The sequence below is a fragment of the Somniosus microcephalus genome, chromosome 9 (genome assembly GCF_052327205.1).
Source record: "Somniosus microcephalus isolate GS21.2 chromosome 9, FLI_Smic_1.0, whole genome shotgun sequence".
Taxonomy (NCBI): domain Eukaryota; kingdom Metazoa; phylum Chordata; class Chondrichthyes; order Squaliformes; family Somniosidae; genus Somniosus; species Somniosus microcephalus.
In genome coordinates, this window is record NC_140995.1 from 209141959 (window position 1) to 209718674 (window position 576716).

A 576716-nucleotide genomic window follows, 5' to 3' on the forward strand; every position below is an offset into this window, starting at 1 on the left:
TGTCCACCTCAAGGGATGACAACCAGGCGGGATCTACAACGGGAGGGCGATCCGCTCCCCCAGAATATCACCCAGGCAGTGAAGGTGAAAATTAGCCTCAATGTTTTCATCAATGATGTGTTGGATGGCAGGATATAGAGACACTGGAGAAGGTGCAAAAAAGATTTACAAGAATGATGCCAGACCTGAGAGGTTATAAAGATTGAACAAGCTGAAGGCTAAGGGGTGGCCTGCGAGAAGTCTTTAAAATTATGAAGGGGTTCGATAGGTTCAACATAGAGAAGATGTTTCCACTTAGGGGTGAGACCAGAACTAGGGGCCATAAAAATAAGATAGTCACCAATAAATACATTAGGAAATTCAGAAGAAACTTCTATACCCAGTGAGTGGTTAGAATGTGGAACTTGCTAGCATATTGAGCAGTTGAGGCGAATAGCATTTATGGGAAAGCTAGATAAGTACATGAAGGAGAAAGGAATGGAAGGATATGTTGATGGGGTTAGATGAAGTAGGGTGGGAGGAGCCTTGTGCAGAGCACAAACACTGGCACAGACCAGTTGGGCCGAATGGCCTGTTTCTGTGCTGTAAATTCTATGTAAATTCTATGCGTCATAAGGGGTGACCTCAGGGTGTCCATTCTGAATTTTGAAAAGTCGTACTATTGTTTTTGCAGATTAAAAACAATATTTGTTCCTAAGATTTGGACACCAGTGGCAGGTTATTATGAGAAGCACATAGTGTGGAACTGCAGTTATATAGGCCGTGATTTCACCTACCTCGGCGGGTCTGGTTTGGCCAGGGTCAGAGGTGGGGCGCGACCCCTGCTGCTGGCTCCAGCCCGTTCTGTGAAATGATTTTATGCTGATTGGGTTTGTTAAGCCCACCAAGCGCGTTTCCCAGCCAGTTGAAGAAAGCAGGTCTGATGACGTCACTTGATAACGCGTCATCAACTGGTTTCCTTAAAAGGGACCATGTGCAAATTGATTTTGACATTTGTGCTGTCAGTGTTCTGCAGCATTGAGGTGCTGCAAACACTGACAAGCACTGCACAGAGGTGCATGGCTGCACCCAGGCTCTCCCATGACTCCCTCCATATGCTTTTGGAAGGAGTCGCAGCACACAGGAGGTCCTCTTCTCTTCCAATGGGCAGAAGAGATCTCTCCAGGAGACCAACGCAGCCTGGTTGCACATTGCACAGGAGTGCACAAGCAAGGATGTCATCAGGAGGACCAGGCTGCAGTGGCGCAAACCTTTCAATGATCTTAGCAGATCATGAAACGTTACTGCAAAGCCACACTCAAACTCACCCTGCTGTGCCACTCATCACATTCCCATCACTCTGTCTTCCCTACCCTACTCCTGCATATCCTTACTCACACCAACTTACCTTGCACCTCCACCCATCCCTCTCTATCTACACTATCACTTCCCCATCTTGCTCGCCACCCCTCACCCTCATCCTAGCCCAATCATACTGTAGTGTATGTACCTTTAAGAGGAACTATGTTTTTGAAGCCCCTGTATACTGTAGTACCAGTAGTGACCACTCGGGTATATAAGCCTGTATAGTGCCTTGTGTAGTTAGTTCACCTCCAGACTTTGTTCAGTAAACACTTGTTAAATCAACTCCTGCATTCCGTGTCTCCATTAACACACGGATCTAACAGTGGCGACGAGTTAGAAACGAACTTACCTGCAATTCGGCAGCACCTCAAGGAGATCGATTCCTCAGATGAAGGTCGAAGCCAGAAGCAAGAAAAAAAAACTGTGGTTTCACCAGCTGAACGGGCTGGTGGCAGGTAGTGCACTGATCCTTCCTTGGCTGGGGCGAGCTAGAGCTCGATCGGTTGGCTCTGCAACGGGACCGCGCAGCGAGTCGGGAGGCAAAAGCAAAGAGAGACAGAGGGTGGAGCACTCAGGGCGCGGCCGGTGCTGCAAAGTAGGTCGGCGTTCGGACCGAGCAGGGGGAGGGGAAAGTCCCAGAGGGTCCGTTCCACGACGGGAACAGTTCCCAAGTAACGGAGAAACTATTGAAGCGATATATTTTTTTTAAATAGAAATACCGCGAAAAGCTGCAGGTCGCAGCGGGAACCGCGGAGAACGGCGTTGGCAGCAGCGGCAGGAAAGCACGGGAGGCGCCATCTTAACTCGGCGGGGAAGAAAGAAAAGTGCAGGAAGCGCCATTTTAGATTTTCAAGATGCCGAAGACTGGCAATATTACTGCTTTCGATAGTGATATAGAAGATTGGACCACATATGTGGAAAGAGTGGAGGTATATTGCAAGGCGAATGAAGTAGCGGATGATAAAAAGGCATCGGTACTTCTAAATCTGATGGGCGCAAGGACATACGGGCTGTTACGAAACTTGATCACTCCAGCCAAACCAATGGACAAGAATTTTAAGGAGATTGTTGATACCTTACAGGAGCACTTAAACCCAACACCGCTGCTGATAGCGGAACGATTCAAATTCTTCAGGAGGAATCAGCACAAGAATGAAAGTAACGCTGATTACCTCACCGAATTACGAAAGCTGTCAAAGCACTGCCAATTCGGGGCAGGACTGGCAGATTCTCTACGAGACAAATTCGTCTGCGGTCTCCTAAGCGAAGGAACACAGAAAAGACTACTTTCTGAGAAAGATTTGACACTGGACAAGGCTTTCAGTGTGGCTGTATCATACGAAGCAGCAGCAAGAGGAGCTGCAGAGATACAGCAAAAGCCACAGGACTTCGGCACCCATGAAATGACACGGGGTTTCGAGAGATGTTATCGCTGCGGCAGATCCACCCATGACCAGAAGGACTGCTGGTTCAAGGACAAAGCATGCAGGCAATGCGGAAAGATGGGACACATTGCACGTGTATGCAGATCTGGAAAGAAATCCGCTGACAGTAAAAAGGTCAATAAGGAAAAGTACAGAAAGGTACAAATGATGACGGACAGTAGCTCCGAAGACCAGAAGAGCGATAGCGACTCCGGAAACAAGAGACTAAGCTGTCTCAAATTACATAATGTAATTGCCAAAGAAGATTACCAGACCATTTGGGTTACCCTCACGATAGCGGGGTCCCCAGTCAAAGTGGAGCTAGATACAGGATCAGCTCTGACCGTCATAAGTCGACGGGATTACGAGCGGCTATTTCCGCATATACCTTTGAAAGACACATCCATTATCTTGAAGACATATACGGGGCAGAAAGTATACCCCAGAGGGAAAATAAGGGTGCCTGTTGTATACAACGGCAAGGAAATACAGAAGTTGTATTTATACGTTCTGCAAGATGGTGGTCCACCGTTGTTGGGACGTGAATGGATCAGAAAGATACGTTTAGACTGGCACTCCATTCAGGCACTGACGGTGACCAGTAAGAAAAAAAACGATGATGACGTCATACCTGGACGATTAAAAGAAATCTTGGCTAATGCCAAAGAAGTGTTTCAACAGGAACTAGGAACCCTGAAAGGCGCCACCGCCTCAATAAAAGTGGAAAATGCGGCAATTCCCAAGTTTTTTAAGGCAAGACCGGTGCCATACGCAATTCGTCCAGCCGTCGAGGCAGAGCTGGAGAATTTGGAAAAAGCAGGCGTGTTATCCAAGGTGGATTGGAGCGAGTGGGCAACACCCATCGTCCCGGTCATGAAGAAAACGTTGAATAATGATAAATCTGAAGAACAGAGAAAAGTTCGCATCTGTGGGGACTTCAAGGTGACTGTAAACCCGGTTCTTCACATGGTACAGTATCCTCTTCCGAGGATAGAAGATATTTTCGCTTCACTATCCGGAGGGAAACGTTTCACCAAAATTGACTTAGCACAGGCATATCTACAGATGGAGGTTGAGGAGGCCTCTAAAAAGTACCTCACGATAAACACACACAAAGGCCTGTACCAGTACAATCAACTGGTTTTCGGAGTGGCATCAGCTCCGGCTATCTGGCAAAGAGCTATGGAGCAAGTCCTGCAAGGGATTCCGGGGACTCAATGCTACCTAGACGACATCCTTGTAACAGGAGAAAACGACAACGAGCACCTTGCCAATTTGGAGCAGGTGCTCGCGAGGCTGAGAGAACGGGGCCTACGAGCAAATCGCCCAAAGTGCGAATTTTTCCAGAAACAAATATCATATTGTGGCCATGCCATTAACGAAGAAGGGTTGCATAAGTCACCTGAAAAAATTGAAGCGGTCGTAAAGGCCCCAGCGCCTGAAAATGTCTCACAATTAAGGTCGTTCCTGGGATTAGTAAATTACTATCATAAATTTTTACCAAACTTGTCGACGGTTCTGCACCCTCTTAACGCACTGCTACAAACGGGAGTAGTTTGGAAATGGAGCGAAGACTGTAAACGTGCCTTCCATAAATGCAAAGGCTTGATCACGTCCAGGGAAGTGTTGGCTCATTACAACCCATCACTGCCAATCAGACTGGCATGCGATGCATCCCCTTACGGCGTGGGAGCGGTATTATCGCATAGATTCCCTGATGGCTCGGAACAGCCGATAGCTTTTGTGTCACGCTCATTGAACTCAGCTGAGCGTAACTATGCCCAGATCGACAGGGAGGCACTCAGCCTGGTGTGGGGGTGAAGAAATTCAACCATTACCTACACGGACAAAAATTTACCTTGTTGACTGACCATCAACCCCTCGTCTCCATATTCAACCCTAAAAAGGGCATTCCCATTATGACAGCGCAAAGGCTACAGAGGTGGTCCCTTTTCCTAGGGGCACACCAATATGACATAGAATACAAAGGAACAAAACAGCATGGGAATGCTGATGGGTTATCGCGCCTACCGTTGCCAACGGTGGAAGAGGCGCCTACAGTGGACCCAGTGGAGATGTTCCACTCGACCATAGTGGAATGTCTACCGGTGACAAATTCTACCATTGAAAAGGAAACGCGAAATGACCCGACTCTCTCACGAGCCTACGACTTAACGGTGAAGGGATGGCCAGCACATGGCGAACCACTGTTGCCAGCATTCTCGTAAAGAAGAGAACAGCTGTCAGTGTGCCGAGGAACCTTGATGTGTGGATCCAGAGTGGTGATTCCACCCAAACTCAAGGATAGAGTGCTAAAGGAGCTTCATGAGGGGCATCTGGGTGGAGTGAAAATGAAGAATGTAGCCAGAGCATTTGTGTGGTGGCCAGGTATCGATGGAGACATCGAAGAAATGACCAAGAGCTGTCTAGGATGCCAGAAGGTCCAAAACGCCCCACCACAAGCCCCTCTACATCCATGGGAGTGGCCCTCATCTCCATGGCAAAGGGTACATATCGACTTTGCTGGTCCATTTATGGACTCAATGTTCTTAATCGCGGTGGATGCACACTCCAAGTGGCCGGAGGTAATAAAGATGTCCTCCACCACCACGGAAAAAACCATCACAGTATTAAGGACCATATTCGCCAGGAATGGGCTGCCTGAACAGATCTGTTCTGATAATGGACCGCAATTTGTATCCGAAGAATTCAGGAAGTTCTTAAAAAACAATGGGGTTAAGCACTACACATCCGCCCCATACCATCCCGCCACCAATGGATTGGCTGAAAGGTTTGTCCAGACCTTCAAGAAGGCCATAAAGGCCATGGGTAATGAAGACATAAATCTACAACATAAGGTAGATAACTTCTTGTTTGCGTACAGGAATGCAACACGTGGTTACAAACCAAACCCCCGCCATGATGTTTTTCAATAGAAGACTAAGATGCCGGCTGGATTTGGTCAAGCCAAACGTCAGAAGGGACGTAGAGAACCGGCAATTTCAAAGCATGAATGAAAGGCCAACTAGAACCTTCCAGATAGGTCAACCAGTTTTGGCCCGGGACTACCGTACCGAGAAATGGCAGCCTGGAACTATTTGCACACGACTCGGACCGCTGATGTATACCGTGGACATTGGAGAAAGCATAATAAGGCGCCATGCTGACCAGATCATAGAGTCATCCGAAAAAGGACAACCTACACCACAACTCTATACGCCTAGTGATGAAGCAGAGATACCCATGGTATCTACCTCCGATCCGGTGATACTGGAACCAGATGAACCCGACACTGGCATTGAAGCCGAATCGACCTTGCCAAAAGAACCTACTACACCACCGAGGTGTTATCTGGACCGAGTCAGGAAGCCTCCAGAGAGACTGAATTTGTAATTGATTAACTTCAGCAAATGTGTATATTATTGTTCTTGTAAAAATGTTATTTAATGATTACTTAAAATGTTATGTACTATTTATCTAAAGGGGGAGGAATTGTAGTGTATGTACCTTTAAGAGGAACTATGTTTTTGAAGCCCCTGTATACTGTATTACCAGTAGTGACCACTCGGGTATATAAGCCTGTATAGCGTCTTGTGTAGTTAGTTCACCTCCAGACTTTGTTCAGTAAACACTTGTTAACTCAACTCCTGCATTCCGTGTCTCCATTAACACACGGATCTAACACATACCAAGTAACAACACACAAGGTTAAGCATTTGGGTGTTTTATGCAATGTTCATGTGAAGTTTCTGTTAATGTGTTGTCAAACATTGAAATCTTTATTTTCAACACTTTGGTCAGATTTGTGTGCACCTTTGGAAGTGGCTTAGTGAGTTGCAGTGAATGGTGAGACATAACGGTACCCCCCCTCCCCTCCCCCCCCCACCCCCACAATGGTGATGAGTGTGAAAGGAATGGCTTGGTCATTGTAGGATTTTGGTATGGGGTGGTGCCAACCTGGCGCATCATGTGGCAGCCAGGGTGTACAACGTCAAGTGAAGTAAATGTGGCCATGGTGAGGCCATCCCTGGTGTCCCAGGCAGCAATGTGGTCGGGTGCTGATGCCCTCTGTCCTGTGCAGCATCAGTTGATTGTGGAGAAGGTTGATGTTGTTGGTGCTGCTGGTGCTGAGGCTGATCGTGGTGGGATTCTGAGGACCAAGGTGAGATTTTTTCAATGGCACCGATGCTGATGGAATAGATGACAGGTGAAGTTGAGATGACAGAAGCGATCTGTCAATGGTGAGAGAGGTTGTTCCAATGAGGTGACCCTGGATAGAGAGTTTGCTCCAAACACTTGCAAGCTGCATAAAGCTCAATCTGTCTTCCAAATGCAGTAACAGCTCCTAACCTTGGAAAGTGAAGACCTATGAAATGAGAGCTTTCATAGACCATTTGCAGCTGTCAAGTTTAGAAATCACCCCATGCTGACACAACTCCCAACCTCCTTACCTGACTGATCCCCGAGCAGTGGGGAAGCCGTGGGCGAACTCTAATAAATCTAAAGGTAAGCTTAAAATAGTTTTTAAGTGCATGTTGACAAGCTCTTAATAATCTAAATTGCCTCTCCACCACTTGATGTCGGGTCTGTTCAGCAATGACAGACCCAACATCTGGGAGACTAGCGTGGAGGCGGGTTAACAGCGGATTCCCTACCTGCTGTCAAAATTTTTTTTTCCCACCCAACCCACCACCAAACATGCCCGGTGACCCCCCTGAAAAATTCCCCCCATGTAGTCTAGACAGATTTTCATCACAACCCAGCAGCTTGCATAACTATTGGCAACCTACAAGTTACCAGGTTTATTGAATTCAATTTCATAGCTTGCAATGGTAGGATTATGAACACCTGAACTCTAGGTTGGTTATTGTATACTAACCGCCATAACTACCATACCCTGCTGGTGATACTGTGTTGCTGGTGACTCACCTGGAGATTCAGTTTGCTCTGCTCACCATGTTCAACAATATGCTAATCAGTGGGATACGCTGGCTGATGCCCCGGAGTGTGATTTTATGGCTTTGCACAACTCAAACAGGGATCTCAGAGGTACTAATTGGAAGGTGTCCCTATCCTAATTGTTGCTTCATATCATTACCTAGGAATCCTGGCAGGTGCTAACTTCAGCCTGGATCTAGTCCTAGTTGGGACCATGCTGAGAAGGTTAACTTTGGTCTTTGTTTCAGTGAGCAGCGAATAAGAAAGACTTGCATTTCTACAGCACCTTTCATGACCATCGGACGTCCCAAAGCACTTTACAGCCACCGGAGTACTTTTGAAGTGTAGTCACTGTTGTAATGTAGGAAATGCGACAGCCAATTTGTGCACAGCATGCTCCCACAAACAGCAGTGTGATAATGGCCAGATCATCTGTTTTATTTTTAGTGATGTTGGTTGAGGGATAAATATTGGCCTCAGGACACTGGGGATAACTCCCCTGCTTTTCTTCAAAATAGTGCCATGGGATCTTTTACGTACACCTGAGAGAGCAGACAGGGCTTTGGTTTAACGTCTCATCCAAAAGACGGCACCTCCGACAGTGCAGCACTCCCGCAGCACTGCACTGGAGTGTCAGCCTAGATTTTTGTTCTCAAGTTTCTGGAGTGGGACTTGAACCCACAACCTTCTGACTCAGAGGCAAGCGTGCTACCCACTGAGCCACAGCTGACACATAATACTAAATACAGTATACTAAATTGAAAGAAGCCCTTTTACCTCCTTCCTTCCCTCCATCCAGGGCCCCAAGCATTCCTTCCAGGTGAAACAGCAATTTACTTGTACTTCTTTCAATTTAGTATGCCTTGCACCATCATCCCTTTTGTCATTTAATCTCTCCTGCCTTCCACCCTATCACAGGCCTCCCCTTTTGTTCTTTCCTCCCATCCCCCCTTTCCCTACCTCTGCACTTGCTTAAAAACCTGTTACATCTCTAAACTTTTCCAGTTCTGACGAAAGGTCATCAACCTGAAACGTTAGCTCTCTTTCTCTCTCCACAGATGCTGCCTGACCAGCTGAGTATTTCCTGCATTTTCTGTCTTTATTTCAGATTTCCAACATCTGCAGTATTTTGCTTTTGGTCTTTCTCCTCTTTCTTCAATGGCAGCAAAGTCTTGATGCCTTTAAGCTTATGGAATAGAAGACCAAACAGTGCTCCTCTGAAACTTGCATCGGAAAGGGCCCTTGATCCAGGACTCTGCTGGGTTTGTGATAAAAAACAGAGGAATCAATTGCAGGGAGGAGGGAGGGGCTGTGGCTTATACTGTCACCGAGCACCCTGGAGGAGGAATAAGTCTCATCACAGGAAAATTGGTGAATTGTGCAGCTCACCATGCCACATGTGAGACACTCCTGATATAGAATCGTAGAATCTAACAGCACAGAAGGAGGCCATCCAGTCCATCGTGCCTGTGCCGGCTCTTTGGTAGAGCTATTCAATTAGTTCCACTCCCCTGTTCTTTCCCCATAGCCCTACAAATTTCTCCTTTTCAAGTATTTATCCAATTCCCTTTTGAAAGTTACTATTGAATCTACTTCCACCACCCTTTCAGGCAGTGCATTCCAGGTCATAACAGCATGCTGCATAAAAAAATGTCTCTTCATCGCACCTCTGGTTCTTTTGCCAATTATATCTGTGTGCTCTGGTTACTGACCCTCCTGCCTTGTTCATGCTGTTTTTCATTAATCGTTCTTGTTTCACCTTTTTTTTGATTCTCTGGGGTAGAAATTGGTATGTGTTGTGCAAAGCATACCGATTTAGCAGTGGGATGGCCTGTGCCCAATCGGCGCAGGAGTTAGTCCCGCTGCTTAATTCGTGGGCACCATTTTTTAGTCGTCCTGAGCGGATGCCTAAAACAGACATTAGGGCCCTTAAATATGTTAATGAGTGGACTAATGCCTGTCTAGAGTTGTATTCCCTAGACTTTAAAAGGTTGAGGGGTAATTTGATCAAAGTTTTCAGGATATTAAGAGGAACAAATAGGGTAGATAGAGAGAAACTATTTCCGCTGGTTTGGGAGTCTAGGACTAGGGGGCATAGTCTAAAATTTAGAGGCAGATCTTTCAGGGATGACGTTAGGAAACACTTCTACACACAAAGGGTGGTAGAAGTTTGGAACTCTCTTCTACAAACGACATGTGATGCTAGATCAATTGTTAATTTTATATCTGAGATTGATAGATTTTTGTCCTAACTCACACCAAGTCCCGTTCGCCCATCTCCCCTGTGCTCGCTGACGTACACTGGCTCCCGGTTAAGCAACGCCTTGATTTCAAAATTCTCATCCTTGTTTTCAAATCCCTCCATGGCCTCGCCCCTTCCTATCTCTGTAATCTCCTTCAGCTCCACAACCCCCCGAGATATCTGCGCTCCTCTAATTCTGCCCTCTTGAGGATCCCTGATTATAATCGCTCAACCATTGGTGGCCGAACCTTCCGTTGCCTAGGTCCTAAGCTCTGGAATTCCCTCCCTAAACCTGTCCGCCTCTCTACCTCTCTTTCCTCCTTAAAGACGCTCCTTAAAACCTACCTCTTTGACCAAGCTTATGGTCACCTGCCCTAATTTATCCTTATGTGGCTCGGTGTCAAATTTTTTGTCTTAATATACTCCTGTGCAGCGCCTTGGGATGTTTTACTACGTTAAAGGTGCTATACGAATACAAGTTGTTGTTGTTAACCAATGGTATTAAGGGATTTGGGTCAAAGGCGGGCATCTGGAGTTAGGTCACAGATCAGCCAAGGTCTCATTGAATGGCGGAACAGACTCGAGTGGCTAAATGGCATTCTCCTGCCATTCTGTGGAGCCAGGAGGAGCAGGTACCCACCACCCCCCCCCCCCCAGTTTCCCGATCCGACCACCCCCCCGGAACATACCTGAGGGCTGTTGCCGGTGGCCCGAAATTGTTTTTCTCGCCTCCATGGGCAGCTCGGCCTGAAGATGTAGAGGAGGCCTGAGGCCCAATTTCGGGGTAGCTCAGGCCTCGCTGTTCGGACGCTCGCTGCTCGCGGGTCTGAAAACAGGTCCAAACTAAATTCTACCCCTCTGTGCCTTTCACTACTCTGCCAGTTAAAGGTGTGAAGCCTGTTTGGAAAAAAAATGAGGTTTGGGACGTGGGATTGCTGTGTTTTGTTTTGTCATCAGTGCAGGAACAGCTGCTCTGTTATATTAATACTGGGAACAATTTGAGAGCAGCCACAGACTCTTGATGCACTGTATGATAAATCACAGCCATTAAGTGTTACTTTAATCTTTTGTTTCATTTTTTCCCCTGTTGTAGGATGTTGATGATTACACACCAGATGGATCCTTTAGCTGCTTGCTGTAGAAGGAATTGAGCTGCTTTATATAAAATGGACACCAAGCTTATCAGAAAGCCTCCAGGAACATGCAAACTAATCAGTTCGCAGCTGTCATCCATTTTACTATACAGCAGGTCTGACACACACTCAGTATTGAACTGGTCAGTGCAGTCTTTCTTTGATCTATGCCACCATTTCTAAAGTGAAAATTGGACACCACAAAGTCTTTTTTTTACAAGATAGAATCCATTTCCCCACTTTTGTGTTACGAAGAGCAGTTATTAATTATGAAGGTTTTCAAAGAATTTTCATCATTATCAAGCATCCGAACAACTAGCATATAATCCCAGAATGGTCTGGGTTCAGTCCCCGCTTGCTGCTAAGTTAGCTGATCTTAGCGAGACTGTAACAGGCAGTTCCACAGTCGGTTGCAGTGCCCCTGGGTTAGAGAAGGGAACATTGGCCGGTGCGCCCGCTCCTCATCCTTATCCAGGTACCGCTGCTGCAAAGAAATAAAAATACAAAGAAAAAAAGGGGGTTGAAATCCCAGGGGGGCTGAAATCCCAGGGGGGCTTCTCCCACTTTAATTCTGGCGGGAGATGTAAATGCCCAGGGAAATGGCGGAGACCCGCCGGGTCCCCACTGTTCCCAGGAGTTTTCCTATAGAGGGGTTGCGAGGGCAATTGTCCCCCTCCCCCCAGGGCGCACCAACGCCAGTGTTGCCAAAAGCTGTGCCAGGAACAGCGCTCGTACCCACCTGGCCCATGCTAATAAATGTGCCCTCCCACTGACACAACAAACTCTGGCAAGGGCAGCTTTGGAGGACACGGTGAGGGATCATAACCGGAGGAATTGGGGGGGGGGGGCAAGATATGGATTGTTTCTATAGGAATCTTCACAGCGTTTATCAATTGCAACCGTGCATACTGAAGAAAGGGCCCATTGCACTCGTTTACAGCCACTTCTGATAGTTAACATTAACTGGGAATATTGGGCAAAAGATGGGCGAAGGTGCAACAGCTAAAGAAACACACACACACACACACACACACACACACACACAGAGTCAGATATGCTTTGAGAATTGAGCCCTTGGTTAACAACACATGAAGATGATATTTTAGCCAGTCGAGGTGATGGATTACATTGATATACGATAGTGTTCGTGCGGAAGATGCCAGCAGATCCCGTTGTGTAATTGGAAGTTGTCTCCAGTCAAACTCTATTTAACCATTAGTTTGACACGGATACACACACTTTGGCTCAGTGAGTTATGAAGGGCTCGCAGGTAATAATGAGCTTGTCAGAAACCTGTTGCCGAGGGTAGCAGAAATATGTAGAAATTTGTAGCAATATTCCAAGTCTATGAGCTGAGCACGTTTGATGCTGGAAACAAATGGAACCGGATATTCAAATGAGAGCTCAGCTTGTTGATGGGTTGTGTTCCCTTGCTCCGTGTGCGAGGCTGCTGTCAGGGCCTGTCATCTGTCAGTCTGAAGCACGGCACTTGGATTTGTGTTGCCATTAATCCTGGCAGGCTTTAAAGTGCTTGCAACATACGGCAGATTTGTCTGTTGGGAGAATGATTAACTGGATGGAGAGAATCAAGCAGCACTGACATGGCTGTTTTTTTCTCTCCAAATCTTGATAATACCGGATTGCTGCCTCTATTTTAGATCTGACAAAGATTTCATCTAAATCAATTCAGGTGAAGTTGTTGGGCTTCCGCTAATTTTCTTTTGGTGTCAGTCTGTTCTTCCCTCTCGCTCTTTGCTGAAACCTTTGCCAGTTTGCAGGTGTTGAAATCTCTCAAGGAGCCGCTTTTATTTATTGTGCGTCAAGCGACTCGCCGCAAGAATCAGCTCCCACTGTGGGGTGCTGATATTGTGACATCCAGTCACCCCTTGCAGCAATGCCCGGCTGACAATTGAAACTTTGCACTTTGAAAGGTGCTAATTGGCCCAGAAATTCGGGTCGGGGGCTTCCCGCGGGTGCAAGCCTCCGATCTGCACTTACCTTGTGCGCCAGCCATTGAGCTGTGGGCCCCCGTGGAATTCCGATCCGGGGCCTGGTCCAGCTGCCGGCGCGCAGTGCTTGCGTATCCCAGGGGCGCAGTTAGTTCGATGCGTCCCCTGGGATCACGTGGGCCATGGGCAGCCAATCGGAGCAGGGAATGCTCCATTCATAAGTCTGACAGGGAGAGCTGTCAAGACCTATAAATACTACGGCCCCAAAACAGCACTAAACATTCAAATAATGTTTTTTTTAAATCACATTTTTTAAATAAACTATAAATTACATGAAATAACTATTTTAAACAATAATTTAAATTTTTGAAAAAAATAATTTTATATTCTAACGGGGCTAAAAATAAACTTACCTTGCTTTAAAGTATTTAAAAATAATAAACCTGTGGAAAAAATGTTTTAATTTTAATTAATTGACCACTTACCTTATAAAAAGCAGACCTTACGCCTGCTTTTTACATTTCTAAACCTTGCAGGCTTACGATCCCGGAGAAACCTGTAAAAAAAAACGTAAGTGTGATGCGCATGCGCAGCCTCCCCTGCGCATGCGTTCAACCTCTGAACCTCTTCGTTCAGAGGAACGGAAGTGCCGGTTTCCCGTGCATGCGCAGTGCATGCAGGAAACCGGCACTTCCATCGGGCCTGGGCTGGGGTGGAGGATGGTGGTGTTGGGGGGGGGGGGTGCTGGGGGCGGGCAGTTGCTATCTGTACGGATCTGAGATGACACACACACAAAAACAATAACAGCAAATAAAGGGTTCACTTAAAGGAGGTTCACTCATAAGAATGGATCATTATTCACCTAGGAACAGGACAATCTGAATGTTTTTTAAAATCCTGCTTTTAGACATATTGGCCCAGAAATTCGGGTTGGGGGCTTCCCACGGCTGCAAGCTTTCGACCTGCACTTACCTTGCGCGCCGGCAGTTGAGCTGTAGGGCCCCATGGAATTCCGATCCGGGGCCTGGCCCAGCTGCCGGCGCGCAGTGCTTGCGTGTCCCAGGGGCGCAGTTAGTTCGATGCGTCCCCTGGGATCACGTGGGCCATGGGCAGCCAATCGGAGGAGGGAAAAGCCCATTCATAAGTCTTGACAGGAAGAGCTGTTAAGACTTATAAATACTACGGCCCCAAAATAGCAGTAAACCTTCAAATAAATTTTTTTTAAATCATATTTTACCAAAATCACAAAAACCATAAATTACATTAAATAACTATTTTAAACAATAATTTAAATTTTTGAAAAATATAATTTTATATTCTAACGGGGCTAAAAATAAACTTACCTTGCTTTAAAGTATTTAAAAATAATAAACCTGTGGAAAAAATGTTTTAGTTTTAATTAATTGACCACTTACCTTGTAAAAAGCAGGCCTTACGCCTGCTTTTTAAATTTCTAAATTCTAAAGAATTACCCTCACGGAAAAGCCTGTAAAAAAAAACGTAAGTTCAAAGTGCACACGCAGACTCCCCCGCGCACGTGTTCGACCTCTGAACCCCTTCGTTCAGAGGAACGGAAGTGCCGGTTTCCCGCGCATGCGCAGTGCATGCAGGAAACCGGCACTTCCATTGGGCTTATGGGTGAGTACCCCGTGTGTACTCACCCATGGAGACCCGAATTTCTGGGCCGTTAGGTCCGATTTTATGAACGTACACTCTCGACAGGTATCTGCCAGGAGCACAGATTGGGAAATCACAGGCACGATTTAAAAATTTAAAATTAATGGACAGAAATTTATACCTGCAATGTCCTGATATATGCTCCCAGCAGCGAGGCTCCACCCCGGGACTGTGCATTGGGAATATAAGCTTTGTGATATAAGCACAATCTCTTAAGTACTGTTGCAGAGATGTTTGCTGAAGACAGAAAGAGACAAAGGATGTTCGTTTAATCTTTGATTAAGTTTTAGGGCCTCAAATCCACCCCTAGCCCAATGGAACAGTCAGATTATTTTATTCGTTATAAGAACATAAGAAATAGGAGCAGGAGTCGGCCATTTAGCCCCTCGAGCCTGCTCCGCCATTCAATAAGATCATGGCTGATCTTCTACCTCATCTCCACTTTCCTGCACTATCCCCATATCCCTCGATTCCCTTAATATTCAAAAATCTATCGATCTCTGTCTTGAATATACTCAACGACTGAGCCTCCACAGTTATGTTGGCCGGAACTCAATGAAACTGCATCTGTCACAAAGTTATCGGAGCAGTTCCAGCGGATGTGCCGTGGAAGAGCCAGAAAACAGGCCGGGACCAAGTATCCACGAGGCCTTCGAAAGGGAAGAACCTCCTTCGGCCCCTTGTAAGGTTGCTGATATTCGAGTGGGCTTGGCGTGGGTGGGACTCTCTTTGGTCTTGGTCTCTCAGGAGTCTTGTGCCAAGGTGACAACTGGTCCCCCAGTGAGAAGAGGCATCCCTGCTGCTACCTTGGAGCAAGTGGGCCCCAACTGGGGATTGAGGCCTGGGTTATGGATTGTAGTCTGATCTGCCCCCACCACATAGACAGGTCATGCAATTTTTTCTATTGATATTATTGGCTCCCTCCGAAGATGGCAGGAATTCTGGCCCACATTGTTGTTAGATCCGGGTATCTTAATGTTGTGTCCTTTCAATAATCAGACAAAGACTGCAGGGAACGATCAACAGGTGTTTACTGGATGAAGTTCAAACTGCAACTGACTGTACAGAGCACCACTCAGGGCTTGTATACAGGTGTGGTCACTGCCGGTACTACAGGATACAGGAGCTGTAAAAAGTAGTTCTCCCCCTTAAAGGTACATACACTACAATTCCTCCCCTTTTAGATTAACAGTACCATAACACTCATTTAACAATTAAATCTCAAACTAATTACAATTAACACTTTTAACATGCAACATTAACTGGAAATAGTCTATTTATAAATTCATTCTCTGGGGAGGCTTCCTGATTCTTTCTGGATAACGCCTTTCCCGAGTGTCTCGCTCTTGGTGCGGAGGCGATTCTAACACCCTGTCGTCAGTTGATTCATCAGCTTCCAATGCTATTGTTTCTGAGGTAGATGCGACCTGTACGTCGGGTTCCTCACCAGGTACGTATGGCCGAGACATGGGGTTGACTCGTTCCTGTGACTCTAGGATCTGGTCAGCATGGCGTCTCACAATGTTCTCCCCAACATCCACTGTGTACATTAGTGGCCCCTGCCGTGTGCATATCGTTCCTGGTTGCCATTTCTCTGTTCGGTAGTCGCGGGCTAAGACTGGTTGCCCTACATTGAAGCTCCTTGTCGGCTTCTCATTGATGTGCTGGAATTGCTTATTCTCAACATCTCTTTGTACATTTGGTCTGAGCAAATCCAGACGAGATCTCAACCTTCGGTTAAAGAACATCATGGCCGGGGCCTGGTTGGTGACTGCATGTGTCGCATTTCTGTAGGCTAACAGGAAATTGTCCACCTTATGCTGCAGTGGAATGTCGTCATCGCACATGGCCTTTACTGCTTTTTTAAAGGTTTGTACGAACCTCTCAGCCAATCCATTTGTGGCTGGATGATACGGGGCGGATGTGTAATGCCTTACCCCATTCCTTTTCATAAACCTTCGAAACTCTTCGGACACAAACTGTGGTCCATTATCAGAGCAAATCTGCTCTGGCAAGCCGTTCCTGGCAAAAATGGTCCGTAGGACTGCAATAGTTTTCTCCGTGGTGGTGGAGGACATTTTGATCACCTCAGGCCATTTCGAGTGTACATCCACAGCTATTAAAAACATTGAGTCCATGAATGGACCAGCAAAGTCAATATGCACCCGTTGCCATGGAGATGAGGGCCACTCCCATGGGTGTAGAGGGGCATGTGGTGGTGCATTTTGGACCTTCTGGCATCCTGAGCAGCTCTTTCTCAGGTCCTTGATTTGCTGATCGATCCCCGGCCACCACACATAAGCCCTAGCAAGGCTTTTCATTTTCACCCCTCCCAGATGACCTTCGTGAAGCTCATTGAGCACTCTCTCCCTTAACTTGGGTGGAATTACCACTCGGGATCCACACATCAAGGTCCCCTGGCATACTGACAGCTGTTCTCTTCTGGATGAGAATGCTGGCAACACTGAGTCACCATGTGCTGACCATCCCTTCACCGTCAAATCATATACCCGAGACAGTGTCGGGTCATTTCGGGTCTCCTTCTCTATACCAGCGTTAGTTACTGGCAAGCATTCAATTATAGTTGAATGAAATATTTTGACAGGATCCACTGCTGGTGCTTCCTCCGCAGTAGGCAGTGGCAAGCGTGATAGCCCATCAGCGTTTCCATGCTGTTTCATTCCCTTATACTCGATATCATATTGGTGCGCCCCTAGAAAAAGGGACCATCTTTGTAGCCGTTGCGCAGTCATCACCGGAACGCCCTTCTTTGGATTAAAGATGGAGACAAGTGGTTGGTGGTCAGTCAGCAAGGTGAACTTCTGCCCGTGCAGATAGTGATTGAACTTTTTCACTCCCCACACTAGGCTGAGGGCCTCCCTGTCAATCTGGGCGTAGTTACGCTCGGCTGAGGTTAGTGACTGAGACGCAAAGGCTACTGGCCTCTCCGAGCCATCCGGGAATTTGTGTGACAGCACCGCTCCAACGCCATAGGGTGATGCATCACACACCAACCGAATTGGTAGTGCTGCGTTGAAATGAGCCAACACCTCCTTCGATGTGATCAATGCTTTGCTCTTCTGGAAAGCTCATTTACATTCGTCACTCCACTTCCATGGTACCCCCGTTTGCAGTAGGGTGTTCAGTGGGTGTAGTACGGCAGACAAATTCGGCAAGAACTTATGGTAGTAGTTCACCAGCCCGAGGAATGACCTCAGTTGTGACACATTTTCCGGTGCTGGAGCCTTGACTACTGCCTCAATCTTTTCAGGGGACTTATGTAACCCCTCTTTATCAATAACGTGGCCACAATACGAGATCTGCTCCTGGAAAAACTCGCATTTGTGGTGATTAGCTCGGAGCCCATATTCCTTCAATCTAGTGAGCACCTGCTCCAGGTTGGCGAGGTGATCACTGTCATTTTCGCCCGTGACCAGGATGTTGTCCAAATAACACTGGGTCCCTGGAATCCCTTGCAGGACTTGATCCATTTCCCTTTGCCAAATAGCCGGAGCTGATGCTACCCCGAACACCAGCCGGTTGTATTGGTAGAGACCTTTATGAGTGTTGATCGTGAGGTACTGTTTCGAGGCTTCTTCTACCTCCATTTGCAGGTACGCCTGGGCCAGAGCAATCTTAGTGAAGCGTTTCCCTCCAGATAGCGAGGCAAAAATATCTTCAATCCGCGGAAGCGGATATTGTACAGTGTGAAGGACTGGGTTCACTGTCACCTTAAAGTCCCCACAGATGCGAACCTTCTTTGGTTCCCCAGGCGTATTACTCAACGACCTCTTCATTACAGGAACGATGGGTGTAGCCCACTCGCTCCAGTCCACTTTGGACAGTACTCCTGAACGTTTCAAACCTTCCAGCTCTGCTTCGACAGCTGGGCGGATCGCATAAGGTACCGGTCTGGCCTTAAAAAACTTTGGGCTTGTATTTTCCTCTATTTTGATCTTCGCTGTTATGCCTTTTAGTGTTCCGAGTCCCTGCTGGAACACTTCTTGTGCATCAGTTAGCATTTTTGACAGTCATCCAGGTGTGACATTGTCATCCTTTTTGGCATCTACAGTCAGTGCTTGTATGGAATGCCAATCTAGCTGTATCTTCCGGTTCCATTCACGCCCTAGTAGTGGTGGTCCTCCATCTGGCAATACATATAGGTCCATTTTTGGTGTTTCGTTGCCGTTATATATAACGTGCACCCTTATTTTTCCTTTGGGGTAGACTTTTTGCCCCGTGTACATCTTCAAGACAATCTTTGTATCTCTCAAGGGTATATGTGAGAATAGCCGCTTGTAGTCCCTTCGGTTTATGACTGTTAGGGCTGATCCTGTGTCCAATTCCATTTTCACTTGGACGCCTGCTATCTTGAGTGTGACCCAGATAGTTTGGTGATCCTCCGTTTTGATCACATTATGTAGTTTCAGACAACCCAGCTCCTTGCTTCCGGAGTTTGTATCACTCTTCTGTTCGTCTGAACTACTCTCCGTCACCTTATGTACCTTCTTGTACTTCTCCTGTGGAGATTTCTTGCTGCTGGTTTTCTTTCCCGACCTGCAGACTTTTGCTATGTGTCCTACTTTTCCACACTGTCTGCACACTTTGTCCTTGAACCAGCAATCATTATGGTCGCGTGTTGTTCTGCCGCAGCGATAGCACTTCACTGTTCTGTATGACATTTCATTTGTGCCATATTCTTGCGGTCTCCGTTGTATCTCTGCAGCGCCCCGTGCGGCTGCTTCATGTGATACTGCAATGCTGAAAGCCTTGTCCAGCGTAAGATCCTTTTCTGATAGAAGCCGTTTCTGGGTTCCTTCACTTTGAAGCCCACACACAAACTTGTCCCTTAAAGTATCTGCTAGTCCCATTCCAAACTGGCAGTGTTTCGATAGCTTGCGCAGTTCCGTTAAATACTCAGCATTACTTTCATCTTTATGCTGGTTCCTTCTGTGAAACTTAAATCTTTCTGCTATCAGCAGCGGTGTGGGGTTTAAGTGGTCCTGTAGGATTGACACTATGTTTTCAAAATCCTTTTCTACTGGCTTCTCTGGGGTTACTAGGTTTCGTAGTAAGCCATACGTTTTTGCACCCATTGAATTCAACAATACCAGCACTTTCTTGTCATCTGGCACTTCATTCGCCTTGCAGTATACTTCTATGCGTTCGACATATGTCGTCCAATCTTCGACTTCATTGTCGAACGCTGTGATACTGTCACTCTTCGGCATTTTTGGGTGTGGTTAGACTGGCTTAAAATGGCGTCTCCCGCGCTTTCCTTTCTTCCCCGCTGCGGCTTAAAATGGCGTCTCCCGTGCTTTCCTTTCTTCCCCGCAGCGGCTTAAAATGGCGTCTCCCACGCTGCTGCCAACGCCGCTCTCGGCAGTCCTCGTGGCAAATGGCGACGCCCTGTGGGCCTCGCGCGCTGCTCCTGTGCTGCTGCCAATGCCGTTCTCTGCGGTCCTCGTGGCAATGGCAGCGCCTCGCGTTTTCCTGTGCGCCTCTCTCCCCCGTTGACGCTGCTCGGCCCCTGAACACCGGCTGCGCTCTGCTCTCTCTCGCCTCTCTCCCCCGTTGACGCCGCTCGGTCCCGAACACCGGTTGCGCTCTGCTCTCTCTCGTTGACGCTGCTCGGCCCTTGAACACCGGCTGCGCCCCGTGCGCTCTGCCCTCTCTCTGTCCCCCGTCGACGCTGCTCAGCCCTTTCTGTGCCGCTCGGTCGGCTCTAGCCGCCGCTGTCCGGGAAGGGTCTGCGCAGCACCTGTTGCCAGCCTGTTTCGCTGGACCACCGTGGCTGGAAGGCCAAGCCTGGCTCTCGACAGCCTCCCCTGCGATGCCCGTGCTTCTGGACTCGACCTCCTTATGCAGAGTTGCAGGTAGGTTCGAATCTTCTCGTCGCCAATGTTAGATCCGGGTATCTTAATGTTGTGTCCTTTCAATAATCAGACAAAGACTGCAGGGAACGATCAACAGGTGTTTACTGGATGAAGTTCAAACTGCAACTGACTGTACAGAGCGCCACTCAGGGCTTATATACAGGTGTGGTCACTGCCGGTACTACAGGATACAGGAGCTGTTAAAAGTAGTTCTCCCCCTTAAAGGTACATACATTACAGTTGTCTGGTGGATCCCCAAGATGTACTCCTATTGGTGCGGGCGCCGGCCATGGACATTTAAATGACGGGACCTACCAGTCCCAGCACTTTTTCTAGGATCGCTGACTGATAATTTTCAGGTTGTTATTTTTAATTGCATTTGTGCTGGTTCCTGTGCCTAACTGGGGGAGAGAGAGACAGAGAAAGAAAAAGAGACAGAGTGAGAGAGAGAGACAGAGGGAGGGAGGGGGAGAGAGACAGAGGGAGGGAGGGGGAGAGAGACAGAGGGAGGGAGAGAGACAGAGGGAGGGAGGGAGAGAGACAGAGGGAGGGAGGGAGAGAGACAGAGGGAGGGAGGGGGAGAGACAGGGAGGGAGGGAGAGAGACGGAGGGAGGGAGGGGGAGAGACAGAGGGAGGGAGGGAGGGGGAGAGAGACAGGGAGGGAGGGAGGGGAGAGACAGAGGTAGGAAGGGGGAGAGAGAGGGAGGGAGGGGGAGAGAGACGGGGAGAGAGAGACAGAGGGAGGGAGAGAGACAGAGGGAGGGAGGGGGAGAGAGACAGAGGGGGGGGAGAGAGACAGAGGGAGAGAGACAGAGGGAGGGAGGGGGAGAGAGACAGAGGGAGGTAGGGGGAGAGAAAAGAGCAAGACAGAGAGAGACAGAGAGGGAGAGAGAGACAGAGGGAGAGGGAAAGAGAGAGACAGAGGGAGAGAGAGAGAGACAGAGAGGGAGGGGGAGAGAGACTGACAAGAGAGACAGAGAGAGAAAAAGAGACAGAGAGCAAGATAGAGATGGGAGAGAGAGAGATAAAGAGAGAGAGAGAGAGAGACTAATTCAGTAGAGCAGAGAATATTTGTGTGGAAGCACACGTTGTGGAGTTGAAAGTAAAAGCTGCTCCTCCCCCTGTGCCACATGCATTCTGATGCGATCCTGAAGCTTCAATCAAATACATTGACCCAGAGCTGCAGCACATAGGATTTCTGGGCCAGTCAGCCAACATTCTGGGCTCCTACAGACGTTCTGAACAAAGGTGCCTCGACTGAGAGCTCACAACGTGTTGGCTGGAGAGCATACGGAAATGACGGACTGAAAAAGACCAGCTGGTCCATCCAGCCAGCCCCCACACAGCATGATGGCTGGGTCATCGTGACTGAACACACCCCTCCCCCTCCCCGCAGCCATGTAATCCCCTGGGACAGGCAAAAAAACGAACTAATGGAGCAAGAAAGGAGCTGAGCAGAGATTCCCAGAAGAAATTAGAAAACGAGGAAGGAAGAGCAGAGTATGAGTGTCTCTGGAGATTGGAGAAGGCAGAAGTGCCACCTGAAATAAGTTACTGCAGCTAGTGACATTTGGCCAAAGGAAGGGAAGCTGTGGGGACAATAATACAATACCTGTAGCAAAATACTGCGGATGCTGGAAATCTGAAATAATAACAGAAAATGCTGGTAACACTCAGCAGGTCGGGTAGCATCGAGGAGAGAGAAACAGAGTTAAAGTTTGGGGTCGATGGCCTTCCATCAGAACTGGAAAAAGTTGGAGAAGTAACAGATTTTTAAGCAGGTGCAGGGGCAGGGACAGGGAGGGGGTGGGGGGTGGGGGGAGGAAAGAACAAAGGTCTGTGATAGGCTGCAAGGCAGGAGAGATTGACCGACAAAAGGGATGATGGTGAAAGGCAAAGGGAGAGGGTAATAGGACAAGTTAAGAGACAAAAGATGACTCTAGATGAGGTGTAAATGGCAATGGCAGAATGATCAACAGCTGCCATGTGAAACAAAAAGGGAAATAAATATAGGGGCCGAGGTTATAGTTTGAAATTGTTGAATTCGATGTTGAATCCAGAAGGTTGTAAAGTGCCTAATCGAAAGATGAGGTGCTGTTCCTTGAGCTTACGTTGAGCTTCATTGGAACAGTGTAAGAGGCCGAGGACAGAGAGATCAGAGTGGGAGTGGAGCAGAGAATTAAAGTGACAGGCGACCGGAAGCTCGGGGTCACCCTTACGGACTGAACGGAGGTGTTCTGCAAAGCGGTCGCCCAATCTGTGTTTGGTCTCCCCAATGTAGAGGAGACCGCATCGTGTTGTGTGGAACTACAACCGTGCTAAATGGGATCGATTCAGAACAGATCTAGCAGCTCAAAACTGGGCATCCATGAGGCGCTGTGGGCCATCAGCAGCAGCAGAATTGTATTCCACCACAATCTGTAACCTCATGGCCTGGCATATCCCTCACTCTACCATTACCATCAAGCCAGGGGACCAAGCCTGGTTCAATAAGGAGTGTAGAAGAGCATGCCAGGAGCAGCACCAGGTGTACCTAAAAATGTGGTGCCAACCTGGGGAAGCTGCAACACAGGACTACATGCATGCTAAAAAGCGGAAGCAGCATACTATAGACAGGGCTAAGCGATCCCACAATCAACGGATCAGATCAAAGCTCTACAGTCCTGCCACATCCAGTCGTGAATGGTGGTGGACCATTAAACAACTAACGGGAGGAGGCGGCTCCATGAATATCCACATCCTTAATGATGGTGGAGCCCAGCACGTGAGTGCAAAAGACAAAGCTGAAGTGTTTGCAACCATCTTCAGCCAGAAGTGCCAAGTGGATGATCCATATTGTCCAACTCCCGAGATAGAAGCCAGTCTTCAGCCACTTCGATTCACTCCACGTGATATCAAGAAATGGCTGAGCACACTGGATACAGCAAAGGCTATGGGCCCCGACAACATCCCGGCTATCGTGCTGAGGACTTGTGCTCCAGAGCTAGCCGCGCCTCTAGCCAAGCTGTTCCAGTACAGCTACAACACTGGCATCTATCCGACAATGTGGAAAACTGCCCAGGTATGCCCTGTCCACAAAAAGCAGGACAAATCCAATCCGGCCAGTTACCGCCCCATCAGTCTGCTCTCAATCATCAGCAAAGTGATGGAAGGTGTCATTGACAGTGCTATCAAGCAACACTTACTCACCAATAACCTGCTCACTGATGCCCAGTTTGGGTTCTGTCAGGACCACTCAGCTCCCGACCTCATTGCCGCCTTGGTCCAAACATGGACAAAGGAGCTGAATTCCAGAGGTGAGGTGAGAGTGACTGCCCTTGACATCAAGGCAGCATTTGACCGAATCTGGCATCAAGGAGCCCTAGTAAAACTGAAGTCAATGGGAATCAGGGGGAAAACGTTCCACTGGCTGGAGTCATACCTAGCACAATGGAAGATGGTTGTGGTGATTGAAGGTCAATCATCACAGCCCCAGGACATCGCTGCAGGAGTTCCTCAGGGCAGTGTCCTAGGCCCAACCATCTTCAGCTGCTTCATCAATGACCTTCCCTCCATCATAAGGTCAGAAATGGGGATGTTCGCTGATGACTGCACAGTGCTCAGTGCCATTCACAACTCCTCAGATAATGAAACAGTCCATGCCCACATGCAACAAGACCTGGACGACATTCAGGCTTGGGCTGATAAGTGGCAGGTAACATTCGCCCCACAGAAGTGCCAGGCAATGACTATCTCCAACAAGCGAGAGTCTAACCACCTCCCTTTGACATTCAATGGCATTACCATCGCCGAATACCCCACCATCAACATCCTGGGGATCACCATTGACCAGAAACATAACTGGACCAGCCACATAAATACTGTGGCAACCAGAGCAGGTCAGAGGCTGGGTATTCTGTGGCGAGTGTCTCACCTCTTGACTCCCCAAAGCCTTTCCACCATCTACAAGACACAATTAAGGAGTGTGATGGAATACTCCCCACTTGCCTGGATGAGTGCAGCTGCAACAACACTCAAGAAGCTCGACACCATCCAGGACAAAGCAGCCCATTTGATTGGCACCCCATCCACCACCTGAAACATTCACTCCATCCACCACCGGCGTACCGTGGCTGCAGTGTGTACCATCTACAAGATGCAGTGCAACAACTCACCAAGGCTTCTTCGGCAGCACCTCCCAAATCCGCGACCTCTTCCACCTAGAAGGACAAGGGCAGCAGCTGGATGGGAACACCACCACCTCCAAGTTCCCCTCCAAGTCACACACCATCCTGACTTAGAAGTATATCGCCGATCCTTCATCGTCGCTGGGCCAAAATCCTGGAACTCCCTACCTAACAGCACTGTGGAAGTACCTTCGCCACACGGACTGCAGCAGTTCAAGAAGGCAGCTCACCACCACCTTCTCAAGGGCAACTAGGAATGGGCAATAAATACTGGCCTTGCCAGCGTCACCTAGATCCATAAACGAATTTAAAAAAAAGCTAATACAGTGTACTAAATTGTAAGAAGTACAAGTAAATCGCTGTTTCAACTGGAAGGAGTGTTTGGGGCCCTGGACAGTGGGAAGGGAGGAGGTAAATGGGCAGGTGTTGCATCTCCTGCGCTTGCACGGGAAGGTGCCGGGCGAAGGGAAAGGGGTGTTGGGGGTGATTGAGGAGTGGACCAGAGTGTCGCGGAGGGAGCGGAATGGTGTTAGGAAAATTGATGGGACTGAAGGCCGATAAATCCCCAGGGCCTGATAATCTACATCCCAGGGTACTTAAGGAAGTGGCCCTAGAAATAGTAGATGCATTGCTGGTCATCTTCCAGAACTCGATAGACTCTGGAACAGTACCCATGGATTGGAGGGTAGCTAATGTTACCCCACTATTCAAAAAAGGTGGTAGAGAAAAAGCAGGGAATTATAGACCAGTAAGCCTGACATCGGTAGTGGGGAAAATGCTATTGTCTATTATAAAAGATGTAATAGCAGAGCACCTGGAGAGAGAACCGTTAACAATGTCAGCTAACATGGGAGCCAGAAGAGGAAGTTGGCTGGTCAGCAGTAGGGTGGGAATAGGGTTGAGGGAGCAGGAAATGGGTCTCATGGACAAGATGAGCGCAGAGAGGTCATGAGCAAAGATTGGAGAGAAACTGGAGAAAGATGTGAGTTCAGGGCTAGGGCAGGGGGGAACATTAGAGGAAGTTTGACCCGGTGGGCTAGGGGAAGGATGGGGAGTGGCAGAGGCAGCTGATCGGATGGTCTCAATCTTAGAGAAAAACAACCAATTAAGTAGTTTTGAAGTGTCGCCACTGTTGTAGGAAACACGGCAGCCAATTTGCACACAGCAAGATCCCACAAACAGCAATAGAGTAAATGACCAAATCATCTGTTTTAGGTGTTGGTTGAGGGATAAATGTTGGCCAGGACCCTGGGAGAACTCCCCTGCTCTTCTTTGAATAGTGCCATGGGGTCTTTTACGTCCACCTAAGAGAGCACTCTGTGCCTCGGTTTAATGTCTCATCCAAAAGACGGCACCCCTGACAGTGCAGCACTCCCTCGGTACTGCACTGTAGTCTTAGCCTGGAAATATCCCCAAACACATCCTCAGAACATTGAATCAATGTAAATGGCAGAAGAAGTATCCACCCCCAGGAGTGCATTTCCTTGCCCTTTCTCAATGGGGTTGTAGTGTCCGAGGATCAATAATACTCAGACTGCAGGAGAACAATAAAACAGGTATTTACTGAACAGAGAGTAATTCAAGACTGAAGTACAGAAGCCTGCTATGGCTTTATATACAGGGGTGGTCACTGCCGGTACTGCAGTATAGAATCAGTTCTTCTCTTAAAGGTACATACACAACAATTCCTCCCCTTTTAGATTAAACAGTACATAACATTCATTTAACAACTAAATAATAACTAATTACAATTACAATTTTCTCTGTACTATATACATCAACTGAAATAATCATTTATAAGTTCAGTCTTTGAGGAGGCTTCCTGATCCTGACTGGATAACGCCTTTCTCGAGTATCCTGTTCTTGCGGCGGAGTTGATTCTGGATTCTGGCTCATTGTCATTGGTTGGTTCGTCAGCTTCCAATATCACTGCTTCTGAGGTAGACGCAATCTGTACTTCGGGTTGATTACCAGGTGCACCTGCTCGTGGTATGGGTTTGGCTTGTTCCTGTGACTCTAGAATCTGGTCAGCATGGCATCTCACGATGCTCTCTCCAACGTCCACTGTGTACATTAGTGGTCCCTGCTGTGTGCATATCATTTCTGGCTGCCATTTTTCTGTTCGGTAGTCGCGGGCCAAGACTGGTTGCCGTATCTTGAAGCTCCTGGTTGGCTTCTCATTTATGTGCTGGAATTGCTTATCCTCAACATCTCGTCTTATGTTTGGTTTGAGCAAATCCAGGCAACATCTTAGCCTTCGGTTGAAGAACATTATGGCTGGAGTTTGGTTGGTGACTGCATGTGTCGCATTCCAGTAAGCAAACAAGAAATTATCCACCTTGTGTTGCAGTGGTATGTCGTCATTATGCATTGCCTTTATTGCCTTTTTAAAGGTCTGAACAAACCTCTCAGCCAATCCATTTGTGGCTGGATGATATGGGGCAGATGTGTAATGTTTCACCCCATTATTCCTCAGAAACCTCCGGAAATCCTCGGACACAAACTGTGGCCCATTGTCGGAGCAAATCTGTTCTGGCAAGCCATTCCTGGCGAAGATGGTCCGTAGGACTGCAATAGTTTTCTCCGTGGTGGTGGAGGACATTTTGATGACCTCTGGCCATTTTGAATGGGCGTCCACAGCGATTAGGAACATTGAATCCATAAATGGACCAGCAAAATCAATGTGTACCCGTTGCCATGGAGATGAGGGCCACTCCCATGGATGTAGCTGGGCCTGTGGTGGAGCGTTTTGGACCTTCTGGCATCCTGTGCATCTCTTGGTCATATCCTCGATTTCTTTATCGATTCCCGGCCACCACACAAACGCCCTGGCTAGGCTCTTCATTTTTACCCCTCCCAGATGACCCTCATGAAGCTCATTGAGCACTATATCTCTCAACTTGGGTGGAATTACCACTCGGCATCCACACATCACGGTCCCCCGGCACACTGACAGCTGTTCTCTCCTTGGCGAGAATGCTGGCAACAGTGAGTCGCCATGTGCTGGCCATCACTTCACCGTCAAATCATAGACCCGAGAGAGTGTTGGGTCATTTCGGGTTTCCTTCTCTATACTTGAGTTTGTAACAGGTAGACATTCGACTATGGTCGCATGGAATATCTCAACAGGGTCCACTGCAGGTGCTTCCTCCACCATAGGCAACGGTAGGCGCTGTTGTGTATGTACCTTTAAGAGAATAACTGGTCTCAGACTGCAGTACCGGCAGTGACCACCCCTGTATAAAAGGCGCTAGTGAGCCTCTGTGTTTTCAGTTTCCCTATTGACTTCAATCAGTAAAGACTTGTTTTGTTCAACTCCTGCTGTCCGTGTCTCAATCATTCACGGACATAATATTGGCGACGAGCAGATACGAACTTACCTACAGTCTGCACCACCTCCTGGGATCCATTCCTGCAGCGAAGTGAGCAGGGGTCGAGGCCAGAAGGAAGAAAGAAGCAGTAGAAACAGGCGTCGACCATGGGCATCCGCCCCTGTGTTAGCGGAGTTGAAGATTGCTGGAGAAGCTGTCGAAAGTGGGGCCTGATTCCTGTCGACGGTACTTCAGCTAATCGGGCTGGTGGCAGGTAGTACACTGATCCTTCCTGGGCTACAGCATTCGCGAACTCGAGCGGGTGGCTTGCAACGGGGCCGAGCAGCGTTGTTGGGGAGAGGAGAGAGAGAGGGTGGAGCACACAGGGCGTGGCCAGTGCTACGAAGCCGGGCTGCGTATAGACCCGAGAAGAGGGAGGCAAGAGTCCCACAGGGTTGTTCCACGACGGGAAAATAATAAAAAAAGAAATATTAAACGCGCAAGAAACTGCGAGGAGCTGCAGGTTGCAACGGGAACCACGGAAAGCAGCGCTAGCAACAGCGGGGAAGAAGGCAAAGCGCGGGAGGCGCCATTTTAGATTTTCAAGATGCCGAAGACTGGCTGTATCACTGCCTTTGATAATACAATGGAGGACTGGACCACGTATGTGGAAAGAGTCGAGGTATATTGCGAGGCAAACGAAATAGCCGATAAGAAAAAGGCATCGGTATTGCTAAACTTAATGGGCGCTAGAACGTACGGCCTATTGCGCGACCTGATTACTCCAGCCAAACCGAAGGCGAAGAGTTTTAACGAAATTGTTGCTGTCCTACAGGAACACCTAAACCCTGCACCGCTGTTGATAGCAGAAAGATTTAAATTCCACAGGAGAACTCAGCATAAAGATGAGAGCAATGCTGAGTACCTTACGGAACTACGCAAGCTATCAAAGCACTGCCAGTTCGGAGCAGGACTGGCAGATACCCTGCGGGACAAATTTGTCTGTGGACTCCTGAGTGAAGGAACACAGAAGAAGTTACTCTCAGAGAAAGAGCTGACGCTAGATAAGGCTTTCAGCGTGGCAGTATCGTACGAAGCAGCACCCAGGGGAGCTGCGGAAATTCAACAAAAGCCACAGGAATACGGCACCCACGAAATGACACGGGGATTTGGAAAATGTTATCGCTGCGGCAGAACTAACCATGACCAGAAGGACTGCTGGTCCAAAGACAAAATATGCAGGCAATGCGGAAAGATGGGACACATTGCACGAGTTTGCAGGTCTGGGAAGAAGACCAGCGACAACAAAAAGGCTACTAAGGAACCGAACAAGAAAGTACAAAAGATGACGGACAATAGTTCCGAAGACCAGATGAGCGATAGTGAATCCGGGAACAGGAGACTAAGCAGTCTCAAACTTCACAATGTAATCGCAAAAGAGGATCACCGAACCATTTGGGTCACCCTCACGATAGCAAGGTCCCAAGTTAAAATGGAATTGGATACAGGATCAGCACTAACCGTTATGAATCGACGAGACTACGAGCGGCTATTCTCACACATACCCTTGAGAGAGACATCCATCATCTTGACGACGTATACGGGGCAAAAAGTATACCCCAGAGGAAAAATAAGGGTGCCTGTCGAATACAACGGCAAGAAAATACGGAAATTGTATCTCTACATACTGCAAAATGGTGGACCACCGTTATTGGGACGTGAATGGATCAGGAAGATAAGCTTAGATTGGCACTCCATTCATGCAATGACGGTGGACGGTAAAAAAGATGACGACGTCACTCCTGGACGATTGTCAACAATCTTAGCTAACGCCAAAGAGGTATTTCAACAAGAACTGGGCAGTCTTAAAGGCGTAACTGCCTCGATAAAAATAGAAGAGAATGCAATTCCCAAGTTTTTCAAAGCAAGACCGGTACCATATGCAATTCGCCCAGCCGTCGAGGCAGAGCTGGAGAATCTGTAGAAGGCAGGCGTGTTGTCTAAGGTCGACTGGAGCGAGTGGGCGACACCCATCATTCCTGTCATGAAGAAAACGTTAAGCAATAAGTCTGAGGAGCCAAGGAAGGTTCGCATCTGTGGGGATTTCAAGGTGACGGTGAACCCAGTCCTTCACACAGTACAATATCCTCTTCCAAGGATAGAAGACATCTTCGCCTCACTGTCTGGAGGGAAGCGTTTTACAAAAATTGACCTAGCACAGGCATATTTGCAGATGGAGGTTGAAGAATCCTCTAGGAAGTATCTCACGATAAACACTCACAAAAGTCTTTACCAGTATCATCGATTGGTATTCGGAGTAGCATCGGCTCCGGCGATGTGGCAAAGAGCGATGGAACAAGTCCTGCAAGGGATTCCGGGGACTCAGTGTTACTTGGACGACATCCTTGTGACAGGTGAAGATGACAGTGAACGCCTTAACAACCTAGAACAGGTGCTCACTAGGCTACGGGAACATGGGCTACGAGCCAACCGCCCCAAGTGCGAGTTTTTTAAGAAACAGATATCGTATTGTGGCCACGTGATTGATGAAGAGGGGTTACACAAGTCCCCTGACAAAATTGAAGCAGTTGTTAAGGCCCCAGCGCCTGAAAATGTGTCGCAACTGAGGTCATTCCTCGGATTGGTGAATTACTACTATAAGTTTTTGCCGAATTTGTCGACAATTCTGCACCCACTGAACGCCCTGCTACAAACAGGAGTAGCATGGAAATGGAGCAATGATTGTAAGCGGGCCTTTCAGAAGAGTAAGGACTTAATCACTTCAAGAGAAGTATTGGCTCACTACAACCCAGCACTGCCGATTAGACTGGCGTGTGATGCGTCTCCCTACGGCATTGGGGCGGTACTGTCACATAAATTCCATGATGGTTTAGAGAGGCCGATAGCTTTTGCGTCACGCTCGTTAACTTCTGCCGAGCGTAACTACGCCCAGATTGACAGAGAGGCCCTCAGCCTAGTGTGGGGGGTGAAGAAGTTCAATCACTACCTGCATGGTCAAAAATTTATTCTACTAACCGATCATCAACCTCTTGTCTCCATTTTCAACCCTCAGAAGGGCGTACCGATAATGACAGCACAACGGCTGCAGAGGTGGTCCCTTTTCCTAGGGGCACACCAATATGACATCGAGTACAAAGGAACTAAACAGCATGGGAATGCTGATGGATTGTCACGCCTACCGTTGCCGACGGTGGAAGAAGAAGACCTTGCAGTGGATCCAATGGAGTTATTCCACTCGACCATAGTCGAATGTCTCCCTGTGACGAATGCAAACATAGAAAAGGAAACACGGAATGACCTGACACTATCACGGGTCTATGATTTAACGGTGAAGGGATGGCCAGCACATGGCGAACCACTGCTGCCAGCATTCTCGCCGAGAAGAGAACAGCTGTCAATGTGCAGAGGAACCTTGATGTGTGGATCCAGAGTAGTAATTCCACCTAAGTTGACGGATAGAGTGCTCAATGAGCTTCATGAGGGTCATCTGGGTGGGGTAAAAATGAAGAACTTAGCCAGAGCGTTTGTGTGGTGGCCGGGAATCGATAGAGAAATGGAAGAGATGACCAAGAGCTGTGCAGGATGCCAGAAGGTCCAAAACGCCCCACCACAAGCTCCTCTGCATCCATGGGAGTGGCCCTCATCTCCATGGCAAAGGGTGCACATTGATTTTGCTGGTCCCTTCATGGACTCGATGTTTTTAATTGCGGTGGATGCACATTCAAAGTGGCCAGAGGTAATAAAAATGTCCTCAACCACCACGGAAAAAACTATCACAGTTTTACGAACCATATTCACCAGGAATGGGCTGCCTGAACAGATTTGCTCTGACAATGGACCACAGTTTGTGTCTGAAGAGTTCCGGAGGTTCTTAAAGAACAATGGTGTTAAGCATTACACATCTGCCCCATATCATCCAGCCACTAATGGATTGGCCGAGAGGTTTGTTCAAACATTCAAGAAGGCTATCAAGGCAATGTGTAATGAAGATATACCCCTACAACACAAGGTGGACAACTTCTTGTTTGCGACACATGCGGTTACCAACCAAACTCCAGCCATGATGTTCTTCAATCGAAGACTACGATGCCGCTTGGATTTGGTTAAGCCAAACGTCCGAAGAGATGTGGAGAACAGGCAGTTTCAGAATATGAATGAAAGGCCGACCAGGAGTTTTAAGATAGGTCAACCAGTTTTGGCCCAGGACTACCGCACTGAGAAATGGCAGCCAGGAACGATTTGTACACGGCAAGGACCTCTCATGTATATCATGGACGTTGGAGAGAGCATTGTAAGACGCCATGCTGACCAGATTCTAGAGTCACTGGAAAACGTCAACTCCACACCACGATCTGATACACCTGGCAATGAAATCGACGTACCAATTGCAGCTACCACAGAATCGGTGATATTGGAAGCAGATGAACCAAACAACGACATTGATCCCGACTCAACCTTGCCAGAGGAACCTGATACCCCAAAGAGGCGTTATCCAGACAGAATCAGGAAGCCTCCTCAAAGACTGAACTTATAATTGCTTAAACTTAACCAATGTATCTAGCAACCATAATTGTGATTGTAATTAGTTATCATTTAGTTGTTAAATGAATGTTATGTACTGTTTATCTAAAAGGGGAGGAATTGTTGTGTATGTACCTTTAAGAGAATAACTGGTCTCAGACTGCAGTACCGGCAGTGACCACCCCTGTATAAAAGGCGCTAGTGAGCCTCTGTGTTTTCAGTTTCCCTATTGACTTCAATCAGTAAAGACTTGTTTTGTTCAACTCCTGCTGTCCGTGTCTCAATCATTCACGGACATAATAGGCGCGACAGCCCATCAGCGTTTCCATGCTGTTTCGTACCCTTGTACTCTATATCGTACTGCTGTGCCCCTAGAAAAAGTGACCATCTTTGCAGCCGTTGCGCCGTCATCACCGGAACGCCCTTCTTTGGGTTAAAAATGGAGACCAGGGGCTGATGATCAGTCAGTAGGGTGAATTTCTGCCCGTGCAGATAGTGATTGAACTTCTTCACCCCCCACACCAGGCTGAGGGCCTCCCTGTCAATCTGGGTGTAGTTACGCTCGGCTGAGGTTAACGAGCGCGACGCAAAGGCTATTGGCCTCTCTGAACCGTCAAGGAATTTGTGTGACAGCACCGCTCCGATGCCGTAGGGAGACGCATCACATGCTAACCGAATTGGTAGTGTTGGATTGTAGTGGGCCAATACTTCTTTTGAAGTGATTAGGCATTTACATTTCTGAAAGGCACGCTTACACTCATCACTCCATTTCCATGTTACTCCAGTTTGCAGTAGGGCGTTCAGTGGGTGCAGAATTGTAGATAAATTCGGCAAGAACTTATGGTAGTAGTTCACCAACCCGAGGAACGACCTCAGTTGCGACACATTTTCTGGTGCTGGAGCCTTGACTACAGCCTCAATCTTGTCCGGTGACTTATGCAACCCTTCCTCATCAATCATGTGGCCACAATACGAGATTTGTCTCCTGAAGAACTCGCATTTGGGGCGGTTGGCTAGTAGCCCATATTCCTGTAATCTCGTGAGCACCTGCTCCAGGTTGGCAAGGTGTTCACTGTCATTTTCGCCCGTAACCAGGATGTCGTCCAAATAACACTGGGTCCCCGGGATCCCTTGCAGGACTTGTTCCATCGCCCTCTGCCAAATAGCCGGGGCTGATTCTACCCCGAATACCAGTCGATTGTACTGGTAAAGGCCTTTGTGAGTGTTTATCATGAGGTATTTCCTAGATGCTTCTTCCACCTCCATTTGTAGATACGCTTGGGCCAGATCAATCTTTGTAAAGCGTTTCCCTCCAGATAGTGAGGCGAAAATATCTTCTATCCGTGGAAGTGGATATTGTACTGTGTGCAGGACTGGGTTCACAGTTACCTTGAAATCCCCACAGATGCGAACCTTCTTCGGTTCCCCAGGCGTGCTGCTCAATGATTTCTTCATTACAGGAACGATGGGTGTGGCCCACTCGCTCCAGTCCACCTTGGACAGCACACCTGAACGCTCCAGACTCTCCAGCTCTGCTTCAACGGCTGGGTGGATCGCGTAAGGTACCAGTCTGGCCTTAAAAAATTTTGGGTTTGCGTTATCTTCGATTTTTATCGTTGCCGTTACTCCTTTTAGAGTCCCAAGTCCTTGTTGGAACACCTCTTTCGCGTCAGTTAGAATTTGTGACAGTCGTCCAGGTGTGACGTCATCATCCTTTTTATCAGTCACAGTTAGCGCCTGAATGGAATGCCAATCCAATTGTATTTTTCGGATCCATTCACATCCCAATAGTGGTGGTCCTCCATCCGGTAGTATATATAGATACAGTTTCTGTGTTTCCTTGCCGTTGTATTCAACTGGCACCCTTATTTTTCCTCTGGGGTAGACATTTTGCCCCGTGTATGTCTTCAATACAATGGACGTGTCCTTCAAGGGTATGTGTGAGAATAGCCACTCATAGTCTCGTCGATTCATGACAGTTAGGGCTGATCCTGTATCCAATTCCATCTTTACTTGGGACCCTGCTATCATGAGGGTGACCCAAATGGTTCGGTGATCCTCCTTTGCAATCACGTTGTGTAACTTTAGACAACTTCGTCTCCTGCTCCCGGAGTCATTATCACTCTCCTGATCTTCCGGACTACTGTCTGTCATTTTTTTTACTTTCTTGTACTTTTCCTTAGTAGTTCTTGTAGTGTTGGTTTTCTTTCCCGACCTGCAGACTCTTGCTATATGTTCCATTTTCCCACATTGCCTGCATACTTTGTCCTTAAACCAGCAGTCCTTCTGATCATGGGTTGTTCTGCCGCAGCGATAGCACTTTTCTGCTCCATACGCCATTTCGTTAGCGCTGTATTCTTGTGGTTTCTGTTGTATTTCCGCAGCTCCCCGTGCTGCTGCTTCGTAGGATACTGCCACGCTGAAAGCCTGTTCTAGCGTCAGGTCCTTTTCCGAAAGTAGTCGTTTCTGGGTTCCTTCACTCTGGAGCCCGCAGACAAACTTATCCCGTAAGGTGTCTGCCAGTCCTGCTCCGAACTGGCAGTGCTTCGATAACTTGCGTAGTTCCGTAAGATAGTCAGCATTGTTCTCATCTTTGTGCTGGTTTCTTTTATGGAACTTGAATCTTTCTGCTATCAGCAGCGGTGTAGGGTTTAGGTGTTCCTGTAAGATATTAACAATCTCTTCAAAACTTTTCTCCATTGGTTTAGCTGAGGTAATTAAATTCCGCAATAGGCCGTACGTTCTCGCGCCCATCAAATTTAATAATACCGACGCCTTCTTTCCATTGGCCACCTCATTGGCATTGCAGTACACTTCAATTCTTTCCACATACGTGGTCCAGTCTTCTACCTCGTCGTCGAAAGCAGTGATACTGCCACTCTTCGGCATCTTGGGTGATTTAAAATGGCGCCTCCCGCGCTTTTTCTTCTTCCCCAATGTAATAAAATGGCGCCTCCCGCGCTTTTCCTTCTTCCCCAATGAAATAAAATGGCGCCTCCCGCGCTTTTCCTTCTTCCCCTTGCTGCCACGCTGCTCCTAGCGTTCTACAGGGTAATGGCGGCGACCCGCGGCTTCGGCGCGTCTCACTTTTCCTTCCCCTCATTCTATCCTCTCCACGCTGCCCTGTTCTTGAGCACCGACCGCGCCCTGTGCGCTCCACCCTCTCTCTCTCTCTTCCTCCCGACGACGCTGCACGGCCCCTTTGCAGAGCCGCTCGATCGAGCCCGAGCCCGCCGCAGTCCGGAAGGGTCAGCGCACAACCTGCTACGAGCACGACTTGCTGGAACACCTCGACTGGGGAGCCAGGCCCAGCTCTCCACAGCCTCCCCTGCAACTCTCCGATGGATCCCTGGGCGGTTGCCCGCGGTCGACGCCCGCCGTTCTGACTTCGACCTCCAAGAAGCTTCTCTTCAGGGAAAAGATCCCCGTGAGGTGATGCAGCACTGCAGGTGAGTTAAAACCTGCCCGTCGCCAGTGTAGTGTCCGAGGATCAATAATACTCAGACTGCAGGAGAACAATAAAACAGGTATTTACTGAACAGAGAGTAATTCAAGACTGAAGTACAGAAGCCTGCTATGGCTTTATATACAGGGGTGGTCACTGCCGGTACTGCAGTATAGAATCAGTTCTTCTCTTAAAGGTACATACACAACAGGGGTGACAACCCACTGGATCTGGGCTCTGCTGTAAACTACAGCCGCCTCCCCCATCAGAATTGCGCTCCGTGGATCGTGCAGTTTCAGAGCCAGGATCATCTCTGCCACAGTCTGTCAATCTACATAGGCTAGCATTTCAGTTAAAGTGTTCCCAGAAACAGTAACAACTCTTCAGTTTCGCACTCATATGTCTGGCATAAAGAAAGACTTGCATTTCTACAGCGCCTTTCACGACCACCGGACATCTCAAAGCGCCTTACAGCCAATGAAGTACTTTTTTTTTTGAAGTGTAGTCACTGTTGCCATGTGGGCAACGCAGCAGCCAATTTGCACACAGCAAGCTCCCACAAACAGCAATGTGATAATGACCAGATAATCTGGTTTTGTTATGTTGATTGAGGGATAAATATTGGCCAGGACACCGGGGATAACTCCCCTGCTCTTCTTCGAAATAGTGCCTTGGGACCTTTCATGTCCACCTGAGAGAGCAGACGGGGCCTCGGTTTAACATCTCATCCAAAAGACAGCAACTCCGACAGTGCAATGCTCCCTCAGCCTAAATCATGCTTGACTAATCTACTGGAATTTTTTGAGGATGTAACTGGTAAAATAGATAAGGGAGAACCAGTGGATGTGGCGTATTTGGACTTTCAGAAGGCTTTCGATAAGGTCCCACATAAGAGATTAGCGTGCAAAATTAAGGCACATGGGATTGCTGGCAAGGTATTGACTTGGATAGAGAACTGGTTGGCAGACAGAAAGCAAAGAGTTGGAATAAACGGGTCGTTTTCCGAGTGGCAGGCAGTGACTAGTGGGATACCGCAAGGATCGGTCCTAGGACCCCAGCTGTTCACAATATATAATAATGATCTGGACGAGGGAATTGGATGTAATATCTCCAAATTTGCAGACGACACAAAGCTGGGTGGGAGGGTAAGCTGTGAGGAGGATGTCGTGAAACTCCAGTACGATTTGGACAGGTTGGGTGATTGGACAGAAAAATGGCAAATGCACTATAATGTGGATAAATGTGAGATTATCCACTTTGATGGCAAAAACAGGAAGGCAGATTATTATTTGAATGGCAATAGATTGGGAGAAGGGGAAGTGCAAAGAGACCTGGGTGTTCTTGTGCACCAGTCGCTGAAGGTAGCATGCAGGTGCAGCAGGCGGTTAAGAAGGCAAATGGTATGTTGGCCTTCGTAGCAAGAGGGTTCGAGTCCAGGAACAAGGATGTCTTGCTACAGTTGTACAGGGCCTTGGTGAGACCGCACCTTGAGTACTGTGTGCAGTTTTGGTCGCCTTACCTGAGGAAGGACGTTCTTGCCATGGAAGGAGTGCAGCGAAGATTCACCAGGCTGATACCTGGGATGGCAGGAATGACGTATGAGGAGAGATTGTGTTGATTGGGCTTATACTCACTGGAGTTTAGAAGATTGAGAGGGGATCTCATCGAAACCTATAAAATTCTGTCAGGCCTGGACAGGCTAGATGCAGGAAGGATGTTTCTGATGGCCGGGGAGTCCAGAACCAGGGGTCATAGTCTAAGGATAAGGGGTAAGCCATTTAGGACTGAAATGAGGAATTTCTTCACCGAGAGTGGTGAACCTGTGGAATTCTCTGCCACAGAGGGCGGTGGAGGCCAGTTCATTAAATATATTCAAAAAAGAGTTGGATATATTTCTTAAGGCTAAAGGGATCAAGGGATATGGGGAGAAGGCAGGGACAGGGTACTGAATTTGGATGATCAGCCATGATCTCATTGAATGGCGGAGCAGGCTCGAAGGGCCGAATGGCCTACTCCTGCTCCTATCTTTTATGTTTCTATGTTTCAGAATGCTGAAGGGCGGGTGGGGGGGGGGGGGAGGAGAAGATGTGTTTGGTGGTGGGATCACGTTGGAGGTGGCAGAAATAGCGCAGGATGATCCATTGAATGTGGAGGCTGGTGGGGTGAAAGGCAAGGACAAGGGGAACCCTATCGTGGTTTTGGGAGGGAGGGAGGGGACGTGGTGAGAGCAGAAGCGTGGGAAATGGAACCGACATGGTCGAGGGCCATGTCAGACACGGTAGAGGGGAATCCTTGGTTGAGGAAAAAGGAAGACATATCAGAAGCACTAGTATGGAAGGTGGTATCGTCAGAACAGATGCGGCGGAGACGGAGAAACTGGGAGAATGGAATAGAGTCCTTACAGGAAGCGGGGTGGGAGGGAGTGTAGTCCAGGTAACTGTGGGAGTCAGTGGGCTTATAGTGGATGTTGTCGATAGCCTATCCCCAGAAATGGAAACAGGGAAGTTGAGGAAGGGAAGAGTCGGAAATGGACCATGTGAAGGTGAGGGAAGGGTGGAAATTGGAAGCAAAGTGAATGAAATTTTCTAGTTCAGGGCCAGAGCAGGAAACGGCACCAATACAGTCATCAATGCTGGAGAAAACTGAGCCCAAAATAAAGTCAGCGTTCTTCTTAGGAAAGCTAACAATGTACCATCTGGGGGAAAGAGGGATTGGAAAGAGTTCCAAGAGGCCGCATTGGTAAGGGATGGGAAGCAGTAGTCACTGACGGGGCAGGGAGGCAGCTGTTGACGTTGCTTTTCAATAAAGTTATATTTGTGTCCCTGATAGTGGATTTGCAGAGGATACAATGAGAGATAAAGTTGGCTCGATATGCTTCAGAGTGATGAAGATGGTAAGTGTGACAGGCGCAGTTGTTACAAGAGACAGAAGAACAGCAGGACCAATTGCACCAAACCACAGAGTAAGGGTAGTAATTACTCCTACTAATGTATTAGGATGTCTGAGTGTTTACATCACTTGGACATCCTGATATATTACCACCAGACAACAAAAACCAATTGAGCTAATTAACTGGGTGTGGAACCAATTAATTTAAGTAACTGGATATTACAATATTTCAAAACCCTTACATTATCAGCATCATTGCTGACAGACTTGAGACAGTAAAGTTAATGTCATCTTTTTAATACAGAATTTCCAATATAAAATTAATGCTTAAACCTTACTGTTGAGTTATGAAGACTTAATTAGCTTTTCTAGGACTGTCATTGAGATCCAAATGTGCAGTAAATGTATTTGAATTTTTTTGTACTCATGCAGTGTTCTGAATGAGCAGTTGGGAAAAGTTTGCAATGGCAACATTGGCTTGAAGACAGGAATGTTTCATTCTTGGCTCAGTGGTAGCACTCTGAGTCTGAAGCTCATGGATTCAAGCCTTCCACCAATGTACAAATAACCTCAAAGCTAAAAGAGTGATCAGGGTCAGGGACTCATCTCTGGTGCAGTGGAAGTCTCACTCCCACTGGAGAAGACCCAATTATACCAAAGCAGAAATCTAGCTTATGTCCTTTGGGAAATTTCTTGTTTGAGTCAGTAAAGAGCTTCCCACCTGTGCTTCTGTAGCCCATTACAAAACAGATTGAACCCTCTGGTCATCCTCCATTACCTTCCATGGCCGATGGCTGAAGGCAATTTTTCTTCGACAGCACCTCCCAATCCCGAGACCTCCACCATCTAGAAGGACAAGGGCAGCAGGCGCATGGGAACACCACCACCTCCAAGTTCCCCTCCAAGTCACACACCATCCTGACTTTGAAGTATATCGCCGATCCTTCATCGTCGCTGGGTCAAAATCCTGGAACTCCCTCCCTAACTGCACTGTGGGAGTACCTTCACCACACGGACTGAAGCAGTTCAGGAAGCCAGCTCACCACCACTTTCTCAAGGACAACTAGGGATGGACAATAAATGCCAGCCTTGCCAGCGCCGCCCACATCTCAAGAATGAATTTTTAAAAACCTTTCCCTTAATGTACCTTCTTGATGCCAATGAATCTTTTATCCTGACCTTTAGCGCGGTTCTTTTACAAATTTAAGATTACTTTCAGCTCTGTGCCAGGCTGTCTAATGATCATCTGTCTTAGCATTATGCCTCTGATAAATGAAGATTTTCTGCCCACTGACTATGAATGAGCTAACTGTAATCCAGTGAATCAGAATATTTGGCATCAATGTCTTGATATTAAATATATATTAATGATCAGAAACTACCGTTATCTATTTGCCAAAGAAGTCACTTTTTGCCCTCCCATGAAATGCAATCTTTATTTCTATGAGTGAGGCTAGTTACCTGAACTGTACTCAACCTCTCAACTGAAAATTAAAACTGTCTTTAATGGATACGTATTGAGTATTCCAGTTATCACACTTGCTGTGTTTTTTGGAAAGTTAAAAATGTACTTTAGCGATTTCCTGGTTGTTTTTTAAAGTCAGGAAAGCAGAAATCATCATAAACTCTCATGTCATGTTACTAACATTCTCACCTCTGTTTGAAGGTCAAGCGTTCAAGCATCACTTTAGGGATTGAAGACTGGCCGGGATTTTGCCTACCTGGGCGGGTCCGGTGCGGGCAGTGTCCGTGGGGGGTCACGACCCCGCTGCTGGCTCCACCCTGCTGCTGAAAATGAACTTACCTTAATGCGGTCTATTAAGCCCGCCCAGCGCATTACCTGGCCTTATTAGATGGGGTGGGTCTGGTGACATCATTCATGATGCGTTTTCAGCTGGGATCTTTAAAGGGACCATGGCCACGTTACATTTGAAGTTTAATGTAACATAGTGCTGTCAGTGCACTACAGTATTGGAGTGCTGCAAACACTGGCAATGACTGCACAGAGGCAGAGGGCTGCACCCAGGTTCTCCAATTACTCCCCCCCATATGTTTATGGAGGGAGTCAGAGCACAGAGGGAGGTCCTCTTCCCTTCCAATGAGCGGAAGAAACCTCCCCAGGAGACCAACACAGCCGGGTTGCAGATTGCAGAGGAGTCACAAGCAGGGATGTGGTCGGGAGGACCTGGGTGCAGTGCCACAAATGTTTCAATGATCTAATTAGATCAGGAAAAGTGAGTACAAAGTCAAACTCAACTGCATCCTGCTGTGCCTCTCATCACATCCCCATCACTCTGCCTTCCCTACCCTACTCCTGTACATCCTTACTCACACCAACTTACCTTGCACCTCCACCCATCCCTTTCTATCGACCTTATCACTTCCCCAACTCACTAGCCACCCCTCACCATCACCCTCATCTTAGTGCAATCATACCAACTAACAACACACAAGGGTAGCCACTTGGGTGTTTTATCCAATGTTTATGTAAAGTTTCTGTTAATGTGGTGTCAAACATAAACATCTTTATTTTCAACACTTTCCGGTCTTGGACAGAATTGTGTGCACCTTTGGAAGTAGCTTTGTGAGTTGCAGTGAATGGTGAGACATAGCGGTGCCCCCCGCCCCACCCCCACCCCTGCAATGTGTGAAAGGAATGGCTTGGGCATTGTAGGGATGCTTCATAGTGTTGGTGTGAGGTGGTGCCAACCTGGCACATCATGTGGCAGCCATATGGGTGTCCAGCGTAAAGTTAACTAAAGCTGGCCATGATGAGGCCATCCCTGGTCACCCGGGCTGCAATGTGGTCGGATGCTGCTGCGTTTCCTACATTACAACAGTGACTGCAGTTCAGAAGTACTTCATTGGCTGTAAAGTGCTTTGGGGCATCCTGTGGTCATGAAAGGGGCGATGTGACTGCAAGTTTTTCTTTCTTTTCAATGAGCAAATGCGAGCTTGTCAGAGGTACAATCTTTCAGATGAGATGTTTAACTGAGCTCCTGTTCAGGTGGATTTAAAAGATCCTATCACTCTACTTGATCAGGGGAAACACTCCTCGTGTCTTTGCCAATTCACTTTCCTCAACCAACACCACTCAACATGGTCAATAATTCATTCATTGTTTGTGGGTCCATGCAGCATGCCAATGAACTGTCACATTTACCGATATAACAGTGACTCCGTTTCAGAAGTAATTAATTGACTGTCAAGTGCTTCGGGCCTGCCTGAGAATGCGATGAAGCGCCCTGTAAAAAGTAAGTTCTTTCTTTCCGAACCTTCTACTGGGAACACATCACCAAAAAAGGAATTCTGTCATCGCGACGCTAAATTCCTTGCAAACCAGTATGATTTTGAAGTATTTGCTTTTCTATTCAGCGTGGATGTGAGTAATGTCCCTGGAGATATCCAGATGGAGCTGATTGAATAATGATGCAATTCCACTCTGAAGGACAAGTTCACAGAGGCTAACTGTTTATCCAATGTCTTAATCCCCTGTGCCTACAATTCGACTTGTGCTTCAGCCAGCCAATATATTTTTAATTTCAGAAAATACTGGAAATATTCAGCAGGTCAGACAGCAGCGCTGGAGAGAGAAACATGTTTCAGGTCTGTGACCTTTCATCAGAACTGAAACGTTAACTCTGTTTCTCTTTCCACGATGCTGTCTGACCTGCAGTGTTTCCAGTATTTTCAGCATCTAGAGTATTTTGCTTTTTATAATATTGTCATTCTCATCAGAGACAGTAGCATAGTGGTTATGTTACAGGACTAGCTAATCCAGAGGCCTGGACTAATGCTCTAGAGTCACGAGTTCCAATCCCCACGCGCACCCCCCCCCCCTCCCACAGGCAGCTGGGGAATTTAAATAAACTACCATGAAACTACCCGATTGTTGTACCATATTCCCAGCCCCAGGAAGGCAACGAGAGCAGCTAAACATCGGGAAAGGCCTGGAGTGACATTTATGAGCAAGACAGGTTGAAAACTGTTCAAGAACTGGCTCTCTGTATAAAAGCCCAACTCACTAATGTCCTTTAGGGAAGGAAATCTGCCGTCCTTACCTGGTCTGTATGTGACTCCAGACCCACAGCAATGTGGTTGCCCTCTGAAATGGCCGAGCAAGCCCCTCAGTTGTAATTAGGCAGTGGCTCACCACCACCTCCTGGAGGGCATTTAGGGATGGGCGATAAATGCTAGCCTTGCCAGCGACGTCTAAAAAAAAATTCTCACCTCCCCCCGTCCCCCCCCCCATTTTCTCCACCCGCTCTCCTGAGATGTGAGGGATAATTCCTTGGTGGTCACGGTCCCTGTGCGTGATCCCATGGCAAAGGAAGATTTAAAAAAGGTCGTGCTTCAAGTGTGCACGGTGCTCATTCCTATTCCCAAAATAATTAGAGGTGGAATTTCTGCAGGAGTTAATTGGATCTCCCACCATAACATTAGCCAGAGGTCGGCGGAAACCCGATGGTGTAAGCGCCCTGACACCGTGTACTGTACCACCATTGCATGGCAGGAGGCTGTAGGACTATAAGCACAGGCCCCCTTTTAGGTTTGAGGTGTTGGAGGCTTGAAGATATCTAAATTAGTTTGCGAGCAGTTATCCTTGGAAGGCTGGGCCACTAAAGTTGGTATCTCTGCCCTCCTCAGCAGAGTTAGGAGCTGAGCTAACCACTCTCTAGTGAGGCACCCACTGGACATGTCCTTTCCATCACCCCCTGCTCCTCCTCACTGAGTGTTTCACCAAGTGCAGACCCCTCTAACTCAATATCTATCCCACCCGGGGTGCCGATTTCAGTGCTGGTGCTTGGGGTGGATGGAGTAAGTGCCGGTGCTTCTTCGGGAGGATTGTCCCCCTCAAAATTACATCATAGCCATAGAGTCATAACGGCACAGAAGGAAGTCATTCAGCCCATCGAGTCCGTGCCGGCTCTCTGTAGAGCAATCCAGTCAGTCCCATTCCCCCGCTCTATCCCCGTAGCCCTGTAAGTTTATTTCCCTCAAGTGCCTATCCAGTCTCCCCTTGAAAACATTGAGTGTCTCCGCTTCCACCACTTCCATCGGCAGCGAGTTCCAGGTCCTCACCACTCGCTGCGGGAAAAAGTTCTTCCTCACGTCCCCTCTGTATCTCTTGCCCAAAACCTTAAATCTGTGTCCCCTAGTCCTTGTACCATCAACTAGTGGGCACAGCCTTTCCCCGTCTAGCCTATCCAAACCCGTCATATTCTTGTACACCTCGATCAAATCACCCCTCAACCTCCTTTGCTCTAATGAAAACAAATCCAGCTTCTCCAACCTGCCCTTGTAGCTAAGATCCCCCATCCCCGGAAGCATTCTGGTAAATCTCCTCTGCATCCTCTCAAGGGCCTTCACATCCTTCCTAAAGTGTGGTGACCAGAACTGGATGCAATACTCCAGTTGTGGCCTAACCGGGGCTTTATAAAGGTTCAGAATAACTTCTCTACTTTTGTACTCAATACCGCTATTTATGAAGCCCAAGATCCCATATGCTTTGCTAACCACTCTCTCAATATGTCCTGCCGCCTTCAGGGACCTATGCACATTAACTCCCAGGTCCCCCTGTCCCTGCACACTCTTTAAAACTGTGCCATTAAGTGTATATTGCCTCTGGCTAGTCTCAAAAACAAATACCTTTTGATCACCACTAGCGCCCCCCCCCCCCCAAAAAAAAATATTTATTCAATTCTTCTTTAAATTTTTATACACTCTCTGCCTCCCTTGGAGTTCTATTCCATAGCTTCACCACCCTCTGAGCAAAGTAGTTAAATCTAAATTGTTCCATCAGCCTTGACTCAATGGTAGTGCTCTCACCTCTGACTCAGAAGGTCATGGCTTCAAGCCTCACTTCAGAGACTATAGCATATAATTTACGATGACACTTCAGTGCCGTACTGGGGGAATGCTGCACTGTCGGAGGTGCCATCTTTTGGATGAGATGTTAAACTAAAGTCCTATCTGGCATGTATGTAAAAGATTCAGTTGGCATAAAAGATCCCATGGCAGGGCCCAGGTCTTCAGGTGGACCTGGGAAAAGGGGGACAGGGACAAGGGTCAGTGAGGCACAAAAAGACTCAACAGAAGGTGATGATTGGCAGGACCAAGTTGCCATGCTGCCTCTATGCTTGATATCGCTTGAGGGAAGCGAACAGCTCCAAGTATTGGCAGACTCCTTGCAGAGTGTGGTCTCCAGCCTCGCCATTACCGATACCCCTTGGACTGCCTGCTCCAAGGCTTTCTCCCCCATCTGCGTGAGGGCTGGAACCTCCTCCGGTTCGGGTCCTCTCCTGGGTGTTGTGAGTCAGACAGAGTGGCAGTGAGTTAGTGTGTGGTTCTTGTAAAAGGCTTGTGCAGGTGTGTGGGTCAGCTTCACACAGTGGGCGTGCTAACAGGGAGGAGCAGCAATTTGTGAGCAGGATGGGGAGGTGGTCAAGTGCGAGAAGCTGGGTCCGCTGTGAACTGAGAAAGCAGTCAGCGGAGGAGTGAAATTCCTAGCAGCTGCCACCAGTAGAAGCAGAATGCTGTTAGTGCCTGTTATGAGAGCAACAGCAAGAGGTGAGTGTGTGATTGGAATGAGGGAGAGTTGGTACAGTGTCCGCTTGTGATTGGTGGAGAAGTATATGGAGTGGGGAGGGGAGTGGTTGAGGTGCTGGGGGGAGGGGGGAGTGCTGGGGTGGGGGGGGTGGTGGGAGCTGCTGGGGAGGTGGAGGGAGTGCTGGGGAGAACATAGGAACATAAGAAATAGGAGCAGGAGTCGGCCATTTGGTCCCTCGAGCCTGCTCCACCATTCAGTAAGATCATGGCTGATCTTCTACCTCAACTCCACTTTCCTACACTATCTCCCTATCCCTTGATTCCCTTAATATTCAAAAATCTATCGATCTCTGTCTTGAATATACTCAACGACTGAGCCTCCTCAGCCCTCTGGGGTAGAGAATTCCAAAGATTCACCACCGTCTGAGTGAAGAAATTTCTCCTCATCTCAGTCCTAAATGGCCGACCACTTATTCTGAGACTGTGACCCCTGGTTCTAGACTCCCCAGCCAGGGGAAAACATCCTCCCTGCATCTACCCTGTCAAGCCCTGTAAGAATTTTGTATGCTTCAATGAGATCACCTCTCATTCTTCTAAACTCTAGGGAATATAGGCCTAGTCTACTCAATCTGTCCTCATAGGACAATCCCCCCATCCCAGGAACCAGTCTGGTGAACCTTTGTTGCACTCCCTCTATGGCAAGTATATCCTTCCTTAGGTAAGGAGAACAAAACTGTACACAGTACTCCAGGTGTGGTCTCACCAGGGCCCTATATAATTGCAGTAAGATGTCTTTACTCTTATACTCAAATCCTCTTGTAATAAAGGCCAACATACCATTTGCTTTCCTAATTGCTTGCTGCACCTGCATGTTAACTTTCAGTGATTTGTGTACAAGGACACCCAGGTCCCTCTGAACACCAACATTTCCCAATCTCTCACCATTTAAACTATACTCTGCTTTTCTATTTTTCTTACCAAAGTGGATAACTTCACATTTCATCACATTATATTCCATCTGCCATGTTCTTGCCACTCACTTAGCCTGTCTATATCCCCTTCCAAGCAGGTCCTTTTCCCCTTGGATGCCAGGAAGATGCCGAAGCAGATGCTGGAGGGAGGTGGCATCCTCTTCACAACTTACACTCCCACCCAGTTTTGTATCATCAGCAAACTTGGATATATTATATTTGGTCCCCTCATCCAAATCATTGATGTAGATTGTGAATAGCTGAGGCCCAAACACTGATCCTTGCGGTACTCCACTAGTTACAGCCTGCCAACCCGAAAATGACCCGTTTATTCCTACTCTCAGTTTTCTGTCCGTTAACCAATCCTCAATCCATGCTGGAGGGTTGGAGTGCTGGGGGGGAATGCTGGGGAAGGATGGAGAGCTGATGGGAGTGCTGGGGGAGAGGGGTGGGGGGGGGGTGCTAGGGAGGAGGGGATGGAAGTGCTGGGGGCGTGGCTTGTGGCGTGCTGGGTTCTGGGGGGGAAGTGCTTGCCAAGGTCTCATCCTAAGAAGAAGAGATAGAAAGACGTCCTTCTCACCATTGCTATACGGGCCAGGTTGATAAAGCAGTTGCAGCACTGAACCCACGTCTTGAGGGTGATGATGTGAACGTTGACATTGTCTGCCACCTCCCTCCAGCATCTGCTTCGGCATCTTCCTGGCATCCAAGGGGAAAAGGACCTGCTTGGAAGCCCTCACCTGCTCCATGGCTGTGTCAGAGAAGGAATTGCCCTCACCTGCTCCATGGCTGTGTCAGAGAAGGAATTGCCCTCACCTGCTCCATGGCTGTGTCAGAGAATGAATTGCCCTCGCCTGCTCCATGGCTGTGTCAGAGAATGAATTGCCCTCGCCTGCTCCATGGCTGTGTCAGAGAATGAATTGCCCTCGCCTGCTCCATGGCTGTGTCAGAGAATGAATTGCCCTCGCCTGCTCCATGGCTGTGTCAGAGAATGAATTGCCCTCGCCTGCTCCATGGCTGTGTCAGAGAATGAATTGCCCTCGCCTGCTCCATGGCTGTGTCAGAGAATGAATTGCCCTCATCTGCTTCATGGCTGTGTCAGAGAATGAATTGCCCTCACCTGCTTCATGGCTGTGTCAGAGAATGAATTGCCCTCACCTGCTCCATGGCTGTGTCAGAGAATGAATTGCCCTCACCTGCTCCATGGCTGTGTCAGAGAATGAATTGCCCTTGCCTGCTTCATGGCTGTGTCAGAGAATGAATTGCCCTCACCTGCTCCATGGCTGTGTCAGAGAATGAATTGCCCTTGCCTGCGACATGCTGCTCTCCAAAAACCTCCCAGTGGCAGCACAGAGTTACACAGTTGAGCGGCACCTCGCTTTAAGACGTGTGTTCACCCTTTAAATGGTCACCAGGCCCACTGTAAATCCTGCCCTCTAATTGGGCGGGCTGGCCGTCACCGTTGGAAATGCGTGGGTGGCTCACCAATGAAAGGTAAATGAGATCCGACCATCGGAATGGTTCGGGTCTCAGACTGATGATATCAGGCGGGTGGCCTGATCAGCTGCCTGCTCGAAAACCACCCTAAGATGTCAGCAATGAGACCTTGTCTCAAAACCTTTCTTCTTTGCCATTGGGGTTCTGTATGCACGTCTTAAACCATTAAACCGAGGGGACAAAATCCTGGAACTCCCTCCCTAACAGCACTGCCTGGATGAGTGCAGCTCCAACAACACTCAAGAAGCTCGACACCATCCAGGACACAGCAGCCGCTTGATTGGCACCCCATTTGTCATGAATCTTACCATTCATGTAGAAATGAATCATGAGATAACACTGGGTGGCCAGCTGGTGGCGCCGTCCAAGGAAAGTATAAATACTCGGGCGTGGGCCCAGCTTGCTCAGGACATTTTTGTAACCAGGAACTAGTGATGTAACTAGAACTCATGGTTGTGAAACAGTTGATTAAAGCCTTGTTTTATATTCAAACCAAGTGCTTAGTAGTTTTCTTACGTCAATTTAATCAACAGTGTATTGGCTCCACACTCTGAGTGATTTCGGGAACAGCCAGCTACAACTTCAACTGTAGAAGGGAACTCCGATGTAGTAATCAATCCATCCTGGACAAACTACTCAGACCCGCCTGTCTTGACCTGGACCCGAATTCACCTACAACTGCTAAGGTATGGAAACACTGGTATCGTACCTTCAGCAACTTCCTCAGGGTGTGTGGTGAAAATGTTCCTGATAAATTAGAGATAATTGCCAATTATGTATCTTCTCATGTGTTTGTCTATATTGAAGACTGTGTAGCCTATGACTCCGCTATCCTAATATTACAGCGACTATATGTTAAGGCCCCAAACAAAATTTTTGCTCGGCATCTACTGGCCACAACTCAACAACCCAGGGAATCACTTGATGAATTCCTTCAAAAGCTTCGCAGGCTTAGCAAGGATTGTAATCTTAAAGCTGTCGCAGCTGAGCAGTGCCAGGAGGAGTTAATTCGTGATTCCTTTATTAATGGGATTGCGTCTCCCTTCATACGCCAGCGTCTGTTGGAGAATAAAACCCTCCAGTTACAGGTTGCCTATGACCAGGCATGTTCTCTGGACTTAGCAAAGAGAAATGCAGATACCTATCTTTTACCACGTGCACGGGCTGCTGCTATCACTTTTAGTGACTCCTTCGATAGGCCTCGGGCGGAAGCCCTCACTGATGATGACTCTAACCTAGCTGATGACAACCCTAATCTAGAAGCCTTCACTGATGATGACCCTGCCCTAGCGGCATCTTGGCAATCTGGAAGGAAGTGTTTCTTCTGTGGAGGTGCATTCCACTATAGGAAATTTTGTCCTGCTCGTAACGCAACCTGCAATCATTGCAGTAAGAAAGGCCACTTTTCTAAGGTAAGCCAGGCAAGAGCCTCTGTTAGTTTTGCAGCTACTATCTATAAAACTGCTCCTCCCCCAAGAGCCACTACTAAGGTTACAGCTGCTATCTATAAAACTGCTCCTCCCCCAAGAACCACTACTAAAGGTTACAGCTGTCAAGGATAAAACTGCTCCTCCTCCCATCACAGCTGTTTTTCCCCAAAGTCTGTCCCATGCAGCCACGAAGGTTTCAGTAAATGGACACATTTTGAGTGCACTAATCGACTCATGCAGCTCTGACAGCTTCATTAGTGAGCGGGCTGTCAGTAAGTTAAAATTGTGTATTTACCCCTCGGACAGGGAAATTGCAATGGCTCTGACGACACCGACCACCAACTCTTCCGGCTTTTGTCTTGTCGACCTTATTCTCAATGGACGCACTTATTTCTCCACGCAGCTCGGGGTGCTCAAAAACCTATGCAGTGATGTGCTCCTGGGACAGGATTTCCAGAAACAACACAAAAGACTCACTTTCGAGTTTGGAGGGTCAAAGCCGGAGCTTACTATTTCCAAAGTACCGTTTTGTGCACTTTCGGTGGCTTCGCTCGACGAGCCCGCCTTGTTTGCCAATCTTTCCCCCTGATGTAAGCCCATAGTCACCAAATCATGACGTTTCAGCCAAGATGATCTATCCTTTATCGAGGCAGAGATCTCTTGCCTTCTAGCTGACGGTATCATTGAGCCATGTTCATCTCCCTGGCAGGCTCAAGTCGTCGTTGTTAAAAATCCTCTGAAGCAACACAAGAAACGTCTTTGCATCGATTACTCGCAAACTATTAACCAGTATACCGACCTGGATGCCTACCCACTACCACGCATTGATGACATGGTCAATAACCTTGCCAACTACAAGGTATTTTCAACTTTTGACTTAAAGAGCGCGTACCATCAAGTACCGTTAAAAGACACTGACAAAAAGTATATGGCCTTTGAGGCCAATGGTCGGCTTTACCAGTTTTGTTGCCTTCCATTTGGGATCACCAATGGGGTGGCCGTCTTTCAACGGGCAATGGATAGCCTAGTCAAACAGGAGAACTTAACGGACACTTTTCCATATCTGGATAATATCACCATTGCTGGTCATGACCAGAAGGAGCATGATGCCAACCTTCAGAAATTTTTTGACGTTCTCCGTCATCGCAACTTAACCTTAAATGAGTCCAAATCTGTGAAATCAGTACCATCAGTCAACATCCTTGGCTACTGGGTGGGCAATGGTGTCATCAAACCGGATCCGGAGCGACTTCATCCGCTTCAGGAGCTCCCTCCCCCTACGAATCTCGGCTCTCTTCGTCGGGCACTCGGCATGTGCGCCTATTATGTGAAGTGGATACCCCACTTCTCTGACAAGGTCCAGCCCCTGCTTCACGCGAAGTCATTTCCGTTGGAGGCAACAGTTATTTCAGCTTTCAACCTCCTCAAGCGACAACTGGAAAAAGCCACGCTTCGTTCCATCGATGAAAATCTCCCTTTCGTGGTCGAGTGTGATGCATCAGATGTGGCGATCTCTGCTACCTTGAATCAAGGTGGTCGACCCGTTGCATTTCTGTCCAGAACTTTGCAAGGTAGCGAGCTCCATTATCCTCCTGTCGAGAAGGAGGCTATGGCTATCATCGAAGCAGTACGTAAATGGAGTCATTTTCTCGCTCGTTGCCATTTCACACTTATAACCGATCAGCGCTCCGTGGCCTTTATGCTGGATAACCGGAAACACACTAAGATCAAGAATAACAAAGTACAACACTGGAGGATGGAATTGGTCGCCTTTGGATACACCATACATTATCGACCCGGCAAAGAGAATGTGGCCACGGATACCCTCACACAGGCATTCTGCTCTTCTATGTCAACTTCAACTCTGACGGATCTTCATACTGACTTATGCCATCCTGGCGTTACCCGTATGTTGCACTTTGTGCGATCTAAAAATCTCCCATTTTCTACGGAAGATGTGAAAAGAACGTGTTCCTCCTGTAGAATTTATGCGGAATTAAAACAGCAATTCTTCCGTCCATCGGATGGCTCGCTCATACACGCTATGCAGCCTATGCAGCAACTCAGCATTGACTTTAAAGGGCCATTGCCCTCCTCAACGCGAAACACCTACTTACTGACTATGGTGGACAAATATTCACGCTTTCCCTTTGCTTTCCCCTGTCCCAATATGCTTACTTCCACAGTGATCAAATGCCTTGATCAAGTCTTTTCCCTTTGCGGTACAGCCAATTTCATTCACTCTGATCGGGGTCCCTCCTTCATGTCAAGCGAACTCAAAAGTTATCTTTCGCAACGGGGAATCACCACAAGTAAAACAACACCATACCATCCCATCGGTAATGGACAGGTTGAGAGATACAACGCTATCATTTGGAATGCTGTTCGTCTTGCACTGAGATCACACAACCTACCAGACCAGCAGTGGGAAACTGTGCTCCCTGACGTGTTGCATTCCATCAGGTCTCTTCTTTTTACATCCACCAACGTTACTCCTCACGAACGATTCTTCGGGTTCCAGCGTCGCTCCACTCATGGGACGTCCCTCCCATCATGGTTGGCAGCTCCCAGCCCCGTGCTGCTCCGAAGATTCGTTCGATCTTCCAAGAATGATCCCCTCGTCGACGAGGTGGAACTAACAGACGTTAATCCCACATACGCGCACGTGCGGTACCCTGATGGTCGGGAGTCTACCGTTTCACTCCGAGATCTGGCTCCCTGTCCAACCGGTCCCACGGACCCCACCGATAGTGGGATCCATATTAATGATGCCGATACTCTGCGCTCCTTTGAGGCTGACGCCCTACCCGGGACATCAAGGGATCTGCCGGCTACACCGCCGAATCAACTCGTGGAGCAGAGCGCTCCCCACGGGATGGCCACCCGAAGCCAGGACACCGGACAATCACCAGCTACCAAGCAAGATGAAGCCAGCTCTGCGCCTGTGGGGACCCGCACCCAGAGTCACGATCTCCCCAGTCCCCCTCAGATCGATCAAGGCGACACGGGCCCTGTCAACCTACCTGTACGAACCAAGCGACCCAGGGACCAAGACACGGTCCGAGGAGACGTGCCTTCCGGCCACAAACAGAAATCGAAACGACTGCGGCTCTTCGTGGTCCGTTATATCCGCTAGAAGGAAGTCGTCGGACTTCCAAATCTTTCAGGCGGGAAGAATGTCATGAATCTTACCATTCATGTAGAAATGACTCATGAGATAACACTGGGCAGCCAGCTGGTGGCGCCGTCCAAGGAAAGTATAAATACTCAGGCGTGGGCCCAGCTTGCTCAGGACGTAAGCAGGTACTAGTGATGTAACTAGAACTCATGGTTGTGAAACAGTTGATTAAAGCCTTGCTTTATACTCAAACCAAGTGCTTAGTAGTTTTCTTACATCACCATCCACCACCTTAAACATTCACTCCCTCCACCACCGGCGTACCGTGGCTGCAGTGTGGACCATCTACAAGATGCACTGCAGCAACTTGCCAAGGCTTCTTCGGTAGCACCTCCCAAACCCGCGACCTCTTCCACCTAGAAGGACAAGGGCAGCAGGTGCATGGGAACACCACCACCTCGAAGTTCCCCTCCAAGTCACACACCATCCTGACTTAGAAGTATATCGCCGTTCCTTCATCGTCGCTGGGTCAAAATCCTGGAACACCCTCCCTAACAGCACTATGCGAATACCTTCACCACACACACACTGCAGCGGTTCAAGAAGGTGGCTCACCACCACCTTCTCAAGGGCAGCTAGGGTTGGGCAATAAATGCTGGCATTGCCAGCGACGCTCACATCCCATGAATGAAAAAAAAGAATCTGCTTGCACCCTTTCAGACAATGCATTTCAGATCATAACAACTTGCTGCGTAAAAAATATTCTCATCTCCCCTCTGGTACGTTTGCTAATTATCTTAAATCTGTATCCTCTAGTCTGTTCTGCATGTGGAATAAATATCTCCCTCTTTACTCTATCAAAGCCCTTCATAATTTTGACCACCTCTATATTAAATCTTGCTTTAACCTTCTCTGCTCTAAGGAGAACAATCCCAGCTTCTCTAGTCTCTTCAGTGACTGAAGTCCCTCAGCACTGGTACCAAAACTGCAGAACTCTCTTGTGTTGCTGTCTGGTTTCCATGGAGAAACTGAAGGATATGTTATCTGCTTTTTTTTCCTGCTCATTAAGGCGAGGGATGTTAGTGCCATGTTATGGAAAATTTTCCATTTCAGGCAGCCCCATATCAGCATCAAGCACTTTCAGGTCAGGTACAGCACAGCCAGCTGCAGAGTATCGCTCCCTTTATTCTGTCGCATCAGTGTGTCTTAGGCACAGCCTCAGAAAGGTACCATTTTAGCATTTTGACCCAGTATTAAGGTTGTTTGAGTAAGATTACCAATCATGGCAGATTTGTGCTGTAGCACAATGCCTACTTAGAACTGGATTGAGACTGTTCAAGCTCTTTTCAAATGCAATAATTCCAGCCAGGAGGCTTCCATCCCATAAGTCTGGACTGAATTTGAACCCAGGTCCTAGAGTTGAAAGGTCAATCTCTAACTCACTGCACCACCCAGTTCCCTTTGCTGCTGCGCGATGCAAGGTTTGGCAGATATCTCTGCTGCTTCTTGGATAGTGGCATAAAAGTTCAAGGCATTGGTCACACTGACAGCTGCAGACAATGACTGACATTACACTGCAACCACCCATTGATGGGAGACTGGCTTGAAAATGCCAAAAATGGATACAGCAGGCTACAAATAAAGGTAAAACCTAAGGGAATTAAGTTGGTTTAGTTTAGTACATAAGAATGATTTAATGCTCCACTTTGAGTTTGATCAATAATAGCCTCCGTCAACGCTGACACTGCATGTGTTACAACTACCTTTAGAATACGGTAGACTAGGAATTAGCTGACAACCTTGGAGCAATCACAGTTTGATTTGACTCACATTCAGCCAAGCTCATTGAACCAAATCCAACAGAAGTGTTATTTCCTCTTCCAACTGTGTGCCAACTTAAGTTTTCTTTTCCACTCCAGCAATGGAAAAAAATCCAACTTTCTTTGGCTAGACTAAGGGAAGCTTGTTATTTTCTCCACCTAACAGCATTGTCCAAGTTCGGGGAGGGCTGGTTTGTCTTGTGTCCTGGCATCAAGCTCACTCAAGTGCCGACACCGTTCCATGTAGCCGAAGCAGTGTTTTTGAAACATACTTATTTATGCATATTTTATGCATTGTTCTTACTATGTTATGATGTTTTCTTGCTGGGTGCTGGCCCGTAATGCTATTTAAGCATCTTTTGCATGGTATGGTATCATGAGGGCTCTTGTTCAGAATTGTTGACTGCATGTTTGCTGACTCCCACTGTCCTCACCTCAATCACTATTTAATTGGGCAGCACAACAGACGCACATGTCACTGGCTGCAAGCATCATTGTTGATAGTTTGCCAATTTTCAATCCAGTATTGAATTTGAGTTCCAATTTACATGTCAGCGGTGGCTCAGTGGGAGCACGCTTGCCTCTGCGTCAGAAGGTTGAGGGTTCAAGTCCCACTTCCAAGCACTTGAACAAAAGACTCTAAGCTGACACTCCGGTGCAGTACTGAGGTGGTTCCGCCTTTTGGATGAGACATTAAACTCAGGTGGACGTGAAAGATCCCATGGCACTATTTTGAAGACGAGCGGGGGAGTTCTCACCAGTGTCCTGGCCAATATTTATCCCTCCACCAATACCTAAAAACAGATTATCTGGTCATTTTCACATTGCTCATTGTGGGAGCTTGCTGTGCAAAATTGGCTCCCGCATTTCCTACATTACAACAGTGACTACACTTCAAATGGCTGTAAAGCACTTTGGGACGTCCCGCGGTCCTGAAAGGCGCTATATAAATGCAAGTCTTTCTTCCTCTGATGATCATGTCCTTATTATTATTTGGAACAGAGATAAGATTTCTCTAAATCAAATTTTCTGGAATATTGGAGGACAGTGTCAACTGCCCTCCTGGAATGGAACCGCACTGGACAGGAGCACAAATCCTAGATGCAACACTGATTCTCCAACCTGTGCTACTGGCTAGCAAGGCTCTGTTCTGGGAGCACAGTGTGGCTGAATTTGCCCTGTGATATTTAAAAGGATAGTGTTTTCGGATTGAGGTGGCTCCAAGATAACACATCTAGCAATGGAGCCATGTCTGCACTTCATGCCTGACGGATTGGGATAACTAAAGCAGACTGATCTGCAGTGCTCTAATGCACTGTCGATGACGGACCAGCCAGCCTGGCTCACTGATGGAACCAGGAGGAGTGGATCTGTCACTGGGGGCTAGGATTCTTTCCATTTGGCTCCAGATAACTCTGCTAGCCAACAGTCTAAAGACTGGACAAGCATGGGGAAGCCTGTCAATGCTCCAAGTGGTAAATGCGCAGTTTCGGCTGGTTAATCTCCGGTAGTAACCCTGAGCACACTCAAGGGTCCTTAAGCCATGCCTCTTGACAACCTGCACCTTAGCTTTTTGGACTTGGCGAAATGGGATGTGTGTGTACTCCATATCGAGCACAGAAACCCCAACAGGTGTAGATTGTTGAGTAAGGCTGTGTCATCGCACCAATGCTCTTCTCGATCTTGCTGCAATGCTCCATCTCACCCTCAGTAAGCTCCCCGCTGGAGTGGAGCTAATTTACAGAACTAACGGGAAACTGTTCAACCTCCGTTGCCTCCAGTCCAGATCAAAAGTCGTCCCATCCTCTGTCATCGAACTACAGTATGCAGATGACGCTTGTGTCTGTGCACACTCGGAGGTCGAACTACAAACCATCATCAACACCTTCACCGAAGCGTACGAGAGCATGGGCCTTACACCAAACACCCGTAAGACCTCTACCAACCTGCCCCCGCCACACAGTACTGCCCCACGATTATCAAAATCCATGACAAGGCCTTGGACATCATGGACCACTTTCCATACCTTGGGAGCCTACTGTCAACAAGGGCAGACATCGATGACGAAGTCCAACACCGCCTTCAGTGTGCCAGTGCAGCCTTCGGTTGCCTGAGGAAGAGAGTGTTTGAAGACCAGGACCTCAAACCCAGCACCAAGCTCATGGTCTACAGAACAGTAGTGATACCTGCCCTCCCGTATGCTTCAGAGACATGGACCATGTACAGCAGGCACCTCAAAACACTGGAGAGGTACCACCAACACTGCCTCCGCAAGATCCTACAAATCCATTGGCAGGACAGGCGCACCAACGTCAGTGTTCTTGCTCAGGCCAGCATCAAAGCTTTGACCACGCTCGATCAGCTCCGATGGACAGGTCACATCGTCCGTATGCCCGATACGAGACTCCCAAAACAAGCGCTCTACTCGGAGCTCCAACACGGCAAGGGAGCCCCAGGTGGGCAGAGGAAATGCTTCAACGACACCCTCAAAGCCTCCTTGAAAAAGTGTAACATCCCCACCGACACCTGGGAATCCCTGGCACAAGACCGCACAAAGGAGGAGAAGCATCCGGGAAGGCACCGAACACCTCAAGTCTCTTCGCCGGGAGCAAGCGGAAGCCAAGCGCAGGCAGCACAAGGAGCGCACGTCAACCCAGGCACCCCACCCACCGTCTGCCCCACCTGTGACAGAGACTGTAGGTCTCATTGGACTCATCAGTCACCTGCGAACTCATTTTTAATGTGGAAGCAAGTCACCCTCGGTTCCGAGGGACTGCCTAAGAAGAAGAAGCTGGGTTTAGATACTCTCGAAGGTATGATAATTTTCTGTGAGTATTAGATAGGCGATGGACCAAAAAATACTCACGCGTTCCTTTAAACAACGAGGTCTAGACACAGAATATGGAATTTAAGCAACACAATCAGAAATAGCCACATTTACAAGCTGCTAAATGGTTCCTTATTACAACGGAGGCGTTTATTAGGATATACAGAGAATCCTAGTTTACTAGATGATTAGCTTTAGCTTATTTTAAAATGTTTGACAAAATCTTACATTGAGTTTACTGTTAAGGAATGAAATACGAGGGTAAATCTTCACCTGGCAGAGCAGATTGCCCACCTGTTGTCGAGCCAGGCCACATTAATGGAATGAAACTCGAGCGGGTTGTGTGAAGGACGGGGATCCTCTCTGCCAGATGACCACCCGGTAGTGAAAACAACCATTTACTCCGTGCAATGCTACAACCCCATTAATGAAATAATGATGGCAGTCCGTTTCTAATTCAAGTGCACAACATAAGGATTATCTCCAAAGCAACCTGATGTAAACTGGTCCAGTTTTGAGCTCACGTATGATGTAAAAAATATTGAATCAAATTCAGGCAATTTTTGATGCTTGCCGCCGAATGGCCTTATGTTCACATGTTCTGCCGTTTTGTGGATCTCTGCATCGCGGTTTCGCAGGAAACCCGTGCAGAGGGATTTAAAGGTCGCTCTGCACATGTTGAACAAGAATAATATTCCTCTGCAGATGTGACGCAATTTTCGGTGCATAGAATCGACAGCTGTGAGCAAGGACTGGTGTCAAACTAGCAGTAGGCAAGGAAAGAGTGGTTATCTATCTCTGTGGCCATCGGCCTGTTAACGGTCTGATTTAATAAAATCAGGCGAATGCTGAGGAGATTGTGGGTAAATGATTTCGAAAGGGGCCAGAGACAGTGGTCCTGAAGAATGCTGTGAGGAAGGATTTAAACATTTCACAGTTGCTCCATAAACACTGCCCCAGGGTATCCTGTGACGGGTGAAAGATCCAACATGCCCACTCGTAACTCTACAGTGATTCACAGAATGACCAGCCGTGTGAGAATGTGAGAAATGTTCTTGTTCCAGTGCCAACCTCCGTGGCCAACCTGGGTTAAGGACAGAGGAGTTATTTGACTTGCTGTTTTTAACCACACCATTCTGAAATGGCCACAATCGGAAATAAGTAATTAAATGCAGCAGATTCTTTAAAGTGGGGGCTTCACTCAGAAGTATTCCAACCCCGAGTAGTCCAGATCTTTTTTCCATTATGCTTCATCATATATTCCAAAAAAAATGAATGATTGTTAGTCGCAGACTCCAGTACTGCGCTTCACAGCACATGTTCCGCATGACCAGGGCCTCTGGACAATTTGAATTAATTCTTACTTTAAGGCAGACCTTCAGGCTTTCAGAGGTACCACGGGAACAGTTGGGCCAACTATTGTCCAGACTAAACTTAGGTTACTGCCAGCCTGTAGCACTCTATTCTATGTCAGTGACAGCCACATAAGAAAAGCACATGTATAAACCATTGCTTTTCCTTTGATCTTTAATTTCCTCCAGCCCATCAAACACCCACCCCCCGCCGCCCCCAGATCTCTGCGCTCTTCCAATTCTGGCCTCTTGAGCATCCCTGGTTTTAATCACTCCACCATTGGTGGCCGTGCCTTCAGCTGTCAAGGCCCAAAGCTCTGGAATTCCCTCCCTAAACCACTCAGCATCTCTTCCTATCTTCCCTCCTTTAAGACGCTCCTTAAAACCTACCTCTTTGACCAAGGTTTTGGTCACCTGCTCTAATATCTCCTTATGTGGCTCGGTGTCAAATTTTATTAATAACGTTCCTGTGAAGCGCCTTGGGATGTTTTACTACATTAAAGGCGCTATATAAATGCCAGTTGTTGTTGATCGGGTACTGGTCAAATAAGTGGTGGAGATGGATATTGGAAATTGAAGCTATGCTGGTCTATGGGATGCAGCTCTGAGAATTTTGAGCTGTACTTTGGAGGCTACATTAAGGTTGCAGGCTTAATTAGCAAAAGGTACCAAATGAAGTCACCTCCCAAGAGCTACTTGAAGAGCTTTCAGTAAGAGACATGGCATGGAAAGCTGATAATCTGGAGCAAACTGTCAAAGGGACAGATGGACTGGTTTAGGCTTGAGTACATTCTAGCTGTGAACTGTAAGAACCAGAGCGAAATCCGTATGGTGTCCATTTTTCACTGTTCAGAATGGCAGTGGCTGTTGCCAAAAAAAAACAATAACATGTGTGCCAAGGCGATTAGACACTGAAAATCTGGAGGAGATTGATCGCACACATTAGCTCTCAAACTAAGGGATAAAGTGATAACGGACACTGTTTGACTCTAACTGCCTATTGACACACACAGCGCAACAAATGCCAACTATCAAAGAACTGAAGAAATTGGACATGTTTTCCCAAATAACTTCGGAGGCTTTTGCGGAAGAAGGAGGGAGGGTTGAGGGAGAGGTGTGATCCCTAACGCCCTCCAACAGACTCCAAGGGAAGCATTTTGCATCCTGCAATGCTTCAATCCGGATGCTAAACTGACAAAACCAACTCGAGTGCAATGCTAACGCTAGAACAAAAGGGAGGGATAGGCTGGATGGAAACCAATGGAAAAGACGGTAAACAGGTGTAAAACATTAGGCTGTCTTACTGCTTTGGTCTGTGCTTCTGAATTTGGCACAAGACCAACCACATTAGAGAATAATCTAATTCCTTCGTTGTTCCCAAAATTCTGTTCTTTCCAGTTCTGAGGAATGTTCCAGTGTCAATGAATACTGCATTCTTTCTTCCCACTATTTTAAAATTATTTTTATCCCACTTTTTTCGATTGCCTGCCTCCCTTGTGATATGTACCATCTGTTCTACATCAACCCTCTGTCAATGGTATTCTACAGTTTCCCACTAGGAGATGTGTGAGGGCTATACAAGTTGTCTTGGCTTCCAATTTTCTGGTGGGGTAACATCCCACTCATCAACCGACCCTGACAGCACAACCAAGACTAGGAACTCATCGGCGGGGGGGGATTTGCTATGGTAACATCACATCCCCGCACTCCATGGTGGTGCGTGTTGGCAAACACCTACCACCATAAGAGTCACAAGCGATATCAATCCCAATAGGATCAAATGTTAAAGTGAAAGAGCTGCTGGATTGCTGCCTTTTCTCAGTAAGTGCCGTTATACAGATCATTGATTATTCCTGCCATGTTATTGTCAATGTGTATAGATAAACCTTATTGCATCTGTACTTGGTGCAAACATTTCTTCTGTGGAGAGAGAGAAAAACAAAACTCAATTTTGAAATAACAAGAAAAAAAATCTCCGAATGTCTGAAATTTGAAATAAAAACAGAAAATGCTGGAAATAAAGTCACCATTTGAAAAGAATAAAGGAGGTTTAGAGGGAATTTGAGGAGAACTTTTTTCATCCAGAGGGTGATGGAGGCAGAAACCCTCATCACATTTAAAAAGTACTTGGATATGCACTTGAAGTGCCGTGGCCTACAGGAAAGTGGGATTAGGCCGGATAGCTCTTTGTCGGCCGGTACAGACACAATGGACCGAATGGCCTCCTTCTGTGCCATTAATTTCCATGATTCTATGATGCAGACTCGGATGAAGCATTAACCTGTCCTTTCTCTTTTCAGATCTGGGTGGCCCTGCTATGTATTCCCAGCAACTTCTGTTTTATTTAAATTAAAAAGGTAATTTGGCCATGTAAGATGATTATATGAGATTATGAGAGGGCTTGATAGGGTAAATGCTGAGAGGTTGTTTCCCCTAGCTGTAGAGTCTAGAACTGGGGATTAAAGACTCAGGATAAGGGGTCGGCCATTTAGGACTGAGATGAAGAGAAATTTCTTCATTCAGAACATTGTGAATTTTTGGAATTCTCTACCCCAGAGGGCTGTGGATGCTCAGTCGTTGAGTATATTCAAGACAGAGATCTAGATTTTTGGATACTAAGGGAATCAAGGGATGTGGGGATCGAGCGGGAAAGTGGAGTTGAGGTAGATGATCAGCCATGATGGTATTGAATAGTGGAGCAGGCTTGAGGGTCCGTATGGCCTACTCCTGCTCCCACTTCTTATGATTGTGCTATGACTTGGTTTAGGGCCTGTGTCAGTAATCAAAGCAGAAAAACGACTATTTTCTATTTTTAAGTCCACCAAAGTTGATTATGCAATAATGTTTTTGATTATGGATTTGGAGAAATCAATCTGGTGTTACGCTGCCAAATGTTAAGCTTGATACGGCCCAGTCACCTTTATCCGTAATGCTATGAAACCCTCTTTATTTCCAAAGATCCCAGCTCTTTAGCCTTGAAATTGCACTGGTCAAAGAGGCCTGGAAAAGTAGGAAGAAAAGTGGAAAATCACAAGGATGGGCTCTATGCATCATAATTCACAACACCTCTCTTCTACAAATTCAATATCTACTGAGTGGCAGCATCATATAGCCTTTGGCAGGCTGTGCAGAAAACACAGAAATTTGGTCGCACAACACCTGTTTCTTGGCCACTAAACAGCCCACCTAAGCCTCCAATCTGGCAGACAGGAAGCGCAAGCTCATTATGAACCGGAGGTGCGCCACCCACTATATTGGTAAATGTTGTATCCATGTATTAATGGAGACACGGAATGCAGGAGTTGGTTTAACAGGTGTTTACTGAACAAAGTCTAGAGGTGAACTAAAAGATACAAGACACTATACAGGCTTATATACCCGAGTGGTCACTACCAGTATTACAGTACACAGGGGCTCTTAAAGGTACATACACTACAATTCCTCCCCTTTTAGATAATTAGTACATAACATTTTAAGTAATCATTAATTAACATGTTTACAAGAACAATAATCTACACATTTGCTGCAGTTAATCAATTATAAGTCAGTCTCTCTGGAGGCTTCCTGACTCGGTCTGGATAACGCCTCGGTGGTGTAGTAGTTTTCGGTGGTGTAGTAGGTTCTTTTGGCAAGGTCCATTCGGCTTGAGTGCCAGTGTCGGGTTCATCTGGTTCCAGTATCACCGGATCGGAGGTAGATACTATGGGTATCTCTGCTTCATCATTAGGCGTATAGAGTTGTGGTGTAGGTTGTCCCTTTTCGGATGACTCTGTGATCTGGTCAGCATGGTGCCTTATTATGCTTTCTCCAATGTCCACGGTATACATCAGAGGTCCTAGTCGTGTGCAAATAGTTCCAGGCTGCCATTTCTCAGTACGGTAGTCCCGGGCCAAAATTTGTTGACCTATCTGGAAGGTTCTAGTTGGCCTTTCATTCATGCCTTGAAATTGCCGGTTCTCTACGTCCCTTCTGATGTTTGGCTTGATCAAATCCAGCCGGCATCTTAGTCTTCTATTGAAAAACATCATGGCGGGAGTTTGGTTTGTAACCACATGTGTTGCATTCCTGTACGCAAACAAGAAGTTATCTACCTTATGTTGTAGATTTATGTCTTCATTACCCATGGCCTTTATGGCCTTCTTGAAGGCCTAGACAAACCTTTCAGCTAATCCATTGGTGGCGGGATGGTATGGGGCGGACGTGTAGTGCTTAACCCCATTGTTTTTTAAGAACTTCCTGAATTCTTCGGACACAAATTGCAGTCCATTATCAGAACAGATCCGTTCAGGCAGCCCATTCCTGGCAAATATGGTCCTTAATACTGTGATGGTTTTTTCCGTGGTGGTGGAGGACATCTTTATTATCTCCGGCCACTTGGAGTGTGCATCAACCGCGATTAAGAACATTGAGTCCATAAATGGACCAGCAAAGTCGATATGTACCCTTTGCCATGGAGATGAGGGCCACTCCCATGGATGTAGAGGGGCTTGTGGTGGGGCGTTTTGGACCTTCTGGCATCCTAGACAGCTCTTGGTCATTTCTTCGATGTCTCCATCGATACCTGGCCACCACACAAACGCTTTGGCTAGGTTCTTCATTTTCACTCCACCCAGATGCCCCTTGTGAAGCTCCTTTAGCACTTTATCCTGGAGTTTGGGTGGAATCACCACTCTGGATCCACACATCAAGGTTCCTCGGCACACTGACAGCTGTTCTCTTCTTTGCGAGAATGCTGGCAACAGTCGTTCGCCATGTGCTGGCCATACCTTCACCGTTAAATCGTAGACTTGAGAGAGAGTCGGGTCATTTCTCATTTCCTTTTCAATGGTAGAATTTGTTACTGGTAGACATTCCACTATGGTTGAGTGGAACATCTCCATTGGGTCCACTGTAGGTGCGTCTTCCACCGTTGGCAGCGGTAGGCGCGATAAACCGTCAGCATTCCCATGCTGTTTTGATCCTTTGTATTCTATGTCATATTGGTGTGCCCCTAGGAAAAGGGACCACCTCTGTAGCCTTTGCGCTGTCATAATGGGAACGCCCTTTTTAGGGTTGAATATGGAGATGAGGGGTTGATGGTCAGTCAACAAGGTAAATTTTTGTCCGTGTAGGTAATGGTTGAATTTCTTCACTCCCCACACCAGGCTGAGTGCTTCCCTGTCGATCTGGGCGTAGTTACGCTCAGCTGAGTTCAATGAGCGTGACGCAAAAGCTATCGGCCGCTCCGAGCCATCAGGGAATCTATGCGATAATACCGCTCCTACGCCGTAAGGGGATGCATCACATGCCAGTTTGATTGGCAGTGATGGGTTGTAATGAGCCAACACTTCCTTGGACGTGATCAAGCCTTTGCATTTATGGAAGGCACGTTTACAGTCTTCGCTCCATTTCCAAATTACTCCCGTTTGTAGCAGTGCGTTAAGAGGGTGCAGAACAGTTGACAAGTTCGGTAAAAATTTATGATAGTAATTTATCAATCCCAGGAACGACCTTAATTGTGAGACATTTTCAGGTGCTGGGGTTTTTATGACCGCTTCAATTTTTTCAGGTGACTTATGCAACCCTTCTTCATTAATTATATGGCCACAATATGATATTTGTTTCTGGAAAAATTCGCACTTGGGGCAATTTGCTCGTAGGCCCCGTTCTCTCAGCCTAGTGAGCACCTGCTCCAAATTGGCAAGGTGCTCATTGTCGTTTTCTCCTGTTACAAGGATGTCGTCTAGGTAGCATTGAGTCCCCGGAATCCCTTGGAGGACTTGCTCCATAGCTCTTTGCCAGATAGCTGGAGCTGATGCTACTCCGAAAACCAGTCGATTGTACTGGTACAGGCCTTTGTGTGTGTTTATTGTGAGATACTTTTTAGAGGCCTCTTCAACCTCCATCTGTAGATATGCCTGTGCCAAGTCCATTTTGGTGAAACGTTTCCCTCCGGATAGTGAGGCGAAAATATCTTCGATCCTCGGAAGAGGATACTGTACCGTGTGAAGGACCGGGTTTACAGTCGCCTTGAAGTCCCCACAGATGCGAATTTTTCTCTGTTCTTCAGATTTATCATTATTCAACGTTTTCTTCATGACCGGGACGATGGGTGTTGCCCACTCGCTCCAATCTACCTTGGATAACACGCCTGGCTTTTCCAAATTCTCCAGCTCTGCCTCGACTGCTGAACGAATTGCGTATGGCACCGGCCTTGCCTTAAAAAACTTGGGAATTGCCGCATCTTCCACTTTTATTGAGGCGGTGACGCCTTTCAAGGTTCCTAGTTCCTGTTGAAACACTTCTTTGGCGTTGGCCAAGATGTCTTTTAATCGTTCAGGTATGACGTCATCATAATTTTTTTTCTTACTGGTCACCGTCAGTGCCTGAATGGAGTGCCAGTCTAAACGTATCTTCCTGATCCATTCATGTCCCAACAGCGGTGGCCCACCATCTTGCAGAACGTATAAATGCAACTTCTGTATTTCCTTGCCGTTGTATACAACAGGCACCCTTATTTTCCCTCTGGGGTATACTTTCTGCCCCGTATATGTCTTCAAGATAATGGATGTGTCTTTCAAAGGTATATGCGGAAATAGCCGCTCGTAATCCTGTCGACTTATGACGGTCAGAGCTGATCCTGTATCTAGCTCCATTTTAACTGGGGACCCCGCTATTGTGAGGGTAACCCAAATGGTCTGGTAATCTTCTTTGGCAATTACATTATGTAATTTGAGACAGCTTAGTCTCTTGTTTCCGGAGTCGCTATCGCTCTTCTAGTCTTCGGAGCTACTGTCCGTCATCATTTGTACCTTTCTGTACTTTTCCTTATTGATTTTTTTTCTGTCAGTGGATTTTTTGTTTCCAGATCGGCATACACGTGCAATGTGTCCCATCTTTCCGCATTGCCTGCATGCTTTGTCCTTGAACCAACAGTCCCTCTGGTCATGGGTGGATCTGCCGCAGCGATAACATCTCTCGAAACCCCGTGTTATTTCATGGGTGCCGAAGTCCTGTGGCTTTTGCTGTATCTCTGCAGCTCCTCTTGCTGCTGCTTCGTATGATACAACCACACTGAAAGCCTTGTCCAGTGTCAAATCTTTCTCAGAAAGTAGCCTTTTCTGTGTTCCTTCACTTAGGAGACCGCAGACGAATTTGTCTCGTGGAGAATCTGCCAGTCCTGCCCCGAATTGGCAGTGCTTTGACAGCTTTTTAATTCGGTGAGGTAATCAGCATTACTTTCATTCTTGTGCTGATTCCTCCTGAAGAATTTGAATCGTTCCGCTATGAGCAGCGGTGTTGGGTTTAAGTGCTCCTGTAGGGTATCAACAATCTCCTTAAAATTCTTGTCCATCGGTTTGGCTGGAGTGATTAAGTTTCATAACAGCCCGTATGTCCTTGCGCCCATCCGATTTAGAAGTACCGATGCCTTTTTATCATCTTCTACTTCATTCGCTGTGCAATATACCTCCACTCTTTCCACATATGTGGTCCAATCCTCTATATTACTATCGAAAGCAGTAATATTGCCAGTCTTCGGCATCCTGAAAATCAAAAATGGCGCCTCCCACGCTTTCCCGCTGCTGCCGCTGCTGACAACGCTGTTCTCCGTGGTTTTTATTTACACAGATATTTTTAATAGTTGGAGACTCGTTCCCGCCGGACTCTCTGGGATTTTTCCCTCCCTCTGCTTGGTCCGAACGCCGACCTGCTTTGCAGCGCCGGCCGTCTCCCGAGTGCTCCACTCTCCGTCTCTGTTTGCCTCCGCCTTCCGACTCGCTGCTCGGCCCCGCTGCAGAGCCACCCGATCGAGCCCCAGCCCGCCGCCCAGGAAGGATTAGTGCAGTACCTGCCACCAGCCCGGCTAGCTGGTGAAACCACAGTTTTTTTTTCTTCGACCTTCGTCTGAGGAATCGATCTCCTTGAGGTGCTGCCGAATTGCAGGTAAGTCCGTTTCCAATTCGTCGCCACTGTTGTATCCGTGTATTAATGGAGACACGGAATGCAGGAGTTGGTTTAACAGGTGTTTACTGAACAAAGTCTGGAGGTGAACTAAAAGATACAAGACACTATACAGGCTTATATACCCGAGTGGTCACTACCGGTATTACAGTACACAGGGGCTCTTAAAGGTACATACACTACAGTAAAGACCAAAAATTTGGCATCCAGGGCCCACATCTGAAGCAGGTGTTGAGCTCTTTGTGCATTCAAGTAAGGAGCCGAACACCTATTTTGTGCAAGTGCATAGGAACACCACCACCCCACCCCCCCAGCCCGACAAGTCACACACCATCTCAACTTGGAGATATATGGCCAGTACTTCATTGTCTCTAGGTCAAAATCCTGGAACTCCCTATCTAACAGCACTGTGGGAGCTTCTTCACCACACGGACTGCAACAGTTCAAGAAGGCGGCCCACCACCACTTCCCAAATGCAACTAGGGATGGGCAATAAATTCTGGCATTTCCAGCGACGCCCACATCCCAAGAATGAATCTTTAAAAATGTTCCTCTTGTAGCCAACAGATCGTTTATCCTGACTTATTGCGAGGCTCTTTTAGAAACCGAAAATATAATAAAGAATAGTCAGCACGGATTTCTAAAGGGAAAGTCATGCTTGACCATCCTATTGAATTCTTTGAAGAAGTAACAGAAAGGGTAGAGAAGCGTAATGCAGTAGATGTAATATATTTGGATTTTCTAAAGGCCTTTGATAAGGTACGGCATAGTAGACTCCTGACTAAGGTCAGAGCATGTGGATTCAAGGGACAAGTAGCAGAATGGAGAGCAAGGTGGCTACAAAACAGAAAACAGAGAGTAGATGTTAAAGGTAGTTATTCAGACTGGCAGAAGGTGGGGTGTTCTGTTCCACAGAGATCGGTGCTGAGACCACTTTCGTTCAACATTAACATAAGTTATTTGGACTCGGGAATCGGAAGTACAATTTCAAAATTTGCAGAGCACCGTTAACACTGAGGAAGCCTGTGACAAATACATGCGGACGTTAACAAACTTGCAGAATGGGCGTGTAAATGGCAAATTAATTTAAATATAGATAAATGTTGCATTTTGGTAGGAGGAATAAGAAGGCCACATACTCCTTGGAAAAAATGGGGTAGAGGAGCAAAGGGAAACTAGAAATCATTCAAAGTAACATCGCAAGTTAGCAAAGCCATAAAAAGAGCAAACAAAGCACTGGGGTTCATTTCTAGAGGAATAGAATTATAAAGCAGAGAAGTTGTGTTAAACTTATATAGAACCTTGGTTAGACCACACTTAGAGTACTGTGAACAGTTCTGCTCTCCATATTACAAAAATGATACAGGAAACTCTTTTTTATCCGGCACCGATGGGACCGGCGTGGTGCCGGTTTATCAAAAAGTCCAGATTACAGAGAGGTATAGTTAAAAGGTACGAGAGCTCCATACACAGCAACAAATCCAGGCTTCCCTGTTGCTTAGCAACATGTGCAGGAACCCCGGCCACAGACCAAGCATCCCTGTTGTTTAGCAACATGTGCAGGAACCCCGGTTGTACAGCCACAGATCGAGGAATGGCCACTAATATGAAGTAAAACTTACCTGAGCCTACTCCTGAATTTTGCCGGTTAACCGAGATTTCCGGTTATTTAGGTGCCGGTAAATCGAGAGTTTCCTGTATAGAGGCACTGGAGAAGGTGCAAAAAAGATTTACAAGAATGATACCAGAACTGAGAGGGCACAACTCTCAGTAACAAAGATGAGAAAGATGCCAGATTTGGTCCTTGCCATGGGAGCTGATCTCAGTCTGGGTTCTGATGGCAACAATGACAATCGGGATAGAGTGCTCCAATTAATCTCAGTGTCCCCGGGCAGTCACATTCCCTGCTCTTGATCAGTAGCCAGTGACTCGTTAAACTCGTTAATGTGGCTTTAGATAGAACGGGACACAGTTGTGATGCCCCTCGGAGTTAAATAATCTGCTGGCACTCACGCACGAAGAACGAATGGCCACTTGAGGTAAAATGCTGATGGAACTGATTCCATCTGCAGGCAAAAAATTGGATGCAAAACAAAAACTTAGTTCAAGGTTTTGGATTGAGCCTTTACTGCTACAATGAAACCCATTACTCTGCACATCATACTGTGCCTGCGCCAGAGTTCAATAGCTCCACTTTTGATGAGCTGCTCTCTTTAGCACTGGGGAGAAATTATCCAAATGTCAGTTACATTTCCTCTCAACCTCCAACAGTCCCAAAATTGGAAGTTGCGCAGAACATTGTCCGCCACATGTTCAACTTGCTGTTCATTTTCTTTTCCCCAATATCTGTTGTGTGAAAGTAAATCAGCGGAACCAATTATTGCTGGGCAGATCCAATCTAATTAGAAATTGTACTATGAAAGCCTTTGCTCATTTGCATAATTTAGACCCACATCAGCGAGTTTAAAACAAACTGCTCTGATTCTCTGTGCTGTGCTCTTGCCATTGTGTCATATGGCTTTCATTAGGTTTACTGCAGTGATTGTCAGTCTGATGAGCATGAGACGCAACAAGTTCAACAATGGAGAAGGAAGTGAGCCAAGCGAGGTGGATATCCAGCTGGAAGGATTCATTGGCGCAGAATAAATTACCTTGCTCTCTAAAGCACAGTGTATCTTCCAGTTCTGATGAAAGGTCATCCACCTGAAACGTTGGGGGCGATTTTCTCACTGGAGGCGAGATGCAGGCGGGTTTCAGTTTGGGTGGGTTTGAAACCCGCCTCCACTGATAGGTTTTCAAAAATTTGCGATTTTCCCATGATTGGCCACTTGATTTCAGAGGTGTGGGATGCCCTTGGTCAATTAGTGTTTTGGGACTGAAACCCGCCTCTGCTGACATCACTTTTCCAGTCTGATTTTATGGCATCTTGCTGCCTTGGCTCATTCCACAGCATTTCTGCCTATGCTGCACCACCTGCAACATATTCTGAGAAACCACAATGTCCAATTTCAAGGCAAGGGCCTCCCCGAGGCTCTCGGATGAGGTGCTGCAAATGTTGTTTGAGGGGGTGACAGCTAGCAGGGAGGTGCTCTTCCACTCATCTGGGAGGAAGAGGCCTGCCAAAGAAACCAAGGCTGTGTGGGTACAGCTGGCAAGGGATATAACCTCCAGATCTGTGTACAGATTGGAAGAATGTTTCTGTGTATTGATGAAATGCCACCCCTGTTGGAAAGCATTAAAATGATTTGAAGCCAAAATGTTGGCGTTATAGCATCTGTTCTTTCACCTTAGGCAGCTCCACATTGCGGGCTCCGCCACACTTGCGTTGTCAGGTTGGTGGCCTGAGTGAAAGGAGGACAGAGAGTCACATCCATTGTCAATGATGTCCTAGGATGGAGCCAAGGACATGAACCAACTTGGGCAACCTATGCAAATCGGGCAACTTGCATCCCGGGCAGCCATGTGCTCATGTGCTGCCGCTGGTCGATACACCGGCGCTCTGACCTCCTCCTCCTCCAGATCCTCCTCCTCCTCCTCAGCCTCCACCTCCTCCTCATCATCCTCATCTGAGGCCCATGCAGAAAGAAAACAAATGGTTCCCATGCTGCTTGCAGATGCCTCCTTTGGGGAAGCGCTCATTGCAAGCGGGGAGAGGGTCTTTCAAGGAGGTCCCACAGTTGATTGATTCAAGCTGCAGCACCTCCGACTTCAGAAGGCCTTCTAAAATTGCTCAAAGACCGTTTAAAGCCAAGGTCTGGCACCTGCAAGTAATCCTTGATGCAATAAACGATGTCTTGTTAGACCTGCAGCAGTGAGGAGGCCACCCATGAGTCAACCCGCCAGGTTTACCTGGCGTTGTTCAGGAGGTGCGTGGAGCACGCCAAAATCATCGAAAAATCACGAGGGCCTCTCAAAATAGGCTTAGAGAGGCCCGTAACGAGCATTTAATGATCACAAGTATCGTTATGGCCAGCTGGAAGCGGGACCGTTTCCCGACCTCCAAAACCGGCACCGGCAAAATCCCGCGGAAGCGGGTTGGAGGCGGGTTCCGAACCCACCCTCATTGAATCTGATTTTCCCGCTGTTTCCGCCGCCAAACCCGCCTCCTCCGACAGCAGAAAATCGCCCCCGTTAACTCTGTTTCTCTCACCACAGATGCTGCCTGACCTGCTGAGTGTTTCCAGCATTTTCTGGTTTTATTTCAGATTTCCAGCAGCCACAGTATCTTGCCTTTGTTACAGTGTCTGAGGAGGTTTAGGTTAAGTAAAAAAAATTCATGATGCAAATCAGTCCTTTGATTTCTCCAGCTAGGGATACCGTTTCAGCCAATCCCACCATTTTAAAGTTAGAGGGAACATCCTTTGCCAGTGGTGTTTTCCATGCTCTTGTAGCAAATTGTACTGACATTGCTCAAAGTTCTCAGTAAGTAATTGAAGCTTTTCTGGTGCAATATTCGCGTTTCTTTCACTTCTCCAAAAAAGACATCAACAAATGCCAAGGCGGCAGGATTTCCGAGAATGTCAGGTTTGTTCAACTGTTAATGTGGAACAGCAGACTTTCATAAACTGAAGACACCTCACGGAAGTCCGTTGGCCCAGATTAACAGGAAGGGACTGCAATCAATAAATAAGTGGGTGGCCTGTGAAGTAGCGGATTCTGTCCAGACAGAATGTAGATCTGGGGTAGGGGGTCTAGCTGTATGGCCCCAGACAATATATACATCATACATTATAGCATAAAAAGCACCAATAACATATTAAAAATGTAAAAAAATTTGGGGGGGGGGCACACACCCCCAGACCTCCCCAAGTGTACATTTTACCCACTTCTAAAATTGCAACTAATCAACTGCACAGAACACCAGGACAGCTCCCTGTTGTTCTTCAACTAAAGCCATGGGGACTCTAAATTTCCTTGTGGGTTCCATGTGACCCATATTGGACTTACAGTGGGAGTCTGGCAGAACCCATTGGACCTGGTTATTTTGGGTTCCTGTTGCCTCAAGGAGTTCCTGGCCAGCCTTGTAAGGGGCATAACCTCCATCCACTCCTTACAAGAGCAACAATGCCAAGGGGGAGGAGCTGAGGGAGCCGGGGCAGGGATTCCCTACACTTGGAGCTCCTAATTCCCCAGTGTAGAAGGAACCCAGTGTGATCCTGGAGGCCAGTCGTCAAGAGGTGTAAGGCGTACTGGCCTCTAGATGGGCGTAAGTGGGCTCCACAGGTGATGGGGGGGAGGGGAGTTCCAGGACAGGGAAGCGGCCTGTACCCCTGAAGGAAGGTTCATGCGCTTTTTCTAAAATAATATACAGATTCACTCCCTGAATGGGGTCTTGGGGAGGAAGGGGCTCTGATGAAGGACAGTCACCAATCAATCAATGAGGCAGGCAGTCACTGGAGACGTGCCCATAGTGGTGTAGAACTGCCCCATGCAAATGAGATACCCTCCCGTTGACCCTGCCAACTCTGGTGGGGTCAGCACTGGAGGGCAAAGGGCACAATCCCGGATCGTGGCGAGTGGACCTTTGAACAGGGCGTACGGAGCCTCAATTTAATGTCTGATGTGAAGATAGTACCTCTGACAATGCAGCACTGCACTGAGCAACCTCACTCCAGGGACTTCAGCTGACACATTTGCACAGTACTGAGGGTCTGCTGCACTGTTAGAGGTGCCATCTTTTGGATGGAATGTTGAACAATGGCCTTATCTGCCTGTTCTGGTGGATGTAAAAGATCCCAGGGGTTTTCCAGGTGTCTTGGCCAACATTCCCCCTCTTAAAAACCCATCACAAAAAGCAGATTAACTGGCCATTCATCCCCTTTTCTGTCTGTGGGATCCTACTGTGTGTAATTGGGCTGGTGAGTCTGCTTATATAATAACAGTGACTGCGCTTCAGTAGTAATTCAGTGGGTGTGAAGTGCTTTGGGACATTCTGAGGCTACGATAGTGCCCTATGAAAATGTAAGTACTTTCCTTTCTATTGACCTCCATTGTTCGCCCTTAATCAACTGAATCGTGGCTCTTAATTGGATTGCCCGTACTTACATTTAATTATGACTGTTTCTGTACATGGCCATCTATTTTTCTGACCTGCTGCCAGGGGTAAGCTACGGAATGTAATCATCATTCTGCCAAGCACAGTCAATTCCTTAAAAGGTATTTTCTGAAAAATTCCCAGATACATAATCTCCTAACATTGGCAAGGACCATACCTACATTTTTATCAGGATTATATTACGGCTGTTTTGAAGCAAGGATTTTGAAAGAATATTTTTCTACTCCGTAACCTGTGAAATAATGACTATTTCTGCTCTTTTTTTTTAAACAGTCGATTCAAGTTGATTCCAACCAATTTGTTCCATTAACTTTAAATATAAGTTACTGTGTTCTTCAAATATTCCTACTCCATAGCGAGGTCCCTCGAATGTCATTCCAGTTTATAGTACAATAAAGATTAAAATCTTTCAAAATGCTGCCAAATGTGTCCAACTGGCAGAATTTTTATGTCTTTTTTAAAAAGAATCACAGAACTCAGGATCAAAAAATGGTTCGGGTAAAACACACCCCTTTAATTGTTATTGGGGGATTATGGTCCCCAATTTTAACCTGTGCCACGGCTAATATAAACTTCGCTGCCAGACTAAAATGGATGACACAGAGTGACATTGAAATGTTATGTGAATGTGTCTTACGGCAGTCAGTGCGGCCTTACCTACCATGTGGGTCAGGTTGTGACTACTAAATAACAGGCCATTTCAATCCTGTCCCCTCCCACTACTTTCTATTTTGGTATTTTTTTTGGAGGACGAGATGACATAAGAAAATGTTATCATTTGTTTAGAGAGAGGAGTCCACATCTGAAAATCTTTTTTCTTCTATCATTGTTACGGGGAACAGACACGATGGGCCGAATGGACTCCTTCTGTGCCGTAAATGTCTGTGATTCTAACAGTGCATTGTTGTACAATTCCAGTCTTGGCTTTCTCAGCATCAGTGCTGATAAATGATGCAATGAGGTGGCTCCCCAGGGCTTGTGGAGTGCTGGCAGCTCTCTGGTGGCCCAAGGAGCAATTTCAAAATTGCTTTCTCTCTCTCTCTCTCTATATATATATATATATATATATATATATATTTATCTCTCTTTGTGTGCATGCGAATTTTTGGGAGGCTTGTTTTCTGTCCCCTTCAGCTGTCCCACGTCACAGACCAGTCCCCAGCAGAGATAGATAGCAAGTCAACAGTTTCTCCCACGACTGTGCTGTCGTTGTGCTGTGAACGGCCGGCAATCTGGTGCAATCTCATCTGTTTGACACGCCTCCGCCAATAGTCCTCCTCCAGAACACTAAATAGCGCAGCATGTCCACAGGAACACCGTAGCTGGTCGGTTAATTACTGTCTAATAACTACAGCTGGTGCCAAAACATCCATTCCAGCTTCGAGTCCCCTTCTTCTTCTTCTTAGGCAATCCCTCAGGACTTGCTTCCACATTAAAAATGAGTTCTCAGGTGACTGATGAGTCCAATGTGGGACCTACAGTCTCTGTCGCAGGTGGGGCAGACGGTGGTTGAAGGGACTGGTGGGTGGGGTGCTTGGGGTGATGTGCGCTCCTTCCGCTGTTTGCGCTTGGCTTCCGCTTGCTCCCGGCGAAGAGACTCGAGGTGTTTGGCACCTTCCCGGATGCTTCTCCTCCACTTTGTGCGGTCTTGGGCCAGGGATTCCCAGATGTCGGTGGGGATGTTACACTTTTTCAAGGAGGCGTTGAGGGTGTCCTTGAAGCGTTTCCTCTGCCCACCTGGGGCTCTCTTGCCGTGTCGGAGCTTCGAGTAGAGCACTTGTTTTGGGAGTCTCATATCGGGCATGCGGATAATTACTGTCTAATAACTACAGCTGTACAGCCGGTGCCAAAACATCCATTCCAGCTTCGAGTAGCTATCAGAAGGCTGCAGTAAGTTTCAGTAACTTCCTTTGTCCGACACAACACAGAAATAATCATTTGGCAAGAGGCAATGTACCTTTAACAATAAAAACCTACGAATAAGACGAAAAATGATTTTATGAGCTGATTGTGAGTGCCGATGTCTGCAGTGATTTGAGAGTGAATCGTACGGGAAACTAAAATGACGACTGTGCAAATGCAACCCCTCATGAACTGGTAAGCCGACGATATAGTAGAAGCATTTCGCAAGTTCAAACAGAAATGTGAGCTTACATTCAAAAGCTTCCTGAAGGGCACTACCAACGAGGAAAAGGTTAGTTACATTCTGTTGTGGAGAGGAGAAAAAGGTCTAGATTTGTATAATAGCTGGAGTTTGACTGAAGACGAAAATGAAAACCCTGCGACAATTTTTGATAAATTCAGCAACCATCTAGAGCCTAAATCCAATCACCGTATACACAGATACAAATTCCAGAGTCTAAGACAGGAACCCGGTGAAACAGCTGACAATTTCCTAACAAGGCTGAGAAATGAAGCCAGCAAGTGTAAATTTAAGAAAATGGAAGAAAAGCTTGTGGACCAGCTAATATGGGGGTCAGCGCATGTAGAGGTACAAAAAGCCCTGATAGGAAAAGAAAAGCTCGGATTAACAGAGGCTGTAGATACTGCGAGAGCTCATGAAGCCATGAAGCAGAAAATGAAAACGCTGATTTCTCAAACGGCTGACATGCGGACGGCTTCTGAGACGGACAACAGAGTGGATGCAGTGAGAGAAAAGTACAACACACAAAGACATACACATGACAACAGGGGAAAAATGCAAGCTGAGAGCCAGATCAGCTGTATACTGGATAGGCATGTACAAAAATATCGAACAGATGGTCTCTGCATGTGGTATATGCCAGAAATACAGAAATGCACAACAGAAAGAGGAGATGATACCTAGTGAAATACCGTCAAGACCATGGCACACTGTTGGGGCAGATCTCTTCATGTGCAATCAAGAATGGTATCTCATAGTGGCAGATTACTATTCCAAGTTTCCTTTTGTGAGAAGGATGAAAGACTTGAGAGCCACAACTACCACCAGGATTGCAAAGAGCTTGTTTGCTGAACAAGGAATCCCGGAAAAGGTAATCTGTGACAATGGAACCCAGTTCACATCGAGTGAATTCAGAGCTCTGGCAGAAAAGTATGGGTTCAAAATCGTAACCTCATCCCCACATTTCCCAAGGGGACACGGGTTCATCGAAAGACAGATCCAGACTGTCAAGAGAACTCTCATCAAAAGTAGTGAGATGGGGGAAAACCAAGACCTTGCCCTCCTATCACTCAGATCAACACCACTGAAAGCAGACATGAAATCACCTGTGGAATTGCTGAATGGGAGGAAGTTTAAGACTACCCTACCAGCAAAAATACATCCTCCCCAGGACCAGGAGGACTTCAGACAAAAGCTGGCAGAAGCACAAATCGTAGGATGCAAACATTACGATAAACATGCAAACACGCTACCAGAATTGCTGAATGGACAATCAGTGCATGTGCAAGACCCGGTGTTGAAAACCTGGAATCCAGGCAAGGTCATTGGAAAAGCTGATACTCCAAGATCCTACTTCGTAGGGACCGAACCTGGTAACCAATACAGATGGAACAGACTCCACATCAGACCTTCACCTGAACTGGATAAGCAGCAGACAACATCAGCAACATTGACAACACCAGCTACCATAAGCAGCACAACACAAGAAACAAGCGCTACAAATCAAACAATCACGAGCATGCACACTCCAACTCCAAAGGCGACAGCAACAACAACAACGAGAGTGGAACACACCAAAACACCGCAGAGAGGAATGGTCACCACCAAATCCACAAGATGGAGGGACAACATCCAACCACCTGAGCGATATCGCGAATAAAAAAAAAACTCACGATTCTTTGTAGTTGATAATAATAGTTTAGATATAATATTTGTTAATTTAAATTGTTAAATTTCATGTTTTAGTTTTTTGAGAAAGAGGGATGTTACATTGTTATAGTATCACATCGTTAAATGGAACTACTTTGGTATGGAACTACTTTGGTATGGTGTAGTTATATTGCTATGTGGCACACTGTGCACGGGCAGTGCACAGTGCAGCGTCGGACATCTTGTATCACTCCGCACCATGCGGCAGCACAGAAACAAAGCAGAAATACAGCTAGTAAAAGCAGTAACTAAAATGAGCTAAAAGTGTCTATTATTTATAGTAAAAGAACACAAGGAGACACAACAGGTGGTGATGTTCCCATGCGTCTGCTGCCCTTGTCCTTCTAAGTGGTAGCGGTCGCGGGTTTGGAAGGTGCTGTTGAAGGAGCTTTGGCGAGTTGCTGCAGTGCATCTTGTAGATGGTACACACTGCAGCCACAGTGCGCCGGTAGTGGATGGAGTGCCAATCAAGCGGGCTGCTTTATCCTGAATGGTGTCGAGCTTCTTGAGTGTTGTTGGAGCTGCACTCATCCAGGCAAGTGGAGAGTATTCCATCACACTCCTGACTTGTGCCTTGCAAATGGTGGAAAGGCTTTGGGGAGTCAGGAGGTGAGACACTCGCCGCAGAATTCCTAGCCTCTGGCCTGCTCTTGTAACCACAGTATTTATATGGCTGGTCCAGTTCAGTTTCTGATCAATGGTAACCCCCAGGATGTTGATAGTGGGGGATTCAGCGCTGGTAATGCCATTGAATGTCAAGGGGAGATGGTTAGAGTCTCGCTTGTTGGAGATGGTCATTGCCTGGCACTTGTGTGGTGCGAATGTTACTTGCCACTTGTCAGCCCAAGTCTGAATGTTGTCCAGGTCTTGCTGCATATGGACACAGACTGCGTCAGTATCTGACGAGTCTCGAATGGTGCTGAACAGTGTGCAATCATCAGCGAACATCCCCACTTCTGACCTTATGATGGAGGGAAGGTCATTGATGAAACAGCTGAAGATGGTTGGGCCTAGGACACTGCCCTGAAGAACTCCTGCAGTGACACAAAGCTGGGTGGGAGGGTAAGCTGTGAGGAGGATGTCGGGAAACTCCAGTACGATTTGGACAGGTTGGGTGATTGGGCAGAAACATGGCAAATGCACTATAATGTGGATAAATGTGAGGTTATCCACTTTGGTGGCAAAAACAGGAAGGCAGATTATTATTTGAATGGCAATAGATTGGGAGAAGGGGAAGTGCAAAGAGACCTGGGTGTTCTTGTGCACCAGTCGCTGAAGGTAAGCATGCAGGTGCAGCAGGCGGTTAAGAAGGCAAATGGTATGTTGGCCTTCGTAGCAAGAGGGTTCGAGTACAGGAACAAGGATGTCTTGCTGCAGTTGTACAGGGCCTTGGTGCGACCGCATCTTGAGTATTGTGTGCAGTTTTGGTCGCCTTACTTGAGGAAGGACGTTCTTGCCATGGAAGGAGTGCAGCGAAGATTCACCAGGCTGATACCTGGGATGGCAGGAATGACGTATGAGGAGAGATTGTGTCGATTGGGCTTATACTCACTGGAGTTTAGAAGATTGAGAGGGGATCTCATCAAAACCTATAAAATTCTGTCAGGCCTGGACAGACTAGATGCAGGAAGGATGTTTATGATGGCCGGGGAGTCCAGAACCAGGGGTCATAGTCTAAGGATAAGGGGTAAGCCATTTAGGACTGAAATGAGGAGGAATTTCTTCACCCAGAGGGCGGTGGGGGCCAGTTCATTAAATATATTCAAAAAAGAGTTGGATATATTTCTTAAGGCTAAAGGGATCAAGGGATATGGGGAGAAGGCAGGGACAGGGTACTGAATTTGGATGATCAGCCATGATCTCATTGAATGGCGGAGCAGGCTCGAAGGGCCGAATGGCCTACTCCTGCTCCTATCTTCTATGTTTCTATGTTTCTATATCATGTGATTGAGATGAATGACCTCCAACAACCACAGCCAACTTCCTTTGTGCTAGGTATGATTCCAACCAATGGAGAGTTTTCCCCTTGATTCCCATTGACTTCAGTTTTGCTAGGGCTCCTTGATGCCACACTCGATCAAATGCTGCCTTGATGTCAAGGGCAGTCACTCTCACCTCACCTCTTGAGTTCAGCTCTTTTGTCCATGTTTGGACCAAGGCTGTAATGAGGTCAGGAGCTGAGTGGCCCTGGCGGAAACCAAACTGGGCGTCAGTTAGCAGGTTATTGCTGAGTAAGTGCCGCTTGATAGCACTTTCGACGACACCTTCCATCACTTTGCTGATGATTGAGAGTAGACTGATGGGACGGTAATTGGCTGGGTCAGATTTGTCCTGTTTTTTGTAGACAGGACATACTTGGGCAATTTTCCACATTGCCGGGTAGATGCCAGTGTTGTAGCTGTACTGGAACAGCTTGGCTAGAGGCGCGGCTAGTTCTGGAGCACAAGTCTGAAAGGAATGCCCATTCCCAACAGGCACTCAGCCTATCGGGTGCACTGTGGGGAAGGACACCTTATTTGAATAAAATTGTAATAAGGCCCGTGTGCGAGCTGCAAGCATTCGAAGTGGTTCAGGATCACACTGCGGTATTCCTGAGAACTCCGTGAACAACAAGTGCACCAAAATAAAACCTGTGTGAAAATCTGAAACCATTAAGGCAACTCAAAACAATCGCAAAGGGTGCACACACAACATACCATCTGCTATGGTATACTCTGCTGGTAACTTGGAAACTGGTCAATGAGGCAGCAAAGTCTGAGCATAATTCTTCAGCAAAATCCATTTGGTCCGGTGGTGCCCAGCTTCATTTATCACAATGTATGTATATTAAAATCTATAAAGATAAAAGGTGTGTGCAGCAGCGGAACCCAGCCAACTACTTTGTAATCATTATTCACAAGGATCGCTCCCATCATTTATCATGACCGCGCATATTTAATTACAGCTGGCTGTTAAAAGTTAGTTTGGAACTGCAGGCTGGGGCGACTTGAAGGCTGAAGCCAGGCCCAGCCGTTCTGTAGCTGTTGATAATAGCAGGTGGCCCCCGCAGCCAGGGAGGGGGATCAGAGGTTGGAGAAGGGATGGTAGATAGGAAGCAGGGGAGGGGGAGATAGGAGGCTGGGGGAGGGGTAGATAGGAGGCTGGGGGAGGGGAGATAGGAGACTGGGGGAGGGGAGATAGGAGACTGGGGTGGGGAGATAGGAGACTGGAGGAGGGGGGGTTAGGAGACTGGGGGAGGGGGAGATAGGAGACTGGGGGAGGGGGAGATAGGAGACTGGGGGAGGGGGAGATAGGAGACTGGGGGAGGGGGAGATAGGAGACTGGGGAAGGGGGAGATAGGAGGCTGGGGGAGGGGTAGATAGGAGACTGGGGGAGGGGAGATAGGGGACTGGGGGAGGGGAGATAGGAGACTGGGGTGGGGAGATAGGAGACTGGAGAGGGGGGGTTAGGAGACTGGGGGAGGGGGAGATAGGAGACTGGGGGAGGGGAGATAGGAGACTGGGGGAGGGGGAGATAGGAGACCTGGGGGAGGGGAGATAGGAGACCTGGGGGAGGGGGAGATAGGAGACTGGAGAGGGGGAGATAGGAGACTGGGGGAGGGGGAGATAGGAGACTGGGGGAGGGGGAGATAGGAGACTGGGGGAGGGGAGATAGGAGACTGGGGGAGGGGAGATAGGAGACTGGGGGAGGGGGAGATAGGAGACTGGGGGAGGGGGAGATAGGAGACTGGGGGAGGGGGAGATAGGAGACTGGGGGAGGGGAGATAGGAGACTGGGGGAGGGGAGATAGGAGACTGGGGGAGGGGGAGATAGGAGACTGGGGAAGGGGGAGATAAGAGGACTGGGGGAGGGGGAGATAGGAGACTGGGGGAGGGGGAGATAGGAGACGGGGAGGGGGAGATAGGAGACTGGGGGAGGGGGAGATAGGAGACTGGGGGAGGGGAGATAGGAGACTGGGGGAGGGGAGATAGGAGACTGGGGGAGGGGGAGATAGGAGACTGGGGAAGGGGGAGATAAGAGACTGGGGGAGGGGAGATAGGAGACTGGGGGAGGGGAGATAGGAGACTAGGGGAGGGGGAGATAGGAGACTGGGGGAGGGGGAGATAGGAGACGGGGAGGGGGAGATAGGAGACTGGGGGAGGGGGAGATAGGAGACTGGGGGAGGGGGAGATAGGAGACTGGGGGAGGGGGAGATAGGAGACTGGGGGAGGGGAGATAGGAGACTGGAGGAGGGGGAGATAGGAGACTGGGGGAGGGGAGATAGGAGACTGGGGGAGGGGAGATAGGAGACTGGGGGAGGGGGAGTTAGGAGACTGGGGGAGGGGGAGTTAGGAGACTGGGGGAGGGGGAGTTAGGAGACTGGGGGAGGGGGAGATAGGAGACTGGGGGAGGGGGAGATAGGAGACTGGGGGAGGGGAGATATGAGACTGGGGAGGGCGAGATAGGAGACTGGAGGAGGGGGAGATAGGAGACTGGAGGGGGAGATAGGAGACTGGAGGAGGGGGAGATAGGAGACTGGAGGAGGGGAGATAGGAGACTGGGGGAGGGGAGATAGGAGACTGGGGGAGGGGGTGATAGGAGACTGGGGGAGGGGAGATAGGAGACTGGGGGAGGGGAGATAGGAGACTGGGGGAGGGGGAGATAGGAGACTGGGGGAGGGGGAGATAGGGGACTGGGGGAGGGGGAGATAGGGGACTGGGGAGGGGGAGATAGGAGACTGGGGGAGGGGGAGATAGGAGACTGGAGGAGGGGGATCGGAGGCCGGGATGGGGTATCGGAGGCTGGGGATGGGGGATTAGAGGCCGGGAGGGGGGATTGGAGGCCGGGAGGGGGTGCAGCAATGGCAGAAGTGGGAGCAGCTCATGTTCTTTAAATGTGGGGTCAGCAAAAGCAGTCCTGCTCCTCCCGGCTCCACAGTCAGCTAAGTACATTTCCAAAGCTCACTTTTTTCTAGCAGGCGGTCCCAAGGTCTGGTTTTCAGGGCAACCCAATGTTGCAGAGGGGGTCACAAAAAGGCAGTAGGCCCCTTATTTGCATATCTCAGGATTGCTACCAGGGCCACATGCTAGTCAGAGTAGAAATAGAAGGATATTTCAGATGAATACGTGGCTAGAGGAATGGTGCAAGGGGGAGGGATTCAAATTCTTGGGACATTGGAACCGGTTCTGGGGGAAGTGGGACCAGTACAAACTGGATGATTTGCACCTGGGCAGGGCCGGGACCGATGTCCTAGGGGGGGTGTTTGCTAGTGCTGTTGGGGAGGGTTTAAACTAAAATGGCAGGGGGTTGGAAACCTGTGCAGGGAAACAGAGGAATGGGAAACAAGGATAGGAGCAAAAGACAGGAAGGAGAAATGCAAAAGTAGCAGTCAGAGAAATCAATTGAACATGACCACAGTAAATAATAATAATTCTAAAAGGTCTAAGAGTGTTAAAAAAACAAGCCTGAAGGCTTTGGGGTAGAAATTCAGTTGGCTGCGCCACCCATTAGTGCCTTAAGAGGGCGCTAAGTGGGTCGCAAGCCAACTCGCGCCCGAGCGCGGCACTGCCCACGCCTCCCGCTAAATTCCGCGGGACGTTAGTGGTGGCACTAACCATTAGCGCTGCACCGCTGCCAATGACGTCATCGGTGTGCGCAGCGCCCCGCTGATGCCCCGGCCGCGATATTCAGCAGCGCCACCTGATTTACCACCGGACGCTATGTCCGACAGGGTCAGGGTGGCGTACCTGCGGCCAGGGAGGCGCAAATTAAAGGCGAGGTGCGGGGCAGCCATTTTTTTGTTGGCCGCCTGCCAGCACCTGCCTGCGCTCCCGTCCCCGGCCTCCTGTACCCCCCCGCCCCCCCGCGGAGTGCCAGCTGCGTTCCAAGAGCCCGGCACTTCTCCTCGGTGCCGGGCTCTTTTGCCTACACTCCCGATCCTCGGGGGCCCAGCTGGGCCCCAGGTCGCGCTGCTCAAGGCCCCTCCCCTTTAAGAAGGGGAGGAAGGCCTGTAATACCGCAGCGCGACGTGCCACAGCGTGTGGTGCTGCGGCACGTTGCGCCACGATATTCACTCGCAGCGCCCCAAGAGGGATGCGGGGCGCCTCCAGTAGCGTTGTGATTCCCTTTGGGGCGCAACTACTCAATTTCCAGTGCGGGGGCGCAAATATTTCCGGGGCGCTACTTTTAGCGCCCTGGCGAGGCTGGCACCCCAAACGGGGCTATACTCAATTTCTCCTCCTTTGTGTCTTAATGCGAGGAGCATTTGTAATAAGGTAGATGAATTAGCTGAGCAAATAGATGTAAACGGGTATGATATGATTGGGATTACGGAAACATGGCTCCAGGGTGACCAAGGCTGGGAATTCAACATCCAGGGGTATTCAATATTCAGGAAAGACAGGCAAAAAGGAAAAGGAGGTGGGGTAGCATTGCTGGTTAAAGAGGAGATTAACACAATTGTAAGGAAGGATATTAGCTCTGATGATGTGGAATCTGTATGGGTAGAACTGAGAAATACCATGGGGCAGAAAACGTTAGTGGGCATTGTATACAGACCCCCAAACAGTAATGCAAAGGTTGGGGATGGCATTAAATGGGAAATTAGAGACGCGTGCAATAAGGGCACAGCAGTTATCATGGGTGACTTTAATCTACATATAGATTGGACTAACCAAATTAGTAACAATACTGTGGAGGGGAAATTCCTAGAGTGTATACGGGATGGTTTCCTGGACCAATATGTCGAGGAACCAACTAGAGATCAGGCCATCTTAGACTTGGTATTATGTAATGAGAAAGGATTAATTAGCAATCTTGTTGTGTGAGGCCCCTTGGGGCGGAGCGATCATAATATGATAGCATTCTTCATTAAGATGGAGAGTGAAGTAGTTGACTCAGAGACTAGGGTCCTGAATTTAAATAAAGGAAACTACGATGGTATGAGGCGCGAGTTGGGTAGGATTGATTGGGGAATGTTACTCAAAGGGTTGACGGTGGATAGGCAATGGCAAACATTTAAAGATCGCATGGATGAACTACAACATTTGTTCATTCCTGTTTGGCATAAAAATAAAACAAAAAAGGTGACTCAACATTGGCTAACAAGGGAAATTAGGGATAGCATAAGATCCAAGGAGAGGACATATAAATTGGCCAGAAAAAGCAGTAAACCTGAGGATTGGGAGCAGTTTAGGATTCAGCAAAGGAGGACAAAGGGATTCATTAAGAGGGGGAAAATAGAGCATGAGAGTAAGCTTGCAGGGAACATAAAAACTGACTGCAAAAGCTTCTATAGATATGTGAAGAGAAAAAGATTGGTGAAGTCAAGCGTAGGTCCCTTGCAGTCAGAATCAGGGGAATTTATAATGGGGAACAAAGAAATGGCTAACCAATTAAATACATACTTTGGTTCTGTCTTCACAAAGGAGGACACAAAGAACCTCCCAGAGATGTCGGAGAGCATAGGGTCTAATGAGAGGGAGGAACTGAAAGAAATCAGTATTTGTAGGGAAATGATGTTAGGGAAATTGATGGGATTGAAGGCCGATAAATCCCCAGGGCCTGATGATCTACATCCTAGGGTACTTAAGGAAGTGGCCCTAGAAATAGTAGATGTATTGCTGGTCATCTTCCAAAATTCTATAGACTCTGGAACAGTTCCCATGGATTGGAGGGTAGCTAATGTTACCCCACTATTCAAAAAAGATGGTAGAGAGAAAACGGGGAATTATTGACCGGTAAGCCTGACATCGGTAGTGGGGAAAATGCTAGAGGCCATTATAAAAGATGTAATAGCAGAGCACTTGGAAAACAGTGACAGGATTGGACAAAGTCAACATGGATTTACATCGGTGTGCGCAGTGCCCCGCTACCGCCCCGATCGCGATACTTGGTCGCGCCCCCCGCGGTAATGCCGGTCGCAATTTGCGACCGGTTCAGGGGGGGCCTACCTGCGGCGGTAGTGGCGCTAATTAAAGGGGAGGTGCGGGGCGGCCATTATTTTTGCTGGCCGCCTGCCAGCAGCTCCTCACACCGCCGTCCCCGGCCTCCTGAGCCGCCCCCCCCCGGGCAGTGCCGGCTGTGTCCCAAGAGCCCGGCACTTCTCCTCGGTGCCGGGCTCTTTTGCCGGCACTTGCGATCTCCGATCGCGCTGGTGCAGGCCCCTCCCCTTTAAGAAGGGGAGGAAGGCCTGCAGTACACGCTGCGGCACGTTGCGCTGCGATGTTCAGTTGCAGCGCCCCAAGAGGGATGTGGGGCGCCTCGAGCAGCGCCCCGCTTCCGTTTGGGGCGCTGAAACTGAATATTGGGATCGCACAAGCGGCTCCGTCCGGAGCGGTAATTCCGGCGCCCAGGCGAGCTTGGCGCCACCAAATTTCTAGGCCTTAGTCTCTGTCCTTTTTGTTATCAGTGTTACAGAAGCAGTGTTTAATGCAGCTGGCCTTCTGAGAGATAAGGGGAACTGAACTTCATAGGGAGTCAGCCATTTCTATCTCTGTCTCAAACACCTTATCTTCCTTTGTAATGTCTGCTCACAACCAAAAGCAGACATTGTTTATCATCTCAAGACCTTGTTCACAGAAGCTAGAAACTGTTATGCTGTATGTCAGAACACTTCAGGGCGGCTCCTGTCATTGAGTGACTAATCACACCAACCAATAAGGGGAGTGACGGTAGTGACGCTGTTTGTATGTGTACGCCTACTTTTGCAACCTGATGAGCGGTACCTATCGAAATGTATATCAAGGCTTGTAGATTGTATTTCGTTGAGAGGGAAGGTTCGATTCTGGGGAGGTCAACCTCTCTCCCTTGTGCACAAGCTTTCTAGCTATTTACTAATAAAACATTTACTTTATTCTCAATTCCGTCTCCGTGTGGTTTTGCTCCAAGAATTCGAATCTAACACCATTCAATGAGATCATGGCTGATCTTCTGCCTCAACTCCATTCACCGGCCCTATCGCCATATCCCTTGATGCCCTTACTAGTCAGAAATCTATTGACTTCTGTTTAGAATATACCCAATGACTGAGCCTCCATAGCCCTCTGGGGTAGAGGTAGCAGGAGGTGGATCTCATGGACAAGATGAGCGCACAGAGGTCATGAGGGGAGATCAGAGAGAAACTGGAGAAAGATGCGAGTTCAGGGCTAGGGCAGGAGGGAACCTTAGAGGAAGTTTAGACCGGTGGGCTAGGGGAAGAAAGGGAATTGGCAGAGGCAGCTGATCTTAGAGACAAAGTAGTCCCTGAGCTCCTCACACTTGTTATCGGAGGTGAGGGTAGAGACGACAGGGGAGAGGGGTTTAAGAAGACGGTTAGCAGTAGAGAATAGGAGCCGGGGTTTATCTTTGCATTCCAGAATGACTCTGGAATAGTGAGCAATTTTGGCAGACAAGAGTAGGACCCAATAATGCTTTATGTGGTCCAGACAGATCTGGCGGTGAATGGCTAAACTAGTTGTTCACCATATCCGTTCGAGTCTGCGTCCCTTGGACTTAAGGGAGCAAAGGTGAGAGCTATACCAGAGGGAATGGCCAGGGTGAGAGAGGGTAATTGTTTTAGTAGGGACTGACATAATAAAGACTCACTACGCTCTTGGTTGTACATAAAGCAAGGCTTTAATCGACTTGTAACAAAACATGGAGGTCTAGTTAGTAGTCACTAGCTTCCTGTTTCCAGATTGTCTCTGGCCAAGGTGGGCCCACGCCCGAGTATTTATACTCCTCGGATGGTGCCCTCAGCTGGCCGTTCAGTAGTACTTCCGGAGTTACTTCTTGTAGAAGTTGCGATTTATGACAGGGACTAGGGCATCAAAGGTGGTGATGAGGGTGTGGTTGAGCAGATCGGTAGCTCCAGAAATGGCATGGTGAATGGAGGGCCAGAGGCTGGACAGTTGGGATTTTATAAGTGCAGTTGTAAGAGAGTTGGGAGAGAGTTTTTTCCAGGGGCGGACACAGAAGGAAGTAGGGTTGGCGGGGGCTGGTGGAAGGGTGATGTGGGTGGAGAACGATACGAGGAAATGTTCAGAGATGGCCTTATCTGCAATTGAGACGATGGGAGTAGTGAGGCCGCGAGAGATGGCAAGGTCAAGGGGGTGGCTGTGAATATGGGTTGAGGAGTTTATATGGAGTTTACATTGCATGTTGTTAGTTGGTATGATTGGTATGATGAGGGTGAGTGTGAGGGATGGCTAGTGAGATGGGGAAGTGATAATTTAGATAGAGAGGGATGGGTTTGGAGCAAGACAAGTTGGTGTGAGTAAGGATGTGCTGGAGTAGGTTAGGGAAGGCAGAGTGATGGGGATGTGGTGAGTGGCACAGCAGGATGAAGTTGAATGTGGCTTTGTACTAACGTTTTGTGATCTACTGAGAACATTGAAACGTTTGTGGCACTGCACCCAGGTCCTCCTGACCACATTCCTACTTGTGCCTTCCTCTGCAATGTGCAACCAGGCTGTGTTGATCTCCTAGGGAGGTGTCTTCTGCCCATGGGAAGGGAAGAAGACCTCCGTGTGAGCCTGGGTGCCTCCCTGCATCTCTGTGCAGTGCTGGTCAGTGTTTACAGCACCTCAATGCTGTAGAACACTGACAGCACAAATGTCAAAAGAAAGTTGGCCATGGTCCCTTTAAGGAAACCGGCTGATGACGCATCATCAAATGACGTCACCAGACCCGCTTCCTCTAATTGGCCGGGAAACGCGCTGGGCGGGCTTAACAAGCCCAATCAAGGGAAATTCATTTCAGAGGCCAGGATGGAGACAGCAGCGGGGTCGGGACCCGCCACCGACATCGCCCGCCACAGGCCCGCCGAGGTTAGTAAAATCCAGCCCAACGTTTCAGGACGATGACCTTTCGTCAGGACTGCTTCTGTTTCACTCCCCACAGATGCTGCCTGACCTGCTGAGTACTTCCAGCATTTTCGGTTTTTATTTCAGGTTTTTTGCTTTTGTTTTAGAAGTTATACTAAAATTGTATCGAACCTTTGTTAGACCACACTTGGAGTACTGTGAACAGTTCTGGTCGGCATATTATAAAAAGGATATGGAGGCACTGGAGAGGGTGCAAAAAAGATTTACAAGGATGATACCAGAACTGGGAAGTTATGCCTATCAGGAAAGGATGAACAGGCTGGGTCTCTTTATTCTTGAAATGAGAAGGCTGAGGGGCGGCCCAATAGAGGTCTTTAAAATCATGAAAGATTTTGATAGAGTGGATACAGAGAGAATGTTTCCACTTGTGGGGAAGAGCAAAACTAGAGGCCATCAATATAAGATAGTCACCAGGAAATCCAATAGGGAATTCAAAAGAAACTTCTTTACCCAGAGTGGTGAGAATGTGGAACTTGCTACCACAGGGAGTGGTTGAGACGAATAGTATTGAAGTAAGATTTAAAAATGAGCGTAACAGGGCACGTTTAGTAGAACGCAATTGCGCAGCAAAATGTTTAAAGATGAAATGTACTAATTACTCGTATGTTTAATTGCAGAAATGACCATACCAGTTTAGAGAGATGAAACTTACAAAAAGAGACAATGACATAACCCTTTTCTGGAAAAACGAAACTCAGTAGTGGTCAAGAGAGAGAGGGTCTCGTTTCTCAGAAATCACATGACCTGATGACTCATTTCCAAGAAATCAGAGGGGCCACAGGCCCATACAGTGAAAAGTGAAACTTATGTTATTGGTTACCTTGTAGAAGTTAGGCACACCTAATTAGTGATTAATGTATAGACTTTTAAATCGATTGGACCTCTGGAGTAGGAGGTCTCGGAATATGTGTATAACTGTGTAAACCTCAAGAGATTCGGTGGAGTTGGAGCCTTGTGTTGGGACGCAAGAGCCATAGCTCCCCAGGCCTGAATAAACCGTTTTTACTTCAATTATTGGGTCTGTCTTTCTTACAACAAGCCAGTGTTGTCGACTGTGTATATCACTCAGTCCACACTTTGGGGGCTTACATCAATTGGCGACGAGGATGGGATGCGCGTTCTGAACCAGACTCTCGGACAGCGTTAACCTAGGACGGGTGAGTATGTTTTAATTACCACCTGTAAAATTAGGGGTTAACTGCTGGCGAGACGTTGAGTCAGAATCGACGTATAAAAGAACTATAAAAAGAAAGACACCTTTAATTGAAGGCGGTTAAAAAGTAAACTGCAGTAGGGGTAGGGGCAGGTAGTTCCCTACCAACCTTTGGGACAGGTAGTTCCCTAAGGACCGTGAGGTGGGAAAACCTCGGTAGGGACAGGTAGTTCCCTACCAACCTTTGGGACAGGTAGTTCCCTAAGGACCGTGAGGCGGGAAAACCTCGGTAGGGACAGGTAGTTCCCTACCAACCTTTGGGACAGGTAGTTCCCTAAGGACCGTGAGGCGGGAAAACCTCGGTAGGGGCAGGTAGTTCCCTACCAACCTTTGGGACAGGTAGTTCCCTAAAATCCGTGAGACGGCGAAATCTCAACAATTGAATGAATGGGTGCACCGTGGTGAGTGAATGAGATAAAACCCTACGGTCATAAAGAGGTTAGAACGGACAAGGGTGAGGTCTGTCCCAAGCACCTAGCCTGAGCCTGAATTAAGAGGACAGTAGTCCCACGTGACGGCCAGGATCAAGTAGGACGCCGGGAGCTACAGACCCCACAGTACCAAAACCTCGGGACTAAAGGGTTGGTGTGTGTCTAACGAAACGAAGTGACTAATAGAAAGCAAGAAACTAATGAAGGTGACGCTATAGGGGCGAACAACGTAGCGTACAAACCTAATTCCTCAACATCGTGAATTATGCGTGAAACATAGCAGTTAGTTATGACTAAGAGGGTGGAAGAAGAATCCTCAAGGGACCTGGATTCTATAACCCGACTCCTGGAAAATAAAAAGAAACAGTGCAGAGAGCCAAAGGCTTGGTGGGGAGGAGCTAAAGATAAAGAGGCAACAGATAATGTAAGGAATTGAAACAGAAGGGAGAGATAAAGAAGGAAAAAGATCTAATTTGCAGGCGAACCAATTTGAAACCCCAGCAAAAAAAAACAAACAAACAGGGATTTGGAAACTAGGGAAAGCTGTTGAGTCAGATTTAAAAAGGAAGGAAAAGATAAACTTAAAGCTTTACCAACATGGAAGTTATTAGCATCTGTACCAAGACAAGTAAAACACGAGATTTGCTGAGTGAAAGGAACCTTAGACATATGCTGGAATTACAATTTGTATAAAAATGTGTGAGTGTGGATGTTTTCCTGATTAGGAATGTTTAAGAGGATTCAATATTCCTTTGTCTGAAAATCTGTCCGTTAAGAAAAAGAAATGTCTGCTGTGTGTTGTAGCTCCACCCACTTCTCTGTGTTAAAGTAAAAGCATTTAACCCCTTTGTCTTGTCGGGGATTTTGGAAGTTTAAGAATGTGCAAATAAGATTGTGCCCTCAGAATGAAGAAACCTATTACAATTTAAGTTAAGCTGAAGTGTAAAAACTGAGAAGAGCAACAAAAAGTTTGTTTAATGAAAGATTAAGTTTCAGTCTAAGATCTAACCTTGGAGTTATGAGGTAAATTAACCTATTAAAACCAGACTTTCATTGTGGCCACAGTGAAATTCTGGTTGATGTAAATTGGTGTAGTCCAAATTGAATAAGATAACTCAACTCCGCAAGAATATCTGATAGTGGCAGGTCCCTCTACAATATTTAATTGACTATGGTACTGGAAGCCTTATAGAAGGCGGGACTAGAGTTAAACCTTAGAAAGGTATAGGTAGGGAAGGATGAAGTAGTCTACCTAGGATACATAGTGACACAAGGGAAGAGACAAATGCCCAAAAACAGATGGGAGGGGCATTAGGACTGGCTGCGTGCTTTGATTGCTCGCAAGCTTCTAGGGATGGCAGCAGGAAGGGACCGCGCCAGAGAGGGGAGGGGGATCCGAGGATGTTTGTTGATGCATTGGTAGGGGGCCGACAGTGCAAAATGTTAATAGACACAGGAGCCACAATCTCATTGACAGACTTACCCTTGCCCCGAACGAAACTTTCAGTTAGTATGGCAGGAATCGGTGGACGAAGAATCAGGGCTTATAAGAGCGAAACAGTCTTACTAGAAATTGGATGTATAATAATACCTACCCAGTTGTGGGTATGCGAGAACACCGAAGGAACAATCCTAGGGATAGATATACTGCGAGAAGTAGGAGCTTTAGTCGACCCTAAAGCGAATGAAGTGTACTGGCCCCCAGATTATAAGTCAAACAAACAGGCAGGCCCGGGAAACAAAGTAGAAATGGCCCAGCCTATACAGGATTTGATCAAAGGGGGGTAGCCAAAGGAAAATGTGTAAACCTATATAGATAGTCGGAATGCCTTTGGGGTGGTGTCTGATTACATGATAGCGGGAGTAGGCAGGGATATATGACACCAGGAGAAGACCCGTAAGAGACAAGAATATAATCAAAGAATTAGTAGGAACCTCTCTCCTACCCAAAGAGTCTGTAATAATAAATTAAAGCGCACAAGAGGATGGGCAGCTAAACGATCAACTGAGAGAGGGAATCTGACCAATGAAGCCCAAATGTTCATGTTGAATCAAAGTGTAAAACCACAACTGTCTTTCAGTCAGGGATGTTTTTTGGGTTGCGTGAAGTGACGCAATAATGTTTAGCTCCACCTTCAAAAGCCTGCGAAGGAGTTAACCCTTTCCACTGACAGCTGTTTGAGTTCACGAAGCAACAACTTCAGTATTACTGAATAGAATTTAAAGATATTGGACATTATTAAATTTAAGTTTCTTAATGTTAAGCTGATATTTCCCCACAGTGATAGAAGGAAAATTAGGATTTGATAAATGGAAGTTATCTTATAAACTAATTGCAGCACCGTCTCAAACGGCCGGGAGACTGCTGGGGAGGCTGTCCTGTTACCCAAAGATAAATCTGGACAGATAGTTAGAGACATGAGGCCAAAGACCAACAGATTATACGGGATCGAGAACAGGATACACGGGACGACCAGAAGGAGGTCTTTGCAATAGACAGCAAAGTGATAGCAGAAATAATACCAGCCAAACCAGGGCTAGCACCCAGATGGTCAGGACCTTATGAAGTATTAATGAATAATGACACGTGCTCATGTAGATGGGTCTGGAACGGGTAAAGGAAGGTGGAAACACTGGACCCAGTTAAAAATATATAAGAAAGACAATGAGTAAACCAGAGATGGTGCCCTTTTTGACAGAGTGAGGAGTATACTAGAAGATATAAAGAATGGGAAGGGGAGTTACTACATATATCAATGATAGGTCTGTGTATGATGATATTATATGCCATAGTTTGCATCTTCAGGTATGTCTGGGGACAGAGCCACAGAACAAGAAATGAACCAGATGTACAGCATTTTGAACTGATAAAATGTATAAGAGCAGAATAATTCTAACTGGCTGGTGACGACCAGCCCCCTTTTTGTAATTACAGGAACATTGGACGTCCGGAATGAGATGGAGCGTCCTCGCCTTGATTCTAGGGATAAATATAAGTATTGCCATTATCGAGGGGGATTAGTAATAAGGAGAACACAGGATGAGGTGTATTCTAGTGTAGCACATAGAGTTACTAAGCTTGCCATTAATATGAGTACTTTTGAGATACAAAACAAACCTGGAACTCCCTGTGGGTAAAACAATTAGAGGATCCACAGGAGAAAAAAATCTATCTTACAAAGATGTAAGAAACGGGGAGTATTGGAAACGACCGGAGCAGGGTATGCGGCCGGGTTAGCAACAGTTAATAGCTTGGACATAGAAGGAGTAAACGAAGGAGTAGAAGAATTACAAGCAAAAATAGAGAAGTTACTAAAACAAGCTACTGGAAATAGCCAGCAATTGACACTGGCAGGGAAACCAAACAATAATGCAATTGTCGGGGGTGGAAGAGATAGTAGCCCCCCATGCAGAAACAATCAATACAATTATTGATAGACTTAATAATGCTTCTCGCCAAACCGATAAGGAACTAATATGTGCCACGTAGGGCTCATGGCTATTGTCGAATGCTCAGCATAACATGAGGCAAATAAATAATGAACAGATCCCTGATTGGATTACTAATAAGGATCTGGAACCTTGGATTGACACAAATAAAAGCCTATGTAAGGAATGTAAAATGGGACAAGTATACCGGGCAGGCGATTGTCTGACCCCATGGACTAAGATGATTGGCTTTGTACTGGCCATCCCACAATTCCCAGAAGGGGGACAACCCCGATACGATGTGATTAATATAGGAGAAGTACAAAGGGATAGTGGGTTAAATATCATGATGTTCCTACCAAGGCGCTTTGGGAAAGGGATGAAGATAATAAACAGAAGAATGAAACCTAAAGGGGGGTGGTAGTGGACGGGTGCCACCACAAGGGAAGGACATGGGTGTGCACACACCCCCCCACCGAGGGAGACACATCCGAGTACGGATTTACGAAAATTACCAATTGCACCCTCGAGGTTCACCCAAGGGGATACACCAGACCTGGGTAGCATCAAGGAACAATGGGACCTGTTGTGTCACCACAATTGAACAGAAATATGAATATCAAGATATGGCTCATACCATTCCCCAACCAAACCGTTGTATTGGTCTAAAGATACCTACACAGATAGGAAAACCTGGTCATTTGATAATATGGGACTTACTAAAAAGGGTTGAAACTTATGTCATACCAGAGCCCAAGGCAATTCCTAAGTTAGAGGAAGCTTGGCAGAAGTTACGGCAGGAAACGAAGGAAATTTTAAAGTACTATCATAAAATAGAAGAAGGCTTAAAGAAACAACAGAAAGACATTAGTACAACATTAGAGGAAACTCACCCACTTCCTCATATTTTGATAATTGGGGACCAGGATGGTCGGGGACTGTGGGCGCCTCGGTGGTACAAGGCATAATGATATTCCTCTTGATTGTTATTCTGATATATTGTGTATTTTTATTTCTCCAGTGCCTTTGTGCCAGAATGAGTAAGGCCGAAATTGGTGCGGTGAAAGAAGTAGAGCCTGAGGAGGGGCAGGTAGCGATGTTAAGAATGGACAACTCCCCCGCCTCTCCAAGGCAAATGGTGTAAGACGCGATGGGAAGCCCTGAAATTATATGGGATTAATTGGGCATGGTAATTAAAGACCGGGCCGGCCAACCGTAAGATGGAGGTGGCAGAAGGAGGGTGGCAGGAGGGTGGTGAATGAGGACTGGTGTGTGATGACAGTCTCGAATTGGCACGTCACACACCCCACGTGGGAATGAGGGACAGGCTTGAGCAGAAAAGCCTCAACCATTAGTGCAGGGTCTAAGGGGCCCCGGGAATGGTTACACCAGAAGGAGTGCATAAAGGAAAGCCCACCCTAAAGGAAAGCCCACCGTAGAGGAAAGACCACCATACCACAGAGGGGGGAAGTCGGCCTCCCAATTGATAGGACATATACATGTATAACCTAGACTGGTAGAAGGCCAGGGAGTGCACGCTCTGGCAGACACCAGGCAGTGGACATGCATGTTGACCTGTTTTGGAACAATTGTCCAAAAGGTCAAAAGGAGGGACTGAAGTAAGATTTAAAAATGAGCGTAACAGGGCACGTTTAGTAGAACGCAATTGCGCAGCAAAATGTTTAAAGATGAAATGTACTAATTACTCGTATGTTTAATTGCAGAAATGACCATACCAGTTTAGAGAGATGAAACTTACAAAAAGAGACAATGACATAACCCTTTTCTGGAAAAACGAAACTCAGTAGTGGTCAAGAGAGAGAGGGTCTCGTTTCTCAGAAATCACATGACCTGATGACTCATTTCCAAGAAATCAGAGGGGCCACAGGCCCATACAGTGAAAAGTGAAACTTATGTTATTGGTTACCTTGTAGAAGTTAGGCACACCTAATTAGTGATTAATGTATAGACTTTTAAATCGATTGGACCTCTGGAGTAGGAGGTCTCGGAATATGTGTATAACTGTGTAAACCTCAAGAGATTCGGTGGAGTTGGAGCCTTGTGTTGGGACGCAAGAGCCATAGCTCCCCAGGCCTGAATAAACCGTTTTTACTTCAATTATTGGGTCTGTCTTTCTTACAACAAGCCAGTGTTGTCGACTGTGTATATCACTCAGTCCACACTTTGGGGGCTTACATCAGTATAGAGGCATTTAAGGGGAGGCTAGACAAGCATATGAGGGAGAAGGGAATAGAGGGTTATACTGATAGATTTAGATGAGGAAAGACGGGAGGAGGCTCGAGTGGAGCATAAACGCTGGCAGAGACTGGTTGGGCCGAATGGCCTGTTTCTGTGCTGTATATCCTATGTAATTCTATATAATGCTGCATGTCCATGTTAATATTCGCACCACTCAAGTGCCAGGCAATAACTATCTCCAACAAGCGAGAGTCTAACCACCGCCCCTTGACATTCAATGGCATTACCATCGCTGAATCCCCCACCATCAACATCCTGGGGGTCACCATTGACCAGAAACTTAACTGGACCAGCCACATAAACACTGTGGCAACAAGAGCAGGTTAGAGGCTAGGTATTTTTTTATTCGTTTATGGGATGTGGGCGTCGCTGGCAAGGCCAGCATTTATTGCCCGTCTCTAGTTGCCCTTGAGAAGGTGGTGGTGAGCCGCCTTCTTGAACCGCTGCAGTCCGTGTGGTGAAGGTACTCCCACAGTGCTGTTAGGTAGGGAGTTCCAGGATTTTGACCCAGTGACAATGAAGGATCGGCAATATATTTCCAAGTCAGGATGGTGTGTGACTTGGAGGGGAACTTGGAGGTGGTGGTGTTCCCATGCGCTTGCTGCCCTTTTCCTTCTAGGTGGAAGAGGTTGTGGGTTTGGGAGGTGCTGCCGAAGAAGCCTTGGTGAGTTGCTGCAGTGCATCTTGTAGATGGTACACACTGCAGCCACGGTACCCCGGTGGTGGAGGGAGTGAAGGTTTAAGGTGGTGGATGGGGTACCAATCAAGCGGGCTTCTTTGTCCTGGATGGTGTCGAGCTTCTTGATTGTTGTTGGAGCTGCACTCATCCAGGCAAGTGGATTGCTTCATTATCTGAGGAGTTGTGAATGGCACTGAACACTGTGCAGTCATCAGCGAACATTTCCACTTCTGACCTTATGTTGGAGGGAAGGTCATTGATGAAGCAGCTGAAGATGGTTGCGGTGAGTGTCTCACCTCCTGACTCCCCAAAGCCTTTCTACCATCTTCAAGGCACAAGTAAGGAGTGTGATGGAATACTCTCCACTTGCCTTGATGAGTGCAGCTCCAGCAACACTCAAGAAGCTCGACACCATCCAGGACAAAGCAGCCCGCTTAATTGGCACCCCATCCACCACCTTAAACATTCACTCCCTCCACCACCGGTGTACTGTGGCTACAGTGTGTACCATCTACAAAATGCACTGCAGCAACTCACCAAGGCTTCTTCGGCAGCACCTCCCAAACCCACGACTTCTACCACCTAGAAGGACAAGGGCAGCAGGCGCATGGGAACACCACCACCTTCAAGTTCCCCTCCAAGTCACACACCATCCTGACTTGGAAATATATCGCCGTTCCTTCATCGTCACTGGGTCAAAATCTTGGAACTCCCTACCTAACAGCACTGTGGGAGTACCTTCACCACACGGACTGCAGCGGTTCAAGAAGATGGCTCACCACCACCTTCTCAAGGGCAATTAGGGATGGGCAATAAATGCTGGCCTTGCCAGCGACGCACACATCCCATAAAATGAATAAGAAAAAAAAGCTGAACGAGGCCTGAAAACTGCTCAGCAACTCTCACTGAATGAGGACCCGTTGTTGGCAGTGGGCCCTGTTACATAACCTTAATGAGAACTGTCTACAAGTTCAGCAGGAGTGCCCTGTTGGCTCTCCTTGCCTGGTATTAAACACTTCCAAATGCTTTAGTTAAACTAAAAATACAATAAAAACGGGGGTATGTGAGAACCAAGCGCAGCAAGGGAAGAATCAATGGAAAAGATCATCCTGATGGGAAGGAGGGTGCAAGGAATTGACCAGGGCATCAGAAAGAGGACCAGGGAATAGAGCAGAAAGAAAGAAAGAACTTGCATTTATAAATGACTTTCACCACCCCAGGGCGTCCCAAAGCACTTGACAACTAATGAAGTACTTGTGAAGTGTAGTCACTGTCCTAATGTAGGGAAATGCGGCAGTCAATTTGCACACAGCAAGGTCCCTTAAACAGCAATGAAAGAAATATTTTTTGTTTGTCTAATCAGAAAATCAAAGAATGTCTTTCAAGCACCAGCTGGACATTGACAAAGAAAGCTGTGTTAACCTTTTTGTGAGCCCACCCTCCCTGTCCAGTGCAGAGTGGCAGGGACATTGTTAATATACATTCTGGGAGTCATAAAGGTAGACTTTCCAGGGTTTAACACCCAAGTAGCATCTGAAAAATTGGCTCTAAATCTAATCTGCACCTGAATAGCACTGCCTCTGAATTTCCTGCATGGTTTTTGAAGTTACTGCAGCTGAAGAGGGTGCAGAATGTAAATTACAGGCAAATTAGTGTCTGCTGCCTCTGCAGACAGATTTCCTGTAATAGAATCTGGTGCTGGCACTGTCCCCATAAAACCACCTTTCAGTACCATTTCTTCAGCTGCCACGACCTGCTACTCTGAGTCAGCTGTGGCTCAGTGGGTAGCACTCTCCAGGTGGGAGGGGCCAGGAGTGAGCAGGTGTTACTGGTTGCTGCAGGCAGTTGGAGTGAGCTTGTAAAAAGTTGGTGGTGTTTTTTTTTCAGGTTTTAGGGCCTTTTTGGCCCATAAACAACAGCCAGATGGCTGCTGAGGGGTCCGGAGTGCCGGGCCCCTCAGAGGACAGTGTTCTCAAGATGAATTTAATTAGGGGAGAAACTGTGGTTGGAAGGGAAAGAAAAAGGCCCAAAGATTTGAGCCGGGGCCCCAGGAGGTTTGGAAAAGAAAACATGGTGGTGGTTCAGTGCGAGGATAAGGAGATATGAGCTTGGGATATTATCCAAGCAGTACATGGGGACTGTGGCGAGGGAAGCTGCTTTGCCTGCCGACCAAAGCCGAATGTTGGGTTCGAGGTGACGGTCAGTGGCCGAGAGGAGGTGGAAAGACTTTTACTCAGTTTGAAAGTTGGTGATAAGTTCTTGGAGGTATCTCTGCTATATTCGGAAGAGGTGGTGGTCTCATTCTTAAACTTGCCGGTTTATATTGAGGATGATGTGCTAATCAAAAAGTTGGAGTCGTGGGACATTAAAATTTGCTCGGCAATAAAGAGGAGATTCTATCCAGGAACACGGGTAGCAGATGGAACCCGTTACGTAAAGGTGCGGTTCCCAGAGGGAGTGAAGTCATTACCGTACAGCATGAAATTCGAGACAATGGAAGGAGTGCAGTACTTCCGAGTACTGCATGATAACCAAGTGAAGGTTTGTTATTATTGTCTTGGACACAACCATCTTGTAAAAAAATGTCCAGACTTGTACTGTTATAATTGCGGCGAGTCTGGACACATCGCTCGGAGCTGCAAGGCGGAGAGCTGTGGGGTGTGTCACAAAGGCCCCAACCACTGTGAGTGAGAGGCAGAAGGAAGCTCTATGAGTGATGAGGAGATGGGAGAAGGAGCAGGAGGTGTGAGTGGAACGGCCGGAGGAGTGGAGCAGTCGGAGGACACAGCTGGTAAATTGAAGGAGAAAAGAGCACAGGAAGAGGCAGAAAATTGCGGAGCAGAGAACAGGATGGAGATGGTGGAAAACACACCAAGTACAGTGGAAAAGAACAAAGACAGCAGAGGGCAGCAAGGGTCGAGTGCAGACTCGAGCCTTAATATGGTTCAGCTCTCCCTAAAGAATCTGGTGTCCGCGGGGGGAGAGGAGGCGGGAGCGGGATGCGTGGTAAATGTAAGTACTCCAAAGAAAGACGGGGAGTTGAACATCTCGGTGAGCAGGATGGGGCAAGACAAGGAGAGGGTGCAAGAGGCAGAAGCCTTAAAGGGGCAGCAGGACGGGAGTGGCGAGACAAAGATGCCAGAAGGAAGCAATATAGGTGCGCCATTGTCCCAGAGAGAAAAGGATCAGGGAGCAAGGGTCAGAGGTGGAGATGAGGTTGAAGGGAGCGGCACTGTTGGAGAAACCGCGATAGCAGGAAGACTCTCGATGGGAGTATCTAACGGGGAGCAGGATTATGTATCTGACGGGGAGCAGGATTATGTATCTGACGGGGAGCAGGCACAGAGGGTTATAGAAGAGCTCAAGAGTGAGGAATTAGAGAGAGACATGGAAGTGGGGGGTGGGGTGGCATCATGTGGAAAGGGAAAGGTTAGTGAGGGGCAGAAGGAGGGAGAAAGGGCAGTTCCTTGGCCCAAACCTAATGCAAGGAAGAGGCTGAAACAGCAGGGAAGGTTCAAACAGGAGGTGAAAAAGAGTCAGAGGCTGCAGGAAAAAGCAACAGCTGGCCGAAAAGTTGGGAAGGAGCATGAGAGGAGGGAAGGGCCAGAGATTAAATGGTGGGGAGATTATCAGGCATACTTCCCTTCTTCGGAGCCATGATTACATTGGTCTCGATTAATGTGAACGGACTGAGGGGTGAGAAGAAATTGCAGCAGTTGTTGCAGGGTTTTAAAGGCACGGACTTGTTAGCCTGGATTTTGACAGCCCTGGGGAGGTGGGACTGCCGGGAAAATGGCAGAATTTGGGGGCGGGTGCCCAACCCGCCCTCAACCCGCCTCCATGCCATGTCGCCAGGAGGCGGGTAGCCAACCCGCGCCGGGTCCCGCCTCCTCAAGGCTGGAAGGGGATTAATACCAATGAACTGCCTGTTAACAGGTAGTTAACAGGCAGTTTTTTGGTTAATCCCTATTTTGAGCCCTGAAGTGTGGGTTTCCCGATGGCTCCGAACCTCGCCAGGGTCAGCGAGGCGGGCCGTCGGTCTGCGGGGGTCGGAGGGGTTGAGATGTCCGGTGTGCAGGTGAGTAATGGGTGCATGTGTGCAGAGGTAAGTGTGTGAGGTGTGTGTAAAGTGTTTTAATAAGTTTTACTTACCTTTACTTCTTCCTGCAGGCTTCCTCCCCTCAGGTCTCGGGAGTCCCTCAGCTCACCGGCACAGAAAGCAGAATGGCCGCTGAACTGTCAAAAGCTGCAGCCTTCTGCTTTCTGCTCAGGAGAGATCTCTAACTGAGCCTGAGTGACAGGACTGAACTTAGAGGACAGATTGTCAGTGTTTGACAGCTTCACAGAGCTCTCAAACGATGACATTTCATCTGTCAAAAGCTTTCGACAGATGAAACGGCACTTGCTGACGTCACCTGTAACTGGCTTTCCCTTAATTGGCCTGATAAGCCCCCTGATAAGGTCAATCAAGGGAAAATAGCGTGGGTTGGCCACAAGTCGATGGAGGCAGGACTAAAACCCAACAAGTGGGAGTCCCGCCTCCAAAAACTCCCCATTGACAAAATCCAGCCTGTTGTGTCTGCAAGAAACCTTTTGGGATGAGGATATCCTAGAAAGAGTTCAGAAGGTTTGGAAGGGAGAGGTGTTTGCAAGTTGTGCAAACAATAACCGTAGAGGGGTGGCTGTTTTGGTGAGTCCGTCCATAAAAGAGAACGTTGCCTTGGTGGACAAGGACACCGAGGGGAGACTTTTACGGCTAAGGGTAAAAATGGAGGAATTTAATTGCGATCTCTTTAATATCTATGCACCGAATGACCATTGCAAGCGTCGCGAGTTTTTTCGGGGGTTCTTCACTGAAGTGGCAGAGGTCGAAAATCCTTGTATAGTGGGGGATTTTAATGTATTTTTATCTCGGATGGACATTTCAGCCCAGATGACCTTTAAGGATGATAACTCCAGAGGGATGATTGTAAAAATGATGGCAAGTTTAAATGTGAGAGACTTATGGAGGGGCCGGAATCCCATAAAAAGGGAGTTCTCCAGAACAGGTTGGGTGGGTGATATTTTAAAACAGAGCCGAATAGATTTTGTGTTAATGCGGTAAGGGTTAAGTTTTGAGGTGATGGAGATTTATTATAAAAACGTATTTTTTAGTGACCACTCGGCTTTGGTTCTTAGAATTAGGAACAGCAGAGTTAAGATCGGTTCAGGCATGTGGATTTTAAACAATCAATACCTGAAAGAAATTGCTTATAAAGAAGGGATTTTAAATATAATAACAAATGCTCGGAAGGAACCTTTGTTCTTGAAAGAAAGAAGAGTTTGGTGGGACAATTTCAAATATGAGGTAAAAGTTTTTTCAGTACGTTATGGGAAAAAGAGAGCGGCAGCTAACCGGCGTCGAGAAGAGAATATAAACAAAAGGTTTACGGATGTCTGTAAAGCAGTTGACAGAGGGGATAAGGGAGCTGAGACTAAGTTCCGGGTGCTAAAGGAAGAGTGGAAATTATTGCAAGCTTGAAAAATGCAAGGGGGCCATTCTCTATGCAAAGGCTAGAGATGCATTGGAGGGCGAAAGATGCACTAGATATTTTCTAGAGCAAGAGAAGCTGTGACAGAGATTATCATTAATTGGAAAGTTGAAGGTTGGGGAGAAGATCATTCATGAAAGTGGGGAGAAGATCATTCATGAAAGTGGGGAGATTTTAGAGGCGGCTAGCAGCTTTTATCAAGAGTTATATACAAAAGAAGACATTTCCAATTTGGCGATGGAGAAGGTTAGTGCTTTTATTGAAGAGGTTTTAAAGGAGGATGAGAGAAGCATGTGTGACAAAGAAGTAGGATTAGTGGAAATAAAAGTAGCAATAAGTGGAATGAAGTGGGGGGAAAAGCCCAGGGTCTGATGGACTAAGTGCAGAATTTTATGAAGAATTTTTCGAGATTTTAAGTCCATTGCTCTTGGGAGTTTTTAAGGAAATTAAAATTGAGGGAATCCTGGCCCAATCTATGAGGAGAGGTGTCATAAGCTTAGCTTATAAAAATAAAGGGGATAGAAGGGATCTGAAGAATTGGAGGCCCATCACATTATTAAATGTGGATAATAAGATCTTGGCGAGGGTTATGGCAAATCGTATGAAGGAGGTGTTGCCGCAGATAGTTTTGCACTCTCAGTCTTATGGAGTCATAGGCCGGGACATCGCAGACTCTGTAGTCTCAATCCGAGATGCGATAGAGCTCATGGAAGAGAGTGGGAGGGAGGCTTATGTATTAAAGATAGATCAAGAGAAAGCCTTTGATAGGGTCTCTCGTGAGTTGTTATTGAAAGTTTTGGAAGCATTTGGTTTCAGGGAAAATTTCATTCAGTGGATAAGGATTTTTTATGCAAACATGTGATGGTTTTTTATCCAAGTATTTTCCGATACAGAGATCAATGAGACAGGGTTGTCCCCTGTCCCCATTGTTGTACACATTGGTAGCAGAACCATTAGGTTACATGATGCAAAAGAAACAAGGTGTAGTTGGGATTGTGGTTCCCGGTTCTGGGCTGGTGTCGGTGATACACCAATATGCAGATAACACAACCTTAACATTGAGAAATGGGGAGTCAGTGAGGAAAGCTATGGATGTAGTGGCGGAGTATTGTAGAGCTTCAGGAGCCAGAGTGAATTATAGTAAGTCCCAATGCCTGGTTGCAGGAAGGGGTAGGGGGGAATGGTTGGGGGAAAGTCTCTTTAAGATGGTGGAGGTTTTGGAAGTTGTGGGGGTGCATATGGGGTGCAAGAAAGACGGGGATGTAGTGGTTCGATTAAATTGGGAACCGAAGGTTATGAAAATTAAAAAGATTTTGGGAAGATGGGAAAGAAGGTGGTTGAAAGTGCAAGGAAGAGTGACAGTGGTGTCTGCTCTCCTGCTATCTAAGCTATGGTACTTATTGATGGTGGAGGATATTCCTGAGTGGGCGGAAAAGTCCATCCGAGAGGCTTCTGTGAGGTTTTTATGGGAAGAGAAACCAGCCTTGGTGGCTTACAATACCATCATTGGACAGAGAAATCAGGGAGGACTCAATTTCCCAGATATTGATTTGAAGAAAAAATCCTTTAGAATCAAATGGGTGAAGAGACTTCTTCAGAAGTCAAATACAAGTTTTTGGAAGAATTGTTTTTAAAACGAAGTGGGATAGGAGGGCTGGGGATATTGTATATGGTATACAATAATATGTTTTTGAAATTGATTAATCCTCTCCCTAGGTTTTATAAGGGGGTTGTAGAGACTTGGGCCCAATTTTTAAAAAGTGTGCTCAAGGGGGCCGAGGAATTTTTAGAACAGCCCTTATTTTTGAACAGGTGGGTCAACATTGAAGGAGAGGTTTTATTTAATCAAGCTTTTATAAAAGCTGGTATTGTGGCCTAGAAATTCAGTTGGCTGCGCCAGCCGTTAGTGCCTTAGGAGGAGCAGATCTCGAGCGCTAGGCGCTTAGCGCCCGGGCGCTGCGCGATCTGCGCCTCGCCCCAACTTCAGTAGACATTTAGCTCCGGCGCAAAGTCTTTGCGCGCGCTCAGCTGCGCGCGCAGATCATGACGTCATTTCGTCGTGCAACGCCCTTTGTGCGCCCGGAACCGGAACTTCACTCGCGCCGCCCCATTGTGCACCGGGCGGCCCGAACGACTGTGAAGTGGAACGGTACACAGCCGAGGCGGGCCGCGGGGAGTGCAAATTAAAGGGCACTTACCCTGCACTATAAAGGGCAGCCATTTTGCAGCATTCACTCTTGTGCAACGGATTTTTGGAGAGAGACCAAGGAAGAGAGCTGACTGCTTTGGCCCAACACTAGGACAGGTCTTTTTGGCTTCAGGCCAGAGCTTTGCAATTATCTTTGCCTTCATTGAGATCTCAGTGTTTGCCAGCATATTATGGGGGCTGCATTGGGTGCCAACGCTGAGTTTCAGCCTTATGTCGGAAGGGCTTACAGACGCCGTGAGAGAGTGGCAGCCCTGGCTAGACGCAGAGGGGGCAACAGGCGTCGCCAAGTGAGGCCTTACCCACCCAGGGTATACCGCCAGCAGTTCTCCTATCTCAACATGTCTGCCGCGCTGTGTGTTAGGAGGCTGCGATTCAGAAGGGAGGTGGTTGCAGACATCTGCCAGCTGCTTCACAGAGATCTGCGTCCACAGCTGATGCGCAGGACGTCTCTGTCGGTGGCAGTGAAGGTGACGGTGGCTCTCAACTTCTATGCCACCGGCTCCTTCCAATCCGCTGCTGGGGACATCGCTAACATCTCCCAGTTCGCCGTGCATTGCTGCATCCGCCAGGTGACCAATGCCCTTTTCAGAAGGAGACGTCAATTCATCTCCTTCCCCATGACCCTGGACAAGCAGCAGCAGCGTGCAGTGGGATTTGCAAGAATAGCGGGCTTCCCCATGGTGCAGGGCACCATTGACTGCACGCATGTGGCTTTGCGGGCACCTCTGGAGCATGCCGAGGATTACCGCAACCGGAAGGGCTACCATTCCCTCAACGTACAGCTGGTGTGTGACCACAGGCAGCGCATCCTAGCTGTCAATGCCCGCTTTCCAGGCAGCAGCCACGATGCCTTTATCCTGCGACAGACAACTGTGGCTGACATGTTCCAGGCACAGCCTCACCCAAGAGGATGGCTTATCGGGGACAAAGGCTATCCTTTGTGTACCTGGCTCATGACCCCGCTCCGCGCGCCCACGACCCCTGCTGAAGAGGCATACAACGAGAGCCATCAAGCGACCAGGAACCTCATTGAACAATCGGCGTCCTGAAGCAACGGTTCCGCTGTCTGGATCGCTCCGGGGGAGCCCTCCAGTATTCGCAGGAGCGAGTCTCCCAATTCGTCGTCGTTTGCTGCATGCTGCACAACCTGGCTATCCACAGGACTCAGGCACTGCCACCTCACGTTGGACCACCACCTCAGGAGGAGGAGCAGGAGGAGCATGAGGAGGAGGAGGACGAGGAGTACCAGCCCAGGAGAGAGGCAGAAGGTCCAAGGGCCGCCCGTCGGCGGCTTATTGAATGTCACTTCTAGGCCCCCTGTCAGGGAATGGCTTGTGCCAATGAAAGAACATGATTGCAGCCGCTCCGCAAGCCCTCAGCCGGTTAAGGCAACAAACACTTCAAAGATCAAACATGGACAATGTGAATAAATAAAATGGTTTATTGTACAAACTCAGGGCCCTTCCCACATGAAAACCAAGAACACGAAACCCCCAAAAAACACTCACACACATGACTCACTCCCACAACCTGGGGAGGATTAACAAAAGATGTAAACAAAAATGGCCTCATCCTCGGCCTTCAAAAAACAACCATTCCAAAATACACAACATTTGGACACACCCTCTACTTTGTGTCCCGCGAGGGCGATGCCTTCTGCAAACTTTGCCGGCCCCTGGACGCCCTGCTGCTCCTCCTCAAAGTGAGGCCAGTGGCTGCTGCAAGGCTGGGGGAAGGCTCATGAGGGGCACATGTCGTGACGGCAGATGCCCTTGGGGGTCGGCCTAGATGAGGTCTGGCCCTCGAGGGGCCGGCTGGTGAATGCTGCAGCTGTGACTGGCCAGCATCAGTCGCTGCAGCAGCTTGTGGCAGCTCCACTGGGGGAGTGGCAGTGGCGGCTGGAGGAATGGGGGCAAGCTGGCGGATGGCAGGCGCTCGCTGGTCGCCTGAGACACTGGCACTCGCCCGGGCCAGCACTGCAGCATGCGCAGCAATCTGCCGAGGGACAGACCGCTGTGCTGCTGCAGCGCGCCGGGTGCCCTGGCGATGCCGGGCTGACACAGCGAGTGTGGCAGCAGTGAGTGCCCGTGTTGCCCTGTTCTGTGACCGCATCAGAGCAGCCAGTGACTGCACGGCACCACTGATCACCTGGCCAGTCGCTGCCAGAGAGGCCCCGAATTCGGTGACACTCCGACACAGGGACTCGATGGCCTCAGGCATCCGTCCCGCTACCCCCATGAGCTCCGTGTGCCGGCGCTCCGAGTCCGTGTACATGTCCTCGAGGCGGCGCATCTCCTCAGCGTTGACCGTCTCCGGACTGGAGGCCGGACTCTCCCTCTGGGGTGAAGGCCGCCGAACTGGCCGACCCTTCCTGCGTTGCTGGACGCCGCTGGGCCCAGCAATTGGACTCCCCTCCGACCCTTCCCCCCTCTGGGGAGAAGGCCGCTGAGCTTCCACCCCCTCCCGCATTTCTGCAGGCCGCTGGTCCCAGGAGCTACACTCCCCTCCGACACTTCCCCCACGCTCCCCTCCAGGGAAGACGTCTCCCCTACAGTGGCATGGCTTGCCGCGGCTGAGGGTTCCCCTGATGGGCCGCCTTCCTCTTGCTCCTCCTCCTCCTCCTCTTCTGAGGGGCTGTCACTGGCAACTTCAGGGTCCTCCTCCTCACCATCTGAAAGCAGGAAGGCACAAGAGTAGCTTTAGAGTGAGGAGAGGGCGTCAGCGAGGGATGCATGAGTGGTGGCATTCAGCGCATTGGTCGGACAGTGGCAAAGGATGTAGATCTGATGCGCAAGTGGGATGAGAGAGGTCCAAAAGGTGATGTCCTTACCATTGGTGCCCAGAACAGGGTCGGCATCTCCAGATGCAATGGGGCCAATCACCCGGGCACCCATGATGCGCTCCACGCGCTGTTGCAGCTTGGTGAACGGCTGGATCTGGGGTCTGCCTCCCCCGGTCACAGTCCGGCTCCTCTTATTATTGGCCAGCTTGGCCTGCAAGAGAAAGGACGGCCTCTAAGTACAGTGTGTAGCCCTGATCTTGTGTGCACTGCCTCCCATGGTGGAATAGCCTGGCCAGTGTGTAGCCCTGATCTTGTGTGCACTGCCTCCCATGGTGGAATAGCCTGGCCAGTGTGTCGCCCTGATCTTGTGTGCACTGCCTCCCATGGTGGAATAGCCTGGCCAGTGTGTAGCCCTGATCTTGTGTGCACTGCCTCCCATGGTGGAATAGCCTGGCCAGTGTGTAGCCCTGATCTTGTGTGCACTGCCTCCCATGGTGGAATAGCCTGGCCAGTGTGTAGCCCTGATCTTGTGTGCACTGCCTCCCATGGTGGAATAGCCTGGCCAGTGTGTAGCCCTGATCTTGTGTGCACTGCCTCCCATGGTGGAATAGCCTGGCCAGTGTGTAGCCCTGATCTTGTGTGCACTGCCTCCCATGGTGGAATAGCCTGGCCAGTGTGTAGCCCTGATCTTGTGTGCACTGCCTCCCATGGTGGAATAGCCTGGCCAGTGTGTAGCCTTGATCTTGTGTGCACTGCCTCCCATGGTGGAATAGCCTGGTCAGTGTGTAGCCCTGATCTTGTGTGCACTGCCTCCCATGGTGGAATAGCCTGGCCAGTGTGTTAAGTGCACAATGTGCAATTGATGTTCATGACTGTCCCATAGCTGCTGCATGAGGGCTGGCCATTCGGGCTTTCAGGTCCCTTTGCCCATAATGTGAGGTGCACATGCAAGGATGAGGAGGACACTGGAAAGGGTTCTCACCCTGACAATCCTGGCGAGGTCATTTAACTTTTTGCGGCATTGTACAGTGCTCCTGGGGACCTCACTGTTGGATGTCACCCTGGTGGCGACATGCCTCCAGGCTTTCCGGTAGACGCGGGCCGGCGGCTTCCTCCCATTGTCTGCGAACAAAATATGACGTCTCTTCTCCACAGCGCTAACCAGCACCCTCAGATCATGCTCTGAGAAGCGCTGCGCTCGTTCACGGGCCTTCTCCATACTTTGAGGCGCTATTTGGGTCCAGCAGCAGTGTTCAGGCCTAGCTGGAGGGCTCCAGTGTCCAGGGCGTGGCAGCAGACCAAGTCGACCCTTCCCCCTTAAGAGCTGGCCGGCGCCAGGGTGTCTGCTGTCAATCAAGAAATGGCCGCACCTGCGCTGCGCCCGGCCTCGGCGGTATCGCTCAGCACCTCCGGCTTAGCGCCTAAAGAGAGCCGTGCATCGCCAGTTTTAGCGTTCAAGCAAACTCTTAAGGCGAAGCTAATGAATATCGGCAAAGTGGCCTCGAATTTGCGCCGGGCGCAAAATTTAGCGGCCGCCCGACTTTACCGCCCCAAAAGTGGCTATAATGAATTTCTAGGCCAATATGTGTGAAAGATGTATTATACGAGATAATTCCAGGTTGGTTGCCGGAAGCGATAGTGAGAGACATGGGCCCCAATTTTCTGCCAGCCGTCGGGCGGCTTTTCATGCGGCCGGGGGCCGAAAATCGCCGAAAAAGCAGGTCACAACCCCCCCCCACCTGATTCCCCGCCCCGTCCGACTTTCGGACCGCCGTTTCTCCGCGACCCGATTCAGTCCCGCCCGCTGCTGGCGGGACTGGCCATTGGAACACTAATTACCAATTATTTCCACGTTTAAGCCGATTTTCAGGGGCCGTTGCGATTTTGTGGAGTTCCCCACATCAAACACGCCTGCGGGGAACCCCGCTGATGAAACCTGGCGTGAAGCTTGCCGGCTTGCTTGCTGTCAGCTGCAGGTCATTCGGGAAAGCTGCGATTTAAAGGGACAGCATTTGTTTGGTGAAGGACCTTGTTGCTGCAGGCTTGGGGCTACTTTTTCAAGGCTTAGGCACAGCTGTGGAAGGTTGGAGCCTCACACACTTCTCCAATGTGATTTCCTGGGAAGCCCTTCTCGCCACCCTCACTCACCGCTCCCTCAGCGGAGGCATCTACGAGAAGCATGGGATGCCTTTTTTTCCTTCCCTTCTTGCCATTAGAGGATCTCCAGCAGCAGAGGCGGCAGCAGCAGAACCAGGAGCACCAGGCTGCTGCTCACTCACCTGAAGCTGCACAGGCCAGAAGGGGCCAGCGCTTGGAAGTGGCTTGAGAGCACCTTGCTGCGCTTTAGGGGGCCATGAGGACCCGTTTCTGCACTGGCAGTCCTACTCAGAAGGACTTCCATGAAGGTCTGGTTTCTCTGTTCAATAGATGGCCAATGCTGCTCAAGAGATGTCATTCTCTTATGAGCACTCACCATGTTTTCTGTACCTTGGCAAGTTATCTCCTCCATGGAGGTTGCCAACTTTTCCATGGTGATGCGTTCATGCGCCAATGACTCCACAAAGGCTCTGCTCATGGTCGCTATGGACTCCTCCATTCACTCCACACTCGCAGCGACCCTGGAGACAAAACCTGCCAGAGACTCCTGCATCTGTGCATGGAGATCCATCACCTCTTCTCTTGCGGATGGACCCAGAGGCAGAGGGTCGACATGCAGCGCAGCTGAGCTGAGCTGGCAGAGTCCTGCGCCCTCTGACAAGGACTCTCCATTGCTGTCCCTGTCTCCAGAATCTGCTGAGGCTCACTTGTGAGCTGTGATACACCAGGTGACAACGCTACTCTATGTCCCGAAGGTCCCCCCGAAGAGTGTCTGCGCTGGTGCTGGGTGCGCTTACTTCTGCTGACGCTGCACCCTCAGAGGCTGGAGCTTCCTCTGAGGAGTCTGGCTGCACAGCCTCTTCCTCCTCCACAGTGGGGACGGGGGCTCTGGATGGTCCTGTGGGGGAGTAGAGGAAGGAGTTAGAGATGTGATGCCAAGGTTACATGCACATTCGAGTTGACATCTGCTGACACCTGCATCCATGCAGCCTTGGTCTCAGTGGGAGGCCTCTTCCTGCCTGACCTAGGGAAGAGGACCTCCCTGTGGGCCCTAACCCCATCCAATAATGCCTGCAGTGAAGCTTCGTCGAATTTGGAGGCAGCTCGGGGTCTGGCACTGGCCACAGCTGCTGCAGGCTCCTCTGCCATCTTGTATGGTTTGTTTGGAAGCCAACAGAGGAAGCAATGCTTGCTGTGGACCTTGAAAGCACCACGAATGATGACATCATACTGTGGGGCTTTCTGACTAGAAATGGACAATTATCAAGGCTGCCCACATGCTGGAAATTAATTGGCCGCTTTAGGGAAAATTGCGTGGAACTGGCTGACACATTTTTTGTGTGTCAGAACCCCACATTCGGGGGAATCCGACCATTTCCCACACAAGCCACAAAATCGGGCCCATGGTGTGGGAGGAGGATCAGGAGGTAGAGGAAAAAGCAACAGGGATCATGCATGAGAATATTGTGAGGGCAATGCCACAGGATTGGATGGAAGAAATAAATGCGGAAATCTCCAAAGGAAGTAAAATGCGTCCTGCTTTTCCAAGCTTTCTGTTGGAGAAAGGGGGAGAGTTGGTTCAATTTGACAACTGTAATACTCGAGATTTCTATGAGGTATTTAGAGAATGGAGATTCAAGACATCTGCTGGTCAGGAGTTTTGGCAGAGTATATACCCACAGCTGGACTTCAACAGGATTTGGAAGGGAGTGTGGGTGAATTTTAAATGTCCAGAGTGGATTGAACTGGATTTCAAATTGTCTCATAACCAGATTTTTACCATGACGTTCTTGTGTAAGATTGGATGAGTGGAGGGGGCAACTTGCCCAGTGTGGGGGACACGGGATGAGACTCTGTCCCATTTACTGGTGTTATGTCCGCAGTTAAATGATTTTAAGTACTATTTTCAACAGTTGTGTGAAGTTTTTTTGCTGGGTGGGAACCAAAGAGCGAGAATGGGAATCCTGTGGGACTCAATCTTGAGATGGGGATTGCAGGAGAGTCTGCCCGAGTCTAGCGGAGTGGCAATTAATTTAATGTTCAGTTTGGCTAGATTTGTGATTGTGCAAAGAAGGAATGCTCTGTTTTTTAAGGGGAGGAGAATCAATCTAAAAGAGTATTTTAAATATAAGCTAAAAGATTATAAGACTCTGTGGATGTTTTATTCAGAAAGGAATTTAAAGATAGTATTTTACAATCAATTTTTAAAGTACAATCGATTAATATATGTTACAGGAGACAAATTAAACTTCAGGTTTTGATGTTAAAATGTGGAGGCGGAATGGCTGTGCAGAGCAGTGGAATTGATTTGTATGATACAATGGAATGATCACGATGTTGTAAATGTTCTTAATGTTCAATAAAGTATATTAAAAAACAGTGGGTAGCACACTCGCCTCTGAGTCAGAATGTTGTGGGTTCAAGTCCCACTCCAGGGACTTGAGCACATAAATCTAGGCTGACACTCCAGTGGAGTGCTCAGGGAGTGCTGCACTGTTGGAGGTGCCATCTTTCGGTCTGCTTTCTCAGGTGGACGTGAAAGATCCCACGGCACTATTTTGAAGAGGAGCAGGGGAGTTATCCTCGGTGTCCTGGCCAATATTTCTCCCTCAATCAACGTAACAAAAACAGATTATCTGTTCATTTTCACATTGCTGTTTGTGGGAGCTTGCTGTGCGCAAATTGGCTGCCGCGTTTCCCACATTACAACTGTGACTACACTCCAAAAGTACTTCATTGGATGTAAAGCGCTTTGAGACGTCCGGTGGTCATGAAAGGCGCTATATAAATGTAAGTCTGTCTTTTATAAGGGTCAGGCTGGATGTTGTCAAGCAAGGTCCTTATTCTTGACTAAAATATATTTTTGCGACTTCTTGCAAAATGCTTTTAGTCTTTCACACTTAGTGACGGAGGCAGCGTTTAGTACTGTGACACCCTATCTCTTGTGACATGGCGTATATGGAGGCAGATGAGGGGAAACAGCCACGAGCCCCCTTGACAATTGCTGGCCCTCTCCTCTGCCTTTAACTGTTACCCTATCACAGTTCTCCATTCTTTATTGTACAACTATTCCATTCCACCTGGAATAAAAAGGAAAAGTCTCCCAGTCAAACCAACATCCTCCTCCGATTCCCACTCCGTCGTTGTTTTCCCTGTTCTTCCATCTACTTCTTGGTACCATGGTGCCAGCCTCTTAACAGCTCCTTCAAAGGCAGACTGCAGGGGCGCCAAAGTCCTGCTTGAGGTGCTGCTGTCATCCCAGACATGGCACAGCAGCACAAAGATATCCACAGGAGCAGGCACATTGAAATAATAAGGTTTTGTTATTTAACCTTCAAACATTTGCTTCTGGCTGACGTAATGGGTTACAGCGCTCTTAATTATTCAGAACCAGCTGACGGAATAAAAGTCAAGCTTCAATAATCCAGCCATATCAGTCATTCTGGCACGGGACTTTTATTGTACCTGCCCCATTAATGGTACCACTGCCTTTAATGTTCCAATAACACCCAACCTACCTGTCTCCTGTGGGCCTTCCACCAATTGTGTGGCATTACTTGCGCTTGATGTCGGTTTCTCTCCAATCGCCCAGAGCATCCTGAAGAAGACTTATTTTATTAGTGTGTGTTTCCTGACTCTTGATTGTGATCACTCAAGTATACTAAACATTTTATTACTGAGATATCTTCTCTGCTTTCCTCCTTCAGCACTGAGCAACTTCTCATCCTCGGTGATTTCAACCTCCATCTCAATACATCATGCTCTCTCTCCTCTGAGTTCACTACCCTCCTATGCTCCCTTAATCTCTCCCTCCATGTAAAGTCCCCAACCCATATTCACCTTGCCAACTCTCGTGGCCTCGCTACTCCCACCGTGTCAGTCGCAGATGAGGCCAATTATCATCCTTTCCTCCTATTGCTCTCCACCCACATCCCCCTTCCTTCACCGCACCCCCCGCCCCAACCCTACTTCCTTCTGTGTCCGCCCCTGGAAAAAGCTCTCTCCCAACTCTCTTACGACTGCACTTATGAAATCCCAATTGTCCAACATTTGGCCCTCCATTCACCATGATATTACTGCACCGATCTGCTCAACTACACCCTCACCACCACCTTTGATGCCCTAGTCCCTACTAAAACAATTACTCTCTCTCACCCTGGCTGTTGCCCCTGGTAAGGCCCTCATATTCGCTCCCTTAAGTCCAAGGGACGCAGACTTGAACGGATATGGTGGACAACTGGTTTAGCCATTCACCGCCAGATCTGGCTGGACCACATTAAGTATTATCGGGTCCTACTCTTGTCTGCCAAAACTGCTCACCATTCCAAGGTCACTCTGGACTGCAAAGATAACCCCCAGCTACTATTTTCCACTGCTAACCGCCTTCTTAAACCCCTCTCCCTGTCTCCTCCACACTCACCTCCAACAACAAGTGCGAGGAGCTCATGGACTTCTTTGTCTCTAAGATTGAGACCATCCGATCAGCTGCCTCTGTTATTTCCCTTCCTTCCCCTAGCCCACTGGGCTAAACTTCCTCTAAGGTTCCCCCCCTGCCACAGCCCTGAACTCGCATCTTCCTCCAGTTTCTCTCCAATCTCCGCTCTCGACCTCTCCACATTCATCTTGTCCTTGCGACCCACTTCCTGCTCCCTCGACCTTATTCCCACCAAACTGCTGACCACCCAATTTCCTTTTCTGGCTCCCATGTTAGCTGACGTTGTTAACGGTTCGCTCTCCTCAGCTACTGTCCCCTCTCCTTCAAATCTGCCATCATCACCCCTCTTAAAAAACCAACCCTTGACCTCTCCGTCCTTGCAAACTACCGCCCCATCTCCAACCTCCCTTTCCTCTCCAAAGTCCTTGAACGTGTTGTCGCCTCCCAAATCCGTGCCTATCCATGTTTGAATCCCTCCAATCCGGTTTCTGCCCCACCACAGTACCGAAATGGCTCTCATCAATGTCACAAATTACATCCGTTGTGACTGTGACAAAGTAAACTATCCCTCCTCGTCCTTCTTGACCTGTCTGCAGCCTTTGACATGGTTGACCGCTCCATCCTTCTCCAACTCCTCTCCACCGTCATCCAGCTGGGTGGGACTGCACTCGCCTGGTTCCATTCTTATCTATCTAATCATAGCCAGAAAATCAACTGCAACGGCTTCTCTTCTGGCTCCTGCATCGTTACCCCTGGTGTCCCAAGGATCTATCCTTGGCCCCCTCCTATTTCTCATCTACATGCTGCCCCTTGGTGGCATCATTCGAAAACATGGCATCAGTTTCCATATGTACGCTGATGACACCCAGCTCTACCTCACCACCACTTCTATTGACCCCTCCATAGTCTCTAAATTGTCAGACTGCTTGTCTGACATCCAGCACTGGATGAGCAAAAATTTTCTCCAATTAAATATTGGGAAGACTGAAGCCATTGACTCCATCCCTCTCCCTAACATCAGTCTGAGGCTGAACCAGACTGTTCGTAACCTTGGTGTTATATTTGATCCTGAAATGAACTTCCGACCACATATCCGCAGCATAACTAAGACCGCCTACTTCCACCTCCGTAACATTGCCCATCTCCGCCCTTGCCTCAGCTCATCTGCTGCTGAAACCCTCATCCATGCCTTTGTTACCTTGACTATTACAACGCACTCCTGGCTGGCCTCCCACATTCTACCCTACGTAAACTTGAGGTCATCCAAAACTCAGCTGCCCGTGTCCTAACTTGCACCAAGTCCTGTTCACCCATCACCCCTGTGCTCACTGACCTACATTGGCTCCCGGTTAAGAAACGCCTTAATTTTAAAATTCTCATCCTTGTTTTCAAATCCCTCCATGGGTTCGCCCCTCCCTATCTCTGTAATCTCCTTCAGCCCCACAAATCCCCCGAGATATCTGCACTCCACAAATTCTGGCCTCTTGAGCATCCCTGATTACAATCGCTCAACCATTGGTGGCCGTGCCTTCTGTTGCCTAGGCCCTAAGCTCTGGAATTCCCTGCCTAAACCTCTCTACCTTTCCTCCTCTAAGATGCTTCTTAAAACCTACCTCTTTGATCAAGCTTTTGGTCACCTGCCCTAATTTCTTCTTATGTGGCTCGGTGTCAATTTTTTGTTTTATGACACTCCTGTGGAGCGCCTTGGGACGTTTTACTACATTAAAGGTGCCATATAAATACAAGTTGTTGTTGTTGTGATCATTTCCTTTCGTTCTTATTTGCTGCTCTTTGACTGATACATTCGCACCTGCTCAGCAGTGATCTGTTGAGATTATTACATATACACGTCCAAGTGTGAAGCTCGAGGTGTAACGCTTTAAGACTAGATGCAAGATTCATATATATACATATATATATCTCTGTTTGTGTGAACATGTGTGAAAAAACAGCTGCTCCCTCATGTATGAAGGATATGAAACTTATTCCATGTGTGGCAAATAACAACTAGACCAGAACCACCGTCTCATGCTTCACCAGCAGAAAGAAAAACATCAGGGCTGTGAACTCAACAGTTGTAGCCATAGTAACGTGTGCTATAATAACTGCTTTTGAGCTCTCTGTGACAGCAATACTACAAATGTTACTGCAATTCATTGCCCTAGGCGAGTTTAATTTTCTTTCCCCTCCAGCTTTCTCCCATCTCCTCCTCTGTGGATTGTTGCGATTGATATTGGGGTGTGAACCATATGTGGCAACACCATCTCCCCAAGTGACTATTCTTCATGTGCAAGCCTGGCCAGTAAGTGTTTGATGGGCTGTTCCACCATAGGAACCATCATGGCTGAGTATGGCCCTAACCCTTTCTGACATCAGATATGCATTTGACCAGTAAGCTTCAGTCTGGGATGAAGATGCAGGAACTGTGGCTGTTTTCAGCCTCCTTTCACCTGGGAGATTGTAGCATATAAAAGTCAGAGATGAGGAAAAAGTCCAGTACAGTAACTCTCCTGTGTGGCATCCAGTAACCCCAGTGTTCTGGCCTCTATTGCCTTTTATATATGGTATATATAATGGAAAGGTGTTCAAATTCATAGCCTTTCTTAGTATTAGAAATAAAAACAGAAAATGCAGGAAACACTCAGCAGGTCAGGCAGCATCTGTGGAGAGAGAAACAGAGTTAACGTTTCAGGTCGATGACCTTTCATCAGAACTAACAGGGAAATGTGAAGCAAGTAAGTGAATGGGAAAAGAGAAAGAGAAATGGAGGAAGGGAAGGAAGGGAGGGAGGTCATCGACCTGAAATGTTAACTCTGTTTCTCTCTCCACAAATGCTGCCTGACATGCTGAGTGTTTCCAGCACTTTCTGTTTTTATTTCAGATTTCCAGCATCCGCAGTATTTTGCTTTTGTATTAGTATTAGAATCACAATATCATAGTTATTGCTGTTGTCTACGTCCCAATAAATAAAACAACATTTATTGCCCATCTCCAGGTGCCCTGAATGCATTAAGAGTCAACCACATAGTGTGGGACTGGAGTCACATGTAGGCCAGGCAAGATAGGTGTGTCAGGTTCCCTTCATTGAAGGATATTAGTGAACCCATTGGGGTCAAGAACAAGGGGCCATAGATACAAGATTGAAATAATGCCTATTGGGTGACTGAGATTTAGAACAGAGGGCAGGAGAAACTTCTTTACACAGAGAGTTATGAGAATGTGGAATTCACTTCCAGGGTTAATGGTTGAGGCAGAAACGATGTCAACATAGCAACAACATAGGTGAGGTGAGAGTGACTGCACTTGATATCAAGGCAGCATTTGACAGAGTGTGGCATCAAGGAGCCCTCGTAGAATTGAAGTCAATGGGAATCGGGGAAAACTCTCCACTGGCTGGAGTCATACCTAGCACAAAGGAAGATGGTTGTGGTGATTGAAGGTCAATTATCTCAGCACCAGGACACTGCTGCAGGAGTTCCTCAGGGCAGTGTCCTAGGCCCAACCATCTTCAGCTGCTTCATCAATGAACTTCCCTCCAACACAAGGTCAGAAGTGGGGATGTTCGCTGATGATTGCACAGTGTTCAGTTCCATTCACATATCCTCAGATAATGAAACAATCCATACCCAACTGCAGCAAGACCTGGATGACATTCAGGCTTGGGCTGATAAGTGGCAAGTAATATTCGTGCTACATAAGTGCCAGGCAATGACTATCTCCAACAAGCGAGAGCCTAACTACCGCCCCTTGACATTCAACAGCATTACCATCGCTGAATCCCCCACCATCAACACCCTGAGGGTCACCATTGACCAGAAACTTAACTGGACCAGCCACATAAATACTGTGGCAACAAGAGCAGGTCAGAGGCTGGGTATTCTGTGGCAATTGTCTCACCTCCTGACTCCCCAAAGCCTTTCCACCATTTACAAGGCACAAGTAAGGAGTGTGATGGAATACTCTCCACTTGCCTGGATGAGTGGAGCTCCAATAACACTCAAGAAGCTCGACACCATCCAGGACAAAGCAGCCCACTTGATTGGCACCCCATCCAACACCTTAAACATTCACTCCTCCACCACCGGCATACCGTGGCTGCAGTGTGTACCATCTACAGGATGCACTACAGCAACTCGCCAAGGCTTCTTCAGCAGCACCTCCCAAACCCGCGACCTCCACCACCTAGAAGGACAAGGGCAGCAGGCGCATGGGAACACCACCACCTCCAAGTTCCCCTCCAAGTCACACACCATCCTGACTTGGAAGTATATCGCCGTTCCTTCATCGTCGCTGGGTCAAAATCTTGGAACTCCCTACCTAACAGCACTGTGTGAGTACCTTCACCACACGGACTGCAGCGGTTCAAATAGGCGGCTCACCACCACCTTCTCAAGGGCAATTAGGGATGGGCAATAAATGCTGGCGTTGCCAGCGACACCCACATCCCGGAACAAATTTTTTAAAAGGTGGATGAAGAAAAAGGGGATGAAGGGATATGGGAACAGGGTGGGTAAACATGATCAGAACTACTTGTGCACATGGGGCACCACTCAGCCAATCTGAAAACATCCACTTATCCCTACTTTTCACTTGCTATCTCCATGCCATCTTTCTATCCATGTGGTGGCATTCCCTTTAAAGCCACACACCTTGACTAATACAATCACTGTGATTAGAGGGGAAGCACCAACTAGTTGGGCCGAATGGCCTGTTTCTATACTGCAACTTCTATGTATTTCTATATTTAACTTCATGCATTCTTCCTCACAATTTGCCTCATTTTCCATCAACAAATTTCAATATCATTCCTCTTGTTCCCATGCCCAAATTTTTCATATAAATAGAAAGCTAGAGATTTCCCTGGGGCATACCACTGCCCATGTCCCATCAATTTGAAAACATCCATATATCCTGACTTTTCGCTTTCTGTCCCCAAGCCATCTTCTATCCAAGTTTCCGCAATCCCTTTAATTAATAAAATCACTGTGATCAGTCATATATACTTCCAATTCGGAGTCTAGAGGGGATCCCTTCGGTCAGGTGAAGGTTACAAGGTGAGGAGCAACTCCAGTGTCTCAATTATTTCACATTGCAGTAATAGTGATCAGTGCTGCTTTGGGAGAGAGAAGTCAACATGAGAAATGTGTTCATACAGTTAAGATTGAGATCCCAGGGTTTACACCAACAGTAGCCCAAGGTTATTTAGCTTTGTCAATGCTGCTTATTGATCAGGGCTGGTGTTGTGCACTGCCTTTATAACGTGGTTACATGTTTACTTATTTAGCAGGACTAAACATGCCCACTACACTTGTTCATTAAGAGGGCTAATGATGCACATAGTCCCGATTATCTGATCGTCCTAATGATGTCATGATCCTATTTATTTAGTAAAGCTAAAATGAATTGCGCTGGTTATTTAGCGGAGCTAACAATGCCCACGGCACTAGTTATTTAACAAGTATTAATGATATAATGCTCCTGGTTAATTAATATGGGTAATGATACTCAGGACTTCTGCTATGTAGTATAACTAACGGTGCTTTTAAATCTAGCTTCTTAATGGGACTAATGTTTCCTAGTGTCTTTAAGTAGGATTTTAGTGCATGATCCATTTTTTCAGTTAACTTAATACATTGATACTACCCATTATCCTTTGGAAACACAATGCTACAATTGTATTATTCGAAGTATGCAAGCTGGGATCCCTGTGGCCATCATAAAATGCCTCACCAGTGCCTCTTCCTGCTCCGTGAAAGAAAGACTTGCATATCTATAGTGCCTTTCATGACCGTGGGACATCCCAAAGCATTTTACAGTCAATTAAGTACTTTTGAAGCGTAATCACAGATGTAATGCAGGAAATGTGGCAGCCAAAATTGCGCACAGCAAGGTCCCAAACAGCAATGTGACAGTGAGCAGATAATCTGTTTTAGTGATGTTGGTTGAGGGATAAACTTTGGCCAGGACATTGGGGAAAACTCCCCTGCTCTTCTTCAAATAGTGCCCTGGGATCTTTTATGTCCACCTGAGAGAGCAGACGGGGCCTCAGTTTAACGTCTCCTCTGAAAGACGGCACCTCCGACAGTGCAGCGCTCACTCAGCACTGCACTGGAGTGTCAGCCTAGATTATGTCCTCAAGTCTCTGGAGTGGGACTTGAACCCACAACCTTCTGACTCAGAGGTGAGAGTGCAGTCAGTCACCCAATGCATTATTTTATGTTTCATCATAAACCTCTAATGCCAGCCTCTAATGACATTATGGCAGCTGGGATGTAAAAAAAACCCTAGTTACGGCAGCATCTTAGCCCTAGAGGCAGATCTACATATATATTTTTACTGACCCCCCAAGCCTTTTGTAGATCAGAACAATCACAGGGGAAATTTCCCATATTTTTTACGTGTGACCATATTTTGAAGCACACGCTACTGCTGTGCAGCATTTTAATTGTCCCATTATGTTGTCTCAAGGTATTTTCTTTTTTGTGCTTATCTTCAGCTATTGCTTTCAATCATATTACAACAGTAATCACCGCTGTCACGAAGCCAAACTGAAATGCAGTGCCTGTGATTGGAGAACATGTAGTCATTTGCATCACTCCGTAGAGGGTTTATTTATTTTGTCTGTATCCTTACTTTCCAAGGAAATCTGACAAAAGCACTGAAATTATACATTGTTGCTCCTGAAAGTGGAGTCGGAAATGCTGTTTTTCTGGACAAAAACATAAGTGAATAGAATTAATGGAAGATATTCTGCCTGATGGATATTGGTGGAAGCATGTGATATCTTCCTTTTCCATTACCATGTGTTACCTGTGTTTGTTAGCTGTCTAACCTACTGTTATGGCAAGGATAATATCTGACTTTGACAAAGTAGATTTGCTCACATTTGTGATTACAAATGAAACAAAAAGGAAACTTGCATTTATATAGCACTTTATCACACCTCCCAGAAACATTTTGCCTACCTGGGCGGGTCCAGTGCGGGCGGTGTCCGTGGGGGGTCATGACCCTGCTGCTGGCTCCATCCTGCTGCTGAAAATGAACTTACATTAATGGGGCCTATTAAGCCCGCCCAGCGCGGTTTCCAGCCCAATTAGATGGAGCGGGTCTGGTGACGTCATTCATGACTCATTTTCAGCTGGGATCTTTAAAGGGACCATGGCCACAAGAGATTTGAAGTTTAATCTAACATAGTGCTGTCAGTGCACTACAGTATTGGAGTGCTGCAAACACTAACAACGACTGCACAGAGGCAGAGGGCTGCACCCAGGTTCTCCGATGACTCCCTCCATATGCTTATGGAGGGAGTCAGAGCACAGAGGGAGGTCCTCTTCCCTTCCGATAGGCGGAAGAAACCTCCCCAGGAGACCAACACAGCCGGGTTGCAGATTGCAGAGGAGTCACAAGCAGGGATGTGGTCGGGAGGACCTGGGTGCAGTGCCACAAATGTTTCAATGATCTCATTAGATCAGAAAAAGTGAGTACAAAGTCAAACTCAACTGCATCCTGCTGTGCCTCTCATCACATCCCCATCACTCTGCCTTCCCTATCCTACTCCTGCACATCCTTACTCACACCAACTTACCTTGCACCTCCACCCATCCCTCTCTCTCTATCTACATTATCACATCCCAACACACTAGCCACCCCTCACACTCACTCTCCTCCTAGTCCAATCATACCAACTAACAACACACAAGGGTAGCCAAAGTTTCTGTTAATGTGGTGTCAAACATAAAAATCTTTGTTTTCAACACTTTCCAGTCTTGGACAGATTTGTGTGCACCTTTGTAAGTGGCTTAGTGAGTTGCAGTGAATGGTGAGACATAATGGTACCCCCTGCAATGGTGATGAGTGTGAACGGAATGGCTTGGACATTGTAGGGATGCTTTATGGTGTTGGTGTGGGGTGGTGCGAACCTGGCACATCATGTGGCATCCATATAAGAACATAAGAAATAGGAGCAGGAGTAGGCCATTCGGCCCTTCAAGCCTGCTCCGCCATTCAATGAGATCATGGCTGATCTTCTGCCTCAACTCCATTCACCGGCCCTATCGCCATATCCCTTGATGCCCTTACTAGTCTGAAATCTATCAACTTCTGTTTTGAATAGACCCAATGACTGAACCTCCACAGCCCTCTGGGGTAGAGGATTCCAAAGATTCACTACCCTCTGTATGAAGAAATTTCTTCTCATCTCAGTCCTGAATGGCCTACCCTTTATCCTGAGACCGGGGCCCCTGGTTCTAGACTCCCCAGCCAAGGGAAACATTCTCCCAGCATCCACCCTATCAAGCCCTGTAATAATTTTGTATGCTTCAATGAGATCCCCTCTTATTCTTCTGAATTCAAGAGAATACAGGCCTAGTTTACTCAATCTCTTCTCATACGACAGTCCCGCCATCCCAGGAATCAATCTCGTGAACCTTCGTTGCACTCCCTCTACGGCAAGTATATCTTTCCTTAGGTAAGGAGACCAAAATTGTACACAGTACTCCACGTGTGGTCTCACCAAGGCCCTATATAATTGGAGTAAGACTTCTTTACTCCTGCACACAAATCCTCTTGTAATGAAGGCCAGCATACCATTTGCCTTCCTAATGGCTTGCTGCACCTGAACATTCATTTTCAGTGATTCATGTACAAGGGCACCCAGGTCCCTTTGAGCGTCTGCATTCCCCAATCTTTCACATTTAGGAAATACTCTGCCTTTCTGTTTTTTCTACCAAAGTGGATGACTTCGCATTTACCCACATTATATTCCATCTGCCATGTTCTCGCCCACTCACTGAGCCTGTCAAGATCCCCTTGAAGCCTCTTCACAACTGACACTGCCACCTAGCTTTGTATCATCAGCAAATTTTGAAATGTTACATTTAGTCCCCTCATCCAAATCATTGATATAGATTATGAATAGCTGGGGCCCAAGCACTGATCCTTGCGGTACCCCACTAGTCACAGCCTGCCATCCTGAAAAAGACCCGTTTATCCCTACTCTTTGTTTTCTGTCTGTTAACCAATTCTCAATCCATGCTAGTATATTACCCCCAATTCCATGTGCCCTAATTTTGTTCACCAACCTCTTGTGTGGGACCTTATCGAAGGCCTTCTGAAAATCCAAATACACATTCCCTTTGTCTACTCCACTAGTTACATCCTCAAAGAACTCCAATAGGTTTGTTAAACAGGATTTCCCTTTCATAAATCCACGTCGACTTTGTCTAATCTTACTATTAGTTTCTAAGTGTCCAGTTATTGCATCCTTTATAATAGATTCCAGCATTTTCTCAACTACTGATGGGCGTATTGCATCAAGTGAAGTAAATCTGGCCATGGTGAGGCCATCCCTGGTTTCCCGGGCAGCAATGTGCTCGGGTGCTGATGCCCTCTGTCCTGTGCAGCATCAGGTGATTGCGGAGAAGGTTGGTGTTGTTGTTGGTGCTGCTGGTATTGGGGGTTATTGTGGTCCGATTCTGAGGACCAAAGTGAGACAGTATAAGCGGCACCCATGTTAATGTAATTGATGGCAGGTGAAGTACAGATGACAGAAGCATTCTGTCAATGGTGAGCCAGTTCTTCCAATGAGGTGAGACTGGATGGAGGCTTTGCTGGAATACTTGCAGCCTGCAGAATCTGTGCTGGAAATGGACTGAGCAACAACTTCTGCCTGAGGAAAGTGATCATCTGTCAGGTGGGAGTTTTTACAGAACATTTGATGCTGTCAAGTAATCAGCTGGAGCAATGGCCACGGAACTCCTGCCTCAGGTTGACAGACATGGTTCCCGAGCTGCGTGAATCCAGTGGCCATGCAGGGAAATTTAAAAAGTGGAAAAAGGCTCAAGTACCTGTAAACTACCTGATAATGATTTCAATTGGGTTTCCCGCCACTGCCGATTGGGTCGGCTCTGCGATGACAGACGGACCTGGGGAAAGGCGCGTGGGATTGGGATCTCAGTAACAACTTTCCCACCCGACCCACCACCGATCGCGCCTGCTACCACCCCGGAAAATTCCGGCCATTGTATTACTTTAAAGTGAAATAGATCTGGTTACATAGGCTAATTTCAAATCATTTTGATAAAATCATTAATACCAGGCCTCATGACTGAATTTGCGCTGCTTGCTATAAATGCTATCCGAGGACCTTAGTGGAGTCAATGTAGGGACAAGGAGTGGTTTAACTGATAGTAGTTAACTTTAGCAATAAGAGAGTTTTGTGTTGTGTACTTTTTTTTTAACAGCACTAAAGACCTTTGGCTAGAACTTTAAGCTAAAAAAATGGGTGGGTTTGGAGCATGGGGGTAGTTAAATTGTTAAAAATGGGAATCCTGACCTGATCCCGCCTCCAATCCGCTTCCGGTTTTAACAGAGGCGGGATGCCAACCCGCTCCCAGGGGGAGGTATGTCAATTGAAATATTATAACGAGGCTGAAAGCCTCTTTTTTAACCTCCATTTTGTTTTTAACTGCATGTGGACGGGTTTGACACAATTCATGAAATCCGGCAGTTAAAGTGAGGCAGGGACTGTTGGATCCAGGAGGTAAGTGGTTTTATACCTGACATGAATCTTGTCATTCATGTGGAAATGACTTATGAAATGATACTGGGCGGCCTGCTGGTGGCGCTGTCCAGGGAGTGTATAAATACTCGGGCATGGGCCCAGCTTGCTCAGGACATTCTTTAACAGGAACTAGTGAAGGACACAACTAGATTTCCACGTTGAAAAACAGTTGATTAAAGCTTTGTTTAACGCTTAGACCAAGTGCCTAGTAGTTTTCTTACGTCAATTTAATCAACTGTTTTACAACATGGAGGTCTAGTTGTCCTTCAGTAGTTCCTGTTAAGAATGTCCTGCGCAAGCTGGGCCCGTGCCCGAGTATTTATACTCTCCCTGGACAGCGCTACCTGCAGGCCGCTCAGTATTATTTCATAAGTCTTTCTTTCATGAATGACTGATTCATGTCAATACCTACCTCCTGGATCCAGGGTCCCTCCCTAATCCACCCCCACCGTGAGCAGAGCAGCTCCCCCGGGCCTCTGACCATCTCCCCACCCCTCCCCCGGGCCTCTGATCATCTCCCCAGCCCTCCCCCCTCAATGATGCTGAGGCTGGCCATGATCCTCTGGTGGCCGGCCCCGATCTACTGTTCACCCATCCTGATCTCTGCTCGACCCTCTCCCTGATGCTTCCCCGGTCCTCTTCCCCCCCCCCCCGGCCCCGATCGTCTCCCCCGCCGATGCTTCCCCCGGCCCGATCCCCGGTTGTCTTCCCCCCTCCCCGATGCTTCCCCCGGTCCTCGTGTGAACCCTCATCTCTCACTGCGTACGGCCCCAGGCCTACCCGCCCGCAGCCAGCCAGCTTCTCAATCTGGCTGGCTGCAGGTGGGAAACCGAGGCCTCACATGCAAATCAGGCCCTGCTGGTTAAAATTGACAGGGCCTGTGGGAAAACCGGCCTCCCGGGTTTCCCGACTGCATCGGAGCCCACCCACCTCAGCCCACCTTCCACCAGAAAATTCCGGCCTTTGTGTCCATCACTGTAATGCACCAAAGAAAGTTCTCCCACTTAACCAGAAAACCAGCGTGTCTCACTCAACTGGGGGGAGTACCTGAGAGAGTTGAGTTTACCCCCATTAGTGTGCAAAAACAAGACTCAAAACATTTCACCAGTAAGTAATATTTTCATGTTATTGTGTGTAATTAATAGCAAACATTTGATTTCAGTTGTGACGTTTGGGATAGATTAGATTTGTGAAAATGTCCTCTTATTGTTTCAATGTGTTCCTCACATTCCCAGTGCTATGTCGGATTTCCATCTGTTCTGTAAATAGATACATGCTTGAATAACTTGAGATATTTCTCTTTGTTCTCGAGTAACTATATCACACCGAGATCCTGCGGTATTCAGTACGTTGGGTCAAGCAATCAATTGCTCACAACGTGGTTTATACATAACAGAATAGCGACAGCATTACACTCTTAACTAAACATTATGAAACGGGACCTGACAAAGGATTTACTTTTACCTTGATTTACACATAAGCAGGTATTTATATATGTATACAGAACAATGGCTATAGAGAGTGTTTATAGGAAACAATCTCATTTAAGAGTTTAGACGGTGTCATAAACCACAAGATCAAAAGTTAGAGTAATGTATAACCAGCTGTCAATGATAATCCCATCGATCTTTTATTTTTTTTTGAGAAGGGAAGGGCTGCTGAAATAAGTTGGGGGAAAAATTCGGTTGATTTGCGCCTCCCGTTAGCGCCCATAATGGGCCGCAAAGCAACTAGCGCCTGGGCGCGGCGCCGCCAACGCCTCCCGCGAAATTCAGTGGAAGGTTAACGATGGCGGTAATTGTTAGCGCCCCGTGGTGCTGCGCCTCCGGCGATGACGTCATCGCCATGCACAGCACCCTGCTCGCGGTCTTCGGTAGCGCCCCCTGACTTACCGCCGGACGCAATGTCCGACAGGGTCGGGGGGCCTACCTGTGGCCGGGGTTGCGCAAATTAAAGGGGAAGTGCCGGGTGGCCACTTTTGTTGCTGGCTGCCTGCCAGCACCTGCCCCCGATGCTGTCCCCGGCCTTCTGTGTGCCGGCTGCACTTCTCGAGTGCCAGGCTCTTTTGCCGACACTCCGATTCCTGGTGGCCCAGCTGCGCCCCAGGTCGCGCTGCACTAGGCCCCTCCCCTTTAATAAGGGGAGGAAGGCCTGCGGTACCTCGGCGCAACGTGCCGCAGAGCGTGGTGCTGCGGCACGTAGCGGCGTGATATTCACTCGCAGCACCCCAAGAGGGAGGAGGGGCGCTTCCAGTAGCACTCCGCTTCCCTCTTGGGGCTCTACCTGTGAATTTCGAGCGCGGGGCCGTTAATTCTTTCAGGGCGCTAAAAGTAGCGCTCCAAAGGGGGCGCTACCCAGTTTTCCCCCCGTTCTCTTTCTCATTTAAAAAAAAAGATCCCTTCTAACTACGAGGAACTATTGTGAATTTTGCCCCATGTTTTCTTCCTCTGGTGGCAAACACTGGAGGGTGGTGAGGAGTGCAATATCTCCTGGAGCAGCTCCATTGAGCGCCAGTCTGCAGCTACCCAGTGAGTGCTGCTGCATACTCAACCGGTAGTGGTCTTTCTGAGGTCAAGGTCGACCCTAGGCCAGGCTGAAGCATCGCCTTCCATTGAAATCATTAGAGCCTCCTGGGCCTCCCTCTCCCACTCCCATTGCCCCACCATTGGCCGCCAGGCCTTCAGCTGCCTAGGCCCCAAGCTCCGGACTTCCCTCCCTATACTTCTCTGACTCTCCACCTTTCCTTTAAACCTACCTCTTTGACCAAGCTGCTAGCCACTCCTTCGAATATCTCCTTCTTTGTCTTGTTTTCAATTTTTGTCCCATTGCGTTCCCGTGAAGTGCCTTGGGATGTTTTCCTACATTAAACGGTGCTTATATGAATACAAGTGGTTGTTGTTGATGACATAAGTGGGTCACCTTGATAGTACAGGAGAAGCTCAGGAGCAGGCGGCAAACACAAAAAAGGTCATTAGGAGAAGAGTATGGTACAAAAATCAGGATGTCTCCTAATAAACAGCAGGTATCTGTAATGTTAAAATAAGACACGTGGGGAAGTATTTTATGCAGATGTGCTCCCTTTACTCTTTTCTCCTCATTTATTAGCATATACACACTACATAGTTGATGCACAATGATCTTAACATGTAAGGGTTAATGACATGTTCACTGCAAATCAACAGAAAATGAGCTGGAACTATCACTTTATGATCCATTATATTAAAAGCAGTTAGGTTAATGGATTATCCTAGTCTTCCCGATACTGTGCTAGTCGTATATTGTGATGCCACCTACACTGCAGTAGACGGTGCATTTCACAGCTATTAAGAGTCATTATAATTAATTTAATTTTTCCACAATTCGCTACAGCAATACACAGTGGGGGTGAATTATAACACCCCTCCCCCAGCGAGAATGGTATGTGGGAGGGGGGGTTAAGGTCAGGCTGAATCCACTGACCAGCCTGAGGCCGCACCTTCAACCTCCACCCTATTAAAATCGTGGTTGGGTGGGGGGGGGGGGGGCGGGGTGGGGCTGCGGGGAGGTGCAGTGTCTCATTAAGGAAAAAAGTAAAATACTTTGAGGAGGGTGGAAGGGATTGATTCATATAATTAAATTGTAAATAACGGTAATGCAATGGAATCAAAAGCTGTTTGCAAGACACAACCAAAAATGGGCAGTCACTCAAATGTATCACAATCAGGACTTACAATATATTGACAGCCATCTTTTGTTTCTTAACTTGTCCCATTACCATCTCCTTTTGCCTTGCGCCATCTCTTAATCTCTCTTAATCTCTCCTGCCTTCCATCCTATCACAGACCTTCCCTTTTGTTATTTCCTCCCCTCCCCACTTTCCCTGCCCCTGCACTTGCTTAAAAACCTGTTCCATCTCCAGCTTTTTCCAGTTCTGACGAAGGGTCATCGACCTGAAACGTTAACTCCGTTTCTTTCTCCACAGATACTGCCTGACCTGCTGAGTATTTCCAGCATTTTCTGTTTTTAATTTTATATTATATAATATATTGACAGGGATTGTTAACTTTCCCTCTTTCCCACTTAAAGTGTGGTGTCACTCTGCACACAACACTCTCTGTGAGGAGGGAAAGTAAATCGAGCGTCCAATTAGACTGTTCCTGGGAAATACAGCCAGGAAACTACAAAACACACACCGACCGTCAAACTGTGTATTTTGATATGAAAATCACAGGGGCAAAAAAAAATTGAAAGCAAAAGGGTGAAAAATGAGTCATGTTGCTTGAACTTTGAAAAAAAGAATGAAAACAATGTACACTGTTACTGCAAAATATTTCATTTGTTAGATAGTATTGTTTGAGTTGCAGTGTCCTGGTGCTCTATCGACAAGACTTCGTTAGCTATAAATTTGCTGTCATGTTTGCTGAATCTCAAAAACAGCATGGCTGGGATTGTAGTCTGAATTTATTGCCGTACCACAAATACCTTGCTTTTTCATGCTAAAATACAAAGGATGTAATAAGCCAGAAAAATGTAAATCTATCAAAGTAAAAGGTAATCTAAAATGGTATTTTTTTTATATACATGATATACTTTGGGGTACAATATGGTGGCACCAGACAAAGGGATTCGATGGGGTAGATACTGGAAAACTGTGTCCTCTGGTGGGGGAATCCAGAACAAGGGGGCACAATCTTAAAATTAGAGCTGGGCCATTCAGGAGTGAAATCAGGAAACATGTTTTCACACAAAGGTAGTGGAAATCTGGAATTCTCCCCCAAAAGGCTGTGGGTGCTGGGCCAATTGAAACGTTCAAGGTGGAGATCGACAGATTTTTTTTGTCAGGTAAGGGTATGAAGGGATATGGATCAAAGGCGAATTAATGGAGTTGAGATGTAGATCAGTTGTGATCTGATTGAATGTCGGAGCAGGCTCGAGGGGGCTGAACAGCTTACTCCCGTTCCTATGTTCGTAAGTGTATGGGCCACATTTAAACATAAACTTACTCCTTTGCTTATGGGAGTGCAGGCCATGATTTCAGCCTGGCCTGGACTCCCAAGTGCAGCCCATTCCTGCTGTTTTGGTAGAACGGTAAGCTTGGTTTCACCAGGTGTATCACTGCCTATCCTAGGCTGGGTACCATTGTGAGCTCTACCCGTTACAAGACCCGTGGCAAATCCCAATGCAAGGCTGGAACTTGCCATAGCCCTTGCAACCCATTCCTGCAAAATTACATCGTACTGACGGCTGTGGATTTTCGGCCCCAAAGTGGCAAGTGAGGATGGTTTCGGGATATTCCACCAACTTGCTTTCCTTCTCAGCCGAGGGTGGGTTTCGGTGTAGAAAGGCCCACGAAAGGCGAAGCAGAGAAAATACCTTAAAAAGAGGGAAATTGACCTTCAAAGAAAAGAACAATAAAGGAATGAGAGACCATTGGGTGGATTTGGCTCGCTTCACCATCTGGGCCTTGTTCCATGAGCTGTTATAGGCATTTGTTTCAATTCCTGTCCTAAACCATTCAGATTGTTGAATGAAGGATTGATGCAGTTTCCTTGTCATAGAATCATAGAATAGTACAGCACAGGAGGAGGCTATTCGGTCTATCAAGTCTGTGCCAGCTCTTTTGAAGAGCAATCCAGTTAGTCCCACTCCCCCGCTCGTTACCCATACCCCTGCAATTTTTTCTCCTGCAAGTATTTATCCAATTCCCTTTTGAAGGCTACTATTGAATCTGTATCCACCACCCTATCAGGCAGTGCATTCCAAATCCTAACCACTCACTGCGTAAAAAAGCTTTTCATGTTGTCTCTGGTACTTTGCCAAACACCTTAAATCTGCCCCCTCTGGTTATCAACCCTTCAGCCATAAAGACTTGCATTTATATAGCGCCTTTCACGACCACCGGACATCTTAAAGTGCTTTACAGCCAATTAAGTGCTTTTGAAGTGGAGTCACTGTTGTAATGTGGGAAACGCGGCAGCCAATTTGCGCACAGCAAGGTCCCACAAACAGCAATGTGCTAATGACCAGATAATCTGTTTTTGTTATGTTGGTTGAGGGATAAATATTGGCCAGGACACCGGGGATAACTCCCTTCCCCTTCTTCGAAATAGTGCCATGGGGTCTTTTACACCTACCTGAGAGAGCAGACGGGGCTTCGGTTTAACGTATCATCTGCAGGACGGCACCTCCGACAGTGCAGCACTCCCTCAGCACTGCACTGGAGTGTCAGCCTAGCTGAATGGGACTTGAACCCACAACCTTCTGACTCAGAGGCGAGAGTGCTACCCACTGAGCCACAGCCGACACCTTGGAAACAGTTTCTCTTTATTCACTCTGTCCAGACCCCTCATGATTTTAAACACCTCTATCAAATCTCCTCTTAACCTTGTCTGCTGTAAGGAGAACAACCCCAGCTTCTCCCGTCTATCCACGTAACTGTAATCCCTCATCCCTGGAACCATTCTAGTATACCTTGTACATCTCAATCACTATTTACCATAATTTGATGACTCTAAATAGGAAGAGTTTTCACTTAACCCACAAGGTTCTGTGAAGTCACTAATCAAATACTGCTTTAAAATCCGGACACAGGCACCATGTTAATTAATAGGGGTAATGCCAGTAAATTGGTTAGGAATGTCCTCTGATTATCAACCCTTCAGCCATAAAGAAAGAAAGACTTGCATTTATATAGCGCCTTTCACAACCACCGGACATCTCAAAGTGCTTTACAGCCAATTGAAGTGGAGTCACTGTTGTAATGTGGGAAACGCGGCAGCCAATTTGCGCACAGCAAGGTCCTACAAACAGCAATGTACTAATGACCAGATAATCTGCTATTGTTATGTTGGTTGAGGGATAAATATTGGCCAGGGCAGCAGGGATAACTCCCTTCCCCTTCTTTGAAATAGTGCCATGGGGTCTTTTACGTCTACCTGAGAGAGCAGACGGGGTTTTGGTTTAACGTATCATCTGAAGGACGGCACCGCCGACAGTGCAGCACTCCCTCAGCCCTGCACTGGAGTGTCAGCCTAGCTGAATGGGACTTGAACCCACAACCTTCTGACTCAGAGGCGAGAGTGGATGCATGCTGGCTTGGAATTGTTGCCCTTACTCATGTAATATGAGATTGAATTGGTTCCTTCATAATAGACGTCATTGTTTTCCTGCCATAGATCTCAGGATCATGTTGCTGACTTTTAAGAAAAACAGTTGTACCATGAGCTATTTTTTAATCTTCTGGTATTCTTTTATTTAATGAATGAGCTGATAAAAATTTCAACCCCTCTTTCCCTACTTCTTTCCTCATTTCATTAAATACCATTGAATGCAATATGTCTGCCCTGTTACCTAATTAATTAAAACATTTTTTTTTTTAAGTACTCTTATTTGCAAATGACTCGTTCATTATTTCAACGCAGTAACGTGGGAGTGCTGCACTGTCGGAGGTATCGTCCACTGGTTGAAAGGTTAAACGGAGACTCTCTCTGCCTGTTCAGGTGGACATAAAAGATTCCATGGTACTATTTGAAGAAGAGCAGGGGAGTTCTTCTGGTCTCCTTCAACCAACATCACCAGAACAGACTAACTGGTCACTTATCGCTCTGCTTTTTGTATGCCTCTACTGCGTGCGAATTATCTGCCATGTTTGCCTAGATAAGAAAAATGACTATGCTTCAAAACTACCTCATTGGCTGTGAAAGCGATTTGGGACTTCCTGAGGATGTGAAGGGCGCTATATAAGTACAAATTCTTTCTTTCCCTTTTTAATATTTCTCTAGCTAATGCAACAGTGAAAACCACGGCACAGAACATAAACTTTTCACTGTATTGTATTTCACGGCCACTGTCTCAACTGTTACCATAAAGGAGTCCCTTATTTTGTAAGGAAGCCCCAGTCTTTACATACCATCGTATGAGACACTCAGGCCTAGAAATCGGTTTGCCCCCAAAAGCGATCAACCCATTCGGAGGACTGCAGACAGCACACGAACTTCGTGCTGCCTGCTCATTTCCATGCTGCTAAGTGGCTGAACACTCAGCAAGGGGTCCAAGTTCTGCAAGGCTAGCACCAATTAAAGCTAGTCTGCACTACTTAAAGGCAGTCTGCACCTCTCAAGGGGGAGGTTCATTCTGCCTGCAGCAGATCATTGAACTGGCTGGGGAAGACAGTGGAAAAGAACAATTAATGATGGCACAACAGGGGAGAGAGCGTGCATCAAGGATCACTGGACACAGCATTGACAGCCTTGGTGCAGGAGGTCAAAAGGAGAGAGGTCCTCTTTCCACAGGGGGCCAGGAGGCCCTCCAGGTAACAGAGCAAAGTGCAGGGAGAGCCAATAGCCACTGTGGTGAATGCCAGCAGCGTAGTCCCGAGGATGTAGACGCAGTGCAGGAAGACCTTACACGAGTGACCTTACCCGGGGGAGTGGCAGTGGCTCCATGGAGCACGAAACTGCTGTCCCCTCTCAGGATGACAGCATTCGTCCTCCCACCACTGCCACTCCGCAATGTGCCCTTGCTGTTGCCCGTCAGCCAGCCAGCCCAGACTGCTGCTGCCTATGCCGAGGTGGTGCAGTCCAGACAGGCCTTCTATGCCCAGCGGTGCACAATGCCCACTGAAAGTCAGCAGGTTTCCACTAGCTTTTTTTTTTAAATCATGGGATGTGGGTGTCACTGGCAAGGCCAGCATTTATTGCCCATCCTTAATTGACCTGGAGAAGGTGGTAGTGAGGTGCTAGACCATTTCAAGAGCAGTTAAGAGTCAACCACATCGCTGTGGGTCTGGAGTCACATATAGGCCAGACCGGATAAGGACAGCAGATTTCCTTTTTCCTAAAGGACATTAATGAACCAGATGGGTTTTTACGACAATCCGGTAGTTTCATGGTCACTAGCTTTTTTTTAAATTCCAGATTTATTTAATTGAATTTAAATTCCCCAGCTGCCGTGGTGGGATTTGAACTCATGTCTCCGGATCATTAGTCCAGGTCTCTTGGATTACTAGCATAACCACTATGGATGCATACCCCTACCATACCCATGCTTCAGCCATTGGGGTAGCACTTCATACGAGCACTAGGACAGACAAAGGCACATTGAAGACAGTCACTAAGGATGCACAGGGTGATTAGTTCACTTTGTTCTGTAATAGTGGATGGATTGATGGATAAGGCTGGATTGGAATGTTTCTTTTGTGGTGTCTTTTATTTCAGCATTGTGGCCATGGGGACGCTGTGATGGTCAGTAATAGAGGGAAGGTAAAGTGTGGGACTATTGTTCAATGGGGAATTGGGGTTGCATTCACTCTTAACGCAGTCAGCTGAGTCGATCAGGGACATCCCGGGCAGAAAGGGGCTGTCTGAGCTGCCTGCTCCCTTCAGCTTCTGCCTCCTCCTTAGCTGTTCGCTGTATGCCTGGTGGCAAGGGCTGTGCCCTCAAGATGGGGAGCTTGTGGAGCATGAAGCAGACCATGATGAATCTTGAGGCGCGCTCTGGTGAGTACTGCAGGGCTCCTCCAGAGCAGTCTAGGCAGCGGAAGCGTTGCTTAAACGATGCCAGTGGTCTGCTCTATCCGATTCCGTATAGCAGCATGGCTCTCATTGAATGCATGCTGCCCACATGTGGTTGGGTTGCAGAGCGGAATCATGAGCCAGGTGGTCAGCAGATAGCCCTTATCGCCCAGTAGCTACCCTCTGGTTTGTCTTGGTGGCTCAAAGACTAAGGGAACAGCGGACTGGCGCAGAATAAAAGCATCATGACTGCTGCCAGGATATCAGTGCTACCAAGTGGCACTTAATCACCAATTACCTGGTCACTGATGCCCAGTTTGGGTTCCGCCAAGACCATTTGGCTCCCGACCTCATTACAGCCTTGGTCCAAACATGGACAAAAGGAGCTAAATTCCAGAGGTGAGGAAAGAGTGACTGCCCTTGACATCAAGGCAGCATTTGACCGAGCGTGGCATCAAGGAGCCCTCATAGAATTGAAGTCAATGGGAATCAGGGGGAAAACGCTCCACTGGCTGGACTCATACCTATCACAAAGATGGTTGTGGTTGTTGGAGGTCCATTATCTCAGTCCCAGGACAGCGCTGCAGGAGTTCCTCAGGTCAGTGTCCAAGGCCCAACCATTTTCAGCTGCTTCATCAATGACCTTCCCTCCAACATAAGGTCAGAAATGGGGATGTTCGCTGATGATTGCAGTGTTCAGTGCCATTCACAACTCCACAGATAATGATGGTGTGGAGATGCCGGTGTTGGACTGGGGTGGACAAATGTAAGAAATCACACAACACCGGGTTATAGTCCAGCCAATAGAGTTCTGTGAGCACCTCCTTCGTAAAGCGCAGATGCTTCACACACTGCTCCCGGCTCAGGCTGAGGTAAGAGAATTGCTCGCGGAAGACTAGTTGGGTAAAGCCACCTGCTGAGAGCCCTTCTCCCTCTGTGAGCAGCTTGTCCTCTTCGCTGCCTCTGCTCCATCTCTGTCATGCTGCAGGCCAAGGGGGATAACGACTAGAGCATTCATGACTGGGAACAAATGGTCTGACCAGAACCCTTGAAGAAGTCAGAAGCAAGGCCTTCTCCACTTCCAGCACCATTCCCCGTCACCTCACCAACTTTAAACAACTCTGGAAAGCTCCAAACACTTCTACAAACTTACACAGAGCCAGTAGAAATTAATCAGCAACTCACCTGAGAGTAGTGGATGATCCCTTTCAATATCGCTGGTAGGGGATCCTTGCATGTTCAGCTGTGTGACGCTACCACGTGGTATTATTTCCAGCGTTGCGGACGAAAATGGCAGCGCTGGTGTCAAATCAGCAGTGCATGCTGATTGACGTCATGATCTGCCTACTCTACATACATCTGGTGCAGGCTGCACTCGCCGACCCAAACGCCCTCACCAAGATGGCGTCCAGTGGGGCCTTCACCAAAGTGTGCACTCGCAGCTCGGGCACCATTTCTGACCCAAAACGGAACCTGTACCACCCAAACAACGGGCACTAATCGAATTTTTAGCCCCCAGTCTTTACCTACCATCATAAGGGAGCCTCAGTCTTTACATACCATTGTAAGGGAGCCTCAGCCTTTACATACCATTGTAAGGGAGCCCCAGTCTTTAACTACCATCGTAAAGGAGCCCCAGCCTTTAACTACCATTGTAAGGGAACCCCAGTCTTTACTTACTATTATGAGGGAGCCCCAGTCTTCACCTACCATTGTAAGGGAGCCCCAGGCATTACTTACTCTCAGAAAAGGAGCCCCAGGACTAAACTACAATCGTAAAGAATTCCAGGTTTTATTTACCATTATATAATCCCAAACCTTACTTGCCACTAAGGCCGGAATTTTGCCGGCACTGAGAGGGCGGGTCCGCTGTCAAAATAGCAAAGATTGACAGCGGGTAGGAAACCCGCTGTCAACCCACCTCCACACGAATCTCCCAGGTGTCGGGTCTGTCAGCGGAGAACTGACCCGACACCAAGCAGCATAGGATACAATTGAGCTCATTAAATGGCTTGTTAAGAGACAATTTAATGGTATTTTGAGGCTTCCTTCCAATTTTACTTGCTCCCCCATGGGTTACCCACTGCTCGGGGAACATGCCAGCTCAACCTGGCGTGAGTTGAGTCTGCTTTGATGTATCTGATAAGCTGACAGCTGCAGAAGTGGTGTAAAGAATGCCATGTTGCAGATGGTCAGTTTCAGAGCGCAGAAACTGTTGGTTACTTCATTTGTAAGATATATAGAGATTTCTTTAGCTTGCAGATGTTTAGAGGCAACTGTATGTCCAGTGCCACCTCATTGGAACAACCTCTCTCATCATTGACAGATTGCTTCTGTCATCTCACCTGCAGCTGCCATCTATTGCAGCAACATCGGTGCCCTTGAAAAAAATCAGACCTTGATTCTCTGAATCCTTCCACGATCAGCCCCAACACCAACATCATCAGGCACACCAACATCACCAACCTTCTCCGCCATCACCTGATGCTGCACAGAACACAGGGAATCAGCCCCTGACAACATTGCTGAAGTGATCTCAGGGCGGGCTTAACAAGGCCAATCAAGGGAAAATCCCTTTTAGAGTGGCTGCAGCCAGGATCATGACTGGAACCCAGAAACCAGCTCTCCCGCCACCATCTCGACACCGCTGATAAAATCGCGGCCTAAGTGTCAGTTGTGGCTCAGTTGGTAGCACACTCGTCTCTAAGGTCAGAAGGTTGTGGGTTCAAGTCCCACTCCAGGGACTTGAGCACATAAAGCTAGGCTGGCACTCCAGTGCAGTGCTGCACTGTCGGAGGTGCCGTCTTTCAGATGAGACGTTAAACCAAGGCCCTTTCTGCTCTCTCAGGTGGACGTAAAAGATCCCATGGCACTATTTCGAAGAAGGGCAGGGGGGTTATCCCCGGTGTCCTGGCCAATATTTATCCCTCAACCAACATAACAAAAACAGATTATCTGGTCATTAGCACATTGCTGTTTGTGGGACCTTGCTGTGCGCAAATTGGCTGCTGCATTTCCCACATTACAACAGTGACTCCACTTCAAAAGTACTTCATTGGCTGTAAAGCACTTTGAGATGTCCGGTGGTCGTGAAAGGCGCTATATAAATGCAAGTCTTTCTTTTCCTATGCATAAACACAAATATTTAAATATTGATTAATTTATGCAATGATGTGGAATGGGATATATAAAAACTGAGCTAGGAATATTGCTGATTGGACACACACAAATGTGTAGTGAAGTCAAAACAGTGAAGGGAATGACAAGTCAAAACAGTAAAGAAAATGCCAAATATCATATAATTCTTCTAAAACAGTGAAACGATAAGTTTATTTTATGCTATATTTTTAAATGTCTTTTTCCCAGTGTAATCTGAGTGTTGTTCTGTCGTGATAACATTTAGCAGGGTGCTCCAAATGAGAACAGACACAAGGATGGGTGCCACAGGTCACACTTTACATGAATAGGATTCATACTTTGTAGTCTGTATTTCAAATTATGGTAAGCATAATATTCCTAACAATTATTTATTAAAAATTGCAACAAAATGTTGCAACTTTTGTCATTAATTATATTTCCACCACAATTTTTTTAGGATTGATTGTTTGTAAGTTTAAATGCTTGGTGATTTTTAGGAGTAAATTCAAGTTTCAAATCATCGATATTTGTTGTTCTATTTGTATCGCAATCTGTTAATAAATTTGAAAACTTTATTTACTTTGTGTAAAATAGCTATGATTTCATTACCAACGACAAGCTTGAAATAACTTGAAGTGAACTTTTCAAACACAGTAATACTGTATGAAATGCCTGTTGGACTTGATTATATCAAGACACGCAGAATGAACGAGAAATTATGGAGAATTTACAAACATCTATATTTAATGTGTTAGGAAATATGGCAAGAGAGGAAACAGCTTATGACATTGATTTATACAAAGCCATTCAATTCAAGCAATGGGAGATACACACCACAATTTTACAAGATTAAAGGTTCCTTACGAAATACAGAAATGACAAACAAATCAAGCTGAGCAGTATGACATAAAAGAGCATAAAGTCCACACATATTTGTGATGAACTATTTTCAGACCACCTCTGGGTTATGTACTATAGAACTTGTTTGCATAAGGCATTTTAGTCATTGATAACTTCTCAAATCACAACATCTGCAACATGCAAGAATCATTTCTTCAGTGAAATTTCTCATTTTTACAGAAAAGTTTCCATTCTGCAACGTGTTGTAAAGTTAATAATATTTTAGCCATATTTGTTTTTGTACTCTTTACTTCTACGCACAAAATTAAGTAGCCTCCCTTAAATTATTATTTTAACTAAAACCTTTGGACTGACAACACAGAGCAAACTCAAAAGCTACGCCAGCAATTTTCGACAGCAGAGTTATATTGAGTCTGTTGTGTACACCTTGCAATTTGTGTAAGAGCCATAAACATTGTTTTAGCATCTTTGATTTTCATTATGTTGTATAATGGAATTCCCATAGATATACTAGCAAATTATGTTGGCCAAATCACTGTCACAGCAGAATTAATCCATACTAGCTTCTAATGTTGCTTCACCAAGATAATACTGCATTGCATATCCAATTCATGCCAATAAAAATATAAATTCACTTCTGTTTACATACCAATGACTCCATGGCTTTACAAAAATGATCACGTTTCTTCATGCACCATTAAACATCAATCCAAAAGTGGACAGACACTGGGTAAGCTCAAACATTGCTCAACATGCTTTTCTCTTTATTTTCCAAGCCACAAAACTTTTTTCTTCCAAATTGCTGTGGCATTGCCATTATGAAGATGATGAGAATAAAATGTCAGTATTTCAACAGTGCTCTCAAAAGAACTTAAGAATTGCAACTCCGAGGCATTTAAAGATTCATATCAGAGGTAGAAATGTTACTTTTTACCGGCAGCCGCACAGACTACCTACACAGCCCATCTGATAGCCTACTCAAGACGCTATAGTCTAAATCATCATCTCGGCGGTGGGTGTGTCCCTAAGCCAAATAGCAATCGGTATATGTTGTTAGAAATATGTCCTGGTACACTTTTCAGTACATGAGGGATGGAGCAGATATTTGCGGTCAGTGAAATTTAGTTACATAACAATTTAGTTGGCCAAGGTGTTGGACCCCTGATTTATGTACACGAGATCTTATGTCGTTCTGTAAGAAATATGCAAGGGTCTATTTTAACTCCCCGACCTGGTGGAAATCGGGTGGGGGTGGTTCGCAGTTCAAATGGAGTGGAGGACTCCCTTGCCACAGGCATCCCCCCCCCCCCCCGCCCCAGAGCAATTACCTTTTGCTGGGGACTGTTCCCCAGGGCACCTGGCAGCAACCTCCCGCTGCCCGATTTTAATGGCCAAGCAGCCGCTTTGATCGGGATGTCGGCAAGCGGCCTGGCCAAGCCACCCTGCTAGCAGTCCCGGTCTAGTCTCCCTGCTAGCACTCCCGGTCTAGTCTCCCTGCTACCACTCCCGGCCAAGCCTCCCTGCTAGCACTCCCGGTCTAGTCTCCCTGCTAGCACTCCCGGCCTAGTCTCCCTGCTAGCACTCCCGGTCTAGTCTCCCTGCTAGCACTCCCGGTCTAGTCTCCCTGCTACCACTCCCGGTCTAGTCTCCCTGCTAGCACTCCCGGTCTAGTCTCCCTGCTACCACTCCCGGTCTAGTCTCCCTGCTACCACTCCCGGTCTAGTCTCCCTGCTAGCACTCCCGGTCTAGTCTCCCTGCTAGCACTCCCGGCCTAGTCTCCCTGCTAGCACTCCCGGCCTAGTCTCCCTGCTAGCACTCCCGGCCTAGTCTCCCTGCTAGCACTCCCGGCCTAGTCTCCCTGCTAGCACTCCCGGTCTAGTCTCCCTGCTAGCACTCCCGGTCTAGTCTCCCTGCTAGCACTCCCGGTCTAGTCTCCCTGCTACCACTCCCGGTCTAGTCTCCCTGCTAGCACTCCCGGCCTAGTCTCCCTGCTAGCACTCCCGGTCTAGTCTCCCTGCTAGCACTCCTGGTCTAGTCTCCCTGCTACCACTCCCGGTCTAGTCTCCCTGCTACCACTCCCGGTCTAGTCTCCCTGCTAGCACTCCCGGTCTAGTCTCCCTGCTACCACTCCCGGTCTAGTCTCCCTGCTACCACTCCCGGTCTAGTCTCCCTGCTAGCACTCCCGGTCTAGTCTCCCTGCTACCACTCCTGGTCTAGTCTCCCTGCTACCACTCCCGGTCTAGTCTCCCTGCTACCACTCCCAGTCTAGTCTCCCTGCTAGCACTCCCAGTCTAGTCTCCCTGCTAGCACTCCCAGTCTAGTCTCCCTGCTAGCACTCCCAGTCTAGTCTCCCTGCTACCACTCCCAGTCTAGTCTCCCTGCTAGCACTCCCAGCCTAGCCTCTTTACTACCACTCCAGGCTGAGCCCCCCTGCTAGCACTCCAGGCCTAGTCTCCCTGCTACCAGTTCCACTTTGTCATGATCCCACCTGGGAGTTAGAATCAAGCGTGTAGTATTTGCTGGCATCCTTATGCAAAAACAGTTTCAGTTTAGAAATGACAGTTGGCATAATGGGATTGCACGAGGTACCTCTGTTCAATGGGTGTATTAACTGGTTTATTTTAAAGGGGTTAACTCCCCTGTTAAAATAGCAGCCATGGCAAGAATGGATGGAGTTCAATTGAGAATATCAGCGATAGTAATTTCTGGACCGTTGGTATTTTTTAAAAACACAATTTGTTATAATGTGACAAGCTTAAGAAACTTGTATTAACTGAAATAAATCAACTATATCCCAAGCTTCACTTTGCTTAGAGGCAGTTTTTCCCTTTGATCCTATATTAGCACTTAAGAATATTAATTCACAGTTATCAAAGTATGCACATTTTAGAATATGGCCGCTGCAAAATGATTTTATATGGGTCTGTCTGAATTAATACAACAAAGTAGAATTGGAAAACTGCTGAATTTCTCCATTTGTATTTGTTGTGGTGCAAGAATGCTGTAGAATTTTCCCAAAGGGTTTAAGCATTTTAAGAAAAGTGTTGTTACTAACAGATCAGTTTCTCTTTAGTTCAAGAAGTAACAATACAGCACTAACGTTACATGTAGCGGAACATACCCGTTCAGTATCAAATGCATCTGAAAAGCTGCCACAAGTCCCCTCAATTCAGATGGTCCATTACAGCAGGTCAATGACCATCCCAAAAGCAAAGCATGATTCGGCACAGCCGTAGAATTACAACAGGTGCAATAGACAATCTGTAATTCTATAACAGGTACCATACGCACAAGGTCAGAAGCCAACTGCCCTTGGGTGCGTTCAGGTTATGCAATACTGAAAAGGTTACTTAAACTACTGAAAAATCTCTTAGATAATCCACACAAAATGATACTGCAACTGCCAAAAACAGTAGTGAAATGTGCAATAGCGCAAGATATTAACAAAGACTAATTCAAAGGTAGATTTATCATACTGATTTAATTACAAACATACTGTTATGTCAAATGAAAGAGCGTTTAAAATTCCTTATATTGCCATCTTTATGTGCTTTTAACTAGAAAAATAGAATTAATATTAAATTGATGTTCATATAACGGAGCCAATCTGCTGTGCTTAGCAGCTGATTTAATTCACTGTTCTACATGCTGATCTTTTGCACATATGCCAGTTGGGGTAAGCCGTGTATATGACCTTTTCAGTTTTAAAGGTCTTCTCATGGGTAAAATTAATAGGAAATTATGATGTGGTAAACAGAAGGAAATTCTGCTGAAACACAATTCATTTTAATGACTTAGTTGAAAGAGATTATATTTTAATGTGCAATTACAGCCCTCTGTTCATTCTCAGCATGGGTCAATGAAACATCTCATGCTGATGAAAGGGCAATAAATAGTGAGACTGGCATAAATAAAAGCACCTATTTCATTGGACTCTGGTCAGACACAAGTGCCTTGAGAAACTTGTGGTCAGGCTGCCTATATGTCAGCACTGTCTCTAACCCACTAGTCTTATACAATCAAATCCCATTTATTTTTGTGTTTACCTGTCATGTTCAAACCTTTTTTTTTTAAAAGGCGATGACTATGAAATGACCTTTCCTGTGAAATCTATATTGCTTGTCATTGTGTAGAATATGCATCCATTATATGGTGGCAGTCCACTGGTCCATGACTCAATTTCACAGATGGGTTGCTTAATATCTCCACAATAACAAAATCTATGATTGGATCCTTGAAAAGCAAATAAAAATAAATTAAGCTAAATATTCATCTAAATAATTGTGTGTCTGTGCCACTATTTCGCTAACTGCATGCTGGAAATGTACTTCTACTAACCAGTAAGACACAATATTGTTCTCCATGAATAAACTTTCAAATTACAGCTACAATGGCATAGCACAATGGTGCACTGACATAGTGCCCCATGGAGAGGTAGGATGCAGGCTGGTGATTGCCTGGGAATTCCCTATGTGGTCAGTCCCCAGCCTAAGCTGCGTGGCCAGGAGGGCTGCTGAGCATCAGTAAATCACTTCCCCCAATGAGAAGGGGGAGAGATGGAAAAGTAAAAACACTTCCTCCCCAGGCTACATCTTCTTGGGATCTGGTTATACGGCACAATTGAAAGAGGACCTGTTTGCAAGTTCATCGTACAGTACTTGGTTTGGGATGCCGTGCACGGTGTCCCAAAGAAAAGACAAAAGGCTCTTCTGAAGGATCTGGCAGCCCTCCAGTGCCTCATTCAGCTGGCCATTCTTCATGTTATGAGCCTGAATGAACAAAAAACTTAATGACAAGTGCCAACAAATTTAGCTGCAAGGCACAGCAACCATCCAATAAATCGACCTACACGTATTTTGCTTAAAACACTAACATTTGTCCACAATTGGACAAATTAATTTGCACCACTAAGGTTGTCAGTCGCTCCCACTCAGCCAAAATAAAATGTTTTTTCTTGAGAATATAACAATTCCTACAAGTTCACTTTGTATAATGTCAGGATGATGCACTTCAAGCAACAAGTCAGCAAAGAGGGTGAGACCTACGTAAATGTTCATTAACAGATTAAAATGACAGTGCCGTCAGTAATAATTTCTTTAAATATAAAGAACTGCAGGCCAGAATGTAAAGAACAGTAACATATTCTGTCACTGAAATAAATATTGTTCTCCCCGAAGACATACTTTTCAAAACAGGACCATTCATTTTCTGTACTAAAAGTAAGAAATAAACAACATCTTGTACTTTTCATAAACCCAATCAGCTGCAAAATGTTTAAAGCGGATTTGTATTGCTTGTAATCTTCAACAGTTTATTGCGACACATTTGTGACTGTAGGATCAGATCAAACATATCTTGAGTGACATTGCTTTGTGTAGTAATACTGATGATCAAGGCCACTGGTTTACAGTTTCACTGAAAAATGGATGGAGCCACGCAATGCGATCCCCAAGACTTATTCAGTTGCCATAAGTCAGTGGCCCTGCTACTAATCTTCAAATGAATCTAGAATCATAGGCTCGCTGAAGTGACTTGTGCTTTATGCAAGCAACAAAAAACTATTCTATTAATGGTCTTTCCCTTTCTTGACCCAGGATGTGTATGACATAGCCAGATTTGTGCAGGCAATCTCCAGACGGAAAACCAATTGCATCGTAGTCGCCCAGTTATTTATAAGATATACACATAGGTAGTATTGGGAAAAAGTTCATTCTTTAAAAAAAATACATGGAAAAGGCAGCAGCTCTGTTACAGAGATGGCAGAATTTTTTAAAGTTAGGTTTTTTAAAATTATGGAACAAAATCTTTCAGTTTCAAGGGAGAAATAGTTGGTCTGGAGATAAGGGTTATGTATCACAAGGTAAAGTGGTCACTCAAAGAGCAACAAGATAGCACACACTACAGTCCTTTATGACGTGCATGTTTTGCTTGAGTTTCGTACAAATAATGTATAATAGATTATAAACATTAGACTGTATTCTGCCTGTTTGTTTCTGTGATGATTATGTTAAACTAATACTGAATGTCAGGAGTCTATTTGTGGGGATGAAGTGTAACCTGCCTTCAAATGATCAATGGACTCAAACTGGTACCTTTCTGTCCTTTAAGTATACAGCAAACTAAAAGTAGAAGGAAAACACTTACTCTGCACTTAACTCTTCATTCATTAAGCTGCATGAATTTAAGTTGTGGCTCACAGAAATTGATTGCATAACTATTTTTTAAAATCTTCAATAGATTCTTATTTAGTTCTTATCTTGCATATATTATTGATTCTACATATAACTTGTCTGCAGTTTTTCAATGAAGAGCTCCAGTGGAGTTGTTTATTTGCAAAACCTAATGCCATGTGGTGTGGCTAGCATTTTGGAACATGCTTTTCCTGTACCAGAACCTCTATTAGAAGGTTGTCAATTGGCATATGACGGTTTGGACAGTACTTACAAGAATGCAGAACATTAAAATGACCCTAAGCGCTGGCAGCGGTAGTAAGTTTGTTGATTGTTACGGCAATATTCTTGATGCCTACTTAATGACATTTAATATGTACAGTAATTGTCTTTCTGCTCGGGTTAATTTAAATGCACCATCCCAATTATACTGTCCTCCTGATTTATTGTGCCATAACACTGACAGTAACAAAAGCAACCAGACAACAGAAATAACTATACTGACATTCTAAATAAAACTAAAAATGACCCTGAACAGTTTTAAAAACGCATCATTCAACTTCTAAGTTAAAAAAAAGTCCTATTTATAGATGAAGTATGTTTTTGTGAAGGTGGTAGTTCCAACAATACCACTTATTTCTAAGTGAACGTGGTAAATTTTAGATGAAAGCTACAGCTCTTTCCCCTCACAATACGCAAACACGCAATTCCTAGTAATAAACAATACACGGTAGGTCTTGAGATTGGTGATGTATTTATATTACATACAGGACAAATGTCTTAACCATGCACAGCATTACAGTATCACATTTAACACTATTGTACAAAAATAACAATGACACGTTGTATGGGTAAATGTCTAGCAGTTACGCATATTCTGTGCATTTTTACGAAGGAACCCAAATTAAATTAAACCAAAAACTCCAAAATGTTGACAACACTGGATTTTAATCAGGAGTTGTCAGCACACATTATGATAAATGAAGTGTAGGGCACGCAGATCCAAAACAAAACTAAAGAACGGGACGAGCCTTTTTCTTGTGTGTTAAGCAACTTGATCTCAAACAGTCACATGAGTACAGAGGCATCATTCCATGAATGGATGAGGGCATGCTACTGTGGGTAAAAGTGCCATAAATATTGTTTTAGGCTCTTTATTCTCAATAAAAAATATTTTCCCATTTGGTATATTTATCTGTACAGCAGCAGATTGAGCCCTACATTCATAGCCTTTGTTATGATGCCCCTGCAGATGGAACACTGTGAGATCCACTTCCACCTACTAAAAGGAATACTCTCAGAAGTTAGCATTCCATCAGCAGGTGAGTGAAATACTAAACGTCCATTTTGTTCATGTTCTGTTGATTATTAGAAGCCCTTTATGTAGCAATAGGCATCAAGAGATGAGCAAAGAATGTATAGTAACCAAAGCAGAGTGAACATTGCTGAGGTTAGAATCTTGGCAGTCCGTGGTCCACCCAACTCACCACCAATTTCTGGCTTCCTTCGATACAGTAACACGCCAAAGTTTATAAAAGCAAATATGGTATAGAGAGTGACCGAAAAAGCCAGGTTTCCGGGCAGCACTTCAAAATCCTTTCCCTGAGCATTCCAATAGACTGCTGCAACTGTCCAGGCTACACCGATTCCTAAGAAAATATTCACAGCATTGCTCCCGGTCACATTACCGATAGAAGCATCAGCATACTGGTCTTGAGTTGCAGCTACTTTGCTGGCAAAGGTATCTGTAAAAGAGACAAAAAAAGCCCTCTAAATTGTAAGATTATCCATAGATGAAGACACATTTCATTGCTTTGCATAGGCTGAAATATTATTTTGATTCACGTGTTGGTATTTCCATCAATTTCCATGTTGTTGTGAAATAAATTCCTCACAAGAAACAGCATTCGAGGGAGAAATTATTAAATTTCAAAAGGCCATAGTAGCCACAGTTACACTAAGTTTAAGTACACCATTTTTTGTTGCATATTCGTAAACATGGTCCAGGAAAATGCTTTGGTTTGCATATTTAATTCGGGCCAGCTCTGCTTTCAGGCAGCCACCTCGGACACCTGAAGGCAGCCACCTCGGACAGCTGAAGGCAGCCACCTCGGACAGCTGAAGGCAGCCACCTCGGACAGCTGAAGGCAGCCACCTCGGACAGCTGAAGGCAGCCACCTCGGACAGCTGAAGGCAGCCACCTCGGACACCTGAAGGCAGCCACCTCGGACAGCTGAAGGCAGCCACCTCGGACAGCTGAAGGCAGCCACCTCGGACAGCTGAAGGCAGCCACCTCGGACAGCTGAAGGCAGCCACCTCGGACACCTGAAGGCAGCCACCTCGGACAGCTGAAGGCAGCCACCTCGGACACCTGAAGGCAGCCACCTCGGACAGCTGAAGGCAGCCACCTCGGACAGCTGAAGGCAGCCACCTCGGACACCTGAAGGCAGCCCGATTTAATATGGTATACGTTGCAACCATTTTACGCCTGTAAAACAGGTGAAACGCATACCAATTTCTACCATAAAAGAATGTCAGTCAAACAGAGAAAGTGAGAAACATTCAGAAGAGAGGAGATAGCAAAAAGGAGGGATTTACAGAAAAAGAGTAAGAAGAGTAGGAGACAACAACAAACACAGAAATTACAATGAAAAAAAGAGGCAAAGAGAGGTAGATATAGAGAAAGAGGGAGACTTAATTTTAAAGGATGAAAATCACGTTTGAATTGCATGATTTCGCAATATAGGCATTGGAGTGCGGGAGCAGAAATTTTACCCCTTGGTGTCACTTGATTATCACATTAATATCTCATCAGCTCCATAAAGAGACTTGCCTGATTATGACTCTCAGAAAAGCCCCAAAGCGCTTCACGTACAACATATTATTTTGAACTTTCAGTTACTGTTATGATGTAGGCAAGCAAGGAAGTCATTTAGCACACAGCAAGATTCCACAATCAGAAATGAGGTGAATGGCCAGTGAATCTGTTTTTGGTGGTGTTGTTTGAAGAAGAAACGTTGGCCAGGACACTGTTCTGCAAATAGTGCCATGGGATCTTTAATAGCCACCTGAACCCGAGGAGCAGGCAGATGGATCCTCAGTTTAATATCTCACCTGAAGAATGGTACCTCCAACAATGCAAGACTCCTTCAGTTCGACACAAAGTTCTCCCTCACTTCTCTCATTAAAAGAAGCATTATTCTAATTAATAGAAGCTGTCCTCATTACAATACTGTATTTTTAGCCTCATCGAGACCAATAATTTCAAGTCATCATCCTCCTAAACTGCTGTGATGTGTTACATTACAAGGATGGCATAGGGTGATTCAAATCATTTTAAAATATTCATTCTCAGGATATGGGCGTCCCTTCTACTACTTTGGACCGGACTGGGTAAGGACAGCAAGTTTCCTTCACATTAGTGAACCATTTGGGTTTTTAGGTCAATCATGCTTCATGCTCACTTTTACTGAAAGCAGCTTTTTATTTCCAGATTTGAGGGATTTGACCTCAGGTCCTGAGAATCATTAGTCCAGGCCTCTGGATTACTAGTCCAGTAACATCATCACTACACCATCATACTCGCTGCTCCCCCACTTCACTGAACACTCCACTCATAACTTTCTCACTGTCATTTATTTCACAATTCCAATCTGTGCTCCAATGATAAAGTAGTAAAAGGAGTCAGCATTTCAGAGTAGTCTTGGGTCTAATCTGAAGGAATCCAACATTAAAAACATCACTAGTTAGCTATGCATTTTCTGAGAGATTGGCCAGCAGTTTGTATAAAAAGTACACTGCTGTATTTACCACAAAATATAATCACCATTAATTAAATAATAGCTAAATAAAAACACATCACTTTTAGATGTTTCTTAATTCCTAACTGATTTCTGCATTATTAGCTGAGATAAATGGTAATCAAATTGGCACAGTAGAGATCTTCAGCAATGTTACCTTCCCCACTACAGTATTAATCAAGCAAGTCCTGTCCAGTCTAATTATGAACAAGCTTCGTATTGTTCCATGAATAGCTCTCACCAGAAAGTGCCTCTGAATTCAAGCAACCCTTACAGTTGCCCTCATTTTTTTGGACTTCATTTAGCACCATGGTCTCCCGCTTCAGTAAATACTCCACTCATAACTTTCTCATTGTAATTTATTTCACAATTCCATTCTGTGCTCCAATCACAAAGTAGTCTTGGCTCTCCTCCCAGACTCCAATCTATTCCAAACTCTAAATTTGTTCCTTCCTACTACTTATACTTTATCACTGCCAAAAAAAAATCAGTACGACGAGTCAGGTATAACAGAACAAAAAAGGGCACTGCTACTGCATTTTCTTATACACAATTACACAAACCTTATTTAGAAAATACAGGAAACTTTTTTTTATCCGGCACCGACGTGGTGCCGGTTCATCAAAAATTCCGGATAGCCGAAAGCTATAGTAAAAGATACGGAGCAGAGAGCTCTGTATAAAGCAACAAACCCTGTTGCTTAGCAACAGGTTCAGAACAATGGCCACAAGTTCCAAGCGTCTCTGTAGCTTAGCAACAGCTGCAGCCACACCCTTGCACAGCAACAGATCAAGGAAGGCAAGTAATAAAACTTACCTGAGCCTACTCCTGAATTTTGCCGGTTAACCGAGATTTCCGGTTATTTAGGTGTCGGTAAATCAAAAGTTTCCTGTACTCTTAATTACCTCATTGGTACCTGACACATGCTGAATTCCTGCACTATATTTACACGTGTCCAAACGAAATGATTGAGAAATCTACACCTATAAACTTTCTGTTTACCTGATATAGAGTGCACATTCCGTCCCTATAAAGACACACCCCATTTACCAAAGTCCAGGATTATCTGGAGGCATGTGGGGAAAAATTACCAGTTCCTAGGTACAATTAGTGAACCAATGTCTGGTTAATCATCAACTGTGCTGTGTAATGCTGTGGTTTGGGTATCAGATTACTGTGTCTGCTACATAGGGTGATTGCTTTAGTTCGAACGTTTCATCTAGTAGACGCTTGACCCGAGAAATCTCACTTATCTACTCTCCTGAAGAGGACAGTCACTAGTTGGTTCATTGTACAGTAATTGGTTGGAATGAGGTTTCCAAAGCACGGTAGAGCAACTTGATGGTCCTATATGCAAATACAGCCTGAGTAGGACCTTCTGCAATAGTGTGTAAATCAGATTTGTCATCACTCAGATATTGTGCAAATAGACATACTTTCCCCTTTCAATGCTTTGGTTGAACTTGGTTATATTAGTGGTTGACTTTTTTTTTGCAGGAAAATAGATCTAGGTCAACAACCTCAACTTCAGGTAGTAGATGTTGCTCTGAGTTACAGAGAAGCTCTAGTGACAGCAACAGAATACGGGTTAGGTCTACAAAATAATCCTGAATCCTGTTAAATCCACAACTAATTTTCTACTGCGTGATTCTTACTGTATATTAGCTCATGGATAAGAAACATGGGGACGGAAATCATGCTGCATATATTAGTGAAAAATGTATTAATATATGAAATTTGTCTGTCTGCCAGCTTAACAAACAGGTTAATGTCTTCTTCAAAATAATGGAACACAGGAACAGGAGTAGGCCATTGAGCCCCTCGAGCCTGTTCCGCCATTCAATGAGATCATGGCTGATCTGCGACCTAACTCCATATACCTGCCTTTGGCCCATATCCCTTAATACCTTTGGTTAACAAAAATCTATCAATCTCAGATTTAAAATTAACAACTGATCTAGCATCAATTGCCGTTTACGGAAGAGAGTTCAAAATGTCTACCACCCTTTGTGTGTAGAAGTGTTTCCTAATTTCACTCCTGAAAGGTCTGGCTCTAATTTTTAGACTATGCCCCCCCTAGAATCCCCTACCAGCAGAAATAGTTTCTCTCTATCTACCCTATCTGTTCCCCTTAATATCCTGAAAACTTCGATCAAATCACCCCTCAACTGTCTAAATTCTAGGGAATACAACCCTAGTTTGTGTAATCTCTCCTCGTAATTTAACCCCTAGAGTCCGGGTATCATTCTGGTAAACCTACGCTACACTCCCTGCAAGGCCAATATATCCTTCCTAAGGTGTGGTGCCCAGAACTGCTCACAGTACTCCAGGTGTGGTCTAACCGCAGCTTTGTATAGCTGCAGCATAACTTCTACCTTCTTGTACTCTAGTCCTCTAGATATAAAGGCCAGCATTCCATTAGTCTTTGATTATTTTCTGTACCTGTTCATGATACTTTAATGATCTATGTACCTGGACCCCCCCGCCAAGTCTCTTTGGACCTCCACTGTTTTCAGCTTTTCACCATTTCGAAAGTACCCTGTTCTATCCTTTTTAGGTACAAAGTTGGATGACCTCATACTTGCCTATATTGGGAAATCCATTTGCCACAGTTTTGCCCATTCACTTAATCTATCAATATCCCCTTGTAATTGTATGCTTTCATCGTCACTGCCTACAATGCCGCCTATCTTTGTGTCATCGGCAAATTTGGATATGTGGCTTCCTATCCCATCATCCACGTCGTTAATAAATATAGTGAATAGTTGAGGCCCCAACACAGATCCCTGCGGGACACCACTAGTCATATCCTGCCAATTTGAGAACCTACCCATTATCCTTACTCTCTGTCTCCTGCCGCTCAGCCAATTTCCTAACTACGTCAATAATTTGCCTTCAATTCCATGGGCTTCAACCTTAGTTAACAGTCTCTTATGAGGGACTTTATCAAATGCCTTCTGGAAGTCCATATAAATGACATCCAAAGACATTCCCCCTGTTCACTACTTTAGTCACCTCTTCAAAAAATTCAATTACGTTTGTCAGGTATGACCTACCTTTTAGAAATCCACGCTGGCTCTCTCTGATCAGCTAAAAATTTTCAAGGTGTTCAGTCACCCTATCCTTAATTATAGACTCTAGTAATTTCCCAACAACAGATGTGAGGCTAACTGGTTTATAATTCTCTGGTTTCCCTCTCTCACCATTCTTAAATAGCAGAGTGACATGCGCAATTTTCCAATCTAAAGGAATGGTTCCTGAATCGAGAGAACTTTGGAAGATTATAGTTAGGGCATCTGCAATGTGCTCACCTGCTTCCTTTAAAACCCTGGGATGGAAACCATCTGGTCCTGGGGATTTGTCACTCTTTAGTGCCATTATTTTCTTCATTACTCTTATTTTGCTTACGTTAATTTTGTTGAGTCCCTGTCCCTGATTCACTATTAGTTTCCTTGGGATTAACGGCTTGCTATCCTCTTCCACTACTGTAAATAATGACGCAAAGTAATTATTTAACATGTCCGCCATTTCCTTACTATCACTGACAATATTACCGATATGGACAAATAATTTCATACAAAAACATTTGTTACTAATATCACAGCCCATGCTTGTTTGTGAATTTTTTTTATTAATCAATCAGACTTTAAGATTATCTTCATAAGTAGTCTTTTTCATTCTCTGAATGAAATTTGACCTCTTTATATGAACTGGAATACACCCAATGTGTAAAAGCTAGTAGTGTTACTATAAGGGCACATATCCTAAGGCCAACTTAGGGGAAAACTCTCCACTGGCTGGAGTCATACCTAGCACAAAGGAAGATGGTTGCGGTTGTTGGAGGCCAATCGTCTCAGTCCCAGGACTGAGGGTAACCAAAGCTGGGAACTGAATGTTCCAGGGTACTCAACATTTAGAAAGGATAGACAAAAAGGAAAAGGAGGTGGCGTAACGCTGTTAATAAGGGATGAGATCGGTACGGTAGAGATAAAAGATCTTGGCTCGGCAGATCGTGATGTAGAAATGGAATCAGTTTGGGTGGAGCTAAGAAACAGCAAAGGGTGGAAAACATTGGTGGGAGTTGTGTATAGGCCAACAAACAGTAGTGGTAATGTAGGGCACAGTATCAATCAAGAGATTAGAAGTGCATGTAACAAGGGCAATACGGTAATCATGGGGGACTTTAATCTACATATTGACTGGGCAAATCAAATTACCACTAATGGTGTGGAGGACGAATTCTTGGAATGCATGCGAGACGGTTTCCTGGATCAGTATGTGGAGGAATCAACCAGGGAACAGGCTATTCTGGATCTGGTACTGTGTAATGAGAAAGGGCTAATCAATAATCTTGTGGTAAAGGGGCCTTTAGGGACAAGTGACCATAATATGATTGAATTTTACATTAAGTTTGAGAGTGATGTAGTCCAATCTGAAACTAAGGTCTTCAATCTAAACAGAGATACAAGAGTATGAGGGACAAGTTGGCCATGGTAGATTGGGAGACTACACTAAAAGGTATGAAGGTCGACATACAATGGCTAACATACAAGGAAATAATGCATAATTTGCAACAAACATATATTCCTCTAGGGCATAAAAACCCAAAAGGAAAAGTGATCCAACCATGGCTAACAAAAGAAATTAAAGCTAGTATTAAGTCAAAGGAGGAAGCTTATAAAGTTGCCAGAAAAAGCAATCAGCCTGAGGATTGGAATCTTTTTAGAAATCAGCAAAGGGGGACCAAGAAATTGATAAAGGGAAAATGGAATATGAGCACAAACTAGCGAAAAATATAAAAACAGATTGTAAAAGCTTCTATAGGTATGTGAAAAGGAAAAGACTGGCGAAGGTAAATGTAGGTCCTTTACAGTCAGGCGGGAGAATTTATAATGGGGAATCAGGAAATGGCAGAGAAATTAAATAAATACTTTATTTCTGTCTTCACGGAGGAAGACACAAAAAACCTCCCAGAAATACGAGAAAACCAAGGGTGTGGCGAGAATGAGGAACTTAAAGAAATGATTATTAGTAAAAAAAAGTACTAGCAAAATTAATGGGACTAAAAGTTGATAAATCCCAAGGACCGGATGACCTACATCCTAGGGTTTTGAAAGAGGTGGCCATTGGAATAGTGGACGCATTGGTTGTCATCTTCCAAAATTCTATAGATTCTGGAATGGTTCCTGCAGATTGGAGGATAGCAAATGTAACCCCGCTATTTAAGAAAGGAGGGAGAGAGAAAGCAGGGAACTACAGACCTGTAAGTCTTGCATCAGTAGTTGGGAAAATGCTGGAATCTATTGTAAAGGATGCAATAACTGGGCACTTAGAAACTAATAGTAAGATTGGGCAGGGTCAACATGGATTTATGAAAGGGAAATCCTGTTTGACAAACCTATTGGGAGTTCTTTGAGGAAGTAACTAGTGGAGTAGACAAAGGGGAACCGGTAGATGTGGTGTATTTGGATTTTCAGAAGGCCTCCGATAAGGTCCCACACAAGAGGTTGGTGATCAAAATTAGGCCACATGGAATTGGGGGTAATATAATAGCATGGATTGAGAATTAGTTAACAGACAAAAAACAAAGAGTAGGCATAAACGGGTCTTTTTCAGGATGGCAGGCTGTGACTAGTGGTGTACCGCAAGGATCGGTGCTTGGGCCCCAGCTATTCACAATCTATATCAATAATTTGGATGAGGGGACTAAATGTAACATTTCCAAATTTGCTGATGATACAAAGCTAGGTGGCAGTGTCAGTTGTGAAGAGGCTTCAAGGGGATCTCGACAGTGAGTGGTAGAGAACATGGCAGTTGGAATATAATGTGGATAAATGTGACATTATCCACTTTGGTAGAAAAAACAGAAAGGCAGAGTATTTCATAAATGGTGAAAGATTGGGGAATGCAGATGCTCAAAGGGACCTGGGTGTCCTTGTACATGAGTCACTGAAAGTGAATGTGCAGGTGCAGCAAGCCATTAGGAAGGCAAATGGTATGCTGGCCTTCATTACAAGAGGATTTGAGTACAAGAGTAAAGAAGTCTTACTCCAATTATATAGGGCCTTGGTGAGACCACACCTGGAGTACTGTGTACAATTTTGGTCTCCTTACCTAAGGAAGGATATACTTGCCACAGAGGGAGTACAACGAAGGTTCACGAGATTGATTCCTGGGATGGCGAGACTGTCGTATGAGAAGAGATTGAGTAAACTAGGCCTGTATTCTTTTGAATTCAGAAGAATGAGAGGGGATCTTTTTGAAACATACAAAATTATTACAGGGCTTGATAGGGTGGATGCTGGGTGTATGTTTCCCTTGGCTGGGAGTCTAGAACCAGGGGCCACCGCCTCAGGATAAAGGGTAGGCCATTCAGGACTGAGATGAGAAGAAATTTCTTCACACAGGTGGTGAATCTTTGGAATTCTCTACCCCAGAGGGCTGTGGAGGCTCAGTCATTGGGTATATTCAAAACAGAAGATAGATTCCTGACTAGTAAGGGCATCAAGGCATATGGTGATAGGGCCGGGGAATGGAGTTGAGGCAGAAGATCAGCCATGATCTCACTGAATGGTGGAGCAGGCTCGAAGGGCCGAATGGCCTACTCCTGCTCCTATTTCTTATGGCTGCAGGAGTTCCTCAGGGCAGTGTCCTAGGTCCAACCATCTTCAGTTGCGTCATCAATGAGCTTCCCTCCATCATAAGGACAGAAGTGGGGATGTTCGCTGATGATTGCAGAGTGTTCGGTTCCATTCGTAATTCCTCAGATAATGAAGCAGTCCGTGCCTGCATGCAGCAAGACCAGGACAACATCCAGGCTTGGGCTGGTAAGTGGCAAGTAACATTCGTGCCACACAAGTGCCAGGCAATGACCATCTCCAACAAGAGAGTCTAACCACCTCCCCATGACATTCAATGCCATTACCATTGTTGTATTCCCCACCATCAACATCCTGGGGGGTCACCATTGACCAGAAACTTAACTGGACCAGCCACATAAATGCTGTGGCAACAAGAGCAGGTCAGAGGCTGGATATTTTGCAGCGAATGTCTCACCTCCTGACTCCCCCAAAGCCTTTCCACCATCTACAAGGCACAAGTCAGGAGTGTGATGGAATACTCTCTACATGCCTGGATGAGTGCAGCTCCAACAACACTCAAGAAGCTTGCCATCATCCAGGATAAAGCATCCTGCTTGATTGGCACCCCATCCACCACCTTAAACGTTAATTCCCTCCACCACAGGCACACCGTGGCTGCAGTGTGTACCATCTACAAGATGCACTGCAGCAACTCGCCAAGGCTTCTTTGACAGCACCTCCCAAACCCGCGACCTCTACCACTTAGACGGACAAGGGCAGCAGGCGCATGGGAACACCACCACCTTGAAGTTCCCCACCAAGTCACACACCATCCTGACTTGGAAATATATCGCCGTTCTTTCATCGTCGCTGGGTCAAAATCCAGGAATTCCCTCCCTAACAACTCTGTGGGAGTACCTTCACCTCACGGACTGCAGCGGTTCAAGAAGGCAGTTCACCATCACCTTCTCAAAGACAATTAGGGATGGGCAATAAATGCTTGCCTTGCCAGCAACGCCCACATCCCGTGAATTAATTAAAAAAAAATTAAATACTTGCAGCATAGTTGTAATGTATGAACAGCTTATTATTTTGAGCTTCGCTAAAGCAGCAAAACTGGCTTACAGATAGCCTCAAGCAAAAGTCTCTGGAGGCTAAATTGGATAAGGCCTGAAAATGGGCGCGGGGATCGTGATGTGCGATCTGCCCACACCCGATGAAAGTAGAGCAGGCAGCATGCAAAATTTGTGCTGTATGGTCATTAACATGGTTGCAGTGCTGAGCCCAGTGCTAAACACGCTGCTGGTTGACTCAGCGCTCAACAGGGGATCAATATTGTGGGGAGTCTGCTCTCTATGTAAAGGTTGCCTGCAGAGTGAAAGGCTGTCTGCATTTCCTAAAGCTCGATATCCTGGCAAAGCTACGTGCTCACTCCTCCTGCTTCTCTCTGTTTAGAGTGAAGACAATGAAGTCCCTTCTCCTGGAGCCTCTGTTACCTCCTGGATGCAGTGATGGACAGCGAACTGGGAGATGTTAGCTATGTCGCCTGTTCCAGCCTGGAAGGATCCACTGGCGAAATAATTCAGGGCCACAGTCTCCTTGAGCGCCACTGGCAGAGCTGTCGTCGCCCTGCTCTGCGGTTGCAGGTCTGGTTCCAAGAGGTGGCAAAGTTCTGTGACCACCTCTTGGTGTTGCGGAGCCTCCGACTACACTGGTCCTGGCTTAGAGGCAGGTCGGAGAAGTGCTCTGAAGACCCTAGGTGGGTATGGCTTCCTGCTGAGAGCCCTCCTCCTCCTCCCTCCACGAGCAGCCTGGCTTTGCTGCCTCTGCTCCATCTCTCTGTCATGCTGCAATGAGAGGGGACTGCAACTAGAGCCCCCATGACTGGGAGCAAGTGCTGTAGTCAGAGGCCTTCCAGTTGCAGCCAACACCTTCCCAACGTCCAGCAGCACTCCCTGCTCACTTTAACAAGGTTCTAAATGTCGTCAAGCAAGCCAGTATTAATATAAACTCTGCAAGAGCCAGTACAAGAGAAATAATCAACTTACCTGCAAGTTGGATGCATCCCTTTAAAATTGCGCTGGTGGGGGGGGGGGTCCCTTGTGCAGCTGAATGCACATTTAGCAGTAGATGTTTAGGAGAGCGCGTTGTTTGGAATGGTGATGTCCAAAATGGCAGGTCGTGCGTCAAATCAGCATTGCACGCTGAATGACATCACGATCTGCCTACTCTGCATACTGCCAGCGCATGCATGTCCCGGCGCACTATCGCCCTCACCAAGATGGCGACCAGTGCGGGCTGCACCAGAAGTGGGCGGAAGCAAGGAGGTCGCCTATTTTTTTCCGAAATCGGCCTTAACTGCCGGCGCTAAGGTGCTGAATCTTGCGACTGTAGCTTTCAAGGAGCGTCTTAAAGGAGGAGAAAGAGGTAGAGAGGCAGAGAGGTTTAGGGAGGGAATTTCAGAGCTAAGGGCCTTGGTAGCTGAAAGCAGGGCCGCCAATGGTGGAGTGATTAAAATCAGGAATGCGCAAGGGGCCAGAATTGGAGGAGCGCAGAGATCTCGGAGGGTTGTGGGGCTGAAGGAGATTACAGAGATAGGGAGGGGTGAGGCCATGGAGGGATTTGAAAACAAGTTTGAGAATTTTAAAATCAAGGCATTGCCGGACCGGGAGCTAATGTAGGTCAGCGCGCACAAGGCTGCTGGATGATGGGATTTGGTTCAAGTTAGGATACGGGCAGCAGAGTTTTAGATGATCTCAAGTTTATGTATGGTGGAAGATGGAAGGCCGGCCAGGAATAGTCAAGTCTAGAGATAACAAAGGCATGGATGAGGGTTTCAGGAGCAGATGTGCAGGGATGAGACGGACCATGTTACAGAGATGGAAACATGCGTATGATGGAGCAGATATGTAGTCGGAAGCTCACCTCGGGGTTCAATATGAACCAAGGGTGCAAACGGTGTGGTTCAGCCTCAGACAGTTGCCAGGGAGAGGGCTGGAGTTGGTGGCTAGGGAATGGAGTTTGTGGCGGGGCAAAAGAGAATGGCTTCGGTCTTCCCAATAATTAGTTGGAGGAAATTTCTGCTCATCCAGTACTAGATGTCGGACAAGCAGTGTGACAAATCAGAGACAGTGTAGGGGATGAGAGAGGAGGTGGTGAGGTAGAGTTGAGTGTCGTCAGTGTACATGTGGAACCTAACGTTGTGTTTTCGGATGATGTCGTCAAGGGGCAGCACGTAGATGAGAAATAGGAGGGGGGCCAAGGACAGATCCTTGGAGGACTCCAGAAATAAGGTGCGGGAGCGGGGAGTAGGTTTGATGCATTCTAATAAAGCACTTTACATTTTACCCATAAGTGTATCCCTAAAAGCCCTCAACTATTATATCTCTGTCACTACTGTAATCCTCTATAAATTATCGACAAATCTCAGCCTCAATTTCTTTCTCAATGCAGTGGTCTATAATGTACTCCTGATATAACAAATCCTTTCTTATTCCTTAACTCAATCCAGACAAACTGCCTGAGCATCACCATCGATAAAACCATTAGTTTCTAAGGGCGTCAGACATTGCAGCAAAAAGGCGGTAGTTTCTGAATTGATCACCTCTGAATGAAGGGTTCAATTGTTTGGTTGGACCTTCCTTCTGCTGCAGACAACCAGTATTTTATTTGCAACCCTGTGAAGTATTATGTCAACTGATCTAGGGGATAAGCTTGATAAGAATGCCAATTCATCAAGGTGCACAGGCAAAATGCTGTGGACTAAGTCTTGCTCTGCTGGTTGCTGCACTGAACCCACAGTATAACCCTCATAATTCTGTTTTGAATCGATTATTCAAAACAGTCCAGGGCCAGGCATTCAGCTCAAAGCTCAGGTCTGCTAACATGCCAATATCCCACATTCTCTCAGTTCGAAGTCCTCTTGGTGAGCTCCCTCCACGTCACTAAGGCTAAGAATGGTGACAGAAGCCAAAGTTTACGTTAAGTCAGATCACAGTGGGGTAGATTTTGACTTTGTGTGATAGTGTAAAACGGGTGATAGCGAATACATTTCTATTTCCAATGATTTAAATGGAAATCAGGGAGCAGCGGCAGCAGAGAGGAGGTGAGCCCGGTATAAAAACCGGCACGAAGACCGAGGCCCGACCAGTTCCAGGGAGCAGCGGCAGCAGAGAGGAGGTGAGCCCGGTATAAAAACCGGCGCGAAGACCGAGGCCCGACCAGTTCCAGGGAGCAGTGGCAGCAGAGAGGAGGTGCTATAGAAATGCCCCATCCCCCTGCCAAGTTAGTTTAAACCCCCCCCCCCCCAACAGTGCTAGCAAACCTCCCCGCAAGGATATTTGTCCCGCTCTGGTTCAGGTGCAACCCGTCCGACTTGTACAATATATCATCCCTCCTTACTGCAGTAATTGACTCCTTAATTAATATTGCGACACCCCCTCCCTCCTCTTATACCTCCCCCTCTGTCTCGCCTGAAGATTCTGTACCCCGGAATATTGAGCTGCCAGTCTTGCCCCCCCCCCCCAACCATGTCTCCGTGATAGCAACAATATCATACTCCCATGTGTTTATCAACACCTTCAGTTCATCCACCTTATTTGCAAGACTCCTTGCATTAAAATAGATGCCATCCAGCCTTGCCCTTATATATTTGCCCTGTCTACCAAGCTGAGGGATCTGGGTGTGCAAGTACACAGATCCCTGAAGGCGGCGGAACAGGTGGATAAGGTGGTAAAAAAGGCATATGGGATACTTGCCTTCATTAGCCGAGGCATTGAATATAAGAGCAAGGAGGTTATGATGGAGCTGTATAAAACACTGGTTAGGCCACAGCTGGAATACTGTGTGCAATTCTGGTCGCCACACTACAGGAAGGATGTGATCGCGTTAGAGAGGGTGCAGAGGAAGTTCACCAGGATGTTACCAGGGCTGGAGCGCTTCAGCTATGAAGAGAGACTGGGCAGATTGGGTTTGTTTTCCTTGGAGCAGAGGAGGCTGAGGGGGGACATGATTGAGGTGTACAAAATTATGAAGGGCATAGATAGGATGGATGCTGAGGAGCTTTTTCCCTTAGTAGAGGGGTCAATAACTAGAGGGCATAGATTCAAGGTAAAGGGCGGGAGGTTTAGAGGGGATTTGAGAAAGAACTTTTTCACCCAGAGGGTGGTTGGAGTCTGGAACTCACTGCCTGAAAGGGTTGTGGAGGCAGAAACCCTCACAACATTTAAGAAGCATTTGGATGAGCACTTGAAATGCCAGAGCATGCAAGGCTACGGACCAAATGCTGGAATATGGGATTAGATTAGACAGGGCTTGATGGCCGGCGCGGACACGATGGGCCGAAGGGCCTCTATCCGTGCTGTATTACTCTATGACTCTATGTATAAAATGGGCAGCCGATTCGCTATCACCTGTTTTATACTACTGCAGTCAAAATCTACCCCAGTGGCTTGTGAGCACCAACTTGGGTGTGCAAAACTTCTTTATCTATTGTGACCTCTTTGGATAGTGTAAAATATGCTAATTATCATTGTGTGAGAGGATTCAATTGCAGCGGCCTCATGAACAGATTTGCATGTCAAATCACAAAGATGGCTGCCACCATAAAGCCTAGGATACACAGGTAATTTTGTACCAGAATTAAATTATCCATCTCGCACAGGAAGAATGTCTACATCTATGAGGTGATGGATGGTTGCTACTATCTATGGGATTCATCATAACCTAAGCTTTCAAAAGAGATCATGGGAAACAATGGGGGAGGAGGAAAGAAAGTCCATAATGGAATCCTCTGTTTTACAGTCACAGAGATCATAGTAGATGCTGGAGAGATAAGATATTATGGGTACTACTGTACTGAATTCAGAGAAGGATGTTTCAAAGGGAGACCGTTAGCTTTTTAACAGTCTATTGAGAAACTTTTTCCACGAAAAAAATCTCAGGAATACTGAACAGGATATGGAATACTAAAGGATGTAAATGGATTAATGTTTTCTCACATGGCAGCATCTACATATGTCTAAACAGTGAGCTGTTTCCAGCATTGATTATAGAGTGAGTTGTTAGAATTTAATCTGAAGAGGGAATCTAAACAGCTCCAAGACAGGCTGAATTTCAGCTTGTTTGGACGTGTGGCATGATTGGGCAAAGCAGCATTCTGCCAATTAATATGTCTGTTTTCCCTGCAGTTGAGTGATAAGTATCCATTTGAGACCTAGAGTTGAATCAAGCTCTCACCGGCTGTGTGTTGGCTTTGTACTTCAAATTCAGACTCAGAGGATTCGAATTTTGAACATCTCCAAATCAAAAACTCAAACAGTGGGCTCATTTCTAAGACTCTTTTTCTCTCTAGCAGATCTCCTGTGGTGTTGGTTTATAAAGTAAAGGCGAATTATATCATATACTACTATGAATGTATTATTATTTATATAATATAATTGATCTCCAGTGATATTGCTGATAGAATTTTCTTTACGGTGTAATGGAGAAAAAAAAAGAGATTGATGTACAGTCAGGATTCATAAAGGCAAATCATCGATCCCATGCTCCCAGCAACAAACTGTACTTGGAGAGAGTGCAAGCAGAGATAGGATAGTATCGGTTCGCCAACACACACTCCTTTCAGGCTGGGGTGTGCTTCATCAATACATTCTGATTCTATTCCCTCAGGCTACAGTACCAACCATTACCTATCAGCAAACTAGATCATGAAACCCGCTATTTACTCCTTTTACTGAAAGTGACGCATGTACTTAGCTCCACAGCAATCCATTTTCTCCCTCTCGGTATAAACTGAAATATAAACTAAAGTGTACAATCCTAAATGGGATGCATGAACAGAGAGACCTAGGAGTACAAATCGTTGAAGGTGGTAGGGCAGGTTGAGAAAGCAGTTAAAAAAGCTTACGGGATCCTGGACTTCATGAATAGAGGTAGAGTACAAAAGCGTGGAAATTATGATGAACCTGTATAAAACACTGGTTCGACCTCAACTGGATTATTGTGTCCAATTCTGGGCACCGCACTTTAGGAAGGATGTGAAGGCCTTAGAGAGGGTGCAGAAAAGATTTACAAGAATGATTCCAGGGATGAGGGGCTTCAGTTACGTGGATAGACTGGAGAAGCTGGGGTTGTTCTCCTTAGAGCAGAGAAGATTGAGAGGAGATTTGATAGAGGTGTTCAAAATCATGAGGGGTCTGAACAGAGTAGATAGAGAGAAACTGTTCCCATTGGCAGAAGGGTCGAGAACCAGAGGTCACAGATTCAAGGTGGTTGGCAAAAGAACCTAAGGCTACATAAGGAAAAACATTTTTACTCAGCGAGTGGTTAAGATCTGGAATGCACTGCCTGAAAGGGTGGTGGAGGCAGACTCAATCACAGCTTTCAAAAGGGAATTGGATAAGTGCCTGAAGGAAAAACATTTGCAGGGCTACAGGGAAAGGGCGGGGGAGTGGGACTAGCTGAAGTGCTCTTGCAGAGAGCCGGCACGGGCTTGACAGGCCGAATGGCCTTCTTCCATACTGTAACCATTCATACTGTAACCATTCTATGATCCTATGAAACTTAAAAGAATCAGAATTCCCTTAAGAAATATAAAACTCACGATTTTAGAATTCAGCAAAGGAGGACCAAGAAATTGATAGAGAGAGAAAATAGAATGAGAATAAAAAAAAGACATAAAAACAAATTGTAAAAGCTTCCACAGGTATGTAAAAAGAGAGATTAGTGAAAGTAAACGTGGGTCGCTTATAGGCAGAGACACAAATTATAATGGGGAATAAGGAAATGGCAGAGACATTTAACAAATACTTCGAGCTGAATTTTTACCTCTAAGTGTTGATGACAGCGGGGGGGGGGGGGGGGGGGGCGGCGGTGGCGTGGATCACATTGGGAACCCGGAAGTTGGAGAGGCGCATTTTGCAGTGGCTTTTTTAACGAAGCAACTGCAATTGAATCCGACTTCCGGGTTTCCCAACCAATTAACTGGAGCGGGTCCAATGACGTCACGGATGACTCTACTTCAGCTGAGCTATTTAAAGGAGCAATGCACAGATGTCACTTGAAGGCTGGTGGAGATGGAAGACAGGTTGTGGGAATTGTGAGTTGGTTGTGTTGTAACAATTTGATAAAGCTCTAACCTTAAATATGCAGGCTCAAAGACAGAAAGCAGCCACAAGTTTCAGTGATGCCTCCTTTGGGATATTACTCCAAGGAGTCAGGGCCCGTAGGGACATCCTCTTCCCTGCTGATGAGATCAGCTGCGCACATCCAGTGTTGAAAACACTTAACGACTACAAGGTCAGGAAAGGCAAGTACAATGCCACACTGCCCAACATCCTAATGTGCGTGTCGCCCCAACCCCCTCACTCTGCCTTCCCAAACCTACTCCTGCATGTCACTCCTCACACCAACCTACTTTGCAGGTGCACCCTTCCCTCACTGTCTATGCACTTACTCACATCCCCATCTGACCATCCACCACTGACATTCACCCTCATCTTAATGCAATGTTACGCCTCTCCCTCATGGTCACTCTCAACAGATGTTGCCCATCCATCCCTTACACTTATTCCATGACTCTCACTCAAAGGTCTCTTGTTTCCCTCCTTGCAGGAGAAGAGAGCACAGGACACCCAGGAGAGGAAGCGAACCGGTGGTGGCCCTCCAATCATGACACCGCTCACTTCAGCGCTGGAGCTGAGCCGCGCTGCGGAGCTGCTGGTGGTGGGAGATGGAGAGGGGTGACCTCCCAGTTACCTGGTGACAAAATTAAATATCATACAAACACATGGCATATAACAGTCACTAATGTTGACTTGATGTCAGCAGCCAGTGAAATATGATCATGTGCATAATGGTAACTTAAAACATTCTTATCACAACAGTTCTAATTGATGTCTTTACTCTCCCACAGGCCCATCAAGTGCTCCCCCACCCCACTGTCCAGTCAGAGGAAGACGACAACTCCACAGAGGTGGTTGTGGAATCCGTAGGTACACCATCACACAACCCATGCACACCAAGCACCAGCACACATCAGTGAGTCCATTAAGTGAGAAAGTAGTGTTGTCACCTGGTGTCTCACACATCACACGTTAGCAAGAGCAGATGGTGGAGACAGGGACAGCAATGGAGAGTCCTCATTGGAGGGCGCAGGATGATCAAAGCAGTGCTCAGCTGGACGAAGATGCAGAACCTCAGGGGCCATCAACATGGTGGACGATTCTTGCGGAGCAACAGAAAATGCGGGAGGCCTTGGCAGGTTTACAATATGCTCGATTGTAGGGAGAATGAAGGAGTCCATCTCCAGCATGACCAGCATGATGTCGCAAGCCATGGCTATGATCTGTTCATCCATGAAAAGGGTGGCCACCTGCATGGAACATCAAATGCGCCAGTCAAATGAATGCATGCTTGCTGTGAACAACAGCTTGCAGACTCTGAATGCAGCCATATCTAGGATGGATAGAAACCTAGGCTTGACTGTTCATCGCCCCACTGACGTGCAGCAAAGTGCTCCCCAGCTCCTTGTCAGCAGGGAAGTGCGGGTGGGCCATGAGAGGGATGGTGAGAGGGGACATGGAAGTGGGGACTCTGCTCAAAGCACGCCCACTTCTCCCCCTTTGCCCCCTGCTCAATCAGAGCCCCACATACTGCCTCGTGTCCCAATGGCCGAGACTGCTGCTGTACAGGTGCAGGTGGAGCAGTCTTTGGCGGGGCCCTCACAGGCTCCAAAGCCCAGAGGATGTCTGCCAAAAGTATTTAAACAGTCAAAGCAGGGAAGTGAGCAGCCTGCCTCTACCTCTGCTGAAGCCACTGGGAGTTCCACGGTGTAGGAGTTGTAGTTAGAGAAACATGAAACAATTGTCGATGCACAAGGGTGTGTTGTAAAATGTTAGATGGTTAAGTTTGTTGAATTTTTTAACCACATAAATTATTTCTTTGAACCACTTTCCCATCTTGTCCATTTTTGCCTGCTGCCTGGTAAGTGCCATTGTCAGTTGGCATGAATGGTAAGACATTACTTAACCTCGAGGTATGGGTGTGTCTGATAGGAATGGTTTGGTGATTTTAGGACTGCTTTGTGGTGGTGGTGGGGGGTGGGAAAGAGAGGGGGAAGTTGGTTCAGCATCTGGGTGCCAGATGCGTGCACTGGTGGAACCTAACTAAATTGCGCCATTATGAGGCCATCCTGGGCAGCATTGTGCCATGTCCACTTCAGGTTCCTCCGCCTCTTCCTCGTGTTCCTCCTACTCCTCCTCCGAAGAGGCTCTTCACTCTGCACCTTGCTCCTGCTGCAGCTCCAATCCTCACTGCTGTGCTATGTTGTGCAGGGCGCAGCATACTATGATCACTTTGGAGGCCCTGGCTGGTGTGTATTGAAGTGCTCCTCCAGATCGGTCCAGGCATCTTGAGCACATCTTCAGCATCCCAATTGCTTGCTCTATTACACATCTCGTTGTCATTTGGCTTTGATTATAGCGCTCTTCGGCCTCATTGCTTGGCCTCCTCAAGGGCGTCATCAGCCACTTATTCAGCGGATACCATTTGTCTCCAAGCAGCCAGCCGGGAAGTCTGGTCGGAGCTGCTAATAGCTGAGGCAGGGTGGACTGGCGCAGGACGAATGAATCATGACAGCTCCCAGGGAATCATGACAGCTCCCAGGGAATCTGGCACACGCATGCATGATGATCATTTTGTGGTTGCAGACAAGCTGCACATTGATGGAGTGGAAAACCTTACGGTTCATGAACACTCCTGGGTGATCTAGTGGTGCCCTGATGGCCATGTGTGCAGTTGGTGACGCCTTGCACCTGTGGGAAGCCAGCCAGAGCCACAAAACTGAGTGCCCGCTCAGTCTGACTGGCTTTAGCAGTGGCAAAGTGTACATAAGTGCCTGCCTTGTCAAACATAGAAACATAGAAGATAGGAGCAGGAGTAGGCCATTCGGCCCCTCGAGCCTGTTCCGCCATTTAATGAGATCATGGCTGATCATCCAAATTCAGTACCCTGTCCCTGCTTTCTCCCCATATCCCTTGATCTCTTTAGCCTTAAGAAATATATCTAACTCCTTCTTGAATATATTTAATGAATTGGCCTCAACTGTCTTCTGTGGTAGAGAATTCCACAGGGTCACCACTCTCTGGGTGAAGAAATTCCTCCTCATCTCAGTCCTAAATGGTTTACCCCTTATCCCTAGACTGTGACCCCTGGTTCTGGACTCCCCCACCATCGGGAACATCCTTCCTGCATCTAGTCTGTCTAGTCCTATTAGAATTTTATAAGTTTCAATGAGATCCCCTCTCATTCTTCTAAACTCTAGCGAATATAAGCCTAATTGAACCAATCTCTCCTCATACGTCATTCCTGCCATCCCAGGTATCAGTCTGGTGAATCTTTGCTGCACTCCCTCCATGGCAAGAACATCCTTCCTCAGATAAGGTGACCAAAACTGCACACAATACTCAAGGTGTGGTCTCACCAAGGCCCTGTACAACCGCAGAAAGACATCCTTGCTCCTGTACTCGAATCCTCTCGCTATGAAGGCCAACATACCATTTGCCTTCTTAACCGCCTGCTGCACTTGCATGCTTACTTTCAGCGACTAGTGCACAAGGACACCCAGGTCTCGTTGCACTTCCCCTTTTCCCAATCTATTGCCGTTCAGATAATAATCTGTCTTCCTGTTTTTGCCACCGAAGTGGATAACCTCGCATTTATCGACATACTGCATTTGCCATGCATCTGCCCAATCACCCAACCTGTCCAAATCATACTGGAGTTTCTCTGCATCCTCCTCACAACACACATGCCCACCCAGCTTTGTGTCGTCTGCAAACTTGGAGATATTACATCTAGTTCCCTCGTCTAGATTATTTATATATATTGTGAATAGCTGGGGTCTTAGCACCGATCCCTGTGGTACCCCACTAGTCACTGCCTGCCACTCGGAAAAAGACCCGTTTATTCCAACTCTTTGCTTCCTGTCTGCCAACCAGTTCTCTATCCAAGACAGTACCTTACCCCCAATTCCATGTGCTTTAACTTTGCACGCTAATCTCTTATTCGGGACCTTATCGAAAGCCTTCTGAAAGTCCAAATACACATCCACTGGTTCTCCCTTATCTATTCTACCAGTTACATCTTCAAAAAATTCCAGTAGATTAGTCAAGCATGATTTACCTTTTGTAAATCCATGTAAATCCAGGTAAATCCTGTCACCGTTTTCCAAGTGCTCTGCTATTACATCTTTTATAATGGACTCTAGCATTTTCCCCACTACCGATGTCAGACTTACCGGTCTATAATTCCCCGTTTTCTCTCTACCACCTTTTTTAAATAGTGGGGTTACATTAGCTACCCTCCAATCCATGGGAACTGTTCCAGAGTCTATAGAATTTTGGAAGATGACCAGCAATGCATCTACTATTTCTAGGGCCACTTCCTTAAATATCCTAGGATGTAGATTATCAGGGCCTGGGGATTGATCGGCCTTCAATCCCGTCAATTTCCCTAACACCATTTCCCTACAAATACTGATTTCATTCAATTCCTCCCTCTCATTAGACCCTATGTTCCACATCTCTGGGAGGTTATTTGTGTCCTCCTTTGTGAAGACAGAACCAAAGTATGTATTTAATTGGTCCACCATTTCTTTGTTCCCCATTATAAATTCCCCTGATTCTGACTGCAAGGGACCTACAAGGGACAAACATGGCATCGGTCACCTGGGTGATGCATTTGTGGGTGGCTGACTACGAGATCCTACAAATGTCTTCTGCAGATTCCTGGAATAAGCCTGAGGTGAAGAAGTTGAGGGCGGTGATGACTTTGACTGCCACTGGTAGCGCGTATCCACATGTCCACTTGGCAGCAGGTCTTCTTCCAGCAGGCTACAAATGTCTGCCACAACCTGACATGATAGCCTGAGCCTCCTGAGGCACTGGTGTTCAATCATGCCCAGGAAGCTCATCCTCTGCCTATATACCCTGTGTTGGGGGTATCACCTCCTGTGAAATGCACCCCCGTGCTCATGCCCTCTCTCCTGTGGAGTGGCACGTCGGTGAGGCGAAGGCTGCCGCTGCTCCTGCTGGTGTTGGTGCTGCTGGGGCTCATCTTGGTCCGAATCGGAGGTCCAAGGTGAAACAGCATAAGTGACACCCATGCTGATCTGATATACGACAGAGGTAAAGTGGAGATCAGAGGCACAGTCCTCCAATGTAGTGAGAGTGACTTCCAAAGTTGTAGAAATTACCTGCAAACTCCTGATAGCAAACTCTCAGCACAAAACGCAAGGAAGCAGGTGTGAGGTGTGAGTATTTATGAGATTTTTTTTTGCTATCATTTGTTCAGCTCCCACAATTGCCGCTGTGCTCTCGCCTTACTTTCACTGGCGAGGTTCAGCAAGCCCAGGAATCCCACGGACAGCCAGTAAAAGCTGCATCATCAGGTAAAAAAGGCTGTTACTAGCCTCCTAATGATCTCTAAACTGCTTTAATTAGGTCACTCGCCTCTCCCGAGGGGACCTCTGTGCGCTGACTAACGCGCCCGAGTTAAAGGCGGAAGCCGGCGGGTTGAAGCCAGCTTCCCAACGCGCTGTCAATTTCAGTACATCTGGCTTCATGGAAGACGACACAAAAAACATTCCGGAAATAGTAGGGAACCAAGGGTCTAGTGAGAATGAGAAACTTAAAAGAAATTAGTATTAGTAAAGAAATAATACTGGAGAAATTAATGGGACTATAAGCAAACAAATCCCCTGGACCTGATGGCCTACATCCTAAGATTCTAAAAGAGGTGGCTACAGAGATAGTGAATGCATTGGTTTTAATCTTCAGGAATTCCCTAGATTCTAGAATGGTCCCAGCGGATTGGAAGGTAGCAAATTTAACCCCACTATTCAAGAAAGGAGTGAGAGAGAAAACAGGGAACTATAGGCCAGTTTGTATGAAATCAGTAGTAGGGAAAATGTTAGAATCTATTATTAGGGATGTGGTAACAGGGCTCTTAGAAAATAATAATAGGATTGGACAGAGTCAATACGGGAAATCGTGTTTGACAAATTCTGTTAAGAATTTTTTGAGGTTGTAACTAGCAAGGTAGATAAGGGGGAACCAGTAGATGTAGTGTATTTGAATTTTCAGAAGGCATTCGATAAGGTGCCGCACAAGAGGTTATTACACAAAATTAGGGCTCATGGGATTGGGGGTAATATACTAGCATGGATTGAGGATTGGTTAACGGACAGAAAACAGAGAGTAGGAATAAATGGGTCATTTTCGGGTTGGCAGGCTGTAATTTGTGGGGTACTGCAAGGATCAGTGCTTGGGCCTCAGCTATTTACAATCAATATCAATGACTTAGATGAGGGGACTGAGTGTAATGTATCCAAGTTTGCTGATGATACAAAGCTAGGTGGGAAAGTAAGCTGTGAGAAGAATGCAAAGAGGCTGCAAAGGGATATAGACAAGTTAAGTGAGTGGGCAAGAACATGGTAGATGGACTATAATGTGAAGAAATGTGAAGTTATCCACTTTGGTAGGAAAAACAGAAAAGCAGAATATTTTTTAAATGGTGAGGTGATTGGGAAATGTTGGTGTTCAGAGGGACCTGGGTGTCCTTGTATCACTGAAGGTTAACATGCAGATACAGAAAGCAGTTAGGAAAGCAAATGGTATGTTAGCCTTTATTACAAAAGGATTGGAGTACATAAGAATAAAGAAGTCTTACTGCAATTATATATAGGGCCTTGGTGAGACCACACCTGGAATACTGTGTGCAGTCCTGGGGCTACAAATTCGTCTCCTGTGCGCCTGCCATAGGTGACTCCAGGGGTCACTAACAGGGCGCAAAGGACTTATCACCTGGGGGGGGAGCAAAAAAAAGCGCCTCCCGAGAAATTCGGCGGGACATTGCTGAGGCGCTACCCGATAGTGCCGCAAACCCTTACCGCCCTGCGGCAGAAATTTGGCTGCACCCTGCGAGGCTGCCGCGGGCAATGTCAGTGCCAGCCTCGCGGGTTGTGAACCGGGCTGACTGCCGCTCGCGGGGCGGTATTTAAAGGGGAGTTGCGGCCGCGACCCCATTTTCTTTTTTTGCTCGACCTCCAGGTCGGCTCTCCGTGGTGGGCCATGGTTTGGTCCTGGCCGCAATGGTGCAGCCCGGCACCGCGTCTCCCTGTTTACCCAAAGAGTGGTGAGAATGCGGAACTCGCTACCACAGGGAGTGGTTGAAGCGAATAGTATAGGTGCATTTAAGGGGAGGTTATACAAGCATATGAGGGAGAAGGGAATAGAGGGTTATGTTGATAGATTTAGATGAGGAAAGACGGGAGGAGGCGCGAGTGGAGCATAAACGCCGGCATGGACTGGTTGGGCCGAATGGCCTGTTTCTGTGCCGTATATCCTATGTAATCCTATATTTTTCCCACTTAAAATGAATTTTGTCTCAAATTATTCTCGCTAAAGGCGTTAGGTGACTGACTATCCTGTAGTTGCCAAGCTTAACCCTTTTTGAACAAGGGTATAACATTTGCAAGCCTCTAATCCTGATTAAATTTACCTTAAGGTACATTTGTAGAAATCCTTCAATCCAATCCTATATCTAAGGAGAATTGGAAAACTGTGGCTAGAGCCTCGGCTATCTCCACCTTGACTTCCTCAGCAACCTAGGATGCATATCATTTGGACTGGGTAACCTTTCTACTTTGGGGACTGCCACATTTTTTAGTACCTCCTTTTTATCCTATCCAATTTCTCTACTACCTCCTTCTTTACAACAACTTGCATTTATATAGTGCCTTTAATGTAGTAAAATATCCCAAGGCGCTTCATAGAAGCGTTATCAAGCAGGATTGGGCACCGAGCCACATGAGGAGATATTAGGAGAGATGACCAAAAGCTTGGTCAAAGAGGTAGGTCTTAATGGAGAAGAAAGAGGTAGAGAGGCCGAGAGGTTTAGGGAGGGAATTCCAGAGCTCAGGGCCTAGGTAGCTGAAGGCACGGCCGCCTATGGTGGAGAGATTAAAATTGGGGATGTGCAAGGGGCAAGAAATCTCCTAGACTTGTAGGGCTGGAGGAGGCTACAGAGATAGGGAGGGGCGAGGCCATGGAGGGATTCGAAAAGGATGAGAATTTTAAAATTGAGGCATTGATGGTCTGGGAGCCAATGTAGGTCAGCGAGCACAGGGGTGATGGGTGAACAGGACTTGTCCCAGTTAGGATAGAGACAGCAGAGTTTTGGATGATCTGAAGTTTTTGTCGGGTGGAAGATTGGCTAGGAGAGCAATGGAATAGTCAAGTCTACAGATAACAAAGACATGGATGAAGGTTTCAGCAGCGGATGAGCTGAGGCAGGGGCGGAGTCAGGTGATGTTACGGAGGTGGAAGTAGGTGATCTTAGTGATGGAGTGAATATGTGGTCGGAAGCTCATCTCGGACTCAAATACGACACCAAGGTTGCGAACAGTCTGGTTCAGCCTCAGACAGTTGCCAGGGAGAGGGATGGAGTCAGAACGGAATTTATGACTGGGACCAAAGACAATGGCTTCAGTCTTCCCAATATTTAGTTGGAGGAAATTTCTGCTCATTTGGTACTAGATGCCGGACAAGCAGTGTGACAAATCAGAGACAGTGGAGGGGTTTAGAGAGGTGGTGGTGAGGTACAACCTATATGTGGGACTTGACGTTGTGTTTTCGGATGATGTTGCTGAGGGGCAGCATGTAGATGAGATAAAGGAGGGGGCCAAAGATAGATCCTTGGGGGACTCCAGAGGTAGCGATGTGGGAGTGGGAACAGAAGCCATTGCAGGTGATTCTCTGGCTACGACTGGATAGATAAGAATGGAACCAGGTGAGGACAGTCCCACCCAGCTGGATGACGGAGGAGAGGTGCTGGAGGAGGATGGTGTGGTCAACCCTGTCAAAGGCTGCAGACAGGTTGAGAAGGATGAGGAGGGCTAGTTTACTTTGGTCACAGTCATATAGGATGTCATTTGTGATTTTGATAAAGGCTGTTTCGGTACTGTAGTAGGGGTTGAAACCTGACTGGAGGGATTCAAACAAAATTGCAGGAAAGATGGGCATGGATTTACTGTGATATTGGCAGCGTCCTCTTCTTTAGTGAAGACAGATGCAAAGTGCTCATTTAGTACCTCAGTCATGCCCTCTGCCTTCACAAGATTATCTCCTTTATGGTCCCTAATCGGCCCACACCCTTCCTTTTGACTACCCTTTTACTGTCCTGAAAAAAAATCGATGGAATTCAAAGTGGGGAAGGTACTGGATCCCAATGGCATGCATCCTGAATGCTGAGTCAGAGAGGATATAGCAGAGGCTGTGATCGCAATAAGAAAGATTTGAATTTACATAGCGCCTGTCGCGGCCCCAGGATGTCCCAAAGCACTTGACAGTGGATATATCTGAGGGGTGGTGAACTGACATTGTATTTCCTGAAGTACAATCTTTCAAACATCCTTATATATGGATGTTGTATGAGGACTGGAGAGTTGCCAAGGTAACACCTCTGTTCAAAAATGCAGAAAGGGATAAACCAGGTAATTACAGACCAATCATCCCAACATTGGTATTAGTACTTCTAGAGGCCATAATGCAGGATAATATTAATACTCACCTAGAAAGACTTAGGTTAATTAAAGACACATAATATGTATCTGGAAAGGTAAGTTGTGTCTGATAAATCTGTGAAGTGCTTTAAGGAAATGATGGAGTGTAGTGATAAAGGTAATGTAGTAGATGTGTACACTGATTTTCAAAAGGCATTTAATAAGATGCTGCACTGAAGGGTTGTTGAAAGAATTAAGGTACACAGCATTAAAGGAATGTCACAGCATGAATAGTAAGTTAGTTAAAGGACAGAAAACAGATAGTAGTGGCTGACAGATGTTTTCCGATTGGAGGGATGTAAACAATGATCTCCCCCATAGGTCAGAGTTGGGACCATTGCTTCTCTCTCTAATATATAAATAAATGATCTGTACTCAGGTATAGGGGACACAATATCAAGATTTGCAGAAGACACAAAAATAGGAAGTGTGGTTAACTGTGAAGACTGTATGAGGCTCCAAGAAGAATTGAACAGGTTAGTAGATTGGGCAGATAAATGCCACATGAAATTTATTGCAGAGAAATGGAAGGTGACACATTTTGAGAGTAAGAATAAGGAGAGGATATACACACTAAATGGGAAAACTTTAAAAGTAGAAGAGAGACTTTGGGGTTCAGATACTCAGGTTTTGGGAGTACAGGTTGACAAATCTGACTGCAAAATATGGATCATATGTTTTATAAATAAAAAGCAATAAATAATGCTAAACTTATACAAACCATTGATTAAGCTGCAGAACATTGCAAGGGCCTAAATTTATCATAAATAACAACAGAAAATGCTGGAAACACTCAGCAGGTCAGGCAGCATCGAGGAGAAACAGAGTTAACGTTTCAGGTCGAACCATTTGTCAGAATTTATTATACCCGCTTTATGGGCCGATAACGGGCACGATAACCAATCAGTCTGATCTGCACGGGCATTGGGGGCAATGCTAAATTGGTCAGGACCTTCTTTTACACTGAATACTTTTAATATTAAATATTAAAATGTTCCTAAATTAATTTGCCGTAATCAGAGCTTGCAATGTGCAAGCTACTAGCATTTCCGGGTCTTGAGCTGCCCAACCAGTAGGCCTAAAAGGGACTGCTGGAGGTTGCTCAAAAGAGATCCAAAAGTATTTTAATATTTTATGAAGTTGGAAGGAGTGTTCCTCCTGGCTCCACAAAACGATTGCCTCAACCCTCCACTCCCGATCGTCCTCCCTCCTACTCCATGACTTAGGTCTGGGCCTTAGCGTGGGGCGAAATTGGTAAGGTGAGCTGCAACAGAGCGCCTGCATTTTGGCTGATTTATTCTGATGAGGTCCGAGGACAAATTTACTTTGGTTCTCCGGCCTCTTTGTTCTGGCAAGCTGTAGAAATCGCACTCAGTATGGGACACTAAGGAATTTATGCCCCATTATGTTTATTTTGGGTGCCCTACTTTAAGGAAGAATGTCAAAGCCATGGAACACTTTCCCCCAAAAAGCTGTTGAGGCTTGGTCATAGAATGGTTACAGCACAGAAGGATGCCATTCGGCCCATTGAGCCCATGCCGGCTCTCTGCAAGAGCACTTCAGCTAGTCCCACTCCCCCGCCCTTTCCCCGTAGCCCTGCAAAATTTTTTCCTTCAGGTACTTATCCAATTCCCTTTCGAAAGCCACGATTGAATCTGCCTCCACCACCCTCTCAGGCAGTGCATTCCAGATCCTAACCACTCGCTGCGTAAAAAAGTATTTCCTCATGTCGCCTTTGATTCTTCTGCCAATCACCTTAAACCTGTGTCCTCTGGATCTCGACCCTTCTGCCAATGGGAACAGTTTCTCTCTATCTACTCTGTCTAGACCTCTCATGATTTTGAGCACCTCTATCAAATCTCTCAACCTTCGATGCTCTAAGGAGAACAACCCCTGCTTCTCCAGTCTATCCACGTAACTGAAGTCCCTCATCCCTGGAAACATTCTTGTAAATCTTTTCTGCACCATCTCCAAGGCCTTCACAACCTTGCTAAAGTGCGGTGCCCAGAATTGGACACAATGGGGGCGATTTTGACAGCCCTGGGGAAGCGGGTTTGGAGGCGGGACTGCTGGGAAAATGGCAGAATTTAGGGGCGGGTGCCAAACCCGCCTCCACGCCATCTGTCCAGGAGGCGGGTAGCCATCCTGCGCCGGGTCCCGTCTCCTTGGAGGCGGGAAGGGATTAAAGCCTATTAACTGCCTGTTAACAGGTAGTTAACAGGCATAAAATAGGATTATCCCCTTTTTGCCCTCACAAGTGCGGGCTTCCCGAAGGCTCCAAAACCCGCCAGCTCAGCGAGTACTGGGTCTGCGGGGGGGGGGGGGGGTCAGGGGGTGCAAAAGTGTGGTGTGAAGGTAAGTAATGGGTGCAAGAGTGTAGAGGTGAGTATCTGAGGTAAGTGCAAAGTGTTTTGCTTCAGTCGGTTTGTGTGCGGAGAGTCTCGCACCTCCGTGTTGCAGATGAGAGATGGCCGTTGCATTCTCAGATGCAACAAACATCTCATTTCTGTAAAAGAAAGGTTGATGAGGTCTTGTATGCAAGGCCTCATCAAACTGCAGAGATTGTCACTGCTTGACAGCTTCACAGAGCTGTCAAACGATGACAATTCATCTGTCAAAAATTTTTGACAGATGAAACGTCATACGTTGACGTGCTCTGCAACTGGCTTTCCCTTGATTGGCCTGCTAAGCCCGCTGGGCGGGCTTAACAAGGTCAATCAAGGGAAAATAGCGTGGGTTCGCCACAAATCGATGGAGGCGGGACATCGACCCGACAAGCAGCAGTCCCGCCTCCAACGCGCCCCCAGTCACAAAATCGCCCCCCACACTCCAGCTGAGGCCAAACCAGTGTTTTATAAAGGTTCATCATAACTTCCTTGCTTTTGTACTCTATGCCTCTATTTATGATGCCAAGGATCCCGTATGCTTTTTTAACTGCTTTCTCAACCTGCCCTGCCACCTTCAATGATTTGTGCACATATACCCACAGGTGTCTCTGTTGATGCACCCCCTTTAGGATTGTACCTTTAGTTTATATTGCCTCTCCTTGTTCTTCCTACCAAAATGTATCACTTCGCACTTTTCTGCGTTAAATTTCATCTTCCACATGTCTGCCCATTTCACCAGCCTGTCTATGTCTTCTTGAAGTCTATCACTATCCTCCTCACTGTTCACTATACTTCCAAGATTTGTGTCATCTGCAAATTTTGAAATTGTGCCCTGTACACCCAAGTCCAAGTCATTAATATATATCAAGAAAAGCAGTGGTCCTAGTACCGACCCCTGGGGAACCCCACTGTATACCTTCCTCCAGTCCGAAAAACAACCGTTCACCACTACTCTCTCTTTCCTGTCACTTAGCCAATTTCATTAAGATGGAGAATGAAGTAGCTGACTCGGAGACTAGGGTCCTCAATTTAAATAAAGGAAACTACGATGGTCTGAGGAGCGAGTTGGGTAGGATTGATTGGGGAATGGCACTCAAAGGGTTGACGGTGGATAGGCAATGGCAAACATTCAAACAACTACAGAATTTGTTCATCCCAGTTTGGCATAAAAATAAAACAAAAAAGGTGACCCAACCGTGGCTAACAAGGGAAATTAGGGATAGCATAAGGTCCAAGGAGAAGGCATATAAATTGGCCAGAAAAAGCAATAATCCTGAGGATTGGGAGCAGTTTAGGATTCAAAGGAGGACAAAGGGATTAATTAAGAAAGGGAAAATAGAATATGAGAGTAAGCTTTCAGGGAACATAAAAACTGACTGTAAAAGCTTTTATAGATATGTGAAGAGAAAAAGATTGGTGAAGTCAAGCGTAGGTCCCTTGCAGTCAGAATCGGGGGAATTTATAATGGGGAACAAAGAAATGGCAGACCAAATAAATACATATTTTGGTTCTGTCTTAACAAAGGAGGACACAAATAACCTCCCAGAGATGCCGGGGAACATAGGGTCTGATGAAAGGGTGGAACCGAAAGAAATCAGTATTTGTAGGGAAATGGTGTTAGGAAAATTGATGGGACTGAAGGCCGATAAATCCCCAGGGCCTGATAATCTACATCCCAGGGTACTTAAAGAAGTGGCCCTAGAAATAGTAGATGCATTGCTGGTCATCTTCCAGAACTCGATAGACTCTGGAACAGTACTTATGGATTGGCAGGTAGCTAATGTTACCCCACTATTCAAAAAAGGTGGTAGAGAAAAGGCGGGGAATTATAGACCGGTAAGCTTGACATCGGTAGTGGGGAAAATGCTAGAGTCCATTATAAAAGATGTAATAGCAGAGCACTTGGAAAGCAGTAACTGGATCGGTCAAAGTCAACATGAATTTACAAAAGGTAAATCATGCTTGACTAATCCACTGGAATTTTTTGAGGATGTAACTGGTAAAATAGATATGGGAGAACCAGTGGATGTGGTGTATTTGGACTTTCAGAAGGCTTTCGATAAGGTCCCGCATAAGAGATTAGCGTGTAAAATTAAGGCACATGGGATTGGGGGCAAGGTATTGACTTGGATAGAGAACTGGTTGGCGGACAGAAAGCAAAGAGTTGGAATAAACGGGTTGTTTTCCGAGTGGCAGGCAGTGACTAGTGGGGTACCGCAAGGATCGGTCCTAGGGCCCCAGCTGTTCACAATATATATTAATGATCTGGACGAGGGAATTGGATGTAATATCTCCAAATTTGCAGATGACACAAAGCTGGGTGGGAGGGTATGCTGTGAGGAGGATGTCGTGAAACTCCAGTACGATTTGGACAGGTTGGGTGATTGGGCAGAAACATGGCAAATGCACTATAATGTGGATAAATGTGAGGTTATCCACTTTGGTGGCAAAAACAGGAAGGCAGATTATTATTTGAATGGCAATAGATTGGGAGAAGGGGAAGTGCAAAGAGACCTGGGTGTTCTTGTGCACCAGTCGCTGAAGGTAAGCATGCAGGTGCAGCAGGCGGTTAAGAAGGCAAATGGTATGTTGGCCTTCGTAGCAAGAGGGTTCGAGTACAAGAACAAGGATGTCTTGCTGCAGTTGTACAGGGCCTTGGTGAGACCGCACCTTGAGTATTGTGTGCAATTTTGGTCGCCTTACCTGAGGAAGGACGTTCTTGCCATGGAAGGAGTGCAGCGAAGATTCACCAGGCTGATACCTGGGATGGCAGGAATGACTTATGAGGAGAGATTGTGTCGACTGGGCTTATACTCACTGGAGTTTAGAAGATTGAGAGGGGATCTCATCGAAACCTATAAAATTCTGTCAGGCCTGGACAGACTAGATGCAGGAAGGATGTTTCTGATGGCCGGGGAGTCCAGAACCAGGGGTCATAGTCTAAGGATAAGGGGTAAGCCATTTAGGACTGAAATGAGGAGGAATTTCTTCACCCAGAGAGTGGTGAACTTGTGGAATTCTCTGCCACAGAGTGCGGTGGAGGCCAATTCATTAAATATATTCAAGAAAGAGTTGGATATATTTCTTAAGGCTAAAGGGATCAAGGGATATGGGGAGAAGGCAGGGACAGGGTACTGAATTTGGATGATCAGCCATGATCTCATTGAATGACGGAGCAGGCTCGAAGGGCCTACTCCTGCTCCTTTCTTCTATGTTTCTATGTAACTATACTGCCACTGTCTCTTTTATTCCATATGCTTCAACTTTGCTGGCAAGTTTATTATGTGGCACTTTATCAAATGCCTTTTGGAAATCCATGTACACCACGTCAACCACATTGCCCTCATCGTCCCTCTCTGTTACCTCATCAAAAAACTCAATCAAGTTAGTTGAACACGATTTGCCTTTAACAAATCCGTGCTGGCTTTCCTTAATTAATCCACACTTGTCCAAGTGACTGTTAATTTTGTCGCGGATTATCATTTCTAAAAGCTTCCCCACTACTGAGGTTAAATTGACTGGCCTGTAGTTGCTGGGTTTATCTTTACACCCTTTTTTGAACAAGGGTGTAGCATTTGCAATTCTCCAGTCCTCTGACACCACCCAGTATCTAAGGAGGATCGGAAGATTATGGCCAGTACCTCTGCAATTTCCACCTTTACTTCGCTCAGCATCCTAGGATGCATCCCATCTGGTCCTGGTCAACTGAAAATTTCAAAACTGAGATTGATAAGAGTTTTGATAGGCAAGGGTATTCAGGGTTACATAACCAAGGCGGGTCAATGGAGTTTATATACAGATCAGCTATGATCTAATTGAATGGCGGATCAGGAGCGGGGGGCTGAATGGCCTACTCCTGTTCCTATGTAGAAGGTACACGAGTTTCACTGAGATGATATGAGGGATGAAAGGGTTTAATTATTAGGAGAGACTAGGAAAATCGGGGCACTTTTCATTAAAGCAGAGAAGGTTAAGAGGAGATCTGATAGTGGTGTTCAAAATAATGACAGATTCTGATAAAGATAAATAGGGAAAAATGATTTCCACTGGTCAGTGAGTAACTGGAGAGATGGAGCATTGCAGCAAGAAAGATCGAGAAGCGCGTTGGTGCGATGACACAGCCTTGCTTGACCCCGGTCCGTACATGAATTGGGTCTGTGGTGGAACCGTTGGTCAGGATCACGGCTTGCATGTTGTCGTGAAGCAGGCAGAGGATGGTGACAAACTTTTGAGGGCAGCCGAAATTGAGGAGGACACTCCAAAATCCCTCACGGTTGACAGTGTCGAAGGCCTTTGTGAGGTCAAAGGCGGCCATGTACAGCGTTTGGTGCTGTTCCCTGCATTTCTCTTGTAATTGACGGGCGATGAAGATCATGTCAGTGTTCTCGCTCAGGCCAACATCCCCAGCATCGAAGCTTTGACCATGCTCGATCAGCACCGATGGACGGCTCACATTGTCCGCATGCCCAATACGAGACTCCCAAAACAAGCGCTCTACTAGGAGCTCCATCACAGCAAGAGAGCCCCAGGTGGGCAGAGGAAACACTTCAAGGACACCCTCAAAGCCTCCTTGAAAAAGTGCAACATCCCCACCGACACCTGGGAATCCCTGGCCCAAGACCGCACAAAGTGGAGGGCAGACATCCGGGAAGACGCCGAACACCTCGTGTCTCTTTGCCGGGAGCAAGCGGAAGCCCAGCGCAAGGAGCGCACGTCAACCCAAGCACCCCACCCACCCGCCCCTTCAACCACCGTCTGCCCCACCTGTGAGAGAGACTGTAGGTTCTGCATTGGACTCAACAGTCACCTAAGAACTCATTTTTAATGTGGAAGCAAGTCATCCTCGGTTCTGAGGGACGGCCTAAGAAGAAGAAGAACTGGAGAATAAATTTAAGATCACCAGCAAAAGAACAAAGTGAAAATGAAGTATTTTTTTTGAAACATAGAGCTGTGGAATGCCCAAAAGAAACAGTTGTGGAAGATGGAAGAAGAATCCATAATAGTTTTTAAGAGGGAAGTGGATAAATATTTGATAAAGGGTATGGAGAAAGAGCAAGAGAATCCGGAAATGCCAGTCCCTGTTTCAGAGAGCTAGTACAATTATAATGAGCCAAATGGCCTTTTCTGTGATGATTCAATCTAATGTATTCTACACATTCAAACATTAATTCCTGCAATTATGTACACCAATCATGTCCCTGACTTTCAAATGTACAGCAGATTTCCTTTATAAGCTGTCTAAAATGTCATAGCCCCTGATATGATACAATGTATATATGTGCCTCACTAATATATGTGCCTCATTAATAAAGGATCCATGTACAGCAGCGTTTTGAGCTTATAATTCTTGTAGGATTCTATTATTTTTGATGGATCTACTGAATTAAATCAATTTCCTCGAAAAGCCTGTATAGCTCATCAATTAATCACTCTGAGCTGACTGTAATTATGTTTTTTTCACTATATTTTTCAAACATTTTCTTCCCTGGAGAAAGTCTCCAACACTTACCCACCTCCAATGATCTGATCTAACGTCCCGTCAATTCTACTGTAGCCAGGCAGTATATAGGGTATGTACCGAGAAAAATAAGCCAATATTTCTGATTTATCTCTCTTACAGTGTCTCTCTTGACATATCCTGCCGAGTTCAAAATCTCATATCTCGTAATAGATATGACTATCCTCCTTTGACAGGGGGTGGGGGAAAGGATTAACTGATTTATCTTTGAGATTGAGTTGGCGCCAAGATAACATGCCTGGTGATTGGGAAGTTGGAACTGAGATGATCCTCTGTGGCAGACTCATTAATCTGATACCTGAGCTGGCTATTCTGCAATAATCCAGGTGCTCTTGAGGGCTAACCAGTTTGCTTAGTTTCATTGATGGGACTTAGAGAGTTAAACCTGTCACTGGGAGTTAGGATTCTTCCCACTCAGCCAATTATCTAATGGGTAGGGTGGTCTTAGCTGGACAAGTAATGGGATCTCAAGTACAAGAGTAAGGAAGTCTTACTACAATTGTACAGGGCTTTGGTGAGACCATACCTAGAGTACTGTGCACAGTTTTGGTCTCCTTCTCTGAAGAAGGACATACTTGCCTTAGAGGCGGTGCAATGAAGGTTCAGTAGAATGATCCCTGGGATGAGAGGGTTGTCCTACGAGGAGAGATTGAGTAGATTGGGCCCATATTCTCTGGAGTTTAGAAGAATGAGAGGTGATCTCATTGAAACATATCAGATACTGAGGGGGATTGACAGGGTAGATGCTGAGAGGTTGTTTCCTCTGGTTGGAGAGTCTAGAACTAGGGGACATAGTCACAGGATAAGGGGTCGGCCATTTAAGACTGAAATGAGGAGGAATTTCTTCACTCAGAAGGTTGTGCATCTTTGGATTTCTCTACTGCAAAGGGCTGTGGATGCTAAGTCATTGAGTATATTCAAGGCTGAGATAGATTTTTGGACTCGAGGGGAATCAAGGGATATGGGCGGGAAAGTGGAGCTGAGGTCGAAGATCAGCCATGATCTTATTGAGTGGCGGAGCAGGCTTGAGGGGCCGTATGGCCGACTCCTGCTCCTAATTCTTATGCTCTTTACCAGTACCCGTGCTAGTAAGCTGTTTAAGCTCTAGTATTACCACTATGTATACTTGGTGGGTATTTCAGCCTTTCCAGCCTCTACAGGGAGAGAGTATACACTCCATATCAGGAAAACATCAAATTACATAGAATTCTCATCAGTTTGTCTTAGAGACTTTTAAGCATGTTGATTGGTTTCTGTATGTGTAGAACAACTAGTTGGCCAAAATATAAATAAACTAGCTGGGGGGAGCCCGGCTTTGCCAGGGCTGTTTTGGGCCGGGCGGTTTAAATCGAGTGCGAGGCTTTGGGGCCTCTCTGTGAATCTGCTGCCGGGCAACATTTTAAATCGAGTCCCAGGCTTTTGGGCCCTGTCTGTATCCCTTTGTGAATCTGCTGCCGGGCAACAGTTCTACCTTTTAATACCTTGAAAGATGAAAGTGAAAGTACTTATAATAGGTTTTTGGTAAATCTTATGTTATTTTTAAAAGAGATACTAACTTTCAAAGTAGTTTGAGCTGGAAGCTGAAGTCATGGCACTGAAACAATGGCTGCCAGATCCCCGAGATGAAAACGATTAGTCCCGCCCACACACACACACACCGATTGGCCAACCATCAGGGGACCGTACTGTAGGATTGGTCAATCGTGACGGCACAGGATTGGTCGAACCTTGACGTCAGTCAATCAATGCTAGCAGATAATGAGTTTAATTTTGAAGGTTTTTTTGCATAAGGCGCGAACAATTTTCGTCCGACCGAAAAGTAAATACGCTTACCAGCGTCCCGGAAGCGTAAGCTTTCTTCGGAGGTAACGCGCGCGTAGGTACGCCGTATAACTTTCGCGCGCATAGCCGGACAGACGCACACCCGAGGACAGACAGACAGAAGGACAGACAGATAGACAGACAGAAGAACTGCTTTATATATATAGATAGATAGATAGATAGATAGATAGATAGATAGATAAAGTGAAGCGGAACTGAATTTTTACTTCTAAAATAAAACTGTACAAAAGATTAACCCACAAATACAATTCCCATCTGTAATTGCAGAGAAATCTTGCTTTTACTGGGAAGGTAGGAGGTGAGAAGAAGGGGAAGATGAGGAGGTTCTAATTTAGACCGTGATCTGTGATACACAGTATTTGGCAGCGTAGAGTTAAATCCTGTCAGAAACTGTGGCAATTGTTTCCCAAAGGAAGATACTACAAAGGAGCAAGTCACTGTAAACTGATAAAAATTATGGCAAAAAAAAATATTTGGAGTGCAAAGAAGGGCTCATCAACGGAAAGTACATCATACAATGCCCACAAGGTGAGGAAGGCTTCCAAGCATCTGAGGTAATAAACTGCTTTGTGTTGTAAGGGAGCATATTTGAGTTTTGTAATTGTGCAACCATTAAGATATTACTGGCGAGAAGTATTATTGAAAAAAATTGCAAAATTCTGTTATAAAAGGCAAAAAGTATTCGTTAACAAATTGCTTTGGCTCGAGTCTCTCCCATGAAATCTTTTAATTAGTAAATGAGTACAACAATTTAGTGAATAAAGTTCCTCTGCAACGCTAACCAATCTATTTGAGAATAGGCAAACATATTAAAGTGCCTGAGCTGGGGAACTCATTATTCGGCTAAGAGTGGGCTTTTGAACAACAGGGAGGGAATTCCCTTAAGGGCTTACATACCACTATGGGGAAGCCCCTATTATTTAAATTGGAAAGGCTTTAAATAACAAGCCCTTCCACAAATCTGAGGGTGAGAAGGGAACTGAACTCTCTCACTCCCTCCACTCACTTCAAGCACCAATTCTTTCATACCCCTTCCCCTTTCGCTCTCCATCCTACTTCATCTTGCCCTGGCTACATCCCTCCCTTATGGTCACTCCTTATTCATCACCAGATAATGAGACCTGAGACATAGATCTCTCCCCTCACCAACCAACCAGCCACAATCTGCAGCCCAAACGGCAGCAGTGCCTGGACTCCTATCCCGCCCAGTGCCCCCACACCCTTTCCCCCTCCATCCTACCAGCTCCTGCTTTAAGCACCCCTTTGTTCCTGTTCCTCACCCTTCCAATCTTCTACCTATTGCATCTCACCTCGAGTGCCTGTTCGTTCTTGCCCTTTGCTTTTTCTTCATGCTATCTCCTCCTGCTCTAGCAAGATCGCTCCCTGACTGGTGCCCCGCATTGACCACCACTAAATACAATTGTTGATGACCTGCAACTCAAATGACATCGGTGACCTGGGTTGTGGCATGTATTCCCTTCCCAGAAGGGGAATCCAGAACAAGAGAGAATAATCTTCAAATTAGAGCTGGGCCATTTAGGATTGAAATCAGGAAGCTTTTTTTTTTACATAAAAGGGTGGTGAAAATCTAGAACTCGCTCCCCCAACAGGCTGTGAAATGCTAGGTCAGTTGAAGTTTTCAGGACTGTGATTGATAGATTTTCAAACTGTACCACCCATCACCTCTCACCAAAAAGGTCAAAGAGAGATATGCTAAGAAGACAGACAGAACAGCAGAAACGAACAGAAAAAGAAAAGTAAAAGAGGGAGAACCAGCAGAGAGAGATATGCAGAAAGAGGGAAACAGCACCACGGAGACAGTTAAGAAAGAGAACATATCCTCCGACTTACTGTAACATCACGGGGATTCAGCAGTATACATTATATATAGATAGTCACATAACTGGACGCAATTATAGAACGAACAACATTGATGTGACTGATACCAACAGGTGGAAAAAGTACCGAAGTCCAGACTAAGATGCAGACATTTCAGAAAATGTATGGTCTAGCTGTGTATATGTGAACTCTCACCCGCCCCACCCTCCGCCCATCCCTCGAGATACGTTCCAATCAAGGAAGGGAAGATCCCACCTACTGTGTATTTCTATCAATTTCTAATTTTATTTCAGATTTCCAGCATTTGTAGTTTTTCTTTGCTTTTGCTTAAGCATTGGCTTTCCACCAACTCTATCGCCACAACATACATATGAATAGTGTTCTTTTAATTATACATATAAACTTATGGAAAACCTATGAGGAGATACTTACAAATAGGGAGCCAAAGCCAGAGAACATTTAAAGAGTGAATTTGAATTACTATACCCAAAGCCTTTCCGCCATCCACAAGGCACAAGTCAGGAGTGTGATGGAATACTCTCCATTTGCCTTGATGAGTGCAGCTCCAACAACACTCAAGAAGCTCGACACCATCCAGGACAAAGCAGCCCGCTTGATTGGCACCCCATCCACCACCTTAAACATTCACACCCTCCACCACTGGTGTACCGTGGCTGCAGTGTGTACCATCTACAAGATGCACTGCAGCAACTTGCCAAGGCTTCTTCGGCAGCATCTCCCAAACCCACGACCTCTACCACCTAAAAGGACAAGGGCAGCAGGCGCATGGGAACACCATCTCCTGCAAGTTCCCCTCCAAGTTACACACCATCCTGACTTGGAAGTATATCGCTGTTCCTTCATCATCACTGGGTCAAAATCCTGGAACTCCCTCCCTAACAGCACTGTGGGAGTACCTTCACCACACGGGCTGCAACGGTTCAAGGCGGCGGCTCACCACCACCTTCTCAAGGGCAACTAGGGATGGGCAATAAATGCTGGCCTTGCCAGCGACGCTCACATCCCAGGAACGAATAAATTTTTTTAACCGAAAACATGAAGGATTGTGAAAAAACCCTTTTGGTTGAAATATTAGAATAAATATTTGTCTTGTAAAAGTTAATTGGTGCCCAACAGCATTCTAAGTATTAAGGGTATTCAAAGAGTAATGAAAGCATTTTTTACCTGGAACAGAGGTTCCCAGTGCAACAAACACCACTGCAGTAACAGAGTCCTTCAGTCCAATGGTACAGCCAAAATGGGAAGCCAAGTCACCAATAACAGCAGTTAGAAGGCCAATCACCACAATGGATACTACAAAGCAGGCCCAGCCATTCCAGTACTCCGTAGGAGGTACAATAGCAAAAAGAACTTTCCAGAAGACAGTCAGAAAGTGCATCACATAATCAAAGCATGAAGGCAGTTTCTCCTCAGCACATTCATCATCATCATCATCTTCTCCTGAAAAAAAAGTCAAAAGTTTATTAAAATAAATTGGTTAATGCCGTTGAAATAGTGGATGTAGGAACATTGTATAAACATAGTAAGCATGATACATCAATATTCACACGGCATCATTTCAAGACTACGTTATCTTAAATATAGTTTCTTTTGATAAAAAGGCAAAGCAAGACAGTAATTATTCCTTTTGTGCTACATGTTCTTTTTAAGTACAGTACAAGTGCATGCTTCATGTAGAACATACTAAGATATCATAAATATGTACCTTAGAATGTGTTACATTCCCACAACTGATTTGCAATTTCTTCGGATCAGTGTAAACCTTCATCACTAGCACATGATGCTTCTTGACACGTAATCTGATTTTCTCATCACGATTTAAAAATAAAAATTAGCCTCTTCTAAGAGTCAGGGATCATGTACACTGGAGCTGGTGATAAGGTTTATTGAATGGATAGCAAGGAATTCTTGCACAAGCAATACTTTTAAGATGGATATAATGAAAAACAGAATATTTTTTAAATGGTGAGAAACTTTTAAATGTTGGTGTTCAGAGAGATTTGGGTGTCCTCGTACAAGAAACACAGAAAGTTAGCATGCAGGTACAGCAAGCAATAAGGAAGGCAAATGGCATGTTGGCCTTTATTGCAAGGGGGTTGGAGTATAACAGTAAGGAAGTCTTGCTACAATTGTACAGGGCCTTGGGGAGACCACACCTGGAGTACTGTGCACACTTTTGGTCTCCTTATCTAAGGAAGGATATACTTGCCTTGGAGGCGGTGCAACAAAGGTTCACTAGATTGATTGCTGGGATGAGAGGGCTGTCCTATGATGAGAGATTGTGCAGAATGGGCCTATACTCTCTGGAGTTTAGAAGAATGAGAGCTGATCTCATTGAAACATACAAGATTGTGAAGGGGATTGACAGGGTAGATGGGAGAGGTTGTTTTCCCTGGTTGGAGTGTCTAAAACTAGGGGGCATAGTCTCAGGATAAGGGGTAGGCCATTTAAGACCAAGATGAGGAGGAATTTCTTCACTCAGAGGGTTGTGAATCTTTGAAATTCTCTGCCCCAGAGGGCTGTGGATGCTGAGTCGCTGAGTATATTCAAGGCTGAGATAGACAGATTTTCGGACTCTCGGGGAATCAAAGGATATAGAGATCGAGGTTGATGATCAGCCATGATCTTATTGAATGGCAGAGCAGGCTCGAGGGGCCGTATGGCCTACTCCTGCTCCTATGAAATAAAAAAGTTGCCTTAATGGGGCCAAGCGAGTACAGGACCTTCTATGTACTTCAGATTTTCCACTTGGTCTTCTCAGCTAATCAAAACAAAGACCACTAGAGGCATGGGTACTGCACAACTGTATGAACAGAGCTTTGCAGATTTCAGGTCATTAAGTCCATTGTTTGTGGTTTATCAGCATTAGTACAGGTGCAAAATGATCAGCTATTTAGTTGTCACTTGTTGTAGTGCTTTCAAATTCCCACATGTCTCAAATAGTAAAATAGTGCAATATAACATATAAGCTATAACTCAGAGAAATCAAAGTAACCCAGCGTTTCTTTAAAGAAGACAGGAAATTGTAGTGATAAAAGTGCTGGCTGGCTGCAGTTATAGAAGTAATTCTACAAAAATTTCACTCACTGTGAATGCATGTCAGGAATTTGACTGCGCATTTCCCATTGATTTTCCATTCAAAGCTAATTAATTTTGTTGTAGTCCTCACTCCTAATCTTAGCCAGATGTTAATCCATTTTTTAAATATTTTAACTAAAACAGGACTAATTGCTTTATCTGGAAGTTAATTCCAAGGGGGCGATTTTCCCAGCCCCGAGGAGGTGGGGCAGTTGGCAAAATGACAAAAACTGAGGGTGGGTTCGGAACCCGCCTCCAAGCAATATGCTGGAATTGGGTTTGATGGGTGCGATTCGGTTCCGCCTCCATCAGTCGGGAGAGGTAGTTAAGACCCTTAAATAATAGTTAAGGGTCTCTATAACCCTATTTTGGCAGGCTTTCGTTATTTTACCACATTTTCAGCATGTTGCATGACCCTCCTAAACCACGCCAGCTAATCCTGGCGGGTTGACAAGTGGGTGGCCTCCTCACAGCTGCAGCTCCACTATTAAAACGGAGCTTTCATCAGGGAGCAGTTGCAGTTGGCAGAACATTTGTTCCAAAGGTCTACCAGCATTTTCAGCAGGCCTACCAAAGTCGGAGATACATAGATACATAGAGATAGGAACAGGAGTAGGCCATTCGGCCCTTCGAGCCTGCTCCGCCATTCAATGAGATCATGGCTGATCTTCGTCTGAGATCATAGCTGATCTTACCAGTTCAGTACCCCGTCCCCGCCTTTTCTCCGTAACCCTTAATCCCCTTAGCCTTCAGAAATATATCCAATTCTCTCTTGAAAATACTTATTGAATTAGCCTTCGCAGCCCTCTGTGGCAGGGAATTCCACAGGCTCACCACTCTTTGAGTGAAGAAATTCTTCCTCATCTCTGTTTTAAATGATTTGCCCGCTATTTTTAGACTGTGGCCCCTGGTTCTATGCTCCCCGGCCATTGGAAACATTCTCTCTGAATTCAGCCTGTCCAGGCCTGCCATAATTTTATATGTTTCGATGAGATCCCCTCTCAATCTTCTAAACTCCAGTGAGTACAAGCCCAAACTATTTAATCTCTCTTCGTAGGTCATTCCCGCCATTCCAGGTATCAGCCTGGTGAATCGCCGTTGCACTCTTTCCATGGCAAGAATATCCTTCCGCAGATGGGGCGACCAAAACTGTACACAATACTCCAGATGCGGTCTCACCAGCACCTTGTACAGCTGTAGTAAGGTATCCCTATTCCTATACTCGAACCCCCTTGATATGAAGGCCAACATACCATTTGCCTTCTTAATCGCCTGTTGCACCTGCATGCTCTCCTTCAGTGACTGGTGCACAAGAACACCCAGGTCCCTCTGCACTTCCCCATCTCCCAATCTATTGCCATTTAGATGCTGCAGCTTCTATCTCTCAACTGTTGGACCTTCTTGGAAGACCCTCTCCCCGCTTGGACTGAGCGCTTCCCTAATGGAGGTATCTGCCAGCAGCATGGGAACCATTTATTTCCTTTCACCATGGACCTCAGATTCGGATGAGGAGCAGCCATGGCAGCAGCAGAACCAGGCAGCTCAGCGGCAACAGCAGCAGGAGTCCCAACCTCCTGCTCACCCACCTGATGCTGCACAAGGCAGAAGGCGACAGCGCATGGAAGCACGTCGTGCAAGGAATGCACTCATCCTGGCCAGATTTGCATAGGTTGCCCATTGTGGCACACGTGCTTGGCTCCTTAACACATGATGGACAATGGACATGACTCTCTGGCCTCCTTTCACTCTGACCACCAACCTGACCACGCAAGTGTCGCGGAGCCCGCAATGTGGAGCTGTCTAAGCCGAAATAACAGATGCCATCACGCCAACAGTTTGCCATCACCTAATTTTAACACATTCCCACAGGGATGGCATTTCATCAATAAACAGAATCAATCACCTAATCTGCACACAGATCTGGAGGTTATATCCCTTGCCAGCTGGACCCACACAGCCTTGGTTTCTTTGGGAGGCTTCTTCCTCCCAGATGAGGGGAAGAGCACCTCCCTGCTAGCTCTTGCCCCCTCAACCAGCATACCCAGCGCCTCATCAGAGAACCTCGCGGAGGCCCTTGCCTTGGAGCTGGCCATTCTTCAAGGAGGTAACAGCTTGGAGGTGGTGTAGCATCGACCAAAAACCAGTGGAATGAGCCAAGGCAGCAAGCAGCCCTTAAATGAAGCTGGATAAGTGATGTCAGCAGAGACGAGTTTCAGTCTCAAAACACTAATTGGCCATGGGGAACCCACACCTCTGAAATCAACTGGCCAATTAGGGGAAAATCACAAATTTTTCCTACCTCTCGGTGGAGGCGAGTTTGGAACCCACCCAAACTGAAACCCGCTTCCAACCCGCCTCCATTGGGAAAATCGCCCCCCACATATCTGAGGGATAGTCTCAAGTCTTCCTTGAAGTTTGTTAATTTTATACTCAGGTCTTCTAATTCGGCGCTTACAGTCAATGTTAAAGAGCTTCCTTACATCTATTTCCACTGGTTGATAAGCCGCTAACGGAAGGGCATAAATTTAAAATAATCACCAAAAGAATTAAAGGAAAGGTTAGATTTTTTTTTTATGCAGAGGGACCAACCTGAATCAGAATCCATAATAACTTTCAAACGGAAGTGGATAAATCAAAGAAAATTTTAAGTGGACATGGAGAAAGGGCAAGGAAATGGATCCAAGTTGGTAACTCTTTCAGAGAGCTGGCACAGGCATGGTGGGCTAAATAGCCAGCTGAAGCACATTTGGGTCATATATAGGCATTAAGCCCCTCATTAAAATATACTCCGCTCAGTTTTTGGGGTTTTTGTGGCCTAACCAGCAGTCTTTAAAGAAACTGCTGGAGGCTGCCAACAAAAAGGTAAGTTTCTGAATTTTAACTTATCTTGATGTGGAGCCAGGAGGAGCAGGACCAGCCTGATGGCTGCTGTTGGCATCACAGCGGGCCTAAATTGGCATCCTCAAAAGCGGCGAGCTTCATCGGGACGCCTGATTGGCGTCCGTGGCTCGCTGGAATTATGTTGGATAAGGCCAGAGTTATAATTTTGGGCGAGCCTCGGATCTCCGGCTTCTGGTTCACTCTAATTACGCCAACCATTTTGCACCTGAAACTGGGTCTAAACTCATTTCCCACCGCCCATTAGAAAAAGGGGTTATAGCAGAGGACTGGAGAACAGCAAGCGTCATATCCTTATATGTAAAGGTATCCAGAGGAGATCCGTCTAACTATAGACCAGTTAGTCTCAATTCCAGAATCGACTGTCAAGGACTAGCAGTGGAACACTTAGAGATAAACTAATAGGTAAGAGTCATCATCGATTTACAAAAGGTAAGTCCTGCCAGAATTTTTTGATAAAGTACCAAAAGATGTAGATACGGGATAGATTGTAGTGTGGAAAGCTTTTGATAAGTTGTCCTGTAGAAAACTAGTTCAGAAAATGAGCAGACATGCTATTGATGGCAACGTGTTGAGATGGATTGAATTGTGACCGGGAAGTTGGAAACAGAGGAATGGTGAGTATTTGGGATGAATAGTTGTGACGAGTGTAGTCCTGCAAGCTTGGTATTGGGACTGGACCTCTTCAACATTTACTAATTGATCTGGGAGAAGATGCCAGTAGCTTCATCTAAAAGTTTATGGATAACTTCGAAGTAGCAGGAGTGGCGGATACGATGGAAGACAGGGACAAGCTACAGGGGGAGGTGAGCAGATAACTGACAGTTTAATGTAGTGTAAAATCATGCACGTATGGATACTGAACAGGCAGCGGAACACAGGATTAGTAAGAAAGTATTAACAAAGACAGATCAGAGAAGGGAGTCATACTGGATACCTCAATAGATTAAGCCAATGTCTGGCTATTGTCAAAAAAGGTTAAGGTTGTATAAAAAGAGGAATAGCACCTGCTTAATATGTTACATTTCCAGCTTTTTCCAGTTCTGATGAAGGGTCCCAGACCTGAAACGTTAACTCTGTTTCTCTCTCCACGGATGCTGCCTGGCCTGCTGAGTATTTCCAGCATTTTCTGTTGTTATTTCAGATTTCCAGTATCCGCAGTATTTTGCTATTATATTGGTTAGGCTAAACTAGGAGTACAGTGTGCAATTCTCTAAGATATATTTGAGCTGGGAAAAGTACAGCGTAAAACTACTAAAATGTTAGAATAGTAAATAAAACACATGAGGATAAGCTCAAAGAACTGGGCCACTTTGTTGAAGAGGAGAAATCTGAAGGGTGATATTATTAAGGTTTCCACATTAATAAGGCTCAGAGATGTGGCGGATTAGTCAAAGCCATTTGTATTGACACAAGACAGCAGAACATAGGGACAAGAGTATAAATTGAGAAGAGGTGGATTCAGAAAGGACCTAAGGAAACACTGGGGTACAAACTGGTCATCACTGTGTCCGTTTTCTGGATACATTTCATAATGGTGAGTTCCAAATGGTTTTTCAGCAGGAAAGTAACCTTGGTGGGTCTAACTGCTCACCTGACCAGTTTCTGCTGGGCAGGGAGGGTTAAAATTGCTCCCTTTTATTATTGCTCCTCTTCCTGCTAGCTTTACCTGATAGGAAAGCCATAATGGCCTCTCCGCTCAGTCTACCAGTTAAAATAGCTGTCAGGGCCTGATGATGTCATCACACCCCAATCTGCAAATTTAAAGAATGAGCTTGCGGTTTTTCAGACATTTTGAATATACTTTTGAATTGGGCAGGCAGGTAGCATATGAAATTCCAAGTAGAGTAATTCAAAGTGGGGGCAAAAAATCCAGGAAGGGACTCTTGATTAAATGGAAAGAAAATAATATGCATGGAAAATGAAAGTGATCCGGGGTCCTGATTGGCAATATATTGAAGCTATCACAACAATGCTTGGCGGTGGTGAGTAATTAAAATCAGACGTTAAAAGGTCAATATTGAGCCGAAATAGTGAGGTAGTCCTGCCACTTTATAAATCATTGGTGTGATTGCACTTGGTGTACAGTTTTGGTCACCACAGTACAAAAAGGATACTGAAAGGATACAAAAGAGAGCAACCAGAATGATTGAGAGGATGAAGGGATTGGATTATGAGGAGCGATTATATAAATTGGGTATATTCTCACTGGTAAAGAGAAAGTTGAAATGTAATATGATTGCTGTTTTTAGGATTTTACAGGGACTAGATAATGTAGACCATGACGAGCTATTTCACTTTGTCCTGAACAGCAGAACCAGAGGACGTGGCCTGCGCTTGAAGGGGGGGGGGGTCTGTTTTAGACTAATTGATAGAGACTGATAGCTATAATTAGTTAACAACTCCATTATTGTTGTATCATGCGACTACCAGGATGATAGCAGGCAAACTAGATAGAACTTGTCTTTTTCCATCTAGCAATTCCTATGTTTGTCCTTACTGCCTGCTCAGAAAAGCAGGTTTAAATAAAAGACAGCGCAAACGGAGTGGGATGTTGGCGGGTAAGTGTCCAAATCATTTTAGCTGCCTGCCCCGTTTCCTCTTGGTTAAAATCACCCCTTTGTTTCAAGTCAGGTACAAGGCAGAGGGAAACTTGTGGAGACATGACACCACATGAAAGTCAGCAGAAGAGTAAATAGTAACTGATGTAATGAGAGAAGGAAACTGCTACAAAGAAAGCAAACGCAGTGTACATTTTACCACACAGTACTTACTGTTATTTTAAAAAAACTAGTTGAATTGCCTTAAATCAGTAAGGCAACATTATGTTTTTGAAATGCAACATTTTGACTTTCCTGATTGTTGCATGAGGAAAACATGATAATCTAAATCAAGTTAATCATGGGGTTCATATTAATTGAACCCATTACAAAATTGGAAGTTTCACTGCTATTTACTATGACTCATTTGGCAGTAGAATCATATGTTGTAAAACACAATGAAAAAGAATAAATTACTACTAGATTGGAACATTTGTCAGGTTATAGCACTGTGAAACACCATTTGTACATTTTATACCAAGAAGTTGTGGCATATCAACTAAGTTCCTTGTTCTGTTTTACCAAGGCATGGGTTAAAAATGAATGCTTATTTACAGGGTGACTTAGATGTACTGATGATGTTTTTAATAGTGCTGACATTATACTTCAGAAAAACTCCATATGGATGTTGTTTATTACATGTCAAAGGTACATGTAAATTTATTGGCATCCAGGATAAATGAAATTTGCCTGAAGCTATTGATAATAAATTAAAATCTGCTGGGTTTATAAATCGCTAGCGAGTGTCCTCCGTACATTGAATTACTTCTGCACCAGACTGACTTACTACAACATTTCACAGGTATGTAAAAGAAGAGGGCCGAGTTAGCTAATCACATGATGGATGGCAGTAGGTGCACTATAATTAACCTCAATACACCTTGACTGAGGTTGTGACTAATCAACCTGGAGTCCTGCTCTTGATCCCGATGCAGCAATCATGGTTGGTGTAGTGTCCGTGTGTAGATAAAGACACTGAAGACAGGCGTTGGTTCATAGGTATTTACTAAGCAAGTCTCTGGGGGGGGGCGGGGGGGGGGGGTTTCTAAAGGATATACACAATACACAGGCTTATATAGCCCAAGTGGGATGGTATGGGGCGGACATGTAGTGCTTTACCCCATTGTTCTTTAAGAACTTTCTGAATTCTTCGGACACAAATTGCGGTCCATTATCAGAACATATCTGCTCCGGCAGCCCATTCCTGGCAAATATGGTCCTTAATACTGTGATGGTTTTTTCCGTGGTGGTGGAGGACATCTTTATTACCTCCGGCCACTTGGAGTGTGCATCAACTGCGATTAAGAACATTGAGTCCAAAAATGGACCAGCAAAGTCGATGTGCACCCTTTGCCAGGGAGATGAGGGCCACTCCCATGGATGTAGAGGGGCCTGTGGCGGAGCATTTTGGACCTTCTGGCATCCTAGGCAGCTCTTGGTCATGTCTTCGATGTCTCCATCGATACCTGGCCACCATACAAACGCCCTAGCTAGGTTCTTCATTTTCACTCCACCCAGATGCCCCTCGTGAAGCTCCTTTAGCACTTTATCCTGGAGTTTGGGTGGAATCACCACTCTGGATCCACACATCAAGGTTCCTCGGCACACTGACAGCTGTTCTCTTCTTTGCGAGAATGCTGGCAACAGTGGTTCGCCATGTGCTGGCCATCCTTTCACTGTTAAATCGTAGACCCGTGAGAGAGTAGGGTCATTTCTTGTCTCCCTTTCAATGGCAGAATTTGTCACCGGTAGACATTCCACTATGGTAGAGTGGAATATCTCTACTGGGTCTACTGTAGGTGCCTCTTCTATCGTTGGCAACGGTAGGCGTGATAAACCGTCAGCATTCCCATGCTGTTTTGACCCTTTGTATTCAATGTTGTATTGGTGTGCCCCTAGAAAAAGGGACCACCTCTGTAGTCTTTGTGCCGTCATAATGGGGACACCTTTTTTAGGGTTGAATATGGAGATGAGGGGTTGATGGCACATACACCACAGTTGGAAAGTTTGTGTATCTAGACATCCGGCGAAGACAAGAACAGGGAAGTTCAAAAGCTTTGTAATGTAGCAAAATTTCAAATATAAAACACTTTTTAATGCTATTTTAACTATTGGGGAGCTCATACAAAATGATTCAGAAGATTATTGTTGCAGTTGACAACGCAGCAGATAGGTGCATTTGTAAACTTGTTAGGTTATTTAAAAAAAAGACTTGCATTTATATAGCACCTTTCATGACCTCAGGACGTCCCAAAGCGCTTTACAGCCAAGTGTATTCACTGTTGTAATGTAGGAAACATGGCATAACAAGCTCCAACAATGTGATAATGACCAGATAAACTTTTTTTTTAGTGTTGTTGGTTGAGAGATAAATATTGGCCAGGCCACTGGGGATAACTCCCCTGCTATTCTGCGAAATAGTGTCATGAGATCTGTAACGTCAACCAGAGAGAGAGCGCAGACAGGGCCTTGGTTTAATGCGTCATCCAAAAGACGGCACCTCTGGCAGTGCTGCACCCCCTCAGTACTGCACTGGAGTGTCAGCTTAGATTTTTGTGCTCAAGTTTCTGGAGTGGGACTTGAACCCACAACCTTCTGACTCAGAGGCGAGAGTGTTACCAACAAATCAGTAACATAAACAACACTGTAAAATTCATTGGTATGGTCCTTGTTACAAAATTTCAAATTGCTTCAAGGCCAGCAACTTGCTTTAGAGCCAGTAACAGCAACAGAAACCAGTGACATCGGCGGTCTTTAGACAGTTATAACATAGTAATTGCCTTCACTTACTATCCAGATGGGAAGCCAAATGTTTTCTGGTACGACCCTACCCCCATGACAGCGAATTTAAGCATGTACTTCAACAGACAAGACCAAAGTTGAGACTAATTCTATCCTCACCTGACATCTACACACAAGGGGGTAGAGTTTCTGCTCTTTTCCAATAGTAATAGCAACACAATCCAGGTAAAATCAGCCAAAACAGTGCAAAATATCGGGGAATTTTAAACGTAAACTAGTTATGCCCAAAACTACTTACACCTTTGTAGTTTCCAGCAAGGGTCAGCAGACGGAGAGCTGGAGTGAACTGGCTGAAATTTATTGCCCCACTCCAGATACACAGAGGCCAACTGGGAGATCAGCTAACTGAGCAGTGGCCTGGTCTATATGACTCAGTACCACATCATGCAACCAATAGGCAACCAGGGTGCATATGGTGGCTTTTCAAATGCCAAAAAAATCAGCTCTGTGATCAGAGGTCAAAAGTTGCTAGGTAATAAAAAAAGGAAGAAAACTAGTGGGCAACAATTGTGTCAAAGTAAGTGGCAGTATAGCGGCACAGTACACTGGCACTCCACCCTGCCACAAAGTGGTTGGATACAAAGTGCACCCTGCCACAAAGTGGTTGGATACAAAGTGCACCAACAGTATTTCACACAGCTGCAATCATGGTCTTGCTGTCATGTGAGGTCTAAAGCTGAGGCAACTAACTTTTCTACATGTAGAAGAGGGAAAGTCCAATTCTACTTGTGCAGGGAGTTCTCCTGCTGACCTAACCAACATTCCTCTCAAACAACGCCAGACAAAAACCATCGCATTGCTGCTTTGGGTTCCTGCTCTGTGCAAACTGGTTGCCTACATAACTACATGAAGTGCTTTGGGATATTTCTAAGAGACATTCTAGGTATGTTGTCAAGTGCAGCATGGGTAGAGGCCTCAAAGAAGGTTGTCTGTCTATTCTCTTAGCAGGGAATGATGCACGCTCAGGGAGAAATACAGAGATGAGAAAAGAATAAATAATTTCAGAAGGACTCCCCCAATGGCACACCTGGTTATGAAAGTAATTGGCTGAGCCATAGAGACCAAGGAGGTCCCAGGATTGATGTGCAGTCCGCACTGAGTTAGCTGGTCTCTGCTGAGGCAGCAATAGAGGTGCTACAACTACCTTCAGTCTCCTAGACTAGGGAGGGGCAAATCAGCCAGAGTTCCCACTCCTGATCACAATGCAGAGACTCCTGTGGGATGCGGGAGTATATTTTGGGTGAGGGGCAGGATTCGGACGACTGATATTGCTAAGGGTGAATAGCCTGGTGATACTATCTATGTTTACACATGAAGAATGAGCATTGGTGAGGTAATAGAGGATGATCAGTAACTGTGAACTGCACTGCAGCAATAAGTCAACACCTTCAAGAGGCGAGAAACTGGCAGAAAAAATATAAAAAGAAACATTTAAAAACTGACAAAAGATGCTCCCAACGTAACATTTCCAGAAAAATATCACACAGGCCAAATACTCCCTGCTCTCGTATGTCATACAGTAGTCAGGTGTTAAATGGCACTGAATACTATCAAGTCCACACTGCATAATGCTATTCTTATTATCGCCCATGAATTTAATCTTTTCTAAAATTGTTTTTTTAAAAAAAACATATCTACTTAATGTTCACCAAAGTGTAGAAAACCTGCACGTGGGGTAGCACAACCCTCCTCTCCTCTGCTGTGATTCTGTTTCTACATATATCTATCACTATCTATATTGTTTCCTTTAGTTACAATCATTTGGTAATAATTTATAATCACATTATTATTATAAATATAGCATGTACAGGCAATATTATACTCCGGTAATCAACTATTGAGTTTCACTCGAGTAACCTGCAGTGATTATTTACAATAATGAATTCCTCAATATGGATGTTGTGGCAAAAACCAGACTGCAGTGTCCTTTAATATCAGCTGATATCAGCAAAAAGCATCCAAAACCAAAGAAACCACACTGTAGAGCTCAAGGTGTATATTATCTCAGCACAAACCCAGCCCGGCATGAGGTTGAAAAGGCCATCCGACAACTGAAGAACAACAAGGCCTCAGGAGCAGATGGAATCCCCGCCGAGGCACTAAAGCATGGCTGAGAAGCACTACTGGCGCGAATTCATGAACTCATTTCTCTTATCTGGAAGGAGGAGAGCATGCCAGGGGATCTCAGAGACGCTGTAATTGTGACCATCTTCAAGGAAGGTGACAAGTCCAATTGCGGTAATTACAGAGGAGTTTCCCTGCTATCTGCCACAGGAAAAGTAATCGCAAGAATCTTCAATTGCCTTCTCCCAGTGGCCAAAGAGCTCCTCCCAGAGTCGCAATGCGGATTCCGTCCACTAAGGGGCACAATGGACATGATCTTCACCGCACGTCAATTACAAGAGAAATGCAGGGAACAGCATCAACCGCTGTACATGGCCTTCTTTGAACTCACAAAGGCCTTCGACATCGTCAACCGCGAGGGATTATGGAGTGACCTCCTCAAATTCGGCTGCCCTCAAAAGTTTGTCACCATCCTCCACCTGCTTCACGAAGACATACAAGCCGTGATCCTGACCATCGGTTCCACCACAGACCCAATTCACGTACGAACCATGGTCAAGCAAGGCTGTGTCATTGCCCCAACGCTCTTCTCGATCTTCCTTGCTGCAATAATGCTCCATCTCACCCTCAGTAAGCTCCCCACTGGAGTGGAACTAATTTACAGAACAAATGGGAAACTGTTCAACCTCCGTCGCCTCCAGTCCAGATCCAAGGTCGTCCCATCCTCTGTCATCGAATTACAGTATGCAGATGACGCTTGCGTCTGTGCTCACTCGGCGGTCGAACTCCAAACCATCGTCAACACCTTCACCGAAGCGCACGAGAGCATGGGCCTTACACTAAACATCCGTAAGACAAAGGTCCTCTACCAACCTGCCCCCGCCACACAGTGCTGCCCCCCGATTATCAAAATCCACAACAAGGCCTTGGACAACATGGACCACTTTCCATACCTCGGGAGCCTACTGTTAACAAGGGCAGACGTTGATGACCAAGTCCAACACCGTCTTCAGTGTGCCAGTGCAGCCTTCAGTCGCCTGAGGAAGAGAGTGTTTGAAGACCAGGACCTCAAACCCAGCACTAAGCTCATGGTCTACAGAGCAGCAGTGATACCCACCCTGCTGTATGCCTCAGAGACATGGACCATGTACAGCAGGCACCTCATAGCACTGGAGAGGTACCACCAATGCTGCCTCCGCAAGATCCTGCAAATCCATTGGCAGGATAGGCGCACCAACGTCAGTGTTCTCGCTGAGGCCACCATCCCCAGCATCGAAGCTTTGACCACGCTCGATCAGCTCCGATGGACGGGTCACATTGTCCGCATGCCCGATACGAGACTCCCAAAACAAGCACTCTACTCGGAGCTCCGGCAAGTCAAGACAGCCCCAAGTGGGCAGAGGAAACGCTTCAAGGACACCCTCAAAGCCGCCTTGAAAAAGTGTAACATCCCCACCAACACCTGGGAATCCCTGGCCCAAGACCGCACAAAGTGGAGGAGAAGCATTGGGAAGGCGTCAAACCTCCTCGAGTCTCTTCGCCTGGAGCAAGCGGAAGCCAAGTGCAAACATCGGAACGAGCGCACGTCAACCCAAGCACCCCACCCACCCGCCCCTTCAACCACCGTCTGCCCCACCTGTGACAGAGACTGTAGGTCCCGCATTGGACTCATCAGTCACCTGCGAACTCATTTTTAATGTGGAAGCAAGTCATCCTCGGTTCCGAGGGACTGCCTAAGAAGAAGATATATTATAAACCGAATATTCCAGAGTGACTTCACAGCTATAAAATCTATGGTTCTGAAAATGATTAGAAACCACTCGAGCTCCTTTTTTATTGTTGGTGATGTTACCTGAATCCTTCAAAGATATTACTCCCTTGTAATCTCTTTCAGATATCCATTATACTCTATTTAATCTTCTGTGTATAATCTTCAAATCATTTTAAAAAGGTCAACTTGACAGTGAAATTTGAACAGAATGACAGTGTACCTCGGGGGGGGGGGGGGGGGGCGGGGTGGGGGGTGTTCCTGTTGCAGATTGCAGCGACAGTGCTTGGATTTATAGGTTCAGTTTTACATTCCTGACTAAGTGAAGCCGGGACCAGCGAGCTGGATTTTATCAGGTTAACTAATTTGCATAATTATCACGAGCTCCTGCACAGCTTTGGCCTTGTGTGAAGAGGTAGCTTATTGGGGGAAGGGGCTGGAGTTGCGAGCAGAAAACAACTTGCATTTATGTAGCGCCTTTAATGCAGTAAAACATCCCAAGGCACTTCATAGGAGCGTTATTAATTAAATTTGACACCGAGCCACATAAGGGGATATTAGGGCAGATGACCAAAAGCTTGGTCAAAGAGTGAGGATTTAAGGGGTATCTTAAAGGAGTAGAGAGAGGTAGAGAGTGGGGAGGTTTAGGGAGGTAATTCCATAGCTTAGGGCCTAGGCAGCTGAAGGCACGGCCGCCAACAGTAACATGCACCATGTAAGACTGCACCTCTTCAACCTGTCACACATGTACTGCTCACCAATTCTCAAGCCCTCACCTCTTTCACTGCATTTCATGCATATTCATAGTTCAGCAGGGCACACATTCAAGCTGTAATTTACAACTGGAAATCTTGGCACATATTTTAAGGGATTCACATATCAGATCACTAACATAAACCAGGTGGGTAATGCATGGCCACTTACTGGCACACAGGATGGGCTGCTGGTTGGGCATCTGTCTGCCATTGTGTATGTACTCCTTCAACTTACAGCATCTCAAGACTACGTCTCAGTTTACACAATAAGATGGCACATAATACAAAGAAACAGTCCTGAACTGGAATGCTATAGACAGGGCTAAGTAATCCCACAATCAACGGGTCAGATCAAAGCTCTGCAGTCCTGCCACATCCAGTCGTGAATGGTGGTGGACCATTAAACAACTAACGGGAGGAGGAGGCTCCAAGAATATCCCCATCCTCAAAGATGGTGGAGCCCAGCACGTGAGTGCAAAAGACAAGGCTGAAGCGTTTGCAACCAACTTCAGCCAGAAGTGCCGAGTGGATGATCCATATTGGCCTACTCTTAAGGTCCCCACCATCACAGAAGCCAGTCTTCAGCCAATTCGATTCACTCCACATGATATCAAGAAACGGCTGAGCGGACTGGATACAGCAAAGGCTATGGGCCCCGACAACATCCCGGCTATCGTGCTGAAGACTTGTGCTCCAGAATTAGCCGTGCCTCTAGCCAAGCTGTTCCAGTACAGCTACAACACTGGCATCTATCCGACAATGTGGAAAACTGCCCAGGTATGTCCTGTCCACAAAAAGCAGGACAAATCCAATCTGGCCAATTACCGCCCCATCAATCTGCTCTCAATCATCAGCAAGTGATGGAAGGTGTCATCGACAGTGCTGTCAAGTGGCACTTACTCACCAATAACCTGCTCACTGATGCCAGTTTAAATTCTGCCAAGACCACTCGGCTCCCGACCTCATTACAGCCTTGGTCCAAACATGGACAAAGGAGCTGAATTACAGAGGTGAGAGTGACTGCCCTTGACATCAAGGCAGCATCTGACGAGTCTGGCATCAAGGGGCCCTAGTAAAACTGAAGTCAATGGGAATCAGGGGGAAATCTCTCCACTGGCTGGAGTCATACCTAGCTCAAAGGAAGATGGTTGTGGTGGTTGAAGGTCAATCATCACAGCCCCAGGACATCGCTGCAGGTGTTCCTCAGGGCAGTGTCCTAGGCCCAACCATCTTCAGCTGCTTCATCAATGGCCTTCCCTCCAATATAAGGTCAGAAATGGGGGTGTTCGCTGATGACTGCAAAGTGTTCTGCGCCATTCGCAACTCCACTGATAATGAAGCAGTCCATGCCCACATGCAACAAGACCTGGATGACGTTCAGGCTTGGGCTGATAAGTGGCAGGTAACATTCGCGCCACAGAAGTGCCAGGCAATGACTATTTCCAACAGGTGAGAGTCTAACCACCTCCCCATGACATTCAATGGCATTACCATCGCTGAATCCCCCACTATCAACCAGAAACTTAACTGGACTAGCCACATAAATACTGTGGCAACAAGAGCAGGTCATAGGCTGGGTATTCTGCAGCGAGTGTCTCACCTCCTGACTCCCCAAAGCCTTTCCACCATCTACAAGGCACAAGTAAGGAGTGTGATGGAATACTCCCCACTTGCCTGGATGAGTGCAGCTCCAACAACACTCAAGAAGCTCGACACCATCCAGGGCAAAGCAGCCCGATTGATTGGCACCCCATCCACCACCTTAAACATTCACTCCCTCCACCACCGGCGTACGGTGGCTGCAGTGTGTGTACCATCTACAAGATGCAGTGCATCAACTCGCCAAGGCTTCTTCGGCAGCACCTCCCAAACCCGCGACCTCTTCCACCTAGAAGGACAAGGGCAGCAGGCAGGTGGGAACACCACCAGCTCCAAGTTCCCCTCCAAGTCACACACCATCCTGACTTAGAAGTCTATCGCCGATCCTGCTTCGTCGCTGGGTCAAAATCCTGGAACTCCCTCCCTAACAGCACTATGGGGGTACCATCACCACACGGACTGCAGCAGTTCAAGAAGGCGGCTCACCACCACCTTCTCAATGGCAATTAGGGATGGGCAATAAATGCTGGCATTACCAGCGACGCCCTGATCCCATAAACGAATAAAAAAAACTCAGGAACCACAAGCCCTTAACTCCTTGGGGGAGGCCATCTTGGATATCTTTGCTTATATGAACTTGGAGTCAGTAGGGGAAAATTAAGCCTCAGGCATCTCCTAAGAACAGGGCTCTAATACGTCCATTTCTTATGTATTATTCCCCTTTTACACTCACTGACGCATACAGATGCACACAACCACACAAACATCACACACAGTATATTGTATGGCAAGCAGCCAGCATTCTAACATTTCTTTCTTTTCTGTCATTGCAGACTTGAAAGAGCAGTGGCACCGAACTAGAGAGTGCCACACAGCACCCTACATCCCTCTTGTCAACATTTTCAAGTACCAGTACAGCTACACACACCCTGGAAGATTCAGTTAGAGCTTGAGGAGGTCGCACAGCAAAGGAAGAGCAAGTACTGGGCCAAACGAGGAGCAGGAAACTGCTGCTCGTAGAGCCACATGGGTGCCATGTGTTATGCACTGTACTCTCACAAGACATGACACCTGGAAAAAGTGCAGGGCCCTCTCATACTGCTGGTGGCTTCCCATGGGAAATGTAATGAAATCATTTATCCTGGCAAACAGGCATCCGTGAACTGCTGGCACACTGCAAACTGGCTAGGTTGACATATGTTACCCAAGAAGCTTTAAAATGATCCTGCAGTGTAAAAGATCAAAGGCGTGGTCATTTTCACAGCTAAGTCCTGAGCTGCCCCATCCTTGACCTAGTGTGCAGGTCAGGCTGAAGTAAACATCATAGTTCAAAGACCATTTTCCCCAGTGAATCATAGATCTCCTCAGACATGCCCAAGTTGCTCTGCCTGGGTTTATAGACCCTGTTTGGCTATGCATGAGTGCGGACAGGCTGCTTCAGATAAGAAGGTGCTGCTTATAAGTTCTGAGAGCTTCTCATTGTCAACCTCCCTGAGGACAAGAGATATTCCCTGAGGAATGCCCATCCTAAGATTTTAGGGTTCTTACAATGAATTTTAAGTTCTGTGACATGCTGAGATGGCAAAAACAGAAATAAAGTTAACAAAACAAAACAAATGCATTAAACAAAATGCAAGAAAACTAATCCCAAAAGTTAAAAATGAAAACAGAAATCAGTAAAACACACAATTAAGATACATGTTCTCAAAGGCCAAGAAGCGGACTTAATAGATTTTGGTGCAAACATTGGGAAATGGCAACTAGCAGGTAAATCACCTCATTCGAATAGGATCTGAGAGTTAAACAAGCTCTTGCTAGCAAGTAGCGTGACCTTCGTTAGCAAACAGCAGAACCCGCCCAGAATATCGCAGGAGGTTAAGGCTTTGGAAAAAAGCAGGGCTAAACTTTCTTCACTTGGTTTTCCCACCTCCATTTTCGATTGTTTTAGTGTCACTACCAGCGAGCCACATCAAAAAAATCATCCTTTATTTACCTATCCATTCACCCATATATCTAGCTATCGCTCACTCTCCATTTATCAGATTGAGGTCACTTTGTGAATGACCCTTAGCATTAATAAGTTAATAACAATTAAGCAGTAAGGTAGCATTATTAATGTCCTCTGACAGTACAGCAATAGTTAAATTCTCCTACTGGTGTGCGAGAAAGCTTCTGTGCTGTAATGTGTTTTTGTGAGTTTCTGCGGCAGTGGCTATTGTCTCCCACAACAGAGACTCTCTTGAATTACTGCCTATTCATAGTCAATGGACAGAAAATCTAGCTCTCTGTCTACAACCTACAATACTGACATGGCAGAACCCTTTGTCTGAATCTGTCAAGTGTAATTAGGAAATTCAATGCAAAAAGGTAAAATTATCTACTCCTAACAATTGCCTATAAGAACCGAAACAGCTGTACCATCCCTGTTGAAAGAAAGTTAAATTGCAGTATTCAAAGGGATCGAGACTGTCTTTTGCTTAAAGCAAGCTGCTATATGCATACTTAACTTCTAACCACAATAGCAAGAATCAGCTTTACATCTGAGTAGATAAGAGTAGGTAAAAACAGAAAATGATGGAAATGTACAGCTGGGGAAGAAAAAAGTCAGTGAGTACAGAATGGGAAATTCCGTTTTCAAGTCAAGCCAATTATTTTGCTAAGATTGTCGACAGGAAGAATTCCCCCCCCAGGTCAATCAGCAAAGGGCACCGGAATGATATCTTGGCTTTGGAGAGGGTGCATAGAGTCATATAGCACAGAAAGAGGCCCTTCGGCCCATCGTGTCCGTGCCGGCCATCAAGCCCTGTAGGACTCTATTCCATTCTCTCAGTTTCTCTGTCTCCGCCACATCTGCTCCGACGATGCCACCTTCCATACCAGTGTTTCCGACATGTCTTCCTTTTTCCTCAACCGAGGATTCCCCTCTACTGTGGTTAAATGTAAGAAGTCACACAACACCAGGTTATAGTCCAACAGCTTTATTTGAAATCACAAGCTTTCGGAGCGCTGCTCCTTCTTCAGGTGAAGTAGAGAAATGCATAAAGACACAGCTTATATGGTCAGAATCGGTCTCATTCCTGGACACACGAATCTCCATCAAAGATGGACACCTCAGCACTTCACTCTACCGCAAGCCCACGGACAACCTCACGATGCTTCACTTCTCCAGCTTCCACCCTAACCACGTTAAAGAAGCCATCCCCTATGGACAAGCCCTGCGAATACACAGGATCTGCTCAGACGAGGAGGAACGCGATGGACACCTACAGACACTGAAAGACGCCCTTGTAAGAATGGGATGTGACGCTCGACTCGTCGATCGACAGTTCCGACGGGCCACAGCGAAAAATCGCATAGACCTCCTCAGAAGACAAACACGGGACACAACCAACAGAGTACCCTTCGTCGTCCAGTACTTCCCTGGAGCGGAGAAACTACGCCATGTTCTTCGCAGCCTTCAACATGTCATCGATGACGACGAACACCTCGCTAAGGCCATCCCCACGCCTCCACTACTCGCTTTCAAACAGCCGCCTAACCTCAAACAGACCATCGTTCGCAGCAAATTACCCAGCTTTCAGGAGAACAGCGACCACGACACCACACAACCCTGCCACAGCAACCTCTGCAAGACATGCCAGATCATCAACACAGATACCATCATCACACGTGAGGACACCACCCACCAGGTACATGGTACATACTCATGTGACTCGGCCAACGTTGTCTACCTCATACGTTGCAGGAAAGGATGCCCCGGAGCATGGTACATCGGCGAGACCATGCAGACACTGCGACAACGGATGAACGGACACCGCGCAACAATCACCAGGCAGGAGTGTTCCCTCCCAGTCGGGGAACACTTCAGCAGTCAAGGACATTCAGCCTCCGATCTTCGGGTAAGCATTCTCCAAGGCGGCCTTCGAGACACACGACAACGCAAAATCGTCGAGCAGAAACTGATAGCCAAGTTCCGCACCCATGAGGACGGCCTCAACCGAGATCTTGGGTTCATGTCACGCTACATGTAACCCCACCTGACGCAGGGTCATCCAGACTCGAGTCGACATTGGCTTGTTCTCTCTACACAGATGCGGCCGGACCTGCTGTGATCTCCAGCCAAAAAAAATGTTTTTTGTCTGTTTTTTTGTTTTTCATACAGACCCCAGCATCTGCAATATTTGACCCCTTGTGACCCCACCTCATTGTTCTTTGATGTAACGTTTCCCTGACTGACCTGTTTGGACACCATTCACACCTTTGACTGCTGTGATTATCTCTCTGCCGAGGTGTGATAAATGGCAGTTGGAAAGGTTACCTGTAAACATCTGACATGATTCTCTGACTATATAAGCTGTGTCTTTATGCATTTCTCCACTTCACCTGAAGAAGGAGCAGCGCTCCGAAAGCTTGTGATTTCAAATAAAACTGTTGGACTATAACCTGGTGTTGTGTGACTTCTTACATTTGTCCACCCCAGTCCAACTCCGGCATCTCCACACCATGTCTACTGTAGTTGACACGGCCCTCGACCGTGTCCGTTCGATCTCTCGCACTTCAGCCCTCACACCTGCCCCTCCCTCCCGGAACCACGATAGAGTTCCCCTTGTCCTCACCTTTCACCCCACCAGCCTCCACATTCAACAGTTCATCCTCCGCCATTTCCGCCACCTCCAGCGTGATCCCACCACCAAACACATCTTCTCCTCACCTCCCCTTTCAGCATTCCGAAAGGACCGCTCCCTCCGTGACACCCTAGTCCATTCCTCTACCACCCCCAGCACCCCTTCCCCTTCGCCCGGCACCTTCCCGTGCAAGCACAGGAGATGCAATACATGCCCTTATACCTCCCCCCTTCCCACTGTCCAGGGCCCCAAACACCCCTTCCAGGTGAAACAGCGATTTACTTGTACTTCTTGCAATTTAGTATACTGTATTCGCTGCTCACGATGTGGTCTCCTCTACATTGGGGAGACCAAACGCAGATTGGGTGACTGCTTTGTGGAACACCCCCGTTCAGTCCGTAAGGGGGACCCCGAGCTCCCGGTGGCCTGTCACTTTAATTCACCGCCCCATTCCCACTCAGACCTCACCGTCCTCGGCCTCTTGCATTGTTTCACGGAAGCTCAGCGTAAGCTTGAGGAACAGCACCTCATCTTTCGATTAGGCACTTTACAGCCTGCCGGACTCAACATTGAGTGCAACAATTTCAGATCATAATCTTGGCCCCTATCACATATATATGTTTTCTTTTTTTTAATCCACACTTTTTGTTTGGTCCCTTTTTACTTCCCTCCCACATGGCAGCTGTCCTTCATTCTGCCAGCGCAATTCACACCTCATCTACAGCCATCCTTTGTTGCTTAACCTGTCCCATTACCACCTCCTCTTGCCTTGAATATCTCTTAATGTCTCCCAATGTCTCTTAATCTCTCCTGCTTTCTATCCTATCACTAACCTTCCCTTTTGTTCTTTCATCATCCCCTCCCCCCTTTTCCCAGCCCCTAAACTTGCTTTCCATTTCCTGCTTTTTTCCAGTTCTGACGAAAGGTCTTTGACCTGAAACGTTAACTCGGTTTCTCTCTCCACGGATGCTGCCTGGCCTGCTGAGTTTTTCCAGCGTTTTCTGTTGTTGTTTCGGATTTCCAGTATCCGCAGTATTTTGCTATCGCCTGTCTATTCTAATCCCATTTTCCAGCATTTGGTCCGTGGCCTTGTATGCTATGGCGTTTCAAGTGCTCATCTAAATGCTTCTTGAATGTTGAGAATTCCTGCCTCTACCACCCTTTCAGGCAGTGAGTTCCAGATTCCAACCACCCTCTGGGTGAAAAAGTTTTTCCTCAAATCCCCTCTAAACCTCCTGCCCCTTACCTTGAAACTATGCCCCCTGGTTAATGACCCCTCTACTAAGGGGAAAAGTTCCTTTCTATCTACCCTATCTATGCCCCTCATAATTTTGTACACCTCAATCAGGTCCCCCCCTCAGCCTTCTCTGCTCTAAGGAAAACAACCCCAGCCTGTCCAGTCTCTCTTCATAGCTGAAACGCTCCAGTAGTGCAGATTTACCAAAATGATACCGGGGCTAAAAGGGTTAAATTATGACGACAGGTTACACAAACCATGCTTGTATTCCTTTGAGTAAAGAAGATTAAGGGGTGATCCAATTGAGGTGTTTAAGATGATTAAAGGATTTGATATGGTAGACATAGAAACATAGAAGATAGGAGCAGGAGTAGGCCATTCGGCCCCTCGAGCCTGCTCCGCCATTCAATGAGATCATGGCTGATCATCCAAATCAGTACCCTGTCCCTGCCTTCTCCCCATATCTCTTGATCCCTTTCACCTTAAGAAATATATCCAACTCCTTCTTGAATATATTTAATGAACTGGCCTCCACCGCCCTCTGTGGCAGAGAATTCCACAGGTTCACCACTCTCTGGGTGAAGAAATTCCTCCTCATCTCAGTCCTAAATGGCTTACCCCTTATCCTTAGACTATGACCCCTGGTTCTGGACTCCCCGGCCATCGGAAACATCCTTCCTGCATCTAGTCTGTCCAGGCCTGACAGAATTTTATAGGTTTCGATGAGATCCCCTCTCAATCTTCTAAACTCCAGTGAGTATAAGCCCAATCGACACAATCTCTCCTCATACGTCATTCCTGCCATCCCAGGTATCAGCCAGAGAGAAACTATTTCCTCTGGTGAGGGAAATCCAAAACAAGGGGGTATAATCTTAAAATTAGAGCTAGGTTGTTCAGGAGTGATGTCAGAAGGAACTTCTTCACACAAAGGGTAGTGGAATTGGGAACTCTCTCCCCCAAAAAGCTGTTGAGGCTGGGGGTCAATTGAAAATTTCAAAATTGAGATTGATAACATTTTGTAATGCAAGGGTAAGAAGGATTACAGAACCAAGGTGGGTAAATGAAGTTAAGGTACAGATTAGCCATGATCTAATTGAATGATGGAATGGCTCGAGGGGTTGAATGGCCTACTCCTGTTCCTATGTAATGTCTTGCTCCGGGTCCTGTACAGACTCGGTGGAGCTGAATGTCTTGCTCCAGCTCCTATACAGGCTCGGTGGAGCTGAATGTCCTGTTCTGGGTCCTGTACAGGCTCGGTGGAGCTGAATGTCTTGCTCCAGGTCCTGCGCAGGCTCGGTGGAGCTGAATGTCCTGTTCTGGGTCCTGTACAGACTCGGTGGAGCTGAATGTCCTGCTCCAGGTCCTGTACAGGCTCGGTGGAGCTGAATGTCTTGCTCCAGGTCCTGTACAGGCTTGGTGGAGCTGAATCTCCTGTTCTGGGTCCTGTACAGACTCGGTGGAGCTGAATGCCTTGCTCCAGGTCCTGTACAGGCTTGGTGGAGCTGAATGTCCTGCTCCAGGCCCTGTACAGACTCGGTGGAGCTGAATGCCTTGCTCCAGGTCCTGTACAGACTCGGTGGAGCTGAATGCCTTGCTCCAGGTCCTGTACAGACTCGGTGGAGCTGAATGCCTTGCTCGAGGTCCTGTACAGGCTCGGTGGAGCTGAATGTCCTGTTCTGGGTCCTGTACAGACTCGGTGGAACTGAATGTCTTGCTCCAGTATCACACCCAAAGTATTAATCGCTCTTGCTTTTGCAGGTGCCAATCAACATGCAGTGCATTTTCTGATTTTATTAATGACTTGATGATCGCCCATGGCTTTGCTCACAGACACTCTTAAGGTTAGGAGCACTTTGGCAGTCAGTTTCACCTAGTCTGCCCTTTAAGGTCACTGCCTAATTACTCCCTCATAGGGATATTGTTCGTAATCGGTCAGTTTGAAGCTGACTGCTCTAGATTGAAAAGTACCTTGGACAGAAGCAAAATTATCAAATTTGTAATATGACTTCTGGAGTGTGATGGACACATGCTAAACTCATGACTTTTACATATACACCAGCATTGGCCCAGGATACGTGAGAAAATTCCTCGAGTTTTCTGGTGCACAAGTTGGGATTCCTGAACTCAGCAATTTGGGGCCAAGATATGTGCTGCAGGCATATTTGCCATACAGGAGGTGTAAGTGGGGCCCGCAACCAATAGGTATTGATCTCAGAGTGATCATTTGCCATTAGGAAAGTCGCAACTAAAAGGATTATTTCAATACGAGGAATTTGTTTTTTGGCCAGATAGAGCAGGTGTCTGCCCCCTTTGTGTTAACCACGATTTGAGATGGGTTATCATCAGGGTAGGCTGGCGGACTGAAGTCCTGCTCTGCCATACTTCTGGTGGTGCAGCAGCCGGCCAGGAATTCCTAGGCCTCAGTCTTTCTGAAGGAACTGGATCTGGTGTGACATTAGTTAATGTAATTGAGACAATATAGTCTGTGGGAACAGTTTTGTTATGATTAGAGGTTAGGAGTAATTATGGGGTTGCAGAAGTTGAGTTGTGAACATTGGTTAGGAAAGTATTGAGGATTGTTGGCCTGAAAGAAAATGAGGCAGTGGGAAACAAATGCTTGGGGGGAAAAAAGACACAGTGGGGAACAGACATCTGGGGAAAAGGGATAGTAGGAACAGACATCTGCAAAAAAATACAGGGAGAACAGGCATTTGGGAAAGAAAGACTGAACATTCTGGAAATAAAATGCACCAAATGGGAAACAACATTTTTGGTGAGAAGTTGGGACCACGGTAGGCAGCAGAGGAGATGCCACAAATAAAAGTTAAATGCAAAGATTTGAAGTAAAACTTGCCTCACAGTCTCAGGGAGAAGTAAAAATAAATAGAAAAAAATCATGAGGGAGACAGAGTTTTGAGGTGCAGCAGCACCATCTAGGGTACAGGAAGACAGAAAAGTAAAGATGAAGATAAGCATATATATGTTAGTGTGTATGGCATGGCATCCTGTGTTGACATGTAATCGTGAGGGAAATATAGGTGTGACTGAAAAAATTGTAACACTGGAAGTAAAGTTAATGTGTACAGGAAGTGCAAACTATATGAAAATATTTAATTTATTGTAGATAGTTTTAATTAAGTGAGCAGATTCCTTGTAACAGTTCTTATATTTTCTCAATAACTTGCATTTATCTAGTGCCTTTAACATAGTAAAACGTCCCAAGACGCTTCACAGGAGTGTTATCAAACAAAATTTGACACCGAGCCACATCAGGAAATATTAGGACAGATGGCCAAAAACTTAGTCAAAGAGGTAGGTTTTAAGGAGTGTCTTAAAGGAGGAGTGAGGTAGAGAGGTGGAGAGGTTTAAGGAGGTAATTTGGTTGTGTCTATTTGCAACACCAAATTTCTGATTGGTCCCCTTGGAGGTCAAGACACACCCAACAGTTTGTCTGGAATGTGCAATTTGATCCTGCCTGCTGGAGAGTAATCAAGATCTTTGCAATGGGTAATTTGATCCATTCACTGTGACAGCCAGGATCCAGTGCTAACACTACAGGAAACTTTGTGATATCCGGCACCGACGGGACCGAGCTGTTGCCGTCCCATCAAAACTGCCGGACAAACCAGCGCTAATGTTGAAACATACGAAGCTTTTGAGCTCCGTATCTGGCAACAAACCCTGTTGCTTACAGCTTTTACAGCTTCTAAACAGTCGGCCGTACCTTGCAAGCGTCTCTGTAGCTTAACAACAGCTTCAGCGAGACCTTGCAGAGCCTGACTGGTGAAAAAAAGCAACGAAAAGAAAAAAAAACTAACGAAACGGCTCCTGATTTTTGCCGGTGGATTGAGCATTCCGGACAGTTAACCTCCGGATAAACCAAAGTTTCCTGCACATAAAAAACCTGCAAGGGGACATAGACAGGCTAAGTAAGTGGGCAGAGATTTGGCAGATGGAATACAACACTGCAAAGTGTGAGGTTATGCACTTTGGCAGGAAAAATCGTAGAGCAAGTTATTATCTTAATGGCAAGAAACTGGAAAGTACTGAAGTACAAAGGGATCTGGGGGTCCTGGTGCACGAAACTCAAAAGGTTAGTATACAGGTGCAGCAAGTAATTAAGAAGGCCAATGGAATGTTGGCTTTCATTGCTAGGGGGATAGAATATAAAAATAGGGAGGTATTGCTTCAGTTGTACAAGGTATTGGTGAGATCGCACCTGGAATACTGCATACAGTTTTGGTGTCCATACTTAAGAAAGGACATACTTGCTCTCGAGTCAGTACAAAGAAGGTTCACTCGGTTAATCCCGGGGATGAGGGGATGGACATATGAGGAGAGGTTGAGTAGATTGGGACTCTACTCATTGGAGTTCAGAAGAATGAAAGGCGATCTTATTGAAACATATAAGATTGTGAAGGGGTTGGATCGGGTGGATGCGGGGAGGATGTTCCTGATGATGGGTGAAACTAGAACTAGGGGGCATAGTCTTAGAATAAGGGGCTGCTCTTTCAAAACTGAGATGAGGAGGAACTACTTCACTCAGAGGGTGGTAGGTCCATGGAATATGCTGCCCCAAAAAGCTGTAGAAGTTACATCATTACATAAATTTAAAACAGAAATAGACAGTTTCCTAGAAGTAAAGGGAATTAAGGGTTACGGGGAGCGGGCAGGAATTTGGACATGAGTCTAGGTTCGGAGCGGTCATGGCCCTGTGGGTAGCGGAGCGGGCCCAGGGGCCGTGTAGCCTGATCCTGCTCCTATTTCGTGTGTCTAATTCTGTTAGATTCAGGAGATGGTTCTGTGATAGTAGATTGGCGGTTAGGATCAGATCAGCCATGATCTTATTGAATGGCGGAGCAGGCTCGAGGGGCCGATTGGCCTACTCCTGCTCCTATTTCTTATGTTCTTACTACTTTCAGAGAACAGACAGGGCTCACTCTGCCAGGTTAGGAACACTCACTGCTGAGTTCAGATAGGAAGGGGTGAGGCCATGGAGGGATTTTAATACGAGGATGAGAATTTTAAAATCAAGGTGTTGGCGGACAATGTTCCCCCTAATTTCTTTTTTGTGTGTGAGTTCCCTTTAACAGGCTGCGCGGCCCATTCAATATTTCACGCATGCACGAAATCTCCCATTCAAAAGCCAGTAAGCGGCTTACGTGGGACCGCCAGACAATTGTGCAGCCACGTAGCTTAGTGGGAATGTTGTTGGTAGACCATGAGACAATGTAGGTCAATGAGCATAGGGGTGATGGGACTTGCTGCATGTTTGGGGGGGGGGGGGGGGGGTGGAGAAAGGAAATCATGAACGTGATCCAGGCCTAACAGAGGGTGGGAGAACGTGATCTATCTTCCCATCTGGATCATGTTCTTGCTCTCATCCTTAGATCTCCCCCCTCCCCACTGTTTTCACCGTGCTCTCCCCCAACAAGTTCCTGACCTTCTCTCCCCGAGTTTTTGACATCCACCTCCCCCCTACCGAGCTCCTGACCTTCACCTCCCCCCCCCCCGAGCTCCTGACCTTCACCTCCCCCCTGCCCCCCCCGAGCTCCTGACCTTCCTCCCGATTTCCTGACCTTCTCCCCCCTCTCCGAGCTCCTCTCTCCGAGAACCTCTACCCCCCTCCTTCGATCCCCCTTCCCTTCAATCCGCACACCTCTTCCTCCTTCGATCCCCTCTCCTCACTTCAATCATCTCTCCTCCCTCACCCCCACTTCGATTCGCTCTCCTCCCCACATCTCTCTCTGAGCTCCCCTCTCTCATCCCTCTTGCCCCCTTCGATCCCCTCTTCTCTTTCCCCTTCGATCAGATCCCAACCTTCTCCGCATGCAGCCGTGGTCAGCGTGCGGTGCAGGCCGCAGCTGTCGCACCGTTTGGTACTGCTCATGCGTGACCGGATCGAATGCACATGCGCAGTACCAAACGGAGGCGCATGCGCAGAGGGTCCAGAACACCGTGAAAATAATCAGTGAGGTCAGTCCACAGTTTAGGGTCTTGGCAGCTGAAGGCACAGCCGCCAATGGTGGAGCAGTGAAAATCGGGAATGCGCACGAGGCCAGAATTGGGGGAGCGCAGAGATCTCAGAGGGTTGTAGGGCTGGAGGAGGTTACAGAGATAGGGAGGGGCGAGGCCATAGAGGGATTTGAAAACAAGGATGAGAATTCATCAAGAGTTCAAGGCAAATATTTTCACATTAATCCTGTGTTACAGTGAAAATATTAAACATTTGGAACATTGAAACACACTGGACGGCAAAACAAAACTTCATCTGAACAGTTTTCATAATATGAATTTGAATGCAAATGATTTAATTTATCTGCAGAGACGATTAGCTGCTTTATAATTCATTCAGCATGCACTGTCTGGACTTTGAATGGAATTCTCTCAAAGGGCCACAAAGTTTAACTGGGCTTTCAGGCAAAGTTTTGATAAGGGAAACAAAACACAGTCTTTACAGCAGATGGAGCAAAAAAGAAATGGTCCTCAACTGAATTGTGGAGATAATTTTAAACTGTCAGCAGCTTATAGGTTTAAATACAAATCCTTCTCATTTCCCTCAGGAGCTGTCAAACATGGAAGGTCAACAAATAATCCAATCAATGCAGTAAAGCGGACACAGGCATGGGCTGAATGACTGTAGTGTATCCGGTGTATTGAAACAGGGTGCTAAAAATATTTTTAGTACAGTATAAGAAACCATTAAAGTATATGACCTTGACTGCAAAAGCAAGTACATTTTAGTTTCAAAATTACTGTTGGTGGTATTAGCTGTTAAATGTTTAATGCATTTGAATGGCATTTTCAGTCTGTTATTTTAACGGCGGTGTTAATGTTTAAAAGATAGGAGTTAATGGGCTAAAAATTCGGGGGCTTTACGCCGCCAGTTACTGTCAAAAAATAGCGAAAAGAGGGTAGATGCTGCTCTTTCGCCAGCTGGTGGCGGGTTCCGCGGCACGCTCCATTTCCCCAGACCCAGCAGCGCTGCCGGTAAGATGTATTGCCCTGCAAAGTAAAATGAGGGAGTGGTGACGCCAGTTGGCGTGCAACGTCGACTTAACATCACTACGGCGAACTTGGACCTTTGTGCTGAGTTCAGCGCTGGGTTTCTAAGCTCGCCAGGTAAACCCAGCATGCAAGCAGACTCTCAGAGGCACTGTCAGCACTTCTTAAAGGGGCACACACATCTTTCAGGTAAGTTTGCATTTAAGCTTTTGGACTGGGTTTTTTCGATTTTACTGAAGTAATGGCTTGCTGGAATAGATGTTAAAAGTTTTTTAAATTTTTTTTTTTTTTTTTTACAGTGTATAGGAAGTGCTGCTGGGTGCTTGCAAGGCCTCGGATGGTAAAGGAAGGCCTCTGAGAAGACAGAAAGAGTTGCAAATACTCAGTAGGTCAGGCAGCATCCGTGGAGAGAAACAGAGTTTACATAGAAACATAGAAGATAGGAGCAGGAGTAGGCCATTCGGCCCCTCGAGCCTGCTCCGCCATTCAATGCGATCATGGTTGATCATCCAAGTTCAGTACCCGGTACCTGCTTTCTCCCCATACCCTTTGATCCCTTTAGCCTTAAGAAATATATCCAACTCCTTCTTGAATATATTAAATGAATTGGCCTCTACTGCCTTCTGTGGTAGAGAATTCCACAGGTTCACCACTCTCTGGGTGAAGAAGTTCCTCCTCATTTCTGTCCTAAAAGGCATACCCCTTATCCTCAGACTGTGAGCCCTGGTTCTGGACTCCCCGACCATCGGGAACATCCTCCCTGCATCTAATCTGTCCAGTCCTGCCAGAATTATATAAGTTTCAATGAGATCCCCTCTCATTCTTCTAAACTCCAGCGAGTACAAGCCCAATCGACCCAATCTCTCCTCATACGTCATTCCTGCCATCCCAGGTATCAGCCTGGTGAATCTTCGCTGAACTCCTTCCATGGCAAGAATATCCTTCCTCAGATAAGACGACTAAAACTGCACACAATACTCAAGGTGTGGTCTCACCAAGGCCCTGTACAACTGCAGCAAGACATCCTTGTTCCTGTACTCAAACCCTCTCGCTATGAAGGCCAACATACCATTTGCCTTCTTAACCGTCTGCTGCACCTACATGCTTACCTTCAGCGACTGGTGCACAAGGACACCCAGGTCTCATTGCACTTCCCCTTCTCCCAATCTACTGCCATTCAGATAATAATCTGCCTTCCTGTTTTTGACACCAAAGTAGATAACCTCGCATTTATCCACGTTATATTGCATCTGCCATGCTTCTGCCCAATCACCCAACCTGTCCAAATCATCCTGTAGTTTCTTGGCATCCTACTCACAGCACACACGCCCACCCAGCTTTGTGTCATCTGCAAATTTGGAGATATTACATCTAGTTCCCTTGTCTAGATCATTAATATATATTGTGAATAGCTGGGATCCAAGGACCGATCCCTGCGGTACCCCACTAGTCACTGCCTGCCACTCAGAAAAAGACCCGTTTATTCCAACTCTTTGCTTTCTATCTGCCAACCAGTTCTCTATCCAAGTCAATACCTTGCCTCCAATCCCATGTGCCTTAACTTTACACGCTAATCTCTTATGTGGGACCTTATCGAAAGCCTTCTGAAAGTCCAAATACACCACATCCACTGGTTCTCCGTTATCTATTTTACTAGTTACATCCTCAAAAAATTCCAGTAGATTAGTCAAGCACGATTTACCTTTTGTAAATCCATGTTGACTTTGTCCGATCCTGTCACTGTTTTCCAAGTGATCTGCTATTACATCTTTTATAATGGACTCTAGCATTTTCCCCACTACCGATGTCAGGCTTACCAGTCTGTAATTCCCCGTTTTCTCTCTACCACCTTTTTTGAATAGTGGGGTAACATTAGCTACCCTCCAATCCATGGGTACTGTTCCAGATTCCATCGAATGTTGGAAGATGATCAGCAATGCATCTACTATTTCTAGGGCCACTTCCTTAAGTACCCTAGGATGTAAATTATCAGGCCCTGGGGATTTATCGGCCTTCAATCCCATCAATTTCCCTAACACCATTTCCCTACAAATGCTGATTTCTTTCAGTTCCTCCCTTTCATCAGACCCCATGTTCCCCGACATTTCTGGGAGGTTATTTGTGTCCTCCTTTGTGAAGACAGAACCAAAATATGTATTTAATTGGTCTTCCATTTCTCTGTTCCCCATTATAAAATCCCCTGATTCTGACTGCAAGGGACCTACGCTTGACTTCACCAATCTTTTTCTCTTCACATATCTATAAAAGCTTTTACAGTCAGTTTTTATGTTCCCTGCTAGCTTACTCTCATATTCTATTTTCCCTTTCTTAAATAATCCCTTTGTCCTCCTTTGTTGAATCCTAAACTGCTCCCAAACCTCTGGATTACTGCTTTTTCTGGCCAATTGATATGTCTTCTCCTTGGATCTTATGCTATCCCTAATTTCCCTCGTTAGCCACGGTTGAGTCACCTTTTTTGTTTTATTTTTATGCCAAACTGGGATGAACAAATGCTGTAGTTCATCCATGTGGTCTTTGAATGTTTGCCATTGCCTATCCACCGTTAACCCTTTGAGTGACATTCCCCAATCAATCCTACCTAATTCGCGCCTCAGACCATCGTAGTTTCCTTTATTCAAATTCAGGACCCTAGTCTCTGAGTCAACTACTTCATTCTCCATCTTAATGAAGAATTCGATCATATTATGATCGCTCCGACCCAAGGGGTCTCGTACAACAAGATTGCTAATTAATCCTTTCTCGTTACATAATACCCAGTCTAAGATGGCCTGATCTCTGGTTGGTTCCTCGACATATTGGTCCAGGAAACCATCCCGTAAACACTCCAGGAATTTCTCCTCCACAGTATTGTTACTAATTTGGTTAGCCCAATCTATATGTAGATTAAAGTCACCCATGATGGCTGCTGTGCCCTTTTTGCACGCTTCTCTAATTTCCCTTTTAATGCCATCCCCAACCTCCGCATTACTGTTTGGAGGTCTATATGCCACTCCCACTAACGTTTTCTGTCCCTTGGTATTTCTCAGTTCTACCCATACAGATTCCACATCATCAGAGGTAATATCCTTCCTTACAATTGTGTTAATCCCTTCTTTAACCAGTAATGCTACCCCACCTCCCTTTCCTTTATGCCTATCTTTCCTGAATATTGAATACCCCTGGATGTTGAGTTCCCAGCCTTGGCCACCCTGGAGCCATGTTTCCGTAATCCCAATCAAATCATATTCGTTTACCTCTATTTGCGCAGCTAATTCATCCACCTTATTACGAATGCTCCTCGCATTAAGACACAAAGCCTTCAGGTTTGTTTTTTTAACGCTCTTGGACCTATTAGAATTATTATTTACTGTGGCCACGTTTGATTTAAACCGTTGATTTCTCTGACTGCCACTTTTGTTTTTCTCCTTCCTATCTTTTGCTTTTATCCTCGTTTCCCTTTCCTCTGTCCCCCTGCTCAGGTTCCCAACCCCCTGCCATTTTAGTTTAAACCCTCCCCCAGAGCACTAGCAAACACTCCCCCTAGGACATCGGTCCCAGCCCTGCCCAGGTGCAAACCGTCCGGTTTGAACTGGTCCCACCTCCCCCAGAACTGGTTCCAATGTCCCAGGAATTTGAATCCCTCCCCCGGCACCATTCCTCTAGCCACGTATTCATCTGAAATATTCTTCTATTTCTACACTGACTAGCACGTGGCACTGGTAGCAATCCTGAGATTACTACCTTTGAGGTCCTATTTTTTAATTTACCTCCTAACTCTCTATACTCAGCTTTTAGGACCTCATCCCGTTTTTTACCTATATCGTTGGTACCTATATGCACCACGACAACTGGCTGTTCACCCTCCCCTTCCAAGATGTTCTGCAGCCGTTCTGAGACATCCTTGACCCTTGCACCAGGGAGGCAACACACCATCCTGGAGTCTCGTTTGCGGCCGCAGAAACGCCCATCTATTCCCCTTACGTCTCAGGCCAAGGTGCTGCCTGACCTGCCGAGCATTTCAGGTTTGCAGCATCCACTCGCAGAGGGAAGAGGTAGATGCAGAAGAGGAGAAAACAGGAGAGGAGGAAACAAAAACGGGGGAAGCAGAAGAGGGGGAAGCAAAAGAGGGGGAAGCAAAAGAGGGGGAAGCAAAAGAAGGGGAAGCAGAAGAAGGGGAAGCAGAAGGAAGTATTCAACCCAGACAGCCCCTTTCTGGCCTGGATATCCGGGATGGAATAATCCGCCTGCTGTACAAGTGACCACAACCCCAATTCACCTTTCTTTGTCCCACACTTTAACTTCCCTCTGTTACTGACCATCAAAGTGTCCTTTTGGCCAAGATGCTGAAATAAAAGCCACCACAAAGCAAACTTTCCAATCCAACTTGATACATCTATCCATCCAATAGGACATCAAAAAATCAACTCATCACTTTTATGCATTCTCTTAGTGACTGTCTTGTGTGTGCCTTTGCCTATTCTACTGATGTTAAGCAGTGCTACCCCAGTGGCTGCAGCACGGCTGCTGACTTTCAGTGGGGGACACTGCAAATGGCCTTGCTGGTTGACCTTGAGGAGCTGGTGGCTGGGAGTGTGAAATCGAGTGACGGTGTTTCTTCTTCTTCACTCGCCTCTCCCTCTTCTTGGTCACCCACTGGCTGGACAGGCTGCATTTCTTGGGTGTGTGAAATGAGGAAGGCACAAGGGTGGAGTTGTGGTGAGAGGAGGGCTGGAAAGCAAGTGGTGCATGCCAGGAGGATAACATATGAGGATACCAGCATCTTTTATCCTTTCAGTCCCGCCGCTGGCCAAGGGCTCAGCCATACCCCTGCCAAGAATGACCTGCACCGTCTCCTCCAAGGGGGTAAGGTGAGGCTAGGAATGGGTGATGTGCCTCGTGATTGGTACAGATTGTTGGTAGGTGAATGATTTGGAGGGGGGGTTAGTCATGCATTGAGCAGTGTTTGGGGCTAGTGCTGCAGTTGGTAGGAGATGAATTTTGAAGATGTATTCACTGATCTTGACCAGTGGTCTGAAGTCATGAAGCTTCTTTGGGCACTGGAGCGACACTGTTGGCAGTGACGGCCTCAGTGATCTGGTCCCACATCCTTCTTTCTGGATGGCCTCCTGTCCCCTGTGGGTAGAGGACCTCTCTTGCAGTGTTGACCCCCTGCACAAAGCTGGAGTGCTGTGTGCAGGACCCTGGATGAGCCTTCCCTGGCTTGCAGAGCCATTTGTGTTAGTGCTGAAGCAGTTTCCCATTTTTTGAGGTGTGGAAGGGAATTCAGCTTGAAGTGCTGAAGATTCCCATTTGGGACTTTTTTTATGTTAATTTGTTTTTTAAAGGCATTAAGGGCTGAAAATATATTTTTTTCACTTCATGTTCATTTTTATTAGTTCTGAAGGCATTGCCCTTTTAATTAATTGCCCTTTTAATTACCCACGATTCCTTGCGAACTCCATAGCCTCGCTTCCAGAGACTGTTAGAAGCTAGAGCGCCAGTTCAGGATGGGATCTTCGACTTCCATGCCTGCATTAATACCACCAGGAGGGCATTACACAGTAAGTTAGCACTGGGCTAAATATCTTTAGCCCCCAGCCCGAAATTTTCCCTGGTAGCGGTTCATCTATTTTCAGTGGCCATTAACCTGAGTTGCTGGTGACACCGGCAACTCCCGTAGCGGCCACAAATGTTTCCCCAAGTGACTCCATTACAATAGCAGAGTGATAAATGTTCTACAAGTACGTTAAGCCTTTGCCCACTAAAATCACCAACAGTAATTTCTAACCTTTAGGAATACAAAATGGTGTTTGTGAATGCAATTTATGTATTTCAGAAAATAACTTAAAATTAGTCTCACATATTTGTTTGCCATTTAATCTAACTGCTCTTCAGTAAGGAAAGGAAAGGTAAAGATTTCAGAGAAGAAAAATTAGGTGCCATGGTCTCTTCATATTTTTTCCAAGTTGTAGTGTTCCCATTTCTATGGGAATATCTGTATTTTTTTAAATTGGAAAACTAATTTTCAAGGCGGAAGACGTGGAAAACAGAAAAAGAGAGATTTATTTCCTCGCTTATTATTTGTTTCCATACTAAGCATATATGCACACTTGGCGCAGAGAAAAATATAAAGGGAAAGCATTAAAAGTCACAGTACAAAGATGCATCAACAGAAATACTGGATTTGTTACAATCACCCCGATCTTATCTCAGAGGCGGGGAGGGAGTGTGTGTTTGTGTGGGGCTGGGGAAAGAGAGGGGCAATTTTGCGGTCGGGAAACTCGGAAGAACGGGTTTCCCTCGGGTCCTGCCGAATTTACTGTTTTTTGTCTCTGTTTCCCGGCTGTAACTAACCAGATTAAGAGGCTGGCTGGCTGTCGGGCGGGTAGGCCTTTGGCACTAGGCCACAGCCGGGGAGCGGGGGGATTGGAAAGGTCAGAGAGGGGCAGAAGGGGCGTGGGGAGATTGGAGGCCGGGGGAGAAGATGGGGGTCCGGAGCAGAGGGGAGATTGGAGGCCAGGGTCGGGGGAAGATCGGGATAGGAGCAGAGGGAAGATCGGAGGCCAGAGGGGAGATCAGAAGGGTTGTGCGGTCGATCGCTGGGAGTGGGTGAAGCAGGTAAGCTGGATCCAGCAGGTAAGTGGAAATGCACTTACCTCCTGGATCCAGCAGTCCTTGCCTCCCTTTAGCTGTCGGGTTCCCCCGAGGCCCGGAAACCCGGCTGGCCAGGGTTAAATTTAAAATGGTGGTTAATTTCTGAGGCATGCAGCCTCATTATAATATTTAAATGACCAAACCACCCCCTGACTCGCCTCCGTCAGAACTGGAAGTGGGCAGGTTGGAGACCAGTTTCAGATTTTTAACATTTTTACATCCCACCCGACCCAAACCCACCCATTTTTGGGGGTTAAAATTCTCCGCCAATGTTTTGCTCAATGTCACTCAAAATTTTTTACATTGCCTCCAAGCAAGATGCCTTATTCATAACTTTGCTTTACTATATAATGCAAGTGATTTTTTTTTTTACTTACCAGCACTCACAGTGATAGCTTCAATAAACTGATCCCTCCAACTGTTAGTCCCCACAACCAAGGCTAAGTTTGTCTTCTTGATCAGTTTGTCCACAGTATTCTGCAGCAATAAAGGAAACACTTGTAAGACTTAAGTGTATTTCACTACCTTATAGGTCAGATATCGTAACAAATGATCCAGTTTAACATCACTCACTCCCTCCACAAAGCCTGTATTAAGCTGACTAGGAACAGGTATGGCAGTATGTTGGTTATGGTACAGGATTAGCAATCCAGAGGTTGCAAGTTCGTATCAAATTTAATAAAGCAAGTAATTTATCGATTGGCACTAAAAAGAAAACTGACTATGAAAGCTGCTGGATTGTCACAAAAACCCAAGTGATTCATTAATATCCTTCAGGGAAGGAAACCTGCCATCACAACCTGGTTTGGCCTATGCATGACTCTGGTCCTACACCATGTAGTTGACTCTTAAGGCTTGATTTTAACCCTGCCTTCCTGATGGGAACAGGGTAGGTGGGTGGTTAAAATGGCAGTCAGGTGCTTCCCGCTTCATTTCCAGAGCGCTCCTGCCAGCCGTCATTTTAACAGCACTGTTTTCAGTTTTGGTAAAGGCCCCTGCCACATGCCGGTCAGGGCCTCATTTAAGACCCAGATGCAATTTTAACTGCTGATTGTGCAAGTCTCGCACACTGCTGGACCCGCCAGTGAAACCTGGCAGTTGCAAGAGCAGGCCCAGAAGAGACCCGGCAAGATACGTCATTTAACATTTTTCATGGTTTCCTTGTGGGCCTGGAGGCTCAAGAGTGCTCCTCCAGGCCCCACAAGGAAATCATAGACCTCCCCTGCACCAGGCTTCCCTCCCCTGACCGTGATGCCCTCCTTAGTGCCAGATTCCTTGCGTCCCTGGTGGTGGCCTCCTGCCAGCCGGCCAGGTCATAATTCCCACTGGGTTCGGGCGGGAGTCAGTCTTCCAACATGGAAATGAGGCCCAGGAGTTAAGGGTGTGAGTGAGGCGTGCAGGGTTGGGCGAGTGGTATGCTCCCATAACACCGCCGAGCAAGATCTGGAGTTAGAAAGAACTTGCATTTATATAGCGCCTTATTACTCTCTCAGGACGGTCCAAAGCAATTCACAATAATGGATTTCTTTTGAAGCGCAGTCACTGTTGTAGGCCAATTTGCACACAGCAGGGTCTCACAAACAATATGAAAGATGGCACCTCCGAAAATGCAGCATTCCCTCAGTATTGCACCGAACGGTCAGCCAAGATTGTGTGTTTAAGTCTATAATCAATAGGGAATTCAGAAGAAACTTCTTTACCCAAAGAGTGGTGAGAATGTGGAACTCGCTACCACAGGGAGTGGTTGAAGCGAATAGTATAGATGCATTTAAGGGGAGGCTAGACAAGCATATGAGATAGAGGGAATAGAGGGTTATGCTGATAGATTTAGATGAGGAAAGACGGGAGGAGGCTAGAGTGGCGCATAAATGCCGGCAGGGACTGGTTGGGCCGAATGCCCTGTTTCTGTGCCGTATATCCTATGTAATCCTATATAATGAGGTTTGAACCCACAACCTTCTGATTCTGAAAAGAGTACAACCAACTGAACAAAGCGGACATCCAGATGTCTCACATTCTTACTGTACGTTACTTATAAGACCATGGAAAGACAGAATCTAAGAGTTATTGAAAATCAATGGGGTAGCTGAAAGATTGTCAGAGTGCTAAAGGAGATCGATGAAGAAATAAAGGTTGGCACGAAGACTGAAGAGAAAGTGTCAGAATGGTTCAGTGATGGTGAAGAGGCAGGGGTGAGTGTGTGTGCTGGGGGGGTTTTATGACTGGTGCAGGAGGATGTGCGAAAGAGGTTAGGAGACACATCTGGAAGTATTTTAGACTCAACAACAACAAGTTGTATTTATATAGCGCCTTTAACGTAGTAAAACTTCCCAAGGCGCTGCACAGGAGTATTTGAAGACAAAAAATGACACCGATCCACATAAGGATAAATTAGGGCAGGTGACCAAAAGCTTGGTCAAAGAGGTAGGTTTTAAGGAGCATCTTAAAGGAGGAAAGAGAGGTAGCGAGGTGGACAGGCTTAGGCAGGGAATTCCAGAGCTTAGGGCCTAGGCAACAGAAGGCACGGCCACCAATGATTGAGCGATTATAATCAGGGATGCTCAAGTGGGCAGAATTAGAGGAACGCAGATATCTTGGGTGGGTTGTGAGGCTGAAGATTACAGAGATAGGAAGGGGCGAAGCCATGGAGGGATTTGAAAACATGGATGAGAATTTTGAAATCGAGGCGCTGCTTAACCTAAGCCAATGTAGGTCAGCGAGCACAGGGGTGATGGGTGAACGGGATTTGGTGCGAGTTAGGACACGGGCAGCTGAGTTTTGGATGACCTCCAAGTTTACGTAGGGTGGAATGTGGGAGGCCGGCCAGGAGTGCGTTGGAATAGTCAAGTCGAGAGGTAACAAAGGCGTGAATGAGGGTTTCTGCAGCGGATGAGCTAAGGCAAGGGCGGAGATGGGCGATGTTACAGAGGTGGAAGTAGGCGGTCTTTGTTATGCTGCGGATAGGTGGTCGGAAGCTCATTTCACGGTCGAATATGATACCAAGGTTGCGAACAGTGTGGTTCAGCCTCAGACAGATGTTAGGGAGAGGGATGGAGTCAGTGGCTAGGGAACGGAGTTTGTGGCTCCAGGAGAAGGAGCGACAGATCATGAGGCGTGAAAAGGAAAGCTTATGACACTTTTTTTTATGGTGCCGAGTGCTGGGCCCTGACAAAGGCAGCAGAACCGGGATGCTTTTGGAAGATGTTGTACAAAGCAGATATCGGATATCATTTGGAAGGACAGAGTGAACAAAGCTGAAGCAATTGGAAAGAGTGGCCTGTATGTAGTAAAATAATGGCCCAGAAATTCGGCTCTCCCCGGGTGAGTACGCGCGGAGTACTCACCCGTAGGCTGAATGGAATTGCCGGTTTCCTGCATGCACTGCACATGCGCGGGAAACCGGCACTTCCGATCCTCTGAACGAAGAGGTTCAGAGGTCGAACGCGCGCGCAAGGGAGGCTGCGCGTGCGCTTTGAACTTTGTTTTTTTTTTGCAGGTTTTCACGCGAGGTTAAGCCTGCAGGATTTACACATTTAAAAAGCAGGCGTAAGGCCTGCTTTTTGCAAGGTAAGTGGTCAATTAATTAAAATTAAAACATTTTTTCCACAGGTTTATTTTTTTTAAATACTTTAAAGCAAGGTAAGTTTATTTTTAGCCCCGTTATAATATAAAATTATTTTTTTCAAAAATTTAAATTATTGTTTAAAATAGTTATTTAATGTAATTTATAGTTTATTTAAAAAGTGTGAATTTAAAAAAAAATTATTTGAAGGTTTACTGCTATTTTGGGCCCGTAGTATTTATAAGTTTTGACAGGTCTACCTGTCAATCTTATGAATGGGCTTTTCCCGCCTCCGATTGGCTGCCCATGGCTCACGTGATCCCAGGGGACGCATCGCACTAACTACGCCCCTGGGACACGTAAGCACAGCGCGCCGGCAGCTGGGCCAGGCCCCGGAGCGGAATTCCACGGGGCCCTACAGCTCAACTGCCGACGCGCAAGGTAAGTGCAGGTCGGGGGCTTACACCCGCGGGAAGCCCCCGACCCGAATTTCTGGGCCAGTATGTTACAGCAAGAAAACTGCAGTAGGCCGGGCATTATTGCTGTAGACTGGTAACTACAGAAGATGATGAGGAATGGTCTAGCTGGGAAAATATGCCAAGGATGGGTTGTGCACAGACAGATGTCATGGAATGACAAAGTTGACCTGGTTGGATTGTGTATGAGAAGACCTGAAGAAAGGAGCAACAGAGAGAACTGGAGGAAGTGCAGAATGAAGAGTGAAATGTTAAGGTTTTCTACAATCTATGGTCAGCTTGGCTATCTTGACAAATATTGTTATTCCTTTAATGTAGTTTATTCTCCATGTACAAATAAATATGGCATAATCCAAACAGGAGAAACCACAGGGTCTGTATAGGATTAAAACTCTGCATCCTTGCAATAGCCACCTGAGTCTTATTGATCTTCTGCAACCCCCACTGTGTATAAAAACAAATCCCGGAATACCAAATATGCTTTTTCATGGGATAAGGCAGCATAAGAGATGGAGTTGTTACAATGAGGCAAATATATACAAAAATGGAAAAGCTCCAAGCACTCCAGGTTATAGAGAGAAAGGAGAGACAGGACAAATGGAGATTTGTATGCAGTAGATGAACACTATTTAAAGAATAAGGGGGACTATTCTTAAGATAAGTAATCCATCATTCTTCTTCTTTATTTATCTTCCACATATAAATTAATTATATCCAAGTAGCAGAACAATGGCGGTGGAAAACTATGATAACATTTTGAAGATAGCTTGCACCTCTTTCATGAGCTGTCAAATTAAGATGATGATGCTTGATGAAAGTACAGTATACAGATTTTTCCACATGGTTACCTTGCAGATAACTGAAACTCTTCACAGTCTGGTTTATAAGGTAGCCAAAGAATCAATGAAATGAACTTTATTTTGCCTGGTGGATCACAATTAACTAAAGATAACTCCATGAAATACTCTACTATCGATTTATATCATAGAACTTTACAGCACAGAGGCAGCCATTTGGTTTGTAGTAACCTTCCAGTTTTCAATTCCATTGATTTCAATGGAAATTAAAATTGTGAAATTTCTATAATGAAAGCCAATTTTCAAACTTTTCACGAAGCTACTTTTTCCGCTGACCCACATCCCAAAGAGGTTGTTTTCCCACTCCCAGTTGAGGTACTTTCCTACTCCCCCGAAGTAGCTTGGCCCTTTCTGTTCCCATCCTCACAACTCCCTTCTTTCCCCGTGCCAGCTCTCTCCCTCACCTTACTTGTTTTTCCTATTCATGCCCCTTGCTTTCTCCCTTCCTCCTTTTTCCCTCCACTGCTTCTTCTACCTTGGTCCAATTCATTCCTCACCCTCTAAGACTGTTTGACCTGAAGACAGTACTTGATTTTGACTACCTGGAGATCCACTAATATATTAAAAATATTAGCAACCTTTGTAAAGGTTACCAATGTCTTTCTTGGCCGCATGCTTTTAATTTATTCAGTACCCTTGTCAGCAGCTTTCATGTTATTTCTTGCCCTCTCTGCCGAGCTCCCAACATCCGACCCATTATGTGCTGGGAGCTCATCCACTCTATGTATGTCCTAACTTGGAGGCGGTGAGTGGAGATAGTGTGACTGATGGCAACTTCAGCCTATCAACCACAAGGTCTCGGAGTAACATAACAAGCGGCTTCAGAGCCCCGGGACAGAGCGGCCTCTGGGCCTCGGAACAGAGCGGATTTTGAAGAGGTTGGAAATACATTGGCTGCTGAGTGGAGTTGCTGTGCCATCAAGCTCTTCGATTTGCTTAGTTCAATGTCAGGAACCACAGCTGATTTTCTGCCCAGTGATCTTTTCTGCATTTCATCTTGGCTCGTTTCCATATTATCACCTCCTTCAGTGCTCTGCCCTTCGGATAGCTTCTGGACTCACTTGCCTTCCACACCGGTCTCCGAACCTGGACATCAGTTCATCGTTGATTCTATCCTACTTGCATCAAGTTTATCCCACCACAGGACCTCTGACTTTAACTCTGGACTCTACCTCCTATTGCCTCCTCTCTATTCCCTGCTTATTACCAGGACATATCTATCTTAATCTTGCATGTAACCACATCTGTGGAGCTTGAGTTTCTTGTGTCCATTCGTTTTGGCTGCCGCTCCGGACCCGAGCCCATCACTTCTATTTCCCCTTTTCTCTCCCCTTCTTTTTTCCTTACCCCTTTATCTTATCACCATGCCTCCTTTCACTTCTTCCCTTTCGTGTACTCTGCCTTCTTAAATTCCTACCCTTCAGCACTCCTGGACCTTCCTACTTTCCCACCACCGTCCCAGACTTGACTCCCTCGTAAATAAGCCTACAGTTTCACTCTGTGCCTCTCTTGGCATCCTCCGAAGGGCCCATCGAGGTACTCATCACAGCAACCCCAACTGCCCCATCCTACTCTCTTGCCGGCCTTCCCACCCAGCGTGCCTGCTGGTTGCTATCCCTGAAGGTTGGACAAGGAGATTGTCATATTGTATCCTTGTTGTTTGTATGTGGCATTCATAACCGTTGAATTATAAAAGATGCACCTGAATTTGCTTCCTCCATTAGCACTGCCACTACCATATACTCCAGCAAGTGAGTGTTCATTTGGAGATATTGTGAATTGTGCTTGTATTGATGCACATTCACTTGTATTGGTACTGTTGCCTGAAAGTTGTGTTAGTTTTAATAGATGCTGTTATATTGGGTCAGATTTTGCTGTAGCAAAGCATTGAACAGCATCTGACGTTAGTTAGACTTGCCCCTGCACCCTTCAGCTCAAACATTTCTGCCCACTACATTACTGAAAGTGCGAGCCGGTAACAGCACAGCGATTGAAACAGGGCATCTGGACCTGAGTGAACAGGGAAAACAACTGTATATCTCTTTAATTAACCAATCAGATTGAAGGATTGAGAAATAAAAAGTGGAAGGACTGAAAAGGAAGTGTAAATTAGAGTGAGTGAATTCAACGTCAAATCAGGTACAGAAAGAGAAATAAAGAGAGGGAAAGAAAGATTGGATTAAGAGAGGGAGAGAAAAGAGAAAAGAAAAGTAATTTTAAAAATGTTAATTTAGTCATTTAAAAAATCTCCAACAATTAAAGCTGAAGGAATGAGACTCCACACTTGTAATAGTTAATTTTCCGTGTCAGAGAGGTTGATTGGCAGTAATTAACAGTTATCATGTTGTTAAAAGGGCACTTACGCTTGTGATGACAAGAATTAATTTTCTGTGGCGAGTTTAGTTCGTATCTACTGTGCAAATACAGCAATTTCACGCCATTCAATGCATGCCAATGGGGAGACAGACAGCGAGATGCTATTTTGGCAAAACTAATGGCAGAGCGGCGCAACGTGGACAGCAACTTTTGGATATTCACATTTAACTGCATATCTGCCCCTCACCTGAAGTTGCTGTATCATTTACGCATAAATAACATTGAGTGTTATTTTGACAGCAAAATCTGGCCCATTGACTTTTGTTAGAATATTTCAGGTCTATAGAAATAACCCTTAAATACAGTGATAATAAAAATGTAAGGCATTAGAAGGATATGTTCACAATATTTCCCACAAATGCGACATGAAATAATTGCACACTTATACAAGTTCAGGATTAAAAATATGTACAAAGTCTCATTTCAGTTGAATTTTTTTGCTTTATAGGGTAACCTTTCCAGTTCCAGTGCCGCTGTGGCAGGAGCAGCAAGAATCAAGCTTAGTGTTCACTGATCTTCCGCTGCGCTGACCTTGTGGGAATTTCAGAGATCGGTTGCATTAGCAATTCATGCCAAGTCCCATCCCATATTGGGCCTAGCACCGAGAACTCCAGGGGAGGAGAGGAACTTCACATCCCATATTGGGCCCAGCACCGAGAACTCCAGTGGAGGAGAGGAGCTTCACATCCCATATTGGGCCCAGTACCGAGAACTCCAGTGGAGGAGGAGCTTCACATCCCATATTGGGCCCAGTACCGAGAACTCCAGGGGAGGAGAGGAGCTTCACATCCCATATTGGGCCCAGTACCGTGAACTCCAGGGGAGGAGGAGCTTCACATCCCATATTGGGCCCAGTACCGAGAACTCCAGGGGAGGAGAGGAGCTTCACATCCCATATTGGGCCCAGTACCGAGAACTCCAGGGGAGGAGAGGAGCTTCACATCCCATATTGGGCCCAGTACCGTGAACTCCAGGGGAGGAGGAGCTTCACATCCCATATTGGGCCCAGTACCGAGAACTCCAGGGGAGGAGAGGAGCTTCACATCCCATATTGGGCCCAGTACCGTGAACTCCAGGGGAGGAGGAGCTTCACATCCCATATTGGGCCCAGTACCGAGAACTCCAGGGGAGGAGAGGAGCTTCACATCCATGCACATAGCATCTAGGACACTGGGTAAATAATGGACCCTTTTGGTGTTAGGTATACACGGAAATAGCACAGAATACCGCCATACTCTTCTGATCTCTCCAATTGGTGGAAAACATCATACTAACAGACTGAGCTCAGAGTAAAAACTACTAACTCATATTTCCTACATTACAACAGTGACTACACTTCAAAAGTACTTACTTGGCTGTAAAGTGCTTTGGGATGTCCTGAGGTTGTGAAAGGCGCTACATAAATACAAGTCTTTATTAAGAAATAAGATTATACAAATGCAAGAGCCAATCAGCAGATTAGATAGAGTGCAGCACTTCAATTTAATTTATGCAGTCTGTTCAAAACAATAAAAGCTCTCAAACGTTTGCAGTACCCTTCAGTAACTTTGGACTATACATCCATGTTGAAAGGCTTTACCTGAGATATGACGCTCATGGAGGTCCTTGTTTGCTTCTGAATCAAATAGGGGCACAGTGAAATAGGAAAAACACAAAGGGGGAGAAATTCGGTGGAGCCGCAAACGGGGCGCCAAGCTCGCCGGAATTAGCGCAGCGATCGGAGCAGTTGCGACCGCCGGAAATTCAGCTTGAACGCCCCAAGAGGGACACGGGGCGAGGCTCGAGGCGCTCCGCGTCCCTCTTACGGCGCTGAAACGGAATATCGCAGCGCAACGTGCCGCAGCGCCACATGCTGCGGCACGGCGCGCTGCGGTACTGCAGGCCTTCCTCCCATTCTTAAGGTGGGGGGGGGGCCTGCACCAGAGCGATCAGAGATCGCGAGGGCCGGCAAAAGAGCTCGGCACCGAGGAGAAGTGCCGGGCTCTCGGAAAACAGCCGGCACTGCCGCGGGGGGAGATCAGGAGGCCGGGGACGGAGGTGCTGGCAGGCGGCCGCCGAAAAAACGGCCGCCCCGCACCTCCACCTTAATTTGCGCCACTGCCGCCACAGGTAGGCCCCGTGAACCGGGCGCGATTTGCGAACAGCACTACAGAGGCGGGCGCTACCGAATATCGAGATCGGGGCGGTAGCGGGGCGCTGCACACACCGATGACATCATCGGTGGCTGCGCAGCGCAACAGGCTAACGCCGCCATTAGCGCCCCAGCTAAATATCGTGGGAGGCGTGGCCAGTGGCACTAAAGCCACTGAGTGCCCTCTTTAGGCGCTAACTGGTGGCGCAGCCCACCGAATTTCTAGGCCAAACTGTTTATATCTCTTTTTCCCTTTGTCTAAACTAGCATAAAGGAAGATTTTAAGAACTATTCTTCTCAGATATCCACTGAATTATCTCCTGCTACGGCAGCCCGGAGACAAAAGGAATCCACAAATGTAAAGAATAATTGGAATTGAGTTTCAATAGATTTTTTCTCCAGAGCAGCAGCAGCCCAGGCTGATTTTGTGCAGCCCGGAGGAGCACCACAGAAATGAACACAAACTTACCTGTCAGCTCCTGTTCGACTGGACTGCCAGCTGATACTACTGTCCTAAGATGTCAAACGGAGTTCTATGTACGCCATAAGATCCCGATTTGCATTTTAAACAGGCGTACTGCCTGACTCAAGTGGGCACTACAGCTGCCTAATGGTAGGCCTGGGTGAATATAACACAGGCCATTTAGTCGCTCCCCACCATTGTTGGGGCGCTATCTCCATTTCCATCAGGTGGTTGACCTCAAAATCTACCCCAATATCTATGTATTGTACATATACTTTCTAAATATTTTTGCAATGAATGTTTAATTGAAATATATACAACCACATCTTCATGGAAAACTGTATTATTGAAGTTAAGAATGCTTTTCATGAAGGAAATGCATAAATAGCATTATTGCTGTGTGTGGGCCCATCTATAGGAAACAGATAGGCTGCTTGGAGAACTTAGTCATGATCTCTTTGTTTCACTGGTCTGAAGGTAAGAGTAACAACTTAGATGAAAACTTTTACCAGAGAACCAGCCGTATAACACTGGCATTTAGTACCTTAAATTCATAGGATTCTTCAATTATGATTTCTAACTTTGTATTTTCTCCGAGGACAGGACGGCCCATTTCAGCTATCCGCCGTTCTTCCTCATCTTTGCTTGATATGGCCTGATTATCTTCAGTATCACCTGCAATACAACCATATAACCAGATATCAACAGAAACAAATATCCTGCAGAGATAACTTTAAAACGAAATACTTCCACATAAAACTTTAAAATATTTGTACACGCTACAACTTTACCAAGTTGTCTGCAAAGTCAAATACAATTTACTGCACTTACCATATCTGAAAAATGTAATTGTTTTCCCACACGGTTCCCTAACTTTAGTTCTATTCTATATGAGACACATCATTTTCAAATTGCAACATTCTTAAAAATGATTCTTTTAATTAGCATATTAAAACACATCTTATAAATAATCTGGCTAATGCTAATAGGCCATATTAGAATTTTTCTCAATTACACATCTAGTAACAAACCACACAGATAAAAGGAAGATCCAGATCAAGAAAGACACAAGACGCTACATTTTTCATAAAGGACAGATTAGAATTGAAATGCCTTGCACAAAAGATCAGAGAGGGATGAATAAAAAGCTCGGAAATGGACTTGCTGGGACATTATGGAAGATGCTTGTTATGGATGGCAAAAGGTGACAGGTAAAGTCTTTAACTAAAAATCACTAAGTATCAAAGCATTTAATCTTTATCATAAGCTTATAAAACTAACATATGCATTGGTTATCAATCTTCAGGTCCTTCTTTGTGTCTGTACGAAGTTGCCAGTGCAAAACTCTGAAAACATACCTTTTTCAAAGCAATTTTTCCCTTTTTCTTAGCCTTATATGCTTGCTAATACACTGCAAGGCTGTACAGGATGATGCTATGTTCTTTTATATATACAAATAGGTAAAATAAATCTGGATAACTGCTGTAACATAATTATTAATTTATAAATACTCTATAACTACAGATTATGCAGATTTTCCTCTTCTAGCATCTAGGTGGAAATTATCGGCTGGCAGCAGCGCATGGAAGAGAATTGGGCCTGCACAATGGAGCATGCCTATTTTTCTAACCATTTTTAAATTAATGGAAGGAAAATCAGGCAGGCTCCGATACATATGTGCGATCCTCCCGGGCTGATTTTCTTCTATATGCTACACCCAAGTGATCTTTTACACCCAAGCATAATATGAAGAAAACCTACCCCACTATGTCAATTATTTAGTAACATCTCTAAGCCAAACTCTCCTGATCACTTAAAGATAGTGAATGCAATATTAGGACCTATTGGTTGCAAATTATAGTCCAGAGTAAGCTGACCTAGTAACTCATGAGCAATGAAGTCATAAGTGAGTTATGGTCAGTTCCAAAAGTGAAACATAGATCATATCACACAACTCTTCATTATGTGTTCTGTTTACATAAAACATCATGTAAAATAAAAGCAATAAAAATATATAAGTTTGAAATCTAAATGTGAGGAAAGTTGTTATGTGGATTGTGGACTGCTTCCGGTGATGTCCCTGGGAAATGTTCTTTTTCTTGCAGTGCGGTCTATCCTCTGTTGTGACATGATCTTCCTGGGGATGAAGTCACGTGTGATATGAACAATTATACTACATACCTAAACATATATATCAAAATATTTATTTTTGCAAACAATAACCTGAATCACAAATTTAAAGTATATTCCTCCGTGACATGCCTACAGGTACACCAAATTTAGTTTCAAATACAGATAGGCTTGAGATACTGATGTACAATGTGTGACAATGCATGTTTGGTTTATTGCCAACTGCAGGCCATCTTTGAAACTGAGTTTCCACACCCACTTAGTTGGACACAACTGCTCAAGAGGACAGTTTAAGAGGCTGAGCACTGAATTACCAAAGCGAAAGGCCTACTCAGGGTAGCTCTCTGTCACTCAAACCTTCCTGCTCTGGGTAGCTTGAGTAGTGTCTGTGCTCATCTGGGCCACTCGGTGAGCAGTGGGAGGAAAAATTGGCATTTTGCAGCTCACTTCATGTTAATCATCCCTCCTGGTACCTGCTCACAGCGCAGCACTGACAAGAGTCATGAAGAAATCCATAGCCCAGTGTCCTGCCTTACAGATGAATGAGAACACATGGTGGCAACCGGCATTAAAAAAAGAAATTGGGCAAAACTCAACTACTAAAAAATTTCTTCAAATGTCAACGTTCTGAAATTAATTTTGATTAGTTCATATAGGAAACCTGAGAGGTTAAATTCCAATTGAATTCTTAAGGTTCTAAAGATCATTACAGATGACCCATATAAAGTAATATTGTAATTACTGTGGCTGTATTTTGAAATCTTTAGATCGCTAATTTATCTAAAATAGGAAACGGTCATCATAATTTACTAAACAATAACAGTGTAAATTTACAATGTTCCAAGGTTTTTAAATTCAAAGTATAGAATTAGATCGCGCTATATATTTCTGAAATATTTACTCAATTATTTAACAAAACAACAAAAGCAGAAAAATGCTGGGACACTAACAGCCACATTTCTCAAACTCATCTTTGCATCTCCAAACCATAAACAGAATAAGTAAACTTTATTGTTTATGTCACACTAATAATTTTTCTCACAATCTTGGTTGCTAATATTAAACTGTGTTTATACTTTGATTGAATGTCGTAAAATTTATTTTTATTTGCAACACCCAGTAATGAAACATGATGGGCCCGAATTTCCCATAGAGTTTCGCTGTTAATCTAACAGGCTTCTGGTGGAACCCACTCAAAACATGAAGGGGCCTGGTTATACTGGGTCTCTGCCAATTCTGGAATTTTGTGATTGGTCTTCTAAAGGGCAGAACTTTCACCCACCCCATACAAGATATACAACATCAAGGGGGCGGAGATTCTCTTCACTCAGAGCTTCTACTTCCCAGCTCAGTACAGACCCAGTGTATTACTGGAAACTGATACGCTGGGAGAAATGAAGTTTACCGGCCTCCAGGTGGGTGCTAGTCAACCCAACAGTGGGGTCGAGGCCATGGAAAGGGGAATTGTTTTTCAAAAGAATTGGATCAGCACCCCTTGCCCATGGCGCTGGGAGGGCATATTAGGGTCTCGGGATGTAGGGGGATTGGCCAACCCCCTCGCATGGTGGGCAAGCCGCAGATCTTCATGGGGTAGGTGGATGCCAGAGATGCATCGGTAGTGATGCAGGGCCCCACCAACGCTATATAAATTAGGTACCATCCCACCGATCCCCTAAACCCCAGCAGAGTTAGTGCTGGAGGGCACAGGCGGGCGTGAACCTGGCATAACCACTAGGATCGTAGCCCAGTGATTATAACAGCTAACACATTTCTTGTGAAGAATTATAGTATGAATTCAATTAGATTCAACTTCAAGCAAGTCTGTTTCCAGAGGAATATGCCATAAACTGCTTCATTAATGCAGTACAGGTTGAGCGTCCCAAATCCGGAATTCCGAAATCCGGGACGATTGGTGGCAGAGGTCTGGAATCCGGACACCCTAAGGGAGGCTTACCAAAAACCGGAACCTGGGCCCAGGCATTTCCGGATTCGGCACGTGTTTCTGATGTCCGAAGACCGGAAATACCACAACCTGGGCTCGGGCGTTTCCGGACTTTGGACATCAGAAACACGTTCCGAAGTCCGGAAAAACCTGAAAAGCGGCTCAGCCTCGGTCCCGAGGTTGCCGGATTCAGGGCGTTCTACCTGTTTTAGGAGGTATTACATATAGGATGAGACACACCCAAGAGCGTAAAATAATGGTTCAGATTATGTCATTAACTTCCTAAGAGTCATGGTCAAGTACTCTGTCATTTGAATGCGATTGCACAAACTTATATTGGATGTGTTATCACAAGGACACCCTCAAAGCCTCCTTGAAAAAGTGTAACATCCCCACCGACACCTGGGAATCCCTGGCTCAAGACCGCACAAAGTGGAGGAGAAGCATCCGGGAAGGTGCCGAACACCTCGAGTCTCTTCGCTGGGAGCAAGCGGAAGCCAAGCGCAGGCAGCGCAAGGAGCGCACGTCAACCCAAGCACCCCACCCACCCGCCCCTTCAACCACCATCTGCCCCACCTGTGACTGAGACTGTAGGTCCCACATTGGACTCATCAGTCACCTGCAAACTCATTTTTAATGTGGAAACAAGTCATCCTCGGTTCCGAGGGACTGCCTAAGAGAAGATTGGATGTGTTACAGCCTTGCAATGCACTTCAATGTTTTTAATTCAGTATATAATCAGGATCCACAGGTTTTTCAGTACCTGCAGGCCATTTTCTGTGCAAATCCTACTAAATTCTGAGACTGATAATTTTGTGGTATGTCTGTCCAGAGTTTGGGCTTCTCTCAAATAATATTTTTTAAATGCCATATAGATACAGTACTAAACTGGTTGCTTTTAGAAAAAAATGTGCATTTTAAACTGTTGTTTATTGTGCTTGGCCTCTGAGTCTCCATCTACATCTTAGCCGTTCACAGAAATGACTGCCACTTTACACCTTGTTGTCGCATGTGAAATGTCATCTAGCATTAGGTCATGAAGTGTTAGGTAACCAATACCTGGTATACTTGATATCAATCTTCCAATCCTGATTCATTTGTAGTTTGTTAATCTCCATTTACAAACTAAACAGGATTTGAGAGTTTATGCAAAACCACAGATTAAGGATCTAACATGATGAAGTTATACAGTCTCCACATATATTTGACATTCTACATACTTCAAATGGAGCTAAAGTGTGAAATTTGCAAAATACACAAGGATTAAAGAGTTGCAAATCAATGAGGAACAGAACGTTGGTGTCAGTGACAGCATTTGTAATCAGAATGCTAGGAATTAGCTCAACACAAATGGATGGAAGGAATAATGGGAAAAATAGCAGAGGGGGAATTCTGTACAACCACTAAATCCTGCAATGATCTGTGGCCATGGCATCGTTCAGCACTAGAGGCCCTAGTATAACTTACATAGAATTACATCGAATTTACTGCGTAGAAACAGGCCATTCGACCCAACTGGTCTGTCCATGCCAGTGTTTATGCTCCACACGAGTCTGCTCCCACCCCTCTTCATCTAACCCTATAAGCATATCCTCTCTCATATGCTTATCTAGCTTCCCCTTAAATACATCTATGCTATAATAACTTATACAAGGCTTATCAAAGAGTGTATTTTAAAAATATTTATTAAATTCATAGGCCGGGATTTTGCTCACCTCGTTGATAGGGCTTGTTAAGCCCGCCCAGCGTGTTTTCCGGTCCAATTACAGGAAGCGGGTCTGGTGACGTCATTCATGACACGTTATCAGCTTGTTTCCTTAAAGGGACCATGGCCACCTTACTTTTGACGTTTGTGCTGTCAGTGTTCTACAGCATTGAAGTGCTGCAAACACTGACAAGCACTGTATAGAGGTGCAGGGCTGCACCCTGGTTCTCCCACGACTCCCTCCATATGCTTATGGAGGGAGTCACAGCACGCAGGGAGGTCCTCTTCCCTTCCCATGGGCGGAAGAGACCTCCCCAGGAGACTAACACAGCCTGGTTGCACCTTACAGAGGAGGTCACAAGCAGGGATGTCATCAGGAGGACCTGGGTGCAGTGGCGCAAACCTTTCAATTATCTCATTAGATCACGAAACATTAGTACAAAGCCACAGCCACCTTCATCCTCCTGTGGCTCTCATCACATCCCCATCACTCTGCCTTCCCGACCCTACTCCTGCACATCCTTACTCACACCAACTAACTTGACCTCCACCTATCCCTCTCTCTCGATCTACATTATCACATTCCTATCTCACTAGCCACCCCTCACAGTCATCTTAGTGCAATCATACCAACTAACAACACACAAGTCACTTGGGTGTTTTATCCAATGTTCATGTAAAGTTTCTGTTAATGTGCTATCAAACATTGAAACCTTTATTTTCAACACTTTGCATTCTTGGATAGATTTGTGTGCACCTTTGGAAGTGGCTTAGTGAGTTGCAGTGAATGGGGAGACATAATGGTATCCCCCCTCAATGGCGGTGAGTGTGAAAGGAATGGCTGGGACATTGTAGGGATGCTTTATGGTGTTGGTGTGAGATGGTGCCAACCTGGCACATGATGTGGCAGCCAGGGTGTACAGCATCAAGCGAAGTAAATCTGGCCATGGTGAGGCCATCCCTGGTGTCCCAGGCAGCAATGTGGTCGGGTGCTGATGCCCTGTGTAGCATCAGGTGATTGTGGAGAAGGTTGGTATTGTTGTTGGGGCTGATTGTGGTAGGATTCTGAGACAGTATAAAGGGCACCCATGCTAATGGAATAGATGGCAGGTGAAGTAGAGATGACAGAGCATTCTGTCAATGGTGAGAGAGTTCTTCTAATGAGCAAGAGTGGATGGAGAGTGGCAAGTGGAAAGCCTGCAGAATCTATGTCGAAAATGGACTGAGAAACAGCTTGTGGCTGAGGAAAGTGATGATCTGTCAGGTGGGAGCTTTTACTGTATATTTGAAGCTGTCAAGCAACAGCTGGAGCAATGGCCACTGAACTCCCGCCTCAGGTTGACAGATGTGGTCCGAGGCCATGAAGTTAAAGTTAAAAAGTAAGTTAAAAAAGCCTGTTAAGGATCTGTTAAGTACATTATACTGTAATGAGCTTAATTGGGTCGCCCAACATTGGGAAAGGTGTGTTGCAGCGGGTTCCCAACCCGGTCAAAAAAAACTTTACCACCCAACCCGCCACCAATCCTGCCCGCTGACACCCCGGAAAATTCCAGCCATAGTGTTGACTAAACTGCCTGCAGAGCTGAACAATAAACAGGAAATGATTGGAGGGAGAAAGTGATAGAAGCAACTAGCAGACTGTAATGCCCTAACTGAAGAAATAATGTATTATGTAGACCATATTATATACTGTAAATATACTTACTGTACACTTTTATTTTGGAATTTGACAGCTTCTAAATATTATAGTAAAATAAATACATAATTTGTCCAACTAGCAGTCTGTCTACCAGTGAGTGGAATGGTTAATGCTCAATAGGCAAGTACATGCAAATCCTAACGTTAATTAAAAGATTACTCTCGTGGCTTTAGTAACATGTACGAATAACTACCAAAGTAACAAGATGACAATTACAAAAAGTGTAAAGAAGCATTTTATACTCACAGCAGAACTTCTAGAACAGTGATGTAGTAACATAATTATGGTGCTTCATTCCTTTTTGACAGGCTATTACTTTTAATGAGTGAGGTGTGAAACGTAGACTAGTGAATATGTCAAAAACGCATTTTTAAGTTATTTAAAAAAAAGTGCAGTTCCTCTGCTAACTGAAGTACAGCCGGAGATTTACAACACAGAAGTGCTCATTATACCTGCAATGCAGATGACAGTAGATGGGATCGGATTGTCCCTAAAATGAACCTTCCTGTAGGTAGCATGGCCTAAAAACATGGGAATGATCCACAGCATAAAATAATTTACCTGTTCAGAAACCCCTTCACAATAAAAAAATTTTTTTTCTCATCTTGTTAGTATCAAATTTTGGGTTAATACAATAGGTTGATAATTGAATTAATTGTTTGCTTGGCCTTTATTATCTGAATGTTAGACACTAACGTGTATGAATTTCAAGCTATTATTAAAATCTTATGCCCTGAGAGTTCTATGTAATGCTATAAAGTGCTATGATGTTTATCTAATATTTAACGTTACACAGTGCACTGGAAATTCATTTTAGAAAATCTTACCAATGAAGTGTTTTGCTTCAAAACGAAAGAGGAAGGTAAAAAGGGAAACAAGACATATAAAAGTAACTGAACAACTTAAAAATACTGTAAACTTAAAAAAACTATCATTTAGAATTTAAAGAAAGAGGAGTCTAATAAACAGTGTCATACCTGTCTTTGTGAAGGGTCCTAATAGTGACAACATCAAAAATATTGTTATTGTTCAAAATATAACATTTATATTATGGCAGACAATTTTCATTGAATTTTCTTAGCATAGTTTTAAAAGACAATCCTATCTGGATTGCCCTGTTGATGGGCAACGCTACGTTAATTGTCCAGCTTATGATTTTCCACTTCTCATGGTAACCATCACATATGAATATTCAAATGACTGTCGAATAGAGTCTAGGTATTAGCTGGCCCACTGGCATTATGTCATTATGGAAATGTTTCCCTACTTGGTAAGTGAGGGACAGTTTTAAGCTCTTAAAAAAAATATGCCAGTGGTTAGGATTTGGAATGCACTGCCTGAGGGTGGTGGTAACAGATTCAACAGTAGCTTTCCAAAGGGAACTGGATAAATACTTGAAAGAGAAAAAAATTTGCAGGGATATGGGGAAAGCGCGGCGAGTGGGACTAACTGAATTGCTGCTCGAAAGAGCCAGCACAAACTCGATGGGCTGAATGGCTTTCTTCTGTGCTGTACTATTCTATAATACTATGACTCTATAAATTTAGCTTGAACATACAGCTGGAGGAGAAGGAGAAAGGACTCACTAAGTTTCTAACTGGATTTATTTCTGCCACCAAATAACAGTGGAAATTGCTGTGCTGGATTGGCAGTCCCACCAAGCTATCCCATTATTCTATCCATAGTGCTAGCACAGGAATCCATGAAGCCATAACCTTTCAAAGAATTATGATTAATGTTCAGCATCTGTCCAGTTATCTTTCTGTTGATACTACCAGCAACAAATTACATTATGTAGCATTTTCAAGGTAAACATCCCAAGATGCTTTACAGTGGGAGGGTGCTGGGAGGAAGGAAGGAAAAAATTGAGGAATACGGGAATGGACACCAAGCTAAAGAGGGAGAGGTTAAGAGGCGTGACTGAAAGCTGAATGCCTGGCTGAAAAGATGGTTTGAGGAAATTTTTAAAGATGTGGAAATAAAACAAAAGGTAAAGAAGTACAGTAAGGGAGTTCCAGAGGGTAGGACCAAGGCAATTGAAGGCTCTGCTACCAATGATGGGGCAAAGGAGTGGGGCGGGGGGGGGGGGGGTGGTTTTCACAAAATGCAGAGGATTGAAAGTCAAGGGAGGGTTTATAAGACTGGGGGAGGTTGCAGACATGGTTAGGCAAGACCATAGAGGGATTTTATCAGAATGAATTGGGGGACTGGATGTCAATGGCGGTCAAGGACAAAGGTGACGGGTGATTGGGGCTTAGTGCAGGACAGGATGCAGGCGGTTGTGGGTTTTTTTGGACCAGTTAAGAGTTTATTGAGGGTGGAGGATGGGAGGCTGGTGAAAAGGGCATTAGAGAAATCGAGTCTAGTGGTAACTAAAACAGGCTAAAGATTTCAGTGGCACAGGGTCTAAGTTAAGGCAGGAGGTTGGCAATATTGTGGAGGTTGGAATAAGGATTCTTGGTAATGAACAGGATGTGAGGTTTGAAGTTAAACTTAGAGTCAAACAGGAGGTCAAGGATTTGCACAGTCCGATTCAGTCTCAGTAAGTCGTCGGGGAGGAGGATGGTGTCAGAGCCAAGGCAACGGAGTTCGTAGCAGGAGCTAAAAATAATGTCTTTGGTCTTTCTCGTATTCAGAGATGTTCATGGGGTTGAGAGAACTGGTGGAGCGGTAGAGCTGGGTGGAAACTGACCCCATGCCCCTGAACTCATAAACCTCTTATCAGCATTCACTGAAAAATCTGTCAGCAGAAACGAGTCTGTAGTTAAGAGAGCTGAGTAGGCGTCAGCAGAAATAGCCATTAATCCCAGGTATTCAGTTGAAAGGCAAGGTTGGAATCTTGGTTCTAATCTCATCCTTTCAACTTTGTGTTAATTGTACGTCCTCACACTTATGTACCACCTTTCTCTGACAATGTCATCAGCATTCTCAGTTTAAATTAAAATATTGAAAAAAAAACACATTTAGAAAAAAAGTTAGTTAATCAATTCACTTTTCCCCTCTGATTTTCTTCCGTTATCTAGAGGTGGTGACTCGGCTTGGGTTACAGTTACACAGCTAGTACAGGCTGTAGTACTCCACTACCTTGCCTGAAGATCCAAAAGGTTTGTGAACACAGGGGCATGGGGGTCAGCTTCCATATGTATGCTGATAACATGTGTGAATGGAGACAGTTGGTGCTGGCAGGCTATTTGATCATGGGGCCACCTTAGTCAAGTCCAGTCCTATCCTCACATGGTATCCACTCGTGCACAGTTTCAGCATGGAGTCATTGGACAGCTGACCCTGACCAATCTTCCCGACTAATCCAGGAGTGCTAATGCCTACTATAGTAGTTATGTTGTTCTATCGTTGCAATTGGCAAACTAAGCACAGACAAGATTCAAACCTGAGCCCTTTCTGTTTTTATCTGTTCCAGTACCAGACTACATAGTGCATTTATCCACTGAGACATTATGAGAAGCCTAATAATTAATCACTTGCATAATAGGTTTGATCTTTAAAAGGAATACTGGTGAGGTTTACTCTTTAAATGTCATTTAAGCAACTTCCTTCAAATCTCGACAATCCCTTATCACATGGTTCCATAGCTAGCATGTCACAGCTAATGTACATAGTAAACAGAAAGAGAAAGGACAAGGCAGCTTACCTAGCTCATTCAACAACAAGGCTGTGAAGAGAACAAATGTATAAAAGAAAAGTAAGACAAAAAAGGAACTTAAAGATGGAACAGTGGAAGGGTTACAAAAAGAAAGACAAATGTTGTAACTACAACTTCAATCACCTATAGTATTGGTGTGACATGTGAACTGACTGTTTCAGCTATGTGGGGCAGTGTGGTAAATTCCGGTTAATTTAGTACAGGGAACAAATGTGCAGATACTTAGCAATGGATAACTCTCCCATGGACCAACTTCCTTGACTTCTAAAAAAGTCAAAATAAAAGCCACTATGAACTAGATTTGAGTAACCATTACACAGAACTATAAAACCTTCCTTTGCATTCTTTTTAAAATGATCAACTCTTTGATTACTCCTTTAACTGAAAATGGAACTAAATTTTCAAGAATACTTCCTGTGATCATATTAATTTAATTTTTTTATCTGTATTTGTGCTCCACAGAGAAAAACTAACTTCAATAGAAGTAACTAAATGTACTATGCATAAAAATATAAAACTTGACTTTCAGAATCTGTACAGCATCAAAGACAGTCCAACATTCATCATGGGAAAAAACAACACAGAAAAAACACCCAACAGTCTGGTATGGCAAAGGCTTTAGATAGTAAAGTAAGAGGAGAAAGTCAGTGTGAGAGTAGGACACAAACAGAGAAGAAAACAATTCTCAAAATGTCTTTTGTTACTCTCACACCTTTCATTCCTCTTCTGATCCATACAGGTTCACCAAGTGCAATGAAGAAACTGTCTTGTTTTTCATACTCCCCACGGTCAACTATATTAATGGTAATGGTTTTCCTGTAAGAACATAAGACAAAGGCAAACAATGGATTGGAGTTGTCCATCACAGTCACACATGCTTAAGTAAACTAAGTGATGGTTAGTGAGATGTTATGAAGGGAGGGAGCCTGCACCACATTCAGATAATATTAATATGTAATAGGGTATAAACTTATTACTGCTGCTATAGACATTTTAGCTCAATGAGTTAATCTGATATTTAGAACACTTAAAAAAAATTTTTTTATCTGCCTTATTAGTTCTTAACATAACGAGCGAGCTTTTGAACATGTACCGACTTTGGAAGTCTTTTCTGGTAACTATTTTTAACCTCTGGATAGCAAAATGCAGTGTACCATTTGAAAGGCTGGATGTGCATATGTGAAGCTATCATCAAAAGAGCCACGTCTGCATGCTGTATCCAATTTTTTTTGGATAAATTGGTTTTGAAAAGTTTTTACCCTATTACACATATCTAAATGTGTGCATCATGTCCTGAGCACCTGATAGTGCCAAGCATCCCTGAGTGACATTCAGGCATGGCATTAAGGCCTTAGCTCGGAGCAGGTACCCCACCTTTCTTCTCACTCATCTCCACCAAGCGTGGCTCCCCAATCTCAATGAAGAAGTTCTTGTTTTTTTCATACTCCTCATCATCAATTACTTTGATTTCTATTGTCTTGCTGAAATAGAGAAAAGAGTTGGGAAAAAAGCAAGAATTAAGAACAGAGAGAGAACAGGAGACAGTTGACGTATCTTATTTCAAAAGTTTGATTTTTTTTTAGTTCCTCATGCTTTTAAGGTATTTTTTCAAATATACATCTGGAGAATCAAACTGTTGCTATTTTCTGAACTACAAAGTGAAGGGCACAATAGTAGATTTCACCTCATGAACAGTGATACAAACTACCCCAAAATCCTATATACAAAGTGCACATTAAATAAAACTTGGGCTGTAACAAACCTGGACTTTTAGCATTTTGGAGCTTTGATGTATTTGACATAAAGTGAGAATTAGAAAAGAAGAATCAGGGCTACATTAACAGGAACTAGGTTAGGAAATGACAATCAGGACCCACACCAAAGCAATTGGGTTCACAAATAACAATTGGTGACTGGAGAACAGGAACTGGGTTAAGAGTTGTCAATTTGGTTTGAAAACAGTATTTAGGGCAATGGAAAAGAGGCCTTGGGCTAGGAAAGGGTGGTGAACCAGGACAACAGGATCTGGGCAGTTGAAAAGTTGCAACTGGGACTATGATCATTGAAGCCAAGTTAACCAAAGATTTGATCCAGTCTTAGGTAAAACTGTTCATGAAAATGCCGTGAAGCAGTGAGTTTCAAAACTTGTGTTATGTTATGTCCTCAGCCAACTGTATTTTATGCCATTTTTTCTGAAATAAACAGAAGCCAAGTATCAAAAACCTTTCCAGTTTTAGCACCACTTCTTATTCTAGTTACACATGTACAGGATTATTTGATTTCAAGCTCCAATTGAATAATGCTATTGATAAATAACTAATCAGTTTAATAACGGTTATTTTAATATTTAAAAATATAAATGTTATCTAAAACATAACATTTTCCTTACAAGTCAGATAGGCATGCAATGATCATGGAGACCAACATGGACAGGGTCGTCTCGGTAGAGTTCCAGCCCTCAAAGCTGATGATCTTAGCATTGATTTCCAGACCACATGTGTAGTATAAAGTATAATGCCTCTGTGTGTTGATGGACTTAAGTTTTTTTGTACTACAGCATATTTACTTATTTCATCTTTTTCCATTGTTATATTAAATATTGATTATGACAATTTGCTGCAAGTAAACATTTTTGTTAACTCATACAGCTAAAATACAAACCTGACATTTATCACATAATAAAATGATAAAATCTTTTAACAATCCCAGCTACCTAAAATATCAACATAAACATTGATCTAATTTGCAGATTTGTAACCAAATAATTTACAATATATAGACTTCAAATGCAAACTTGCCAGTAAATGCTTATTAATTTTGAAATCATATTATAATATAGAAGTTAACAGTAATCTACTGCTGTAACAAAACACACATAATACTACTGTTTCAGTCATGTGATGCCATATAGTTCAGGTCTTAAACCACTGTTACCTTCCACATATGTCACAATGCGTTTACCACCCTCAGAGCAATTGCCAAATAAAAGTAGGAAAGGCCTACAAGAAGTTAGCTAAAGATGCACTGTATCTCGTAAATAAGGCAAAATATCTTTAGCAAGTAATCACAACCTCAAAGTTATGCTCATGAGAAACGTCAAGAACGAGAACAGACTGTGTGACTCGCTAAAACACATTCATCTAGTATCCTAACTCTACCAGACTAACATCCAAATTCATGTTGAATGCCCCGAAAGGTTTTATACCCATTACCCTGCTTGATACTTTGTGTGAAGAATTTAAATGAATCTAGAATTTAAAAAAGCTGGTACCAGTAACAGTGAGCATGAAGTTGTCGGATTGTCGTAAAACTCAACTGGTTCACTAATGTCCTTTAGGGAAGGAAACCTAGTCTGGCCTATATGCGACTCCAGTCCACACCAAGGTGGTTGACTCATAACTGTCATTTGAAATGGCCTAGAAAGCCACTCAGTTGTAGCAAACCGCTACAGAAAATAATAATAAAAAAACCGGATGGACGCCGGCTGCGACCTAGGCATTGGCAACAATAAAGGCCCACCCAGCCCACACGATCCTGCAAAGCCCTCCTCACTAACAACTGGGGCCTGGTGCCAAAGTTGGGAGAGCTGTCCCATAGACTAGTCAAGCAGCAACCTGACATAGTCATACTCACAGAAACATACCTCAAACATCCAATCCCTCCACTACTGGCACACCGTGGCTGCAGTGTGTACTACCTATAGGATGCACTGCAGCAAGTCACCAAGGCTCTTTGACAGCACCTCCCAAACCCGTGACTTCCACCACTTAGAAGGACAAGGGCAGCAAGTGCATGGGAACACCAACAACTCCAGGTTCCTCGCCAAGTCACACACCATCCTGACTTGGACATATATCGGCATTCTTTCATCGTCGCTGGGTCAAAATCCTGTAACTTCCTACCTAACAGCATTGTGGGAGTAACTTTATCACACGGACTGCAGCGGTTAAAGAAGAAAGCTTATCACTACCTTCTCAAGGTAACTAGAATGGGCAATAAATGCTGGCTGGCCTTGCAGCAATGCCCACATCCTGAGAATTAATTAAAAAATATATAATATAATTCATAATATTAAATTCATAATTAATTACATGTAATTTAATGAATAAAACATTAAAATAATTATATATTAAATGTAAAATAATGTACAATAGATCAAAAGTATATTTAATATATAGAATGTATAATAAGTGAAAACCATCTTTAATAAACTGTTAATTAAAAAAGGGATGAAAATGAGGAGCTTTAATGACTTTCTGGCAGTAGGTATGGGGAAGCCCACAGTATGAAACTATGAAAGATGTTGTGATTGAACTACATGGTCCACCTGGAAAACCTGAAAAGAAATTAAATGTAATCGGGGGATTAAGGAGATAGCTCCATCTGTCAAATATGTACACTTACTAAATGATGAAGTACATGAGCGGTGATTTGTGTTCAAGTGAGAAGGACTGTGCCTGATGGACTCTTGCACCGACCACTCTAACACTGTAAGCATTCTGTGTTGAATGGATTTCCCTATGGCTCACTTGAAAAGGTGCGAGGAAGTACTGGGTGCCCAGCAGGGAGATGTAAAGGTATTGCAGGGCCGATTTTAAAAGATTCTCTTAGGAAGTGCCAGGAACAACATGGGGAAAAGCGATGGGAGCTGGAGGGCCGATTTCAAACAGTGTTGTGTGGGAGTGCAGGGAGGCCTAACAAGGAACCAAAGGCAAAGACAGAGGGGTCGATTTTGTGGAACCTGTCGGGAAGGCGGCGGGACTTCCCTTTTCGGGTTTCTGACCCGCCTACTTCGACGTCCGGCCAATCCACGCGATTTTCCCTTCATTGACCTTGTTGAGCCCGCCCAGCGGGCTCAGCAGGCCAATTAAGGGCCACCTGTCAACAGGTGACATCACAGGCTGAAATTTAATCTGTCAAGATTTCTTGACAGATGAAATATCAGTGTCTCACAGCTGTTTGAAGCTGTGAAACACTGAGGCCTAGAAATTCAGTTTGGGCCCGCCAGCTCGCTTGCGCCCAGAAGTTACTGCTGCGCGCGGAGCCACTTGCGCCCGCCGGAAATTCAGTTTCAGCGCCCCAAGTCGAAGCCGGCCGCTATTCAAGAGTGTGGCCGCCCCCCGCTTGGGGCGCTGAAACTGAATTTCGGCGCGCTAGGTGCCGCAGCGCCACCCGCTGCGGAGCGGCAGGCTGTGGTACTGCAGGCCTTCCTCCCTCTCTTAAGGGGGAGGTGCCTGCAACAGCGAGATCGCCGCTCGCTAGTGCCGGCAAATGAGCCCGGCACCACGGAGAAGTGCCGGGCTCCCGGAAAACAGCCGGCAATGCCGCGGGGGGGGGGGGGGTGGTGGAGGAGGCTGGGGAAGGAGGTGCGGGCAGGCGGCCGCCGAAAAAGCGGCCGGCCGCACCTCCGCCTTAACTCGCCCCACTAAGGCTGCAGGACGGCCCCGTTTTCAGATCGCTGTTTGCGGCCACTGCGGAAGAGGCGGCCGCAACTAAATATGGCGGTCGGGCCGGTAGCGGGGCACTGCGCACACCGATGACGTCATCGGTGGCGGCGCAGCGCTACTGGCTAACGCCGCCATTACCGCAGCGCTGAATATCGGTGCAATCTCAGCAAGTGGCGCAAAAGCCCTCTTTGGGTGAAAACTGGGCGCAAAGCCTACGGAATTTCTAGCCCTGACAGTCTGATTTCTAAGATGAGTCCTTCTGCGCAGACTCATTTAGAAATCTCAGCAGCACTAAAAGCTGAAGGCCGTCACTTTTGACAGATCGCAGCCGTTCAGCTTTCAGTTCTGGCTGAGTGATGCGCTCCGGACGCCTGCAGGAAGAAAGGCTGTGAAGGTAAGTACAGGTAACTAAAAGTTCTTTACACACTTTAGACACACCAAACACACTTACCTTTACATTCATGCACCCATCACTCACCTGAGCACCAACATCGCGACCCCTCCAACTCCTTCAACCCGATGGCCCGCCTCGCTAACCTGGCGTGGTTTGGAGCCGTCGGGAAACCCACACGAAACCCCTCAAAATGGGGATTAGGCTAAAAACTGCCTGTTAACTACCTGTTAACAGGCAGTTAATTGGCACTAATCCCTTCCCGCCTGGTTTCGGCGGGTCCGTGCGGGGCGGGTACCCGCCGCCCCTGAAACTTACGTGGGGCGGGGTTTTGGGCGGGACCCCCAAAGTTGGGATTTCCCCCCCACACGCCTGAAACCCCGCCTGACGGCTCCCCGAAAATCTAGCCCAGAGAGTAGTGATGGGGCAGAATGGATGAAAGGTCACCAACAGGATAGAAATCAGGGGGGGGGGGGCGGTGGTTGGTCATAGACACACACAAAATCTCTGTGGGTGAATCTGGTTTTCGGCAGTTGCACAAAATAGGTGATCATGAATTAGCAACCCATTCTGCACCCCACCCGATTTTCTTTTACATGCTGAGGGAGCATCCAGCAGGAAAAGGGTATGAGCTGGCATTGACAGTACTGCTGTCTCTTAGGGCAAAGCCGTATCTGCTTTGTTCATATGACTACAGATTTGATACATATAGTAAAGGCCCATGCAGCCATGCATCAATACCAATGGTGTTGGTATCTTCAGGGCCACTTGCTGACAAAAAGGTAGTGGGCCCCCACCATCCCTAAAGGCAAGCAATGACACCCATCCATCACTTCCACAGGAGAAAGAGTTAAAAGGAACACATTGTTAAGAAATAGAAAGATACACATTTACACACTAAGGGAAACCATGAAGGTAACAGATCTGCACCATCTTCTGGGCTGGTAAAAGTTGGGATGACTGTATTGTAATGTGTCTTGACATTATTTTGGTGTGACGCAGATTAAGGTAGTTGGGGAGAAATGTTGTATTCATGGGTTTGATAGAGTACTGGAACAAGTGGAGGAGCTGCTTTATTTTACAAAGGTATTGCAGATGTGTGGAAATGATGTTTCAAGCACTTCTGCCACTGGATGCTGCTGCCTCTCTCCTGCCTGCATAATGGCAAGGTCTCTTTGCAGGATGAAATTACGTAAGACAGCAGACAACAATCATTTTGGACACTTTAGCCTCGTAAGCTCCTCCGATCATGCCCTTACTTCTCCAGAAGCAGTACATAGAGAGTAATGGCCACTGGGGCACTTATAGGTTCCACTTAGATAGCTGAAGGACTTATAATTGAGCTCTAAGACCCACAGATGACAGACAAGGAAGGGTGTGATTGGAACCCAAGGACGCCATGAAATATACAACGAAATTGCTGGCTCAACATGCGGCCACTTTATGTAAGTAGCAAGCAGACTCCCCTTTAGAACTATCAACTGAACATACAATATGGGGACTGTTCTCCAGCAGTTGTTCCGGTGCTGAGACCACATTACGAAGCAAGAACCTCTAACATTTGTTTGGAGCCTAAATGCGATGAGTAGACCCTCAGTACCACAGGCACTTGCCCATGTCTTATACCACATTCTGTATAATGAGTGCAGGCCTCAGCACCAAATTATATGGATGACCTGCACCTGATACACAACACTGCATTATTATTCCTCGCACTTGTAAATTGGGTGAGGCTCCTAGAGTATAAGAGTAAACAGGTCTGCAGAGCACAGAGCAGACTGCACAGAGCGGGATTAAAAGCGAGTGTACTTAAACAGAGTGTTTTATTTGGGAATTTGGAAAGAGTGGGAATTCGGAGAAGAGGGAGAAGGAGTTGCTGCTTTTTGCCTACACTACTTGTAGTGCTTTGTGTTATAGGTAGATATTTAATCTCACTACCCTTAACTTAATCTAGATCAAGTAAGTAGTCAAGAAACTACAATGTAAACTAAGTTACCTATTTACAAATGTAATTAAATTTAATTAAATAAAACAAGGTCAAAAAGGGATGGCAGTGCAGGTGGTGTGCCGCAACTGCAGCATGTGGGAGTTTGTGGAGAGCATTGTGATCCCGGACAACTACGTTTGCAGTAAGTGCCTGCATCTTGAGAACTTCAGCTCAGAGTTTTTGAGCTGGAGTCTGAGCTGCAGATATTGTGGGGCATCAGGGATGGGGAGAGTTACCTGGACACTTTGATCCAGGAGACAGTCACACCCCTTAGGTTAGGTAGTGGTACAGGTCTGGTTAGTAGTCAGGGACAGGAGGGTGTGACTGCAACTCAGGCAAGTAAGGGAACCCCAGGTGCAGTGCTGGAGGAGCCTCAGCCTTTGCCCTTGTCCAACAGGTATGAGGTTCTTGCTGCCTGTGTGGATGAGGGAAAAGCCTGCAGGATGGATGAGCAAGCTGACCATGGCACCATGGTGCAGGAGGCCATTCAAGTGGGGGGAGTGAAAGGGAATGTAGTTGTGGTAGGGGGCAGTATAGCCAGGGGGACAGATACTGTTCTCTGCAGCCGTAACCGAGAGTTCCGAAGGCTCTGTTGCCTGCCCGGTGCCAGGGTTAAAGACATCTCCTCATGGCTGGAGGAGAACTTGGAGTGGGAGGGGGAGGATCCAGTTGTCGTGGTCCACGTAGGAACCAACGACATAGGTAGAACTAGGAATGAGGTTCTGCTGAGGGAGTTTAATTAAAAAGCAGAACCACAAAGGTAATAATCTCTGGCAAATCGAATAACTAGGGCAGTAGACAGGCCTTGAAACTAATGAGGGTGGGGGGGAGCGGATTCAGGAAAGAGTAAATTTAAAAGCAGCAAGAGAAATGTCAAGGCTCCAGAGCAGAGTAGAGTTTTGGGTCAAAAATAAGCAGCATGGGCCAGAGAGAGTAACAAAGGTAATAGGACATCAGTGACAAAGGTGACATCAGGGAAAAATAGAAATAAGTCAAAGCTGAAGGCACTATATCTGAATGTGTGAAGCATTTGCAACAAAACAGATGAATTAATAGCGCAGATAGAAATTAACAGGTTTGATCTAATAGCCATAACAGAGACGTGGTTACAATGTGGCCAAGGTTGGGAACTAAATATTCCAGGATACTTCACTTTTAGAAGAGACAGGCAAAATTGGAAAAGGGGGCAGGGTAGCCCTGATAATAAAGGATGGGATAAAGACAGTAGAGAGAAATGATCTTTGCTCCGAAAATCAAGAAGTGGAATCAGTTTAGATGGAGCTAAGAAACAGCAAGGGGCAGAAAACATTGGTGGAAGTAGTTTATAGGCCCCCAAACAGTAGTTGTAATGTAGGGCAGAGTATAAATCAGGGAATTAGAGGTGCATGTAACAAGGATAATACAGTAATCATGGGGGACTTTAATCTACATATAGACTGGGCAAACCAAATTTGCAATAATAGTGTGGAGGATGAATTCATGAAATGTATGCAAGATAGTTTTGTAGATCAGTACGTTGAGGAACCAACTAGGGAGCAGGCTATTTTAGATCTAGTATTGTGCAATGAGAAAGGGTTAATTAATAACCTTGTAGTAAAGGGGCCTTTAGGGAAGAGTGACCATAATATGATAGAATTTTATTTTGAAAGTGATTTATTTAAATTCAAAACTAGGGTCTTAAATCTAAACAAAGCAAACTACGTAGGTATGAGGGGCGAGTTGGCTAAGGTAGATTCGGGAACGACATTAAAAGGTATGACGGTAGACAAGCAATGGCTAGCATTTAAAGAATTAATATTAAAGAGGAAAAAGAGTAGGAGAGCAATTGTGATAGTGGATTCTATCGAAAGGGGAACAGATAGACGTTTCTGTGGCTGCAGACGTCACTCCAGGATGGTATGTTGCCTCATTGGTGCCAGGGTCAAGGATGTCACTGAACGGCTGCAGGGCATTCTGAAGGGGGAGGGCGAACAGTCAGAGGTAGTGGTTCACATTGGTACCAACGACATGGGTAGAAAGAGGGATGAGGTCCTGCAACAAGAATTTAGGGAGCTAGGTAGCAGATTAAAAAGCAGGACCTCAAAAGTTGTAATCTCTGGATTACTCCCAGTGCCACGTGCTAGTGAGTATAGGAATAGGAGGGTAGAGCAGATGAATGCGCGGCCAAAGAGTTGGTGCAGGAGGGAGGGCTTTAGTTTCCTGGATCACTAGGTCTGCTTCTGGGGAAGGTGGGACCTGTACAAGCCGGACGGGTTGCAGCTGAACCGGAATGGGACCAACATCCTTGCGGGGAGGTTTGCTAGTACTGTTGGGGGGTGTTTAAACTAACTTGGCAGGGGAATGGGATACAGAGTGGAGCTATAGTAGGGGGTGATGCACAGCCAAATATAGAGGAAAAAACAAGTCAGCCTGGAAGGCAGAGCAAATATGTAACGGCACAAGGGAGTATGGCAAGGCTGGATGGCATTAATTTTAATGCAAGGAGTCTTGCGAGTAAGGCAGATGAACTGAAGGTGTTGATGAACACATGGGAGTGTGATATTGTTGCAATCACAGAGACATGGTTGAGGGAGGGGCAGGACTGGCAGCTCAATATTCCGGGGTATAGAATCTTCAGGCGAGACAGAGGGGGGTGTAAGAGGGGTGTCGCAATATTAATCAAGGAGTCAATTACTGCTGTAAGGAGAGATGATATCTTAGCAGGTTCCTCTAATGCGGCCATATGGGTAAAACTTAAAAACAAAAAGGGGGCAAGCACTTTTCTGGGAGTGTACTATAGGCCCCCAAACAGTCAGGGGGAGACAGAGGAACAGATATGTAGGCAAATCTCAGAGAAGTGTAGAAATAATAGGGTAATAATAGTAGGGGATTTCAACTTCCCCAATATTAACTGGGATAGTCAAGAGTGTGAAAGGCTTAGAGGGTGCGGAATTCTTAAAGTGCATCCAGGAGAGCTTTTTGAGCAAGCATGTAGAAAGTCCTACAAGAGAGGGGGTGGTACTTGACCTAATTCTAGGGAATGTAGCCGGGCAAGTGGTAGAAGTGTCAGTAGGAGAGCATTTTGGTGACAGTGACCATAATTCGGTGAGATTTAAGGTAGTTATGGAAAAGGACAAAGATGGACTGGAAATAAAGGTTCTAAATTGGGGGTAGGCTGATTTTAATATTATAAGGCAGGATCTGGCCAAAGTGGACTGGGATCAGCTACTTGTAGGAAAATCCACATCAGAGCAGTGGGAGTCTTTCAGAAAGGAAATTGAGAGAGTACAACGCCAACATGTTCCCGTAAAGGTCAAGGGTGGGACCAACAAGCCCAGGGAACCCTGGATGTCAAGGGATATGCAAGAATGGATTAGGAAAAAAAGAGGCTTTTGGCAGATACAAAGGGCTAAAAACAGTGGAAGCCCTAGAGGAGTATAGAAAGTGCTTAAAAAAGAAATTAGGAGAGCGAAGAGGGGGTATGAAAAAACACTGGCGGGCAAAATAAAGGACAATCCCAAGGTGTTTTATAAGTATATTAAGGGCAAGAGGATAACCAGGGAAAGAGTAGGGCCCATTAGGGACCAAAGTGGCAATCTGTGTGTAGAGCCAGAAGATGTAGGTGTGGTTTTAAATGAATATTTTGCATCTGTGTTCACGATGGAGAAGGAGGATGTAGGCATAGAAATCAGGCAGGGGGATTGTGATATACTTGAACAAATTAGTATTGAGAGGGAGGAGGTACTAGCGGTTTTAGCGGGCTTAAAAGTGGATAAATCCCCAGGCCCAGACGAGATGTATCCCAGGCTGCTGTGTGAGGCAAGGGAGGAGATTGCAGGGGCTCTGACACAAATTTTCAGAACCTCTCTGGCCACAGGGGAGGTGCTAGAGGACTGGAGAACAGCTAACGTAGTACAATTATTCAAGAAGGGTAGTAGGGATAAACCAGGGAATTACAGGCCAGTGAGCCTAACATCAGTGGTAAGGAAATTATTGGAAAAAATTCTGAGGGAGAGGCAAGGATTAATCAAGGCTAGTCAGCATGGCTTTGTCAGGGGGAGATCATGTCTGACCAATTTGATTGAATCTTTCAAGGGGGTGACTAGGTGTGTGGGTGAGGGTAGTGCAGTTGATGTGGTCTACATGGACTTCAGTAAGGCTTTTGACAAAGTCCCGCATGGGAGACTGGTCAAGAAGGTAAGAGCCCATGGGATCCTGGGCATTTTGGCACATTGGATCCAAAATTGGCTTAGTGGCAGGAGGCAGAGTGTGATGGTCGAAGGTTGTTTTTGTGACTGGAAGTCTGTGTCCAGCGATGTACCGCAGGGATCAGTGCTGGGTTCTTTGCTGTTTGTAGTGTACATTAATGATTTAGATATGAATGTAGGAGGTATGATCAGTAAGTTCGCAGATGACACGAAAATTGGTAGAGTGGTAAATAGCGAGGAGGGAAGCCTCAGGCTACAGGACAATATAGATGGGTTGGTTAGATGGGCAGAACAGTGGCAAATGGAATTTAACCCTGAAAAGTGTGAGGTGATGCATTTTGGGAGGACTACCACGGCAAGGGACTACACAATGAATGGTAGGACCCTAGGAAGGACAGAGGATCCTTGGTGTGCATGTACATAGATCCCTGAAGGCAGCAGGACAGGTAGCTAAGGTGGTTAAAAAGGCATATGGGATACTTGCCTTCATTAGCCGAGGCATAGAATATAAGAGCAGGGAGATTATGATGGAGCTGTACAAAACGCTAGTTAGGCCACAGCTGGAATATTGTGTACAGTTCTGGTCGCCACACTATAGGAGGGATGTGATTGCATTGGAGAGGGTGCAAAGGAGATTCACCAGGATGTTACCTGGGCTGGAGCGCTTCAGCAATGAAGAGAGACTGAACAGGCTGGGGTTGTTTTCCTTAAAGCAGAGAAGGCTGAGGGGGGACCTGATTGAAGTATACAAAATTATGAGGGGCACTGATAGGATAGGTAGAAAGGAACTTTTCCCCTTAGCAGAAGGGTCAATAACCAGGGGGCATAGTTTCAAGATAAGGGGCAGGAGGTTTAGAATGGATTTGAGGAGGAACTTTTTCACCCAGAGGGTGGTTGGAATCTGGAACTCACTGCCTGAAAGGGTGGTAGAGGCAGGAACACTCACAACATTCAAAAAGCATTTAGATGAGCACTTGAAATGCCATAGCATACAAGGCAACGGACCAAGTGCTGGAAAATGGGATTAGAATACAGGGCTTGATGGCCAGCACGGACACGATGGGCCAAAGGGCCTCTTTCTCTGCTGTATAACTCTATGGGGGAAAATTCAGTCGTTTGCGCCTCCCGTTAGCGCCTTAAGAGGGCGCTAATGGGACGCAAAGCAACTAGCGCCCGGGCGTGGCGATGTTTGCGCCGCTCGCGAAATTAACGAGACATTTTGCGGCGGCGGCGCTAAACACTACCGCCATGATCTCCTGCGCCGGCAGATTGTGACGTCAGTCGAGTGCGCAACGCCCCGTTAGCGCCCCGGACCGGATATTGAGTGGCGCCCCCTGCCTTACCGCCTGCCGTTAGCAACGACAGGTTGAGGGGAGCGTTATGCTGTCAGAAAGGGACTAGGGGAGCGCTATTTAAAGGCGACCGCTTCCTGCCTTTTTTTTTTTCGGTGACATTTTTGCACCATGCATTCTGAGAGAGAGAGAGACTTCTGGAGAGATTCAATGCTGTGTGAAGGAGTTTTGAGTACTGAGCAGCACTTTGCAGGTTTATTTTGATTTGCCTTGCCTTGCTTCACCAGCGCTCTGAGGTAGCGCCTCGGTCTTTGCACCTTAAGACAGGTGTGAAGCGCCTGATTTAGCGCTCCAATCACCTCCAGGGGCGATAAAAGCCAAGTTTGCTGTCGGAGGCGATAATTAGCGCCAGGCGCTAAACTTTGCGCACGACCGATAATGGCGCCCCAAATGGGGCGATACTGAATTTTTCCCCGTGACTCTAATATGTAATTTACAACAAATATAGATTCCTTTAAGGCACAAAATCCCCACAGGAAATGTAGTCCAACCGTGGCTAACAAGAGAAGTTAAAGATAGTATTAGATCAAAGGAAGAGGCTTACAATGTTGCCAAAAAGAGTAGTAAGCCTGAGGATTGTGAGGATTTTAGAATTCAGCAAAAGAGGACCAAGAAATTGATAAAGAAAGGGAAAATAGAATATGGGAGTAAACTAGCGAGAGACATAAAAACAGACTGTAAAAGCTTCTATAGGTATGTAAAAAGGAAAAGATTAGTGAAAGTAAATGTGGGTCCCTTACAGGCTGAGACAGGAGAAATTATAATGGGGAATAAGGAAATGGCAGAGAAATTAACCAAATACTTCGGCCTAGATTTTCAGTGTGCCGTGAGGCAGGCTTTTAGGCGTGCCGGGGGCTAAAATCTTGAATTCGGGGGTCCCGACACCATCCCGCCCAAAACCCGCCTCCACGTAAGTTTCAAAGGAGGCGGGTACCCGCCCCGCACTGGGACCCGCCGAACCGAGGCGGGAAGGGATTAGTGCCAATTAGCTGCCTGTTAACAGGTAGTTAACAGACAGTTTTTAGCCTAATCCCTATTTTGAGGGGTGTCGTGTGGGATTCCCGACGGCTCCAAACCACGCCAGGTTAGAGCAGGCGGGCCGTCGGGTTGAAGGACTTGGAGGGGTCACGATGTCGGTGTTCAGGTGAGTGATGGGTGCATGAGTGCAATGTAAGTGTGTTTGGTGTGTCTAAAGTGTGTAAAGAAGTTTAAATTACCTGTACTTACCTTAACAGCCTTTCTTCCTCTAGGCGTCGGGAGTCCATCACTCAGCCGGCACTGAAAACAGAATGGCTGCGATCTGTCAAAAGTGACAGCCTGCAGCTTTCAGTGGCGGTGAGAGTTCTAACTGAGTCTGCGTAGAAGGACTCAGGTTAGAAGTCAGACTGTCACTGTTTGACAGCTTCAAACAGCTGTGAAACACTGATATTTCATCTGTCAACACGTCTTGACAGATGAAATTTCAGTCTGTGACATCACCTGTTGCCGGGTGGCCCTTAATTGGCCTGCTGAGCCTGCTGGGTGGGCTCAACAAGGTCAATCAAGGGAAAATTGCATGGATTGGCCGGACGTCGATGGAGACGGGACTAAAACCCGAAAGTTGTAGTCCCGCCTCCTTCCTGACTGCTGAATGAAAATCCAGCCATTTGTGTCTGTCTTCACGGAAGAAGACGCAAAAAACTTCCCGAAAATAGTTGAGAACCAAGGCGCTTTCAAGAATGAGGAACTGAAAGAAATTATTAGTAAAAAAAAGTACTGGCGAAATTAATGGGACTGAAAGCCGATAAATCCCCAGGACCTGATGGCCTACATCCTAGGGTTTTGAAAGAGGTGGCTATAGAGATAGTGGACGCATTGGTTGTCATTTTCCAAAATTCCATAGATTCTAGAATAGTTCCCACAGATTGGAAGGTAGCAAATGTAACCCCACTATTTAAGAAAGGAGGGAAGAGAGAAAACAGGGAACAACAGACCAGTTAACCTAACATCAGTCGTAGGGAAAATGCTAGAATCTATTATTAAGGATGTGGTAACCGGGCACTTAGAAAATAATGATAGGATTGGGCAGAGTCAACACGGATTTATGAAAGGGAAATTGTGTTTGACAAATCTGTTAGAGTTTCTGAGGTTGTAACTAACATAATAGATAAGGGGGAGCCAGTGGATGTGGTGTATTTGGATTTTCAGAAGGCATTCGATAATGTGCCACACTAGAGGTTAACAAACAAAATTAGGGCTCATGGGATTGGGGGTAATATACTAGCATGGATTAAGGATTGGTTAATGGACAGAAAACAGAGAGTAGGAATAAACAGGTCATATTCGGGTTGGCTGATTGTAACTAGTGGGGTACTGCAAGGATCAGTGCTTGGGCCTCAGCTATTCACAATCTACATCAATGATTTGGATGAGGGGACCAAATGTAATATATCCAAGTTTGCTGATGGTACAAAGCTGGATGGGAATGTAAGTTGTGAGGAGGATGCAAAGAGGCTTCAAGGGGATATAGACAGGCTAAGTGAGTGGGCAAGAACATGGCAAATGGAATATAATGTGGAGAAATGTGAAGTTATCCACTTTGGTAGGAAAAATAGAAAAGCAGAGTATTTTTTAAATGGTGAGAGATTAGGAAATGTTGGTGTTCAGAGGGACCTGGGTGTCCTTGTACACAAATCACTGAAAGTTAACATGCAGGTACAGCAAGCAATTAGGAAAGCAAATGGTATGTTAACCATTATTACAAGAGGATTTGAGTATAAGAGTAAAGACGTCTTACTGCAATTATATAGGGCCCTGGTGAGACCACACCTGGAGTATTGTGTACAGATTTGGTCTCCTTACCCAAGGAAGGATATACTTGCCATAGAGGGAGTCCAACTCTCTGGAGTTTGGAAGAATGAGAGGTGATCTCAATGAAACATACAAAATTCTTACAGGGCTTGACAGGGTAGATGCAGGGAAAATGTTTCCCCTGGCTGGGGAGTCTAGAACTAGGGGTCACAGTCTCAGAATAAGGGGTCGGTCATTTAGGACTGAGATGATGAGAAATGTCTTCACTCAGAGGGTGGTGAACCTTTGGAATTCTCTACCCCAGAGGGCAGTGGAAGCTCAGTCGTTGAGTATATTCAAGACTGAGATCGATAGTTTTGGATATTAAGGGAATCCAGGGACATGGGGATAATGCAGGAAAGTGGAGTCGAGGTAGAAGATCAACCATGATCTTATTGAATGGCGGAGCAGGCTCGATGGGCCAAATGGCCTACTCCTGCTCCTATTTGTTACTTAGGACTTTGTCTGAAATGGCAGCGGTGGGGGGGGGGGAGGGGGGGGTGCGAGGGAAGAGGGAGTCTTAAAATACACATGCAGCCAAGTTACACCTGCTAGAAGACTTTGAACAAACTTATACTTTGTGCAAAAAAGATAAAAACTACATGACATGACCTGAACATGATCAATCATGGAGTGACAAGTAAAAACAAGTTATTGCAGATATATCATTATAGTGCCTCAATTGAACAGTCTTTTTCTGACAACTACTAATAATGCTTTCTTCAAATTTCTGCTTACTTCAATAATTAAAAGGTTTTAACAAGCCTACCACAGTTTTTCAATTTTAGATTTTGTTACTATATAATACTGTAATAATGATGTTTGATAAATCCAAAGCTTATTAGCCAAGAAATGTTAGGATTGGGATGGTATTTAAAAAATAACGACTTTTTTTTTACTAATCCACTTCGTTTGTTAAGCAATAATGAAAAACTTCACAATGTATAATATATGCATTTTTCACATAAATAAATGTATACTGTAGTTGAACATTGGCATTGGACTGATTATAGTTAATGAGGTGTGCATTATATACTGGATGATTGGTGGATATTATACACTTGGGATTTTAGATTTAAATCTTAAGCTTGGGTCAAGGAGTAAATAAAGAGAAATTTGGTGCATTGGAACTCTATATGCTTACATCAGAATAATGTTTGGTTAGGACTGTCATTCTTTTGGTTGGCTGTATCGGTAGAATCACCAACTTCACAGAGACTGCCAAGCTTTGAAATATTTACACATTCATGATTGGGATTTTCCTCTGTGATCCTGCCTGAAATCTGGTGGGTCGCGGTGGAGAATGATGGAAAATGTGGGTGGTTGCCACCTCACTGCCCCAACCGGGATGTCCCTCCTCTCACAACCAACAGGACTGCCGCTGCTGCTTCTTCCGTGCCCTGCCAGGACAGTCGCTGGCCACTCCTTGCCTGCAGATGGTGGTGGGAATGCGGGCCTGGTTCCACCGAGAATTTCCCTCCTGTCCGCCCCACTTACCGCTGATTCCTGAGGCTACCATATGGAAGGCTATGGGAAATGGCTGCAATGGCCTGGATTCACCCAATGGAGGGGAAGGTCCTTGTGGCAGACTCCTTGCCCCTTTAATGCCATCCTCACCTCTTCAGGTGCTGCAGCAGCTGTCCTGATTGAGCAACACTAGCATTTCCTCTGAGGCCAATGGCACCCTTCCTTGATGTTGGGAATCTTCCTTTGAGCCCGCTGTGCATTGATAACATGCCCTGACCCAGGGAAATGGGTCAGTGTCGCGATGCAATTGGAGGGACACTTACTTTTATTGTGTACTGTAATTAGTTGCAAGTTACAACAAAATGTACCATCATTGCTTCTTTACTGGGTTCAATCTCATTTCTTCTATGGCTGTGACGACCAATTTAAATTTACCTTCTTTTTGGTTAGCCATGTGTCAGCCACACACAGAAACCCTTCACCCTGCTTAACAGTTTACAAACCAATATGGTGAGAAATCCACACAGGTGGAGTTTCCATTTGCTTGATGTAGACTGCACTCTTGCTCCTGTACGTACCCCACTTAGCCAAGTCCACAGAACTTAGCTGCAAGTTGGCAACAGCATTTTATGGCAAAATTATATACATCTATTAACAAAAGAAAACAAATTTTAAAAGTCCCCTGGAGTGTATCAAGCCCATCATTTAATATGGTTTCTCTCCCACAGCTTATAACATCTGAATCCCTCATCATAGTTGTCAACAGTTTGCTTTTCACACAGACGTCAGTTTCTGTTCACATAGGGGAAGGGGAAATAGCTGATTTGGAGCTGGTTGAAGTTGCTAGATAATGCACCATGACTCACCTCTTCCGTGCAAGGCAAAGCTAATTAAATAGTCCCAAACTAGTTGACGGGGCTTCATGGATTTGAATAACTGTCAACTAAATTCAAAAGGAAATGCCAGCCATGCGCATAACTGAACAGATAGTTTGGAGTAAACTGTGTGGCTTGGCTACTCCCTCAAGCCAAAAGCCTCAGAGTCAAATGAATCGAAGTCCTTGCAACATTTGTACTGCTGAGAACAGGATTCTGAATGCAGCAGGTTTTATACTCCTTATACATTGTGACAATTAAAGGAACCACTTCCAAAACTAGACAAAGATACATTTCCTACACTTCCTACATTACACCAGTGACTATACTTCAAAAGTACCTAATTGGCTGTAAAGCGCTTTGGAAGGTCCTGAGGTCATGACACGTGCTACATAAATGCAAGTCTTTCTCTGAAATGCTTCATTGTTGTCACAATTTCTATTAATATTAACTGCTATAGTTTGCTTATTACTACCAGCTGCCACCATATTTCCTCTTTTTACTGGTAGTGTAGGAAAATTTGGGGGTGCAGATTCCACCACCAATACTCTTGCGACTGACACAACTGGAGGCGCATGTCTGTAATGTAGGAATAGTCCCATCGGGTTTTCCTTCCCGAGATGAAAAAGCCTTCTGCCTCGAAGCACTCTCGGTGTTAAGTCCTATAAGCTTTTTGATACTCAGGGATTCTTGTAAACAAATAAAAATGTTTTTGAAAACCCAGATCAGGCTATGATTAATAAGTGGCAATGGAAATGATGAAAAAAATGTCTTTGCTTCCAGTAACCTTGAAATATTGCCTAATTGGTATGGTTTCTGAAAACCTTTTTAAGACAACAACAGACCAAAGCAAAAGCTTTTCCCCCACCATAGTGGTAATTCCTTATAAAAGAACACATCTTAAGAATGGCTTTCGAGTCTGTAGGGACTGAGACAATTGGCACCGAGATCCTATCACAATAAACACACAAAGGGTTGAAGGTTTTGGTAATAGGGATTAAAAGTTATACCAACCCCGAAAAAAGAACTAAGTGACAGGTCAAATTGCCTGAATCTTTGTTTTGGATCTTGGGGTATAAGAAAGGCTTGGTTTCATTTGATTTTGTCAGACAAGTTGAGAAGGAAGAAAGAAAGAAAATTGGACCTGAATTTGCTTGGGGTTCCACAGTATTCCTGCCATAACTAGGATCTGGTTACATGTTTAGGGATTTTCAAGGCCGCCCCTTCCAATGGCAAGGAGGTGCCGGATTTTCCAGCTGCACGGGACAGATGGGCACCGGAGATGTGAAGGTAGTGGCTCAAGAACTGCCAACCCTATGCACATTAGTTACCCGTTGTCTGTTCTGACGATGCCACCTTCCATACCAGTGCTTCCGACATGTCTTCCTTTTTCCTCAACCGAAGATTCCCCTCTACTGTGTTTGACACGGCCCTTGACTGTGTCCGTTCTATGTCCCGCACTTCTGCTCTCACCCCTTCCCCTCCCTCCCAGAACCATGATAGGGTTCCCCTTGTCCTCACCTTTCACCCCACCATCCTCCACATTCAACGGATCATCCTCCGCCATTTCCGCCACCTCCAACGTGATCCCACCACCAAACACATCTTCCCCTCACCTCCCCTTTCAGCATTCCGAAGGGACCGCTCCCTCCGCAACACCCTGGTCCACTCCTCAATCACCCCGAGCAGCCCTTCCCCTTCGCCCGGCACCTTCCCGTGCAAGCGCAGGAGATGCAACACATGCTCTTTTACCTCCTCCCTTCCCACTGTCCGGGGCCCCAAACACCCCTTCCAGGTGAAACAGCAATTTACTTGTACTTTATGCAATTTAATATACTGTATTCGCTGCTCACGATGCGGTCTCCTCTACATTGGGGAGACCAAACACAGATTGGGCGACCGCTTTGCGGAACACCTCCATTCAGTCCGTAAGGGTGACCCTGAGCTTCCGGTCGCCTGTCACTTTAATTCTCCACTTCACTCCCACTCTGATCTCTCTGTCCTCGGCCTAATACATTGTTCTAATGAAGCTCAACGTAAGCTCGAGGGACAGTACCTCATCTTTCGATTGGGCACTTTACAGCCTTCCGGACTCAATATCGAGTTCAACAATTTCAGATAATAATCCCTGCCCCCATTTTTCATGCTGTATGATTTTGCCATTCCTATTTGCAACATTTTCACAGCATGTTCTTTCAATTCCTTCCTCCCCTCCTAACCCCCCCCCCCCCCCCCCCGTCTCTGCACCTGCTTAATATCTGTTACATCTCCAGCTTTTTCCAGTTCTGATGAAGGGTCCCAGACCTGAAACGTTAACTCTGTTTCTCTCTCCACAGATGCTGCCTGGCCTGCTGAGTATTTCCAGCATTTTCTGTTGTTATTTCAGATTTCCAGCATCCGCAGTATTTTGTTATTACATTAGTTACCCTCCCAGTGATCCAACAAACCCCGGTGGGTGCAATCCTGGCATAACCGCTGTGATCAAGACCTGCGGATTTTTGGGGCCATGATGTCAGTTATAAGAAGTCAGGAGAATTTGTTGAGTTAAGAGTTGAGAGAAATTTAGCATTTGGGAAAAGTTAACTTGGCAATGTAAGTGCTGAAAGTATTAAAAAATTTAGCGTACAGAACCAAGACGACATATGTGGAACCAGAAGTGTGGTTGTGCAGGGTTCATTAACGACACATCCAGATTTCATAACCAGCATATCAGAGATGGCAAGAGGCTATATTCTAATACCAATTTCTAAAATGATAGTCATCAAAGGTGGCCATTAGACAATGAACCTGTACCGTTGCTAGTTTTTCAACTGAGGCTATCTGCTGTAATGGTAGACCTATATCTACAGTGAGGCAGAACTGGCTCACTGTAGAGGATTCAATTTTCACCTAACAATGCAAAACAAAGAAATGGTAAGTCTTTCTATTACTACTGTGGGCTTGCTGTGTTATTTGCTATGCAAACTAAACAGACTATCCATAAGGGGTAATTATATGAGTTTGTGAACAGTTGGAATATTGTGGGCATCTGCTTTTCTGATACTTGTTCCTGGTGGGCATGGCTCTCTGCCAGGAGTAGGGACCCAATAAATTACTTCATAATTCAGCTTCTAGTTTGAGGAATGCACTAAGAGATCTATGACACAGCTAACCCAAGTTCAGCTATTCTACTATAAGGTTGAGGCTGTGATACTACTTTATCAGCTTGCTTATGCAAAATTGAAAGTAGGTACAACATATATAAGCATATAGGTCAGAGTACTAAGAATGTCAGAAACAGCTATGTATACTGTACTTTGGTTATTATCCTATGTAGTATATACTTCATAGAAAAAGGATAAACAATAGTCTTGTACACTTTTTTGGACTCAACACACATTGGCTTAATTTGGTTACAGGTAGCCTTTTAAAAAGTCACCAGTTTGAAGAATAGCTAAAGGAATTTGAAGTCATTTTCAACGTCATTAATAGCCTCGGAATTTTTTTACAACACAGATTATAAACCATTAGACCGCATGCTGTACTCCATTTCTCTATTTAGTAATGTCTGCTGCTGCCCTTATAGTATAGATTACACAGAATTTACACTATTTATTTACTAACTGTGCTACTGTAATTATTTCAACTTACCAAGAAGAGGGGTGAACAGTGCAAAACTATTTCTACGGCACAAAGTGCTACATATTCAAGAAAGAGTTGGATATATTTCTTAAGGCTAAAGGGATCAAGGGATATGGGGAGAAGGCAGGGACAGGGTACTGAATTTGGATGATCAGCCATGATCTCATTGAATGGCGGAGCAGGCTCGAAGGGCCGAATGGCCTACTCCTGCTCCTATCTTCTATGTTTCTATAACTAGTACAAAAAACCTAGAAAGTAATTTAGCAATGCTATAAAAATACATTCATGTTTTGGGGTACTACCATTCCAAGGATTGTTTTTGCAAGGTGAAGCCAAGTTCTTTAACAGCTGCCTTGTTGCTAAATAATTATTAGCTCAGAACGACTGCTGCATCATGAACATTAGAGATTTCAGGTTGAGGTCCACAACAGGACTTGAGCACGTTATTTAGCTCACTAGTGCCCAACACGTAACCCCTGACTAAATGTGGTCCGATCTGTAAAACTTCTGCTGGTTCCCCTTTTCTTTGGCAAAGCCAACTTCAGCACCTTCAAACTGTTTAAAGTCTGGACCTGGTGAGCTGGAAAGGATAATCAGGGAGCAGCCTTTATCAGGTTTTAAAGTTGCTAAATATTTTCTTCTGCTGTCCATGTTTCTCATTTTAATATTTATGGTGAGCTGGCCACATGTTTTGAGTGCTGACGAGCCGCTCGCAGATGGGATGGGGTGGTGGGGGTGGAAGCAAACCGGTGGCTCCTCTAGGGTGTTGAGCCAGCATTTTCTGATTGGGCGGGGGGGGGGGGGGGGGTGGTTACGTGATCTCACAGGAGGGTCAGACATTTGGCTGGGGGTGGGGCAATTTTTCTGAGGCTAGGTAGTGCAATAGTCAAGAAAAAACCTATCTGGCCCATTCTTGGAGCGGTCCCTTTAAAGGGCACTTTACGTACTCTGCCACTAGGCAGAGTACGCGCACCGCACACTCCGCCATTGGCGCTTAAAAATTGCAGTGGGGTCCTATTGATGTCTTAGGATCCTGACTTGCATTGTATAATGTGGCCCCTGTCTGTTTCCCAGTGGGAGCCTCAGCTTCCTATCTGAAAACCTCAATAAAATTGTGTGGATGGAAAGATGACGGCAACGGGGTGGTAAGTTCTGTACTCCGATTTTGAGCGAGCCACCATGCCATTCATGCCCAAAAATGGGGGTGACAATTGGGGCTCTTATGTACATTCAAGTATGAAAATTACTGAAGGAAAATAGAAGCAGTAGGAAAGGCACACTGAGGGAATAGTACAGGCTGTGATGGTGCTTTTGAATTTGGATTTTGTTTCATTTGTGCAGCACTTCTAGTCAAGAATATTTTTCTGCCAATGACTGCATATTCCATGGGTGGCATTGGTTGCAAATTCAAATCAAAATACTTCTCAGTAAGGCCAGCTGTTGAGATGCTACAAATGAACTCAGCCCCCCTGCCAGGGATGGAAAAATCAGCCATTGCATCCCTCCTGACTGCTAGCCAATCACACCTGCTCAGAAGTGTACACTTGTGCATGTAGGGTGATGACGGGATCAGGCTTAGACGTTATACTGCCACGGTCAAATAACTTTCCAGCGTTCATCATCTGAACTCACACATGAAAAATGATGGGAACCAGAGAACTATGCAAACATACCACAGCAAGAAAGTGGCCTACAAATTGGTTGATGCAGGGCCTGTTTTACAGGCGCCTAAGTGTCCAATACGTGAGCGGGGTGCACGCGCACATTTCTCGCCAGAAGTGTAGCGCTTGCCATCTTGGTGAAGGCAGAAAAAGAGGTGTCCAGGGCCCACACCTGAAACATGCGTTAGGCACTTTACATATGTGAATAAGGGGCCTAACGCTTGTTTTAGGTCCCCTTTCCGAAATTGTTCTGCCCTGAACACGGTCAACACTGGACCGGCTCCGTTCACAGGTCTACATGCGGCCTACCCTCCCCCCCAACCCAGGCCACCTCCCCGATAGCCTCTCCCATCCCCCCACTACCAGCAATGCAGCCACCTAAAAAATCCTCTTTACCAGTGAGCTGCCTGGGGATGCCCAGCAGGTGTCCAGCAGCTTGCTGGTCTCGTGTTAGTGGGGCCCAAGGCTCAATATCGGGTGTGCAGCTGGTCTACCTGCTTTGGCGCAGCGATTGTTCCCTGCGCTCAGTTTGTGCCAGGAGCCCGTGCAAACCAATTTCTACGCCAGTGCCTTCAGGAGAGGGGATAAAACTGGGGAGACAAATGGGTACCCTTCTGGGGTCAGCAGTTAAAATAAACGCAACAGTTTACAGTACTGTGTTTGAAATATTGATACACTGCAGCCTCTGATACAAAACTCAGCCTCTGATACAACACTCAGCCTCTGATACAACACTGCAGCCTCCGATACAAAACTCAGCCTCTGATACAACACTGCAGCCTCTGATACAACACTGCAGCCTCTGATAACACTGCAGCCTCTGATACAAAACTCAGCCTCTGATACAACACTGCAGCCTCTGATACAACACTGCAGCCTCTGATACAACACTGCAGCCTCTGATACAACACTGCAGCCTCTGATAACACTGCAGCCTCTGATACAAAACTCAGCCTCTGATACAACACTGCAGCCTCTGATACAACACTGCAGCCTCTGATACAACACTGCAGCCTCGGATACAACACTCAGCCTCGGATACAACACTCAGCCTCGGATACAACACTCAATGCATGTGGCTTCCTCATTAATAAAGAGTAGATTTAATACCCTCCCTATAATTTGGTTCTGTATAGTTTTCAAAGGCAACATTCTTGAGAGTCCATTTTTTCCAGTTTGTGACTGGCCGTGATAATGAAAATGTGTAGGTGGCATGTACTCTTAAATAACTGTATAATGTAATGGTCAACACTATTCGCAAACATTATCCACATAATTTCCTAAGCTCTTCCTGCTGTTCTAACACCAGATGTTTTCATAAAATAATTATAATGAAGGCAAATACTGGTAACCACAAGATGATGAAAAAAGGTTAAGTGCTGCGTTAAATTGAAATTATTTAACACAGCTTATTAAAATGAAAACAACAGTGCTTAACTGAACTTTACCTACTAGCAACAGAAAATGCTGGAAGCACTCAGCAGGTCAGGCAGCATCGTGGAGAGAGAAACAGAGTTAATGCTTCAGGTTGATGGCCCTTCGTCAGAACTGGAAAAAGTTGGAGAAGTAAGATTTTTAAGCAAGTGTGGGGCAGGGAAAGGGAGGAGGGGAGGAAAGAACAAAGGGACAGTCTGTGATAGGATGGAAGGCAGGAGAGATTAAAAGACAAAAGGTAAAAGGAGATGTAATGGGACAAGTTGAGAAACAAACGATGACTCTAGATGAGGTGTAAATGGCGATGGCAGAATCATCAACAGCTGTCATGTGAGAGAAAAAAGAAAATATAGGGGTCGAGGTTATAGTCTGAAATTGTTGAACTCGATGTTGAGTCCAGAAGGCTGTAAAGTGCCTCTCACATGGCAGCTGTTGATGATTCTGCCACTGCCATTTACACCTCATCTAGAGTCATCGTTTGTTTCTTAACGTCCCATTACCATCTCCTTTTGCCTTGCACCATCGTCCCTTTTGTCTTTTAATCCCTCCTGCCTTCCACCCTATCACAGACTGTTCCTTTGTTCTTTCCTCCCCTCCTCCCTTTCCCTGCCCCTGCACTTGCTTAAAAATCTGTTACTTCTCCAACTTTTTCCAGTTCTGACGAAAGGTCTTGACCTGAAACGTTAACTCTGTTTCTCTCTCCAGGATGCTGCCTGACCTGCTGAGTGTTTCCAGCATTTTCTGTTGTTGTTTCAGATTTCCAGCAGCCACAGTATTTTGCTATTGTTTACCTACTAGCAAGGTGAAGCCCTTTTAGAACAATGGCCCAAATTTTTCTGAGGATTTGCGCCAATCTATGTCACCGGGAGCCTTGAGCAGTGCAAAACAAAGAGGGAAAGTGGAGTTGAGGTTGAAGATCAGCCATGATTCTTATTGAATGGCAGAGCAGGCTCGAAGGGCCGTTATGTATTATGGAGTAAGTGATTTACGACAGTAATTATTGCACTCCATATTTTTCTGGGATTTTTGAGCCGGTTGTCATTTCCCTCACCAAAAACAGTTAGAAGGTAATTATTATAGCTCTGCCCCCATTAAACCAGTTTTCGCGCCGCTGCCACTCAGACTTAAAAATAATGGTCTTCGTCACCTTAGCAGCGTGATTTTTTTTGCTCCAAGATCGGTATGGAAAATGGAGAGCCAAAATCAAATCAAAGAACTGCAGCTGCAACAATTATCATTGACAGCACAATCCCGGTCCAATATTTCTTGGCAAACAAATTATGCCTTTATCAGGATTCCATTGGTGTATAATTACATAGATCGCACAGAATTTACAACACAGAAACAGGCTATTCGGCCCAACAGGTCTATGCCGGTGTTTAGGCTCCACATGAGCCTCCTCCATCCTTACTTCATCTCACCCTATCAACACATCAAATGGATAGCGTAGTCGAGTAGCAATGCATATGCAGCAATTACATATATCCATAGTCACACAAACGCTCTGTATGTGTATTCTGAATACATTAATGCTGTCCAGCATGCTTGAAATGTTCACACTGCTAATTTTGTCAATTATCCGTAAAACACATGGGCCTAGACATTCGGGCGTGCGGGGGGAGGCGGCTGCAGGGGTCATTCCATACACCTGAATGGCGAGGCCCGAGGAAATTCCATTATTCCACTGCCTCAGCAAACTGATAATCCAGACAACATTCAATCATCACTACCTTCAACATTCATTGCTACAGTCGAGAAAGAAGATTGAGGTGGGAGTCTCAATGACATATATAGCAGATTCGATAGCATTTGAATAAGATGAATCCAAAATATTAATTCAAGATAAGTCAATCCAGCCAAATGAGACAACATAAATTTAAATTTAAAACAGATAGGAGAAAAATACTCTTAAAGGTTGGTAAACATTTGGTGTAATCTACCTGGCAAATTAGTGGAGTAAAGTACTGTACATTAGAGGGGTTGAAATGCAGCTGGGTGTCAGCTGGGCGAGTTGGCCTACTCGAGCAAAGAGCTTGGGTGGATTTTTCTCATCCTTGACTTTTTCTAATGTTCTTATCTGTAACTCTCAATCCTGTTGCTGACCAGATGTTCATCCAGGTCTTCCTGAATATAGTAACTGATACAGCATTAACTGCTTGGTAGATAATCTGTACCACATATACTCTACACTTGAGGAAAAATTCTTTCTAATCTCTAGTCTTGCTTAAACCTTTTGATTTTATACAGGGCACCACTCAGGTTCTAAGCTCCTAATCCAAGTTAAAAACGTTGTTTTCATTTACAATATCCTTTTCTTCAGCATTTAAAATATATGGAACTTGCCACCTCTGTCTTATTTTACCTAATGTAACAAGTGTCTTTTCATGATCAGAACTCTGAATCAGTTATGTCACTCTTCTCTGAACCCTCTTGCATGCACTAATATTTTTCTCAAGGGGCTGCAAAATACCTACAATATTTCAAATATGGATCTCATCAATCATTTATACAAGGCTGGGATAACTGACTTATAGGCCTCCATTTCCAAACTCCATGTTAGTTGACATCATGTGCTGGAAAATCAGCAATTTTCCGTTACGTGCTGTAGGTGGACGAGGTACCTCATCACCAGTGCAAAAAAATTACTCCACAAGCCCTAATTTTGCAAAGTCAGCAAGATTGGGACTGTGCTTGTTCATTATAGAATTAAACCTGTGCTAATAGGTGAGGAGGTTGTTACAGTAGATGTTAAATTTACCTCAACAGCTTCACACTGACTGGATACTTTCAGTTAATGGTCAATGATTACCAGCCAAAACCTTCCAACTTTACCACCTTGCTGATGGCAAATAGTAGAGGAGTTGTCAGCTTGCATGTGGAAGCTGAGCCCATGTCTTTGAATGATTCTACCAAGGGGTAACATACAGATAAAGAGGGGGCCTAGGATAGATCCTCAGGAACTACAGAGATAATGGTGCAGGGGTGGGAAGAGAAGCCATTCCTGAAAGATGCTCTGCCTGTGATTGGATAGGTAATATTCACCCAATACCCATCTGCATGCTGCATGTTCCTGCACTTTTATTTTCTGAAGTGCAATGGCGAATTGCATAGCCACGCCTGACTTCTGAAAAAAAATGTGTATTTCATTAATGTTAAATAGTTTCTTCCTGATTACAGGCAAAGGAATCCCACAATGGAAGGGACTGTTTAAAAACTGGAGGAGGCACACCAGATCTCACGCTCTTGACACACCTTGAAGAACTGAGACTAGATATAGTGGGCTGTCACTTCGTGGTTCCCACTGGAGACAGCATGCACGTGGCAATTCTGCCTCTGTTATAAAACTCCTCTTCATCCTCAGTCACCAAGAGAATTCCCAAAGGAATGTCCATGCCATCCAAGGGTGCTGTTGCCTATGCCAGCCAAACTATCTTGAATGCTGGGGAATCAATTTAAGGTTCAAAACAAATAAACAGTGGGACAAACAAAGCGCAATACAAAGAAAGGCATTTTTAAGGTACGTCCAGTGGCTGTGTGCCTGCAGGTTTATGCCTTGTTCCATCTCTTAAATGCACACAGCGCTGGCACCAATGAAACAATGTATTGGGATTCCTGGGGCAACAAGGACATGCCCCTAAATCCATCAAGTTAATGAGGCATGTGCACCGGAGCAGTACAAGCTTCCTACATCCCTAGCGCAGGCCCATTGGAAAACGTGGGGCAAACGCTAAAGTTTTCCACTCCTTTTTTGCACAATGCACACTTGTGCCAGTGCCTCACAGGAATCAAATTACTGCATCGTATTTCCTTAACTTTGCACTTTATACATACTTTAATTAATTGATTTATATAGAGACGCCATAATTGTGACTACCTTCAAGAAAGGTGACAAGTCCGATTGTGGCAATTACAGAGGAGTTTCCCTGCTGTCTATCACAGGGCAAGTCATTGCAAGAATCCTCCTCAATCGCCTTCTCCCAGTGGCTGAAGAGCTCCTCTCAGAGTCGCAATGCAGATACCGCCCACTAAGGGGGACAATGGACATGATCTTCACCACGCAACAATTACAAGAGAAATGCAGGGAACAGCACCAACTGCTGTACATGGCCTTCTTTGACCTCACAAAAGCCTTCGACACTGTCAACCATGAGGGATTATGGAGTAGTGTCCTCAAATTCGGCTGCCCCTAAAAGTTTATCATCCTCGGCCTGCTTCACGACGACATGCAAGCCGTGATCCTGATCAACGGTTCCACTACAGACCCAGTTCATGTACGGACCAGGGTCAAGCAAGGCTGTGTCATCGCACCAATGCTCTTCTCAATCTTCCTTGCTGCAATGCTCCATCTCACCCTCAGCAAGCTCTCCGCTGCAGTGGAGCTAATTCACAAAACAAACGGGAAACTGTTCAACCTCTGTCGCCTCCAGTCCAGATCCAAGGTTGCCCCATCCTCTGTCATCGAATTACAGTATGCAGATGACGCTTGCGTCTGCGCACAATTGGAGGTCGAACTCCAAACCATCGTCAAAAACCTTCTCCGAAGCGTACGAGGGCATGGACCTTACACGAAACATCCGTAAGACAGAGGTCCTCTACCAACCTGCCCCCGCCACACAGTACTGCCCCCCGATTATCAAAATCCACGACAAGGACTTGGACAACATGGACCACTTTCCATACCTCGGGAGCCTACTGTCAACAAGGGCAGACGTCGATGACGAAGTCCAACACCGCCTTCAGTGTGCCAGTGCAGCCTTCGGTTGCCTGAGGAAGAGAGTGTTTGAAGACCAGAGCCTCAAACCCAGCACCAAGCTCATGGTCTACAGAGCAGTAGTGATCCCGCCCTCCTGTATGCCTCAGAGACATGGACCATGTACAGCAGGTACCTCAAAGCACTGGAGAGGTACCACCAATGCTGCCTCCGCAAGATCCTGCAAATCCATTGGCAGGATAGGCGCACTGACGTCAGTGTTCTCGCTCAGGCCGACGTCCCCAGCATCAAAGCTTTGACCACGCTCGATCAGCTCCGATGGATGGGTCACATCGTCCGCATGCCCGATACGAGACTCCCAAAACAAGCGCTCTACTCGGAGCTCCGACACGGTAAGAGCGCCCCAGGTGGGCAGAGGAAATGTTTCAAGGACATCCTCAAAGCCTCCTTGAAAAAGTGCAACATCCCCACCGACACCTGAGAATCCCTGGCCCAAGACTGCACCAAGTGGAGGAGAAGCATCCGGGAAGGCGCCGAACACCTCGAGTCTCTTCACCGGGAGCAAGCGGAAGCCAAGCGCAAGGAGCGCACGTCAACCCAAGCACCCCACCCACCCGCCCCTTCAAGCACCATCTGCCCCACCTGTGACAGAGACTGTAGGTCCCGCATTGGACTCATCAGTCACCTGAGAACTCATTTTTAATGTGGAAGCAAGTCATCCTCGGTCCCGAGGGACTGCCTAAGAAGAAGATATAAATCTTATAAATTATTTAGCTAAAGTACCCGGATATGGAATCTATCTACAATTTTAATTTATGAAGACTGATGTGAAGAATTTATTGAAGAACTCTTCCAATTTCTCAATAATATTTCTACCTTGTATCTATTATGTACAAAATTGAAAAATATTCTATGGCTCTTTGTTGTTCGTATCCATCTGTTTTGTCTTTTTGTGGTCATCTTGAATCTAATTTTTTTCCTGGTCACCATCAAATGATGTTTGCATTCAAATAATGACAAAATACTTATTTATTTAGCACCTTATTACATCTCTCAAACAGTTCAAGCACTTCACATACAATGAACTACTTTGAAATGCAATGGCTTCTCTGCAAATGTAGCAGCCATTCTGCACAATGGAGTGTCAGCCTAGGTTATACTCGAAAATCCTGGAGTGAGGTTTGGACAATCAGCTTTGTAACTCAGGCAAAAGTGCTACTAATTGAGCCAAGCTAAGACTGTGACTCAGTGCTCAATTGTTTCCTATTAGATCATCATTTTAATATATTTCTGTTTGGCCTTTACATTATTTTTGACCTTTATATGTTTCTCCTTCTTCTCCTAGGGATAGACTTCCTTTCCATAGCCCTTAAAATGAACTTGGTGAAAGTTATATAAAAAATAAATTATTTTACAAACAAAACTGTCAACTATGTTTTATAAAGAATAACACATGTCTGGCAATGGACATAACAAAGCAATTCAATCTAACAGTTCTGTTGACATTTATAAACTGCTTAAGCTTCACTCATGAGGATGATGCCATCACTAGAGCCACCCAACTGAATTACTCTCTTACAACTCACAGCTGGCCCTCAGTTATCTTAGCAGCATTCACCAAGAGGAGTCAGTGTGGGACCCATGTGATTTTGTTGGTCAGCCCTCATCATCATGTGGTGGGTGAGTCGCCAGCATGAAATGCACTCCCAAGAGGCAGCTTGCTGATTTGGAGGTGGGAAATCTGGGGTATTGCTGATTGTCAAGGTCTGTAGCTGTAGCTTAAAGGGAAGGTGTTGATTTCGTTGGGAACAGAAAGAAGCAAGACTGTAGAGCAGCAGGCGTCACGAGTACAGAACCTACATAATCTTTCAAATCTGTTCAGGTGGAAAACCCATAAGCAACTGTCAGAAAATGTCTCCAAAAGCTCCATGTATCGCTGGAAATAGCCGCCTGCTGACTCGTACCATCCAGGGTTGGTGGGCGGGAACAGAAACTGGCAGTAGTCAGACGGGCAGAGATGAAAATGATGTCAGGGTCTAAATGACATTAATGCCCCTATTTATATGCAAGCATGAAGCACCCGCCTGCTTCCGACAGGAAATCTGCCCGCCAGGATTCAAGTTCACCTGAAAATCGGAATGGACATCAAAGCAGCGCCAAGTCAACAGGACTATTAGCCACTCCATTTTGGTACAGCTACCGCCCTCATTTTTCTGATTAAGGAACATATGTTTAACTTCCTTATAGTTTGATACATGCTGGATATGAATTTTCTACAAATAAACTAGTAGTCCACTAATGTCAAGCTCTCTAAAACTCAAACCCATTGGGAACCTGCTATGTTTTCTATTCTGAGTTATGATTTTAATTTTAATTGAATGGTTCCAGTGGATATAAGTATGGCCCAAGTTATGGTTACTTTTAAATATTCCAAGCATAATTTTATATCATTAGAACAATTTTTTAAAGTCTTCATTTACTTTATTTTGTTTCATGTCTATAGTCAATAAGTGTGAGGTAATGCATTTGGGGAGGGCTAACAAGACTTGGGAATACACTGTAAATGGTAGGACACTGAGAAGTGCAGAAGATCAGAGGGACCTTGGACTGCATGTCCACAGATCCCTGAAGGTAGCAGGACAGGTAAATAACGTGGTTAAGAATGCATATGGGATACTTTATTAGCAAGGCATAGAATATAAGAGCAGGGAGGTTATGCTTGAACTGTATAAAACACTAGTTAGGCCACAGCTAGAATACTGCGTACAGTTCTAGTCACCACATTACAGGAAAGATGTAATTGCACTAGAGAGGGTATAGAGGAGATTTACGAGGATGTTGCCAGGACTGGAGAATTTTAGCTATGTGGAAAGATTGAATAAGCTGGGGTTATTTTCCATGGAGCGGAGGAGGCTGAGGGGAGACTTAATTAAGGTGTATAAAATTATGAGGTGCCTAGATAGAGTTGATAGGAAGGAGCTATTTCCCTTAGCAGAGAGGTCAATAACCAGGGGGCATAGATTTAAAGTAATTGGTAGAAAGATTAGTGGGGAGTTGGAGAAGAACATTTTTCACCCAGAGGGTGGTGGGGGTCTGGAACTCACTGCCTGAAAGGGTGGTAGAGGCAGAAACCCTCATTACATTTAAAAAGTGCTTGGATGTGTACCTGAGGTGCCATAAATTGCAAGGCTACGGACCAAGGGCTGGGAAGTGGGATTAGGCTGGATAGCTCTTTTTCGACTGGCGCAGACATGATGGGCTGAATGGCCTCCTTCTGTGCAGTAAATTTCTATGATTCTACAAATTGTTCAAATAATGGTTCTCTCTCTTCATGGTTGCTACTTACTTCAAAATCTTATGCATCCTAAAATCTTTAACAAAGGTATCGGCTTAAAAGTAAACACATGAAGCACAGGAAATAACTAATATAAAAATAAAATAATAGCTTTTTGTCAGGACATTTAATATACTGGGTAAGAGTTAAAACTCATTCGACACAATTCAACAGCTTCAGCCTTTAATCACAGCGACTTTCTAGAAAGCAAGAATAAGGATACTATTATTGCCCTTATATAGAAAGTTGTTTAAAATTCAGATAAGATTGATGGGAACAGAAATGAATCATTCCATTCTATGACAGACCCTATAATTAATACATAATTCATTGAAAGGGTGTCAATAAATAGTTCGTATTCAATCAGAGTTAAATTCCAAAATGATTGCAATTACTCTCATTTGATAAGGATTAGAAAGCCGGATCTTTTCCTTTCTTCCTTTCAGTAATTACTTTTTCCCTAGATCCATCAAACAAAAATAGATCAAAATTGAAGAGCTGCATCATGTGGAAAAAACAGATCTCAAATGTTAATATTAAATGGTAACAGGTTTAGTAAGCCCCTAATAATCTGTGACACTTCCAGATTTAGGTGGCACTGACCGGTCAGGATTTCTTAAAATATATTCTTAAATATTGATTCTTTTCTTTATATTTGAACACCAATCCCTTTCCAACATAAACCCATACTTAAGCTAGACAAAATGGCTCTGAAATTGCATGCAGCCAGCTGCCATGATGAAATATGCCTTGCAATCCAGTCCAGCAGTGGCCCATTTGTAATTTACAGGTCGGATCCTTTCATTTGCATGTTCAATGGTGTTGGTGTAGCACAACTGCTGTTTAATATGGGAGTAGTGTGTCTGGGGCAGAAGGAAACTTCAGGTGGGTCCTTGAAAAATCAGTACCCTCTTTAAGCAGTCAGCAGCAGATGGGGGAAGCAACCTTCTCCAAGATCAAGTGTAATGTTAGTTTGTGACTTTAATATCTCATCTGAGATTTCATGACCGTTTCAAAGAATGAACAGGCAGAGGGACCCAAAGAACAGAGCAAGCTATATGAAGGAGTTAGAGAAACGTAGCGAAGAAGAGCCCTAATCTTCATTGAGTTTGACCTTTAGACACCTTTGGATGAAATACTGCTGGGTGCCCATGGTTGAAAACCTCTGAAGAGTGTGTTGAGATATCCATGTCAAGGGAGGTGGCAGCTACGTGCCACCTCTCTGATCCCCAGAGCTAAAGACCAGTGCAAGAAAAAATGTAATGGCATGCTAAGGGTAGGCAAGGTAATAGAGACAGCTGTCCCTTTTACATAGGATATACAGCACAGAAACAGGCCATTCGGCCCAACCAGTCTATGCCGGTGTTTATGCTCCACTCGAGCCTCCTCCCATCTTTCCTCATTGAACTCGATCAACATAACCCTCTATTCCCTTCTCCCTCATATGCTTATCTGGACTCCCCTTAAATGCATCGATACTATTCACTTCAGCCACTCCCTGTGGTAGCGAGTTCCACATTCTCACCACTCTCTGGGTAAAGAAGTTCCTTCTGAATTCCCTACTGGATTTCTTGCAGCCAGAATGCACCTCTTTAAGAGATGCAGGCTTATTTTAAGTAGCACTACTTGACGTAAGAAAACTACTAAGCACTTGGTTTGAGTATAAAACAAGGCTTTAATCAACGGTTTCACAACCATGAGTTTCTAGTTACATCACTAATTTCTGGTTACAAAAACGTCCTGAGCAAGCTGGGCCCACGCCCGAGTATTTATACTTTCCTTGGACGGCGCCACCAGCTGGCCGCCCAGTGTTATCTCACGAGTCATTTCTACATGAATGGTAAGATTCATGACACTACTCACTCGTGATAGTGGGCCCCCTGCTGAGGCGTGCAGCCAATGAGCAGCGCGGCGAGCGCTGGCTGCACACAGCAATCATATAAAAGAGCAGGCAGCACTAATTTAACATGCTGCCTTTTCATTCTTGGGCACCAACAAACTGTTAACCCTCTAATATGACTTTCTGCACAGGTCCTGCAATGTTTGTTCAGGAGTTCACTGACTGCATCTTGCATTGTGTGTCAGCACTTAACCTTCCAACAATGACTTACACGCAGAGCCTTAAAAATCCTTCCTCCACTTTAACAGTGAGCTATCACCATATTTATTACATCAGCTGTCTGATGCTACCTGGGAGACATCCCAAAATCACTTGGTTTCACCTAATGCACTCAATTTTGTTTCCAGAGAAACGTATGCATAATGCCCATGAAAGGCAAGACGCTGGAGGAAACATAAAGAGTAGGCCATAGAGTCACTGGGGAGGCACTCCACTCCAGCCTTGGGCGATGCCAAAATTGGTGGAACACTGCAGGCTGCAGGTTAGTGGGTGCTGACCTACACAATCACCATGGTACGCATGTAAAGTAGTGGAAAGCCAGAAGCTACTACACCCATAAATATCTACTTACTTTATAGGAATTATGATCACCTATTCTTAGGTTATGCCTTGCTTCATAGCAACGGAGGTAGAGGACAATGAAAAGGAGGAAGATGGTGATGATGATGAGGAGGAGGAGGCAGAAGTAGACTTCGATGATGATAACGATAATCGGAATAATGAGCAGCAGGCCATACGTGACTCCCTGGACGAGGATCTAATCCTATGTTCCTCTGCCCCAATCGCATTAATATCACCGTCTGTTATTTGCTTCCTCACTTCAAAAGCACCAGCTCAGGTATTTTCACCCAGAGGTAAATAGTCTGAGCAAGGATGTGGCACCAAATGATTCACAGAGCAGAAAGGAAATGGAGGAAGAGAGAGTAAATGAGTGGAAATTGCAGAGATGGCTGGCCTTGGATTGGAAGTCCTGGGATTCAGATTTAAAGGGCACTGCCTAAAATGAATCATGTGCGAGCAGTATTATACCTGCGTACAGGTACTGAGGTCAGTATCTGAGAATGCGTGGTGATTGACAGGAGTGACACAGGGATGCGCATCCCTCATTTGTAGCAACATTATGCAATGTTTTACCTCCTTGCAGGCATCAACACTGCAGTGATGCAGCCCGCAGTAGGCCCTCCCCAAGATGTAGCTGTCACGAGAGGAAGACCATCTCAGAAGAATGAGCCTTTTATACCAAAAGGAACAGCCAACAGCCTCTCACAATCCTGCGCCTCAGGTTGCACACAGCAGAAGCACGAAAATACGAGAAAGAAAGGCATGTGTCGTCACTCAGGGGAAGCATGTTGTGAAGGTGGCATAAAAGTTGAGTGCCATGGTAAATTTTACTGCCACAACAAAGCTGTCCAGACTGATGATCTTGGCTGCAGGTCTTCATGCAGAAGGTAGTACAGCTCTCCAATAGAAACAAAGAAGCACACACTTATACAGAGCTCCTCACTAATGTCTTCGTAAGATGTGCCTGGCTTGGAAGTTCTTTGGCGGGGTAATATCTTGTGGGGTACGTCCTCCTTAAGTGCTCTCTCACTGACCTTTCCACCATCCTGTACTGCTCCTCATCCTCCTTCATTAAAGAAGAAATAAGGCAATCCCATAATTAATTCACAACCATACTTTGTTGGGGTGGAAAAATGTTGTGGTGGTCTCACAAGCCCTCCGGTTGTCAGAGGCAGGCAGAGTCAGCCCTGGCCAGGTGCAAAGCAAAAAAATCTACTCTAATAGGTCCCTTGTAAGTTCAACAATCACGGTTTTAAACTTTTCATGGGATTTGGGTACTCCTACTCTGTTCCAAGCGATTTCCATTATAATGAGCTCCAAGCAGCATTGATGCGCAGTGTCAGAAGCAAGAACCTCCCTAATTTGCAGTTCGCAGTGACCACAGCCACCGTGATAGTGCCAAAGAAATGCTGAAATAGTCAAGCAAATTCAGTGCCACTGTCTCCTGTAAAGCATAAAAAACATATATTTATTTTTGCCAATGGCATCTAATCAAGTGATCCGCAAAACTGAATAATCTGCAAGTCTATTAATGTAGTAAATGTTTGAACCAAAAGTGACTATTAGAATCATACAATCATAGAAATGTACAGCTCAGAAGGAGGCCGTTCATCCCATCGTGTCTGCACTGGCCGAAAAAGAGCTATCCAGCCTAATCCCACTTTCCAGCTCTTGCAGGTTACAGGAAACTCTTTATTATCCGGCACCAACGGGACCGGCGTGGTGCCGGTTCATCAGAAAGTCCGGATTACAGAGAGGTATAGTTAAAAGGTACGAGAGCTCCGTACACAAATCCAGGCTTCCCTGTTGCTTAGCAACATGTGCAGGAACTCCGGCCACAGACCAAGCGTCCCTGTTGCCTAGCAACAAGTGCACGAACCCCAGTTACACTGCCACAGATCCAGGAACTGCCACTAATATGAAGTAAAACTTACCTGAACCTACTCCTGAATTTTGCCGGTTAACCGAGATTTCCGGTTATTTAGGTGCCGGTAAATCGAGAGTTTCCTGTACAACACTTCATGTGCATATCCAAGTACTTTTAAAATGTGATGAGGGTTTCTGCCTCTACCACCCTTGTAGGCAGTGAGTTCCAGACCCCCACCATCCTCTGGGTGAAAACATTTCTCCTCAACTCCCCTCTAATCCTTCTACCAATTACTTTACATCTATGCCCCTGGTTATTGACCTCTCTGCTAAGCGAAATAGGTCCTTCCTATTCACTCTATCTAGTCCCCTCATAATTTTATACACCTCATTTAAATCTCCCCTCAGCCTCCTCTGTTCCAGAGAAAACAACCCCAGCCTATCCAATCTTTCTTCATAGCTAAAATTCCCCAGCCCAGGCAACATCCTCGTAATCTCCTCTGCACCCTCTCTAGTGCGATCACATCTTTCCTATAATGTGGTGACCAGAACTGCATGCAGTACTCTAGCTGTGGCCTAACTAGTGTTTTACACAGTTCTAGCATAGCCTCCCTGCTCTTATATTCTATGTCTCGGCTAATAAAAGAAAGTATCCCCTATGCCTTATACTATTAGTTCTTTAAAGTAAAAAAAATGAATACTTCTTACAAAACAAAATCTGTATAAAGACTGCTGATTATAGAAGACTGTGCAAATATGGCAAGCATTTGAAATGTGATGACAGCAAAAAAAAGCATACAAAAATTATCACTAAGTAGCATATTTATATTAGTACAGGTAGACTATCCTTTATCCGAAAACCTCGGGACCAGCCGCGTTTCGGTTTTCGGAAAATTTCGCATTTCAGAAGGTATTTTATAAGACTGGGAAATTTGTCGGGGGTCGGGGTCGTGCGCACGACTTACGCTGAACGAAACCTTTCGGTTTTCAGAGGATTTCGGTATTCGGAAGTGCGGATAAAAGATACACTATCCCTTATCCGAAAGGGTGGGGGGTCGGCGGGGGCCGGGGTCGTGCGCACAACTTACGCTGAACGAAAAAACCTTCGGTTTTTAGAGGGTTTCGCTTTTCGGAAGTTCGGATAAAGGGTAGTCTACCTGTACTGTACATTATAAAGTATATTTAAATTGACTGAACACTATGAGATTTTAAATAAATATGTTCTTTAAAGGTAGTTGACTAGCCCATCAACCGTCACAGTCTAAGCTTATACATGAAAACAGCCATTGAAGCCAGGTACCAGAAGAAAGCTGCAGCCTCTGGAAGCCTATCTTAGCATGAGGCCTTACCAATCAGGAGAGGTGTGCAGAAAATGGGAGAAAACTATCCAAAGAAACACATTTCCAAATGTTTGAAACCCTTAAGCCACAACTGGGGACAGAGGGTACAGTAGCGTAGTGGTTAAGGTACTTGGACTACTTGCCCGGGTCTAGCGGAACGGCAATTAATTTAATGTTCAATATGGCTAGATTCGCGATTTTGCAATGAAGGAATGCTCTGTTTTATAAGGGGAGAATAAACCCAAAAAAGTATTTTAAATATAGGCTAAAAGATCATTATATAAGGCTCTGTGGATGTTTTATTCGGAAAGGAATTTAAGGATAACATTTTCTGATCAGTTTTTAAAGTACAATAGATATGACATGGGAGACAAATTAAACTTGGCCCGTATTTTCCGATCCCTACGGGTGTGTACGAGCTGTGTATACACCCGTAGGGACCTCACAAGTGCCGGTTTCAGGCATGCGAGGCGCATGCGCTGAAAACCAGCACTTCCGATCTGTCAAGAATGCTCTTGACAGATCGGACGCCTGCCCTGGAGAAGGGCCTCTGAGGGTGGAGAGTTCCACTTTCTGCAGAACCTCCGCCCGCTGAAATACCTTAAAAATCTTACGCCTGGTAAAAGCAGACGTAAGGCCTGCCTTTACCAGCATGAGTTCAAAAAAAAATTTCCCACTCATTTATAATTTAAAAAAATACTTTACTAAAAGGGTAAGTTTATTTTTAGCCCTGTAAAAAACATTATTTTTTTCAAAAAATTAAATTTTGTTTAAAATATTTAATTTAATAATGTAATTTTAACTCATTTAAAAAACGTGATTTAAAAAAACTGTATTTAATGTTTTGATGTCTTTTTTCATTGATCCCCATTCATACTTTTGACGGGTTTACCTGTCAAAAGTATGAAGGGAGATTCCTTTCTCCCATTGGCTCGCCTGGCTCACGTGATCCCAGGGACGCTTGCGAACTCCCTGCGCCCCGGGATACCTGGGCCTTTGCGCGCGCATGCACCGGGAGAGGCCCAGGAGCGGAAATGGCCGGACATCGGGAGCCCTCAGGAAAGGGCGTAGATTTTTTCCCAATAGGAGGCATTCGCGCGCAGGAAGCCTCCTATCGGAAATTACGGGCCCTTTAGTTTTTGATGCTAAAAAGTGGTGGAGGAATGACTGTGCAAATTGGGAGAATGGCGGAGAGGTTGCTTATGTTTCAGTCATGACTTGTTCCTGTTGCTGAAAATTGGTGAAGGGTAATTGTTGGTACAATGGAATGATCACAATGTTGTAAATGTTTTAAATTCTGAATAAATCCAATAAAAGAAAGAGAAAAAAAGGTACTGGCAATTAATCCAGAGCCTTGGACTAATAATCCAGAGAATGGGAGTTCAAATCCTACCATGGCAGTTTTAGTAAAAAGAGTAGAAATAAAATCTGGCAACAGTAAAGAAAGTGACAGTGAAGAATTTCTGAAGTGTGTTCAGGAGAACTTTCTTGGTCAGTATGTTTCCGGCCCAATGAGGAAGGAGGCATTGCTGGATCTGGTTCTGGGGAATGAGATAGGTCAAATGGAGCAACTAGGTGAACATTTAGGGAACAGTGATCATTGTATCATAAGGTTTAGACTAGCTATGGAAAAGGACAGGGAGAAATCTAGAGTAAAAATACTTAATTGGAAGAAGGCCAATTTCAGAGGGATGAGAATGGATCTGGCCCGGGTAAATTGGAATCGAAGATTGGCAGGCAAAACTGTAATGGAACAATGCTTTTAAAGTGGAAATAGTTCAGGTACAGTCGAGGTACATTCCCACTAGGGGGAAAGGTAGGGCAACTAAAGTCAGAGCTCCCTGGATGATGAAAGAGAGACAGTAAGATGAAGGCAGAAAGAGAGCGCGTATGACAGATGTCAAGTCGAGAATACATCTGAGAATCAGGCTGAATATCGAAAGTTCAGAGGAGAAGTGAAAAAGAAAATAAGAGGGGCAAAGCGAGGGTATGAGAATAGAATGGCAGCTAACATAAAAGGTAATCCAAAAGTCTTCTATAGGTATATAAATAGTAAATGGGTAGTAAGAGGAGGGTTGGGGCCGATTAGGGACCAAAAAGGAGACCTACACATGGAGGCAGAAGGTAGGGCTGAGGTACTAAATGAGTACTTTGCATCTGTCTTCACCAAGGAAGAAGATGCTGCCATAGACATAGTGAAGGAGGAGGTAGAGGAGATACTGGATGGGCTAACAATTGATAAAGAGGAGGTACTAGAAAGGCTGGCTGTACTTAAAGTTTAGATAAGTCACCAGGACCAGGTGGGATGCATCCTAGGATGCTGAGGGAAGCGAAGAAAGAAATTGCGGAGGTACAGGCCATAATTTTCCAATCCTTCTTAGAAACGGGGGTGGTGCCAGAGGACTGGAGAATTGCAAATGTTATACCCTTGTTCAAAAAAAGGTGTAAAGATAAGCCCAGCAACTACAGGCCAGTCAGTTTAACCTCGGTAGTGAGGAAGCTTTTAGAAACAATAATCAGGGACAAAATTAACAGTCACTTGGACAAGTGTGGATTAATTGAGGAAAGCCAGCACGGATTTGTTAAAGGCAAATCATGTTTAAACAACTTTATTGAGTTTTTTGATGAGGTAACAGAGAGGGTTGATGAGGGCAATGCGGTTGACGTGGTGTACATGGATTTCCAAAAGGCGTTTGACAAAGTGCCACATAATAGGCTTGCCAGCAAAGTTGAAGCCCGTGGAATAAAAGGGACAGTGGCAGCATGGATACAGAATTGGCTAAGTGACAAGAAACAGAGAGTAGTGGTGAACGGTTGTTTTTTGGACTGGAGGAAGGCATACAGTGGTGTTCCCCAGGGGTCGGTTCTGGGTTCACTGCTTTTGACGTGGGTGTACAGGGCACAATTTCAAAATTTGCATATGACACAAAACTTGGAAGTATATTGAACAGTGAGGAGGATAGTGATAGACTTCAAGAGGACATAGACAGGCTGGTGTAATGGGCAGACATGTGGAAGATGAAATTTGACATTTAACGCAGAAAAGTGCAAAGTGATACATTTTGGCAGGAAGAACGAGGAGAGGCAATATAAACTAAAGGGTACAATTTTAGAGGGGGTGCATGAACAGAGAAACCTGGGGGTATATGTGCACAAATCATTGAAGGTGGTAGGGCAGGCTGAGAAAGCAGTTAAAAAGCATACGGGATCCTGGGCTTCATGAATAGAGGTATAGAGTACAAAAGCGTGCAAATTATGATGAACCTGTATAAAATACTGGTTCGGCCTCAACTGGAGTATTGTGTCCAATTCTGGGCACCGCACTTTAGGAAGGATGTGAAGGCCTTAGAGAGGGTACAGAAAAGATTTACGAGAATAATTCCAGGGATGAGGGACTTCAGTTACATGGATAGACTGGAGAAACTGGGGTTGTTCTCCTTAGAGCAGAGAAGATTGAGAGGAGATTTTCAAAAGGGAGTTGGAGAAGTACCTGAAGGAAAAAACATTTGCAGGGCTACGGGGAAATGGTTGGGGAGTGGGACTAGCTGAAGTGCTCTTGCAGGGAGCTGGCACGGGTTCGATAGGCCGAATGGCCTTCTTCCATGCTGTAACCATTCTATGATTCTATGGATTGTCGTAAAAACCCATTTGGTTTACTAATGTTCTTTAGGAAAAGAAGCCTTGCTGGGTCTGGCCAATATATGACTCCAGTCCCACACCAACGTGGTTGACTCTTAACTGCCCTCTATCACCGCCGCCTTCTCAGGGCAACTGGAGATGGGCAATCAATGCCCGCCTTGCCAGCGATGCCCATATCCCTAGAATTAAAGAAAAGGAGAATTATAATAAGCTTCAAGCAGCATCGACGTGCTGTTCCATGGAGGAGGAGATATGGTTAATTTAATCAGTGCATGAGAGGCTGATCTTGCACATGGAAGAAAATGGAATTGGCTTAATATGGTGTGGGAAAAAAAGTTTCGTGAACCTAGATTTAACAGGCTATTGTAATTTGCACTTGTCCTAGAAAACCCACCTTGTTATTTCCTTGCATGGATAAATTGGGTTTCTACTACCATTATGCAGGATCTTCTGAATTCCTTTGAATCTATAAATGACTGAACATTTTACAGGAATGTATATGGTACGGTATAACTGATTCAACCTTCGGGAAGAGACAATAGTCTCTACAGCAAAAAATGAGGTTGAGGTCCATGAATTGCAGAGTGAAACCCCCCTTAAGAAAATGGAACAGATGGAATCTGTATTTCTAACTTTTGTGATTGAGCTCATGGAGAGGCTAGGCTTAGATATTGAGTGGCTTGAAGCATCAAAATCCTAAGCCTCTTCTTTTGAACACTCCTCAGAGGTACTATTCCATAGAAGTTTACAGCACAGAAGCAGGCCATTCGGCCCAACTGGCCTATGCCGGTGTTTATGCTCCACACAAGCCTCCTCCCACTCTACTTCATCTACCTATCAGCATAACCTTCTATTCCTTGTTTCCTCATCTAATTATCTAGATTCCCCTTAAATGCAGCTATACTGTTCGCCTCAACCACTCCATGTGGTAGTGAGTTCAACATTCTCACCACTCTGAGTAAAGTTTCTCCTGAATGCCTTATTGGATTTATTAGTAACTATCTTATATAATCTGATGAATATATATTTCTCTAACTTTTTCCAGTGCAGCTGAAAGGTCATTGACCCAAAACGTTGGCTGGAATTTTAATCTAAAAAAACGGGTGGGTTTGGAGTGTGGGGGGTAGTTAAATTGTTAAAAATGGAATTCCCGACCTGATCCCACCTCCAACCCGCCAACTTCCGGTTTTAAAAGAGGCGGGACAGAGTGGGGGGTGGGTAACCAACCTGCTCCCGGGGCATCTAAGTATTATAATGATGAGGCTGGAAGCCTCTTTTTTAACCTCCATTTTGAATTTAACTGCCTGTGGATGGGTTTCACACAATTCGTGAAACCTGGCAGTTAAAGCGAGGCGGGGACTGCTGGATCCAGGAGGGAAGTGGCTTTATACCTACTTCCTGGATCAAGGGTCCCTCCCTAACCCACCCCCCACGATTGGAGACCCCCTCACGAGGCCTCAGATCAACTCCCCAGGCTTCAGCCCCCAACAATGATGCTGAGGCCCGCCATGATCCTCCAATGGCTGGCCCGGATCTACTCTTCACCCAACATGATCATCTGGCCCTGATCTCTGCCCGAACCCCCTCCCCCCGATAGTCTGCCTGACCACCCCCCCCCCCCCCCTCCTGATCCTTCCCCCAGCCCGGTGTCTCTCCCACTGACCCACTGCCCGGCCCCGATCCCCTCTCCCAACCCCCCCCCACCAATCCACTGCCCGGCCCCGATCCTCTCTCCCCAACCCCCCCACCGATCCACTGTCCGGCCCCGATCCTCTCTCCCCAACCCCCCCACCGATCCACTGCCCGGCCCCGATCCTCTCTCCCCAACCCCCCCACCGATCCACTGTCCGGCCCCGATCCTCTCTCCCCAACCCCCCCACCGATCCACTGTCCGGCCCCGATCCTCTCTCCCAAACCCCCCCACCAATCCACTGCCCGGCCCCGATCCTCTTCCCAACCCATCCACTGCCCGGCCCTGATCCTCTCTCCCCAACCCCCCCACCAATCCACTGTCTGGCCCCGATCCTCTCTCCCCAACCCCCCCACCGATCCACTGTCCGGCCCCGATCCCCGGTCCCCTCTCCCCAACCCCCCCACCGATCCACTGTCCGGCCCCGATCCCCGGTCCCCTCTCCCCAACCCCCCCACCGATCCACTGTCTGGCCCCGATCCCCGGTCCCCTCTCCCCAACCCCCCCACCGATCCACTGTCCGGCCCCAATCCCCGGTCCCCTCTTCCCTCCCCTCCCACAAAGCCCCGATCCTCCCTTCTCTCCCACCCCCCTGCTGATCTACTGCCCGGTCCTCTCTTCCATTAAAGTCGGCAGGGCCTGCAGCATTCCCAGCTTCCTGGGTTTCTGACTGCATTGGAGCTCGCCCGCCCCCAACATGCCTTCCTCCAGAAAATTCCAGCCCTTAATTCTGCTTCTCTCTCCACAAATGCTGCGTGACCTGTTGTGTATTTTCTAGCATTTTTTGTTTTTATTTTATATTTATGGCCCCTGGTTTTGGACTCCCAACAAGTGGAAACTTCTTCTTCACATTTACCCTATCAAACCCCTTCATAATTTGAAAGACCTCTATCGGGTCACCTCTCAATCTTCTCTTTTCAATCTTACCGTACAGTTGTACCCTCTCAGTTTTAGTGTCATTACCTATTATAACTGGGAGAATCACAACCTAAAGATTCCTAAAGGGACAATGGGCCAAAATCATCACTCTCATGAATCCTTCTCTTACTCAACAGGTTTGGAGAATGAAGAACAAAGAACAGCAGCAACCAAAGTTATTGAGGGATCTCCACTAGTAAGCAGATGCATACAATCCTCTCATTTCGCAATAGACATATTGAAAGGTATAAAGCCTGCCTCTTATTCTTCTTGATGATGTAGTTAGTACTGGAGTACTTCATTAAATCAAGGGATTAATCATCAGCTGCAGAAATCTGACTTAGTAAAAGAAACTTGGATGAAAAGACTAATGGTTCAAGAGTGAAGAATGAGGAGTCCTGAGCAGCAGAGGTAGAGATGGTTGGAATTGTGACATTGTAAGGCACTGATACCAAGGAGGACATTTGTAGCATCTTATAATTCATTGGTGCCAGATTATGCCTGGATTCCCACAGTCGTCACTACAGTTGGGATTTTACTGCCGCTGAGAGGACGCGATCGGAGGTGGGTCAGCTGTAAAATTTGAAATGATTGACAGTGGGTGGGAAACCCACCGTCAACCTGTCTCCACGCTAGTCTCCCAGGTATCGATTGGGTCTGTCAGCGCTGAGCAGACCCAACACTAAGCGGCGGGGGAGGCAATTTAGATCATTAGCTGGATTGTTAAGGGGCAATCAAGTCTTATTTTAAGCTTACCTTTAGATTTTTAGAGCTCACCAATGCCTTCCCCGCTGCTCGGGGATCACATCAGGTAAGGAGGTCGGGAGTTGTGTCAGCATGGGATGATTTACTAATTGACAGCTGCAAATGGTCTATAAAAGCTCCCATTTCATAGGTCTTCACTTTCCAAGGTTAGAAACTGTTGCTTACTGCATTTGGAAAACAGATCGAGCTTTTTGCAGGTTGCAAGCGTTTGGAGCAATCTCTCTATCCAGTGTCAACTCATTGGGACAACCTCTCTCCCCATTGACAGATCGCTTCTGTCATCTTAACCTCAACTGCCATCTATTCCATCAGCATCGGTGCCCTTGAAACTATCTCACCTTGGTCCTTAGAATCCCAACACGCTCATCCCCAACAGCAGTAGCACCGGGTACACCAGCAGCATCAACATCAACACCAACCTTCTCCGCAATCACCTGGTGCTGCACAGGACACAGGGCATCATCACCCGTGCACATTGCTGCCCGGGACACCAGCAATGGCCTCACCATGGCCAGATTTACTTCACTTGACGCTGCACACCCAGGCTGCCACATGATGCGCCAGGTTGGCACCACCCCACACCAACACCATAAAGTATCCCTACAATGCCCAAGCCATTCCTTTTACACTCATCACCATTGCTGGGGTGTTACCCTTATGTCTCACCATTCACTGCAACTCACTAAGCCACTTCCAAAGGTGCACACAAATCTGTCCAAGAACGCAAAGTGTTGAAAATAAAGATTTCAATGTTTGACAGCACAGTAACAGAAACTTTACATGAACATTGGCGAAAACATCCAAGTACCTACCCTTGTGTGTTAGTTGGTATGCTTGCAGTAGGATGAGGGTGAGTGTGAGGGGTGGCTCGTGAAATGGGGAAGTGAAAATGTAGATAGAGAGGGATGGGTGGAGGTGCAAGGTAAGTTGGTGTGAGTAAGGATGTGCAGGAGTAGGGTAGGGAAGGCAGAGTGATGGGGATGTGATGAGCGGCACAGCAGGGTGAGGTTGAGTGTGGCTTTGCAGTAACGTTTCGTGATCTACTGACGACATCCCTGCCTGTGCCCTCCTGTGCAATGTGCAACCAGGCTGTGTTGGCCTCCTGGGGAGGTCTCTTCCGCCCATTGGAAGGGAAGAGAACTTCCCTGCGTGCTGTGTCTCCCTCCATAAGAATATGGAGGGAGTCATGGGAGAGCCTGGGTGCAGCTGTGCACCTTTGTGCAGTGCTCGTCAGTGTTTGCAGCACCTCAATGCTGCAGAACACTGACAGCAGAACTGTCAAAGTAAATTTGGACATGGCCCCTTTAAGGAAACCGGCTGATAACGCATCATCAAATGACGTCATCAGACCCGCATCCTTTTAAATTGGCCGGGAACCTCATAGGGCAGGCTTAACGAGCCCAATCACTGTAAAATCACTTCAACAGAACGGGATGGAGCCAGCAGCGGGGTCAGGACTTGCCACTGACCCCGGCTGGCAAAATCGCGGCCTACATGTCAGTATAATTGCCACCCATTAGTTTCAAATAAGAAAAGCTGGAAGTTGGAACTGCTTCAAGGTTTTAACTGACTTTAGACTGTGATTTCAATCGGGGCTGTATAGTTTAGATCAAAAATAACTAAAATCTGTATTTATTTTTTAAAAATGGATATTTTGAAAAAGTATCTGGATGCATCTAACATGCATGATTAAACCTGTAGCGCCAGTAATCAATTCAACAGCAGCCCATTAGGTGAGTATCACTGTACAGATATGTAGATGGCTGAAGTGATAGTGTGAAAAATAGACACAATAATGTCTGAAACAAAAATACTGCAAAGCTTCATCAACATTATTATCTACAAATGTTTTCCAGTGGCACACTGCTAAAAGCAATCAAGAAGTTCAAGGTTATTCTCTGGACCGTCTGTTCACAGTGAAGTCACACACTCCATCATGGAGCTGAGCGCTTTGTGTGCAGTGTGCCCTAATTTGCCAAGTGTTGGCTTGACAGCTTTCTGCAGCTGTATCCAGGGAAGTGGCTCAATTTAATAGTTATCAAAGGAAAAATGAGCAGTACCGTTTTATTTTCAGCAGGTGATTAAATATTGATTACATACACTGAGTACAGACTCAACAGTGGTGACTGAATAAAAATGGGGGAAGCCAGCTGTGTTCTGTATGTAATAAAATTATTAACACTTTGATAAACAATGGGTTTACGATTTTGTTACACATAGCACAGAGAGAAAATCTTACCCCCACATGAGCAAATACTTTGTGGGTGTTTTTGATCTTTGCATTGCTGCTAATGGTTACTATACCTTTATGGGTTTTCAGACATTTGGAGGGGATGTTCTAAATAGCACCCCCAATACTTTATTCCAAAATCATTTGCTGCATAACAGATTGCCTGTCAACTTCATAAATGACAAGCTTTTGGTGACATGACGGGGCAAATTATTTTATGCAGTAATCTGACAAGAGGAGATTATAGAACCTGCTCGATTTTAATGCCATTGATTTCAGCTATGGCCTGACTCTTGCCTCCACCTCCTTGCAGGCATGCTGCAATGCCGACCTTTTGGGACAGTGCTGTGGAGTTGTACACAGGACAATGCTCCCTGCATTCCCCCACACACAGTGGATGCAGTGTATATGGATTTTCAAATGAGTGTTTAATAAGGAGTCACACAGAAGGCTTGTTGATAAAATTAAAGGGCACAGTATCAAACTGAATGTGGCAACGTGGATAGAAAGTCGATGAAAGGACAGAAAACATAGATCGTAGTTAATAGACGTCCTTTGGACTAGAGAGATGTAAAAATTGGTGCCCCCAGGGGACAGTTTTGGAGCCATGTTCTTCTTTCCTATATATAAAATAATCTGTACTCACAAAAAGAGAGACTATGGTTTACTGTGAAGAGGACTGTATGTGCATAGACAGTTAGTAGATTGGGTACATAGATGCCAGATGAAATTTAAAATGGAGAAATGTTAGATGATACATTTTGGGAGGAAAAGTTAACTGAATAAATATATAGAAAGTCAGGACAAGTAAATTTCCTTCAATAGCAAAGCTGTAGGTATAGGCATGGGAATCTTCAGCTTATGGAACTTGTGAAACTCCATCTAGCATTAGAAGTGTGGCAGCTGCAGGCATGATTGGACGTCATAGAATGGTGATACCCAAATAAGGAGTGCAACATACAAAGCCAATTTAACATCAATATATTACAGATTGATTAATCAGAGTTATGGAGCTACATCAGTGTACCAAAAAAAATTCCCCCAAAAATCCCAATCTCTGCCACAAGTGGGCAAGTCTTTCTTTGTATTTTGTAACAAATAAAATATTTTTTGTAGTGTTAATTTCTCTTTGGGACATGTTTTTCTTCACAAGTGCACTGAACAGGAAGAGAAAAGTATTTATTGTGGAATAACTATAATCCCAATGAAGTATTATAAACATAGTTTATAGACCAAGACATAGCTATTACACCCTGGCCAAAGTTGAAAGTTCTGCTCATGATCTATCTTTCAGACAAAAGATTAAAAAGGCTTTTAAGGTTGAGGAATATTGGCCTGTTCTAATAAATAAATTAGAAGAGCAATATCTAGTTCTAATCTGTCTGAATGATTTATTTGCCATTATTGCTGAGATTGCATCTGGCTGCATCTATTTTACAACAACGCTTATTGGAATTAGATTTAAAGTCACTGCCTTGACCTTGCTTTACTTTCAATGTTGATCAGCTTTGATGCACAGCCATCCTTTTTTTTTTGAACACAAGAATGGTGATTTTCTTATAATGTAAGTGGTGGGAAATGGAACCTAATGTTAATGTCAAGCACTGTGAGGCCCTATGTAGAGTAAACACTGCAAACACAGGTTAGACTGCATTTGAACCCTGGTAATAGAGATGACAGACAATATTTCAACCTGCTGCATCATTCCTTCCACCAGACAACCTTTTCTTCAGTGCACAACAGACGCATGGGGTGTGTATTGTGCACAAAATGATTAAAATAGAAAGCTGAGACACCAGTATTTTACTAAAATTAAAAATGTGATGCGGTTTTTGCCTTTGGATTGCTAGGACTGCACTGAAATAAATATAGTTTTGAAGAAAGATCTACAGCTGAAACATTTTCATTTTTCTGTTCTATCTACAGATATTGACTGACTTGATAAGTGTGGCCAACATTTTCTGCTTTGTTTCAGATTTCCAGCATCTGCAGTATTTTGCTTTCTACTTACTTAATGTCCTAATTGTTTCCAGAATGTGGGACGGTCAAACCTCTTATTACAGACCACAGAGATGTTTGGAACAAATCGCACTTACGGTACTTTACAACTGTGAACCTAAAGTGAGTAACTGGGTAAAATCAGAAATGGTCAGGATTTAAGCAGCTAAGTAATCTGCTCGTTTTTAACTGCCCACCCGTCTGGTTTCTGCCGGCTGGTCGGTTTAAAATCAGCCCTATAGTATATTTGGACTTTCAGAAGGCTTTTGGTAAGACTCTGCATAAAATACTTTTAATGAAATTTAAATGGGAATCCAGAGCACTGTGTTAGACTAGATATATAAGTAGCTAAAGAATAGGAACTAGTGAAGATGTTTGGTTGAACTGGTGGAAAGTGTTGAGTGGAGTTCTGGAAGGGTCAATGCTTTTCCTTCTGTTGATTCCTATTTACACAAATGATGTAGCTTTTGAAACCAAGTGCAAATTGGTCAAATATGTAACTCATAATAAAACACAAAGTGAAGTAAAAAATGAGAATGCAGCTAAGAATTTGACTCATTTATGCAAATAGACAGACAATGACAGTTGAAATTTAATACCACAAAAGTAACATTTTGGCACACTGGATGATATAATGCAGCAGGGGTACACGCTGATCGGAATAGAATTAGTACAGGGTGACTCAGAAAGGGAGTAATAATGGATTTATCTCCAGGCAATGTGGTGTGGCAATTAAAAAAGCTAACAAATTGCTGGGATATATAGCTAGAACAGAGGAATACATATACCGAGTGTGTATATTGGTCCGACTTGGAGTTGTGTGTACAGTACTGCTCATCACAGTAAAACATTGAAGGACGCACAGAGAAGAACAAGGAGGATGATGAGATATGAGGAAATACAATTTAAACATTTCAGTCTGGAGTGGACAATTAAAGTATATAAAATATTAAATGGCTTATAATCAGGAATTACCTTATCTATTACTTAAAAATAACAGGATAGTAGGACCAGAGGCCACAGCATAAATTAATGAAAAGTAAACTCGGATCAGATTTCAGGAGGAATGTTTTCACACAAAGGATGATAAATGTCTGGAATAATGTGTCAGGCCGTTTAACAGAGAAGCAGACTTTAGTATTCAAAACCTAGTTGCTAGGCTGAAAGATCTGGAGTACTAGAAGGATGAGCGTCGGTGGGCTGAATGGCTTTCCATCATCCATGACCTTTCTTATCTTAAGTTTATTCAGAGTCCTCACGTATACGCAGGTTAGCACGTTTTTATGTGTTGAAGCTCAATATGCATTAAAATCTGATAAACGTGTTGCAATTTAAGTTGTTCCCTCATATCTGATCAACTGAAATGAGCACACTACCATGCCACAAGTTTTATCCTGAGAAACAGAGATATACGCAAGTATTTTTGCAACACCAGCACAGGCTTTATGAAAATTATGTTAAAAATCAGATTGCTCGGCATGTGATACAAAAAGGAAGATGAAATATGTTGTGTGAAAAGTACTTCTGCTCTCCAAGTACTTTTTCAAGTACTTCTAATACTAAATATCATGGATTTTGGAAAGTTATTTTCAGCCAAATAGAAACCATAATTTTGGATTTGGCTCCCCCTGGGCCCTGCTCTGATGATATAGATTACTGGAATATCCACACATCATGAAAAGGCTTCACTGACCTCATTGGGAGCGGTGCTTCAGACTGGCCTGAACCTGTTGTAATTGTAAATTAGTTCAGATCGACTTTTTTCAGTCATTAAACTTCAAATCTATTGAGTGAGACAGCCCTCACTTTCAATACACTTCAATAATAATAATAATAATAATTCAACTTTATTGTCATTGTACAATGCACAAGTACATGAACAACGAAATGTGATCTTGCAAGCTCCCATGAGTCCAGTACAAATAACATTAACATTAAACGTAAATAGCACCGTCCTGGGAGAAGCAAAGCCGCTGCGTCTGTGCGCGCCGCCATTCCATTTCCACCATTCCTCCTGTCCGACAAGTCTCAGAAGCCTGCAGTTATATTAGAATTTCCTCCCTGTTTGCTGGCAGTAGCCCATGCAAGGGAGCAGACTTGTGCTAGGGATGGCCCCATTCCAGTAACATTGCCCAGGGCTGGAAATGGGGCTGGATGGGTGCAGTGCACTTAAGGTGTGCTGCGTCCCTGGAAGGCACTGGGGCTGTAGGGAACCAGGAAAATTGGCACCAATAACTACTTTCAACCAAAACACTACACAAGAGTCAACAAACACAAAGCCTTTCTGTATGAGCCATAAAACAGTCACTAAAGGAGGGGAGAAAACAGTTAGAGAGGGGGCAAAAGAAAGAACACACAGACAAAATTGATTTTCTTCCACTATCTCATCCCAAATTGAGTGGGAAATAAGCAAAAATGCAGGAAAATCAGCTGCATTCCCACCTCAGCCTCTATTTTCCTCTCCCTGCCCCAGTTGGGAAGGCAGCTGGTCACCCCTTTCTCACCCACCGTATGTAGATGACAGAGGGAAAGTGGGGCGCAGGAAGCCGACATTCCCCTGGCTTCTGCCCATGCTATCGCTGCCCCTTGGATCGATGGTGGTAGTCGCTGGGGCAGCAGCTTGTGCCCCTTTTAGAGGGAGAGGGGGCACCTCTCTCTTATTGGGCACTTTTCCTTCCCACAGGCCCCAAAATCATGGCTATTGCCTTGGCTCAGTCTGATGCCTAACAAAGCTGTCCTGACATCTTAAAGGCCCTGTGCCTCTTTTAAGCTTCGTGTGTTGTAGTGATAGCCCCGTGGCAGCACCACTGCATCTACCTCCTCAGGTAGTAGGAAGCTCCTTTTCCTGGCGGGAGTCCGCCTGCTTATTTAATGAGTCCAACTGTGGAATTGAGATGGCAGGTAGAAGTCCTGCCCCCAATCCTCCTGGGGCAGGTTCAGGAAAATCTAGCCCATTCACTTGACTGTTAATTAAATCAACTTGAAAAATGTTGGATTGTTATGCCTACATATTTTGATGTAATGTTTTATTTAAACTGTTTTGACTATATTAATACAGTGCAGACAGAATAAGGCGATTAATAATGTATTAATTTCTTTGTGGACAATAGGGCACTGTTAAACTGTGTGAAATTGCATTATTTTGTATGTAATAAATATTTTATTCCTCTAAGTCCTTATCTGGAAAAGTCAAATTTACTGGCATAAATAATAAGTCAATTTGATCGAAAGATAGAGTTAGAAAAGTAGCAGGGCTGGTTATGTTCCATCTTTTGCTCTTACATCTTGTACTTTAAAATCTATTTGTTTAAAATGCTAGTAGATTTTCCATGATGATAAACTGAGTGCATACAAAAGGAGTTAATGGTGGGTCTCCTTTCCGAGTGCAATGCATCACTAACAAGTGAACAAAGTAGCAAAGATGGGGGTCGAACATTGCAGCCCTGACTTTGACCCGCAATCATCACTAGTGAAGGTTTTCCTGGAAGTGTTTTCTAAGGTGTTTTCTTCGCCTACTGAAGATATATAAATGAAGAATTTGTACCCCTTATGTACTGCAATAACATACATACTTTATGCTGTGCAAGTTAAATAAGTCCATGGGGGTCACTCATGCATCACAGTTAATGAGAACATACACAATTTTACGAGTCTGCAGTGCCAACGGGGAGCATCATTTGCCGACAGTGCATAATCTGAAATTTGAGCACACACTGCCTATGATTTTCTGCAAATGGCCATAAAATTAAATTACCTCTTGCGTATTAGTATTTTGGGGCAATTTTAGTCTTGTGCATGAAATGGGTGAAAAATTGGTGCCGCCCTTCAAAGCCAGCGTCAGGAGGCCCCAACCATTTTTAGGTTTAGGTCTCATTTGAATGTCACCTGTGAGATGTGGGCAATAAGCAGGTTCGCCAATGCAGCTATCCAGTTGTGCACCGGCTGGCTCCAGGCAGAGTTGGTTGGCAGTTCAAGCCTGGGGGGAGAGGGTTGACCACAGGCCGGCAGTGAACTGCAGTCATTTTCTGGAGCCAGGAAGAGCACTCCTGCTCCTCCTGGCACCACAAAAATTTCCCAAAGAAAATTTGAGGCATTTTCTTGCGTGGCTGCCAGTGGTCCCTTTAAGGACTGCTGCTTAGGATGCTAAATGCTTGGTACAAATGGGCAGAGTTTGCAAGGTCCACCCATTTGTACCTAAAAATTGTAATGGGGTCCTACACCACTGGTAGGACCCCGATTTGCCTATTTAAGTTGTCTCCGTTGGATACAGGCGGGTTTGCTATTCGCCCAATTACAGGCCTGCCTGAAAATCACGTCAGGCAGGCCCTGGGCATCCAACGAACCCCCAGATTTTCAACTGCTGGTCTCATCTTTCAGGTGAGAAATAGGCGGCTGACAGTTGAAAATCGCCCCCAGCCACTCCCCCCTCACCCCCATTATGCTCAAATCCCACAGTGGCAAGTTGTGAAACAGCACTTAATAAATCTAGTAATTTTGGGGCAATCACCAGAAAAATATTAACTAGGACAGCTGCCCGATTGTCATAAAAACCCATCTGGTTCACTTATGTCCTTCAGGGTTGAGAACCTGCCACTCCTACCTGGTCTGGCCTACCTGGGACTCTAGCCCCACACTATGACTGGAATTTTACCGGCGCTGAGGGGGCACGTTTGGAGGCGGGTCAACTGTCAAAATTGAAATAATTGACAGCAGGTCGGGAGTCTGCTGTGCTTTACAGACCCGACACCAAGCGACGAGGGAGCCAACTGACATAGTTAAGAGCTTGTTAAAAGGTACTTAAACAGCAATTTACCATGTACTTGCCATTTTTCCAGCTTTTTCACGAGGTTCCCGGCGCTCAGAGATCACATCAGGTAAGTAGGTCGGGTTTTCAATGACTCTCCATTCCTCTGAATCGTTGACAGCTGCAAAAGTGGTATGAAAGCTACCATTTCACAGCTGGTCACTTTCAAATGTCAGAAGCTTGAGCCTTCAGGACTTGAAAGACACTTTTGAGCTTTATGCACGCTAGAAGTGTTTGGAGTAAACTCTCTATCCACTGTCACCTCCTTGGAGCAAGCTCGCTCACCACTGACAGATCGCTTCTGTCATCTCAACTTCAACTGCCATCTATTCCAGCAGCATCAGTACCCCTGAAAGAATCTCACCTTGGTCCTCAGAATCCCTTCACCATCAGCCCAAGCACCAGCATCACCAGGCACACCAACAACACCAACCTTCTCCGCAATCAGCTGACACAGGGCATAAGCACCTGACCACATTGCTGCCCGGGAGGCCAGAGATGGCCTCACCATGGCCAGATTTACTTCACTTGACGCTGTACACCCCGGCTGCCACATGATGTGCCAAGTTGGCACCATCCCACACCAACACCATAAAGCCTCCCTGCAATGCCCAAGCCATTCCTTTCACACTCCTCACCATTGCAGGGGGTACTGTTATGTCTCACCATTCACTACAACTCACTAAGCCACTTCCAAAGGTGCACACAAATCTGTCCAAGAAGACAAAGTGTTGAAAATAAAGTTTTCAATGTTTGACAACACCTCAACAGAAACTTTACATGAAACTTGGCTAAAAGACCCTCGTGCCTACGCTTGTATATTGTTAACACAGGTCTTCAGCACTACAGCCGGGATGTTGTTAGGGCCCACAGGTCTTCAGCACTACAGCCGGGATGTTGTTAGGGCCCATAGCCTTTGCTATATTCAGTTGGCTAAGCCATTTCTTGATGTCACGTGGCGTGAGTCGACATGTTGTGAATCGAATTGGCTGAAGACTGGTATCTGAGATGGTGGGGACCTCAGGAGGTGGCCTAGATGGATCATTCACTTGGCGCTTCTGGCTGAAGATGGTTGTGAACGCTTCAGCCTTGTCTTTCGCACTCACATATTGAAGATGTTCATGTTCATTGAGCCTGCCCCACCCGCTAGTTGCTTAATTGTCCACCATCACTCATGACTGGATGTGGCAGGATTACAGAGCTTTGATCTGATCCGTTGATTGTGGGACTCGCTTAGCTCTGTCTATAGCATGCTGCTTCCACTGTTTAGCATACATGTAGTCCTGTATTGTAGTTTCACAAGGTTCTCACCTCATTTTAAGGTATGCCTGATACTGCTCCTGGCATGCTGTCCGACACTCCTCATTGAACCAGGGTTGGTCACCTGGCTTGATGTTAATGGTAGGGATATGCTAGGCCAGGAGGTTACAATTGTGGTGGAATACAATTGTGTTGCTGCTGATGGCCCACATCGCCTCATGGATGCCCAGTTTTGAGCTGCTAGATCTGTTAAACTATCCCACTTAGCACTGTGGTGGTGCCACATAGCACGATGAAGGGTCTTCAATGTGAATATGGGACTTCATCTCCACAAGGATGGTGCGATGGTCACTTCGACCAATACGGTCATGGGCAGATGCATCTGCGACAGGTAGATTGGTGAGAACGAGGTCAAGTAGGTTTTTCCCCTCGTGTCGGTTCTCTCACCACCTGCCGCAGGCCCAGACTGGCAGTTATGTCCTTCAGGACTCGGCCAGCTCGGTCAGTAGTGGTGTTACCGAGCCACTCTTGGTGATGGACATTGAAGTCCCCCACCCAGAGTACATTCTGTGCCCTTGCTACCCTCAGTGCTTCTTCCAAGTGGTGTTCAACATGGAGGAGTACTGATTCATCAGCTGAGGGAGGGCGGTAGGTGGTAATCAGCAGGAGGTTTCCTTGCCCATGTTTGACCTGATGCCATGAAACTTTATGGGGTCCGAAGTCAATGTTGAGGACTCCTAGGGCCACTCCCTCCCAACTGTATACCACTGTGCCGCTACCTCTGATCAGTCTGTCCTGCCGGTGGGGCAGGACATACCGAAGGATGGTGATGGAGGAGTCTGGGACGTTGGCTGATAGCTATGATTCTGTGAATATGACTAGCAATGGACAGCAAGTTGGCTAAAAAAGAGAAAGCAGTGAGAACGGGTAAAAGGTAGTTATTCAGATTGGACGAAGGTAGAAAGCAGTGTTCCACAGGGATCAGGGCTGGGACCACGGTTATTCATAATTTACATTAATGATTTGGACTTAGGAACAAGTAACTCTCAAAATTTGCAGCTGATGCCAAACTATAGCTAATACTGAGGAAGAATGCAACATAATACAAGAAAACATTGGAAAACTTGCAAACTGGGTAGTTAGGTATCAAATGAACTTTAACATAGATAAGTGAGAGGTGATGGACTTTGGTAGGAAAATGGAAACATAACCTACACCCTAGAAAATAAGAAACTGAATGGAGTAGAAGAGCAAAGAGATCGAGGGATACAGGTGAATAAATCATTAAAAGCAGCATCATAGGTCAGCAAAGCAATTAAAATGCTAACAAAGCAGTGGGATTTATTTCTAGGGCTGTAGAATTCAAAAGTAGTGAAGTTATGTTAAACTTGTATAGGACCCTGGTCAGGCCATACTTAGGGTACTGTGCAGAGTTCTGCTCTATAAAAAGGACATAGAAGCACTGGAGAAAGTGAAAAAAAGATTTACATGGATGGTACCAGAACTGAGAGATTACAGCTATTGGGAAAGAGTGAACAGGTTGAGGCTGTTTTCTTTAGAAAAGAGAAGACTCAGAGGTGAGTCCACTATAAGCCCACTGACTCCCACAGCTACCTGGACTACAGTTCCTCCTACCCCACTTCCTGTAAGGGCTCTATTCCATTCTCCCAGTTTCTCTGTCTCTGTCGCACCTGTTCTAACTATGCTACCTTCCCATTAGTGCTTCCGATATGTCTTCCTTTTTCCTCAACTGAGGATGCCCCTCTACCATGGTTGACATGGCCCTCGACCGTGTCCGTTCCATTTCCTGCACTTCTGCTCTCACCCCTTCCCCTCCCTCCCAAAATCACGGGGAACCCTAACCCTAAATGCAGGGTTCCCCTTGTCCTCACCTTTCACCCCACCAGCCTCCACATTCAACAGATCATCCTCCGCCATTTCCGCCACAACCAGCGTGATCCCACCATCAAACACATCTCCCCCTCCCCTCCCTTTTCAGCATTCCGAAGGGACCGCCTGGTCCACTCCTCTATCACCCCCAACACGCCTCCCCTTCCCACAGCACCTTCCCGTGCAAGCACAGGAGATGCAACATCTGCTCTTTTACCTCCTCCCTTCCCACCGTCCAGGGCCCCAAACACTCCTTCCAGGTGAAACAGCGATTTATTTGTACTTGTTGTAATCTAGTATACTGTATTTGCTACTTACGATGCGGTCTCCTCTACATTGGCGAGACCGCAGATTGGTGACCGCTTTGCGGAACAGCTCCGTTCAGTCCGCAAGTGTGGCCCCGAGCTTTCAGTTGCCTGTCACTTTAATTCTCCGCTTCACTCCCACTCTCACCTCTCTATCCTCGGCCTCTTAAACTGTTCCAATGAAACTCAACATAAGTTCGAGGAACAGCACCTCCTCTTTCTATTGGGCACTTTACAGCCTTCTGGACTTAACATCGAGTTCAACAATTTCAGACCATAACACCTCTGCCCCTAATTTTTCAGATGGCAGCTGTTGTTAGATTCTGCTATACGTATTTACACTTCTTCTAGACCCATCTTTTGTTTCTTTACTTGTCCCATTACCATCTCCTTTTGCTTTATACAATCATACCATTTGTCATTAAATCTCTCCTGCCTTCCACCCTAACACAGACCTTCCCGTTTGTTCTTTCCTCTCCTTTCCCTTTCCCTGCCTCGGCACTTGCTTAAAATGTGTTACATCTCGAACTTTTTCCAGTTCTGACAAAAGGTCATCGACCTGAAACGTTAACTCTGTTTCTCCCTCCACAGATGCTGCCTGGCCTGCTGAGTGTTTCCAGCATTTTCTATTTTTATATTCAGATTTCCAGCATCCGCAGTATTTTGCTTTTCTAGACTAAAGAGGTGACCTGATCAAGGTCTTTAAAATTATGAAAGGGTTGGACAGAGTAGATGTGGAGAGAAAGTTTCCACTTGTAGGAGAATCCAAAACTAGGGGCCATAAATACAAGACAGTTACTAATAAATCCAATAGGGAAATAAGGAGAAATGTCTTTACTCAGTGGTTAGAATGTGAAACTTGCTACCGAACTGGTTGAGGCAAATAGCTTAGATGCTTTCAAAAGGAAACTAGACGAGTGCATGAGAAAAAAGGGAATAGAAAGATATGCTGAAAGGCTGAGATGAGTCAGATAGAATGGGAGGAGACTGGTGTGGAGTATACACACCAGCACAGACTAGTTGGACCGAATGGCCTGTTTCTGTGCTGTATATCTGCTGCTGAAACCCTCATCCAGGCCTTTGTTACCGCTAGACTTGACTCCTGGCTGGCCTCCACATTCTACCCTACGTAAACTAGAGATAATCCAAAACTCGGCTGCCCGTGTCCTAACTCGCACCAAGTCCCGTTCACCCATCACCCGTGCTCGCTGACCCACTGGCTCCCGGTTAAGCAATGCCTCGATTTAAAAATTCTCATCCTTCTTCTCAAATCCCTCCATGGCCTCGCCACTCCCCATCTCTGTAATCTCCTCCAGCCCCACAACCACCACCACCCGCCCCCACGCTCCTCTAATTCTGCCCTCGAGAACCCCTGATTATAATCACTCAACCACTGATGGCCGTGCCTTCAGCTGCCTTGGCCCTAAGCTCTGGAATTCTCTCCCTAAACCTCTCCACTTCTCTACCTCCTTTAAGACACTCCTTTAAACCTACCTCTGAACAAGTTTTTGGTCATCTGCCCTGATTCCTCTTTATGTGGCTCGGTGTCAAAAAAAATTTTTGTCTTCTAAAACTCGTGAAGCGCCTTGGGATGTTTGACTATGTTAAAGGCACTATATAAATGCAAGTTGTTGTTGTTGTATATTCCATGTAACTGTAATATGGCCTATAGGCAAGTTCAAGGATTGTGGTTCACTTGGTTAGCACACTGCTCTTCATATATAGGACTTGATTTTCAATTTAAGTACAGGATGAAACTCGCCTCTTTTTGGCATATATAACGGCCTTATATGAAATGAGTTCCTAGTGAGTGGAGGCCCAAAGCATCAAATTGCCCACAAGCTGGCATTCTCACTCTGAAGTCACAAGGGTGATGGGTATGTCAAATGGAAAACTCCACACTGGTGTAATAGGGTGTGCTCTTCTGAAGTTGTAGTTAAAGGACATTATTAGGGCAGAACAGAGGAAGCTTTACGATGCATTTAGCTACACTTTATTTGACTTGACAGTGTTTAATGTGGATACTGTATACTCAGAACAGAAATGTGGTTCAATCCCCATCCATAACTTCCCCACCTTGATAAGCATAAATGTTAAGATTAAAAGAGAAACAACAAATAATAATCAAATTGTTCTTCTTGGATGATTACTGAGACCGACATGTACCAACAATTTTCCCTCACTCTAAAATCCTAAGCACATAAACAGAAAACAGATAAACACAATAAACTAAGTATCTCTACACGCCAGTAATTAAACAAAAGAGGTGAATAACTGTAGACTGCAATCAATCACATTTTGTCCAGGTTTTGTTGACCAGTTACTAACTCAAAATAACATGCATTATACCAGTATTACAATGCTCTAGATCAGCTAGATAGTAAGCTTCGTTCTTACTGCACTCTGAATATTTTTTCATTCTTTGAAACTGCTGCCACTTTAGTGATTCATTCTATGAGCATTTATCTAGACAACATCTTAACGTGTGTAATGTTTCAGTGTGCATATTCCTTGCACTATATTTCTGTCAGCAGCTAGAAGTGCCGAGTTGATGATCCATCTTGGCCTCCTCCTGAGATCCCCACCATTACAGAGGCCAGTCTTCAGCCAATTCAATTCACTCCACGTGATATCAAGAAACAGCTAAACGCACAGGATACAGCCCTGACAACACCCTTTTTTTTAAATGTGTTCCTGGGATGTGGGCGTTGCTGGCAAGGCCAGCATTTATTGCCCATCCAGGCTGTCGTGCTGAAGATTTGTGCTCCAGAATTAGCTGCGCCTTGAGCCAAGCTGTTCCAGTACAGCTACGACACTGGCAACTGCCCGACAATATGGAAAATTGCCCAGGTATGCCCTGTCCACAAAAAGCAGGACAAATCCAAACCAGACAATTACCACCCCATCAGACTACACTCAATCATCAGCAGTGATGGAAGGTGTCATCGACAGTGCTATCAAGTGGCACTTAATCACCAATAACCTGCTCACTGATGCCCGGTTTGGGTTTCGCCAGGACCACTTGACTCCTGACCTCATTGCAGTATTGGTCCAAACATGGACAAAAGAGCTGAATTCCAGAGGTGAGGTGAGAGTGACTGCCCTTGACATCAAGGCAGCATTTGACCGAGTGTGGCATCAAAAAGCCCTAATAAAACTGAAGTCAATGGGAATCGGGGGGGGGGGGGGGGGGAACTGGAGGCTAGAGTCCTACCTCACAAAAAGGAAGATGGCTGTGGTTGTTGGAAGTCAATCATCACAGCCCCAGGACATCGCTGTAGGGGTTCCTCAGGGCAGTGTCCTAGGCCCAACCATCTTCAGCTGCTTCATCAATGACTTTCCCTCCATCATAAGGTCAGAAGTGGGGATGTTCACTGATGATTGCAGTGTTCAGTTCCATTTGCAACTCCTCAGATAGTGAAGCAGTCCATGCCGGCATGCAGCAAGACCTGGGCAACTTTCAAGCTTGAACTGATAAGTGGCAAGTAACATTTGCGCCACACAAGTGGCAGGCATTGACTGCCCCCAACAAGAGAGACTCTAACCATCACCCCTTGACATTCAATTGCATTACCATCGCCGAATGCCACACCATCAACCAAAAACCTAACTGGACCAGCCACATAAATACTGTGGCTACAAGAGCAAGTCAGAGGCTGGGTATTCTGCGGCAAGTGACTCACCTCCTGACTCCGCAAAGCCTTTCCACCATCTACAAGGCACAAGTCAGGAGTGTGATGGAATACTCTCCACTTGCCTGGATGAGTAGTTCCAACACCACTGAAGAAGCTCGACACCATCCAGGCCAAAGCAGCCCGCTTGATTGGCACCCCATCCACCACCTTAAACATTCACTCCCTCCACCGTGGCTGCAGTGTGTACCATCTACAAGATGTACTGCAGCAACTTGACAAGGCTTCTTCGACCACACCTCCCAAACCCATGACCTCTACCGCCTAGAAGAACAAGGGCAGCAGGTGCATGGGAACACCATCACCTGCAAGTTCCCCTCCAAGTCAGGCACCTTCTTGACTTGGGAATGTATTGCAGTTGCTTCATCGTTGCTGGGTCAAAATCCTGGAACTCTCTCCTTAACAGCACTGTGGGAGTACCTTCACCACTCGGACTGCAGCGGTTCAAGGCGGCGGCTCACCACCACCTTCTCAGGGCAACTAGGGACGGGCAATAAATGCTGGCCTTGCCAGCGACGCCCACTTCCCAGGAATGAATCAAAGAAAAGTTCTGTTGGGCTAAAGCTGTGCAGTGCACTAATAGTATTGAACGTGTTACCACATCTGAAAGAAATTCCTTTGTTTGCTATTGTAACAAAGTTGTTAATGAATGACTGAAATAAATGGGTTAACCTGTTTATTCCTAATATCTCACAAAGCAATGACAACCTGCATATTTCTATTCAACTGCTCACGCTCACCACTGTACTTCTAGTTAAACCTAATTTGGAGACATCAAAATCTTTTGTTTTGAAATTAACCTTACTGAATTTTAAATTATATGGAAGCATCTCCCTTCTAAACTGTCAGACTGATTCTCAACCCTGTGCACGAAGCTTGTAATTTGAATTAAGCTCCTCTGTGGTGTGGTGCTGAAGGATAGTGCAAGCACCAGAGGTACAGATGTGACTAATCACAGTTAACCATTTCCCTGAGAATTAACTGCAAGTGAGGTGAGAGCGGTTTCATCTGTTCTTTGCATTTCTGAAAGTGAAACAGCGGAATCATACTAAATGAAAATAATAACAAGGTGGAGATGGTAGGGCGACTGAAGTACACATCAAAGTTGCAGCTACACAACGGAATGTTCACCAGTGACAGTGGGCAAGGAGAGAGCGAGAGGAGAGGGAAAGGCCAGCTAGAGATAAAAGTTTCTTTTGGGGCTACCCTTCAGAATGGGCTGCTCACGTGCTCCAGTCATATTATGGGGAGAGTCTTTAGGAAGGATGCAAAGGCCCTTGAGAGGGTGCAGAGGAAATTTACCAGAATGGTATGGGGGACCTTAGCTACAAGGACAGATTGGAGAAACTGGATTTGTTTTCATTAGAGCAAAGGAGGTTGAGGGGTGATTTGATAAGAGGTGTACAAGATTATGACGGGTTTGGATAGGCTAGACGGGGAAAAGCTGTTCCCACTAGTTGATGGTACAAGGACAAGGGGACACAGATTTAAGGTTTTGGGCAAGAGATACAGGGGGGACGTGAGGAAAAACTTTTTACGCAGCGAGTGATGAGGGCCTGGAACTCGCTGCCAACGGAAGTGGTGGAAGCGGAGACACTCAGGGCTGGATTTTACCAACCCGGAGGCGGGACTGCTGGGAAAATCCCCAAAAATGGGAGCGGGTTCCTGCCTCCAACCAATCTTCCCGGGAGTCGGGTCTCCGATTTGCGCAGGGACCCAACTCCTAGCAGCAGGAAGAGGATTATAGCCACTTAACTGCCTGTTAACAGGTAGTTAACAGGCAGTTAAGAGGTTTTTTTGCAATTTTTCGACTGCTGCTGCGGGCTTCCCAATGTCGGGGAACCCCAACAGGGTAAGTGAGGCGTGCTGTGTGTCTGTTATGTTGGTGTTTGGATGACAGCTGCAGAAGTGGTGTGAAGGATGCAATGGGACACTGGTTAATATCCGAGGTAAGGAAATGTTGGGAAAGTAATTTTTAATGTGGTTAGATGTTTCTGCAGGTGACAAGCTGTGAAGTGTTTGTGTAGCCTCATCTCGTCAGGAGAAGTGACAGATGGCTTCTGCAATCTCAGCTGCAGCTCCCATCTGTTTTATCCTAAGGAGAGAGTAATTGGAGAGCCCGGGTACAAGGGCTCACCTTTGTACAGTGATCGTCAGTGTTTGACAGCACCTCAATGCTGTCAAACACTGCCAAATCATCTGTCAAACAAATGTGGTGCATATGCCTTTAAGAAAAACAGCAGATGAAGCATCATCAACTGACGTCATCTGACACCGGTTTTCCCTTAATTGGCCGGCAAGCAGGGCGGGCTTAACAAGGCCAATCAAGGCAAAATAGCGTCGGTTCATCAGACGTCGCTGGGGGCAGGACTAGAACCTGGAAGGCAGCAGTCCCGCCCCCAACGCGTCTCGGTGAGTAAAATCCAGCCCTCAATGTTTTCAAGGGGAGACTGGATAGGCACTTGAGGGAAATAAACTTGCAGGGCTACAGGGACAGACTGGGACTGACTGGATTGCTCTGCAGAGAGCCGGCACAGACTCGATGGGCCGAATGGCCTCCTTCTGTGCCGTTATGACTCTATGGTCCTAATCAGCTTTTTTAATAGTTTGTGTGCAAGCTCCTAGTGCTGGTGAGCCACATTGCGCAGTGCTGCACTCAGTCCACTGGTGCACAGAAGATCAGGCCTTCATACCTGATAATATGAAGAATGGACACCAGCCACTGCATTACTGGTATCTTAGTGCTTTATGCCTTTCTAGTAGATATCTTGTGATAATTTTATGAGCTGGTGTTCCTAACGGGGAGCCTCATCTACTGGGCATATCCAGCCAAATTTCAGATGTACGCCCCCTCCCATGATCTTCCATGGAAAATTATGACAGCAAGCATCTGTATTCCAGGTATGTGCTGCTGGCAGACAAGGCTCCCCAATTGGGAATGTGAATTTGCAACATTACCTCCGCTTTTGGGTTGTGTTCAAACTTAGACATATCTTTAATACCTTAATGAGGATGAGTATATTCTGAGATTTACTTTTAAAGGAACTGGAGATGTATCCTACAAAGGCATTTATACCAAATATCAAAATGATTTATAAATACAACACATGACCTACAGCAGAGTTATACTTTTTAAATTAAAACAAGATTAAGCAACAAGGTTCATAGTGCAGACATCAAGATTGAAAAGTCTTAAGAGGTTAGAAATGACTATTGACAATATTAGCAAACACTAAATGTGTTTGTATGACGTTCTTCTGTCCATTAAAATAATGAACAGAAGAATGTCATACTACCCATTAAAAGTTTGTTCACCAAAAATGGTGTGTGGTCATAAGATAATACTGAATGGCAGATAACAGAGTGAAAATAAGGGACAGACAATTGATTGTGAAGATATTAAACCAAGAGGGGAAAGCAAAGGTGCTGGAAAATAAATTTAAACAATGCAATTTTGGAATCAAAGCCCCGATTTCACCGTCCGGAGTCAGTGTGACAGTCCCAGCCCACTCACTGCTCCAGTCTGCACTCTCTATGTGATTTTACGTTGATTGTATTTGTTAAGCCCGCCCAGCGAGGTTTCTGGCCAATTAAAAGGAAGCGGGTCTGATGACACATCATCAACCAGTTTCCTTAAAGGGGTCATGCCAAACTGATTTTGACAGTTGTGCTGTTAGTGTTCTACAGCACTGAGGTGCTGCAAACACTGACAAGCACTGCACAAAGGTGCACTGCTGCATCCAGGCTGTCCCATGACTCCCTCCATATGCTTATAGAGGGAGTCACAGCACGCAGGGAGGTTCTCTTCCCTTCCAATGGGCGGAAGACAGCTCCCCAGGAGACCAACGCAGCCTGGTTGCACATTGCACAGGAGGGCACAAGCAGGGATGTCGTCAGGAGGACCAGGCTGCAGTGGCGCAAACCTTTCAATGATCTCAGTAGATTACGAAATGTTACCGCAAAGCCACACTCAACCTCATCCTGCTGTGCCACTCATCACATCCCCATCACTCTGCCTTCCCTACCCTACTCCTGCACATCCTTACTCTCACCAACTTACCTTGCACCTCCACCCATCCCTCTCTATCTACACGATCACATCCCCATCTCACTTGCCACCCCTCACACTCACCCTCATCTTACTGCAAGCATACCAACTAACAACACACAAGGGTAGGCACTTGGGTGGTTTAGCCAATGTTCATGTGAAGTTTCTGTTAATGTGCTGTCAAACATTGAAATCTTTATTTTCAACACTTTGCGTTCTTGGACAGATTGGTGTGCACCTTTGGAAGTAGCTTAGTGAGTTGGTGAATGGTGAGGCATAAGGCTACCCCCACCCTCGCAATGGTGATATGTGTGAAAGGAATGGCTTGGGCATTGTAGGGATGCTTTATGGTGTTGGTGTGGGGTGGTGCCAACCTGGCACATCATGTGGCAGCCTGGGTGTGCAGCGTCAAGTGAAGTAAATCTAGCCATGGTGAGGCCATTGCTAGTGTCCCGGGCAGCAATGTGGTCAGGTGTTGATGCCCTGTGTCCTGTGCAGCATCAGTTCATTGTGGAGAAGGTTGGTGTTGATGCTGCTGGTGTGCCTGGTACTGCTGGTGTTGGGGCTGAGCGTGTTGGGATTCTGAGGACCAAGGTGAGATTTTTTCAAGGGCACCGATGCTGATGGAATAGATGGCAGCTGAGGCTGAGATGACAGAAGCAATCTGTCAATGGGGAGAGAGGTTGTTCCAATGAGTTGACACTGGATAGTTTGCTTGCTCTAAACACTTGCTCAATTTGTAAGCAACAGTTTCTAACCTTGGAAAGTGTAGACCTATGAAATGGGAGCTTTTATAGACCATTTGCAGCTGTCAAGTTTAAAAATCATCCCATGCTGACACAACACCCAACCTCCTTACCTGACTGATCCCCAAGCAGCGGGGAAGCCGTTGGCGAACTCGAAAAATCCAAAGGTAAGCTTAAAATAAGACTTAACTGCCTCTTAATGCATATAATTATCTAAATTGCCTCCCCCGCCGCTTGTTGTCGGGACTGTTCAGCGCTGACAGACCCGACACCTGGGAGACTCGCGTGGAGGCGGCTTGACAGCGGATTCCCAACCCGCTGTCAATCTTTTCTATTTTGACAGCCGACCCGCCTCCAATCCCGCCCTCTCAGCGTCGACCAATGAGATTTGGTATGGTAACACTGGCAAAAGACCGAGAGAGATTCCACCTTCTAGTACTGTAAACCATTTTATAAAAACAAAACCTTTTTTTGGAGGGATTCAATATTCAGGTCAGTGATAACCCATCACTAGAACACTGAAGTAAAAACAAACACTGACCCAGAGAACTATTCCGTGTTAACATTCTTATAACAAGTATAGACCTAGCACTGATAATGGTCAACATAGATCTCCAAACAGGGAGCATAACTTGTAATCAATTTTAATGATCTAATCTGGAGCTTTTAATGCAGCAAGTTCAAAGGAACCTTGTTGGAACTGGTGGATTTAGGAACACTGCCGAATACATCACACAATTTAAATGATGCAGGCTCGGTGTCAGTTTAGCTGAGTTGGTAGCACTCTTGCATCTAAATGAGAAGGTTGTGGGTTCAAGTTACCGTGCCAGGATTTGATATTCTGGTGTTGGACAGAGTGAGTGTTGAATTGTTAGAGGCACTATTCAAAGATTAGAGAAGGGTGTCCTGGATAACTATTCCGCCCTCAACCAAAACAACAGACTATCTGGTCACTCATCTTACTTGCTCTTAGCAATTGAATGCAGTGTTTGCCTACATAACATTTCATTAGTTGTGATGTACTTTGAGATGTGATAAGGTGTTATATAATTCCAAGTCTTTTCTTCCTTCTACTTTATTCATGAGCTTATTTAGTAAAGAACTTTCACTCATATTTATTATTTCTTCATAAACTGCAAAGCTGGGAGATTCAGACAAGTAAACCAAGACAATATCGTTCAAACAATATTACATTTTATTTTTAAAATCATGGTGTATTACTGTTTGTGCAATCAAGTCGGTGTTGCAGCCTCTTGACTTACACGACAAACTCAAAATGATATTGTCAGCACTCTGGTTTAAACCACACACAACTGCTAGCTCAACATGTTAAAATGCTTTAAACTACTTTTGTTAATACTTAGACCCCTGTCCCATTTATCAAACTGCTTGCTCTGCAGTAGAGAGAGTAGCTTCTTTCCTTGCTATTATCCTAAAACAATGAGAAAGATGTTCATTACTGTTTCCACCCTACTCAATCTACAGCATCATGAACAACCTGCAGTCAACAGAACTGCAAAGGGGATAGCTTTTGAAGTTAGGCATCATATGTAAAAATAGGACACATTATTCCCTCAATTCACTGTCCCGAAGAACTATAAAACTGGAAAAAAGGGCTATAAAACAAAGTAATTTGACTGCAAAAATAAATGAGAAATATTTGTGACTTGCCTGTCACGCTTTACTGACTGAAACAAATTAAATAGCTACAGCAGCCGGTGAATTTAAATTATACAAAAAAGTACAGGAACTCTATTCTTCCATTAGGTTTGACACGAGTGCACAATTCAGTAAGGAAACAACTGTTCAGGATGCACGGAGAGTTTTATAGATGCAAATCAACAAATTCCATAAGGACAAGGGCAAACAACATTAGCTTACTGGCTAAATTTACCACTCAAACATAAATCTACTGCATAATTAAAGCTTATAAATATGTTGGATCGGAAAGGAATAAACTGCATTAGTAGCAAATTGATTTTAATTTATGTTTCTGAAAAAGAGTCAGTGGAGATGCATAATTACTTTTCAAGATATTAGTCCAGGACCAATAGTAATTCGAACTCAAAGCTAATGGTTTGGATACAACATAGACAGTGAAGCAAAAATGGAATAAATGTTATTACTCCATTACAACAACAAAACTTGCATTTATATAGTGCCTTTAACCATAGTATAACATGCCAAGGTGCTTTACAGGAGTGTTATCAAACAAAATTTGGCACGAGCCACATAAGGAGCTATTAGGACAGGTGACCAAAGCCTTTGTCAAAGAGGTAGGTTGTAAGTAGCGTCTTAAAGGAGAAGAGAGAGGTAGCGAAGCGGAGAGGTTCAGAGAGGCAATTCCAGAGCTTAGGGTCGAGGCAGGTGAAGGCACAGCTGCCAATGGTGGAGCGATTAAAATCGGGGATACGCAAGAGACTAGAATTAGAGTCAAATTGCTACATTTTCCTCTTTTAGTCTTAATGGTTGTCAATCAAAATAGTGGCTGGTCACAATTTTCATGCGATCAATTTCGTAAAAGATGAATTCGCTAGTGGGAAAGACAACTAACTGGCCAGTGACAATGCTACTTTTACTTAATAATAATCTAAATTGCCACTTGCGGTCCACAGGGCCTTGGGTTTCAGCGAAGGAGTTGCCAGAGGGTCGATGAAGTCACTGGCACCAAGGTCACTAACAAAACATTTTTAACAGAATGGCAACACTATTTGCACATAACAAATTCACCGGATTTCAAAAAGTAATTCACTTTTTAAAGCACTTTGACACATTTCAATGTGATATGGCACTATATAAATACAATATCATTATAAAAAAGACCCTTTATGGTATAATTGGAGCATTCAACTGTGGTTTAATTCTAATTCCTGATCTGTTGGTCAAATAGGAGCTGTTGATATATTTTGCATACTACGTGCAGGTCAACATTTAATTTTAATTTAATACGCCCCTCTCCAGCTTACATTAAATAATATTCCATTTCCTTTTTACGTGATTCTGTGCATGCAAGAACATGCATTTTGTGGCAGCTAAACCTGCTTCTTAACTTTTTGGAAGCAACAGCTAGTCTGAGATGATCAAAATTAGTGAAGTGGATTGAAGAATGTTGGGACTAGAATTTAGGCAACAGAGTCGATGTTAGCTGCTTCGTCACTGACTAGCATGGTCATGTAAATCGAGTCAAATGAGTTAATGCATGGTAAGCACACATACCGTTGCTAATTTCTGTTTATGCCTTTCTGACTTTATAGAATACACATAATCTCATTTTATAGCAATGATCAGTCTCATTAGGTTTGATACATAACATGAAAAATGTCCTTGAGGCACAGTGACCTCACTACAGTTTACATGCTTTTCAATCTACTTAAATATGAAGACATTAATTTGAGCAAGTCTCCAATTTAATTGCAATGTCCTGATGATATCATAAAAGTTACAATATGGAAACATGCCATTTGACCCAACCAGTCTGCGTTGGCGTTTACTCTCCAAGTGAGCAAATAGTTCTAACCGCATTTATCTGCTCTGTTGCCATATACTTTTCTGTCATCCACCTATCTAATCTAATCCTAATGTTGACATAATTTCTGCCTCAACCACTAACCTTGCAAGTGAATTCCACAGTTTCATAATTCTCTGTGCAAAGAAGTTTACATAGGATATACGGCACAGAAACAGGCCATTCGGCCCAACCAGTCCATGCCGGTGTTTATGCTCCACTGGAGCCTCCTCCCGTCTTTCCTCATCTAACTATCAGCATAACCCTCTATTCCCTTCTCCCTCAAATTCTTGTCTAGCCTCCCTTTAAATGCATCTATACTATTCGCTTCAACCATTCCCTGTGGTAGCGAGCTCCACATTCTCACCACTCTTTGTAAAGAAGTTTCTTCTGAATTCCCTATTGGATTTCTTGCTGACTATCTTATATTGATGGCCTCTAGTTATGCTCTTCCCCACAAGTGGAAACACTCTCTCTGAATCCACTCTATCAAAACCTTTCATAATCTTAAAGATTAGGTCACCCCTCAGCCTTCTTCTTTCCTCACACACGCCCCCCCCCCCCCCAAAGAGAAAAAGAGACCCAGCCTGTTCATCCTTTCCTGATAGGTATACCCTCGTATTTCTGGTATCATCCTTGTAAATCTTCTCTGCACCCTCTCCAGAGCCTCTATATCCTTTTTATATGGCGACCAGAACTGTACGTTGTACTCTAGGTGTGATCTAACCAAGGTTCGATACAGGTTTAGCATAACTTCACTACTTTTCAATTCTATACCTCTAGAAATAAACCCTAGTGCTTGGTTTGCTTTTTTATGGCCTTGCTAACCTGTGTCGCAACTTTTAGTGATTTGTGTATTTGTACTCCGAGATCCCTTTGTTCCTCTACCCCACCTAGACTCGCACCCTCCAAGTGATAAGTGACCTCCCTATTCTTCCTACCAAAATGTAATACCTCACATTTATCTGCGTTGAACTTTATTTGCCAATTATATGCCCATTCTGCAAGTTAATTAATGTCCTCCTGTAATTTGTTGCAGTCCTCCTCAGTATTGACTATCCCCCCTAATTTGGTGTCATCTGCAAATTTAGAAATTGTGTTTTTGATTCCAAAGTCTAAATCGTTAATATAAATTGTGAACAACAGTGGTCCCAGCACTGATCCTTGTGGAACACCACTGCCCACCTCTACCACTGTAAATAGCTACCCTTTACTCCCACTCCCTGCTTTCTGTCTTGAAGCCAGCCAGCAATCCATTCTGCTACTTGTCCCCTGACTCCGCATTCTCTGACCTCGTTCATCGGTCTATTACGGGGTACCTTATCGAAGGCCTTTTGAAAATCTAAATAAATTACATCTACTGTATTATCCTTGTCTACTCTCTCTGTTACCTCTTCAAAAAATTCAATGAGGTTGGTCAAGCAAGACTTTCCCTTTTGAAATCCATGCTGACTATTCATTATTATATATTTTTTTCTAGATGTTCTTCTATTCTCTCCTTTAGTAGGGATTCCATTATTTTTCCTACCACCAATGTTAAGCTGACTGGACTCTATTTCCCTGGACATGTTCTATCCCTCTTCTTAAATATAGGTATTACGTTAGCTATCCACCAGTCCTCTGGCACGACACCTTTTTCTAACGAATTATTAAATATGTGTAGTAATGCCTCCGCTATCTCTTCCCTAGATTATTTTAAAATGTGTGCATGCAATCCATCCGGACCAGGGGTTTTATCCTCTTTGAGTTTGATTAGTTTATTTAATATATCCCCTCTTTTTATTTTAAATGCACTTATCTCATTACAAATCTCATCATCCAATGTCATGTCCACCTGTTCTATCTTCCTGCTAAATACTGAAGAAAAATAATGATTTAATATTTCTGCCATCTCTCTATCATTACCTGTGGTATTATCCTGTCCATCCCTTAATGGCCCTATTCCCATCCCAACCTTCTTTTTCTTTAACTGATGTGCCTGTAAAATATTTTACTATTTTGTTTTATGTTCCTTGATAATTTAATTTCATAGTTCCTCTTTGCCTTCCTAATTTTTTTTTGACTTCTCTCCTAATCTCTTCGTATTCTACCTTATCATGCACTCCCCTGCTGTCTATGTACTTAATGTATGCCTCTTTTCCCTTACCCTTAATTGTTCCCTTATGGCTTTATTCATCCATGGAGTCTCATTAGTGTTTCATTTTTCTTTCCTTTTAGCGGGCTATATTGTTCCTGCACTCCGCTGAATACCGTTTTAAATGTTTCCCATTGCTGTTCTACATCGTTGTTTGCCAATACTGTTGCCCATTTTATTTTCCTCTTCTAAATCTCTTACATTTAATCTTGTATCTATGGCCCTTCATTCTTAACCCCTCAACCACCGGAAACAGTCTGCATCTATCTACCCTGTCTCATCCTTTCAGAATTTTAAATGCTTCCAACATGTTGCCCCATAATCTATGTTGTTCTAACAAAAACCCTTAATTTTCAAGTCTTTCTTCATATTTGTATTTCCTTATACCAGGCAACATCCTAGTGAATCGGTGTTGTACCCTCTCTAAAGCCTCTCAATATCTTTTCTATAGTATGGAGCCCAATACCGCACACAGCACTATAACTGGAGGTCTTAAGGTTTAATATAGGCTCATTGGCCTAGAAATTGGGTTGGGGCGCCAAAGTGGCGCAAAAGTCACCTGAGCGCAGGATTTAGCGCAGCGATCGGAGTGATACCGATCGCCAGAAATTCAGTTTCAGTGCCCCTCGAGGGACACGGGGCGAGGCTCGAGGCGCTCCGCGTCCCTCTTAGGGCGCTGAAACTGATTATCGCAGCGCAACGTGCCGCAGCGCCACACGCTGCGGCACGGCACGCTGCGGTACTGCAGGCCTTCCTCCCACTGTTAAGGGGGAGGTGCCTGCAACAGCGCGATCCCCGCTCGCGAGTGCCAGCAAATGAGCCCGGCACCAAGGAGAAGTGCCGGGCTCTCGGGAAACAGCCGGCAATGCCGCGGGGGGGGGGGGGGGGGTTAGGAGGCTGGGGACGGAGGTGCTGGCAGCCGGCCGCCGAAAAAGCGGCCGCCCCGCACCTCCACCTTCACTTGCGCCGCTGCCGGCACAGTAAGGCCCCGTGAACTGGGCGCGGGTAGCGAACGGCGCAACTGCGGCGTTCGCTACCAAATATCGCGAACGGGGCACTGCGCACACCGATGACGTCATCGGTGGCGGCGCAGCAGGCTAACGCCACCATTAGCGCCCCTCCTGAATATCGCGGGAGGCGCAGCCAGTGGCACTACAGCCACTGCCTGCCTCTTTAGGCGCTAACAAGTGGCACTACTCACCCAATTTCTCCCCCATTGTTACCTCTTGGGTTTTATATTCTATACCTCGTGATAAAATCTAAAATTACATTCACTTATAAACCACAACAGCAAAGATCAAATGGTTCATGGACAACATTTAAGCCGAAGATTAAAAATGAGCTGTTCACTCATTTCTAGCTATTCTGATGTCACCACGGTAACATAATATTGTCATATGATTCACATGATGTATTGGAATTGTTTTGCAACATCTAAAAATGTATTGAAACTGCAGGGTAAATTAAGTGATTCAATGCTCCCAGCAGGTGCTCAGAAGAAAGCGTGAGTTAGAGGTAAGACTACAACACGGTCGTGCTGATTCCTCAACCTATGTTGCATTTAAGTGTGGCTCGCCACTGGAAACATGGAATCACTCAATTTAGTCGTGTTCCATATTGCTCATACTAAGAAAGCCGCAGATACACTTATTCGACAATATATTAGACTTTCCTATTCCCCAATACAGACTTTTATATACTGTTTCAAAATATTTAAACTCTTGATGACCTACTGGATAAATGAACAAACCAGTGATACAAAAGAAAAAAAAAAATTTCTGTATCGCACCTTTTAGCCCAAAGCACTTCACAGCCAATGAATTACTTTTGAAGTGTAGGCAGTTGTTTTGGGGCCAAGCAAAGCAGTCAATTTGTGCAAGAAAGGGTCTCACAAACAGCAAATGAGGCAAGTTACTCCTTTAGGAAAGATAGCAAGGCCATGGAGAGGGTATAGAAGAGATTCACAAAGATCACGTCAGGGATGAGAGGCTTTAGTTATGTGGAGAAACTCAAAGAACTGGAGTTCTTTCACAAGAACAAAAAAGACTTACAGGAGATCTAATTATTCAAAATTATGAGACGTTTTAATAAAATAAACTGGGAGAAACTAATTCTACTGGTCGTGGCTCAGTAACTAGAGGGCATAAATTAAAGATCATCACCAAACAAAAAGGAGTAATTATGATTTTCTTTATACAAACACTGTTAGGATAATGGAATGCCCTATCAGGAATGGAATCCATAATGGCTTTTAAAAAGATGGATAAATATTTGAGAAAGAAAACAAAATTAAAAGATTAAGTGGCTAGCTCTTTCAGAGAGCTGGCACAGGCACAACAACGCTTTCTCATGTACAAGTTAGTCTGGTGGTGTTTGTTGAGGGAGGAATGTTGAGCAGGACACCTCACTGCTTTTCTTTCAAATAATATTATGGGATCTTTTACAATTACATCTACTCCACGATCCCCTCATCCTCACCCTATTCCAAATATAGTGATATTTTGAAGACAGCCTTGATATGTTTCTTTCTCGATCGTTGGCAGAGATTGGTGCATATAGCTGATGAAGAACCAAACACGTATTTAAAAAAAAAATAAGTTTTAATAATAGTTTTGAGTTTGCCTTTTCATAGTAAAGTTTATCATCTATTGTATCAGAAAAATCCCAGGCAGTGGCAATATTTTGAAGGAAAAAGTATTGACACACAAAACCAATGTCGAGTGTTACTTTTTGCTCTGCCACTAGATGGCTTGGAGAGCTAGGAAATACCATAGCAGCCTCTAGTGGCTGGCATTAAACACTACAGCATCATAAAAGAAAAAGAAAGACTTGCATTTATATAGCATCTTTCACAACCACCGGACGTCTCAAAGCACTTTACAGCCAATGAAGTACTTTTGAAGTGTAGTCACTGTTATAATGTGGGAAATGTGGCAGCCAATTTGCGCACAGCAAGCTCCCACAAACAGCAATGTGAAAATGATCACATAATCTGTTTTTGTTATGTTGGTTGAGGGAGAAATATTGGCCAAGACACTGGGGATAACTCCCCTGCTCTTCTTCGAAATAGTGCCATGGGATCTTTTACGTCCACCTGAGAGCGCAGACGGGGCCTCGTTTTAACGTCTCATCCAAAAGCCAGCACCTCCAACAGTGCAGCACTCCCTCAGCACTGCACTGGAGTGTCAGCCTAGATTTTTGTGCTCAAGTCCCTGGAGTGGGACGTGAACCCACAACCTTCTGACTCAGAGGCGAGAGTGCTACCCACTGAGCTACAGCTGACACACATGAAATCATTCTGCAGCCTTCAGATTGTATTTTCCACTGGTCTGAATAAACTTAATAAAAAAACTGTCATACAATTCTCTTAATTTCATCTCGTCAGTAGCTGAGCCCTTCAGACCAGGAAGGATCCATGTTTGGTCTGTGCTGGTAGGATGGTAGGATACAGCAGTACTTGAATTGGGCTTAGTGTCCATGCGTTCCTTTTCCTGATCACTGTCCAATAGTCCCTACTGGCAGTGCATGTGTGGAAAATGGATCAGGTTTGCCTGTGGTGCCTCTGTGGTTAAATAGCCTGTCTCTACTTATTGTCAAGACTTACATATGGATAATGGTCACTTGGTGAGGTTACAGGAAGTGAGCGACGCCCATGGATTTTGAGCACCAGCAAGGAGTAAACCATACAGGTCAGAAAATTCAAGAGGGGTTAATTGCCCCAGTGTTTAGACAATATCACCTATCTCCTTTTCCATCACAATGACTGCCTATGTCCACCTCCGTAACATCTCCTGCCTCTGTCCATACCTCAACCCAGCTGCTGCTGAAACTCTCATTTATGCCTGTCACTTTCAGACTCGATTATTCCATTGCTCCACTCTCCACAAACATCAGCTCGACCAAAATGTTGCTGGTCATATACTATCCCACACCAAGTCCTGCATAACCGCCTTTACTGACCTATGTTTCTCCCGGTTCCCTAGCGCCTCAAGTTTAAAATTCTCATCCTCATTTTTAAATCCCTCCATGACCGCGGCCTTCCCTATCTCTGTAACCTCCTCCAGTCCTACAAAATCCTTCCTGAACTCTTCTTTCCTCTGATTGAAGCTGTTTATGCATCCCATCTCCCCACTCGCCCTACCATTGGAAGTCATACCTTCAGCCTCCTAGGTCCCTCCCTAAACAGTTCTGTCTATTTATTCCAGGCTCCTCCTCCAAGACCTTCATGAAAACCCGCCTCTGATCAATTTTGTGGTCGCCCCTCATGACCTCTCCTTTGGTGGCACCAAGCCTGTTTAATTTCGCCTCTGTGCCGCACCTTGGAACGTTTTCTACATTAAAGGTGCTATATAAATGGCAGTTGCTCTGAATTGATTACTTTCAACCACTGAATTTTTTAACCACTGAATTTTTTAACTAGAAGGAATATTTTTCTCTGCTGGTGAAACTTAACAATAAGACTGGTCCAAAAATCGACAGTTCATTTAAGCCTTGCTGCAATGATAAAAAGGCTGAAAAAAAGACAGAAGGAAAGCAAAAACTGTTAAAGGCCAGTTTGTGACTCTAATTGCCTTGTTAAAGGCCACTGGAGAGAAATTCTAGCAAAATGATAGAGAGGGAGTGAGGTATGAGGTTCGGTGTAAACAGTGACTTCTGAACTTCATTCACATGTCATTCGTTATATGAACAGGCAAGGTTTTTAAGTTTCAGAAACAATAGTGAACTTCGGGGAAATGCCGGGAATGTGGCACCTGCCAAACCAACCTAAACATTATCTCTGCTACAAAGCCCAGTTTCTGTTGTCAGACCGGACCTGATCCAACCCAGCCCGACTCCCGTCATTTATTTATCTGTATTTTACTCATATAAATTTAAGAAATTGACATTCATTCTGGCATCTTCGAAACTGTGCCTTCCAACTCCCGGGATAGGATAGTACACCAGCACATGCATCACCCTCTGCAATTCATCTTTCTGATCTCATTTTGGATAATTGTATCCGTTTATAAATTCAAAGTAGTTTAGACAAGATCTTCAATACTGTGGAAAACTCATTAATTTATCTTTTGTATTTCAGACTTCAAAAACTGAAGCCACTAAAACAGGAACAAACATCGCAACTGTCTACATCAAGAAACATTTTCATTAAAAGCATGTCAATGAACTCAATGTGCCACTTTACACTAGATTAGCTCTTAACTTTAGCTGACATTTACAGCAAAAAGCATAATTAAAATGAATTATTCAATTTTAAATATAGTTTGTTCCTTTTTTTGATGACGACTCTGTATATGCCAACATCCACACCTGCATACTTTGCACCCCAGGTTGCTGGATAGTGCTCAAGGGCAGGAACCTGCTAACTTAAAAAAAAACTCCCTAGCCGAGGGACACAGATGAATTAAGTGCACTTCCTAACCCTTGTTTCCCCTCTCTGAGGTCATGTACTCAGCAGAGTAGGCACCGAATGTGGCACCTTTCTGCTCTATATGGCTCCAAATAATATCTCAGATTACAATTACCCACAGAAAGCCTTGGATCCAGTGAGGTAGCTTTTCATCTTTACTACCTGGATGTTAAGCATTGCCTGGAGAGAGTGCAGAAAAGAAAATCTGGCAAGAGGATCGCACGCTTCTTACAGAAACTGCCTGATTTTCCTTCCATTAAAATGAATGGAAGAAAAGTGAGGCGGGTTCTGCTATCAGCATGCGATGCTTCATGCCCAGGTGGTCTACTCCCATGTGTTTTAACAAAATACTTAGATCACCAAGTTTAGCAGGATGGTCATTGCTGTAGGCACCGTATATGTGACATCAACAGATTTTACTCTAATGCAAGAAATCATGATCAAGAGGAACTGATTGCCCAAGTATCCCGATTAGCAGCACGTAACAATAACCTTGGGTGTGTGTTAGAATGGATGTCTTAAGCTCTTTAATATTAGATTTACATTACTACAAGAAATTAAGCAGATCAATATTTCTGTTGCATTCCCTTCAAATAAAAATTCGCTTACAAATTGGTTTCCAGAACCTATTTGTCAATGTGCACTGAGCATATGATGCAAACTAATGTGGAACAGAAAATCCATCATAATAAATTCAATTTTAATTTATGTTCCAATCACAAAATCTGTGAAGAATTGTGTTTATTTTTGAAAAGAGCTTAACTAATTAATCTAATTTAAAGTAATATAAGCAAGTGAACTATTCTACTTAACATGAGCATAAACATGTGAAAAATCACATTAGAACACAGGCATAATCATCTGCAAAATGATCACACTGCTGCAGGTAGAGACTGAAAGGTGAAAAATTTGCAAGCAGTCACAAAGGATCTCATAAAATATTGGAAATGAGAATACTGTACTACATGTGTACACAGTAGATAATTAGCAAGAAAAAGGTGAGGTTGACTAATCCACTAATTAAAAACTTAAATTAAAATATATGATCTTTGAAATTCACCATTTTTCAGGGAATGCCTTTGAACCGAAATATATTTAAATTAAATGTCAATAGCCTCTTTGATGTTTATAAGCATCTGCTAGGTTTGAAATGTTTTACTCTCTCTTTTTTGGTACACATTTAATGACTGAATATGTTAACATCATTCTTGCTGTGATATGGGAATTCCAGCTACAGAAACAGATTGCAACTGTACTACTTAATCGCTCAAAATTACAATTATTTGAGGATTGTATATCTACAGCAAGGCAGTAATAAAATCCACTTAGTGTTTTGACTGTACTTAAGTAAAGACTACAAACAAGGGTTACCAGAGTCAAGAGCCCGGAATTTGCTGTAGCAATAATGGCGAGGCTGTCAGCGCTCACTGCTTTTATTGGGTAAAACTGACAACTTCTGGCATCCGCATATGCACAGTTAAACCCGGAAATCCGGATGTTGCTGTCAGAGATACTCTGCTCCTCCACAGGGTGTGCTGTTGCAGTCTTCGCAGATGGAATCAATAGAAATTACTGATTTGTCGTGAACTTAAACTAATTACCCACTATTCTCACTGTAAAAACCAATTAAAAACTTAAGCCTTGTTCAATCAAGAGTAACTGAGTTTTAACTGCGTACTAAGTCACAATTGCTGCTGAACAACCTCTCTGGCCCTGAAAATCTAATTTTACAAGTGTGGAGTTTTATTCCCTCAGAAGAACATTTAAAAATTATATTTTTTAAAGTTTCTTTTCTGATATTTATGTTTCTCCTTTAATCCCATGTGTATGTCCCAAGCTTTATTTCGCTTTCTGTACAATTATTTAAATGCGATTTACATTCCCTGCTTTTTACTTCCTGCTTTGCTGTCTGAGAGAATTCTTCAATCTGATTAGCTGATCAGCCTGCCTGCTGCCTTCCCTGTTGCTAGATGCCACAAATCCCCCGTAGAAGGCGCCAAATTCAAACTAACGTCTAAATAGAGGAAGTCTGCACTCTAGAGATGCTAAAACTTTGTGGGCAACTTTCCTCCAGGTCAACGGTGAGCGCCGTTCCTTTGCCGCTGACCACAAAATCCGGCCTAATATTTTTCCGTAAGAGAATACAAATTGAATATCCAAAGCCATTTTCTGTACTGTATATACACCAATTCTATTTATTCCAGTTAATTTATCATTTTTAGCTGTAAATTCTTGTTACTTGACTATTGATATGGGCTGCATGATGGTTTTGCAGTGCTGAACCAGACAAACCAGAAAGGTCCCAGGTTTGATCAAAGATCTGTGCGGTTAGTTATCTCGGTGGCAACGGCGGTCAGGGCACTACGATTTACCTCAGTGCACTTGTGTTAGGGAAGAGAAAATTGTTCAGGATTCCCACTCCTTGACTATACTATGAGCCCTATTGAAGTGTATGCACGTGGACGAGTTGTGTGGGGACAATATTGAGCTAGGCGACGATACCCCTGCAGTTGAATAGCCCATCAACATTCATCTTCAAGGATGCTTAGCTAACGTACCAGAGTGACTCACAGATGGAGTCTTACGCCAGTTAACATCTTCAGGAGACGACATGGAGAAAATTTGTGGGAAAAAACTATTAGGTCCATCTGGTCAAAGATTGCGCAACTGTAGGAGGTACTTATTTTCAGAGAAGAGAGGAATTTAACTGCACTGACAAAAGCAATTACAGGTAGACTATCCTTTATCTGAAAACCTCGGGACCAGCCGTGTTTCGGTTTTCGGATTTCAGAAGGTATTTTAAAGACTGGGAAATTTGTCGGGGGTGGGGGTCGGCGGGGGGGGTCGGCGGCGGGGGTCGGCGTCGTGCGCACGACTTACGCTGAACGAAAAAACTTTCGGTTTTTAAAGGTTTTCGGAAGTTCGGATAAAGGATAGTCTACCTATATTTTAAAATTCTATTTTTCCTCACAAAAGGAGCAAATTACTTTGTTCTGCATTTGCTGCCAGTGCTGTATCCTTTTTATTTAGCTTTTGAATATTTGGTTAAAACTTGCAACAGATGTGTTCTCAATTTTTCTACTGATACATAGTTTACCTCTTTAGGAGTGCACCTTACAGTACATCAGGTTAATATTATTTGCAAAAAAGCTGCTGCTGGTTTTACTTAATAACAGATAGTTAGAATCATAGAATGGTTACAGCACAGAAGGAGGCCATTCGGCCCGTTGAGCCAGTGCTGGCTCTCTGCAAGAGCAACTCAGCTAGGCCCACTCCTCCGCCCTTTCCCCGTAGCCCTGCAGATTTTTTTCCCCCCTCAGGTACTTATCCAATTTCCTTTGAAAGCAGATCGAGTCTGCCTCCACCACCCTTCCAGGCAGTACATTCCAGATCATAACCACTCGCTGAGCAAAAATGTTTTTCCTCATGTCGCCTTTGGTTCTTTTGCCAATCAACTTAAATCTGTGTCCTCTGGTTCTCGACACTTCCGCCAATGGAAACAGTTTCTCTCTATCTGCTCTGTCTAGACCCCTCATGATTTTGAACATCTCTATCAAATCTCCTCTCAACCTTCTCTGCTCTAAGGAGAACAACCCCAGCTTCTCTAGTCTATCCACGTAACTGAAGTCCCTCATTCCTGGAATCATTCTCGTAAACCAGAATTGGACACAATACTCCAGTTCTGGCCGAACCAGTGATTTATAAAGGTTCATCATAACTTCCTTGCTTTTGTACTCTATGCCTCTATTTATGAAGCCCAGGATCCCGTAAGCTTTCTTAACCACTTTTTCAACCTGCCCTGCCACCTTCAACGATTTGTGCACATATACCCCCAGGCCTCGCTGTTCATGCATCCCCTTTAGGATTGTACCCTTTAGTTTATACTGCCTCTCCTCGTTCTTCCTACCAAAATGTGTCACTTTGTACGTTTTGTATGTCAAGTTTCATATTCTGTCAACAGAAGTTTTGAACTTTGAATGTTTATTTACTAAGCATTGTAAAATTATCTACAACATTGTGGAAAGATTGGCTCTGTTTTCATATGATTTATGTACCAATGATGCACCGTGCTTTTGATTAGTATCACTAAACTAATAAATTACATCCACAGAATTAAATAAAGATAAATAGGAGATACCAATAAATAGCTATCTAAATGGATGTACAGATACTAAGAATCAAATACTGTATATAGAAATCTGATTTCTGCAAGATTATAGCAAATCGCTGAAATATCAACTGTCTACTCTTTTTCGGCAGCTTCTTTGGAAATAATTGCTATATTGCACATAAGTAATCATTTTATGCTAGTTCCGATCTTATATACAGGAAACTTCGCGATATCCGGCACCGACGGGACCGAGCTGCTGCCGATCTATCAAAACTTCCGGATAGACCAGCGCTAATGTTGAAGGATACGGAGGTTTTCATCTCCGTATCTGACAACAAACACTGTTGCTTAACAGCTTGTAAACACTTGGCCCGTACCTTGGAAGCGTCTCTGAAGCTGTTGCTCAGCTACAGAGACGCTTTCCAGAGCCTGACTTAAAAAAAATGCTAGAAGAAAAAAAACCTAACCAAAACGGCTGCTGATTTCTGCTGTTAGATCGAGGTTTCCGGACATACAACCTCTGGATAAACCAAAGTTTCCTGTATGCAGTTTAGCATCCATTCAACACATTTGAACTGGATACACACCTGATTAGGAACAATAAGCAGAAGTATAGACAAAGACAATCGAATAGAACACAACGCTACTGGGACACTGGAAATCATGGCGGGGGGGGGGGGGGGGGTGGTCAGATTGTCAATTGCCCACAGCCTGTTTCTTACCTGAAAAACAGGCGACCTGCAGAGGAAGATCTGCTAGGGATATTGTGCACCAGTTGGCCCACCTAAATCAATTTCCAGGCATGCCTTTAACTGGGAACCCAGCATTCCCCCCAAAACAGGGAACTATGCAAATCAGGGTCCTATGCCTGTTGGAGGACCCCGGTTATAATTCTTGAGGGGCAATGGGCAGAGCATGCATAGTGCATGCCAGTCCCAATTTCTCCCGGCACTGAGGGACATAACCAATGGTCCTTAAAGGGACCGCTGGAGGTCTCTCCAAAACTAAGTGTTTGTGTTTTTATAAAAGGTTTTTGTGGGGCGTCTTTAATATCAACTGTAGTGTATGTAATTGTACGTAATCAAAAGCAGAACACTTAATACACTAATCCTTGTGTAAACATTTTTAAATGCATAGCAATAAGCATAACGAACTTGTTTATCAGCTGGCCTGTTTCTTAACTCAACAACTGGCCATGGTCAGCCCCTACCTAAAGAGGCCCAGCAGAGAAAGAGGATGGAATGGGAGATTTTAATATGAAGAAAGATGACATGATCAAGAAGCTACTTTTTTTCTTCTGTGTCAGCTGTGGCTCAGTGGGTAGCACTCTCGCCGCTGAGGCAGAAGTCTGTAGGTTTAATTCCCACTCCAGAGACTTCAGCACAAAACTCCAGAGTGACACTCCAGTGCAGTGCAGTCAGAGATGCCATCTTCGGGATGGGACTTTAAACAGAAGCCCCGTTTGCCTCAGGTGGACACAATGGATCCCATGGCACTATTTTGACAAATTCCCCGGTGTCCTGGCCAATATTTAACCCCTCAATCAACGTCACAGATTATCCAATCATCATCACATTGCTGCTTGTGGGAGCTTGCTGTGCGCAAATTTGTTGCCGTGTTTCCTATATTACAACAGTGACTGCACTTCAAAAGTATTTACATAAACATAAGAACATAAGGAACAGGAGCAGGAGTAGGCCATTCAGCCCTACGAGCCTGCTCCGCCATTCAATAAGATCATGGCTGATCATCCAAATTCAGTACCCTGTCCCTGCTTTCTCCCCATATCCCTTGATCCCTTTAGCCTTAAGAAATATATCGAACTCCTTCTTGAATATATTTAATGAATTGGCCTCCACTGCCTTCTGTGGTAGAGAATTCCACAGCTTCACCACTCTCTGGGTGAAGAAATTCCTCCTCATCTCAGTCCTAAATGGCTTACCCCTTATCCATAGACTATGACCCCTGGTTCTGGACTCCCTGACCATCGGGAACATCCTTCCTGCATCTAGTCTGTCTAGTTCTGTTAGAATTTTATAAGTTTCAATGAGATCCCCTCACTCTTCCAAACTCCAGCGAGTATAAGCCCAATCAACCCAATCTCTCCTCATACGTCATTCCTGCCATCCCAGATATCAGTCTGGTGAATCTTCGCTGCACTCCCTCCATGGCAAGAACATTCTTCCTCAGATAAGGCGACCAAAACTGCACACAATACTCAAGATGTGGTCTCACCAAGGCCCTGTAGAACTGCAGCAAGACATCCTTGCTCCTGTACTCGAACCCTCTCACTACGAAGGCCAACATACCATTTGCCTTCTTAACCGCCTGTTGCACCTGCATGCTTAACTTCAGCGACCTGTGCACAAGGACACCCAGGTCTCGTTGCACTTCCCCTTCTCCCAATCTATTGCCGTTCAGATAATAATCTGCTTTCCTGTTTTTGCCACCAAAGTGGATAACCTCGCATTTATCCACATTATACTGCACCTGCCATGCTTCTGCCCAATCATCCAAACTGTCCAAATCATACTGGAGTTTCTCGGCATCCTCCTCACAGCACACACACCCACCCAGCTTTGTGTCGTCTGCAAACTTGGAGATATTACATCTAGTTCCCTCGTCTAGATCTTTTATATATATTGTGAACAGCTGGGGTCCTAGGACCGATCCCTGCGGTACCCCACTAGTCACTGCCTGCCACTCGGAACAAGACCCGTTTATTCCAACTCTTTGCTTCCTGTCTGCCAACCAGTTCTCTATCCAAGTCAGTACCTTGCCCCCAATCCCATGTGCCTTAACTTTACACGCTAATCTCTTATGCAGGACCTTATCGAAAGCCTTCTGAAAGTCCAAATACACCACATCCACTGGTTCTCCCTTATCTATTCTACCAGTTACATCCTCAAAAAATTCCAGTAGATTAGTCAAGCACGATTTACCTTTTGTAAATCCATGTTGACTTTGTCCGATCCTGTCACTGTTTTCCAAGTGCTCTGCTATTATATCTTTTATAATCGACTCTAGCATTTTCCCCACTACCGATGTCAGGCTTACCGGTCTATAATTCCCCGTTTTCGCTCTACCACCTTTTTTGAATAGTGGGGTAACATTAGCTACCCTCCAATCCATGGGAACTGTTCGAGTCTATCGAATTTTGGAAGATGACCAGCAATACATCTACTATTTCTAGGGCCACTTCCTTAAGTACCCTAGGATGTAGATTATCAGGCCCTGGGGATTTATCAGCCTTCAATCCTGTCAATTTCCCTAACACCATTTCCCTACAAATACTGATTTCTTTCACTTCCTCCCTTTCATTAGACCCTATGTTCCCCGACATCTCTGGGAGGTTATTTGTGTCCTCCTTTGTGAAGACAGAACCAAAGTATAATAATAATTCAACTTTGTCATTGCACAAGTACATGAACAACGAAATGTGATCTTGCAAGCTCCCATGAATCCAGTACAAATAACATTAACGTAAATAGCACCGTCCTGGGAGAAGCAAAGCCGCTGCATCTGTGCGCATTCCACCATTCCTCCTGTCCGACAATCTTCAGCCCAACGCCCGGGCCTGCTCACCAGCCGCCCCTCCCGGGGCTCCTTCCGTGACCTTCTCACCAACCGCCCCTCCTCGGGGCTCCTTCCGTGACCTTCTGCACCTGGTCTTCCCTGATGGTTACCCCTCCAGGTATTAACCAGGCCTGGCTCTGCTTAGCTTCCAAGCCTTGCCAGTGACCCTGTCCCTAGTCCCAGGAACAGGGTCACTGTTGGTCTGCCATTTCTTTGTTCCTGATGTGCCTTCAATAACCACAAAACTAGAAGTTATAGACTTTAACAAGTTGGCTTTTAATCACTAAGATCAGAACTAACATCTCAACACACTGACTGGCTCACAGGAATGAGTCATACAGATCCTGGGATCTTTAAGTAAGAGAAGTCAGGGAAGAGGAAGTGAAACTATACACCGTGTGGGGGAGGGTAATATACATGAGTGCAAAACGAATACAGGCAAGACAAGCAGATTTCATTACAGTTCCCCATTATAAATTCCCCTGATTCTGACTGCAAGGGACCTACGCTTGACTTCACCAATCTTTTTCTCTTCACTATCTATAAAAGCTTTTCCAGTCAGTTTTTATGTTCCCTGCAAGCTTACTCTCATACTCTATTTTCCCCCTCTTAATTAATCCCTTTGTCCTCCTTTGCTGAATCCTAAACTGCTCCCAATCCTCAGGTTTACTGCTTTTTCTGGCCAATTTATATGTCCTCTCCTTGGATCTTATGCTATCCCTAATTTCCCTTGTTAGCCACGGTTGAGTCACCTTTTTTGTTTTATTATTATGCCATACAGGGATGAACAAATTCTGTAGTTCATCCATGCGATCTTTGAATGTTTGCCATTGTCTATCCACCGTCAACCCTTTCACAGAATCACAGAAACCCCACAGTGCAGATAGAGGCCATTTCGGCCCATCGAGCCTGCACTGACACATATCCCACCCGATCCCCGTAACCCCACGTATTTAATCCCCCTAACACTAAGGGTCTATTTATCATAGCCAATCAACCTAACCCGCACATCTTTGGACTGTGGGAGGAAACCGGAGCACCCGGAGAAAACCCACGCAAACACGGGGAGAATGTGCAAACTCCACACAGACAGTCACCCGAGGCCGGATTTGAACCCGGGTCCCTGGCGCTGTGAGGCAACAGTGCTAACCACTATGCCACCGTGCTGCCCTTTGAGTAACATTCCCCAATCAATCCTACCCAACTTGCGCCTCATACCATCGTAGTTTCCTTAATTTAACTTCAGGACCCTAGTCTCTGAGTCAACTACTTCACTCTCCATCTTAAATGAAGAATTCTATCATATTCTGATTGCTCTGACCCAAGGGGCCTCGCATAACAAGATTGCTAATTAATCCTTTCTCATTACATAATACCCAGTCTAAGATGGCCTGATCTCCAGTTGGTTCTTCGACATATTGGTCCAGGAAACCATCCCGTATACACTCCAGGAATTCTTCCTCTACAGTATTGTTACTAATTTGGTTAGCCCAATCTATATGTAGATTAAAGTCACCCATGATAACTGCTGTGCCTTTATTGCACGCGTCTCTAATTTCCCGTTTAATGCCATCCCCAACCTCCGCATTACTGTTTGGAGGTCTGTATACCACTCCCACTAAGGTTTCTGCCCCTTGGTATTGCTCAGTTCTACCCATACAGATTCCACATCATCAGAGCTAATATCCTTCCTTTCAATTGTGTTAATCCCCTCTTTAACCACCTCCTTTTCCTTTTTGCCTATCTTTCCTGAATATTGAATACCCCTGGATGTTGAGTTCCCAACCTTGGTCACCCTGGAGCCATGTTTCCGTAATCCCAATCATATCATATCCGTTTAACTCTATTTGCGCAGTTAATTCATCCACCTTATTACGAATGCTCCTCGCATTAAGACACAAGGCCTTCAGGCTTGTTTTTTTTTTTTTTTTATAAACACTCTTACACCTTTTAGAATTATTATTTACTGTGGCCATGTTTAATTTAAACCCTTGATTTCTCTGACTGCCACCTTTGTTTTTTTCCTTCCTGTCTTTTGCTTCTATCCTTGTTTCCCTTTCCTCTGTCTCCCTGCTCAGGTTCCCAACCCCCTGCCATTTTAGTTTAAACCGTCCCCCAGAGAACTAGCAAACACTCCCCCTAGGACATCGGTCCCAGTCCTGCCCAGGTGCAAACCATCCGGTTTGTACTGGTCCCACCTCCCCCAGAACCGGTTCCAATGTCTCAGGAATTTGAATCCCTCCCCCTTGCACCATTCCTCTAGCCACGTATTCATCTGAAATATCCTTCTATTTATACTCTGACTAGCATGTGGCACTGGTAGCAATCCTGAGATTACTACCTTTGAGGTCCTATTTTTTAATTTACCGCCTAACTCCCTAGATTCAGCTTTTAGGACCTCATCCCATTTTTTACTTATATCGTTGGTACCTATATGCACCACGACAGCTGGCTGTTCACCCTCACCTTCCAAAATGTTCTGCAGCCGCTCTGAGACATCCTTGACCCTTGCACCAGGGAGGCAACATCGCAGAAACGCCTATCTATTCCCCTTACAATAGAATCCCCTATTACTATAGCTCTCCCGCTCTTTTTCCTCCTGTCCTGTGCAGCAGAATCACCCACGGTGCCAGGAAGTTGGCTGCTGCTGCCTTCCCCTGATAAGCCATCCTCCCCAACAATATCCAAAGCGGTATATCTGTTTGAGAGGGGGATGGTCACAGGGGACCCTTGCACTACCTGCCTGCGCCTACTACTCTGCCTGGCGGTCACCCATTCTCTTCCTGCCTGTGCAGCCTTTACCTGCGGTGTAACCAACTCCCTAAACGTGCTATCCACGACGTCCTCAGCTTCGTGAATGTTCCAGTATGTAGCCACTCGCAGCTCCAGCGCCGCAATGCGGTTTGTCAGTAGCTGCAGCTGGATACACTTCCCGCACACATGGTCGTCAGGGACACAGGAAGTGTTCTTGATTTCCCACATAGTGCAGGAGGAGCATACCATGGCACAGAGCTCTCCTGCCATGACTTACCCTTTAATTAATTCAAATGAACTTAAATCAAATCAATACCACCAATTAAATGATATACTCAAGGGTCCTTGGTTACTACCACTAAAAATTATAACCACAAAAAATTAAGACCTTCTAAACTTTATAAACTATGAACTTTAACTGTCAAACTAACCTGGCCATACTCACCCAATCAGCTGCTCCCTCCTGCCCGCGTCACATTTTGAATCGTGACGTGGCTCTGGAATGCCGCCGCCGGTCTGAAATTGGTAAGCCTCTGTGACTCCAGACAATATAGGCCTAATCTATTCAATCTCTCCTCATAGGACAATCCCCCCATCCCAGGAACCAGTCTGGTAAATCTTCGTTGCACTCCCTCTATAGAAAGTACATTCTTCCTTAGCTAAGGAGACCAAAACTGTACACAATACTCCAGGTGTGGTCTCACCAGGGCCCTATATAATTGCAGTAAGACGTCTTTACTCTTATACTCAAATCCTCTTGTAATAAAGGCCAACATACCATTTGCTTTCCTAATTGGTTGCTGTACCTGCATGTTACCAAAACTTCACATTTCTCCACGTTATATCCCATTTGCCATGTTCTTGCCCACTCACTTAGCTTGTTTATATCCCCTTGAAGCTTCTTTGCATCCTCTTTTCCTGTGGGGGTTTTGTGCCTTAAAGGAATGTATATTTGTTGTAAATTATGTATTAATTCTTTAAATGCTAGCCATTGTTTCTCTACTGTCATAGCTTTTAATTTAAGTGGCTGTAAAGCATTTTGGGACCTCCTAAGGTCATGAAAGGTGCTCTATGAATGCAAGTTCTTTCCTTTTATCATTCCCCTTTATATAACAATCATCACTTGCATAATAGTGCATCTAGCAAGTAGAAGGAGCCACTTCACGCCGATCTGTGGCCTCAGCAAACTACGTATCTTTGGTATGCTACAGCCTTTTGCAGTAAGCTGCTTCTCTCTTGTAGAAATATGCTTAAAATAGCCAAACCCATTACAATATTCTACTGGAATGTTAGTTTCGCCTATATTCTGGGTGGCAGCAGGGTCATGGGTAAACTAATGAAAACTTTTTTGATCTTATTTGGTGGTAAGTTGACCAAGAGGAAACAAATTGCTGTGTGGACTCCCTACCGCCAGGTAATGACATAGGCCTCTGAGCAAAGGCCCACAATGAAATCTGCTGTAAATTCCCTTTCTGAACACAGAAGAACCATTAGATAATTACCCCCTACTTCATCCTCTCAAGGTCATTTATTTCTTCAGGTCAACAATCAAACTATCAATTAATAAAGAGGTCTCACCAAGAGGGAAAAAGAGCTCGGAGAATAAAGGCTGGCAAGCCACTTGAAGAGAATCAAAGTTATCCTGAACTTATCTCCAAACCAAGGGAATCAGAAGTAAAGATCCTTGGAGGCGATCTTTACCCGACTGGGTATTGGGCGACAGCAGCACGGAGTGAAGTTTTACTATATGGTAACAGTGAAAGATGGGCCCCAGGGTGTGGGAGGAGGATACTGGATGTGACACTGGTGGGAGGATCACTGTGGGCACTTCCTTTTATCGCATTTTGTCACCTTTCATGACACTTAGTAATGCCTATTTAGATTACACACTTATCTTTTCATATACTTTTCAGTCCTCCCAACTCTAGGTGGTGCTGTGGTGCGAACTGCTCAGGACCCCCTCCAGTTTGTGTTTCACCCACTTTCCCTTCTGTGCAGGCAAGTTTTATTTGTAAATTAATACATCTATTAATTTATTTGAGTTTATATATTTCTTTTAATTGATTTTGGCCTCTTACTGCCTTTTCCTGCTCCACCTGCATGGTTGGCTCTGCTCTGCCACCCTGCTAGTTTCCACGGCCTTTCCTGACCTTGCCCACTGCTCTCCTCCCGTAGTTCTTCACCCCACTTGTTTTTCTGCTGCCCACTACTCTGCTCTGACACATCATTGGCCTCCCTATCGGTTCCCCTGCTACTCCTAGCCCTTCTCTAGTGACCCACTTCTGTTTCCTCCCCCCCTCAGCCATACTCCTATGCTAGTCTTCCCCCACCTCTACTAACCTTGCCACACTGGTCGCCTCCACTTTTCCTTTCTGCTGCATTCCACAAGACTCCCTCGCCACCCTCTTCTCCTGCTCTCATGTTGGTAGGGGGAAAAGGGGGTAGAAAATCGCAGCAGGAAGGAGTGGGGAGAAAACTAGGGAGGGAGTGGCAAATGTGATGGTAGCAAATCTGGAGCAGGAAGGAGAAGGGGAAAGTAAGCCTGCTCAAAGAAGTGAAGCAGGATGGAGTATAGAGAAGGAAGGCACAAGTACTCAGGACAGTGAAGATGGCAAGAGGCAGCAGGAGAGAATGGGGAGAGGCATGGCCGGTCTTTGGGGGGCCCTGAGAGATGGCAGAAGGAATGAGGGGGGCAGAGGGAATACACTCTTGCTCGGAGTGGATGGGGGCAGACAGTGAGAGGCTTAGGAAGGAGTGGATGAAGGCATGCATGTTTGGGAAGAGCAGTGAAAGGTGGAGCGGGGGGGGGGGTGGAAATAGAGCAGTGGGAGCAGAGGTGGCATGAAAAATCAGAGGTGGGGGAGGGGAAGATACGAGAGCTCAACTGCATGGAATGGCAATGAGGGGGTTGTAGAGATGTGTCATAGAATCCTTCCCCTATCTTCCCCAGAAGATTTACAAATTCTTAAGTCATTCACACTATGCAAGCCCTGTTTCATTTAAACAACCAATACCTTTAATAGGTAAAGTCAGGAGCCCAATCCACTCCATTTATACTAAAAGTTAGTTTCCACTGTGAGCTTCTCACCTTAAAGTTAAACATTTTGGGCTGAATTTTGCCGGCACTCAGAGTGTGGGTTTGGAGACAAGTCTGCTGTAAAAAAAAATCATCGAAATAATTGACAGCGGGTTGGGAACCCGCCTCCAAGTAAGTTTCCAAAGTGTTGGGTCTGTGATTTCAGAACAGACCTGACACCAAGCAGCGGGGGAGGCATTTAAGATAGTTAAATGCTTGTTAAACGCTTGTAAACTACTATTTTGCCAGCCTTTTTCTATTTTCACACTATTTTAATGAGGTTCCCGGCGTTTGGAGATCACGCCAGGTAAGTAGGTCGGGTTCTCTATGTCTTCCCATTGTTGTGAATAGGTGACAGCTGCAAAAGAGATATAAAAGATACCATTTCACAGCTGTTCACTTTCCAATGTCAGAAGCTTAAACCTTCAGGACTTGGAAGACACTTTTGAGCTGTATGCAGTTTGGAAGTGTTTGGAGTAAACTCTCTATCCACTGTCACCTCCTTGGAGCAAGCTCTCTCACCATTGACAGATCGCTTCTGTCATCTCAACTACAGCTGCCATCTATTCCAGCAACATCGATGCCATTGAAAAAAATCACACCTTGGTCCTCTGAATCCCTCCACGATCAGTCCCAACACCAACATCACCAGGCACACCAACAACACCAACCTTCTCCACCATCATCTGATGCTGCACAGGACACAGGGCATCAGCACCCGACAACATTGCTGCCTGGGAGGCCAGCAATGGCCTCACCATGGCCAGATTTACTTCGCTTGAAGCTGTACACCCAGGCTGCCACATGATGCACCAGGTTGACACCAGCACCATAAAGCATCCCTACAATGTCCAAGCCATTCATAGAAACATAGAAACATAGAGATAGGAACAGGAGTAGGCCATTCGGCCCTTCGAGCCTGCTCCGCCATTCAATGAGATCATGGCTGATCTTCGTCTGAGATCATAGCTGATCTTACCAGTTCAGTACCCCGTCCCCGCCTTTTCTCCGTAACCCTTAATCCCCTTAGCCTTCAGAAATATATCCAATTCTCTCTTGAAAATATTTATTGAATTAGCCTTCACAGCCCTCTGTGGCAGGGAATTCCACAGGCTCACCACTCTTTGAGTGAAGAAATTCTTCCTCATCTCTGTTTTAAATGATTTGCCCGCTATTTTTAGACTGTGGCCCCTGGTTCTGTGCTCCCCGGCCATTGGAAACATTCTCTCTGAATTCAGCCTGTCCAGGCCTGCCATAATTTTATATGTTTCGATGAGATCCCCTCTCAATCTTCTAAACTCCAGTGAGTACAAGCCCAAACTATTTAATCTCTCTTCGTAGGTCATTCCCGCCATTCCAGGTATCAGCCTGGTGAATCGCCGTTGCACTCTTTCCATGGCAAGAACATCCTTCCGCAGATGGGGCGACCAAAACTGTACACAATACTCCAGATGCGGTCTCACCAGCACCTTGTACAGCTGTAGTAAGGTATCCCTATTCCTATACTCGAACCCCCTTGATATGAAGGCCAACATACCATTTGCCTTCTTAATCGCCTGTTGCACCTGCATGCTTTCCTTCAGTGACTGGTGCACAAGAACACCCAGGTCCCTCTGCACTTCCCCATCTCCCAATCTATTGCCATTTAGATAATAATCTACCCTCCTGTTTTTACCCCCAAAGTGGATAACCTCGCATTTATCCACATTATAGTGCATCTGCCACGTATCCGCCCATTCCCCCAACCTGTCCAAATCGCACTGTAGCCTCCTGACATCCTCATCAGAGCCCACCCCTCCTCCTAGTTTAGTGTCGTCAGCGAATTTGGAAATATTGCATCCAATTCCCTGATCCAGATCATTTATATATATTGTGAACAGCTGGGGTCCCAGGACAGATCCTTGCGGCACCCCGCTGGTCACTGCCTGCCACTCCGAAAACGAGCAGTTTATTCCAACTCTCTGTTTTCTATCCGCCAGCCAGTTCTCTATCCACGTTAATACTTTGCCCCCAATTCCATGAGCCTCAATTTTGCATGATAATCTTTTGTGTGGAACCTTATCGAAGGCTTTCTGGAAGTCAAGGTACACCACATCCACTGGCTCTCCCCCATCTATTTTACCAGTTACTTCCTCAAAAAATTCCAGCAGATTAGTCAAACACGATTTACCCTTTGTAAATCCATGTTGACTCTGTCCGATCCTTTCCCCATTTGTCAAGTGCTCCGCTATTTTATCCTTAATAATGGACTCTAGCATTTTGCCCACAACCGATGTAAGGCTTACTGGTCTATAATTCCCTGCTTTCTCTCTACCCCCCTTTTTAAATATTGGGGTAACATTAGCTACCCTCCAATCCACGGGTACTGTTCCCGAGTCAATGGAGTTCCGGAAGATGATCCTTAGAGCATCTGCTATCTCCAGGGCCACCTCCTTAAGTACCCTAGGATGTAGTTTATCAGGCCCCGGGGATTTGTCGGCCTTCAGTCCCCTCAACTTACCCAACACCATATCCCCAGAGATACTAATTTCTGTCAGCTCCTCCCTCTCATTAGTCCCTATGTTTGCCGATATTCCTGGGAGGTTATTTGTGTCCTCCTTTGTGAATACAGAACCAAAGTATGAGTTTAATTGGTCTGCCATTTCCTTATTCTCCATTATATATTCTCCCGAATCGGACTGCAAGGGACCGACTTGGGATTTTACCAGTCTTTTCCTCCTGATATACCGATAAAAGCTTTTGCAGTCTGTCTTTATGTTTGCTGCAAGTTTACTTTCATATTCTATTTTCCCCTTCCTGATTAATCCCTTTGTCCTCTTTTGCTGTATCCTGTACTGCCCCCAATCTTCCGGTCTGGTGCTTTTTTTTGCCAGTTGATATGCCCTTTTTTTTGATTTTATGCTGTCCCTAATTTCCCTCGTTATCCACGGTTGAGTCACCTTTTTAGGTTTATTTTTATGCCAAACCGGTATAAACATGTTCTGGAATTCTTCCATTCTATCTTTGAATGCTTGCCATTGTCTATCCACTGTCAATCCCCCCAGAAACACCACCCAATCAATCTTACCCAATTCCTGTCTCATACCCTCGTAATTCCCTTTATTTAAGTTCTGGACCTTAGTCTCTGATTCAATTTCCTCACTCTCCATCTCGACTGAGAGCTCGATCATATTATGATCGCTCTGACCCAAGGGGCCTCGTACAAGAAGATTGCTGATAAGTCCCTTCTCATTGCACAATACCCAGTCTAAAATGGCCTGATCTCGAGTCGGCTCCTCGACATATTGGTCCAGATAACCGTCCTGAAAACATTCCAGGAATTCCTCCTCCTCAGAATTTTTACTAATTTGGGTAGTCCAATCAATATGTAAATTAAAGTCACCCATGATGACAGCTGTGCTCTTATCGCACGCTTCTCTAATTTCCCTTTTTATGCCTTCCCTCACCTCCATATTACTATTTGGAGGCCTATATATCACACCCACTAACGTTTTCCTCCCCTTGCTATTTCTCATTTCTACCCATACAGATTCCGTTTCATCCGAGTTAATATCCTTCCTTTCCATTGCATTAATCCCCTCCTTTACCAGCAATGCTACCCCACCTCCCCTACCTTTTTGCCGATCCTTCCTAAATATTGTATATCCCTGGATGTTAAGTTCCCAGCCTTGCCCACCCTGCAGCCACGTTTCTGTAATCCCAATCAAATCATACTTGTTTACCTCTATTTCCACAACTAATTCATCCACCTTGTTCCTAATGCTTCTAGCATTAAGATACAAAGCCTTCAGGCTTGCTTTTTTCACACTCTCATTATGAATTAGTTTGGCCCATTGTGTTTCTCTCCTTTGCTTATTGCTTCTCACCTTTCTACCATCTATTTCTGACTTCATATGACTTCCCTCTTTTCCACTACCTAGGTTCCCATCCCCCTGCCAAATTAGTTTAAATCCTCCCGAACCGCCCTAGAAAATATTACCCCGAGGACATCGGCTCCCTCACAGTTCAGGTGTAGACCGTCCCCTTGGTACAGGTCACTCCTCCCCAAGAACTGGTTCCAATGCCTCAAGAATTTAAATCCCTCTCCCTTGCACCACTGCTCAAGCCACGTATTTAGCTTATCTATCTTACTCTCTCTAAACTTATTAGCTCGTGGCACTGGTAGCATTTCATTTCACACTCATCACAATTGGGATGGAGTTATGTCTCAACATTCACTGGAATTCACTAAGACACTTGCAAAGGTGAGCACAAATTCTTCCAATAAGGGAAAGTGTTGAAAATATAGATTTCAATGTTTGACAACACATTAACAGAAAATTTACATGTACAGGAAACTTTGTGCTATCCGGCACAGACGGGACCGAGCTGTTGCCGTTCCCTCAAAACTGCCGGACAAACCAGCGTTAATGTTGAAGCATACGGAGCTTTCAGCTCCGTATCTGGCAACAAACACTGTTGCTTAGCAACAGCTTCTAAACAGTCGGCCGTACCTTGGAAGCGTCTCTGTCGCTTAGCAACAGCTTCAGAGAGACTTTGCAGAGCGTGACTGTTGAAAAAAAAAGCCACGAGAAGAAAAAAACCTAACAAAACGGCTCCTGATTTTTGCCGGTGGCTCGAGCTTGCCGGACATTTAGCCTCTGGATAACACAAAGTTTCCTGTACATTGCATAAAACACCCAAGTGCCTACCTTTGTGTGTTGTTAGTTGGTATGATTGGACTAGGATGAGGGTGAGCGTGAGGGGTGGCTAGTGAGATGGGGAAGTGATAATGTAGATAGAGAGGGATGGGTGGAGGTGCAAGGTAAGTTGGTGTGAGTAAAGATGTGTAGGGTAGGGAAGGCAGAGTGATGGGGTTGTGATGAGTGACACAGCAGGATGAGGTTAGACAGACTGGATGCAGGGAGGATGTTTCCCCTGGCTGGGGGGGGTCTAGAACGAGGGGTCACAGTCTCAGGATAAGGGGTAGAACATTTAGAACTGAGATGAGGAGAAATTTCTTCACTCAGAGGGTGGTGAACCTGTGGAATTTTCGACCACAGAAGGCTGTCGAGGCCAAGTCACTGAATATATTTAAGAAGGAGACAGATAGATTTCTATACACAAAAGGCGTCAAGGGGTATGGAGAGAGGGAGGGGGAATATGGTACAGGAAACTTTCTGATATCCGGCACTGACGGGACCGAGCTGGTGCCGTAACATCAAAAGTGCCGGACATACCAGAGTTAATGTTTAAACATACGGAACTGAGAAGCTCCATGTGAATCAACAAACCCTGTTGCTTAGCAACAGCTTCAAAACAGTCAGCTGCAGCTGCAAGCGTCTGTAGCTGAAGCTGTTGCTATAGCTACAGACCTTGCAGTGCTTGACTGGGGAAAAAAAAAGCAACGAGAACTAAAAAAAATATAGAAAATGGCTCCTGATTTTTGCCGTTAGATCGAGTATTCCAGACATATAACCTCCGGATAAATCAAAGTTTCCTGTATTGAGATAGAGGATCAGCCATGATCATATTGAATGGCGGAGCAGGTTCGAAGGGCCGAATGGCCTACTCCTGCTCCTATTTTTCTGTTTCTATGTTAGGTGTGGATTTGCAGTAACGTTTCATGATCTACTGAGATCAATGAAAGGTTTGCACCACTGCAGCCTGGTCCTCCTGACCACATCCCTGCTTGTGCCCTCCTGTGCAATGTGCAACCAGGTTGCATTGGTCTCCTGGGAAGGTCTCTTCTGCCCCTGGAAGAGAAGAGAAACTCCCAGCGTGCATGGGAGAGCCTGGGTGCAGCCGTGCCCCTTTGTGCAATGCTCGTCAGTGTTTGCAGCACCTCAATGCTGCAGCTCACTGACAGCACAACTGCCTAAATCAATGTGGCCGTGGTTCCTTTAAGGAAGCCGGCTGATGACGCGTCATCAAATGACGTCATCAGACCTGCTTCCTGTTAATTGGCCAGAATCCTCGCAGGGTGGGCTTAACAAGCCCTATTGGGGAAAATCCTTTTCACAGTGGCTGGAGCCGGGAGCGGGACCCGCCAACGACTTCTCCCGCCACGATCCCGTCTCCGATGGTGAAATCGCAGCCGTTAAGTAACAAAGTCATCCTGCTTACCATAGAAACCGGTTTTAACTCGCATCAAGTCCCATTCACCCTGTGCTCGCTGACCTACATTGGCTCAGAGTCCGGCAACGCCTCAATTTTAAAATTCTCATTCTTGTTTTCAAATCCCTCCATGGCCTCGCCCCTCCCTATCTCTCTAACCTCCTCCAGCCCTATTACCCTCCGAGATCTCTGCACTCCTCCAATTCTGGCCTCTTGCGCATCCCCAATTTTAATCGCTCCACCATTGGCGCTGTGCCTTTAGCTGTCTAAGCCCTAAACTCTGGAATTGCCTCCCTAAACATCTCCTCCTCGCTACCTCTCTCTCCTTCTTTAAGACGCTCCTTAAAACCTAACTCTTTGACCAAGCTTTTGGACATCTGTCCTAATATCTCCTTATGTGACTCGGTGTCAAATTTTGTTTGATATCGCTCCTGTGAAGCACCTTGAGATGTTTTACTACATTAAAGGCGCTATATAAATGCAAGTAGTGTTCCAGGACCCTGGGACCAGGACTCAGGTGAAGGGATTGTGGCGTTCTGGGTTGTGTAGCTGGTGGGGTTAAAGGCCCTGGGTGGCAGGTGTAGCGACCGGTGGCGGCTTGGGATTCTGGTGGCAGTAGGGGGTGCAATGGTCAGTGAGGTGGGTGCAGCACCTGGTGGCAGCCCTGGTTCTGCAAGGGTGTGGACAGCCAGCGGTAGCAATAGCATAGGAAACTCCTATAGGGATTCCCAGCCCTGTGGCCTGAAAATCTGGGTTTCTGCATTTAAATTTCTTAAGTGCTTTAAAAAATTTGTAATTTTTAATATTTGTAATTTTAAATATTTTTAAAGCACTGCTGTCAAAACCTAAAGCGGGTTCTTGCTGACAAGGAGCGGGCCTCAGGCAAGGGGAAATGTTGCGAGCACAAACATCACACAGCTTAGAGACATAAATCAGGATGACTTGCAGATGACAGCACAGGTCCAACCACCTTGGACATGGAAGCCAGAAGATTCAAGCAACGGTGAAGAAAATCAGTGGGTCAGTTCAAGTGTAACAGAAACATGACAGAAAAACGTGACAGCTTGTGATGGAACTGCCGCACGATATGCAAAAGCTTTAATCTTCAGTACATGAAGTACTTACTTAAGGTTTTCATGACTGAATCTGAATCATATTAATCTTGTTATAAGGTATTGCACATATGCATGACTGTCTTTAACTAAATGAATTCAACATAAATCTCAACTAACATCTAACTGATCTGCATCTGAATTGTCAACACTATCTGCTCATGCTTCAAACCTCATTTTAATGTGTCACATGTACCATGAAAATCAATCTTCTGAATAACCGGAACAATTTAAAGTATCAGATTATCCTCTATATAAAAAAAAAATCCATATACAGGAAACTTTGTGTTATCCGGAGGCAAGCTCGAGCCACCGGCAAAAAACAGGAGCCGTTTTGTTAGGTTTTTTTTCTTCTCGTGGCTTTTTTTTCCCCAACAGTCAGGCTCTGGAAAGTCTCTCTGAAGCTGTTGCTAAGCTACAGAGATGCTTCCAAGGTACGGGCCGACTGTTTAGAAGCTGTTGCTAAGCAACAGTGTTTGTTGTCAGATACGGAGATGAAAAGCTCCGTATGCTTCAACATTAACGCTGGTGTGTCCGGCAGTTTTGAGGGAACGGCAACAGCTTGGTCCCGCCGGTGCCGGATAGCACAAAGTTTCCTGTACAGGAAACTTTTTTTTTTATCCGGCACCGACGGGACTGACGTGGTGCCAGTTCATCAAAAATTCCGGATCACCGAGCGCTATAGTAAAAGATACGAGAGCTGATAGCTCCGTATAAAGCAACAAACCCTGTTGCTTAGCAACAGGTTCAGAACAATGGCCACAAGTTACAAGTGTCTCTGTAGCTTAGCAACAGCTGCAGCCACACCCTTGCACAGCAACAGATGGAGGAAGGCAGGTAATATGAAGTATGAACCTACTCCTGAATTTTGCCAGTTAACTGAGATTTCCGGTTATTTAGGTGCCGGTAAATCGAAAGTTTCCTGTAATTGTTTGAATATTATGGTAAGTTTTCTCCACAAGTGAATAAGGTCATTTTTCAAATTTTAGATGACCAACTAAATATAATGCTTGCAGAATTATTAAGGATTATCATACAGATTATTAATTCAGAGAATAGATGAAGTCTTGAAAATGAGAAATTTCAATATGGCCGTAACTTGATTATAATTGTTTCATCAACTTCATGTTTGCGGTGTAAATTTTTAAAAATCAACTATTAATCACTCAGCAGGTACAACTGTGACAATATCGTACACGCATTTGAAGGAATGATTTAAAGATCCGGTTCTACAAAAAACTGTTAACAATGCCGTAAGATTCAAACAACTGAATGTTTATTTTCCTATGATTAGTTGAGGGACTGATATACACTGAAACAAAATTCCTATCTTAATGAGCTGGCATTCTTTCAGTGCCGCACCAATATGTCACTGTGAAATTGTTCAACCAGGCGTTTAACAACTTGTACCTTTTCATGACTGCATGTGTTCAGATATTGTTTTCTATAACTAGAAAGGAACATCCAATGCGACTGCTTCAAGCTGAAACATTTTCCTCTGCGTCTCCTCATTTTCTGATTGACAGCTGGTTCATGTCATTCTCATGCTACATCCTGAAATCTGATGCAGTTAGCTTGCACTGCATGTCAGGATTAAGGATAATTTAGGATCAGGTCACCCAATACTGTACAGTTATTTTAACACCAACCTCATTTGCTCTATCCTCTACTTTTGCACGTTGTCTTTCGTTTATTGCTTTATTTTTCGCTTCTCTTTTCATTCAAGCTATCGTCCCTTCTATCTTTTGTACTTTTTTGATTCATTTCTCATCCTATAACGGTAAAACCACCATTTAAGGCATTTAGAGATGTTTCATGTATCGAGCCATCAATGTGGTTTGTAAACATATGCATCTTACTGTGGCTGAAAAGATTGTCTGAAATTTATCAAGTGGTTTCATTTAAAGTGCTAGAACATGGCTAACAACTACTGCAACTTGGACATGCAGAAAGCAAAAACTGGAGATGCTGGAAATCTGAAACAAAATCAGAAAATGCTGGACACTCAGCGGGTCAGCCAGCATCTGTGGAGAGAACAGACAAGTTAACACTTCAGGTGTAGACATTTTGTTATTCTAACTAAACGTTTACACCTGAAATGTTAACACACCTGTTCTCCCCACAGATGCTGAGCATTTCCAATTTTTATTTTGGGCCTGCAGACCTCATTCCCCAACATCCAGGACTACACTTCTACAATATCATCAATTATTTCAGGGACAATCCATGAAATAGCTGTCATTACTATACACTGAAGGGCAGGTGGGGCTCTTTTGTCTTGGTTGCAGCCCACCAAGGAGAAGATACTCTGAAAATAAAAACCGGGAAGGCAACGAGAAACCACCTCAGCTACTCTGCCCTAGTAAGTGGCTCCAGAATCTCATGTGTGAGACTTGAGTTAGGACTTGCCCTAGGGCAGAACACAACAAATGGACAGACTGTATAATAATGATATATACACAAAATTATTAATGATTAAATAATTAATGATATATACACATGAAATTACTTTCATAGATCTCAGTCAATTTTCAACACTAGATCTTCATCAATGACACTTTCATTCTTTCTCAAAATTCTTCTCTTTGTTTTATATATATACTAGCTGAAGTGCCCGGCGGTGCCGAGGCTTTTTCGAGGGCATGTTGTTGTTGGAAGAGAGAGAGAGAGAGAGAGCGACTGGGGGGAAGAGAGAGAGCGACTGGGGGGGAAGAGAGAGAGCGACTGGGGGGAAGAGAGGGAGGGGAGGGGTGGGGGGAAGAGGGAGGGAGGGGAGGGGGAGGGGGAGGGCGGGGAAGGGAGGGAGGGGGAGGGCGGGGAAGGGAGGGGAGGGGGGAAGGAAGGGAGGGAGGGGGGAAGGGAGGGCAGGGGAGGGGAAGGGAGGGCGGGGGGGGAGGGAGGCGGGGGGGAGGGGGAGGGAGGGCGGGGGGGAGGAAGGGTGGGCAGGGGGGGAGGGAGGGCGGGGGGGAAGGGTGGGGGAGGGGGGATGGAGGGCAGGGGGGAGGGCGGGGGAGGGGAGGGGGGCATGGAGGGCGGGGGGGAGGGAGGGCGGCGGGCGCCCCCCCCCCCCCCGAGGGTCGCGCCCCCCCCCCCGGAGGTGAAGACCGCCGATTGCACGCGCAGCAGGAGCTGAGACGCAGCGTCTCTCTCGGCCGGCGGGCCCGGTTGCCAGGGCAACCGTGACGCTGACCAAGCCAAAGAGAGAGACGCCGCGTCTCAGCTGCTCCTGCTGCGCGCGCGGCCCCCCCCCCCCCCCACCGAGGGTCGCGGCCCCCCCCCCCCCCCAGAGTCGCGGCCGCTCCCCCTCCCCCCCGAGGTGAAGACCGCCGATTTCGCCCGTTGCCAGGGTAACGCTGGACGCTCAGCAAGCCCCGGCAGAGAGAGACGTCTCAGCTCCTGCTGCGCGCGCACCCTAGCGGCGCTGGGCTGAGGCTCCGCCCTCCAGCCTTCGAGTGGGGCCGGGAGGTGCCTAGCTCGGGCGTGGGTGCGGAGGAGACGCCGAGGCTTCTAGGCCCACCTGGAAAAACGGGGAAAGGTAGGAAAATTAATGAGATTAGATAAGTTAATTACTTTCTAAATCATTTTTAAAAAAAATGTGTTTTAAAAGCAACGTTTTTTTTTAAGACGCAGAAAGCGGGAAAAAGAAAGGAAAAGTTTGGAATCAAGATGGCGGCGACTCACCTCGGTTCAGAACGATAAAGCCCGGCCACACGCGCACCGATTGGCCCAGCGGCACACGCCAGCAACCCGGCGTACGATTGGTCGAGCTCGAGGTCACTCTGTCGCTAATGAGCGGATAATGAGATGCTAATGAGCGGAATGTTGAAGGTTTTTGGGATACCGCGGGCGCAATTTTAGCCCGGCCGAAACGTAAATACGCTTAAAACCGTCTCGGAAGCGTAAGCTTTCTTTGGAGGTAACGCGCGCGTAGGTACGCCCTGTAACTTTCGAGTGCATACCCGCAACGCACACGCGATGACAGATAGACAGAAAGACAGAATGACAGAAGTACCGATTTATATATATAGATATACAGGTAGACTACCCTTTATCCGGACTTCCGAAAACCGAAACCCTCTAAAAACCGAAGGTTTTTTCGGTCAGCGTAAGTCGTGCGCACGACATGACCAGAGTGGCGCACGACTTACAGGCCTAGCCGGATAAGGGATAGCGTAGCATTTTTCCGCACTTCTGAAAACCGAAATCGCTCAGCGTAAGTGTACCAGCCTTTATCCGCACATCCGAAACCAGAAAACCTCTGAAAGCCGAAAGTGGAGCAAAGCATGACTTCTGAAAACCGAAATGCGCACGACCACGACCCCCGCCGAACCCGACCCCCACCGAACCCCACCCAATTTCGGATAAGAGATAGTGTACCAGCCTTTATCCGCACATCCGAAACCAGAAAACCTCTGAAAGCCGAAAGTGGCGCAAAGCATGACCCGACGCTGCCGATGCTTGACCCACGCAGGTGTTATGCTGCTCTGTGTGATATTTGCTGCTCTCTTAGATATTTGCTGCTATTTGCAGCTCTCTTAGATATTTGCTGGCTTTTAACAATTTGTGAAAATGCTAAAAAGAGCTGCAGATACCCCAATGGGTAACAGTGAGAAGCAGAGAAGGAAGCATCACTCATTATCGATATCGCAGAAAGTGGAGTTATTGCAGAAGCTTGATCGTGGTGTGTCTGTGCAACATCTTACTGAAGAATATGGTGTGGGAAGTACCACCGTATATGACTTAAAGAAACAGAAAGACAAGTTGTTGGAATTTTACACTGACAGTGATGACCATAAACTAATGAAAATTAGGAAAACATTGCATAGGGCAAAAAATGAAGATCTTGACCGTGTGCTGATTGAGTGGATTCGACAACGCAGAGGTGAACGTGTGCCACTGACTGGGTTGATGGTCATGAAGCAAGCTAGAATATACCATGAAGAACTGAACATTGAAGTTGAGTGTGAATATTCAGAAGGTTGGCTGCATAAATTTAAGAAGCGTCATGGTATAAAATATCTGAAAATCTGTGGTGAAAAAGCTTCTGCTGATCATGAAGCAGCTGAAAATTACATAGATGAGTTTGCAAAAATAATATCGGATGAAAACCTCGGTCCTGAACAAATTTACAATGCTGATGAAACAGCTCTGTTCTGGCGCTACGTTCCTAGAAAAACATTAGCAACGGCTGATGAGAGTGCACCAGCAGGTTTTAAGGATGCTAAGGACAGGTTGACTGTTCTTGGGTGTGCCAATGCTGCAGGCACACACAAGTTAAAGTTGGTAGTGATTGGAAAAAGCCAACATCCGAGATGTTTGAAAGGTGTATGCAATTTACCTGTGCATTATTATGCGAGCAGGAAAGCATGGGTAACCAGAGGAATATTTTCTCACTGGTTCAATAACCACTTCGTACCAGCGACACGAGCTCATTGCAGGCAAGTTGGACTGGAAGAAAACTGCAAAATTTTATTGTTCCTGGACAACTGCTCCGCACATCCCCCTCCTGAACTTCTTGTGAAAAGTTATGTTTTCGGCATTAACTTTCCCCCTAATGTGACATCTTTAATACAGCCTTGTGACCAAGGAATTTTACGCTCCATGAAGAGCAAGTATAAAGACCTTTTTTTGAACTCTATGCTTGATGCAATCAACAGAGGCGAAGGAATCCAAAGCTTCCTGAAAGAATTCAATGTTAAGGATGCCATTTATGCAGTTGTTAATGCTTGGAACGATGTTGACAAACCAACATTAACAAATGCTTGGCACAGACTTTGGCCTTCAACAATGTTTCATGAAGATGGACCTGCAGATGACGAGTTTGAAGGATTTCCTGTCAGTCAGGAGAAGATGATGATATCAAACCTCCTCACTTACGCCAAAGGTTTATCATCCGAAAGTGTAAATACGTTAGAGGAAGCTGACATCGAAGAATTGCTGAACATTGACAATGATGCACCTGTTGTGAATTCATTGAGTGATGGGGAAATTGCTGAAATGGTGTTAAATAAAGACAAGCATGAGGACAGTAGTGATGATGATGATGACATTGTGAACACAGGTGAAAAAATCCCCATAGACGATATGGTGACAATGTGTGATCAGTTAATTGCTGGCCTTGAAAAACGTGCATTTATCAGTGAGCAAGAGATTATGCAAGTTTACTCAATTAAAGAGAGACTGCTTAGACAGAAACCAATGTTAATGAGACAGATGACACTGGAAGAAGTCTTTAAAAAGGCCGTCTGTCGTAGTCATGCTTCATCACTTGAGAATCCTGTTCCTGGCCCATCTTCAGATGTCCAACTCCAACCTGATGACAATGATGACAACACTGATGTACCATCTTCTCCAAGATCCTCAAGCCAGATGTAATGTACCTTTATTGCATGTTTATGTACAGGTATTTAGCTTAGTTTGTACCTGTACATGTTTGAAGTTTTACTGAATGTTTTCCTTACAAATAAACTGTACTACAGTATTTATCCCTGTAACTACAGTATTTATAGTCATTATTTTCGGATAAGGGATAGTGTATCCTTTATCCGCACTCCCGAAAACCGAATTACCTCTGAAAACCGAAGTGTTTTCGCGCACCTTCCGAAATCTTCCTAAAACCGAAACACGGCTGGTCCCGAGGTTTTCGGATAAAGGATAGTCTACCTGTATATGATGATGACACATCTACGCAAGCATCAGAAGTTAACAATCAATAGAATATTACTGAAATAATTGCTCAGGATAGCTCTTCTCAGTTTCAAATGAATAACTGACGTTCATCTCTATTTCAACCATCTTCCTGCTGACCACCTGTCACATAACGTTAATAGTAGTTGTGTAGAATTCTACCACCTCATCCCGGCTTGATCAGCTGAGGGAAACGATAAGGCAGTGAGAGGCTTGAATGAAGTTTTAAAAAATTAATTCTCAGGTTGTGGGCACCACTGCCTTAACAGACATTTATTGCCCATCCCTATTTACCCTGAGAAGGTGATGGCGATGGGCCGCCTTCTCGAACCACTGCAATTATTCTTTGTAGCAGTTTAATACAACCAGATGGCTTGCTATGCCACGTTATAAGGCAGCTGAGAGTCAACCACATTGATGTGGGACTGGAGTCACATACAGGCCAGACCGGGTAAGGACAACAGATTTCCATCCCTAAAAGGACATGAGTGAACCAGTTGGGTTTTTACGGCAACCCAATACCAGCTTTATATTTCCAGATTTTTAAACTGAATTCAAATGATCAAACTGCCATGATGGGATTTCAACTCACATCTGCTGCATTATTAGGCCAGGCCTCTGGATTACTAGTCCAGTAACATAACCACTACACTATCGTAACCCATGGTGAAGATTGTGAGAATGTAGATGCAAGACATTTTTCAATGCTTTGAAGTGTATGCCTGCTAAAGAGTTTATGGATGGACTGCAGCAGCAGTAGCATTCAGCAAATAGACATATGCAAAGAAAAACAAAACTAAATATCATTTCATAGGATATACGGCACAGAAACAGGTTCAGCCCAACCAGTCCATGCCGGTGTTTATGCTCCACACGAGCCTCCTGCAGTCTTTCCTCATCTAAATCTATCAGCATAACCCTCTATTCCCTTCTCCCTCTTTTTCTTGTCTAGCCGCCCCTTAAATGCATCTATACTATTCGGCTTCAACCACTCCCTGTGGTAGCGAGCTCCACATTCTCACCACTCTCTGGGTAAAGAGGTTTCTTCTGAATTCCCTATTGAATTCTTGGTGACTATATGGCCTACTCCTGCTCCTACTTCTTATGTTCTTATGTTGATGGCCTCTAGTTTTGCTCTTTCCCACAAGTGGAAACACTCTCTCTGTATCCACTCTATCAAAACCTTTTGTGATTTTAAAGACCTCTATTAGGTCACCCCTCAGCCTTATTTCAAGAGAAGAGGCCCAGCCTGTTCATCCTTTCCTGATATGTATACCCTCGCATTTCTGGTATCATCCTTGTAAATCTTCTCTGCACCCTCTCCAGTGCCTCTATATTCTTTTTATAATATGGCAACCAGAACTGTACTCAGTACTTGAAGTGCGGTCTAACCAAGGTTCAAAACAGGGTTAGCATAACTTCCCTACTTTTCATTCATCCATGTATCTTGATAACAGGAAAAAAAGCAAAGTAATCAAAATAAGTTTGTATGAACCACAAACATCTTCAAGCTGACATTCTCTGACACCTGTGCTAATTGGAAGAATGAGGACAGAGTCCATACAGTATTGAATGATGATGCTAATACAAACCATTCATAGACTAGCTAGCAGACACTTCAAAGCACTGAAAAAATTCTCATGGGCTATGTCCCACAACTTTCAAATAAATGTTGAATGTATCTTCATACACATGGATGTTCAAACTCAAATGGCAGACCAATGAATTAACTGTCAGTAATAAGTGTACATCCCACCAGCTAATTAGCGGCAGGTTTTTTTTGAGGAGAAGTAGTCATGATCTCACACCGTACTCACATTGGGCAGATACATTAAATGGCCACTTATTTATAACATTAAATTCTACCCGACAAGCTCTAGTGTTTACCTTATTAGTTGAGAGATTGTATAGTGATAATACCAACTAATGATTGTTCCCTCAGCTTTAGTTGCTATACTTAAACCAGATGCCTGCTATGTAGATTTACTTGGAAGTTGTTTATTTTTTTAACTGGAAGAACTTTTGAGAAGTTGTGAGAAATTTCAAAATCATGTAGTCATTGGCACATAACCATTTTAAAAATAAAAACGGGTAATAACCCAATTTGCACATTAAGGTCCTTTTAGTGTGTGCTTGGATATTAAATACTTGAAGCTACTGTCCAAACAGGAAGGCAGCAATTTGTTCAAAGCTTGTCTTAACTTTCTGCCAGCAGTAGTAAGTTAAAACAACATTTTTATGGTCTATTGGTTGAATAAAACTGGTGGTCTCCATATTCAAACTATTCACTGGGCTGGTACAAAACCAGGAACCCTCCTCCAACGTGCTCTAGAATGAAGACATCCAGAGATTTTGAGAGGTATCTTAAAGGCATCATGACGAGGATATGGGGCTAGTATACATTCTAGCTGGGAGTCCATTTCCTCTCAACGAACTGGTTAATTAAGGCCTCCATCTGCACAGCACATTCCACTGGATTTTCCAACCTCCGTGCAGATAGGACCTTATTACAGCCTGTTGGGCCAGGCGCCAACTCAGTATAATAAGCATTCATAGAGTACTTATGTCACTCATTTTGTTTTCTATGCGGAGTACTTTATACCTATCTATTAAATTTCATCTGTCACTGTTCAACAAAGCAGTAAACCAGAGGATTGGGAGCAGTTTAGGATTCAACAAAGGAGGACAAAGGGATTAATTAAGAAAGGGAAAATAGAGTACGAGAGTAAGCTTGCATGGAACATGAAAACTGACTGTAAAAGCTTTTATAGATATGTGAAGAGAAAAAGATTGGTGAAGTCAAGCATAGGTCCCTTGCGGTCAGAATCAGGGGAATTTATAATGGGGAACAAATAAATGGCAGACCAATTAAATACATACTTTGGTTCTGTCTTCACAAAGGAGGACACAAATAACCTCCCAGCGATGTCAGGGAACATAGGGTCTAATGAGAGGGAGAAACTGAATGAAATCAGTATTTGTAGGGAAATGGTGTTAGGGAAATTGACGGGATTGAAGGCCGATAAATCCCCAGGGCCTGATAATCTACATCCTAGGGTACTTAAGGATGTGGCCCTAGAAATAGTAGATGCATTGCTGGTCATCTTCCAAAATTCGATAGACTCTGGAACAGTTCCCATGGATTGGAGGGTAGCTAATGTTACCCCACTATTCAAAAAAAGTGGTAGAGAGAAAACAGGGAATTATAGACCAGTAAGCCTGCCATCGGTAGTGGGGAAAATGCTAGAGTCCATTATAAAAGAAGTAATAGCGGAGCACTTGGAAAACAGTGACAGGATTGGACAAAAGGTAAATTGTGCTTGACTAATCTACTGGAATTTTTTGAGGATGTAACTGGTAGAATAGATAAGGGAGAACCAGTGAATGTGGTATATTTGGACTTTCAGAAGGCTTTCGATAGGGTCCCGCGTAAGAGATTAGCGTGTAAAGTTAAAGCACATGGGATTGGGGGCAAGGTACTGACTTGGATTGAGAACTGGTTGGCAGACAGGAAGCAAAGAGTTGGAATAAACGGGTCTTTTTCCGAGTGGCAGGCAGTGACTAGTGGGGTACCGCAGGGATCGGTCCTAGGACCCCAGCTATTCACAATATATATTAATGATCTAGACGAGGGAACTAGATGTAATATCTCCAAGTTTGCAGACGACACAAAGCTGGGTGGGCGTGTGTGCTGTGAGGAGGATGCCGAGAAACTCCAGTATGATTTGAACAGGTTGGATGATTGGGCAGATGCATGGCAGATGCAGTATAATGTGGATAAATGCGAGGTTATCCACTTTGGTGTCAAAAACAGGAAGGCAGATTATTATCTGAACGGCAATAGATTGGGAGAAGGGGAAGTGCAACGAGACCTGGGTGTCCTTGTGCACCAGTCGCTGAAGGTAAGCATGCAGGTGCAACAGGCGGTTAAGAAGGCAAATGGTATGTTGGCCTTCGTAGCGAGAGGGTTCGATCTTTAAGTTCTACCATTGTATTGATGCATTTGTGCAGAATCTTCATTCATTTTCATTGACACATTCTGCCTGACTGTAAAAAAATTGGCCCTGGTTTTCCACCACCATTGTTAAATTAAAGTCTATTATTATAGAAATACATAGAAGTTACAGCATGGAAACATGCCATTTGGCCGATCCAGTCTGTGTTGGTCATTACTCTCCACATGGTAAATAGTTCTAATTGCACTTACTCACCATGTTACCATATCCCTTTAGCCCCTTTTCCATCATCCACCTTTCCAATCTAATCTTGAGCGTTGACATAGCTTCTGCCTCAACCACCAACCCCGGAATCGAATTCTACAGCGTCATAACTCTTTGTGTAAGGAAGTTTCTCCTGCTCTGTTCTAAATCTCTAACATTTAATCTTGTATCTATGGCCCCTCATTCTTGACCTCAACTATTGGAAACAGTCTGCTTCTACCTACCATGTCCTCTCCTTTCATAATTTAAAGCACTTCCATCATATCGCCCCATAATCTGCGTTGTGCTAACAATGTGGGTGTTAAAATTACAGCCAACTGGATTACCATCACTACAAAGTTTTGTGGTTTTCCTCCAAAGCTTTTACTAAGAAAGCTCCAAATAAATTTTGTTTTTATAATTTTACAGAAACCTTTCTAAATTCCCAGGAATAGGGTAGAAATACAATGCACCAGCTCACGAAAAACACACACATTCTGAAACCTGAGAGGAGAAATAGCTATAGTTACTGTGGACCCTATTGACAGAAGCTTACATTTGGCATAGAAAATCAATTGAAGTATATGGGTAATGAACTGTACATTCTGCTTTTGAACTTTGAGGCCAGCCCAATGGACTGAAATGGTCTTTTCGGGTCCTGTACACTCCTATGTTCCTAGAATAGATGACCTCCCTTGTACAATCTTCTTCATTCTTCAAATGATATACGTTTCTCACGATTAGGAGAATAGATTCTTGGAAAACCATTTTCTGAACATGCACATGTTGTCATGACATTGTTGATAAGTGGTGTGGCACATTTTCTCCTATTCCAATGCCATATAAACATCCAAAATCTGAGTCATTGTGCCATTTAATTTTGACTTGATAATAAAATAACCTAACAACACAATCGCACCCCTTTCAAAACGATATCCCTGCAAGGCTTGATGGGTGGGATTGTGTTGTGTAGATGGTACAGATCAGCAGGAGAATGAAGACAGACCCTAAAAGTTATCTTTCTTACTCATTTCATATTATCCACACAATGTAGGAGAATGCCATAGTTGTACAAATTTAGGACGGGGAGTTTACTAAGAACTATAATACCAGCCATTAGGGTCAATCTGCCAAAGGCATATGCAGTAGTTAAATCTAGACAGTAAGTTATTACTTCACAGGCAATCTACAATCAATTCCATTATTTTACACGGAATGGAAGTGAGACCAATGGGTCTGCATTTGCCCACGTCTGTTTTGTCACCTTTTTAAATTATGGGCACTAAGTTGTCCTGTTTGCTAACTACTGGTACCTCCGCGGCATCCAGTGACTCACTTCTAATGATTATCAATGCCTCAAATCTCTTCTCTACTCTCTTTTAGTAATCTGGGAGAGATATCATCTGTCCCTGGGGATCTGTTTGTTTTTAATCCTTTTAGATTGATATAAATGAGATGGAAGTCCGAGTCAAAGTCATTAATTGTGTTTAGGTTATCTCTGTTTAGAGATGGGCACGTGGTTCATATTTTCCCTTGTGAACACTTGGAGGAAGTAATCGTTCAGAATATGTACTATCTTGTTCTCATCCTCTATTTCAATCCTGTAAGCACAATTCAGGAAATGTATCAAGAGTTTTCTTTGCGATTTAAATTCATGCTCATTATTTGTCTGTTACTAGTGATTAAAACAAATTTTATAAAAACATCATATTATTTACTGCATAAAACACATCTTTACCTTGTAAAAAGCTTTGATGCTCTATAGCTGAAGGCATTAAAGATGTTTAATTTTTCATTATAGTGGTCTTGTTAACCAAGTGGAATTTTCACTTGTCTGGACCATTTGCATTTAGTAGCTAGCTCATTGACGAATGTATTTGTCGACTGGTGTTGACTGATCTTGTGTTATTATCTAATTTGGAAAATTTCAAATGCTAAATGTATATATGAAGCATGAATTTAGCAGTGCTCAAGTCCATGAAAAAACAAGCCAACACAATGTTTGAAGTCACACTGATGTCTAGTCACTTAATTTATGACAGCTCATCTGGGAATCCCAGCTGTAGTAATAATACCATCTCTCAGACACCTAGGGGTCGATTTTCCCAAACCTGTCGGGAAGAAGGCGGGACTTCAACTTTCGGGTTTTTGACCCGCCTACATCGACGTCCGGCCAATCCGCGCGATTTCCCCTTGATTGACCTTGTTAAGCCCACCCAGCGGGCTCAGCAGGCCAATTAAGGGCCACCCGGCAACAGGTGACATCACAGACTGCAATTTCATCTGTCAAGATTTCTTGACAGATGAAATATCAGCGTTTTACAGCTGTGAAACACTGACAGTTTGAGTTCTAACATGAGTCCTTCTGCACAGACTCAGATAGAACTCTCAGCAGCACTCAAAGCTGAAGGCTGTCACTTTTCACAGATCGCAGCCGTTCACCTTTAAGTTCCAGCTGAGTGATGGGCTCCCGACGGCTACAGGAAGAAAGGCTGTTAAGGTAAGTACAGGTAAGTAAAAGTTCTTTACACACTTTAGACACACCAAACACACTTACCTTTGCACTCATGCGCCCATCACTCACCTGAACACCGACATCGCAACCCCTCCAACTCCTTTAACCCGACGGCCCGCCTGCTCAACCTGGCGTGGTTTGGAGCCGTCGGGAATCCCACACGAAACCCCTCAAAATAGGGATTAGGCTAAAAACTGCCCATTAACTACCTGTTAACAGGCAGTTAATTGGCACTAATCCCTTCCCGCCTGGTTTCGGCAGGTCCCAGTGCGGGGCAGGTACCCGCCGCCCCTGAAAGTTGCGTGGGGCGGGGTTTTGGGCGGGATGGTGTCGGGACCCCCAAATTCGGAATCCCCCCCCCCCCCCCCACACGCCCGAAACCCCGCCCAACGGCTCGGGGAAAATCGGGGCCCAAGTCTCACAAGGATGGTCCAATATTCTGGGACAGTTGCCAAGCTTGTTTTTTCACTACCTCTCCACTTCTGTCTCACTTACAATTATTCTCTTCAATTTTACTTCTCTTTTCCTCCCCCCCCCCCCCCGCTCCAATCTATTGATTGTTGAGTAGTTTGTTCAATTGTCTCTCCTGCTCTTCTCCCCTTCTGCTCAATTTCTGGCTGGAGTGTTAGGGGGGCTGCTCCTATGGTGAAATGTGACTGTGTGTGATGATCACCTGATTGTTAGGGGCCTGGGTGGTTTGAAAGCTGCACCATTAACAGGTGAAAATCTTGATTTTGGCTCCCCCAGTGGCTCCACTGGTTAACTGGCGAGTAGTTGAACCACACAGAACAAGGTCATTCCAGTTCAATCCAAAGTCTATGCTGACTTAGACATTCTTAGCCAGCGCAATGGTAGGAGCACGAAAACAAGTTGCAGAACTGTTGGGTTAGGTAGGAAAAAATAGGTAGTGAACAGTATGTCTGTTCCTGATCACTATCCAGCAAATCCTGCTAAACATGCACACTTGGACATGACAGGATTGAGTTCAAATGCAACGTCTCCTGCTGTCAAATAGCCCACCAACACGCTGTCTAAGTCCACACCTGAAGCATAATCAGTTGGGTGACCTTGGAACCATACTCGAATAAGAATTCAGCATTCAAGAGAGAGGGATTGAGGAGAAAGTTGACAAGAGAAAAAAGTGAAGACAGACAATTCCAGCATAACTGTAGTGCCAGTTTACAAAGATAAATACAGATAAGGAAAGCATTTTTTGGATTCTCTAGCTAATCTTTCCATAAAAAGAAAAAAAAGTTGCATTTATATAGCACTTTTCACGATCACCCGATGTCACAAAGCGCTTTACAGCCAATGAATTACTTTTTGACGTGTAGTCACTGTTGTAATGTAGGAAACGCGGCAGCTAATTTGCAAGCTCCCACAAACAGCAATGTTTATAATGACCAGATAATCTGTTTTAGTGATGCTGAGGGATAAATATTGGCTAAGATACCGGGGATAACTCCCCTGCTGTTCTTCGAATAGTGCTATGGGATCTTTTACATCCACCTGAGGGGGCCTCGGTTTAATGGCTCATCCGAAAGACGGCACCTCCGACAGTGCAGCACTCCCTCAGCCTAGATATTTTGTGCTCAAGTCGCTGGAGTGGGACTTGAACTCGAACTCACAACCTTCGGACTCGGAGGTGAGGGTGCTACCCACTGAGCCACAGCTGACAGCATAAAATCCAAAGTCCCATCATAGCACCTAACTCCCCCTTATATGACCCTAAACTATTTATCTCAACTACCCCATGGAAGACCATTCCAGGTATTAATCACTCTGTGCTTCCAGACATCAGTCCTGCAATTGCCTTTTACCAGTTTATACTAATATCCTCCTGTCCTACATTAATCATTTAACTTTAAATAGTGCTCTGGATTAACCCTTCCCATTTGATTTATATTACCACCAGAAGTGCACTGGAACAGCACTTCTGCCCACCGGGATAACCCTGCTGTGATCACATCCTATTTTCCTGGATCAATTTTATTTTAATGTTGGGAATGGGCCTCCAGCACTATTTATGCCCTCTACTAGGAGTTGCCGATGGCGGGCCAGTTGAAGGATTCCACTACCCGCAATTGAGGCACTGTGGTGCACAGCTATGCAGTCAACCCTGGAGCGCATGGTAGCTCCAGCATGATCTGCAGCATTGGCCATCCCCAACAAAGGATCCAAGAACAGTCATAAATTTTGTCATTGGAAGCTACAACTTATTATAGACATCTTTAGTACCCATTGCTTCCTCTCTTTCAGCCAATGATCCACATGTAAGTTTTACCTGGAGTACCCACTGCCTTAAGCTCTTCGTGCAGAAATTTATCAAAGGCTTTCTGGAAATCTGGGTATGTTACATCGTATGACTTTCCAAAGTCCACTTGGGATGTCACTTCCTCAACTAAGTCAAGGAGGTGAGCCAGGATCGCCCCTTTCTAAAACGACATTGGCTGCTATTTAGTAGGTTATTTTCACATAAATAGTTCTCAAGTTTGTTCCTAATAATCAATTCCATTATCTTACAAGTTAAGACTAATCAGCTCATTTCTCATCATTGAGATGTGTCTTATACTCACTAATTCCCTTAATACCATCAGGACTTTAGATTTTGTCCCATGTCTTCTTTATCACCCTTGGTATATAAGTCATTAAGTTTCATTGGGGAACCTCCTTTGATGGATGACATACTGCTAGTATCTTTTCGAGTGAATACATCCCAGAATTGTTTAATATCTGCCAACCATTTTTAGTTCATCTTCAGTTTTGCATTCTGAAGACATCTTCATTTTCCATTGATAATCCTCGTCATAATATTGGAAGAATATCTCACTGCTGCATTTCACTTCTATTGCTATGTTCATCTCTTTGCCCCTCTGACCACTTTTTTTTTGGAGGTTCCTTTATTCTTCCCAGTGGTTTGCCCCATCATCCTCTCTTCAGGCTTTGTAAAGTTTTTGTTTAAACTTATTTAATTTCATTTTATCTTATTCATCTAGTTACCATCATGTTTGTTTTGTCTGCACCGAGCAATCCTTGATACCTGCTTATGCTACATGATCAATAATAGGCCCTTAAAGTTGAATTGTTTCACCTCATCCCTCATTTCCTTGGTGTTAGACCGTTTAAAGTTGTGTAGCTGAGTACTGGTTTGCTGTACTCGTCTATACCAGATCACATCAATCATGTTAGGGTCGTTGTCACCCGTAGTACCTTTACTTCCATTCATAACACACTATCTGAGTTATGAACCATTATCAAGTCAAGATGGGAGTTATCTCTCATGGCATTTTAAAATTTTTGGTGCAACTCTTCATCATGGTCCTGATAAAGGATTATACATAAAATGTTAACTTGTCCCTTTTCTTTAAAGATGCTGACTGACGTCTTGTGTATTTGTAGCATTTTGAGTTTTTGTTTCAGATTTCCAGCATTTGCAATTTTGCCTTTTTGCATTCATTACACTTACTAGCTCAGATTCTAGTTTGCACATTCTTAGTTTATATATTAGGTTGGTTAAAATTCATTAGCATGATCTTTCTATTTGTACCTGCTCTTTACAGAGTAAGCCCGTCCTCTTTGTTCTGACCTGATAGTCTATAGCAAACCCCAATTTGCAACACAATAGGTGTGTTTACCATGCTGCTACAGCCATTATACTGAAGCACATTATATGGCACCTGCTACCACTGCCTCATGTTAGAGTAGTGACAGCCTCACACTCTTGCTTTTCTTCTCTCCATCGACATCATGAACAATATGTAGATACGACCTGAACATTCACAACATACCACACACACACCACATATGCCATTTCTGCTAATCACTTTAACCCATACTTCCAACCTCATCATTGCAGAACTCATCTCCCTTAATCTTTCCTTCCTGCTACAGACTTCAAGCTTTTAAAACCCAAGTTTTGTGTTGTGTGATCGCTATTTTCTGATTTGTCTCATTTACTCTTTTCAATGTTGGTTGTGTCCAGCAATATGGGCCTTGGCCCTTCACTTTGGTTTTGCAATATAAAAAATAAATGCCATAATATGATGCCAGGAATGAGGAACTTCAGATATGTGGATGGACTGGAGAAGCTGGGATTGATCTCGTTGGAGCAGAGAAGGTTGAGGGGAGATTTAATAGAGGTGTTCAAAGTTATGAAGGGGTTTGATGGAGTAGATAGGGAGAAACTGTTTCCACTGGCAGGAGGGTCGGTAACCAGAGGACACAGATTTAAAATAATTGCCAAAAGAACCAGGGGGAAGATGAGAAGAAATATTTTTACGCAGCAAGTTGTTATCTGAAATGCAATGCCTGAAAGGGTGGTGGATGCAGATTCAATAGTAACTTTGAAAAGGGAATTGGATATATACTTGAAAAAGAAAAATGTGCAGGGCTATTGGGAAAGAGCAGGGGAGTGGGACTAATTGGACAGCTCTTTCAAAGAGCTGGCACGATGAGCCGAATGGCCTCTTTCTGTGTTGTATAGGATTGTGGGCAGAACCAAAAATTGTTGATGACTAAACCCTCTCGTATACTTTTACCACTTTGTTGAGTTATGACCAGAATTGTGGTTTCAGAGACTGGTTAATAAATAATACTGCTTGTGCTGTTTCATCACAAATTCTGGGCACTCCAGACATTAAAGCATTACAACTTGTTGACAGCAAATTAGTTGCCAGATGACATGCCATGTATATAGACCCGTTCTAAACATTCTCGGTGATAAGCAACAAAAGAACATTTTTGGAAATAGCTTTAGTATGGCATAAAAAGATGAACGAAAATCCAATTTAAAATTCCTCCTCTTTAAGTTATCATGAAATCTGTAATGTACAGTATGTGACACACCGACCTGGCATGGATCACTCTTTGTGTTAGTCATTAATTTTGCTTTAAAAATGTAAATTAGTGTAGTTCATTATTAAAAATAAACCTGGTTCAATGCCTTTAAATGGGTTTGGAAGCTATGTCATTGTGCTGTCTCTCCCTCTAACTTAACCTTACTGTATGTACATAACCTACTTAAATATGTATAACTTACCTGTTAGGGCCGTTGCCCCTTTAACTCACCGTTTAGGGCCACTGCCCCTTTAAGACGCGCCTTAGCGTGCTGACGTCACGTCACGTACGACGTGACGTACGTGCGTGAGGCGGCTGCCGGCCCGACTCGGCTCTCCAGAAAGGCTGCCGGCACAGCCCGGCCCAGCGTCTTCGGCCGCATCGATCAGCCGCCGGGAGCGCCGCTATCCTCCGCTCCCGCGGCAAGCACCGGCCCAGCCTGGCCTCCAGCTCCTGCTCCCGACCTAGGCCCCAACGGCCAGCGACGCAACTACCGGCAAACGCGACGACGTCACGACCCCGAGCGTGATGAGGTCACCACGCTCCCCACGGCACTGCGAGTTCATTCCTCGTGGAGCTGCCGCCGGAACAAGACCTGCACCACGGTGCTCCTCGGTTGTATTGTCCCCATGCTTCAGTCTTGGAAATTGTTTGTCTGTGAGTACTTAGAATGCTATAGACGATTAGCGTACACTGCATGTTGTAGAAAATGTTTAGTTGTAACTTTCTCTGTCTAGCTGGTTAACTAGCAGCCGTATTTGATACACTATGTACAGGGCTAATTTAAAGAGAATGCCTTCCAGCTTGCTAAATGTAATTCGTTGCCAGATGTACCGTGTTGCCCAGGCGTACCTAAATTTGTGTATACATATCAATTATGCGTCTGTATACTAATGTGTCCTTCCATTTCTGTGTTGTATTTCAGTTTTACAATTAGAATCGTTCAGTAAAGCGTTACAAGAAAAGTCAAGCCTTGTGATTTTATTGGAAGATATCGAGTTGTTCGCTATCTGTCTAGCTCTGCATAGAATCGCGTTGCGAGGGCAGAACAGTAAAAAGACAGCAGCACAGCGGGCTCAAGCACAGGAAGATACCACTCAGCTACCATGAGTCTACGCTCAGGAAAACAATATACTCTAGAGGAAGTCAACCAGCCAATCGAGAAGAATGAGCCTCTCCCAGCAAACGAGGCCAAGTCACAGTCCTCTAAAGCAGCCTCTAGAACATCTCGGCGGTCCAGCAGACCGTCGTCACCGACAGCTCTCCCAGCAAACGACGCCAAGTCACAGTTCTCTAAAGTATCCTCTAGGTCATCTCGGCGGTCCAGCAGACCGTCGTCATCGACAGCTTCTACAGCCGCCAAAGCACGTGCCAAGGCAAAGGCCACCCAAGCGCAATTGTCCTTCGCTGAAAAAGAAGCTGACCTCATGAAGCAGAGAGCCGACCTCGACGCTAGTGTGATGAAGCAGAGAGCTGACCTCGAAGCTAGTGCGATGAAGCAGAAAGCCGACCTTGTAAAGCAGAGAGCTGATATCGCTGCCATTCTCCACATTCTCCAAAGCCAGAGAGCTGCCGCTGCCGCTAAAGCCGAAGCCGCAGCTTATGAAGAAGATGAGGAGAGCGAACGCGGGGAGCCCAGCCAGGAAACATATGACCTGGAACAGCCCCTCAGTCCAGTGCAACGTACAAATGAGTATGTCCAACAACACTCCAAAGTGTTCTCAAAGGAAACATTCAGGTATCTCGACGTAGAACTAGCTACTCACCCCAGCAACAAACGGCCCGTTTTCGGAGACACTGAGCTCAAAAGAGAAGAAACGAGTAAGACTCACCTGCAGAGACCTCCACAACACTCGGCCAATCCAGCTGGGCAGTCCTCGCCCGAGCCGCAAGGCGCACAAGACTTCGCCAGGTACCTTACTCGCCGAGAATTGTTAAGTTCAGGCCTCCTAGAATTCGATGACCGCCCTGAAAATTATTGGTCATGGAGAGCATCCTTCCTGAGTACCACCAAGGACTTGAATCTGTCAGCCAGAGAAGAACTAGACTTGATGACAAAGTGGCTCGGAGCCGAGTCGTCAAGGCAGGCGAAGAGAATTCGCTCAGCGCACGTCCTCAATCCCACAGCAGGCCTCCACCTGGTTTGGCAACGTCTCAACGACTGTTATGGGACACCAGAAGTCATCGAACACGCACTGCTCAAGAAGCTTGAGGACTTCCCGAAGCTAACCAACAAGGATAATGTCGAGCTCAGAGAACTGGGCGACATTCTCCTCGAACTGGAGTGTGCCAAGGGAGAAGGTTACCTGACCGGCCTCTCGTATTTGGATACGGCTCGCGGGGTAAACCCAATAGTGGAAAAGCTCCCCCACAATCTTCAAGAGAAATGGATAGCTAAGGGATCCAAGTACAAGGAGGAAAATGGAGTGGCATTTCCCCCCTTCTCTCTCTTCTCCAGGTTTGTCCAACAACAGGCAAGGGTGAGGAATGATCCAAGTTTCGCTTTCTCCACCTCCAGCAGTTACGCTCCTTCGAGAACAGAGAAACCCACAAAGGACAGCAACAAAGCCTCTGTGAGTGTGCACAAAACAGAGGTTCCAGCCGAACCCTCAGTCAACCAATCCAGTTCTGCTGGGAATGAAGTGGATGACCCAGATCGTCAGTGTCCTATACACAAGAAGCCCCACCCACTCAAAAAGTGTCGAAGCTTTAGAGACAAGCCCATCGATGAGCGCACGTCATACCTGAAAGAGAACCGCATCTGCTTCAGGTGTTGTGGGTCGACTACGCACATGGCAAAAGACTGCAAGGCGACAATCAAGTGCCTTGAGTGCAACAGCGAAAAACACATAGCAGCCCTGCATCCAGGTCCTCCTCCGTCAACCACCGAGAGCGCCGCGGTTGACAAAGAGGATAGCGGGGAGCAAAGCGAAAGCACATCTTCAGTCACCTCCAAGTGTACAGAGGTTTGCGGAAATGCAAGCAGCCCACGCTCATGCTCCAAAATCTGCTTGGTTAAAGCATATCCTGCAGGGAGAAAGGAGAAGGCAATCAAAATGTATGCAGTGCTCGACGAGCAAAGCAACAAGTCCCTAGCGAAGACGGAATTCTTCAATCTCTTCGACGTCAAGGCCAGCACCGCTCCGTACACGCTAAAAACCTGTGCAGGGACAACAGATACTACGGGTAGGAGAGTCGGGAACTTCATGATCGAGTCCATGGATGGGAAACTACAGCTTCCCCTCCCCACCTTGATTGAGTGCGACATGATGCCAGAGGACAGGACGGAAATCCCCTCCCCAGAGGTCGCACGCCATCAGCCCCACCTACAGCCAATTGCCAATAAGATTCCAGCTGTGGACCCGGACGCTCCAATCCTCCTACTCTTGGGAAGAGACATCTTAAGGGTGCACAAGGTACGTGAGCACATCAACGGGCCCCACGATGCTCCCTATGCGCAGCGGCTTGACTTGGGATGGGTCCTCGTGGGTGGAGTTTGCCTGGGAACAGTCCACAAACCAGCGGATGTCAGCGTCTATAAAGCAAACGTGTCGTGCAACGGTCGCACATCCTGTCTCAGCCCATGCCCAAACAGGATCCAGGTAAAGGAGGACTACGACGACATGACGCAGCATCATAGGTCAACCTCCTCTGCCTGTGAGGAAGAGGCAGGCCCCACTGTGAGCACAGATGGCCTAGGATGCTCAGTGCTTGAAAGGTCCAAGGACGATAGACACAGCTGGGCGGCACCCCTGCAGTTTCGCCCTCCTGGACGCCGTCTTCCGAGTAGCGGGGAGCAGGCTGCGGGGCGCCTCTGCTCGCTCAGGAGAACCCTGGTGCCGGGGTCCACCGACCCAGACACGCCTGCAGTCCCCACCCCAGCGATGCTCCTGACTCAAAAGATGAGTGCTATTTCAGCACCCTCTGGAAACTTCGACATGGCCGAGCTGCACGGGAAGCGGTGGAAGCAAGTACAGTGTCGTGCAGACACTTCTTGGAAGAGATGGGGAGGAGAGTATTTGCCCACCCTACAGAGCCGTAGGAAATGGACAGAAGACAAGCCGAATGTCAAAGTGAGAGATGTCGTCTTGCTGAAAGACAGCCAAGCACACAAACGAACGGTCAGTGGGACTGGCCGTCAAAACTCTGCCGAGCAGGGACAAGAGGGTCCGCAAGGTGGAGGTGAAGACCGTCAAGGAAGAGACTGTCAAGGTGTTTCCGAGGCCAGTCTCAGAGATCGTAGTCCTCCTTTCCGAAGAAATCTAGAGAACGGACTCTGAGCGTGTGGCAGCCAAAGGACGTTTTCTCCAGGTTATTTTGTATCTGTAGTGGTACAAATGGAATTGTACCAAGCGGGGAGTGTGCTGTCTCTCCCTCTAACTTAACCTTACTGTATGTACATAACCTACTTAAATATGTATAACTTACCTGTTAGGGCCGTTGCCCCTTTAACTCACCGTTTAGGGCCACTGCCCCTTTAAGACGCGCCTTAGCGTGCTGACGTCACGTCACGTACGACGTGACGTACGTGCGTGAGGCGGCTGCCGGCCCGACTCGGCTCTCCAGAAAGGCTGCCGGCACAGCCCGGCCCAGCGTCTTCGGCCGCATCGATCAGCCGCCGGGAGCGCCGCTATCCTCCGCTCCCGCGGCAAGCACCGGCCCAGCCTGGCCTCCAGCTCCTGCTCCCGACCTAGGCCCCAACGGCCAGCGACGCAACTACCGGCAAACGCGACGACGTCACGACCCCGAGCGTGATGAGGTCACCACGCTCCCCACGGCACTGCGAGTTCATTCCTCGTGGAGCTGCCGCCGGAACAAGACCTGCACCACGGTGCTCCTCGGTTGTATTGTCCCCATGCTTCAGTCTTGGAAATTGTTTGTCTGTGAGTACTTAGAATGCTATAGACGATTAGCGTACACTGCATGTTGTAGAAAATGTTTAGTTGTAACTTTCTCTGTCTAGCTGGTTAACTAGCAGCCGTATTTGATACACTATGTACAGGGCTAATTTAAAGAGAATGCCTTCCAGCTTGCTAAATGTAATTCGTTGCCAGATGTACCGTGTTGCCCAGGCGTACCTAAATTTGTGTATACATATCAATTATGCGTCTGTATACTAATGTGTCCTTCCATTTCTGTGTTGTATTTCAGTTTTACAATTAGAATCGTTCAGTAAAGCATTACAAGAAAAGTCAAGCCTTGTGATTTTATTGGAAGATATCGAGTTGTTCGCTATCTGTCTAGCTCTGCATAGAATCGCGTTGCGAGGGCAGAACAGTCATTCTTACTGATCATAAAAGTCCCTCTTAATATGTCCCGGAAGTTACCAGCTCTGATATTAGCAGAGCCTATCATCATCGGCATGAATTACCAAAAACATCTGTCCAAGCAGCATGTAAAGAAATGCAACAGCAAAATGAATCGGAATGTAAGCTTCACTTTTTCATTTATTCAATTTAGTTGAACAGCCATAAGGAAACACACAAGTGTGTGCCTCGAGTTCTTGAATGGAAAAATGAATGAGGTAATATCCTGCCAATCTGCATTTGACAACATTATAACTGCTTGAATTATTACACTATGGAATAAAATGCTGTTACCACAGAAAAGTATTGTAAAGCCTGTAACAGAGCCCAGAAACACATGTAGAATCACTCTCCATACAGTCTGCCTTCTAAGCAAATTCTCAGCACCCTGGTAGGTGCAGTGGAAGAGTGTTGGAGTGCATTCAAATCTTCCAGTCAGCTGCTTTTTGACTTAGGTGCACTATCAGACAAGCTTCTCTGGTCTTGACCAATAGCTCAATTGAGCATCTTGCCATAGTGGCATGCTTTGTCATTGCTGAGTGCTCCACATCAGGTAAAGTAAAAACCGGCAGGGAGATTCGTATAGCTCTACAAGAATCCGACTCGGCTCAACCGGTAAGGAGGGAAATTTCCAGTGAATTTGGAAAGGTCTTTGACCCAGATCCTCCTGCTCTCTTGACAATAGGAGGACGGTGAGCCAGACTCGCAGAAGGGTATAAAAACAGATGCAAACATTTTTTTTTCTTAAATACACTTTTCCCATGTTAATTTCTTTTAAAAATTCTATTTACTGCAGTTTCTATATTTTCAATTTGTAGTAATATTAAAAGCAATAACCTGAAATCATTAGCAGTTAGTTAAAATATTCACCCTTTTAAGTTAACACTCAGTATAGTGGACAAAATAGTGCCTTGGTCTCCTTTTACAGTTCATGCTATGTATTGTAAACATAGAAGATAGGAGCAGGAGTAGGCCGTTCGGCCCCTTGAGCCTGCTCCGCCATTCAATGCGATCACGGCTGATCATCCAAATTCAGTACCCTGTCCCTGCTTTCTCCCCATATCCTTTGAACCCCTTAGCCTTACGAAATATATCTAACTCCTTCTTGAATATATTTAATGAATTGGCCTCCACTGTCTTCTGTGGTAGAGAATTCCACAGGTTCACCACTCTCTGGGTGAAGAAATTCCTCCTCCTCTCAGTCCTAAATGGCTTACCCCTTATCCTTAGACTGTGACCCCTGGTTCTGGACTCGCCCGCCATCGGGAACATCCTTCCTGCATCTAGTCTGTCCAGTCCTGTTAGAATTTTATAAGTTTCAATAAGATCCCCTCTCATTCTTCTAAACTCCAGCGAGTATAAGCCTAATCGACCCAATCTCTCTTCATACGTCATTCCTGCCATCCCAGGTATCAGTTTGGTGAATCTTCGCTGCAGTCCCTCCATGGCAAGAACATCCTTCCTCAGATAAAGCGACCAAAACTGCACACAATACACAAGGTGTGGTCTCACCAAGGCCCTGTACAACTGCAGCAAGACATCCTTGCTCCTGTACTTGAATCCTCTCGCTATGAAGGCCAACATGCTATTTGCATTCTTAACCGCCTGCTGCACCTGCATGCTTACCTTCAGCGACTGGTGCACAAGGACACCCAGGTCTCGTTGCACTTCCCCTTCTCCCAATCTATTGCCGTTCAGATAATAATCTGTCCTCCTGTTTTTGCCAGCGAAGTGGGGCTACGGTGTAGGGAAATTCATTTTCACATCATGGCAACAATTCCTTGGCTCAATTTTGATGACAACATATTTACAACAAGAAGTGATCCTTTCTTTTTAACATAAAAGCAAATAAATCTGATGTTTTCAAGAATCATACATTAAAATAGGAGCTACGGGGTCCACCTAAAAGGAACTGCCACAAATGGAAATAAATACTGTGTATTTTTACAAAATAAACGAATTTATAAACTGGTGTGCAAAAAATCATACTATCACAACAATTTGTTATAATGCCTCGTATTAGAAATCCATTTGAAAAATAAGTCCTCCGTATTAAGGAGGATTTCATTCTTCAAAACCGTTATGATAGGGACTGGTTTTCACAGAATGATAGCAATTCAATCTAAATTGGAATTTTTTAGCTTTACTTCAAAATCTCAGTGGAGTAGCTGTGGTATTTTCCCTACAACAGGGAAGCCCTGACTAACCAACGGCATGAAATATTCATGGCACGGTGCTCTAAGCACAATCATTTTTCAACACTCTTCAACTGCTATCCTATGCTATTTGTTTTACTGACATCTCTGAAATTGTCTGCTGGATGAAGGGAGTGTAGAAAAGAATACATGTACTCAGTTTCATCTTCAGATATTTATGACAAAATACTTCTGAAGGAAAATTCTTGCAAATGTTCAGTAAAAACAGCTCAAGAGTAATTAACAGCAAAAGATTTTATCAATGTTGTAACTATCTCCAAACCAATCAACAAACTAGCTTTCTTTAAAACATACCCCGGGGGGAAAAACACATACATATGGAATTTTCTTAGTGACTGAGTTCAATCATATGAAAATAATATGAATTTGAGATAGAAACAGAAAATGCTGAAGACACTTCGTAGCTCAGGCAGCATCTGTGGAGAGAAGAGACAAGTTGCCTTTTCGGTGCAGGCACTTCATTAGATGATGCTGACTGACCTGCTGAGTGTTTCCAGCATTTGCAGTTTCTTGCTTTTACTGAATTTGTGATAGCACAGCTTTTTATACAGAGAATAGGGAACAAACATCATTTAAAAAAAATTTGCTTTTTTATTTGTATTTTCCTTATATATTCCTCTACCAGATCAAAAGGGCAGACAGACACTGTACTCTCAAGCCTTTGTCAAAGGCAGTCTAATTGGTGATTATGAAGTGTAAAACATTCTAGTCTCCATTTTTTCCAAAACTCCTTGCGAGGAATCACTTTACATTTGCTCTGCACCATCCACTGATGAGATGGTGGAGATCAGGATTACATAGAAACATAGAAGATAGGAGCAGGAGTAGGCCATTCGGCCCCTCGAGCCTGCTCCGCCATTCAATGAGATCATAGCTGATCATCCAAATTCAGTACCCTGTCCCTGCCTTCTCCCCATATCTCTTGATCCCTTTAGCCTTAAGAAATATATCTAACTCCTTCTTGAATATATTTAATGAATTGGCCTCAACTGCCTTCTGTGGTAGAGAATTCCACAGGTTCACCACTCTCTGGGTGAAGAAATTCCTCCTCATCTCAGTCCTAAATGGCCTACCCCTTATCCTTAGACTGTGACCGCTGGCTCTGGACTCCCCCGCCATCGGGAACATCCTTCCTGCATCTAGTCTGTCTAGTTCTGTTAGAATTTTATAAGTTTCAATGAGATCCCCTCTCATTCTTCTAAACTCCAGCGAGTATAAGCCCAATCGACCCAATCTCTCCTCATACATCATTCCTGCCATCCCAGGTATCAGTCTGGTGAATCTTCGCTGCACTCCCTCCATGGCAAGAACATCCTTCCTCAGATAAGGCGACCAAAACTGCACACAATACTCAAGATGTGGTCTCACCAAGGGCCCTGTACAATTGCAGCAAGACATCCTTGTTCCTGTACTCAAACCCTCTCGCTACGAAGTCCAACATACCATTTGCCTTCTTAACCGCCTGCTGCACCTGCATGCTTACCTTCAGCAATTGGTGCACAAGGACACCCAGGTCTTGTTGCACTTCCCCTTCTCCCAATCGCCGTTCAGATAATAATCTGCCTCCCTGTTTTTGCCACCAAAGTGGATAACCTCGCATTTATCCACATTATACTGCATCTGCCATGCATCTGCCCAATCATCCAACCTGTTCAAATCATACTGGAGTTTCTCGGCATCCTCCTCACAGCACACACGCCCACCCAGCTTTGTGTCATCTACAAACATGGAGATATTACATCTAGTTCCCTCGTCTAGATCATTAATATATATTGTGAATAGCTGGGGTCCTAGGACCGATCCCTGCGGTACCCCACTAGTCACTGCCTGCCACTCGGAAAAAGACCCGTTTATTCCAACTCTTTGCTTCCTGTCTGCCAACCAGTTCTCAATCCAAGTCAGTACCTTGCCCCCAATCCCATGTGCTTTAACTTTGCACGTTAATCTCTTATGCGGGACCTTATCGAAAGCCTTCTGAAAGTCCAAATACACCACATCCACTGGTTCTCCCTTATCTATTCTACCAGTTACATCCTCAAAAAATTCCAGTAGATCAGTCAAGCACAATGCCAGTGGGCTGCCTTAGTAAACACAGGGATAAGTACTCTTTTGTGTTGTGATAAAAATGCATTTGGTTTTCATTTTTCAAATTGTGTTGATCTCTACATAAATCCCCAGTTCTATTCTGGATCTTCCACAACATGATATTTTCTTCTCCTCTGATGAAATGTATGTAGTATATGAAAGGATACAGGGAAAGGGCATGAAAATGGGATTCGACTAGGCAGTTCTAGTTGAAGAGCTAGTACAACACTGGCTTGATGAGGCCAATAAACTCCTTTTGTGCTGTAATTCCTAATACAGTAAACTCTTGTTTAAACGGCACTTTATCATCTGGAATACTTTAATAGCCAGCACAAAACACCTCACTAACCGGTATTCTTGCCAAATCCATCCACTTAACAGAACATTCTGTAGGTGAGTACCCAATTATTCAGTACATTTCTTTTTGTTTGTGTTAAAAATTGCCTTGGTAGGTATATCTCTGTTATCCAGAATTGTTCATCAAGCGGCACCATCCTGGTCCCACAGGTGCCGGATAAGAAAGAGTTTACTGTATTCTACTTCTGTCATCTAAATGAGCTGGAAAATACTATATCTGTTTAAATACATTAGATTTTGTTTTCCTTTCCCATCTCATAGCAATCCACCATTTCTCATCTCGGCACCCCACACACATTTTCCTTTTCCTTTAATGGTGCGCCGCCAAAGGAGGGAACAGAGGCATTATTAATGCACGACTGCTGCCTTCAGTGACGTTTAGGTGGTAGTCCTGCTGCAATCACGATGCTGAAAAATACACCAGATTAGTGGAGTAGCATCGTTTTATTTTCAAAACATCTATCCAATAGCAGAATTCGTTTCTAAGTTTGAAATTTATGTTACCTTAGTTCTGTAACCCAGATGTTGCATGCACAGCACGAAGGCAATTCCAGCCTGATGAACTGACGAAGTATCAGTGTTCTAATGCAGAAGTGTGCCAGATAGGCTTTGCAACTGCTTCAAAAATATTTTTGGCATTGTGATATGCTGTTACATGCTACCAAACTAAACAAGATAAACAGTACCTTGTGACACTGAAAGTTACAATGCATGAATAAGCAGACACAGTATTATCTTGAATAATAGATGGTCAGGAGTATTTTATGAGACTGCAATACAATCTATGGTTTCCAATGGCATCTTAAACCATGAGTAAAGCTTTTGAAATTTGTATCAATTAAGTTGCTTGATCACTGTCCATCCAATAAGGCACTCTCAGCTGTTTATTATCTAACTTCACTTTCAATAGATGTATTATTATATGTACTTACTTATGTGAGAAACATTCTGCATTTCGACAAAAAAAATAAGAAAACTGAAGAGTCCCAATGGGTAATGTATTGTAAGATCATAAATTTAGGACTGATTATTATACATTCAAAATTTAATAGTCAGCTCCACAAATTTTAAAAATGGCACTCTCAAAACAGTTTTACACTTTAACATTGATGTCTAATGTACTAAAGAACAAAGACACACACTGTGCTAATGGACATTCATGCGTGTAAATAATTGATCAATGATTCATTAAAATTTATAAACATTACAGTATATTATTCATTAACAAAGTAATCATATTAATTAGTGCAATATTTCTCTTTTGCTGCTACAAAATCAGCATGACAGAATGTTGACACTAATGAGATTACTAAACATGATCATTCTAATACTTTATCAGCTAAAAGGTGCGAATAATTGGTGAAATACCGTACAATGAAATCCCTGTCACTCTGAATTACAATATTAGATAACCTCATTTATACAATGTATGTAACCCCCATATGTTATGCATATAATCTGTGATATAGATTTAAATGTTTCATACACACATGATAAGGGGCTTAACTGTACTGTCACTTTGACACAGGTGTATCGCTTTGGAGCCTAAATTCATTAGCACGGCAGATGTTGAGATTCCGGCAGCGCACAGCGACGGCGTGCCAAAATGGATAGGCCCAAGGACTGAACTAAATTCGCCCTCGGGCCTCATCATTATAATTCAGGCGCCCCGATACAGCTCTCCTGTCTAGGCCTAACAAATTCCAGCCAGCGCCGAGGACCACAAGTACATTCGGGAAGGGGTGGTACGGGTGGGCGGGCTGCCAGCCGTCTGCAGCTGTTTTGGAAGTTATGTAATGCAAGCTCTGTTTTCCCTTTCTTTTGTCTATGAGCATAAATCCGGTCTAAACTGTAAAGAACTCGTGCTAACGTACCAAAATTGGAAACTGCTAACAGTATTTATATTTCCTCGGTCATTACATTTTTTAATTTGCCCTCAGAATGTGGGCAATTTATTACAATTTATGTAAAGCCACATTTATAGGCCATACATAGCTAGCCTAAAAGGTGTAGTGGGCCTTTTACTTGAACTATAGCAGTCCTTGTGCTGCTGGCATTCCCACCAGAGCATTAAGTAAGAAATTGACAAAGTAACGAAGAAGGAACATAGGAACAAGAGGAGGTCATTTACTCCCTCGAGCCTATTCCACCATTCAAAGAGATCATGGCTGATCCGTGACCTAACTCCCACCTTTGCCCCATATCCCTTAATACCTTTGGTTAACAAAAAGCCATCAATCTCAGAATCACAACCAATAATTGATCTAGCATCAATTGCCGCCTGCGGAAGAGAGTTCCAAACATCTACCACCCTTTGCGGCAGAAGTGCCTCCCAACTTCACTCCCGAAAGGCCTGGCCCCAATCCCTAAACTATGACCCCAGTCCTAGACTCCCCAACCAGCGGAAATAGTCTCTCTCTATCTACCCTGTCAGTTCCTATTAATATCTTGAAAGCTAGGGAACAGAGTTGGTAGGAGGGTCCAAAGATAATGGCTTCGGTCTTCTCAATACAGTACTTAGTTGGAGAACATTTCTGCTTATCCAATACTGGATGTCAGACGAACAGCGTGACAAATCAGAGGCAGTGGAGACGTCGAGAGAGGTGCTGGTGAGGTAGAGCTGGGTGCGTTTGGCTTTCTGCTGACCTGTGAATGCAGCTCCCCAGAGTCGTTGCCAGGTAGGTGCCTGACACACAAGGACTTCTAGCAGCAGTGACTAGGTAGTCATCAAGAGATGGAACATTGACTGATTTTCCCCTCCCTAACCAAGAGGTACTAAGGTCAACTGTAGCCCCCAGTGCAGCATTCAGCTGATTCAACACAAACCATGGATCAAACGCGGCACCATCGTGATCCATGGTCTGTGTTGAGTTAGCTGATCTCAGTTACTTACTGGAGAAACTCACTGAGCCGGCAGAGAACAACTCCCACTTTTTTGTTAGTTGATTCAATTCTGCATTTGTGCTGCTTCTCAAATTATCTTTTATATGTGGAATCTTTTTAAAGATTTCTTCAATCATAACAGTATTCTGCATCATTACTCAGCTGTCAACGATTGAGAATTTTCACACTAAAGATTAATAAGAGAAATGAAAATGGAGCAATAAGCATCCTTAGAGCATAATATAAAATGGTGAGACTCTTAGAATATGTGGGAAACTTTGCAGGCTTTGAATCAATTTTGGAGACATCAGCCATTTAATTAATTACATTGTATTTGATGACCAGAGGTTTCACTCGGCCATGCAGTTATACGAAACTGCATAATGTTTTGATTGGGTTATAGTCTTCTGTGCCATAAAACCATTTGCAGGGCTACCTTCATGCTGCAATTGGTTAGTGATTCATTTAATAAAGTTTACTACTGCATGTTATATTTATAAGAGGGATAATGCAGCCTGGGTTCTATTTGATGAAAGCTAATTCCTACAAGTGGCTCTGGATCTTGTGAAAGAAGATGGGTGATTACAAGTAAGCCTGTATAGAGCCACTCTGAGTAAGTTCAGGTTGTGTTAACCTAATTAAATCCAGTTTAAAAAAAATCCAAGTTGAATTCCCTTACTGAATTAGAGTGTTAATACTTTTTTTTGACCCAAGGTCTGAGATGGGTATGGATTGATTTGGAGTTCTGCAAGTTTGCAATCCACATATTGAAATGTGAATCCAGCCTCTGTTTGGAACACTGAAACAAAATAAATACACTGCAAAAGTAAACCAAAGACTGTGTGTAATGGGCCTTGTGTAAATGAGTAGACAGCACAGATGGGTATGTAAAACTGAGCTCAATGGCACGCTCATTAATTTCACTGCTCTCGTCGTTAGATAAAGCAATCTGCTGAATGAAGGGGTATTTTGTACAGAATGGTTTATCCTTCCAATGGGCTCCTCTTGGAACACGTTTCAAAAAGGGACTGCAAGTAAACACCACCTGCAATAATCCCTTCTGCTGAGTTACACAGTTGTAGTTCTGTTATTGAATTAAATTTAACATTAGATATGTGACCCGCAACAAAAATGAAAATGATAACATGACAAAAGGTTTACAGGTGCTTTTGGAACCTATACCGTTTCAGGCATGGGCCCTGAAGGCCTACATTTTTGCCTACACCAATACGAGTTCACTAGCCTCCTATCCTCCCTTAACCTCTCCCTCCATGTGAACTCCCCAACCCATATTCACGGCCACTCCCTCGACCTTGCCATCTCTCGTGGCCTCATTACTCCCATCGTGTCAATCGCAGATAAGGCCATTTCTGACCACTTCCTTGTATCGCTCTCCACCCACATCCCACATCCACCCACCACCCCGCACCCCCCAAAACCCTACTTCCTTCTGTGTCCGCCCCTGGAAAAAACTCTCTCCCAACTCTCTTACAACTGCACTTATGAAATCCCAACTGTCCAGCCTTTGGTCCTCCATTCACCACAACATTTCTGCAGCTACCAACCTGCTCACCCTCACCACCACCTTTGATGCCCTAATCCCTATTAAAACAATTACTCTCTCACACTGACCGACCCCCCTGGTACAGCCCTCATCTTCGCTCCCTGAAGTCCAAGGGACGCAGACTTGAACGGATATGGTGGACAACTGGTTAAGCCATTCACCGCCAGATCTGGCTCGACCACAAAGCATTATTGGGTCCTGCTTTCGTCTGCCAAAATTGCTCACTTTTCCAGAATCACTCTGGAATGCAAAGATAAACCCCGGCTTCTATTCTCCACTGCTAACCATTTCTTAAACCCCTCTCCCCGTCTCCTCCACACTCACCTCCAACAACAAGTGCGAGGAGCTCATGGACTTCTTTGTCTCTAAGATTGAGACCATCCGATCAGCTGCCTCTGTCATTTCCCTTCCTTCCCCCAGCCCACTGGGCCAAACTTCCTCTAAGGATCCCCCCCTGCCCTAGCCCTGAACTCGCATCTTCCTCCAGTTTCTCTCCGATCTCCCCTCATGACCTCTCCGCGCTCATCTTGTCCATGAGACCCACCTCCTGCTCCCCTGACCCTATTCCCACCAAACTGCTGACCACCCAACTTCCTTTTCTGGCTCCCATGTTAGCTGACATCGTTAACGGTTCCCTCTCCTCAGGTACTGTCCTCCTCTCCCTCAAATCTGCCGTCATCACCCCTCTCCTCAAAAAACCTTTGACCTCTCCGTCCTTGCAAACTACCGCCTCATCTGCAAATTCCTTGAATGTGTTGTCGCCTCCCAAATCCGTGCCCATCTTTCCCGCAACTCCGTTTGAATCCCTCCAATCAGGTTTCCACCCCTGCCACAGTACCGAAACGGCTCTCATCAAAGTCACAAATGACATCCTTTGTGACTGTGACAAAGGTAAACTATCCCTCCTCGTCCTTCTTGACTTGTCTGCAGCTTTTGACACGGTTCACCACTCCATCCTCCTCCAACACCTCTCCACTGTCATTCAGCTGGGTGGGACTGCACTCGGCTGGTTCTATTCTTATCTATCTAATCGTAACCAGAGAATCACCTGCAACGGCTTCTCTTCCCGCTCCCGCATCGTTACCTCTGGTGTCCCCCAAGGATCTATCCTTGGCCCCCCTCCTATTTCTCATCTACATGTTGCCCCTTAGCGACATCATCCAAAAACACAACGTCAGTTTCCACATGTACGCTGACGACACCCAGCTCTACCTCACTACCACTTCTCTCGACCACTCCACGGTATCTAAATTGTCAGACTGCTTGTCTGACATACAGTTCTGGATGAGCAGAAATTTTCTCCAATTAACTATTAGGAAGGCCGAAGCCATTGTTTTCAGTCCCCGCCACAAACTCCATTCCCTAGCCACTGACTCCATCCCTTAGGCTTAGGCCTCTGCTTAACATGAGAAATGGTTGTGGTCAATGTTCCCTGTAGTTTTATTTTGGATGCATGGCCCCTATAACAGGCTGCAGACCCATTCAAATTTCCGCGCATGCACGGTTTTTCCATCTAAAAGCCGGTAAGCTGGCTGTGATGGACCATTGGTTGTGGTGCCATCCATTTTCTAGGCCAGTGAATTAATCTACCATTATTTTTCTCAATCTACTATCTTATCAATATCCACTTGAAGCCTCCTTTGGTCCTCAGAATTATTTACTTTGCCTCCTAGTTTAGTATCTTCTGCAAATTTGGACACCACACCCTTGAGCCCTAGATCCAAATCAGTGACTTAGAGTGAGCAGAAGCGGGATGCGCAGGCGGAGTAAAGGGTGAGCTTGAAACAGCACCATTTGTGTGATAAGGAAGAACATGAAAGGCTAAGGCAGGTGCAGATAATAAAAGGCACAGCAGATGCAAGTGAGGCGAAACAGCCAGTAATGAGAAACTTATAGTTAGGAGAAAAGATTTGATACACTGGGACTAATTCAAAAGGTGCAGAGATGCCCAAGAGGGTATTTAACTGAGGTTTTCAACATTTTGAAGAATGTTGAGAGTGAAGAGAGAAAATCGTTTTCCTCTGGATGGGAAGTTGGCGATGGAGGGTTATCAATTTTAAGTCCTCACTAAGTGAGGGGAGACAGCAGGAGAAGTTTCTTTTTGCAAAGAGTTGTTGTAGAAATGGCAGTGGTCTCAACACTGAACCCTGGTGACCCCCCACTCAGTATTTCCCTCCCCCTGACATTGCCCCGCTAACCAATACCAAGTGTTTTCTACCCTTCAACCAATTTCTTAGTCATACCCAAGTTTTGCTCTGAATTCCAACAAGCTTTGTGTTTAATTAGTAAATTATCATGTAGAACTTTATCAAATGTACTTTGGAAGACTAAGTACATAAAGTCATAAGTTTTACCACAGTTGACTTGAGTTTTCACTTCCTCAAAGAAATCAGGGAAGTTGGTCAGGTGAGAAGAGTGAGCCTTTAGCTTGTTGGTAGCATTCCCGCCTGAGTCAGAAGGTGCAGTGTTCAAGCCCCACTCCAGACAGCCCTGGCGAGTGGTGACTAGAATATGTGCCTAGAAAGTATTTTGTGCCAGCCTGCACTTAGGGCAAACCAATTTGGTAAAGGGCGAGGGGGTCAAGAAGGCATTAAGACACCTTATTTACATAGGCAAAGCACCTAACACCTGTTTCAGGCGCAGGGCCCTGGACGCCTCTTTTGATGCCTATACCAATATAACAGGAGGCGCACTTCAGGATTTGAATGTGCATGCGCACTCCACCCACCATATTGGACACTCTGACGCCCATTTTATGCCTATAAAACGGGCGTGGTATCATCGAATTTCTAGCCCTTGGTCTCTAAATACTGGGTTAACATCTAACCGGTATTGCGTCCGATGGGTGCAGGTGACCCGCCCAACTCCCATCATAAAAAGAGTAGGTTGGGCTTCTTAGCATTGATGCAGCCCACCTAGAAGGTACTCCAAAGATAAAAGTCATGAGGAAAACAATGAGAAACTCTCTCAGCTACAATTCCCTAGTAAATGACTCAAGAATTTCATGAGAGAGATTAGGACCTGCCCTGAGACAGAACATAATGGAGGGATGGTCAGTTAGGACCTTCCTTATCTGAAGCCATGCTGACTGCTACTTACTAGGTTGGTGTTGTATAGATAATTACTCCTGATAATCATTCTATTATTTTACACAGAACTGAAGTAAGACTAATGAGCCTGTAGTTGCCTGTGTTAGTTTTGTCACCCTTTTTAAATAAAAGTAACAGTAGGCTGTTTCATAGAAACATAGAAGATAGGAGCAGGAGTAGGCAATTCGGCCCCTCGAGCCTGCTCCGCCATTCAATGCGATCATGGCTGATCATCCAAATTCAGTACCCGGTCCCTGCTTTCTCCCCATACCCCTTGATCCCTTTAGCCTTAAGAAATATATCCAACTCCTTCTTGAATATATTTAATGAATTGGCCTCTACTGCCTTCTGTGGTAGAGAATTCCACAGGTTCACCACTCTCTGGGTGAAGAAATTCCTCCTCATCTCTGTCCTAAATGGCCTACCCCTTATCCTTAGACTGTGACCCCTGGTTCTGGACTCCCCGACCATCGGGAACATTCTTCCTGCATCTAGTCTGTCCAGTCCTGTTAGAATTTTATAAGTTTCTAATCTACTGGTAACGTCGTCCAATAACCCTTTCAAAATGATCATCAGTGCCTCTCAAATCTCCTCGCTAGTCTCACTCAACACTCTGGGATAAATAACATCTATTCTATTAAAGCTCTTCATAATTTTTTTTAAAATTCTATTATATCTCCTCTGAGCTTTCTCTGTGTCTGTGAAAATAGTCCCAGTATGTCACATTTCTCCTCAACAGTAAATGTGTGAGAAACACAGAGAAAAGTCCGATAAAGGGTACACACCCAAAACATTATAACCTATCTTTTCTCTTTACAGAGGCTGCCTGGCCTACTCTGTAGTTCCAACATTTACCTCCCCCCCTGCCCCTTTTTATTTTATCTTTCCTCATAACTATAGTTTCTCACCCTGGTGACATCCTGACTATAGCTCGTCGTATCTGCTAAAACCCTAGTAGAATTCTTTCAAAATATTACTCTAAACCGCTATGAAGCACACAATGGCAATTTGGTTCACTCGGTGTCCACATTTTCCTCTACAAGGGTGCATCGGTTTTCTGGCACAATGGAGTGCATCATGATTGCCCACAATGAGTTCAGAACCTGACCTGCAAGAGGGCATGAAATCCAGTCAACCCACAATGTTGCTTATTGTCCTAGCAGCTGGTCAGGAATGGCACTGACAATGTTAAGGAGGCAAAGATCAGCCAGAACAACTGCTCCTAAGAACTGTCCAATGAACATGTGCATGCACAAATGTTGAGTGTTGATGGGGTCAGGCTTAGCGGTGTTGCACTGCACCTTCACTATGTAGGCTTATACATAAAAGGTTACATAGAAACATAGAAGATAGGAGCAGGAGTAGGCCATTCGGCCCTTCGAGCCTGCTCCGCCATTCAATGAGATTATGGCTGATCATCAAAATTCAGTACCCGGTCCCTGCCTTCTCCCCATATCCCTTGATCCCTTTAGCCTTAAGAAATATATCCAACTCTTTCTTGAATATATTTAATGAACTGGCCTCCACCGCACTCTATGGCAGAGAATTCCACAGGTTCACCACTCTCTGGGTGAAGAAATTCCTCCTCATTTCAGTCCTAATTGGCTTACCCCTTATCCTTAGACTATGACCCCTGGTTCTGGACTCCCCAGCCATCAGAAACATCCTTCCTGCATCTAGTCTGTCCAGGCCTGACAGAATTTTATAGGTTTCGATGAGATCCCCTCTCAATCTTCTAAACTCCAGTGAGTATAATCCCAATCGACACAATCTCTCCTCATACGTCATTCCTGCCATCCCAGGTATCAGCCTGGTGAATCTTCGCTGCACTCCCTCCATGGCAAGAACGTCCTTCCTCAGGTAAGGCGACCAAAACTGCACACAATACTCAAGGTGCGGTCTCACCAAGGCCCTGTACAACTGTAGCAAGACATCCTTGTTCCTGTACGCGAGCCCTCTTGCTACGAAGGCCAACATACCATTTGCCTTCTTAACCGCCTGCTGCACCTGCATGCTTACCTTCAGCGACTGGTGCACAACACCACCCAGGTCTATTTGCACTTCCCCTTCTCCCAATCTATTGCCGTTCAAATAATAATCTGCCTTCCTGTTTTTGCCACCAAAGTGGATAACCTCACATTTATCCACATTATAGTGCATTTGCCATGTTTCTGCCCAATCACCCAACCTGTCCAAATTGTACTGGAGTTTCATGACATCCTCCTCACAGCATACCCTCCCCACCCAGCTTTGTGTCGTCTGCAAATTTGGAGATACAGGTAGACTATCCTTTATCCGAAAACCTCGGGACCAGCCATGTTTCGGTTTTCGGAAAATTTCAGAAGGTGGGTCGGCGGGGGGGTCGGGGGTCCACGGGGGGGTCGGCGTCGGCGGGGGTCCGCGGGGGTCGGGGTCGGTCCGCGGGAGGGGTCGGCGGGGGAGTCCGCAGTCGTGGCTTGTCCGTCGCCGCTAGCCTGGAATGCAATGAAGTTCCGCATTTCCACCAACAGGTCGTCGTGCTCGGTCGGAACAGGGGCCGGCACCGCCGCGGGCTCAGAGCTCTCGTTGCTTTCGAGCCTTTGGAAGAGAGTCAGGTGGTTCCGTGGGGGGGTCGTGCGCACGACTTACGCGAACCCTCTGCTCAGCGTAAGTCGGCGGGGGTCGGGGTCGGTCCGCGGGGGGTCGTGCGCACGACTTACGCCGACCCTCTGCTCAGCGTAAGTCGTGCGCCACTCTGGTCATGTCGTGCGCACGACTTACGCTGACCGAAAAAACCTTCGGTTTTTAGAGGGTTTCGGTTTTCGGAAGTTCGGATAAAGGGTAGTCTACCTGCATTACATCCAATTCCCTCGTCCAGATCATTAATATATATCGTGAACAGCTGGGGTCCGAGGACCGATCCTTGCGGTACCCCACTAGTCACTACCTGCCACTCGGAAAACGACCCATTTATTCCAACTCTTTGCTTTCTGTCCGCCAACCAGTTCTCTATCCAAGTCAATACCTTGCCTCCAATCCCATGTGCCTTAATTTTGCACGCTAATCTCTTATGTGGGACCTTATCGAAAGCCTTCTGAAAGTCCAAATACACCACATCCACTGGTTCTCCCTTATCTATTTTACCAGTTACATCCTCAAAAAATTCCAGTAGATTAGTCAAGCATGATTTACCTTTTGTAAATCCATGTTGACTTTGTCCGATCCTGTCACTGCTTTCCAAGTGCTCTGCTATTACATCTTTTATAATGGACTCTAGCATTTTCCCCACTATCGATGTCAGGCTTACCGGTTTATAATTCCCCACTTTTTCTCCACCACCTTTTTTGAATGGTGGGGTAACATTAGATACCCTCCAATCCATGGGTACTGTTCCAGAGTCTATCGAGTTCTGGAAGATGACCAGCAATGCATCTACTATTTCTAGGGCCACTTCCTTAAGTACCCTGGGATGTAGATTATCAGGCCCTGGGGATTTATCGGCCTTCAGTCCCATCAATTTTCCTAACACCATTTCCCTACAAATACTGATTTCTTTCAGTTCCACCCTTTCATCAGACTCTATGTTCTCCGGCATCTCTGGGAGGTTATTTGTGTCCTCCTTTGTGAAGACAGAACCAAAATATATATTTAGTTGGTCTGCCATTTCTTTGTTCCCCATTATAAATTCCCCTCATTCTGACTGCAAGGGACCTACGCTTGACTTCACCAATCTTTTTCTCTTCACATATCTATAAAAGCTTTTACAGTCAGTTTTTATGTTACCTGCAAGCTTGCTCTCATATTCTATTTTCCCTTTCTTAATTAATCCCTTTGTCCTCCTTTGTTGAATCCTAAGCTGCTCCCAATCCTCAGGATTATTGCTTTTTCTGGCCAATTTATATGTCCTCTCTTTGGATCTTATGCTATCCCTAATTTCCCTGGTTAGCCACAGTTGAGTCACCTTTTTTGTTTTATTTTTATGCCAAACTGGGATGAACAAATTCTGTAGCTCATCCATTCGGTCTTTGAATGTTTGCCATTGCCTATCCACTATCAACCCTTTGAGTGCCATTCCCCAATCAATCCTACCCAACTCACTCCTCAGACCATCGTAGTTTCCTTTATTTAAATTGAGGACCCTAGTCTCTGATTCAACTACTTAATTCTCCATCTTAATGAAGAATCCGATCAGATTTTGATCGCTCCGACCCAAGGGGCCTCGTACAACAAGATTGCTAATTAATCCTTTCTCGTTACATAATACCCAGTCTAAGATGGCCTGATCTCTGGTTGGTTCCTCGACATATTGGTCCAGGAAACCATCCCGTAAACACTCCAGGATTTCCTCCTCCACAGTATAGTTACTAATTTGGTTGGCCCAATCTATATGTAGATTAAAGTCACCCATGATGACTGCTGTGCCCTTATTGCACGCTTCTTCAATTTCCCTTTTAATGCCATCCCCAACCTCCGCCTTACTGTTTGGAGGTCTATATACCACTCCCACTAACGTTTTTTTCCCCTTAGTATTCCTCAATTCTACCCATACAGATTCCACATCATCAGAGCTAATATCCTTCATTACCATTGTGTTAATCCCTTCTTTAACCAGTAATGCTACCCCACCTCCCTTTCCTTTTTGCCTATCTTTCCTGAATATCGAATACCCCTGAATGTTGAGTTCCCAGTCTTGGCCATCCTTGAGCCACGTTTCCGTAATCCCAACCAAATCATATTCGTTTACCTCTATTTGTGCAGAGGGTAACTGGTGCTTGTGAAACCATACCCCAGCAATTGTGTGTTCAGAAAGGGTGAAGTTGAAGGGAGGAATTCCAGAGGAATACACAGTGCTGTTTTGAAAATAGTCCATTTTCTAAATTTTTGTGCCAAATACCTTCTGGCGAAAATTCCATGGCCCCTTCAGCACACTCTCATCGTAACTTCAGCGGGAGAATGCTAGAAGAGCCAGAAATTAGGTTGGGACCTAGATATGTCGGGTTCCAGCCTTGCACTGGAACCTCTGAAATGGCCTATTTGGTTGGCAGAGCCTCTGCATGCCCTAAATAAGATAATCGGCAGAAGGGGCACAGCTAAGGGCACGGACTCCTTACATCAGGATTTCCCATATTCCTGGCCTTCCGAGGGATCTGCTGTAACGTTGGCAGCTCAGGCTTCACATGTGCATTTGAGCAAATATGGAAAATCAAACAAGGTAAGAGACAGTATTAAGATAAAATTGTGAGGAAGGTACTGGAATCTAGCATCAGGACAAAGTGACTGCACACTTGGACAAGTATCGGTGATCTAGGAGAGTCAGCATAGATTTGAGAAGGGTCGGTCATGTCTGATTAATCTAGTTGAATTTTTTTTGAGGAGGTTGCCACCAAAGTTGAAACCCATGAAATAAAGGGGACAGTGGCAGTATGGATACAAAATTGGCTAAGTGACAGGAAACAGAGAGTAGTGGTGAATGTTGTTTTTTGGACTGGAGGAAGGTATACAGTGGTGTTTCCCAGGGGTCGGTTCTAAGACCACTGCTTTTCTTGATATATATTAATGACTTGGATGTGGGTGTACAGGGCACAATTTCAAAATTTGCAGATGACACAAAACTTGGAAGTATAGTGAACAGTGAGGAGGATAGTGATAGACTTCAAGAGGACATAGATAGGCTGGTGAAATGGGTGGACATGTAAATGAAATTTAATGCAGAAAAGTGTGAAGTGATATATTTTGGTAGAAAGAATGAGGAGAGGAAATATAAACTAAAGGGTACAATCCTGAAGTGGGTGCACGAACAGAGAGACCTGGGGGTATATGTGCACAAATCATTGAAGGTGGCAGGGCAGGTTGAGAAAGCAGTTAAAAAGCTTACGGGATCCTGAGCTTTATAAATAGAGGCATATAGTACAAAAGCTTGGAAATTATGATGAACCTGTATAAAACACTGGTTCGGCCTCAACTGGAGTATTGTGTCCAATTCTAGGCAACGCACTTTAGGAAGGATGTGAAGGTCTTGGAGAGGGTACAGAAAAGATTTACGAGAATGTTTCCAGGGATGAGGGACTTCAATTAAGTGGATAGACTGGAGAAGCTGGGGTTGATCTCCTTGGAGCAGAGAAGATTGAGAGGAGATTTGACAGAGATGTTCAAAATCATGTGGGGTCTAGACAGAGTAGATAGAGAGAAACTGTTCCCATTGGCAGAAGGATTGAGAACGAGAGGACACAGATTTAAGTTGATTGGCAAAAGAACGAAAGGCGACATGAAGAAAAACTTTTTTTTACTCAGCGAATCTTTAGGATCTGGAATGCACTGCCTGAAAGGGTGGTGGAGGCAGACTCAATCACAGCTTTCAAAAAGGAGTTGGATAGTTACCTGAAAGAAAAACATTTGCAGGGCTACGGGGAAAGGGCGGGGGAGTGGGACTAGCTGAGGTGCTCTTGCAGAGAGCCAGCACAGGCTCGATGAGCCGAATGGTCTTCTTCCGTGCTGTAACCATTCTATGTGACTAAAGGGGGACAGGGGAATGTCTATGGATATTGCCTATATGGACTTCCAGAAGTCATTTCAGAAGACTTCCAGAAGTGGCTCAGTGGGTAGCAGTCTCACCTCTGAGTCAGAAGGTTATGGGTTGAAGTCCCACTCCAAAGACTTGAGCACAAAAATCTAGGCTGACACTCCAGTGCAGTGCTGCACTGTCGGAGGTGCCGTCTTTCGGATGAGACGTTAAACCGAGGGCCAGTCAGCTCTCTCAGGTGGACGTGAAAGATCCCATGGCACTATTTCGAAGAAGAGCAGGGGAGTTATCCCCGGTGTCATGGCCAATATTTATCCCTCAATTAATATAACAAAAAGATTATCTGGTCATTATCACATTGCTGTTTGTGGGAGCTTGCTGTGCACAAATTGGCTGCCGCGTTTCCTACATTACAACAGTAACTACACTTCAAAAGTACGTCATTGGCTGATAAGGTTACACACAAGATATTATTAAGCAAAAATGAGAGCGCATGGAATTGGAGGTAACTTTAGGACATGGGTTGAAAATTGGTTGGAAGGCAGGAGACAGAAAGTAGGGATAAACAGAATGTACTCTGATTGGCAGACTATGGCAAGTGGTGTTCCCCAGGGATCTGTATGGGGCATCAGCTTTTCACCATATATATCAATGACTTGGATGAAGCAAGAGAGAGTTTTACATCCAAATTTGCAAATTACGCAAAGTTAGGAGGAATAGTAAGTTGTGCAGATGAGGCAGGAGGTTACAAAGAGACAAACAGATTAAGTGAGTGGGCAAAACTGTGGCAGATGGAGTTCAATATGAGGAAATGTATGGTGATCTACTTTGGATCCAAGAAGGACAAATCATAATATTTTCTTAGTGGCGAGAGACTAGAAACTGTGGAGGAGCAAAGGAATTTGGGTGTCCAGGTATACAAATCACTAACAGTTAGTGCACAGGTACAAAAAGGCCAATGGCATGTTAGCCGTTATCTCAAGAGGGTTGGAATAGAAAGGGAAGGAAGTTATGCTTCAGTTGTACAGAACCTTGGTCAAACCCCATCTGAAATATTGCATTCAGTCTGGGCACCGCAACCTCAGGAAGGATATATTGGCCTTGGAGGAGATAGTGCACACATTTCCCAAAATGATACGAGGGCTTAAAAGGTTAAATTAAGAGAACAGGTTGCATAAACTTGCCAAATGTAGGCCAGACCAGATAGGGGTGACAGGTTACCTTTCCTGAAGAACATTAGAGAACAAGTTTTGTTTTTAGTCCAGCAGCTTTCTGGTTCTAGCCCACAAATTACAAATTAATTTAAATCGAGCCTTTCATATCCATTTAAGGTGGAGAAATGTCAGGTAAAACTTAATGTAGACAGATATAAGACAGAGATAAGATAGAAAGAACTTGCATTTATGGGCTAGAGGAGCCAGGGGATCTAGCGGGTACAGATACACAAATCACTAAAAGTAGTGACACCGGTTAATAAGGCCATTTTTAAAAAAAAAAGCAAACTAACTCTGGGCTTCATTTCCAGAGAGATAGAATTGAAAAGCAAACTCGTATCGAACCTTAAACAACAACAGAAAGTGCTGGAAACACTCAGCAGGTCAGGCAGCATCGAAGAGAGGAGAAACAGAGTCAACGTATCGGGTCTCCTCTCTTCGATGCTGCCTGGCCGTTTCCAGCACTTTCTGTTGTTATTTCAGATTTCCAGCATCCGCAGTATTTTGCTATTGTACAGAACCTTGTTTAGTACTATGCACAGTTGTGGTCTCCATATAATACAAAGGATGTAGAGGCACCGGGAAGGTGCAAAAAAGATTTGCAAGTATGATACCAGAACTGAGGGGATATACTTATCAGGAAAGACTGAAGAGCCTGGGGCTCTTTTCTCTAGAAAAGAGAAGGGTCAGGGGTGGCCTAATAGAGGTCTTTAAAATTATGAAGGGGTTTGATAGCGTAGACACAGAGTGTTTCCACTTGTGGGGCAGATCAAAACTAGGACCCATAAATATAAGATAATCACCAATAAATCCAAGAAAGAATTTAGGAGAAACTTCTTTACCCAAAGAGTGTGAAGAATGTGGAACTTGCTACCACAAGGAGTAGTTGAGGCGAATAGCACAGATACATTTAAGGGAAAAGCTCGATAAACACATGAGAAAGGAATAGAAGGTTGTGCCGATAGGGATAGATGAAGTAGGGTGGGAGGAGGCTCATGTGGAGCATTAACACAGTGTAGTCACTGCTGTAATGTAGGGAAACACAGCCAAATTGCACACATGGTTCCACAAGCAGCAATGAGATAAAAGACCAGATAATCTGTTTTAGTGATGTTGGTTGAGGGATAAATGTTAGCCAGGACACTGAGGGAATTCTCCTGCTCTTCTCCAAAGAGTGCTGTGGGGTCTTTTACTTCCACCTCAGAAGGCAGAAGGGGCTTTGATTTAGCATGTCATCCAAGAGAAAACCTCCGATAGTATAGCATTCCTTCAGTACTGCATTGAAATGCCAACCTAAATTGCGTGCTCAAGTCCTGGTGTACAGCTTGAGCCCACAACCTTCTGACTCTGAGACGAGCGCTACCATTAAGCCAAAGTTGATATTTAATTACCAAACTTATTCAATTTGATTTTACAACATGATCAGATTTCAACTTGCAACTTATGGGTTGCTACTCCAGTACCATAACCACTAGGCTACCGTAGCATGGTTTAATCTCAACATTCCTGTTTGAAAAGTTGACCAATGTGCTTACTTTTTCCCTGTACATCTGGTCGAACAATGTTTCCTTGCTGTTGAACAAATGCTTTCTTTCCTTTCTTAAGTATGTTCCTTTTACTTTTTTTAAACCTTGGGTAATGGAAAAACTGCTGTAGTTTATGTAGCTTTTCAAAACAAGGGACTGTGCCAAGGCATGGAGAAAAGAAGCCAATAGAACTTTGTGCCAGAATATTTTGACTGGATGGGTATTTTCATGGATAAAAAATAAAGCAAAAAGCTAAAGTACTGAATAATTCAATTTATTTTCCTAGAAATATTAATCATTGTTTTGAGATACTATCATTCAAGTCTATTTAAGAAAGCTGGTATCTCAATCACTTGTTTTTATTACTGGCAATTTTGCACATGATATGAAATTTCCTTGGGAAAGAAATCTATAACTGCAATTTTAAACTAAGTTATTTTGCAGGTGGTGTCTGGCGTTTCAGATAGCAGAGGACAGGAATCTATAGATAGCCCTTTGTGAAAGTTGATGTTTATGTTGGGGAGGTTCACAAGCAACTTGTGGAAAAATTCAGAGTTTATATATAAATACACAGACATCTTCCCGTGTCCACAATTATATAGGAAATTACCTATGTAAACTTGTCACACGGTAATTACATCCTCCCACTAATGGTGGCACTATAGCATGTCAGTTTTGCATCTTCCAGTTCAACCTGTACTGCAGGAAAACACCTGTATTTCAACCAATTCTACTTCTCTACCTCCCTAACTGCAGTTTTTCTATTTAACTTGAAATAATAATAAAAAATCAGATATTATAGAAGGCTAGAAGAAATGACATCAAAATGGGTAGTGAATGACATCATGCGCTGGTTAAATTATACCCTACCACGTAAACGCAGTTTCACCTGAAGATTACATTTGGTCTTAATGTCATGGGAGATTGAGTAGTATATGTTATATATCTATATATAACAATTCCTGAGACTTCTATTTTGTTGTACCTGTTGTCATGATTTAGTAATGCTTTTGATGATACATTGTAAAATGCATCATCAAAAGTATTGTACAGGCCTGCCTCTATTACATCCAATAGGTAACACAAACACCTACTACAGTATTCAGCCTTCCCACTCCTGGTAGTGCTGTGTCATGATGCATTGAACTCTGTCTGCCATTTTGTTTTAGCAATTTCCCAAGTCAGGCAAGTTAATTTACATTTTACATTTTATTTTAAATTTAATAATTTGTTTCCCTTCGAATGTTTCCCGCTCCTGTTCCCCAATTTTAACCCCACGCCCAGCAGCAATTTTTTTTCAAATCCCTAGCCTCGCAAGAGGACGAACCCACTGCTACTCAATCCATTCACAAGCCCAGCCCTTCACTTCTCAGCCCACCCCCACCAGCCCCTCCACCAATTCTCCCACCTCCCAGGTGCATTCCTTAACTTTTGGGCCCCATTCAGGGGGAACCCTACTGCAAGCCGACCCATTCCCAGTACTGGCTTTTAAAAATGAGTCTCCCCGATCTTAATACCTATAAATTGCATTCTCATTTTACTTATATAAAAGCCAACAGTGGGGATGCGATTTCTAGCCATTTGTTTATATTAAGATTGGTGCCAGTGGCCATGCATTTAGTTTTAAGTCACTCCTATCGAAATTAACTTTTATTAAAGACAGTGCTCGTCTTTAATAAGTAAATTGCCTAGATAACATAACAGTCCTTTCCTTAAAATAATGTAACTGTGGCTTACTGTAAGTAATGCCACAGGAGTTGTTAGTGTGTGTCTTGTGTAATACATCCATTGTAACCAGAACACTTATTTTCTGCAAAATTTCCCTGTCGGCGCATGTCTGCTACTGCTCAGCAATATTCAAATTTATTAGAATGATCCCAAATTAATTCTACTGCACGTAAATTTCTTTATTTACCCCGAATGGGCTGATTCCAACGTGTGGTTCACTTCTCGCCCTAGTCCCGATTCCAACGTGTGGTTCACTTCTCTCCCTAGTCCTGATTCCAACGTGTGGTTCACTTCTCTCCCTAGTCCTGATTCCAACGTGTGGTTCACTTCTCTCCCTAGTCCCGATTCCAACGTGTGGTTCATTCTCTCCCTAGTCCTGATTCCAACGTGTGGTTCACTTCTCCCCCAGTCCCGATTCCAACGTGTGGTTCACTTCTCCCCCAGTCCCGATTCCAACGTCTGGTTCATTCTCTCCCTAGTCCTGATTCCAACGTGTGGTTCACTTCTCTCCCTAGTCCCGATTCCAACGTCTGGTTCACTTCTCTCCCTAGTCCCGATTCCAACGTCTGGTTCACTTCTCTCCCTAGTCCCGATTCCAACGTCTGGTTCACTTCTCTCCCTAGTCCTGATTCCAACGTGTGGTTCACTTATCTCCCTAGTCCTGAATCCAACGTGTGGTTCACTTCTCTCCCTAGTCCCGATTCCAACGTGTGGTTCACTTCTCCCCCTAGTCCCGATTCCAACGTGTGGTTCACTTCTCTCCCTAGTCCTGATTCCAACGTGTGGTTCACTTCTCTCCCTAGTCCCGATTCCAACGTGTGGTTCACTTCTCTCCCTAGTCCCGATTCCAACGTGTGGTTCACTTCTCTCCCTAGTCCTGATTCCAACGTGTGGTTCACGTCTCTCCCTAGTCCTGATTCCAACGTGTGGTTCATTCTCTCCCTAGTCCTGATTCCAACGTCTGGTTCATTCTCTCCCTAGTCCTGATTCCAACGTGTGGTTCACTTCTCTCCCTAGTCCTGATTCCAACGTGTGGTTCACTTCTCTCCCTAGTCCTGATTCCAACGTGTGGTTCACGTCTCTCCCTAGTCCTGATTCCAACGTGTGGTTCATTCTCTCCCTAGTCCTGATTCCAACGTCTGGTTCATTCTCTCCCTAGTCCTGATTCCAACGTGTGGTTCACTTCTCTCCCTAGTCCGGATTCCAACGTGTGGTTCATTCTCTCCCTAGTCCCGATTCCAACGTGTGGTTCACTTCTCTCCCTAGTCCTGATTCCAACGTGTGGTTCACTTCTCCCCCTAGTCCCGATTCCAACGTGTGGTTCACTTCTCTCCCTAGTCCCGATTCCAACGTGTGGTTCATTCTCTCCCTAGTCCTGATTCCAACGTGTGGTTCACTTCTCTCCCTAGTCCTGATTCCAACGTGTGGTTCACTTCTCTCCCTAGTCCGGATTCCAACGTGTGGTTCACTTCTCTCCCTAGTCCCGATTCCAACGTGTGGTTCACTTCTCTCCCTAGTCCTGATTCCAACGTGTGGTTCACTTCTCTCCCTAGTCCTGATTCCAACGTGTGGTTCATTCTCTCCCTAGTCCCGATTCCAACGTCTGGTTCATTCTCTCCCTAGTCCTGATTCCAACGTGTGGTTCATTCTCTCCCTAGTCCCGATTCCAACGTGTGGTTCACTTCTCTCCAGAGTCCCGATTCCAACGTGTGGTTCATTCTCTCCCTAGTCCCGATTCCAACGTGTGGTTCACTTCTCTCCCTAGTCCGGATTCCAACGTGTGGTTCATTCTCTCCCTAGTCCCGATTCCAACGTGTGGTTCACTTCTCTCCCTAGTCCTGATTCCAACGTGTGGTTCACTTCTCCCCCTAGTCCCGATTCCAACGTGTGGTTCACTTCTCTCCCTAGTCCCGATTCCAACGTGTGGTTCATTCTCTCCCTAGTCCTGATTCCAACGTGTGGTTCACTTCTCTCCCTAGTCCGGATTCCAACGTGTGGTTCACTTCTCTCCCTAGTCCGGATTCCAATGTGTGGTTCACTTCTCTCCCTAGTCCCGATTCCAACGTGTGGTTCACTTCTCTCCCTAGTCCTGATTCCAACGTGTGGTTCACTTCTCTCCCTAGTCCTGATTCCAACGTGTGGTTCATTCTCTCCCTAGTCCCGATTCCAACGTCTGGTTCATTCTCTCCCTAGTCCCGATTCCAACGTGTGGTTCACTTCTCTCCCTAGTCCTGATTCCAACGTGTGGTTCACTTCTCTCCCTCGTCCTGATTCCAACGTGTGGTTCACTTCTCTCCCTAGTCCTGATTCCAACGTGTGGTTCATTCTCTCCCTAGTCCCGATTCCAACGTGTGGTTCAATTCTCCCCCTAGTCCCGATTCCAACGTCTGGTTCATTCTCTCCCTAGTCCCGATTCCAACGTGTGGTTCACTTCTCTCCCTAGTCCTGATTCCAACGTGTGGTTCACTTCTCTCCCTAGTCCCGATTCCAACGTCTGGTTCATTCTCTCCCTAGTCCTGATTCCAACGTGTGGTTCACTTCTCTCCCTAGTCCTGATTCCAACGTCTGGTTCACTTCTCTCCCTAGTCCTGATTCCAACGTGTGGTTCACTTCTCTCCCTAGTCCTGATTCCAACGTCTGGTTCACTTCTCTCCCTAGTCCCGATTCCAACGTGTAGTTCACTTCTCTCCCTAGTCCTGATTCCAACGTGTGGTTCATTCTCTCCCTAGTCCCGATTCCAACGTGTGGTTCACTTCTCTCCCTAGTCCTGATTCCAACGTGTGGTTCATTCTCTCTCTAGTCCCGATTCCAACGTGTGGTTCACTTCTCCCCCTAGTCCCGATTCCAACGTGTGGTTCATTCTCTCCCTTGTCCTGATTCCAACGTGTGGTTCATTCTCTCCCTAGTCCCGATTCCAACGTGTGGTTCACTTCTCTCCCTAGTCCCGATTCCAACGTGTGGTTCACTTCTCTCCCTAGTCCCGATTCCAACGTGTGGTTCACTTCTCTCCCTAGTCCTGATTCCAACGTGTGGTTCACTTCTCTCCCTAGTCCTGATTCCAACGTGTGGTTCACTTCTCTCCCTAGTCCTGATTCCAACGTGTGGTTCACTTCTCTCCCTAGTCCCGATTCCAACGTGTGGTTCACTTCTCCCCCTAGTCCCGATTCCAACGTGTGGTTCATTCTCCCCCTAGTCCCGATTCCAACGTGTGGTTCATTCTCTCCCTAGTCCCGATTCCAACGTGTGGTTCATTCTCTCCCTAGTCCTGATTCCAACGTATGGTTCACTTCTCTCCCTAGTCCTGATTCCAACGTGTGGTTCACTTCTCTCCCTAGTCCTGATTCCAACGTGTGGTTCACTTCTCTCTCTAGTCCTGATTCCAACGTGTGGTTCACTTCTCTCCCTAGTCCTGATTCCAACGTGTGGTTCACTTCTCTCCCTAGTCCTGATTCCAACGTGTGGTTCACTTCTCTCCCTAGTCCTGATTCCAACGTATGGTTCACTTCTCTCCCTAGTCCCGATTCCAACGTGTGGTTCACTTCTCTCCCTAGTCCCGATTCCAACGTGTGGTTCACTTCTCTCCCTAGTCCTGATTCCAACGTGTGGTTCATTCTCTCCCTAGTCCTGATTCCAACGTCTGGTTCACTTCTCTCCCTAGTCCCGATTCCAACGTGTGGTTCACTTCTCTCCCTAGTCCTGATTCCAACATGTGGTTCATTCTCTCCCTAGTCCAGATTCCAACGTGTGGTTCACTTCTCCCCCTAGTCCCGATTCCAACGTGTGGTTCACTTCTCTCCCTAGTCCCGATTCCAACGTGTGGTTCACTTCTCTCCCTAGTCCCGATTCCAACGTGTGGTTCATTCTCTCCCTAGTCCAGATTCCAACGTGTGGTTCACTTCTCTCCCTAGTCCTGATTCCAACGTGTGGTTCACTTCTCTCCCTAGTCCAGATTCCAATGTGTGGTTCACTTCTCTCCCTAGTCCTGATTCCAACGTGTGGTTCACTTCTCTCCCGAGTCCTCATTCCAACGTGTGGTTCATTCTCTCCCTAGTCCTGATTCCAACGTGTGGTTCACTTCTCTCCCTTGTCGTGCTATTTCCATCTCCCAGCTCAAAAAGCTTTTCATTTATTTGGTTTTAGAACTTTGCTGGTCACACTTCTATAAAAAAATCACTGAGACACTAAAATGGTGGTCTGGTCTCATCCTCCTGCAACAGGCTGAATTCTCATTAGATTTTGCAATTGTTTGCATCGGGACTGAAGACAAGGCAGCAGAGTATCTTCATACAGTGTGGCTCAGAGGCCTCATGCTAGACAGCTTACTGAACACGTACACAGAGCATAATCTTAACGCCATTGGCATGGACGAGATCAAGCAGGTTGACTCAACACAAAAAAATGTGTTTAGAAGATGAAGAGGTAACTAATTCAATCTCCTATTTTAATATTAAGCATTTCTTGCAGCATTGTTGGGCAATTCTGCCGTCTCAATTTGCCATCTTGTATCTGTGAATCCGGTCTTCGCTTTAGCTCAGAGACTAATGTAGACCCATTCCAATCAATGTCATACAAATTAGCTGTTCCTAAACATAAACACCAAATTCAAAAATGTGTAACAATAGTCAGCTATTTAGCACAGCATTTCCTATATTTAGCACATCTGTTTATTTTATTTTAATATAAAGTGCACCGAGCAAAGCACAATTTCTTTTACATTCTACACTCAAAACATTTTCCACATCTACTAACCACAGAAATAATTAATACTTTTTATTCTGACTATTAATGACCTCCATGCAAAATTTACTTTCATAGCATCTCTTATAATTCACAAATATTAAACTTTCTACAGCCATCCTCTCATCCTTCTCCTATTAATTACACCCCTCATCCTACATACCACATCTCCCCAACTCCCTTCCCAATACTTCCAGCACCTCCCTCATAGCATTTCCATATCCAATAAATTCCATCACAATAACACTGCATGTAGAATTCATTACAAACTTTTAAATTAATTGCAACTTCCCATGAGCAATGCCGTGGAGATAGAAGAGTTGGACAATATTCTGTTTTATAGTTAAAAGGGATATTATGTCATGTAACGTACAATGTATTATTACGGTTATTGATTTAGTGAACGTGAAATTGCATTTTTTATTACATGATATTCTAGGACTTTTACTGGTTTTTCAGGATCTGATTTCTACAATTCTGCCCATTCTTCTATGAAAATTTTAAATTAGTGGCCTTAATCATGATTATTAGTACGTGTTCGTCAATTTTATATCTGCTATCATCAGTCTAACCATTTTTAGTCCAGTATACAAAGCAAAATGAGTGGCATGGAGGTGAAAATTCAATAGCGGCCAGTTTCGGCGCAAAGGCTGCAATGTGCACTCACACGGGGAGGCAAGAGGCCTCATTTAAAGAGTGTGGGTGAGCTGCCGGCGGCTCCACAGGCCACTTTCCTCGCCGGCAGCGACTCTCAGGTAAGTACTGGGGCCGGGTACGAGAACAGGAGAGTGGGCCCATCTCCTCCTGGCTTCACAAGAACACTTTTTAAAATTATATTTCTTTTTAAAAATCACCTTTTGTTGGTCGCTGTTGGCGAATCCAGAGCAAGGCAGGCCGAACGTCTGCCCCACACAGTGCAAAGGGGCCTAAAACAGGCTTTAGGCCTCATTTATATCTGGAAGGATCCCAACGGCTGTTTTAGGCTGCCGCCAGGGACGCCTGAAAGATGGTCCGATCCAATTTTGGGTCCAATTTCCACCCCATTATGTACCAGCCTAGAGATATGTACCTGGTGTTTAGTGGCACTGAGAAGGGGTCATGGTGTTTAGCTGCAATGGGGTGGGTCCTGAAGTTTGACTGCACTGCAGGAAGTGTTGATAATAGTTTTCATCTGAAATATTTCTACTCAATAGCCGTTTCAAAATTCTTGCCCTTTGTTTTCCCTTATTCACACAACTGCATTAGCCAGAATCTTTTTGTTCTGAAAGTGTTAAGTCTGTGTGTTATAATGAGAATTACTACACAGACCACAAGAGTAACTTTTAACAGGTCTTTACTAGTCGAAGGTCCGGGCTGAACTGCCCAATAAATCATTACACAGCACTTATATACTGGTGTGGTCACCACCGGTATTACAGTATACAGCAGCCAAGATAAAGTAGTGCAACCCTTAAAATAGTTCTCTTAAAGGTGGAACGGTTACATGCACTACAGAAAGTATAAACAAAGCATAGCTAGCCATAATTAGCCTGTGTTTTTGTGAAATGATTAACTGAAAACGATTTCAGATTTCAATTCTGGTTTGTTTTTGTTGGGGGGAGGGGTGGGGGAACAACACCTCAGAAATTAGTTCACAGAATGAGCAAAGCACTGGGGAAATGAAATATTCTTTTAACTAAAATATTCTACTAATCATTGTTTTCAAATTCTAAGCATCTAAATAATTATTAATAAATTTTAACAAAATAAAGTACATTTGATCGAAAAAGCCCTTTCATTCCTTTCTCGTCCTCTCTTGTTGGCTAGTTGGTTCTCTCTTACTTGTGCTGTCGTCTGAACTAACAATTTAAGCAGCTGATAAATCAAAAACTACCTAAAGAACATTTGCTCTACATTTTGTTTTCAAACAATCTAAAGAGCGGTGGGGAATTCAAAGAAACACAAAAAAGCTTTTATACCATCAAAGAGAAATACACTTCCACTTGCAGGGAGATTCCGAGTGGTGCGCGCTGGAAAGCTGTGCGCGCTGCCAATGCTAACACTGCAGTCTCTCTTTTCGCAACGACAGCTGTGGAGCAAAACAAAAAATCCAAGCCTCTGTTTCAGAGGTGGAGGCTGTCAAGTAAAACATTAAAAAAGATATTCAAAGACAAAAAAGACAAATTTTACTGTTTAGTTTAATCATGTTTCTGTGAAATATGTAACTTTTTTCACCTTTATTTTATAGACTATAGAATTTTACAGCATAAAAGGAGGGCACTTGGCCTGTCACTGCGGCACAGGCACGATGGGCCGAATGGCCTCCTTCTGTGTTAGATCATTCTATGATTACACCTGTGTCAGCTGAACTTAATCCATGCGCCCCACTTTCCCCACACGGATTCCAAATTGTTATTGTATTCTTCCCATTTCAAAGCTATTATTAATTCGGTTTCCACTACTGTTCCACCTCTCCACTTAAAAAATTCTTCTAACCTCTCGTTTTGTTCTTTCAGTTACCAACTCAAGTCAGTGGAAACAAATATTTGCCGATTTACCTCAACAAAACCATTCATAATGCAGTCAACAAGCCGAGGGGGAAAAATGGCAAGCAAAATAATCTCGTAAAATATATTGAACGATTTAATTTGTTCTCCTTCTGCTTTCTTTCATTGCTAGGTTCTCCTGACTGGTCATTCAATTTGGTCGTCTTCAGCTTCCTCATTTTTGATTTCTACAGTCCTCAGTTCTGATTTGCCACTGTCTTACTTTGAGCCAACTGACAATGTATGATGGCTGAAGCATGATGGATAGGAAATGCATGCTGATACACGGATTTTTATATAGAACGCTAAACTGGCAGTTCTTGCATTGCACTGCTCACTGAATCGGAGGTTATGCTACTCAAAGGAGAAGCTACTGGGGTGAATATATAATTAGCACAGCTGTATAAACAAACCTTTATGGAAACCATGATTCTATTCGAATTCTCAGTATAAACAAAATAACGCACAGATGTTATAATCATCCCCCTGCCTATAAAGTAAAAATAGTTTTAATATTTTGTTCTGAGACATTACCTCAAAAATCTTGTAAATTTGTTCTATTTGTTCAAATTGTGAAAAAATAAAGAGTGCTATTACATCCTTAGCAAAGACGTACTTTGACTTTTCCACTGAGGAAAGGAAACATTCCTGGAAACACTACTGTTCTTGAATTCTTAATATAGACAAAATAAAGCAAAGGTGCTCTAACCAACATCGTTACCTCTATCTGACTCTCTCTCTCTCTCTCTGTCTGAAGTGGGGAAAAAACACAATGGGCCAGAATTTATTGTAAAAATAACCATGAGGCTAACGGCGCTCACCATTATTTATGCGCAAATCGGACAGCAACTTCAGGCGAGTGCAGATGCACAGTTAAACGTGAAAATCTCGAAGTTGCTGTCTGAGATCCGCCGCTCCTCCGTAAACTACTGAAAAACGACATCTCGCTGTCTGGTTTCCCATTCAAGTGTATTGAATGGCGTGAAGTTCCTGTACTCGCATCATAAATAGGGACTATTCAGAAGGTTGTGGGTTCGAGTCACACAAAAGAAAAAAATCTAGGCTGACACTCCATTGCAGTGCTGAGGGAATGCTGCACTATCAGAGGTGTCGTCTTTCAGATGAGACGTTAAACCGAGGAACCATCTTCTCTCTCAGGTGGACGTCAAAGGTCCCATGGCACTATTTCAAAGAAGAGCAGGGGAGTTTTCCCCGGTGTCCTGGCCCATATTTATCCCTCAATCAACATCACAAAAACAGATTATCTGGTCATTATCTCATTGCAGTTTGTGGGAGCTTGCTGTGCACAAATTGGCTGCCGTGTTTACTACATTACAACAGTGACTACACTTCAAAAGTACTTAATTGACTGTAAAACGCTTTGGAATGTCCTCAGGTGGTGAAAGGCGCTACAGGAAACTTTGTTATAGCCGGCACCGATGGGACCGAGCTGTTGCCGATCTATCAAAACTGCCGGACATACAAAGTTAATATTGAAGCATACGGAGGTTTTCATCTCCGTATCTGACAACACTGTTGCTTAGCAACAGCTTGTAAACAGTCGGCCCGTACCTTGGAAGCGTCTCTGTAGCTTAGCAACAGCTTCAGAGAGACTTTCCAGAGCCCGACTGTTGAAAACAAAGCCACGAGAAGAAAATAAACCTAACAAAACGGCTCCTGATTTCTGCCGGTAGATCGAGGTTTCCGGACATACAACCTCCGGATAAACCAAAGTTTCCTGTATATAAATGCAAGACTTTGGGGGAAAAATTCGGTTTTGCCCCTTTTGGGGCACTAACATCGCCTGAAGCGCTCCACCTCCTTCCTGGGCCGCTAAACTGAATATCTCGGCACTATGTGCAACAGCGCCACTCACATCAACATGTAGCGCTGCGGTATTGCAGGCCTTCCTTCCCTGATTAAAGGGGAGGGGCCTTGCACTGTGTGCACCGGGGCCTTGCTGGACCACCGGGGAGTGGGGTGCCAGGAAAACCGCCTGGCACTGAGCAATCGTGGCCGGCACCCCAAAGAAAAAAGGGGAAGGCGGCAGGTGCTGGCTGTCAGCCAAAAATAAAATGGCCGCTTGATACCTGCCCTTTAAGTAGCGCGGCGGTGGCTACAAAGACACCACCCTGACCCTGTCGGACATATCGTCCGGCGATAGGTCAGGGGGCGCAACACAAGTTTGCGGCCGAGGCGTTGCGAATGGCAATGAAGTAATCGCTGGCAGCGCAGCGCCGCGGGGCGCTACTGGCTACCGCCGCCGCTAACCTCCCGTTAGGCGCAAATCAACCCAATTTTTCCCCCTTTCTTAAACTGACCACAGAGAGTTAGGGCTTGTCCATTTCAGTCTAAGTACTCTTTTTAATGGCATTATAAGTTTTAATTACTGCCAAACAAACTCTCTGGCACTAAAAATTAAACTTTTATCAGTGTGGAGTCGCAATCCTTCCAATTTTAATTGTTGTTGGAGATTTTTTTTTAATTTAATATTTTTAACTTTTTCTTTCTGTCTCTCTTTCTCTTAATCCGATCTTTCTTTCCCTCTCTGTTTCGCTTTCTGTACCTGATTTGAGACTGAACTCGCTATTCTAACTTACACTTCCTGGTTCAGACTCGGCGCGGTTCATTAACAATACCTCATTCTGAGTGGTTAAGGAGACACACAGTTGCTTGCCCTGTAAAGGGCTCTGTGTCGTTTAGATTTCTAACTTATAGCAACTTATCGTGCAAAAAGGTCATCGAAATTAAATGGGCATGGGCAAATCTAACGAGCCATGGGTGCCATTCATTCGCCAGCTACAGCAAATTATGGCCCAATAGTTTTAGTTTAGCTTTACCACAAAATAGCTTCTAAAATTCATGTTCCAGCTTGTTTTCAAATCATTTAGAATTCAATTCTTTCTTCGTATTTCTAATTCTTTATACTAAGTAGCATCCTAGTGAATCTGCATTGTTCCCTCTCTGCAGGCTCCATATTCTTCCTGTAGTGTGGAGCCCAAAACCGCACACAGTACTCTTAAGTTTTCACTCAGGTTTTAAGATAATACTTGGAAATGTAATAAATAGTGAGGAGGATAGAACCAGACTGGAGGAGGACATAGACAAACTAGTGAAATTAGCACATAACAGATGAAATTTAATGCAGGGAAGTATGAAGTAATGCATTTTAGAAGGAAAATTGAGGAGGCAATATAAACTAAATGGTACAATTTTAAAGGGGGCGCATGAACAGAGGCGTGGGGGTTCCCATACACAAATCTTTGATTGTGGCAGGACAAGTTGATAAGGCTGCTAAAAAGCATATAGGATCCTTGGCTTTATAAACAGAAGCACAGGCTGGAATGTTTACCTTGGAGTCGGGGCAGGTGTGGGAGGGCAGTGTCGCGGGTCACCATCACAACATTTTCAACAGCGCGGTCTGCACTGCACGGTTAACTGAACTGGATCAATTGAAACAGTCATGCGGGTTTCCCGGCCAATTAACTGGAGCGGGTTTGAGGACATCACCGATGACTGCTGATCAGCTCAGATATTTAAAGGAGCCTTGCACACACAGTTGAAGGTTGTTGGAGGAGGCTTACATATGGTTGGGAGAGGTGGCTATTGTTATCTATCGAAGACTTTTATGAGGGTGCAAGGAACGATGCAGTCACAACGCCAGAAGGCTGGGCCCAGGTTCTCGGATGCTTCCCTGGAAGTCCTGGTCCAGGAAGTCAAAGCACAGAGGGAGGTCCTATTCCCTGGTAGTGGCAGGAAGAGACCAGCCACTGAAACCAAGAGGGCAAGCTGCAACACAGGATTACATGCATGCTAAAAAGCGAAAGCAGCATGCTATGGACAGGGCTAAGCGATCCCGCAATCAACAGATCAGATCAAAGCTCTGCAGTCCTGCCACATCCAGTCATGAATAGTAGTGGACCATTAAACAACTGAAAGGAGGAGGAGGCTCCATGGATATCCACATCCTAAATGATGCTGGAGCCCAGCACGTGAGTGCAAAAGACAAGGTTGAAGCATTTGCAACCTTCTTCAGCCAGAAGTGCTGAGTGGATGATCCATATCGGCCTACTCCTGAAGTCCCCACCATCACAGAAGCCAGTTTTCAGCCAATTCGATTCATTCCACGTGATATCAAGAAATGGCTAAGCGCACTGGATACAGCAAAGGCTACGGGCCCTGACAACATCCTGGCTATCGTGCTGAAGACTTGTGCTCCAGAACTAGCATGCAGGTGCAGCAGGCGGTTAAGAAGGCAAATGGTATGTTGGCCTTCGTAGCGAGAGGGTTCGAGTACAAGAACAAGGATGTCTTGCTGCAGTTGTACAGGGTCTTGGTGAGACCACACCTTGAGTATTGTGTGCAGTTTTGGTCGCCTTATCTGAGGAAGGATGTTCTTGCCATGGAGGGAGTGCAGCGAAGATTCACCAGACTGATACCTGGGATGGCAGGAATGACGTATGAGGAGAGATTGGGTCGATTGGGCTTATACTCGCTGGAGTTTAGAAGAATGAGAGGGGATCTCATTGAAACGTATAAAATTCTAACAGGACTGGACAGACTAGATGCAGGAAGGATGTTCCCGATGGTCGGGGAGTCCAGAACCAGGGGTCACAGTCGAAGGATAAGGGGTAAGCCATTTAGGACAGAGATGAGGAGGAATTTCTTCACCCAGAGAGTGGTGAACCTGTGGAATTCTCTACCACAGAAGGCAGTGGAGGCCAATTCATTAAATATATTCAAGAAGGAGTTGGCTATATTTCTTAAGGCTAAAGGGATCAAGGGATATGGGGAGAAGGCAGGGACAGGGTACTGAATTTGGATGATCAGCCATGAGCTCATTGAATGGCGGAGCAGGCTCGAGGGGCCGAATGGCCTACTCCTGCTCCTATCTTCTATGTTTCTAAGTTAGCCGCGATTCTAGCCAAGCGGTTCCAGTACAGCTCCAACACTGGCATCTATCCAACAATGTGGAAAACTGCCCAGGTATGTCCTGTCCACAAAAAGCAGGACAAATCTAATCCTGCCAATTACTGCCCCATCAGTCTACTCTCAATCATCAGCAAAGTGATGGAAGGTGTCATCAACAGAGCTATCAAGTGGCACTTACTCACCAATAACCTGCTCACTGTTGCCCAGTTTGGATTCCGCCAAGACCACTTGGCTCCTGACGTCATTACAGCCTTGGTCTAAACATGGACAAAGGAGCTGAATTCCAGAGGTGAGGTGAGAGTGACTACCCTTGACATCAAGGCAGCATTTGACCGAGTGTGCCACCAATGAGCCCTAGTAAAACTGAAGTCAATGGGAAGCGGGGTGGGGAGGTGGGGGGGTGGTGGGGTGGTGTAACTCTCCACTGGTTGGAGTCATACCTAGCACAAAGTAAGATGGTTGTGGTGGTTGAAAGTCAATCATCACAGCCACAGGACATCGCTGCAGTAGTTCCTCAGGGCAGTGTCCTAGGCTCAACCATCTTCAGCTGCTTCATCAATGACCTTCCCTCCAACATAAGGTCAGAAATGCAGATGTTCGCTGATGACTGCACAGTGTTCAGCGCCATTCACAACTCCTCAGATAATGAAGCAGTCCATGCCCGCATGCAACAAGACCTGTATGACATTCAGGCTTGGGCTGATAAGTGGCAGGTTACAGTCACGCCACAGAAGTGCCAGGTAATGACTATCTCCAACAAGCAAGAGTCTAACCACTGTCCCTTGGCATTCAGCGGCATTACCATCGCCGAATCCCCCACAATCAACATCCTGGGGGTCACCATTGGCCAAAACCTTAACTGGACCAGCCATATAAATACTGTGGCAACAAGAGCAGGTCAGAGGCTCGGTATTCTGCGGCGAGTGTCTCACCTCCCGACTCCCCAAAGCCTTTCCACCATCTACTGTACAAGGCACAAGTAAGGAGTGTGATGGAATACTCTCCACTTGCCTGAATGAGTGCAGCTCCAACACTCAAGAAGTTAGACGCCATCCAGGACAAAGCAGTCCGTTTGATTGGCAACCCCTCCACCACTGGCGTATCATGGGTGCAGTGTGTACAATCTACAAGATGCACTGCAGCAACTCGCCAAGGTTTCTTCGGCAGTACATCCCAAACCCCACGACCTCTTCCACCTAGAAGGACAAGGGCAGCAGGCGCATGGGAACATCACCACCTCCAAGTTCCCCTCCAAGTCACACACCATCCTGACTTAGAAGTACATCGCCGATCCTTCATCGTCGCTGGGTCAAAATCCTGGAACTCCCTCCCTAACAGCACTGTGGGAGTACCTTCACCACACGGACTGCAGCGGTTCAAGAAGGCGGCTCACCACCACCTTCTCAGGGGCAATTAGGGATGGACAATAAATGCTGGCCTTGCCAGCGACGCCCACATCCCATAAATGAATAAAAATAATCTCTCCTGCCTTCCACCCTATCTCAGGCCTTCCCTCCCCCCTGTACTTGCTTAAAACCTGTTACATCTCTAACTTTTGCCAGTTCTGACAAAAGGTCATCAACCTGAAACGTTAACCCAGTTTCTCTCTACACAGATGCTGCCTGACCTGCTAAGCATTGCCAGCATTTTGTGTTTTTATTTCTTTCTTTCCTTAATGTGTTTGAGAGCGAATCTCCTGCTCGTTAGCAACTCATTTTGCTCCTCCTGCACTTCACCAGCCATCAAACATGGAATGCTGCACCACTCCATCACTTGGCCACAAACTCAGTTTCCTACCCTCAATGCCATACACTGGTTATTGCCAAATAATTCTGAACCCCGAACAACCTCTGCAAATATACATTAAAAACATGCTTGGCAACAATATTTAAATGAAGCAAGATCATGCAGTATTTGCACACCCAGTTGGGCAGGTGCTAATAATGCACTAACCTGACTAATTCCCAATCCAAGACACAATTAGAAAAACTATTCACATTATCAATTAAATTGAGTGTTTCTTCCAAACAAGATAAACAATCTAAATTTTGAAAGCTTCTCAGCTAAACAGAAAGATCTAATTACCATCGCCTCTTATTTAGTTGACATTTAGAAAATGTAAATACTTTAATTAATCACAAGTGTGCTACCTACATATCTCAGCTCAGTAAGAGGAAACTATTATTCCTCCACTGCCCCCATATGCCAACTGTCTCCAAGTACCCACCTTCCACACTTCTCATACCAGGGGGGGGGGGTTGAAGGTCAGGAACTCAGAGGGCAGCCGGGGGGGGGGGGGGAGAGAGAAAGAGACCATGGAGAGAACAGTGGGGATGGGAAAGAATGTGATCCAGGTCTAAAAGTGTTGGTGGTGGGGGGTTGAGAGCGAGAACGTGATCCAGATGGAAAGACGGCTCACGTTCTCCCCCCTCTGTTAGACGTGGATTACATCTTCCAACACCACCCCCACACCTGCACCATGTTCTCCCCCAAGACCTGGATCACACTCTTGACCATGAATGGCAGGGAGTTGATTTCTCGGAAAGCCCAGTGCATGTGCGGCAAGTGACATCATTGTACAGGATAAAATCCGGAAGTCATGACACTGTCACTATTTACTTCATACCCAATAAACCTATTAACAATCCGTGACCCACACACAATGCCCCATCAGTCACCGCAGCACTCACCCAGTGTTTAGTTTGACAGAGTGATTAGCGACAGTGTAGGTACTTCCGGTTTTCGGTTGACCCGTGATGTCATCCTGTGCATGAGCTGGGCCACGCGATGAGGTCATTCTCAGCGCATGCTAAAAATCTATGGTTCTGCTAGTGGTATCATTTGCAATGACGTCACCCTCATCTGTTCTCGGTGAATGAAATACGCCTCACTAAATCAATCTTGGAGCTCAAATTATATAAAATAGTCACTACTGTGGATTTCACTCAACAAATCAAGCAGCGTTTACGGAAAGAGAAACAGAGTTAACGTTTCATATTCTGATGAACGGTCATCGACCTGAAACGTTAACTCCGCTTCTCTCTTCACAGCTGCTGCCCGACTTGCTGAGCATTTCCAGCATTTTATGTTATGTCACTCAACTGATGACTGGGAGGTCGACAGGGCTGGCCGTACATGGTCGTATGAGAGTTATCTTGCTATTCTAGGTGACCCTCCACATTAGCAGGTCCTGGTGACAATAACTGGATCAAATTACACATTGCACAGACTTTGAATTACTCTCCAGCAGGCAGGATCAAATTACACATTCCAGACAAACTGTTGGGTGTGTCTTGTCCTCCAAGGGGACCAATGAGAAATCTGGGCCAACCCACTTGTGGTGCCAATAAATGCAGCCACCATTTGCATGGCCCAATTGTAGCCTGTAGACTGGCTAAGTCTTGTGTATAAAAATTGGAAAGGAAATCCAAACGCAGCATCGAGTCTATTTGTCAGTTCTCTGCCCTCTTTTACCTTTCCCTGGGATTTAAGAGAGGGGATGGGGCGGGGGCGCGGAGGAATGCTGGGCCTACGCCTGCTTTAGCCATATATCCATGTATCAATGCAAATAAGTAGAAGGGGGTTATATTTCGGGAGGGACGTTTGCTAGGCATCTTAGTGCACAGCTGCCAGTGAATATGGCACAATGGCCTGTCCCAGACTGCTACTGGGGTCCAGGGCAGCCTAAAAACAGTGGAGTAAGTTCCAATTTTCAATTCTACTTCTAAGCATCCTTGAGGTGGAAATAATCGAGGCATTCTGGCTGCTGGCCTCCATCAATATGCCCCAATCTCTAAGGCTTACAGCTATACTTGAATTTCATGCCCCCTCTGGCAGGTGCTAGGTGCTGCCAGAGGGAGGGGATGTGCCTGCACTACTGGTGTTGCTGGGCTGTACTAATGGCCTAGGACAAGAAGTACCTATGCTTCTAGGGTTGGAAAGGGGCAGTGCACTTTGGGCATGCTGCTTCTGTAGCGAACTGGGGCAGAGGGAGGCAAGGAAAATCAGCCCTTTTCAAAGACAAAGTTGTGGTTAAGATCAAGCAGCCTCATTTATGCTAGCACTCTGTCCAATAGAGACTTCAACCATATGGAGCTCCTTTAACATTTACCATCCACGGATTCTTTACAAATTTTATTTATTTTATGGAGTTGTACCTTTAAACTAAACAAATGGTCAATCCATATCTCATGCAATTCCATCAAGATAGCCACAAGTTGAGACTACTATCCAAATCTTTCCTCATTGTTAAGACAGGTTTCATTGATTCAGATGGAGGAGAGACCGCAACAGAAATAAAGCTCCAGCAATTAGTTCCTACTTTCATAAATACTGTGTACATTTTTAAAAGTCTCTGGCAGAGCAAGAAATCACTGCTGGGCCAACAGACTTTACCATATACTGAGAAGTCTCTGTACTAAGCTCCTGTTCTCTGGAAAAATAAAGACTCCAAAACTCAATGATTCAGTGTTTCAGCAAGTATTTTTTTTACTACCAGTTTAAGAGCTTTGGTACATTATCCATCTTGCAATTTGGCACAAATTGCTTCCTGCTGTACAGCCTGGATGAGTGCAGCTCCAACAACACTCAAGAAGCTCGACACCATCCAGAACAAAGCAGCCCGCTTGACTGGCACCCCATCCACCACCTCAAACATTCACTCCCTCCACCACCGGCGTACCATGGCTACAATGTGTACCATCTACAAGATGCACTGCAGCAACTCGCCAAGGCTCCTTCGGCAGCACCTCCTAAACCCGCGACCTCTACCACCTAGAAAGACAAGGGCAGCAGGTGCATTGGAACACCACCTCCAAGTTCTCCTCCGAGTCACACACCATCCCGACTTGGAAGTATATCACCAATCCTTCATCGTTGCTGATTCAAAATCCTGACACTCCCTCCCTAACAGCACTGTGGGAGTACCTTCACCACACAGACTGCAGCGGTTCAAGAAGGGAGCTCACCACCAACCTTCTCAAGGGCAATTAGGGATGGGCAATAAATGCTGGCCTTGCCAGCAATGCCCACATCCCATGAACGAATAAAAATTAAAAAGTTCAATAGTAATGCAAAATGGTGGAATAGCCATTCTTTACTTCAAAAGTGAAACACACCTTTTTCTATGCTGAATAATGAAAGGACTGCCATCTGTTATAATGCTGATAAGGTTGAACCACAAACCCTGATGTTTTTAAAAACAGACTAAATCACATTAAGTGCATCCTTTTCTCTTGTCTGGCCACGTGGTACAAGAACACAAAGAATTTCTTCTTTTGGACATTGTGGTTCAGAATTCTAATTCTATCTGACCCACAGAATTATGTGGACAAAAGTCACCAAAATTTGCTGACTCAATTATGGACAAACTGAACTTTAGTATTTTTGAACTCGTTGAGAATTTGATCCTCAATATATCCGATGAACTCATTTCTTCCACTGAAAGGTGGATCCGAGAGCTGCAGTGCCCAAATCTATTATCCGTTCTTTATTACTGGAACTGCGAAGCAATACCTCACCACTTGGAAGAAAGCATTCCATCTGCACCTGTGGAACATTTCCTGTATTTCGCATTAAAGTAGTATATAGTAGGTGTCTCTGCGACTGCTTTCAACCCTTTAATATTTTCATAAAGACATTGCTTCCAAAATTCCTGCTATACTGCTGGGTGTGCAGTGTTTCAGCACATCCCATCACCAGGCAGGTAACATAGAAACATAGAAGATAGGAGCAGGAGTAGGCCATTCGGCCCCTCGAGCCTGCTCCGTCATTCAATGAGCTCATGGCTGATCATCCAAATTCAGTACCCTGTCCCTGCTTTCTCCCCAAATCCCTTGATCCCTTTAGCCTTAAGAAATATATCTAACTCCTTCTTGAATGTATTTAATGAATTGGCCTCCACTGCCTTCTGTGGTAGAGAATTCCACAGATTCACCACTCTCTGGGTGAAGAAATTCCTCCTCATCTCTGTCCTAAATGGCTTACCCCTTATCCTTAGACTGTGACCCCTGGTTCTGGACTCCCCGACCATCGGGAACAACCTTCCTGCATCTAGTCTGTCCAGTCCTGTCAGAACTTTATAAGTTTCAATGAGATCCCCTCTCATTCTTCTAAACTCCAATGAGTATAAGCCCAATCGACCCAATCTCTCCTCATACGTCATTCCTGCCATCCCAGGTATCAGCCTGGTGAATCTTCGCTGCACTCCCTCCATGGCAAGAACATCCTTCCTCAGATAAGGCAACCAAAACTGCACACAATACTCAAGGTGTGGTCTCACCAAGGCCCTGTACAACTGCAGCAAGACATCCTTGTTGCTGTACTCAAACCCTCTCGCTACGAAGGCCAACATACCATTTGCCTTCTTAACCACCTGCTGCACTTGCATGCTTACCTTCAGCGACTGGTGCACAAGGACACCCAGGTCTCGTTGCACTTCCCCTTCTCCCAATCTATTGCCGTTCAGATAATAATCTGCCTTCCTGTTTTTGACACCATGGTGGATAACCTCGTATTTATCCACATTATACTGCATCTGCCATGCATCTGCCCAATCACCCAACCTGTCCAAATCATACTGGAGTTTCTCAGCATCCTCCTCACAGCACACACGCCCACCCAGCTTTGTGTCGTCTGCAAACTTGGAGATATTACATCTAGTTCCCTTGTCTAGATCATTAATATATATTGTGAATAGCTGGGGTCCAAGGGACGATCCCTGCGGTACCCCAGTAGTCACTGCCTGCCACTCGGAAAAAGACCCGTTTATTCCAACTCTCTGCTTTCTGTACCCCGATAACCTCATCTCATAATGGAGGGTGGGTGCCTGTGCCATGCATGGCGCTCCCTGTGTATTGGCCCAGAAGGGGCTCAGAACTACAGGAAACTTTGGTTTATCCGGAGGTTATATGTCCGGAATACTCGATCTAACGGCAAAAAATCAGGAGCCGTTTTCTACATGTTTTTTCAGTTCTCGTTGCAGTGCTTGACTGGGGGGAAAAAAGCAAGGTCTGTAGCTATAGCAACAGCTTCAGCTACAGATGCTTGCAGCTGCAGCTGACTGTTTTGAAGCTGTTGCTAAGCAACAGGGTTTGTTGATTCACACGGAGCTTCTGAGTTTCGTATGTTTAAACATTAACTCTGGTATGTCCGGCACTTTTGATGTTACGGCACCAGCTCGGTCCCGTCAGTGCCGGATATCAGAAAGTTTCCTGTATTGAGCAGCACTTTTAACCTCCATCGAGGGGGACAGCCATTTTGGTCAAAGAGTTTAATTTAAAAATAATGCAGGTATTTGCACTGGAGCTGCTTTCCTAATGGCAATCCACTGCTCTGCGAAGCTGGCATTAGGACCTCACATCCATACGTTTGGTGCAACAGGCAGACATATTCTACATTGGTCACATGAAAGGTGGAACAGGCAGCATTTCTGGCGGGGGTGTTATTCTGCCAGTCCCGTCTCTTCAGTGACAGCAGAATGGAAGACAGTGCTGCAATAAGTGCCTAGTCACCGTCATTGGAATATTTGGTAGTGGGGAGAAAACGATAGACCTGGTGAAAAAAGATTCTGTTCCCAAATTTCCAGCATTTGTTTCCAACAGATGAAAGCTCCCGCTGGAGTGTGAAGTCAGAAAATTATCCCATAATTTCAACATGTATTGCATTTTTAGAACCAATAAAGATCTCATCATAAGGATTAGCAGGCAATATGAGTACGCCCAGTAGTCTAAGAAAATCTCACCTCGTACTCTATTCCTTCACGTCAGACACCATTGTAAGCAAGATGTGCAATTTTATTGGACTAATCTGCACCTCAAAATTTAATAAAAATGCATTTTTAAGTTCATAAAATATCCTTTCTTTTCTGAAATCCTTTTTTTAAATTCAAAAATGTGTAAAGAATATTTTAGTGTCACTTTCAGTGGCCTATTCGTAGTGTTTAACATAAAATAATGTATGGTCATATAGCTGCAGACACTTGGAATATAGATCACACCTTCTTCCCAAAACTAAAATAACCTAGAAAACATTAAAAAAAAGTAGCATAATATAATCATCTTTATTTGACATCCACTGTCATCCAGACATTACATGAATAGACCATGATGCAGAAGACAACTTGATCTGCAGCAAAGAATCATAGCATGTTATGACACACAGGGGGAGAAATTCAGTTGGTTGTGCCACCCATTAGCGCCTAAAGAGGCCGAGAAGTGGGGCAGTAACCAACTAGCGCCCGGGCGCAGCGAACCCTGCGCTTCTTCCCATATTGAGCGGACATTTTGCGCCGGTGCTAAACCTTAGCGCCCACTCACGGGCGCAGGCAAATCATGACGTCATTTCCGTGTGCAACGCCGTTTGGGCGCCCCGGACCGGAAATTCAGTGGCGCGCCCCTCTGGTTCCGCCTGGCGCTAATAAGGACAGCTTACCTGGAACGTTCCCCAGTCGCTGTCGGGCTGGGGGGCGTTCTTTAAAGGGGATTGCTGTGGTATAAAAGCGGCAGCCATTTTTGGAGCACAACTTCTTCGAGAGTTCGAGAGAGTTGCTGAGCTGCACACCGAGAGCCATTTCACCACTGAGCCAGCGCTGGCAGAAGAACTTCAGCCTTCTGACCATCACCTTGCTGTTGGTGAGCATATCAAACCGGGAGACTTTCTGTGCGCACTTATTATGGGGGCTGCATTGGAGGGGAACGTCCTGCTGCTAAATCATCTGGAAAGGGCACAGAGACGCAGGGAGAGAGGGGCAGGCATGGCCAGACGGAGGAGGGCCAACAGACGTTGCCACACCAGACCTTACGCTGCCAGGGTTTTCCGACAGCAGTTTTCCTACTTGAACATGTCGGAGGAGCAGTGTATCAGAAGACTGCGCTTTAGAAAGGAGGTGGTGACTGAGCTGTGCCACCTGCTTCAGCCAGATCTGCAGCCTCAGATAAGGTGCAGGGCATCTCTGTCGGTGGCTGTGAAGATGACTGTTGCCCTAAACTTCTACGCAAGCGGCTCCTTTCAGGCCGCAACTGGGGACATAGCCAACATCTCGCAGTTTGCGGTGCATTGCTGCATCCGTCAAGTGACTGATGCCCTGTTTAAAAGGAGGCGGCAGTACATCTCCTTCCCAATGACCCCAGACAAGCAGTGGGAGCGCGCAGAGGGCTTCGCAGCAATAGTGGACTTCCCCATGGTGCAGGGTGCCATTGACTGCACGCACGTGGCTTTGCGGGCGCCTGTATTGAATCCAGAGGAGTTCCGCAACCGCAAGGGGTTCCATTCCTTGAATGTCCAGCTGGTCTGTGACCACCGACAGCTGATCCTCGCAGTGAATGCACAGTTCCCAGGCAGCAGCCACGACGCCTTCATCCTGCACCAGACTTCTATTGCAGACCTTTGAGGCCCCGGCTCACCCAGGAGGCTGGCTTCTCGGGGACAAGGGCTATCCTCTGTGCCCGTGGCTGATGACCCCGCTCGCCCAGCACCCCTGCTGAAGAACGCTACAATGCGAGCCATCAAGCGACGAGGAACATTGTGGAGCACACAATCGGCGTGCTGAAGCAGCGGTTCCGCTGTCTGGACCATTCCGGAGGAGCCCTGCAGTACTCGCATGAGCGAGTCTCCCACTTCGTGGTTGTATGTTGCATGCTGCATAACCTCGCTATCCTATGGACCCAGCCAATGCTACCAGACATTGAAGCACCAGCAGAGGAGGAGGAGGACCATGATGGGAGGGAGGCACTAACTGGAAGGGCCGCCCGTCAGAGGCTGATCAGAAGTCGCTTCTAGGCCCCTCTCACGGAATGCATGCTGACATTCCAAGAAGAGGAATGGAACCATTCTGATACCCCAAAGCCTGTGAAGGGCAAAATGCATGTAAATAGCAGACATGACCATTGTAAATAAAGAAAGTTTTTTATTGTACAAAATGTGCTTCCTTCCAACAAGACAAAGCAATGGCAACAGAAAGCAAAACTAACACACTGACACATAAGTGACTCACACACCCGGGAGACTGTCCAAAACATAACTAACATTCAGACCACCATCCTCGGCCTTGATTTCTACAAATAAGACGTTTCAGCAGCACCTTCTACTTTTTCCCCCTTGATGGTGATCTGCTTCTCTTGCGAGATTGGCCCCTTCCCTCCCTGCAGCTCCTCCGTAATGGGACCTGAGTGGCTGCAGCAAGGCTGGGGGAGGCCTGCTGACTGTCCGAAAGCGCAGATGCCCGAGGGGCAGCCTGGACGACCTCTGGGCCTGGAGGGCCCGGCTACTGACTGCTCCATCTGTGCATGGGTGGAAGCAGTCTGTCCTGCAGGTGGTGGCAGCTGCAGTGGAGACGTGCCAGCGGTGGCATCAGGAATGCTGTCATCCTGAGAGCGGACAGCAGCTCCCTGGTCGGCCGACACACTGGCACTCTGACGGGGCAGCACCGCAGCATGCGCAGCAATCTGATGGTCCACAGATTGCTGGCCTGCTGTGGTGCTGCAAGGGCCCCGGATAATCCTGCCTGATCCAGCGAGGGTGGCAGCAGTCAGTGGTCGCGTGGCCTCGATCTGCGTCTGCATTAGACCAGCGAGTGACTACGTGGCAGCACTCAGCAGTTGTGTGGCAGGTGCCAGTGCTTCGGTGAAGCCCTGGACAGTCCTTTCCAGTGCTGTCCCGAAGCCCTGGACAGTCCTTTCCAGTGCTGTCCCGAAGTCCTGCGCACTCCTTGCCTGTGCTGCGCCGAAGTCTTGGACACTTCTTGCCAGTGTCTCGATGGATTCAGGCATCCTTGCCATTGCAGCCATGAGCTCAGTGTGCCTCAGCCCAGCCTGGGCGCTCATTTCTGTGAGGGCACGCACCTCTTCTGCGCTCTGTGCAGCAGCACTCGCGGCCTGACTCGCCCTCCGGGGAGATGGCCCCCGAGCTTCCCTACCCCCCTTGCGTTGCTGCAGCCCGCTGGTTCCTGGAACTGCTTCCTCCTCAGAGCATTCCCCCCTGCTCCCCTCCAGGGAAGTAGTCTCCCCAGTCTGCAGAGGGGCTGGCTCGACTGAGGGTGGTAGGGATGGTCTGGCTTCCTCCTGCTCGTCGCCTCCGGAGTCAGTGGCAGTGGCAGCTTGAGGGCCCGGCTCCCGAGCTGGTGATGCAGCATCTGAAAGCAGGGAGGTTGAAGAGTGGCTTTAGTGAAAGGACAGGGTGGCAGTAAGGGATGCATGAGTGCTGCAATGCACTGACTTGGGTCCAAAGTGAAAAAGCATGCTGGTGGGGGGAACAAGTGGAAGGAGAGAGCTCAAAAAGGTGATGACCTTACCATTGCTGTGCACAATGGGGTCGGCAACTCCAGAGGTGACAGGACCACTCATCCGGCTTCCAGCAATCTGGTGGACTCGCTCCTCGAGCTCTGTGAGGGTCTGCAGGTGAGGCCGGCCTCCTCCGGTACGAAGCTGCTCCCTACGGTTCCTGGCCAGCTTGGCCTGCAGGAGAAAGGACGGGAAGTGATGAAACATGCTGCCCTGAGCTGACATTACATGCCCCCCATGGTAGAATAGCCCTTACATTATGCACTGAGCTAAATGTGCGTTTCCAGAAAGGGCCATGGGTGCTGGCTGGCAGATGGCCATTGGGACTTCGCGTACCCTCTGGCCATAAGGTCAGGTGCAGATGGAGGGATGAGGATGAATGTGAAAAAGGCACTCACCCTAACGACCTGAGTGAGGTCGTTGAACTTCTTCCTGCATTGCACAGGAGTTCTGGGCACCACGCTGCTGGAGGTGACTCTTTGGGCAACATCCCTCCAAGCTCTGTGGTATTCGCTCTGAGGAGGCCTCCTGCCATTCTCGGGGTACAGCACAGCTCGCCGGCGCTCCACTGCGCCAACCAGATCATCCAATGCCCCATCACTAAAGCGCTCCGCTCTCTGCCTGACCCTCTCCATGTCTTGGAAGTTTTGAACGCCACAGGTAGGTCACCGCCAATTTTGAGGCCTACAAGGCGTAGAGTGTGGCTGCTGATGTTAATTGACCCGCCCCTTTAAGAGCTGGCCGGCGCCAGCGTGTCTCGGGGAAATCAATTATTGACAGCACCTGCACTGCGCCCGGCCGCCGAGGAATTGAGTAGCGCCGCCGGGTTAGCGCCTTAAGAGTACCGTGCAGCGCCTGATTTAGCGCCGCAATCACCTTCAGGGGCGCTGCAACCCAATATTGCTCGAGGTGGCAATAAGTCACGCCTGGCGCTAAACTTTGCGTACCGCCAAGACTAGCGCCCCAAGTGGGGCGATACCGAATTTATCCCCCATAGAATCATAGAATGATACAGCATAGGAGGCCGCCATTTGGCCCCTTAGTGCTTGTGCCGGCTCTTTGAAAGAGCTATCAAATTAGTCACACAGACCTTCTCTTTCCCCATAACACTGAATTTTTTTTCTTTCAAGTATTTATCCAATTCCCTTTTGAAAGTTACTATTGCATCTGCTTCCCTCACTCTTTCAGGCAGTGCATTCAGATCACAACAACTTGGTGCATAAAAAAAATCCTCATGTCGCCTCTGGCTCTTTTACCAGTCATCTTAAATCTGTGTCCTCTTGTTACCGACCCTTCTGCCACTGGAAACAGTTTCTCCTTATTTACTCTGATTTTGAACACCTCTAACAAATCTGAGTGTGGAGCGAGGCAGCGGCGGCGATTTAAAGAGCGGGAGAGGCGCAGGTAGGCTCACCAATCTCCGAGCTCAGAGGGAGGGAGAGAGAGAAGTAAAAAGTAATTGAAGTGTGACATCACCAGAAAGCAAGTAAGTGATTGGTTGGTGAGTATTTCTCTCTTTCTCCTTTTTTCCAAACTTAAATTTTGTGGTTTATAGGGTGTCTGTGGTGTAGCGGGGACTGCTGGCAAACCAGGGCCCTTAAGTATATCATTTAATTGTAGTGTAATTGGTGGGATTGATTTGATTTAATTTAATTTGAATTAATTAAAGGGTAAGTCATGGCAGGAGAGCTCGGCCCCGTGGCATGCTCCTCCTGCAGTGTGTGGGAAATCAGGGACACTTCCTGTGTCCCTGACGACCATGTGTGCAGGAAGTGTATCCAGCTGCAGCTACTGACAGACTGCATTGCGGCGCTGGAGCTATGAGTGGATACATACTGGAGCATTCGCGATGCTGAGGACGTCGTGGATAACACGTTTAGGGAGTTGGTCACACCGCAGGTAAAGGCTGCACAGGCAGGAAGAGAATGGGTGACCACCAGGCAGAGTAGTAGGCGCAGGCAGGTAGTGCAGGAGTCCCCTGTGGCCATCCCCCTCTCAAACAGATATACCGCTATGGATATTGGTGAGGGAGATGGCTTATCAGAGGAAGGCAGCAGCAGCCAACTTCCTGGCACCATGGGTGGTTCTGCTGCACAGTACGGGAGGAAAAAGAGTGGAAAAGTTATAGTAATAGGGGATTCTATTGTAAGGGGACTAGATGGGCGTTTCTGCGGCCGCAAACGAGATTCCAGGATGGTATGTTGCCTCCCTGGTGCAAGGATCAAGGATGTCTCAGAACGGCTGCAGAACATTTTGGAAGGGGAGGGTGAACAGCCAGTTCTCATGGTGCATATAGGCACTAACGATATAGGTAAAAAATGGGATGAGGTCCTAAAAGCTGAATATAGGGAGTTAGGAGGTAAATTAAAAAATAGGACCTCAAAGGTAGTAATCTCAGGATTGGTACCAGTGCCACGTGCTAGTCAGAGTAGAAATAGAAGGGTATTTCAGATGAATACATGGCTAGAGGAATGGTGCAAGTGGGAGGGATTCAAATTCCTGGGACATTGGAACCGGTTCTGGGGGAGGTGGGACTTGTACAGTACCTGGGCAGGACCAGGACCGATGTCCGAGGGAGGAGTGTTTGCTAGTGCTCTGGGGGAGGGTTTAAACTAAAATGGCAGGGGGTTAGGAAACTGAGCAGGGAGACAGAAGAAAGGAAGGAGAAAAAGAAAGGTGGCACAGAGAAATCAAGGGTTTAAATCAAACATGGCCACAGTAAATAATAATTCTAAAAGGTGTAAGAGTGTTAAAAAAACAAGCCTGAAGGCCTTGTGTCTTAATGCGAGGAGCATTCGTAATAAGGTGGATGAATTAGCTGCGCAAATAGAGGTAAACGGATATGATATGATTGGGATTACAGAAACATGGCTCCAGGGTGACCAAGGCTGGGAACTCAACATCCAGGGGTATTCAATATTCAGGAAAGATAGGCAAAAAGGAAAAGGAGGTGGTTAAAGAGGGGATTAACACAATTGAAAGGAAGGATATTAGCTCTGATGATGTGGAATCTGTATGGGTAGAACTGAGAAATACCAAGGGGCAGAAAACATTAGTGGGAGTGGTATACAGACCTCCAAACAGTAATGCGGAGGTTGGGGATGGCATTAAACGGGAAATTAGAGACGCGTGCAATAAGGGCACAACAGTTATCAGGGGTGACTTTAATCTACATATAGATTGGGCTAACCAAATTAGTAACAATACTGTGGAGGAGGAATTCCTGGAGTATATACAAGATGGTTTCCTGGACCAATATGTCAAGGAACCAACTAGAGATCAGGCCATCTTAGACTGGGTATTATGTAATGAGAAAGGATTAATTAGCAATCTTGTTATGCGAGGCCCCTTGGGTCAGAGCAATCAGAATATGATAGAATTCTTCATTAAGATGGAGAGTGAAGTAGTTGACTCAGAGACTAGGGTCCTGAAGTTAAATAAAGGAAACTACGATGGGGTGAGGCGCAAGTTGGGTAGGATTGATTGGGGAATGTTACTCAAAGGGTTGACGGTGGATAGGCAATGGCAAACATTCAAAGATTGCATGGATGAACTACAGAATTTGTTCATCCCTGTTTGGCACAAAAAATAAAACAAAAAAGGTGACTCAACTGTGGCTAACAGGGAAATTAGGGATAGCATAAGATCCAAGGAGAAGACATATAAATTAGCCAGAAAAAGCAGTAAACCTGAGGATTGGGAGCAGTTTAGGATTCAGCAAAGGAGGACAAAGGGATTAATTAAGAGGGGGAAAATAGAGTATGAGAGTAAGCTTGCATGGAACATAAAACTGACTGTAAAAGCTTTTATAGATATGTGTGAAGAGAAAAAGATTGGTGAAGTCAAGCGTAGGTCCCTTGCAGTCAGAATCAGGGGAATTTATAATGGGGAACAAAGAAATGGCAGACCAATTAAATACATACTTTGGTTCTGTCTTCACAAAGGAGGACACAAATAACCTCCCAGAGATGTCGGGGAACATAGGTTCTAATGAGAGGGAGGAACTGAAAGAAATTAGTATTTGTAGGGAAATGTCGTTAGGGAAATTGATGGGATTGAAGGCCAATAAATCCCCAGGGCCTAATAATCTACATCCTAGGGTACTTAAGGAAATGGCCCTCGAAATAGTAGATGCATTGCTGGTCATCTTCCAAAATTCGATAAGACTCTGGAACAGTTCCCATGTATTGGAAGGTAGCTAATGTTACCCCACTATTCAAAAAAGGTGGTAGAGAGAAAACGGGGAATTATAGGCCGGTAAGCCTGACATCGGTAGTGGGGAAAATGCTAGAGTCCATTATAAAAGATGTAATAGCAGAGCACTTGGAAAACAGTGACAGGATCGGACAAAGTCAACATGGATTTACAAAAGGCAAAAACAGGAAGGCAGATTATTATCTGAACGGCAATATATTGGGAGAAGGGGAAGTGCAACGAGACTTGGGCGTCCTTGTACACCGGTCGCTGAAGGTAAGCATGCAGGTGCAGCAGGCGGTTAAGAAGGCAAATGGTATGTTGGCCTTCGTAGCGAGAGGGTTCGAGTACAAGAACAAGGATGTCTTGCTGCAGTTGTATAGGGCCTTGGTGAGACCACATCTTGAGTATTGTGTGCAGTTTTGGTCGCCTTATCTGAGGAAGGATGTTCTTGCCATGAAGGGAGTGCAGCAACGATTCACCAGACTGATACCTGGGATGGCAGGAATGACGTAGGAGAAGAGATTGGGTCAATTGGGCTTATACTCGCTGGAGTTTAGAAGAATGAGAGGGGATCTCATTGAAACTTATAAAATTCTAACAGGACTGGACAGACTGGATGCAGGAAGGATGTTCCCGATGGCCGGGGAGTCCAGAACCAGGGGTCACAGTCTAAGGATAAGGGGTAAGCCATTTAGGACAGAGATGAGGAGGAATTTCTTCACCCAGAGAGTGGTGAACCTGTGGAATTCTCTACCACAGAAGGCAGTGGAGGCCAATTTATTAAATATATTCAAGAAGGAGTTGGATATAATGCTCAAGGCTAAAGGGATCAAGGGATATGGGGAGAAGGCAGGGACAGGGTACTGAATTTGACTCGAGGGGCCAAATGGCCTACTCCTGCTCCTATCTTCTATGTTTCTATGTTTCTCCAGTCTCTCCACTTAACTGAAGTCCCTCATTCCCTGGTACCATTCTCGTAAATCTCTTATGCACTCTCTCCAAGGCCTTGACTTCCTTCCTAAAGTGTGGTGCCCAGAATTGGACACAGTACTCCAGCTGAGGCCTAACCGGTGTTTTATAAAGGTTTAGCAAGGTCAGAGTTTCTTTGCTTTTCTCTATTAATAACACCAAGGATCCCGTATGCTTTTTCAACTTGTCCGGCCACCTTTAAAGATTTGTGTACATACACCCCCCAGGTCTCTCCGTTCCTGCATCTCCTTTAAAATTGTACCATTTAGTTTGTACTGTCTCTCCTCATTCTTCCTACCAAAATGTATCACTTCACACTTCTCTGCGTTGAATTTCACCTGCCATGTGTCTGAAAATTTCACCAGTCTGTCTATGTTCTCCTGAAGTCTGTTACTATCCTCATGGTTTACTACATTTCAGAGTTTCATGTCATCTGCAAACTTTGAAATTATGCCCTGTATACCCAAGTCTAGGTCATAGAAACATAGAAGATAGGAGCAGGAGTAGGCCATTCGGCCCTTCGAGCCTGCTCCGCCATTCAATGAGATCATGGCTGATCATCCAAATTCAGTACCCTGTCCCTGCCTTCTCCCCGTATCCCTTGATCCCTTTAGCCTTAAGAAATATATCCAACTCTTTCTTGAATATATTTAATGAACTGGCCTCCACCGCCCTCTGTGGCAGAGAATTCCACAGGTTCACCAAAAGGAGCAGTGGTCCCAATACCGACCCCTGGGGAACACTACTGTATACCTGCTCCATCTGAAAAACAACCGTTCACCACTACTTTGCTTTCTGTCATTTAGCCAATTTCATATCCATACTGCCACTGTCCCTTTAATTTTGCTTACAAGTCTATTATGTGGTACTTCATCAAATGCCTTTTGCAAGTCCATATACACATCAACCATAGTCCACATCAACTGTACTACTCTCTCGATTACTTCATAAATCAAATTAGTCAAACATGTTTGCCTTTAACAAATCCGTGCTGGCTTTTATTTGTTAGCCCATAATTTTCCATGTTCACCCCTTTGGAGACTCTATGCAGTACTTTCAAAAAGACACTATGAAAGGATTGATAAATACCACCTGAAACAAAGCAATATTCTCAAAAGTCACCATAAGCAAGGAAGATTGTTGATTAACCTTTACTGAAAAAAGTTCCAATTTTTTAACTGGAAATGCTAGGGTAATTTGTCTGGGCTGCTGGAATCTCATTTACTCACACTATTGCTGCATAGGGAGCTAGCCACACTCCTGAATAAGTACCCAAATTGTAATAAGAATGCCTTAACACCACGTGGTGAACATCAAAACCACTGAAGTAAAAAAAAGAGCCAAGTAAGAAGGCTTTAAAAAACAATATGCAGATTAGGTACATTATTAGAACACCCCAGGATAAGTAGTGAGACACAGCAAAACATAGATACAATAGAAAAATCTTACATTATAGTGACCCAATACTGAATGGTTCTAAATAGATGTGTGTTGCAAAAGGCAATTATTAACATAGTGTAGTTCACCATAAGGCAAAACATAAGATGGAATGCTTGTATGAAACCCTTTATTAAGTCTATATATTAAAAATCTGTGTTAAAGGTCTGTGCAAATTTCCTGTCTGCACAACTTGACTTCCTGTTATCATGTTTTTGTCATATATTTTGTTTGAACTTGTTGCCATCATAAATTCTTATGTCTATATTTTTAAATGTGCTTTGTCTATGTAAACTTGTCAAGATGATTGCGCAATTCAGCCATTGGGTTCCCAGAAATCGTTCAAAATGCTTTATTAAAATGTTTTCATTTGTAATTTTTTGCTCAGTAACTAAACAATGTTTTATTTTAAATCAAAAAAATTACATAATTCACAGTATTGTGATTACATTTATCCACTGGTAATGTGTTAAATTTAGTATCTGGAGCACCCGTTGAAGCCATTAATAAGCAATATGCAGATTCTGTGCATTATTGAAAACTCCTGTGCAAACCTGCTATTATGCAATTTGTTTTATAAAACGGACTACATTTTTTGCAATTAGCTGTGACACCTGTAGGTGTTAATGTGTGGTCACTCCTCCTTTTACTCAGGGTGCTTGTACACTGAAATCCTTTGAATCTTCAGTCTACAGTTGCAGGCCAATCAATATTGGTGATTCTTTCACATATGTCACCCAGGTTCATTTTATTCTTTTTTATTGATTTTTTTAAATTTAAAATTTAACAAAAATATTTCAATTATAATTTTTAAAAATACATCATGGTCCATTTACAGCGGTTAAATACCAGATTTGGGCCTAGAAATTGGGTATCGCCCCGCTTGAGGCGTGAGAACTGGCGCTGCACAAAGTTTATAGCCAGACGAAACTTATCGCCGCCTGGCGCGATATTGGGTTGCATCGCCCCCAAAGGGGATTGAGGCGCGAATTCAGACGTTGCACGGGCCTCCTAAGGCGCAAAACTTCCGGCGCTACCCAATATCGGCGTGGACGGGCGCAGCGCAGGTGATCTCAATTACCGACAACCACGAGACTTCCAGGCGCCGGCCGGCTCTTAAAGGGGTGGGTCAGTCAGCCTCAGCTTCCACACTCAACGCCCTGTAGGCCTCAGAATCGGCGCTCGCCCTTCTCTGGCGCAAAAAACTTGGTCAGGATGGAGAAGGTGAGACAGAGAGCAGAGCGCTTCAGCACTGAGGCTCTGGAAGGCCGTCGAGATGTTCTGTATCCTGACAATGGCAGGAGGCCGAATCAAAAGGATTACCGCCAAGCTTGGAGGGATGTTTCTCAGAGGGTCAACTCCAGCAGCATGGCGACCAGGTGCCCTGTTCAGTGCAGGAAGAAATTCAACGACCTCACTCGGGTCGTTAGGGCGAGTGTTGTTCATGCAAACTTCTGATTCCCTCCATCTGCACCTGACTTCGCGCACCCTGTTGCCATGATGCCCCAATGGCCATCTGTCAGCAAGCACCCATGGCCCTTTCTGGGCACACACATGGACATTTGACTCAAGGCATCATGTAAGGGCTCTTGCACCATGGGGGGCATGAGATGATCACTTAGGGCATCATGTAACAGAACTTCCCCTTCTTTCCCCTGCAGTCCAAGCTGGCGACGATCCGCAAGGACCAGCGTCGAACCGGTGGCGGACCTCCACAAGTGGTCACTCTCACGGATCTCGAGGAGAGAGTGCACCAGATTCTTGGAGGACGTCAGAGTGGTCCTGTTACCACTGCAGCTGCCGACCCCATTCTCGACAGCGAGGGTAAGGCTCTCACCTTTTTCAGCTGTCTCCTTCCACTTGGTCCCCCCGCCAGCAAGCTTTCTCAGTGTGCAGCCATGTCAGAGCCTTGCCGCAATCTGGCATGCCTTGCCGCCAACCTGTCCTTTTGCTAAAGCCACTCTTCCACCTCCCTGCTTTCAGATGCATCACCAACTCGGGATCTGCGCCCTGAAGCTGCCAGTGCCTCCGGAAGCGAGGATCAGGAGGAAGCCGGAGCATCCGTTCCAACTTCAGGGGAGCGTACACATCTGCAGACTGGGGATAGTAGTTCCCTGGAGGGGAGTGGGAGGGGGGGGGGGCTCTGATGAGCCAGTTGCCGGAACAAGCGGCATGCAGCAACGCGAGGGGGGGTAGGCAAGTTCAGCCACCGGCTCCCCGGAGGGCAAGGCAGGGAGTGATGACTGCTGCACAGAGTGCAGAGGAGGTGCGTAGCCTGGCTGAAATGAGCACCCAGGCCCGGCTCAGGCACACTGAGCTGATGGCTGCAGTGGGGAGGATGCCTCAGTCGATAGAAACACTGGCAAAGAGTGTGTTGGACTTTGGAGCAGCAATGGAGAGGACTGTCCAGGGCTTCGGGGCAGCAATGGAAAGAACTGTCCAGGGCTTCTCCGAAGCACTGGCACCTGCCACACAGGTCCTCACTGCTGCCACGCAGTCACTTGCTGGGCTCGTCCACACCCAGATTGAGGCAACGCGAACTCTCACTGCAGCCACCCTATCTGCATCAGCTAGGATCACCCCGGGCCCTTCCAGTACCATACAAGGCCAGGAATCAGTGGAGCAGGCGATTGTGGCGGATGAGCCGAACCGGTCCCCTCAGAGAGCCAGTGTGTCGTCCGACCATGGTGCAGGTGTCCCCTCTCGGCAGGTGACCATTGCTCATGCCACCGCTGGTACGTCTGCAGTGCAGCTGCCACCACCTGCATGGCACACTGCTTCCAGCCATGCTCAGATCAAGCAGCCTGCGTCCGCACCCTCCAAGACCAGAGGTCGGCCAGGCCGTCCCTCAGGGGCTTCTGCGCTTCCACACAGTCAGCAGGCGTCCCCCAGCCTTGACCCCGCCACTGGGGTTCAATTACGTAGGAGCAGCAGGGAGGGAAGGGGGCTGACCGTGAAAGAGAAGTCATTCTCCATCAAGGGGCCAGCGGTAGAGGGAGGTGCAGAGACGTTTCTTTGGCCAAATTCAAGGACTCCCTCACCTGTTGTGATTGTTGGAAATGGTTTGTTTAGTTTTGCAGCTTTGCCGAAGAGTTAACTGTTATTTTGTTAGTTATGGTTTCTGTTGACATGACGTTGTTATGCTGGAAGGAAGGACTTTTGTGACAATAAAGAAAAGTTTTAATTTGCAATTACTATTTACGTTACTATTTACAGTCATGCTGGCCTTCAGAGCCTTTCAAAGATCCGAAGTGCGCAGGACGAATGACACCCATCATTCCGCCAGAGGGGCCTGGAACCGAGTCCTGATGAGCCTCTGACGGATGACCCTTCCACTTTCAGGAGCCCTCCCATCCTCCTCCTCCTCCTCGTCCGCATGCTCCTCCTCCTCCTCCTCGTCCGCCTGCTCTGCTGGACCTGAGGGACAGCCGGCATTGGCTGGGTGCGTCGAATCGCCAAGTTGTGTAGCATGCAGCAGACGACGACGTTGTGACCCACTTGCTCCGGCGAGTACTGCAGGGCTCCCCCAAATGGTCCAGACAGCGGAAACGCTGTTTGAGCACACCAATAGTGTGCTCTACAATGTTCCTGGTCGCCTGATGGCTGCTGTTGTACAGCTCTTCTGCTGGGGTGGCGGCCAAACGGAGTGGTGTCATGAGCCATGGGCAGAGAGGATAGCCCTTGTCCCCAAGAAGCCAGCCTCGTGGGCGAGCCGGCCCCTCAAAAAGGTCACAAACTGAGGTCTGCCGCAGGATGAAGGCATCGTGGCTGCTCCCTGGGAATTGGGCGTTGACTGCCATGATCATTTGGCGGTGGTCACAGACCAGCTGCACATTGAGGGAGTGGAACCCCTTGCGGTTGCGGAAGTCCTCAGGATTCAGTAATGGCGCCCGCAAAGCCACGTGTGTGCAATCAATCGCCCCCTGCACCATGGGGAAGTCCGCAATAGCAGCGAAGCCCTGCGCGCGCTCCGCCTGCTTCTCCAGGCTCAGAGGGAAGGTGATGAATTGACGCCTTCATCTATAAAGGGCAGCTGTAACTTGCCGGATGCAACAATGGACTGCAAACTGAGAGATATTCGCAATGTCCCCAGTGGCTGACTGAAAGGATCCGGTGGCATAGAAATTGAGGGCAACAGTCACTCTAACGGACACCGACAGAGAGGTCCTGCACCGTAGACGCGGCTGCAGATCCTGAGCAAGCAGGTGGCACAGCTCAGTTACAACCTCCTTCCCGAATCGGAGCCTTCGCACACACTGCTCCTCCGACATGGCAAGGTATGACACCTGCTGCCTGAATACCCTTGCAGCGTACCCTCGGATTGGCCGACCTCCATTGCCACTCCTCCTTCTGGCCAATCCCGGCCCTCTCTCCCGCCGTCTCTCTGCCCCTTCGCAGTGTCCGGCCATGAGGACGTTGCCCTCCAAAGCAGCTCCCATTCCGATGCCAGTCGGTCAAAACGCTGTTAGGTGCAGCGCTCCAACTGCTCCGGACAGGTTTGAAGGTCCCAAGTATTCTAAGGCTAAATTCCAAAAAATCTGCTCCACAGTAGCTCACCAACTCTCTCCAGCAACAATCACAATGAACAGGCCAAGTGGCTGCAGCTTTTATACTAGAGCTGTCCCCTTTAAATAGTGCCCCCCGACTACGAGAAGGGCCTGGTAATGTTCCATCGAACTGTCACTAACAGCGCTAGGCGCAAAGGTTCTGGGCGCCACCAAATATCCGGTCAGGGGCGCCTAAAAGGCGTTGCACACTGAAATGACGTCATGATCTGCCTGCGCACGCGGGCGCGCGCTAACACTTAGCGCAGGCGGTAAATGTATAGTCAATATGGGAGGTGTCGCTATCTTCATTGCGCCCGCCCAAACATTGGGTAACGCCCCAATTCTCAGGCTCTTTAGGCGCTAATCGCTGGCGCTACCAACCGAATTTCTAGGCCTTGATGTTTGGACCCACTCTTGACTCTGCACCCCTCTACTAAAAGTAAATCCCGCACCCTGCTGTCACATATCCTGAGCTCCTCAGCTGTGCTGTGAAAACTAACCTCTGTCCTCCTGATTACTGCTCTTAAAGTGGACACAATGGGGCTGGCTATTCCTGGTCTCCCCTGACTTCGAAACCCAGGCTCCCTCCCACCACATCCTTTACCTACCGCCATTACCCTCTTCTTGCCTTCAACATCTCCCTCAGCCCTCATCTAATTATCCCCCCCATACCTTAATCCCACAGGACCTGAAAACTACACTTCATCTCCCTGCGTACAATGCCCATGTCCTCTTCAATATTATGAAAGTAAACACTGATTTTAGGACAGTGATGGACTGTCCTAAACAAGATCAAACATCATCTACTTCACTATGTCTGTTTGGTGAACCCAATGGAGGTCATGAAACTAACATTTGATGGATGTAGCAATTTCAAAATTTAAATAGTTCTTTAAAATAAAAACAAAGTGGGGGCTTTCTGTTCCTATGCGAGTGCCAGAAATGCATGAGGAGTATACTGCCCACTTAGAAAGTATCCAGAAGCTCAGTAAATTTGTGCTAGTGTCATGTATGAGCCTCATTAAAGGCCTGAAAACCTTGCCAATGATGACAATTCCTGCTGGTTTGTTCCTCCAGCATAATTTATTCACTGCGTGCCTATATAAAACAGGGCACTTCCTAATCTTCAGAACTGGAGCTTTTAAAGTGGTACATCCCTTGATATTTCAAATGAAGCTGCAATTATTGCAATGAAGTAACGGCGAGGGTTGATGAAGGTAGTGCAGTCGATGTTGTGTATCTGGACTAGCAAAAGGTGTTTGATAAAGTACCACATAGTAGACTTGTTAGCAAAATTGAAGCCTATGGGATTAAAGGGGCAGTGGCTGTGTGGATAAGAAATTGGCTAAGGGTAAGGGATAGAAAGTAGAGAGTAACGGTGAATCGTTGTTTTTCAGACTGGAGGGAAGTACAGTGGTTTCCCCCAGAGGTTGGTATTAGGACCACTGGAAAGCGAATTTCGCCAGATACTTTAGGCGCTAAAGAACCTTCGAGGTAGCCAAGATGGTGTCTTAAGTTGCAATGCTGGTTTAGCCTGTGTTTAGTGCAAGACGCCATCTTGGTAAAGTTGAAGCTAGCGCTAGGAACAGCTGCCTGGAGGCTTGTTAAACAACTGATTGCCACTTAAAATGCTGTGAGCACACAATTAGGACCAAAATGGTGTGCTAAATCCAGACTTTCAAACAGGCTAGTCTTATTAGCACTGCACCCATTGAGCACCTGTTTTCACTCTTTCACCAAAATAACCCCCCTGCTCTTTTTGATATATATTAATGATCTGCACTTGGGTATACAGGGCACCATTTCAAAGTTTGCAGATGACACGAAACTCAAATGTAGTAAGCAGTGAGGACAGTAACAGACTTCAGGAGGACATAGACAGACTGATGAAATGGACAGACACATGGCAAAAACAACAACTTGTATTTACATAACGTCTTTAATGTAGTAAAATGTCCCAAAGCGCTTCACGGGGGTTATAAAATAAAATTGGACACCAAGCCACAGAGAAATTAAGGCAAATGACAAATTGCTATGTCAAAGAGGTAGGTTTTAAGGAATGTCTTAAAGGAGGAAAGAAATGTAGAGAGGCAGAGCGGTTTAGGGAGAGAATTCCAGAGCTTAGGGCCTTGGCAGATGAAGGCACAGCCACCAATGGTGGAGCAATTATAATCAGGGATGCTCAAGAGGGCAGAATTAGAGGAGCGCAGATATCTCGGGGGGTTGTGGGGCTGGAGAAGATTACAGAGTAAGGGAGGGGCGAGACCATGGAAGGATTTGAAAACAAGGATGAGAATTTTAAAATCGAGGCGTTGTGTGGGAGCCAATGTAGGTCAGCGAGCATAGGGGTGATGGGTGAACGGGACTTGGTGTGAGTTAGGACATGGGCAGTAGAGTTTTGGATGACTTCAAGTTTACGGAGGGTAGAATGTGGAAGGTCAACCAGGAGTGCGTTGGAATAGTCAAGTATAGGGGTAACAAAGGCAGATGAAATTTAATGCAGAGAAGTGTGAAGTGATGCATTTGGGAATTCCTCACCGTTGGGGAGCTTGAGGGCAGTGAGGACTTCCAGAGCAATAATCAGAGTGAGGCTACATGAGCCTGCTATTATTCAAGTGCATATGGTCACATAGCATTTGTGGACACGCTCGAATTTCTAACCCTTAGCTCCCAAATTTCCTCGGGCAGGAGAGTACAGAAAGCCTGATTTGCACCCAAGGGTCAGAAATTTGGGATTGGACCTGGTCATACCAGGATTATACCCCATTTGCATTGGTCGGAGGGAGGGGGGCAACAGGTGGATCCTCTGCCGACCTGCCCACACCCGTCAGTGTCTGGGAGAGTTCCCAGGCTTCCCCAGGAATTACACTCATTGTGCCCTTGGTAGACCTCAGCAGAACATATGCCTTAGGAATTTGAGCCCTGGGCTTCCTGTATGATTGTTTTACTGGAGCAATTGTATGCTTTGCTTGATGACAGAATTACCATTTACAGCCAATGATAATCTACAGTAATTGTATAGTTTTGTGAATTTTTACAGTTCCAATGTGACTATTTATATATTCAAATAAGACAGCTTTAAGTAACATTTCCATATTATTTCTTGCTGCAGTATAAACAGTCTACATTCGATGGCAGCTATAGCCTACTTCTTGATTTATTTCACAGTTTCTATTTAAATAAATAGAAAGAATTACAGAAATTCAAGGTAATCAAAAGCAATGTGTACATGTAGCCAATTTCTTTTGAAGCACCTAAAATACCACTGAAGAAGATAGCACCACCCTTGGTTCAGGATTAGCTGCAGAGAAGCCAAAGAACATACTCGACTGGATATTTATTACTTTCATCCCTGCTTTGTCAGACATAGAAAACAAAATTTGACCTTGCATGCTTTCACAATTGATTCTGGTAAACAATTTACAGTCGTTGAAAGATTTTTTTTTGGTGCAAGAGCTTAGCTTTTAGCCAAAGAAAGTAGATTAGCAACATAAATCACAGAATGAAGCTTTTATGACAGCGTAAGAGAAATCAGCTTTTGCACAAAAAAATCTTCCAAGGCCAACAATTTAATTTTGATATTTGTGACTCCAGGGAAGCACAACAAAGAAGTGTAGTGAATCCTCAACAAAGAAAACCTCACTAGTTTTAGATTTTGCACGTAGTTGTCCACGTCACCATACATACAGACTAACGAATATGTTAGTGTAGTGGTTATGGTACAAGACTAGCTATCTTGAGTTCAAATCCCACCATGATAAACTATGAAATGGAATTCAATAAAGTTAGTAATTTGTAGGCTAGCCCCTGAAAAAATGACAATGAAAGCTGATAAATTGCCACTGACCCTTCAGGGGAACAAACCTACCACTGCTGCCAGGTCTGAGCTGCATGGGACTCCTGTCCCTTACTATGGGGTTGAGTCATAATTCCCTCTGAAATGGCTTAGCAAGCATGTCATGATAATGTAAGATGAAGACAATAGCAATTCTGGTGCAGAGGTCAGTACATTGCGATTAACTGAGTTAACAAGTTAATGAGCTCTCCATTTGGAAATGAAAGGCAGGAGAGATGTATAAAGGGCAGCTGATCCGATATTACCCAGTTTATGTTGTCGCCAAAAGAAAGAAATATTCTTTCAGCCAAATGTTCTATCATTCCCTATACAAAAGATTATGCTGTGCAATGAACTGAGCCATATGTATGGAGCTTGCTGGCAAAATTTTGTCCACTGGTGTTGCTGCTAAAGGCTCTATAATGCACTCACACAAAGAATGCTGTCGTACTTTGGTTGTAAAGAGTATTAAAAACTTTTCTAATAAAGAATGATGTATGTTCAGAATGTATCTAATAAAAAAGTAGCAACAGGATTGTTACTTTCCAATGGAATAGTTTTGTCTATAGTTTGAATTTTCTCTGTGTGCTACATTATGTCGCAAAAAATAGGTTCTTTTACGAGATACCACCCTTAAAATAGATTCTTCCACTGCATAGTGGGAAATTGCCTATATTTCTCTGGCCTTACCTGGAGCACAACAGAAACAGTTGATTGCTAACAGAAATAAAAACAGAAAATGCTGGAAACATTGAGAAAAAACATGAAACTGGTGATAGAAACACAATATACTACCAGACAATAATTTACATCACAATCCATGCAGGGCAACCTTAGATTAGACAGTCCTCGTCCAGCCCTCAGGTGGTCCTTGACAAGACATTGTATATATTTTGACGTTAGCTGGTTGTCCACAATACTAGCAATTACATTACTCCCACAGAGCGGCTTCTTAATATAAAAGGTTGTGGAGCAAACGGAGAGAGAAGGATACATCCTGGACTGTTCTGATTTTCTGATGAGTTACGATTTTGACAAAGCTGCAAAGAATGGGAAGGCAAGGTACCATCTTCATAGATAGGAATGCCTAAATAAATCTGGACAGAACTAGAACCAGTAGGTAGTAGAGTACCTCTAAGCTCCCAAGAAGAGTGTATTATTTATGAAAAATCTGCAAAGAAAGACTTCAAAAAGGAACTGAATTGACTAGTTTGCATTTAATTTTCTCATAAGTTAGCTTAAAACTATGTCTGTAATTTTGCCTACCTGGGCGGGTCCAGTGCGGGTCACGACCCCGCTGCTGGCTCCGTCCCACTACAGAAAATGAACTTACCTTAACGGAGCCTATTAAGCCCGCCCAGTGAGTTACCCAGCCCAATTAGATGGAGTGGGTCTGGTGACATCATTCATGACACGATTTAAGCCAGGATCCTTGAAGGGATCATGGCCACATTACATTTGAAGATTAATCTAACATAGTGGGTGTTGAATCTTTACTGTGCAATAACATAATAAAGGTTATATATGAGTGACAAAGAAATAATTAAATATTCAGTAATATGACGTCATCTACAAATACGATCAAGAACATAGTTAAAAAAGTACATTAATTGGGAAGTTATTGGTGCTTTAGTCACATATCTATAGACTGTTGTATCAGTAACTGTCACAAATAAAACGTGTGTGTATAGGTAATACATAAAATTAAGCAGATTTTAAATGCAATTGTAAAGGGGTGGAATTACAATCTTATGCAAGTTCAGTGGAAGAGCTGCGGAATTCCTGACAAACAGTGTAAGTGGTGCTTACAATCTGTTTCTGGGATTTCTGCAGCTCTACCGTTGAAGTTAACAATGGACAAGTGCGAGAACCTCTGCAGAAATTTACCCTAAAGTTTCAGACTGAAAAATTAAATTAGTGATATTCAGGGACTGAAAGCAACTTGAACCAGTGGAATGAGTGACGAGAATGAAATTGTTACAGTTGATGACTTGATTTAATCTGTAACTGGACAATCACAGTATACAGTGAGAATACCCTGACCAGAAACAACACAAACATTTATTTAAATGGTATATGTCATTTTTTATAGTGCAGATCAATTCACTGCAATTACTGTTGAGTTGGAAGGCAACATCAGAGAATGACCAATGAAACATGTATTTCCCTCACCATCTAGGGTAGCACTTACATCCCATCAGGAATTTCTGAATTAACATTTACCAGTAGTTTTTCCAAGTAGAACAGAATCTTCATCAATCTGTTAGCTGATGTAATCAATATGTTTTTATTTTGGTTTGTTTTCCATGCTGTCAAGTAATCAGCTGGAGCAATGACCACGGAACTCACGCCTCAGGTTGACAGACACGGTTCCCAAGCTGCGTGAATCCAGTGGCCATGCAGGGAAATTTAAAAAGTAGGGGGAAAAAGGCTCTTAAGTGCCTGTAAACTACCTCAATGATTTCAATTGGGTCCCCCGCTGCTGCAGGTTGGGTCAGCTCCACGATGACAGAAGCACCTGTGGGAAAGGCGTGTGGGAGCGGGATGACAGCGGGTTCCTGACCCGCTGTCAAAAATAACAACTTTCCCACCCAACCCGCCACCATCCTGGGAAATTCAGCCCTATGTTATTTGATCACACTTCGATCACAACGAGGGAGTTTGTCTAAGTAAAGAGACTTGTTTTGGGTGTAGGAGACACATCTGGCAAGAGCTGAAAATGTAACCATTATATTATTCCCAATAAAAGAGATAATACTGTGCAATGTGCTGGTTAGAGCTTGCTGAAATAATCTTTATCCACTAGCAGTGCAGTGTGTTGTACTATTTTGGCTGTATATGGTAATACAGTACAATCGTTTCTAGTAAAGAATGGCATGTCTATTTAGAATGCCTCTAGTACAAAGTACCAAAGGGAATTGTTAAACTTCTATGTAATTTGCAACTCTACCCATTAATCAGTACAAACTGGCGACTATAATGGTTTTCATTTTTTAAGAAGCCATGGATTCCCCTGGGAGAGTTCATACATAATATTTCCTTTAAAAGATAAAAAGAATGTGTAGGTTCTGGTACATTTCTTGCAGATTAATTAAACTGTAATCTACTCAGATACAGGAAACTTTGTGATATCCGGCACCGACGGGACCGGCGTATTGCCGATCTATCAAAACTGCCGGACATACAAAGTTAATGTTGAAGCATACGGAGGTTTTCATCTCCGTATCTGACAACACTGTTGCTTAGCAACAGCTTCTAAAGAGTCGGCTGCAGCTGCAAGCGTCTCTAGCTGAAGCTGTTGCTATAGCTACAGACCTTGCAGTGCCTGACTGGGAAAAAAAAAGAACGAGAACTAAAAAAACTTATACAAAACGGCTCCTGATTTTTGCCATTAGATCGAGTATTCCGGACATACAACCTCCGGATAAACCAAAGTTTCCTGTAATTGATCTGGCAGAAGAAATTTACCAAAACATACATGAAAAAAACAAATATATTTGCAGACCATTGGTAGCATATTTGGCAAAGGCTTGTCGATGCAACACTTACAGATTCTCCATTAAATCTGTAATCACAACTCAATGCCAAAACTATGAAAGTCAACTTCCCATTACTATACAATATATCCATACAAGTAATTTCAAATCGCCTCCAAGCACCTGACACCTGTACTTACTAAAATAGTGAACCAATTAAAGCCACCCTCTTTTGGCCTACCTTCTGCAACAATGCTACCACATCAAAATGAGCAATATTGACCACAGGTCACTACTGTGCTCTTGCAAACAGTAGAACCAATTCTCCAATATCTGGGAAAACCTCACCATGCTCTCTGTGTTGTTTGAGAGGCTTCCCTATGCCTCTAGATTTTCACAGAGTTAGGGCATTTAAATATTCTACATATAACTTGTATTATTATAGTGCATTCAACATAGTAAAATGTCCCAACTGACTCCCTTAACAGCTTGAGCCTTGTGCAGGAAGGGAGGCCTGCAGAATCAGGAGCATGTACCCTTAAAGGGTTTCTGCTCAAAGTTAATAGGATAGGCTACTTAAATGTAAGTGGCCACATATAGGGGGAAAAGGCAGGTTTCAGCCTTTACAAAGGTGAGGAGAAAAAAAGGCAGGGAAGGTCAGAAGTACATACAATGAAAAATGGAGTTGTAAGCAAATGGTAAAGCGGTTCTCAAATGCCTATTTCATGGAAAGCAAAGTGGACGCCCTGATGCACGAGATGGGAGCAAAAAGGTACACAATCAAGATATAAAATACAATGCAAGTGTTGCCAGACTCATCTTCCAAATTGGATACATGGTAGCTATCACTGATCTGTTGAACTTTGGGAAAAGCACCAATGTGATGTCAAAGGGCAAGGTATGCATGTCATGATGTTGGGAAAATAAATAGTAGGGCTGGCCATGCAGCTCAACGCATCAGTGACATTCTGATGCATATATGTCTAGCAATGCCTGATATTGCAATGCTAAGCAGGTTGAGCCAAGGCATAACAATTGAGCGCAGTTCCTGGCGTCGTCCCATACTGCAGTTTGCAGCAGGTCTCCTTGCTGCAGGTGAAAAAGCTCGATTGTGCCGATCTGCAGCAACTTGATGCAATTTGCCTGTGTAACTGGTTAGGTGTGCCAAGGACTGCAGAATTGTCTGGGTCGTGTTGGTCTCCTTGGTATACCTTCTTTCATCTTATGCCTTCTCTGCTCTGAAATTGAGGTACTGTACTTTGAAAGCAAATTTGTGTGACGACCAGAATATTTTCCACAAAATTAGTATTTTCAGAAATATGAAAAAATGGCTTACCAAAAACACACTAAAAGCACAGATTCCACAGGTAGGCTGATGACACCCAGCTGTACATTTCCATCACCTCTTTAGGCCCCTCCATTGCCTCTGTCCCATCAGATTCCTTGTCCAAAATCCAATCTTGATTGAGCTGCAATTTCTTCCAGCTAAACATTGGGAATACCAAACCCATCATATTCATTCACTGCCACAAATTCTGTATCCTTTCCAATAACTCCATCCTCCTTTCAGATCAAACCAGACTGTTTTTAATGTCCTCAGTGTCCTACTTCGACCCTAAGCTGAGCTTCCGATCTCAAAGACTACCATCTCGCCATCACAAAGACTACCACCTTCCAACTCTAGAACATCACCCACCTCCTTTTGAAAACTAATATTTTGCTACTTTTGGTAGTAAAATCATTGAAAACTGGAGGGGAAAGCAAATAAACATTTAATAACTTAACTGATATCGATCTACCTACAGTGTGTTTTCAAATGAACAGGTGAGGAAGATAATAACTAATTTATAAACAACTGTTGGAAGTATTCTGCAATTTATTAAGCTTCATTTGTTCCTTGGTATTTTCCCAGAACTCTATTTCAGTGCTTTGTCCTTATTACTAATAATATTACTAATACTCAGTTCCTATGCTACTGCCTGATGCTCATTCTTTTGTCCCCTTGACTCCAAGCCCTGGAAATTCGTCTCGGGCTGTGGCGCAAGCCGGGCAGTATCGGGTCAGCCGTCCGTTATATGCTGCATTGATATTCAGGTTCACTGCAGTCAATGGACTGAATATCAGGCGCTGTGTATAACGGACAGCCCATCCAATACCGCCCGCTTTGCATCACCACCCGAGACTAATGTCTAGGCCCAATTCTCCACCATTACTCAATACATAGAAACATAGAAGATAGGAGCAGGAGTAGGCCATTCGGCCCCTCGAGCCTGCTCCGTCATTCAATGAGATCATGGCTGATCATCCAAATTCAGTACCCTGTTCCTGCCTTCTCCCCATATCCCTTGATCCTACTTGAATATATTTAATGAATTGGCCTCCACTGCCCTGTGTGGCAGAGAATTCCACAGGTTCACCACTCTGGGTGAAGAAATTCACAGAAATCACAGAAACCCCACAGTGCAGATAGAGGCCATTTCGGCCCATCGAGCCTGCACCGGCACATATCCCACCCGATCCCCGTAACCCCTACATCAACACATATCCCACCCTATCCCCGTGTATTTAATCCCCCTAACACTAAGGGTCAATTTATCATAGCCAATCAACCTAGCCCGCACATCTTTGGACTGTGGGAGGAAACCGGAGCACCCGGAGGAAACCCACGCAAACACGGGGAGAATGTGCAAACTCCACACAGACAGTCACCCGAGGCCGGATTCGAACCCGGGTCTCTGGTGCTGTGAGGCAACAGTGCTAACCACTATGCCACCGTCCTCCTCATCTCTGTCCTAAATGGCTTACCCCTTATCCTTAGACTGTGACTCCTGGTTCTGGACTCCCCAACCATTGGGAACATCCTCCCTGCATCTAGTCTGTCCAGTCCTGTTAGAATTTTATGAGATCCCCTCTCATTCTTCTAAACTCTAGCGAATATAAGCCCAATCGGCCCAATCTCTCCTCATACGTCATTCCTGCCATCCCAGGTATCAGTCTGGTAAATCTTCGTTGCACTCCCTCCATGGCAAGAACATCCTTCCTCAGATAAGGCGACCAAAACTGCACACAATACTCAAGGTGTGGTCTCACCAAGGCCCTGTACAACTGCAGCAAGACATCCTTGCTCCTGTACTCGAATCCTCTCGCTATGAAGGCCAACATACCATTTGCCTTCTTAACCGCCTGCTGCACCTGCATGCTTACCTTCAGTGACTGGTGCACAAGGACACCCAGGTCGCGTTGCACTTCCCCTTTTCCCAATCTATTGCCATTCAGATAATAATCTGCCTTCCTGTTTTTGACACCAAAGTGGATAACCTCACATTTATCCATGTTATATTGCATCTGCCATGCTTCTACCCAATCACCCAACCTGTCCAAATCATCCTGGAGTTTCTCTGCATCCTCCTCACAGCACACACGCCCACCCAGCTTTGTGTCGTCTGCAAATTTGGAGATATTACATCTAGTTCCCTTGTCTAGATCATTTATATATATTGTGAATAGCTGGGGTCCTCGCACCGATCCCTGCGGTGCCTCACTAGTCACTGCCTGCCACTCGGAAGAAGACCCATTTATTCCAACTATTTGCTTCCTGTCTGCCAACCAGTTCTGTATCCAGGTCAGTACCTTACCCCCAATCCCATGTTCTTTAACTTTGCACGCCAATCTCTTATGCGGGGCCTTATCGAAAGCCTTCTGAAAGTCCAAATACACCACATCCACTGGTTCTCCCTTATCTATTCTACCAGTTACATCCTCAAAAAATTCCAGTAGATTAGTCAAGCACGATTTACCTTTTGTAAATCCATGTTGACTTTGTCCGATCCTGTCACTGTTTTTCAAGTACTCTGCTATTACATTTTTTATAATGGGCTCTAGCATTTTCCCCACTACCGATGTCAGGCTTACCGGTCTATAATTCCCCGTTTTCTCTTTACCACCTTTTTTGAATAGTGGGCTAACATTAGCTACCCTCCAATCCATGGAGCTGTGAAACGCTGATATTTCATCTGTCAAAAGCTCTTGACAGATGAAATGTCTGTCTGTGACGTCACCTGTTGCCGGGTGGCCCTTAATTGGCCTGCTGAGCCCGCTGGGCGGGCTCAACAAGGTCAATCAAGTGAAAATCGCATGGGTTGGCCACAACTCGATGGAGGCAGGACTACAACCCCGAAAGTTGTAGTCCCGCCTCCTGCACGCCTCCTCAATGAAACTCCAGCCCATTAACTCTGTTTCTCTCTCCAAAGATGCTGCCTGACCTGCTGAGTATTTCCAGCATTTTCTGTTTTGTTTCATGACCTAATTTTGTTAATTAAATATATATATATATATATAAATAAATATAATATAGGTTGGATTTTCTCAATGGAGACGTGCTGGAGGCGGGACATCTGGTTTCCGGGTTTCAGTCCTGCCCCCAGTGACGTCTGACCAACCCACGCTATTTTCCCTTGATTGGCCTTGTTAAGCCCGCCTTACCGGTCAATTAAGGGAAAGCCGGTGACAGATGACGTCAGCGTATGACGCTTCATCTGTTGAAAAATTTGACAGATGAATTGTCAGCGTTTGACAGCTTTGAGAAGCTGTCAAACACTGAATTTCTGTTCTAAGGTGAGCCCTTGCATACAGGCTCACCAAGACCCCTCTCCTCAGGAGAAAGCAGATGGCTGCTGCATCTGAGAATGCAGCAGCCATTCTGTCATCTCTGCCGTTGAGATGAGGCACCGCCGGATCCTCAGCGGTTGAAGCTTGCAGAAAGAAGCAAAGGTAAGGAAACTTTTTCCAACACTTTACACTCATCTCTCATACTTACCTGTCCACACTTGCACCTACCTTTCAAACTTACCTGTCCACACTTGCACCCATCACTCACCTCTACAGCTGACATTTCGACCCCTCTCACCCCCGCAGACCCACTGCTCGCCTCGCTGACCCTGGCGAGGTTCGCAGCCATCGGGAAGCCCGCAATTGCAGGCGTAAAATGGGCAAAAGCCTCAAAAGTGCCTGTTAACTACCGGTTAACAGGCAGTTAATTGGCTCTAATCCCCTTCCCGCCTCGAGGACACGGGTCCCTGCGCGACTTGGGGACCCGCCTCCCGGGAAGGTGGCATGAGGCGGGTTGGGAGTGGGTTCGGTACCCACTCCCAGTTTCTGCCATTTTCCCAGCAGTCCCACCTCCATACCCGCCTCCCCAGGGCTGGGAAAATTCCCCCCATAGAACCTTAAGTTAAATTTTGTGTACTAATCTATTATAAAAAAACTTTTCCATGACATGCAAGAGGTCAAGAAAACTGTATTCATTCATTTGTTGAAGACAGTAACAGTAGTCCCAAGAACTTGAAAGCAATTCAGTTGAATATGGTCATAAAATAACTGATTTATCATCTCCTGGCACAAAGCACCTGAGCAATGGTTCTACATGGAAACTGCTTACCTGAGGGAATGAAAACAACCTTAAACAGAATTTTGGTCTCTTGCGCATCCCCGATTTTAATCGCTCCACTATTGGTGGCCGTGCCTTCAGCTGCCAGGGCCCAAAGCTCTAGAATTCCCTCCCTAAATTTTGTTCGATAGCGCTTCGGTCAAGTGCCTTGCTGTTTTTAACTGGATGTTTTTAAATATGTTATAGGCGCTATATAAATGCAAGTTGTTGTACGGTCTTGAAATGAATATAAATGGGCTTTTATAATTATATAGAATATAATACCCACCTGATTGTACAGCCCACCCAATTTTCATTTCATTGTCAACAAAAAGCCAGGTTCTGCATCATTCTCTTAGCTCTCTGTCACTGTCACTCAGAAAAGTAGCTCGAGTTGACTCACCTGCTGATTTTCTTTCTACCACAGGGAAAGTGTCTAGCCAATCTTAATGCCTGATCTGGTCTGAAACTCCATGTGTAGTGAATTTCTGGTATAAACTACACAGCACCATTCTGTAGAACAGTATACTAGTACATCACTGTTCTGTGGCACTGTGCCATATCACTCAACAGACTTTTTAAATATGTTTAAAAAAGCAGCTCACAGCTTGCTACAATATTGTCATATAAAGTTCACCAATTACTCATGATTTTTGTTCACTCTAACAGAACCTCTGATGAGTATGTACAATTTAAGCCCTTGAGTGAATTTGCAATTTACTGAATTTAAAAAAAAATTATGCTCGGTAATGGACTAATCAGTCAGCAAATCTGATAATTTATGAGCTTGATTTGACAGTCTGTACTTCTGTTGTACAGTTAACATTAGCAATGCTTTACCTTTCAACATTTCACATCAATCTAGAAACAAAATCTGCAGCTTGGGAACAGTTTATTCAAACAAAGTAGCAAATTTGTTGCCACTTTATCTTGTTACAGGCTACTAAGCTAACTTTGTTTCTACATATCAAAAATAATTCTTGGTACTGTCTCATTTAAATGATGAAATGTCTTGTTAAATGTATTGATTTTTCTTTTGCATTTAAGAACATAAGAAGTAGGAGCACAAGTAGGGCATACCACCCCTCGAGCCTGCTCCGCCATTCAGTAAGATCATGGGTGATCTTCAACCTCAATTCCACTTTTCTGCCCAAGCTCCATATCCCTTAATTCCCCTAGAGTCCAAAAATCCATCTATCTCAGCTTTGAATATACTCAAGGACTCAGCATTCACAGCCCTCTGGGCCAAAGAATTCCAGAGATTCACAACCCGCTGAGTGAAGAAATTGTTCCTCATCTCAGACTTAAATGGCCGACCCCTTATCCTGAGACTATGCCCCCTAGTTCTAGACACTCCAACCAGGGGAAACAACCTCTCTGCATCTACCCTGTCAATCCCCCTCAGAATCTTGTATGTTTCAATGAGATCACCTCTCATTCTTCTAAACTCCAGAGAGTAGAGGCCCAACCTACTCAATCTCTCCTCATAGGACAACCCTCATCCCAGGAATCAATCTAGTGAACCTTCGTTGTACCATCTCTAAGGCAAGTATATCCTTCCTCAGATAAGGAGACCAAAACTGTGCACAGTAAGATCAAAACTTCAATTTATAAATTTCAATTTATCGAATGTTTCCTTTGAATTAGCTGTGAACAGCACTAGTTGATGTCTAAAACTGATTGCCGGAGATTTCTCTTTTCCCCTGGTAGGTGATATAAGTTCTCTTATATAACACCTTTGACTGGGCTTTACCAAAAGCAGTCAACATTTAAACTGTGAATAGCTTCACAGGTAAAATTAACCTATATTTAATTGCAAATTATGCAATTATGTGGGACAGCTTCCCCCATTAAAATTGAAAACTAGGTATTTCATACTTCTCTAAGCGCCTATAACACAGGAAATAGGGAATGGCTGGAAGTGCTGGAACAGTTTTGATAGACTTGCGAGATGCCATTAACCTCAAGTGCAAAGCTCAAGAGGTTTTCAGTTTTCCAAATACCCAGAATATGTTACAGCCTTGGACAGGGTTCCAAATATAATTATGATACATACTATGTTTTGTAAAAAAACATAAAACTTTCCTTTTGAAAGTTTTACCATCACAGCTCATATCTTCAGTTACTGTGCTAATCAGTGCCAATATGGCGGACAAGTTTTTCCATACAGATACACAGCATAGAAGTCGTTGTTTTACAAAATCACTGTTTTTCGTCACCTCTTCTAGCTGCTTTACCCACATCTTCATTTTTTGATTGGCATTTTAAAATGCCAATTTACAAAAGCAAACAGTGAGTTAAAATTGCCAACAGCACAGAGTCTTTTTGATCAATAATGTCAGTTGTATTTTAAGCAATATCTGATCAGGGAGGCATTGTGGGATTCCAGTACATTTGCTGCTAACATTATCGCTGGATGTAGACACCAGGCATCAAGTTATTACACGGACTAAGTGGATAATTATTTTTATTACTGAGCAGGACACCGTACTGTAGTGGCTGAGAAAGAAGAAATTATAATACAGGCAGACAATTGTGGGTCAGTGATGAATGGGGCATGTCCAGTACAGTAACACAAAGCATACAACTCACAATATGAAATTTCCAAGACCCAAACCAAAACTTACGGATAACAAAATTCAGACAGGCAGAGAGGAAGGACATCTAAATTCGCCAATGGCTTTAACAGTTCGAAGTAAAATGAGTCTGAATAATAGAAATTTCCTGGTGTGCAGGAGTCCATCAAGAAAAAAAACTGTTCTAATTTATCACTAAGGGGCAATAATCTGACAAGCCATGGTTTAACCAAAAATATTTCAGTGTTTTGTAATAATAAATGTGACAGAAATGAAGTAAGATTTAGCTTGGTATTGGCTTCTTTAATTTTGTTACCAGACTTAAGGAGTTAAAAAACAGCTTCACTCACAGAAATCAGTTTAATACAATGTTGTGACGTTTTGACTCATGGCTGCCAGGCAGTTTGCTTCAGGGAGGAGTTCAGTCACTCAATTCAAGTACCAAAGTGCTGCACAATTTGTTCAGATGTGTGTCTGATGGGCAGCTTTTTGAATTTAACAGATGATTATTTAATTTCTCTTTGACTGAAGTTATTGTTTTGGAGGGATTTATCAACCTGTCTTTTTCAGATCATTAAGTATATCTGAGATTTTCAGAGACAAGAGGCTTTTGTCAGCTTCAAAGTGATTGAGTTATCGAGCCAAATACTTCCAATCTGGAGATTATAACAAGAACAATTGCATGTCAAAGTTTATTTTAAATTCAGCCTTGTATAGAAGTTGTAAATAATGTTTTATTTTCTATTGCAACAAGGAGCTAGTTGAGCTTACCAACTGCTGTAAATCTGCAAATTATTATTATTGCTAATCTTTGCTTATTCATTTACTATATTAAAAAATTGTTTTTGGCAGTTAAATCCGAAAATAAAGTCTAGTGTAGTGAATTTCTGATATATTTTGAAGACAAGGAGGATTCTATGGAAGTACTGGATAGAACCAGTCCCTTTGGCAATTTAAAATAGGGTACTCTGTTCATTATCCCAGGCACACTATGAAACCTACTTAAACATCAAGCCAAGTGAGGATACTCTCAAAGGCTAAAGGAGATGGCTCAACTATGAGAATAGTCTGAAATATGGAAGCTGAAATTATCCAGAGCAAAAGAAAGCCAAAATGTTAACAATAGACTGCTGGAAAAAATTACAAGTACAGTCCATTTTGTAGGAACCAGCACTTATACTAAAGTTATTTCAAATGATAAACCGAGGTTTGAGCCTTTGAATTAGAACTGCAAACATGTCCACAGCTGACGTGTCTCTATAGCTCCTGTTGTCGTGTGCAGGTATACAAGACCCGCACCAGTTGGTTACACTTGTCTCTCCCTATTTGTTTTTGTTCAACACTTGTGTATTGAAAGTTATTGGAAAATTCAAAGAGAACTTCAATTACCATGGCGATTTAGTGTTTTCATTAACATGTACTTAACTGTGTAGCTGAAGTAACAAAATATTTAAATAGAGGATAGCAATTGCAAAGAGGCACTGCTCCTCTTAAGGTCATTTAATTCTAATTATCTACACAGGAACATAGGAACAGAGTAGGGCCGGCCATTCAGCTCCTCGAGCCTGTTCCGCCATTCAATTAGATCTTTGATCCATAATCCCTTGATATCCTAATAAAAATCTGTCGATCTCAGTATTGAGATTTTCAATTGACCCAGCAGCCACAGCCTTTTGCGGGGGGGGAAAGAGAATTCCACATTTCCACTCCCCTTTGTGTGAAAAGGTGCTTCTGTGGCGGTTCCACCGGGTGTCCCTTACATATATATATATATATATATATAATGTATATAATTCACTTTAACCTAACTATGTACATAACTTACCTGTTTGGGCCGTTGCCCCTTTAAGAACGCGACGTGACGCGCTAACATCATGTCGCGCATCATGTGATGCACTTGCGGCGGCCGCCGGCCCGGCCTCCCGTAACGGCCGCCGGCACAGCGGGCCTACCGCGCCCGCGACTTCGGCCGCAATGGCCAGCCACAGCAACGTGCCGACACAACGGTGCAGGTCGCGTGACCGCCCAAGCGTGGGCAAACGCGCTAACGGCGTGGTCACGTGACCACACAAGCGCGGGAAAACGCGGCCAAGCGTGATGACATCATCACGCTCTCCACAGGACTGCGGACTCAGTCCTCGTGGCGTCCCCGCTGGGTTAAGACGTACCTACCGGCTCTCCTGCATCCAGCCGCCTTACCTGCTGTATTTCGTCTGTTCTTGTAAATAAACAACTTCTAGATTGTTCTCCTGAAATCGAACTCAATTATTTAGTAGTCATTCGTCCAATACCTACCTAGGTGAACACGAACTGCTACATTTCCTGATTTCACTCCTGAATGGCTTAGTTCCAATTTGAAGATTGGGCCCCCTTGTTCTAGGTTCCCCACAAGAGGAATTAGTTTCTCTGTACAGTATCTACTCGTACCGAATTCTTTTATCATTTTAAACACCTCAACTAGATCGCCCCTCAACCGTTTAAACAGAAGAGTATACAACCCAAGTTTATGCAACCTATGCTCATCATTTAACCCTTTTAGCCCCAGTATTATTCAGGCAAACCTGCACTGAACCCCCTCCAAGGCCAATATATCCTTCTGGTACGGTGCCCCGACTGAATGCAATACTCCAGATGGGCTCTGACCAAGGCTCTGTACAACTGAAGTAGAACTTCCTCCCCTTTGTATTCCAACCCTCTTGCGATTAAGGACAACATTCCATTAGCCTTTCTGATCATTCAAGTTTTCTGAGCACAAAAATTGACTGAATTATCATGAGTAAAACTGTAAATAAAACGTTATCAGGTGCCTCAATGCACTTCACAGACAATTAATTACTTTGATGTGCAATGAATGTTATGTAGGCAAACATGGCAGTCATTTACACCTATCAATATCCCACAAACAGCAATGAGATGAATAGCCACTGAATCTGCTTTTAGTGATGTTGGTAGAGTTGGAATGTTAGCCAGGACAGCAGTAGAATGCCCTTATTTTTCAGTTAGTGCCATAGGATCTTAACTATCCATCCGAACAGACAGTTAAAACTTTGATTCAACATCTCATCTGAAGGATTTGCCGCTGACAATGTACACCCTCTCCGTACTGCACTAAACTATCAGCCTACATTATGTGCACAAGTCTGAGAGTGGAGCTTGAGCCTACTCAGACATTATGAAGGAGTGGAATTACGAATTCAAGCTGGTGATAGAAAGCAGAAAATGTTCAAGAGCGTGAATTTGAATTCAGTTAATTAAATAAATCTGGAATAAAAAGCTAGTACCAGTAATGGTGACCATGAAGCCATTTGATTGTCATAAAAACCCAATTGGTTCACTAATGTCCTTCAGGGGAAAAAAAATCAGCCGTCCTTACCTGGTCTGGCCTAAAAGCGACTCCAGACCCCCAGCAATCTGGCTGACTCCGAAATGCCCTCTGAAATGGCCAAGCAAGCCGCTCAGTTGTATCAAACCACCACAAGTATAAGAATAATTAAACCGGACGGACCACACGGGATCGACCTAGGCATCAGATTCTGACACAACAAAGGCACATCCAGCCCAGTTGACCCTCCACAGTCCTCCTCCCTAACAGCTGGGGACTTGTGCCAAAATTGGCAGAGCTGTCCCACAGACTAGTCAAGCAACAGCCTGATATAGTCATACTCTCAGAATCATACCTTTCAGCCAACGTCCCAGACTCCTCCATCACCATCCCTGGGTATGTCCGGTCACACCAGTAAGACAGACCACCAGAGGTGCTGGCACAGTGGTATACAGTCGGGAGGGAGTGGCCCTGAAAATCCTCAACATTGACTCCAGACACCATGAAATCTCATGGCTTCCGGTCAAGCATGGGCAAGGAAACCTCCTGCTGATCATCACCTACTGCCCTCTCTCAGCTGGGGAATTAGTACTCTTCCACGTTGAACACCACTTGGAAGAGGCACTGAGGTAGTAAGGGCAGAGTGTACTTTGGGTGGGGGACTCAAATGTCCATCGCCAAGAGTGGCTCGGTACTGACCGAGCTGGCCGAGTCCTGAAGGACATAGCTACAGACTGGGCCTGCGACAGGTGGTGAGAGAACTAACCCGAGGGGAAACCTACTTGACTGCGTCCTCACCAATCTACCTGTCGCAGATGTATCTGTCCATGACAGTATTGGTAGGAGTGACCACTGCACAGTCCTTGTGGAGACGAAGTCCCATCTTCACACGGAGCACACTCGCCATCGTGGCACTACCACCGTGCTAAATGGGATAGGTTCGGAACAAATATAGCAGCTCAAAACTGGGCATCCATGAGGCGCTGTGGGCCATCAAGCAGCAGCAGAATTGTATTCCACCACAATCTGTAACCTCATGGCCTGGCATATCCCTCACTCTACCATTACTATCAAGCCAGGTGACCAACCCTGGTTCAATGAGGAGTGTAGAAGAGCATGCCCGGAGCAGCACCAGGCATAATTAAAAATGAAGTGGCAAGCTATATGCATGCTAAACAGCATGCAATAGACAGAGCTAAGCGATCCCACAATCAACAGATCAGATCAAAGCTCTGCAGTCCTGCCACATCCAGTTGTGAACAGTGGTGGACAACGAAACAATTAACGGGAGGAGGCTCCATGAACATCCCCATCCTCAATGATTGCAAAACCCAGCACGAGTGCAAAAGACAAGGCTGAAGCATTCGCAACCATCTTCAGCCAGAAGTGCCGAGTGGATGATCCATCTCAGCCTCCTCCCGAGGACCCACCATCAGAAAAGCCAGGCTTCAGCCAATTCGATTCACTCCACGCGATATCAAGAAACAGCTGAGCACACTGGATACAGCAAAGGCCGTGGGCCCCGACAATATTCCAGCTGTCGTGCTGAGGACTTGTGCCCCAAACCTAGCCTTGCCTCTAACCAAGCTGTTCCAGAACAGCTACAACTTTGGCATCTACCCGAAAATATGGAAAATTACCCAGCTATGTCCTGTCCACAAAAAACATGACAAATCCAATCTGGCCAATTACCGCCCCATCAGTCTACTCTCAATTATCAGCAAAGTGATGGAAGGGGTCATCTACAAATTCGCTTACTCACCAATAACCTGCTCAAAGATGTCCTGGGTTCCGCCAAGACCACTCGGCTCCCGACCTCATTACAGCCTTGGTCCAAACATGGACAAAAGAGCTGAATTCCAGAGGTGAGTGGAGAGTGACTGCCCTTGACATCACTGCAGCATTTGACCGAGTGTGGCATCAAGAAGCCTTAATAAAGTTGAAGTCAATGGGAATCAGGGGGAAAACTCTCCACTGGCTGGAGTCATAGCTAGCACAAAGGAAGATGGTTGTAGTTGTTGGAGAACAATCATCTCAGCCCGAGTAAATTGCTGCACGAGTTCCTCAGGGCAGTGTCCTAGGCACAACCATCTTCAGCTGTTTCATCAATGACCTTCCCTCCATCATAAGGAAAGACTTGCATTTATATAGTGCCATTCCTGACCTCAGGACCCAAAGCGCTTTACAGCCAATGAAGTACCTTTTGATGTGTAGTCACTGTTGTAATGTAGGAAATGCGGCAGCTAATTTGCACACAGCAAGCTCCCATAAACAGCAATGTGATAATGACCAGATAATCTGTTTTTGTGATGTTGACTGAGGGATAAATATTGGCCAGGACACGCAGATAACTCCCCTGCTCTTCTTCGAAAGAGTGCCATGGGATCTTTTACGTCCACCTGGGAAAAGGTTAGAAGTGATGATGTTTGCTGATCATTGCACAGTGTTCTGTTCCATTCACAACTCCTCAGATAATGAAGCAGTCCATGCCTGCATGCAGCAAGACCTGGACAACATTCAGGCTTGGACTGATAAGTGGCAAATAATATTCGCGCCACGCAAGTGCCAGGCAATGACTATCTCCAACAAGAGAGAGAGTCTAACCAACACCCCTTGACATTCAACGGCATTACCATCGCAGAGTCCCCCCACCATTAATATCCTGGGGGTCACCATTGACCTGAAACTTAACTGGACCAGCCACATAAATACTGTGGCAACAAGAGCAGGTCAGAGGCTGGGTATTCTGCGGTGAGTGTCTCACCTCCTGACTCCCCAAAGCCTTTCTACCATCTACAAGGCACAAGTAAGGAGTGTGATGGAATACTCCCCACTTGCCTGGATGAGTGGGGCTCCAATAACACACAAGAAGCGCAACACCATCCAGGACAAAGCAACCCGCTTGATTGGCACCCCATCCACCACCTTAAACATTCACTCCCTCCACCACCGGCATACCGTGGTTGCAGTGTGCACCATCTACAAGATGCACTGCAGCAACTTGCCAAGGCTTCTTCGACAGCACCTCCCAAACCCATGACATCTACCGCCTAGGACATGGGCAGCAGGCACATGAGAACACCATCACCTTCAAGATCCCCTCCAAGTCACACACCATCCTGACTTGGAAGTATATCGCTGTTCCATCATCGTCGCTGGCTCAAAATCCTGCAACTCCCTCCCCAACAACACTGTGGGAGTACCTTCACCACAAGGACTACAGCGGTTCAAGACGGCGGCTCACCACCGCCTTCTCAAGGGCAATTAGGGATATGCAATAAATACTGGCCTTGCCAGCGACGCCCGCATCCCGTGAACGAATGAAAAGAAAGAACTTGGAGATGTTGCAGATGAACAGCTTGTAAGGAGGAAAAGGGAATGGAGAGAAACAAAGAAAGATCTGTAGTTAGATGGAGGACAGGAGATGATTAAATAATAGTGTGACAAAAGGAAGCAATAATGAGAGAAATTAGAGAAAAAAAAGATATATCCGAGAACCAAAAGATATGTAAATTGTTACAGCAGAATAGCAGAGGGGGAATGAAGCACAGAAATCTAGAAAAGCAGAGAAGGCTCCAGTGGCCCAGGAATATGGTGGAAGAAAACGGCAGGTGACACCAGGGGTGCAGACCATCCCACTGCCGTGTACCAATAAGGAATACCCATTCCAAGCACCAGCCTACAAGCTCCTCCATTCCTGGAAGTGCTGGTGCATCTATCCTACATTATCAGCACCTGCTGTCCAAGAGAAAAATAGGAGCTGTGGTTAACGTCCGAAGTTGTTAAAAGTCAATGTTGAGGCCAGAGGGCTGTAAAGTACCTGGTAGAAAGAGGAGGAACAGAACCTCATCTTTCTGGATTCAAATCATCCTTAGACTGACAGGTAAAAGTTTCCCCTCTCAGTTTTAAATGAACTATGTGAAATGAAGTTCCTAATGAGCATAAATCCACATCACAAATCAAAACCACAACACAATTTGACACAAACGGACAGGAAACTGTTAATGTTCATTATATAGATCTTGAGAATGGCTAGTATGGGAAATGGAAATTACATACTGGTGCAGCTAGGTGTTTTTGGAGGTTGAGGTTAAGACACACAGTTGGGAGTGTAGAACAGGCAAGGTCCGGAAAGTAGAAAATGCTCTATTGCCAGCACTCGTACTTTATCTTGAAGTGCACATAAAAAAAAGCGCCACAAATTCACAGACTAAATCTGATCTGGATTCAAAATCCAGGTAGGTTAGAGTATTGATTTCAACTACAGGAAACTTTGGTTTATCCGGAGGTTAACTGTCCGTAATGCTTGAGCCACCGGCAATAATCAGGAGCCGTTTCGTAGGTTTTTTTCTTTTCGTTGCTTTTTTTTCACCAGTCAGGCTCTGCAAGGTCTCGCTGAAGCTGTTGCTAAGCTACAGAGACGCTTGCAAGGTACGGACGACTGTTTAGAAGCTGCTGCAACAGGGTTTGTTGCCAGATACGGAGCTCAAAATCTCCGTATGTTTCAACATTAGCGCTGGTTTGTCCGGCAGTTTTGATGGGATGGCACCACGTCGGTCCCGTCGGTGCCGGATATCACAAAGTTTCCTGTACAACCCTGTACGTTTTAGGCAAATTGATATGGGCTTCTCAAATACAGTAGCTCATTAGAATGAATGAAAACCTTAAACCTGTTATAGAAATATTTGTTCCACAGTAAACTCTATGGGGGAGAAATTCATTATAGCCCTTTTTGGGGCGCTAATTTTTAACAGTTGAGAAAATTAGTGCCAGGCACTAATCTCTCTCAACTTTTAAAACATTTGGGGGGAGAAATTGAGTATAGCCCCGTTTGGGGCGCCAGCCTTGCCAGGGCGCTAAAAGTAGTGCCCCGGAAACATTCACGCCCCCGCACCGGAAATTGAGTGGTTGCGCCCCAAAGGGAAGCGCGGTGTTACTGGAGGCGCCACGCATCCCTCTTGGGGCGCGGCGAGTGAATATCGTGGCGCAACGTGCCGCAGCGCCACACGCTGCGGTATTGCAGGCCTTCCTCCCCTTCTTAAAGGGGAGGGGCCTTGTGCAGCGCGATCTGGGGCCCAGCTGGGCCCCCGAGGATCGGGAGTGCAGGCAAAAGAGCCCGGCACCGAAGAGACGTGCTGGGCTCTTGGAGCGCAGCCGGCACTCCGCGGGGGGGTTCAAGAGGCCGGGGATGGGAGCACAGGCAGGTGCTGGCAGGCGGCCAACAACAAAAATGGCCGCCCCGCACCTCGCCTTTAATTTGCGCCTCCCCGGCCGCAGGAAGGCCCCCCTGAACCCGTCGGACATAGCGTCCAGCGGTAAATCAGGGGGCGCTGCCAAATATTGCGGCCGGGGCGTCAACGGGGTGCTGCGCACACCGATGACGTCATCGGCAGCAGTGCAGCGCTAATGGTTAGCGCCACCACTAACGTCCCGCGGAATTTAGCGGGAGGCGTGGGCAGTGCCACGCCCGGGCGCCAGTTGGCTTGCGACCCACTTAGCGCCCTCTTAAGGCGCCAACGGATGGCGCAACCAACTGAATTTCTCCCCCTTGGTTTTGCGCTCCAGGAAGTGGAGCGCTAAATCAAGCGCTCCATTTCATTCCTGGAGTGCAACAGGCAGCAGCGTTGGAAGGCTCCTACCCTCCCCTTAAAAGGGAAGAGCCACCTACCTGCTCCCCGAAGGCAGCCGAGAAGCGGCCCGATCAGCCCGATGCACTGCAGCAGAGTTCCGGGCTGATCGATGGGTGGCGACAAAACAAAAACAAAAAACGCCAAGAGCATTTCAGAATTTTTTTTTTTTTAAATTTAAAAACCTACCTCAGCCACCTCGCCTTTAAGTATCGCCCCCAAAACGCCCAGCCTCCCAATCAACACCTCCTGCAGTTGTCGGTGTCATCGTCCGGCGATGCTGCAGGGGGAGGAAATGAATTTCGGGTCCAGGGCGCTACGCAGCCGGATGATGTCACGGTCTCTGGGCGCAGGAGATCGTGGTGCGAGGGGTTACCGCCGCCACAAACCGCCAGGTTAATTTCACGTGCAGTAGTAACATCGCCACGCTCAGGCAGTAAGTCCTTAGTGCCCCGTTATCCCCCACCCCTCCCCCTCCCCGGGGGCGCTAATTCACTGAATTTCTAGCCCTATAAAATCATTAGACCTGTACATTTCATTAATACCTATTATAGCAAAGGTAATCTGAAAACAAAATTCCCTAATAATATTTAAGTTTCCACTGCTAGGTGAAGAACTGGGGGCGGGCGGGGTAAGGAGAGAAAAGGGGAGCAAACCACTGAAAAAGGATGAAGAAATTGGGATGGAGCAAGCTATGGGGAAATCAGCAAGGAATGTACCATGCAAAAAGCTCAGAGATTAGCAGTAAGCTATGGAAAAACCACCGAGGATTTGAGAGCAAGAGGACTATGAGCTGTGGAAACTGGGTACTAGGACTGGGAGAGAACAAGCCACAAAATGAAGCAAATTCCTCAGTGTATGCTTTAAAACTCCCACTGCATGGTGAGTCTAGTGAATTGTAGTCTAGTTGGAAGATATGCATCGCACAGGTTGACCAATAGTCAGTGCGGGGAAGTCTCCAAATATGGCCACTTACATTTCTCCAGCGTTTCTGCTGATCTTCTGCCAAAGTTATGGCAGAAGATTAGGAAAACCCCTGTGGAAATTCTACCTCAAAGTAAATGACAGATTGCATCATCATCACTATAAGGTAGCTCTTGTTAAAATTGTTTAAGTGGGATATTAGATGGGAAAGTACAGTCTTGCAGAATAAATGTGACAGTTAGCAGAGGTTTGAATGAATGAAAAACTAACATTGAACAAAGTATGCTTGGGTGAATGGATTGATCTGACCTGATGAGACTTTCACAGCACGTAAAGGTTTGCTGAGTCCCTTGCCTTGTGCAGAAGTGTTTTTGTACTGACTGTTGCTGTATAAACATATTAATTTCAATATTAAGTAGGGTATTGTATGATCAACAAATTAATTTGATGCAGGAACTGGTATTTTTCCAAAGACTGAATTGCAAATTTTCTTGTCTGATCTGCAAGCAACCTGTAAAGATGAAAAACACAGAAGCCAAGTAAGGAAATCATCAGTATGTATTTATGTACCTGCATGCCACTCATGAGGAATTATGTACTTGGAACCCCAAGTCTCTTTGTTCATCCAAACCCTTCAGTGTGTTTCCACTGAATTTATATGCCATTTCTCATTTTCCCTTCCCAAAATGCATTACCCCACACTTCGCCACCTGCATCTGCCACCCAACTGTCCATTACCCTAACCAGTCTATGTCCTCCTGAAGTCTTTTACTGTCCTTCTTGCTGTTTGCAAAAAGACTTATTCTTGTGTTAACAGCTAATTTTGATATCATGCTCCCTGCCCACCAGTCCAAATCATATCGGATTAACATCCATTAACTGTAACCATTTGTTTTTTGTCCATCAACCAACTTTCTATCCATGCTGCGACAATTCCTTTTGTACCACACATCTGAATTCTTGTAACAAACCTCCTAAGTTTCAAGTACTGGTTTCCTAGATTGCATTAGATTCAGGAATAAATTTTACGCAGGGGTTTTCTCAATTTCCCACCGTAACTTTGATGGAAACCTCAGAGAAACTGCCTTCATAAAGGTTCCTATTAAATATTTATTAGCTTTTACAGGGAGAGGGGAAGAAGTGGAGGTTTAGCGATGTGAAAGGAAACCCAAATATGGAGACAAGAAACAGTATTTGTGGACAATTGATGGAGTGGTGTTGAATATGACGCCTCTCCCCGCAATAGTTCAGTGGCTGGCAGAGTGGGCATGCTGCTGCACAAGGTGGATGCAAGGAGTCTGACATCCATTGATAAACATCGGTAGTACACCTTGCCTGTCAGCAGATGACAGCCAGGCTCAACTGTCTGTACAGTACATGAATGCCTTATCTGTGGTGCTCTGCACTCTTGGAAACCATGCCACTGAGGAAAAGTTCTGTGTCTTCTTAAGCAGATGCTTCCTTCCACAGGCAAAAGTGTTGCCAGATGCAAACAAAGCCTCAACACTTACTTGATGCATCTGAGGACAGCGGACTGACTGATGCAGCATATGTCACTGGTGGTGGTTTGGAAGGATTGGATGCCAAAAAAGTTTACTGCAGTAGTGACTTTCACACCCATTAAATAGGCTGCATGTTGTCTGCAGGTCAGCCTCCAGGAGATGGTACAGTTAAGTAACAGCCTATTTTGTGGTGCCAAAAGCAAGTCACAGAAATCACAGAATCACAGAAACCCCACAGTGCAGATAGAGGCCATTTCGGCCCATCGAGCCTGCACCGACACATATCCCACCCGATCCCCGTAACCCCTACACCAACACATATCCCACCCTATCCCCGTAACCCCACCTATTTAATCCCCCTAACACTAAGGGTCAATTTTATCATAGCCAATCAACCTAACCCGCACATCTTTGGACTGTGGGAGGAAACCGGAGCACCCGGAGGAAACCCACGCAAACACGGGGAGAATGTGCAAACGCCACACAGGCAGTCTCCTCTGATATCCCAGGATGGACTGTCTGGGCCAGTAAATACGGGTCTGGGATAAGGGAGGGGTGCGTATATAACATAGGACAGTCACATCTGCCCTTCATGTCTGTCAAGAACTGCTCATATGCTTCCAAATCAAAGAGCACCATTAGAACCCCAAAGGAATTCCCATTCTGCCCTTTCTGGTTGATGCAGGCAAAAGAGCAGCTGGAGGGACTGATGTTGTAAGAAACCGAGTCGGTAATAAGTCTTGCAATGCAAAACAAATCAGGTGAAAATGGCAACAAAAGTTAATGCACCAGAGAAAATGCAGTTAAATCAATGAAATAGGGCAAAAAAATTAACTTTAAAACAGACGATTAAAAACTGATACTCATCTTTAAAAAGAGCTGACTCAGAGACCAGGCCATTCTTTTTGTATGTTTTTGTAGGTATAGAATATGGGTTTGCACTGATGATCGGCACAGCCTCCAAGCTGCTGAGGTTTTTCTTTGCCACGAGATGTGGCATGCTGCAATTCAGGTTCACTAGTTTGTATATCCAATTTTGAGATCTGCACTTGCCGCAAAAATCGGGGTGCCGATCTACACTTAACAACTGATGGCTGCTATGACCACTGATTAAGTGTCTAAGTATCTGTTTTTCTCCTTTGTGTGGTTATTTTATTTTGTTATATTCACCAGTGCTAAATTTTTTTCCTCATTTTCAGTTTTCTCTCCAAACACTTAGACAATCGGCAGACATTTCCTCAGGGATTTCCCCAATCGGCCGTGTGACTTCAGCAAAGCCCCCAGTGCACTGCATGAATGAGATTTTTGCCAATCTTCCTTCTTCAGAGTAGCTTTTCCTGCCTTTCTCTATTTGATCAATACTACACTATGGTAAGTACCCCTTTGAATTCCCCTTTATTATTCCTTCATGTCCACGATCCAATACGCTCCTCCTCCTCCCTATATCCCCACTATGCTGGAATTAAGACTCTAAAGGGGGAAAAATTGGGTTGCTTTGTGCCTCCCGTTAGTGCCCCAGGGGTCAAAGCACCTAGCGCCCGGGCACGGAGCCACTAACATCTCCTGCGAAATTCAGCAGGTGGTTAGCGGCAGCAGTAACCGGTAGCGCCCCACAGTGAGGACGTCATCACCGTGCGCAGCGCCCCGGCTGCAAACTTCGATCGCGCTTCCTGACCTACTGTCGGACGATATGTCAGACAGGGTCAGGGTGGCGTTTTTGCGGCCGCAGCGGCGCGAAGGGCAGGTGCCAGACAGCAATTTTTTTTTAAGCCACCTGCCAGCACCTGCTCCCTTTTGCCACCTCATATGGGGTGCCGGCCGCAATCGTTCAGCCCAGCACTCCTCTCAAGTGCTGGGTTCTTTTCTTGGCACCCCACTCCCCAGTGGTCCAGCAGGGCCCTGATGCACGCTGCACTAGGCCCCTCCCCTTTAATCAGGGGAGGGTGGCCTGTAATACCGCGGAGCTAGGTGCCGCCGCATGTGGCTCTGTTACAGAACGCCGCGGTATTGAATGGTAGCGCCCCAAGAGGGAGGGGGAGTGCTTCCAGTAGCGCCCCGCCTCCTGCTTGGGGCGCTACCACTCAATTTACGGCGCAGGAGCGCTAACCTTTTCGGGGCGCGACCCAATTTTTTCCCCTCACTCTTTCTTCCCCAGGACCTCAAAATTATACAACTCAATGCTGTCCGTAATTTTTCTTCTCTTACAATCATCAAGAATTAAGACTCAAGCTCAGTCTCATCCAATCAGTAACTCCTGGTTTAACTCATCTCTTTGTTCTCGTTGGCATCCTTGATTTCTCTAAGAAAATACTAACAGCAAATGGAAAGCAATGTATTTAGAGGGCTATGGAGAAAGGGCAGGGGAGTGGGACTAGCTGAAGTGCTCTTGCAGAGAGCCGGCCCGGGCTCGAGGGGCTGAATGGCCTCCTTCTGTGCTGCAACCATTCTATGATTCTATTTTGGATCCATGACTGAACAGGACCTGGACAGGACTGCAACTATCCTGACAATGTTACTTTAGGCATCAAGAAGTTTGGCATCATACTTGACCTCACATGACCTCATCAGTGCCAGTTGCAGTTGAAGGTAGCTATTTTTATACTGAAGTTCTGAAATTCTTCTGGTGTAACCAAGATGTGCACAAATGATCTACTCCCAGGTCTCCACTAATGCTGATCGTCAAGCAGCAACTAGGAAATGTATGACAGCAGCGGCTCATTGTCCAATTATTTCTCCACCCCCGATGAGAAATTACTCAGCATAGACCAGCAACCTCCTGCTCAAATCAAAAGCTCAGTGATGTGGCAAGTTAAACATGTGTTGCCAAAAGTGCACCATTTTTATTAAATAAAAACAACTAAAGCACATAAGTCTTTGAACTGAAAAATTATTAATTCTAAAGCTAAAATACACAAACATAGTTGTTTAAAATAAATCAAATCAATAGGTGTAATGCCTACACATGCCAGCCAAGTACTGCATGTTGTGTTTGCGTGTGGCTGGACTACCACAAGAGCAAGCTTATAATAGGCAACTCTATGTTTACTGCAGTGTGTGTGTTATTTATTCTTCCACAAAACAATGTTTCAATAATGCAACTATATTTTTTAAACAGCCTGTCAAATGGAAATTAAATAATTCCATTTACTTTTATCTCGCCTTCAAACAAGTTCACGATATAAAACGTTTTATTATTGTCTGTACTGAATGTCAGCTGGCTCCACTGTAAATGTTAATAAATTGGCTTTATATTAAATAAATTTGCCAGTAAGTAAATTACAGCTAGATTGTATGTGTATATTACACACATACAAACTAATTTCAAAACTTTAGAAAGGGAATCTATAAATACACCACTTTAAAACAAAGTGGTTGGATTTCATGTGTACTGTAAATCGGGTGGGCGGTGAGCAGGACGATCATGATGTCTGCTTGATATCAGTAGCGAGAGGCCCAAATCATTCAGATAGTCAGGCCTCATTTAAATCTATTAAGTGAGCTGCCTGCACATCAGCAGCATTGACTGGCAGCTCGCCGCTTTGGAGAGCAGGCTTTCAGGCAGGCTTGACGCCTACTTTGACCTCAAATTAGAAAAAAATGTTGCAGTGCATTAGAAACTTTCTGTGATAGATGTATCCCGCAGGGACTGCCAGGTTCAGTGATGCAGCGGTGGAGATTCTAGTGGAGTAGGTGAGGGTCTGAAGACAGGTCCTCTTCCCCACAGAAGCATGTCCCGGCAGACGGTGCAGAAGGCCTGGAAGGAGATGGTTGAGAATGCCAACACCAGAACATACAGTGCCAGAAAAAGCTCAATGACCTCACCCAGGCAACAAAGGGGAGAATGATGTCTTTCTATCTCTTTTTCTCAAATGAGACGTTACCACTACACTTTTCTCCCCCAGAGGACCAGGCTGGGGGAGAACCAGCTTCCATACAAGCACTCAGTCAGGTGGAAAAGGAAACCTTGGAAAGAATTGGGCCAGGCAGCAAGCAAACCATTAGGGATGGCAAGGCTGGGAGCCAAGCACAGCATGGTGTCTTCCGATATTTCTTTCTTCAAGAAATAACACATACAAGTGTGGAAACCTGGTACTGCATTTGCTACTTCACCACCTACCCATTAGTTCCTGACCCTCATTCCATTCCACTTGTCTTAGATTCATCCCATGACTCAGACCCTGCTTCACAAGAGATCACCCTCATAATGATGCACCGTCACTTGCTCCATCCTTTCCAAGCACCGGCACAGAAATTGGCATCCCGGGTGGAAGAGTGAATTAGAGGGGTCGCCATAGGATGAATCACTTGGCAATAGTGAGCAGGAGCTGGTGACAGTGGAAATGAGACAGCGAGACGGTGCTGAAGGGTAAGCTCAGGTCCTAAGTCTACTGAAGAGACAGAGGTGCTGACCAGCTTTTTAAAGAAAGCTCTTCCATGTGCACCAACTCGAGGCATTGGACTAACTGTTAAGTACTGCTGCGCAATGTCAGAGAGTATGGAAAGGTCCACTTCTAACTTGTGTGGCATTCTGGCCCAAGGCATCAACACTCGGCAGTCTACCATAGAGCATGTGGTTACCTCAGTGGCCGCTGCAGCTGGGCTTTCTGTACAGGAATCTGTGGCACCAGCACTAGCAACTTTGATCGTAGCTCAAACTGATGCAATTCAGGCTCTGGGCTCCACCATTTCTACTGCCTTCAAAAAGCTGGGCGAACATATCGATTGGGGATTCAACTGCATCACAGATCTCCTCGTCTATTCAACCGCAGATTGGCAAAAGTGCTTAGCCGCAGTTCCATGAGAGTGACAATGGAGCAATAGGAGTGGCACAAGGTAAGCATGTAGGTGCAGCAGGCGGTTAAGGCGGCAAACGGTATGTTGGCCTTCGTAGCGAGGGGGTTCGAGTACAGGAACAAGGATGTCTTGCTGCAGTTGTACAGGGCCTTGGTGAGACCACACCTTGAGTATTGTGTGCAGTTTTGGTTGCCTTATCTGAGGAAGGATGTTCTTGCCATGGAGGGAGTGCAGCAAAGATTCACCAGACTGATACCTGGGATGGCAGGAATGACGTATGAAGAGAGATTGAGTCGATTGGGCTTATACTCGCTGGAGTTTGGAAGAATGAGAGGGGATCTCATTGAATCTTATAAAATTCTAACAGGACTAGACAGACTAGATGCAGGATGTTCCCAATGGCAGGGGGAGTCCAGAACCAGGGGTCACAGTCTAAGGATAAGGGGTAAGCCATTTAGGACAGGGATGAGAAAGAATTTCTTCACCCAGTGAGTGGTGAACCTATGGAATTCTCTACCACAGAAGGCAGTGGAGGCCAATTCATTAAATATATTCAAGAAGGAGTTGGATATATTTCTTAAGGCTAAAGGGATATGGGGAGAAAGCAGGGACAGGGTACTGAATTTGGATGATCAGCCATGATCTCATTGCATGGCGGAGCAGGCTCGAGGGGCCAGATGGCCTACTCCTGCTCCTATCTTCTGTTTCTATGTAAGTTGCCCTTTCTCACGGTGACACCACACCTGCTCCCCTGCCATTCCCTCAATCAATGCCTGCCAGGAACCCAGCAGGGCCAGAATGTCTCACCAGCAGTAGAGGTGTTGCAGCCTGCAACCGGGCTCTTGGGCCAAAGCTCTGTGGGGTCGCCAACCATGAGCCCTCATCTGAGCATCAGCAGCATCCCACCTCCCATGTTGAAGCCAATCGAGGAACACCTTATAGTAGTAACAGCTTAGGAGAGAAGCAACATGAAATGGCATTATGGGCTGACACCTGGATGCTTATTACTTCCTTGGCCATTTGTTAACTTAATTAAACTGTGACATTATAATTTAATGAGTTATCTGCAGTGTTTCTATTGTAGTTGTGAACTCGACAAAGGCAGGTGGCATGTATATGAATGATAATCAGTGGGATGCAGTCTTTATTAGAGGTTAGAAATTATGCTGTGGGTAGGAAATGAAGGTGTGGTGGAAAGGAACAACTGATGAAAAGTGATGGTCATTGAGTTGCTGGCATACAGCTTGGGCTGCAGGCTGATGTTGCAGATCTCCCACCACTGCTGCATCTTCTGGATCAGCTTTCTCCTCTGCATGTTGCCAACAGTAGCTTTTCCTATAGTAGGGCAAAGATATGCAGAAGGCAGCACACCACTATTATCTTGGCACTATCCCAAGGCACTACTGTAGGAAAACCCCAGACCAGTCCAAGCAGCAGATTTGCTGTTTCAGCGCCTCTTGATAACTGTTGTGGTTGAGCAGTGACTGCTGTTATATCTGATCTCCGCTGTCGTCCTTGGGTTTCAGAGCAGGGTCATCAGCCAAGTCTACAGAGGATATCCCTTGTCTCCTATCAGCCAGCCTGGGATGGGGAAATGCTAGACTGCGGGAAATGCTAGACAGCTGTAGGATGAAGACATCAAGAGAACTGCCTGGAAAGTGGGCGCTCACCTGCATGAACCACTGTCAGTAGTCAAAGACCAACTGGACATCATGGCAGTGAAATCCTCTGCGGTTCATGAACGTGCCAGGCTCAATGGCAGGGGTCCTGATGGCCATATGTGCAGTGGATGACTCCCTACACTTGTGGGAATCCTGCAATGGCTGCAAACCCCACATCCCTTTCAGCTGGCCATTTTAGGAGTGAAATCAGGAAGTGCTTTTTCCACACAAAGGGTAGTGGAAATCTGGAATTCTTTTCCACAATGGGCTGTGGATGCTTGGTCATTTCAAGTTTTCAAGACTGACATCAACAGATTCTTATTAGAAGGGCATCAAGGCACATGGAGCAAAGGTGGATAAACTGAGTTGAGGTACAGATCAGCCATGATCTACTGAATGGTGGAACAGGCTCAATGTCCAAATGGCCTACTCGTGTTCCACTTCCTACAGCTCCCGAGGTCCATGGGGAATGTGATGAAATCATTAGCCCAGCCAAACAGTACATCTGTGACCTGCTTTCTGGAGGAATGCACTGCAGCCTGGCTGATGTTACATGTGCTTCCAGTTGCAGCCTGAAATGATGCATAGAAATTCACGGCTGCAATGACCATCACCGCAACAGAAAATGCAGTGCAAGCTGTGGGTGTGGGCTATAGGTGAGTTGCGTTCTGCAGATTTTGCAATGGTCTATCATGAGAAATGCATTACCCTCCTACACTGCACCTCACTAAGCTTCAGGTACCTCAGTCTAGGCCTGTAGACCACATGAGCAGGATAAGACTTTTTGCCAGCAGCCATCCTCCTTCCTGGACTCCTTGCAGGGCCAAGGACTACTCACAGAAGCTGCCCCACCTGTTGCTCCTGTTCCTCTTTCCTGCAACCAGTAAGAGTTGGCCAATACCACTCCCATTTTCCAGTAGTCCAAGCATCTCTGTGCGAAGAGAATGAAGGAAATGGCAAAAAAAAGCAAAATAAGAACACAACAGTCTCGGCAAACCTACTTCAACTCTCCAAATAGAATCCAATGATCTATTTTCACGGCGATGCCCCTTTAAATACCGCTGGAAATGCCTATTCCGACCATTACTGACTGGGTCCAGCACTGAGCATTCACCACATAAAATGGCATCAGGATCTTATTGATGCCACAGGACGCTGCTTTGCATACTTTAATGAGGCTGTTGCCTGTGTCCAAGCCACGATGGAAATGCCGTCAGGTGGATGGGCATCAAGAATGGGACAGTAAGTTCTACACCCCGATTTTTATAGCATTACTGCTCCTGCTCCCCCCTCCCCGAAACGCAGACGACTATCAGGCCAAGCTTACAAATGCAGCTCAGGCGTTGGCCAACTATTTTAGGCTGCATTAGTAAAATGGAGTGAATGTGTCAATCACGTCAGCTCTGCAGAACATAATCCCTGCACAAAACACAATTCAGGGACTCGGTAAAACTTCAATAACTTTAGTATTCTTTGTAAAACCTTCAGTCTGCAACATAGGAACTGGAGTAGGCCATTCAGCCCCTTGAGCCTGTTCCGCCATTCAATTAGATCATGGAAAATCTGAACCTTAACCCCATTTACCCGCCTTGTTTCAGTAACTCGCAATACCCTTGCCAAACAAAAATCTATCAATTTCAGCTTTGAAATGTTCAACTGACCCCCTAGCCTCAACAGCATTTTTTTTTGGGGGGGGGGGGCGTGGGGGAGAGGGTGCGAGTTCCAGACTTGCACTATGCTTAATGTGAACCAGTGCTTCTTGACATCACCCCTCAACAGCCTAGCTCTAATTTTAAGGTTATGCCACCTTGTTTCTGAACTTTTATTTCTGGTATTCATAATAATGTCTAACAAGAAACCACCACCAGCAGCTGACAATTTCCAATAATCTTTGAACGGGGGAGGAGGAGGGTACAACAAATGTATTTTGTGTCCTTTTTGAGAGGGGGGGGGGAAGAGAAAGACAATTAATTGTTTACATTTTATGCATCATCAATCAATCAGCATAAATACACTGGTACCTTCACCCGCACAACCCCTGGTCCCTCAACCCAATATAATATGGCATCACTGACGGACCGCTAACACCAAATGTAAGAGGAGGGAGAGGAGGGGAGAAACAGCAGAGGAGGAAAAGGAAAACAGGGTGAAAGGAAAAGGTAAACCACCTCCCCCCACCCCCAGGGTGCCACTTACACAATCTCGTCGTTGTCAAACTCCAGCTCCCCGGACGTGTCCTCGAAGTCCTCGCCGCCGCCCCGCGCGCTGCCCTCGATGGTCCGGTAGGGCACGATCACCGTGCCGCGCGCGCCCGACGCCCTCAGGACCTTCACCTCCATCGTGCCCACGCTCTCGCTCACGTGCGTCAGCTTCTCCTCTAAGGTGAAGATGCCCGCGTGGTCGTCGTCGAAGATGGTGACGTTGGCCGTGCTGGGGGCAAATAGGCAGACGAGCTCGGAGCTGTTGGCGGCCACGTGATTGGCGGCGGTTGGGGCCGGAGCGCTCGAGACTGAGGCTGCGTCATTGGCGTCGCAGCCCGCGGCTCCCGCGCCTCTGACGGCCACCTTGGGTGATGGCGCAGGCGCGGAGGAGTCGGCGGCTCCGGGGCCGGCGCTGACGGCCACGCCCAGGCGCAGATTGCTGAGGTGCACGCAGAAGTTCTCATCCTCCTCGAAGATGTCATCGTCGATGATCCCCACCCGGATCTCCTTCTGCGTCTCGCCCGGCTTGAAGACCAGGCTGCCCTCGGTGAACTCGTAGTCGGAGCCGGCGTTGGCCGTGCCGTCCTCGGTGCGGAAGTCCACCGTGACGGTGTTGGTCAGGTCGCCGCCCCGCCGCACCACGGTCAGCGCCACCGAGCCGCAGTTCTCCAGGCACTGGTAGCTGCCCGGTTCGAAGTAGATCCGGCTGACTGGGCCCTCGTCCACCTCGGGCCGCACCTCTTGCATGGAGACCGCCTTGCGGGCCTGGTCGGCGGCGTGCCGCTTGAGGATGTTGCCGGCCCCGATCATCAGGCGGGTGGCTTGGATGCGGTAGAAGGCCCGGCTCTTGGTCTGCTGGCTCAGCACCTGGTAGTTGGCCAGCTCGATCAGCTGCTCCGTCTCCTTGTCCGGGTGCTTCTGCTTCAGCTCCTTCAGAATGCGCGCCATCTCCCGCCGCGACTCTTCCTCCTGGTCTTTGCCGGTGCACACCGTCACCACCGTGGCCAGCTCGCTGGCGGCGGCGGCTTCTGCTGCTGCCGCCGCGCTTTCGTGCGAGTTGAGCATCTTGCCGTCCATCTCGATGTCGGCTTTGGAGCCGGGCCGCTCGGCCTCGGTCTCGATGATCATGGTGCGGTGGCGGCCGGCGCGGTACTTCTTGTACATGTACTTGTAGAAGAGCAGGCGGCGGTCGGCCACCCAGGCGAAGACCACGCAGATCGGGAAGAAGATGAAGGTCAGCAGGCTCTCCCACAGCTCCACCACGCCGGGCGAGATGACGGCCAGGATCAGGTAGAGCCAGGCGTAGGCGAAGATGCTCCAGGCGGCGGTGACGAAGAAGACCCGCAGGTGCTTGATGCGGCGGATCTCGCCGTCGGGCACCACGTAGACACAGATGGCGATGATCACGAAGGTGTTGAAGGCGGCGCTGCCCACGATGGTGCTGGGCCCCAGCTCGCCGGCATGGAAGCCGTGGCCGCACACCTCGATCACCGACAGCAGGATCTCGGGCGCCGACGAGCCCAGGGCCATGAGGGTCAGGTTGGACACCGTCTCGTTCCACAGCCGCACGGTGGTGGTGGTGGTCTCGCCGTTGGGTTTCTTCACCGTGATCTCTCGCTCCTGCGAGGTGATCACCTCGATGGAAGACATGAAGCGGTCGGCGATGATGGACACGCCCAAGAACATGTAGATCATGGCCACGAAGTAGACGATGGCCCGCGCCACCTTGTCGCCGACTGCCGGGTCTTGGGGGTACCAGATGGGCAAGATCACGCCTTCATTGCATTTGTAAGAGCCCACGCAGGACTTGGTTGATGTGTTGGAATCGGCGTTAGACACCTTTTCTGTCGTTTTTACTTGTTGAATGCAAGTCAGGAGAATCACTAGCGTAAACCCAACATTCATTATATAGGAACAGGGCGCCGTTTTCCAGGACCACCTCATGTTGATAATTGATAGGTTTCCAGACTCAGTCTAAAAAAAACACAAAAAAATCATTGTGAATTTCTGCTATTCATGCAGCAGGAGCCAATGCTAGAAGACTTTCCTTTCGTCATCCCAAGTGAATGGGGTGTTTCTGATTTTTTTAAAAACATGGTATGGTAAGAGATAGGCAGCCAGTAAGGTTAAGCTTACCTGATGATGCTATTATCGCAGTATCAGAGTGTTACATTACAATGTAGCAGAATATAAAATTTCCCTTACATTTTTCGGAATGTTTCCAACAAGCCTGCCTAATAATGCAAGTCCCTACACCTCATAAACCTCATACCAAGCGAGGAATAAAACTCAACCCATCGTATTCATTAGTCCACACTACATTAGTGTCACCAGGCAATTGCTAAAATATGACCAAAGTCCTATGTGTCAGTTTCAATGTTACAACAACAACTATAAATGTGCCGGGGTTCCCTTTCTACACTAATCAATTAGTTCATTTAATTTTCCATGTCACTTTTGTTTCACTCTGCACAGCCGTGTCTTTCCGCGTTACTATATTTTAAACACTTCGGCGTGGCAATGTTTTCCATGCATGCATCCGTTTTCTATTTTAAAAGAATTACCAGAAAGTAAGTGGTGTAACTCCAGCCACAGACGACTGTCGATTTTGTATTTGCTGTGCAAATTACATGATTAGAAACGTAACGATTTGTAAGAAAAACAAAAGAACCACTTTCCATAAAAATCATACAAACCAAATCGAACATACCACAGCGTTCAGTCGGTGGAGATTCCTGGATCTGACGCCCGTCAACCCTTGCCTTCGCCTTTTTTGCAAATCAGGAGCGGAACGTTTTTACCATGATAGTGTTTAGGGAAGCGAGCTATAATGATATCCGCTAGAATTCGCTCTTATTCACAGCCATAGAGTATACTGTACGGTGTCATACCCGACACAATGTTGATGGTTATTGAAGAAAGTACGAAGCCGAGATCAAGCCTAGCAGATGTGGAATGGTCAAAGTTTCTCCGCATTATGTTTTCATTATTATGCGTAGAGCATTTCCGCGTAATATAACCAGAGTGGTCACCGAGCGTCTGAGTACTGTGCAACCCAAGCACTACGGATGTCTAAGGCAATTACTATTTTCCGATTTCTGATCGTGAGAAAGCCCAGGCTTGCAGTGCATCATGGGCTTCTTGCCAGTACTCTTATCTCCGTGCGACCCACCTACTTCATTGATCATTCTGCTGGCCGTCTTAAAGAGGAACGATCTCGAGTGAGCTAGGGACGTGGAATCGAGAAAAGGAAATGCTTTAGCAGTAAAACCTTTTTAAAAAACCGAACCTTCCGTGTCCTTCAGAAAGCCGGCAAGCCCACGATTAATGCATTGAATAGGCATATCGTGCTTTTTCTACACAATTATGATAGCTACCGAATGATTTGAGACACCTAGAGTAATGTTCTGGGTCTGCTGTTTTTATTGCCTTTTTTGGTATTCGTAAGATACGACAGGCTGTAAAACACTAGAGTAACCGTCTCCCACGCGCAATCTTCCATTGACAGGCGGGGATAAAATCTTACTAATTTGGAAATTTGCCTCAAATTCGCGTCTCCACAGTTGTGATGTATGGATTGGAAAAAAAAATCAGGCTAAAAAAATCATTTCTGCTGTTGCATCTTGGCTTGTAGTTTGTGTTCATTATGCACATATGGATAGTAGGTATACATAATGAAATATACTTAGGATAAGTCTGAAATATCAGGTGCAATAGACATGCTTCCTACTGTTTTGTAACCTTGTACACATTTGTTGAAGGACTTTATTACTGGGACTCATGAATCCAGTAATGCACAGTTACAACAAATTCAGTACCAATCAATAACTTGTTGCTATTATTGTCTCGTGGTCTGTATTACTTTAATGTCTCTGCACGGGCCAATATCTAAACCGTACTTGCAGTAGCTGTCATACTAAACCACAGAGGCATCTCGTTTTGTTTGCCCTTGAAGCACATTTCCAAATACTGCAAGGAACACTACTTCATTAATACCATAAACCTTAGTGTTCTTGTGTTTTTACAAATTGAAGGAATACAATAAAAAGGCTGGCCCATTTGATGAAAGGAGCACTGTAGTACATCAAGGGAGAGCTGATTTCTGTACTATAGGAACTTTCACTGATTGTATGCAGTCAGTGGTTTCCTGCTCTTGACGTTTGGTACCTGGGGAATAACAGTTCGGGACCAGCAAATTGCTCTTTCTGATAAAAAGCAAACTTCAAACTCCAAGCTTTTTCATTTATCAGAACCATTCGGGCAAAGTCAAAACCCAGAATGTTCGAAAATAGCTTTGCTTTATTGAGATTATAATATATTATATATGAGTAGTTAAGCTATGCACAATTCAAATACGCATTTTGGGAAAATCACAACGGTTGGTAGGTTTGTCATTGCTAAGTGAGAACCATTGTCCCACTATATGTATCCAATATCTTATTTTTTATATATGCATGCATACTAAACTGCACAACTACAGTTAGGTGTTAGCCACAGCTCAGTGGTAGCCTCCCCTGTGACTCAGATGGTTGTGGGTTCATGTCCCACTCCAGAGACTTGAGCACATAACCTGGGCCGACACTCCAGTGCAATACAAATCGGATACCCTGTCAGGGGGATGTAAAAGATCCATGACACTATTTTGAAGATGAGCAGGGGCATTCTCCCTGGTGCCCTGGCCTCTATTTGTAGCTCAAACAACATCACTAAAACAGATTATCTGGTCATTGTCACATTGTTGTTTGTGGGACCTTGCTGTGCACAAATTGGCTGCCGTGTTTCCCAAATTACAACAATTGACTACACTTCAAAAGTACTTAATAAAAATACAGCAGATTCTGGAAATCTGAAATAAAAACAAAGTTGTTCTGATGACACATCAAACTGAAGCGTTAACTCTGTTTCTCTCTCCACAGATGCTGCCTGACTTGCTGAGTATTTCCAGCATTTTCTGTTTTTACTTTTACTTCAAAAGTACTTAATTGGCTGTAAAGCACTTTGGGCCGTCCTGAGGTGGTGAAAGGCGCTATAAAAATGCAAGTCATTCATGGAGTGGAGCAAGATGACAGCTCTGGTATCAAATGATACAGCACAGAAGGAGGCCATTCGGCCTATTGTACCTGTGCCAGGTCTTGAAAATCATTCCAATTAGTCCCTTCCCACAGCTTTGCAAATTGTTCAAGTATTTATCCAATTCCCATTTGAAAGTTATTATTTAATTTGCGTCCACCACCCTTTCAGACAATGCATTCCAGATCACAACAACTCGCTGTGTAAAATAACTTCTCATCTCCCTTCTGCTTCTTTTGCCAATTACCTTAATTCTGTGTCCTCTGGTTACCTACCTTTCTGCCACTGGAAACATGATTTTGAACACCTCTATGAAATCTCCCCTTAACCTTTTCTGCTCTAAGGAGAACAACCTCAGCTTCTCTAGTCTCCCACATCCCAGGTGCCATTCTTATGAATCTCCTCTGCATCTAAGGCCTTGACATCCTTCCTAAAGTGTGGTGCCCAGAATTGAACACAATAATCCAGCTACAGCCTAACTAGTGATCTATAAAGGTTTAGCACAATTTCCTTGCTTTTGTCCTGTTCCTCAGGTTTATAAAGCCAAGGATCCTATATGATTATTTTTTTTTAAACAGCCTTCTCAACTTGCCCTGCCACCTTCAAAGATTTGTGTGCTTAAACCCCCAGGTCTCTGTTCCTGCACCCCCTTCAAAATTATACCATTTCGTTTATACTGCCTCTCATTCTTCCTACCAAAATGTATCACTTCACACTTCTCTGCGTTTAATTTCATCCATTTGTCTGCCCATTTCACTAGTCTATGTCCTCCTGAAGTCTGCTACTATCCTCCTTACTGTTTACTATATTTACGAGCTTTGTGTCATCTGCAAACTTTTAAATTATGCCCTGTATACCCAAGTCCAGGTCATTAATGTATATCAAAAAGAGCAGTTGCCCTAATGCAGACACTGGGGGACATCACTATATACTTCCCTCCAGTCTGAAAAACAACCATTCACCACTACTCTCTACTTTCTGTGCCTTAGCCAATTTAGTATCCATGCTGCCACTGTCCCTTTAATCTCATGGGCTTCAACTTTGCTAGCAAGTCTAGTATGTTGTACTTAATCAAACACCTTTTAAAGTCCAAATACACAACATCAACTGCACTACCTTCATCAACCCTCTCCATTACTTCCTCTCTGACCTATGGGGCTTCTGATGTCATGTGCAGTATATCACGAGGGATTGGTTTGAAGACTAGCTGCTATATAAATCAAACAATTTTCATTTGTATTTCAATTTCCTATATAACTGCACTGCAGATCTGTTCACATGAGCAGCAAGTATGACAACTAGTTTTTAGGATGCAGTTTTTTTTTAAAGTAGTCACTGAAAAATGGAAAAGTAACATGTGGCCAATGCAATGTGGGCGTCACTGGCAAGGCCACCATTTATTGGCAATCTCTAATTGCCCTCGAGAAGGTGGTGAGCTGCCCTCTTGAACTGCTGCAGCACTCCCACACTGCTGTTAGGAGGGAGTTCCAGGAGTTTCACCCAGCAACAATGAAGGAATGGCGGTTTATTTCCAAGTAAGGATGGTGTATGACTTGGAGGGAGGTGATGGTGTTTCCATGCGCCTGCTGCCCTCATCGTAGACAGTAGAGGTTGCAGGTTTGGGAGGTGCTAACAAAGAAGCCTTGGCGAGTTGCTGCAGTGCATCTTGTCGATGGTACACACTGCAACCACGGTGTGCCGGTGGTGGAGGAAATGAATGTTTAAGGTGGTGGATGGGGTGCCAATTAAGCAGGTGTTGTCCTGGATGGTGTCGAGCTTCTTGAGTGTTGTTGGCGCTGCACTCATCCAGGCAAGTGGAGAGTATTCCATCACACTCCTTACTTGTGCCTTGTAAATGTAGTTGGGAGAGTCAGGAGGTGCAGAATACCCAGCCTCTTGTTTATGTGGCTGGTCCAGTTAAGTTTCTGGTCAATGGTGACCTTCAGATTGTTGATGGTGGGGGAATTCAGCAATAGTATTGCCATTGAATGTCAAGGGGCAGTAGCTTCTCTTGTGCGAGATAGTCATTGCCTGGCACTTGTGTGGTGCGTATGTTACTTGCCACTTATCAGCCAAAGCCTGAATGTCTTCCAGGCCTTGCTGCATGCTGGCACGGACTGCTTCATTTTCTGAAGAGTTGCAAATGGAACTGAACACTGTGCAATCATCAGCAAACATCCCCACTTCTGACCTTATGACAGGTGTGGGGGGGGCGGGTCATTGATGAAGCAACTGAAGGTGGTTGGGCCTAGGACACTGCCCTGAGGAACTCCTGCAGTGATGTCCTGGGGCTCAGATGATTGGCCTCCAACAACCATAACCATCTTCCTTTGTGCTAGGTATAACTCCAGCCAGTGGAAAGTTTTCCCCTTGGTTCCCATTGACTTCAATTTACTAGGGCTCCTTGATGCCACACTCAGTCAAATACTGCCTTGATATCAAGAGCAGTCACTCACCTCGCCTCTGGAATTCAGCTCTTTTGTACGTGTCTAGACCAATGCTGTAATGAGACCTGGAGCCGAGTGGTCCCGCGGACCCAAACTGAACATTGGTGAGCAGGCTATTAGTCAGTAAGTGTCGCTTGATAGCACTGTCGCTGACACTTTCCATCACCTTGCTGATGATCAATCCTAAGAACATAAGAAATAGGAGCAGGAATAGGTCACTTGGCCCCTCGAGCCTGCTCCGCCATTCAATAAGATCATGGCTGATCTTGGGCTCAAAGCCACTTCCCTGCCCACTCCCCATAACCCTTCACTCCCTTATCTTGCAAAAATCTGTCTTATCTATGGGGCAGCAATGGACTGGATTGGATTTGTCCTGCTTTTTGTGGACTGGACATATCTGGGCAATTTTCCATTTTGTCGCGCAGATGGTAGTGTAGCTGTAGTGGAACAGCTTGGCTAGAGGCATAGCTAGTTCTGGAGCACAAGTCTTCAGCATAACAGCCAGGATGTCAGAGCCCATAGCCTTTGCTGTATCTAGTGTGCTCAGCCGTTTCTTGATATCACGTGGAGTGAATCGAAGGTGGTTTTGGGCAAGAGATACAGTCGGGATGTGAGGAAAAACTTTTTTACGCAGCGAGTGGTGAGGACCTGGAACTCGCTGCCGATGGAAGCGGACACGTTCAATATTTTCAAGGGGAGACTGGATAGGCACTTGAGGGAAATAAACTTGCAGGGCTACAGGGATAGAGCAGGGCAATGGGACTGACTCAATTGTTCTGCAGAGAGCTGGCACAGATTTGATGGGCTGAATGGCCTCCTTCTGAGCCATTATGACTATGACTGTCCTCTGTGATGGTGGTGACCTCAGGAGGAGGCCGAGATGGACAATCCACTCGGCACTCGCGGCTGAAGATGGTTGTGAATGCTTCAGCTTTGTCTTTTGCAGTCACATGCTGGGCTCCGCCATCATTGAGGATGGGGATGTTCATGGAACCTCCTCTAGTTAGTTGTTGAATTGTCCACCACCAGGACTGCAGAGCTTTGATCTGATCCGTTGGTTGTGGGATCACTTATGTCTAGAGCATGCTGTTTAGCATGTATGCAATCCTATGTTGTAGCTTCACCAGGTTGGCACCGCATTATTAGATACGCCTGGTGCTGCTCCTGGCATGCTCTTCTACACTTCATTGAACCAAGTTTGCTCCCCTGGCTTTATAGTAATGGTAGAGTGACAGATACGCTGGGCCATGAAGTTACAGATTGTGGTGGAATACAATTCTACTCCTGCTGATGGCCCACAGCACCTTATGGATGCCCAGTTTTGAGCTGCTAGATCTGTTCTGAATCTATCCCATTTAGCATGGTGATAGTACCACACAATACAATGGAGGATGTCCTCAGTATGAAGACAGGACCTTGTTTCTGCAAGGTCTGCGCAGTGGTCAATATTACCAAAACTGTCATGTATGCTGAAACTTTAAAGAGCTATTGAATATGTTTTAATGTCTTAAAATCACGCAGTAATCAAAGATAGCACCTACTACTTGGTAGTTGTAGTTAATTTGTTCTAAGTCACTAACCAACACTTAATGGTTCATGGGTAATGTACCTCAGAATACAAATACTAGTTTCCATTGCAATAAAAGCAGTTGTCTGTTCTATTTCTATCTGATATCACATTGGTTAAGATGATATGCCTTTCTATTGAGTCAGTAGACAATAGTGAGAAGCAAGTCAAGTGGCTGCATTTTAAGCAATCTCTTTAAAATTTAATCAAATGATGATGTAACAGTAATATTTTGGAAGGCACTTCCGGTATTCTTGTCATCCGAGGAGCTACAGATGTCTAAGAATATTTTATTTACTGTAGTTAGGGACAGTGTAATCTCTCTTTAAACCAGTGTAACCTCTCTTTAAACCATGCTCTTTGAAGCATTTTTGAGTTGCAACAATAAGTTTTCATACTTATTTATTTTTTTGTTTCTGCCTGGTTGCTCTTGAAGTTTATTCAGTGTTGTAGCCCTGAGTTTCTTGTTGGTCTGGCGCACAGCTATGGACTGACTGAAGCTTTCTCATTCAATCCCACTTGGGCTGAATCATCATCCAATTTTGGCCACATTGAGAGAGATGTTACTTTTCCATTTTTCAGTGACCACACCTTTAAAACGTGTTCAACTAATGGACAAAAGAGCTGAATTCCAGAGGTGAGGTGAGAGTGACCTCCCTTGAAATCAAGGCAACATTTGACAGAGTGTGGTATCAAGGAGCTCTAGTAAAATTGAAATCAATGGGAATCGGAGAAAACTCTCCACTGGCTGGAGTCATACCTAGCACAAAGGAAGATGGTTGTAGTTGTTGGTGGTCAATCATCTCAACTCAAGGACATCGCTGCAGGAGTTCCTCAGGCCAGTGTCCTAGGCCCGACCATCTTCAGCTGCTTCGTAAATGACCTTCCCTCCAACATAAGGTCTGAAATGGGGATGGTCGCTGATGATTGCAGTATTCAGTTCCATTTGCAACTCCTCAGATAATGAAGCAGTCCATGCCCGAATGCAACAAGACCTGGACGACATTCAGGCTTGGGCTGATGAGTGGCAAGTAACATTTGCGCCACACAAGTGCCAGGCAATGACTATCTCCAATAAGCAAGAGTTTAATCACTGCCTCTTGACATTCAATGGCATTACAATCACCAAATCCCCCACCATCAACATTCTGGGGGGTCACCATTGACCAGAAACTTAACTGGACCAACCAGATAAATACTGTGGCCACAAGAGCTGGTCAGAGGCTGGGTATTCTGCGGCAAGTGTCTCACCTCCTGACTCCCCAAAGCCTTTGCAGCATCTACAACACTCAAGATGCTCAACACCATCCAGAACAAAGCAGCCCGCTTAATTGGCACCCCATCCACCACCTTAAACATTCACTCCCTCCACCAGCAGCACACCATGGCTGCATTGTGTACCATCTACAAGATGCACTGCAACAACTCGCCAAGGCTTCTTCGGCAGCACCACCCAAACCCGCGACCTCTACCACCTAGAAGGCAGCAGACGCATGTGAACACCATTACCTGCAAGTTCCCCTCCAAGTTACACACCATCCTGACTTGGAAAGATATTGCCATTCCTTCATCGTTGTTGGGTCAGAATCCTGGAACTCCCTCCCTAACAGCACTGTGGGGGCACCTTCACACAAGGACTGCAGCAGTTCAAGAAGGCAGCTCACCACCACCTTCTCAAGGGCAATTAGGGATGGGCAATAAATGCTGGCCTTGCCAGCAATGCCCACATCTTAGGAATGAATATTTTAAAAAAAATACCAGGTAAAAAGGCTGAAAACCAGAAGTGTCTTGTTTCTCGGCACCAAGCAGGTATATTTAGGAAATATGTAGGGTAGATTAAATGTTGTGTAACCCCAAGTTGCAATGAAATTTTAACTTGCAATAATACAGACTGCAATTTTTTCTGAACTGATTACAGACACGCATCTTGTATAATTTAAAGTCCACAGACCGGGGTTGTACAGTGACTGGTGTGCATGGCACTGTTGTAACATTAGAGGGAAGGTGTTTGCACCATTTCTCTCAACGTTGCCAACATTAAAACTCTTAATTGAAAGTAAGGCTAGAAGAGAGGAGGGTTTGAAGTACTCAACTCTTTTATATGAAGAAAATAATAGGCTCGCGAGTATTTTCTTTGACCTTTTTGGTCTGAAAACTATTATTTGAATATCCTTACCTGCATATAGGCCATTACGTCAGGTCTCCCTCCCTTCTAGACTGCTCTCATTACATCACCAAGAAGTACTGTACAATCTAGCCTGTGAACGTTAAATTATACAAGGAGTATTCCAATTAGACCCCTGGAAAACTGGGGAGGGGAGAAAGCGTCTTCGGGCAAGACTAAAGGCCCACCCAAAGGCGTCTGACTCCAGTAAACTGCACTCAAATGTCAAAACAAAATTCTCACGTCTATTATTTTAAAATACAAAAATAATCTTCCTTAGACTTTAACTATGCAAGTGGTAGTAAAGTGTAGGGAAGAGTGTTTTTTGTTCAAAGTGTCAGCTATGGCTCAGTGGTAGCACTCTCCCCTCTGAGCCTGGAAGTTGTGGGTTCAAACCCCACTCCAGAGACTCGAGCACATAATCTAGACTGACGCTCCAGTGCAGTACTGAGAGGGTGCTGCAGTACTGCGAGGGTGCTGCACTCTTGGTGGTGCTGTCTTTTGAATGAGACCAAGGCCCTGTCTGATCTCAGGTGGACATAAATTACCCCAAGGCACGATTCCAAGAGCAGAGGAGCTCTCCTGGTGCCCTGACCTTATCCCTTAACCAATACCTAACATTTATATAATTGCTGTTTGTGAGAGCTTGCTATAAGCATATTGACCACTGGGTTTCCTGTAATACAACAGTGACTACACTTCAAAATTATTTTATTGACTGTAAAATCCTTTGAGTCATCCTGAGGCAGTGAAAGGCGCTATATAAATGCAAGTTCTTTCGAAGTAAAAATACTTCCAAAGATCATTCCCACTATATGTTATGGAAATGTCTCATTGTGCATGGAAATTGTCAGCCTTAAGAAGTGTTCTCTTTGGTGGCTTGACTGTGCATTAATTTGTGCATTAATTTCTGCTATACATTTATGGATTCGTATGTCAACCTTTGAAGGGCTTTGTATTCTAGTGAAAGCAATAAACACACCAACCTACCCAAATGTACCCGAAGCCGATTTAAATTGCCTTGTAAAGTAACGTTTTCTTGAAATGTCGTCGGGTGCTTCTTTTGGGAATACAGTACTTCTGAACTTTCTGTACAGTCAGTATGGTAAAAAGGTGACATACAAACTGGACTTCGCGGCTAATCAATTCGTCCTAAATTCCCACTAAATCACTAATCGCAGGATTACTTAATGTCAGCTCAAATCAAGGCAGTAGTCCTCGTCCTGTTTACAGCTGCTTGTGTAGTGGGCATGAATTTCATTTCTCGAAAGCATCAAATAGCTGCAACACAATAAACACCTGATGAAATGTAAAATTCTGCCATGGGATTGATGCAGCTACACGGCGATTACATGGAGGAAAATGGCTTTATGCGATGCCCCCTGGCAGACCTGTGAATTACTACAACTTGAACTCATGGATAGATAGACTGTACATTATATCAATACGAACATGGCTGTGGATTGTAAAATGTGTAACAATTTAAAGGTGTATAATGTGTATATTAGAAAATAAAAACCTTTTGGAACTTTAGCTGTTTAAAACATACACGCTATTCGGCTTGCTTGCACAGAGTGTATGTATTTTATTTGACTGGTATAGAATCCAGCCGAAACTCAGACATTATTTTAGATGATTGAATTGTTACATTCAGTTTAAAGGTTTGAGGACTTCAAACTCTATCATAATCATCATACCGGTTTGATTGAAGTTTCATTAAGCAGTTTACATGACTTTCTAGGAACTCAAGTTACTGTAATTGAGGTTCGATTATTGCATAATTCATTATTCTGTATATAACAATGTCAGGGTTCTGTTACTGTAACCTCCCAGCGCCTCATCCCAAACCCTTAGCTTTTCGATGATTTTGTTGTGATTTTGCTTTTTCACTCGTTTTAAATAATCCATTTATCTTCAGGCAGCTATATTTTTAAATTCTTATGGTTGTGAACACATTGTGTACAGTAATAGGTTTTTTTTAAGTGACCTATTGTACTGACCTATTGTACAACAATACAGCCCAAGGCATATTAATTGTGATACTTGAATGGAAATAGTTATCCTTTAAGATCCATTATCACAAAAATGTGTGGTCTCACAACGGGATGGCCATTATACATTGTTCCAGAACTTAATTTCATTTTGTTGATTTTCACAATTGTGAAATATCAATCGATTGAGCAATAAAATTGTCATCAACAGTATTACCTGGAGTGATACAATTTCTCTCGGCACTTCTGTGTTAGTGAAGGGAAGATTGTTCAAGGTTGATATTCCCCTTGATCAATATGCAGCTTTTCCTGCTGGAAGTGTGCGTAAGTGCACTTTGAGTCAAGGCAGAATTGGACTTGGGTGTAATTTAGCCTGAACTATCTAATCACCTCCCCTATGTTTAGTCTCACTTTTGGTAATTACCTCATCTGGGCAATTTCTCCAAGGCAAATTCAATATTACTCTAATTTGAATCATCTGCTGACAATCAATATCTAGGCTTACAGATGAATCATGACCACTTGCGCGAGGTACCAGAAGTCTAGCGTTGGTTGAGCAGTACCTCAGTCAATGCCTTCGGGGACAAAAATAAAGACTTGCATTTATATAGCACCTTATCACATTTCTCAGAAACACCTCAAAGCATTTCTTGCAGAATGAATGATCTTGACGGGCCGAATGGCCGCCTTCCATGCTGTAACCATTCTATGATTCTACGAAGTTCAGTGACTGTAATTTGCAGACTGACGGGACAGCCATTTTGCTCATTACAAGATCCCACCAACAGCAGAGACAAATGACTAGCTCGTGTGTTTATGGTGCTGTTGGCTGAAAGATGTGTGTTGGCCAGAACAAATGGGAGAATTCCCTGCTTTCTTTGAATATGGGATCTGCGATATCTGCCCAACTGACTGGGACAGACAGTTTAACGTCTCGTCAGACAATGCAGCACTCCCTCAGTACTGCATTGGAGGAATAGATTAAGAAGGATATTAACTTCAGTGATGAAAATGATATTTAGAAAATGTGGAAGTAAACCATACTGTGGAAAAGTTAATATGTTCAATATGTAACACCTATTTCTCTGTCCCACAGTAAATGCAGCTCTATTTCGATCATTGTTTCTACAATTTTCCTGTATTTAATCTCACTTTTGGTAATGACCTCGTCTGTGCAACTACACCAATGCAAAAATCAATATTACACGAATCTTTACTAATAGCTATACACACTATTCAATACATTTTAAAGATGGCAGTACTATTTTATACCATGTTCACTATAACTATATTTCTGAATAACTTGGTAAGTAGCAGTTCTGTTGTAATCAGTCCTGTTGAAGCTACGCAGCATCCTGCAACTGATTGACTTGACTCGACTGCGGGCTAACAGAATAAATAGCATACGATTTGAAAATGAGAGTTAAAACATACATTTGTAAAGCTTACCTTGCGAGAGTCCCTGCAGCTGTTTGGAGCTTTATGGAAAAAGACGGCATGTGATAGCTTCTCTAAATTTAACAGAAAGACACCAGGGAAGATTCTTGTCCTTTAAGTGTCTCTAAACATGGTTTGCATAGCTCTGTCTGAGCTTATCTGTAGTTTTGTGCTTTTGCTTCCATACATGGATCTGTTCCCAACAGTAACTTAGAGCTGTTGAACAGCATTGTCTGGCAGTCTTTAGCTGGATCCAACACGTGAATGATAACGTCTTTATGGCTAACACTGGTTCCAGCATTAACAATCACACACATTGTTTCTTAAAAAAATTAATGGGATCATATATTTCCTTGAAGATATTTATAAGTACTTTTTAACTAAATAAATAGATTGGTAAGCCTTTCATTACAAATAATCTTTTCCATGAACTATTTATTCGTCTGATTGTGCTACCTAGAGTGATTTACACAGGCAGAGTCATTTTCATACTGACTAACCTTCCTGTATAACCATAAATAATACAAACATTTCTTCGCAATAAATTTAGTACTACATATTTGGAAATAAACTAATGTCTGGCCTTTGTTCCACAGCTTGTATAATGAAAGCAACAACCATCAGTAACCTAAACAATAGTGTTAAGCAGCATTTGAGAATGTCAGATCTGATCTAACTGTGAGATTGTTATTACAGCAAGGACTATGGCTCCTGGACTGTGGCTCCTGGACTGTGTCACAGTGCAACATATTTCAAAGTGCAGTACAGATCAACTCTGGTGACTTTACCATGTGCTCAATGGACCTATATAGATAAATAACAGTAGACTCAAATAATACATTTATTTGCCTAATTAGCAAGCATAGTTTATGTTTGTCTGCCCACATGTGTATGTTGCAAACTGGACAAGTTGCCAGGCAGGCTACAAATAAAATGAAAATAAAAATGCAAATGCTGGAAATCTGAAATAAAGAGAGAGAAAATGCTGGAAATACACAGCAGGTCTATCAACATATGTAGAAAAAAATCCAGTTTAACATTTTGGGTATAGACCCTTCATTAGAACTGAAAGATAAGACACCCTTTAAATAGTGTTGAATGCAAAAAAAAAAGACTTAGGAAAACAACAGGTATAGCAATCACAAGGTGAAAATTAGTAGGGTGAACTGCAAACTGCTTAGAACAATAGGAAACGGAGCATTAAAGAAAGCCAGTCATTTCCTGCTGGTTCCAGAAAAGCCTATCCTGCAACAAGAAATGTCTAACATTCAACGGATCATCCTCCGCCATTTCCGCCACCTCCAGTGTGATCCCACCACCAAACGCATCTACCCCTCCCCTCCCCTTTCAGCATTCTGTAGGGACCGCTCCCTAGTCCACTCCTCTACCATCCCCAGCACCCCTTCCCCTTCGCCCGGCACCTTCCCGTGCAAGTGCAGGAGATGCAACACCTGCCCTTTTACCTCCCCCCTTCCCACTGTCCAGAGCCCCAAACACTCCTTCCAGGTGGAACAGCGATTTACTTGTACTTCTTGCAATTTAGTATACTGTATTCGCTGCTCACGATGTGGTCTCCTCTACATTGGGGGGACCAAATGCAGATTGGGTGACCACTTTGCGGAACACCTCCGTTCAGTCCGTAAGGGGGACCCTGAGCTCTCCGTGGCCTGTCACTGCTCCATTCCTACTCAGACCTCACCGTCCTCGGCCTCTTGCACTGTTCCACGGAAGCTCAGTGTAAGCTCGAGGAACAGCACCTCATCTTTTGATTAGGCACTCTACAGCCCTCTGGACTCAACATAGAGTTCAACAATTTCAGATCATAGCCTCGGCCCCTATCACATACATATATTTTCTTCTTTTTTTTTGGCCCATTTTTTTTCCCCTCCCACTTGGCAGCTGTCCTTCATTCTGCCAGCGCAATTCACATCTCATCTAGAGCCATCCTTTGTTCCTTAACCTGTCTCATTACCACCTCCTCTTGCCTTGAATATCTCTCAATGTCTCCTACTTTCTATCCTATCGCTGACCTTCCCTTTTGTTATTTCATCCCCTCCCCCTTTTCCCAGCCCCTAAACTCGCTTTCCATTTCCTGCTTTTTTCCAGTTCTGACGAAGGGTCATCGACCTGAAACGTTAACTCTGTTTCTCTCTCCATGGATGCTGCCTGACCTGCTGAGTGGTTCCAGCATTTTCTGTTGTTATTTCGGATTTCCAGCATCCGCAGTATTTTGCTATCATACAAGAAATGTCCTCCAATTGGCTTCAGGATACACCCATCAGCAATTAGTTGTCAATTAACCTTAGGGTTTACAGCAATAAAACTTTGTGGCCTTAAGGGAATGGAACAGGTTTGCACAGAGCCCCTATATACACAGCAGGACATTATATCGTGTAACATGGTATAATGCTCCCGTGCTTTCAATAGTGCATCCTTTGACTTAGCATGAGCAACACCATGGGAGGTCTGCTAATGTAATAAAATGGTGAGTTTTAGTTTCACAGCTATAAAATAAATCACAGAATTGAACAAGCCCTTGGCTAAGCTACAAAGTAGAGTAGAAAATGTGATAAAATTAAGGAACACTTCTTACAAAATACTGCCTGACTTATTGATAAAGCTAATGCATGTTACTCAGCCCTGCTCCCATTTGACATCAAGGCTGAAACATTGCCCAGACCCATGACCCCAACACCTAGAAAACAACAGACCAGTCTTTCTTACTTGGAATCCAGATCGGCAACAGGGCGAGGATACTTTAATCCATCAATCAGCACTTAGCTAACTGAACAGAACTAAATGACCACTTACCTTTCAGCCACTATTAGTTCAGTGTTTCTTCGTACACCCCTTTATATGAAGAGAGTCTTTCTCCCTCTTTCCCCATCCCAGCTCAACAAGATTTCTCTGTTCAATCTCCACTTATTACATGGTCTCTGTCCTTGTTTCCCTAGAACATGGTCAAAAGAACTGAATTCCAGAGGGGAGATCAGAGTGACTGATCTAGACATCAAGGCAGCATTTGACTGATTGTGGCACCAAGGAACCCTAATAAAACTGAAGTCAGTGGGGTTCAGGGGAAAAGCTTTTGTGGCTGGAGTCATACCTAGCACAAAGCCAGATAGTTATGGTTGTTGAAGCCTAGTCATCTCAGCCCCAGAACATCACTGCAGGAGTTCCTCAAGGAAGCATCCTAGGCCCAACTATCCATCAGCTGCTTCATCAATGACCTTCCCTCCATCATAAGGTCAGAAGTGGGGATGTTCATTGATGATTGCATGGTGTTTAGTTCCATTCACAATTCCCTAGAAAATTAAGCAGTCCATGCCCATATGCATTAAGGCCTAGAAAACATCCAGGCTTGGGCTGATAAGTGGTAAATAACATTAACTCCACACAAATACCAGGCAATGACCACCTCCAACAAGAGAGAGGGGAAGAAATTCATGTTCGGCAGTAAAGTTGCTGGTGTTAATGGCCGCAACGCTAACAGGGCAAAATTCATCTGTGGGGCAGGAGATTGTTGGCACAACACTACACTTACCTTCCATGCAATGCCATCCTGGTGGTGTTACCAGAGACATCCGAGACAAAGTTTCTGTCCCGGTGCAGCTTTGGAGCTTCCCACAGCCTCTGGAATCAAGGCTGTGGAGCTCACAAGCAATTGTGGGTAATGAAGATATCTGAGAATTAAAGGGGCCATGCACACTGAAGCAATACAAATAAAATGAAGTGAGACAATGCAGTTTTCAGCCCTATCTGCCTTTTAAAAAAAATTTAACATTAAAATAAGTCCCAAATGTCAATTATCTTCCTAACCTCAACAAATTGGAAAAATGCCTCAGCACTAACACAAATGGCTCAACAAGCCAGGGAAGGGGCACCCAGGGTCTCGCACGGAGCACTCAAGCTTTGTACAGGGGGTCACACTGCAAGACTCGCCCTCTACCCACAGGGGCCAGGAGGTCCTCCAGAAAGAACAATGTGGGACTATATCACCGAGGCCGTCACTGCCAGCAGTGTTGCCCCCACCACCTGGCTCCAGTGCCCAAAGAAACTTCATGACCTCAGACCACTAGTCAAGGTCAGTGAATGCATCTTCAAAAGCCATCTCCTACCAACTGCACCACTAGCCTCACACACTACTCAATGCACAACCCCCACCCCCAATCACTCACCTGCCAACAAGATGCACCAATCATGAGGCACATTTCCCATTCCTAGCCTCACCTCACCTCCCTGGAGGAGACGGTGCAGGCCATTCTTGGCAGGGGCATATCTGAGCTCTTGGCCAGCGGCGGGGCTGAAAGGATAAAAGATGCTGGTATCCTCATATGTTATCCTCCTTCTGGCATGTACCTCTTGCTTTCCCACCCTCCCCTCACCACAACGCCACCCTTGTGCCTTCCTCATTTCACACACCCAAGAAATGCAGCCTGCCCAGCCCGTGGGTGACCAAGAAGAGGGAGAGGAGAGTGAAGAAGAACAAGAAGAAGAAGATTGATTTGACACTCCCAGACTTCAGCTCCTCAAGGTCGACCAGCAAGGCCAATTGCAGTGTCCCCCACTGAAAGTCAGCAGCCTTCCACCAGCCATGCTATAACCACTGTGGTAGCACTGCATGACATCAGTAGGATAGGCAAAGGCACACACAAGACAGTCACTAAGAGAATGCTTATGGGTGATGAGTTGATATCTTGATGTCACTTTGGATGGATAGATGTATATAGGTGGATTGGAAAGTTTGCTTTGTGATAGCTTTTATTTCAGCATTGTGGCTAAGAGGATGTTGTGATGGTCAGTAACAGATGGAAGGTAAGGTGTGGGCCTAATGTTGAAAGGGGAATTGGGGTTGTGGTCACTGGGACCGGAAGCGGATGATTCCATCCCGGATATTCCGGCCACAAAGGGGCTGTCTGGGATGCATCCTTTCTTCTGATTCCTCCTATTCTGCTTCTTCCTCTTCTGTGTCTTCCTCTTCCCTCTGCAAGCAGAAGCTGTAAATGTGAAATGACATCATAAAATGCTGGAAATACTCAGCAGGTCAGGCAGCATCTTGAACTAAAACGTGAACTCTTTTTTTCTCTCCACAGATGTTGGGTGACCTGCTGAGTATTTGCGGCATTTTCTGTTTTCTCAAAGGCCTTCCTTTACCACCTGAGCACTTGCAAGCATCCAGCAGCACTCCCTACACACTTAAAAAACTTTTCACATCTATTGCAGCAAGCCACCACTTCAATAAAATAAAAAAAAGTCCAAAACCTTAAATTAAAATGTACCTGAACAATGTGTGTGTCCCTTTAAGAGGTCCAGGCATCGCCACTGTCAGCCTGCTTAACCGTTAACCTGGCGTGCTTAGGACCCAGCGCCTAATTCAACGCTAGGATCAAAGTTCACGTTTGTGATGTAAAGTCAGTGTTGCATGCTGATTTACGTCACAACATCGCCATTTTATTGGGGATGGCGCTGCCAGTTACCGGCAGCGCACAGGTAGGGACAAGAACAACGGCTGCCACGGAAACTGCCAGCAGCTGGCAAAAGAGCGGCAGCCACCGTTTTAGCACCTAAGGCGATGAATTTCTAGCCCAGAGAGTCTAACCACCTCTCCATGATATTCAATGGCATTATGATCGCCAAATCCCCCATCATCAATATCCTGGGGGTCATGATTGACCTGAAACTCAACTGGACCAGCCACATAAATAATGTGGCTACAAGAGCAGGTCAGAGGCTAGGTATTCTGCGATGAGTGGCTCACCTCCTGACTCCCCAAAGCCTCTCCACAACCTACAAGGCACAAGTCAGGAGTGTGATGGAATACTCTCCATGTCTGGATGAGTGCAGCTCCAGCAACACTCAAGGAGCTCAACATTATCCAGAACAAATCAAGCAATCCGCTTGATAGGCAGCCCAGCCACCACCTTAAATATCCACTCCCTCCACCACTGGTGTACCGAGGCTGCAGTGTATAATATCTACAGGATGCAATGCAGCAATTTGTCAAGGCTTCTTCAACAGCTCCTCCCAAACCCACGACCTCCACCGTCTAGACAAGGGCAGCAGGTATATAGGAACACCATCAACTCCAAGTTCCCTTCCAAGTCACACACCATCCTGACTTGGAAATGTATCACTGTTACTTCATCATCGCTGGGTCAAAATCTTGGAACTCCCTACCTAATAGCACTGTGCGAGCTCCTTCACCACATGCAGCATCCAAGAATAATGCTCACCACTTTCTCAAGGACAACGAGGGATGGGCAATAATTGCGATCTTTCTAGCGATGCCCATATTCCTAAAATTAAAAAAAAGCAACCTAACCCTCTCTCATCTACCTAAATAGGGTTCCTCTTTTCCTCCTCCCTACCTTAAGAGAAAGGTTCCAATCATAACGCTACTTCATAGACCACAACAGATCAACCTTTGAGCACTAAACCCTTTATATAAAATAAATAGGAGAATAAAGTAAAAACCCATAAAAATCTGAGGTGGAGAAGTGAGCAGGGTCCCGGTCCCTGTGGATTCATTGTATTCATTACTATCAGTGATGATTTTCCTGCTGGATGCTGCAAACTTAGATTCTAGGCTCAGGCCGTGTCTATCAAGTTGCAGGAGATGCTAATGTACTCAGCCTATTGCTCGAGTTTTCAAAATACCTGCTGGGCTTTTAAACTCTGACTTGACCACTGGAGAAAACGTGTTCCAGTACCAGAGAGCTTCAGCCAAGACACCTTGAGGGATTCAAGGAGGTCATCAGAAAACAAGTAGCATTTGGATGGACTAGGATTGGAAGTGGGAAGCCAAAGAGGCTGACACGCTAACAGCGTTGAAGAATGTTCGGTTGAGTTATGAATGAGATTGGCACAACATCAGCCAGACCGTGGTGCTCCGACCGACCAATCAGATCACAGAAAATTTCAACTAATGAACCAATTGGATTGCACAGAAGTGACAAGCACATGGGCTCAATTTAGTGGCACAGAGTTTAAGAATTGGCACTCCCAAATTATTAGGCTTTGATTGGTAATACCACTAAATGTGCAAATAAAGGTTTATTTTGGACCTATTTTGGTTGCATTTAATAATTGGAAACATCTTCTAGTTTGTGCTACTGAGGGCCTTTGTTAGGTATATAATTCTCCATTAATGGCAACCTTGAAAAAAATGCATTGTATAATCTATCATGTGGTTGTAAATCAGTGTTCAAACATAGAGTTTTGAAAGAAAGAAAGACTTGCATTTATATTACACCTTTCACAACCTCGGGACATCCCAAATCGCTTTACAGCCAATGAAGTACTTTTGAAGTGTAGTCACTGTTGTAATGTGGGAAACGAGGCAGCCTATTTGCGTACAGCAAGCTCCCACAAACAGCAAAATGATAATGGCCAGACAATCTGTTTTAGAGATGTTGATTGAGGGACAAATATTGGCCAGGACACCGGGGAGAACTCCCCTGCTCTTCTTCGAAATAGTGCCATGGGATCTTTTATGTCCACCGGAAAGGCCAGACAGGGCCATGGTTTAGCGTCTCATCTGAAAGACAGCACCTCCAAACGAGCAGCACTCCCTCAGCACTGCACTGGAGTGTCAGCCTAGATTGTTGTGCTCAAGTCTCTAGAGTGGAACTTGAACCCACAACCTTCTGACCCAAGAGGTGAGAGTGCTACCCCCTGAGTCACAGCTGACAAGACTGAAGAGCTTTGGCTTCCAGTCTATCCTGGTAAATGTAAGCTATACAAGCGTATTAGCGGCAAATTAATATTTTTAAGAAATCATGGTCCACATATTGTCCAAGAGTGTGAAATGACACCTTACCATGTCACCTAATATGGTTACTTCTAGTAAAAAAGAGATAGAAAAAAAATAAAGGGAAAGAAAACCCAATGTACAGGCAAGGGTCTGCAGTGCTGCATCCAACCCACTGTTTGGTGGCTGATGCAGTGGAGGTGGTGCTCTTAGGTGGCTATGAAGAGGTTGGCCATGAAGAGGTTGGCCCTCTTTTCCGTTCTATGCCATTGTCCCCATAGGTCAGTCTTGCGGCGAGTCTAGAAGGAGGAGAAGCAAATTTGAGGTGTCAGCTTAAGCAGTATTGTCACTGGCTAGGCAGTGCTCTGCTGCACGTTAGCTCCAGGTGTCTGAACAGCAGATTGTACAGCTCTGCATCTGGCTCCCTGATGTCCTGTGAATTCAATTCCCCGTGACCGCTGCTAGGTGAGTGCATCAGTTCCTGCAGATATGGTTAGTCACGACTTGGCGGGTGTGACCAAACAAGCTCTGATTGCTTCTGAATCATCCTGATGTGCCTTCTTTCAAGTAATACCATTGTAAGCATGAAATACTGTGATTGGGGTGCTTCCAAAGAATCATCCAGCATTACAGTCCCTCAGGCCTTCAAATATCTGTGCCATTATATACGCTGTCCATTTGGGAATTGGAGCCTGTGTTAAAGTAAGGTATGTACACCTCTACCTGTAGATGTCTTCTTCTCTTCTTCTTAGGCAGTCCCTCGGAACCGAGGATGACTTGCTTCCACGTTAAAAATGAGCTCGCAGGTGGCTGATTAGTCCAATGCGGGACCTACAGTCTCTGTCACAGGTGGGGCAGATGGTGGTTGAAGGGACGGGTGGGCGGGGTGCTTGGGTTGACGTGCGCTCCTTGCGCTGCTTGCGCTTGGCTTCCGCTTGCTCCCGGCGAAGAGACTCGAGGTGTTCGGCGCCTTCCCGGATGCTTCTCCTCCACTTTGTGCGGTCTTGGGCCAGGGATTCCCAGGTGTCGGTGGGGATGTTGCACTTTTTCAAGGAGGCTTTGAGGGTGTCCTTGAAGCGTTTCCTCTGCCCATCTGGGGCTCTCTTGCCGTGCCGGAGCTCCGAGTAGAGCGCTTGTTTTGGGAGTCTCGTATCGGGCATGCGGATAATGTGACCCGTCCATCGGAGCTGGTTGAGCGTGGTCAGAGCTTCGATGCTGGGGATGTTGGCCTGAGCAAGAACACTGATGTAGTTCATAGGATACTGGCAGATGGGCACCTTGACCTGCCTGGCATCTCTCACTCAATCCTCCCTGAAAAAGCAGATATATGGGATTCCTTGTAGGAAACCCATTGATTCTATGAATGCAGCTCTATGAAACAAAATCCAAACAACTGTCAAAAAGGTTTCTGATAACCTAAATGGCAGCAGAAAAAAAAGCAAAGAAAGGAGATCAACATCTATAATTATGGGGGATTTTAACTATCATATTAATTGGACAAATCAAATTGGGCAGGGCTGCCTTGAGGATGAGTTCATTGAGTGTATTAGGGATGGGTTTCTTGAGCAGTATGTAACTGAACCGACCAGGGGGCAAGCAACCTTAGATCTGGTCCTGTGTAACGAGACAGGATTAATTAAAAATGTCCTAGTAAAGGATCCCCTTGGAATGAGTGACCATAATATGGTTGAATTCCATATTCAATTAGAGGGTGAGAAGGTTGGATCTCAAACAAGCGTGTTAAGCTTGAATAAAGGAGACTATGAAGGTATGAGAGCGGAATTGAGTAGAGTGGATTGGGAAAATAGATTAAAGGGTAAGACAATACATGATCAGTGGTGTACATTTAAGGAGTTATTTTACAACTTCCAAAAAAAATATATTCCACTGAGAAGAAAAGGGTGTAAAAGAAAAGACAGCCATCCGTGGCTAAGTAAAGAAATTAAGGATAGTATTCGACTAAAAACAAGGGCAAGGGTGGCACGGTGGCATAGTGGTTAGCACTGTTGCCTCACAGCGCCAGGAACCCAGGTTCGAATCCGGCCTCGGGTGACTGTCTGTGTGGAGTTTGCACATTCTCCCCGTGTTTGCGTGGGTTTCCTCCGGGTGCTCCGGTTTCCTCCCACAGTCCAAAGATGTGCGGGTTAGGTTGATTGGCTATGATAAATTGACCCTTAGTGTTAGGGGGATTAAATACGTGGGGTTACGGGGATAGGGTGGGATATGTGTTGGTGTAGGGATTGGGTGGGATATGTGTCGGTGCAGGCTCGATGGGCCGAAATGGCCTCTATCTGCACTGTGGGGTTTCTGTGATCTGTGATTTCTGTGATAAGGTAGCCAAATCTAGTGGGAGGATAGAGGATTGGGAAAACTTTAAAAGACAGCAAAAAATAACAAAAAGATTGATTAAGAAAGTGAAGATAGATTATGAAAGTAAATTAGCAAAAAATATAAAAACAGATAGTAAGAGTTTTTATAGTTATATAAAAAGAAAAAGGGTGGCTAAAGTAAATGTTGGTCCCTTAGAGGATGAGACCGGTAAATTAATGGTGGGAAATATGGAGATGGCAAAAACACTGAATGAATATTTTGTATCAGTCTTTACAGTAGAGGACACTAAGAATATCCCAACACTGGACCACCAGGGGGCTATAGGGGGGGAGGAGCTAAACACAATCAAAATCACTAAGGAAGTGGTACTCGGTAAAATAATGGGACTCAAGGCGGATAAATCACCTGGACCTGATGGCTTACATCCTAGGGTCTTGAGGGAAGTGGCGGTAGGGATTGTGGATGCATTGGTAATAATTTTCCAAAACTCCCTGGACTCAGCAAAGGTCCCGGCAGACTGGAAAACTGCTAATGTAACACCCTTATTTTAAAAGGGCAGTAGACAGAAGGCTGGAAACTATAGACCGGTTAGCCTAACATCTGTGGTAGGTAAAATTTTGGAGTCCATTATTAAGGAGACAGTAACAGGACATTTGGATAATCATAATTTAATAGGACAAAGTCAGCATGGTTTTATGAAGGGGAAGTCATGTTTGACAAATTTGCTGGAGTTCTTTGAGGAAGTAACATATAGGGTGGATAAAGGGGAACCAGTGGACGTAGTGTATTTAGACTTCCAAAAGGCATTTGACAAGGTGCCACACAAAAGATTATTGCTTAAGATAAAAAATCACGGGATTGGGGGTAATATTCTGGCATGGATAGAGGATTGGCTATCTAACAGAAGGCAGAGAGTTGGGATAAATGGTTCATTTTCAGACTGGCAATCAGTAACTTGTGGTGTTCCGCAGGGGTCAGTGCTGGGTCCCCAACTCTTTACAATCTATATTAACGATTTGGAGGAGGGGACCGAGTGTAACATATCAAAGTTTGCAGATGATACTAAGATGGGAGGGAAAGTAGTGAGTGAGGAGGACATAAAAAACCTGCAAGGGGACATAGACAGGCTAAGTAAGTGGGCAGAGATTTGGCAGATGGAATACAATACTGGAAAGTGTGAGGTTATGCACTTTGGCAGGAAAAATCGTAGAGCAAGTTATTATCTTAATGGCAAGAAGCTGGAAAGTACTGAAGTACAAAGGGATCTGGGGGTCCTGGTGCACGAAACTCAAAAGATTAGTATGCAGGTGCAGCAAGTGATTAAGAAGGCCAATGGAATGTTGGCTTTCATTGCTAGGGGGATAGAATATAAAAACAGGGAGGTATTGCTTCAGTTGTACAAGGTATTGGTGAGACCGCACCTGGAATACTGCATACAGTTTTGGTGTCCATACTTAAGAAAAGACACACTTGCTCTCGAGTCAGTACAAAGAAGGTTCACTCGGTTAATCCCGGGGATGAGGGGATGGACATATGAGGAGAGGTTGAGTAGATTGGGACTCTACTCATTGGAGTTCAGAAGAATGAGAGGCGATCTTATTGAAACATATAAGATTGTGAAGGGGTTGGATCGGGTGGATGCGGGGAGGATGTTCCCGATGATGGGTGAAACTAGAACTAGGGGGCATAGTCTTAGAATAAGGGGCTGCTCTTTCAAAACTGAGATGAGGAGGAACTACTTCACTCAGAGGGTGGTAGGTCCATGGAATATGCTGCCCCAAAAAGCTGTAGAAGCTACATCATTACATAAATTTAAAACAGAAATAGACAGTTTCCTAGAAGTAAAGGGAATTAAGGGTTACGGGGAGCGGGCAGGAATTTGGACATGAGTCTAGGTTCGGATCGGTCATGGCCCTGTGGGTAGCGGAGCGGGCCCAGGGGCCGTGTAGCCTGATCCTGCTCCTATTTCGTGTGTCTAATTCTGTTAGATTCAGGAGATGGTTCAGTGATAGTGGATTGGCGGTTAGGATCAGATCAGCCATGATCTTATTGAATGGCGGAGCAGGCTCGAGGGGCCGATTGGCCTACTCCTGCTCCTATTTCTTATGTTCTTATGTTCATTGCAGAAATTGCCTGAACATTGTTCACTGAATTTTCTCACTGGGCCCCTTTAGACCTATTTCCATATACAGCTCAGCGCCCAATAGCCCTGCGTGCCTCTCCTTTATGGATGTGAAGAGCACTAATGTATGCTGAAATATCAGGTAATTGAGTACACATTGAAATGATGCCAACCAGCTTTAATTTAAATATTACTACAAGGCTGCTGGTCGTGGCAGGCGGGAGCTTTCTGCCTCAATAATTTTTAATACGGAAATGTGCGCAGCGCGCAAATTTGGTGCAGCTCTGGTGGAACAGGTCTCTGGCAAACTTCCTGCTCTGTTATGCCCCACAAACTGGTGCATACAGGGTATAACAGAGACTAACATTATCCCCATTACGTTTGCATAGGATTTCTGATTCTGCTGCACCTGTGCCTGAATTAAAAATAGGGAATGCTGAAAGTAAACAGAAAGCCAGTCACAACTGAAAGAGAAAAGAAGAAAAAGACTTTGGGGGGGGGGGATTTGGTTGCTTTGCACCTTCAGGGCATAAAACAACTAGCGCCTGGGCGTGGCGCCGCTAACGCCTCCTGCGAAATTCAGCAGGAGGTTAGAGGTTAGCCTCATGCCGCAAACTTGGCTCGCGCCCCCTGACCTACCACCGGAAGCTATGTCCAACAGGGTCAGGGGAGCATTTTTGCGGCCAGGGCAACGATAATTACAGGGCAGGTGCTGGGTGGCCATTTTTTTGGGGCACCTGCCCCCTTTTGCCTCCTCCCGCGGGGTGCCGGCCACGATCTGTCAGTGCGGCACTCCTCTTGAATGCCGGTCTCTTTTGCCGGCACCCCGCTGCCCGGTGGTCCAGCAGGGCCCCGGTGCGCGCTGCGCTAGGCCCCTCCCCTTTAATCAGGGGAGGTAGGCCTGCAGTACTGTTGCACCATGTGCTGGCACGCATGGCGCTGCTGCACATAGCACCGTGATATTCCATGAGTGCGCCCCAAGAGGGAGGGGGAGCACTTCCAGTCACGTCTCACCTCCTGCTTGGGGTGCTACCATTGAATTACAGATGCGGTGGCGCTAACCTTTTCGGGGTGCGAGTCAATTTTCCCCCCTTGCATTTTTATAGCACCTTGCACGACCTGAGGATGACCCGAAGCTCTTTGCAGCCAATGAAGTACTTTTGAAGTGTAGTCACTGTTGTGATGGAGGAATGGTTTTGGGTGGGACCTTTCATCAGAACTGGATGACGCGTCACAAAGAGGATCGATTGCATGAAATGGTGAAAACAGGAGCTCTTCGTATTAAGAAGACATTGGTGGTCATGAGTGGACCAAAAAAGATGAAAGCTGACATTTCTGGCAGATGCTAAAGAAAGAAATATGGCTGGACAAATAGGTTTTGGCTGATACACAAACACAAAAAGCCACAGGGCTAACCTTGATGGTGAACAAGACAAGAGCGACAAATGAAAATCACTCTGAAGAAAGGAACAGAACTTCTTCAGGGTTGGCAAAGAAGTGTCAGTAAATCAAATTGTGAAATAAAAACATAAACTGCAAAGATTGGACATTTTGATTTGTGGTGGTTTAAGTATCTGACAAGCACACAGACACATCACCATGCCTAAGACTCCAGAACAAAATCTACTGAGAAAATGAAACAGGTCAAGTTTATGTTTGCCCAATATGGAGCACACACACTCCCCATTTGAACCCACCCCACTTACTTAAGTCTGAAGAGCTTAGGTGCAGGTCAAGGCTTACGGACCCCCAAATGTGTGTAGGGGTACTCCTGGAGTTTAATCAGCTAAAACCATATGTAGGACTGGTAAGCTTCTGCCGCATTTCCAGCTAAGGTTGTTAGATCCGTGATTCTGAGAGTATGATGTTTTTCAATAAACACACGGATGCTGTAACTTAACAATCAACAGGTATTTACTGGAGTAGGGTAGTCTCAAGACTGGGGTACAGAGGCATGCTCAAGGCTTATATACAGGTGTGGTCACTGCCGGTACTACAGTATACAGGAGCTGTAAAAGTAGTTCTCTCTTAAAGGTACATAAACTACAATTCCTCCCCTTTTAGATTAGTAGTACCCATAATATTCAAATAACAATTAACACTTTAACATGTACATTAAACAACAATAGTCCATTTATAGATTCAGTCTTTGGGGCGGCTTCCTGATCCTTTCAGGATAGTGCCTTTCCTGAGGTTCTTGTTCTTGGTGCGGAGGCGATTCTGGCCCCTTTTCATCGGTTAGTTCATCGGGTTCCACTGCTACTGGTTCGGAGGTAGATGCTACCGGTATGTCGGGTTCATCCCCAGGTACGCAAGTCATGGGGTTGACTCGTTCCTGTGACGCTAAGATCTGATCAACGTGGCGTCTCACAATGTTCTCCCCAACATCCACTGTGTACATTAATGGCCCCTGCCGTGTGCATATCGTTCCGGGTTGCCATTTCTCTGTTCGGTAGTCACGGGCCAAGACTGGTTGTCCTACATTGAAGCTCCTTGTCGGCTTCTCATTGATGTGCTGGAATTGTTTATCCTCAACATTTCTTCGCACATTTAGTCTAAGCAAGTCCAGACGAGATTGCAACCTTCGGTTAAAGAACATCATGGCCAGGGTCTGGTTGGTAACTGCATGTGTCGCGTTTCGGTAGGCTAATAAGAAATTGTCCACCTTATGCTGTAGTGGAATTTCCTCGTCGCACATGGCCTTTATCGCCTTCTTAAAGGTTTGTACGAACCTCTCAGTCAATCCATTTGTGGCTGGATGATACGGGGCGGATGTGTAATGCCTTACCCCATTCCTTCTCATAAATTTTCAAAACTCTTCGGACACAAACTGTGGCCCATTATCAGAGCAAATCTGCTCTGGCAAGCCGTTTCTGGCAAATATGGTCCGTAGGACTGCAATTGTTTTCTCTGTAGTGGTTGAGGACATTTTTATCACCTCAGGCCACTTCGAATGAGCATCCACTGCTATTAAGAACATTGAGTCCATGAATGGACCAGCAAAATCAATATGCACCCGTTGCCATGGAGAGGAGGGCCACTCCCATGGGTGTAGAGGGGCATGTGGTTGTGCATTTTGGACTTTCTGGCATCCTAAGCAGCTCTTAGTTAGGTCTTCGATTTGTTGATCGATTCCCGGCCACCACACATAAGCCCTAGCAAGGCTTTTCATTTTCAGTCCCCCCAGATGACCTTCATGTAGCTCATTTAGCACTCTCTCCCTTAACTTGGGTGAAATCACCACTCTGGATCCACACATCACTGTCCCCTGGCATACTGACAGCTGTTCTCTTCTGGATGAGAATGCTGGCAACAGTGAGTCGCCATGTGTTGGCCATCCCCTCACCGTCAAATCATATACCCGAGACAGCATCGGATCATTGCGGGTCTCCTTCTCTATATCCGTGTTCGTGACTGGCAATCGTTCAATTATTGACGAATAAAATATCTCGATAGGGTCCACTGCTCGTGCTTCCTCCACAGTAGGCAGTGGCAGGCGCGATAGCCCATCAGCATTTCCATGCTGTTTCGTGTCTTTATATTCTATTTCATATTGATTCGCCCCTAGAAACAGGGACCATCTTTGTAACCGTTGTGCCGTCATTACTGGAACGCCCTTCTTAGGATTAAAGATGGAGACAAGTGGTTGGTGGTCAGTCAGCAAGGTGAACTTCTGCCCATGCAGATAGTGGTTGAATTTTTTTACTCCCCATACTAGGCTGAGGGCCTCCCTGTCAATCTGGGCGTAGTTGCGCTCGGCTGAGGTTAGTGACCGAGACGCAAAGGCTACTGGCCTCTCCAACCTGCCTGGGAATTTGTGCGACAGCACCGCTCCAATACCATAGGGTGATGCATCACATGCCAAACGAATTGGTAGTGCTGGGTTGAAATGGGCCAACACCTCTTTTGATGTGATCAATTCTTTACACTTCTGGAAAGCTAGTCTACGTTCGTCATTCCACTTCCATGGTACCCCTGTTTGCAGTAGGGTGTTCAGTGGGTGTAATACCATGGACAAATTTGGTAAGAACATATGGTAGTAGTTTACCAGCCTGAGGAACGACCTCAGTTGTGACACATTTTTCGGTGCTGGAGCCTTGACTACTGCCTCAATCTTTTCAGGGGACTTATGTAACCCCTCTTCATCGATGACGTGGCCACAATACGAGATCTGCTTCTGGAAAAACTCACACTTGTGGCGATTAGCTCGTAGCATGTATTCCTTTAATCTGGTGAGCACCTTCTCCAAGTTGGCGAGGTGATCACTGTCATTTTCGCCCGTGACCAGGATGTCGTCCAAATAACACTGGGTCCCTGGAATCCCTTGCAGGACTTGATCCATCGCCCTTTGCCAAATAGCCGGAGCTGATGCTACCCCGAACACCAGCTGGTTGTATTGATAAAGACCTTTATGAGTGTTAATCGTAAGGTATTGTTTCGAGGCTTCTTTTACCTCCATTTGCAAGTACGCCTGGGCTAGATCAATTTTGGTGAAGCGTTTACCTCCAGATAGCGAGGCGAAAATATCCTCAATTCGTGGAAGCGGATATTGTACCGTGTGGAGGACTGGGTTCACTGTCACCTTAAAATCCCCACAGATGCGGACCTTCTTTGGTTCCCCAGGCGTATTACTCAACGACCTCTTCATTACAGGAACGATGGGTGTAGCCCACTCACTCCAGTCTACTTTGGACAGTACTCCTGAACGTTCCAACCCTTCCAGCTCTGCTTCGACAGCTGGTCTGATCGCATAAGGCACTGGTCTGGCCTTCAGAAACTTTGGGCTTGCATTTTCCTCTATTTTAATCGTTGCTGTTATGCCTTTTAGTGTTCCTAGTCCCTCCTGGAACACTTCTTTTGCGTCAGTTAGCATTTTTGACAGTCGTCCAGGTGTGACGTTGTCATCCTTTTTGGCCTCAACCTTCAGTGCCTGTATGGAATGCCAATCTAATTGTATCTTCCGGATCCATTCACGTCCTAGCAGTGGTGGTCCTCCATCTGGCAATACATATATATCCATTTTAGGTATTTCCTGGCCTTTATATATCACTTTCACCCTTATTTTTCCTTTGGGGTAGACTTTTTGCCCCGTATACGTCTTCAAGACAATCTCTGTAGCTTTCAAGGGTATATGTGAAAATAGCCGCTTGTAGTCCCTTTGGTTTATGACTGTTAGGGCTGATCCTGTGTCCAATTCCATTTTCACTTGGACTCTGTCTATCTTGAGTGTAACCCAGATAGTCTGGTGATCCTCCATTTTGGTTACCTTATGTAGTTTCAGACAACCCAGCTCCTTGCTTCCGGAGTCTGTGTCAGTTTTCTGTTCATCTGAACTACTGTCCATCACCTGGTGTACCTTTTTGTACTTCTCCTGTGGCGGTTTCTTACTGTTGGTTTTCTTCCCAGACCTGCAGACTCTTGCTATGTGTCCTGCTTTTCCACACTGTTTGCACACTTGGTCCTTGAATCAACAATCCTTCTGGTCATGTGTTGTTCTGCCGCAGCGATAGCACTTCCCTGTTCCATAGGACATTTCATGGGTGCCATATTCTTGCGGTCTCCGTTGTATCTCTGCAGCGCCCCTTGCGGCTGCTTCACGTGATACTGCCATACTGAAAGCCTTGTCCAGCGTAAGATCCTTTTCTGATAGAAGCCGTTTCTGGGTTCCTTCACTTTGCAGCCCACACACAAACTTGTCCCTTAACGTATCTGCTAGTCCCGCTCCAAACTGGCAGTGTTTCGATAGCTTGCGCAGTTCCGTTAGGTACTCAGCATTGCTTTCGTCTTTGTGTTGGTTCCTTTTATGGAACTTAAATCGTTCTGCTATCAGCAGCGGTGTGGGGTTTAAGTGGTCCTGTAGGATTTCTACTATGCTTTCGAAATTCTTGTTCACAGGCTTCTCTGGGGTTATTAGGTTTCGCAGTAACCCATAAGTTTTTGCATCCATGGAATTTAACAAAACCAGTGCTTTCCTAGCATCTGGCACTTCATTCACCCTGCAGTACACCTCAATACGTTCCACATATGTCACCCAATCTTCGACTTCATTGTCGAACGTAGAGATACTGCCACTCTTCTGCATCCCTGGGTGTGATTTAACTGTCAAAAATGGCGTCTCCCGCACTCTCCCTTCTTCTCCGCTTGCACAAAATGGCGTCTCCCGCGCTTTCCTTCCTTCCCGCGCTCGCCCTTCTTCTCCGCTGCGGCTTCTAAAAATGGCGTCTCCCGCGCTCTCCCTTCTTCTCCGCGGCTCAATGGCGTCTCCCGCGCTCTCCCTTCTTCTCCCTGCAGACACTGTTCAGCCCTTGAGCCCTGGCTGTGCTCTGCGCGTTCTTTTTTTTTTGTGCGCCTTTCCCGTTTCCGCTGCTCGGTCCTGAACTCGGCTGTTGCTTTACCCTCTCTCTCTCCGTTTTGTTTTTCCTCGACGCCGCTCGGTTTTCAACCCCCGGCTGCGCCCTGTGCACTTCACCCTCTGTCTTACCCCGTCGACGCTGCTCGGCTTTCTCTCCGCCGTCGGTCGGCTCCAGCCGCCGCTGTCCGGGAAGGGTCTGCGCTGTACCTGTCGTCAGTCTATTGCTGATCGTCGTGGCTGGGGAACCAAGCCCGGCTCTCCACAGCCTCCCCTGCGATGTTCACTCTCTGCTGGATGACTGGGTGGTTGCTCGTGGTCGACGCCCGTGTTTCTGGCCTCGACTTTCTTCCACCGCCCTCCCGGAGCGAATCCTCGAAGGGAAATGCAGAGTTGCAGGTAGCTTCAAATCGACACTCGTCGCCACTGTTAGATCCGTGATTCTGAGAGTATGATGTTTTTCAATAACCACACGGATGCTGTAACTTAACAATCAACAGTTCTCTCTTAAAGGTACATACACTACAAAGGTCACAGTAGCTATTTGCTTACAAAGTTATCTGAGGTCAAGTGGGAAGAATCCTACCTGCCAGTGGCAGGTTTCTTCCTCCTGGTTCCATTAATGAGCTAGGCTGGTGGGTCAATCACCAACAGTGCCCTGGAATACTGCCTGGCTCAGCTCTCATTGCTTGTATCTGACCACATTTTGGACACAGCAATGGCTCATTGAATGATAATTCCTCTACCAGCATGATAAGAAAGCTGCAAATGCTGGACAAGTGAAATAAAAACAGAAAACTTCAAATTGATTATCATCTAACAGAGAAAATGGGATAATTAACACGGTATTGAATGATAATTGCTAAGTATGTTATATTTGAAGTTATGGAGCACGAGTCTGATGTACATTAACACTCACCAGAAGTGCTGGACTCAGAGGAGTTGTTGGATCCATATTCCATAAGAGAGATTATTTTCAGCTTCCTGGTTCATTGCCTTCTAACACACTGTTTGTCTTTGCTTACAAATCCTTTCATGGCCACACCATACTCTGCTTTTGCCAGCTCTTCCAACCTTGTGTCCCAGCCTGTGCACTTCAGTCCTCTGACTCTCGCTTCCTGTGCCTCCCCTCACCCTGCCGCACCTGCAGTGGTGGCAGAGCCTGTAGGCACCTCATCCCTACTCTGTGGAATTCTCTCCCTAAACCTCTTTATCTTCTCTTAAAAGTCCTCAAAACTATCCTTCTGACCATGCCTTGTTACTACTCAGTGTTAAGTCTCCTCTTTGAAGTGCCATGCAATAATTTAATATGTTAAAGGCATTATAAAAAATGAAAGCCATTGTTATTGCTGTCAGTATAATGAGTAGAAACAATTTAGAAAGAAAACACATGTTGCCGTATATAGCCAGAGCAGTAGAGTATAACCTCTACAGAGGTTATGATGAGACTTTATACTGCACTGGTTAAGGAGTTGTACTGTGTACAATTCTAATCTGCACACATCAGAAGGGACATATATTCAGGGTGCGGAGAAGATCAACAAGAATGATACTAAGTGTAAAGAAGATATGCTATGAGGGAAGATTAAAGAAGCTTAAACTATACAGTCTGGAGAGAATGTGAAGTATACATTATTCATTCTCGGGATGTGGACGTCACCGGCAGGGCCAGCATTTATTGCCCATCCCTAGTTGCCCTAAAGTAACGGTTTGATACAACTGAGTGGCTTGTCAGGACACTTCAGAGGGCAGTTAAGAGTCAACCACATTGGCGTGGGATTGGAGTCAGGCAAACGTCAGACCAGGTAAGGACAACAGGTTTCCTTCCATGAAGGACATTAGTGAACCAGTAGGGTTTTTACAACAATCCAACCGCTTTGTGGTCACTTTTTATTTCCAGATTTGTTAAACTGAATTCAAGTTCTTAAACTGCCATGGTGGGATTCGAACTTCTATCTCTGAGATTATTACGCCCAGGCCTCCAGATTACTAGTCTACTAACATAACCACTCTACCCAGGAAAGGTAAATTTAAAACAGATCTTAGAAAAACTTCTTTATTCTATGGTGGTATAAACCTTTTTTAAAAATGATTTACCAAATAAAGTCGTGGAATCAAAGTTGGATATTAGGTTGGGCGAGTGAAATCCTAGAGATAAGCTCAATGGAACAAATGACCATTTTTTGTCCTTGTATTTTTTTTGGCGGGGGGGGGAAGCTGCTGTTGCTTGTTAAAGTCTGTTAAACGATAGCAAAATACTGCAGATGCTGGAAATCCGAAATAACAACAGAAAATGCTGGAAAAACTCAGCAGGCCAGGCAACATCCGTGGAGAGAAATTAGAGTTGACGTTTCGGGACGAAACCCTTTTTCAAAACAGTTTTGAAAAAGGGTTTCGTCCCAAAACGTCAACTCTAATTTCTCTCCACGGATGTTGCCTGGCCTGCTGAGTTTTTCCAGCATTTTCTGTTGTTATTAAAGTCTGTTAAAGCCTTGTTAATCAGCTTGGCATAAAGAAGCGGCTGATTTCCGCTGGGGAGAAATTAAAGTGGCCAAGTAGTCATTTGTTCATCTGTGTGGCTGGAATTAGTTCACTGATGGAAGTGTCGTTTTTCAACATGGATTTTGCTGCATTTGCTGTATTGCCTGGTTGAGCATTGCCTTTGATGAGAGAAGTTTGCCTGAGAGCAGGGGCTCCACTGGAGACTAAGCACCCACCCCACCAACTACCATTGAGCTTTCAAACAGTAACCTTCACTGCGCTCTAATTAGCTATGAAGTGCTCAATGGCGCTTCTGATCCTGCTGAAAAGCATCAGTGTGCTCCTCTGCTTACTCTTCCTCATGAGAAATCAAAAACGTCCAAATACAGATCTTTAAATTGATCATTAAAAGTACAAAGAAAGCCAGAACTAGCCAAGAAGTTATTGTAAATATAATTTTCAACATAATCTGCCGGATCGGATGATGCACACAACTTTTAAAAGCGAAATTGTGGCTTTGCATTTTATTTCTGATTTCAAAACTTAAGCCCAGATTTTAACTCGGGGCAGGAATGGAGGGGTGCGGAGGTCGAAGCAGGCAGCGAACTATTTGACCCCTTGGAGTGTAAGCCCAGAAAGACTGTAACTCCCGGGTCTCATTTGAGTGCTTCGATACTGACTCCTGTCCAAAGTCGCTAGTAGGAAAGGTTTTATTAAATAATCCATTATATGTTCCGGACTCCATTTTATAGTTATGTTGAAACCGGTGATTTTGTAAAACGTCATCAAATTAGTTCCGATCTCTGAGGCTGTATGGTAAGGCTCTAGTAGAGCAATTTAGAAGTCATAATCAATATTTAGAGAGAGAAAATGAGCAAGAAAGGAGGCATATCGCGGAGATAGAGCAACAGTTATGCGACGGTCAGGGATCAGTATAAACTCCCCTTAGCAGCATCAGCACATCTGCCACACCTTGAGACTCAGTTCACTGAGGGTCTACCTGCCCCGTTTCCCCACAGGGACACCCATACCATTTTGATTAGGATGGAGATGTTAAACCGAGACCCTGTCTGCCCTCTCAGGTAGACATAAAATATTCCATGGCATTATCCAAAGAAAAGCGGGGCAGTTCTCCTGGTGTCCTAGACAACATTTATCCTGCAACCAACAACAAAAAAATGATCCGCTCATTCGTTTCATTGCTGTTTGTGGGACCTTGCTGTGCGCAAATTGACTGCCGCGTTTCCTACATTACAACGGTGCCTTCAAAAATATTTAATTGGCTGTAAAGAACTTTGGGACATCTTGAGGTCGGGAAAGGCGCTATATAAATGCAAGTCTTTCTTTCTTTGATTTTTCCTGCAAGAGATCATTTTTCCTTTGTTATATTCAGTAGATTTAATGGTTATCTACACAGCATGCCGATAAAAGAAAATAACATGTAACCTACTGAGTGGCTTATGCTGTCTTAACTTTTATTACATTTTATTCTATATATGTACACAGGCATGTGTAAATTTGAGATATTGACATTCTCTGCTTTTGGGTCTGAACTGAATTCGAGTAATTGATGCTAACTGACCTGAGTTTACACATCAAGTGTCTGATCAAATTATTAAATTATGAATACTGGATTTCTATGGCTGGCCACGACATACAGCTAGTTGAGTAAATTACATGGACACTCCCTGGGCGCGTGACATGGGATTGTCATATAACAATTAGCACTTCTGAGTTCATCACCCAAATCAGGGAATCAATGATTTAAGATCTTTCAGAGTAAATAAGTAATGAATGTTGAGTGTAATTAGGTTAACCATAGTTAAGTATCAGAGAACGTGAATACAGTTGATATCTAAGAATGCCTAGTTAAAATACAAGGCATTAATGAAGTTATTGCGTGGATACTACAGATAAATACCATAAAGAGAATATGGGGTCAGAAGTTCAGTTCGGGGTCAAATAGGACCCCCAGCCACCTTGCCCCCCCCACCCCCCACCACCCCCAGGTTGTGAACAGTCTGGTTTAACCTGAGACAGTGGCTAAGGAGGGGGATGGAATCGGTGGAAGGTAGGGAGAAAGGGGAATGGGGAACCAGACAGGATGAGATGGAATCTGAGAGTGCCAAAATGAGAGGGAAAGAGAAAAACTGGGAAGAAGCAATGCATAAAGAGCGAAATAGAGTAAAGGAGAGAAGGGATGATAGAAATCAGAAGAGGGAGAATGAGAAAAAAGGTACAAGGAGCAGAGGGAATAAGAGAGTGGGATGGAAAGAGATTGGAAGAAAGAGAGAATGAGAAACAGAAGAGATGTGAGGGAGACTAGGAGAGAAAAATTGTGAGTGAAGGGGAAAGGGAATGCGAGAGAGTGGCAGAAAGGGGTAATCAGATAGAGAGAAAGAATGGCAGGCAGAAATAGAGAGATGATTCAGCGAGGCGAGGCCCGACCAGAGCGGACCTGCGAGGGAGCAGCTGAGGAGTTTCAAAAACCGGCGGCAGTTGGGGAGCGGCGGCTGATTCAGCAAATGAGGCCCGACCAATTCAACAGCAGGGGAGAGAGGTAAAAAGTAACCCAAGTGTGACGTCACCAGGAAGCAGGTAAGTGATTGGTTGGTGAGTATTTCTTTCTTTCTCCTTTTTATTACAAGCTTAAATTCTGCGGTTTATATTTTCTAGGGTCTCTGTGGTGTAGTGGGGACAGTTGGTAAATAAGCGCACTAGAGTATATCTTTAACTGGTGGTATTGAATTAATTTAAATGAATTAAAGGGGTAAGTCATGCCAGGAGAGCCCAGCCCTGTGTTATGCTCCTCTTGCTCTATGTGGGAATTCAGGGACTCTGCCAGTGTCCCTGACGACCATGTGTGCCAGAAATGCATCCAGCTGCAGCTACTAACGGGCCGTATTGAGGCGCTGGAGCTGCGGATGGATGGGTTGTGGAGCATTCACGATGCCGAGAGGGTCGTGGATAACACGTTTAGTGAGTTGGTCACACTGCAGGGTAGGGCTGCATAGGCAGATGGGAAATGGGTGACCACCAGGTGAAGCAATAGAAGCAGGCAGGTAGTGCAGGGGACCCCTGTGGCCATCCCCCTTTCAAACAGGTATACCAATTTGGATACTGTTAAGGGGAATGACTCAGCAGGGGAAGGCAGCAGCAGCCAACTTCCTGGCACCAGGGGTGCTTCTGCTGCTCAGGAAGGGAGGAAAAAGAGTGGGAGAGCAATAGTGGTAGGGAATTCTATCGTAAGGGGAACAGATAGGCATTTCTGTGGCCGTAGACGTGACTCCAGGATGGTTTGTTGCCTCCCTGATGCCAGGGTCAAGGATGTCACTGAACGGCTGCAGGGCATTCTGAAGGGGGAGGGTGAACAGGCAGAGGTCGTGGTTCACATTGGGACCAACGACATGGGTAGGAAGAGGGATGAGGTCCTGCAGCAAGAATTTAGGGAGCTAGGTAGCAGATTAAAGAGTAGGACCTCAAAGGTTGTAATCTCTGGATTACTCCCGGTGCCACGTGCTAGTGAGTATAGGAATAGGAGGATAGAGCAGAGTGGCTAAAGAGTTGGTGCAGGAGGGAGGGCTTTAGTTTCCTGGATCACTGGGCCTGCTTCTGGGGAAGGTGGGACTTGCACAAGTCAGACGGGTTGCACCTGAACCAGAGCGGGACAAATATCCTTGCGGGGAGGTTTGCTAGCACTGTTCGGGGGGGTTTAAACTAAAATGGCAGGGGGTTGGGAACCTGAGCAGGGAGACAGAGGAAAGGAAAACAGGGATAAAAGCAAAAGATAGGAAGGAGAAAAACAAAAGTGGCAGTCAGAGAAATCAACGGTTTAAATCAAACATGGCCACAATAAATAAGAATTCTAATAGGTCTAAGAGTGTTAAAAAAACAAGCCTGAAGGCTTTGTGTCTTAATGCGAGGAGCATTTGTAATAAGGTGGATGAATTGGCTGCGCAAATAGAGGTAAACGAATATGATTTGGTTGGGATTACGGAAACGTGGCTCAAGGATGGCCAAGACTGGGAACTCAACATCCAGGGGTATTCAATATTCAGGAAAGATAGGCAAAAAGGAAAGGGAGGTGGGGTAGCATTACTGGATAAAGAAGGGATTAATACAATTGTAATGAAGGATATTAGCTCTGATGATGTGGAATCTGTATGGGTAGAATTGAGAAATACCAAGGGGAAAAAAACATTAGTGGGAGTGGTATATAGACCTCCAAACAGTAAGGTGGAGGTTGGGGATGGCATTAAAAGGGAAATTAAAGAAGCGTGCAATAAGGGCACAGTAGTCATCATGGGTGACTTTAATCTACATATAGATTGGGCCAACCAAATTAGTAACAATACTGTGGAGGAGGAATTCCTGGAGTGTTTACGGGATGGCTTCCTGGTCCAATATGTCGAGGAACCAACCAGAGATCAGGCCATCTTAGACGGGGTATTATGTAACGAGAAAGGATTAATTAGCAATCTTGTTGTACGAGGCCCCTTGGGTCGGAGCGATCATAATATGATTGAATTCTTCATTAAGATGGAGAATGAAGTATTTGACTCAGAGACTAGGGTCCTGAATTTAAATAAAGGAAACTACGATGGTCTGAGGAGCAAGTTGGGTAGGATTGATTGGGGAATGGCACTCAAAGGGTTGACAGTGGATAGGCAATGGCAAACATTCAAAGACTGAATGGATGAGCTACAGAATTTGTTCATCCCAGTTTGGCATAAAAATAAAACAAAAAAGGTGACTCAACCGTGACTAACAAGGGAAATTAGGGATAGCATAAGATCCAAGGAGAGGACATATAAATTGGTTAGAAAAAGCAATAATCCTGAGGATTGGGAGCAGTTTAGGAGTCAACAAAGGAGGACAACGGGATTAATTAAGAAAGGGAAAATAGAATATGAGAGTAAGCTAGCAGGGAACATAAAAACTGACTGTAAAAGCTTTTATAGATATGTGAAGAGAAAAAGATTGGTGAAGTCAAGCGTAGGTCCCTTACAGTCAGAATCAGGGGAATTTATAATGGGAAACAAGGAAATGGCAGACCAACTAAATATATACTTTGGTTCCGTCTTCACAAAGGAGTACACAAATAACCTCCCAGAGATGCCGGGGAACATAGGGTCTAATGAGAGGGAGGAACTGAAAGAAATCAGTATCTGTAGGGAAATGGTGTTAGGAAAATTGATTGGCCGATAAATCCCCAGGGCCTGATGGTCTACATCCCAGGGTACTTAAGGAAGTGGCCCTAGAGATAGTAGATGCATTGCTGGTCATCTTCCAGAACTCGATAGACTCTGGAACAGTACCCATGGATTGGAGGGTAGCTAATGTTACCCCACTATTCAAAAAAGGTGGTAGAGAAAAAGTGGGGAATTATAGACCGGTAAGCCTGACATCGGTTGCGGGGAAAATGCTAGAGTCTATTATAAAAGAAGTAATAGCAGAGCACTTGGAAAGCAGTGACAGGATCGGACAAAGTCAACATGGATTTACAAAAGGTAAATCATGCTTGACTAATCTACTGGAATTTTTTGAGGATGTAACTGGTAAAATAGATAAGGGAGAACCAGTGGATGTAGTGTATTTGGACTTTCAGAAGGCTTTCGATAAGGTCCCACATAAGAGATTAGCATGCAAAATTAAGGCACATGGGATTGGGGGCAAGGTATTGACTTGGATAGAGAACTGGTTGGCGGACAGAAAGCAAAGAGTTGGAATAAACGGGTCGTTTTCCGAGTGGCAGGCAGTGACTAGTGGGGTACCGCAAGGATCGGTCCTAGGACCCCAGCTGTTCACAATATATATTAATGATCTGGACGAGGGAATTAGATGTAATATCTCCAAATTTGCAGATGACACAAAGCTGGGTGGGAAGGTAAGCTGTGAGGAGGATGTCGTGAAACTCTAGTACGATTTGGACAGGTTGGGTGATTGGGCAGAAACATGGCAAATGCACTATAATGTGGATAAATGTGAGGTTATCCACTTTGGTGGCAAAAACAGGAAGGCAGATTATTATTTGAATGGCAATAGATTGGGAGAAGGGGAAGTGCAAAGAGACCCGGGTGTTCTTGTGCACCAGTCGCTGAAGGTAAGCATGCAGGTGCAGCAGGCGGTTAAGAAGGCAAATGGTATGTTGGCCTTCGTAGCAAGAGGGTTCGAGTACAAGAACAAGGATGTCTTGCTGCAGTTGTACAGGGCCTTGGTGAGACCACACCTTGAGTATTGTGTGCAGTTTTGGTCACCTTACCTGAGGAAGGACGTTCTTGCCATGGAGGGAGTGCAGCGAAGATTCACCAGGCTGATACCTGGGATGGCAGGAATGACGTACGAGGAGAGATTGTTTCAATTGGGCTTATATTCGCTAGAGTTTAGAAGATTGAGAGAGGATCTCATCGAAACCTATAAAATTCTGTCAGGTCTGGACAGACTAGATGCAGAAAGGATGTTTCTGATGGCCGGGGAGTCCAGAACCAGGGGTCATAGTCTAAGGATAAGGGGTAAGCCATTTAGGACAGAAATGAGGAGGAATTTCTTCACCCAGAGAGTGGTGAACCTGTGGAATTCTCTGCCACAGAGGGCATTGGAGGCCAGTTCATTAAATATATTCAAAAAAGAATTGGATATATTTCTTAAGGCTAAAGGGATCAAGGGATATGGGGAGAAGGCAGGGACAGGGTACTGAATTTGGATGATCAGCCATGATCTCATTGAATGGCGGAGCAGGCTTGAGGGGCCAAATGGCCTACTCCTGCTCCTTTCTTCTATGTTTCTATGTTTCTATGTTTCTATGAGAAATGAGAGAGAAACAGAGTGAGAGAAAACAATGATTTAAAGTAAATAGTTAGAAACAAAGCATGTTTAAATCACACTGATGTACTTGGTTGAAAGATTTCTTGTCTCGTATACCAGCAGTTACACTGAGAAGGCCTGTCAGTGTACTGGTATAATATAGGTAACATTAAAAGAAAGAAAGGAGTTGCATTTATATAGCACCTTTCATGCCCTTGGGACATCTCAGAATACTTCGCAGCCAATGAAATACTTTTTGAAGTGTAATCACTGTTGTAATGTAGGCAAACGCGGCAGCCAATCTGCACACAGCAAGGTCCCACAAACAACAATGAGATACATAACCAGTTAATCTGTTTTGGTGGCTGTAATATATGTGGGTAGAACAAATGAAGACACGATGAGTTGAGAGTCCATGTTCTTGCTTTATTAGGCCAGAGCGAACTGAACATGCGTATACCAAACCATGTGACAAACCATGTGATAATACATTGCACTGCTTTCCCCCTTTAAAAAAATGTATGTTTTCCTTCTCAAATACAACAAAACTATGGTCCCATCTTTCCCAGCTTGACATGTACCACACAACAAAAACTCCTGGCTTTTTCTCTTTTAAATGAACTACAAACCCATTTTAATAACAGGTTTGCGGAGCCTTCCTGATCTCCTTAAAGGAGGTTTTGGTGTTGAACCAATTTTTGGGCTGTTTTGTTTAGGCTCCGAACTCAAAGATGATCCTGTTTCTATCTCAGACTTGTTTGAACCCGGTACTTCAGTTACTGAAGTCTGAACTGAGTCAAACTCATGTATGTGTTCATGATCAAGTGGTTCTAGATCACTGTCCAATCCAGGCCAGCAAACAAAGCTTCTTGCAATTGATTTCATACTGATGATCCCTGAATGTTCAGTATGAAGTTCGGCCAGAGTTCTATCTCTCAGAGATGAAGGTACCATCACTCTCTTTCCCCACTTGATATAACTTTGTTCACAAGACAATTCAGTACGACGGTTATGGAATTGTTTCAATTCTGTGTCCATACACTGATCAGTCCATCCATTCAAGGTGTTTTCACTCTTTTCAGTATTTCGTCCTTTGAGTCTCATCCACAATCTCAGTTGCATTCACGGGAAAGTCTTTGTCAACTGCACCTAGCGTGAAAATAACACCTTCACTCCCAACACGAGTCCCCATGTGGCAACCTGGACAAGGCATCTGCGATTGCGTTTTGCTTTGAAGTGTGATATTTAATCGTATAGTCATATTGTGACAATGACACTGCCCAATGTTGCATTCTTGATGCGGCCATTGCAGGGATGGCAGATTTTGGCCCAATGTTGCTAGGAACGGTTTGTGATCGGTTATCAGGGTAAACTTTCTGCCGATCAGGAACTGTTGGAATTTCTTGATTCCAAACACTATGGCGAGTGCTTCCTTTTCAATTTGTGCATAGTTTCTTTCGCTCTTTGTGAGGGTTCGCGATGTGAATGCGATTGGTTTCTCTTGGCCGTCATCCATTACGTGTCTTATGACAGCTGTCACACCATAGCTAGAAGCATCACACACTAACTTAAGCTCATGCTATGTGTCGTAGTGCACAAGTAGAGCATCACTAGAGATAGTAACTTTGTAGTCACCACACAAGCGTACAGTTTTGTCTGCTTTGGGCACTACCACAATCGGGGTAGCCCATTCACTTTTGTCAGTTGTTACTAGCACTTCGTTCTCTCTGAGCTTCGCTAGCTCTTGCTCCACCTGACTTTTCAATGCATAGGGGACCAGCCTAGCCTTCCAATAGACAGGCTTCGCGTTAGACTTGATGTGGATATGGGCGGCATACCCAGTGATGCCCTCATAACTGTCTGTGAACATGCTTTCGTACTTGTTCAGCTTTGTGGCGAGTTGCTTCTTTGAAGCATTTACACTGAAGACGTTTTTCCAGTCTAGTTTTAACTTTCTCAACCAGTCTTTGCCCATAAGGGTTGGCCTGTTGTTGTAGCTCGCTACAATAGGCAGTTTTACTGACCGGCCATTGTGTTAAACTGTACATTCCATTTGTCCATATTGATGTGCCTCAATGAATCTGAGACTCGACGTTAACAGAGCAAAGCAAGGCTTTTATTAACTAAGAAAGTAATACACAGTGGAGAAGTGTCTCCCATCCAAAGATCTGCAGCACTGTCTGTGAGACAGTGCAGCCTGCTTAAGTAGTGGCCAGGTATGGGCGGAGCCCTACACACAATACAGTACCGGAGGGGAAATGAAACTGAAACTAAACTAAACACAGAGAATACAGTGCCTGAGAACACAGAGAATACAGTGCCTGATGAATGGCATATTTCATCACATTCACCTCTTCTGTAGATTTAGTCTGTTCGGGGGTTTGATAGTCCTCTGTGACCGACGTGGTGCCGCGGGTGTCGGCTGGGTGTCCCCGGTGGCCTCCTGGGTCTCTGCCGGGGGCGCCGCCAGGGTTGTTGAAGGGGTAGTTGGTGGGGGCACCGTTGGTCGATGTTCTTCCGGGGGTGATGAAAGAGTAGTGGGTGGGTAAGAGTTGCTGTGATCGCTGTTGCTGTTGTTGTCGTGGTTGTTGTTGTTACCGGCTGGGGCGACGTCTTTTATGGACACGGTGTCCTCCCTTCCGTCGGCGTGCCGGACATACGCGTATTGGGGGTTGGCGTGGAGTAGGTGCACTGACTCCACGAGAGGGTCCGACTTGTGGCCCCTCACATGCCTTCGTACAAATACCGGACCTGGGGTGGAAAGCCATGACGGCATGGATACGCCTGAGGTGGATTTCCGGGGAAAGACAAACATTCGTTCATGAGGCGTGGCATTAGTGGCAGTACACAATAGCGACCGTATCGAATGGAGCACATCTGGGAGGACTTGCTGCCAGCAGGAGATAGGGAGGCCCTTGGTCCTTAGAGCTAGAGTGACTGCTTTCCATACGGTCCCGTTCTCTCGCTCCACCTGGCCGTTACCCTGGGGGTTGTAGCTGGTGGTACGGCTCGTGGCGATCCCCCTGGACAGCATGTACTGGCGTAGCTCTTCACTCATGAAGGACGCCCCCCTATCCGTGTGGATGTAGCTTGGCATAGTGAACAGGCAGAACAGGCTGTTGAGGCATTTAATGACCGTGGCGCTGGTCATGTCTGGGCAGGGGAAGGCGAATGGGAAAAGGGAGTATTCGTCCACAATGTTCAGGAAGTAAACATTGCGGCCGACTGACGGGAGGGGGCCCTTGAAATCTAAGCTGAGCCGCTCAAAGGGCCGTGTAGCTTTGATTAAGTGGGCTCTATCTGGGCGGTAGAACCGAGGCTTGCACTCAGCGCAAGTGCGGCAGTTCCTGGTCAGAGACCGAACTTCCTCAATCAAGTAGGGTAAGTTGCGAGACTTTATGAAGTGGAACAGCCGCGTGACCCCTGGGTGGCAGAGGTCGTTGTGGAGGGTCTGTAGCCGATCCCCGGTGGCGCTGGCACACATTCCTCGTGAGAGGGCGTCGGGGGATTCGTTAAGGGCCCCTGGCCGGTAAATGATGTCATACTCGAAGGTGGAGAGCTCGATCCGCCACCTGAGAATCTTATCATTTTTAATCTTCCCCTTCTGTTTATTATTAAACATAAACGCTACTGACCGCTGGTCGGTAAGTAGGGTGAAGCGTTTGCCGGCTAGGTAGTGGCGCCAGTGGCGCACTGCCTCCACGATGGCTTGGGCCTCCTTTTCCACGGAGGAGTGTCTGATCTCGGGCCCTTGGAGGGTCCTCGAGAAGAAAGCTACGGGCCGCCCCGTCTGGTTGAGGGTGGCCGCCAAGGCAAAGTCAGACGCATCACTTTCCACTTGAAATGGAGTGTTCTCGTCCACTGCCTGTAGCGTGGCCCGCTCAATATCCTGCTTAATGCTTTTGAAGGCGGCGTGGGCCTCAGCAGAGAGCGGAAAAGAGGATGCTTTCAAGAGGGGGCGGGCTTTGTCGGAGTAGTTGGGGACCCATTGGGAATAATAAGAAAATAACCCCAGGCACCTTTTCAGGGCTTTGGGAGTGTTGGGCAGGGGCAGCTCCCGTAGGGGGCACAATCGGTCGGGGTCTGGTCCGATTTCCCCATTCTCCACCACGCTGCCTAGTATGCAGAGGCGCGTGGTGTTGAAAACGCACTTGTCCTCGTTGTAAGTGAGGTTGAGTTTTTGTGCGGTTTTCAGGAACCTCTCGAGGTTCAAGTCGTGATCCTGCTGGTTGTGACCGCAGATGGTGACGTTGTCGAGGTAGGGGAAGGTTGCCTGCAAGTGGTGGTCATCGAACATGCGGTCCATCTCCCTCTGGAAGACCGAGACCCCATTCGTCACCCCAAAGGGGACTCTGAGGAATTGGTAGAGGCGTCCGTTCGCCTCGAAGGCGGTGTACGGGTGGTCCTCTGATCTGATAGGGAGCTGGTGGTACGCTGACTTGAGGTTGATGGTGGAGAACACCCGGTATTGGGTGATTTGGTTCACCATCTCGGATATGCGGGGTAGCGGGTAGGCGTCTAGCTGGGTGTATAGATTAACCGTCTGGCTATAATCTATCACCATCCGCTTCTTCTCGCTACCCCCTCACCACCACCACTTGGGCGCGCCACGGGCTGTTGCTGCGTTCGATAATGCACTCCTTCAGGAGCCTGTCTACCTCGGTCACGATAAACCGCCTGTCCTCCCAGCTGTACCTCCTGCATTTGGTCGCTATTGGCCGGCAGTTGGGAGTAAGGTTCGCGAATAGCGAAGGCGGCTTTACCTTCAGGGTAGCCAGACCGCACACTGTGAGGGGCGGCTGGGACCCACTGTAATTGAGCGTGATGCTTTGGTGGTGGCACTGGAAATCCAGGCCCAAGATGACGCTCGCACATAGATTCTTCATGATTAACAATTTAAAATTATCGTATACAGTTCCGTTAACGGACAATTGTACCGCGCAGTAACCCATAACGGTCGATGTCTGGGTTTTATCAGCCATAGAGATGGTGCCCCGAGCAGGGACCACCGTTAGAGAGAGTTGTTGTGCTAGTTCAGGGTGGATAAAACTCTCTGTGCTTCCACTGTCAATTAAACATTTAACCCCGCACCCGTTTACCTCGATGTCCACCATTGATTTGGATAGCGGGTGCGGTCTGGTCTGATCCACTGTGACCGATGCCACTGTAGGGCCCTGATCGAGACAAGATGGCGTCCACGCTGTCTGCTCACAAGATGGCGGACCCCACGAGGTCGGGCAAGATGGCGTCCAAGATGGCCGCTCCCACGGCGCACACGCGGCGGTGGCGGGTTTTCCAGCGGGGTTCCCTCTGCACACCTTCCCAAAGTGCCCCTTCTTACCGCACTTAAAGCAGGTGGTGCCTTTCGCCGGGCACAGGTTTCTGGTGTGCTTCGGCTGCCCGCAGAAGTAGCAGTTGGGGCCCCGACGCGTCGCGGCTGTCGTAGGGCTTCTGGGGGGAGAGCGGGGCCCCGACGGTGTCGGGCTGCCGGGCGGGGAAGATGCCTTCCAAGATGGCGGCACCCTTGGTGCACACGTGGCGGCGTGGGTGGCGCGGGCTGAAGAGTAGGCGTCCGAGTTTCGCTGGGCCACATCCAGGGATCGCGCTGTGTCCACAGCCTGTTTCAGGTCCAATCCCGTTTTTTCCAGTAGTCTCTGCCGGATGTAAGTGGAGCTGAGGCCTGTGATAAAGGCATCACGAACAAGCTCGTCAGTGTACACTGCGGCTTTTACATCTTGGCACTTGCAGTCTTTGCCAAGCGTTTTCAGGGTGACTAGGAACTCATCCAACGATTCCCCAGGTTGCTGTGCGCGAGTAGCGAGCAGATGCCTAGCGTACACCTCATTCGTAGGCTGCTGGTAATGCGCCTTTAGGATGTCGCAGGCGGCCGGGTACGTGTCGGCGTCTTGGATGAGGGGGTAAACTCGGTGGCTTACCCAATTCCGCAGGATTCCGAGTTTCATACTTTCGGCATCCGTAGCGCCTGTGACGGCTACGGAATTGTCCAGGAAGAATTCCATACACTTAAACCAGTGTCCGAAGCGTGCCGATGCATCCGAAGCATGCTGGTCCAAATCCAAGCATTCGGGTTTCAAGAGTTGATCCATTGCGTTGAAAATTTAGTTAATAAAATTGATGTGCCTCAATGAATCCAAGACTCGACGTTAACGGAGCAAAGCAAGGCTTTTATTAACTAAGAAAGTAATACACAGTGGAGAAGTGCCTCCCATCCAAAGATCTGCTGCACTGTCTGTGAGACAGTGCAGCCTGCTTAAGTAGTGGCCAGGTATGGGCGGAGCCCTACACACAATACAGTACTGGAGGGGAAATGAAACTGAAACTAAACTAAACACAGAGAATACAGTGCCTGAGAACACAGAGAATACAGTGCCTGATGAACGGCATATTTCATCACACATATGTCCCTAGGATTTCTCCGGAGCAGGTTTTTAACTCTACGGTACTCTTTGTAAGTGATACTTGATTAAACATATTCTCATATGTGTCCTCACTCACGATAGAGCAGTCCGCCACTGTGTTGATACACATATCAATATATTGGTCGTTGATCAAAAGTTTTGTACGGAAGTCTTTCTCACGACTGCTAGCGTTGCCTCTAGTGGCATAGATACTGTAGATGCCTAATTCTTCAACATCAGGTGTGTTCACTTCAATATTGTGAACTCCTCCCTTTTGTTGTTGCTGCTTTGCATTGCCACTAGAATGGTTCTTACTTCCTGTTTTAGATCTAGCTCTGCAAACTGTTGAAATATGACCTTGCTTCTGGCAGTGAAAACACTTCACATTTCTGTATTGGCAGGACTGTGGTGAGTGATTTCCATTGCAGCGATAACAATTCACTGAACTGCTCTCACCGACTTTTGAGTCTCATCCACAATCTCAGTTGCATTGACTCGGTCTCACAACTTTAGCTTTGGCAGTGGCTTTGTGAGTGTAGACCTCAGCTGCACTGGTCACTTGAATTGGACGGAGATCCCTAGCATTCTTAGATGCCATCTCCATAAATAGGGCAAATTTGCATGCTATGTCAAATGTTAGGTTCAGAGTGTTCAGTAACTTGGAGTGTGTGCGCTCATCCACCAGTCCACACACAAACTTATCTCGTAACGCACGACCCAAAGATGTGCTGAAGTTACAATGCAAAGTCAGGTTCTTAAAAGCTACAATGTACTCACTGATGGTTTCACTTTGTTTTTGTTTCTGGTACCAAACTTATAGCTCTCTGCTATTTCTGAGACTTTGGGTCGAAATGGTCCTCGAGTTTCTCGACAATATCTTCAACTGATGCATCCTTCACTTTTCCTGGCGTGAGTAGGTTTGTCAGAGTTCCATAGACATCTAGCCCGATCTCCATTAGAAAAATTGCTTTTTTACATTAACAACTTACTTTATTTTGAGCTTGAACATTCTCATCTGCACCTTCGGTCTTGTTAGATCCGTGGTTCAGTGGATAAATAATCACACGGATGCTGTACATTAACAAATAACAGGTCTTTACTGGAGGAGGGTAATCTCTAGACTGGGGTACAGAGGCATGCGCACAGCTTATATACCGGTGTGGTCACTGCCGGTACTACAGTATACAGGAGCTGTAAAAAGTAGTTCTGACTTAAAGGCACATACACTACAATTCCTCCCTTTTTAGATTAATAATACCCCCTTAATATTCAAATAACAATTCCATTTTTATATGTACATTCAATAACAAAAGTCCATTTATAGATTCAGTCTTTGGGGCGGCTTCCTGACCCTTTCGGGATAGCGCCTTTCCAGAGGTTCTTGTTCTTGGTGCAGAGGCGATTCTGACCCCTTTTCATCGGGTAGTTCATTGGGTTCCACTGCTACTGGGTCTGAAGTAGATGCTACCGGTATGTCGGGTTCATCCCCAGGTACTCGAGACATGGGGTTGACGCATTCCTGTGATGCTAAGATCTGATTGACGTGGCGTCTCACCTTGTACATATCGTTCCGGGTTGCCACTTCTCTGTTCGATAGTCCCGGGCCAAGACTGGTTGCCCTACATTGAAGCTCCTTGTCGGCTTCTCGTTGATGTGCTGGAATTGTTTGTCCTCAACATTTCTTCGCACATTTGGTCTGAGCAAGTCCAGACGAGATCTCAACCTTCGGTTAAAGAACATCATGGCCGGGGTCTGGTTGGTAACTGCATGTGTCGCGTTTCGGTAGGCTAATAAGAAATTGTCCATCTTATGCTGTAGTGGAATTTCCTCATCGCACATGGCCTTTATCGCCTTCTTAAAGGTTTGTACGAACCTCTCAGCCAATCCATTGGTGGCTGGATGATACGGGGCGGATGTGTAATGCCTTACTCCATTCCTTTTCATGAATTTTTGGAACTTGTCGGACACAAACTGTGGTCCATTATCAGAGCAGATCTGCTCTGGCAAACCGTTTCTGGCAAATATGGTCCGTAGGACTGCAATCGTTTTCTCTGTAGTGGTTGAAGACATCTTTATCACCTCAGGCCACTTTGAATGAGCATCCACTGCTATTAAGAACATTGAGTCCATGAATGGACCAGCGAAATCAATGTGCACTCGTTGCCATGGAGAGGAGGGCCACTCCCATGGGTGTAGAGGGGCATGTGGTGGTGCATTTTGGACTTTCTGGCATCCTAAGCAGCTCTTAGTTAGGTCTTCGATTTGTTGATCGATTCCCGGCCACCACACATAAGCCCTAGCAAGGCTTTTCATTTTCAGTCCCCCCAGATGACCTTCATGTAGCTCATTTAGCACTCTCTCCCTTAACTTGGGTGGAATCACCACTCTGGATCCACACATCACTGTCCCCTGGCATACTGACAGCTGTTCTCTTCTGGATGAGAATGCTGGCAACAGTGAGTCGCCATGTGTTGGCCATCCCCTCACCGTCAATTCACATGCCCATGACAGCGTCGGATCATTGCGGGTCTCCTTCTCTATATCCGCGTTTGTTACTGGCAATCGTTCAATTATCGACGAATAAAATATCTCGATAGGGTCCACTGCTGGTGCTTCCTCCACCGTAGGCAGTGGCAGGCGCGATAGCCCATCAGCGTTCCCATGCTGTTTCGTGTCTTTATATTCTATTTCATATTGATTCGCCCCTAGAAACAGGGACCGTCTTTGTAACCGCTGTGCAGTCATTACTGGCACGCCCTTCTTAGGATTAAAGATGGAGACAAGTGGTTGGTGGTCAGTCAGCAAGGTGAACTTCTGCCCATGCAGATAGTGATTGAATTTTTTTACTCCCCATACTAGGCTGAGGGCCTCCCTGTCAATCTGGGCGTAGTTGCGCTCGGCTGAGGTTAGTGACCGAGACACAAAGGCTACTGGCCTCTCCAACCCATCTGGGAATTTGTGCGACAGCACTGCTCCAATGCTGTAGGGTGATGCATCACATGCCAAACGAATTGGTAGTGCTGGGTTGAAATGGGCCAACACCTCTTTTGATGTGATCAATTCTTTACACTTCTGGAAAGCTCGTCTACGTTCGTCATCCCACTTCCATGGTACCCCTGTTTGCAGTAGGGTGTTCAGCGGGTGTAATACCGTAGACAAATTTGGTAAGAACTTGTGGTAATAGTTTACCAGCCCGAGGAACGACCTCAGTTGTGACACATTTTCCGGTGCTGGAGCCTTGACTACTGCCTCAATCTTGTCAGGGGCCTTATGTAACCCCTCTTCATCGATGACATGGCCGCAATACGAGATCTGTTTCTGGAAAAACTCGCACTTGTGGCGATTAGCTCGTAGCCCATATTCCTTTAATCTGGCGAGCACCTTCTCCAAGTTAGCGAGGTGATCACCGTCATTTTCGCCCGTGACCAAGATGTCGTCCAAATAACACTGGGTCCCTGGAATTCCTTGCAGGACCTGATCCATCGCCCTTTGCCAGATAGCCGGAGCCGAGGCTACTCCAAACACCAGCCGGTTGTATTGATAGAGACCTTTATGGGTGTTGATCGTAAGGTAATGTTTCAAAGCTTCTTCTACCTCCATTTGCAAGTACGCCTGGGCTAGATCAATTTTGGTGAAGCGTTTACCACCAGATAGCGAGGCGAAAATATCCTCAATTCGTGGAAGCGGATATTGCACCGTGTGAAGGACTGGGTTCACTGTCACCTTAAAATCCCCACAGATGTGGACCTTCTTTGGTTCCCCAGGCGTATTACTCAATGACCTCTTCATTACAGGAACAATGGGTGTAGCCCACTCGCTCCAGTCCACTTTGGACAGTACTCCTGAACGTTCTAACCCTTCCAGCTCTGCTTCAACCGCTGGTCTGATCGCATAAGGCACTGGTCTGGCCTTCAGAAATTTTGGGCTTGCATTTTCCTCTATTTTAATTGTTGCTGTTATTCCTTTTAGTGTTCCTAGTCCCTCCTGGAACACTTCTTTTGCGTCAGTTAGCATTTTTGACAGTCATCCAGGTGTGACGTCGTCATCCTTTTTGGCCTCAACCTTCCGTGCCTGTATGGAATGCCAATCTAATTGTATCTTTCGGATCCATTCACGTCCTAGCAGTGGTGGTCCTCCATTTGGCAATACATATATATCCATTTTAGGTATTTCCTGACCTTTATATGTCACTTTCACCCTTATTTTCCCTTTGGGGTAGACTTTTTGCCCCGTATACGTCTTCAAGACAATCTCTGTAGCTTTCAAGTGTATGTGTGAAAATAGCCGCTTGTAGTCTCTTTGATTTATGACTGTTAGAGCTGACCCTGTGTCCAATTCCATTTCCACTTGGACTCCGTCTATCTTGAGTGTAACCCAGATAGTCTGGTGATCCTCCATTTCAGTTACATTATGTAGTTTCAGACAACCCAGTTCCTTGCTTCCGGAGTCTGTGTCACTTTTCTGTTCGTCTGAACCACTGTCCATCACCTGGTGTACCTTTTTGTACTTCTCCTGTGGAGATTTCTTACTGTTGGTTATCTTCCCAGACCTGCAGACTCTTGCTATGTGTCCTGCTTTCCCACACTGTCTGCACACTTGGTCCTTGAACCAACAATCTTTCTGGTCATGTGTTGTTCTGCCGCAGCAATAGCACTTCCCTGTTCCATAGGTCATTTCGTTGGTGCCATATTCTTGTGGTCTCCGTTGTATCTCTGCAGCGCCCCTTGCGGCTGCTTCGTGTGATACTGCCATACTGAAAGCTTTGTCCAGCGTAAGGTCCTTTTCTGATAGAAGCCGTTTCTGCACACATCAGAAGGGACATATATTCAGGGTGCGGAGAAGATCAACAAGAATGATCCTAAGTGTAAAGAAGATATGCTATGAGGGAAGATTAAAGAAGCTTAAACTATACAGTCTAGAGAGAATGTGAAGTATACATTATTCATTCTCGGGATGTGGACGTCACCGGCAGGGCCAGCATTTATTGCCCATCCCTAGTTGCCCTAAAGTAACGGTTTGATACAACTGAGTGGCTTGTCAGGACACTTCAGAGGGCAGTTAAGAGTCAACCACATTGGCGTGGGATTGGAGTCAGGCAAACGTCAGACCAGGTAAGGACAACAGGTTTCCTTCCATGAAGGACATTAGTGAACCAGTAGGGTTTTTACAACAATCCAACCGCTTTGTGGTCACTTTTTATTTCCAGATTTGTTAAACTGAATTCAAGTTCTTAAACTGCCATGGTGGGATTCGAACTTCTATCTCTGAGATTATTACGCCCAGGCCTCCAGATTACTAGTCTACTAACATAACCACTCTACCCAGGAAAGGTAAATTTAAAACAGATCTTAGAAAAACTTCTTTATTCTATGGTGGTATAAACCTTTTTTAAAAATGATTTACCAAATAAAGTCGTGGAATCAAAGTTGGATATTAGGTTGGGCGAGTGAAATCCTAGAGATAAGCTCAATGGAACAAATTACCATTTTTTGTCCTTGTATTTTTTTTGGCGGGGGGGGGGAAGCTGCTGTTGCTTGTTAAAGTCTGTTAAACGATAGCAAAATACTGCAGATGCTGGAAATCCGAAATAACAACAGAAAATGCTGGAAAAACTCAGCAGGCCAGGCAACATCCGTGGAGAGAAATTAGAGTTGACGTTTCGGGACGAAACCCTTTTTCAAAACAGTTTTGAAAAAGGGTTTCGTCCCAAAACGTCAACTCTAATTTCTCTCCACGGATGTTGCCTGGCCTGCTGAGTTTTTCCAGCATTTTCTGTTGTTATTAAAGTCTGTTAAAGCCTTGTTAATCAGCTTGGCATAAAGAAGCGGCTGATTTCCGCTGGGGAGAAATTAAAGTGGCCAAGTAGTCATTTGTTCATCTGTGTGGCTGGAATTAGTTCACTGATGGAAGTGTCGTTTTTCAACATGGATTTTGCTGCATTTGCTGTATTGCCTGGTTGAGCATTGCCTTTGATGAGAGAAGTTTGCCTGAGAGCAGGGGCTCCACTGGAGACTAAGCACCCACCCCACCAACTACCATTGAGCTTTCAAACAGTAACCTTCACTGCGCTCTAATTAGCTATGAAGTGCTCAATGGCGCTTCTGATCCTGCTGAAAAGCATCAGTGTGCTCCTCTGCTTACTCTTCCTCATGAGAAATCAAAAACGTCCAAATACAGATCTTTAAATTGATCATTAAAAGTACAAAGAAAGCCAGAACTAGCCAAGAAGTTATTGTAAATATAATTTTCAACATAATCTGCCGGATCGGATGATGCACACAACTTTTAAAAGCGAAATTGTGGCTTTGCATTTTATTTCTGATTTCAAAACTTAAGCCCAGATTTTAACTCGGGGCAGGAATGGAGGGGTGCGGAGGTCGAAGCAGGCAGCGAACTATTTGACCCCTTGGAGTGTAAGCCCAGAAAGACTGTAACTCCCGGGTCTCATTTGAGTGCTTCGATACTGACTCCTGTCCAAAGTCGCTAGTAGGAAAGGTTTTATTAAATAATCCATTATATGTTCCGGACTCCATTTTATAGTTATGTTGAAACCGGTGATTTTGTAAAACATCATCAAATTAGTTCCGATCTCTGAGGCTGTATGGTAAGGCTCCAGTAGAGCAATTTAGAAGTCATAATCAATATTTAGAGAGAGAAAATGAGCAATATAGGAGGCATATCGCGGAGATAGAGCAACAGTTATGCGACAGTCAGGGATCAGTATAAACTCCCCTTAGCAGCATCAGCACATCTGCCACACCTTGAGACTCAGTTCACTGAGGGTCTACCTGCCCCGTTTCCCCACAGGGACACCCATACCATTTTGATTAGGATGGAGATGTTAAACCGAGACCCTGTCTGCCCTCTCAGGTAGACATAAAATATTCCATGGCATTATCCAAAGAAAAGCGGGGCAGTTCTCCTGGTGTCCTAGACAACATTTATCCTGCAACCAACAACAAAAAAATGATCCGCTCATTCGTTTCATTGCTGTTTGTGGGACCTTGCTGTGCGCAAATTGACTGCCGCGTTTCCTACATTACAACGGTGCCTTCAAAAATATTTAATTGGCTGTAAAGAACTTTGGGACATCGGGAAAGGCGCTATATAAATGCAAGTCTTTCTTTCTTTGATTTTTCCTGCAAGAGATCATTTTTCCTTTGTTATATTCAGTAGATTTAATGGTTATCTACACAGCATGCCGATAAAAGAAAATAACATGTAACCTACTGAGTGGCTTATGCTGTCTTAACTTTTATTACATTTTATTCTATATATGTACACAGGCATGTGTAAATTTGAGATATTGACATTCTCTGCTTTTGGGTCTGAACTGAATTCGAGTAATTGATGCTAACTGACCTGAGTTTACACATCAAGTGTCTGATCAAATTATTAAATTATGAATACTGGATTTCTATGGCTGGCCACGACATACAGCTAGTTGAGTAAATTACATGGACACTCCCTGGGCGCGTGACATGGGATTGTCATATAACAATTAGCACTTCTGAGTTCATCACCCAAATCAGGGAATCAATGATTTAAGATCTTTCAGAGTAAATAAGTAATGAATGTTGAGTGTAATTAGGTTAACCATAGTTAAGTATCAGAGAACGTGAATACAGTTGATATCTAAGAATGCCTAGTTAAAATACAAGGCATTAATGAAGTTATTGCGTGGATACCACAGATAAATACCATAAAGAGAATATGGGGTCAGAAGTTCAGTTCGGGGTCAAATAGGACCCCCAGCCACCTTCGCCCCCCACCCCCCGCCCCCCCCCACCCCCCACCACCCCCAGGTTGTGAACAGTCTGGTTTAACCTGAGACAGTGGCTAAGGAGGGGGATGGAATCGGTGGAAGGTAGGGAGAAAGGGGAATGGGGAACCAGACAGGATGAGATGGAATCTGAGAGTGCCAAAATGAGAGGGAAAGAGAAAAACTGGGAAGAAGCAATGCATAAAGAGCGAAATAGAGTAAAGGAGAGAAGGGATGATAGAAATCAGAAGAGGGAGAATGAGAAAAAAGGTACAAGGAGCAGAGGGAATAAGAGAGTGGGATGGAAAGAGATTGGAAGAAAGAGAGAATGAGAAACAGAAGAGATGTGAGGGAGACTAGGAGAGAACAATTGTGAGTGAAGGGGAAAGGGAATGCGAGAGAGTGGCAGAAAGGGGTAATCAGATAGAGAGAAAGAATGGCAGGCAGAAATAGAGAGATGATTCAGCGAGGCGAGGCCCGACCAGAGCGGACCTGCGAGGGAGCAGCTGAGGAGTTTCAAAAACCGGCGGCAGTTGGGGAGCGGCGGCTGATTCAGCGAATGAGGCCCGACCAATTCAACAGCAGGGGAGAGAGGTAAAAAGTAACCCAAGTGTGACGTCACCAGGAAGCAGGTAAGTGATTGGTTGGTGAGTATTTCTTTCTTTCTCCTTTTTATTACAAGCTTAAATTCTGCGGTTTATATTTTCTAGGGTCTCTGTGGTGTAGTGGGGACAGTTGGTAAATAAGCGCACTAGAGTATATCTTTAACTGGTGGTATTGAATTAATTTAAATGAATTAAAGGGGTAAGTCATGCCAGGAGAGCCCAGCCCTGTGTTATGCTCCTCTTGCTCTATGTGGGAATTCAGGGACTCTGCCAGTGTCCCTGATGACCATGTGTGCCAGAAATGCATCCAGCTGCAGCTACTAACGGGCCGTATTGAGGTGCTGGAGCTGCGGATGGATGGGTTGTGGAGCATTCACGATGCCGAGAGGGTCGTGGATAACACGTTTAGTGAGTTGGTCACACTGCAGGGTAGGGCTGCATAGGCAGATGGGAAATGGGTGACCACCAGGTGAAGCAATAGAAGGTAGTGCAGGGGACCCCTGTGGCCATCCCCCTTTCAAACAGGTATACCAATTTGGATACTGTTAAGGGGTATGACTCAGCAGGGGAAGGCAGCAGCAGCCAACTTCCTGGCACCAGGGGTGCTTCTGCTGCTCAGGAAGGGAGGAAAAAGAGTGGGAGAGCAATAGTGGTAGGGAATTCTATCGTAAGGGGAACAGATAGGCATTTCTGTGGCTGTAGACGTGACTCCAGGATGGTTTGTTGCCTCCCTGATGCCAGGGTCAAGGATGTCACTGAACGGCTGCAGGGCATTCTGAAGGGGGAGGGTGAACAGGCAGAGGTCGTGGTTCACATTGGGACCAACGACATGGGTAGGAAGAGGGATGAGGTCCTGCAGCAAGAATTTAGGGAGCTAGGTAGCAGATTAAAGAGTAGGACCTCAAAGGTTGTAATCTCTGGATTACTCCCGGTGCCACGTGCTAGTGAGTATAGGAATAGGAGGATAGAGCAGAGTGGCTAAAGAGTTGGTGCAGGAGGGAGGGCTTTAGTTTCCTGGATCACTGGGCCTGCTTCTGGGGAAGGTGGGACTTGCACAAGTCAGACGGGTTGCACCTGAACCAGAGTGGGACAAATATCCTTGCGGGGAGGTTTGCTAGCACTGTTCGGGGGGATTTAAACTAAAATGGCAGGGGGTTGGGAACCTGAGCAGGGAGACAGAGGAAAGGAAAACAGGGATAAAAGCAAAAGATAGGAAGGAGAAAAACAAAAGTGGCAGTCAGAGAAATCAACAGTTTAAATCAAACATGGCCACAATAAATAAGAATTCTAATAGGTCTAAGAGTGTTAAAAAAACAAGCCTGAAGGCTTTGTGTCTTAATGCGAGGAGCATTTGTAATAAGGTGGATGAATTGGCTGCGCAAATAGAGGTAAACGAATATGATTTGGTTGGGATTACGGAAACGTGGCTCAAGGATGGCCAAGACTGGGAACTCAACATCCAGGGGTATTCAATATTCAGGAAAGATAGGCAAAAAGGAAAGGGAGGTGGGGTAGCATTACTGGATAAAGAAGGGATTAATACAATTGTAATGAAGGATATTAGCTCTGATGATGTGGAATCTGTATGGGTAGAATTGAGAAATACCAAGGGGAAAAAAACATTAGTGGGAGTGGTATATAGACCTCCAAACAGTAAGGTGGAGGTTGGGGATGGCATTAAAAGGGAAATTAAAGAAGCGTGCAATAAGGGCACAGTAGTCATCATGGGTGACTTTAATCTACATATAGATTGGGCCAACCAAATTAGTAACAATACTGTGGAGGAGGAATTCCTGGAGTGTTTACGGGATTGCTTCCTGGACCAATATGTCGAGGAACCAACCAGAGATCAGGCCATCTTAGACGGGGTATTATGTAACGAGAAAGGATTAATTAGCAATCTTGTTGTACGAGGCCCCTTGGGTTGGAGCGATCATAATATGATTGAATTCTTCATTAAGATGGAGAATGAAGTATTTGACTCAGAGACTAGGGTCCTGAATTTAAATAAAGGAAACTACGATGGTCTGAGGAGCAAGTTGGGTAGGATTGATTGGGGAATGGCACTCAAAGGGTTGATGGTGGATAGGCAATGGCAAACATTCAAAGACTGAATGGATGAGCTACAGAATTTGTTCATCCCAGTTTGGCATAAAAATAAAACAAAAAAGGTGACTCAACCGTGGCTAACAAGGGAAATTAGGGATAGCATAAGATCCAAGGAGAGGACATATAAATTGGTTAGAAAAAGCAATAATCCTGAGGATTGGGAGCAGTTTAGGAGTCAACAAAGGAGGACAAAGGGATTAATTAAGAAAGGGAAAATAGAATATGAGAGTAAGCTAGCAGGGAACATAAAAACTGACTGTAAAAGCTTTTATAGATATGTGAAGAGAAAAAGATTGGTGAAGTCAAGCGTAGGTCCCTTACAGTCAGAATCAGGGGAATTTATAATGGGAAACAAGGAAATGGCAGACCAACTAAATACATACTTTGGTTCCGTCTTCACAAAGGAGTACACAAATAACCTCCCAGAGATGCCGGGGAACATAGGGTCTAATGAGAGGGAGGAACTGAAAGAAATCAGTATCTGTAGGGAAATGGTGTTAGGAAAATTGATGGGACTGAAGGCCGATAAATCCCCAGGGCCTGATGGTCTACATCCCAGGGTACTTAAGGAAGTGGCCCTAGAGATAGTAGATGCATTGCTGGTCATCTTCCAGAACTCGATAGACTCTGGAACAGTACCCATGGATTGGAGGGTAGCTAATGTTACCCCACTATTCAAAAAAGGTGGTAGAGAAAAAGCGGGGAATTATAGACCGGTAAGCCTGACATCGGTTGTGGGGAAAATGCTAGAGTCTATTATAAAAGAAGTAATAGCAGAGCACTTGGAAAGCAGTGACAGGATCGGACAAAGTCAACATGGATTTACAAAAGGTAAATCATGCTTGACTAATCTACTGGAATTTTTTGAGGATGTAACTGGTAAAATAGATAAGGGAGAACCAGTGGATGTGGTGTATTTGGACTTTCAGAAGGCTTTCGATAAGGTCCCACATAAGAGATTAGCGTGCAAAATTAAGGCACATGGGATTGGGGGCAAGGTATTGACTTGGATAGAGAACTGGTTGGCGGACAGAAAGCAAAGAGTTGGAATAAACGGGTCGTTTTCCGAGTGGCAGGCAGTGACTAGTGGGGTACCGCAAGGATCGGTCCTAGGACCCCAGCTGTTCACAATATATATTAATGATCTGGACGAGGGAATTAGATGTAATATCTCCAAATTTGCAGATGACACAAAGCTGGGTGGGAAGGTAAGCTGTGAGGAGGATGTCGTGAAACTCTAGTACGATTTGGACAGGTTGGGTGATTGGGCAGAAACATGGCAAATGCACTATAATGTGGATAAATGTGAGGTTATCCACTTTGGTGGCAAAAACAGGAAGGCAGATTATTATTTGAATGGCAATAGATTGGGAGAAGGGGAAGTGCAAAGAGACCCGGGTGTTCTTGTGCACCAGTCGCTGAAGGTAAGCATGCAGGTGCAGCAGGCGGTTAAGAAGGCAAATGGTATGTTGGCCTTCGTAGCAAGAGGGTTCGAGTACAAGAACAAGGATGTCTTGCTGCAGTTGTACAGGGCCTTGGTGAGACCACACCTTGAGTATTGTGTGCAGTTTTGGTCACCTTACCTGAGGAAGGACGTTCTTGCCATGGAGGGAGTGCAGCGAAGATTCACCAGGCTGATACCTGGGATGGCAGGAATGACGTACGAGGAGAGATTGTTTCAATTGGGCTTATATTCGCTAGAGTTTAGAAGATTGAGAGGGGATCTCATCGAAACCTATAAAATTCTGTCAGGTCTGGACAGACTAGATGCAGAAAGGATGTTTCTGATGGCCGGGGAGTCCAGAACCAGGGGTCACAGTCTAAGGATAAGGGGTAAGCCATTTAGGACAGAAATGAGGAGGAATTTCTTCACCCAGAGAGTGGTGAACCTGTGGAATTCTCTGCCACAGAGGGCATTGGAGGCCAGTTCATTAAATATATTCAAAAAAGAATTGGATATATTTCTTAAGGCTAAAGGGATCAAGGGACATGGGGAGAAGGCAGGGACAGGGTACTGAATTTGGATGATCAGCCATGATCTCATTGAATGGCGGAGCAGGCTTGAGGGGCCAAATGGCCTACTCCTGCTCCTATCTTCTATGTTTCTATGTTTCTATGTTTCTATGAGAAATGAGAGAGAAACAGAGTGAGAGAAAACAATGATTTAAAGTAAATAGTTAGAAACAAAGCATGTTTAAATCACACTGATGTACTTGGTTGAAAGATTTCTTGTCTCGTATACCAGCAGTTACACTGAGAAGGCCTGTCAGTGTACTGGTATAATATAGGTAACATTAAAAGAAAGAAAGGAGTTGCATTTATATAGCACCTTTCATGCCCTTGGGACATCTCAGAATACTTCGCAGCCAATGAAATACTTTTTGAAGTGTAATCACTGTTGTAATGTAGGCAAACGCGGCAGCCAATCTGCACACAGCAAGGTCCCACAAACAACAATGAGATACATAACCAGTTAATCTGTTTTGGTGGCTGTAATATATGTGGGTAGAACAAATGAAGACACGATGAGTTGAGAGTCCATGTTCTTGCTTTATTAGGCCAGAGCGAACTGAACATGCGTATACCAAACCATGTGACAAACCATGTGATAATACATTGCACTGCTTTCCCCCTTTAAAAAAATGTATGTTTTCCTTCTCAAATACAACAAAACTATGGTCCCATCTTTCCCAGCTTGACATGTACCACACAACAAAAACTCCTGGCTTTTTCTCTTTTAAATGATCTACAAATCCATTTTAATAACAGGTTTGCGGAGCCTTCCTGATCTCCTTAAAGGAGGTTTTGGTGTTGAACCAATTTTTGGGCTGTTTTGTTTAGGCTCCGAACTCAAAGATGATCCTGTTTCTATCTCAGACTTGTTTGAACCCGGTACTTCAGTTACTGAAGTCTGAACTGAGTCAAACTCATGTATGTGTTCATGATCAAGTGGTTCTAGATCACTGTCCAATCCAGGCCAGCAAACAAAGCTTCTTGCAATTGATTTCATACTGATGATCCCTGAATGTTCAGTATGAAGTTCGGCCAGAGTTCTACCTCTCAGAGATGAAGGTACCATCACTCTCTTTCCCCACTTGATATAACTTTGTTCACAAGACAATTCAGTACGACGGTTATGGAATTGTTTCAATTCTGTGTCCATGCACTGATCAGTCCATCCATTCAAGGTGTTTTCACTCTTTTCAGTATTTCGTCCTTTGAGTCTCATCCACAATCTCAGTTGCATTCACGGGAAAGTCTTTGTCAATTGCACCAAGCGTGAAAATAACACCTTCACTCCCAACACGAGTCCCCATGTGGCAACCTGGACAAGGCATCTGCGATTGCGTTTTGCTTTGAAGTGTGATATTTAATCGTATAGTCATATTGTGACAACGACACTGCCCAATGTTGCATTCTTGATGCGGCCATTGCAGGGATGGCAGATTTTGGCCCAATGTTGCTAGGAACGGTTTGTGATCGGTTATCAGGGTAAACTTTCTGCCGATCAGGAACTGTTGGAATTTCTTGATTCCAAACACTATGGCGAGTGCTTCCTTTTCAATTTGTGCATAGTTTCTTTCGCTCTTTGTGAGGGTTCGCGATGTGAATGCGATTGGTTTCTCTTGGCCGTCATCCATTACGTGTCTTATGACAGCTGTCACACCATAGCTAGAAGCATCACACACTAACTTAAGCTCATGCTATGTGTCGTAGTGCACAAGTAGAGCATCACTAGAGATAGTAACTTTGTAGTCACCACACAAGCGTACAGTTTTGTCTGCTTTGGGCACTACCACAATCGGGGTAGCCCATTCACTTTTGTCAGTTGTTACTAGCACTTCGTTCTCTCTGAGCTTCGCTAGCTCTTGCTCCACCTGACTTTTCAATGCATAGGTGACCAGCCTAGCCTTCCAATAGACAGGCTTCGCGTTAGACTTGATGTGGATATGGGCGGCATACCCAGTGATGCCCTCATAACTGTCTGTGAACATGCTTTTGTACTTGTTCAGCTTTGTGGCGAGTTGCTTCTTTGAAGCATTTACACTGAAGACGTTTTTCCAGTCTAGTTTTAACTTTCTCAACCAGTCTTTGCCCATAAGGGTTGGCCTGTTGTTGTAGCTCGCTACAATAGGCAGTTTTACTGACCGGCCATTGTGTTAAACTGTACATTCCATTTGTCCATATTGATGTGCCTCAATGAATCCGAGACTCGACGTTAACGGAGCAAAGCAAGGCTTTTATTAACTAAGAAAGTAATACACAGTGGAGAAGTGTCTCCCATCCAAAGATCTGCTGCACTGTCTGTGAGACAGTGCAGCCTGCTTAAGTAGTGGCCAGGTATGGGCAGAGCCCTACACACAATACAGTACCGGAGGGGAAATGAAACTGAAACTAAACTAAACACAGAGAATACAGTGCCTGAGAACACAGAGAATACAGTGCCTGATGAATGGCATATTTCATCACATTCACCTCTTCTGTAGATTTAGTCTGTTCGGGGGTTTGATAGTCCTCTGTGACCGACGTGGTGCCGCGGGTGTCGGCTGGGTGTCCCCGGTGGCCTCCTGGGTCTCTGCCGGGGGCGCCGCCAGGGTTGTTGAAGGGGTAGTTGGTGGGGGCACCGTTGGTCGATGTTCTTCCGGGGGTGATGAAAGAGTAGTGGGTGGGTAAGAGTTGCTGTGATCGCTGTTGCTGTTGTTGTCGTGGTTGTTGTTGTTACCGGCTGGGGCGACGTCTTTTATGGACACGGTGTCCTCCCTTCCGTCGGCGTGCCGGACATACGCGTATTGGGGGTTGGCATGGAGTAGGTGCACTGACTCCACGAGAGGGTCCGACTTGTGGCCCCTCACATGCCTTCGTACAAATACCGGACCTGGGGTGGAAAGCCATGACGGCATGGATACGCCTGAGGTGGATTTCCGGGGAAAGACAAACATTCGTTCATGAGGCGTGGCATTAGTGGCAGTACACAATAGCGACCGTATCGAATGGAGCGCATCTGGGAGGACTTCCTGCCAGCGGGAGATAGGGAGGCCCTTGGTCCTTAGAGCTAGAGTGACTGCTTTCCATACGGTCCCGTTCTCTCGCTCCACCTGGCCGTTACCCTGGGGGTTGTAGCTGGTGGTACGGCTCGTGGCGATCCCCCTGGACAGCATGTACTGGCGTAGCTCTTCACTCATGAAGGACGCCCCCCTATCCGTGTGGATGTAGCTTGGCATAGTGAACAGGCAGAACAGGCTGTTGAGGCATTTAATGACCGTGGCGCTGGTCATGTCTGGGCAGGGGAAGGCGAATGGGAAAAGGGAGTATTCGTCCACAATGTTCAGGAAGTAAACATTGCGGCCGACTGACGGGAGGGGGCCCTTGAAATCTAAGCTGAGCCGCTCAAAGGGCCGTGTAGCTTTGATTAAGTGGGCTCTATCTGGGCGGTAGAACCGAGGCTTGCACTCAGCGCAAGTGCGGCAGTTCCTGGTCAGAGACCGAACTTCCTCAATCGAGTCGGGTAAGTTGCGAGACTTTATGAAGTGGAACAGCCGCGTGACCCCTGGGTGGCAGAGGTCGTTGTGGAGGGTCTGTAGCCGATCCCCGGTGGCGCTGGCACACACCCCTCGTGAGAGGGTGTCGGGGGATTCGTTAAGGGCCCCTGGCCGGTAAATGATGTCATACTCGAAAGTGGAGAGCTCGATCCGCCACCTGAGAATCTTATCATTTTTAATCTTCCCCTTCTGTTTATTATTAAACATAAACGCTACTGACCGCTGGTCGGTAAGTAGGGTGAAGCGTTTGCCGGCTAGGTAGTGGCGCCAGTGGCGCACTGCCTCCACGATGGCTTGGGCCTCCTTTTCCACGGAGGAGTGTCTGATCTCGGGGCCTTGGAGGGTCCTCGAGAAGAAAGCTACGGGCCGCCCCGCCTGGTTGAGGGTGGCCGCCAAGGCAAAGTCAGACGCATCACTTTCCACTTGAAATGGAGTGTTCTCGTCCACTGCCTGTAGCGTGGCCCGCTCAATATCCTGCTTAATGCTTTTGAAGGCGGCGTGGGCCTCAGCAGAGAGCGGAAAAGAGGATGCTTTCAAGAGGGGGCGGGCTTTGTCGGAGTAGTTGGGGACCCATTGGGAATAATAAGAAAATAACCCCAGGCACCTTTTCAGGGCTTTGGGAGTGTTGGGCAGGGGCAGCTCCCGTAGGGGGCGCAATCGGTCGGGGTCTGGTCCGATTTCCCCATTCTCCACCACGCTGCCTCGTATGCAGAAGCGCGTGGTGTTGAAAACGCACTTGTCCTCGTTGTAAGTGAGGTTGAGTTTTTGTGCGGTTTTCAGGAACCTCTCGAGGTTCGAGTCGTGATCCTGCTGGTTGTGACCGCAGATGGTGACGTTGTCGAGGTAGGGGAAGGTTGCCTGCAAGTGGTGGTCATCGAACATGCGGTCCATCTCCCTCTGGAAGACCGAGACCCCATTCGTCACCCCAAAGGGGACTCTGAGGAATTGGTAGAGGCGTCCGTTCACCTCGAAGGCGGTGTACGGGTGGTCCTCTGGTCTGATAGGGAGCTGGTGGTACGCTGACTTGAGGTTGATGGTGGAGAACACCCGGTATTGGATGATTTGGTTCACCATCTCGGATATGCGGGGTAGCGGGTAGGCGTCTAGCTGGGTGTATAGATTAACCGTCTGGCTATAATCTATCACCATCCGCTTCTTCTCGCTACCCCCTCACCACCACCACTTGGGCGCGCCACGGGCTGTTGCTGCGTTCGATAATGCACTCCTTCAGGAGCCTGTCTACCTCGGTCGCGATAAACCGCCTGTCCTCCCAGCTGTACCTCCTGCATTTGGTCGCTATTGGCCGGCAGTTGGGAGTAAGGTTCGCGAATAGCGAAGGCGGCTTTACCTTCAGGGTAGCCAGACCGCACACTGTGAGGGGCGGCTGCGACCCACCGTAATTGAGCGTGATGCTTTGGTGGTGGCACTGGAAATCCAGGCCCAAGATGACGCTCGCACATAGATTCTTCATGATTAACAATTTAAAATTATCGTATACAGTTCCGTTAACGGACAATTGTACCGCGCAGTAACCCATAACGGTCGATGTCTGGGTTTTATCAGCCATAGAGATGGTGCCCCGAGCAGGGACCACCGTTAGAGAGAGTTGTTGTGCTAGTTCAGGGTGGATAAAACTCTCCGTGCTTCCACTGTCAATTAAACATTTAACCCCGCACCCATTTACCTCGATGTCCACCATTGATTTGGATAGCGGGTGCGGTCTGGTCTGGTCCACTGTGACCGATGCCACTGTAGGGCCCTGATCGAGACAAGATGGCGTCCACGCTGTCTGCTCACAAGATGGCGGACCCCACGAGGTCGGGCAAGATGGCGTCCAAGATGGCCGCTCCCACGGCGCACACGCGGCGGTGGCGGGTTTTCCAGCGAGGTTCCCTCTGCACACCTTCGCAAAGTGCCCCTTCTTACCGCACTTAAAGCAGGTGGTGCCTTTTGCCGGGCACAGGTTTCTGGTGTGCTTCGGCTGCCCGCAGAAGTAGCAGTTGGGGCCCCGACGCGTCGCGGCTGTCGTAGGGCTTCTGGGGGGAGAGCGGGGCCCCGACGGTGTCGGGCTGCCGGGCGGGGAAGATGCCTTCCAAGATGGCGGCACCCTTGGTGCACACGTGGCGGCGTGGGTGGCGCGGGCTGAAGAGTAGGCGTCCGAGTTTCGCTGGGCCACATCCAGGGATCGCGCTGTGTCCACAGCCTGTTTCAGGTCCAATCCCGTTTTTTCCAGTAGTCTCTGCCGGATGTAAGTGGAGCTGAGGCCTGTGATAAAGGCATCATGAACAAGCTCGTCAGTGTACACTGCGGCTTTTACATCTTGGCACTTGCAGTCTTTGCCAAGCGTTTTCAGGGTGACTAGGAACTCATCCAGCGATTCCCCAGGTCGCTGTGCGCGAGTAGCGAGCAGATGCCTAGCGTACACCTCATTCGTAGGCTGCTGGTAATGCGCCTTTAGGATGTCGCAGGCGGCCGAGTACGTGTCGGCGTCTTGGATGAGGGGGTAAACTCGGTGGCTTACCCAATTCCGCAGGATTCCGAGTTTCATACTTTCGGCATCCGTAGCGCCTGTGACGGCTACGGAAATGTCCAGGAAGAATTCCATACACTTAAACCAGTGTCCGAAGCGTGCCGATGCATCCGAAGCATGCTGGTCCAAATCCAAGCATTCGGGTTTCAAGAGTTGATCCATTGCGTTGAAAATTTAGTTAATAAAATTGATGTGCCTCAATGAATCCAAGACTCGACGTTAACGGAGCAAAGCAAGGCTTTTATTAACTAAGAAAGTAATACACAGTGGAGAAGTGTCTCCCATCCAAAGATCTGCAGCACTGTCTGTGAGACAGTGCAGCCTGCTTAAGTAGTGGCCAGGTATGGGCGGAGCCCTACACACAATACAGTACTGGAGGGGAAATGAAACTGAAACTAAACTAAACACAGAGAATACAGTGCCTGAGAACACAGAGAATACAGTGCCTGATGAACGGCATATTTCATCACACATATGTCCCTAGGATTTCTCCGGAGCAGGTTTTTAACTCTACGGTACTCTTTGTAAGTGATACTTGATTAAACATATTCTCATATGTGTCCTCACTCATGATAGAGCAGTCCGCCACTGTGTTGATACACATATCAATATATTGGTCGTTGATCAAATGTTTTGTACGGAAGTCTTTCTCACGACTGCTAGCGTTGCCTCTAGTGGCATAGATACTGTAGATGCCTAATTCTTCAACATCAGGTGTGTTCACTTCAATATTGTGAACTCCTCCCTTTTGTTGTTGCTGCTTTGCATTGCCACTAGAATGGTTCTTACTTCCTGTTTTAGATCTAGCTCTGCAAACTGTTGAAATATGACCTTGCTTCTGGCAGTGAAAACACTTCACATTTCTGTATTGGCAGGACTGTGGTGAGTGATTTCCATTGCAGCGATAACAATTCACTGAACTGCTCTCACCGACTTTTGAGTCTCATCCACAATCTCAGTTGCATTGACTCGGTCTCACAACTTTAGCTTTGGCAGTGGCTTTGTGAGTGTAGACCTCAGCTGCACTGGTCACTTGAATTGGACGGAGATCCCTAGCATTCTTAGATGCCATCTCCATAAATAGGGCAAATTTGCATGCTATGCCAAATGTTAGGTTCAGAGTGTTCAGTAACTTGGACTGTGTGCGCTCATCCACCAGTCCACACACAAACTTATCTCGTAACGCACGATCCAAAGATGTGCTGAAGTTACAATACAAAGTCAGGTTCTTAAAAGCTACAATGTACTCACTGATGGTTTCACTTTGTTTTTGTTTCTGGTACCAAACTTATAGCTCTCTGCTATTTCTGAGACTTTGGGTCGAAATGGTCCTCGAGTTTCTCGACAATATCTTCAAATGATGCATCCTTCACTTTTCCTGGCGTGAGTAGGTTTGTCAGAGTTCCATAGACATCTAGCCCGAACTCCATTAGAAAAATTGCTTTTTTACATTAACAACTTACTTTATTTTGAGCTTGAACATTCTCATCTGCACCTTCGGTCTTGTTAGATCCGTGGTTCAGTGGATAAATAATCACACGGATGCCGTACATTAACAAATAACAGGTCTTTACTGGAGGAGGGTAATCTCTAGACTGGGGTACAGAGGCATGCGCACAGCTTATATACCGGTGTGGTCACTGCCGGTACTACAGTATACAGGAGCTGTAAAAAGTAGTTCTGACTTAAAGGCACATACACTACAATTCCTCCCTTTTTAGATTAATAATACCCCCTTAATATTCAAATAACAATTCCATTTTTATATGTACATTCAATAACAAAAGTCCATTTATAGATTCAGTCTTTGGGGCGGCTTCCTGACCCTTTCGGGATAGCGCCTTTCCAGAGGTTCTTGTTCTTGGTGCAGAGGCGATTCTGACCACTTTTCATCGGGTAGTTCATCGGGTTCCACTGCTACTGGGTCTGAAGTAGATGCTACCGGTATGTCGGGTTCATCCCCAGGTACTCGAGACATGGGGTTGACGCATTCCTGTGATGCTAAGATCTGATTGACGTGGCGTCTCACCTTGTACATATCGTTCCGGGTTGCCACTTCTCTGTTCGATAGTCCCGGGCCAAGACTGGTTGCCCTACATTGAAGCTCCTTGTCGGCTTCTCGTTGATGTGCTGGAATTGTTTGTCCTCAACATTTCTTCGCACATTTGGTCTGAGCAAGTCCAGACGAGATCTCAACCTTCGGTTAAAGAACATCATGGCCGGGGTCTGGTTGGTAACTGCATGTGTCGCGTTTCGGTAGGCTAATAAGAAATTGTCCATCTTATGCTGTAGTGGAATTTCCTCGTCGCACATGGCCTTTATCGCCTTCTTAAAGGTTTGTACGAACCTCTCAGCCAATCCATTGGTGGCTGGATGATACGGGGCGGATGTGTAATGCCTTACCCCATTCCTTTTCATGAATTTTTGGAACTCGTCGGACACAAACTGTGGTCCATTATCAGAGCAGATCTGCTCTGGCAAACCGTTTCTGGCAAATATGGTCCGTAGGACTGCAATCGTTTTCTCTGTAGTGGTTGAAGACATCTTTATCACCTCAGGCCACTTTGAATGAGCATCCACTGCTATTAAGAACATTGAGTCCATGAATGGACCAGCGAAATCAATGTGCACTCGTTGCCATGGAGAGGAGGGCCACTCCCATGGGTGTAGAGGGGCATGTGGTGGTGCATTTTGGACTTTCTGGCATCCTAAGCAGCTCTTAGTTAGGTCTTCGATTTGTTGATCGATTCCCGGCCACCACACATAAGCCCTAGCAAGGCTTTTCATTTTCAGTCCCCCCAGATGACCTTCATGTAGCTCATTTAGCACTCTCTCCCTTAACTTGGGTGGAATCACCACTCTGGATCCACACATCACTGTCCCCTGGCATACTGACAGCTGTTCTCTTCTGGATGAGAATGCTGGCAACAGTGAGTCGCCATGTGTTGGCCATCCCCTCACCGTCAATTCACATACCCATGACAGCGTCGGATCATTGCGGGTCTCCTTCTCTATATCCGCGTTTGTTACTGGCAATCGTTCAATTATCGACGAATAAAATATCTCGATAGGGTCCACTGCTGGTGCTTCCTCCACCGTAGGCAGTGGCAGGCGCGATAGCCCATCAGCGTTCCCATGCTGTTTCGTGTCTTTATATTCTATTTCATATTGATTCGCCCCTAGAAACAGGGACCGTCTTTGTAACCGCTGTGCAGTCATTACTGGCACGCCCTTCTTAGGATTAAAGATGGAGACAAGTGGTTGGTGGTCAGTCAGCAAGGTGAACTTCTGCCCATGCAGATAGTGATTGAATTTTTTTACTCCCCATACTAGGCTGAGGGCCTCCCTGTCAATCTGGGCGTAGTTGCGCTTGGCTGAGGTTAGTGACCGAGACACAAAGGCTACTGGCCTCTCCAACCCATCTGGGAATTTGTGCGACAGCACTGCTCCAATGCCGTAGGGTGATGCATCACATGCCAAACGAATTGGTAGTGCTGGGTTGAAATGGGCCAACACCTCTTTTGATGTGATCAATTCTTTACACTTCTGGAAAGCTCGTCTACGTTCGTCATCCCACTTCCATGGTACCCCTGTTTGCAGTAGGGTGTTCAGCGGGTGTAATACCGTAGACAAATTTGGTAAGAACTTGTGGTAATAGTTTACCAGCCCGAGGAACGACCTCAGTTGTGACACATTTTCCGGTGCTGGAGCCTTGACTACTGCCTCAATCTTGTCAGGGGCCTTATGTAACCCCTCTTCATCGATGACATGGCCGCAATACGAGATCTGTTTCTGGAAAAACTCGCACTTGTGGCGATTAGCTCGTAGCCCATATTCCTTTAATCTGGCGAGCACCTTCTCCAAGTTAGCGAGGTGATCACCGTCATTTTCGCCCGTGACCAAGATGTCGTCCAAATAACACTGGGTCCCTGGAATTCCTTGCAGGACCTGATCCATCGCCCTTTGCCAGATAGCCGGAGCCGAGGCTACTCCAAACACCAGCCGGTTGTATTGATAGAGACCTTTATGGGTGTTGATCGTAAGGTAATGTTTCAAAGCTTCTTCTACCTCCATTTGCAAGTACGCCTGGGCTAGATCAATTTTGGTGAAGCGTTTACCACCAGATAGCGAGGCGAAAATATCCTCAATTCGTGGAAGCGGATATTGCACCGTGTGAAGGACTGGGTTCACTGTCACCTTAAAATCCCCACAGATGTGGACCTTCTTTGGTTCCCCAGGCGTATTACTCAATGACCTCTTCATTACAGGAACAATGGGTGTAGCCCACTCGCTCCAGTCCACTTTGGACAGTACTCCTGAACGTTCTAACCCTTCCAGCTCTGCTTCAACCGCTGGTCTGATCGCATAAGGCACTGGTCTGGCCTTCAGAAATTTTGGGCTTGCATTTTCCTCTATTTTAATTGTTGCTGTTATTCCTTTTAGTGTTCCTAGTCCCTCCTGGAACACTTCTTTTGCGTCAGTTAGCATTTTTGACAGTCATCCAGGTGTGACGTCGTCATCCTTTTTGGCCTCAACCTTCCGTGCCTGTATGGAATGCCAATCTAATTGTATCTTTCGGATCCATTCACGTCCTAGCAGTGGTGGTCCTCCATTTGGCAATACCTATATATCCATTTTAGGTATTTCCTGACCTTTATATGTCACTTTCACCCTTATTTTCCCTTTGGGGTAGACTTTTTGCCCCGTATACATCTTCAAGACAATCTCTGTAGCTTTCAAGTGTATGTGTGAAAATAGCCGCTTGTAGTCTCTTTGATTTATGACTGTTAGAGCTGACCCTGTGTCCAATTCCATTTCCACTTGGACTCCGTCTATCTTGAGTGTAACCCAGATAGTCTGGTGATCCTCCATTTCAGTTACATTATGTAGTTTCAGACAACCCAGCTCCTTGCTTCCGGAGTCTGTGTCACTTTTCTGTTCGTCTGAACCACTGTCCATCACCTGGTGTACCTTTTTGTACTTCTCCTGTGGAGATTTCTTACTGTTGGTTTTCTTCCCAGACCTGCAGACTCTTGCTATGTGTCCTGCTTTCCCACACTGTCTGCACACTTGGTCCTTGAACCAACAATCTTTCTGGTCATGTGTTGTTCTGCCGCAGCAATAGCACTTCCCTGTTCCATAGGTCATTTCGTTGGTGCCATATTCTTGTGGTCTCCGTTGTATCTCTGCAGCGCCCCTTGCGGCTGCTTCGTGTGATACTGCCATACTGAAAGCTTTGTCCAGCGTAAGGTCCTTTTCTGATAGAAGCCGTTTCTGGGTTCCTTCACTTTGTAGCCCACACACAAACTTGTCCCTTAACGTGTCTGCTAGTCCCGCTCCAAACTGGCAGTATTTCGATAGCTTGCGCAGTTCCGTTAGGTACTCAGCATTGCTTTTGTCTTTGTGTTGGTTCCTTTTATGGAACTTAAATTGTTCTGCTATCAGCAGCGGTGTGGGGTTTAAGTGGTCCTGTAGGATTTCTACTATGCTTTCAAAATTCTTGTTTACCGGCTTCTCTGGGGTTATTAGATTTCGCAGTAACCCATAAGTTTTTGCACCCATGGAATTTAACAGAACCAGTGCTTTATTAGCATCTGGCACTTCATTCGCCCTGCAGTACACTTCAATACGTTCCACATATGTCGCCCAATCTTCGACTTCATTGTCGAACGTAGAGATACTACCACTCTTCGGCATCCTTGGTTGTGCGTTAACTATCACCCATGGCGCCTCCCGCGCTTCCCCTTCTTCTCCGCTGGCTCAAAATGGCGTCTCCCGTGCTTTCCTTCCTTCCCGCGCTTGCCCGTCTTCTCTGCTGCGTCTTCGCAAAATAGCGTCTCCCGCGATCTTCCTTCTTCTCCGCGGCTCAATGGCGCCTCCCGCGCTCTCCCTGCTTCTCCGCGGCTCAATGGCATCTCCCGCGCTCTCCCTGCTTCTCCGCGGCTCAATGGTGTCTCCCCTTGCTTCGCCCCACGGACCCTGATCAGCCCGTGATCCCTGGCTGTGCTCTGCGCGTTCTTCTCTTGATATTTGTCGACGCCGCTCAGTCTAGAACCCGGCTGTTTCTTACCCTCTCTCTCTCCGGTTTGCAGTATTTTTCCTCGACGCCGCTCGGTGATCAACCCCCGGCTGCGCTCTGCTCTCTTCACCCTCTTTCTTACCCCGTCGACGCTGCTCGGCTCTCTCTCTGCCGTCGGTCGGCTCCAGCCGCCGCTGCTCGGGAAGGGTCTGCTCTGGACCTGTTGTCGGTCTCTTACTGCTCGTTGTGGCTGGGGAACCAAGCCCGGCTCTCCACAGCCTCCCCAGCGAAGTTGGATCTCTGCCTGACTGCTGGGCGGTTGCTCGCGGTTGACGCCCGTGTTCCTGGACTCGACTATTTTTTTTTTTATGTTGCAGGGAGATTCGAATCGACACTCGTCGCCACTGTTAGACCCGTGGTTCAGTGGATAAATAATCACACGGATGCTGTACATTAACAAATAACAGGTCTTTACTGGAGGAGGGTAATCTCTAGACTGGGGTACAGAGGCATGTGCACAGCTTATATACCGGTGTGGTCACTGCCGGTACTACAGTATACAGGAACTGTAAATAGTTGTTCTGACTTAAAGGCACATACACTACAGGTCTCAATAATGTTATTGGTCTTAAAAAACATCTCCATCCACTCAATGTAAGAACTGAATGGTTCGCGAGCTCGGTCATACATGCCGAGGTCTCAGATGAATCCTGTAGGAGCGGCCATGATTGTCACAATCCCATTGAACAGTGGCTCAGCACGCTACCCATGTACCTGTGAGAATCAATGCCGCTGTTGCTGTGTATTCATACACATGAAGGCGAAACACAGATGATTCTCCATGAGCATTAACAGTAAAACATCGCAGAAAATTCAGTTTAGGAGTCACAAATTCATCTGAAACTTGCCCACTCGAAGCTTGAACACTGTGTCCTTCCATGATCCATACAAATGGCTTTGGGATCCAATTCTCATCGCCAAAATGTAATATATGTGGGTAGAACAAATGAAGGACAGAGGCACGATGAGTTGCTAGTCCATGTGCTTGCATTATTAGGCTAGAGTGAACTGAGCATGCTCATACCAAACCATGTGATAAACCATGTGATAATACATCACAGTGATGTTGGCTGAGGGATAGATATTAGCCAGTACACTGGGAGAACTCCCTTGGTCTACATCAAATTCTGCCATAGGATTTTTGGGGCCACCTGAACAGGCAGTGTTGGGGGCGGGTGCAGAGCGATTGGTAGAAGGAGGGGGCAGTGATCGGGAGAGGGAGAGGGCAGTGATTGGGAGAGGGAGAGGGCAGCGATCAGGAGAGGGAGGGGACAGTGATCGGGAGAGGGAGAGGGCAGCGATCGGGAGAGGGAGGGGGCAGTGATCGGGAGAAGGAGAGGGCAGCGGTCGGGAGAGGGAGGGGCAGTGATCAGAAGAGGAAGGGGGCAGTGATCGGGAGAGGGAGGGGGCAGTGATCGGGAGAGGGAGGGGTCAATGATCGGGAGAGGGAGGGGGCAGTGATCAGGAGAGGGAGGAGACAGTGATCGGGAGAGGGAGGGGGCAATGATCGGGAGAGGGAGGGGGCAGTGATCGGGAGAGGGAGGGGGCAGCGATCGGGGGGGGCAGTGATCAGGAGAGGGAGGGGGCAATGATCGGGAGAGGGAGGGGGCAGTGATCAGGAGAGGGAGGGGGCAGTGATCGGGAGAGGGAGGGGGCAATGATCGGGAAAGGGAGGGGTCAGTGATAAGGGAGGGAGGGGGCAACGATCGGGAGAGGGAGAGGGTTGTGATCAGGAGAGGGGGGGCAATGATCGGGAGAGGGAAGGGGCTGTGATCGGGAGAGGGAGGGTTCAGTGATTGGAAGAAGGAGGGTCAGTGATCAGTAGAGGGAGGGTTCAGTGATTGGAAGAAGGAGGGGCAGTGATCAGTAGAGGGAGAACGGCGATCAGGAGTGTGGTGTCTGTGTATAATAAGACACAGACTGCAGGAGAACAGTACAACAGGTGTTTACTCAACGTGGCTCACACTGGAACTGATCTGTACAGATTACTACTCAGTGCTATATACAGGTGTGGTCACTGCCGGTACTGCAGTATACATGAGTTGTAAAAGATAGTTCCCCCCTTAAAGGTATATACATTACAATTCCTCCCCTTTTAGATTAACAGTACCATAACACTCATTTAACAATTAAATATCAAACTAATTACAATTAACACTTTTAACATGCAACATTAGCTGAAAATAGTCTATTTATATATTCAGTCTTTGGGGAGGCTTCCTGATCCTTTCTGGATAGCGCCTTTCCCGAGTGTCTTGCTCTTGGTGCGGAGGCGATTCTGGCCCCCTGTCGTCGGTTGGTTCATCAGCTTCCGATGCTACTGTTTCTGGGGTAGATGCGACCTGTACGTCGGGTTCATCACCAGGTACGTATGGGCGAGGCATGGTGTTGACTTGTTCCTGTGACTCTAGGATCTGGTCAGCATGGCGTCTCACGATGCTCTCCCCAACGTCCACTGTGTACATTAGTGGGCCCTGCCATGTGCATATCGTTCCTGGCTGTCATTTTTCTGTTCGGTAGTCGCAGGCCAAGACTGGTTGCCCTACATTGAAGCTCCTTGTTGGCTTCTCATGGATGTGCTGGAATTGCTTACTCTCAACATCTCTTCGTACGTTTGGTCTGAGCAAATCCAGGCGAGATCTTAACCTTCGGTTAAAGAACATCATGGCTGGGGCCTGGTTGGTGACTGCATGTGTCGCATTCCGGTAGGCGAACAGGAAATTGTCCACCTTGTGCTGCAGCGGAATGTTGTCATTGTACATAGCCTTTATTGCCTTCTTAAAGGTTTGTACGAACCTCTCAGCCAATCCATTTGTGGCTGGATGATACGGGGCGGATGTGTAATGCCTTACCCCATTCTTTTTCAAGAACCTCTGGAACTCTTCGGACACAAACTGTGGTCCGTTGTCGGAGCAAATCTGTTCTGGCAAGCCATTCCTGGCAAAAATGGTCCGTAGGACTGCAATAGTTTTCTCCGTGGTGGTGGAGGACATTTTGATGACCTCAGGCCATTTCGAGTGCGCATCCACGGCTATTAAAAACATTGAGTCCATGAATGGACCAGCAAAACCAATATGCACCCGTTGCCATGGAGATGAGGGCCACTCCCATGGGTGTAGAGGGGCCTGTGGTGGTGCATTTTGGACTTTCTGGCATCCTGAGCAGCTCTTGGTCAGGTCCTCGATTTGTTTATCGATTCCCGGCCACCACACATAAGCCCTGGCTAGGCTTTTCATTTTTAGCCCTCCCAGATGACCCTCATGAAGCTCATTGAGCACTCTATCCCTTAACTTGGGTGGAATTACCACTCGGGATCCACACATCAAGGTCCCCCGGCACACTGACAGCTGTTCTCTCCTTGTCGAGAATGCTGGCAACAGTGAGTCGCCATGTGCTGGCCATCCCTTCACTGTCAAATCATATACCCGAGACAGTGTCGGGTCATTTCGGGTTTCCTTTTCGATACAAGCGTTAGTTACCGGTAGGTATTCAACTATAGTCGAATGGAATATTTCGACAGGATCCACTGCTGGTGCTTCCTCCGCAGTAGGCAGTGGCAGGCGTGATAGCCCATCAGCATTTCCATGCTGTTTCGTGCCCTTATATTCAATCTCATAGTGGTGCACCCCTAGAAAAAGTGACCATCTTTGTAGTCGTTGCGCAGTCATCACCGGAACGCCTTTCTTCGGATTAAAAATGGAGACAAGAGGCTGGTGATCAGTCAGCAAGGTGAATTTCTGCCCGTGCAGATAGTGATTGAACTTTTTCACTCCCCACACTAGGCTGAGGGCCTCCCTGTCAATCTGGGCGTAGTTATGCTTGGCTGAGGTTAGTAATCGTGACGCAAAGGCTATTGGCCTCTCTGAGCCCTCTGAGAATTTGTGCGACAGCACCGCTCCAATGCCGTAGGGTGACGCATCACATGCCAACCGAATTGGTAATGCCGGGTTGTAATGGGCCAATCCCTCTTTCGATGTGATTAGTGTTTTGCTCTTCTGGAAAGCTCGTCAACATTCGTCACTCCACTTCCATGGCACCCCAGTTTGCAGTAGGGTGTTCAGTGGGTGTAGTATTGTAGACAAATTTGGCAACAACTTATGGTAGTAGTTTACCAGCCCGAGGAACGACCTCAGTTGTGACACATTTTCCGGTGCTGGAGCCTTGACTACTGCCTCAATCTTCTCTGGGGACTTATGTAACCCCTCTTTATCGATAACGTGGCCACAATACGAGATCTGTTTTCTAAAAAACTCGCATTTGGGGCAGTTAGCTCGGAGCCCATATTCCTGCAATGTAGTGAGCACCTGCTCCAAGTTGGCAAGGTGATCACTGTCATTTTCGCCCGTGACCAGGATATCGTCCAAATAACACTGGGTCCCTGGGATCCCTTGCAAGGCTTGTTCCATTGCCCTCTGCCAAATAGCCGGAGCTGATGCTACCCCGAATACCAGCCGGTTGTATTGGTAGAGACCTTTATGGGTGTTGATTGTGAGGTATTTTTTGATGCTTCTTCTACCTCCATTTGCAGATACGCCTGGGCCAGATCAATCTTAGTGAAGTGTTTCCCTGCAGATAGCGAGGCGAAAATATCTTCAAACCGCGGAAGTGGATATTGAACGGTGTGAAGGACCGGATTCACTGTTACCTTAAAGTCCCCACAGATGCGAACCTTCCTTGGTTCCCCAGGCGTGCTGCTCAACGACTTTTTCATCACAGGGACGATGGGTGTAGCCCACTCGCTCCAGTCTACCTTGGACAGTACACCTGAACGTTCCAGACTCTCCAGCTCTGCTTCGACGGCTGGGCGGATCGCATAAGGTACCGGTCTGGCGTTAAAATATTTTGGGCTTGCGTTTTCTTCAATTTTAATCGTCGCTGTCATGCCTTTTAGTGTTCCGAGTCCTTGCTGGAACACTTCTTTCACATCAGTTAGGATCTTTGACAGTCGCCCAGGTGTGACGTCGTCATCCTTTTTGTCAGCCACAGTCAGTGCCTGTATGGAATGCCAATCCAATTGTATTTTCCGGATCCATTCACGTCCCAGTAATGGTTGTCCTCCATCTTGCAATACATACAGGTCTAGTTTTGGTGTTTCCTTACCATTATATATAACGGTCACTCTTATTTTTCCTTTGGGGTAGACTTTTTGCCCCGTGTACATCTTCAAAATAATTTTTGTGTCTCTCAAGGGTATGTGTGAGAATAGCTGCTCGTAGTCCCATCGGTTTATGGCTGTTAGGGCTGATCCTGTGTCCAATTCCATCTTTACCTGGACTCCTGCTATCTTGAGAGTGACCCAAATGGTTCGGTGATCCTCCGTTGTGATCACATTATGTAGTTTCAGACAACTCAGTTCCTTGCTTTCGGAGTTGTTATCACTCTTTTGTTCGTCTGAACTATTCTCCGTCATCTTATGTACCTTCTTGTACTTTTCTTTGGTAGGTTTCTTATTGCTGGTTTTCTTTCCCGAACTGCAGACTCATGCTATGTGTCCTACTTTTCCACACTGTCTGTACACTATGTCTTTGAACCAGCAATCATTCTGGTCATGTGTTGTTCTGCTGCAGCGATAGCACTTCTCTGTTCAAAATGACATTTCGTTTGTGCCATATTCTTGCGGTCTCTGTTGTATCTCTGCAGCACCCCGTGCTGCTGCTTCATATGAAACCACAATGCTGAAAGCCTTTTCCAGCATAAGGTCCTTTTCAGATAAAAGCCGTTTCTGGGTTCCTTCACTTTGAAGCCCACACACAAACTTGTCCCTTAAGGTATCTGCCAGTCCCGCTCCAAACTGGACGTGTTTCGATAGTTTGCGCAGTTCTGTTAAATAATCAGCATTGCTTTCATCCTTATGCTGGTTCCGTTTGTGAAACTTGAATCTTTCTGCTATCAGCAGTGGTGTGGGGTTTAAATGTTCCTGTAGTATCGTTACTATGTCTTCAAAACTCTTTTCCATTGGCTTCATTGGGGTTACTAGATTTCGTAATAAACCATACGTCTTTGCACCCATTAAATTTAACAATACCGATGCTTTCTTGTCATCTGACACCTCATTTGCCTTGCAGTATACCTCTATTCGTTCGACACATGTAGTCCAATCTTTGACTTCATTGTCAAATGCGGTGATACTGCCACTCTTCGGCATTTTGGGTGTGGTTTAAAATGGCGTCTCCCAATGGCTTAAAATGGCATCTCCCGCGCTTTCCTTCCTCCCCCGCTGCTGCCAACGCCGCTCCCGGCATTTCTCGTGGCAATGGCAGCGCCCTGTAGGTTTTGCGCGCTTCTCCTGCGCTGCTGCCAATGCCGCTCTTGGCGGTCCTCGTAGCAATGGCGGCGCCTCGCGGGTTTCTGCACGTCTCTCTCTCCCTCTCTTCGACGCTGCTCGGCCCCTGAACACCGGCTGCGCCCTGTGCGCTCTGCCCTCTCTCTCTCTCCCCCGTCGACGCTGCTTGGCCCTTTGCTGTGCCGCTCGGTCGGGCTCTAGCCCACCGCTGTCCGGGAAGGGTCTGCGCACTACCTGTTGCCAGCCCGTTTCGCTGGACCACCTCGACTGGAAAGCCAAGCCTGGCTCTCGACAACCTCCCCCGCAATTCTCGAGTCTCTGCTGGATGACTGGGCGGTTGCCCGTGATCGACGCCTGAGTCTCTGGCCTTGACCTCCAACCCACTGATCTCCAGGGATGAATCCCCGGGAGGTGATGCAGAGTTGCAGGTAGGTTCGAACTTGCCTTGTCGCCAATGTTGTGTCTGTGTATAATAAGACACAGACTGCAGGAGAATGGTACAACAGGTTTTTACTCAACGTGGCTCACACTGGAACTGATCTGTACAGATTACTACTCAGTGCTATATACAGGTGTGGTCACTGCCGGTACTGCAGTATACATGAGCTATAAAAAATAGTTCCCCCCTTAAAGGTATATACATTACAAGGAGGGGACTGAATGAGTCTAACAACAGTCTTCAGAACTGCAGTGGAATGGCAGCACAATAGATGAACAGAGCAATAGTCTACTGCAGTTTCTACCGGTCTCGCACCCTGTTTACTGGCATCTCAGGATGTGGGCGTTGCTGGCAAGGCCAGCTTTCATTGCTCATCCTTCAGTTGCCCTTGAGAAGGTGGTGGTGAGCCTTCTTCTTGAACCGCTGCAGTCCGTGTGGTGAAGGTACTCCCACATCTTTGCGCAGATAGCCCCTTATGGTTAAATAAAGAATTCGACTGTGAAATTTTGAACAAATTGTCGCAATACACGCAGTTGAAATATCTTTTACTGGAGTTAGCGGAACGCATGACTAATAAAGGGAAAAAAATGGTCAGAAAGGAGGCTGGGTGTATTTTGCAAGTGAATGCCCGTGTTGAAAGTTGAAGTAGAGGTTTCAGGAAACAGCTGTGGCTGCTGAACGCCTGAGGCTTTTTGCATGTGACATTGTTCATCCAGTTGAACATATCCTGAAAGTGGCCAATTACCAAATTGAGTCTTCTGGAAGTGATTGAGTAAAGCTGTAATGTAATGTGCTCAGAGTCTCGTATAATGGAGCAAAAGCTAGTGGCAGCAATGGATGACTGAGTCAAAGTGCTAACTAGATTATGTTGTGAAATGTGACAATCCACGTGTCGATTTACCTGAGCATCTACTGTTAGTGATGGCACTAATGGCATTGTATTATATCAGCCAAATCCAATCATAAAAGTGATTTAGCAAAAAATAAATAATTATTAGTTTACTGTCGTGACAGTGGCCATTCCTTTTATTTTAACACTTTGAAGTGCTTTGGGACATCCTACAGTCATGAAAGGCCTATATAAATGCAAGACCTTCTTTCTTTTTTATTTCATTTGGTTAGTAAAGTTTGGTTTTGTAACCAGCCTTTGAAGAAGAAAATGTAACTGCAGAAGACATACAGAATTTCTTTCTCCAGGCGTTAGAACAGACTCATGTTCCAGGCGGCAGAGGAATCAGAATTAAACATTACACGTTTCATTAGAAACTTCATTCTGTCTGATGCTTCCCTCTTATTCCTCCTTCCCAATATGTGCAAGAAAAACAACAAAGCCGGAAACCATGGAAAATCAATGCAAACATTTTTTTTTAGTCGTAAATCCCAGAGAGAAAATTGCAAACATGTCTTTATAGCAGTCTCCAGTTGCTATGGCTTCTTTTCACTTATATTGCTAAGAAACCAAATAAAATTACTGCATAAATTAATATTAAATAGAACAGTTACATATCACATTGTAAATGCAAATTCATGTGCTCTGCAGAAACAATTTTTAATACTACATTATAAAAGTTATTTCCCAAAAATATTGTTTTTGCATTTCATGGACCTAGCATTATAACATTATAATGGGGGAAATACATCCGTAGGAGGAAGGAAGACCACTTATGTGAGGCCACTGGAAGCAGCCCATAATCTGTGCATCAATATAATTTGCATTTAACTCGCACCAAGTCCCGTTCGCCCATCTCCCCTGTGCTCGCTGATCTACATTGGCTCCCGGTTAAGCAACGCCTCGATTTCAAAATTCTCATCCTTGTTTTCAAATCCCTCCATGGCCTCGCCCCCTCCCTATCTCTGTAGTCTCCTTCAGCCCCACGACCCCCGAGATATCTGCACTCCACAAATTCTGCCCTCTTGAGCATCCCTGATTATAATCGCTCAATCATTGGCGGCCGTGCCTTCTGTTGCCTAGGCCCTAAGCTCTGGAATTCCCTGCCTAAACCTCTCCGCCTCTCTACCTCTCTTTCCTCCTTTAAGGTGCTCCTTAAAACCTACCTCTTTTGGTCACCTGCCCTAATTTCTCCTTATGTGGCTCGGTGTCAATTTTTTTGCAATTTAATACTCCTGCGAAGCACCTTGGGACATTTTACTACGTTAAAGGTGCTATATAAATACAAGTTCTTGTTAAAATCAATATATACTCAAATCAATCAATGCTTATAATATTCAAATTTTAATGGCTTACCTACTGTATTGTACAAACAAAATACATGACAGGGGCCATGGGATACAATCCATATCCCACTAAATTGGGACTTCATTGCCCATGAGCAAGGCCGCTGATTATCAGTGTCCATGGAAAAATGGGCAGAAAACAACTTGCAAAGCAATGGCAGAATGCCTGCAAAATTCTCGCACCATGTGTAATAAAAATGGAATTTTACTTATTCAGTCACCATAAACCAGTAGACCTTTATTTAAATGGATGGAATCTCAGAATTCAGCCTCCAAACTAGCAGTAAACATCCCAGAAATCCCAAGCAATAAAGATGGAAGTTGACTGAATCAGACCCCCGTAAACTTGCTGATAATTTATCGGGTCAACATTACTCGTGCGATTAATTAACTGCAACACATAAAGTTTCTTCTGTAGACTTTACAGTCTTTTTATTTGCGATGGACTGATTAGGGGTCTCTCACTACAGCCCAGGCACACTACAGAGGTGAAAGCAAAAAACCCTGTGCAAGATTTTCCTCCTGTTATCCAGTAGATAATGGAAAACAATGGGGCAGTGAGGCCTTGGTACTGATTCCCTGCCAGTCTTGAAGTCCATTGGAAATTTTCCTTCCCCTCTGCCATTTTTGACATCCCACAGTGCCTGCCCTTAACCCACCCCAACCCCCCTAACATGCTAATAATGTTCAAAATGACTGTGCAACATGCAAACCTGCACCTCCCTCCCTGGAAAATGAGCTTTTAACTTTGCTTTGGGTCCAGGCATGGTTGCCTCCTCTTACCTTGTCTAACCTGGTAAGGCTATTAAACTTCTTCTGGTTTTAAGTAGCCACCTGAGGGTTGCTGGAGGTGACACAGGCTGCCAATGCCTCCTCCTTCCACTGGATATGCACCATTTGAGCCTCCTTCCATCTGATCCGAAAGTTTTGTTTTCCCTTTCCCAAATTTTGTCAAGAGGACCTCCAGTGCAGAGTCACTGAACTTAGGGAGCTCCATGGCCTTCAGCGCCCACATCAGGCCTTGTCTTTCTGTTTCCTTTACCAATGGCTGCCTTTCAGCTGCTGCAGTCACTTAAATGTTGTAGTAACATCTGCCTCCCCCATGCACCTAATAGAGTGTGCAAAGTAGTGCTGGGAGCCACCCCAGTGGAAAGTGGAAGCGCAATCCCAGTGCCGCTCTGATGGTCCCAGGGGTAAATCTAGCCCACAATATTATAATTGTGTATTGTAGAAATGTGACAATGTTTTTAAAAAAATTAATTCTCAGGATATGGCGTCACTGACAAGGCTGGCCCTTCCCTAATTGGTGCTACAACTGAGTGGCTTGTTCAAAGACCAGTTAAGATTCAACCACATTGGCATGGAACTGGAGTCACATGTAGGCCAAACCAGGTAAAGACAGCAGGTTTCCCTCCCTAAAGGGCATTAGTGAAGCAGCTGGGTTTTTATGACAATCTGACAGCTTCAAGGTCACTTTTACTGATACCAGCTTTTTATTTCCAGATTTATTAAACTGAATTCAAATTCTCAAATCTGCCACGGTAGGATTTAAACTCACACTCTCAATTCCACTACGATTAACTGTTGCAGGCCTCTGGCCTACTAGTTCAGTAACATGACCACTACACTACCATACCTTGTTACAGACACATTAGGGTTGACGTTTCTGCAGAACCCTTGAAGAGTTGCGGCCACAAAATTGGTGTAAGATTCCTCTTCTCAAGATGTGATTCTAAATGATCATAAATTCTCTCAAGGCACCTGCCACACCTGAGAGAATTGTCTGAGTGTTGCTACAGCTCACATCTTCAGCTGTGTTTTATGGTGAGTGTCCCACAGCAAACTTCTGCTTCCAGAGAGTTGGCCCTGTCCATTTATACCAGGTAATGAGTAGGCCAGAGGCTTCCTATTTTTGTATAATCAATCTCTTAGGTTCAACCAAAGGTGGTTAGTAAAATACAAACTGAATGAACCAGCCGTCTATGTACATTTGAGAACTGTGAGATTCCCTCCAAAACCTGTCGCCTGGAACATTGCATGTTTGCAATTTTCGCCTGGAATTTCTGTGGGAGATCTCTGGATCATCTGTCGTAACTTTGATGAAAAGATTGGTGTAAGCCCTGGAGAAACGATGTAAATGGCCATTTACGCTGTTTCTTCAGGGTTTTCGCTGACCTTCTGCCAAATGATGATTGGGAAAACTCCGACAGAAATTTTGCCCCATTGTATCAAAAGTCTGAGGGACCGAAAATCCACAGGGGTGCATCCTGGTGTAAGTGCCAAGATGCGCCTGATCAGGGCCCTGCCAATGTTCATTGGATGGCACAGGCGGGTACCTGGACCACTAATGCCACATCTTGGGCGACCACCTTCCCCAGTGCCTGCAAACTGCTGCATTGATTGGCAAGCCTGGGAGGGGGTGGGGTTGGCATCGGAAACGTGTTCAGTGCTCCCTCATCACTCCCCTTCACAAGGGCGCTGAAAAAATTCTTAATGCTTACCATTTTGTTGGGGGGGTCCAGGCAAGGGAAGCAGCCTTAATCCATAAGGTGGTTCCCACATGTGCCAGCGAAGGGGCTACTACATCTACTGGGTGTCTTGCCTGCCAATGATATGCAGTGCCTCTGAGAGTTGTGGGTGTTGAAACTCCCGGCGCTGGGAGTCCACGGCCCCACCTGCTAGCTGCAAGCTCTGTAAGAGGTGGGTGGAGGCTCTACCCCTTACAAGGCCCCAACATAAAGCCAGGACCAGGCATATCCAGGTCCCGGTCTAATTTTCAGCCCTTCTGGTACTGGCACGTTCCTGCCAAAGATGCAGCAGAAATGAGCTGGATGGGCTGTAGAATCTTAGCCCCTGGTTTTTTTGTCAGCTCTCTGCAACAACTGAGATTTAAAGCAATAGCTATCAAAAGGACTTCGGACAAAATTACATACTCTTTGTCACATAAACATATGGTTTTACATCCTTATTCTCAGCTCTTGCCTCCGTGAGTTTGAGGTCAAGTGTTGCATTATGCTCTGTTAAATGATGCATGTGGTTAGTTTTCCAGAGACAGAGAGGAAGTATTTCCTATTTATAGATCTCTTGTTCACCACCCCTTCCCCTCAAGCAGATAGTTCACCAAACAGAGATCAGAATTCAGAAGAGTCTATGAATTGATAGCAGGAAAATTAAGTTACTTGCAGCCCCCAATACTTTTTTGTTGCCACACTAGTCATTGCATAACCAATATTAGGAAGAGCAATGCAGACAGGCGCCAAGGCAATGAGGCGTGCCACTCATTTCTTACCATCTGCTATTATACAATGCAATAAATAAGACCAGGACTAGTCATAGTGGATAGCAAACTATCCATCAAGTAACATTTACTAATTGTTTTATTTTGGTTAACTAGGTGTCCTATACACACAGAAAGCCATTACCATCCATAAGATTCTCCAAACTAAGCTATTGATATATCCACAGAGAAAATGCTCATAACACACAGCAGGTCAGTCAATATCTGTGAAGAGAGCAGTCAAGTTAATGTGTTGTCTGAGAGGTGACTTTTTTAAAACAGAGTTTCTCTTTGCCTGAAATGATATCTCTCCCTACAGGTGGGAAGTGGTGTTCCACAAGGATCGGTGCTGGGACCACTGTTGTTCATCATTTACATAAACCATTTGGATTCGGGAATCAGAAATCACATTTCAAAATTTGCCGATGGCACCAAATTGGGGGGTATAACTAACACTGAGGAAGACTGCAACAAAGTACAAGAAGACATTAATAAACCTGCAGAATGGGGGTGTAATTGGAAAATGAATTTCAATATAAATAATTGTGAGGTGGTGCATTTTGGTAGGAAGAATAAGGAGGCCACATATTCCTTGGAAAATAAGTGTCTAAATGGGGTCTTCTTCTTATCGTGTCTACACACTGTTCCCTTTGGGGAACAGTATGAAGTAGTGGAAGGATTTCTGGCCATGTTAAATGCTCCTTCCGTGACTGTAAACATCCTCATACCAGCCATTAGGGTGGTTAGTCCTATGGCGGGAGGGTTTTACGGGCTCCCACAACCCATACGAGGGGGGGTGCCACCCACACCCATGGACGCAAGTATCCCGCTGGATGTCAACCCAGAATTTAGAGCTGGAGCTCTGACTCTACTTGCACGGGACTGTCTGGAGCGGGGTTCAAAACGCTACACCTTCTGGCCCAGCGGCGGGGATGCTTACCGCTACACCAAAGGCCCACTCCTCTAAATGGGGTAAAGGAGCAAAAGGATCTAGGGATACAGATACATAAATCACTAAAAGTAGCGGTGCAGGTTAATAAGGCCATAAAACAGCAAACAAAGCACTGGGGTTCATTTCTAGATGGATAGAATTGAAAAGCTGAGAAATTACGTTAAACATGTATAGAACCTTGGTCATACCACACTCAGAGTACTGTGAACAATTCTGGTCTCCATATTATAAAAAAGGGCACTGGAGAAGGTACAAAAAGACTTACAAGGATGATATTAGAATGGAGAAGTTATACCTATAAGGAAAGATTGAACAGGCTGGGGCTCTTTTCTCTAGAAAAGAGAAGGCTGAGGGGTGACCTGATAGAGGTATTTAAAATGATGAAAGGGTTTGATAGGGTAGATGTAGAGAAGATGTTTCCACTTATGAGGGAGAGCAAAACCAGAGGTCATAAATATAAGATAGATATGAAGAAATCTAATAGCTAATTCAGGAGAAACTTCTTTACCCAGAGAGTGGTGAGAATGTGAAACTCGCTCCCACAGGGAGTGGTTGTGGCGAATAACACAGATACCTTTAAGGGGAAGCTAGATAAATGCACGAGGGAGAAAGGAGAAGAAGGATATGCTGATAGCATTAGATGAAGAGGGTTGGGAGAAGGTTTGTGTGGAGCATAAACATCGTCATAGACCGGTTGGGCCGAATAGCCTGTTTCTGTGCTGTAAATCCTATGTCAATCTGTATGTAATAGTGACACACCCTACTTACATAAGCCCAGAGAGTTTAGGTACAAGTTGACAGAGCCGAGGCTTCGGGACTGGCAGGTGTGTGCAGGGGGTACTGCTGGAGCTTAACCAGCTAAAAGCAAGCAGCTTACCAGGCAGAACACTGGCTGCCTTTCTCCTGGTGAGCCTGCTGTTATCAGCATTTCAGTCATCAGAAGCGTGTGTAAATAAGATGTGAGCGCCCAATGATATTTGGCAGTGTCAGGGAGAAAAATATCGGACATGCTAATTGCCTGGACACTGACAAGAGCAATTACAAGGACATCTCGGTTTAATCCACTGCCTACATGGATTTAAAGCTGCGACTCTTGTGATCCAGTGGTGAGCTCTGATGTCCTCTGATTCTGATTTCTTGAGGATTTTCCTTGAATGTTTGTGCCATCTTCCCCAGCAATAGCAATGGATTCTGAAGCCAGCTACAGTTTTTTCCCCTCTTAGAGTAGGGCAGATAAACATCACACTGAGAATAAAGTCACATTGAGAATGTGGAAAAATCAAATGTCATTCAAAGCAACTGCATCGTAACTTACCCCCATTAAGTCCGTGGTGAGAATTAAATATGTGCCAAGTGTGACTTATATGGCTGGTGGCATAAGGGTTTTGAAACAACAGAATATGCGATGTTGCTTAAGTTAATTGGACTTGTCCCCTAATAATTGGCTAAATTTGTATTTTAATTTACTTGTAGTGATATGTTGGAATGTGCAGAGTTGCGTAAACATCGCTTCAGGCACCTTTAACACCTAGACTGCACCTCTCCGCTTGTCAGTTAGTGATTGATAAAAGAGAATATCTCTCCTGAAGTTTCGACTTGTTTGTTGAGGGCATGATGAAGATCAGACATAAAAGACCTTTCAGAGTTTCCGAACAGAAAGCATCAAAAGCCAGAAAGATACCGTATCCCCAAAGAGACCTTCAAACAGACAGTCTCAAAGTAACAGAGCGACTCACACCAGTCAAGTGTGTCAAATACACTGTGCAGTTAAACAAGCAGTCAACTTAAACAGACATATGGCCCATCAAGTTTCTAAAACAGGTCAAAAGGTTTACAAAAACTCTTGTTTCATGCCAATCCTTTAAAAACAATCTTCTTACAGCTGATTTTAATGTTATTTTACAAGTTTTTTTCAATATAGTTAACCACATAGTAACTGATTTTCTAGTCCATGGTCCATTATTTATTACCTTTATTCTATTTCTATATTCTCTTCTTACTGTATCAGTAAACTAAGCATTAAATACGTGAAGCTTTTATTTTATATGAATGAGAAGCATCATATAGGGGACAATAATATGACTTGTACATGTCAAACGTGTCAAATCATTGGGAACGGTAACATAGTGGTTATGTTGCTGGACTAGTAATCCAGAGGCCTGGACTAATGATCCAGACATAAGACTAAACCTCAAGGTTACTTGTAATTTCCCCAATATGGGGACAAGTATGTGACTTTTCTGATAGCTACATTAGTACTGCTTAGGGATATATGATGAAAGGTAACCTTGAGGACGATTTTCCATTTGGCGGTGATGTTAACAACGGCTCACCTCCATACAGACTATGGCAGCTGAGCTGCTCAAACTGCATTGGGTGTTTTACGCCATGTAGCATGGTGCTAAATTCCTTATGGAGTAAAGAGCACACAATTAGCCAATTGGTAGGGGCTGGAGCCAACTTAAGGGTACGGTAGCATAATGGTTATTGTACTGGCCTAGTAATCCATCGAGGCCTGGACTAATGATCCGGAGATATGAGTTCAAATCCCACCACGGCAGCTGGGGAATTTAAATTCAGTTAATTAAATAAATCTGGAATAAAAAGCTGGTGTCAGTAATGGTGACCATGAAACTACCGGATTGTCATAAAAACCCATCTCGCTCACTAATGTCCTTTAGGGAAGGAAATCTGCCGTCCTTACCCGGTCTGGCTTACATGTGACTCCAGACCCACAGCAATGTGCTTGACTCTTAACTGCCCTCTGAAATGGTCTAGAAAGCCACTCAGTTGTAACTAACCGCTACAAAAAATCAACTTAGGCACCGGCTTTGGACACGACAACGACTCACCTAGCCCAGTTGACCCTGCAACGTTCTCCCCAATAATATCTGAAGACTTGTGTCAAAATTGGGAGAGCTGTCCCACAGACTAGTCAAGCAACAGCCTGACATAGTCATACTCACAGAATCATACCTATCAGCCAATGTCCCAGACTCCTCCATCATCATCCCATGGTATGTCCTGTCACACCAGCAGGACAGACCCATTAGAGGTGGCAGCACAGTGCTATACAGTCGGGAGGGGTGGCCCTGGGAGTCCTGACTCTGGACCTCATGAAGTCTCATGGATTCAGGTCAAACATGGGTAAGGAAATCTCCTGCTGATTACCATCTACCATCCTCCCTCAGCTGATGAATCAGTACTCCCCCATGTCAAACCATCATCAACACTTTCACCGAAGCATATGAGAGCATGGGCCTTACACTAAACATCCATAAGACAAAGGTCCTCTACCAACCTGCCCCCGCCACAAAGTACTGCTCCCCGATTATCAAAATCCACGACAAGGCCTTGGACAACGTGGACCACTTCCCATACCTCGGGAGCCTACTGTCAACAAGGGCAGACGTTGATGACGAAGTCCAACACCGCCTTCAGTATGCCAGTGCAGCCTTCAGTCGCCTGAAGAAGAGAGTGTTTGAAGACCAGGACCTCAAACCCGGCACTAAGCTCATGGTCTACAGAGCAGCAGTGATACCAGCCCTGCTGTATGCCTCAGAGACATGGGCCATGTACAGCAGGCACCTCAAAGCACTGGAGAGGTAGCACCAATGCTGCCTCCACAAGATCCTGCAAATCCATTGGCAAGACAGACGCACCAACGTCAGTGTTCTCGCTCAGGCCAACATCTCCAGCATCGAAGCTTTGATCACGCTCGATCAGCTCCGATGAACGGGTCACATTGTCCGCATGCCTGATATGAGACTCCCAAAACAAGCGCTCTACTCGGAGCTCCGACACAACAAGAGAGCCCCAGGTGGGCAGAGGAAACGTTTCAAGGACACCCTCAAAACCTCCTTGAAAAAGTGCAACATCCCCACTGACACCTGGGAATCCCTGGCTCAAGACCGCATAAAGTGGAGGAGAAGCATCCGGGAAGGCGCCAAACACCTCGAGTCGCTTCGCCGGGAGCAAGCAGAAGCCAAGTGCAAGCAGCGCAAGAAGCGCACTTCAACCCAACCCAAGCACCCCACCCACCCGTCCCTTCAACCACTGTCTGCCCCACCTGTGACAGAGACTGTAGGTCCCACATTGGACTCATCAGTCACCTGAGAACTCATTTTTAATGTGGAAGTAAGTCATCCTCGGTTCCGAGGGACTGCTTAAGAAGAAGATGTTGAACACCACTTGGAAGTAGCATTGAGGGTAGCAAGGGTACAGAATGTACTCTGGGTGGCCAAGACTGGCTCGGTAGCACCACGACTGACTGGGCTGGTCGAGTCCTGAAGGACATACCTGCTAGACTGGGCATGCAGCAGGTGGTGAGAGAACCAACATAAAGGAAAAACCTACTTGACCTCATCCTCACCAATCTACCTGTCGCAGATGCATTTGTGAGTGACAGCAATGGTAGCAGTGAGCACTGCACAGTCCTTGTGGAGACGAAGTCTCGTCTACACTCTTGAGGCCACCCTCCATTGTGTTGTGTGGCACTACCACCGTGCTAGATTCAGAACAGATCTAGCAGCTCTAAACTGGGCATCCATGAGGTGCTGTGGGCCAGCAGCAGCAGCAGAATTGTATTCCACCACAATCTGTAACCTCATGGCCCAGCATATCCCTCACTCTACCATTACCATCAAGCCAAGGGACAAACCCTGGTTCAATGAGGAGTGCAGAAGAGCATGCCAGGAGCAGCACCACGCGTACCTAAAAATGAGGTGCTAACCTTGGGAAGCTGCAACACAGGACTACATGCATGCTAAACAGCGGAAGCAGCATGCTATAGACAGAGGTAAGCGATCCCACAATCAATGGATCAGATCAAAGCTCTGCAGCCCTGCCACATCCAGTCATGAATGGTGGTGGACCATTAAACAACTAACGGGAGGAGGAGGCTCCATGAATATCCCCATCCTCCATGATGGCGGAGCACAGCACGTGAGTGCAAAAGACAAGGTTGAAGCGTTTGCAACCATCTTCAGCCAGAAGTGCCGAGTGGACGATACATATTGGCCTACTCCTGAGGTCCCCACCATCACAGACGCCATTCTTCAGCCAATTTGCTTCACTCCACATGATATCAAGAAACGGCCGAGTGCACTGGATACAGCAAAGACTGTGGGCCCCGACAACATCCCGACTGTCGTGCTGAGGACTTGTGCTCCAGAACTAGCTGTGCCTCTAGCCAAGCTGTTCCAGTACAGCTACAACACTGGCATCTATCCAACAATGAGGAAAACTGCCCAGGTATGTCTTGTCCACAAAAAGCAGGACAAATCCAATCCGGCCAGTTCCTGCCCCATCAGTCTACTCTCAATCAGCACATTGATGGAAGGTGTTGTCGACAGTGCTATCAAGCGGCACTTACTCACCAATAAGCTGCACACTGATGCCCAGTTTGGGTTCCGCCAGACCTCATTACAGCCTTGATCCAAACATGGACAAAAGAGCTGAATTTCAGAGGTGAGGTGAGAGTGACTGCCCTTGATATCAAGGCAGCATTTGACCGAGTGTGGCATCAAGGAGCCCTAGTAAAATTGAAGTCAATGGGAATCTAGGGAAAACTCTCCACTGGCTGGAGTCATACCTAGCACAAAGGAAGATGGTTTTGGTTGTAGGAGGTCAATCATCTCAGCCCCAGGACATCGCTGCAGGAGTTCCTCAAGGCAGTGTCCTAGGCCCAACCATCTTCAACTGCTTCTTCAATGGCCTTCCCTTCATCATAAGGTCAAAAGTGGGGATGTTCGCTGATGATTGCACAGTGTTCAGTTCCATTCGCAACTCCTCAGATAATGAAACAGCCCATGCCCAAATGCAGCAAGACCTGGACGACATTCAGGCTTGAGCTAATAAGTGACAAGTAATATTCATGCCACACAAGTGTCAGGTAATCAATATCTCCAACAAGCGAGAGTCTAACCACCGCCTCTTGACATTCAATGGCATTGTCATCGCTGAATCCCCCACCATCAACATCCTGGGGGTCACCATTGATCAGAAACTTAACTGGACCAGCCACATAAATACTGTGGCAACAAGAGCAGGTCAGAGGCTAGGTATTCTGCGGTGAGTGTCTCACCTCCTGACTCCCCAAAACCTTTCCACCATCTACAAGGCACAAGTAAGGAGTGTGATGGAATACTCTCCACTTGCCTGGGTGAGTGGAGCGCCAATAACACTCAAGAAGCTCGACACCATCCAGGATGAAGCAACCCTTTTGATTGGCACCCCATCCACTACCTTAAACATTCACTCCCTCCACCACCGGCGTACCGTGGCTGCAGTGTGTACCATCTACAGGATGCACTGCAGCAACTCGCCAAGGCTTCTTCAGCAGCACCTCCCAAATCCGCGACCTCTACCGCCTAGAAGGACAAGGGCAGCAGGCGCATGGGAACACCACCACCTCCAAGTTCCTCTCAAGTCACACACCATCCTGACTTAGAAGTATATCGCTGATCCTTCATCGTTGCTGGGTCAAAATCCTGGATCTCCCTCCAGCTAACAGCACTGTGGGAGTACCTTCACCACTCAGACTGCAGCGATTCAAGAAGGTGGCTCACCACCAGCTTCTCAAGGGCAATTAGGGATGGGCAGTAAATGCTGGCCTTGCCAGTGATGCTCACGTCCCAGGAATTAATAAAAAACCCACTTTAGATTATGGTCTGGTGGAACTGGGCAGTTAGCAGGCAAGCTTTAAGGCTGCAATTCCCACAAATCAGTATCTTAATTCTCACCAGCAGTAAATTAATTCACCCAATCAGAAGCTAACTGGGATTATTCAAATCTAGCACCCAGAGAGCCCTTTACATCTATATATATATAAAAGAGTTTGGCCTAGAAATTCAATTGCGTTCGCCAGCCGTTAGCGCCATAAGAGGAGTAGATTTCGAGCACTAGGCACTTAGCGCCCGGGCGCAGCGCGATCTGCGCCTACGCCCAACTTCAGTTGACATTTTGCGCCGGCGCAAAGTGTTTGCGCGCGCTCAGCTGCGCGCGCACCTTATGACGTCATTTCGTCGTGCAACGCCGTTTGTGCGCCCCAAACCGGAACTTCAGTGGCGCCCGCCCAATGTGGGCGTGGCGCTGTTAAGAACTGTGAAGTGGAACGCAGCAGAGGCCCTGCGGGCCTCAGGGAGCGCTAATTAAAGGGCACTTAGACTGAGGTATAAAGGCCAGTCATTTTGCTGCAATGACTTTAGTGCTTTGGATTTCTGGACAGAGACCAAGGAACAGACCTTACTGATTTGGGACAACATAGGAGAGGTATTTTTGGCTTCTGGTCAGAGCTTGGAAATTTGACTCATTGTGATTTGACTGTTTGCAAGTATATTATGGGGGCTGCATGGGGTTCCAACCCTCAGTTCCAGCATTATGTGCGAAGGGCTCGCAGACGCTGTGTGAGAGGGGCAGCCATGCCTAGACGCAGAGGGGCCATCAGGCGTCGGCAACGTAGGCCTTACCCACTCAGGGAATACCGGCAGCAGGTGTCCTATCTCACCATGACTGCCGCGCATTGTGTGAAGAGGCTGCGCTTCAGAAGGGAGGTGGTTGCAGAGATCTGCCAGCTGATTCACAGAGATCTGCGTCCACAGCTGATGTGCAGGACGTCTCTGTCGGTGGAAGTGAAGGTCACGGTGGCTCTGAACTTTTATGCAAGCAGCTCCTTCCAAGCCGCTGCTGGGGACATAGCGAACATCTCCCAGTTCGCCGTGCATCGCTGCATCCGGCAGGTCACCGATGCCCTTTTCGCAAGGAGACACCAATTCATCTCCTTCCCCATGACCCTAGAGAGGCAGGAGCAGCGTGCAGTCAGATTTGCCAGGATCGCCGACTTCCCCATGGTGCAGGGCGCCATTGACTGCACGCATGTGGCTATGCGGGCACCTAGCGACAATGCCAAGGATTACCGCAACCGGAAGGGCTACCATTCCCTCAATGTACAGCTGGTGTGTGACCACAGGCAGCGCATCCTAGCTGTCAATGCCCGCTTTCCAGGAAGCAGCCACGATGCATTTATCCTGCGCCAGACTACTGTGGCTGACATGTTCCAGGCACAGCCTCCCCCAAGGGGATGGCTTATCGGGGACAAGGGCTACCCTTTGTGTACATGGCTCATGACCCCGCTCCGCGCGCCCAGGACCCCTGCTGAGGAGGCATACAACGAAAGCCATCAAGCCACAAGGAACATCATAGAGCAAACGATTGGCGTCCTCAAGCAACGGTTCCGCTGCCTGGATCGTTCCGGCGGATCTCTACAGTATTCGCCGGATAGAGTCTCCCAGTTCGTCGTCATTTGCTGCATGCTGCACAACCTGGCTATCCGCAGGACTCAGGCACTGCCACCTCACGTTGGACCACCACCTCAGGAGGAGGAGCAGGAGGAGCATGAGGAGGAGGAGGAGGAGTACCAGCCCAGGAGGGAGCCACAAGGTCCAAGGGCCGTCCGCCGGCGGCTTATTGAACGACACTTCTAGGCCCCCTGTCAGGGAATGGCTTGTGGCAATGAACGCACCTGAATGCAGCCGCTCCGCAAGCCCTCAGCCGGTTAACGCAACAACCACTTGAAACATGACACATGGACAAGCTGAATAAATAAAAAGCTTTATTTAACAAACTCAGGGCCCTTCCCAAATGAAACACAAAAACAGACAAGACCCCCAAAAAACAGTCAAAAACATATCTCACTCCCACAACCTGGGGAGGAATAACAAAACTTGTCCATCCAATTGGCCTTCATCCTCGGCCTTACCAAGACAAACCCCCCCATACAGAACACAAACACCCCCATCTAAAAAAACATTTGCCATCATCTTCGGCCTTACCAAAATAAACCCCCCCCATACAGAACACAAACACCCCCATATAAAAAAACATTTGGCAACACACTCTACTTGGTGTGCCGAGAGGGCGAGTCCTTGTGCAGGCTTCTCCGGCCCCTGCCCGACCTGCTGCTCCGCCTCAACCTGGGCCCTGTGGGTGTTGCAAGGCTGGGGGAAGGCTCCTGAGGGGCACAAAGCGTGACGGCAGATGCCCTTGGGGGTCGGCCTAGACGAGGTCCGGCCCTGGAGGGGCCGGCTGCTGACTGCTGCAGCTGTGGCTGGGCAGCATCAGTCTCTCCAGCAGCTCGTCGCAGCTTTGCTGGGGGAGTGGCAGTGGCAGCTGCAGCAATGGGGGCAAGCTGGCTGATGCCAGGCGCTCGCTGGTCGCCAGAGACACTGGCACTCGGCCGGGCTGGCACTGCAGCAAGCGCAGCAATCTGGTGAAGGCCAGACCGCTGTGCTGCAGCAGCGCGGCGGGTGCCCTGGCGATGCGTCCGTGACACAGCGAGTGTGGCAGAAGTGAGTGCCCGTATTGCCCTGGTCTGTGCCCACATCAGACCAGCCAGTGTCTGCACGGCACCACTCATGAACTCTCGACTCGCGTCCTGTGCTGCCGCGAGTTGTTCGACACCCCTGGCCTGTGAGTCCCCGAAATCGGCCACACTATGAGCCAGGGACTCAATGGCCTGAGGCAACTGTCCCACAACCCCCATGAACTCGGTGTGGCGCCGCTCCGAATCCGCGGACATTTGATCAAGGAGGCGCACCTCCTGGGCGAGGACCGTCTCCGGACTGGAGGCCGGACTCTCCCTCTGGGGAGAAGGCCGCCGAGCTGGCCGACCCTTCCCGCGTGGCTGGACGCCACTGGGCCCAGCAACTGCCCTCCCCTGCAACACATCCCCCCTCTGGGGAGAAGGCAGCCGTGCTGCCCGACCCTTCCCGCGTGGCTGGACGCCACTGGGCCCAGCAACTGCCCTCCCCTGCAACACTTCCCCCCTCTGGGGAGAAGGCAGCCGTGCTGCCCGACCCTTCCCGCGTGGCTGGATGCCACTGGGCACAGGAGCTACACCCCCCTGCAACACTTCCCCCTGGCTCTCCTCCAGGCAAGACGTGTCCCCTCCATTGCCATCCCCTGGCACGGATGAGGGTTCCCCCGATGTGCCGCCTTCCTCTTGGTCCTCATCGTCCTCCTCTTCCGAGGGACTGACACTCGCAGCTTCAGGGACCTCCTCCTCACCAGCTGAAAGCAGGAAGGCGCAAGAGTAGCTTTAGAGTGAGGACAGGGCGTCAGCGAGGGAGGCATGAGTGGTGGCATTATGCGCATTGGTGGGACAGTGGCAAAGGATGTAGATCTGAAGCGCAAGGGGAACGAGAGAGGTCCAAACGGTCATGTCCTTACCATTGGGGCCCAGCACAGGGTCGGCATCTCCAATAGCAACGGGGCCAATCACCCGAGCACGCATGAGTCGAGCCACGCGCTCCTCCAGGTCACTGAGCTCCTGGAACTGGACACGGCCTCCCCCGGTGACAGTCCGGCTCTTCAGATTCTGCGCCAGCTTGACCTGCAAGAGAAAGGACGGCCTCTAAGTACAGTGTGGTGCCCTGTTGTTGTGTGCACTGCCTCCCATGGTCGAATAGCTTGGCCAGTGTGGTGCCCTGTTGTTGTGTGCACTGCCTCCCATGGTCGAATAGCTTGGCCAGTGTGTCAAGTGCAGAAAGTGCTACTGATGATCATGCCAGTGCCATAGCTGCTGGAGGAGGGCTGGCCATTAGGCCTTTGAGGTCCCTTTGCCCATAATGTGAGGTGCACATGCAAGGATGAGGAGGACACTGGAAAGGGTACTCACCCTGACCAACCGAGTGAGGTCGTTGAACTTCTTGCGGCATTGGTCACCAGTCCTGGGGACATCGCTGTTGGCTGTGACCCTCTGGGCGATTTCCCTCCAGGCTCTCCTGTACAGCCTCTTGGGAGCCTTCTTGCCACTGTCCGGGCACAAGATATCTCTTTTCTTCTCCAAACCCCTAAGCAGCACCCTCAAAGCATGCTCTGAGAAGTGCTGCGCTCGTTCACGGGCCTTCTGCATGGCTTCAGGCGCTATTTGGGTCCAGCAGCAGTGTTCAGGCCTAGCTGGAGGGCTCCACTATCCAGGGCGTGGCAGCAGACAAAGTCGACCCTTCCCCCTTTAAGAGCTGGCCGGCGTCAGGGTGTCTGCTGTCAATCAAAACATGACCGCACCTGCGCTGCGCCCGGCCTCGGCGTTATCACTCTGCACCGCCGGCTTAGCGCCTAAAGGTAGGGGTGCAATGCCAGTTTCAGCGCTCGCCCAAACTCCTTGGCCAAAGCTACTGAATATCGGCGAAGTGGCCTCCACTTTCCGGCGGGCGCTAACTTTAGCGCCCGCCCGACTTTACCGCCCCAAAAGTGGCTATACTGAATTTCTAGGCCTTTGTCTGTTTGTCTGTCTGTTTGCCTGTCTGTCTGTTTGTCTGTCTGTCTGTCCGGCTATACAATCAAAAGTTATAGAGCGTACCTACACATATGTTATATCAAAAGAAAGCCTATCATTAGGGGAGTCTAATAGGCATATTTACGTTTTGGTCAGACAAAAATTGTTCGGACAGTATACAAAAAAGGTTCAAAAAACGGCAAAATTCCGCTCATTAGCATTGAGTGACGTGATGGTTGACCAATCGTACGGGGGATAGCGTTGAGTGACGTGATGGTTCACCAATCGTACAGGGGATAGCGTTGAGTGATGTGATGGTTGACCAATTGGTGCATCACGGGGGGGGGGTTCATTGTGTGTGTGGGTGGGCCATCCTACGGGGGATAGCTTTGAGTGACGTGATGGTTGACCAATCCTACAGTTGAGTGACCTGATGGTTGACCAATCGGTGCGTCACGGGGGGCGTTTCATTGCGTGTGTGGGCGGGCCTAATCCTTCTGAGTTGAGGTGAGTGGCCGCCACCTTGATTCCTAACTATTGATTTATTTTTCCACTTTCTGTGTGTTTATTTTGAAATATAGATTTCCAGCAAAAAAAAAGTTGGTTTTAAAAGAAAAAAAATCCTTTTGCAAAGGGGACTCGGGCTTTCCCCCCCTCGGCGGTGGATGAGCTGCCTGCAGGCCTCAGGCCTTGAAGCCTCGGCCTCTCCTCGCCAGCCACGCCTGAGCTAGGCACCGCCCATCCCACTGGGCCCGATTCCAAACCAGCGGCCCGCGATCGTCGCCATCTTGGTAAAGGCTGGCGCGGCGGGACTGAGCCGTGCGTAGCCATCGCCGCCATCTTGGTAAAGGCTGGCGGGGTGGGAGACAGCGAGCGCTGTGAACGTCGGCGGCGGCCCGGAGCGGGGCCCTGAGGTGCTGATCCGCACACGGGGGCTTCGGCTCACCGCATCCAGGCTCGGAGGAAAGGGAGAGAGATAGGGGGAGGGAGGAAGAGAGAGAGGGGGAGGGAGGGAGAGAGAGAGGGGCGGGAGGAGGGAGAAAGAGAGGGGGAGGGAGGGGGAGGGAGGAGAGAGAGAGGGGGAGGGAGAGAGAGGAAATCAGGGAGAGACAGGGGGGAGGGAGAGGACAGGGGGATGGAGAGGGACAGGGGGAGGGGGAGGGAGAGGAGGGGAGGGAGAGGAGGGGGGAGAGGAGAGGGGGAGGAGGGGAGGGAGAGGAGAGGGGGAGGAGGGGAGGGAGAGGAGAGGGGGAGGGAGGGAGGGAGGGAGAGGAGAGGGGGAGGGAGGGAGAGGAGAGGGGGAGGGAGGGAGAGGGGGGTGGGAGGGCGAGGGGGAGGGAGGGAGAGGAGAGGGGGAGGGAGGGAGAGGAGAGGGGGAGGGAGGGAGAGGAGATGGGGAGGGAGGGTGAGGAGAGGGGGAGGGGAGGGTGAGGAGAGAGGAGGGAGGGGGAGGAGGGAGGGAGGGAAGGAGGGAGAGGAGAGGAGAGGAGAGGAGGGAGGGAGGAAGAGAGAGAGGGGGAGGGAGGGAGGGAGAGAGAGAGGGGGAGGGAGGGAGAGAGAGGAAATCAGGGGGAGACAGGGGAGGGAGAGAACAAGGGGAGGGAGAGGACAGGGGGAGGGGGAGGGAGAGGAGAGGAGGGGGGAGGAGAGGAGAGGGGGATGGAGGGAGAGGAGAGGGGGAGGGAGGGAGAGGAGAGGGGGAGGGAGAGGAGGAGGGAGGGAGGGAGAGGAGAGGGGAAGGGAGGGAGAGGAGAGGGGGAGGGAGGGAGAGGAGAGTAGAGGGAGGGTGAGGAGAGGGGGAGGGGGGGGAGGAGAGAGGAGGGAGGGAGAGGGGGGAGGGAGAGGAGGGAGGGAGGGAAGGAGGGAGAGGAGAGGAGGGAGGGAGGGAAGGAGAGAGAGGAGGAGGGAGATGAGAGGAGGGGGGGAGATGAGAGGGGGAGGAGAAGAGAGGGAGAGAGAGTGGGGAGGGAGAGAGAGGGGGGAGGAGAGAGAGGGGGGAGGGAAGGGGGGAGGGAGGGGGGAGGGAGGGGGGAGCGAGGGAGAGTGGGAGGGAGAGAGAGGGGGAGGGAGAGAGAGAGGGGGAGGGAGGGAGGGAGAGAGAGGGGGGAGGGAGGGAGAGAGAGTGGGAGGAAGGGGGAGGGAGAGAGAGGGGGAGGGGAGGGGGGGAGGGAGAGGGAGGGGGAGGAGAGAGTGGGGGAGGGATAGGAGAGGGGAGGGAGGGAGAGGAGAGGGGGAGGGAGGGGGAGGAGAGGGGAGGGAGGGAGACGGGGGGAGGTGGGGGGAGGAGAGGGGGAGGGAGGGTGAGGAGAGGGGGAGTGGGAGAGGAGAGGCGGAGGGAGGGAGAGGAGAGGGGAGGGAGGGTGAGGAGAGCAGGAGGGAGGGTGAGGAGAGGGGGAGGGAGGGAGAGGAGAGGGGGAGGAGGGAGAGGAGAGGGGCAGGGAGGGAGAGAGAGTAAAGCAGGGGAGAGACAGGGGGAGGGAGAGAGAGAGGGTGAGGGAGGGAAAGAGTGAGGGGTGGGAGAGGGAGGGAGAGCGCGCCTTCTTCCTTCCTTCCTTCCTTCGCAGGGGTCCATCGGGCCAGGCCTGAGGCGCTCCTTCCCCCCTCTCTCTCTCCAGTCTAATCCTGAACTAAATCCAGCAGTCTCTCTCTCTCTCTTCCCCCCCCATCTCTCTCTTCTCCCCCCAGTCTCTCTCTCTTTCTCTCTCTCCCTCCCCCTCTCTCTTTCCCTCTCTCTCTCTCCTCCCCAGTCTCTCTCTCTCTCTTCCCCCCCAGTCGCTCTCTCCCCCCCTAGTCTCTCTCTCCCCCCCAGTCTCTCTCTCTCTCTCTTCCCCCCAGTCGCTCTCTCCCCCCCTTCCCCCCAGTCGCTCTCTCCCCCCCAGTCTCTCTCTTCTCCCCCCCAGTCTCTCTCTCTCTCTCTCTTCCAACAACAACATGCCCTCAAAAAACCCTCGGCACCACCGGGCACTCCAGCTAGTGGTAATATAAGTGACATCAAACACTGCGACAGTAAAGGTACAGGATAGAATCCTGAAGGTATCAGCAGCAGCCATCTTTCTCACATCCTGATTAAAGTATCCTTGTAACAGTTAGCAAATATCAAGGCACGTTTTTCTTGATCATCTACAATGATGCTGAAACTGGTAAGATGGTTATAGACATGGACCGTGTTAGCTAGAACAGTTGTCAAACTTCATTGAACACCACAGGTTTGGCAACAAAGCATCGACAACCTGAAAGGCTTACCAAAAATCTCTGGAACTCAATGTCCAATAGATTAAAGGATAGGATTGAAGTGCTATGTGACTACAGAAAGGATGAGCTTGGCTAAAGCAAAAGATCACAAAGATCTTCCAGAGCATGAAACATCAACCCAGATGTTTGGTAACTTGAAATTACAAGCTTCCGTGCAACTGTCTAGCGTAGTAAAATCATTTTGATTTAGTGTTACGTTTGAGTTAATTTTAACTTTTGGCGGTGGAGGAAGTGGGCAGGCAGATATACACCCTGCCCAAGTTCCCTTTCCCATGACTTCAACGGTGAGAAAATTCAGTTGGGTTGTACAATGGGTGTCAGATCCACCACCACTCATTTTCATCCACTGTTGAAAGTTAAAAACAGCCTTCTTATTTCTTTACTCAAAAAGCATGAAATATTTCGAGTGATTTGCTCAGCAGAGTAGTGGAGATAAAGAAACGTAGGGACATTACAAATATAGCTTGATGCTAAGAGTTGAGAAATACTAAGGAGAGAGCTTCAATGGGTTGAACATCCTGTCCGCATTCATGAATTCTCATATGCTCTGATGTTCACTGTGCATACGAAGCATGCCAATAAAAGTCTGGAGGATGTCTCACTTACAAAAAGGGCCATAGTTGCAGATTACTTGCTTTTATATTCACTTAATGTCCACGCGATGTTCGAGCAGTAGTCCATATTATACATTTGAGCTTACTTTTGCTTACAGCCTGCTGGGCGCGCCATCATTATGCCCACTGATGTATGTGGGAGTAGATCTCTGAGCAGAAATTCTGAATTCCCGACATGCTATCCTGACAGGCAAGGTTCGTCACCAGGAGCTCAATTATTTCTGACTTCGACCCATTGTTGTGCTGCCAAATAAACATTACAAAGGAATAAAAAAGTGACCAAATGACATAAGGGTTGTTCATAAGTAAAATCGGCTTGTTTATTAAAAAATTCTGTCAGGAGAATATGTCTTGTTCAAATTTACCTCAAAGACATAAATGGATGCTTTCCTAAACTGATGCTGAGAATACATTGGAATATCACGAGCAACAACAGCAGCACTGCAAACACCGGGAAACGAATTCTTAATTATGTACTTCTGGATTAGTTTACATACAATCGCCATGCATACACTAGTTGTGTTCTGTGACTTATTAGCTCATAAGTAAGGATGGGTTATTGTGGACAATCTCGAATCACAGGTAGCAGAATGCCTGTCCTCCATTTTGATAGTGATCGGTTCAAGTCAAAGGGCAGCCTGTCATTTGTATCCATCTGAGACTGTTGAGAGCAATTTTCATCTGTTCTTTGCCAAGCTGTTAGGGTGAGGGGGGAAGTTGGTCTAGTTTTGCTTTCTGTCAGGGACTGCAGCAAAGAATGTCCCGCCTGACCATCTGTGGGATTTCGCCTAGAGACAAGACTTATGTTGATGCGAAGAGAGAAGAAAATCTAGGTTTCAAACAAAGTAACAAAGGAATGTAAGGTGCTTGAATGGTAAATAATCTGAATTAACGCACACTCTTAGTTTAATATAATTTTCAGCTGGGTAGTCATTCAGCTTTTCACCATGACTTGTAAAATAATTAAATTTTGTAATTTCTTTTTTGTCCCTCACCCTGACAATATCGATTTATATAGAGTCTACAGCAGAGAAACAGGCCATTCGGCCTAGCTGTTCTATTGCCAGTGTTTATACCCGACACGAGCCTACTCCCACTCTAGCCACCTTGTCCCTCCGCCCCCGAATCCCTATAATCCCTTCTCACTCATACATGCATCAAGCATTCCCTTGAATTCATCAATGCTATCTGCTTTAACCACTCCATGTAGCAGCAAGTTCCACACTCCATGTAAATAAATTCCTCCTAAATGTTTTATTTGATCTGTTAGTGGCTATCTGCTATTCGTGCTCTCTTGCTCTGGACTCACCTACAAATGGAAACAGTTTGTCCACATCCACCCTACTGAACCCCTTCATAATTTTAAAGACCTCTATCAGGTCTCCTCTTAGTCTTCTGTTTTCCATAGAAAAGAATCCCAGCCTGCTCAAACTTCCCTGATAATTGCATCCTCTCAATTCTGGTATCAGCCTTGTAAATATTTTCTGCACTTTCTCCAGTGCTTCAATATCCTTGTGGTAATATGGAGACCAGAACTGCTCACAGTACTCCAAGTGTGGTCTAAACAAGGTCTGTATAAATGTAACATGATCTCCCTGCTTTTGTATTTTATTCCTCTCGAAATGAACCCCAGTACTTTGTTTGCACTCTTTATGGCCTTATCAACTTGCGTTGCTATTTTTAATGGTTTACTGCATTCCCAGCTCCTCTACCTCCTTCTTACCTTCCAAGGAATACATGGCCTCCTTCGTCGTCTTACCAAAATAAACCACCTCGCACTTCGCTATGTTGAATTTCGAGGTGCGAGGTGGATCATTTTGGTAGGACGAATAAGGAGGTCACATATTCCTTGGAAAGTAAGAAACTATTTATGTGCCCACTCTGCAAGGCTGTTTATGTCTTCCTGTACCTGTTGTTCCTGCAGCCCTCCACATTATTAGCTATACACCCGCCTCAATCTGGTACCATCTGCAAATTTTGAGACCATACCTCCAATTTCTGAGTCCAAATCATTTATGTATATGGTGAACGACAGTTGTCCCAGCACAGATCCCTGGGTATGTCCTGTCCCCCCCACCAGGGGTGGTGGCACAGTGGTATACAGTCGGAAAGAAGTGGCCCTGGGAGTCCTCAACATTGACTCCGGACCCCATGAAGTCTCATGGCTTCAGGTCAAGCATGGGCAAGGAAACCTCCTGCTGATTACCACCTACTGCCCTCCCTCAGCTGGTGAATGTTGAACACCACTTGGAATAAACACTGAGAGTAGCAAGGGTACAGAATGTACTCTGGGTGGGGGACTTCAATGTCCAACACCAAGAGTGGCTTGGTAGCACCACGTCTGACTGAGCTGGCCAAGCCCTGAAGGACATAGCTGCCAGTCTGGACCTGCAAAGGTGGTGAGAGAGCCAACACGAGGGGAAAAACCTACTTGATCTCGGCCTCACCAATCTACCTGTAGCAGACGCATCACTATTGGCAGCAGTGACCACCGCACAGTCATTGTGGAGACAAAGTCCCATTTTCACACTGAGGACACCCTCCATCATGTTATCCCATGCTAAATGGGATAGATTCAGAACAGATCTAGCAGCTCAAAACTGGGCATCCATGAGGCGCTGTGGGCCATCAGCAGCAGCAGAATTGTATTCCACCACAATCTGTAACCTCATTGCCCGGCATATCCCTCACTCTACCATTACCATCAAGCCAGGGGACCAGCCCTGGTTCAATAAGGAGTGTAGAAGAGCATGCCAGGAGCAGCACCAGGCGTACCTAAAATTGAGGTGCCAACCTGGGGAAGCTGCAACATGCATGCTAAAAAGTGTAAGCAACATGCTAGACAGGGCTAAGCAATCCCACAATCAACGGATCAGATCAATGCTCTGCAGTCCTGCCACATCCAGTCGTGAATGGTGGTGGACCATTAAACAACTAACGGGAGGAGGAGGCTTCAAAAATATTCCCATCCTCAATGATGGCAAAGCCCAGCACGTGAGTGCAAAAGACAAGGCTGAAGCGTTTGCAACCATCTTCAGGCAGAAGTGCTGAGTGGATGATCCATATCAGCCTACTCCCGAGGTCCCCACCATCACAGAAGCCATTCTTCAGCCAATTCGATTCACTCCACATGATATCAAGAAACGGCTGAGCGTACTGGATACAGCAAAGAGCTATGGGCCCCAACAACATCCCGACTATCGGGCTGAAGACTTGTGCTCCAGAACTAGCTGCGCCTCTAGCCAAGCTGTTCCAGTACAGCTACAACACTGGCATCTATCCGACAATGTGGAAAACTGCCCAGGTATGTCCTATCCACAAAAAGCAGGACAAATCCAATCCGGCCAATTACTGCCCCATCTGTCTACTCTCAATCATCAGCAAAGTAATGGAAGGTGTCATCGACAGTGCTATCAAGCAGCACTTACTCACCAAGAACCTGCTCACTGATGCCCAGTTTGGGTTCTGCCAAGACTACTTGGCTCCCAAACTCATTATAGCCTTGGTCCAACATAGACATAGGAGCTGAATTCCAGAGGTGAGGTGAGAGTGACTGCCCTTCACATCAAGGCAGCATTTCACTGAGTGTGGCATCAAGGAGCCCTAGTAAAACTGAAGTCAATGGGAATCGGGGAAAACGCTCCACTGGCTGGGGTCATACCTAGCGCAAAGGAAGATGGTTGTGGTCAATCATCACAGCCCCAGGACATGGCTGCAGGAGTTCCTTAGGGCAGCGTCCTAGGCCCAACCATCTTCAGCTGCTTCATTAATGACCTTCCCTCCAACATAAGGTCAGAAATGGGGATGTTTACTGATGACTGCACAGTGTTCAGTGTCATTCACAACTCCTCAGATAATGAAGCAGTCCATGTCCACATGCAACAAGACCTGGACGAGGTTCAGGCTTGGGCTGATAAGTGCCAGGTAACATTCGCGGGAAACAAGTGCCAGGCAATGACTAGCTCCAACAAGCGAGAGTCTAACCACCTCCCCTTGACATTCAACAGCATTACCATCGCCGAAACTTCCACATCAATATTCTACGGGTCACCGTTGACCAGAAACTTAACTAGACCAGCCACATAAACACTGTGGCAACAAGAGCAGGTCAGAGGCTAGGTATTCTGCGGTGAGTGTCTCACCTCCTGAGTCCCCAAAGCCTTTCCATCATCTACAAGGCACAAGTAAGGAGTGTGATGGAATACTCTCCACTTGCCTGGATGAGTGCAGCTCCAACAACACTCAAGAAGCTCGACACCATCCAGGACAAAACAGCCCACTTGATTGGCACCCCATCCACCACCTTAGACATTCACTCCCTCCACCATCGGCGTACCGTGGCTGCAGTGTGTACCATCTAGAAGATGCACTGCAGCAACTCGCCAAGGCTTCTTTGGCAGCACCTCCCAAATCTGCGACCTCTTCCACCTAGAAGGACAAGGGCAACAGGCACATGGGAACACCACCACCTTCAATTGCCCCTCCAAGTCACACACCATCCTGACTTGGAAGTATATCGTCGTTCCTTCATCGCCGCTGGGTCAAAATCGTGGAACTCCCTCCCTAACAGCACTGTGGGAGTACCTTTACCACACGGACTGCAGCGGTTCAAGAAGGCGGTTCATCACCACCTTCTCAAGGGCAATTAGGGATGGGCAATAAATGCTGGCCTTGCCAGTGACGCACACATCCCATAAACGAATAAAAAAATTAAATATCACTTACGCATAATTGTTTGTGTAGTGTATGTACCTTTAAGGGGAGAACTACTTTTTATATACTGTACTATACTGTAGTACCGGCAGTGACCACACCTGTATATAAACCCTGAGTAGGGATCTGTACTTTAGTTTTCGAGCAACCCTCATCCAGTAAACACCTGTTCATTGTTCCTCTGCAGTCTCTGTCTATTTACTAACAGACACCATACCTCAAGATTCACAGATTTAACAGTGGCGACGACGAGTGGATTCAAACCTACCTGCAACTCTGTAGAAGAAGGCCGATTCCAGGAATACGGGCGTCGGCCATCCGGAGAAGACTTCAACATCGCAGAGGAGGCTGTGGAGAGCTGGGCTTGGGAAAAAGGCCGAACAGCCACAGCGCACAGCCAGTGTTCAGGCCCAAATGGCGTCAGAGAGAGAGGCGTATGGGAGGGGCGAGCAGAGCGCGCAGCTGGTGTTCAGAGGCTGAGCCCCAGCAGAGAAGACCGGTGTTCAGGCCCGAACGGCGTCGGAGAGAGAGGCGCACGGGAGGGGCGAGCAGAGCGCGCAGCCGGTGTTCAGAGGCTGAGCCCCAGCGGAGAAGAAGTGTGCAGTGCGCGCAGCCGCTGTTCAGAGGCTGAGCCGCAGCGGAGAAGAAGGGAGAGCGCGGGAGACGCCATTTTTCTTTTGGAGCCGCAGTGGAGAAGAAGGGGAAGCGCGGGAGACACCATTTTGAGCCGGCGGAGAAGAAGGGAGAGCGCGGGAGACGCCATTTTTCTTTGCCAGTCTAACCACACCCAGGGATGCAGAAGAGTGGCAGTGTCACAGCATTTGACAATGAAGTCGAAGATTGGGAGACATATGTAGAACGCATAGAAGTGCACTGCATGGCGAAGGAAGTGCCTGATGCCAGGAAAGCACTGGTATTGTTGAATTCCATGGGTGCAAAAACGTATGGGTTACTGCGAAACCTAGTAACCCCAGAGAAGCCAGTGGAAAAGGATTTTGCAAGCATAGTGGCAATCCTACAGGACCACTTAAACCCCACACCGCTCCTGAAAGCAGAAAGATTTAAGTTTCACAAAAGGAACCAGCATAAAGACGAAAGTAATGCTGAGTATCTAACGGAATTGCGCAAGCTATCAAAACACTGCCAGTTTGGAACGGAACTTGCAGATAAGTTAAGGGACCAGTTTGTGTGTGGGCTTCAAAGTGAAGGAACCCAGAAACGGCTTCTATCACAAAAGGACCTTACATTGGACAAGGCTTTCAGCATGGCAGTATCACACGAAGCAGCCGCACGAGGCGCTGCAGAGATACAACGGAGACCGCAAGAATATGGCACAAATGAAATGTCATATGGAACAGTAAAGTGCTATCGCTGTGGCAGAACAACACATGACCATAAGGATTGTTGGTTCAAGGACCAAGAGTGCAGACAGTGTGGAAAAGTAGGACACAGAGCAGGAGTCTGCAGGTCGGAAAAGAAAACCAGCAGCAAGAAATCTCCACAGGAGAAGTACAAAAAACTACATAATGTAACGAAGAGTAGTTCAGACGAACAGGAAAGTGATACAGACTCCGGAAGCAAGGAGCTGGGTTCTCTGGAAATACATAATGTAACCAAAATGGAGGATCACCAAACTATCTGGGTCACGCTCAAGATAGACGGAGTCCAAGTGAAAATGGAATTGGACACAGGATCAGCCCTAACGGTCATAATCCGAAGGGACTACAAGCGGCTATTCTCACATATACCCTTGAGAGATACAGAGATTGTCTTGAAGACGTACACGGGGAAAAAAGTCTACCCCAAAGGAAAAATAAGGGTGAACGTGATATACAACGGCAAGGAAACACCAAAAATTGACATATATGTATTGCCAGATGGAGGACCACCACTACTAGGACGTGAATGGATCCAGAAGATACAGCTAGATTGGCATTCCATACAAGCACTGACGGTAGATGCCAAAAAGGATGACGACGTCACACCTGGACGACTGTCAAAAATGCTAACTGACGCACAAGAAGTGTGCCAGGAGGGACTCGGAACACAAAAAGGCATAACAGCAACAATCAAAATAGAGGGAAATGCGAGCCCAAAGTTTTTGAAGGCCAGACCGGTGCCTTATGCGATCCACCCAGCCGTCAAAGCAGAGCTGGAAGGTTTGGAACGTTCTGGAGTACTGTCCAAAGTGGACTGGAGCGAGTGGGCTACACCCGTCGTTCCTGTAATGAAGAGGTCGTTCCTCGGGCTGGTGAACTACTACCATAAGTTCTTGCCGAATTTGTCTACAGTACTACACCCACTGAACACCCTACTGCAAACGGAGGTACCGTGGAAGTGGAATGACGAATGTAAACGAGCTTTCCAGAAGTGCAAAGAATTGATCACATCAAAAGAGGTGTTGGCTCATTTCAATCCAGCACTACCAATTCGGTTGGCGTGTGATGCATCACCCTATGGTATTGGAGCGGTGCTGTCGCACAAATTCCCGGACGGCTCGGAGAGGCCAGTAGCCTTTGCGTTTCGGTCACTAACCTCAGCCGAGCGTAGCTACGCCCAGATTGACAAGGAGGCCCTCAGCCTAGTGTGGGGAGTGAAAAAGTTCAACCACTATCTACACAGGCAGAAGTTCACCTTGCTGACTGACCACCAACCACTTGTTTCCATCTTTAATCCAAAGCAGGGCATTCCGGTGATGACTGCGCAACGGCTACAAAGGGAGGAAGCACCAGCAGTGGACCCTGTCGAAATATTTTATTCGACTATAATTGAATGCTTGCCAGTAACTAACGCGGATATAGAGAAGGAGACCCGAAATGACCCGACACTGTCTTGGGTATATGATTTGACGGTGAAGGGATGGCCAACACATGGCAACTCACTGTTGCCAGCATTCTCATCCAGAAGAGAACAGCTGTCAGTATGCCAGGGGACCTTGATGTGTGGATCCCGAGTGGTAATTCCACCCAAGTTAAGGGAGAGAGTGCTCAATGAGCTTCACGAAGGCCATCTGGGAGGGGTGAAAATGAAAAGCCTTGCTCGGGCTTATGTGTGGTGGCCGGGGATCGATCAGCAAATCGAGGACCTGACAAAGAGCTGCTCGGGATGCCAGAAGGTCCAAAATGCACCACCACATGCCCCTCTACACTCATGGGAGTGGCCCTCCTCTCCATGGCAACCAGGAACGATATGCACACGGCAGGGGCCACTAATGTACACAGTGGATGTTTGGGGAGAACATTGTGAGGCGCCATGTCGACCAGATCCTAGAGTCACAGGAACGAGTCAACCCCATGTCTCGTGTACCTGGTGATGAACCAACCGACAGAGGGCCAGAATCGCCTCCGCACCAAGAGCAAGACACTCAGGAAAGGCGCTATCCAGAAAGGATCAGGAAGCCGCCCCAAAGACTGAATTTATAAATGGACTATTTGCCGTTAATGTTGCATGTTAAAAGTGTTAATTGTTAAATGAATGTTATGGTACTGTTAATCTAAAAGGGGAGGAATTGTAGTGTATGTACCTTTAAGGGGAGAACTACTTTTTATATACTGTACTATACTGTAGTACCGGCAGTGACCACACCTGTATATAAACCCTGAGTAGGGATCTGTACTTTAGTTTTTGAGCAACCCTCATCCAGTAAACACCTGTTCATTGTTCCTCTGCAGTCTCTGTCTATTTACTAACGGACACCTTCCCTCAAGATTCACAGATTTAACAGTTTGGTGTTGTGAATGGTCATATGCCTAAAGCAGGATGGTTGTGACTTACAGGAGAACTTGGAGGTGATGGCGTTACCATATTGTTGCTGTTCTTATCCTTCTTGATGGCAAATGCCATAGGGCTGGGAGCTGCTGCTAACTGCAATGACATTGCTATTGAAACTAATTAGTGTGCATGCTGCTGCTTGGCACTCAACATCTCCAGATTCAGAATGGTTCTGCTGATTTTTTTTTCTAATTGAGAGTTGCCAGGAAAGGGAATGATGGTGTTTAATATTTTTTGCTTTACCATATTTGTTGATGAAATACCTCAACTCTTGTCTCTTTGTTCGTGCTTCCTTTCTAAGTGTCTCATAACTCAGAGGCCCAGCCTCTGTTCTGCCGGGCGTGAGGAAGATTTTGGACTATATCTTGACAAAGAAGGAAACCCGCTCAATTACTGTTACCAAATGATACATTACATTTGTAACATTTTTAAAGTAGAATATTTTCCACCAAGACCTAGAAATATCACAATTTTCACCGAATGTGCAGATACAACGGGCTCGGAGTTCCATGGGGTTAGCATGAGAGAGGAACCCCCACCTGCCTTTCCAGGAGGCTGTAGGCCTCATCCCAACTTGTGGGGATGAGGAGAATTGTATGGTTAGGACAGACTGCCAGCACCTCCAGAGTGCTTGAGCAGTGCGTGCCCTGATCAGGCCCAGAGCTGCTCCACCTGAGGTGCCCCAGGATGTGCCAGGCCGAAGAGAAAAATAAACATTGGAGTCTGTTTCAAAAAAAGAACCATTTTGTCTCCAGGCAGAGGTAACAAATCCCTTACAGCAGGAACCCTGAGGGCTGAGGGAAGAGCACCAACTCGAACCGGGGATGTGGAAGATGAGTGTCACCTCTAACTGTCTTGGAGGGGGGGGAGAAGAATGTCAGTATGAACAGAGCAGGCTGGAAGAGAAGAAAGTGGGGTAAAAATTCCAGCAATTGGCGAATCCTATGAGGCGTCCAGGGATCAGAATAGTTTTAAATGACTGACTCCTATGGAGTTGAATTAGTTTATTTCAAATTTAAAGTGTTTAAACAGCGGAGACTTCTCACAAGGGCACTGATGTTTGCGCCCACTCATTCTGAACTCTGATTCATTGCTACCACTGCTGCTGAGGATTGTGATGTGAGCCGGTCCCATTAAGGGCTAAGTGAGCACAGTATAAAGGATCTTAATGGGACCTCTCTGATCACCATGCTCAGCAAAAAGGCTATCTCAACCCAATAAATTAACTGGATGTGGGATCAATTCTGAGTTTAAAAGGAAAACTCCCATTAACAGTCCCATTCACTCGTGCACATTATAATCAGTTTGCATGCAGCAAGAATCGAAATACTGTTAATTCCAGGCCAGGGTATTTCATTTCAGCACTTACACAAAGAAAGGGTATTTGCAAAGGCAAGAACAGCCATAGGTCACTGCCACGTTTCATGTGAACCACCTAGCCGTGAGTTCCATATAATATATTGGGGGTCGATACAAACAGCTCTTTGGTTAGGAAGTATAATCTTGTTCTAACTGGGGCACTTTGATTCAAGTGACCATTTTGTGCCAACGTACTGCTAGAGAAAAGCAAAATACTGCGGATGCTGGAAATCTGAAATAAAAACAGAAAATGCTGGAAATACTCAGCAGGTCAGGCAGCATCTGTGGAGAGAGAAATAGAGTTAAGGGGCCATAATTTTCTGCTAAAAAAAAGGTGTGTTTGGAGCGTGCGGGAAAGTTAAATTTTTAAAAATGGGATTCCCGACCTGATCCCGCCTCCAACCTGCCCACTTCCGGTTTTAATGGAGGCGTGACGGGGGCAGGATGGGGGGGCGGGGGACCAACCCGCTCCCAGCGGGTGGAATGTCAATTTAAATATTATAATGAGGCTGGAAGCCTCTTTTTTAACCTCCATTTTGAATTTAACTGCATATGGATGGGTTTCACATAATTCGTGAAACCCGGCAGTTAAAGTGAGGTGGGGACTGCTGGATCCAGGAGGTAAGTGGCTTTATACCTACCTTCTGGATCCAGGGTCCCTCCCTAACCCACCCCCTGCGATTGGAGACCCCCTCATGAGGACTCCGATCACTTTCCTGTAAGATTCTGAAAAGTGTAATAAAACCGCTGCTACCGTGTGGAGATCGAAATTGCGAACGAATTGTAAGATGATAACGGACGGATTTAAAATGTAAGAAATCAGCATGTGTTCTTTGTTTGTGAAGACACAAAATGGTGGTCAGTGTGTGTTCTTTGTTTGAGAGGCCACCTGAACAAGAAGGGGAGAACAGACATCCCACAGGAACAGGAATATGTCATGCGGATGGAACTCCAATTAGGGAAGGTTTGGAGTGGGACAGACCTATCCAAGGGAGGCAGAGAGTAATTTATGATCAGCGAGGCCTTATAACCCCATGGCGGGAGTTTTCAGAAATAAGGAGAACAGAGAAGACAGAGCAGGAGGAAGATTGAAGTGAGAAAGCTGCCAGTTCATGTTTTGACTCACAGTTTCCTTTGACCGATCACCCAGAAATGGAGGAGTATGTATGAGAATTGGACATGGGCTTAGAAATAACTAAAAGGGGGTACTTTTATGTACATTTGAATCATTAAAGGGGCACTTTTATATACTTTGAATTGATAAGTTGCAGGCATATTTATTGCCGGGAGTTCTTTGAATTTATTGCCAAAGGTGCTTCTATGTACACTTGAATTTTGAACTATAGTCTGATTAAAAGACCAATTTTACTGATCACATGCTTGTCTGTCATTATTAAGCTAATTCGTAATTCTCGAGGTCCGAACAGTATTAAGAGAAAGTGCTACATAAATTGGCGACCATGAAGGGACCTTGAGGGGAAAAAGCATTTTTATAACAATGCCGGACAAGAAAGTGAGAAGTATGGAGGATTTGGTAGCAAAATATATTAGTTCAAAATTTGATACAGATAAACCATGGGTTAGAGATATTGTGCAGAATGATGACCCTGTACAAAAAGCAAAGGAATGGACGGAAGGTCCGTTTGGAAAGGAGCCCTGGTATAAAGCTGTTAGCCTATCACAGACAATTAGTTCAAAATAAGAAAGAGATTGAGCAATTGAAACAAAAGGCGAACGACAGGGAAGCGGTGGTGAACCGTTTGCTAAAAGATTTAGAGGAATTAAAAGAACAGAGAGAAGCTGGGAAAGTTAAAGCGGAAAGTAACATAGAATACTTGCAGTATCAGGTGACGGAGTATTGGCGAAGAGCTGATGAATGGGAGAAAGAAAGTCATAAGCAATAGCGGCAGGCAGCCTCGGCTGAGGAAGAGTTAAACAATGTAAAAACAGCATTTAAGGTGTTGCAGCAACAGAAAGCGGGAGAAGCTGATCACACTAAATGCCAAAAGGAAATTGATAAATTGAAAGCTCGTCTATCGGCAGAGAAGGGGATAATATGCTTAATGACCCCAGAGGAAGGGGATATTGAGAAGGAAGAGAAGGGGTCTGATGATGGGCCACAATAGGGGGAATTGAGACCCCCGCCAGAAGTACCGCAACCTCCGGTCCCACCGCCAATGAATCCTATGAGGCAGCAGAAATTTGGTCCCCCTGCAGGAGCACAGAATAGAGGGGCGTTACAGAGTGATTATACCATACCGTATAACACGACGCAATTGAAAGAAATGGTGGGTGATTTAGGGAAACTAAAAATGGGAGATGACCCTACAATTATGTTTCAGGAAGTAGCAGCTGCGGCCGCGATAAATGAGTGTGATGAACCAGAACACATTAAGATGTTACTATTTACGCTATCAATATTGGTCTTAAGTGGCTTACCAGCTGCCACAAAAAGGGGTGCAGGAACATTGCAGGAAGTTAAAGACCAAATCACGATAGCACTAGGGTATGGATCAGGTAATCCATTCGAACAGGTGGGCAAAACTAAGCAAAGACCTGGGGAGAGTCCTGAAAATTATGCAGAAAGGTTGTGGCCGGTATATAACACAACCTGTGGAGGGATACTTGCTAGAGCTAACCTTGCAGCAGGGCCCCTGAATCATTGGCTGTGAGCATTAATAGCCAATAGCATGCCACATATTAGAGCAGTGACAGAAGCATGGTACAGGAAACTTTTTTTTATCCGGCACGGACGGGACCGACGTGGTGCCGGTTCATCAAAAATTCCGGATAACCGAACGCTATAGTAAAAGATAGGGAGAGCTGACAGCTCCGTATAAAACAACAAACCCTGTTGCTTAGCAATAAGTGTAGAACAATGGCCACAAGTTCCAAGCGTCTCTGTAGCTTAGCAACAGCTGCAGCCACACCCTTGCACAGCAACAGATGGAGGAAGGCAAATACAATATGAAGTAAAACCTACTCCTGAATTTTGCCGGTTAACTGAGATTTCCAGTTATTTAGGTGCCGGTAAATCGAAAGTTTCCTGTATGACCCACAAGGCAACCAGACTGAGGTACAGACCTTGCGGAAAATGACCTTAGCTTTTGAAAGAGAAAGACAGGAAGAAGTAGAGGGGGGCCTAATTAAGTCAAGACAAAGGGTAAGGTGTGTGAGACAAGAGGATGGAAACAGGAAGGAGATTACCCCCCTAAGGAGGAAAAGCGATGCTTTAATTGTGGAAGAAAGGGACATTTTATTAGAGGCGGCAGAAGACCGAGGAAAAATAGAAATGAAGAACCAATCACAAGGCCCATCGCGCCAACAGAGCAGACAAAGGCAGCCGTAACCGATCAGGCGGTGCTGGCCTTTGTGGAAGCCCTGAAACAACTAGGGGTCACTGGGAAGGTGGCTGCTGCAAAAGGAAGCGATACACCACTTGACATGAATCTTGCCATTCATGTAGAAATGACTTATGAAATAATACTGGGCAGCCTGCTGGTGGCGCTGTCCAGGGAGAGTATACATACTCGGGCATGGGCCCAGCTTGCTCAGGACATTTTGTAAACAGGAACTAGTGAAGGACAACTTGGCCTCCATGTTGTGAAACAGTTGATTAAAGCCTTGTTTAATACTCAGACCAAGTGCCTAGTAGTTTTCTTACGTCAATTTAATCAACTGGACCTGCTCCACGCTCTGAGTGGTTTTGGGAACAGCCAGCTACGACTCAAATGGTAGAAAGGAACCAGAGGTAGTAATCAATCCATCATGGAGAAACTACTCCGACCCGCCTGTCTTGACCTGGACCCGAATTCACCTACAACTGCTAAGGTATAGAAACACTGGTATCGTACCTTCAGCAACTTCCTCAGGGGGTGTGATGAGAATGTTCCTGATAAATTAGAGATACTTGCCAATTATGTATCCCCTCATGTGTTTGACTATATCGAAGACTGTGTAGACTATGACTCTGCTATCCAAATACTACAGCATCTATATGTTAAGGCCCCAAACAAAATGTTTGCTCGGCATCTACTGGCCACAACTCGACAACATTCCGGGGTTTCACTTGACGAATTCCTTCAAAAGCTTCGCAGGCTCAGCAAAGACTGTAATCTCAAAGCTGTCACAGCTGATCAGTACCAGGAGGAGTTAATTTGTGATTCATTTATTAATGGAATTGCGTCTCCCTTCATACGCCAGCATCTGTTGGAGAATAAAACCCTCAAGTTACAAGCTGTCTATGACCAGGCATGTTCTCTGGACCTAGCAAAAAAAAATGCAGATGCCTATCTTTTACCGCATGCATGGACTGCTGCTATCACATTTGGTGACTCCTCCAATGGGCTTCGGGTGGAAGCCCTCAATGATGATGACTCTATCCTAGCTGAAGATGACCCTACCCTAGAAGCCCTCACTGATGACGACCCTGCCCTAGTGGCATCTTGGCAATCTGGAAGGAAGTGTTTCTTCTGTGGAGGTGCATTCCACTATAGGAAATTTTGTCCTGCCCGTAATGCAATCTGCAATAATTGCAGTAAGAAAGGTCACTTTTCTAAGGTATGCCAGTCAAGAGCCTCTGTTAGTAAGAAAGGTCACTTTTCTAAGGTATACTGGTCAAGAGCCCCTGTTAGTATTGCAGGTGCTATCTATAAAACTGCTCCTCCCCCAAGAGCCACTACTAAGGTTACAGCTGCTATCTATAAAACTGCTCCTCCCCAAAGAGCCACCACTAAGGTTACAGCTGTGAAGGGTAAAACTGCTCTTCCTCCCGTCACAGCTGTTTTTCCCCAAAGCCTGTCCCATGCAGCCATGAAGGTTTCGGTAAATGGACATACTTTGAGTGCACTAATCGACTCATGCAGCTCTGACAGCTTCAAAAAGGCAGATTATTATCTGAATGGCAATAGATTGGGAGAAGGGGAAGTGCAACGAGACCTGGGTGTCCTTGTGCACCAGTCGCTGAAGGTAAGCATGCAGGTGCAACAGGCGGTTAAGAAGGCAAATGGCATGTTGGCCTTCGTAGCGAGACGGTTTGAGTACAGGAACAAAGATGTCTGGCTGCAGATATGCAGGGCCTTGGTGAGACCACATCTTGAGTATTGTGTGCAGTTTTGGTCGCCTTATCTGAGGAAGGATGTCCTTGCCATGGAAGGAGTTCAGCGAAGATTCACCAGGCTGATACCTGGGATGGCAGGAATGACGTATGAGGAGAGATTGGGTCGATTGGGCTTGTACTCGCTGGAGTTTAGAAGAATGAGAGGGGATCTCATTGAAACTTATAAAATTCTGACAGGACTGGACAGACTAGATGCAGGAAGGATGTTCCCGATGGTCGGGGAGTCCAGAACCAGGGGTCACAGTCTAAGGATATGGGGTGAGCCATTTACGACAGAGATGAGGAGGAATTTCTTCACCCAGAGAGTGGTGAACCTGTGGAATTCTCTACCACAGAAGGCAGTAGAGGCCAATACATTAAATATATTCAAGAAAGAGTTGGATATATTTCTTAAGGCTAAAGATATCAAGGGATATGGGGAGAAAGCAGGGACCGGGTACTGAATTTGGATGATCAGCCATGATCGCATTGAATGGCGGAGCAGGCTCGAGGGGCCGAATGGCCTACTCCTGCTCCTATCTTCTATGTTTCTATGTTTCTATCAGTGAGCGGGCTGTCAGTAAGTTAAAACTGCGTATTTACCCCTCGGACAGGGAAATTGCAATGGCTCTGATGACACTGACCACCAACTCTTCCGGCTTTTGTCTTGTCGACCTTCTTCTCAATGGCCGCACTTATTTCTCCACCCAGCTCGGGGTGCTCAAAAACCTATGCAGTGATGTGCTCCTGGGACAGGATTTCCAGAAACAACACAAAAGACTCACTTTTGAGTTTGGAGGGTCAAAGCCGGAGCTTACTATTTCGAAAGTACCGTTTTGTGCACTTTCGGTGGCTTCGCTCGATGAGCCCTCCTTGTTTGCCAATCTTTCCCCCCGATGTAAGCCCATAGTCACTAAATCACGATGTTTCAGCCAAGATGATGTATCCTTTATCGAGGCAGAGATCTCTCGCCTTCTAGCTGACGGTATCATTGAGCCATATTCATCTTCCTGGTGGGCTCAAGTCGTCGTTGTTAAAAATCTTCTGAAGCAACACAAGAAACGTCTTTGCATCGATTACTCGCAACCTATTAACCAGTATACCGACCTGGATGCCTACCCACTACCACGCATCCATGACATGGTCAATAACCTTGCCAACTACAAGGTATTTTCAACTTTTGACTTAAAGAGCGCATACCATCAAGTACCATTAAAGGACTATGACCAAAAAGTATACGGCCTTTGAGGCCAATGGTCGGCTTTACCAGTTTTGTCGCCTTCCATTTGGGGTCACCAATGGGGTGGCCGTCTTTCAACAGGCAATGAATAGCCTAGTCAAACAGGAGAACTTAACGGACACTTTTCCATATCTGGATAATATCACCATTGCTGGTCATAACCAGAAGGAGCATGATGCCAACCTCCAGAAATTTCTTAATGTTCTCCATTGTCGCAACTTAACCTTAAATGAGTCCAAATCTGTGAAATCAGTACCATCAGTCAACATCCTTGGCTACTGGGTGGGTAATGGTGTCATCAAACCGGATCCGGCGTGACTTCGTCCGCTTCAGGAGCTCCCTCCCCCTACAAATCTCGGCTCTCTTCGTCGGGCCCTCGGCATGTTTGCCTATTATGCGAAGTGGATACCCCACTTTTCTGACAAGATCCAGCCCCTGCTTCACGCGAAGTCATTTCCGTTAGAGGCAACGGCTATTTCAGCTTTCGACCTCCTCAAGCAATAACTGGAAAAAGCCACGCTTCGTTCCATCGATGAAAATCTCCCTTTCGTGGTCGAGTGCGATGCATCGGAGGTGGCGATCTCGGCTACCTTGAATCAAGGTGGTCGACCCGTTGCATTTCTGTCCAGAACTTTGCAGGGTAGCGAGCTCCATTATCCTCCTGTCGAGAAGGAGGCTACGGCTATCATCGAAGCAGTATGTAAATGGAGTCATTTTCTCGCTCGTCGCCATTTCACGCTTATAACCGATCAGCGCTCCGTGGCCTTTATGCTGGATAACCAGAAATGCACTAAGATCAAGAATAACAAAATACAGCTCTGGAGGATGGAATTGGCCGCCTTTGGCTACACCATACATTATCGACCCAGCAAAGAGAATGTGGCCCCAGATACCCTCACACGTGCATTCTGCTCTTCCGTGTCAACTTCGACTCTTGCGGATCTTCATACTGACTTATGCCATCCTGGCGTTACCCATATGTTGCACTTTGTGCGATCTAAAAATCTCCCATTTTCTATGGAAGACGTGAAAAGAACATGTTCCACTTGTAGAATTTGCACGGAATTAAAACCGCAATTCTTCCGTCCGTCGGATGGCTCGCTCATACACGCTACACAGCCTATGCAGTGACTCAGCATTGACTTTAAAGGGCCACTGCCTTCCTCAACGCGAAACACCTACTTGCTTACTATGGTGGATGAATATTCACGCTTTCCCCTGTCCCAATATGCTTACTTCCACAGTGATCAAATGCCTTGATCAAGTCTTTTCCCTTTGTGGTACGGCCAATTTCATCCACTCTGATCGGGGTCCCTCCTTCATGTCAAGCGAACTCAAAAGTTATCTTTCCCAACGGGGAATCGCCACAAGTAGAACAACACCGTATCATCCTATTGGAAACGGACAGGTTGAGAGATACAACGCTATCATTTGGAATGCTGCTCATCTTGCACTGAGGTCACACAACCTACCAGACCAGCAGTGGGAAACTATGCTCCCTGACGCATTGCATTCCATCAGGTCTCTTCTTTGTAAATCCACCAACGTTACTCCTCACGAATGATTCTTCGGGTTCCAGCGTCGCTCCACTCATGGGACGTCCCTACCATCATGGTTGGCAGCTCCTGGCCCCGTACTGCTCCGAAGATTTGTCCGACCCTCTAAGATGAGGTGGAACTGACGGATGTCAATTCCACGTACGCGTACGTGCGGTATCCTGATGGCCGGGAATCCGCAGTGTCACTTTGAGATCTGGCTCCCTGCCCAACCGGACCCACGGTCCCAATCGATGGTGGGATCCATATTAATGACGCCGATACCCTGCGCTCCTCTGAGGATGATGCCCTACCCGGGACGTCAAGGGATCTGCCAGCTATTCCGTCGGATCAACCCGGGGAACAGAGTGCTCCCCATGGGATGGCCACACCGAAGCCAGGACGCCGGTCAGTCACCGACTACTGGGCAGGGTGAAGCCAGCTCTGCTCCTGTGGGGGCCCGCACTCGGAGCCACGATCTCCCCAGTCCCCCTCAGGTCGATCAAGGCGACACGGACTCTGCCAGCCCACCGGTATGAACTAAGTGACCCAGGGACCAAAACATGGTCCGAGGAGATGTGCCTTCCGGCCACCAACAGAGATCCAAATGCACCCGGAGCCACGATCTCCACAGTCCCCCTCAGGTTGATCAAGGCGACACTGACTCTGCCAGCCCGCTGGTACGAACTAAGTGACCCAGGGACCAAAACACGGTCCGAGGAGACGTGCCTTCCGGCCACCGATGGAGATCCAAATGACTGTGTCTATCCTTAGTCCAATTAATTAGGTAGAAAGAAGCCGCCAGCCTTCCAATCTTTCAGGCGGGAAGAATGACATGAATCTTGCCATTCATGTAGAAATGACTTATGAAATAATACTGGGCGGCCTGCTGGTGGTGCTGTCCAGGGAGAGTATAAATACTCGGGCATGGGCCCAGCTTGCTCAGGACACTTTGCAAACAGGAACTAGTGAAGGACAACTAGACCTTCATGTTGTGAAACAGTTGATTAAAGCCTTGTTTATTACTCAGACCAAGTGCCTAGTAGTTTTCTTACGTCACCACTAACATCACAATGAAGGGGCCGCGCCCAGCCCGAGTACCTGTGTCCCCTCAGGTACGACAATTGGGGATGACCATGTGTGAAAGTAGAAGTAGAACATACAAACGGGACGTGTCTAGTGGATACTGGAGCCTCAAGCACTGTGATTCACTCGGAATGTCCTGATAGTTCCCCATGGTCATCAGGAACACCATACGTGTTAGCCGGTTTCACAGGCAACCAAAAGGCAGAGGCGGTATCAATACCTTTAAAACTTAAGGTAGGGGGACTAGAATCAAAGTGGGAATGTGTTCTTATGAATTGAGATAAGGAAGGGCTCTGATTGGATGCTGGCCCACAATGTGATAGTGGACCTGCATAATGATTGTTTGTGGGGCGCAGCAGAAGAGGATAAATCAGGAGAGGTGCGGGTAATCCCAAAGGGAAATAAAGGTGACGGTTGGAGCTGCATGATGCAACCGCAAGTGAGACATGACTGGGATAAACTAGTAG

At 45.9% G+C, this 576716-nt stretch overlaps 1 protein-coding gene across 7 annotated transcripts; it reads right to left on the minus strand.

Annotated features, from left to right (window-relative positions):
• Positions 1-136164: 136164 nt before the first annotated feature.
• Positions 136165-470357, minus strand: LOC147112989 (sodium/calcium exchanger 1-like). 7 transcript variants are annotated; one of them, XM_085997847.1, is made up of 11 exons: positions 470252-470357; positions 455559-457537; positions 241552-241658; positions 240166-240186; positions 237494-237511; positions 237344-237358; positions 236969-237037; positions 229585-229715; positions 219553-219652; positions 183255-183530; positions 136165-144224 (listed from the first exon to the last, which is right to left on the minus strand). In XM_085997847.1, exons 2-11 carry the CDS (start codon positions 457505-457507, stop codon positions 143848-143850), a joined length of 3063 nt encoding a protein of 1020 aa, XP_085853973.1. In that variant the 5' UTR covers positions 457508-457537; positions 470252-470357; the 3' UTR covers positions 136165-143847. The 7 variants fall into 7 exon arrangements, with proteins under 7 accessions (XP_085853973.1, XP_085853975.1, XP_085853974.1 ...); XM_085997849.1 differs by having other exon boundaries at positions 470237-470302; XM_085997848.1 differs by lacking the exon at positions 470252-470357 and adding an exon at positions 458274-458660.
• Positions 470358-576716: the final 106359 nt, after the last annotated feature.

What these genes read in the sequence shown, in the direction of transcription:
- LOC147112989 (XM_085997847.1), bottom strand. Translation starts at nt 457,507, where the DNA reads ATGAGGTGGTCCTGGAAAACGGCGCCCTGTTCCTATATAATGAATGTT. An exon ending in AAGAATCCTATGAATTTAAG is followed by an intron (nt 219,653 to 229,584) that starts GTACTAAATGCC and finishes TTATTGCTGCAG; the next exon opens with AATACTGTGGACAAACTGAT. An exon ending in AGCTATCACTGTGAGTGCTG is followed by an intron (nt 183,531 to 219,552) that starts GTAAGTAAAAAA and finishes CTTTTTTTTCAG; the next exon opens with GAGAAGATGATGATGATGAT.